Source organism: Rhinolophus sinicus, chromosome 17 (assembly GCF_057876585.1).
Source record: "Rhinolophus sinicus isolate RSI-liver-muscle chromosome 17, RSI-T2T, whole genome shotgun sequence".
In the NCBI taxonomy this organism is placed as follows: Eukaryota; Metazoa; Chordata; class Mammalia; order Chiroptera; family Rhinolophidae; genus Rhinolophus; species Rhinolophus sinicus.
This window is the reverse complement of record NC_142517.1, coordinates 142,255,374-142,800,476: the sequence shown is the minus strand read 5'-3', so window position 1 is coordinate 142,800,476 and position 545,103 is coordinate 142,255,374. Positions and strand designations below refer to the sequence as shown.

Genomic DNA, 545,103 nt, shown 5'->3' with positions numbered 1-545,103 from the left:
TACTCAGAAATATTTCGGATGCTGTGACAGAAACCCAACTCAAACAAGCTTATGCAGAAAAGAAGACTCATTGGCCCATGTACCTGAAAAGTCCTAGCTAGGAGCCTAGGGCTCAACCGTGACTTAAGGACTCAATGCAGCCCTCTCTCTCTCTCCTGGCTTTGCTTTTGTCTGTGCTGGCTTCATTCTTGGGCACCCTCCCCCTTTTTGTGGCAAAGATAGTCCTTGCCAGTCCTAAGTTTTATGCTCTTTACAGCTAGCAATCCCAAAGTAAACATAAGAAAGGGACAGTTTACTGAAAGTTCTCACAAAAATTCTAGAAAGAACTATGATTGGCTTGGCTTAGGTTACATGGCCACAGCTGAACAAATCAGGGTTCAGGCTAAAGGGATGGGGCATTTTGGCCAGCCAGAACTGGGTAACAGAGGAGGTGAGACCATGTGATCAGACAGTCCTACCAAACAGGGGAAAGGTGGCTAGATCCTGAAAGGAAAAGACATCAAAATGACAAGAAATAACCTATGTCCCTTTCAGTGAAGAGCACATAATAAGTTGATAATTTGACCAAAAGCCTTTACCAGTGGGAAATGAAAATGATACCTGACACAAGGGGTACAAAGGAATGACTAGAAAGAAGGAAAAATCCTAGGGGTAAAAAAGAAAACAAAAAGAAGAAAAGGGTAAAAATGTGTTTGCTGATACCAAAATAACCAAAGAACCATGCACACAGTTGAAAATATACCATAGACAATGTAGGTACCCATGGTTTTTGGAAGGCATAGAAGTGATTCCCAAAGCTGAGGCCCTGGAATACACAGCTTAAGACAATATCATCCCCTTCAGCACCAAGAGAGAAATGAAGGTTTTCACAGACTGCAATTTGAGATAAAAAAAGGAAAAGTATACATAAGAAATTCATAGATTTTAGATTTTTCCTCTATTAATTCCTGAAAATTAAATTTCTATGCAATATATCCATATTTCAAAATATTTTTAGGAATTCTGGGAAAGGGATATAGGCCAACAGTGGACACCTTCCCAGAAGTAGGTTACCAGTGGGATCTATATATGATCGAACTGATATAGTGATTTGCATGTAATACCCTGGGTAGCCAAAGACACAAAGAAAAAATTATCTGTATGTGGTGATGATCTTCAGATATAGTCTGGTGAAGTCATACCAGAAGTTTTCAATCTGACCTAAAACTGCTGTCTCTAAAATTGTCAGTCTCTAGAACAACAGCCTGGCTACGGAATCATGTTACACATAAACATCTGGAATTAAGGCCAATTTCATAGGCCAGAAGCCATCCAGTAGCAAGCATGTAAGTGTTTGCAATTCATAATGCCTTAAAAATAAGAAAGGGCATACAAATATGGAGGGACATACAGAGAATGAGAGAAAGATTTTAAAATATATTGTAACTGACACATTTTCACAAAGAAACCTGCAGAACTGAACATAGCAACGTGTGTTGAATTCCTAAAGGCACACGGTAGCCATGGGACTCTGTTGGCACGTAATCACATGACAGAATGGTGCTTACTATGGCTTGAGCTTCATCATCTTTCCTCTGCAATCCCCAGTTCTTCATCTATAGCCATCTTCATCTACAGCATCTACCATGCTGGATTCTCCCTGGTCAACAACTCTTTCAGCTGACACAACATCTAGCAATGTAGAAGAGCAAAAAATCTCTAAGAGGTAAGAAACATCCACCGGACTATGTGAAAAGTGGAAAGGAAAAAAGGAGAGTACAGGTGTCTCTCTCTCTGTCAGCCAACCCCTGAGGGGACTAATCAGTTTCATAAGAAATCATCAAAACAACTATTTCATTGAAACTTAAAACACCAGCTGTCATCACTGTTATATCATTTTCTAGGCGCCACTCACATTTCAACTTCAAGGGCTAGGACACTATATCACTTGGCTCTGAAAACAAAATACTAATAAATACCACACCTTGCAGATTCGTTTTAATCAGCCCTGTCTTGAAATAGCTGTTTACTAATTTTGCATAATATAATTAAATGCCCAAACACTATATTTAAGGAACATAAAAAGTATCACTTATCCTGATGGGAGTTGGGAAATTCCAAATTTAGAAAGTCTCCAACCCCTGGTGTTGTGAAAATAAGACTCTCCATGTGGACGGCAAATTGGAATGCGAATTAGAAAGTACAGTTCCTCTTCTATTAAATATTATGATACATGAAGAATACAAAAGGCAGGAGCTCAGGGAGGCTTAGAATCGGGTTCAACACTTCCTCCCTTAGTGAATTCAATTCACAAAAACTGAATTTGGTATTAGGTTTCAGAAGTCTCTAGGGGCAAGGCTTTGCAGAAAAAGAAAGAGGGGGTGGTAAAACAAATTAATCATTTCTTTCACTTTCCAGATTTCCCATTTCTTCTCTGTTATTTGATATCTCCTCCCCCCCTCTACCATCACATAAGAAACCTTGGGGTCATTCTTGATCTCTCCTTTTCCCCTAAATGCATATCTTTTGCAGTCTCATGTCTAAAAATTCCTATCCATCCCACATGACCTTAAATCCTAGTGAGGCCCATGTTATGTCATACTTTATCTGGCCTATTGCAAGGGTCTCTCAACTGGTCTTCTTCCCTCCAATATCGTTTTACTCAAGTATTTGCTATCCATACCATCTAATTCGCTTCAAAAATGTTGTATATGTTACTCTCAAATCTCACCAATATAATTCAAACTCTTCTTGCTGGAATTAAAATTTCCAGTCCTGTTCTTAATACATTTTGAATGCTCCTTTGCTCAAATACTCTGTCTCAGTCAGATTGATCTACTTCTTCTTCCTTTAGAAAGTAGGCAATTAACCTAGCACAGTGCTTGGTACAAATAAGGGAGGATAAGAAATATTAGCTTAACCTACTTGGAATAAAGTGAAGCCATTACACCCCTAGATCTTTACCATGTCATTCCTCCCACTTAATGCCCTTCCTCCTCTTTGCCGCTTGTCAAAATCTGATCTATCTTTTAGGAGGTCAAGTTCCACCTCTTTCATGAATCTTTTTCTATCTAGCCCATTGTGGTTATTCTCTCTCTAAACTTCTACAGCAGTTGCCTGTCGAAAGCAATATGTGGTTCTCTCCTGAGGGAGAGGAAGCTGGGGTATGTATCCACCAACTGATGCTCTGGCATTTTGGCCTGCTCCGTGCATGGGCCAAGGAAGTTTTCGGCCAGGAAAAGCCCAAAGCAGCAGGTCTCGGAGTAGCAAACTACAGGATTTTACATAAGGGAACACTGAGGGCCCAGCAACATGGGAGGACACATCCTTTCATGGTGTCAGGTATGGGAAAGTTTCCCCAGTGAATCTCTTGTGTTTCAGGTACACTTCTCCCTGCCGCCATGTTGTAGTAGTTACCCTCTCCTCTCAAGGTGTCAGTGTCAGTAAGTAACTCTACTAAATCCTTTCTCTACCTGGTAGAAGACTGGCGTGCGGATCCCAAAACAACTAAGCAGCAATGGGTTTGTTTGATGTTCTGTGGAATATCACGATTACCAAAATCCTTCTGGATTAGACTCTGTCAGAGAGCTGGACAGTTAACATAGGCCTGGAGAAGCTGCCCCATCCCAGGGGAATGGAAACTACAGTTGACCCTTGAACAATGTGGGGGTTTGGGGTCATGACCCACACACAGTATAAAATCTGTGTATAACTTGTGACTCCCCCAAAACTTTGATCCTTGGTATCTACAGGGCATTGGTTCCAGGACCCCTGTGGATAGCAAGACCTGCAGACGCTCAAGTTCCCTATATAAAATGGTGTAAGGCAATGCGTACAGTTGGCCCTCCGCATCCATGAACTCCCAACTGCAGGTAGATGACAGTCAGGTATTTACTGAAAAAAGAATCCGTGTATAAGTGGATCTGCACAGTTCAAATCCATGTTGTTCAAGGGTCAACTGTACTTTTGATTCCTACTTCCTAATACAGCCTGAAGGGCTTATGTGCTAATAAATTGTCACATACCAACCACAAAAGGCTGTGCTGATATGTTGTAGTAATGATATATAGATACTGCATTCAGGATAGTTGCTGTCACTGAAGCTACTATTTGATGAAGTTTATGGTGGTCCTCCATAATTTGCCATGACCTACCTGGATTTTTCAAGGACTATATTGGTAGAGTAAATGCAGAAACCAATGTGGGAAACATATAGAATATGTTTATGCTCGGTCTGAAGCTTATCTACAAAATGGTTGAAATCTTAATGGAGATAGTAGGAATGAAAAACAAAGCTTCTTTCTGTCCAACTGGCAAGAGATGGAGACTTGGATCCACTCTGCAGCATTCTATTGTTTTACTTTGGGAAAACCACCAGAAATGGACCTGTGATTCACGCAAATGATAGAAATATGGGTTTTAAGAATCTCTGGCTATATGTTGCTAAACTGTTAAAATGTTGCCTATGTCAGAAGCAGAGAACACTAAAGAGATATGGGGCTGGGACTTAAACGTGTGAAACGAGACTGGACAAGCCTAGACTCTAATATCGCTCAAGAAGAGTAATGGTGCTCACCTCTGGACCAGGCTAGATAAACTTAACCTTGAATTCGGTCCTACATGTGGTGTTAAGACCGAGTAACTCAAACTTTGGGGAATATCCTTGTGGGTTCTAATATCGTTTTTTCTGCAGGAGATAAAATGCCAGGGTTGGGGCTTTCCCTTGGGGGACTTGTCATTTCCACTCTCAGTCATCCTGGGTAGAGTCAGCTCCTAGCAAACAATAAAGACTAAAGAGACAGGTTTTCAAGGAACTAATACTTTGAGAAGGAGATAAGCATATAAACAAATGATTATTAAAATAAATAATTATAAGCAAAACAGGAAAACTGGGTTATCATTATTTTCATCACAAGTTTAGCTGCCCAAACAGGTTTAGCCTGAAATCCTATGAACCAGTTCCTCAGAAAGGAAACACACAACCCATATTAAGGACCCACACAACGAGAAAGTAACCATTTCATCCAGCAAAATAATGTTTAAAGTGATGAAAATTATACAAAGAAGAAATGAGCTAAGGTCTAGGATAAAGAAATGATCAAAAGAGATCAACACAGAAGCAGTGATTATATTCGGTTTACTCCTTGAAAAAATCTTTTATGGAAAAGACCAACTCTAATTGACAGTCACATATTTATATTAATGCTACTGGAGGTTATATTAATGCTAATGGAGGTGCTACATAAATACCCAGGGTATTGTTGTTTTCTGCACTGGCAGTCTTTGAAAAATCCAGGTAGGTCATGGCAAATTATGGAGGACCAACATAAACTTAATCAAATAGTAGCCTCAGTGACAGCAGCTGTCCTGGATGCAGTATCTTTACTAAAGAATACCTGCCTTGTTTGGGGGAACAAGTCTGCTCAGTGCTCCCTAGTCATAACTCCTTCTCATGAAATGCAGTGGGAGCCTCTGCAATGCACTAAATTTCTATAGCCCCATCATCAGAATGGGAAGTTTTCTTTCCATACATTTTAGGGAACTTTATTTTGCAACATTATTTGATTTGCTTTATCCTATATTCATTGATTTCCAAGGCAAATATACCTACTAAAGCTAGTTAGAAAATCAACAGTTCATATAGTGATATAATCACCCCCATCTACAGAGCATATGCTCTTAGGCCCAAAGGACACTCTTATTATTCTACCACCATTGGACAGATCCTAATTATTGCCAAGTCTGTTATAATAAAAAGTAAGTATATTAGACCTGTCTTTATATCACATAAAAAGATGCTAAACATTACACCTGGGGATTTGCGACCTTCTTTTCACAAATGCGTCCCTCTCCCTTTGTTCACAGTACTGCCAAATGTTACCTTTTAGTCTGAAGCTAATGGATAATGCCTCCACTTCATCTACTCTCAGCAGCTGTGGCCACCATCTAAATGAATATATGAATTAAATTAATGTGCAATGAGTGCCTACTGTGTCCTGAACCATATTAAAAATGAGGAGTGATGGCCCCGAGGATAAGTTCCTGTTTTTCTTTGAAGTTCAGAATCTGTGTGAGGAATAAATTAAAACCATCTAGTACAGAGTTCACCTCCCAACAGTGAACAAGAAAGATGGATAACTTGTAAGGATACTTTACTTTGGTTCTGGGTTTTATTTTTGTACTGGTGTGGATGAAATTCTGGAAATTCACAAAATGTCATCCAACATAACAAAACCACCATGTGAAGCTCTGACTCTACCGGGAAGATGTTTGATTTCCTCTTGGCAGTCCATTCCAGGCTGAGGAGGCCATCACTACAGCAGTCAGGGGCCCACAGAAACAGAAGGCATGCTCGGAAGGGATTCTGGAGAGAATGTAATGAAAGGACTCTTTATAGAGGCTTGGGGATGAGTAAGGAAATTTATAGGCAAAGTTGAGGACCCCAAGGATAGCACAAGGGGAAGTCATGAACAGCCTGAGAGCTGACAGGAGGAGGGAGGGAACATATTACTGAGGTCTGAGTGAGTGGAAAAAATCAAGGGGAATCCACTGGGGAGGAGCAATTGTCATGGAGGGAGGCAGCCATTGACAGAACTGCAGCGCCCAGTGGAGGAAATGGGGAATAAATACTCTAAACCTCTCTCTCTTCCTGCCCTTTGATCTCTTGAATTGCCTCACATTGGCTCCACCCAACCAAAAACCAGAGGTTAATGAAGTCTAGATGAAGTAGCCTGTAGGGTCAGGAGAGAGGAAGGTGGAGAATGGAGTTGGGGAAGGGTAAAAGCTGAATGTCCAGCACTACAGCCATCAAGACCAAAGCCAAATGCCAACCTCTCTTGAATTGTCTTTTCTTGGTCTAAGACAGTATTCCCTAAATACATTCCAGATGGTGGCTGTATAGGTGTGGGAGGGGGGAGGTCTGTGCATAAATTCATCTGGGAAATACTAGATTAACACATTTATACAGGGAGTCACTACTCCAGATATTTTCAAAGCTGCAATACGCTAAGGTTCATTTTTTTTCAACAAACAATTATTAAGAGCTCTGGTGAGCCCAGCACTGGGCCAGGTGTTGGGGACACAGTGATGAACAGGACTGACATCTATACTTGTGGTACAATCTAGTGGAGGGCAGACAATAAACAGTAAACAAACAAACAAAAAAACTAATTACAAAGTGTTCATTATGACATTCTTAATTGAGAACAAAACATGCAACATGTCCCAGACAAAAGTTTTTAGCTTTAGAAAGCTTAGTTTCTGGAAATTTTTTAGGGAGTGAAGGGCTCTCTTTGAGAAAGACCACTCTCTGTTTTTTGTTTGTTTGTTTGTTTTTTGTTTTTTTACTATTTGTTACACATTTTTTGGTCTGAAATTTACATAATTTAATACCTAGTTTTCAATGACAGCTTTTTATCTTGCTGGCCATCCACAGTCAATCGAAGAGTAAATTTGATATTATGAAACAGGGGTAATAGGAAGACAACATGAAAAAAGAGAAGCAATATTTTCATTGTCAAAGCCATTTCAATCAACTTAGCATTTTTCTTGCAGTGTAGACTTTTCCTTGGCATCTACCCTGTAAGCCAAGATGATCTTGTTACTGAAATGACCATGGGGTAGATGGATGTGAGGAAGATAAAAACATACCAGGTTTTAAGGCAATGTGTACAGGGCTTTGACAAAGATGAGACAAAAAGCAGAAAGTAACTTTTAGGGAGAATTTGTTCATAATACATACATACCTGACTTTCAGTTAGAGAAACAGTTTTTTGTAAGGAAACGTGTGGCCAGTTGTCATAGATGCTGCTGGTGCCTCACCATGATGTCCTTTCCTGGGCTGGTGCACGTCACCCCAGCTGCTGTGACTGTGGCCTCTAAGGGCTCAGGCTGCCCCTTCTCACGCTCCCCAACCCCCTCCACCAAGGGGCAGTGGTTATGCCAGAGACATGAGCCCAGAGGCTCAGCTTTAACAGAGACCACATCCTGGCTGACTTTCCCCCTCCTTCGCTCCCTCCCTAATAAATTTTTCCTAAAGAGCACTTTTATAGCTGTGATCCCCTGTCTTCATGGAGCTTCACAGGAAACTGGGAATCAGAAGGCATTTAAAAGAAATCACACAGCAAGTTAATGACAGAGCAGTACAGACATCCTTACCCTCTTCTGTGCGCTGGTCTTTCCATTGTGCCTTACTGAGCTCGAGCTGCATTAGGTAATTTAATAGTTTTCCATTTTGATTTATTCTAAAAAAGAACATATGTATACAAAAGCTTACTGATTTAACTCTGTTATCCACTTTCATAAGAAGCAAATCTATTTAGATGATCAGTCACCATTATCCTACTTGGACCATTGATGCAAATTATAGGCATAAATATCTGGTAAGGTAATTAAAAATGTGAGCTTCCAAGACCAGCAGTCTAGTGAGCTGTTTAAAGAGACCAAAGGTTACAATCCTTAAAGAGCTTTTGCTACGTGATATTAACTGTTGTTAGAATAATATTTGCATTGCACACTGCCATAAATATTTCATTTATCTTCACAGTAACCCTGTGACCTGAGTAAAAGATTAGGATCTCAGTTTCATAAATGAAGAAACTGAAGTTCTGGGATATTAAGGAACTTCTTCAATGTCTAATATAATAGCTGCTAAGCTGCACAGTGAAGATTTGACAGAGAGTTGTGGGGATTTTTTATTAGCAAATTTGGAGCCTTTCTACTTTATTGCTTGTTTTATCCACTATATCATGTTTTGTCATTTCTTAAATTATTAGAGATGGTAACATCAGTTTATGGTTTATTCATCAGAAAACTCTATAGCACTATTTGTATTTTAGAACACAAGACCTTCTAGAAATTCTACAAGGTAACAAAATAGGCTGCATAATTAAACATTTATCCAATTTCTATGAAGTGGATATGTCAAGATTTTTATTTCTCTCCACTCGTTATAAATTTGACTTGTGGTTCTATAAAATTAACGTCCATTGATTTCTCAGAAAACTGTGCATTCACTACACAGAGGGTTTGGTTTTCAGAAAAACCAAACAGTACATCATTATTGATTATGTATTGCCTTTCCTTAAAAGCTGCTCAGAATGTGAATACTCTGCTAAATAGAAATAGGTACTCAGACCTAACACTTCATTTAATTCATTCCCCAAACCCAGCCATCTCCTAGCCAACTACAACACAGCTAACTTTAAAATATTTTTTTCACCAAAAAAAAAAAAAAATGTCAAACAAGAGATGTTGCCCTAAGCATCAGCTGTTATACTTGGAGCAAATACATGGTTTCAGCTTAGTGGAAGAGAATAGAAACCATTTCTTCTCTGCAGCTTAAAAGAATATACCCTCCATTTGCCTTATCTCCTTGAGTTTACGCAGTTAAAAGTGACAATGGGAATACTGATGAGCCAGAGAGGGAACACAGAGCTATTGAGGGGCTCAGGCATATCTTGGAAATTATCATTCCAAATGCCATATGCACTTATTTCTAACTCTGGGCATGCATGACAGAGCCAAGCAAATTTCATGTAATTGCCATACTCTAAGGGTTCCAGAGGGAAATTACTGATCACAATTATTTACTTAAACATAAATGGGAAACTCAAGTAACCTCAGGGTCACACTGAAACAGCTTTGGACTTAGGATAGAATTTCAAAATTAATGGGAAAGAGCAAGCAGTAAGGCCACTGGGGGGCACTGAGCAGTCTCACCATAATTAAAGACCCACTTGCAGCCAAATGGCATGACCTGCCACTCTGGAAGGGAGTGGATTGATCCATTCCAGCGAATCTCTAAACATCAGATGGTTGCAAGTTCTTGCCACACAGTTCTATGCCTTTAAGAACGCAGGCTTCCTTCGGTGTTGTTGATGGAACAGACTGCCACAGGAAGTCATTTTAATTACTTCTGAATACTCAATAATCATGTTAGCAGAGGATTTAAGTACCATCCCATGGCTGGCATAGGGCTTCAAGAAGCACACATAGAAGATATCTATGTACAATCAGCTCTAATGAGCGTAGAGAGCTTGACTCTGCAAACTGCAAACAAACATAACGTGAAGTCGCTCAGATCAAGTCCCCTAGAGGTGGAGATCTGTAAAATTCTCAGAAGGTACAACTCCCCTTGGAAAGTTATTATAATAACAAGATGAAGAGGGATTTGGAATGGAATAAGAAACACATAGGGAGCAGTTCCAATCGACAAAACTTGACGATTTTACTACTGCCAACTGGACACATTCAAGGAACGATTTAAGCCTGTGGATGGACTGAGAGCATTGGCATCGTCTGGCTATTTCATCATAGCCGGGTGTGGGTCGCTGTGTTGGCCAAGTCTTTCCCCAGAGATGGGTCTTCACACAAGGAAATAGATGGCTCTGCTGGGTGGCTTCCGCAAAACTCGACTTTGCCTACTAGTCCTTAAACGTGGAGACAGCAGAGAGCTTATCTTCGTGAAAAGTGTAAAAACAAGTAAAGCTGAGAACTGAGGTGATATAGCAATAATGGAGAAAATTTCTTTTTAATATATCCTCTCAAGACATCTAATGAAATTAGCTGGCAGAAATGAGGGGTGATTTTATTTGTTGGGCTTTTGAGGGGAGTTGTTTTTGTTTTCAGCTTTATCTGCCTAACTGCTTCTGGTTCCATTTGCCGGGCCTTGGTAGTGACAGACCCGACAGCCAGACCCTTTCTCAGGGTCCAGAAGGACCTCATTGTAGCCCAAGGTTGCGATCGCTAACAGCAGCTAGTTTGACCATGACCAAGGCCACATAATCCCGTAGCTGTTGTGGCTTAGAAGGAGCAACAGCAGCACCGCAGAACTGTAATGACAAGAGATTTCATTTTCACTGCATTTTTCTACGTGACATTTGAAAGGCATAACTCCTCTCAGAGGTTGGACAATGGGGAAACTGAAGCAGAGTTGCAGAATTATTTGCCCCAAATCACAGAACTGATAGAGTCAACTGTCCCAGGTGCAATCCTTGTCAGAGTCGTAGTTGGCCTTAGTCACCCACAAAGATACTCACTCTTCAATTAAACTGATTCTCAGCAAACTCCTGAAAATAACAATCCATGTTTGTGAATCTCTCTATGACTTACCAGTGCTTTCCCTTGTCATGGATTTCTACTTGATACTTTTGTATTTATACATTACCAAATTGATTACAAATACTTAGAGAAATAGGAATGTTGGAAGATTTGAATTTTTAAAGTTTCCCATTCCCAAGATTGTTAAATCTATCTTCCCGGAATAACGCAACCAGACTAATAGATAAGATTAGGGTCCAAATACACATATTATTGGCAACCCAGAAAAATCTTTCCTAATAAAACAAAATATCTTACATTTTGATCTCCAGTTATCAGGTATTGTATTAACTTTTTTAAAAACTAGAAATATTTAAGATCTAAGTGGTAGACTGTTAAACATGCAGGGTTAGCCTTCTTGCTGCTGAGGAGGAAGGTGATTTTTAATGCACTGCTTTGGTCGGTTGGGCCATGTGTGCACAAGACAGCCCATGACATACATTTATGATACATTGCCTCAAGCTCAAGGTCTGCGACAGTAGGATCAGAAGCCTTTAACGCCTTCCAAAATCCTCTGTGGCTCTTCTATCAAAGCTTTAAAGAACATACAAATTAAAAGCTACATGCAGAGAGACACATTTAAAGAAGTTGAGGATCTAATCTAATATGATTCCACCATTCTTATTCTAAAGAAACCCCTCATATCCTTTTATAGGTTAAAAAAAGAAATTAGTCATTTCAGAAAAGTAACGTTAGATCATTTGTATTTGTCTTCATGTGTTCAATGACTGACAGACAGATTTTTTTTTCCAGATGAATGTCTTTTCTGTTTTCTGAAATGAATTCATCTGTTCTGAATGTACTGCTTTATTTTCAATTATCCCAAGACCTAAGAACATTAATTATCCCAGCAGCAAGTCAAACTAAAACACTGGTTACAGACATTTAAACTTTGACCCTAAGTAGTAGTTGCCCTTCATGATGATTCATTTTATTTTTTTCCCTCTCGAGGTCTAATCTTTCAACCCTTCCCAGACAACCTATAATTCTGCTCCTTTGCCCTCTCTAAAATGACCCAAGCGCTGTCTGCCTTCAAAAGAGATTTACTGCTCTAATGGCAGAAGCAGTGAAGGTCAGCCGAAAACTTCGGGTCTATAAGCCCGGGGACAGGGGATTCCTAAATAATTCCAGCAGTCCCTGAAAATAATGACCGGTTTCAGTAACCTGATAACAGGCAAAACTACTACCCCATTATAGCAAGGAAGTTTGTTTCTTCACTGGGAAGAATTCGTTTGCTGAGTGTCTGTATATAATGATAACTAACTGTGGGGCAGAGTAAACACGACTGGCTATGTCACCCCAGAAAGAATCCTGTAAAAACAGCAACAACTGCGGAGTTTGTGGGGGTGACTATTGTTGCCCTTTAAGTATACACAGCATTTGGTTCTCATTCACCATCTTTCACTTGCATTGCTCAGGGGAATACAATGCAGGGGTCTGTGTTTTATTCTTCATCTCGAAACCTCTTTAGACCTGGCTTCCTAACTTATCTTAAAAGATTTATGAGATGATTTCAACTAAGTTCTTTTGAGGGTTTGGTCTCAAACTAATACCCATAAACTTTGTGAGCTAGAAATTGAGTCTTCTTGTTAAAGCCAGTTCTCTACTACCTGAGAGGGGTTTACCTGCGGCTACTCACTATTAGCTACTAGCCTGTGGGTCAGCCCATCAAACATCAGAAGAAGAGGAGATGGGGCCGGGGTGAGAGTGCGAAGGTACCAGAGGTTGGTGTGTGTGCCTGTGATTCAATGCCATTCCTATTGCATTACTAAGGCAGATATTGACGGCCATTCATTCAATATTCACAGAGTCCATTTATGATTAACTCCTTAGCATTTTCCAGATCTTTCCGCCTACTAATTGCACATTTAAATTCTGAAAATAAAACTAGTCAAAGATATGACACTATTTGAGGAGAAATCCACAGGTCTTTGTCTACACAGTGGTCCTCATAATCAATTTTCGGTCTCAAGTGAACAAAAAATAGAAAGAAAAACGTACCAAGAGCATGGGGCAAAGCTCTGTGATACCAAAGAGTTGAGTTCCTAAAACTTGGCTTAATTTTGTAGTTGGCATCCTAAAAAGAATTATTCAAATAATGGAGAACTAGAATTTCTTCAAATTAGTACCATCTCCATTCAGGTTTCAATTTCTGGAATTGGGATCATTCGCAGAACAGCAAATGAGTACCCCAAACACATTACAGAGACATGATCTCCGCTTTTAAGAAGCACAAAAACAACTTTCCATAAAACTGTCTTCGAAAATCATTCTCTTCCATTCCTTGGCCCTCATTTGCCATTCTCAAAGAGTGATATTGGCTTCCTTCTTTGATCTGTATGAAGTCAGAGATTCTCATCTTAGTCTTAAAATGTCTTCAAAGAACTGTTTTGTCTTAAATCTCTCTACAGTCTTCACTTTTCCTTTTATGTGCTGCTTCTTTAGTTCTTCACAAACATCCCATAGTCTTTTAGAATTGCTCCTTCCTTTCTCCCAACCTGGATTTATGAACAAATCAAATGATACAGTGTGTGTATGAGTGTGTGTGTGAGTGTGTGTGTGTGTATTTGTCCTCATTTTTATGTAAAACTCATTCCATTTTACCAACTTATAATTTTATATCATTGTTATGGTATGTCTACACCCAGAATACACACAGAAGGAAAGTTATTGGTTTTCTAAATACTAGGCCATTACCTCACTAATTGCTATTCTTGTTTGGAGCTACTTATGCAGGCTTGAAGGACATAATTTAGCCTGGCTTCCTTAAATAAGTTTCTGCCTCATTTTTCTTCCATTATTCAAACTTGCTTTGTCCCTTTTTCATTCTTTAGTTTGATTATTAATCACTCGTTCTTGTTTTCCAGCAAACTGAGATCAAATTTCTTAATAAAAATCTTCCAAATACTAAATCAGCATTTCCTATGCAGCAAAAGACACAATCATTCACATTGTGCCAAAGATTTGCCATCTATCCACAGTAACATCTGCCTCCAAAAACAAAGTCAGACATATTACTTTTGTTGATTTTTATATTTTTGTGTTTGATTTCCTCACAAGCCCTGGATTTATTGCCCCATTACTATGGTTCCTTCTTCATCCTTGTGTTATTGACCCTTCCATCTATTCACCGATACAATTACTTTGCTTCAAAAATGGAAATATATCTACCCAAACTTGAGATGAAATTATAATTTATTCCTTTAGTTGACTTCCTTCATTAGTTTGTCACTTTTCTTTAAGAATAGAGGATGACTTTACACACCATCTCTTTGTCCTTGCTTGTCTACTAGAGTCAACACCCTAGAGCAATATCCTAAGAGTCAGGTAGCATTGGTTGCACATACATTTTTCCAACCCCCAATAAACTCTACACCAGTTCCCTAAGTTTTAATCAAGATAACCTGTCTAGTACTTGACTAAGCAAGTGAGCCTTTTTTGAAGTTTTTCAAGGACGGGAACAAATCTAGCATTTCCTGAGTGCCTTCTATGAGGCCGTTATTAATACCACCTTAATTTATTTAAGTGTTGCAAACAGCCTCATGAATCACAGACTTTATCCCTATTTTGCAATAAGAAATTGACCACCTCACAGGTGAAGTGAGTTTGCCCAAATTACACAGCTGGTAAATAGTAGAGATGGAATTAGTGCCCAAGTTGGCCAGACTTCCAAAATAGTTATTTTGTCTCAGCAATACACTATATCATTCTGTCTCTAAACAAATTCTACCATTTCAAGGAACAGAAGAATAAAAGCTACCAACCCCTCTCTCTCCAAGCAAGGATAATAAATAAAATTCACATTCTTTGTTAATGACCCACCATTTATTATTCCTAGGCAAGTGGGGCAAGCAAGCGTTTATAAAAATTACTTTATAAAATCATTTTCCATCTTTAATTCCTAAAGTTTATTTAGACCTCTATGCAAACTATCCTTACAATTTAGCATCACTACTAACTCGTTCCAGAACCCAGTAGCTTGTTTGGAACATTGCTGACCCTCAGTATACACAGCATGTTTGTATCTACAAAATAGCCATCAACTGTCAGAAAACAAAACAAAAATTTTTATTTTTTAAATATTGGATGTATGGCTCCTGTAACATTAAAGAATTGAATATGCATTTGAGAACATCTGGATTTTCAACGCCCAGTCTCCCTTTTCCATCAGCTGTTTAGCATTGTGAATAAAGTGCTCTCTGTCACCATCTCTTGTTTGTTCATCCTTCAAAGAATTCCTTTGTTTTACCTCTTTCTGCCCATTCTCCTAAATGTGGTCTGTGGCTTTTCATTCTTTTGTTGCTCTAAAACCTTCCTAAATGCAGTCTCTCTGCCTCCAATTCATCCGACATACCATAACAGCCAGACTAATCTTTTTAAAGCTTTGCATTCACCCTTGCACAAGCATTTCCAATGGTTCTATTTCGTCAAATATAAAATTCCTCAATGTAACTGCGGAGGCTCTCTGACGTCAAGCCCTGTCCTCATCCGTCCTTTCTCACTATTCCCCAGCACAAAACCACCCTCTGGACAGCCCCGCGATTTTCTCTGGGCCCCACGTGAGCCTGCCCTGTGGAGCTTTCATCCCATCTCTGTGCTCCGGCGAGGTGGCAGCCCTGATCTGGGGCCTCGTCCACATCCTACCACATGTCCTAACTGAATGTGTGTGTGATGGGATGCCCTGCTGCTAGACAGCCAGAACCTAAGGACCAGACAGACACCAGGTGACCCGAAGAAGGCCCCAGGACTGAATTTCTGCAACAAACCTAGGAGGGATGAGGAGTGGGGAGAAAAAGAAAGACGCGACAAAATGGATGGAAAAAGGGTTAAACCAGTGTTACAGATACTGGAATAAGGGTGAGAGAGAAACTGGGTCTTGGGGAAATAAAGCCTGAGCCAGTTTCTGGGACTTTGGGAAGAAATTGGAGATCATCAGAAGTCAATGAACCAACTGGAGAGTTTTCTGCTTTTTGTGTGTGTGTGGAAGCAAACGATTTACAGATTCTGAAGGGAGGACTACCTGTACCTGTGGGCAAAGTAACTCAAGGCGACAAAGATCAGAAAATGATAATATCAGGGTACCAAGTAAAGTATCACAGCTTTGAAACTCCCACGGGGTGTTCAGTAGCTTCCAAGAGAACCAGAATATAAGATTAATTCCTTTCACAGAGGCCATATCTGTTCATTCTGACAATGTCCAGTATCTTTCTTGTTATTCAAGGAACTGTTTCTAGGCTTATGTGCAACTTACCTCTTTAGTTATATGTGTGTGTGGGGGTGGGGGGAAGGAGTCTTTATTATAAGTCGTAAGGTAGCACAACTAGACTAGAACCATGTCTTTGGGATTTTTTTCCTCTCTCTTTCTAGAAACTCGTTTATCTTTTCCACCTGTATGCAAGTCTGGAGACCTGTGCGTGGATATTAATCTTCCTATGGGCTGCAGTGTGCCAAGGGGGTTTTCCTTTTGGAGTTGTTGGATGGTAGCAAGGTAATCCTAAAGTTGCTGTTCATATTATTACACGACATTTTCTCTGGTAGGGGAAGCTGGGGTCAGAAGGTTGTCACCAAATGCTAAACCCTCAACAATAGCCTCACTAGTCTAGCTTTGGCCATATTCTAACTTGGGACAGCAGGTGTTAGGAGACCCTTGATGCTACAATATGGGAATTCAGAGAAAGTTTATTTTCAATGTGAAGCTACTGAGGAAATACGTGGGCATAGCTGTCAAATTACTTAACCTCTTTAAGCTTCAAATTCCTAAATGTACATACTTATAGTACCGTAGTCTGCCTGTCTTATATGGAGTGTCGTGAGGATTCAATGAGCTCATGCATGCAAAGTCCTGACCATTCGGCCAGCGCTTTAATATTAGCAGCTATATAACTATATTGATAATGTATACAATACCTCCTTTCCCCCCCAGCATTGTTTGGAAATATGATGTATTTTGCAAGTAACTGAAGCCTAATTCTGTATTAAACCTTTAAATTTTCAATTGTTAACAATTCTAAAGTGTATTCCATACATTTCTGTCTTCTTAATTCCATAACGTGAGATAAGTTCTATTCTAGGAAAAGATTACAGGGGACTCTTAGGGAGAGATATACTTTCACTCTAATCCCTGGATTTTCTGTCGCTGTTAGGTTTTTAAAAAGTAGATCCCAAAGGGACCCTAACAAGAACTAAAAGTCTCAAAATTAACACCAAATGTGTTTCATTCTGAGTCTATTTCCATACCCCCAAAACACCTTGCAAGCCCCGGAGGGAAGGAATTAATTTATCCATTTAACAAATATCTCTTGGGTATTTACTATATTCCAGGAATTGCTCTAGATGCTGAGTAACAGGAAACAAAAAAGACAAAAATCCCTATTCTCATGGAGTTTACATTTTGGTTGGAGCAACATTCAGGCAACAAACAAAAAAGTAAGTTTTATACAAAATATTAAAAAGTGATCATGCTGGGGGATTACACTTTTAAATAAGTCGTGAAGTGAAATTTCACTGGTAAGGTGCAGTTTGGTCAAAGACATGAAGGAAATGAGGGAGGGAACCATGTAGAATCACGGAGCAAGAACATTCTGGGCAGAAGGAACAGCAGCTGTAAAGGCCCTGAGCTGGGACCTCACTTGCCATTGAGACCCCACTTCCTGTCAATGAACAGCAGTGGGGCAGGGGAGGCTGCTGATGAGTAAGAGGAGAGGGGAGTGGTAGGCGACAAGGCCAGAAAGGGTTTGCAGGATACGAAGATCATTTTCAGGACCTTGTTTTTCTTCTGTGCAAAGAGAAAGTCCTTGGAGTATTTTGCGCAGAAAAATGTTTGACTTGAATTTCAAAAGTTCTTGAAACTCCAGCTATTTGAAAGTACACTCTTGGGGACAAGGGTGGAAGCAGAGATCAGTATTGTCATGATGGTGGCTTCAGAAGTGGTCAGATTCTGGATGTATTCTGAAAGTTGATGCACACTTTAGAAGTATACTGTGCAAGACAGAGTATCCATGAAAGCACCAAGATTTGGGGCCTGAATGATTAGAAGAATGGAATTGTGATCAACTGAGATGGGGAAGGCTACATGTAGAACAGGTTTGGAGTGGAGGAAGGAGTTCAGCTTGGGAATGTGTTGAGCTTGAAAGGTCTATTAGACATCCAAGTGGCAATGTCAAGCAAGTCATTTAAATATCTAAGTCTGGAGTTCTGGAGAAAGATCCAGAAACAGCCACTCACATTAACAACCAATTCTTACAAAGGCACCGAGACAATTCAGTAGGGAAATTAAAATCTTTTCAATAAATGCTGCTGGAAGTAGACATCTATGTAGAAAAAAGTAAACCTGAATCCCTAACTATTACCATAGCTATATATTAATCTGAGAAGGATCACACATCTAATTAAAAAAATTAAAACTACAAGCTTTTAGAAGAAACATGGGAGAATGTCTGCACCACCTTGAAGTAGGCAAAGATTTCTGAGACTGGACACACACGTACAAAGATACTAACTCTTGTGGGATGGGACTGATAATTTAAATTATACCTAAATTTTAAAGTTCTGCTCCTAAAATAATCATTAAGAAAATTTAAAACAAGTCGCAGAATGGGAGAAAATATTTGCAATATATCTGATAAATGATGTGTGACCAGAATGTATAAAGATCTCTTATAAATCAATAATGAAATGACAACCTGATTTTTAAAATAGACAAAAGTCTTAAATAATCAGTACATAAAAGAAGACATAAAAATAGTCACTAAACACCTAAAGTGTACTCACTATCATTAGGCATCAGGAAAGTGCAGTTATAACACCCATGAGATACTACTTCAAACCCATTAGAATGGCTAAAATTGAATTAAATTTGATAATACCAAATATTGGGAAGGATGTGTAATGACATGAACTCTCACACTTTCTCAGACATTAAAATGGTCCAAGCAATATGAGAAATCATGAGGGAAGTTTATTAAGTTAAACACACATCTGCTCTTTGACCCAGAAATGCCACTTTCAGATATTTACCCAAGAGAAGTGAAAATATATGTGCACAAAAAGGATTGTATAAAAACATTCATAGCAGCTTGATTAATGATAGTCAAAATCTAGAAACAAACCAAATATGCGCCAACATGGGAATAGATAAAACAATGGTGGTATATTCATACAATGAGACAGCAATAAACACGAACAAATTGACCCTCATAACCACATGGATGCATATCAAAAATACTTTGCTCACTGCGAGAAGCCAGCCTGCCCCCCTCCAAAGTGCATAGTATAATATGATTCCATTTATATGAATTATACAAACAGACAAAACTAATCTATGATGTGAGAAAATCAGAAGAGTGCTTTCCTCTCTAGCGAAGTAGGGTTCATTGGATATGACATGAGGGAATTCCTTGAGGTGAGAGAAGTGTTCTATCTCTTGATTTGGGTGTTGGTTGTTACATGGGTATACATATTTGTCAAAACTCATCAAATTCTTCACTTAAGATTTATATGTTTTATGGAATGAAGACTATTTTTCCATTTTAAAATATAACTGTAAAACCAGCCCTGGTCGGCCACTTCCTCTCTCATGTGAGCCATAGCTCACTGTTCTCTCACTGTTCTCAATGCAAGCTGAGTGTGAACCTCTCAAGCCTTATTAGGTGTTTGCTACTTTCTCTTAGACCTCGCACTGATGGGGGGAGAGAAGGGAAGAATTTCTAGAAAAGGTAGAATTGGTTGTTACAGACACATCAAGGCTGAGTTATTCCAGGATTCCAGCTGTCGCAATTGCACCCAAGGTTAAAATAACCTGGTTTAGGTAGTTCTACATTCTGCAGAGTAAACTTTACAAAATTTGCATATTTCCAATGAGCACTTTTCCAATGAAAAATACACTCTTGCCAAATAATTGATTCAACAATTTGGTGAGCTGATTTAAATTTTAATTTCAGTTTATGTCCCTATATTTTATGCAAATCATAAGCAGGGACTGAAATCTATTATATAACATGCAGTTGGCAGAGTAGGGTCTGCTTTTTCTCCTTACTTCACTGTGACCCAGTTAAGTCCCAGAGATTGGCCTGAGCCTAGGAATATGTAAATATTTACTTTTTTTAATAATCCGTGTTCTTTAGGAATATCAATCACTTAGTGAAAGCCTCAGAGGTTTTTGAGATCTTTAAAGAATTTTGACTTATATTACTATGTTTCCCCAAAAATAAGACTGGGTCTTGTATTAATTTTTGCTCCAAAAGACACATTAGGACTTATGTTCAGGGGATGTCATTCTGAGAAATCATGCTAGAGTTTATTTTCTACTTAGGTCTTATTTTGGGGGAAACACGGTAAATATTCCCAAAAAACTTTGAGTTTCCAAGAATACTTTGTAGTGTTTTCTAGTTCCCACCTTTTAGTCAGGCGGATCACAGTCCTGATGTTTTCATGCTCCCTTTAAGAGCCTTGAGGCTGCTTGTTTTTATTGGCTGAGTGTCAGGAAACTAGAAACCCAGTCCAGTATTGCATAAAGAAGTGTAAAATTAAGTGCATACCCAACAATAATTGAAACTAGTATAACACTGATGCAAAATATATTGATGAAATATCAGAAATTATATAAGAAATTGTATATACCAGGGGTGCCAAAAAAATGTATATACATGACTTGTATTCATCTTTTGTTATCGGTATATATTGAGTATTACAATTTTAATACAATTTTTTCCTTTCTTAAAATGTGTATACATTTTTTTGGCACCCTTTGTATATCAGAAATTAGAATATTTCATATAAAAGGAAAAGGGGTGGATTTTCACCAAATGAATGGGTTAAAAGACTAAAAATTTGGAAAAATAAGGAAGTCTCCCTATTTTATACAAAATACCAAAAGTAATTCCAATTGGATTCAAGTTTTAAAAGTACAAAAACATACTATTAAAACAGAAGAAATATTATATATGTGAATATTAATATATCCTTGGCGGGAGAGTATACTTTCTATAATACTCAAGGAAGAAATAATAAAGAAAAGGATTGATTTTACTACATAAAACTATAACAATTTTATGTGTAACAAATGAATAAAATTATAAGGCAATCAACACATAGAAAAATAACTGTACATGTATGACAGTCCAAGAATTGATGGGCTTGCTATGTAAAGACTTCCTGCAAAGCAATCTAAAATCACACACATGAAAAATGGACAAAGAACATGCAAAAACAATCATAAAGAAAATGTGTCTGCCAACAGTAAAGTATTAGAGGGATTCTCTTAAATAAAGAGATACTATGGCATAGTCTTTATGACTATGGGCAAGACTATGGGCATAGTCTTTATGACTCCTATTTGGGTAATTTTATTGGTTCTTGGTTAAATTTGCCAGTTAAATGCACAGGGGTAGAGAAGCATTTTCACTGATGAGGCCACATTTCAGTGGGCTTCCATTAAGCCAAGATTACACTTACAAGATAAGAAGCCTGGGCTAAGAATACAGACCAGGAACATGGGAGATAAGGAGATAAAAGTTCTTTGGTTTTTCTATCCTGGAATTCCTGGCTTGGTCTTCATTTACATAGTTGTCCTAACTTACTTAGGTAAGCACCCACAGACACTAAACATTGTCTTCCAACTCAAAAAGGAGGACCTGGACTTCTCTACAGTCACAGAATCCTGGCTCACAACCTACAGTTTGAGTTCTTAACCTCTCTAAACCTTGCTTTCCCAACTGGGATAACTTTCAAATAAGGATAACAATAGTACCCACCTCATAAAGTTGCTATGAATATTTAATGAGATTATACCTGTAAAGCACTTAGCATAGATACTTAGGAACTACTAGGAATTGTTGGCTATTATCTTCATTTTGGGCAAAAAACCTTAATTCTCTTCCTTCTGAATAAAAAATGTGCTAAGACAGCGAAGAATAATTTAGTTTCCCTTATGTGGACATTCATGTGGGACATTGGAAGAAGTATACTACTTGATATTAGATCTGTTCCAGAAACTCATAGACACAGACAATAGTTTAGTGGTTACCAGAGGGTAAGGGGGATGGGGTGTGGGAGATGAGGGTAAGGGGGATCAAATATATGGTGATGGAAGAACTGACTCTGGGTGGTGAACACACAATGGGATTTATAGATGATGTAATACAGAATTGTACACCTGAAATCTATGTAATTTTACTAACAATTGTCACCCCAATAAATTTAAAAAATAAATTAAAAAAAAAAAAAAAGAAGATCTGTCCCTAGTCCCAACTCTGTCTCTAACATTAGATGTCACATGACCACTCTGGGTCTCAGTTTCCCCATCTGTTAAATAAAGTAGTTGAATTACTAATTGCTATACCTCTTTCAGTCCAACATTCTACCCTAAAGAAATATAAAACAGCAGATAAATCAGGGTCTGTAAATATGATTATATCTATATATAGTAAGTAATAATGAGGGCCTTTGAGATAATATATGATAGTTTTAAAACCTAAAGGAAAGTAAATATTAATTTGCTAAACAGGTAGAATTATATCAATCCATTATAGTACTGATTATGTCATGTCAATCAGAAGCTCCAATTGGTAGTTAAGCATCTTTGATTAATTTTTTCAATTACTTAACAAAAAAAAAAGCTCAATTAGTGTACTGCAAAGCATGGAGAGCTCATTAGTGATGAAAAGTTTGCAAACCACTAGCCTGTGTGCTTAGTATCAATGAAGATATCCCAACTACTAACTGTTTCAAAGGAAAGCCAAAGTCAATGCTAATTTACTCTACAGAGCATGTAACAAGAGTAATAATAAAAATGGCCAATAGTTTAGGGCATTTACAGTGAACCAAGAACTGTCCAAATCTTTTTATGTGGATTATTTTCTTTAATCCTCATAATAACCTGTTTATTTCCATTTTACAAATAAGAAAACTGAAACCTAAGAATGAGACCTATTGTTATCTAAATGAGATGTGATCAAACAATAAGGTGAATGTTTAAATAAAAATAAAAAAAACTATTACAGTAAAAGACACATTGCCATTAATCCTCCTCAAAATACTCCCCCTTTCTTCTAACACACTTATTTCATCATTCTTGCCACTTTCTGAAGCAGTTCTGGACGTTCTCTTTCATGTCCTGAATCGATTCAAAACGTTTACCTTTCATGGTCATTTTGACTTTGGGGAAGAGCCAGAAGTCACACGGTGCCAGATCTGGTGAATAAGGTAGATGAGTACACACATTTATTTGACAGAAATTGCCATGTACCAGAAGCCATGTGTGACATGGAGCCTTTCCATTGTGATCACAAAATATGGTGAATGCTGCTGCCAAATGCCATCCAATGGAAAGGCAGGGATCTTCAATATGGAAAGCAGTGTGTCATACCTTAGTAACAGTGTGTGACAAGTTGCAACTTGTTCGATGCAGTTAGTCGGGTGTGAGCTACGGTTGCGAGAAGGTGTGTTTTAAAGTGCCGTATATCATCCTCCATCATGACACTGCTCCGTGTCACACATTGCTTCTGGTACGACAATTTCTGTCAAATAAAAACATTACAGTGTATCCTCAAACCACCTTATTCACCGGTTCTGGCACCGTGTGACTTCTGGCTCTTCCCCAAAGTCAAAATGATTCAGGACATCAAAGCAGCCATGACAACGCAACTAAAGATACTCACAAAAGAGGACTTCCAGAACTGCTTCAGAAAGTGGCAAGAAAGACAGGATAAGTGTATTTGAAACGAGGAAGAGTATTTTGAGGGGGATTAATGGCAATGTGTCTTTTAATGTATTACGTTGGTGCAAAAGTAATTGCAGTTTAAAAAGTTAAAAATAACTGCAGAAACTGCAAACTTTTGCACCAACCTAATAATACATTTTTAAAATTTAAACATTCACTGTATTTTTGGATCACATGTCATAGATGAATCTCCAGAATTGCAGTGCTTCAAAAATAAAGGAATCCACAGAAAATACTTTGAAAACATTTGAAATTAAACCCCTCCTTTTTTCAGGCAAAGCAATGACGATGTACAACACACACACATAAGATAGCTCCTTCCATTGAATTCCAAATATTTAGGAGATGTCAGCGGTTGGCTAAATACATAGGTAATGTATGCTGGCATTTAAGAAAAATTAAGTGAATTATCCACTTAAGAATTTTCACTGGAACATTTTTAGTTTACTCTTGATGTCTCCTTGCTACTCACGACCCAGAGGCATTTAAATTCACATAATTAGTGTGAAAGCACTAAAAAACATGAATTTTAGTATTAACTCAAGCAAAATGTAATTAAGGAAGTAAATCTACAAGAGAAAAAACATACAATGCTTTACAGTGCCAAGAAAATGGCTTTTGGATTATCTGCTATTAGGAAGCATTTTGTTCATAGTCCCTTCTCTTCTACTTATTCATTTATTCACTCCATAATTATAGGGAACCTGCTCAATATACAGGAATTAGGCCTTGGATTGAGGAAGATCATGGAAAACTGACAATGCTGAATTGATGTTGAACATCTGTTATTACCATTAACCTAGGTTCTCCTTCCAGAGGTGTCCTTTGATCTTTAAGTACAGTTGTAAAAAATGAAGAAAAAAGAAAGAGAGAGAAAAGTCAACATTGGCCACACTCAAGGCTTTGTCTTTTGGCCAGAGAGTTCAAGGTGGATTTATAGATAAACCTTTCACAACTGGATGCCAATTATACATCTGAGTCTTACTCCCCATGGGTGTTGTCCTAATCTCCCCCAAAATACAGAGGTCACTTTGAAAGTGCCTCAAACAAACTCTAAATTACCAGGATTACTTGCTATTTCTTTGAAAATAACTTTCATGTGAAAATGCTTCAGTAACATAAAAGTTAATCACCCCCTATCATTACTTGCATCTAGCAGCAGAGTAAAGAGGAAATTAAATTCTTCTTCATTCTTTCCTACAAAAGGAGTTAGAAACTTACTCAATCTTCTCCACATTATATATAGAAATGAAGCACATCCAATGCTTCTCTTTTCCTCTTTTTCAAAAAGAAAGCGGTAGTATACAGACTGCTCTAAAACTTTTCATAGTGGACACAATTTCCAGGGAGGATTATAATTCTATTAGAGGTATATTGTAAGATCTGGAAATATAAGTTCATAGACAGTTAGATCTCTGGCAAAGGAGATATATCTTATTGACATATTCAACACAAGCCATTGGAGGCTTCATAAGTATGTTACTCTACATATTTTATTTTCAATGTTCAGCAAATCCTTTATGTTCATTTTTAATAAGGATGCCCAATCCCAGAATTTTCCATCTATCTCAAACTTTTCCATAGACTGGCTTAAGTAAAGTGGAAACCTTGTATTTTACTAACTCCAGGGTGCTCAGCTTGAGCTCTATGAATAAAATATAACTCTGATCATTAAAATGTAATAAAAGCTAGTGCTTTGAAACTTTAACCTAAACAAGCTCGCTTTCTGATCTGGAGGGCAAATTTCAGCTATTCTCTCAGCAGGGCCCCCTCTGCAGAAAGCCCAGGCCTCATAGAAACCACTGAACCCGGCTAATCTAAGACGTGCACAGCTAAATACACAGTCAGAGCCATTCCCACAGTAGGGATCTCCTGATGGCTTTCCGTGCTTTGTCATTTTCAGGCTGCCAGAATCTTCCTACTCTCACTTTCCTCCTAGAAAGAAGAACGCAGGAGGCAGGAGTCAAGCTCAGGCTGTAGAGAGGTTAAATTTGTGGATGAGTGTCCCTCAATTTGTCTCTCAAGAAATCGCCTTGCAGGGAAACAGAACAAGGTGACTTTTCAATCAGCTCATTCTTTAAAGGAAGGCATGGCAATTGTTCACCAAGATTGGGCAGTGCGATTGAGAGAGAAGGCCCTCAAGTAAATAGCATGGAAACAGCATACCTGCAGTCAGACTGTGCTCTCCGCATTTCTTTTTTCTGGTGCAAATGTAACCCACACAACAGTGGGTGGGAAATAGCCCTAAACTGCTGCTCCCACCAGGATTCCCCATAAAGGATTTTAACACCAGAGAGAGCCATCATAGGGGCTATGTTTCTATGCAGGGGTGAAAAGGCCAATTTCACCTCACACACCAATGTGGAAATCACTTTTTCTGTTCAAGAGAACATAAGTCAAGATTTCTCTCCTACTATGACAGCACAGACAGAAAATATAACTATCTGACCAGAGGAAAAGACGTTTTCTTGAAGAAAAAGGAAGTAATAAATAAATTTAAAATTGGGTAATACATAACTAATGACAGATTTCCTTTTTTTTTTGTACAGTGAATTAATTTAATATGTAAAGTCAACTTTGGACAATCATGTAAAAAGAATGATAACTTTTTGGAGAAAGAAAAGGACTAAAAGTCTACATTGAATTCCCAAACATCCTAATGCTGAGTGGTGTCACTGTATCACAATGGTGGGTTTTGATTCTGCTGAAATACTAATCACTGTAAGTTTTACTCATAATACACAGCTAGCCACAGAGGGAAAGGGTGACTGGCCAAAACAAAATCACACACATCAAGGGATACCTAAATTTGGTCAGTGCTTTTGAAGCATAGAGCCAACCTATGATCTAACTCTTAACATATGCTTTTCTCAGATCTAGAACTCTGTTGAGTAAATTTCTGTTGGAGAGATTTGATCAATAGCCTGAATTCTTTAAAGGGAACAAGTCAGATGTAATACTGTCCATGTTCTATGCTCAACTGAAGTATTTGTCTTAACCTCAGTTCTCTAGTAGGCAGGGATGCTGCAGAAGAGCATATCAATCTAACACCAAAATTAAGCTAATATCTGGGAATTATCTGTATTATTGGCTGAATTTTTCTCTTTCATTTAGGCCAGAATCAAGGAAAGGCTGGCCTTCAGATCACATCTATGCCTTCTTTTAGTTTCTTCCAGCCTGTGGAATTACAATATTTTGATCAGCACAGCTGAAACCTAGAGAATAATCCTTCTTTGCTGGGTGTGGTGACAATCCCAGTAAAATGAGGTGATATTCAAAATGTTTGCCAACCAGTCAGCATGGAGCCCTGGAGCAGGGATCTGAAGATCTTTGATTGTTGGATGGTGGGGAGTTTGGTGTGGTTCCTGAGGATCGGGCAGAGGCTTCAGGGAGCCAGTGAGGTGGGATGTGGGGACACCTCAGACCTGAGATCTATTGCTAAATCCATATTTTAATTGCTACAACCACTACTCTACTTCATTCTGGAGGGATGTAAGAAATGAGTGGCTCACAGATAGAAGCTAGAGGGGCTAGAGTTGTGGAAATTAAAGATGTGTAGAATCAAAGCTTTAAATGCCTAGTTTAATACACCTGACAATTGACCTCAACTAAAGCTCCCTTTGAAATTCTTCCACACTCATACACTGCTGGTGGGAATGTAAATTGGTACAGCCACTATGGAAAACAGTATGGAAGTTCCCAAAGAAAATTAAGGAACTTAATAGCTAATATTAAAATCCCCTGTCCTGCCTTCCTTGGATGCATTGTCAGAAGGCACCCTGTTCCTGACCTTCCCAAACCAAGCCAAGGTTGTTTCCATTGATGACCCGACTACATTGTTCATCCAAAGTCATGAGTTTCGTCATTGGGCTGCTCACTCATCCCTTCTCTTCCATCGGCGTTATCTACCTTAGCCCCAAATTTTCACAGCCTTGGACAAACCCAAAGACAAGTCATCCTTTCCAACTGATAACAGCTTAATCCAAGAAGCTTAATCAGCAGGTTTCAAGGGGGCACAGCCACGCCCAGCAGATGTCATGCACAAAAGTAGCTGAAATCCTCCAAATAAAGCAGAAGGGGGTTGTTAGTATCCCACACAGTGCAGTTATCCTAAGTACACCTTGCCCTCCTGGGCCTGTTTTTCTTAGATTTATTCCCTGCCCTTTCCTCACTCTGCTCTGTTTCCCAGGTTTGCAAGTCAGTGGCTTCTGGCTGGGTTGCGCCATTGGGAGACGTTAGCTGGAGGAAGGAAGAAGCTAGTGTGTCTCTCCCCTTTTCTTTCTGCTTTGGACTATTTCCCCCCTACTTTTCTGCTTCTGATAGGACTCTGGGTTGACAATCCTTCTCCTGGTTGGTTTTTCAGCCTCTTCCATCTCTTATGAAACCAATTCCCTGAATTAAATCCCTTTGTTTTAAATGCTCACAATTGTTTCCATTTTTCTGGTTGGCCCTTGACTGATACATCTCCTTAGGAGCAGCCAGCCTTCTAAAAGACAACACTTCTGCCTGCCTCCTCTCCTAAATCCCCTCTCCACATCTACATACACATTTCGGCCACCACTTACACAAATCTGCACCTTCCTTTTTTGCCATTCCAGTTAAATTCCTGTCGCTGCAAGAACTGCAGATCTAATTTTCCTTCATTAGAGGAAATCCAAGAGCTGAAGACTAGTAGGTGGGGATTCAGATCACCAGACAGGAGAGACATCTCTCCAGCACCCAGCATCCATTATTAGCCCCACCACATCATCATACACTGAGCAGTGAAATGACAAACACTTCCCTGGAGCTCCCCAGATAGATGACAGGGAATCAGACAACCTCATGTAATGTATGTGACATTTTACTTGAATGCATATATGTTTTATTTTTCTTGGGAGATAGTCTGTTTATTTTATTGATTTCTCAAAGGGAACACAAGCCAAACACTGGTTAAGAAAAAGGTAGCTACATGAAAATTGAAAACTTTGGTGCTTCAGAATACACAGTAAACAGAGTGAAAGGTCAGCCCATGGGATGGGAGAAAACGTTTGAAAATCATATCTAATTAGGGATCAATATTCAGAATATAAAAAGCACTCCTATAACTCAACAGCAACAAAAAGAAAAACACAAACAACCCCACTAAAAATGGGCAAAGGCTTTAAATAGGCATTTCTCCAAAAAAGATATGTCAACGTGTCAAAAAGATATGTCAAATGTCAACGTGCACATGAAAAGATGTTCAACACCACTAATGACTGGAGAAAAGCAAATCAAACCACTTCACCTCCATTCCTTAATGGTAATTGCTATTAAGAAAAAAGAAACAAATAGAAAATAACAAGTATTAGTGAGGATGTAGAGAAATTGGAACCTTTGTGCACTGTTGGTAGGAATACAAAATGTAGTGTATGCCACAAAATGTAGTGTGTGTCATCATTCCTGAATAGGCTGTTCTGGAAACGTATATGGTGCTTCCTCAAAAAATTGAAAATAGAATTACCATGTGATCCAGCAATTCCACTTCTGGGTATTTACCCCCCCCCCCCAATAGAAAACAGGATTGTTTCAAAGAAGAGATATTTGTACACCCATGTTCATAGAAGCATTATTCACAATAGTCAAAAGGTGGAAGCAACACAAGTGTACATCAATATGTGAATATATAAACAAAATGTGATATACATATACACTAGAATACTATTCAGCCTTAAAATGGAAGGAAATTCTGACACATGTTACAATGGATGAACTTTGAGGACATTTTTCTAAGTAAAATAATCAGTCACAAAAAGACAAATATTCGTATTGTATGACTCCACTTATATGAGTTATAATACCTAGAATAGCAAAATTTATAGAGACGGAGTACAATGGTAGTTGCCACAGGCTGGGGGAGGGGAGAATGGGGAGTTGTTTAACAGGTATAGAGTTTAAGTGTTACAAGATGAAAAGAGTTCTGGAGATTGAGTCCACATCAAAGGGAATGTACTTAACACTATCGAACTGTACACTTTAAAATTGTTAAATGGTAAATGTTATGTGTATTTTACCACAAAACTCTAAAACAAAATTTAAAAAAAAAATAAGAAGAAAGTGAAACCTACCATACTATACCCTCAAGAACCTATTTTATAGCCAAAAAGGATGGATTAAGGAAGATTGGATTCAGGTCACATTACATCTTTATTTTTTCCACAACTTAAGTAATTCATTGGTTTGGGATTTTGTTTACTTAGTTTAGAGTTATGTAACTGGCCAGAATTTCTTAGATGGAGATGGCTTTGGAGATGTGGTTTGGAAACACTGATGTGGTTTTAGACTTTAGTGGACATTACATGGCCAGTGTGCTTATTGCTGTCTATCCAATGCCAGTAGCTCTGCCCTCTGGTGAAAAGAAAACGATGTGGCATCATGAATGGAGTCAGGAAAACTGAGCATGAATCTTTGTCCCATCACTGGTGACTTAAGGCAAGTCAAACAACTTCTGTGAAGCTTACATTCTTTGTCTATAAAATGGGGCAAATAATACCTAGTCCCTATTTCCTTGTGTTGTTAATGACATTCAAATAAGAAAATATATGCAAATATACTTTATAAACTGTAAACTGTGATACAGAAAAAGGTATTTAGTGTAACTTAAGATCCTTGATTTATGTTTTCGTTTAATTGTTTTTACATTGTTTCCCCAAATCAATCTGTTATTTATTAGTTCTATCGACGTAAGCAACTTAGCATACAACGAAGAATAAAATAAACAATACCAGCTTTATGCAAATTATCTTCCAATCTTTATTAATGTGCAGGCACACAACTCTATTAGAATGAGCTGTTGCATACCACTTTATGGGGTTTTTTTTTCCGCTTAACATCATACACTTCTGTCTCAGGTATTAATATGCCATGTAAAATACTCTGTTATTGCAAACCATTAACATAATGTAGTGTGTACTATCTTTCCTGAAAATGCCCTACTCTTAAAATATCAGCCAATAAACAGAAGCCTTTAGAGATGAACCTATGTTCTAGATATGCCCTTGCACAAAAATGCCAGACTGTAATTGGGTGGAACTGGAAACAGAGTCAGCATCAACCTTGGCTGAGAGAATTCTGAAGCAATACCCTAAGGAAGACAGAAATGATGAATGTGGTAAATGACAGTCCTATGGGAGAGAGACCTAAAAGCTGCCAAGCATTAACCAAGAAGCAAGACCAGATTTAGCACAAGTGAAGGACCAAAGCAGTAGAGTAGGAAACAAAAAGCAGGGAGAGAATATACAGTGTGGGTCACAGTTTCAGTAGCAGTCTGTGAAACTTGCGTGTGAGCTCTGATTCTGCCACCAACTGATGCCACTTACTTATCATTGGGAAGGATACTTAACCTCCGTAAGTCTCCCCTGTCCTATCTATAAAAACAGATAATAGTAGTGTCTAACTCATAGAGTTAGAAAATTCAAAGAACTACTACACATAAACCACTTAGCGTGTGCTCAAAAATCAGATACAAAATAAGACAAGATGTTTCTATATCTTAGACACAACGTTAAGGCTAAATGAACTCTCTGCAGAGTGTTCAAGACACATTAAGCTTGTGGGAGTCAGGCATCCCTCACTATGGTGTGCCAACTCAATCCCTTTTGAAGAATGGTAACTGTTTGTTAAAAGAAGCACTTCAGCTGCATTCAAACAGTCAGTAACAAGATGGTATCATACCTCCTTCTCTAAACCCTGACTGCCTCCTGGGTGCAGTGAAAAGTACGTACTATTTCCAAAGTCTGATCATGTAGCATTAATAAAGCAGTGGTGCAGCCAACACTACCTCAAGTCTCAGGTACTTGAAATTTATCCTTCATTAGATAGCACTATCTATTATTGGCAAAGGAAAATATTGAAGTCCATTTCCAGACATAACAAATTCCAAGCAAATGAAAAATATTTCCAAAGCTGCTAATGAGAAGTAGGTTTATCCAAGTGTGGAAGAAAATCTTGTAGTCTGAGGAACGCAAGTGGCATAAAAGCAGGAAGTTACTAAATTCTAAGGGACTGAAACAGCTCAACGAGTCACCATGTCCAGTAGCTTCAAAACACTTGTTCTCCTCTTGGTGTTGTCCCAGGGGCAACAGTAGGCTCCTTGCTTCATTTGGCAGAAAAATGACTGTTCTCAATATATGGAAAACATGAAGGAGTTGATGTGAGGAATTGTCCTGCTTTTTTCAAAATCTGATTTTTATAGGTATAACTGATACCCCAGCAATTCCACTGCTACATGTATACTCAACACTCATCCATATGTGCACCAAAAACATGTACAAGACAATATGAGCAGCTTCATTCATAACAGCCCCAAAGTGGATACAACCCAAATGTTCATAATTGGAATAGATAAATAGTGGTATAATCATATAAAGGAATAATAAGCAGCAATGAAAATACATAAACTACCACAGCATGAAACAATGTGACTCAATCTCACAAAATAAGTTTAAGTCAAGAAGCCAGACAGAAAATAATATGTATCATATGATTGATTTTATAATAACCTCAAAATCAAGCAAGCCTAATCTGGGATATTGGAGGCTATAAGAGGGGTCACCTGTCTGTGGGAGGAAAGAAATAGTGATGGGAAAAGTGACTGTGGGGCTTCTGGGATGCTAGTCATGTTCTATTTCTTGACCTAGGAGGTAGGTACGTGAGTATGTTAACTTGTGGTCACTTTGATTTGTACATTTTTCTATATGTATATTGTACTGCAATTAAAAATATTTTTATCAAATTGACTAATACAAAAAAGTGGAGAAATTACATTACTGGATTAAACTGATGAACAATTCAATCTAACTTTCTTGTACTGAAGATAGGAGATGCGGGTTGGAGTTACTAACTATAGTGTTATCACTAAATGAAACTTCCTTCTTTTATTCAAATAAACTGTTCTGAAGTTCTAATCTAATATTCCATTATTATTGTCTTAAAGTTAAATTGTTTTTATTTATTTGATTTTACAAGTTCCATATATTCATTATTGCTATGAAAATATTTCCTTCTGTGTATTAAATGATCTCTTTTAAGCCTCAAGAGGTATCCCATCCATCCCAGTGGACCAAACTTAATAAGTCTACGTTTATATTTCATAATTTTGCCAATGTGTATGGTAGATTCCTTCCACATTCACATATCCACATTCAACAGCTCTAAGGTTTTAGTTTCTGTTGATCGACCCTCAGATTGAAGTTTCTTTTTATTCATGTCCTTCTGGCTGCCTGAGCAATCAGTTGCCCTCGTTGGACCTGGTCTGCTTTCATTATGTCTTTCCTAAGGTTTCAAAGTGTGGTGGGTGAAGGAGGTGAGCTCTGCATTACCTGAGCATCCCGCCCTCTGATGCCCAACTCCCTGGGCCTTTTGAGCAACTTTAAAGAAGATACCAACTGCCAGCCCGACTAGCTGGGATCACAGCTGCGAGCTCACATTTCATATATGTTGTTGAAAAATGCATTATTTGTATTTACCACATTGAAACTAGTCTGTCTACCTCAATTTGGGAATACCCATAGAGCCTTCCATTAGCTTTCTAAAATAAATAGTACTAGAGATTCTTAGAGTTTCTTGATTCTCTTTGCAAAGCCGACGACATTAATGTGTATTCCTACCTTTACAACAATTGTAAAACACTTAAAAATGCATAAGCATAGTATCAACTCCTACATGCTCCTACCTTTAGCCTTGCTGATCCAGAGAAGTACATATATAATTCTTGGTTTACATTTCCTGGCATTAGTCTGGTTTCTTATCTTGATAACATATTTTCCAACATCTATAATAATATATTTTTTAAATATTTTAACATGAAATATCTTATGGCTTTTTGAAAAAAACAATCCAATACATACATCCAATAGTTGACACTTATCCAAATAATGACAACAGTAGTAATAACTAAATTGAGAGCTTACCGTGTACTGAGGACCGTGTTAAGCGATTACATGCTCCTTTTTCTTTTAATCCTTTCAAACACCCCATGAGGTAAGTACTATCCCCATTCCAAGTTTACCAACTGGCTGAGGTCACCTGTCTCTCCAATGGCACAGCCTTAATGTGAATTCAGATGTGCTTGATGCTGTCCACACTCTTAACACATTATGACACCTTTCAGCTTATTTAACTTTCTCAAATGATAGAACTAGTGTGGGGACAGAGTGAGGAGAGCAGTTTCCAGCTCTCGGACTCACGTGGAAAGGTGCTGGCTCGGGTAGTAGATGGCCGTCAGCTGTGGCTAGTTAGCCGTCAGCTTTAGCCAATTGGCCACTGATATAACTGCCGCAGCTGCACTGGGGAGGGGGAGTCGGTCGGTTGGCAGAAAAGCGGACAGCAGGTCGCATGTCATGTGAATCCAACCGCCAGTGAGACTATAGTGGTATGACTCCCCTACCTATGGCTCCATGGGTGTTCCTTTTTGGCCCCACCATATCCTGCGTTCTTATGTGGGGAGCGGGACAGGAGACCCCGCAGGCCACCCTGCACGACAACTAGACTCACCATGTTATGTGAAATGGTATGAGTCTTAATTATCCCATGTTGAAATTAAAGCACCAAAATGGTAAATGTGTTACTTTTGGATTAGGAATGCTCTTAAATTATCTGACATCGTCAGCACTCGTAAACAAGGTTTGATATAAGTAGTAATCATTTAAAGAGTATTTTAAAAAATACTTGGCTCAAAGTTTTGGTACAAAGAAAGGAACAGAAAAGATTCCCCCTTTTTGTCTGACTTCACTGCTGCAGGCTAATGCTGCTCTGAAGGTATTGCTAGTAAACAAATATGTAGGCAGGAGTATTAGCTATCTTTAATTATGTTTGTTACTTTATTTTTTCCAATTATCCTCTATTCTCAAGTAAGAAGATAACGGGATTAGTGTGCCAGCCACATTTTCAATGTTAATAGTATGAACTGTACTTTAATTTTAAAGAACTATGATAAATGCCCAGATACCATTTTGTAGCAATCTCAAGAAAGCAGTACTTAAATTTTCAGAAAAAAAGTTGTGAAAATTAATAAACAGAAACCTCATTCAAAATGTAGTTGGGAGGCTAAAAGAAAGAACAGTCATAACACTTGTTAGTCAATGCACACTACTGACCCCAACAGAAAGAGACAGATCTTGCATCCTTGATAGGAAGTAAATACTACCTTACTACCTTACTCAGTAGGAAAAAGAAAAGATTGCTCCTCACCCAGTAACAGTTCAGCCAATTAGGAACTGCCATAACTCAGCCAATGAGAAGTCACTATCAATCTTTCAGTTTCCTCAAATGGATTCTTCATTTACAACAGCCCCTCCCAAGTCCATAAAAGAGTGGTCCTCTCCTTTGTTTCTCTGGACTCTCATGTGGTTTGCCATTAGACCACATGTCCTGGATTGCAATTCTTGTCTGTTCCTGAATAAAGCCATTTTGCTGGAAAAGTGTTTTGCTTGTATTTGTTTAAGCTCAACAAAATTAATGACCAAGAAGACACTGAGAACATTACACTGATATATATAAATACATATAAACGGAGTCCACTAAATTAGAAGCTTTGAACTTAACTGGTAAATAAGTCAGGGTCACTGTCAAAATGTGCCTCTAAAATTTCTCCTTTAAAACAGGCTCAAATGAGGACAAGGATATTTTAAATGGCTGAGTTTTAAATGAGCTGCAAGAAGTCTGATAGTGAAGAACTACCAGACAGAACTGAACTGGCATGAATCTCATTTTAGAAGAAACATTTTTATCCTCAAAATCATTAGCTCTATGACTGAATCAAAAAAAACATTTGAAAATTAATTACACATCTATTCAGAAATGGAGATGAGCCAATATACACAGGCAAAGAAAAGGCTCATTAGCTGAGGGTATTAATGCAAAAGCTCTGAGGTCATGTAATACTCAGTGCAACCCTCAGTCACCTTTGGGAACTGGGCAATGAAGAGGGCTGATAGGACCTGAAAGATATTTATTCATTGCAAGTGTAAGCCAATTTCGCCAAGGTTGAACTATCTCCTTGGAAGTGATAAAATACTCACCAGAAATAAGCTTTTCCATGAAGAAAAAGAAAATAATAACCCTAGATCTCCCCACTGAGTATGCCTTATCTGTCCTAACTGCAGTTGCAAAAGGAGGAGGGAAAAGAGGAAGGAGCAAAGGAAGGAAGGATGAAGGGAGGAATGAGGGAAGGAGGAAAGGAAGGAATGACAACTCTTCCTTCTTTGTCCACAAGGCAGTATAACATTTATGGTGAGGCCAAGAGTGTGGTGTCTAAAATATCCCACCACCGTCAAATTTTATCCTTTTAGCCTGCTATATTTTTCATCATACTGTGTTTCCCTGAAAATAAGACCTGGCTGGACCATCAGCACTAATGTGTCTTTTGGAGCAAAAATTAATATAAGACCCGGTCTTATTTTACTATAATATAAGACCAGATATAATATAATATAATATAATATAATATAATATAATATAATATAATATAATATAATATAATATAATATAATATAATATAATAATATAATACCAGGTCTTATATTAATTTTTGCTCTAAAAGATGCATTAGAGCTGATTGTCTGGCTAGGTCTTATTTTCGGGGAACGAGGGTAGTGCTTGTCAATAGTGGAAATCAGAATATATTATGTCACTTATCTATTTGGGGGTTGTCATGTGTTTTCTCTGCTGCGATGTAAGATCCATGCAGGCAGGGGTGCCATTTTATTGCAGCTGTACCTCACGCTCCTAGAACAATGCTACAATAGTAAGCACTCAAAATATATTTGTGGAATGACAAATGAGTAAGCTGATTGATTAAATAATTATTTAATTAGCTGGGGTATCCGTATATCTTGCTTTTGCAAAATATATTATCTGGGCTTCCTTTCCCCCGTAAGGCATATTCACATGGACGTGGGTGATGCTGATATTACTCTCCCAAGCCTAAACCCAATTTAAGACCACTGTCTTAAGCACACACAAACACACACACACACACACACACACACACACACACACACACACACACACACTTCTTATGCAAAGAAATTCAAGATGAAAAGAGAAGATGTACTCTGATAGAAAGTGAGAAGGCAGAAAAAGACAATTTAAACAAGAAAAGCAGCAGCAAAAATATACCCTCTGTGGTGATTAAAGAAATACACTTAAAATAGGAATGAGATACCCGTTTTCTAAAAGGTTTGCCACTTGGATGTGAAGAAGCACTATCCAGTTTTGCAAATGTCCAGTGAAATGAGCTAGTGAAAGTGTCAAGTGTCAGGCATTCTCTCCACTACATGTAGCCTCACATGATGTCAGTAATGAAGTCTGTCCGGCCACAGAGTTAACCCAAGAATGCAGAGGACCCAACAGAAGGGAGATAGGAAATTGTGCTGGGAGACTAAGTTTTCAGTTGCTGTAGATCACTACAGACATTTAAAGATGTTGAACTGATTCAGACAAATCAGTTCCCAAGGAATGACCCTCTACTCTTCAACTGACTCTAAGTACAGCATCTCCAAGGCCCTCAGAGAAGAAGAAACACAAAGAACATTGTCCTCGTTAAGAAGCAAAGCTAAGAAGGATGTGCTGTCTAAAGCAAAGAAAACTATGCTGTAAGCATCCAGGTCTTTCCAAGTCAAAACCCCGCAGAATCACATCATTATCTAATAATACAGTAAGGCAGAGAGTAAGACTGGAAATGCCCCATTGAACTATGTGCCAGGCATAATGCCAGAGATTATAAATGTATTGGTCCTCTCCTTGTATGTTTCTCCTTTGAAAGTCAGTAGCTTTACTTTAGAAGTTATATTAGACGTGTGTGTGTGTGTGTGTGTGTGTGTGTGTGTGTGTGTGTGTGTGTGCGCGCGCGTGTGTGTGTGTGTCTACTGGAGGAGACCTGACATTTGGTGTTTGGTATTAACACTACAAAAATCTTTAACCGGGCTTTTACTTTGCTTTGCGTGAACATAGGTTAGTTTAAATAATGAGTCATTTTCCAGTCAAAGCCGTATGGAATTTTTGTTTCAGTCATCATTTTCCTAAAGTGACTTCAAGTAATTAAAGAAAAATATCTTCCCTTTTCTATACATTTTTTTAAAGAATCAAGAGCAGTTTTCAGAATTTCTCAACTAAATGTCTTCCTCTGAGATAGTGCACAAGAAATGTCACAACTATAAGAAAATGTAAATTCTGAACGTAGTTTTCTTATAGTTGTGACATTCCTTGTGCTCATTTTGGTGATATAAAAATCAAACTGTTGAGTTCCCAGAGCTAGCTGGTGACAATGGGGACAGGGGTGATAGTGGCTCAATTGTGCAAAGCAAGAACCTTTATTTCTAGACATATTGCATCAATTTTCACTGGTCCCAAAAGGGGCCCACAATAGGGGGTGAGAAAAAGTTACTCCTCTTCAATTTCTACCCCTCTTCAGTGAGCAGAACATTGTTCTATTTTCTACCATTCCCTCTGAACCAAACGTAATTTCCAGAATTCTAACTATAAAAAAGGAATATGAACTATAACTCAGAAATCTTATCCAAAATGATTGAAAATCCTTTTCATGGAAAGGATGTCCATTCCTTGTTTCTTCTTTCCTCCATACTCTTCCTTGCAAGTAACAGACTCTTCCCCTAAGTATCTTAAGTAAGAAAACAAACCTTAACTTTTACTGTCAAATCCAGAGGCACAGAATCAGTTGGTTCTGGGTCTGATTCCGTGATTCTCTCTTGGCTCTTATCCTCATAGACATGCAATAGCTGCGTCAGCTCCAAGCATCATACCCTCACTTTACATTGCCAGAGACAGAAAAGAAAGAAGAGCAGTGATTTGTCTCATAGTCACAGGAAGACCATATAATTTATCATTTGAACCACAATTTTTTTTAAGTGAAAGAGGGCACTATTAATAATTTTACCAGGACAATATACATAAACCAGCACTATCTCAGGAAAACTGGACTACATGCTGGCCCTACTTATAAGACAAAAGCATTTCCCATAAGGCCTGGGGGTAGTGCTTTGGAAGGGGCTCCCCTTTCCTGAGTATATTGCCACTCATATAGGCTTCTGTTAGCAAGGAACAAAGTGGGTTAGCTGTGCAGTAGGCAACCCACTGTATCTGCCAAAATCCCAGCCTTCAATCCAGTCTACAACAATAAAACTGAATTTCCTCTTCAGGTCTTCGAAATGGAGAAGGATGCCTGCTTTTCTGAAAACAAAGCTGCGGCAAGAGGTCAAGCTGTGGTGGTGATAACCATCTTCCCTCCAAATTTAAATCCTGTCTTAAATTCCATTATTAGACACAAAACTCTCTACTGCTCCACTGAGTTAGTATTCTCCAAGTGCACAGAGCAGTGCCCTATACTTGCCATGAGCCTGCAATCCGTTTTTCAATGAGCGGGCACTCCTTAGCCCAAAGCACAGGCATCCACATGCAGGCGAGGATGCTTATGCTGGGTGATATATTTCAGCCTGAGTGTCAGGCTGAATGGCATTTATATTCTCAAAATTGAAAATTCCAGAATAAACACCTTGAGACTTTATCCTCATTTCACTCTCCAAGTCATAACAATGAAGCCTTGCCTCTTGTATAATCTCTAACCATCCCACTTTAAAAAATCATTTGATGTACCTTTAAACCAAATCACCTCAAAGTCCTCAGGTTATTCAGAAGGTTGGCAAGCAGTCAAAGAGATGTGCAATTAAAATCTGTGTTATCCTTTTCTGACAGCATCTGAAAACATAAAATCAACATTCTGTTCCAAGACTGTTTCTTATGGTGGGAACACATGTTAAATGCCTTTAAAACTGAAAATGCTGGGGACGCTGACCTAGTTCAATTTCAATATGTTCACAATCAAAGGGTAAATACTCACGTCAGATTTCGACTTTCCTTTATATTTATACAGTATGATAATTAAGGTCCCAAAAGTACTTTTAAACCCTTATTATATTTCCATTATTAAATCTTCATTTCTATCAGGAATAATAGTAAATGAAGAGGAGAGATGAAAAGAAACTTTTTTACATTCACCTAAATGTGATGGCTGACTTACACTGCTGGGACCCACAGCCTTGTGGAGACAGATGTAGGATTGCATGTGCTTGCGTGTGCAGGTGTTGGGGGGATGAAACTGGTCACTCAGAGAGAATGAGACCCAATCTCCACACCTCTAGAAGCATCATTTCCGAAATGCCTGAACACAAGAAATTAATCCATATGTCACCTGTTGGCTCTCTCAGCTTATGAAATATTGGGGGGGGAAAACTAATTAAATAGAAGGCAATGGAAACCAGACAAGATTCGTGGCTTTTAGCATGACTATAATCCCATTACTCTAAAGTCATGGCTTCTACTCCGTTTTTAGTGTGTGTTAGAGAAGCACCTACCTGTCCATGAATGTAGAACATGCCCAAGAAATACAGAAACCCAACTGTATTTTAGACTTTGATGTCTGTGACTATTTACCAAGGAGGATTGGTGCTCTCGTAAATGTCCTTCCCAAATGACAATGTATGTGCTCAAATCAATTGAGTCTATTTTAACCAAATCTTTAGTATTTCATTATTATTTTGGTCCACACTGCCTGTTCAAAAAGAACAAGAAATCAGCTCAAACTTTAAACAACATTCTAGTCCTCACACAACAAAGAAAAGGGCAGCACTGACTTGCTGCTGATCCCCTTTATGGCTGACGTTTTTTATTCAACAACAAAGAAATTATGTCATAGGGAAACATATTAATTAGGAAAGTCCTTTCCAGGAAAAGTGATTTTCTGGACTGAAATCATTGCCAATGGGAGGAGGGAGGAGGGGAAGCAGCTTTGTATCTGTCAGATAAAAGGGTGTGCATTCTGCACATTACAAAGTGAGTCTGTTACAGTCTCCAGCTAAGGGCTCAGACTGATCCCTAATGTGTCACCATGGAAAGTCCACCTTCCACCTCGGAAGACCTTGTTGATTTCAGTACTTGCAGTTCTCCATGCAAAGATCACATATCAAACATGTCATCCTAGGAAATGCACAGAAGTAAATATGCAGCCTTAGGACTCTGTCCAAAATACTAGAGGGTTGACAAATAGGCAAACATACTTGCAGGTAAAGTCTTTCTTTTCTTCAATAGTGGTCTCCAACAGCCACAGGGACATGTTCTGTGTGGGTGCTTTTAACATGTCCCATTGATCTAGCTTAAAATTGCATATAGCAGGTTCTTCAATAACACCTTTTCATTCAACGTTGTTTCATTATAAGGTCCATGAGAAAAAAAAAAAATCGATTCCCAGCTGGGGCCACTGTCTGTGTGGGGTGTTCACGTTCTCCCTCCCATGTCAGTGTGGGTTTCCTCTGGGTACTCTGGTCTCCTCCCTCATTCCAAAGCTGTGCACATGAGATGACTTGTCGTGTCTACATTGTCCCAGTCTGAGTGAGTGTGGATGTGGGTGTGGGTGTGGGTGAGTGCACCCCGTGATGGAAGGCTGTCCTGCCCAGGGTGGGTCCTGCCTTGAGAGCTGAGCTGCCAGGAGAGGCTCCAACCACCCATGACCCTGAACTGCAATAAGTGGGTTGGAAAATCATTATCTTACTTGTTTTTATTCATCTTTCTTAAACATCCATACAGCTCACATTTATTTCAATGTTTAATATTAGACGTGTTTGGGGTCTTGGAAGGTAACTTGTGACCAGAAATACGCTGTAGGAACTTAACCTCCTGTTTACATCAAATAGCCTATGGTAAAATTAGTTTCATTATACATTGTTTCACTCAAAGATGTAGTTTCCAAGAACCTATGTTAAATGAGGACTTACTGTATTGCTTGGCAAATGGACATATTATTTTAGTCTGAGGACAAATGACATCAGACAATGGATGATTTGCCACAAGCTTCCCAGGCAGTACTTAGCTAAATGGTGTTCATAGTAAAGGCACGCCTGACTCAGGAAGGCACCTGAGGAGGAAGGGATTAGAAGATAAAACAATTCCAATAACAAGGTTTTTGTTCCTTAACTTCCTCCACACTCTTCTATTAAAAACCGAAATCCCTAAGTAAGTGCATTTGTTCTCAGGACACGAGTTTACTTTGTCTTCTGGATATAAATCAAGTCTCTCCCATAGGATTAAAGACTAAACATAGATTGGGGTGCCTTGAGGTAGCAATGCCAAAATTTAATTTAACACCTTCACATCCAAGCCACCCTTGAAACTCACAGGTATGAAAATCTGGGTTGTAAAACTCTAGGTAGTATTTATATTTCTGTCCTTCAAAATATTCCTAGAATTCTTCAATGAGTATGTTAAAAATAAATGCATAGAAAATGAATAGTCACAAGAATTAGATTGTTGATACATTCTCTTTCTAAAATAAAGCTTCTGGATTTTTCTAAATGCAAATTTGATGCATTTCCCTTCAATAGGTTTATTTTCTTTCAACTTCTTATTTCACTTTTTTCATTTCTTTAGAATTTCCCGACTTCTTTTATTTCAGGTTGGAAAGAGCTGTCTCGTTGGTCCTCTTTAAACAGAACTTTTAGACATTAGTTGAATACAAATATATATGTATATATACACACACTGTATTGTAACATATAAATATCTTCCAAATATATACGTATTGCTCGTTGACAGAGAAATGTCTCAAGGGTAGGAAATTATTTATCTATGCATTGCATGCAGATGTAACTATGAGGGCTTGTGTAGAAAAATAATACAGGATCTAGTCTCTTACCTGAAAGAAAGTTTTATTTATTTATTCATTATCTGTTCAAATGTTCCTAAAACTAATCAGCTGAAGTCCCATAGTACTGAAAGATAAAATATGGAAGAATTGTTCTAGATCTGCGAGATTCTGAGGGCAGGGTTTATCAACTTTCTGCCCCTTCCAAAATATAACTTTAATAGTGTTCCAGCAGAATACTTCATTTTGAGGAAGACTGCATACCAATGAGCCTGCCAGGTCAGTTCGCTATAAAATGTACTTGCAAGTAAATCATTTCACCATGCCCCGCAGTGCAGTCCAAGAGCCCCTTTTACACACAATTTCTACATTGAATTGAAACTATTCACATACACGTCTATCACTCCAGATATGAGGGCTCCATGAGCATAGCACGCTTACTTGCTTCTCCTTCCCACTCAGTCTCTCTCAGAGGGTTTAGGACATAGTTGGTATTTATTATTTATTCAGTGACTCACTTAACAGTGTATTGGTTGTTTTCACTTTCGTATAAACAAAGCTTCAACAAGAAAAAGCTTTTTTAAGAAGGCCTTTGTGCTAGGCACAGGTTAGCGTAGGCATGACACTTCAGTATCTCCCTCCGCCCAAAGCTGCCCCACCTCCCTTCCCTTCACAGGTGTTGATCCTAATCAATCGCATGCACCCCAAAGTCCGATTCAGCATCTGCTTCCAGAGAACCCAGCCCATGACTGTCTGGAAATAAAATATAAGACAAATAAGACTTCGGGGTAAAACATCTTAATGGCCTCTGTGCAAATGTCACATCCTCAGAAAGGTCTTTGCTGCCCCCTCCCCCGCTAAAATCGGTCCTCTCCATCAACATACCCGCTCCATTGCTGTTCATTCCTTTTACGCTGCTTTAGTTTTCTTCCTAGCAATATCACTTCCTGTCTTGCTTACTATCTCCCCATACTAGACGATAAATTCCATAAAGCAAAGACTTTGTCTAATTCAGTGCTGTATGTCCAGCACTGGACACTGCCTGGAATACAAAAGGCATTCAATATTTATTGAATGAATAAACCATCACTATATTTATCTTAGAAACATAAAGGGAAAACCTAGAAACCAGTTTCTATATATTTAAAATTTAATAGGAGTTTCTTTCTATGGTTAAATTAAAAAAAAAAATCATTGAAGTACCAAACAGTCTCAGCAGTTAATTGGATTCAGTGGTTATAACTATAAGCCTTTGTGCAATCATGGAAATAATTACTGATTCATAAATCCTTAACAAATAAAAATCTGAGGCAGACCTAAGAGAATCATCGTGCACCTTCTCCCTCCCGTTGTAAGTTGGTTTGGTATCCATGTAACCTTTTTTGTGTGTTGTGGTTTGCTTTGCTTTTAGGGAAAACTCCAAACGGCATTTATTTCAGTAAGATCTCATTCTCTCATAGGCTATAGAATGAAGTTGTAACGGGAAAAGCAGTGGCCAGAGAGAGAAGGGTACAACTTTAGTCTGTGTGGGCTCAGCTTATTCATTAATTCACTTTAAAAGTATGTATTTAAAAGTATGTATTGAATGGCTCTTATGATCTGAGCATAATGCTAGACTCCTTACCTCCTGTGGAGTATATGCTAGTGGGGGAAATAAATATTAGACAGGTAAACAGATAAGCAAACCAAATAATTATAGCTTGTGAAAAACCCTTTAAAGAAAAGAAAAAAAACAACAGAGCGCTTTATCTCTAACAAAGAGTAAACAGGGACAGGATGGGATTAGTGTTAAGACAGGATGATCACCTCCCCTGAGGAGGTGTCATTTAGGCTGAAAGCTGAAGGATAGGAAGGAACACCCATGCAGTGATCTGGTGGAAGGCAGATTCCAGGCAGAGGGAAAAGAATGAGCAAAGATCATAAGGCAGGAATGAACTTGGTGGTTTGAGCCGGGGCACTAGGCATTAGGGTGAGGCCCTAGGGTGAAGTATTCCATGAGGCTGCAAAACTCAAGGGTGGTGCTAACCTCAGGAATCAACATAAGTAATATTTGAAAGCAATAATTTCAAAATCAAATTTCTGTGATGCAACAATCCGTGATGAACAAAATATCAATATTTTCGATAAGGACATAGTCTACTGACTTTTCCTTTTGTCTCAAGCTCCAATCTACCTGGTACTGACCCCATCTTTAAATTTTTGATGTTTTGGGAGCCATTCATCTCACACTAGTCCCAGCCCTGGGAGTGAGAAACAAAAGTAAGGCAGTGCGGCTGGAGTTCAGTAAGTGAGAGGAGAAAGGTAGGAGAGGGACGCAGGGGCCAAATCATCAGGCCACTGTAGAAGTACCAATTTTATTCCTGAGGCCATGGGAAGTCAAGGACGTGAATTAAGCAACGGTATGTCAAGCTTCTGTGGGCATTTTAAAAAGATCATTCACACTAAAGGTGCAAGAGCAGAAGTGGGGTCACTAAGGAGGAGCTTAGATAGGGGTTGCCCTAAATATATGTGGTGGAAATATATTTTGGAGATAGAAACAAGGCTTAGTGATGTAATAGATTGGAGAGAATGAGGGAAAAGAAGGAAACCACAATTTCCCATTTCTGGTTTGAGCTGGGGGGATGGTGGTATCCTTGACTGAGATAGAAAAGACTGAAGAAGGGGCAGATTGGAGGAAAGGGTGCAAATCAAGAATTGCAGTTTGGTTTATTTATGTTTGAAATACCATTGAGCCATATACTATAGCAAGTAACCAACTTGAAATATGAGTTTAGATTTTAGAGGAGAGATCTGAAGTAGAGTTAGAAATTTGAGATATAGCAGCATAGAGAAGACTTTCAAAGCTTTGCAAATAGATCAAACTGTCTAGGAGAAGTTTAGGACAGTGCTTTTCAACTTTAACTGAACATTAGAGTTAATATTGTAGCAGTTCACATTTCCCCTCTGATACTTCACACTTTCTCCTCATATTTCCTACTTCACACTCTCTATTTCCCTTTATCCTTCGTGCCACTGTTGTCCTTTTACTTCTACATTCACTATAAACTCTACCTTAAAATGTCATTTTTTTGCTTTGAAGGGTCAAATGTCTTTTAATAAAATTAAATGGGAAATCATATTCTTTTATATTTACACATTTACCATTATTTGTACTTATTCCTTTACATAGATCCAACTTTGCATACGGTTTCATCTCTCTTCAACCTGAAGTATTTAGCTTTCCTTATGGTACAATTTTGCTGGCTACGGATTGTCTCAGCTTTCATTGATCTGAAATGTCTTTATTGCACCCACAGTTTTAAAAAAATATATTCACTAGATATAGAATACAGAGTAGAAAATTTTGGTTTTTTTCTCACTTTCAGCACTTGCAAGATGTCCTTTCATTGTATTTTGGTCTCCATTGTTTTTGATAGAGTCCAGCCATCATTCGTATCATCATTCTCCTCTGTGACATTTTTCTCTGGGTGGTGTCAAAATTATCCCTTTATCTTTGGATGATAGCAATTTCGACCATGTTGTGCCTAAGTGTGGTTTTCTTTGTATTTATCTGCTTGGGGATCGCTGAGTTTCATGAATATCTAAGTTGACGTTTTTCATCAAATTTAAGACATTCAGATGAGTACTCCTTCAAAAAGTTTCCTACCACATACTCTCTTTTTTCTTGAACTCAAATTACACATACGAAGGTCAGACAATTAAATTTGCAAACTTCCCACCACGCACTTACACGGTGGAAAGATCGCGAACTCACTTGTTCGACATTTTCGTATATTTGATCATGTGATATGTTCTACAGACTCCCAGGACTGTGTTAATTTTTCTTCCATCTTTTTTCTCTGTGGTCTCCAGATTAAATACTTTTTTATTTGTCTGTCTTCAATTTCAATGATTCTCTATTCGGACATCTTCACTCTGCTATTAAGTCCACGCAGTGAATTTTTCATTTCCGCCATTGCAATGTTTAGCTCTAGATTTTCAAAAATATATAGTATACAAGGAGAGACAGAAGGTGCAGAAGAGAAGGGAAATGGAATGTAGTGAAAAAAAGGAGAGAATGAACTTTAGTAATTCCATAGGGAAAGGGATGAAAAAGACAGGTACAAATGAAGATTGACTTTTAGACTCTATAATGAGATTTCAGAACTCTGTTCAACTGTTCAACAGTTTATGATTTCTCAGGGAATATGAAGTATGTTGTCAACTGGAAAGTAAGGGAGAGTCTTAAGGAGACAGAAAATGGTAATGAATTGTTATCTTCAAAAGTAGGAAAGTTTCTTAGCAGGGTTTGTTATGTGGAGATTATTTCTATGATTTTCTCACAATATTGGGATACATGCATGGAGATAATTGGAAGTTTGGCAGACAGGTGTGACAGAGATAGAGCATGGCAAAGAGCTGGCGTGCACTTGATACTCAGTACAGGGATAAACTAAAAGGTGCACAGAGAGTAAAGTGAAGACACAAAGAACTGACTACTTGTGACAAGGTGCTAAGATCACTGAACTGAAGGCCGTGATGAGTTTGAGGACCCGTGGCAGTAAGGGTAGAGGCACCAGCAAGCCTTGTGTCAGTTGGGAGTGATTAAAGGATGGGATGTTTAAAATTGAGACTATAAATTCAGTACAGTTTCTAGTGAAGGAACAGTTAGGCTATGAATATAAGAGGAATTGGTGGTGGTGGAGGTCCAGGAACTGAGATGCTAGGGTGTTAAATGAATAATGGGGCTTGAGGAGATGAGAAATTCTATGCGCCAAGAGGTAAATTAGTTACAGAGGAAGGACTTTGGAGGGAGGAAAGAAATTGGGAGATGTAGCAGGCAGTATGCAGAGAAGAGTCCAGGGGATCATGGATACTTGGGAAAGCAAGTGGGGCTTTTGGAAGGACCTGAAATAAACAGGAATAAAACATGATGGAACAAGTTTTGAAGGTCCCTTAGAGAGTGAGGACTTACTTCGAGAGTTATAGACCTGAATATTTAGCTCTTTCCAGTTCAGATGCATTCTGGCAGCAAAATGATTTGTGAAAGCGATGAGCAATTCTTCTGAAGGTCTCTGACATAGCTTGGGGAGGCTGATGATTAAACTCTATCTCAATGGCAATATCTAATCGATCAAAAGATTTAAAAAAAACAAAACTCATGTCATACATCTAGCTTTGAGTTTCCCCCATGTATCACTAAGCCAGGTCAACATAACTTTAATAAATGCACAGATGACTTTTTTTTCAATCTAAAGGACATATTAACCTTAGAACTATTTTTATCAATCAGCATGCATCCGAGTTTGTTCAGGAACAAAGCCGCAGCCTGTACCCAGAGGTTCTTTTGCAATGGGATTATCACATCCAAATGTGGTTTACAAATGTAGTCTAGAGAAACTTTCTCTACTCTTCACATTTTGGACCCAATAAAGTAATAGTGAAGAGCAGTATATATGTTAGAATTTGAAATCAACATGTTCAGCACAGCTCCTTGAGCACGCAGCCCAGTCTCCTTCATGCTTGCAAGCTAAACACACAAACTACAGCACGTTTTGAAAGACAAATCTCTTCATTACACAAAAGTAACATAGTAAGATGATCATCTCAGACACATTTGCCCAAAAGGACCCTTTGAAGGTGAATCCAGTCACATTTATAATATGATGGGTGCCCCTTCCAGGTACTATGACTTTTAACAATTTGTATTTTGATATCTGTAATCTTTTTATTCTTCCACTGCTCTTAGGGTAGGACCTGTTTTTACACAGACTAATAAAACCTTGTATATACCCTCAGTGTCTGACATACAGCAGGTACTCAAAAAGGATTTGTTGAGTAAATGGATGTAGGCAGGTAAATAAAACAACTAATGTACTCTCTGGTAAGGAAATGAAAACTATAACCAATTGAATCCAGGATCTATGACAGAATAATGATTCATCTTTTCCATCTGTTTCCCATGAAAAGTAAAAGTTAAAATAATGCCATGAGTAAGAAAAATTATCAGACTCCTTCTTAAAACTAAGTTTTGAATAGCACTGCCCTGAAAAAGAGTCTTAATGCTTCCAGGACAAAGAAAATGAAGACAATTTACTGGCTCACCAAAATGTGCTAAGGAGTTCACTAGCTCATAAAGTTGTAAAAGTTCTTGCAGCATTCGTACAAACCTGACGGCATTCGCCTTCCATAGTTTGTCACTGTCTTCGTTAATTTGGGCTGCTATGACAAAATGCCATAGACTCGGTAGCTTATAAACAATAGAAATTTATCGGGGGTCTGAGATCATGGTGCTTGGATGGTCAAGCTTGGTGATGACCCTCTTATGGGTTTCAGACTGCCAACTTCTTGTTTTATCTTCACACGGCAGAAAGAGAGTAAGCGAGTTCTCTGGGGTCCTTTTTATAAGGGCACTAATCCCCTTCCTGATGACTCTGCCCTCATGACTGCATCATCTCCCAAAGTTCCCAGTTCCGAATACCATCACATTGGGGGTTGGGATTTCAACATATGGATTTTTGGGGACAGGGCACCAACATTCAGCCCATACCAGCCTCCACCAACACTACACGGAGTGTAGTGAGTCTTGGCATATTGTTGAGAATCAGTCTAGGGTGACCAATAAAACAGGGACATCTCAGTTGGCACTGGCCGCACCATTGGGAGTTTCTGATACAGTCCTCTCCTCATGGCTGCTATTTGGTATGGTCGCAAGTACCAACAGCTTTTCTAGTTACTTCAACAGAAAACAAGGGATAAATTGTATGTCAGTTAAAGGAGAAGGAGAAAGTTCGTATGTAAACATACACTTTAAAAAGAAAAAATGTTGTGACTTGGCAATATATTTGATATATAGAAATCACAGTAGTAGTAGAATTCTTAAAGAACAACATCCAGAGTTTGCCTCCAAAAATGATACAGCCAGACTGCCCAAACAGTGGCAATGCCGATACATTCATTTCCTGTGCCTCACCCCGTGTCTCTGTACATAGGAGCACTTCTCTGCATCGTCTTCTGCAGCCAGAGTGCTTTGCACTGATTTATGTATCTTTTTGTGGACATTAAGATATTTTGACATTTGTGAGTTCCGTTTTTCTCATTACAGTAAAGATTCACAATAGAAGGGGACATGCTTCCTCTTTTTCTTCCTTTCTTTTTTCTGTGTCTCTGCTTTTCCTTCTGTCTGTCTTTCCAGATTTCTGTCCAACTTTCTCTTTATTGAGTCTCCAAAAGGGTTATCTCAATTCATATGTCTCTATCTTTAGTTACCATCAAGTGCTCACCCTCACCCTTAACTTCCTGGCTCTCTCATAGTCTTAGAATTTTGTTGGGTAGAGGGAAAACCATTCACGCAGAAGGATTAGCAAAAATTAGTCTTGGGTAGGTGTTTACTTAAGCCTACCTCTTCTTCAGTACATCTCTAGCAGATAGAGAGCCTTGTGAGAAGATGGTGGTTTGTCTTTAAAATAATGTCATTCACCCTGGGGTAGAAAAAGAATGTCAGGCTTGGGACTGAAAAGCAAAAGATCACATCTGATCTCAAGGGCTGGGATACAGAGGTGGGGGGCGAAGAGCCCATTCTAGATGTAGTATGTAGCCAAGACTAGAAACTCCTCAGACCCATCTACCTGCTGGGCACCAAAGGAATGCCTGGGGGAATGTGTGTATGGTAGTCCCCACTTATCTGCAGGGAGTACATTAAAGACTTCCAGTGGATAGTACTGAACCATACACATAACTATGGTTTTCCCCTATCCATACATACCTATAATGAAGTTTAATTTATAAATTAGGCATGGTAAGAGATTAACAATAATAATTAATAAAATAGAAAAATTATAACAATATACTGTAATAAAAGTGATATGAATATCGTCTCTCTCTCTCTCTCCCTCTCTCTCTTTCAACCAATCTGATAACTGAGATGGCTACTAAGTGACTGAGGGGCAGGCGGCATATACCGCATGGAGACCCTGGACAAAGGGAGGATTCGCATCCCGGGCGGGATGAAGCAAGAGGGTGAGAGATTGCATCATGATACTCAGAACAGCATGGAATTTAAAACGTATGAATCACTTATTTCTGGAGTTTTCCATTTAATATTTTTGGACCATGGTTGACCAAGGGTAAGTGAAACCGTGGAATGTGAAACCTCAGACAAGGGGAGACTGCCGTACTTAAAACCCAAAGGAGCTGGTGACTTTGGCAGCCCAGTCTTGGGGAGGCTTGTAATGACTTTAAATGAGCAAAACAATTGAAGATAAAGACTTTTCAACTCTCACTGAGGATCACTGATAGGATCAGTGGCCCTAGATCACCAAAACTCTCTTCTTTAGTGGGCATGTCTCACCCTCGGCTACCAGATATTTGGACAAGAGTGAAGTCATGTCACCACCTCACTGCAATGCCTTTCCAGCAATGGCTGGCCTGGGATGGTGCGGGGCGGGGGGGGGGGGGGGGGAGTCTGCTCAACAGTGTTTCAACAGCATAAAGGCAGCAACAACTACCCAAAAAATTAAGAAGACTATTGGACTGAGCAGGTTTTCTGGATTTCTGTCAATAGAAGATTATCAAATTAGGCCTAGATCCTGGAGTTCTTAGAGAAATCCGAGGAAGGACAGCACGAGGGAGAGAAGAATGAGATTACTTATGATGGATGGAATGAGACTCCGTGACATTTAATGTGAATATTAAAAGTAATGAGTCGCTGTTCTATGCCCTGAGCTGAAACTGTCACTGCCCTCCGCGTAAGCCCTGGCCAACCCAGAGGTCACACACAGACAATTCCTGTGCACAACACAGCTTTGGGTGGCTCTCTCTGGAAGGAGTTGGAGCATGTTATGTTCAGTCAGTGGGCAAAGCAGCCCAGAAGGGCGGAGCATTCACCCAGGAAGTGGTGGATAAACGCCTCAGCTTCCTCACTCGTCAGGAGATAACTCTGAGGTGTGACGTGGTGTCTTACAAGTTGCCAGGAGGATTAAGCCCCAGTTGTCACAGGTAACCATTCATATTCTCTTTAGTGCCTTTGCTCCTTTCCTGCCGTGCTTCCCCACTCCCTCATAGTGTTTCCTGGGACTAGCTCTGAGAGAGAGGGAGGTGGGGAGAGAGAGAGAGAGAGAGAGAGAGAGAGAGAGAGAGAGAGAGAGAGAGACTTGCATTCAAATTCTTTTTTCAGGGTCTGCTTTTGGGAAAACAAGTGAAAACCATGAAGAGGGACATATCTATTTAATTTCTTTGCACATCTAGGGCTCCACTAGACTCAGCTCTTTGAGGAAAGGGAAGGTGTTTGTCTTTTTGGCACCTTCCATATCCCAATACTTTTCAGATTCTTAAGTATTTACTGAATAAATGAATGAGGTACCTGAAAATGTCCATTTAAGCTGTTGCACTTTCTTTCTTATAAGCAACATGCTCATTTTACTGGGTAAAAGCAAACCGATGACAACAATCATAGCCAAAGAAAAGTGGTACCTACTTCTAAAAATGACGTCCACATAGCTTTTAGCACAATGAGAAGCAAAGATGACTGCATAGCCCAGGCCTACCAGGAGTTCACTGCGGGCTTAGCCGCCATACATACACATGCGCACACGTACACATGGCTTCTCCCGGTGCTATACAAGGAAACACTCACACCACCCATACCATGAAGGGACAGCACACAGCTGAGACCAAGTGCCTTTTCCCTCCACAGAACACATTCAGCAAAGATCATCCAGGCTGGTCAAACACGCTTAGAGAGAGTGCTAAACACTGTTCAATCTAGCAGGTAATACTTGCCCTCTTAATTGGCTAGCTGCTGTCAGAGTGGAAGAATATCTGAGACTCAGTCCTGAAAGACACTAAATACCTCCTATCCCTTCCACCTCTTCTAATTTTTGCATCTCCCTATCGCTTTCTACCACTCCCCCAAATTAACTACATCTGTAATAGGTTGAAGACATCAGTATATTCTTGGTTTTCAGTCTTCAGACCTCTTCTTGAGGTCAGCAGACCATGATGTACCATTAGAGTTGGTGGTGGGCTCTCTTGATTGAAGGAGATATTCTTATGCCGTCATCATGAGAGGAGGCAGCTTCTGGGGCAGGAACTGCTGTGGACAAGGTAGGGAATGGACCGTGGTGATGAACTGGATGCTGGCACACAGAGGCAGGCCAGGCCTGGGCTAGGGCCCCGCAGACAGACCCTGTGCAGCCACTCTGAGTATCAGTGGCCAGTAATTCTGTGTTGTACTTTCTCTCCAAGATCACCCAACCTTCCAGGAAGTTTTGTTCAAACTTGGCATTAGGGAGGATTAAGGGAGAGGATTAATGTGGGGGAGGTCACACCCTGACCTCTAAGTACTAAGTGGTGTTCAGAGGAATAAGCAGTAGGAAAGCAGAAGCAAGTTTGCATTTGTAGGGGGGGGAATAGAGCAGAAGGATTTAGACAACTGGTCCCTACAGAAAACAGCACTTTGGGGGAGATTTTAGAAATAACTAGAATCCCTCTTTCATTGTCGGTCCCCAAGCCTCCTCAAAGTGGTGTGCTGAGCATTTCCGGGATGTCTTGGTGACATCTATTTGTGCTGCATGGTGATGTGGGCATCATAGTACCCAAAAGAATCCCTCTGTAGCAGGCCAGCTAGATGCGACCGTTCCCTCTCTCGAGTATCCATTGCTAGCATTGTCCAGACACTTATCTCCCAACTATTCGGCAGGAAAGAACAAATATCATTTATTGATTAAAATGCTGGTTCACGACAAGGACCAAGGTTAATGATTTGTTCATTTCAACTAGTATGATGTGTTTATATTAATCATTAGGGTCCAGGAGCAAATATTAAGGAATTTGAATTTCCAAACATCTAGTTGAATTTCTCCTTGACCTTGGCATTTAAACACATAATTCATCCATCCACGAATTCTTTATTGCCATTTGGACCTCAGCTTCCTGGACTTTGCCTTTGTAATAGAAGTCTGCTAGGGTTAATCAATGGGTATTAAATTCTAATTCCCCAAATCAATTTCCAGAACCCCCTTCTCCACACCAAGCAAAACAAAACCCACATATAGATTACTGAAATGCATCGGGATTTGAATATTCAGTGAGACTATGTTTCTGAAATTTTGATCTTGGAGTACTTTTTTGAAAACGCTCTTATACACTGATAGTCCAAATCTCTTGACCTTCAGGGCGCAGGAGAGACAACTCTTTAGCCAGCCTTTGGCCTCATTCAGTTGAGTCCCAGAGCTGACATTATTTACAGAAACATAGCAGTTGGTTGGATAAATGCCCAAGGGCCTTGGCATTGTGGGTACTTCAATAAATCAAATGATCCAGAAAACTAGAATTATGTGAGACCTCCACTTGAACTGCCACCCCTCTCATGCTCACTGGCAAATCCAAAGGGCATATAGAAAAGCCTCATCCATTCCAAGGAGGGGAGGGCCAGCAGAACCAGGGCAGAGAACCAGCCGGGCATGCCCAGTGTTAGTGACACAGAGTCCTTGTAATGTCATGGTGGCGACAGAAAGAGACCACGCCCCCTGAAATGAGAAACATGGCTTAGATTGTTCCCGTTTCTAACTTGGCTTCTAGAATCCAGGCTGTTTGTCAGGACCTTGTCCTGAAACTTTACTGAAGCATAAACCACAGCATCAGGCAGAGGTAAGACTTTACATTTTTAATCAGGTTTTTGTTTTCATTATTTCTATAATTTTACCAAACACCTTTATTCCTATGGCTTGCTTTTTAAAAAAAAAAAAAAAATCTGGTTATCTTGGAGTGTCAGACATTTATCAGAAATTTTCCCCAGGAAACCTAAATCCTGCTCAAGCATAATAAAGAACTGTAACCCCACCATCTAAAAATTCAAGATAAAGACAAAAAGGCCTAATTGAGCATTGATCAAAGAAAACATTCTTGTTTATGCCTTACTTGAACATTCTTTCTTAAAGCACATCTTATCAGTCTGGCCTCTGTTCTGTTAGGCAGACCTGCCAGCAAGAGTGCAGGAAATTGGAAATGATGCATTAAGATATTTAGATTACAAGTCTCCCAAAGTGGAACCACATCTGTGCCCCAAGTTAGTACGGATTCTTGGAGAGACTGATGAGTGAGACATCAATTATCACAACAGCAAACATGCAGTGAGTTACAGCTCGAATCCGCTCAAGATGGACTTCACCTCTGTGAGATTTAATTAAATGCTCTGCATATAAATAATCTCACACGTCCTAACTTCCTGCCCCAGTCAGAGTAACCCTGGATTTGCAGCCTCGTGCTCTGCTGCATGACTAGATGTTGATTCGAAAAACTGAAGAGCAATGAATAAAAGGGTCGGGCCCAAAGGAAAAACAAGCATTCTGGGCTGTCACCTCTGTCACCTTCTTTGTGTCTCTGTGGATTTTATCCTTTTATAAACACAGCCCTCACTGTCCAAAACACTGCAATACAGAATGTTTCCCACACCACTTATTTTTCCAAGTTTTAAGCCACTGAAAATGTGATACCTGACAGTCAGGGTCTTATTAAATGCTGATGGAACAAATTCGACATGGGGGAAGGTTGGTATGTGGAAGTGAGAAGAGAGACCAAGAGGAAAAGGTGTCCCTATATTGTCACATTTAGCTTTTGAAAAGGATCCTCAAAGGTGTGTCCTGACCAATTATAGCACTGAGCCCACCCCTCACCATTTATAAGGCAGGCTGCTGGGTCTGGCTGCCTTGTAGAGGGGTGTATCATCAGGCAGCCATGTGCCCTCCCCTGGAAGTCATGCTCCCCCTCCCCACTACAGGACAAACACTCCCCTGGACCAGGGGTAACTAACCTGTAAGCTGGACAGGGCCCTGTGTGAGAGCCTGGTGTGGAAAGTACTTCCAAAGCCAGCAAGTGCTGAGCAACTCGGATTGTGCGGTAGGAGCAAATGCAGGAAAGCAGTGAAGTAGAAAAGGGACAAACAAGGCCCAGAGATCCAGAGTCACGAAGGATTCCAATGTGAGTAAGCAGAAGCTACACAGCAGAGTGGCCAGGGAGCCAGTTCTCAGGAAGAGGGATTAAATGAGAAGACACCAAAAAAAGGTGTAAATTGGAAAGTCACGTTAAAGGCATTGTAGAGAGAAGATCCAAGCTCTTCTCCTTTCAAGGGTCTTGAATCCCAGTGGGACTTACTTCCAGTCTCAGAAAGAACTGACCAAATCAGGCTCTGTTCCGCCCAGAGGCCTGCTTCCTACACTGCCTTATAGCTGAGAGACTCACTTACATTTCTCCATGTGTAAAAACTAAGACCTAGATAAGCTAGGCTAGTACTTTTCTGGTGGGCATATTAAAGTCTCCCCATGTGACAAGCATCAAGGACAGTGCAGGAACACTTGAGATGAATTTACTTTTAACTGTCAAGTGTAATAGAACTGTTGCCATCAGCATCTTGAGATGCAGGCAAAAAAAAAAAAAGAGGATAATTAAACCCAGCCTTTCAAATAAGCATGGTTGCAAAGGTTATGAAACACTGCAGTGTTGCCAAACTTGGTGAAATCAATTTCCATTTTGTTGCAGTGTGTGTCATGCAGAGATTGCTGAAGCCAACAAAATTAAAAGCATTAATAATTGGTATTAATAGCTTGCATAAATTAATTTGCTTATTGGCCTAAAATTAGCCCAATAATGCATAAAATGGAAGCCCTGCATAATACATAATATAAAGCATATAAAGCATATACTTCCGATTGGTTTCATAAATGAGGCATTTGAAGTTTGAGGACATCTGACTAGTTAATGAAAATGAAATGAGCGACCCTCTTTTTGTCAATAAAATGAAGCCAATTTGATGGGTGTAGATGGGGCATCTTAATGACTTCAAAACCACAGAAAATATAAAGGGTAGCACATAAAATATAACTGATTGCCTTAAAATAAACTAAAGAACATAAGTTCTTATTTGTTTGCAGCACTTGCTGACTGCCAACACTTAAGAGTCATTATTTGGTTTGTCTGCAATGCCGAGGAGGTGGATGGGGGAGAAATAACAGGCACAAATGGGACACCAAATGCTGGGGAGGTTAAGGACTTTGTAAAAAGTATTTCATGGTTCATTTCAACAGGTATTGTTCATTACAACAATAAATACCTATTGAAATAAATACCTGTCATTGGCTCTGTTACAGGAATCAACGTTGGGCATAGTGGGAGGTGGTGGGGCAGGGAGTTAAGGACCCCCGTGCCATTTTTTGTTTGTTTTTTTAATTGATAATCTTATTTTGTCACATCCCAGGACACATTCAGTTCTTCAAGGGCTAAGTTACACTTGGAGAATTGTTAGGCTTATTTCTTTATACTCTTCCTTCCTTCCTGACTGCTCATTTTTATTAAGGATTCTAGCAGAGGTTGGTTTCTACCTGCTCCCTACGAAGTTGAATATATCAAAAGTTGGCAACAATTTGTCTTAGACATTTATGATAAAAATCACGCAGGAGTTTAGTTACATGGAGCAAAACAGGGTGTGGGAAGCACCAGATTCTCAAGCAGGATAATGTATTAGATTGCAAAGCCATTTCCTACTTCTGTCTTTTAAATAATTCACCTTCCCACGTATTGACCCCACAACGTCATTCACCCACCTTCCGTTCAAGAGAACCACAGGAGTAAAAGCCATTCTCATTCAATAACCTAGTCCTGAGTGTGTTTAGGACATATGTCATTCAAACCCTGGTTGCTTATAACGCTAAACTGTCTGACCAGAGCTGCAATGGTTGAAGCTTCCCAAGGGTAACCTATTAATTAGGCCAGTCTTGACCCCTGGATTTAAGGTAGTACGCAGAACCCAGCAGAGATTCCCAGAGAGCAAGCACTGAGAAGCCCCTCCACACGTGTGCTTTTCCTACTTGTCTGTGCAAATCTCAGGTTACACATCCCCTCCAGGGAATGCAGGCTTCTCTGAGTAAAAGAATTAAATAGTTATTAGGATTCTGCACATGTGCCCTGAGAACTGCACCCACATACCTCGGTGCTGTCCTTACATCTTAGCACAAACACTTATCCACATTTGACAAGGGACTTCAAACCCCTTCAGGTAATTGCATTTCCAGAGAAGTTGATACTGAAATGGGAAAGATTTGGCTTTGCCCCTTACCTTGCTCAAAAAGTAGATAAGATCTAGCATTCTTGTTTTTTTGTTTTTTGGTTTTTTTTAATAATCAAAGTTTTGCTTCCAACTGTTTAACTGTTTTCTCCCTAACCATAAACTGTAAGCTTTCACCATGTTCCTTTGTTTGCAATATGTGCTTCATTATCTTATTTAATCATGGATTATCTTTCTACTTAATTAAACTCACTTTTCACTTTGAAACATTGCATTAAAAAGAAAAATACAGATGTCATGTAGAATTATTTCACTAATCTATTATATCATCAAATAATTGCTCCCTGCCCCCAGGTAGTTAAAGATGAGACATTGTTGCAACTATGATCAATATCTTTTTCTTGTCTTCCTTGAAATTCCAGAAGTTTCAAGGCCTGGTAGGAACAAAAGAGCCAGATCCTGAATACTGCTGAGAAAACATCTTCCAAAATCAATGTTAGGCACTGGGATTTCTGATTAGTTACAAGAAAAGATCCACCGAAAGAAATGTGGGTTTACCTAAGACAGGCAAAATGCTGCTATTCCTTTACTTTTCAACTTAGTTATATCTTTGCTTGCTTTTGTTGGATGAGCTTTAGAAGGACTTTCCTTGAGAATCTGTCCACATCTCTGATAGAAAGGCATCTGTAGTCCATTAATGAATTCTGACCTAAATTTATTAATTAAAACAAGTGTAAATAGTCAGGACCCATGTCTGACTCAAGATTGATTTCATAATAAATCTAAAAATATTTAGAAGTAACAAATGACTATTTCAGATAATTCTTCAGAGGGCATAGGAAAAGAGAGGAAACAATAAGAAAACATTCTCCGAAAACACTTCTTGATTGGTTTATAGTTGAGTCCTAAGGAATGATGGGCCCTTCAGCCCTAGAATGACATGAGTGGGGTTAAAAATCAGTTTAGGACACTGAATAGCTCAACAAATATAAGAACAACAACAATAAAAATAAAGAAAGCATTTGAAGCTGCCCGCTTTTAAGGCAGTTTCTCCAGGTTCTGCCCCTGCTCACCTAAGAATAATGGAAACAGGTCTGTACAAGATGGAACCTAAGATTTTGGAGAGATGAGTGTTTCTGAAGGGTTTTAGGTTCATGTATTCAGCACACATTCTTCAAGTACCTAGGATATAACACTTATTTCAGGAGTCAGTTTCTTACTCATCCCTGTGTTCTATAACTTCCCCCTCACATTTCTCTACACTTGCAAAGTGGTGTTGGCTAAACTATGGCATCCCAATGTTTGAGGAAGAAAGGATTCTCTCGTGCAACAGTTCGAGAAGTGCTGCATACCCTCTCCACTCCTATGGGTTTACAGTGTACTTTAATCAAAAGAGAGCATGGTGAGAATTGCAGGCAGCAAAGGAGCTTCCCTGACTGGGTCTGCTTCTAGCCAGCTGTGTGGTTAGGGCAAGTCTGTACGGCTCCAGAGGGCTCGGCTCACTTTCTCTAACATGATAGCATTTTCTCAGCTACCTTAACAACTGCCTCCCAACACAGCCTCAGACCTCGGGAAACTAGAGCAGACATTTCTGGCTGCCCACCCACATCCATTTCTTCCCTCTTCCTTTTGAATTCTTATTGTGTTCAGAGAGCTGCCTGCTGCCATGTACCGCACAGGCCTTAGGCGACACTGAGCTCTCTTTAGCTGTACTAAGCCGAGGGAAACCCCATCTGGCTTGTGATTTGCCTGGGCGAAGACCTTCATCTCTTCCTAGTGAGTGTCCATCTATTCCCCTGGACACTGGGTGGGCAGTATGGAACAGCTGTGGCCATCTCCTTACCAGAGGGCATGAGGAAGTGTGAGCCAAAAAAGTAGTAGAAAATGGTTCAAATACATGGTGAAGAAAGGAGAACTGACTCTGGGTGGTGAACACACAATGTGATATACAGATGATGTATGACAGAATTGCACACTTGAAACCTATGTAATTTTACGAACCATTGTCACCCCAATACAGTTTATTTAAAAAAATGCAAAAAAAAAGAAAGAAAATGGAGCTGAAACTACTAGAAGCTACTCTCCCTCTGGACTCCAGTTATGTGAGCTAATAAATTTATTTATTCCAGTTGTTTGGGGCTCTCTATTGTTTGTAGTTGAAGATATTCTGATGGATACCACACTCTATAAAAGGTGTCCTCCCTGGGGACCCTCAACAACCTTATCAGACTGTCTCCAGGAGGTGTTTGCACCATGTTCCTTGTCCTCTTTTGGAGAGTACTTGCATTGGATCTGGTTTTTAGTCTCTGTTCAGCTCCCGTGGAAGGGCTCAACTTGCCCTTGGCTTTGCTCCTTACTGACCCACTCAGCCATGACTCACAGGGAGTCCAGCTGATGGACATCTTACCCACCTGGAAGAGCCCCCAGGATTCCCGGAGTTCCCATGTCGCAGGCCTCCTGGGACCGTTCCCGACATGGGAGCTCTGCCAAGCCACAGTGTTCTCTGGGTGCTCACACCCCCTTTCCTGGGACCAATTTTCATAGGCCAAAAAAGTGTATGTGTGGAGGTTTAGCGAGGGTGTAATGATCTCAGCTTATGCATCTACAGCCTTATGCTGAGGCTCTGCGTTACTGTTTTTAAAATGATGCCCCAAGACAACCAGTATCAGAATCACCAGTATTGTGATCAGATGTTAAAAACGCAGATTCCCAGACCTGCTAAAGAATATGCCTGAGATCAAGTGAAAGCCCTATTTTTTTTTTTTTTAACAGCCTAAAACATGGTTTTCTCAAATTCTGGATTACTCCAATGACAGTTCAGCTTTCAGCCTCAGAATCTGATGAAATAGAGACAAAGGCAATGAGGGGGGTGGGGCTGGGAAAGAGACAGAATTATGAAGGTGAAGGGAAAAGTGGAAAGTGAGATAGAAAGACGCCGAACTGTTTCAGGCACACAGCAGTAGAACCTACCTAAAGGCAGACTCAAATTACGACAGCCATTTGTTTTCCAGCTTCTACAACTTTCACCTTTGTGCATCCACTACTAGCCTTTGTCTTCCGGCATAATTTGTACCCAGGCATATCCAGCATCAAGATGGAACCCTCCACAAATCACAGAGTCAATGACAAAGAACTAAGAGAAAAACAGAATGTCCAAGATCCAAAGGAGAAGGCAAAGTTTTATAAGATGGCAATCTACCTGCCACAAAAATTTTATAAGAGTCAGCAGTTTCACAAACATGAAATATATTTGCCTGATTCCACACCTCACCTCACCTCCCAAGTCCATGCCAGTTCACATTGCTCATTCATTTATTTCATGCTTTGCAGGGCTCTGTAAGTTCTTTCCCAGGGAGAAAGAGAAACAGACCCACCTCCTTCCCCCTTCTTATGAAATATATTTTACAGTGACTGACATGACAGAATACAGATTGTATGGAAAATAATACCTGTAATTTCTAACTGCTAACTTCACTCAGGGTTGGGTTTGGGGAGTTTAGACAGCTGGGGGAAAAAATGTGTTCATTACCACCTTTTTTCTTTTTCAGAAAACAACTGATGGATGGGAATTCAAAGTTTATTCTAGAATGCAGATCTATTCAAAATGGACCTTTGACAGACCATTCCCTCAGACCCTCCTCATATTCATAGCTAATCCCCTTGTCTCTTTTATAACAACAAACCTACACATTGCCCGCCTCTCCTGCCCCCCCACTACCCCAATTCTCATTGAACATTTTGAGGAAAAGTAATTTCATTCTCTTGCTCACTGAGGGCAAATTAAATTAGTCTGAGGTCTGGGATACCTGGCCATTCCAGGTCCCTATGCAGTGGTCAAAAAATATCCATGTAATAGATTCTAATGATTGGATTTATTTTTTGTATTCCAGTTTTTAAATTACATTGGCGATACTACATAGAGTCCACTTATAATGCCCAGGGCATTCATATTAGAGTTCAAAGGTCAGGTGTTGCAGTCTGGGACTTTCGGTCACCAACAGTACACCCATCTCTTATTCTCTAGTTTAGTGGCTCCCAAAGTGGCTACGTATCAGAATCAATTGAGAAGTCTGTTAAAAATACAGATATTCTGATGCAACTCAGACATAACACATCTAACCTTCTGGAGCCCAATTTTCTTTTTTCTTTTTCTCTTTTACAAGCTCCCTGAGTGATTCTCATGCAACCACCAGGAACCCATTTACTGAAGACATTTGGGGAGCCCATCTCTGGTCCAGTGGTTCTGGAGCTTGTGTGTACATTGGAAGCATCTGGAGGCCTTATTAATATCCAGATTGAACCCACAGAGATTCTGATTCGATACGTCTGAAACGGAGTCTGCATTTCTAACAAGTTTCTAAGTGATGCTGATGCTGGTGGCCTGGGGACCACACTTTTGAGAACCACTGGTTCCAACCCAGGTTACTTATGCACATGTTTATTATTCACTAGCGTTTCTATTATGTGGTTAAGGACTCAGCTCCAGAAAAAGGAATAATCTTCTCACATCAAGGATCACACACCTGGCCAATCATCACAATCCCCCAAGAGTTTTTTGGGTTTTTTAAATTTAACATTCAATTACTGGGGTTAGGCTTGTACTTCATCCCAGATCCATTGAGTCAACAGCTCAAGGATGCCCTGGGAATTTTATTGTTGTGAAGTAACCCAGAAGATTCTGATTTATTACAAGGATTTGAAGACACTGTCTTAGATGAACCTGACTTACGAGTACACGAAGAACTTATACTCAAAATTATTTGTTGTGTCTCTGAAATTCAGATTTAATGGGGCATCCCATATTTTTATTTGGAAACCTGGCACCCCTACTCACTAGGCTGTCCGTACCAGGAGTTTGTTTCCTCTGTTCACTCCCTCTTTTGCTCAACACAGCCTGTCTTTACATGCTTAAGGAAGTGATGGTGAGGAGTGAAATGCATGCAAACACGATGTGTGCGGTGCAGAAGAGAAAATTAAGACGTTCCCTGAGAAAAGAACACTCGCACATACAGAAAGGAAAATTCATTAATCTAGACAGCAGAAACAAAATCAGAAAAAAAATAAATACTGACTGCTAATGGTTTTTTACCAGACAGTTCGTCAATTACACAGTCAAAAGAAACCCTGAGGAATAAAAAGACACCAAAGATACTATTAAAATGTTCCAAGTGAAGCCATATGTAATTAATTTCAAACAAGCACAGCTATGAAAACTCAACTATTTCAAGGTGCTGAGTGAAAGCCGGTTAATCTACATCAGGCCTTAGAACTGATGCTTCCAGGTGAGTCCAGGTTCAGCCAGAGACAGGGAGATGACGATGTCTGTCCCTTCCCTGTTTTATTGGAAGCTAAAGAGCCTTAAACGGAGACTCTCCCAGTGCATCAAAGACGAGAAGAAACAAACACACAGCCTAGCGCCTGACAACACCACTTAACTACTAAGAGACTGAATCGGATGAGTGGAACAAACAAAACAGAAGAAAAATTCACTGATGCCAAAGATAAAAGATCTGGCAAACCATTGCACAGGCTGAGTAACCACCATTAGCACCGTTGTTCCTGCAAAGCAAGCAGCTTTCTCCTGATGCAGTTTGACCATTTTGTAAGTTAGGGATCAGCACTTTTACCGCAAAGGACAAGACAGGAAATCTTTTACACTTTGTAGGCCATATCCTCTCTGCTGCATGTACTCATCCTTGCTGTTACAGTATGAAAGCAGCCACAGACAATATGTAAATGAATAGACATGGCTATTTTCCAATAAAACTTTATTCACAAAAACAGTGGGTTGGTGTAAAAGTAATTGCAGTTTAAAAGGTAAAACGCAATTGCAAAAACTGCAATTACTTTTGCACCAACCTAATAGGTGGTTGCTATTGACTGAATAGTTGTGTCCCACCCCAACCATTCATATGTTGAAGCCTAAATTCCTAATGTGATGGTATTTGGAAGTGAGGCTTTTGGGAGATAATTAGGTCATGAAGGTAGAGCCCTCATGAATGAGATCAATGCCCTGACAAGGGAATGAAGGGAAGGGAGCTTTCTCCCTGCTCTTGGCCCTGTCAGCATACAAATAGAGGATGTTCTGCAAACCAGGATGAGGGGCCCTAACCGGACACCAATCTGCCAGCACCTTGATCTTGGCCTTCCCAGATCTCAGGACTATGAGGATTATGTTTTTGTGTAAGCCACCTAATCAATAGTGTATTTGTTACAGCAGTCTAGCAGACTAAGAAGAAGGAGACATACTTGGCCCATGCGCCATAATTAGCCAACCCCCATCACAGGTGAGTGCACGGGGCAAGGATGGCATCATTAATAGAGTCTATGAGGCACTCAGTGTCCTAATGGTGGATGCTCAATTAAAAAAAAAAAAAAAAAAACAAAGACTCCATTAACTCATCACTATACATACAAGGGCAGAGTGTTCAAAGTGTAAAGGCAGGAAATAAGGATTCTAGAAACAGAGAAGTTGCTCATTAGAAATTCTGAGGCTACGTTATAAAGGGAAAAGAGAAGGAAACAAGGGGACCAAATGTTTTAGGATGTTTTTAGAAAGGTTCTCTTGGTGGCCCTGACATTCAGAGAGAAGTTGACTGTATTGGGGAGAGGAACCCTCTTGCCAGTTTCTCTGACCTTAATCTGCCACTATTGAGGGTACATCATATGATAAGGTGTCATCTTCCTTGATCAGGGAGGTTTCCTGAACTTCTCAATTCAGTAATTTTGCCTTTAGCATCCTAAGAAGTTTCCTTCTCCCAAAAGAAAAAACCAAGTCACTTTGGCATAAAATTTTATATTTTAAGCCCAGAATACATCATCCATGGCGCATGGAAACATAACTGCAGTGAGCTCCTTTATGGCACTGGTAAATATGTTTTATATGAGGTCTTCTCGTCAGTCAAGAAACACACAAGCATGTGTTTTACACTGTATAATTTAAAAACTTTATTCCTCCCCCCCCCCGCACTACCCCCACCAGACATACACACAATTCACAAATGGGTTTCATATTAGTTCAACTGGAAGTTTTTCTCCTGTACTTGCCTCTGTCATTGACTATGCCACTGTCAGGGAAATTGCTTTCTTATCAGGCGAAGGGTTAGATGCCATAGAGATGCTCTGAGCTAATCCCAGAAATGAGAGGTTCCGACCCAGCAGCCTCTGAAGGAGTCAATGAGTCCTTTCGGCTAAAGGCCTGGTCAGGCTGGGACAGTATAAGTTACGACACCTGCCTATTGTCGATGCTGGCAGGATCTTCCCTGCAGAGGTGACAAAATGCAGCCTATCTGAGCAGGAAGCCTGGAAGCCAGATAATGCCCTCAGTGGCAGCCACATCCCTTTCTGCAAATTCCATGGCCTCGTGCAAGAACATTTTAACGAACAACTGCTTTCTGCTTGGAGTCCAATGTGCACTCTTTGCCAACTGCAAGATTGGTCTTCACTCAAAAGTTCACTGTTTACACAGTTTTTAGCTTGTGCTTTGGAGGGCTGGTCTCTGCCTCTCCTATGCGATGCTGGAATCATATCAACGGAAGCATGAAGACCCAGGCGAGCACCGGCAGGTAGAGTGTGGGGGCACTGCCGCCGGACGTTCTCTGGGCATGCATTACGGTGAAGACCGCGTTAGTGTGGTTGGTAGGTAATTCCACATTGCAGATCATTCCTTCACAGCAAGACCTACACTCCTGTTACAAACGGAAGAGGAGAGGAGAAAGAGAGAGTGAATACTAGGAAGAAGAGGGAAGGGTAAAACAAAGAAAAAACAAAGAAAGTTTTCTGGAGCTCTATCTGAGGACATACAGAATTAGGGTTGGTTATCCAGCCTATGAGTCACCCAGGTCCTTGGGTACCCTTCCACCGATTGACCTGAAAGGAAGGACCATCTGGAGAGTCTTTTCATTGTAACTGCGATTTATCCCAAAGCATAAGCAAGGGAATGAAGGGAAAGGGAAACTGAATAAGACTGTCAGATTGAGTCAACAAATCTTGTGAAGACTTGTAAGGAAAAACACTGAAACAAACACAAAAGCTAGGAAAGTTTTGGATTGGTCATTGATTTTCTTTCTCAGTACTACTTGTTAGGAGATAATAATGACTCTCTATTGTCTATAGTAACCACAGATTCCTATCATTACAGCCGCAACAGCTTGTTAATAATGGCTGCTGAGTGGTGAAAAATACTTGCTCCCTCACAGCACAGGGTATTTTCAAGAGAAGCCATCTCCTGTCATAATATCTGGTACAATGCCTCGACCTGATAACCCTCGCCATTCACAGAGGCTTTCAGGATGGCTAGGTAAGATAAAGGCTGCGACGCTTAGGTACCTTTATCAGTGATTTTCAACCCAGGCTGCACATCAGACTCTCCTTGGGGAACTTGAAAAAAAACTCCTGCTGCCCACCCTGAAGTTGTTTCAATTAGTCTGGGTTACCCACCAGCACAGCTTATAAAAGCTCGCCAGGAGATTCTCCTGTGTAGCTAGAGCTAAACACCACTGGTGTCAGAACGATTTTCTATACACATAAGCTAAATCAAATTCTAAAATCTGACGAAATTAACATACTTTCAAGTAATTTTTTTCAAATAGCTCACGATTCTAGGCATGTATAAGTAAAATGCCCATTTAGAATAATAAAATGAGAAACAGAGATCCATTGACCTAAAATGTATCTATAGTTCATCATATCAAACTGAGGTCAATCTTTCAAACCCTTACTTCCTTATTTAAGCAGAGGTAGTGGGTGACACAAAGTTTTCTTAGTAAAAGGTGCCACTATTTTCCTCTTTCCACCTTCCAGCTCCCCTGTGCAGTGGTTTCTGGCCACGAACAAAATAGGTGAGCTGGGCTCTACAGTATTTGTCATTTTCTCATGGACGGTTTGCTCTTGGGCTTCCAGAGCGGACTTCAGACAATTTGCCCGAAGGCCAAGGTCTAGGATCTAGGTCTGGAGTCTGGGAACTATAGTTTGTTTTTAGTAACATTTTGTTGAAGAACAGAAAGTCTTCAACTTCCCTATAGTCTCCACTGCGTCATTGTAAAGGAATCTCTCCTCGAAATATAAACATGTTCAACTTACTACTTCTCCTTCTTGCCTCTCCATATAACTATCACTAGCAACAAGCTTTAGGACAGTAACTTCTCTCTCCCTCTCTCTTCTTCTCTCTCTCTCTCTCTCCCCCACTATCTTCCTCTCTCTCACTCTCGCTCTCTCCCTCCCTCCCTCCTTACTGTATGTTCAGAATCTCGGCTGTGGTGGCAGCCAACAAAATGACATTCACTTCTTGAGGCACACTTTTTGGTGATTGATGTACTTCTTCCATGACTCGTAAAATGGTGAACTGTCAAACAGTACTGTGTATCTACGCAGGAAGAAAAGAAAAGGCAACTTAATTTTTTTAACATTGCAAAAGAGAAACTCACAACAATAATCTCAGAAATAACTAAAATTCAGGATGATACTTAGGTTTCTAGGCAAAAAATATAGTGGCAGAGAACTCTAGAGTTTCTCAGTGGCATTTTTTAAAAAGGCATTAGCTTCTAAAGCACATGTGTAGTTTGAAAAATAATTATAAACGGACACCTATCCTTAGGTGTCAGCTAAAGCTGAGAAAAAAATTGAACAAGCTTTTCATCGAATCACTAGGACCACCCATTTCATATGAAAGCATCAGTATTTCTGTCTCATCTGTCTCCCTCTGACACACGTTCGGTAACTCTAAAATAAAATGAAACTTGTTCCCGTCAAATGCTATGGGTCAGAACATTTCCTGTTGCATTATTCAACATTTCTTTCTCATATATTAATAGGCCCTGTGGTGAGCTGGAATGAAAAGCAGGTGCTTCAAAATACACATCAAAGACCACCTTCTTACTCACCCAGTTCACACTCGAACCCTGCTAACGTGCTTGACTTTTCCTCAAAGAATTTCTATTTTCTGCCTCATCTTTCACTGACACTTACTCTCTCTGTCCCCTCCCCCCTCTCTATAGCTAGCTTATATGTGCGTGGAGTTATCCACTCGTATTTTATTACTTAGGGTTCTTTAAAGAAAGTGATTGTATTCAATATCCTAGAACATTCTGCTTTAGTTCTGTGTGTCTACTATAGTTATCTCAGGCCAATGAAATGCTTGGTTTACTGGGAAGGAACTACAACAGCAATGTTATAGAATAGGAAAAAAAATTTAACTAAAGTTGAGAATACTGCACATATGAAATATGAAATTGCCTCTGTCACAAGTGGGCAAGCCACATTATATCCTTTAAGATCATTACTATTATTTAAAAAAAATTTATTGAGGTAACATTGGTTAATATAAATTTTAGGTGTACAACATTATAATTCGATAGCTGTATATTCTATTGCATGCTCACAATAAGTCTAGCTTCCTTCCATTACCATATATTTGACCACCTTTGCCCAATTCGCACTCCCCCCACCCTCTGCCCCTCTGGTAACCACCAATCTGTTGTTGCTATGACTTTGCTTTGTTTTGTTAGTTCACTTGTTACTTTTTTGGTTTTATATTCCATATATGAATGACATCATATGTTTTTTGTCCTTTTCCATCTGATTTATTTCATTTAGCATAGTATCTTCAAGATCTATCCATGTTGTCACAAATGGCAATATTCATCTTTTTATGGCTGAGTAGTATTCCATTGTATGTATGTATCTTTATCCATTCATCCGTCAATGACACTTAGATTGTTTCCATATCTTGGCTATTGTAAATAATGCTGTAATGAGCACAGGGGTACATATATATTTATAAATTAGTGTTTTCCTATTCTTCAGATAAATACCCAGAAAAGGAATTGCTGGATTATATGGTATTTCTATTCCTAATTTCTTAAGGAACTTCTATACTGTTTTCCATCATGGCTGCACCAATTCACAATCCCACCAACAGTGTACAATGGTTCCCTTTTCTCCACATCCTCTCTAATACCTGTTATTCCTTGTTTTTTTTTATAATTGCGATTTTAACAGGTGTGAGGTGATTATCTCATTGTGGTTTTGATTTGCATTTCCCTAATAAACGACTATCTTTTTACTAAATGACTAAATGATTTGCATTTCCCTAATAAATAACTATCTTTTGACTAAATGACTAAATGATTTGCATTTCCCTAATAAATGACTATCTTTTCATATGTCTGTTGGTCATCTGTGTCATCTGTGTCATGTCTTCCTCAGAAAAATTTCTATTCAGATCTTCTGCCTATTTTTTAATCAGATTGTTTCCTTTTTGTTGTTGAGCTGTATCAGTTCTTACCAGTATATATTTTGGATACGAACCCTTTATCAGAAATATCATTTGCAAATATCTTCTTCCATTTGGTTTGTTGCCTTTTTGTTTTGTTGATAGTTTTCTTTGCTGCACAGAAGCTTTTTAGTTTGACATAGTCCCATTTGTTTATTTTTGCTTTTGCTTTCCTTGCCTTTGGAGTCAAATTCATAAGAACACCACTGAGACCAATGTCCAGAAGCTTAGTGCCTGTGTCTTCTTCTAAGTATTTTATTGTTTCAGGTCATCCATTCAAGTCTTTCATCCATTTTGAGTTAATTTTTGTGTATGATGTAAGATAGGGTCCAGTTTTCCCAATACCATTTATTGAAGAGAATTTCCTCTCTCCATTGTATATCCTTGGCTTCTTTGTGTACGTTAGTTGCTCATAGATGTGTGATTTATTTCTGGGCTCTAAATTCTGTTCCATTGGTCTGTATATCTGTTTTTCTGTCAATACTATATTGTTTTGATTACTATAGCTCTGTAGTATAGTTTGAAATTTGGGAATGTGATAACTCTGGCTTTGTTCTGTTTTCTCAGGATTGCTTTGGCTATTTGGGGTCTTTTGTGGTTCCACACAAATTTGAGGATGTCTTTGTCCTATTTCTGTGAAACTGCCATTGGGATTTTGATAGGGATTACACAGAATATGTAGATTGCTTTAGGTTCATTTTCTTTTTAGTAAAATGATGACGATAAGTGTCCTGTATTTTGATAGGATTGTTGTAAGTTTCAACTAATATTAACAATAGTAAACACATACTAAGTGGGTACCACCAGCCAGGTACTCTTCTAACATATATTCACTCATTCAATCCTTATAATAAGCCTTAAGATAATATCCTCACGTTACAGATAAAGAAACTGAGGCACAGTTTCTTGCTCATGGTCCCATAGGTAGAAAGTATTAAAAGGTAGAATTCTAACCTAGGCCTTTTTCCAGGGTTTGTGCTCTTAATCAGACTACTATTCTGCCTCTCAGTATACTTAATATTAAACTAGATGATGCTATAACAGGCTCTACAAGAGCAGCTGACTTCTGAATGCAGAAGGACAGGGAAGCACTAACTGTTTTGGAAAGCATTTCACTTTATATTTCAGACAAAGAAGAATCGAAAACTGGTGGCCTCATGTGCTCATGCACAATGTCACACAGGCTAAAGCAGCCCTAGAAAGTAAGAATAAAAGCCAAAGAAAAGAAAATAAGAAACGTCACTTGGGGCAGCCAGTTGGCTCAATTGGTTAGAGCGCAGTGCTCATAACACCCAGGTTGCCGGTTCGATTCCCACATGGGCCAGTGAGCTGTGCCCTCCACAACTAGATTGAAAACAATGACTTGACTTGGAGCTGCCCTCCACAGCTAGATTGAAAAAAAACAAAAAAAAAACAAAAAATCCCTACTTGACTTGGTGCTGATGGGTCCTGGAAAAACACACTGTTCCCCAATGCATTCCCCAATAAAAGTTTTTTTTTAAAAAGTCATTCTTGTCATATCCTGTTACACAGAGAACCTCCTTTAACAACACCGACAGACCACAGAAGTAAAGCTGTAAGATGACAAGGAAACCGGAGATGACAAAGAAGAGTAGCTGCAGGCCTGTTGGTCCCAAGAAATGGTCGACTATCACTTCCCTAAGTAATGACAAATTGAAAAGTAAGAAACTACATTCTCAGTTAGAATTCCAGATGGTTAGTATTTTGGGGGCTTGACTGGTGTACTGCCCGAAGGTACTGCCATGCATGCTGGAATGCAGGGTCATTCCATGTCAACCTCTTGAAGAGTTAGGTTTCCAGGGTGGACATGGAAGAGCCAACTTTCTTCACCCTTCCATTGCTGACATACGTTTTGTTGCTAATGGAAAGCTGCAGCTTCCCACACATGTTTCAACAGATGAAATTCTAAAACCCAGAAATATGCATGCATATTCCCATTAAAAATGGCTTTGATTAGTAAATGACAAACTGAGCATTATGCTCAGACCTCGTAGGAACAGTGTTTTGATACAATTCTAAAGAAGAGCATGGTTCCTGAAGATAAAGCCCAAGAGGATGGGCAGCAATGCCCCAGTGTACTAGTGTTCTAGCCCGTACCGCCCGGCTTTCAGGGGGATTTAAAGCAAATAGCTACAGAATGATAACTACCGTCTGAAATAAATACAGAGAGGCATCAGTCAACCTCAAAAACTTTGAAATAACTATGATAAATTTCTGTGAAAACTCTGGAAACAAATCCCAAAATGTACACGCTCATGCATGCACATGCACTCACAAGCATGCACCCAATGTAAGGTCGATCACTCTACAGAAACGTAAGAGAACCCCAAGAAAAATATTTTGGTAATTAATTATTCTTGAAAAGAAATAACGAAAAGTACTATCCAAGCTAGATGTCACAACCATTTGTGCTAATTTATGGTATAAGACTCTCAGGCCCAGTAAAGGGCTCTGTGGTGTACTATTTAATGGCTCCACATACTGGCTTTATCTCGAACAGGTAAAGCTATTTCACTACTACATATAATGTGACACAGAAATTTCCAAAAGATTCAAGGTAACAGTAGACCAAAAGTGGTAATCTCTAAGTCTGAGTTTGTTTTTCTTGGCCTTTTACATCGGAAAACCTGAAAAAAAAGATACATTCTAAAATCTGAATAGACTGATCTCCTATAGCTGTAAATAGAGTTTTTAATTCCACATCATCCATCAGCACATCCCAACTGCCTTACGTCCACGTTTGTATATATTAAATCGTTCAACTTCTCTCCCCCTCTATTCCTACGCCCTAGTCCATGTCGCCATCTTCTCCACCTGAAGGCAAGGAAAAACCCTACTTGCTGTCACCTTCTACCATCCTTTCTCCACACAGCACCCAGAGCAATATTTTAGAACACAACTAGCATCTTGTACTCCCTAGTTTTAAACCCCCGACAGCCTTCCCATCACATTTACAATAAAATTCAAACTCTTTATTAGAAAAAGAAGATCCTGCACATCCTGGGCCTTACCTCCAGGAGAGTCTTTCTCCATCTCCCACTAGGCCTCACTGGCCAGCCTCTCCCTCTTCACTGAAGAGGCCAAATTTTGTTTCTTGTAACCTTTGCATCTGCTGAGCCCTCTTCTTGGCATGCTGTTCTTACAGACCTCCACAGGGAGGGCTTGTTTTGGTCATTCAGCTCTTATTTCAAATGTACATTCCTTAGAGAAGAGTTCCCTGACTACCTAATCAAAGGCATCCATTCATCCTATCAACAAATATTTCTTGAGTGCCTAATATGGGTCAGGTCCTGGATTAAACCCTGGGAATATATCAGTGAACTAAACAAGCTAAAAATATACTCAAATGTTTGCCAAATAAATGAATGAGTTTCCCAAGCATCAATGTATCTCAATAGTACAGAACTTTTCCTTTGCTTTAGCCAGTAAGTATGACTTTTCTAGAGATATCATCGAACATTTCTGAAATTCTTAGAATGCCTTAATCAACATTGGGATCTATTTGTTCTTCCTGGTAAATACCATTTAAGAAATTCCTCCTCAAGGCACACACAACTGCAAATTAAGGCTATGCCACCAGTTTCCAAGTACTCAGAGTAGTGTGATGTCTGGAGAGTCTCTTAAAAGAAATCTCTGACTTCTATTGAACATATCAGCCTGTTGGTTTGCTAATCTTATTACATAAAATGCCTCTGCTAAGGACCAGTCAAGAGAACCTAAATGAGGTGTAATCCCAAAAGAGTCTTCCAAACTCAGCACACTTACTTTGTGGACACCATTTGTCTTCTGCCCATCGATTGCAGTTATAATTATCCCCTGCATTTTCACAGGTAAAACACTTGAAGCTGTTTGGAAATGGTGTAGCTTTAAAGAAAAATGCACAGTGAAACGGAAAGGTCAAAAAAGACAAACATTGTAAATCTCAAATATGGCACAAAATTAGCAACTTCTATTAGATCAAACAAAATCTACAAGCCATTATCCTCAGATTTGTGTTTCTAGGGAGCTGGACTTAACTGCCAGACTTTGGGGCACTTTCTTTTATTCCCTTTTCTTTAAATATTTCATCTGTGAATATCTACTATAGACTAATAAAAATTATTCCACAAGCCACTTTGAAATATCCATGGTGTTCTTTTATTATAACTTTGGAATAAGTGGGGGTTGAAGGCGATGGATAAAGGGTAGTGGCAGCCCTGGAACCAGTAATTTGATAAAGTATCATCCCTGAAAAGAACTGGAGTCAGATTAACCTGAGCTCTAATTCTGCCCTTCCCACTAATTAGTTGTGTGATTTTGAACTTCAAAGAAATAATAATATGTATAATAATAGTAACAATGAAGATCCCCATGACTTGCAGAGGGATAGTGAAGATTAAACAGGAGGTTGCAAGAAAAATATCTAGTAGTAGAGTCCCTTGCACATCAAGTCGTGCTGGTTTCCATCCTTATGCACTTGCATTATGGCTACATTTAACCTCAAACAAGTAATCTCATTTGATATATGCCCATTCAACCTCAACCAGGAATGGAACATTGAATGTAAGAACGATAGTAATTCTCAGGCCCTTATTCTCAGCCCACAGTGTTATGGAAAGGAGGAATTAGGAGCTATTGGCAGCCTGGATTGAGAGCAATAAGTATGTTCTTTTTGTCTTCATGCTTTTTTTTTTTCTGCCTTGTATCTTGTTTTAATGGGCAAAAAGTAAAAAATACAATAAATCTGACATTTTTCTACAGGCCAGGATATAAAGTCCTGTGTAAAATTTTTCAATTCTCCCATTTTTGGACGATGAAACAGATAAAAGATCAAGGTGATCTCCAAACCATCCTAGTGACCTGACCACAAGTTGGGACAACAATTAGAAAGCGGTGGGCATTTCAGATACAGGGAAGGATATATATTGATGCATTTAAGAAAAGGACAAAATATCAAAAGCTGAAGTTCAGAGGACATAAAACTAAGTATTGCAAATATAGTTCAGTGTTGCCTATGCATAAAAGTGAATTAGGTAGATAAATAAAGAATGGAATAATGAAATCCACTTTCAGCTATTAAATCAGTACAGTTTAAAAAATACTAATACTCAATGCTAGTGGGTGAAGAGTAAAAGCATAAATTGGCACAAGCTTTTTGATTTAATAATTCCAATTTCAAGAATCTATTCTGAGGTCATGAGCCAATTGAAGAGGAGAAGACATTTAAAAAGATTTTCAATGAAGCATTAACATTTATCTTGTTTGTGACTATGTGTGTATATGTGTGTCATATGTAAAGTATAGAGAATTGGTTAAATAACCTATAGACTAGCAATATGATTTTTAAAAATTTGAATGTAAGAGGCATTAAAATACTTTCGAAGACATAGAAAAGTATTTAAAATATAGTGTAATGGAAGAAAAACTGCTACAAAATTAAATTTGTGTGCTCTCAGTATGTCATATATTTAAATACACATACATAGAAAAAACAGTGGAAGGAAATATTCCAAAATGGAAAAAAGAGTTCACTCTGACTCTTGGGATTATGAATAAATTTTATTTTTTTTCTATACATTTCCTGTCTCTTTGGGACTTTCTATAATGAACAAATATTACATTTTTTCTCATTTTGAAAATAATTTTTTCTAATCATCCAATTGTAGTAGGCTTAAAAAATTCAAAATTTGTCGATAATTATATAAAATATAGACATACATGCAATATACATACATATATTATCCTATAGATAATATAGAAGATATATACTATTTGCTTATTTTTAAATTATTAGTGGGAAAGTTGAGTTTTATACAGCCTTTGCTAACTGTGCATAATGTTAATGAAAATCCAAGTAGTTTACCCTTCCAAATTTCACACATACTAATCTGTTTTCAAAATTGTTAATGGCCATTTGAAAGAATCTATCACTGATGCAGAAACTTCCTGTAGCCAATATCCTTCTCCAATGAAGAGATGAACAAAGAACACTGAATTTCCTCTGCTAAACTATTCTTAGGGACAGTGTTCAAAGATCATTTTAAACAAGAACCCTTTGGAGACTTCAGCTGGGAGTCAATCCATTTTAAAGAAATAAAGAAAATTTCAGAAGTAGTGAAGACTTTCTGATTTATTCTAGGTATAAACCAAATGTTCCAGAAAAAGCACCGTCACTATAGGTGGAAACAGGGACTTCCAAATCATCACTCGGACCCCACAGTCATGTACTATGTGGACAAGCACTACTTACGGTCAAGAGGAGGCCTCACGTTATAGAAGTTGATGTTCTTGGCAAATGCCCGGTTTTCTGAGAAGATAAAGATCTGGACAACAGCCACAGCAAGAGCATGGCAGTGGGGCAACATTCCGATCTCGGATATGGAAAGTCCGAAACCCATATATCTAGGATGAAAAGAGAGACAGGGTGAGTGTATTTGCATTTTACATGTCAAGAGGAGTACGTTTTGCTTCTGCTTGGAAAGGTTGATTATTCAAATATATTCAACCATCTAGTTGTTCTCTAGGGACAGTACCTGTGAGTGAACTACATTCTTTCTGATCACATGAAAGTGAAGCAATTACTGCCTTCTACTGGTTGGGCCTCTGCACAAGCCAAGTGAGTTTTAATAGGACACCCAATGGCCTTTCGCGTTCCAGAAGAACAAGCAGCCACTACTGGCCTGGCTGCACCCCACTCCACTGCTGCCTCAGGCTAGCTGCTTTACTTCACCTGATCTCTTAACAACCACGATTTAGAGGCATGTTCAGCTGAAGTTTCTGAACCACCTATCTGTCAATTCTAGTCCTTGAGTAAACACCTATGTTTGATAAATTTTGCAATTCTTTCAAAACCTGGAGGAAACAATAAAAGTTGGAGCAGTGGGAAGGAGAGTGGGTAAAAGTTCAACGAGTTTGAAAAGCAAAGTCTCTGCTGGATCCCAGAGCATAGACACTGAGAAGAGACCCAAAAGCCACTGTGAAAGGCCATCCCACCTGTTTGTCACCTTGGCTGCCAAGAGAAGCTGCCAGAAGGTTCTAGAGGAAACAGAATTAAAGTTGTTTGAAAAGCTAGAAACCATAGGATGCTAGTCTTGGCCCACAAATGCTGCTCACTGCTTTCATAGACGTAAAGTAGGCAAGGCTGAAACTCAATGAAACAATGGACATGCACAAAGCCAAGTAAAAGATATTATATCTTAAGTCCCATAGGTTATACCCTCTAGAAGCAGACCTGGTAGTAACAAAATCTTCAGAAGAGATGCTCAGAACCTGGAATATCACCAGTGACAGGTTCTCTTTGTCCATGGGGAGGTGTGGGCAGCAGAAAAGGTATGTAACTTGGATCCAAAGACTGTGGTTCCGGTACTGGCTCTGTTCTTTACTAGCTGCCTGACCTTGGGCATGCTCTTTAAACTCTATTAACCTCAATTTCCTCATCTGTAAAGTGGCTTGATAACACCCGCTCTGCCCACACCTCTGGGTAATTGTGAGCATCAAACACAGGCTCAGGGAGGATCACATAGGATTGCGTATGTAACAGCACTTGTAATACAAGTTCTGTGAAAACGCTGGAATCTTAGAGTTCGATAATATTGGCTGAACTCATTTTCTTCTTGCTGAGTCAACTAGTCTCAGTGGGCATGGGGAGTTTTTCAAAGAAAAAAAAAGTTTGATCTCCACATATACAAGCATAACCCTTCACACGGATATTTTGTTTGAAGCCATGGTAATAATGCGTGGATTGCAGGGTTTTATTTCCCCCTCTTGTGCTGTGAGTATATTGGTTTTGCCTGTGTGGCTAATAATGCCTACCTATGGAAATATAACTGAATATTAGACAAAATGTAGCCACAACATCGTCTCATGTCCACAGATGGCTTTTGTCGTCACTAATAGAACCCAGTCCCTAAGGAAGTCTCAGAGTAAAAAAAAAAAAAAGACTTGGTAAGTTTCACAAAGCAACAGTGCTAAACTATATATACTACTGCATTTCACCTCAGTACAGAATTAGACGTAGTGATACATAAATACACACACACACACACACACACACACACACACGGTCTGACAATTAAGTTGTTAGCAAACTTGCCACCGTGTGCTTACATTGGCAGCACTGTACAAACAGCGCCGTAAGGTTTCATAACCTTGGTATATCAGTGTCTCACAGCTGTGTTCGTGTGGATGTGTGGCCATGCCTTGCTGAGTGGCGTTCATTACAATTGTTGCATGTTTTTGTGTGCCGTCACAAGAACATCTGAGCTTGAATTAGAGCAATGAACAAACACACAATTTCTTATTAAACTTGGCAAGAGCAGAAGTGAAATCAGGGACATGTTAGTTTAAGTTTATGGGGATAATACCATGAAGAAAACAGCAGTGTGCAAATGGATTAAACGTTTTTCTGAGGGGAGAGAACACGACACTGATGAAGAGAGGTCAGGGTGGCCAGTAACAAGCAGCTGAGGAAAACATTGCAAAAATTTGTTGAATTGTGTGTCAAAATCGTCAGCTGACTGTGAGAAGCATAGTAGACCAAGTAAACATCAATAGAAAAACAGTTAGGAAAATCTTAACTGAAAATCTTGACAGGAGAAAGGTGTGTGCAAAATGGTCCTGAAGGAGCTCTTGCATCACGACAATGCACCAGTTCACACCGCCTGTGTGTGAGGGAGTTTTTAGCCAGTAAACAAATAACTGTATTGGAACACCCTCCCTACTCACCTGATCTGGCCCCCAATTGACTTCTTTCTTTACCCGAAGATAAAGGAAATATTGAAAGGAAGACATTTTGATGACATTCAGGACATCAAGGGTAATACGACAACAGCTCTGATGGCCATTCCAGAAGAGTTCCAAAATTGCTTTAAAGGGTGGACTAGGTGCTGACGTTGGTGCATAGCTTCCCAAGGGGAGTACTTGGAAGGTGGCTATAGTGATATTCAGCAATGAGGTATGTAGCACTTTTTCTAAGATGAGTTCATGAACTTAAGTGTCACACATTGTGTGTGTCTGTATACGTGTGCACATTGGTTCATTTTAGAAACCAAAATTGACCTTTCAGTTATCGGATTTCTAAATCCTATTCTTATGCTCTCTCTGAAGGAACAGACATTTAGCCAACTGTATCAGACCTTATAGACAAGTGGTTATACTGACAGGAATTCTGCTTCTTCTAATTCATTTCTGAGTTGGACTGTCCCGCATTCATTATGAATCTGTGGCCAAGTAGTGGGTACCCCGTCTTTACACCAGTGAAGATCCTTTGAGTTGGGAGGGCAACTAATTCCTCCTTCACAAACCTCAAAACGACCGTGTTCCGAGAGAAACCCAAAGCATTCCTATCACATGGAGACAGTGCCTAATATCGGAGATTTCAGATCATCTACATTCGAGTCCCACTTGCATCCCTAAGCAGCTCTGGGACCTTGGACAAGTTGCTTAAGCTTTCAAAGCCGCAGCTTCCCCATCTGCAGGACAGGCATACGGACAGTGCCTATCGACCTCAGCACAGAGGGAGGACTGAATGACACTGTGTGTACGAAGCACTCAGCCAGGCGCTGCACATGGTGAAAGCCGTATTTAGTGAGCACTTTCTTATTAGGTAAAGAGCACTGGCTCAAATACCTGCTTCCAAGTCTGCTGTCTGTGTCACCTCATGCAAGGTCCTCAACCTCCCTGTACCACAATTGCTACATCTATAAAAATGGGAGTAATAATAGGGAGTAATAATTCCTACAACCTCATAAGGTTGTAGGAATTAAATGAATTAATACATGAAAGTCCTTGAACTACCTAATTAGCTACGTGCTCAGCATTTTGTTAATTCTTTCTAAGTAAGCATTTACTATTATGAACAAATCCCCAAACTGTTTGGAATCACAAGTTAGAACCCCTGGTTTTCTTCTTGTAATCTCTGTGTGAGACAAAAGCCCATTCATTCATTCATTCATTCATTCAACATGCCATTATTGACACTTCATCTGTAACAGACATTTTTAAATCACTGGATCCCCAACAAGGTCTTTACTCTCATGTATTTTAGAGGGAGAAGACAGGAAATAAATATGGAAAAAGCAATTTTAGACAGTCATAAATTTTTGAAGAAAACACAATAAGGAGATATGCTAGTGAACAGAAGGAGCTGCTTTACATGTGTGGTGGGCCCAGTGTGCCTCTCTGCACAGGTGACATCTGAACAGGTGAATTAAATGATAACAAGAAACCTTCCAAGCAAAGAACCAAGGGAAAACAAACGAAGGTCCTAAGATTGGTAGGAGTATGCCTTGTTAGGGGAATTCAGATGTTGGAGCATGCAGAGGCTGGGAACAAAGTCAGAGAGTTGGGGGGCCAGGTCACACAGGCACTTACAGGTCATGGCAAGGATTTCAGATCTAGAAAAGTCAATAAATTGTTTATTTTAGATTATCTAGTTTTGAAAATTACCAAGAATGCTTTTTGTCTCTGTAGAGTAAGTAGTCCCAAATTCCTAGCCTTATTTCTAGCTCCATGAATAAAAGAAAGCAAATTATAGTGAATATAGAGGAATATAACATTCAGATATATCACAAAGGTGTATTTAAATGCATATGTGAACGGATGATAGATGACGTAAAAACAACTGAATGAACAACAAACCCAAGGCTTAGACTTGTTTTCTTTTTTTTGGTTTCTCCATTCCTCAAAACAGCGCTGGAGGAAATGTGGTCTCATTACCACTGCACGTCTGAGGAAAGTGAGATTCAGAGGAAATATGTGCAAAGATCCAGGACACTGCCTGGAACACAGCAGCCCCTCAAAACATTTCCACATAGCTCATTCTAGCCCACGACACTTGAAAACTAGTGAACAGTAAACCAAAAAAATATTGCTTCCATATAGGCTAGGTGTATTTTCATTTCCATTTTTAACTGAAACAGCATACCCTTATTCTATCAAAATTCGCCAAAACTGCAAAGGTTTTACCAGTCAAATGAGGAAAGCACTAAATAAAATGTCTCGTATTTTCCAGAGCATGCTTTATAGTCTGTTCCTATACCCTGCTTTCCCCCCAAGCACCTATATCTATCTCTATTTTTCAGTGTGTAAGTTTGTGTTAACATGACTGTTTTATTTTCAAAAGACATTAGGATCATGAAAAAGCAAACGACTAACTATAGTATCTGAAAGTTGTTTTACATTTAAAATCATTTCACGAAGACTCTGAACTAAAAACTATCTGCTGAGACTGCTGAGTAGGCTTCCACTGCAGTCTTTGTTGCAGAACAAGGTTACAACAGAGCTTGTATTTTGCTCTACAAGGAAAAAAAATCTTTAATACAAGTTAGACTAAAGCATTCTGGTACTTTCCCCTAGTAGAGCAGAGTTCTTTAAATGGGAGAGGGGTGACCTATGAGCTTCTTAAGGTTATTTGCAAAATTTGTGTCCATACATATTTCCCCCTGGGTTGAATATCTCAAAGGAAACTGATACCCACATAATGGTTAAGAACTGCTGCTTGCTGTTCCAGAACACAGCCATTATGATTCAACTTCCTGTAACTTAGATGTGTTCATATTTTGAAACTAAGAAAGCTGCACATATACATTAGGTATCTGGTCCACACGCACTCAAAGTCCAGGGTAGCTCAGACAGAGTTCAGTACCGTCACCCACCTTTCAGAAACCCCTCACCCACGGTGCTGGTCTTCTATTTGAGTCCTCCTTTTAGAAAGCATATTCATTCTTGTTCCAGAACTCAGTGTGCTTCTTTGTCAAGAGAGGAAAGGATTTATGCAAGGCGTATTTGTAGGGATATAACAGGGATGGACAACTCTCAGGCACTCCAGGGAATGGCACGTAGTCAGATTTGTAAATTGAGGAAACCCCACAAGACTTTGACCCACTACTGCCCAGAGTAAAGGACCTATGTGGCACTTGGTCCAGAACCATGGCTATTTCCCAACTCTGAGCCATGGCAATCATCTCATCCTATATGTGGCATTTTACGCTTCCATGGAAAATGTGGAAAGTTGGGGGGCGGGGGGAGCTCAGGAAATGGCTCATTTTTGATATCATAAATTCTTTGGGGGTAGGAAAATGACCTACATTATTTTTTGTATTCCCTAAGCCCATGCTCAGTGCATGGTAGGTACTCAATAAATGCTTCTTGGAATAGAACCAACATAGTTAGCTATGATCTGTAAGGAATGCCTTTCTTAGCAAGTAAGACAAAGGTTATGGGCAGCCAGGAGCCGGCACACTGTCCAAAGCTGATAAAGAAATGGCCTCAAAAGGAGATGTGAAAAAGAGGAGACCAAACAGAGGTGGTAAACACTGGCACATCTTACACATTGCTAAAAATGAATCAGCAAGCACAAGGCCAACTTCACCTGCCAAGAAAACAAATGAAATAGGTAATTTAAAGGAAGCAGCTCTGCTAAGTCCAACATGCCTATCAACGCTCGCCTTCACACTTTCCTGCAAGCATCACTTACCCCTCAGTAAGACATTTTAATGACAAATTTTAATAGGTCTGGCTTCCCTTATAAAAAGAATAGAAGGCAAAGAGGAAATTCAAAATGAGTGCTAAACTTTTATTCAGACAAAGTGAAATAGATGAAAACACCCCTTTCAAATGGAGAAATTGGCCAGAAACCTTTACCATCCGTAAGAGTGGTGCTACTTGCTTCTGGCTGTTTGGAGATGTTGGCTAATGGACATACTCTGATTCCCATTAAATTCAGGAAGAGTGTTCAGGGGTCTTATGTTGAGACTATGTTGTAGCTCGTTCACTCGCATCGGAACTGAGCTCCAGTTGTTAATCTTACCTGGGCCGTGAGAGCCCAGCTCCTAAGACTTCAGCTTCTCCCTGAAGGTTCTGATACATTCTCTCTCTCTATTTCCGGAATATAATTCTCCTTTCCTCCAAGTTTAAATATGAATTTCTTTAACTTTAAAGGTATTTAATCTAGCATTTCTATGTACCTGAAGCAAAATGCAAGATAGAACTTTAGCTTATGCTCAAGCCATCATTTTTCATCTGAAAATACAAAATCTCTACAGAGTACCATATACTTTACTCTTGGATTACAAAATTCAATAGGGAAAATAGAAAGAATCATGAAGGAAGCTCTCATTAGAGCTTGTCCAAATCTTGCAAGTAGCATGATTATGTCCTGCATTTATACCAGGTACTGTGCTAAGCACTTTGTGTACAATAGTGTAAAAGAGAAACATAGTCCTTTGTGCTTTCATGCATTATTGAAGCCAAAAAGTCACTGTGATCGACTGGGGAGATGTGACTGCCAAGAGCTAACACAATCGTCTCTGAAGGGAGGAAAAACAATGGGCTTTACTAGGACTGACAATTAAATTCGTGAACTTGTTGCAACGATGTTGCTAACATTTTTTGATATCAGAGGGATTATTCATTATGAATTTGTACCAACTGGACAAACAGTTAACCAAGTTTACCATTTGGAAATACTGAAAAGGCTGTGTGAAAAAGTTAGACGACCTGAACTTCTCGCCAACAATTCATGGCTCTTGCATCACCACAATGCACCAGCTCACACAGCACTGTCTATGAGGGAGATTTTAGCCAGTAAACAGATAACTGTATTGGAACACCCTCCCTACTCACTGGATCTGGCCTCCAATGACTTCTTTCTTTACCAAAAAATAAAGGAAATATTGGAAAGAAAACATTTTGATGACATTCATGACATCAAGCATAATAAGACGACAGCTCTGATGGCCATTCCAGAAAAAGTTCCAAAATTGCTTTGAGGGATGCACTAGGCACTGGCATCAGTGCATAGCTTCCCAAGGGGAGTACTTCGAAGGTGACCCTAGTGATATTCAGCAATAAGGTATGTAGCATTTTTTCTAGGATTAGTTCATGAACGTAATTGTTAGTCAGACCTCATAGATTCAGGAAGACTTAGAATAAAATCCTGGTTCTACATTTACTAATTGGGTGATCACAGAGTGAAGAAGTATTGTCCCCATTTGCCAATAAGAAAAGGGAGGCTTAGAGCCACGTAAGTAACTTTTCTAAGCTGTTGTGTGGAATGAGTGCAATTACATACATAAAGAACCTTTTACTTTGATGGTGTTCAAGAAATGCAAGAAATTTTACCTGCCTGCTCCCCCATCCTTCCCTCCCTCCCCGCTTTTTCAGACATCATTAGCAGGAGAACAGAGACCAGGTCAAGGGATATAATTGTCCAACTCCATTCCATACTAGCTGGACCAAGTCTGATAAACAGTGTTGAGTTCTATGCATTCATTTCTTAAGAGGATTCAGAAATTCTCTTGCAATCAAGTGGGAAGTTGGAATGGATGGCTGCCAAGGTTGCTTTCACTTCTAATATTCTTTAATTTTTATGGAAGGGTAGTAATGAAGAATTCCATTTATGCCCTAAAAAGTCATAAATTTAATACAGCATTCCTATAATATTTCAGATTCCTGCTATACTGTCTTAAAGAATACAAACTTCAAAAAAAAAATCATCAAGCACAAGATCAAAACCTCACAGAAAGAAGTATATCTCATTTCTAAACATACAGCCGTCCATTTTACAATGCTAAAGACAGAAGTCTTTCTACTGTGTGCGATTTGAGAAAAGATAATGTCTAAAACAGTGCTAATATCAAAATAATTTCATTATGCAAATTGATTTTAAATCTAATCATAAATTAATACAAGGCCTATAAGTGTGTAATTTGGGTGGAGAAAGAGTCTAATCAATTTTAAAGACATCTTTTTAAATGTGATTCAAATTTTAAGAAAAAGCTGAAAGAGACTTCCAAAGTAATAGCTTTACAGCTGCATTTTTTGACAAAAATACAATTTTACATCTTTTTTTTCAGAAGGCTTCCCTGACACTGAAGGAGTAACGTGGTAAGAACTCCACGTGAAAAAGATTAAAAAGCTAGATGTTTAGGAATTGGAAACTGGACTCCTTTTAAAAAAAATCAAGATTGGCTTGTCAAGGTTTACTGAATTATTTGGACAAATGGTAGGAACCTGATTAAAAAAATATGTTGATGTAGTAAATTTGAGTGTATCCTTTACACAGATGGAATAATTTTTACCTAGCTTGCTTCCATAAATGATTTTTAGGAGGCTTATACCAAGTCATTAACGCATTAAGGCTCTCAAACTATGGAGTAAAAACCATTCTTGGATGAGAGGAGAATAAAATTCCTCACCCTTTCTATGAATGGTCTTCCTTTGCTGTGTGTTACCCTTCGCTCTGTACTTCCTAGCAGCCAAGGGAGACACAGCGGAGGACACATATTCTATTATTTGATAAAAGGAAATTCTTCCTGACACTTAATTCTCAAATTCATGGAGCCTATGCATTGTCATATAGAGAGCACCAAACAGCACATAGATAAAGCCTGGAATTTGTTTTGAAGCGCGCTAGATGCATCCTTCATTTGGCTATTTCTTTAGAAAAGCCAAAAGCATAATTTTAAAAGGTAATGTAATGGAGATATCTCCACTGTCAGGTAGGCCAATGACGGAGATTATTTTCTTTGCTGTGGAAGAGGGCTGTTTTGATATTTGAGAGGAAGATACAATAACCAGGCAGAAGCTGTACAGGAGAGCTGCACGCACACAGGTGTTTGTACTGTAAATGACAGAGACCACGGGCAGAACTGCAGGGATATATGCCGAGTGGCAACAGAGGTTGAGCACAGAAGACATGGTTTTTATGTTCCATTGTCTTGCCTGCTTTACTGAGCTCATTTCTTTTAATAACCAATCAAAGCTCTCATAATAGAAATCTAGGCTGAAATGCCCAACAGCTGGCTAAGGACCTGTTATTGAGCATTTGTTGAGCAGAAAAGTGCATCACCCCCTAGGAGGCATTCTCTAGTTCACGGCACACAGAACTCAACTGAGAAAATCTAGCTTTCAGGTCACTAGGTGTGTAGGTCATGGCTACCACTTTTGACTTCATTTAGCCTCAGCTGACATAGAAAAATGAACATAAAAACAAAGTGTATATACAGATGTCTTTCTCATTGGAAATCTCTCTGTATATATTCTAATATGACAGAATGTCTGTACCAAAGCAGAAATCTTAGGCAGCAAATTCATTTGGATACATGTTTGTGTACATATATGTGTATGTATATGTATCCCACATACATGTATGTATGTGTATATCTGCATATACACATACGTACATTTTATTGAATGAATTGCTTAAGCACTATGTGCCAGGCTGTAAAAGCGTCCCTAGAACTCTGTTTAAGAGACTGTATTACCAGTCATGTCAGCTGCTTTTAGCACCACATCCAATTGGGTTATCCTTCAATTGGGAGAACTTTTGAAGGCAGAATTGTTACTATGCCTTTGTCCTGTCGTCTTTCTTCTGCCCTAGGATTTTATGTCACTGACCATGTTTATGGAGGCTCTACTAGCTCAACTTTATTCTTGATTCTGAATCTAAAAATACATTACACAAGTCAAGACCAAGTTCATGGGTATGATTCTGAAAGAGGCGGGCACTTAAAATGCCACGGCAAAAGAATAGCATGCTGACTATCACAAGGTCACAAAATCCAGAACAGATTATTCAAAGAACTCTCTGGAAGCTGATAAGCTTATAAAAGCAATCCTACTAAAAAAATTTCTGCATTCAGCATATATAACAAAGTTACAGTGTGTCATTTGCTCTATAAATTGTCACTATTACAACCTGGAGCATTAGGAAATATGCATAAAGATATATATGTACATAATTTCATATTCTCAGAGGAAACTGAAAAATTACGTGCATGAAGTTTTAATTGCAACATGAGAAATGACATTTAAGCAATGGTTCACGATCCCACAATGTTAAATTCAAGTGTAAACGCTGCCTGGTATAGTGGGGGAACAACGGCCTTTGGAGGCACCCAGGCCCGGGTGTGAATTCTGACTCTGTCACTTGTTGGATACTGCATCTAGCCAATCCCTCTATTACTCTGAGACTCAGTTTCTCCATCAGTAAAAGAGAGATATTAAATATCTATTTTGCAGAGAGTTGTTGTGGAAATTAAAGGAGAATAAATGATAAGTCCCTATCCACTGCTATTTTTATTGTCAAATTATTAAATCAATTAGAAAGCCTAATATAGATTTATGGTTCCTCTATTAATTACACACCCACTAACATCATTAAGATCATGCAATATCTGACTAGATTTAAGACTGAAATTCAATATACATATTTTCAGTTCTAAATTCTATGATCATCTGAGCACATATGAGAGAAGGATATAAAACTCCTCTAAAGACCAACAGGAAAACTATTCTAGAATATATGTGGGAACAACATTTAGGCTTCAGTAAAGCATTCTCATCTATCTGCTTTCTGATAAATCTATATTCTTTGCCTATAGTCCTAAATAGCATGCAGTAGTTCTTATAAAGTTTGCTTTACAAAGCACCAGCTCCGTGCTCTCACACGCATCATTCCCTTGTATTTCCCACTCTTCCCTGAAGGCCCAGTTCCAATATTTCTCATTCATTAAATCTTTCTGTGTCTCCTCCAGCCCATGGGTCAGTGTCGACCCTGAAAAACACTTAGGGTTTGTTTGGGAACATAAGACTGTCCTTCTTTGCTTCACCCTCTCTGGGTTGGGCACAGCTAGTTGCACAGCTCGCTGCTTGGAGGTGAACTAAAAATCTCTGAAGGCCTCACCTCTTGTAGGCATTACCAATAAAAAAATAAATTTACGGGGGAAAAAACGTTTTTTCATCTTTTCTAGCAACAGAATTTCCATTTTGATTGTTCATTTATATTTTAGGTTAACTCGATGGAGATTGTGAAAACTCTATTTTCAGCAACGGAAGGTCTGCCCAGTGCTGGACTAATGTATTCACGTCTTGTTCAACACACACTATGTTGGGCCTTAAATATGCTACAACCACATGACCTTCCCAAACTATCCTAGTAAGGCGAATGGGAAGTGAACCCTCTTGGGCTTTGGCCCCTCAAGATCCAACCTCCATCCCTGTCCACCCTGCTCCGTGCCCTGGGAAGCAGAGCTATGAAGACCACTCACTCAGTTGCCTTTCCCACTTGCTTCTGGTCTGGTTTGGCCAACGGCAGGAACAAGCCGATTAGAGTGAGAAGAGAGTGAGACGGGGGTACTTTTACCTCTGACTCACTCCCTGCCTGGTTGCCATCACATCCCTCAGTTCCTGTCAGGTGGCCGGCGCCACAGCCACCATCTCCTGGGCTCTGGTAACCATTTTTCCCCTTATCCTTTAGGCCTATACCATGTTTCCCCCAAAATAAGACCTAGATGGACAATCAGCTCTAATGCGTCTTTTGGAGCAAAAATTAATATAAGACCCAGTCTTATTTTACTATAAGACCAGGTCTTATATAATATAATACAATATAATACAATAAAAGACCAGGTATAATATAATATAATATAATATAATATAATATAATATAATATAATATAATACCAGGTATTATATAATGTAAGACTGGGTCTTATATTAATTTTTGCTCCAAAAGGCGCATTAGAGCTGATTGTCTGACTAGGTCTTATTTTCGGGGAAACACGGTAGGACAGAAATGGCATTTTTCTGTTGCTAATCCTGAAGTCCAGTACTATCCCTTATTGATTTCCCTAAATCTAGCCCACACCAATGTAAACAGCCCCATATTAATTCTCACAAATAACGTCAGTATGCATATGCCACCTGGCTCCCGCCAGGACCCTGACTGAGCCTTGCATGTGGTCTCAGAAAGAGCCACCAGGAAAAGAGCCACACGGAAGCATCCTGGCTTGTTGTTATAGAAGGCTCTTACAGGGCCAGCTGTCGTGAATAAGCAGGACCTGTTCACTAGGAAAGTGCAAGGGCAAGCGTCACGTCTAGGTTTATAGGAAACCAACAACTGGATTTATGCTACAAACCAATCAGGGTAAGAATGACGGCTTTAGAAAGAAAATGAGAATATTAACCAGAAGATAAATCTAGCTAAAGAATATTTTATAATCTAATGCACATATCACAAGCCCACCAAAATTGAGCTTTTTCTGTTCTTACTATCATTGAAGAAGATCATTAAATAAGTAGAGAGGGCCAAGATTCTTGAAAATCCAATAAAAGAGCTGAGAAAGAAAGAACACATATTGTTATGAACACAGCACTGAGGCCCACACAAGCTTTAGTGTAGTTCAGGCTATACCTTCCTATTGTATTATAGCGCCTATAAATAGCTGCAGAGATGTGGTTTATTTTAATACAATAAGTTCACTGAAAACTAAATTAATATTATTAACAATTAATATGGAATATTACTAACATGGAATCCCATATTAATGCAAGGGTGTTTGCCCTATAATCTCCTTCCTAAAATCTCATATTTCAAGAAACAACACTCGGTTTTTACATGACAATGGGCTTCTCACTTCTGAACTGCCCTCTAGTTATTCTCTGGTTGCCTCCTGTTCTGCAGTCCCAAACCTTCCTATTGTGATAATGTTCTTAATAGCCTCATTTGCTCAGAGAAGCACTTTCCTTCACCTTCTAAGGTTACTCGGAATCATCTTTCTTAATCAACTTTCTTTCCTCCCCCTTCCCTTCCAACTCCCTGCTACCCTCACTCAAGGACACCCAAAAGGAAAAAAAAAAAAAAGAAAAGTTCAGCTTGAAATGTACATTGAGATCTCATCCATATTCTGTACCAATTTCCAGACCATAAAATTCCTTATTGGCAGAGAAAGTGTTCTGTGATGATGCCTAAAATAGTCCCTTTACCTTGTGCTGAAAAGAAAGCAGACCTTGAATGTACTTTTTAAAACAGGGGAAAGTGAGGGAACCAAGGAAGCACGAATGACCCTACTTACTGTTCAGAGCATGCCCGACTGTGGAGCCCACTGTAACTGACGCCCAGCTCACATCACTGATGGCAAAGATGACCCGTGGCCCATGGAGTCACAATTCTGCGTTGTCTTCCACCGTGGGTAACAGCACGATATTCTTTTGTCATAGCATGCACTTTATTTCAGCAGCAAAGAGTGCCTGCACAGCAGGGCTTACCACCGCTTGTTAACCGCAGTACCATTCCCACAGTATAGACACTCAGTGCGTAATAGCTGAATAAATGCTTAAATAAGGTTGACTTCACCCATTCATTCAGTTTGCAGAGTCCACTCCCCTGACTCTGAGACAAACCAATTTCCACTTATGCTTTGGTCTGGGTTTGGGCAGCAGGTGGTTACCCCATCTCATGGCTGTGCAACCTCAAATTAGCACACTCCCTATACCACATGACTCATCTTCAAAGAACTTTCCCATCTGAAACGAATTAATCTTCCCCACATCCCTTCGAGGTAAGTGTGGTGTGCTCATCTGCAAGTTATAAGGAGGAAATTGGGGATGAGGAGGTTACAGGCTGTGCCAAAGGTGATTAAGGGTGTCTGCCGCAGAATGAGCTCATCATGCAGTCCTGGGTTCGGCCTCTCCGCCCACTCTGGAATCCTGGCCTTTCCCCTACACTTAGGCCACCTTATCATTCTCTGGGCTTTTCTGAAGGTGTAGACAGCGTCCAGCAGGTGTGTACATTTCAAAAAGAAAAAAAAATACTATGGTTTGCCTCTGCTAAACACTTTCAGATGTCTTTTCCACAGTAACTCGTATGAGAAGTCGTCTCTCTCAGATCTTTTCCAGTAAAGATATTTCAGTAGGTAGATTTAGTACTGTCTCCTGGAAAGAGGACGGAGAATAATACATCTTCATGCATCTTCCTGGGAAATGTAGTGAGGTTTGCTCACCCATCTTCACAGACACAAGCCAGTGCACAAGCAGCCTTGGAGTTCAAGGTTACTGCCTGTCCAGGCCTGCAAACTGCCCAGAGCAGAATGACACACAGTATCCGACACACTTCACCTCATGTCTCTGATGGGCCCCTATGGCAAGCATGTAGCAAATAGTATTTCAACCTTCTCTACCATCAGCCTTTCTGACTTTGCCGAACACAACCAGGACTGGCTATTTCCAAGGGAGAAGCAAGCTTCAACCACCACAACCGTGTCCTTCTTCCTTTGCTGGTTCCTATTCCTCCTACCTCCTAGATTAGGACATGCTCAGGTTTCAGGTTTTTATGTTATTACCATTTACTTCCCTATAGTGTGTTAATACTATTACTTTCCTTAGGGACGACATTCATGGCACACTTCCAAGTCCCATTCCTTATCAATTTCTAGATCACCAGGCCTGTCTCTGACCTAAGGAGGCTGGATTGTAAACGCTAATATTCTGCCATTTTTATATAGCATGAGTTGGAGTAGATGACTTACTAGTCCATTTGGGGAATGACTAATCCTGATAGACATTAAAACATTACCCAATGCTCTAGTAATTAAAACAGTATAATACTAGCGTATGAGTAGGCAGACAAATGGAACAGAACAGAAAGTCCAGAACAGACGCTATCTTTACCATATAACAAATTGCCATATATAGGCTCAAATACACATGGCAATTTGTTATACGGTAAAGGTGGCTTCTCAAACCAGTAAGTAAGGATACACTTTAAGAAGTTGAGTTTGGAAAACTGGGTGGCCAGGAAAAAAATAAGGTTGGATACATAGGTCATATATTTTATTTTCTTTAAAAAAGAAAAGCAAACCCATAAAAGTCCCAGAAGAGAAGATATAAACACAGAATGCTATTAGATAATCTTAAGAAATTACTGGTATGATAATGGTATAGAGGCTATGTTTTAAAAGTCCTTACACGTTGTCGATATATATTAATGTACTTATACAGAAAATACTGTGATGTCTTGGGTTTGCTTTGAATATTCTCATACTGGATGGAAGAATATGTAAAACAAGATTGGCAAAATATTCCTAATTATTAACACTGGATGATGGGTAGTTGGGGTTTCTTATACTATTTTCTCTAATTTGTGTATACTTAAATTTTTCCATAATAATTTTTTTTAAGTACAAAAAGAAATATGAGTGACTTCCTTAGATGGCAGAAAGGACTTTCTAACTGTGACTTAAAACCCAGAAAGTATAAAATTAAAGTTTGATACATTCAATAACATTAAACAACAATAACTTCTGCATGACAAAACAAAAAAGCCATACACAAAGTGAAAAACAAGTAACAACCTGGGGATAATATTTTCAACTTATGGCACAGACAAAATAATGGATGATTTCACTCATATGGAAAGAGTTAGTAGAATTCAGTAAGAAAATTATTAGCAAACCAACAGAAAAATTAACAAAGAATATTAAGAGACACTTCTTCACAGAAAAATAAATAAAATGGCCTTTAAACATCATGACTTGAACGTCTTTTCAAATAGGAGAAATGCAAATTAAAAATATACTTTATAACTTCTAGATTTTGACTTGTCTGGTAAAAATGCTTTCTAACACTCTTTTGAGGAAACCGTGCAAAATCAGCCATTTTCATATATTGCTGGTGTGAATGTGGTCCTACGGAGCAATTTGGTAACGTTATTAAAATTTCACACGCATTTACCCTTGACCCAAAATCTCACTTCTGTGAATTTTTTCTACAGAGCGCTTGCAGACATGCACCATGATATATCACCACGTAGTCACTGCAGCACTATTTGTAATGGAAAATGATTGGAAGCAACCCAAGTGTCCATCAAAAGGAGTTTATGTGTGTGTATACATATATCTACATATTAATATATGCATAGATTATTACACAATGGGTATGATGTAGCCATTAAAAAAATGAGGATGCTTCCTATATGTTGCTGTGAAAGAGTACATATACAGTAGACACACGTATATTGGAGATAGATATAGAGATACGAATACTGTATGTCATTTTTTGTGTTAGAGAGGGAATAAATTAAAAATACTGTATATATTTACTTATAGATGCATAAATACACAATATATAGGAAACTAATAAAAATGACAACCTGTAGGTAGAGAGGCAGGTGTAACAAATATAGTATAAAAAGACAGAAGGCAGAAGGAGTCTTCTCAGAGTATACCTCTTTTCGTTGTTTTGATTTTTGATCCATATGAATGCATAACTTATTCAAAAATTAAATGAAAACAAAGCATTCGATTGGTTCTACAGTTTATTATTGATTGACTTACTATATAGTTAAAGCTTAATAGTTCCCTCCAATGGACTAGGGGCTTGGAAAATACAAAGAGCAGATGATACAAAACAGCATTTTTTTAAATCAGTTTTAGGTGTACAAAACAATGTACTAGTTAGACATTTACACACCTCACAAAGTGAATAAACCCCCCAATCTACTACCCCTCTGACATCATATAAAGCTGTTATAATTCCACTGATTCTATTCCCTATGCTGTACTCCACATCCCATGACTATATATATATTAAATTACAGTTGACAACAAAATAGCATTTTTATTTGCCTTTGCAATGTATAATTTGATGGTAGGGATAGGGGTAGCAGACAATTCACCATCCTAATTACATTTCTCAAATTCTATTGGCAAAGTCCCTTGAGGTATTAGTAAGTACACAGTCATAGTTGTCTGCAATGAGAGCAGGTTAAGAAAGTAGGTAAGGAAGATAAATGGCCAGGAAGCACTGTCTTCCTGCAGAACCAGAAGCATTATATCCATTTGAGTGTATTGTAATTGTTGACTATTAGCAACACATCTCTCTTACACTATAGTCCAATAAGTGCTAAGTTTTTCATCCCCAAGGTCCATTTCTATCTTGCCCCCTCCAGACCCCAGATTCCATGTTTAGAAGGATTTATCTAAACTGTATGTATTATAGAAGATAATTACCCATTTTTAAGATGAAAAATACGTAATTGCCATGAAATGTGTCTGACCCACATGAAATAACTAAATGATTACATTAACATGATATAATTTTGACAAGTGCAAAAAAAGTTGTATACACTCGTTAGCCACATTGTTCTCTTGCCCCTAAATAATCAATTTTTGTTTGGTTCTACGAAATGTGAGAAACAGTTCACTATCTCCTGTGCCTCCATTTGAGGTTCTGAGATCCCAAATTTCAGGCTTTCAAGTCTACAAGATGCAGTGGCCTGGGAAGCCTCTCCTTCAGCCCCTAGCACGGGGAAGCAGGGGCTATAGCCACTCCCATAGGAAATGAGGCCATGGTTACTTGTGCACATACAGCAAGGGGGAAATTCCTGCTAGTTGGTTGAGTGAACAAGCTAACTATTTTGCCATAATGGACTATTTCTCAGCATTTCAGTTCCCTTACAATGAAGAATTACGTGTTAAAAGTTAGGGTGAACATTAAGCAAATTACTTAACCTCCATGTGCCTCAGTTTACTCACTGTAAAAAGGAGATAATTAAAAAATAATGACCTCAATGAGTTAATATGTCTTCAGCACTTAGAATAACAGAAAGATAGTATGAACTCAAATATTAACTAACTGTATGTAACACCTTAGAGGTATGTTTAAAACTCCCCCTTTGGAGCCAAGCTCCCAAGGCTACCTCCTGAGAAGTCACAGAATACATCCTGTCGCCATTTTCCTTAGACTAATTAGCTGTGGTACAAATGGAAATTATTAACTTTCATAACTTCAACTTTACTAGTGTTGAATGATTTATATAATCCTGTAGCTAGGAGGTTCCAGAACTGCATTCCTTTCCTTGGCAAATTTGTACATCTTCCTCCAAAGGCAGTATTTTGTTCATCACATTGTGTCTGAGAAACGACTGCAGGCTAGAGTTAGGCGGAGAATGTCAATCGCATTGCCCCTTGGTGCCAGGACTTGAAACACTGGGGAGCACAGGAAGACACTGCACAGGCAAGGGCAGAACCAACCAGCCCACAGTTTGACAAGAAGACTTAGAAAAGACCCTGGGGTGGGGCCTATTTACAAATGGGAGAACTGATGCAGTTAAGCCTCCAGAACCTAGAACCTCTGAGCCTCTATTTTCCATCATAAGGGGAATATTACACTGTCATGATCTGGAAGTAAATAGTAGAAAAAAGTGTTTATAATTAGTAGTTTAAATGTGTGCTTGTCTCTTCCTAAAGTGTCTCTTCTTAATACCATGCAAACAGGAGAGCAAAGGAAATGCAAATGCTGTACCCACTTGGAGGAAGCCATCCAGAACGTTACAAAAACACTCCCCCATATAATCGGACCTTAGGGAAGCAAATGGGATCACACCCTGTGGGAAATAAGGGAACAAACATCATCCTGGCTAATCATTGGAAAACTACACCTCTGCCCCACTCAAAATTTTCATCCAGTATTTCTTTCCTTACACTTTCTTCATTTAAAATGCACATTTTTAATTTATTTCATAAAATAATCCAATTTATACACTCTACATGACCTAAACACATTCATTCAGTGAGTCAATCAATATTTATGGGGCACCTACTATGTGCCAGGCAACTTTTTGTTGCCTGCCATAGCTTTAGTCCCTAAAACTAAGTTCCTGCTCTTGGAGATCTGACTTTCCAATGATTTGCTCATGATTTCCTCCATGTGCCCTCATGCAGGACAACCTCTTGTTAACGTTCACATTTAATGAGGGCTTATGGGTGCCAGGCAAATAGCATCATTAATTCATTTAATTCTCAGAATACCCCCATGAGGTGGGTACAATTATTATGCCACTTTACAGATGAAGAATTGAAGTTTCAAGAGAGGATAAGTAACTTACCCCAAGCTACAAATCTAGTAAATCATGCACAGAATTTAAATTCATCCAATTCCAAAGTCTTCCATCTTAATCTGTGTACTATACTGCCTTCCAAACTTCTTAGATATAGTTTGCTATGCTGGGTATACTTTGTTTATAATAGTCTCTTCTGCATTTCTTTGTTTGGTTTGCTGTGATTCTCATCTTCTGTATGATGCCTTTCTAGCATCTAGACCACAATTATGTAAAAGCAATTGTATCAAGTCATGGGACCATGGCAGAGCAGGCTAAGAAATGACAACCATTTGTATATAAATATTTAAATGTAGGCACTACACTCCATTTAGTGAATTATTCAAATTCTGGGCTTACACAAAAAGGTTTCAAGAGCTTACCAGATGCTTCCTTCTGTGATCTCATGATTCTCACCCAAACAAGACTCAAAGGAGACATTTTCCAAATCAGCTTCCTTATATTTACACCTGGTCATTGATGTCATCTGCCTTATTTTTTTCCAGCTCCAAACTAAGGCAGAGAATCAATTTGAAATCTGTCTCTAATTACTTCCTTTCCTTTCCCCAAACCTTGCTTTCTCCCCCACCCCACCCCCCAAACCCTCAAAGCTAAAACCATAGTTCAGTGAAATCAGTGCGATTAAGCAAAATTATGAACGAGCTCAGGGAGTTACTCTATTTGCTCTAATCAGGGATGTTTCTCCCCGCTCCCCCCCTCCCGCCCCCGGCTTTGCTTGTGGGAGGCCTAGTCAGCCTAGAACATTCCTTCCCTGTCCCTGGGTGGTGTGTCAGCAGATTGCAATCGCTGCTGCTATGTATGTTTCCAGGTTAATGTGAGATTGTTCAAGTCTGAGTCTTCAGACCCTTATGATTCTCCTCGAAGATTTCTTTAACCGGTTTACTGAAAAGAACCTTGCATTTAATCCCTGAGCCCCAGACACCCATGGCACCATTCATTCAGACCAGGATGTCAGATTCTTCAATGGGAAGAAGACTGTGTGTCCAAAGGAAGAAGGCTGTCTCCCTCCCTCACCAAAGACCGCTCCTGAAGGCGGGAATAGTCTTTCATCTTTGGCATGGGCTTTGCACTGAGAAGGGGCCCAAATATTTGCTGAATACTCTGCAATGAAGAAAGGAGGTGCGAAAGTAAAGTCATGCTTTCTTTTAACAAGCCCTGAATGGGACAATGGATTTAATCAGACGAAAATACTTGCACCCGGGTTGTGCATATCACATCCTACATTAAATGAGAACACTGAAAAGACATGACTCAGTACATAACAGCAAAGATGATCTCATTCCTCAGCATTAACTTGAAACAGTGGAAGGCTGCAAGTCTGTATCAGAAACTGACATCAAATCAGGAGTTTCTACCAGGAAAACAGCAGTAACAGCAACAATAACCAACCGTCTAGCTAACATGCTTGATTTGCTTCCGAAATCCTTCAAGGAAAATTCCAGAACCTCAGGAATTTAATTCATTAACGAGGTCTACTAGGAGGTTGTATAAAAAATACTGCCACCTTTCCTCAGGCTTTCAGTTACCTTTCTATACTCGGTGGCAACAGACGCTCGTGAAGGTGAGGTGAGTGAGAGCTGTCACAAGAATTCCTTTGGGTCGGGGTTCACTGGGCCCTGCGAGACAGACCCAAGAAGACCTGGCAACGCTCTGCAGCTGCGACATGGCCACACGACCTGGCAACGCTCTGCAGCTGCGACATGGCCACACGACACACACAGTCCATGTGTTTGGCTTCCTTCTGTGGGGGGAATGATGCTGAGCATTGGGGTGGAAGTCTCATGTTTTGGCACCATCAATCCAACTTTATTTTGGGGGCTTTTCTTAGCTGAGAAAGTATTCATCAAATAAATATTTTAAATGTTATATGCATCTATATTTTATTCATTTAATAAGCATTCTTGAACACCGACAGCGCATGACATGAGAAACTAGAAATAAAAACTTATGTAAGACATGGTCCATGCCCTGAAATGATTTGAATACAGTGAAGGCAGTCCAATTATAATGGCACATACACGGCAGTGGTTATAGGGACAGTGCATTACAGAGCATTTCTAACTAGACTACATCTACTTTTCTAAAAATGTAGTGATCCCTGTGGCTGGTAGTACGTAGGGAAGCATAGTATTTATGCTGAAACCATGCAGGGAGGCTCCCAGAAATAAGCAAATCTGCAAAGAACAAATAAATACACATTTTCTTTGGCCAAGGGAGGGAAATACCTCAGGAAAAAGGTTTTTTTCTTAAAAAAAAAAAAAAAAAAAAAAAAGGGAAACATGCTGGCTGAGACTTTCCAGAGCTATCACCAGAATAAATTAATGGGTGCAGACAAGTGCTTAGATTTGCAGCACTGATTAGCTTTCATGTGGAGGCTCTGTTTCCATATCCTAAACTAGGAACTGGGTATCCTGGTACTTTGAGGATTTTCAGCAAACTCCATGGTTGCCCTGACTCCAATTCTTGGTTCAGAAATTTCACCCTTCCAGCAAAGTTCAATTCTTCCAGAAGCATAAGATACACTAGATGTGTCAAGCCTTGAGGGGGAAAAAAAAAAAAAAAAGAAAAAATCAAGTTTTACTGATCACCAGCTTAGCCACTGCAAATTAAATCACCAGTGGAGGTACCCAGCATGCCTCTGTCCCCTCATGAGAGTTTATCTCAACATGTTCACCTTATTTTCCTGAAAGCATTCTAGTTACCTAAAAAAAAAAAAAAAAGTACATTTTCCTGGGATTCAAAATGAAATAATTTTCACATACGTGAAGAAGTGTCTGCCATTCACACACTGAAGCACTAAGAGCATTCACTCTTACAATGGACATCACTTAATACAAGAAGCTATCTTCCGGGAACATATGTGACTAGGAAAAAGTTGGATGCAAAGGGATGTAAACTGTTAAAACATGTAATCTCCTGAAACCAGCAAAGGGCTCCTTTGCTATTTCAGATTGAAGGCGCCTCCTCAGTGAGTTCCAGTAAATTCTGAGGGTCTAGGCGGTACCCTCTCTCACTTGGACTTTCCCCTTGTCCACTGTGAGCATCCACAGGGTTTTTTAAAGTCTATACTGACCGAGGCCTGACTGCCAAGCTCATTACAGCTGGTCCCAGAACGGAGTTGTACCTTGGGTTAATTTTCAAGAAAGTATCTCACTCAACGTATTTATCCCGCTTCCAAGGTTTTCCACGCCCATTTGAAAATCCTTAGCATTTCACTGTTGCTTTGGTAGGATGCCAGAACTTCAAGTATCCTTCTAAATTAAATGACCTCCACTTCCAGCACATTAAAACGAGTAGGTTTTTGGAAAATATCAGATATCAAAATCCTAGTGAACAAATCGATAAGAAGAGCCTCCTGCGGTCAGCAACTGTGGTGACAAGTGTGGAATTCTACTTGAGTTACATTTTAAATATAAGAAAAATCTCTGACCTAAAGATCTGGTAAGACTGGATATAATACATGAAATGATTGCAGTGGGTACAGGGCAGAGCACGATTAATAATTAAACCAAGCGCAACAGGGTACAAAAAGTGATAATAATACCTTATTTAAGGACAAAACCTGAAAAATGAAGAATGCTTAAATTAGATATAGCGCATTCTCATACAATAGTTCTATTGATTCTGACAACCATACAGTGGGGCAGGCAAGGGAGATACTGTGTTATTAACCCCATTTTACAGATAAGAAAACTATGACTCAAAGAAGGGGGCTTAGCCAAGGGCACCTTGCAAATAAATGGCAGAATTCCAGGATAGTAGTCCAAGCGTCATCTCCCTGTTCTGTAATTTTGCTGCCACATCATGCTGCCTCCTTGCTAAGTACCAGGGGAGGGAAAAGAGGGAGCCTGGAAGAACTTGAAGGATGAGATATAAAGGAAGATAGAGAGATGGGCAAAGAACACGATCATAGGCTTGGAGACAGAATTGCGAGAGAATGACTTACTGAAATGGAATATATATTAGAAGGAAGTGGGAAATGGGATTTGATAGGGAAATGAAATAATGATGGAACTTTCAGAAAATCAGAGTCTGGCATCAAGCTTTGGTCTTTCAAATAATGAGATGTTTTTTTGAAGGAGACAGATCAATACAGAGATTAAGAAAACTGATATGATTAGAAAGGTGGGAGGTGGGAGGCAAAGAGTCTGATTTTCTCAAATCCAGGAGGAAATGGCGTAGGGCCTGAGATAATTCTGAGATGCTGAGGTGGGTCCACTTTACAGAATTCATCTCTCACATTCATTTGCATATCACTGAACAACCGCAAAGCTAAAAAATACTCTGGTTACAAGGAACAGGGCATATAAAAGAGAAGAATGATTGTTGCTTACAAATTTATGATAGATTAAGCAATTTTAGGTTGGTTGACTTACAATATGTATGACATGCTGTCTCCAGAATTCAGGATTGGCAAAGGTAACATTACCTTCATTTTCAGCCTTGGGTTAGTGTGGCTTCCTGCCTGGGCCAACCTGTTACCAGGCTGGACTAAAGGTGGCCCCACAGGCCTGTTGGAGTTCCAACAGATCAAGGGGATTTGAGTGGGGTCAGGAGTATTCTGGGTCCCTCACCCATACTTAAATGAGAATAGATCTAATTTTTTTAAATTGCTTTTATTAAGATATTTTACAAAATTTCATTTGGGTAAAGGGTTCCATAGTTTAAAACATCTGAAAAGCCACTGATCTAGTCTAATGCCAGGAACAGACAGATGAGGGATCAAGACAGCGGTGCTGGGTCTGGTTCAAGGTCACAGAGGGGATGAGGCCACTTGAGGGGCATTTTCCACTGCTTTAAAACTGGGAACCGAGAAAGCTTTTGCATAACAAAAAAGAACAATCAACAAAATGGAAAGGCAACCTATGAAATGGGAGAAAACATTTGCAAATAAGTGTCTACAAGAAATTTAACATCCAAAATACACAAGGACCTAATGTAACTCAATAGCAAAAATAAAAATCTGATTAAAAAATGGGCAAAAGACTTCAATACACACTTTTCCAAAGAAGACATACAAATGGTCAACAAGTACATGAAAAGGTACAACATCACTAATCATCAGAGAAATGCAAATCAAAACCAAAAAGAGGTATCACTTCACACCATCAGAATGGCTGTCATAAAAAAAAACACAAAAGTGTTGGTGAGGATGTGGAGAAAAGGGAACCCTTTTACACTATTGGTGGGAACGTAAATTAGTGCAGCCACTATGGAAAACAGTAGAGTAGTTCCTCAAAAAATTAACAACAGAATTCCCATAAGATCCAGAAATCTTACTTCTGGGTATAAATTTGAAGGAAATGAAGTCATTATCTCCAAGAGATATCTATACTCCCATGTTCATTGCAGCATTATTCACAATAGCCAAGATATGGAAACAACCTAAGTGTCCATCAACGGATGAATGAATTAAAAAAAAAAAAGTGGTATATAATTTCTTGGTAGATATTTGTAGGACACTATTTAGCCATAAAAAAAGAAAAAAAATCCTGCCATCATGACAACATGGATGGACCTTGAGGACATTTGGCTAAGTGAAATAAACCAGACAGAGAAAGACAAATACAATATGATCTCACTTACGTGTGGAATCTAAAAAAGTCAAAATCATTGAACCAGAGAGTAGAATGGTGGTTGCCGGAGCTGGGGAGTGGGGGAAATGGGGAGACATCGGTCAAAGAGCACACTTTCAATTATAAGATGAATAAGTGCTGGGGGTTTGAGGTACAGCATGGTGACAATAGTTAACAATGTTGTATTATATATTTGACATGTGCTGAAAGAACGGATTTTAAGAGTTCTCATTACAAGAAAAAGGTAACTGTGAGGTGATGGAGGTGTTAATTAACCTCGTTATGGTAATCATTTCACAATGCATACATATATCAAATCATCTCATTTTACACTTTAACATAATTTTTCCAATTTTTTACAATCAATTTTACCTCAACAAAGCTGGAGGTCGGCGGAAATCTGGGCAACTGAGATCTCAGAAAACAAAAATCATGTAACGTCTTTTGAAGCCCCCAGGCCAGGATTCCCTCTGGGCACTTGACTGTACCTGTGCAGGGCGAGTCCTGGTGCCCTCAGCCGCCCAGCACAGGTGGCAGGGACAGCGATTGTGACGCAGGCCCCCCACACACTGCCTGGCTGGACCTCAGAGCAGCAGGATGGTACACACCCAGAGCTTGTTTCAGTGTGAAGCCTCCTGCCAGCAAATGAAGCTTAAATTACTGCTAATAAGAAAAGGGCCTAGTTAATACTTTCCTCCGACTCATTCATAGTTTGACACTTGCTTCTTTCTTTTGTCTTTCCTCACTGTAGTGTCCTTTTGGAGACTAAGACTAAGGCCAACAAGAACACCCCCCCCCCCCAAAATAAAAACCAAAAACCACCAACCCACCACCAAACACTGAAAAAAATAAAATTAAATTAAAAATTAAAAAAAAAACAACCCACCTTAAGAAAAGGTATGTGTGTGGCCTGGAGAAGATAAACAAGCACTGCAGGTTTGGAATTCTCACTGTTACCAAAGAATTACGACCCAGAAGGAGAGAACCATTAAATCTGCTGGTTTCACTTGTATAACAGCATATAACATTGTACCTGCTCCTGCATTGCCCGCTGAATCAGGAAGTTTAGGGAGGGAAGTCCAGCAGAGCCCCTAGTAAATCTGTCTTTTTGTATTCCAATCATAAAAAAGTATTCCCCTCCCTTTTTCACACAGCGCCTACCATCCCCTTAACTGTGTTTATCGAACAAAGTGTCCTTCTCAAAGCTAGAGCATTTCTCTTCTGTGACAGCAAAACTGATTAAATCTTCCTGGAGAAAAGTTAGGCAGACCAAAACCCACCTTCCTGCCAGTTACAAAGGGACAGACTTTCCAATTCTAATATTTCCTTTCCTTTCCTTACTTTCCTTATTAAGAAAAATAAATAAAAGCGATAGAATTTTGTAGAAAACCTCTGACGATACAGCTGTTTGCATTTTAACTGAGATTGAAAGATTTCTTCCCAGTTTGGGGAATTATCAAATCTAAGTATAAGAACGCATAAACTAAGTAGGCTACTGCTTGTAAATTTATGAAAACTGGAGTGAATACAGATGATATACAAACCAACTGTGCAAGATGAGCTTCCCCTGGCAGGACGGCACATAACCTTTCAGGATGGAAAATTCCAAGATTGTAACTCTGCTTACAGTGACATTAGTTGCAAGAGACATTCCCAAAAGGGACTGTAAGTTATGAAGTAACAACAGCTCTCCAGTGAACTGTTTAACTCCTCCATATTCAGAATGCCCAGTTTAAAAAATAACAAATCAAAATGACCTTTTCAGCACTCAACCAACACTGCAAACAGTAACATATCCCAGTTCGAAATCTGGAAGGGAAAAATTATGTCTGTGGCATATGTGCTGATCTGAGCAACAGAGTCTGGTTTTTTATTTTTTTAATCACCCCTGTCAAAAATATAAAATCTTCTGATAATAAGTTACGCAGCTTTCTGTGCTTCAGGAGCAATTCACCAACACGAAAGCTCCAGATTTTACAACAGTTATCGGCACTGTCAGCTAGCTGCTGAGTTGCTGAGATTGGTTTGAGAAGAAATCATGTTGCTTTTGAAAGTCATCTGCATAATTGCAGCGCTTTCTAATCCGCACTGAAGACCCATAAGTACACCAGGAGAAATTGAGGTCTCTGATCCCCGGTCTGGTAACTAGATGCACACACCTCCCATTTGAATCTTTTGGAAGAACAGCCCTTAAGCATCACTGTGGGAAAGAAAGGAAAGCAGGCCTCCCAGCATGCACTGCTCTCTCTAGCCTGCCACTTGCCAGTGATTCTGAAATCACTGGATATAGCTAGAACTTTCTTTCCCCGCCCCCAAACTTGGGTACTTACAAAGTGGCTAATGAAGAAACAACAAGTAATCTCCCGACCACTGTAGTAGTCAGATAAGAATGAAAACTGATAGATGTATGTACACTTTCATTCTTGAGCTGGGTAAGAAAAGTAATTTCCATCCCACCAAGCTCTAAAGGGCTGCCTCTCACCCCGTCGGGAGAGGTGTAAAGTGTGCTTTGTGCAGACTGGCCTGGCCTTTGATGGATTTATTGACAAGACCTTCTGGCTAGAGTAAGTGCAGGGATACACCATTTGTTAAGAAAGAGAAAAATGTATACTGCCAGGTTTGGAATTCTCACTGTTACCAAAGAATTATGACCTAGAAGCAGAGAACCATGAAATCCGCTGGTTTCACTTGTGTAACAGCATATAACGTTGTACCTGGGCCTGCATTGCCGGCTAAAGCAGGACCTCATAAAACACAGGTTTGACTTAGAAGATCGTGGCTGCGATGTAGTATCAGTATGGGGAGGAAAGGATTAAAGGCATTTCCCAAGCCTAAAGGAAAACAAAGTTTCAAAAGTAAGGTGATTTAGCTGGCAGTATCTGTCTGAAGTTGCTGGAAATGCAGAGTTCTTTAACTTTGACAGACTATGCTCGACGCACAGGGCATATTTTAGTCACTTTTGTTGTCTGTCATGTGCTAAAAGGACAGGGCTTACAGGTAGCACTGTTTAGTCTCATTTGGGAGAGCGGGGGAAGGTAAAATGATAGAAAACTGACTTTAACTTTGCACTAATCTCTAGATCACAGTGGTGCCACGATGCTGTCTTTATAGTATTTTACAATTTCAATAAAGCTGACATTACTGCATAGCAATAACAGAAAGAACAATGAACCACTGTCTGTCTGCATGTGGCATGCTACATAAAAAGGCCGTACTGGAAGCCTAATTGCTTCTCAGCCTGAGTATTTCAATTTCTAGCCCCCAATGGAACACAAGTTACTCTCAAGGTTTAGTGTATCTGGGATTTAACTGGAGTCAGGAAAACCTTGTTCAGATCCTGAATTTAAGCTCTGATCATCCTTGTTAGGAACTGGTTTAGATTAAGCTGCTTAACTTCTTAAGAGTCTCAGTTTCCTCATCTACAAATCAGGACAGGAAAATTTTAAGTTAGGGGCTGTGGTGACAAGTAAATGATAAGAGACAGTGAGAATTACATGAACTAACAATAAAGTGTGTTTCACAATGCCAAGCCTATAGTAAGTGCCCAATAAATGTTAATTTCCTTCCAGTGTGTTTTTCACTTTCAATTGTGGCAAAGGAACTTGTGGAGGAGACAGGGCCAGGTAGTGTGAGAAGCTGACACTGCATTTCTTGTTGGTGAGGGAGGAGGGGCAGATTTAGCTGCAGATTCAGTCTTGTAAACAGGCTCCGTGTAGCGCCTGCTGAAGTCGCTCATTGCAGGGAAGGCGTAATGAAGTGCCCGGCAGGTGTGAGATTTGTTCAGAGCATCAGCCATCTATCCCAACCCCTTGCAGCTCCCATGGCAAAGCTGCCTGCTTGCTGGTGACTCCCAAAAGGTCCACCCTCTAAACCAAAAAGCAATGCATGAGCTGTTTCATCGCCCTTGGCCATTTATATCCATTTTCTATACAAAAAAGCAACACTACTAGCTCCTAAAGAAACAAGAGGAAGGGAAATCAGAGACAGGAGGAAATGGCCAGATGGAAAAACAGCTAAGGTACCCAGTTATAACAAACCTCTCTTTCCTGCCAAGACACTAAAACACAGAATCCCAGCCAGCTTTGCGGGTTAACTCTCTTAGCCAATTGGCTACATATAGGACAGAAATTGAGGTCCAACAGCGGAAAAATAAAAGCTTTTCCCACCAAATGGGAGTGGTTGGAAATGCATATGAAGAAAACTGCCTGCCGTTGTGGGTTTCCAGATTTATCCTCTCCATGTGGCACGAGTCGAATGGACTCAGCTCCATGCAAGGGGGCCATTTTTGTAGCTACTGATGCCGCCAGTTCCACCTGCAAACTGAAACTCCAGGCTGTACGTCTGGTTCCTCATCTCTCCGCACGCAATAACTGAAACACCATGTTTCGTGCTCACACAGCGTTTCTGAGTGATCTACCTCATATCTTCCCAAACAATTCAACGAAGGATGAAAGCAGATGAGACATTTGAAAGGAAGGATGGTTGGACATCTTAGGGCATGGGGATAGGGTGTGTTGATGGAGACGGTCTCTTTTTAGTGGAGTTGTCATTGGTTAAAAACATAGGTGCTATCCTAACTTTAACGTTTGTCAGAGATACATCCTAATTGGCTGTGTGTGACATCTTTCAGGGTCATAATTACCACTGCCTCCTGGAGACTCTATGGGTGGCTGTCATGCTAGGATGTAGGTGGCCACTAGACAGGTCACCTGCCTGTAGTTACCTGATTAGCCTGAATGCCCCACCAAAGCCAAAAAGTCTGTGAGTGAAATGGTTAAGGTTAAGGTCAGAATATTTGACCCCTGAACAACACGGGTTTGAACTGCATGGGTCCACTTACTTATATGTGAATTCTTTTTCAATATGTATTTTCTGTTCCTTACGATTTTCTTGATAACATTTTCTTTTCTCTAGCTTACTTTATTGTAAAAATACAGTATACAATACAGATAACATACAAAGTATGTGTTAATTGACTGTTTATTGGTAAGGCTTCTGGTCAACAATAGGCCGTTATTCGTTATGTTTTGGGGGAGTCAAAAGTTATATACAGTTTTTCAACTACACAGGGAGTCACGACCTCTTAGCTTATCCCCCCTGCATTGTTTGAGATCAACTGTAGGTAACATGACCACGTCTAAGCCACAGGTCTGGGAGTCAGCAGTCAAGGCAGGAGGCAGAGGGGCCTCGACAGGCCAGGCTGGAGTCCAGACACAGGCCACTTTATTCCTTTCTTTGAATGCCCTTCCCTCCTTTCTAAAACTAACCGCCAAATGCTTATTCAGCAAAGCCCAGCTCAAATTCTGCTCGTCCATGTGCTCTCTACCAAGCAATTGTCTGCTCTCTTGGACATACCTTTACAGGTGTTATTTACAATACTCTGTTTATAAAACTCCATCTTTGTTTTACAAGTAATATAAATACATACACACACATACATGTATATTATCAAGAGTGTTATAATTATATATCTCTTTCTTTCACTAGACTATAATTTTCTGAAAGCAAGATCCATGTCCCATATATTGAGTACTGTACCAGACACTGAAGATTCACAAGTAAACATCTCTTTGAACTTTAATAAATGAAGGTGTAGATTCATAAGCAGTTGGTTTGTGAGCAAGTAGAAAGAAAGTGATTAGGCAGGTCTAGATTGGGTAAACTGAGGTAAAGTATAGCCAAACAAATCTCCCTTACTTTGTGACATGGTTACCAGGCAATTAAATCAGTAGAATTTCATATGTGACCTTGATTTTGGCAAGGCAACACATAAATTTTTTATCCTTGTGGAAATGATGGCCAATTATGAGCTACCAAATAATGTTTTTTAATAGACAAACCTCAACACTAAATGGAGTAGCATGCTGCAGAACTCTATCTTTATTTATGCAGTTTAACATTTTTATCAAGTTCTTAAATGAAAATAAGAAGATTTCCTATGAAACCTAACGTGGGGACAAAGCCAGGAAAGACAACTACTATGTTTCATTACAGAATCAAGGTCTGAAGAAAGAGTTGGCAGATTATAGAATCAAGCTGAAACCAACTAATGTAAACATAAAGTTATGCATTTTGTTTCCAATTATCAAGGGTACAGGCATGGAATAAGCAAGACCTTTTTAGACAGAAATTAGTTTGTATAAATTTTGTAGTAATTAAAAATGTCATATGGATACACAGATATAGATGATATAGGTATGTAGCTATAAACAGATATAGATGGATATAGATATAGATATGGATATATATGGATGGATAGATAGATAGATAGATAGATAGATAGATAGATAGATAGATAGATAGATATAGTGTTGCTAGTTAAAGAAGATAATACACTACTAAGCCTCATCTTTGGATGACATCTGAATCAAGCCAAATTCCTCTTACGAATCTGCTCGCCTTTGCAATTTAACATTCACTTTTAATTAGAAGGCCTACAGAACCATACATCCAGGATGGTAAGAGGTCTAAAAACTCTGTCTTAGTTATAATATTTGAGAGACCTACACTGGTTTGCTCAGAGAAACAAAAACTTTGGTGGAGAAAAAGGGAAACTGAGAGCTAAACTTGAACTGATAACTTTTCAAATAGTTGGAGAGGAGAAAGTTGCTTTAGAAGATGACTTCACAAAAGCTACACAGAGACCCACTGCAAGTCAAGTTTTGAAATGCCCAGCAAGGGGGAATGGGCTGCCAACAGAATTATTCAAGTAGAGGATGGGTGAGCAACCACCAATGGGAATGTGTCACAAAGGGATTTCTGCACTTGGAGATCAGGATCCTTGAAGGAAAGGACCTTGAAGCCCCTTTCAATTCTATGTCCTTCATGGGAACTGACGGTGGAGGGACCAAGCAGCAGGAGACAGACATTTCAAATCACTCAGCTGCACTGCAGAAGTTGACACATCACATGCTGCATCAACTCAGACGTGAAATCACCTACATGGGAAGAGGTTTGCCCTTACAAAGCCACACATGTGGTTGAGCAGCTTTTATGGCTCATGATGACTAGCCTGAGTGTGTATCCTACTGTTGACACCTTTATGGAAGTAGGTATATAGAAAATGAGGCAGAAAAAAGCAAAAAGGGCAAAGAAGAGTGAAAAATGGGCCTGTGAGCTGTAAAACAGGGAGCTTGGGGTGAAGGCATACAGGATGGAGAGCGGTAATCCCAGGGCTGTGGGTTCTTACACAGCCCAGGGCTGTGGGCTCTTACTGCAGATCCTGGGAAACAAACCACAGAGCACATTTCAGCGTAGAGTCCAGCACAAGCACTTCTTCTTCACCCCCAGTGGCTCCAAAGTTCTTATTGCTCTGAATAGGACAGCACTGAAAACATATTTTTTCTTATTCAAAACCTTTCCCTACGATCCGTGTGCTACTGCAAACGTGGCTTTTCTTGAGTCCCCCTTTCCCTATTCCACTGCTCCCCCCACCCCAGACACAACAACAACAACAAAAATAGGCTGGGGATACAGCACACACAAAAAAAAGTCACACTAAAAAAATGTCTTCACATAAGGAATGAGTAAAACAGAATTCCTATCCTTGAGTTATAAAAACTCAAAGATAAGGAAAATTTTATAGACCCAGAAAGTGACGAAATGAAGAGAAAGACATCGAGTCTACCCCAAAGGTGCTAAACTATTTTATTTGTTTTTTTGGTTGTGAAAAAGAAAATAAATCATTAAAATAACTGTTGCAATGCCTCAAGGATAAGGGCATCGAGTAGGACTTGGCTATAAATGTTGCAGAGAGTAATAAAAGAGTTGGTTTTGTTTCCTTAGCATTTGTCTGGGCTGAGTCTTCCTATTTCAACACAGGAATCATGGGCGATGGTAGTCAACCTGCCACAGGACACACATTATTGCCTTTCCATGCAGACCTGGCCGAGAATCCCCGAGTGGCTCTCCCGCCTACACCCAGCTTCCATCTAACACAACCATACAGGACATGCCATCATACTGCCAGGGCTTCAGGATCACAATTTGTTTTACTTTCATGGCTATTAGTTATTTCATACATAGCTGCTTATAAAATAGATTCCGTGTGTGTGTGTGTGTGTGTGTGTGTGTGTGTGTGTTGTTGTTGTTGTCGTTGTTCTTATTTGTCTTGGTCCTTGGAATTCAAGATGAAGAAAGTACGGTTCCTACCCTAAGGAGCTCAGTCTACAGTCTAAAGGGTCCTGGATTAATTCTGATGTTGTTTAATAATGTATTTCAAGTGCCTGAAGATAGAGAAAGGTGACAGAGTAGCTGTTATGAAAGCAACTGTTGATTTTATTAAAACCCAGGAAGGATTAGCTGAGAATTTGTAAAAGAGGTAGGATTTTCGACTAACCCACAAACTGGCATCCAGCATTTTGCTTTGAATATTTCCTTTTTATTTTCTACATGTCAAGCTTTCACACGAACACGTGATGGCTCAACTAAATCTCAAAAGACAGTTCCTACTCAAACCTAAGTTTCTCTAGATCTGTAATGAACAAAAATATTAAGAACTTGGAGATAAATTAAACTTTGGAATGAACTGGAACTGCAAACGCATACAATCAATATTGATCTCTACAACTGATCTTCACGTTTGATCCAGGACAATTCAGTCTCCTGTTTGTCATCCAAATCGCATATAATAGGACCCAAGAGCTATGCCAAGAACAGTGACATGCTAGGGGATAGGTAGTATTTGTACATGGAAGCAACCCCAGCTGCCTTTCCATAGTACCTGTGTATGATGGCACATATCTTCTTACACGTCAATGTGTCAAGACTCTCTCAGCAAAATCACAAGGATAGGGTCTTTAAGGGGCTTTACTAAGACACCCCCCCCATACACACACACTGCCTCCCCATGGCTGGAAATCTGGACCTATGAAATATCTCTTCCCAGAATGAGCCATGGCTGTATGTCCAAGGCACGATTATGTAATTCATACAACTAAATAGGAACTTGGGCCCTAGATTCCATTCATTGCCTATTCAGTTGAAACCAGTATGAGCCAGCCTGGATGACTCAGGGGGAATGGTAATGATGGGATGAATAATTGTTCTCTTGAAGTCACTAGTTAGTATAAAAGCAGTTGTTCATTACTTGACGGGACAGGTTCCTCAGGCTGGCGGAGAACAAAACAAATAAATCAATGTCACTTTCTTCCCTACAATCTTAAAACTACGTATTTAAAATCTTCATTTCAGCTCACAATTCAAGGAAAGCTATCCACAGACCTATCATCCATCGGCCTCTGGTGATAACAGGAATCGACAAGATGTGGAAGAAATGGCTGAGAGGACATTTGTAACTTCAGTGGAGAGAAATCCTATACAGGAACACCACCTGGTTCTCTGCTCTTGGTCACTGCCTCAGTTATTTTAGGAGTTCTATGAAACGAATCAAATGTCTTATTCTAACAGGGTAAGCACACATGTTAACAAGTGAAAGTTAAAGACTCCATGGCAGTTAATTATAAAGACTTGAAAATGGAAAATCTTTCCCTTTCAGAGGCATAACCAATCTCAGGAGCAAATCTCTGAATGCATTAGGGATTCTCATTTCCCAATAAATCTGAATCTCTCACTATTTTCCATATTGCATTATTCTAATTTACCCTTTTGGGGGAGATATGTTAAAATACGGTTTCCTTGCAACTAGTCGACAAGTGCTGGAGAGATAAGGTAATACACAATATAGTGCATGCAGACAACAATACTGTATTATCATCATCAAACTTGCTAAGAGACTAGATCTTAATTATTCCCACCACAAAAAATAAATGATAATTATGTGATGTGATGAAGGGTCTAACTATCACTAAAATGACAATCATACTATTATAATATATAAATGTATTGAATCAACACATTGTACACCTTAAATTTATACAATGTTACATGTCAAATATATTTCAAAAAATTAAAAATATTGTTTAATTATAAATGCAGTGCTACTAAAAAATATAGAAAATAAATCAATTTAATAGATGGCAAGTAAACACCCTACATTATTGCCTCATATTAGAGTTCTGTTAGATGATAGCTAAATAGGTTTACACTATGTGTGATTTTGGCAACAACCTGACTGGATATATTGCCGAGGCTCCAAAATAAACTTAAGTGAAAAGGCTTGCCCACACACCTGATCAAAGTATACCTGAAGTTAAAACACAAAAGAGAAGCTAGACCCCCATGATCAGAGTGTATGCTGCAGGTGACATTATTGTTCAAACACATTTATTCACCACCTATCTGGCGGTGTCACATTGGGTGGTTAACAAATATTTAACATCCCAGAGTAACCACCTCTGCCCTTTTTTACCCTAGCATGGACCCACATTTAGAGAACAGGGGGGAAACACAGCTAATATGTAGACAGGGCTGAATGTTCACAGGTTAAATGTGGAAATCAATCGTGCTGAGAACAGAATCGTGCATGGGCTTGTCATGTTTAGACACAGAAGTTTGCATCTCTGTTCTAGAAAGACTTCCTGCAGATGAAATTGAGAGCCGCTTACGCTAAATGTGAAATGCTGTGCTTTGGTCGGATTGCTGAAAACAACCTTTCAAGAAAAAGCCACTGAAGATTGTAAGAAAGTTGCTGAGGTGCCCATTACTGGGGGTACGACGCTGATACGACGCCGATGGCTGCGTGTGCAGATGTGTAAATACGCATTCGAACTATCTAACACCGGTATGCCTTCTCCTCTGCCTCCCTTGCCAAGAGCCAGCCTAGAGCAGAGTTCTTTTTTTTTTTTTTTTTAACTCCCTGTCTGTGTTTACTGTTAAACAATCGTCTTCAGTGCTAGGAAAAAAGAAAACAAAGGAGGGACTTACACAAACTTTCAGGTATTGTCTTCCTACAACATTGGTCATAAAACCAACAAGAAAGGGGAACAATGTTCTACTTACCCAGCAACCATAGGGTGAGTCAAAACTGCATCAAATTCAAGGAAATTGCACATCTGAACCCTCCGCTCTGGGGAGAAGGTGAATAACCCTCCCCTTCGGGAGGCACACGAACTTTCCTGTGCACTCAGGGTCCTGGTGAGCCTGTTTTCTAAGCGTACAAAATCACCCTGCTCATGCTGTCCTGGGGCCCAGCTGCCTCTCAGCTCCCTTCCCTCCTCCATACAAGGACTCATGTCTTTCTTCTGGGTACCACTGCTCCCCAAAATGTGCAATGTTAGCCAAAGCTAAAGGCAAGCTAATGTGGATCAACCAACCTACGGAAAACCAAAGGTGCAGGCTTTGGCAGTCCTGGGTGACCAAGCAGGAGGGAGCTAAAGGAGTACTGGCCTTTGAGCAGACCCATCACAGGAAGCAATTCGGTTTATAGCCAGGCAAGAACAGCCCCAAGGCCTCAGAAACAAAGAAAGGAAGCTTCTTGCCTGTGCTCTGCTCTCTCATTGTGTGGGAAAGGAAGGCTGAGCTAGCTATTCAGTAAAGCACTGTTTGGAGAGTCTCTGCTGTAGAGACCTGCCTGTCAGGTTCTCATGTCTATGGTAGGGGATAAACTGTCCCAGCTGGTTTGAATAAAAAGAACAGGAAGCAAGCATCCAAAAGGAAAAAGTACTTAATGTAGGTAGGACAGGATTATAAATTCTTCAAAATTAGCTAAAGAGAAAGATTATAGAAGTAACATAGTTTCCACCAGTATGAAGAAAGCATCTCTAGGATTTCTTGCTTGACAACCAAGAAATCTGGCCTTCGGGGGAAGTTCCTGGTGTGGGAAGGTGTGAGATGATGGGAGGGGGTGGGGGGCAGCTAGCAGCACAGGTCTCCTGAACCCCATGTTCTGGCCTCTCTGGTGGGGCCTGTGCACGTCCACGTTGCCCAGTTTCCAGCTCTATTTTCTCCTTTGTGTTTCCTAGCTAGAGACCACATGCAGGTTCTCATGAATGCAGAAGTTGTGGCAAAAACTTCCCAGCAGCAGGGAAAGTCACTGAGTCGATGTAAGAGAAGGAGGACATCAGAAGGAGGCTGGTTGGCTAGTTGTGGAGTCAGGAGATCACAATGGGATTTGATGGTGAGAAGATGCTACGTGGCCAGAATGACTGCTCTTCAGTCTTACACTGATGGTTTCTCCCCCATTCTAGCATGAAATGCAAAGTTCTGGCTCCTACACAGGTCCTGCATCCCTCCAACTGAGGAAGGGTGCCAGGGACCACTCCATCCATGGCTGCGAGGGTGACCTTGTAAATGTCAGTGAAATTTATCACTTTTGTTAGATAAACCACCTGGTACCACCTGTAAATTGGACTGAATGTAGCTCCACAAACACTGTATAAAGGAGGCTGTCAGCCTTTCCTTCAACAAAAAGCTAAATAAACACAACATTCTTTCTTTGGCGCTGAGGCTTTCAGATCTCCTGAAGCCAAGAAGAAGACGCTATCTGAGAAGATAGGGAGGACACTATTACACACTCTCATTTTTCAAAAGCCTTCCCAGCAAAAGAGCAGAGCTATCCCGTGCCAACGACCACGGACACCACCATCCCCGGACACCCCCAATACGTATGCATCCAGGAGAATTACTCTCGGTTACATGGGATCACAAGTGTCCTTATTATCTCTAATTAGGGTCTCCTACAATGTAACTGAACCCATTTTTGGCCACATGAGTGTCCCAGAAAGGCTTAGTATCCCTCTCCAAATAGCCAATCCCCCTGCCTCTAAAACAAAAACAAAAAAAACTGCATGGTTCAAGAGAGAACTCTGCTAAGAGTTAGGAAGATTCTGCTTCCATTAACTGGAGAGGCGTTTGGGGTTAATTTACAGACTGTGCAGTCAGTCGGCCTGGGTAGAATCCCAGTTGTGCCACTTAGTACCTTTATGACATTAGAGGAAGTTACTTAACCTCTCAGTGCTTCGGTTTTCTCACATATAAAATGGGGATAAAGTAGTACCTATTCATAAGATTGTGTAAAGACCAAATGTGTTATGATATGTAAAAGACTTAAGACAGTGCTGGAATATGGAAGAACAACATTAATATTTGCTGTTATTATTACTATCTTTATTACTATACTTTTGGGTATGTTACAGAACACCTCTGTTTTCCAGACTTCTCTTCTCTCAGATGGGCTGACAACACCATCCCTACTCCAAGATGGTTTAAAGGCAAAATAAAATAATTTTAAAGTAAAGTAATCTTAGATTGAATTCATATCAAAGAGCCTATTATCAATGGCCATGAATTCTCTGCAACTATTCCATTAACAAGTGGACTCTATTTCCAGCCCCTCTCCCCTGTGGGCTGGCCCTATGACTTTGTTGACCAATAGAATGTGCAGCTTGCACTCTGGTACTCTTGTTGGACAGCTCTGTCATGTGAAGGAGGCTGAGCTAGCCTATTGGAGGATGAGACCACAGGACAGAGATGAGTATCCCAGCTGAGGTCCCTTATATCGACCACCTCCCAGGTACCAGCTGAGTGCAACAGTATGAATGACCCCAGGTAAGACTAGAAGAGTCTAGCCCAATTGCTGATCCACAGACTCATGAGCAAATAAAATGGTTGTTGTTTTAAGCCACTAAGTTTGGGGGGGGTGTATTATTATACAATAGATAACTGATATAGACCCCTAAACAAATAAGGCTTTATTATCAATAGCATTTCAAACACACACACACACATGAAATCAGGCCTCTTGTCTCTTTGCCAGCAGGTTTACGAACTACTTCATGGTGCTTTTACACTCTCATCTCACCCACCTAGTGGCCACCTAGTGAAGCCAACCAGTCAGCATATTAACTTGGGAAAAGTTAAAGCTGATTAGTGATCAAATCTGGGGAGACGGAGGCAAGCTTCTTCAACCAAGATAGGTGCCAAATTAGGTCTTGCAGAGAAGGGTGATACGGAAACACAGGATTTTTTATCTGTGATAAACTATGGGGCCAGAAATGGCAAGATATGGTCTCCTGGGAAGTAGCTCTATGTCATGGTCTTGGATGAATTAACACATAAGGAAGTGGGTAGATTCCTTCAAGGCATAAGAAAACCCATTCAAGGTCAGCATCACCAGGTAAGAATCAGGGAGAGACAGTCAGAACCAACCATATAATCCCTATGACCCAGAAATGTTACTTCAAGAATGCAGGAAGCCCCAAATGCCTTCATTTTTTCTGCTGGTCAAAAATGAGAATGATGACATTGTAAATTTTGATTTTACTGCGACCTAAGCAAAAACCCCACAATACGGGGGGGATATATGAAGTTCCATAGATCAGTGTTCTTTCATCTGCCACTTGTGGGAAGAATTGATAATCATATTAGTAGGAAAATCACTCTGACACATGTTATGACACATTTTAGAGGTTTAATTCCCTGTCTATTATAAACAAAGCCACCACATCTAAATGAAACAATCTTATTAATTGGATATGTTGGATCAGCCATACTGCTAAAGGTTCTTAGGCAAAGACCAGTAACATCTGTCATGCATATATATTTGTTTGCTCATCACATATTTGTTGAGAAGGTACTTTGTACTGTCTATTCTGTGGGTATGTAGGCATGGGAGAAAGATGGTGGGGGGCCAGAGTGGGGATAGCAAGAATTATATAAAAGTAGCTAAGACATTTCACTTTCAAGATTTTATAGATTTGGTCATCTTGAGAAACAAAATTCCTTGCTTGAAGCTACCCATAGTAACACAGCTGAGCCCCACCAAACCTTGCATCAATTGGAATTGATCAGGTTATAAATCAAGAGAGTTCAGAAAACTCCTGATTTCATGGAATTACAGAACTTACTAGATATAAGTTGTCCATAGATGAAGATGCTAAAATAATTTACCCAGGGACTTGCAGCTAGTTTCAGTGCAGAGCCAAATCTGGGTCTCCTGAGCTCCAAGCCAGCAGGACTCCTGCCAAACTCCACAGAGACACCATTCAAGAAACAAGGTGCTTACAATGTCTAACTGTCAACAGACAGAAATTGGCTATTCCATATGATGTGCGGAACTCTGCCCTTGTCACATGGGAGCAACTGAAGGATACAACTTGGGAAATAAACTTAAGTGCCTTCTAACCAAATACAGCAGCCATAAAAATAGACTTATGAACACAAAGGCACAGGAAAATACTTGTTAAATTTAAAATTCAAAACTTAAATATGTAGCAACTATGTGAACAAATTATACACAAGGGGAAAGGCAAAAGCAAAACACACTAATGGGTTCATGACAATAGAGTTGGCAACTTTTAAAACTGGGTGATTTTCAGTCTTTATTATTTTTCTATGTTCTCTATAAGTCCAATATTGTTTCACAATCTTTAACTACTTATATATTTTTAAATGTTTTGACTACATCAGTGGAGAAAATACAAAATGTCACTGGTAGGGAAGATGGTGGAACAGCTGAGGTCTAAGCTGTGCTTGCCTCCTCTCATGACCACATCAAAATTACAACTAAACTACTGAACAACGATCACTGACAATCACCTGAAGTCTTGCTGAATCAAAGTCCTACAACTAAGAACACACAAAAGAAGCCACCTCAAGATGGGTAGGAGGGGCAGAGATGCCAAACAAGCTGGTCCCACACCTGCGTGTGACCATTAACAATTGAGAGGGATATCTTGGCTGCAGAGGTGCCCCCATGAGGAGTGAGGGGTCCAAGCCCCACACCAGGCTCCCCAGCCCAGGGTTCCAGTGCCAAGAAGAGAAGTCCTCACCACTTCTGACTGAAAAATCAGCACAGATTATGGCTATGTGAGTAGTATGGCAACTAGAGTTCCTGACATTTCTCTTAAACAGCCCATGCACAGACTTACTCACTGATGGACTCACTCGCTTTGAACTCAAGTGCTGGGGCAGCAGCTCAAAAGGCATCAGGGACATATGGGGAGGAACTGAGTTGTCTGGCTTCCAGCTGAGGGCTCAAGGGACAGCTTTCTCCCAGACAGAAATACTTGCAGAATCCATTGTTTCTTTGTTGAGCTCTCCCCACTCCCGGCATTCAGACTTAGATGAGCACCATATCCAAATTTCCAACAATCTAGCCGACACCGTTGGCCATGCCCTGGTGATTCCCTGGGACCCTGCCCCACCCAAATTTTAGGCCCACCCAAGCCAATTCCAGTGGCTTTTATGAACAAAAGGCCTGTCTTGGCTCATGCTAAAGACCTAAAGACTTTGCTAAAATCTCTCAAAGGTTCACAAAACCCAAACGAGCAGCATCTGGCTTAAGCATGTCCTGTACCTTTTGCAGAGCAGCCCCAAGCCTGGCACTAGCAGCATTGGCCTCAGTTCATGGCTTGGCCTGCCAAGGCACTTCCAAGCCAAGCTTAGGTTGTGGAGATCTGCAGATTACTTCATGGCTCATGCCAGGTGGCCCCAAGCAAGGCACATGTAGGCTGTGGTTGAATGTGGCCTGTGACAGAGCCCCTCCCAGGAGGCTCTGGGGCTGGCATGCCTGACGGCCTGCTCCACACCAAGCCAGAGCATCACTGGGCCATCTCCCAGGATGACACACACAAAAGGCTGCTGGGCAGGCACAAGAGTCCTGCTAAAGTGAATCCTGCTCTGTAGGGTCAACCCCTGCACAGCAGCAACTCCACTCTAATCACAGCCAGTCCTCACAACCAATCAGCCCCAGGATCAATCCCTCCCATTGATATGCAAACAGCAACCAAGACTCAACTATAACAGGAGGGCACACACAACCCACACAAGGGACATATATAGAGCACCCGGCTCAGGTGACAAGGGAAACTGTACCACTGGGTCCCACAGGACACCTACTACATAAGGCCATTCTACTAATACCAGGAGAATAGGAGCCCTACCTAATACAAAGAAACAAACACAGAGAGACAGACAAAATGGGGAGATGAAGAAACATGTCGCAAATGAAAGAACAGAACAAAGTTTCAGAAAAAGAACTAAACTAAATGGAGATAAGTAATCTACCAGATGCAGAGTTCAAAACACTGGCTGTAAAGATGATCAGTGATCCCACTGAGAACTTCAACAAAGAGACAGAAAACATAAAAATGGAAATAGAAAACATAAAAAAAAAAAAAAAAGAAACCCAGTCAGAAATGAAGACTACAATAACTGAAATGAAGAATACATTAGAGGGAATCAACAGTAGATTAGGTAAAACAGAGGATCAAACCAGCAATTTAAAAGATAAGGTAGTAGAAAAACACCCAATCAGACATACTCCGGTCAGCACAGTACCTTCCAGGTCCATTTATGCTGCCACAAATGGCAAGAACCCATTCCCTTCCCTGACCAAGCAATATTTCATTGTATATATGTATCACCTCCACTTTATCCATTCATCCATTGACGGACACCCAGGCTGCCACCACATCTTGGCCATTGTAAACAATCGGAACAGAAAAAAGAAAAAAGCATGCAAAAAAATGAGGACAGTTTAAGGGCCTGTGGAACAACATCAAGTGTACCACTGTAGTTCGCATCACAGAGGTACCAGAAGGAGGAAAGAGAGCAAGGAATTGAAAACCTGTTTGAAGAAATAATGACAGGAAACTTCCCTAACCTGGCAAAGGAAACAGACATACATGCCCAAGAGCAGAGAGTCCTAAACAAGATGAACCAAAAGAGGCCCACACAAAGATACATCATTAATTAAAATGCCAAAGGTTAAGGACAAGGAGAGAATCTTAAAAGCAGCAAGAGAAAAGCGGTTAGTTACCAACAAGGGAGGTCCCATAAGACTGTCAGCTGATTTCTCAACAGAAACTTTGCAGGCCAGAGGAATTTGCAGGAAATATTCAAAGTGATGAAAAGCAAGCACCTATAACCAAGATTACTCTGCCCAGCAAGGCTATCATTTAAAATTGAAAGACAGATAAAGAGCTTCCCAGACATAAGAAAAGCTGAAGGAGTTCATCACCACCAACCGGTATTATAAGAAATGTTAGAGGGACTTCTTTAAGATGAAAAAAAAAATCAAAAGTATGAATAAAATGGCAATAACTACACATCTTTCAACGATTCATTTAAATGTAAATGTATTAAATACTCCAATCAAACAACAGGGTGGCTGAATGGATAAGAAAATAAGACCCTTACATATGCTGCCCACCAGAGACTCACTTCAGATTGAAAGACACACACAGACTGAAAGTAAAGGGATGGTAAAAATATTTCATGAACACAGAAAGAAAAAGAAAATCTGGAGTGGCAATACTTATACCATACAAAATAGACTTTGAAACAAAGGCTACAACAAGAGACAAAGAAGGACCCAGTAATCCCACTTCAGGGTATTTATCTGAAGAAACTAAAAACACTACTTTGAGGAAACGTGTGCATCCATATGTTCATTGCATCATTGTTTACAATGGCCAAGATGTGGCGGCAGCCTGGGTGTCCGTCAATGGATGAATGGATAAAGTGGAGGTGATACATATGTACAATGGAATATTGCTTGGTCAGGGAAGGGAATGAGTTCTTGCCATCTGTGGGTGGCATGGATGGACATGGAGGGTACTGCGCTGACTGGAGTATGTCAGAAAGAGAAAGACAGATGCAATGTGATTTAGCTTATAGGTAGAATCTAAAGAACAACATAAAAAAACAAGCAAAGTGGAAACAGACTCACAGATACAGAGAACATTTTGATGGTTGACAGATGGAAGGGGAGTTGAAGAGCTGGGTGAAAATGGGAAGGGCTTAAGGTGTACAAATTGGTTGTTACACAGTAATCATGGGGATGTAGGGTACAGCATAAAGAATATAGTCAATAATATTGTAATAACTCTGTATGGTATCTTATAGGTACTAGACTTATCAGGGTGATAGATGGGAGAGGTCTGGGGGAAAGAGGAAAAGGTATAGGGATTAAGAAGTACAAACTGGTAGTTACAAAATAGTCATGGCGATGTAAAGCATAGAGATTATAGCCAATAATATGGTAATAATTATATATAGTGCCAAATGAGTTCTAGACTAGTCAGGGGAATCACTTCTTAAATTACATAAGTGTCTAACTGCTATGCTATATACCTGAAATTAATATAAAATAATATTAATGTCAAGTATAACAGAAAAAATTTTAAAGTTGGGAAAAGGGTGAAGGGGAATAACAGGTTAAAATTGCCAGTTATAAAACAAATATATCATTGTGATGTAATGTACAGCACAGGGAATATTGTCAATACATAATATTGTGATAGCATTGTACAGTGTCAGATGGTTGCTGGACTTATCATGGTGATCACTTCTTTAAGTATATAAATGTTGAATAACTACAGTGTACACCTTAAACTAATATAATATTGTATGTTAGCTATATTTTAACAAAGTCTTTTAAAAATGTCAATGATAGGTAGTTAGAGGGCAAAGGGCATGTGAGCAGGGACAAGTGTGAAAGTCAAGTGGAATGCCAGCCATAAATATCTGCATGTGGGATGAGGCTTCAGCATGCGGACCCCATTCTGTGCTGTTCAGTCAGTTACATTCCCCCTTCTGCCACCTTTTAGCCTGGCTGTCTAACTTTAGGCAATTTACCTAATCTCTTCCAACCCCAGTCTCCTCAAATGTAAATGGTGGATATTAATAGGACTTTCCTCATAAGGATGTTATGCAGATTAAGAGAGAATAATGCAAATAAAATGCTTAGTCTACTGTCCAGCAGAAAATTGGAGCCAATAATTGTTAGTTGTCCTGATGGTGGCAATAGAGATGGTTAATATTAGAGTTGTTATTTTTTACTATCATTGTGATCATTATTATTATTATCATTGATGATGATGATGTTCTTACCACTATGTTTAACACTGTAAGTAAAAATGCTTTAAGTTTCCTTGCTTTGGAAGATCACCTAATGCTCTCTATATGTCTTATTCCTGGACCATCACTCGTCTAAACTCCATATTCTTCGAGTTTATTAATAGCAGACTCTTAAGTTGAAGTAACAGCTCACACACTACCCAATATCTCCTGGGGGAACCAGTCACAATAGTATACAGATTCCTAGTTGTTTTCTTGGGCCTCATTCGGGTAGTACAACATCATCCTTTAAAAAGGGCAAGAAGTAAAGCATCTTAGTAGGTAGTCTATGGACTTCTACTTTGTATTTAAAACATATAATTAACATTAATAAACATGGGTGCTATCCTGTTTCCCCGAAAATAAGACCTAGCTGGACCATCAGCTCTAATGCATCTTTTGGAGCAAAAATTAATGTAAGACCCGGTGTTATATAGGACACGGTATTATATTATATTATATTATATTATATTATATTATATTATATTATATTAATTATATTATATTATATTATATTATATTATATTATATTATATTATATTATATTATATTATATTATATTATACCAGGTCTTATAGCAAGATAAGACCGGGTCTTATATCAATTTTTGCTCTAAAAGACACATTAGAGCTGATGGTCTAGCTAGGTCTTATTTTGGGGGAAACACGATAGTAATTCAATCTGCTCTTTAGACAAGAAACAGGAAGGTAAACATGGCCCTGGCCCCATCCCCTCACAATCTCAGACAACTTCCCTTAAAGGCTCCTGGCTCCTCCTACAGATTCAAGGTGGGAGGTCTGTTTGCAAGGCAGAGGGCCTCTTGGCTGGAAGCTGAGAGCCCACACCAGGGAGATTACTCAGCAGACCAGTCGCAGGTCCCCAAACCCTCAAAAAGACATTCTTTGGTCTTGGCAGCCTGACCTCAGAAAAACAAACCTCAGATTCAGTTTTTTCACTGGGAAAAGGGAGATAGGCCTAACAGCTGAACCTGAGTAGCCTGAGTATTAAGGCTGACACCTAAACCAAACGGGGAAAATGAAGTAAAAAGCAGTCATCAGTAGAACACAACTCTAAGTGGGCCCATTTCAATGCTGTCGCCTCTTTTCTGTTAGAGTTAACATTCTCATACCGTTTTGGATCAGGAAATATTTTCTAATCCTCACCATTTAAATGTCCTATAATTACGAATGCTCAATAGTCAGTGCATACACTCACTAAGTAGAGTTAGCAATATATTTAATATTTCACTTGACATGGGCACTTTTGAGCATTGCTCCTACTCTCCCCACATATTCCTACCCCCCTGACTGAGACGACTGCTCTGGAAGATTCTCTTTTAATTGACCAAATTAGTGTATTATGTGGGAAGCAGAGAAATCGATGATCCACTGACCATTCCGTGGGCAGTGGAAATGTAACTAAAGCCAAAGCCAGGCTTCCAAATGGCAGGACTGCACTGAGCAGCAAAGGGTTGGGATGGGATAGAAAACCTGGCACACCACCAAGGAGATGGACTACAGATAGACAGAGTCCCAAGAGGTTCAAGACTGCACGTGGATCCCTGACAACCTAATCCAGAGCTTCCAAATGAAAGCCAAGGGTTGTTCGTAATCATCTCGATTCTTACCTTAAGAGAAAGAGCGCAGCTGTCAGGCTCCTCTCTCCAGCAGTGAAGAGGTCTGCGCCCAAACGAAGGAACCACCAGCCTACCACAGGTAAAAAAAAAATAAAAAATAAAAATAAGGTAAGAGCTACTGTCTGATGATGAGTTACATTCCTGAACAACTGGAATGTTTTCTCATAAATGGCAGGTCTCCGACCAATGTTTGAAGACCTCTCAGAACAGAACAGCAGCAATATAAACAACTGAACAATATCAAATGCTTGATATCCTGGGAATCAAATCCCTGTTGAGGTTCCAGAAAGAGTGAGTTAACATTTTATTAACCTATGCCTGGGTCCCGTCTAATTGGGAATGGTAATAATTGGTGGAATCATACACCTCATCACATTCCTTCACAAAAATGGCTGTTTACCAAGAAAGGAGCTGGCAGAAATTTGTATTACACTGACATGTCTCAGGGTATGTTGGCAGGTCAGCATATTCACACATTCAACACATCCATACACAATGCAGGCTCTATGCTGTTTAACCAGCCCTGCTTTGGAAGACTGCCCTGCCAGCTGAGGAAATCATGACAACATGAGACTGAACCTAGATGAGGAGGTGGGAGGGAACTGGAAACGTTTTCTACATGCACTCAGATAAGCAAATAGAGAAGACAAATAACAATTCGGCCCAATTTTTAAAAATTCTAATATATATTTATATCCCTATCTGTGATAGTTAATTTTATGTGTTTAATCAACTTGGCTGGGCTATGGTACCCTGTTGTTTGGTCAAACATATGTAGATATTGCTGTAAAGACATTTTTTTAGATGCGATTAACTTTTTTTTTTAATTTATTGGGGTGACAATTGTTAGTAAAATTACATAGATTTCAGGTGTACAATTCTGTATTACATCATCTATAATCCCATTGTGTGTTCACCACCCAGAGTCAGTTCTCCTTCCATCACCATATATTTGATCCCCCTTACCCTCATCTCCCACCCCCCACCCCCCTTACCCTCTGGTAAGCACTAAACTATTGTCTGTATCTATGAGTTTCTGTTTCTCATTTGTTTGTCTTATTCTTTTGTTGTTTTTGGTTTATATACCACATATCAGTGAAATCACATGGTTCTCTGCTTTTTCTGTCGGACTTATTTTGCTCAGCATTATACTCAAGATCCATCCATGTTGTCACAAATGTTCCTATATCATCTTTTCTTACCGCTGAATAGTGTTCCATTGTGTATATATACCACAACTTCTTTATCCATGTATCTATCAGGCGATTAACATTTAAATTAGTAGACTTTGAGTAAAGCAAATTGTCCTCTGTAATGTGGGTGGGGCCTCATCCAAGTTGAGGACTTAAGAGAAAAGTCTGAGTTCCCTCCTGGGTCTCCAGCCTGCTGGCCTGCCCTACAGATTTCAAACCTGCGAGCTTCCATACTCATGTAAGTAAATTCTTTACAATAAACCTCTCTCTCTCTCTCTCAGTGTATATACACACACACACATACATACATCCCAACTAATACACCATCTAATGTCAAAAAAGGGTGAGTTGATTTATAAAATATGTGAATACTACCGTGTTTCCCCAAAAATAAGACTTAGCTGGACCATCAGGTCTAACGCGTCTTTTGGAGCAAAAATTAATATAAGACCCAATATTATATTATATTATACCCAGTCTTATAGTATAGTAAAATAAGACCAGGTCTTATATTAAGTTTTGCTCCAAAAGATGCATTAGAGCTGCTTGTCCAGCTAGGTCTTATTTTCGGGGAAACATGGTACATAAAGAAGACAACATAAAAAAAGAGACTATAAGAGCATGGGGAAAAGTTAGTCCACAGAAATGTATGTTGTAAAGTAAACTATTACTTGATGTGGTTCATAAATTGGATTCTGAGTATCCTTGTGGCCAAAGCAAAGAAGAAAACAGACAGATGACAATCATATTGACTCTTCAAATAAAATAAAATGTACACACTTCTCAACAGTGCTAGCTTTTTCTTGTCATTGAGACATTTCTCCCAAGATGTTAACCTTCCCTGCCTTGGGTAAATTCTTAAAGTATCTTTATCATCCACATTGGAGGGTCAGGAGGGAAAGTAATAATTAATAGTGCTTCTAAGTGTACACGGTAGGGAGTCTACTATAGCGCTTTTCACTGCTTCCCTCAGTGTGATGTAAGAGGCCAAAGCACAACTCACTGAAATGATTTAGGAAGGCCAAGATGGCACCCAAGCACACAGCAGTCAGATCATCTAGCTTGGTCCAGGGATACAAATAAGAATTTTTGGAAGAATTAATGGACGCCATATCCTTTGAGCTATTTCCCAGAAATATTATTACTCCTAACAAAAAGCCAGGTGGCATTGGCGCTACGACTATCTGAGGTGGTGGTCTCTGGCAACAGCCTAGAATAAAGATTTTCTCTATTGCAGATTGGGAGCAGATCTACAGAAAAAAAGCCCTCAGAAGGTTTATAATATATGTCTAAGAAATATAAGGTTTAATTATATATTTTTGCATTTGTAGAAGTCTTATATATCCTTCTGCATTGCAGTCATTTTTTTAAACTTTTTTTATTATGGTAAAATATACATAACATAAAATTTACCATTTAACATTTTAAGTGTACAGTTTAGAGGCATTAAGTACATCCACAATGTTGTGCAACTACCAACACTATCTATTTCTAAGACTTTTTCACCATCTCAAACAATCTCTGTACCCATTACACAGTAAGTTCCATTACCCCCGCCCCAGGCGCTAATAATCACTATTCTACTTTCTGTCTTCTCTCTGACTTTGCCTATTCAAAGTACCTCATAAATGGAATCGTACATGTCCTTTTGTGTCTGTCTTTCACTTAACATAATGTTTTCAAGGTTCATCCTTGTTGTACCATGTATCAGAATTCCACACGTTATGCCTGAATAACATTCCATTGCAAGTATATACCACATTTTGTTTATCCTGAAATCAATTTCTACATAATTAATTCAATAAGTAATTATCAAATACTTACAATATGAAAAGCTTGATTTTCTTAAAATACTAAACTTTATGCCACGCACAGTGTATAAGAGGCAGAAGAGCCACTCCACAAGGAACCAATTAATTGTATAAATCCAAGTTTCAGAATCAGTAGCAGCAGCAAGAAAACAAAAGTCTTCTAAATACTTTTTCTTCCCTAAGGGGTAGGTAAATCTTCCCCACAATCTTAATTAATGTTCTTCATTTTTAAAGCTGAAGTGAGATTAGAATATCCCCACTCTGTAGCCAGTGTGCACTGGAACTCTTCATATCACGGTGCTTAAAGCTTATAATGTGTCATTCGTAACCCCTGACCCAGTGATAATGAGCTTCTATCAGAACAGCTGATGTCAAGACGTCAGAGAAACTGCACTACTGTGGAGCACTGCTTTCTAGCCCTGCAGATAAAATACCCCGACGAAATCAACTAGAAAAACATGTCTTCCCCTAATCTGCTTTCAAAGAAGTAACTAAATCCAAATGAGTTCCTTAGGGTGGGCTCTCATCCAATATGGCTACTGTCCCTATAAGAGAAACTTTAGACACAGACGTGTACAGAAGACACAAAGAGAAAACAGCCATCTGCTAGCCAAGGAGAGACACCTCAGAAGAAACCAACCCTGTGACATGTTGCTCTCAGACTTCCAGCCTCCGGAAGTATGAGAAATTTCTGTTGCTTAAACCACCTAGTCTGTGGTACTCGTCATGGCAGCTCTAAATCACTAATACCCTCTCTTTTTGCTTTCTCCTCTGAATTATCCGATTCCCAGGAAGGAGTCTATGAAGATTTCAGGGACACTGTCTCCTCTCCTTCTCACAGTCCTTGCTGTCATTCATTTCCTTATCCCCAATCAGGGTAATCTAAATCCAAAGAAAGTGACTAGTAGAAACACCTCCCGGACACCCTGAAGACCCCTACTCCAAAACAGGGAGTCACTGCCCCAAGACCCCTGACCCCCATGTTACAGGAACTTTCTCTGTCTTTCCCAAATGCTCTGTGCGAACTAAAAGTCATCCTCAGAAGAGCGTCTTTGGGATGTTATTCCCAGGAATAGTGCCGTCATTTCTCATGCCTCCATATCCAGCACTGGCTCAGATGCCTTAACCAACCTCAGTTCCCTCTCTTCCTAAAAAGAAAAGGCAGGACTGCAGACCAAAGTGCCCTGCACATGACACAAGTGAGTCCAAAACAAGAGATTACTGGGGACGAAAGGATTTCCAGGTGCTTTAAGATTTGAGTCACAAGTAATGACCTTCTCCTTCACTGGAAAAGTCCAACCACGAGAGCTGAATGATGTCCTTTCTTAGTGCTGAGAGCCACCAACACCATAGTTTAATTTCCATCCTCTCCATAGATAACGTTTGGCATATAGCACAGGTGGCCATTAGGTCTGGCTCCAGAGGCTCTGGCTTGAAGGGAACTACGCTAGATTCAGAGGGGGACCAGAACAAGATGGACCGTTGGAGGTAAGTCACAAATGTCAGTGGTGGCACCAGGAATCACCCAGCCTGTCCTCGTGTCCCAGCGCCATTAGTCTCCTCAAACTCTCCCGTCCTGCTCAGGTTACCTCCCCAAAGCCAACACAAGCTTGGCACAGCTTTGCCTAGAGTAGACATATCTAGAAACCAATGTGAAATCTCCTATTATTAGAAGTAAAGACCTCAAGCACTCTTGGAGTCATCAAACAAGGCCCCTGGGTCCTCTCAAGGCTGCAGTGATCGGCGGGGTCTCTTGTCCAGGGCACATGCCAGCAGCAGGGGACCACTAACACTCCAGCTAACACTCACGCCTGCCAAGTCCCAGCCCACAGAAGAGAAAAGACAGCAGACTGACGCAATTAGCCAGGTGCATGGGAACTTGTCAAGTCATTTAGATAACACATTACTTGAATTCATTCAGTTTGCATTACCGGAGGGTGATTGTGCTTCCACACCCTGCTGAATCTGGGGGCTGCACAGCATTTTCCTTGCAAGGAAGAAAGAAAAAGAGGATGCTTTCTCAGCCTACAAATTTCAGGGCTCTGCTGTTAAATCAGCACGCATCATACATCAAGCCATAGGGTAATTTGACTTTAGGAATTAAGGGACACACCTGTTGACTGACTTTGTCACAGAATCTGAAACTCAGTGATGAGCTATGAAAAACTTCAAGTATCCAATGAATAAAATAATAAACTAAGGTTCCTTATCCAATTCAATCTTCCATATACCACTCACCAATTGATTACGTATTAGCCTTGCTAATATTTTGTTTCAGTATATTGAGCTGTGAGCATCTCAAGAGTCTATGTGGAATCTTATTATTTTGGGGGTGGGGGGTGGGGGTTTCAAATGATCTTTAATTGAAATATTTGCCTTTGTAGTTCTGAACTAGCTGGGTATCCACCACTGATGATGTCACCTATGATGTCATGAGGGTGGCAGCCATCAGCATTGCAGCCCACAGACTGGGCTGTCCCCAAGACCGCTTTAATGGTTCCAGAGGTTCTCTAGCTAAAGACCGGTGCTCCATCTGTCGGGTATCGTTGACAAGCTCATCAACAGTGATATTTCCACTGTGCTGAGTGGTGTTTTTGCTTCTTGCTGTCTCTTGGTGGTTCTTTGAGAGCCCTGCATAGTGTTGGGCACAAAACAGAAACTCAGTTAAGACTCAACTACTGATTGCTTCTTGCTTGTGAAATAGTTTCCCCTGTAGGGAAGCAAATCCACTCTACCTGCCTCATTGAATCAACAACAGAACTCCCTCCTCACCCTCACACCCTCACCAAACGAACTCCAGCAACACGGTCCTTAACATAAAGGGCCAGGGTGAGTGAATCCAGTGAATCATATAAAATAACCAAGTTACAGATGGAGCTTCAAGGTTTGTCAATTCTTGTCTTCTGTTTTAAAATCTGAGCATATCTATATGTTTCCTAGGACTGCCGTAACAAATTACCACACATTTTGTGGCTTAAAACAACCTAAGTTTATTTTCTCAGAGTTCTGAAGGCCTGAAGTCCAAAACCAAGTTGTCGAAGGGTTGATGCCTTCTGGTGGCTCTGAGAGACGCCTGTCTCCTCCTAGTTGCTAGTGGCTGCTGGCCATCCGTGGCATTCCTTGGCTTGTAGCTACATAACGCCAATCTCTGCCTCTGTCTTCACATGTCCTTCCCCTCGTGTCTCTGTGTCACATCTCCCTCTCCTTTCTCTTGTAAGGACAACAGAGATGGGCCCTGGGGACCACCCTAAATCCAAAATGAGCTCATCCTGAGATCCTTAATTTAACATCGGCAAAGACCCTACTTCCACATCAGGTCACGTTCACAGGCACTGGGGGTTAGGACTTCGATATTTCTAGTTTGGGGGATACTACTCCACTACAATATCCAAAACCAGAACACATCCTCTCTACCACAAAAACATTCCCTCTTCCCAATGCTCTTCTTCATATTAATAGATTCATTTTCTAGTCAGGACGCAGGTTCAGCTACTTGCATTGTCATCAAGGGCTCTCACCCTCTTGCTCCCCAATTCCAGTCAGCTCCATAATCCACAGTAATGAAGTACAGTTGGATCACTTCTCCAAAACTGCTCATGCCCGTCCCCTCTCTTCCATGCCGGCTTGGCCCCAGCTTGGCCCCTCTCTTCCATGCCTGGCCCCAGCTTGGATCATCTGTCTTGGACCAGGTCATGACCTCTTCCTACCTGCTCTTCCAGGTTCCTTTACGGACCATAACACCTGTTGCTACTTTAAATAGAGCCCAACTGTGCCACATGCCTGCCCACAAACTTTCAGTGACAAATGAAACTCAGTCGTTTTACCAGGTCTGACAATTAAGTTCGTGAACTTGTTGCAATGATGTTAACTTTTTTGATATCAGAGGGATTATTCATTATGAATTTGTACCAATTGGACAAACAGTTAACCAAGGTTACTATTTGGAAGTGCTGAAAAGGCTGCGTGAAAAAGACGACCTGAAATTTTTGCCAACAATTCATGGCTCTTGCATCAGGGACAATGCACCAGCTCACACCACACTGTCTGTGACGGAGTTTTCAGCCAGTAAACAAATAACTGTATTGGCACACCCTCCCTACTTACCTGATCTTTCCCTCAATGAGTTCTTTCTTTACCCGAAGATAAAGGAAATATTGAAAGGAAGACATTTTGATGACATTCAGGACATCGAGGGTAATATGACGAGAGCTCTGATGGCTGTTCCAGAAAAAGTTCCAAAATTGCTTTGAAGGGTGGACTAGGTGCTGGCATCAGTGCATAGCTTCCCAAGGGGAGTACTTGGAAGGTGACCATAGTTGATATTCAGCAATGAGGTGTGTAGCACTTTTTCTAGGATGAGTTCGCGAACTTAATTGTAAAACCTCATATAGCCTAGTATCTGGGTCCACTAGAATGAGTCCCAAACCCCTCTCCCAGCCTTAATTTCCACTGCCCCCTTCCATTTGGTCCAGGCTTTGATCAAAGTAAATTACTGACTGTTCTTACATAGCTTTTCAAAGGCTTCCAAGACTCTGAAGTCGGTCTGCTTAGGATTTATTCATTAATTCAACAAATTTCTATCTTGACTATTTCTCCTTGTCAATATCTCACACAGAACAGCCCAATTCAAAAGACAGCTCATCCATAAGTCTTTGTGCAGTTTCATCAACCACATTAGATTCCTCTTTCTTTTAATATTTGACAGCTTGCCAGACAGATAGGGCCTTCTTGTTCTCCCCTCCCGTCAGAGACTTGAGCGCTTGTCATCAACCTCATGACAGAATCTGGATGGAACTCTACTTTATTCCTGTGTGTCTCCATAGCCTAGCACAGTGCCTCGTGTATAACATGTGCTCTGAAATATCTGATTCAGTAAGACATATAGAGTAAGTGAAAAACACAGTCCTTGCCTGCACACAGCTTACATTTGGAGGCAGGGGAGGATACAATAAGCACACAGGTGAACAACAGTGACCCAGATCATAATACTGTGTCACAAGAGAAGCACAATTGGAATTCTGTGGGGAGCACAGAAAAGGATGCTCTTGAAAGGGGTGAAAGTTTCCTAGAGGAAGTAGAACTTCAGATAGATCTTGAGGGATAAAACATATTTTAATGAGCAAAAATGGTGGGAAGTCAGGGAAGAGCACAAAATACAGAAAAAACAGCATCTGCAAACAACACAGAACCAAGTGACGGCACATGACATTTTCCAGGTTCCATGAAGAGCACAGTTCTCCGGCCCACTGACTGAGTGAATGACAAGTAATGAAGGCAGGGCTAAAAGAGAGGTCAGTGTCTCCAACGCCATGCCAAGGAATTCCAAGTTGACGCGGTAGGAGATGGGAGTCATGGAAGGCTTTCAGACAGGTGTGAAGGCTTTCAGACAGGTGTGAAGGCTTTCAGACAGGTGCACTGTCAGATGAGCCTTTCTGTGGTATCACAGAACATAAACCTAGGTATGTATCAGAATCATCTGGAGAGATTCAAACTTGCTTAATATGGATAACAAAGTACAAATTTAGACCCAGAGCCTCTCCCCAGCCCTGCGTAGCAAGGCATCTAACCCGACAAAAGACCAGGGTTTCCTTCTTTGGAAAAATGTAACATGAGGAATTTCTGGCTTCAAAGGTATCAGGCACCGTGGAGCAGTGGGATGAAATGTAAGATGGAACACTGGCCGATTAGCAATAATCTGCATATTGAATGGCCCAATCCTGTACGAGCAGCATCCAGCTAGAGAACACATCCCTTCTCCTTCCTCCGTCCTCCTTCAGATCCACCTCACTCCTTCCTCCCCTGGGGAACTGGACAATTCTTCTCTAGAAAACCTATGCGCCCAGAGAAACACCCATATATACTCACCATCCATTACCTATAGGCAAGCCCCACCTACTCACTGAATTTATAGCTAAGGTCACCAAGGATCAGATATTTGAGGAAAGCCTCCCACATGAAAAAGTGGAGCCAAACCAAACTGATAAAAAAAGAACTCAGAGACAATATGAAGATGAAGATTTTATGACAATCTAGGCACTACCATGGCCCAGAGAGATATTTAATTTGCCCAGTTGTTGTTGTTTTTTATGGAAAAATTCACATAAATATCCGTGTTTTTAACTTGTCTTGAAAAATCAAAAGATCTGGCAATTCCAGACACATATGATAACCACATGTCTGAAGCCGAGAGCAAGAGCAAGAAAGAGATGGGTCTAGTATGTGTGAGCGAAGACATTCTTCTGAGCAGAAGATTCAGAGCTTTTACTGGATTCACAAAAGGGTCCATGACCCAAAAAGAGGTTAAGAGCCTCCAAACAGCCCCTCTTCCTTTCCCAACATTTTATCTTCCTCTAAGTGTTTTGCCCTCTGCTCTTCCCACATCTGTAGTTTGGTCAGGATCCAAATTTCACTCCTTTAATCTCTTTTTAGTCACTCTCTCCAGCCCTTAATCACCTTTATGGCTTTCTAAATTCCTCCAAGTTATCCAAATCCAACTACGAAGTCCCCCATTTCTTTCCTCACACTTTAGAATTACTAAGCCGGAGTGCACCTAAAGGCTGTTAGAAGGAATGTCCAAGATTTGACATGTTAAATCAACTTCTCACACTCAGCTACCCAGTTTAGAAAGGAAAAATGCAGAGCACTCCAGGGAATGTGAGGAATTGCAATCTTGTGTATAGATATTCCCTATTATTCTGTGTGCATTGAAACTACACAGATCATTGGGTCAAGAGAGGTCTGCTCTTGCAGCCATCTTGAAATATCCTGAAGAAAAGAAGAATCAAAATTATTCACAGCTCAGAATACATGACTACTACCACCTCTGAGTTGATTAGAACATGAACACACACACACACACACACACACACACACACACACACACACACACACATTCTATGCATAAATTTATAATCAGCCAAGCCTGCTCTGCCCAGTCCCAAGGCTTCTGCAGTTACACGAAAGCATCAGACAATTTGCTCTGACTGGAGGTAATCACAATACATAAATAAATTCCTGTCAAATGAGAATACATTTAAATTCTTCTCAAAGATTTTCAAGAGACAGAAAAGCGTGTCCTTCAGAGAGACATTCTCCTGGGTTAATGAGTTGGATTATTCTGTTTATCACAAGCCAAAGGTAACTTGGTAGTTGGACTGATAAAAGTTCTTTCTCAAATTACTTCCCTGTGGGGGTTTCTCCTTTGTAATGTGTTTTGTTTTGAACATGCAGAGTTTTTGGCCACACAACTATCTCCAAAGCTCTTGGAAGCAGAGTAGGCACAGGGCCTCGAGCACCGTAAGGCTCAAAGAAAATGTGTGTTAGTGCTGTGAGGGAAAAAATGAGAGCCTGGGGTTGGCATCCTCCGGGATAGAGACCCTGGCCTAGGGCTGTGTGGGAGGGGCCCGTCACCTGACCATCTCCCAGCATTGCCATTTGTGGCATGGGAGCTCAGAAGGAGGCCTGTATTCTACACTCAGTTCTAGAAATTTCTATGTGGGCATCTACAGTGTCTTGCCCTATCTGACAATGTTGCTAGGAAATCTCTTGCATGGGCCTTCCAAATGACCTCTAACCAGGTTATAACACTTCTCTACTTAAAGTCCTCCAACATTTTTCCATTGCTCCTCAGAGAAAGGTGAAACTCCTTTCATATAGCCTGGCCTGCCTTGGCCCGTCTTCCCTGGCCTTTCTGTTTCAGTTCACAGAGCCACTGTGGCTCGAATGCCTTCTCCAACCTGTCTCACTAGCTTAACTCCATCTAATAAAGGCTCTCAGAGCACTCAACTTTTCGTTCTCCTAGGAGCACTGAACACAGTTGCAAGTGCACATTTGCTAGTACGATTATGTGATTACTCTGTCGCCCACACTGGACTTTAAGCTCTGTCACAGAGAAGACCGTGTCTGTGTTTGTTCACCCACTGTATCACCACTGGCACAGACTTCATAAATATCAGGCGTCTGTACAGACGGAAATATGAACATACGATTGCAGTACCACGGTCTTCTTCCTCCCAGTATTCTCTTTCATTTCCACCTTTGGTGACATGCTTCCTCTGCCGAGAAGGTCCTCCGAAGCATGCATGGGACCTAGCTTTCTGAGCAGTCTTTGAGGGGTGGAAGATGCCAGCTTGAAGTGAGATAGAGCTGGCACCTCATGGGATATAGCTTTACCAAGGTGAAAAGGAGATGGGAGCGAGGCCAGCAGAAAAATCCACCCTCCTTTCTCTCTCCTATGAACAGCACTCCTGGAAAAGTACTGAGCCAAGTGAATATGTGTAAGCTGCTGAGAGACAGATATGGTTCTTCACATCTGGGGAAAGGCATCAGCCAGCACCATAAAGCAGCGTGTCTTCCCTTGTCCTGCTTCTCTTCCTCCGCATCTCACCATCCTGGGCTTGCATCTTTCAAATAATTGTTGGCACCTTAATCCTTCTCTCAGACCCCACTGTCTTGAACATCTAGGTTGATGTCCTGTGATGTTCCCTAAAGGGAGAAACTGCACCTAGAGCCCAAGCACATACTTTGAGAGGCGCTTCCCACTAAATGTCAGCTGAGTGAACGAAGCTATTGGAATATCTTGGCCTGACTGACAGAAGGGAGTTCACAGTCCCTCTAACCTAATTCTGCACTGGTCAGACCCCACCACCAGCAGTACCGATTGTAGTTCTGAGATAACCACTTTAAAATTGTGTTTCTCAAAATTTTTGAATGACGGACCTCTTAGAGAATATGATGAAAGCCCTGAACCCTCCTCCCAGAAAAATGCACATGTTCATCTATTTACTCTCAGTTTAGGGATTCTCCGAACCCTGAAGTCCATGGATTTCACATTAGGAAACACAGCTTTAGAGAAACAGACATAAAGAGGAACACACTCAACGGATAGTGACAAGAAGAGCAATGGGAGCCATGTTTTGTAAGGAGCAGGTGAAAGAATGACTAAATCTTAAAAAGAAAAAAAACAAAGATGGAGGATATGAATACTGGTGTATTTGAAGGCATGGCAACTGCAAGAGGAATTAGATGTTTGTTCCTGTTAGCATCTCCTCTTCGGAGGGTGATATCTCTGACTTCCCTGGATAGATATAGCCATCCCTCCTGTGTTCTTATAGTCCCATGAGTATTCTGCAATTTGAACACTAGGCCTTTATCCAAAGAACCAGCTAGGGGCTCCACTATGGCTTGAAATGCAACAAAAAGCAATGCTGGGAGGCCCCACGCCCATCCCTCTTTGCTTTGTAAAATCATTCTCAGTTCATGAGCCACAAGTAGCGGGTAGCTTTGGACCAGAGGCCATAGTGTGCCATCCCCTGCACTACACTGAAACCACTCATCAGTCCATCTCCTCCACCACACTACGAGCTCAAGTTATAACTTATTTCACCTTGGAGACCCAGTTCTCACACAGTTCTGGGTACACAGTCGAAGCCTAATATATACATGAAGAAATCCTGATACTCTTCCAAGACTGAGCTCGGGTGACACCTCCACAAAGCCTTCCATCACCCCCCACTTTGAACTGATCTTGCCTCATCTTGCAGGGTCCTCTGACTACTCTTAGGCACCTACATATGCCATGTATTGTGGTTGTCCACCAGCTGAAGTGACCTACAATGAGCAGCTTAGACAGAAAAACCAGAGAATTTATTTCTTGCCAATTTTCGGGATGGTTTTTCACTTTTGTATGTGAAATAAAAAATAACCATTCAGTATGGATTTCCATGAGCTAGCCTTTTAAGTCCTATCAAAAGTGGGGATGGCTCCAAGAAATTTGTTAAATATTCTTGTGCAGCTGTTCACATCTTAGCATTTAATTAGTTATAATTGAAACTGAAAAAAACAATTAAACTCTGTGGGTGTTACTGACTGCATCTCATGATGATTCTGACTTTACGCTCTTCCCAAAACAGACAACTGGTTGGAGATATCTGAGTTTAGAAGCTACTGAGATGGAAGCAAGTTTTTGTCAGTCACAGTTGATTTCCCTTGCCACTCATTTGAGGTAAGGTTGGGGTGACTTAAGAAAACATAATTTTGCAATTTCAGAAGACAAATTTCTAAAATTATCAAACAGGATAGCCAAAACTTCGTGGTGTAGACATGGTTTTCCTGCACGTCCTCAGCAAAGGAAGGGCAAGAGAACAGCCATTTCCCATTGACTGTCCTTGCCCAGATTATAACTCATTTGTATTCCTTAAAATAAGTTGGAATCAAAATTTACACACCACTAGCCAAGAAGTTGGGTAGAAAAACAAAGGGAAATTAAAGTGTGTTAATCTTCTTGTCTCATATGGCAAAAAGCTACCAATTACACTTTGTTGGGAAATAAATGGATTTATGATTTTTCTTTTTTAAAGCATAGTCCATAAATGTAATGTGGTTTCCTAGATGGGATCCTGGGACAGATAAAGAATAATAGGTAAAAACCAAGAAAACCTGAATAAATATGGACTTTAGTTAATACTAATGTGTCATTGGCTCATTAATTGTGACAAACGTACATACTGGTGTAAGATGTTAATATTAATAGTAAAAACTGGGTATGGGGTATATGGGAACCCTGTGTGCTATCATTCAACTTTTCTAAAAATCTAGAACTAAAGTGTAAAGTTTATTAACTTTTAAAAATAGGGGTAGTCCCTGAAGAATTTTATTAAGATATGTAGCTTATAATCAGATAGAGGAGGAAAAGGTCAATTCTTTTAAATTTTAGTCAGCCAAGAGAATGCAGGAAATAAGAAATGAGTGTACGTAGGGGGTAGGGATTGATAATCACAGTACACAGCAAACAAGAAAGTGACAAAAATAAGGTTTGAGTTTTTAGGATGCAGTATCTCTTGTTTCCCTAATTAAATATTGGGCTGCCACCCTCCAACTCCCTTCTCACTCCTAACTTTTTTCACTGATATCACAGTGATTCAACCAACCAATTTAAGAAACATTAATTGAGCCCAGGTAAAAGCAAGACCCTCAGTAAATAATATGGGGCCACATTCCCAGAAAAGCAAGAACCATCCTCTGCTGTGACTCCCCAGAACTCACATAGGACCCGATGACTACAGGTGCTTAATAAACGTTTGTGGAGATTAGCTAGGCAAGGAATGCAGAGACTGGCTGGGCAACGCCCTGGCTGGGCAATGAACTCACCTGGGAAGCTCTTAACAAACACTAATGCTCAGAGCCACACCGACAGAGAATCTAATTTGACGGGTCCTGGATCGGAGCCAAAACATCAGTATTTTTTAAACAGCTTCCCAGGAGGTTCCAACACGCAGCAGGGTTGAATATGAGTGTACTGTAAGATGAACTGGAGCAGAGACCAAGCCTGGATGTTGGGAAATCAATTAACTATTTCAACAGCACAGGTGTAGAAATTTCAAATCATTACTACTTTCTCTCCCTCCAGCAACTACTAATTCACTGCTTGTCTCCAGCAGCTGAAATGTGTAGAGTAGACTACTTTTAAGAGTTAAGAATGTAAGGGAGGGACAGTGGAATCACCACCATGGTCTAGTAGATGGTCAATAAGAAACACTCCTGGGGGCGGCCGGTTAGCTCAGCTAGTTAGAGCACAGTGCTCTTAACAACAAGGTTGCCAGTTCACTCCCTACATGGGCCACTGTGAGCTGCACCCTCCACAACTAGATTGAAACAATTACTTGACTTGGAGCTGATGGGTCCTGGAAAAACACTTAAAATAAATAAAAGTTGAAAAAAAAGAAAGAAAAGAAATGCTCCTTATGAATTCAGAGAATATTTTAGTCCTCAAAAAGGAAGGATGTATACTGGGGAGAAATAACTTTTAAAAGGAGGGTGTTGAGAGAAGGTACTAACCTTCTCTCAACAATTTGTAGAACAACTCAACAGAATATCAGCAAAAATGTAAAAGAATATAAAAGGACAATACCATCAACCAACAGAATACGATAGACATTTATAGAACTCTCCACCCCAAAACAGCAGAATACACATTCTTTTTTATTTCTCATGGAGCACAGACCAAGTGAGACCATATCACAGGCTATAAAATAAACCTCCATAAATTTATAAGAATGTATATCAGCCAGAGTATATTTTCCAACAACAATGAATCAAACTAGATAGACATCAATAACAGAAAGATAACAGGAAATTCTCCAAACCCTTGGAAACTAAATAATACACTTCTAAATAATCTATGGGTCAAAAATAAAGTCTTAAAGGAAATTAAAAAATATATTTAACTGAATAAAAACGAAAATACGATGTATCAAAATACCTAGAACACAGATAAAGTAGTACTGAGTGAAATTTATAACACGAAATGCAAACATTAGAAAGGAAGAAATGTTTCAAATCAATAATCCAAGCTACTACCTCAAGATTTTAGAATGAGTAATGTAAACCCAAAGCAAGCAGAAGGAAGGGAATAATAAAGCTAACAGCAGAAATCACACAGAGACCCATGGGAGAACATCACATGACCACAAAGGTAGGGACTGAAGTGATGCAATTGCAAACCAAGAAATGCCAAAGATTGTCAGCAAACCACCAGAAGCTGAGACACGAGAGATGGTTTCCCTATGGGTTTCAGAGGGAGCTTTGCCCTGCTGACACCTCAATTTCAGACTTTTAGCTACCATAACTGTGAGACAACACATTTCTATTGTTTTGAGGCACCCAGTTGATGATACTTTATTGCAGCAGCCTTAGAATCAAAATCAACTTCCAATTAGGGAGAGGGGAAAAGGAAGAAAAAGAAAAAAAAAAACTGAATCCAAAAGAAGGCAGGAATTTTTTTAAAATAGGACATAAAAAGTTTTACATAAATACAAAATTACAAAATAACATAGTGGAAATAAATTCAAATATGTCAGTAATTCATAAACTATAGACATATTAAAACTCATTTATTAGAATAAAAACTGCTGAATGGGTTTACAAATCTGATTCAGTTATACAGTTCCCAAATAAATTTCTAGAATAGAGTAAAATGATAAAAAATATATAAAGAAAATTAAAAAGGTAAACCAAACTCCACATTAAACGAGAAAAAGCTAGTGTAGCAGTATTAATATCAGAGACAGGAAGGGACAATTCTAGCTTACAATGCACCAGGAGGCAACAACTAGAATATTCCTAAACAACATAACCTACAAAAATATCAAATGAAAGCTGACAACTATAAGGACAAATGGAAGAACCCCCAGAGTGATAGATGTTCTCTTCTAAAAGATAGATGTATCTGCAGCTGAGAAAAGATGCAGATACAAACCAGTAGGGCTACAGATAATGTGAACAACCTGACCAGTAAAACTAATCTAAAAAGATGTATAAAACCCTACTCCCAGTGAACAGAATTCACATTCTTTTTTCTAAGCACATGGGAGCATTTATAAAACTATCAATATACTACGTTTCCAAGGAATCTCAACAAGTTTCAAAGAATCACAGTCATACAAACAACATTCCTTGACCAAAATACAATGTTGTTTCTCTCTGAATTCAACTTCACTCTAAGACAAATGCAAATAAAACTACAGCGAAACAGCGTTTTTGCACTTATCCTACAAACACAGAAAAACAGTCACACAAGGTACTGATTAAGATGTGAGAAAACGGACTGCTGGGTATCGTGGGGGTGTCAATTGATATAATTCAGTAACATCTATCAAAATTTAAAATACAGTGGATTGCCCACCAATCCATTGCTAGGAATGTTTCCTATAGATACACTTACGAATGCGCAAAAAAGTGTACAAGGATTTTCATCCCAGTATGGATTGTTATAGCAAAACATACAAAAAACCATAATGTCCATCAAGGTGGGAATGACTGAGTTGTGGTCTTCTCAGATAACTGAATATTAATAAGAAATGAGGCAATATCATATTTACGGACATGGAAGGCTCCAAGAGCTGCAAGATATGCAACAATGTGTATAGTCACAATCATTAATTTTCTTTATCAAAGAGAGGTATGTACATTCCAGAACCATATATACCCAAGAATCTGCTAACAGTAGGTGCTTCTGGGAAGAAATACTGGGAGACAGGGAAGACTTACTTTCACTAAATATTTTTTGTAATATATCTGCATTTTTACTATGTCCATGTATTACTGTTCAAATAATAAATAGGCAAAAAACCTCTATAATAAATAAATAATCATGTTATGTATTCACTTAAAATGCAGCATAGAAATAAAATGAAGTCTCCTGTGATCAGCCTAACAAACTGCAGAAATTCCAAATTCCTTCGCACATTCCCTTTTAATTCTTTTATTGATGAACTGTCAGGGATAACAAGTCTGTGCAATTAAACCAGCAAACACGTTCAACGAGATTTTCAAGAGGTTCATTACCTGACTGGTACATGTAAGGGTGCTCAGTCAAAAACTGCAGGGCAGAACGATTACAAACAAATAGAAGACTGCTTCCTTTCATGGCAAACCAACTTGATGAATCCTGCCTACATCTCTGACCTCTCTCCCTTCCCTACTCCCAAATGACACACCAAACACACTCCAGCCCAGCCTCAGGACCTTTGCATGTGCTATTAATATTATCGTTTCCTGGAATGCTCCTACCCCACCCCCCTCACTCTTCCTATATGTCCCCCATCACATGGCTTACTCCCTGGATTCACTCAGATATCTGCCCAAACATCACTTATTCAGAAAGGTCTCCCCTGACCAGCTTATCTAAAACAGTACTACCCTCCCAGCCACTTCTCTATCTCCTAACCCTGGCTGGGTTTTTTTTCCACCACTTATACCTGATATGATTTTTGTTGCTTATTTGTTTGCTGCCCACACTAGAAAGTAAGCCCCAGGAGGGCAGGGTTTACTGCTATCCACCAGTACCTAGTAGCACATAGTAGGCACTAAATAAATGTCACATAAATAAAATTTGCAGATGGAAAATCTATAGCCTAGTTCTCTTTATGTTTTGGCCAAATCCCTTCTCACATACGTTTATTTTTGTGAACTGCAGCTTTTTCTTGTCTTTTCTGCCCCGCCAATGATCAGGGAAAGGGCAAATGGAGAAGCGTTCTCTCTGGAGAAACAGCAGAGTGGAGAAAGAACTTGCCCCATGATGCTGGCTTCACCAGGCTAACATGCTACAGGCTCAGAAGCAGCATTTAATTTCTTGGTCATCCAAGCAAAAAAGTTAGGGAAAATCTTCTTTTCCGACAATATGAATAAAAACCCAATGCTACATTCATGTTCTAAACGCAAGGATGAGCTTAAAGAAGGTATTTGAATCTCAGCACACGGGAAGGCCCGTGGCCCTCAGGCCCAGCAGGTGAAGTAGGACCTCCCTACGTCCCGGAGGGTGGAGGACTCAGCTACCGGGCCCCTGGAGGGACACCCCGACCCCTATCAAATGCAGCTCTCTATTAGACTGCTCCCACTTACCTTCCTTAGGCCTCACTTATCAGAGAAACGGTACTTACCTGTGTGAGAGAATCACAGGGAGAGAGAGAAGTCTCTCCACCCAGCCGCGGCCAGACAACTCTGCTCTGAAGGCACCCCTACTTTGGTTCTTTAAGGGAGCCCCACCTCCTGTTAAGCACTGAGTCACAAGCTCACCCATCACCCTACTCTCCCCAGCTTCTGACTCAAAGAGAAGATGGTGTTCGCTCTGTGGCACCGAGCCAAAGGCTCCACGTCTTCCCCCACTGCCGTCTCGTAACCCACTAAATAGTATAAAACAACCTGACCAATTCCTGCCACATCCACGTGGTTCCCCGAGAGCAGGTTGTATACTTTTGTGAAAGAGCACACAGCCTAGTATCAGCCCAAGAAACAGTTTCTGAAAACCAATTCCCACAAAGAAAACGGCTGACTACTATTAAATATATATACATATATATATAACGACATATATATATATACATATGTGTAATATATGCATATATATTTGTGCGTACACTGTATATATATGAGCCTACTCCATTCCCACCCATAGACTTTTCCAGTCTTTAGTCAGGAAGTTCTTCTTATAGTCTAACCTAATTCCTCCTCAAATTAGTATGACTTATTATTTCTCCTGTTTTCACTGGAAAAGGTGAAGAATTCACAAATACTGTCCATGTTATATATTTTCAAATGCTAAAGGGCCCTTTCTACCTTCTCTAGAATCAATGAGCACTCTTTTGCAAGTCCATGGCAATCATATAATTTATTTCATTTCCCCATGATCTCCAAAAACTGCAAGTTCAAATCAGAAATGAGAATAGTTACTCTGCTCCTCTCATATTTAAATCTGCCCAATTATTACACCTCTTTGCTTGCTGTATTCTAAGCAGAGCAGAGAATGAGAAAAAAGTTGTTTTTGCGAGCATCTGTCGCCACTGACCCTGGGTTACCTCTGCCGAGTATTTACCTAAGATTATTAGGTGATCCACTGACATTATTACAAGAGGGGGCAGGAATAGTGTCAACCTAATGAGGCTGCAGATTATATCTGATGGTCTCCATCTGAAAATCAGGGCAGGCCAGGCTGTGTGCTAATCAAGTCAGCAAAGGCCCTTCACCCTGGGACAACAGCAGCCTTTGTCTACACCTGAGAGGAAAATGAGCTGCCTCCTTTCTAGTGCTAATAAGTTTAGTGGAGACAGATTATGTTGCATGGGAAAGGCTGGGCTCTCCCCTTCTGGGGCAAGCATCCAAAGCAAGGGGCTCAAGGAGGCCAGACACCATTCCTTCGTGAGTTGGAACTCCAACCATTTTGCTGGAAAGCTGACAGTGTGTCTTTGAGCTCAGAATCACCAGCATTTTTCACAGTGCTTGACATGTAAGAGGGGCTCCATGTACGTTTACTGAATAAACGAATGGATGAGTTATTAAGATTTAAATTTGGTTCTGAACTTCCTGGTAACCAAAGCAAAAAGAGGAATATGCTGGTTTACACAGTTTTCACGTGTGGGTAAGAGAGAAGACAGCACTCCTTCAGAAGATACAGTTCTGCTGCTAACATTGTTTTAGAGACTGTTTAGCACACGCTTCTGTGAATGTTAAAATCCTCTGCTGAAACCCCCCCCCCCCCCCCAAAAGGCCAGCAGTGAGTCCGTGCTCTTGATGGTATTGCAGTATTGACCAGCTGGAAAGATCTGGTCATCACACGTGGATTTTCCCATCCACTCCTGCCACGGAGCAAAGATCAAAGTCAGCAGCTTCTCCTCTGCATCCTTAACAGCCAACATGAACACACTATGGAATCATTCATTCCCGCTTATTGCTGGGCCTGGAACAAGCGACTCCAGGTTCATCCCACAGTGGTTAAAAGTGGTTCAGGAACACATCCATGATTTCACAGCAAGTGGCCAGATTCCACTTATTAATGATGTACAACTAATTCTAGAATTATACTTTCTCTCTAGGCACATAGTTAGCAATTGGAAGAGTGTCTGTACACTCGTATTCAAACGGGTGCAGTGAGTAGCAAAGAGAACATAACTTGGGTTTCAAAGAAACTAATGTCATTGAATAACATCATCACACACACTCTCTCAACCCAGGAGGAAAAAAGGAAGCCACACTATATCGTCCTAGCTTCTAAGCAGGGTAAATAGAAACTAGAGGAAGCAATAAGCCTTCCAATTTTTGGAATTTAATGATACTTGAAAAGAGCGAAAAGTCTGATAACTCCTAATTTCAGCCAGATTGAGGTAAAAAAGAAGCTTACCTGCTATTAGAGGTAATGCCTTTGATATATGTGACAAAGTGCCTGCCGAAAGGCTGTGTCAAAATCTAAAATATGTTTTCCTTTGACCCAGCAATTCCACTTCCAGGAATCTATTACAATTAAATAATAGAATATTCCTTTATAAACACGCAAAGATGTATATGCATAAGGACTTATCTGTAGTCTGTGTAAATATTATTTATGAAAGAACAAATGGAAATAATCTAAATGTCAATTAATAGAAAGTTGATTAAATAAAGCATGGATATTTAAAGAACTATAATGATTATTTCACTCTTGCATGCACAAATATTTACTGAGCACATGCTATACTGAGCTTGGTTCTAGGTGCTTGAGTTACATGACATAAATCATACAAAAAAAGCCCTGGTCTTGTAGAGTTTATATTCTAGTTGTAACACTTTTAAGTAAATTATTAACGGGAAATTCCAATATGGCTACATATTTTTGAAATACAGATACATGTGTATCTGTAAGACACATTTTTGTATATACAGATAATGCCAGATGTGCTCTTAATGCTCCAGTGGGTCCCTTTCATGTAAATGGGAAGCTATGGGAGCTCTTTTAAAATAAAAAATAATAATAATAACACCAGCCTGATCTGTGGAACACACTTAAGTGGATTTAATACTGGCTTTGATATATATACTAACTGCACATTCTCAACAATTAACTAACCCACTTTCCCCTTTTTTGACTCACAGAATTACCGTAAGAGTTCAGACGACATGGAAAACATCCAGAACTCTTTACGATATGCCTGGAAATAGTAGATGCTCAATAAACATGTTTCATTCCTTTTCTCCTTAGGCTGCACTGGGACTCAGAACACAACCACTCAATGCTTTCTTCTACTAATTGATCAATCAAATGAAAACAAAATGCATCCTTTAAAAATATCTAACTAACAAGTATTGTTGCTAGATCAAAGAATTTTTAATTGTCCACTCTCTCTCAGCCCATACATACACAGCAAAAATCAATCTTCTCTCCTTCAGTAACTACATCTTTGTATTTCTTAGCACTGTTCCCTCTTCACAGAAGAAAGTGGTTTAAAAATATTTTTTAATTAAGCAGATACCTCTCAGCTTAGTCTCAGCTGTATTCTTATATCCACATTTGTTTCCAGAAATAATTCTTTTTTCATAAAGCCTTCAAAAGTCAACAAGGGCAAATTTTTCTGCAAAATTTTGAGGACCCGTACCCTGTTAGGGCATGCTCAAGTCACAAAATTGACTGCAGCATCCTCACAATTTGTTTTCTATTAGATGTTTTCCCTTACTTCACACTTTACTTAATGCCTCAGCCTGTGAGCACAATAAAATCTTTCAATAGAATACCTATTAGACAGTGGCAATCATGAAAATAAAACCCAGTGGCATAAAATAAGCTGTCTCATGGACCCACTGCCATCTGGGAAACTGATGCTCTAACAGGGAATCTGCTAAGAAGCTAATGAAGCCCCAGATTCTCTAGGTGCTGGCGTTGCCTCCAGCCACAAGGCACGACCAAAAGCCACGTTCATCCTTTCATTTAGTCCAGGGCAAGAGGAACTTATTAAATATTGAAAATAACATTTCTTGAAACTCACTGTCTTTATATCATGTTTTATCAGATATTTTCAAGCACTTAGCATCAAGGGGAAACAATGGATCTTTTGAAGTAATGGTCTGTTTTATATAGTAGATATGAGAACTGTGAGATATACATATATCTGTATATATATGTATATATATATATATATATACATATATATATACATATATATATATATATATATATATATATATATATATATATATATATGTATATTTGCTTTGGTTACCATAAAATTCAGAACCAGATACAAATCTTGATAACTCATTCATTCATCGCTTCAATAAACATACATGGAGTCCCTATTACATATCAGGCACCATGCATAGTGCTAGGGATTGTGAGCTCAAGGATATAGAGTCAGCATTCTAGAAAGCCACGGAAAGATACTGAATTAACAAGTGGCCTTTGCTATGACTGAGACACACACAGGATACTCTGAGAGCTCAGTGCTCCTCACCCAGCCTGGGCGAGGGGAAGGGGAGGTGAGGGGAGATGGCAGGGACAATCAAGGATTCCTCTAAATATGACATATCAGCTCTGGTTCTTTGTAAATTATCTCTCACTTGATTTCTGATGCTTCTGATTCTTTCTATAAAACTATTTCAAACTTTCATAGAAATAGACTGGAAAAAAATACATACATATTCATACATAGGCACATTTAAATATATATACATGACTCACTAAACAATATCCTTTTAACCTAGAGGAACCCTCACAATTTACAAAATACTGCTTACAATGGGGTATTTACAAGGAACTCTGTGAAAATCAGACATAACTAGAAGGGATCTGCTTTGAAGAGTGGATTCTTGCCATGAATAGTTTCCATGATTCCAAAGTACCTTTGGTTTAAAAATATTAAGGTATCCTCTTATTAACTTAGCATATTCTTAGCGTTTTCTTTTTCACGACTGTTTATTCCAGCATGCCGACCCCAAAGAGCTTGATGCAGTAGCTCTGGGCTGGCAGACAGTGATTGACAACAGAGATTAACTCCGTGGTTTCGTGATGGATCCTGGCTTACTTCCAGATTTGGCTAATGCAAAGCCAGTGCATTCCTTTGCCTCCTCCTCTACCACAGTTTCCCTCTACCACATCGTACACTGTGAGAGAATGGGGTTGCTGGCATCATTTCAAGTTATATCATTGATTCGAATCTATCCCCAAGCAAACTTGCTTTTATTTCAGAAGAACACTCTCTAGTGATCTGAATTGCAGGGGCAGTAAAACAATTCTACATTTATGTAGCATTGCCATCCCCAGGGGAATAGTTTTCTAGGCCTACAAATACCTCAGCAGCAATAATGAGTGTGGTGGGTTGGAGTCTTTTCTGTGGCTTTCTAAAAAAATCAGAATTCCATGCAGTAGAAATATGATTAATTTGATGCTTAATAACAGCAACAACTGCTATAATAAAGGACATTATATGTATAATTCTCAATGAACAGTAACTCCTTCATAAACTTATGGTAAAAATAATAATATCTGGCTTATAAATAAGAATCAGCAAGGAAAGTAAGTTGTGCCTCAGGGAAAAGCCTCGCGGAGGGCCAGTCTCTATCCTCAGGGTTCCCTCAGTTGACATCATTCTCCAGCTGAAATTCACAGGGCTTTCTCCCTCCCTCCGTTCCTTCAGCTCCCTGCTCAAATGGCCCCTTGTCAAAAAGGCCTTTGCTGACCACATTTCTTTAAAATAGCACCCCCAGCATTCCCTCGCCCCCTTCTCTGCTTGTTTTCCTCTCTCTCTGCCCCCCCCTCCCTTTTTCTCTCTCCCGGCTCCCTCCCAGTTTACCAATGCTACATTGCACTTCAGAATCTCCCTAGCCAAAAACATTCACCTTCCTGAATATGAGTCTTTAAGACCTTTAAGCCTTATCAAGTTTAGCGAAAGAGGAAGATATGCAAAGACATGAGAGGCCGTGAGTCGCTTAAACCACAGATCTAGAACCCAGTAAAACAAGAATCATAAAATACAACCAAAGAAGCAGTTAAGTGTCTGATCCATAGTTGCTCTTGGCTCTGTCACTCCAAGGGAACACACCTTAGGAAAAACTTTAAGAATGAGTAAATAAATAAAAGCATCAGGCCACAGAAACTAGGGGCTTTGCTCAGACCACAATTCTGTCTTAGCATTTCGTTTTTGACGTCTGCAACCAAAGTGTTCTACTAAACTGCCTGCCAAGGATCAATGAATCAGAGCCCCCAACAAATCTTTCAACAGGCTACTGAGAGTGGAAAGCTAAATAAATGGGGCAGGGCCAAACACAGTTAGCAAACTGCACATCTGTAAGATGGAAATAAGCTGCCCTTGTCTTTAGCAGTAACTCTCCTCGCTAAGTAGCTCTGAAAGAGTTTTGAAGCCTTGAAGCTTTTCTCCTTGGTGTGTAGCTGCCAAGGAGCTCATTTCTAGCTGCAGAAAAGAAGAGGCTGCCAAAATGTGGGACTTTGCCCAGCACCCACTGGAGCTGCCCTGGATGGAGAAATTCAAGCTGCATCAAACCCCTGCCCTGGAGAAAGAACACATGGAAACATGTGCTATTGGTTATGTATCCATGTGCCTTTTCTAAGTCCCTTTCCCCTTGCCTGAATGGAAATCAAATCATGGTACATGGAAGGTAAGTCCATTTCTACATCAACCTTTTGAGTGTTCGTCTATGCCAGGCAACCTGGGCTCTATCTAGAATGCTTCTATTTGCTGCACAAAGGGAGCCTGGCTCAGCCAGGGGAAAGATTAGTTTACAAGACTGCAAAAAGATGGATTCCATTTGAGGCATGGCTCTTCTTTTGAAGTAATGCATCAAACTCTTCTCTGCCCTGTTTTCTTTTATGCTATGCAACACAGCTCTGACTTGCCTATGATTCCATTCCTAGAAACGTCAGATAATAGTACGGAAAGGACGCAGGCTACACGGCTTTGCTCAGCCACGTACTGTGCGGCTTTCGGGCACATCGCTTCCCCTCTCTTGGTCTTGGTTTCCCCATCGATAAACCACAAAGATGACAGTGAAATGATAGCTGAGAGTGTTATCTACTCTAAGATCTCCAGTACTGTGGATGTTTCTGAGATGTATCTCTTTTTGAAAGAAATATTTTCATCATCAGTTCTTTCTGACCTCTTATTTAAGTTCTTAATTATCCTCTTCTCTATCCCCAGACTTTGCTGGTCAGACATCCTTTACCCTCTGCTGGAGAATTTTCTGTGTGACTCTTCATATCACATTAGAGAAGGAAGACGGGAATTTCCAGCTTTCTGGTTCCCCTGAGCCGTGACAGCTCTCTCACGCTTTCATCGTCAGGTGTGGAGAAGTGGCCCTCACTGGCCACACGGGCCCACACATATCTTTCTTTCGGAGGCTGCAGATGGGCCCTTTCTAAGTCTTGGCTTATAAACTGCCATGCCAGAGACTTGCAGCCCTGAAGGGATCCATGCCCTATTCCACCTTCCCAAAAGGCTTCTCTTTTTCTTCTCTTCCTTTCCTTTATCCTTCTCAAACATTCTTGCTCTTCCTTTTTCTTTCTCCTCCTTTCGCATCTCCTGGGGTCCTGTCGGCACACTAAGGTGGTTATGTAGACCCACTGGTAACCCACAGGAAAATAAAATTAAGAAATTGCTGCTTATCTTCAATAGCAGAACCACAAGCTGAGGACTGAGAGCTCTGAGAAGCACATTCATGCCGACAGCAGGAAGAAAGCTATAACATAAAAGCATGTAAGATGAAATGAATTCACAATCACAAATTCAGATCAATCACTTTATGTTGAAACATTCTAAGACACAGCTTTGAGTCACACGTTTTTCATAAAAAGTCAGCATGATGAGGGGAAAGAGATACGGAAGCCACAATATTTAACAGATGTGCGAGCAGCATAATCCCTGAGATTAATGAAACTCCAGGTCACAACCATTTAATACGTTTTTGCGAAGCATGAGGAGCACGTGTGGTGAGGATTTGTAGTTCAATCAAAATATCTTCTCTACATCCACTTGTGAACATAATACACTCAACATCCACGTGTTTAACAACAGCAGCCTCGTCCAGGAGGGCTGCCAACAGCAGGCAGAAGTGTGGCATATCTAAACAAATGAACATGGAAAGGTATCATTATGACTGATGTTGTAGACATTTGGGATAAAAAGGCTTTTCAAGTAAGTAGGAGGTTTTAGGCAGGGGACAAGTTTTAAAGAGGTCCTTGCACTCAACAACCTTTCCCAAGCACAAACCAGATACAAAAAGGACCCTGACCTCAGACAGCACCCTCTAACCCCAGGTAGAATGATCTGGGGGGATGCAGATGGAGTGGACGCAGATTGTCAGTGGCAGCAGGAGGAAAAGGATCAGTGCTCCTCTCCCCAGCCGTGGAGAATCGCTGAGTCCGGCCCTGCTGTAACTCTGTGGGACCAGGCCTTCCTTCCTCGTTCAGAGGTAAAAACCTTTGGTTTTTGAGCAAGCATCATGAGCTTTCCCTCCAGGTGTAAAACAGAATTTGCCAGGGACCTAAGATGGATGGCTAATTTTTGTCCCTCTTCGATTAATAAAGACTCATTATGAAATTGCTACAGGACACGAGCCAAACCACTCTGATGTCCAAATGAAAACGACTGACATTTAAAGCTTTTTCTCTTAGAACAATAGAAATGTAACATATCTGGAAAGTTGCCATTTTTATAGCAGGGGCTGAAGGGACAGATCAATAGACTGGCACAAACTACGAGTGTGTCCTCGGCAAGAGCTTCTGAGTGGAACAGAGCTCCTGGCTGTGTCTTAGGTAAATCCAAACCAGAGAGAGAGGCAAACTTAACCCTTTTGCAGCGCCGGTCGGATATATCCGAATGACTATTTCCTTCTGCCGACTGTGGATGGAAACTTCCAGGAAGGAAGTATAGGAAAGCGGATGCCCATTTTTCTATATTTTGGTGTTTTTCAAGAATAAATAACAATAGGACATTTTTATACATAAAAATAATATCATTTATATACAAAGCAGCTCAAATTTTTATTATTAAATGCAGAACATTGTCAAAAATCAACGTTTTGATTTTTGGTGGATTTCTGACACATTTTGAAAAAAACACACCTTGAAATCAATTAATGCAGCAAAAGAGTTAAGACGCAGAGGGAGAGTTTGCTGTTCAGAGTTCTGGCCCAACAGACCTCTCCAGGGCATACAGGGAAGAGAGGGATGCATTCACTATACTGCCCCCAGGCTGTTGGACCAAAGATCAGGGCCTGGGATGGAGGAGAAGCAGAAGTCTGGGGATCCAAGAAGAAATAAGAAAGCCACTTTTTCACAAAAGGAAAAACAGCATCAGGAAGGACTGGGACCATGGCAAGAGCAAGAATAAGACAGTGCTGGTTCAGCCCTTCGTGTGCGGTGCCTGTCTGTCTGCCTCTCCATTTCTCCTTCCCAGAGACCCTAGCCCTGCGGGCAGGTCCTGAGCGGACATCCATGCAACAGTCAGTATTTGTAGAGCTCCTATCTTGCACCAGGCATTGAGAGAGAAATGAAGGGTGCAGAGATTGTTTCTATAGGTTCCCTGCTCTGAAGACACAAAGCCCCATCAGGAAAGCTTGGCAAAGTCCACTAGGAGTCATGTCTATTGCATCATGAGCACCACCAGCTACGGATGCTGCCCCCATCGCAGGAAGAGTCTGTGGCTGCAGAAAGTACTTAGCCCCCCCCACCCCTTTCTTCAAAAGGTAAATTCCCCTACCCTGTAGATATACTTGCTATTACACAATTGGAGCTGCATTTCCTTGACTGAAAGATTATCTCCTGTTAAAAAGGAGGAAGAGGAAATTCATGAAGCTTATTAGTAAAATCTAGACCTCTGTACAAAAGAGTTAACGACATCCTTCCCAAGAAGATTTTCACATAGAGAGTCTGAAGACTGGTTCCCTATAAGTAGTACAGAGTAGAAAGTGTACGCAGAAGGCAGCTCAGGCCTGGCACTTGTCCTAATTCTTCAGGCCACACTCCCAAGAAACATCCCTCTTGCAATATTTTGTATATTCTCAAGCTTGGAAAATCATTCATGTTCTAAATAATTTCACATGCTACATATAACTATTAGATTAATTTTTCTTATTAGGGTCTTAGAGAAGATGGCTTTTTTGGGAACTTTCCTAAACACACAGATTTTGACTCTTGCCTTGCATGTCCCCATCAGATAACCAGCAGAGGACCTCCTTGTGTTTGAAGGATATCCCCAATATGCTGAGTTTTAGGGAGCATGCAATGGACCCCCAAATCTTATATGCCCTTCACTATTTACCCACTCAGCATTATATTTCAACCAATCAGGAATTATTCATCATTTTCATCAGATAAGAGTTGAGATTTCCCAGGTGAGTTCTCCATTCCTCTCGTCTATGAGGTGGCCTACGTAATTCTCATCAGATTTTATTCTGGTGCACAATCAAGGGGATGAGAACTCTAGGCAAGATTAGAAATACAGCAGTCTCTTGAGCAAAAATAAAAGGCAAGGTGGTATGTTCTTCATTGGCCTGTCCTTAAGCATCTGAGCCATCTGTTGATACAAATGGCTCTATAATTGCCCTAAGAAATTCTGGCTTGTTTTGAAAGGGTATTTTGAAAAGACAAAACTTAGGAAATCAAAGACCCTCTTACCACCATTCATTGGGAGCTCTGAGTACCTTACGCATTGCTTTCAGTCGTTTTTATCCAGATGAGGCAGCTACACTAAATACTGCCTTAACACCAAATACAACCCAGTTCTAGCTCTACTTTCCATCCTGCTGAGACGCTCTCTTGTAAATTACAGCAGCTGCTCATCAGTAATGGGAATGGAGATACGGTACCAACGATTAGAACCAGGACAAGGAATCCGTTTTCAGAAATTATCCCTGAAGTTCATGAGTTGGATCTATAACTTGAACCAAACTACTTGCTCTACTAATTAAGACTAGCCTATCAGGAGATTTCAAAAGCTATCTGAAGGTACATCCCCAACTGCCATACCCAGATCTCTGTCAAGCCATCTGGGAAAACGTAATTCAATTCCAGAAAAGCTTATCACACGGAAGGTATAACCAGCTGTAAAAAGAAAAATATGACACAAACCTGATATCCAAGAGGCAAATGATGTCACTATAACAACCAAGTGGATAGAGCCACTTGAATAACGGGTTATGTGTTTTTTATTTTGAAGTAAAGAAATCAGTTAAATGTCACATGTTAGCTGAAAATATGTCTTTTAAAGGAACGAAATACACAAGGAAAAAAGAATGTGTAGCTATGAGTGGTGATGGACGTTAATTAGACATATCGTGATCATTTCGCCTTATATATGAATATCAAATCATTATGTTGCACACCTAAATCTAATGTAACATTTTCTGTCGATTATATATTGACAATGTTGTATATCAATTTAAAAGAGAGAGGCGGATGAAAGTACTCCAAGGTACTGTGCGTGTGGTTTGGAAAAGGGGTTAAGATACTGGTTAACTTCATTCCCAAGGAGGGAAATGGCATCATGACCTAATCTTCCCTGACTGCACCAGAACTCACCACTTCATCGCCCCACCCCTCTCCAGACCTGCCCTCCCCAGTTGTAATCCAGGCAGGAAGGGGTGGGGGGAGACCAGCAGATTCCTTGGTAGGTTCCCTGATCCTTGGAGAATGAGTGGCTTTCCTGACACAGGAGGAGTTCTGAGCGACGCACAAGCCTGGAGGAGAGTAAAGGCAGCCATTTTGGCAGTCAAACTATCAGCTGTATCTAGAAAGTAATATAGCTATCCTAACTCACAGTCCAGGCATGGCTTTGTTTGGGGAGGGCTTTGCTGTGGCTGGCACTGTTTGACTTTAGTAAACAGGCTTGGAGATTAGTGATTTGTAAAGTCACTGTATGACCTGGTAGGTGAGGGTATGTTTGAGTTGCTGGGTTTTGCCAATTGAGAGGTCTGGGGTGGAGGAGAAGAGGTGTGAAAGGTTTGTGTTTGACTGGGGAAGCCCAATTTCCTCCTGGAATGTTTCTGTTACAGGCAGTTTGACCTCATCAACCCACATCAACTTTCTTCTTAGGAAAATAAAAATCCCAGCCAAGACAATCCTTTTTCAAAGGCTCCCTTTCAACTTGGTTACCGAGTCTGGGTCTTCGGGAGTATTGGGGTTGGCCACTAGGAAAATTACCCAAAGAAGCTTCCTGTGAACATTTCTTCATCATTTTTCATAACAACTTAGACAATGGGGTTGGTACAAGAGAAGGAGGTGGGAAGAGAGCTGGCTGAGGAGGACCACACTGTAACTGAATCCTACCTTGTGGAATGCAGGCTCCTTTATACAAAAGCCTAAAGTAAACAGCAGCAAGGTCAATTGGCAAGAGAAACTGCAGGGCCCATTTTAATGCCAGTGACAAATTATTTATGAAAACTATCTAGTATTTGGATTATCTTTTCCTCTGATGAACTCCATTAGAAGAATCAGTGAGTGGTGACAATAGTTAAGAACTGTCCTGTTCCCACAACTTCAGAAGCATAACAAGTGGTTCTGCTCTCGAGAGTTGCTAAGGACAAAAGATGCGGCCTCGCTGAGAATAACGAGTTCCTCCAGCACGCACACCTGTTCACAGTATCGTATGATCTCTCGGTTACATAATGTGTTTTATGACTCCTGCCTAAAGAACAGACCTGTGCACTGAACACCAAACACACCAAACACACCTTTTCCCACACGTATGTAGTTGCCTTGAGTGTGGATATAAAGTGTCTGCTATATGTAAAAAGAAAAGACAATGCCCAATGGAAAAATCGTCCAACTTGAATCCGTACAGACTCTTTTTTTAAAGAACAATGTTCCCTCAAATCCCCCAGCATTAACTTTATCATTTTCAGTGTGTTCTTTAGAAAACGCCAATATAAAACCAAGTACAAACTCCTTAGATGTATTGCCCTTAATGTATACACACCAAAGCACATGTAGAAATAAATACAACCCAAACTACAGAAACAAATACAACCCAACCCAAACCAGTAGCATTCAAATTAATAACATTAATATAATACGCTAGATGGTGCTCTGCTCAGATCACGCTGTTGCCCAAAGGAGGATGTATGTGGCATTTGTCACTGATGGCTGTGGCGTGGGTCCTTTTGAGCTCAGCAAGCATTTACTTCCGAGGTCTGAAAATTAAGTACACGAACTTTCCACCGTGTGCTTACATTGGCAGCACTGTACAAACAGCTTGGTAAGGTTTCATAACCTTGGTATATCAGTGTCTCACAGCTGTGTTCGTGTGGATGTATAGCCGTGTCTTGCTGAGTGGCCTTCATTATTATTGCGTGTTTTTGTTTGCCATGGCGAGAATGTCTGAGCTTGAATTAGAGCAATGAACAAACATTAAATTTCTTGTTAAATTTGGCAAGAGTGGAAGTGAAATCAGGGACATGTTAGTCCAAGTTTAGGGGATAATGCCATGAAGAAAATGGCAGTGTACAAATGGATTAAACGTTTTTCTGAGGGGAGAGAACAGACACTGATGAAGAGAGGTCAGGGTGGCCAGTAACAAGCAGCACTGATGAAAACATTGCAAAAATTTGTCGAATTATGTGTCAAAAATCATCAACTGACTGTGAGAAGCCTAGCAGACCAAGTAAACATCAATAAAGAAACAGTTAGGAGAATCTTAACTGAAAATCTTGGCATGAGAAAGGTGTGTGCAAAAATGGTCCCAAAGGAGCTCTTGCATCATGACAATGTACCAGCTCACACGGCACTGTCTGTCAGGGAGTTTTTAGCCAATAAACAAACTAACTGGATTGGAACACCCTCCCTACTCACCTGATCTGACCCCCAATGACTTCTTTCTTTACACAAAGATCAAGAAAATATTGAAAGGAAGACATTTTGATGACATTCAGGACAGCAGGGTAATACGACAGCAGCTCTTATGGCCATTCTAGAAAAAGAGTTCCAAAATTGCTTTGAAGGATGAACCTGGTGCTGGAGTCCATGCATAGCTTCCAAGGGGAGTACTTTGAAGGTGACCATAGTGATATTCAGCAATGAGGTATGTACTGTGTTTCCCCAAAAATAAGGCCTAGCCGGACAATCAGCTCTAATGCGTCTTTTGGAGCAAAAATTAATATAAGACCCAGTATTCTATTATATTATATTATACCCATTCTTATAATAAAATAAGACCAGGTCTTATGTTAATTTTTGGTCTAAAAGACGCATTAGAGCTGATTGTCCGGCTAGTTCTTATTTTCGGGTAAACATGGTAGCACCTTTTGTAGGATGAGTTCGCGAACTCAATTGTCCGAACTCGTATGTAATGACTGGATTCTCCCAGCACTTTCCCTACTGTAACTACTGTGACACCCATCTTCATCAGCCCGCTCTGTGGGCATTTAGTCTTTAAAGGTAAACAGTGCCTTGGCATCAAATTAATTCTTAAGAACCCTCCACATTTAAACTGGATCTGGTGGACACTAACTTGAATATACACCTAGATTCAGGTGCAGACACTGAAATCATGCCGCAGTGCTCAGTAATGACACAGTTATCCAGTGTTCCAGAACACGTCTAGAATAAATTTTTATTGCCATCCAAGTTAAAGCAACATTTAAAAATTCTTATAGAAAACTCACAAACCCAGATGCCCACAAATGCCCCTAAGGCTCTCAGCCCCCAATGTGAGAAACTGCCCTGTGGAATGTTATTTGTGACCAGGTTCTCACAGATAAACTGCCCTTAGTGTGTCCTTAAAACTGGAAACATACTTGGATCAAAACCTTGAGGGGTGAGTTTAGAAGCTGGAGAAGATGGGAAACAATTAGCATAAGGAATAAAATTGGAGCTGACATAAGATAATGCAAAGACTGCCAAGAAGCAAACGCAAAGCCTAGCAGACATGTGACTTGTTCTGTCAGCGCTGAGCACTCTGAGTCCCCGGCTCTCTCACTGTGACCTAGTTTTCATAATAAAGGATATGCCATACTGAGGGCCTTTCTCAGAGACTATAGTCCAGAGAATGATGAAACATGATCCAAACTTGAGATTCTACAAAATAGGCCTGTTCTGCCCTTGAAACAAACTTCCCGGCATCATGGTGCTGGTCTTTTTGTCATTTGCATCCCCACTTCCCCCAGCCCAAGGTCAACTGTCTGCCCTGCTCTGTGCCCCAGGAGGGTGACTCCCACCCACTGTGTCATGCAGGTACCTGGGCCAGCTGACTTCCGGTTAGGTTTGGCCAATGAAGGCACCGCAAGAGACTGCAGGGAAGTTGGGGTGTTTCCTCCCACTCCCCACATTCTTCAGCTCAGCATCACGGATGGAATTGGATCCCTCCACAGACCCAGCCCCAGCAGGCACTGCTTCCTCCACTGCATGCAGCCCTAAGTGCTCATGAAACACTCTTTCCTTCCCTTGTCCCTTCAGGCCAGGGCTGGCCATGAGCACACACACAACACTTCTTCCTTCTCTTGTCTCCTCAGCTCAGAGCTGGCTGTGGCTTTCCACAGCTGCAGTCCCTTGTTTGTTCTCACCCTGCACACACCTCTGTGAGCAGCCCTTACCTAAATTCTCTTCATTGGAACCAGTGGGGTGAATTCGATGTCCTGCTGGGAACATTACTGATACAACCATCAACTTGTTCAGGCAAATCAGTATTACCGTGTTTCCCCGAAAATAAGACCTAGCCGGACCATCAGCTCTAATGCATCTTTTGGAGCAAAAATTAATATCATACCGGGTCTTATATTAATTTTTGCTCCACAAGATGCATTAGAGCTGATGGTCCAGCTAGGTCTTATTTTCGGGGAAACATGGTATGTGAACTTGTAGGTGCGGATTAGATTCTCAAAAATTAACAATATAAAAAAAGAAGAAAAATCACCACCTATCAGGGAAGCAAGCCCATGAATATAATCATATAAGCAACCAAAGTGGCCTGGACCCTCTAATTCCACTCGTGAAAATTTTAGCTTAAAAAAACAATACCTTAGGAAATAAAAGAGTTATATTTATGAAGAAGTTTATTACGTTATAGCTATAGAAGAGGAAATTTTGGAAACAACCTAGATGTCGATAGCAAGGGAATAATTAAATTATGACACATCAACTTAATGGACTACAATGCTACCATGAAATATTAGTAAGACTTTGCAGCAACAAAAAGATGTTTACAATAATAACAGTAAATGAAATGACTACTTTAACATATATTTGAACATACATTAGAAGTTTAATTATGTAAAAATAAATACGCATGCACCTAAATATTAGATAAAATTTCACAAAACTAAATACCATGTTGGAGTACTCAAATTCTAAGTACGATGTGTTTCTTTTCTAAAATATTTTTAAGATACAACAAAGGGCATAATATCCAAAGACCACACGGCTACAGCTAGCGATGCGAGGGGTGCATTCTGGGAGACTAAGTCTCCTTTAGACTATGTCGTGCCCTCCAGCCAATAAGCTGCCCTCAGCAGGACATTTAACTTCAGTCTCCGTTTCTTTCCTGTACAGTAGGATGGCTACCGACCCACTCCAAAGGATGTAAAGTTAACGACACCTAATAGGACTACAAAATATGTTTTTGCTTTCATATATCTGACTCACTGTATATACTGAATGCATATGCTGACTCTAGCTGGGACAATTTAAAATGAAAGCATTTCCTTAGACAAATCTTGTGGTGCAGTACCTTGTGAGAGCTCTTTCTGAGACTGAGCACTTTCATTAGAAAGTGGAAAGATGAACGTTGTCATTTGGGGGTCTTCATTGGAGGTTTTAAAATGTTTCACGCTCCTCCTTAAAGAGATCCCATCTAGCAGAGCGATAACAGATTGATGGCCATGACCTTCCGCACATTCCTCTAACTCCTTTTAAAATGAAATCAAGGCTCTTGCTGCTGGTGTCTGTGGGCCGGGTGCCAAGGCACTGTAATGAGGGTTACATATCATCCCCCACCCTCCAGACCATCATCTCATCTCACTGCTAATGTGCTAATGCCAACAACAATCATTTCCAAGAGGGGAAATCTAAGAGAAAAATGCTTTCCCTCTCCCCAAGACTTATTTTCTGTAAACAGTAGTTGTCAGAAAGACAGTGTCTTCATAGTGAAGACAAATATGACACCCTATCGACATCACAACAAAATGCTTTTATAGACACAACACTCTTTATGCTTTCATTTTAAACTGATGATTGGGTATCTCCCTAAATTATACATTTTCGCAGAGTTTCCTCATTTAAAACATGTATTGGTCTAGAATATATATTAACTTGAAATATTGCTTCCCTATTTTATAGCCAAGCGGATGATCATTTTCTTTAATTACACATTAATCCCAATGTATTACCTGGATAGGCAGTTTATGTTTTAACAGGGCAAAGATGAATGGGCAGGTGTTCTGCTATAATCTGACTGAAGAAGAAATATAAGGACTACACATGATTCATTTATTACTTCTCTGAGCTGAATAATATTAATAACACTGCCACCTTACATTTATAAAGCACTTTTCACTTTCAAAGTGCTTTTGTATCTGAGATTACATTTTCCTGGATCTTTTTACCTTTGACAGTGCCTTCCAGAGAGCACACAACTCTACAGTTTTTCAACTTTCTGATGCCCCAACATTTTATGTGCATATGTTTTATACCAATGGGATATGGTCAGAGGTAGCAGAATAACCATGGCCTCTGGAAATAGATCTGGGTTCCAAGTCTCAGCTCAGCCACTTACTGCCAGACCTTGGACGAATTCCTATAATCAGTTTTGTCATCTTTAAAATGGGAATAATATCACCTTCCATCAATGGCTATGGAAGGACTAAAGATGTAACTTAGAAAAGGGTCTGTTACGTATCTGGCACATAGCAGGAGCTCGATAAATAAAAGTTGCAGTTATTTTACTCCGTCTTAAACATTTTCTTGCCCCTATCGGATTTATTTTCTTCAAAATATTCTAATTCAGAGAGGTGCAGAGGAAGTAGAAAATCAAGAATAACAACAGTAAGTCCAGAAAATGTACCAGAGGTATGATATCAATGCAATCTCAGATGCCTTCTGTCCTCAGGGCCCTTCTGGAGCTAAGAGTCTGTAAAAACTCATCCATCTCTTTTCTACTTGAGTAGACTTAAGGGTAACAGTGCTTGGGATAAACCCCAGTACCCATCAGTTGGCATTCCCGTACTCTAAGTTTAAAAGTACATATCAAACCCAAGAAAACGTTTCAAACAAATAACGCTCTTTGGTTACAGTGGTAGCCAGCCTAAATAATGGCCCCTGGTGATCCCATCTCCTGGTAGTCACACCCTTGGTGGTTCCCTCCCCCACCCCCAACACATACGCGGAACGAAGCAGGGCTAGTCTATAACACAACCAATGGAATTAGGTGGAAACGCGTGGTTTCTGAGGCTAAGTCCTAAAAGACGTTGGAGTTTCTGCCTTGGTCTCTTGGATCACTTGCTCTGGACAAAGTCAAGCACTATATCATGAGGACACTCAAGCAGTCCCATGAAGAGATACACATAAAGAGGAACCAACGTGCCAGCACCAACTGCCTGCCATGTGAGTCACCTTAGACGTAAATCTTCTGGCCCCAGACAAGCCTTCAGATGACTGCAGCCCTGGCCAACATCTGACTACAACCTCATGAGAAACCTGGATCCATAATAGCCCAGCTAAGCCACGTATGAATTCCTGACCCAGAAAACACATGAGAGATAATAAATGATTATTGGTGCTTTAAGCAACTAAATTTTGGAGTGCTTTGTTACACAGCAATAGATTGTTAGTACAGTAACAGGGGTAATTTGGCAAGAATATGGAGTGGAACGACATGACCCTTCATCATACAGCTCATAACCCAAAGGACATGTCTAAACAATGATGGATGAACAACATGGCCCTGCTACACAGAGGAAAGTGGCTTTAATATAGAGATTACTTTCATATTTTAAGCATCATCTATCACACATTAACTGATCCCACAAATCCCCCACTTAATTCCAAAAACCTAAAAAAATGACACATTTGACTATATAAAAATGTAAAATGTCTACATGGAAAAACTATAAAGTAAAAAATCTAATGACAAATGGGGAAGATTATCAGCAATGTAGGATAGACAATGTATTAATATTCTCTATATAATAGGAAATGTATAAATTAAAAAAGAAATCCCTTGATAGTAAAAACAGAAAGCAGATATGACTGAGAGATTCAAGTAAAAGAGGTGCAAACAAAGACTGAGCCCTATGGCACTCGAGTGTTTAGGTGTCAGGAAGAAGAGGTTTCAGCAAAGGAGACCAAGGAGTAGCCAACGGGATAGGAAGAGAACTAGAAGAATCTGACGTCCAGGAAGCCAATATTCAAAAAGGATTTCAAGAAAGGAGTGATAAAATGTGCCAAACCCCACTTGTGAGGTGGAGGAAGATGGGAACTGAAGGCGGACTGCCAGATGTTGCCCACGGAATCACTGGTAACAGCTGCATCATCCAATTTCTCTTCCTACTGTCCATAAGCGTTGGTTGAGTAGCCATTATACGCCAGATACAGTATTTCTTGAACTTAGCTCCGGTTATGTTGTAACTGCCAATATGTTATGATGCCAGTACAATGTGTTCTTTCAGTTTACATCCTAAAAAGAACATTATAGATTCTTGGGAGTGGAGGGATGGAAAGAAAGTCAAAATATTCCAATTCAAATCCATTAGGTGTCAGAAAGTGACACACCAACAAATAAGTGGTAAATATTAGGAGGTATCTGGAAGACTTGTAACTATTAATCACAGTAATAATTTTATGACTTCTTTACACCTAGAGTAGCCTGCACAAGCGAGGTTATGCTGCCAAAGCAAACAACCCTCAATCTCAGAGATCTGACACAGTATACGTCTGCTTCTTGCTGACTCAAAGCCCACGTTTGGTCCAGGCACCTCTCTCAGATAATTATCTTCCATGTGTTGTCTTAGCATTCCAGACAACTCTAAATGTGGAAACACATTTTCACAATCACCACAGCAGGGGAAGAAAGCCCTAAAGGGTCGAAACACCAGCAATGAAACAATCGGGCCCAGAAGTGACTCATGTTTAACCACAACGCGTGGGGCAGAGCCACATGACCTGCCCAATTGCAAAGGGAGCCAGGAAGAGAAATTGTCCCACGAAGATGAACTAGATCTTGCTGAGCATTAAATTATGAGTCTCTACGACAGTCAATTTCTATTTTTCAAAGGACCTGACATCTAATCATCCATTTGACCATAAAAAAACATCCCAATAAGGTAAGGAGGTAAGTTATTAGAATCTCCATTTATAGATGTGAAAATTCAGGCAACAAAAGTTTAAACAACTTATCTAATTAGTGGTAATACCTAATTTAAATCCTTGTAGTAAGGACTGCCTCCCAGCTCTCTATGAGCTTCTTTTTTTTTCACAAGTCCACACGGCCATTAACTTGGAAAAAATCGTTAGGATCACCGATATTTGTGGTCATTATGGTATACATAAAATATGCCATGGAGCAGAATACTGCATGATTCTCTAAATATCTCATATAAAAGGAGGTCCTTTGAAATAGCTGGGAGCAGCCCCTTCAGATATATTTCTGGCAATGACTGGCTGATGCCTAAAATGAAAGCCAAAGGGCTTAAAGTGGAAGGTTTGGGTTTTCCTAATGACACTTGAGACTCCTTTCTCTGCATCTGTCATTAAAGATTAGCCCTCAGAACAGCATGCATGAACCCTCTTCGTGTTCAAAACGAACCTGAACTTTCAACACTCCATACCGTTCTAATTTGCAGGCTGCTGACAGCCTCGCTTGAACGAAGACCAGCTTTTATGACTTCTGTGTTTGGTACAATTTCCTTCTCTCAGATATGTGGGGTCTTCATATGGTGTTAGGACAGCAGGGAAGAGCTATGTTACGATTTTTCTTTATCAGTAGTTACTTAATTTAGCAGCACAAAATGCTAACATTTTTCAAAAAGAAATGTATGTCCAAAGCCTGGATTTCTATCAAACCCTAGATTATATCAAAATGAAGTATCACTGGGCACTGAGATAAAAACATTACTTACAGTGATAAGACTTTTCTCCAAAGATTGTGTATTGAAAGAGTTGAAAGAGCAATTAATTGGCTGCAAGCTCTTGTTTTTCCTTCCAATTCTTAAATTCCATACTGTAATCCTTAATTTAGAAGCTGGTATGTGAGTAAAGTACTAAGTAAAAGCCTCAAGTGGTATCAGGTTAACCCCTTAAAGCTCTTTTAAACTGTTCTGTCCACAGCTTTCCTTCGCTTTAATGAGCTTTCAGAGAGAAAGAGAAAAGAATGGAATTTTCAGTGTTGAGATAAATGGCACATACCCAGATCTGACAGCAGCCAACCAACTACTATTCCACCTTGGAAAAGAGCAAGGATTTTTCAGTCCAAAACTCTACACCTTCTCAATACCTCATATAGCAATGGCACCTTATATAGTGAAGATAACTTGGACTCCTGAAAAAGGAACCACGCAGGTTACTCTAGGAAGCCACCTAAACTCACTTTCTTTTGTCCTAGTCAGAATAAGCCCTACCCAGAGAATGTGGAAAAGGCTCCCAGATGTGTGTTATAATGGAAAAAGCATGAGGAGATATGGGTTTTATTCCAAGACCAATCCATTACTAGTTATTCCCATATCTATGGGGGAAAAAAAAAAACTAGAGAATGCCATGAGTGTTAAATGGAATCATACACATGAAAGCACTTAACATTTGAATAGAGCCTTATAGTTTGCAACATATTTTACTTAATATTGCCCCCCCCCCCCCCGGCCTATGTTAAGAACCCATACTTATACTGCCCAACTAGCAAGGACAGAAGACTTCATTGTAGAGTCTACCTTCCCATTCCAAATGTTATTTATCTTTCTCAACTTCATCACAGAATTTAAAGCTGGCATTTGACCTTGATATCTTTTCAATGTCATTGGCCCATGAGACAAAATCCTATTCTCCATCCTAACATACACATGTTTGAGAAAAACCATCTGAGAGTATTACTGAGTCCTGTGAAAACATTTAAGGGTTCTACATCCCTTAAGTAGGGGATCACATAATATATCCTCCAGATTGGGACACTTCTGAATGTGGAAAGGGACTCTTTAAATAATGACACCAGGGCACTAGTTAAATTGAAACTGTCCTTACAAACCACTCTCTTTACACACCTCACCAGTAGACCTCAAGTTAGCCAGGAGATTCAAGCCTTAAAGGCTTATCTACAAATGAAATCACATTTTCATTAACCTATTTTTCTGATGCATTAAATATTCTCCAGCTGATTTTTCAGATGGAGAAAATAGGTACCATCTGAGCTTTCAGCTCCTCTCCATCACCGCTTTCTATACACGCTCTTCTTTTGTTCCACAAAACAGTCAGTGATCTGGGCAAAAAAACAAAGATCACTTGATGCTTCTATTTAAAGGAATATTAAACTTTATTTGATGGCTTGTTTGTTTTAAAAACACAAACTACACCAAATGGAAAACCACCTAGAACCAAACACTGCTAACATTTCAGCCACTGTTGTTCCAGTCTGTTTTCATTGTTACTAACTTTTAATTACACTAGTGATACATGAACATTTTGTCCCTCTAAAACATTAGAAAATTAGAAGGAATAATGGCCCAAGAACCTATTAATTTCCAAGTACTTAACATACATTATTCCATTTAAGTTTCACACTAACCCTTGATGATGGTAGTATTTTTGTATACATATTACAAACAAGGAAACCGAGGCTAAGAGACATGAAGTGATTTGTATGGGAGCCAGATTTCAGCCCCAAAGTTCATTCCATTTATACCATGTAACGTTATTTATGCATTTTCTTCTTGTCTTTTCTCTGCATAGTTTTGTTTGTTTGACCTAAACATACTACGTATACCATAGTCTACCTTTATATGTATTTTCAAATATTAATATAAACCTTGTAAGGATTACGTCTCAGTAAGAGCAATGCAAGCTTGACGGGAAACAATGTCTTCCTCCATGTCCTCTATATCCAAGGCCACTCAACCTCTTTCCGAGGTAATCATAGGGAACCCTTTCTTGTGTCTCCCCTAAGACATCTAAGCATGTCAGGCACATGTATCTGTTTACACTCCATCCCTCTGTTCCCCTTTACAACACGATTCCAACGGCTCTCCATGCTCAGCGTTACCACTTCTCCTCCCACATCCTCTCTTACGCTCACGCCAACCAGACCTGCTCTTCTCCCACCTCAGCAAGACTGCACTCGTCAAAGTCACCACGGTCCTCCACACGGCCAAATCCCAAGGTCACTTCAATGACCTCATTTTCCTCAACTTGGAAGAGCAACTGACATTGTATATTGCAACTTCTTTCTTGAAACACTTTCTTCTCTTGGCTCCTAGGATGTCACTCCCTGAATATCATCCTGCCTCGTTGGCCATTCCTTGCTGGTCTCCTTTGACGGCTCTTCCCCATCTTCCAGACCTCTAAATGTTGGGCTGCCCCAGTCCTCAGCCCGCTTTCCTTCTCAGTCTACACACAGTGATCTCATCCAGGCCTATGCTTTAAATGCCTCCTATATGTGGATGGCTCTTGGCCCAACTCCAGTCCAGACTTCTCCCCAGAATTTCCAGACTTGTATGTATGTCCACCTGCCTCCTTGGCACCTTATAGGGACGCTTGAACTCAACAGGTCAAAACTGAGTTCTATATTCTCTTCCCCCAGTGTTCTCCAACCCAGTAAATAGAAACTTTCTTTTTCTTGTTGTGGGAGGGAGGCAGAAACTAACAAAAATTAAAACCTTCTTAATTTCATTCTCCCTAGTTCCCTCCCTCATTACCATAAAAGAAAAAAAATTGATCAACTGTAGTTCATCAAAATTAAAACTTCAGTTCTTTGACAGACACTGTTAGAATAAAAAGACAAACCACAGACTAGGAGAAAATATTTGCAAAGCATGTGAGGTCTGACAATTATGTTCACGATCTCATCCTAGAAAAAGTGCTACACACCTCGTTGCTGAATATCACTACGGTCACCTTCGAAGTACTCCCCTTGGGAAGCTATGCACTGATGCCAGAGCCTAGTCCACCCTTCAAAGCAGTTTTGGCACTCTCTCTGGAATGGCCATCAGAGCTGCTGTCGTATTACCCTGATGTCCTGAATGTCATCAAAATGTCTTCCTTTCAATATTTCCTTGATCTTTGGGTAAAGAAAGAAGTCAATGGGGGCCAGATCAGGTGAGTAGGGAGGGTGTTCCAATACAGTTATTTGTTTACTGGCTAAAAACGCCCTCACAGGCAGTGCTGTGTGAGCAGGTGCATTGTCGTGATGCAAGAGCCATAAATTGTTAGCAAAAGTTCAGGTCGTCTAACTTTTTCACGCAGCCTTCTCAGCACTTCCAACTAGTAAACTTGGTTAATTGGTTGTCCAGTTGGTACAAATTCGTAATGAATAATCCCTCTGATGTCAAAGAAGGTTAGCAACATCATTGCAACAAGGTCACGAACTTAATTGTCAGACCTTGTATATCCGATAAAGGACTTAGATCCAGAATATAAAAGACTGCTCAAAAATGAATAGTGAGAAAACAGTCCGATTTTTTTAATGGGTAGACACCACACCAAAGAAGACATACAAGTGGTAAATAACACATAAAGATGTTCAGCATCATGACTCAGTTAGGAAACATTAATTAAAACCACAATGAGATCAAATGGCTTACATACCAACTACTGGGGAAGAAGTGAAGGAACTGAAACTCTCATCCACTGCTAGTGCGGAAGTAAAACGGTGTGACTTTTTGGAAAACAGTGTGATGGTTTATTAGTTAAACATATAACTATGTCATATGATCCAGCCATTGTCCATTGTACTCCTACATGTGTAACCAAGAGAACAGAAAATATACATCCCTACAAAGACTTGTATACAAATGTTCATAGTAGCTTTATTTATAATAGCCCGAAGCTACAAACAACCCAAATATCCATCAATAGGTGAATGGAAACACAGTTTGTGGCATATCCATACAGTGGAATGTTATTCAGCAGTAAAATGAAATGAACTAATGATACACACAACAGTATATGATCTCAGAATAATTATGCTGAATGGAAGAAGCCAGACAAAAATGAGTACATACTGTACTCTTAACTTAAAACTCTAGGAAATGAAAACTGATTACAGTGACAGAAGGCATTTCCCCGCTTGGGGAAGGGGGTACACAGACAGGGTTGGGAGGTGGGGATTACCAAGAGGTGCAAGAAAACATTTGGGGGTGATCAATGTGTTCCTTATCTTGATTATGGTGATAGTTTCACAAATATATACATGGCAAACTTCACAAATTGTACACTTTAAATATGTGCCGTTTATTGTAGCTCAATTTTATCTCAAAAAAGCTGTTTGAAAAACAGAAAGAGATTGTCTATTTGAGGTTGCCCTTTTGCCAACCTAAATTTTGCCTCATTGTAAACATTTTCTTGAAGAGGATTTAGGAACAGAGTGACATTGTTAAGCTTAATGCTCTGTGAAACAGTCTAAACTAATTGTTTCAAAGGCCTGTGGCAGCAGTTCTCTGAGATTATATCAGACGACACTTTTTTTCTTTATGTAAACATAAAGTAGTGTTGCCACTGGATACCAAACAATGCTTTTACTGCGGTGCTTACAAGGATATTCACACCTGAAGCAGAATGTGTCATTTCACCTGAAGAGGGCTGAGAACAATGCCCTTAGTTCTCTGTATCATGCCAGTTACTTTACATGGTGGCTTCTGCAGGGAACTGTCCTACGAGGAAGACAGCAGATTTGAATCATTGGTGGATTGGGGGGTTGGGGGGGAGGTGTGCATGCATCTGTGTGTGTGCTTGTGTGTAGGACAGATTGAGAGAGAGAGTGAGAGAGAGAGAATGAAAGAGACACAGAGGGGGACATATGAAGGGAGACCTTGAGTCAAATAGCGATTAATACATGTGTTTGCACTTCTGGAACTTTCTGGCTTTAATCCAGCCATTTCTTTCCTACAGAAAAAATGTAGGGTCAATTGCTCGACTTCTAAATAGCTGCAGTCTCTCCTACATCTCCTACTGTTGTCCTCAGGAATTCATAGAGTCCACACCTTCTCAGTTTTCATTTATGGAACAAGTACACACAAACACAGGGACACACGTGCATACTTATACATTCGAACCCAAATCACTCCAATGACAGTGCAAATGTTTCTCTATTCTCTTCTTAGCAGAAGTTATCAAAAACCTGTATTATTGTGAAGGCCTCTCTGCCTCAAATAATTCCATAATTCCATCTCACATTTGGTCCCTTTACACTAAATTAGTGTTTTCTAAATGCAGTCCAAGCCAGTGACAACTTGCATTTGACTAAAACAATAAAGAAATCAACTCATCTTTTCCATATATTTAGTTCTGTTTTAAATGTTACTTCACTTCTGTGACTAGAAAACCAGTGTCCCTTGGCGAAGGCAGAATGTAATTCTAAACATAAGTAGAATGAACACTGAAGATGTCCCTAGATGCCTACAAGCATTTCCTGCAGAAGCCTCTGGTCTAAGCTCAGCCCTCTCTCTGGGGCTTGTGTGGTAACAAAGGCATCTCTAGCTGGTACTTGCTGGTATCTCTTTTGAACAAGCTGACACTTTCTTCTTGACTAATGAGTAGGACTGAGAGAGGGTTGAAAGGGAGTAACATCTTACATGTGCTGTCATGTGCACCCCAAAATCAGCTCGTGCCATGGGAATCCCTGCCCTCCAGGGTCTCTGAGAGCCTGTCTCCTCAGACATGAGGCTAAGATGGAGTCAAAGCCCACACAAAAGCCTGACCTACTCTGAGGACCTGGGGGAAGCATTAGGGCCTCTCCTAGCCCATATGGCACCATTGTGAAAATTAGGAAAAGGCGCCCACTCTGGGCAGATGAGCAGCGCTATGTGTGTATGTGGTGTGGTGAGAGGGTGTGTCTGTGAGAGCATTTGAAAAAGGCTTTCCTTTCTCCAGGCCAATGTAGCCTTCTTCCAGACAGAACACAAGTTGGATTTTGGCCCCACTCAACCCACTGGCTTGGTGCCCTTGTGCCATGAACAATAGGTACAACCAGACTTGATGGTTTGCCAAGCATTACCCAGGCCTCAGCATTTGCACTGCTAAAGTAGTAACTTTAGTTACTACTAAATTTATAATTCCATGGCTGACTTTCTAGGGCTATCTGTGGTGTCCCCCCCACCCCAACCTCATTCCTTGTCATTTCTAGCCTCTGGGCTGTGCAGTGGCTCAGGAGGACTCCATGGGGAAATATAGTGGAGAAAAGGGAAACACTAACAGTTCCCTGGAGGGTTCCAGATTTCCACAGGTTTGGGCTCATCACTGCTACCCCTGTCCCCACCACTGCTACATTACAGGCTGGATCTAACCCTCACCCTCTGCAGAGATGGCTAGTTTCCTTCCAGTCATGCTGATTCTGAATAGCTGAGCAATTAGCGGAGTTTGGAGGTCTGCTTCTTTTGTCAAAGACACACACTGATGATCGTCACGTCGAGTGAAGGTAACACAGTGAAAGCAGCAGAACTGACAAGAGGGTCTACTGTTTAAGTAAATGGGTTCTAACCGTCTGCAGACACAGCTTTGTCCTGCAAGACAGAAACTATGACAAGGGTTAGTTCCAGCAGCAAGAGTATGGATGAAAAATGCCACCAACAGCTGGACGGCAGGAGGGGCCTGGGTTGGGATGCACATAGATAGGATGCCCATTTTTGCTTTGCTTTTTATACTCCAAATGCTGGGTAACGCACAGTCCGGCCTGCACGGTAATGTTGAAAGGAGGATTCTAAAGGATTTGTTAGTAAGTTCAAAGATGGACTCAGTTAGCGTTCCACAAAGCCATCATGTAAATAAGATGCTTGATTCATAAAGTCTGTAGGAGAGGGTTGTGCGGAGAACCAAACCAGTCCAAGTAGAGGATATAATGGCCAGTGGGCTCTCTTTGAAGGTAAGCCTCTACAGGGTCCTCGAGTCCGGTCTAAGGACCCATGACCCATTAATGCCAGGGCAGAGGGACCTAGGGGAAGCCCCACAGAGCTACTTTTGGATACAAATTGCTAGAGAAAGAAGAGAAAAAGAATCCATTTAAACCAGAAGTGGCAAACTGGCATCCGCTTATGTGTCAACGCCAACTGATGAGCAATGACAGCTTGGAACACTGAGTTGAGACGCATTCTGGGGTCACACTTGGGCCAAAAGGAAAAGGGGCTATACCTTTATCATGACTTTAAAACACAGTATGGTACGGTTTAGACGGTCACGTACTGCATCACACCCCCTCCTTCCCCAGCAGGCCCTGGCAGATATCAATCATCAATCTTTTCCTAAGAGGAAATAAGTTGGTATAAATGGTTCTCTTTAGAAGAAAAGTGTGAAATTCCTCGGATGGACCATAATGAGGGCAAACTGCTCCTTCCAAACACCACACTGAAACAATGCAGATGACTGGGGTCCAAGCTTGCGAGGCATCTTGGAACACGGATTGCCTCCTGCTGGCACTCGTGTGAGCCTACCAGGAGTCACCAGGCCACTCAGAGACCCACTCTGGTCCCTGAAGAAACAGAAGTAAGAGAAGTGCTGCTTTCCCTCGGAAGGACTTTACCTGCCCTCCCCGGTCCAGTGGACCACAGAGGCACAGCTTTTTCACAGATTTCACTCGAGTATAGGCAGTACACCTTCAAGATCTCCGCTCATAACCCGTGATATACGGGGGACATTAATGGTCATTGGACATCAGGAAACATTTATTTAAGCAATTGTTTTGGCAGCTGCTCGGAAATTCAGGAGGCATTCGGAGCCACTAATCATTTCAGTGACAGTGCAATATGCGGGAAAGGCAGCTGGGAGCCACGTAAAAGCGCAGAACGTGGGAGTGCATCAAAGTCCCGGCAGCTCACATTTGTCTTCAACTTTCCCCTGTTAAATGAGTATGGTAAAATATATATATGTTATATATAATACATATATTTTATGGATAGATCTCAAAGTTCTAATGTACTCATATAATAGATAAGCTTAATTTACAGAAGTAAGGCAAGAAATCAAACCCAGTTTTAAATCTCCTCGGCCATGTCCTTTACAACTCACCCAGGGAAAACAGATTTTTTACTACATGGATCCAAATGTTTGAAACCATAAAAGCTAGAGTAACCTAAGGAAATTTAAGTCTCAGGAATTCACAATGAAACTCATAATGTACCCACATTGGTACCCATTCACAAAGAAAATAATTCAGGAGAAGCACTTGGAGCTGGGTCTCTTAATTCCTAGGATTTTCCATCACTATGCCAACTCCTTCAATAAGCGGAAAAAAGGCATAGCTATAACAAGAAAGCAATTATTTACAATTTTTATTTGCGAGCTCTTTAAAAGATATTGCCTCAAAGTAATCAAAAATGCAGTATTTGACTCAATGACTTTTAAAAATTCTACTCTCTTCTACTATTTCCTCATTAAATAAATCTTGTGTCTGTGCTTTAAAAGTCATGTAGGGTACAGGATGGAATGACCAAATCGCCTAAGAAAACTGCTGATGTTTAGATTCAAGCACATTTGTATTTCTCACTGATGGATCAACAGCCATTGACTTTTTCTAAAGTCAGGAAAGCAACTTCATTTATTTAAGAGGCTTGTTTTATTGCCTCGTCTAACTTGTATAAATTGCTGGTGATATCTAATGCAAAAACTCTGCCTTCTTCCTTTCACAATTATTCCCAGTTACATCGATACCACCTTCTGGAAGAAGACAAGCCCCCTACAACAGAGGAACCATCACAGCCCTGAGAACGACAGCCTCAATCACTGCCCATCTGAGAGCGTTCGGTTCTGCCACCCCTCAACCGAGGTGATGCAAGCTGGGTTGCCAGGTCAGCAAATAAAAACACAGGATGCTCAGCTCAATTTGAATTTCAGATAAACATCAAATAATGTTGCATTCATTGTTTATCTGAAATCCAAGGGTAAGTGGGTGTCCTGTATTTTATCTGGCAACCCTGCCTCCCTCCAGTGAGTTCCTGTGTATGCTGTGCACAAAAGGGGACTCCTTTCCGGCATCCTGGTGAGTTTGCAACTTTCGCAGATCTAAAGGTGAAGAACAGCATCTCCATCTACACCATGTCTTTGAAGGAGGCATACCTTAAGGGCTTTCAGAGTGGCTTGGCCCTGCTCTTCCAATGGGAGAGGTTCTCTTTTGGGGGGAGGCGGTGGGGAGCAGGCAGTGGTGCACGGTGCCAGCAGAGCAGCTTGCCTACAAGCCTCTCAGGCTCCACTCTGCAGTAATGCGCAGCTCCCACAGCACTTTCCAGATGACGATGATAATAATTATTATGCATTGCTAGTTTCCAGCACCTGTTTACTAATTGCCAGAAACTGAAATTGGCAAGTATGTTGGGCTGGCTCCCACTGAGGAGGAAGACTTAGCTCCACATTTTAAGATCTGGCTCAAAATTACCCCTTTGAAAATCACTGGAGATTTAAAGGTTCTATTCACACTTTTAAAAAAAATAGTAATTCTTTGCTTTGGGCCAGAAGAAAGCAGTTATTTCTTTTCTTTGTCCTCAGCTCTAACACATTCTATGCACAACCTTCTCCTCTTGATGAAACCTTACGCATCTCAACTAATGAATCCCTCAGTTAGCAGCAACTTGCCATCTTTCCTCACCTGCAGAAAGTAAAATAGGGGGAAAAAAAACAACTTAAGAAGAAAAACATCAACCACTCTGAGATGGCTGAGAGGTTTAATTATTGCCTGGAAAGCAACACCCTTTCACAGCATCTTTAAGACTCATTTTCATAATTACTTACTGATTGAAACTGGGACTGCAACAGGGTAAACTCATTTCCATATTAATATTAAGTAATGATTAACAGCGCTCAGGACCCAACTTCAGGATCTGAAACGATGGACTAAGTGGAAAATAAAGATACTTAACCCATAGGGATAAATTTGCTACGTGTCTCTCAAATGATTTTCTATTCATTGACTGGCAGACAATAAATTTACATTTGCTCCATGATAACTCACCACGAAGGAATTCAGGGAGTTACCAAGCGGCACTAACAAACAACACCACCTCAGACTTGTTGACTCCCTTCCTCCTGTTTTTTCTCTCCCTGTCCTCCCTCCCTTTCTTGTGCTTATTTTTGCATATTCATTCTCTCTCCCTCTCCCCATCTCTCTCTCTCTCTCTCTCTCTCTCTCTCTCTCTCTCTCTCTGATTCTGTCCTTCAGACCCCCTCAATTGATCCCTTTCTCACCTCACTGTCACACCAGCCCTCTCCCCCATTCACTTCCTTGACATCAGACAGACAGCAATAATTAACCAGATTAGCTAAGAGTAAATAATTTTTATTGTTCAACCCAAGTGCATACAAATCACTAAGCAACACTGTGCTTAACCAAACTCCCACTGGGGTGAGGAGAGGCCCAAGCCCAACTAGACACACACACTAATTTTCACTGTGTGAATGAAATGTCTTCGTCGCTCAGAACGGCACACCAGCCTTTTAAAAAGAGAAATGTCCTTTCAACTTTTGCCTTCATCTTAGTACGTCAGCTATGGTGTCCATGCCATAAGCTTTTAAAACAAAAATTCTTGAACATTAAAAGTCACACAAGCCAGAATAATGACAGCAGATGTTAATAAAATTTTTATTGTTTTGATAGCTATTTTTGGAATTGCTACTTCATACATGCGCATGCTCCTTAAAAGTCCTGTGACTTCTAAGTGACTAGGCAATGCCCAGTGAACAAAACAACAATATGGTGGTGGTGTGAAGCTCCTCATCACAACTCACAAGTCAGTTAGCTGTCATCTACTGACAAGGATCAAACATGAAAATAGGGATTATAAGCAAACGGTGCTTATGTTCCTATTGTCTATAAATGTTGTTTCATTTTAAATAATTTAAGTTTAAAGTAAAATCTAATTTTCTCATTCTTCTTTACAAAGACAAAAATCCATCTGAGAGTTAATGAATACTCTCACAAATACCAGTCTTACAGGAAATGCACCATTACTCTCCTACTCTAATAAGGTACCATATCCAGAACTTAATCCACAAATGGTTAACCCTAGGGTAACAGTCTCCTTACTGCTCACTTCCACCTGGGGTTCAGTGGCATTTTTTCAGACAATCCTTTGAATATTTGGTTTAGCAAATCTAATTACGATCTTTACATGCAAAATATATCTTCAAGACTGTATCATGTCCCTGGAATTCCAGAAGTGAAGTTACAGGCTTTATTCAATTTTCCTTATGGGAGCCAGAGTCCAATCATTCCTATGTCAAAAGTTCATTTACATTTATATAGTGAAATTGCATTCTGGGATTCAAATCCTTGCTTGATCATTTAAAAAGGAAGACAAAAAGATTTTTACTCTATGTATTATTTATTATCTCTATTCATTCACACACAGGGGACCAAAAATAATTAAATCAGTACCAAAAATTAAGTAGATAATTATTTTCTTATTTGCTGGAGGAAATCTTCTCATTCATTATACATGTTTATTTTACCCATTTATTGCTCTACCATTTATATCAGCTCCACAATACCAAAGTAATATTCCATTAGCATATATCAGAAACAGAAAAAAGTCAAGAAAACTCTTGTTTCCTTATAATTAGAAAGACAAAGGAGATGTAAAAGAGTCTCAAAGTGATTGAGAAGAATCACAGATGGCCAGATGACAGAGAAAATGCATCACCAAATCAGTGGAGCTGGAATAAGTGTGAGAACATAACTTAAAAGTGATTATCATAAATCGGGGAAAACCAAGTTATTCACTGACAAGAGCTAAAGAAGTAAAACAAAATGCAGATTCCTAATACATATAAGAAATGTAAAAGAAAAGTTTTGGTGAAAGAGAAAAATCACAAATTGTAAAAGTTTTAGGTAATAAAGAAAATGTGATGTCAGAACATGCATGTGGAAAGAGAGACTAAAGACGTCCAGTCCTATCTAGATAATGAAGAGTGAACCACGTGCAGCACAAAACGTCAAATCCAAAGGGAAATACCTGAACTTGACCTTTACAGAAATGGCCCATGAGTACTTAGAGAAAGAGTAGAGTTCATCAGGAACCACCAGGGATTGTCCCAGAATAACAAATAGAGATTGCCTCGTCACTGCCACATTCTCAATGACACCAGGCTCATGGTCTTCATAACATCTCAAGTCCCACTGTCATCTAAGATGACGTTTATGTACATGCAGAGAGCTTGTTCAGCCCCCCACCATCACAGTTATTTGACTTCCTCAATGCCACCCCTGTCACCTTTCCTCCAGCTCTGCTATCCCCACTCCCATCCACACACTAGATCTTGTGGTCATCTTTGACATCTTAAACTCAAGCCCCCACACCAATCCCCTTCCTATGTTTCCAGCTTTCTTACTTTCCTACTCTGTCACTTTAAGACAGCTAGTCCCCTGGTAGCATTTGTCCTGGTCTGTCAGGCTTTCTCTATCTCTTGCCATCGATCTCTTTTTTCTCTTCCTCCCTCATCACCTTCTTCCCTCCCAACCATCCCACGGTTCCTTCCCTTAACCAATCTGGACACCATAGTTGGTCAAATGAAACTCTCACACTACCTTCCCAGCAAACCTCTATCCTGAGTCAATTGTTTCTAAAGCAGGTATCCTCAAAGCGGGCTTGAAATTGTCCTTTTCTACCATTTTCTCCTCTACTAGCTTATAATCTGTCTTCCTATATTTTAGTTGCAGAAGTGGCACAGAATGTGATTTATCAGAGTCATCTAATATATATTAATTGGTTTATGGGTCGAATGGTGGACAGATAAGTGACTTGATGACAATAAGAATACATTCTAGACTATAGTAAACTTAGGTAGATTTGTAGCTACTTAAAGAAACAAAGAATGCCAATTATGATGAATATAAGCACAAGGGAAGCTCATGAAAGACATAATTTAAACTTTATCCTTGGACTTGTTTGACTCAACATAAATGAGGATACAGTGGCATGTTATTAAAAATACCAAAGATTTGAAACCAAAAGAATAAAATAAATGTAGTAAGCCAGAAACAAGATCCAAAGCCTCTCGATAGACTGAGACTGAATGGGTTAAATCAATCAATCAATCAATTTATCATATATATGATATATATAATACACATATATATCATATATGATATATATGTGATATATACGATATATATTATATATGTGTGTGTATATATATATATATATATATATATATATATATATATATATAATCTGTTTGTTTAAAGGACAAATATAAAGTCCTTCATTTAATTTAGGTCCTTTACTTAGGTCCAAAACCCCAACTACACAGATGCAGAGATGTAATAGAGAAAATTATAGAAATGAAAACATGTATAATGCTTTACTTTATTGCAAAGCTCAGCTTGAATAAAGAGCTCTCCCAAAGCTAATGCTACTCCATCCTACCTTGTAGACATAAGGACTCAAGAACTGAGTTCTGATTTATTGTGTGCAATCTCACTTCAAGTGCTGTGTTTAATGCAGGGCACCCACATATTTTCGGAATAATTTGGACCCACCAGAACAAATTTAAGGAAAAGAAACCTCACAAAACTCATGGGAAAGGTCTGCATGTTATTATCTTTTCCCATGCTTAGCACACTATGTTGCCCAATGCTATAGTTTTACAGCCTCAGGGTTTCAAAATAATCAATGCCTGTCACATAATAGGCACTTCGTAAAAATCAGTTAAATAATTAAATGAGTAAAGACAAACTTACTGCTTTTGTATTGTTTTATAGATTTAAGACCCTTTCATTTGCTTTATGTAACCAATATCACTGGGTCCCCTGTCTATCTCCCCTGATCGTTTAAGATTGCTTTTTTTAACAAATAGGGTGTTATTTCAAAATAACTTAAAGATTTTTATAGTATCTCCATTTACGTCTTTTAATGAACATAAGTCTGGTTTAATATGAACAACCCTACTTGAAGAAACTAAAAGTGTCCTGACAATATCGGTAAAGATCATTTCCATTCCTAACATTTTGTGAATACCTCTGATTCAGGCTTAAGTCAAAAGAAAACAAGTCTAAAATGGAAAGAAATCAACCAGAAAGACTGATTTATTCATATAATTTAAGTGCACGTTGATTTCATTTTGCTATGTAAGTCATTATGACCCACTGGTCAGTTGGAAATTATATGTGAACCATTCTAGGAAAATAAGTCCATTTCCTAAAAAGCCTATAAAATTGCATGCGAGTCTATGTTATGTTAATGCCTTAGGCTGGATTGATGCCCTTCGAAGGGTGAATTCACTTATCTCTGAAATATGTACTCTTTTTTCAGGATATTACCTATTATCATTAATGCAACATTATGTGATGACACAAAATCCTCACCACACTGGAAAAATGGGAATGTATGCAGAGAGAGCCACAAAATTCCCTCTCCCCTCCAATACACAAATCAACACAAAGTCACAGATTTGGGGTTCCCAGAATAGGTCGTCTCCATCCCCATTATACACTATTAGGTGCATATTGTACAGGAAGAAAATGGAGTAGGATATGAGCGTGAAGGGCTAGGATTTCTATCACAGCTATAAAAAATAAACACAGTTGGCTACAGCAACAGTGTTCCAAACACTCACCCATGCAGCCTCTGCACAATTAAGCCATTTTGATTTTTAAAATGGATTCACTTTTTTATTGCCTTTTTATTGAACCGCTAATATGTATTTTGAAACACATATTTTAAAAGTATCCAGCTACAGGATGAGCAAGACTGCACAGCAACAATGAAAACCAAAACCACTACTGCTCATTTCCTGTGGCTCCTTTTCCAGTCCTGGGTTTGCAGGAGCAGAGTGCGGACTGGGAGGTGAGGGCTGAGAAGGAAGAAGTCCAATATTCACAAACCTTAAAACCAACTGGCTTTCTCCTTGCCTTTCTTTTCAGGCAAGAGAACGGATGGAGGGCTCCTTTCCATTTTCTAGACATAGCCTCCTTTGGTTTTATTATTATTAAATGTATGCAAATATGGGTAGGCTGTTTTACAGGGGGGAAGTGATTACTGCATAGGGGGTAGGGAGTGTATTTGGAAACATTTACTTTTGGAAGAAAAAGACGGGCTACATTACACCTGGTCAAAACACTTCACCGACGCATCATCCATGCGTTAGAAAAGCCCAGGTCCTCTGCCGGATACCAGCTTCCTGACGTCCTGGATTTTGATAGAGTTGTTCTGAATGGATGTCTGCCCTGCTGCCTGCATTAACAGAGAGGCACTCAGAGCCTAACTTCCTCTTTCGGGTAACCAGTCCTCCCTGATGAGCCTTCTGAGCAGCTCCCTTCCTACCCTCTCCCGGGAGTCCTTCCTCATTCTTCTTCCATATTAGTGACAGAAAAGCTGGAGAAATGCTTCCAATCAGAAAAAAAAACTTAGGAAAAGTTACCTGATCATAAAAGTGACTAGATGAGTTCCTCCCTCTCTTCTTTGCTTTAGCAATACTCAGCATCCTACCCCTTCTTAGGTTGTACAATTTTATAACTGCCCCAACAAAACTGGTTCTTAAAGAGAACTAACCCTCCACATATATGCCGCCATTGCTGGAACATTCTATAAATACTTCTGAAAATAACCAATTTTAAGCCAGTTGCCTCTAGTGAAGAAATTACTTTAAATGGCTCTATTCTTACATAAGCAAACTTGTCAATTAACAAACTCAACTTCCTCATGCCTTCGGTATGCACATCCAAAGTATCAAAAAGAATAAAGGCCGTAATTGTTTATAAGGTATTAAATAAATAAAAACCCACAAACCTACAGTGATACTCAAGAAAAAAAAAAAAGGGTGAGGGAAATTCTTTACAGAAAAATGCCAGCAGCTCAATACCAACGCAAAGAAAGAATTGCAAAATCCCCATTTGGCTACTTCAGCGTAATACCTCATTCAGGCAGGGATCAAAGGAAGCAAAAAACTTGGTTGAAAAGTTGTTAAGAAACAGGATATATGCACTTTGCCAAAAATCACCCCACAAATTCTTACTAACTGCAAAAGAAAAATGTACTTTTACAGTGGAAAGCTCTGGCAATCATTAGCTCTGTATCAGTAATACTGACAGCAGGGTATTGTGCAATATGAAATTCACAGCATCAGCTATGAGGCAGCTTGGGCAAAAATGTCTGCTATGGTCTGAATGTCTGGGTTTCCCCCAAAATTCATACGTTGAAATCCTAACCTCCAAAGTATGATGTGTTAGGAAGTGGGGGCTTCAAGCGGTGACTAGGTCACGAGGGTGGAACCTCACAAATGGGATAAGTGTCTTATAAGAGACCCCACAGAGCTCCCTAACCCGTCATATGAGGCTACAAGGAGAAGAAGTCTGCGACCCAGAAGACGACCCTCACCCAAACCTGCTGGCACCCTAATCTCAGACGCCCAGCCTCCAGAACTGGGAGAAATAAATTTCTGTTGTTTATAAGCTCCCCAGTAGGGTACCTTGTTAGAGCAGCATGAACAGACCAACACAATGTCCAACCTGAATCGACTCACACTTCTACACCTAACTTCCAGTTTACAGGATTTACACATGAAAGTGAATAAGGAACTGACTCAGGAGAAAATCCTCAAGAAACCCATCATGTGGGACATTATCCAAGACAACCAGCCCAGACTCCACAAAACAATAAAGGAGGAGGTATGGGCTGGGGGGGAGGGGGGGGCGGGGGGCTGTTATAAGTTAAAGGAAACTAACACAACCAAATGTAATGTGGGAACCTTGCTTAGATCCTCATGCATACCCAAAGAAGCCAGACACTAAAAAGTACATACCATGACTGTATAAAATGTAGCTATCAAAATAATTTATTAAAAATTTTTTAATTTAACAGATCCTCATGTTGAAAAGAAAGTTATGACATTTTTCAAATAAGCAGGAAAACTTGAAAATACTAGATATTAGATGATAAAAAAATCATTGTTCATTTTCTTAGTTGTAATATTATAGTAATGAACAGCGAAATGTCCTTATTCTTAGTAGATGCATTCTGAAATCTTTAGAGCTGAAATGCTCTGATACTTGAAACTGGAGAGAGAGCAGAGAGAGAAGAGCAGATATAGCAAAATGCTAACCGTTTGCTGGTGCAGTGTACTGGCGTGGTACACACGAAGCTCTTTCCTTTTGTAATAACTGCTCTGAAGGTATGCCCTACTGTGCCCTTTCATTCCCACTCAAGGGTACTTCATTCATCCAGTGTCTCCAGGCATGGATTTCTGCACTGGCTTTGTTAGCAGCAGCAGGAGCATCTGTTTCCTGTGCTGGCATTGGGTTGCTTTTACAGAGGCCTACCCGGGAGCAGCCAAGCAGGCAAAGAAAGCTGTTCCACACCCTGAATTCCTTATTTCCTATTGGCAATGAGGTAGAAAGGGAGGCCTGAATTATGGCTGTACCCAGTCTGGTTCGGCGACAAGGTTTTCCAGCTGCCTAAATACATGGTAATCATTAACCACGCAATGGAGTCCAGCCAACCTAGGCCCTCTGCTGGCACAAGAACAATCCCAAATAATTTCACACAATAACACTGACAACCCCAGTTCTTGAGTACTTAACAGTGTGCCAGACACCATTCTAAGTGGTGTACATGTATCGTAATTTATAGATTTCCAGATGTGGTCAATCTTTATCACATTAAACACTACACTCAAGTAATGACAGCAATACTCATTATCGGTAAAGGCCAAAGAGTAATTTGTAATATTATTCACATTCAGAAGGGTAAGTCATCACTGTTGGAAAAAATGGGAACTGGTACTATGGGTGGGAGGAGGTTCACTGTTTCTCTCCTAAAAACCATTAATGCAAAACTTCAAATTCTTGCCATGTCTAGGCATCCATAACCATTTATCATGAGAAAGAATGCATCACAACCAAAAATCACAGCTTGCTCCCAGCTGTCTACCATGGCAATCAAAGCAAGAGCAGCAAAGATATATTATCTTATCCAGTTGTTCCTCCCAGGCCTTGCTAATGCCACAGCTCCTTTCACACATTAGTGTCAGAAGAGTCAAAAGACTGCAGCAGATGTTTCCCTCCTCAGAGTCACTGCTGATAGTTATTAAGGGGGGAAATTAAGCTTCAAATGTCCCACGGGGATAGAATAAAGGAGAAAAGGAACCTTCTAACATCCGCGAACTTAGGTGAGCATTCCAATCTTGAAGAGCGACAGCTAAACATGTACAAAAAGGAAGTGTGGCAAAATATTCAGCAAGTGATTCCAGTATTTAACTACATGGTAACTGTATCTACATAGTAACTATACAGAAGAGAGCAATTTTTTTATTAATAACATAGGAAGGCTACACTGGAATATCAGGTAGCAATTAGAACTGAAGGGTAACAGAATAAGCCACACCAAAATATGACTGTCAGAATTCAGCCCTCCCAAAATATGCCACTTTGGCATCCTGATTATTTTGAGCTGTGGGTACTTGAAAAAACAGCACATGCAGGGAAAGGCTGTCTCTGAATTTCCTACCTGCTTAAAGACAGATCCTCCCAAGGGAACGCAGTTGTCATAAACCCCCTCCCGGAGAGTTTCCTCAACCAGGGGAGATTGATTCATCACAGGACAGGAGACTAGACGTCAACAGCACACCCAGAAAAACTCTGTCACAAACCATCATATCTCCCATCTATTCTTCAAGGGTCCATCCATCTTTCCCCAAAATTATTTACTCTCCCCTAAGAGGCCTATATCCCTCCTCCCCTTTCCCTATTAGGATGGTATTTAAGCCTGAATTCTAAGCTCCCTCGGGGAGATTGCCCCCTGGGTATGTCCCATGTATACATGAGGTATGCATGTTAACAAACTTGGTTCATTTGTCTTTTCTTGCTCATCTGTCTTTTACTATAGGGGGTCTTAGCTAAGAACTCAAAAGGGCAGGGGAAAATTATTTTTCCTCCTACAGAACGAATGGACATCAATCACTACAGGCAACAACATGGATGCAATCTCATCCAGTGTTCACCCAAAGAAGCCAGACACTAAAAAGTACATACTATGACTGTATAAAATGTAGCTATTGAAATAATTTATTTAAAATGCTTTAATTTAAAAAAAGTTTTAAGTGCATTTAAAAATAAGTACATATGGAAGGAGAACTGACTCTGGGTGGTGAACACACAATGGGATTTATAGATGATGTAATACAGAATTGTACACCTGAAATCTATGTAATTTTACTAACAATTGTCACCCCAATAAATTTAATAAATAAATAAATAAATAAATAAATAAATAAATAAATAAATAAAATATAAATAATTACATAAAATTCAAACCAAGCGAAAATAATGTTGTTAGAATTCCGTATAATGGTGACTTTTAGAGAGACAGGTAGTCAGTAGGAAGCAGCACGAGGGGCAGGGACTGTCTCTGGGTGCCAGTAAGATTCTCCCACCTGATGTGGGTACTGGTTACATAGCTGTGGTCAGTGTGTGGAAATGCCCTGAACTGGACTCTTCCAGGTGCACTTTTCTCTGTGCATGTTGTATGAGGTTTGGCAATTAAGTTTGCGAACTTGTTGCAACACTGTTGCTAACATCTTTTGATATCAGAGGGATTATTCGTTATGAATTTGTAACAACTGGACAAACAGTTAACCAAGTTTACTATTTGGAAGTGCTGAAAAGGCTGCGTGAAAAAGTTAGATGACCTGAACTTTTCACCAACAATTCATGGCTCTTGCATCACGACAGTGCACCAGCTCACAGGGCACTGTCCGTGACAGAGTTTTTAGCCAGTAAATAAATAACTGTATTGGAACACTCTCCCTACTCACCTGATCTGGCCCCCAATGACTTGTTTCTTTATGCGAAGATAAAGGAAATATTGAAAAGAAAACATTTTGATGACATTCAGTACATCAAGGGTAATACAATGACAACTCTAACGGCCATTCCAGAAAAAGAGTTCCAAAATTGCTTTGAAGGGTGGACTATGCGCTGGCGTCGGTGCATAGCTCCCCAACGGGAGTCCTTTGAAAGTGACCGTAGTGATATTCAACAATGAGGTATGTAACACTTTTGCTAGGACGCATTTGCGAACTTAATTGTCAGAACTTTGTACATCAATAAAAAAGTTTAAAATACAAAGATAACGTAATACTCCCACGCCAGGAGAGCACTGACTTCCACGTTGGAAAGCACCTCAGCAATGATGGTGATACATAAAATCAGTCACTTCAGGAACGCGAGAGGGCAAGGCAATTGGAAACCAACATCTAAGTCTACACATAAAGTGAAATGAGACACAGTCCTGGCCATAGCATACGAATAACTCCACAGGCATTAGCCAGAATTGCTGGGGGGCAGTAATTACAGAGGCCTTTGATCTGCTATTATACTTTCTATCTGGATGCCAAGGAGGCCAGTCCACAAACAGGCCTGCGGCACTCTGACACCTGTTTACAGAACCAAGCCCTGATCCTGCCCCTTCGCGTGACAACAGCTGAATGCAGGACTGAGGTGTCACTAATGTCCTGAAGTAAACACACGATTAAATCAGGACGCCACTAAGTTAACTTCTGTCTGGTGTTTGCCAGCAGGATTCCAGTCAGACAGCCAATCTCCCCGTCCCAGGTTGGCATTTCTCCTAATGTACTGGATTCCTTAAAAGGAAGGAAGAACAGAGAACTGGAGAGAAATGGCACAGCCTGCTACTTCAGACTGCCCAATCCTATTTGACCTTCGTGCCTACTGTTAGGGGTTGAACTGTGTCCCCTAAAATTCATATGTTGATGTTTTGACCCCTAGTATCTCAGAATGCGACCATATGTAGCAATAGGGTCATTGCAGATGCAATTCGTTAAAATGAGGTCATACTGGAACTGGGTGGGTCCTAATCCAACATGACTGCGGTCCTTATAAAAAGGGGAAATTTGCGTGGCGCGCGCGCACGCACGCGCGCGCACACACACACACACACACACACACACAGGGAGAACACCATGTGAAGACTAGAATTATGCTGCCACAAGCCAAGGCCAGGAGAGAGGCCAGAACACATCCTTCCTTAGTGCCTTCAAAGGGAGCAAGACCCACTAACACCTCAATCTCAGACTTCCAGCCTCCAGAACTGTGAGAAAATACGTTTCTGTGGTTTAAGCCACTCAGTTTGTATTACTGTGTTATGGTAGCCCTAGCAAAGTAATACCCTTACATAGCCCAGGTCTGGCAATGTTGGTTGGCAAGGTAGTTCTATCATTATCTTGGAGGTGAAGAAACAAATACAGAGAAATAAAGCAGACTGCTTTAGATCACAAAGCCCCCACTGACTGAGATCACAATTCAGGAACCAAGAAAAAGTGAGCTGCAAAATGGTGTGTGAAGTAAACGCATGAAAGAAGTCAATTCTCTTTCCCTGGAGACCTGCTAACTCCTCTGTCTAGGATGGTTCCAGATGGTTCTGTCCAAAGAGAAAGGTGGCAGAAGTTATGTGCCCAAAGCCAACTCCAGCATAACTCCCCCCTAGACTGGTAACTCCCATTGCAGGAATGAATTACTTTTCAAAGGCCTGAATCTGCTAGAAAGAATGTAGTTACTGAAAATAAGACAAGAAAAAAAGAGAATATGAATAGAAATGGCATTTTAATACATAATAAGACTCCGAGGAAGGCTCGTAGTTCAGAATCACTTCTGAACTTTAATAGAAAATTAATCTTCACTGTCTTCCAAAAATGTCAGTCCAGCAAAAACCTGGCACAATGGTGTCCATTTCAAAGGCAGACACAGTGGGGGGAGAAAAATGAACCTCTGAAAGTAATCAGCGCTAGGATGGGTGTTCTGAATTGATCTCTGGTATATGCCAGGTATGACTGAAGCCCAAATTACAGCAAACATCAGTAATATCTAGATTAAATTTAATACTAGCTGGAAAAATATGGCTCGAGTTAAATTTTATGACATGCAAGCCCACTCATTTAAGAAATATTGATTGGGCACCTGCTCCATACAGGACACTGGTCCACACACTGAAAGACCCCGCCATGAACACAACAGATACTAGCCCTGCCCTCGTGGGGCTTAGAGAGGGGCTCACAAGCTGAAGTTTAGAGGTAACTCATCCAGTGGTACTTGCTGGTCTTTAAAGGAGTAAATTTTGTAACGACAATCTTAGAAATTTCTATTTATTCTTCTGAATTTGAAAATTAGCCAGCCCTCCATGACTATCACTGAAATGAGTATCCGAGTCTGGGCTCTGGCTTCTCAGAGGTACAGTGTAGGGGAGGGAGGAGGGTTCGTTCCACTTAGTGGGGGCACCAACCACGGAAGCAGACCGATGGATAGGTTGAGAAAGCCAGTCACTGATTTCATCCCCAAAGGACAAGGTACTTCAAGAGACTGCACTTCTTATCCTGGCTGACAACTTCACATTTCAAATCCTTGGTTTCCGGAAAAGAACTCTGCCCTCCAACATACGCCGATGTGACAGGGGCAAAGCATCCCTTGTCCAGAGAGGGATGCACAGGCCAATTCGATGACTATCAGTTACGGCAGGAAACAGCCAGGTCTCTGTCCAGGGATCGTGGCACTTTCCCAGAGGAAGGCAGGGGTACAAAGTGGGGGCAGCATTCCCTCTATCTCCACATACGGGACTCCTCAGTCCTTCAAGGACCCTCCTCTGGCCTGACATTGTGGCACTGAGACCTGACATCGGCAGGTCAGCCTACCAGGCAAACTAAGTGTTGACTGTCACATTCCTCATGTCACTTCTCCAATTTCCCTGTCCTGCTGAGGACAGAGCCGCTCAGAAACAGCCTCTTCCACCTCGAAGCATTTGCTTCGAGGAGCATTTGCTTCGAGGAGGAGCAGCAGCGCCGTTTCAGACCCCAGCCACAGCACTGGGGCTTGACGTCATTCCACCCCCCTTCTTCCTTAATGACATCATCTCTCTTTCAGCCAGAAGACAAATGAAAAGTTAGATGCCCGAGTGATTAACTTCAGTTTTTACATTATTAAACTCACAATTTATCCACTATAAATATGCCCAGCACTTGGAGGCTGGGGGCATGGTGCTAATGGCGCTGATCTGTCACTGTGCCACAGGGGAGCTCAAAAATGGAACAATTATAATTGTGTGTTCATGTGGATATGCTCTGCTCACCAACTTTAAAGAATAAGGTACATTGAAAAGAAAGGACAAAAACTTTAAAAGCTACTCCCTTCCAATCACTTTAAAAACAGCCTTTTGAAGAGCCAGCTGCTCCAGGGGAGTCTGAGGGAAAATTTTTGAAACTATAGTCACCGCTTCTCACTACCTGTCGTATTGTCTTTAAGAAAAATCAAAATGTATAGGAATACAATGGTTTCCAAACACAAAGGGAACATATTTTTCAGTAAATCTATTATGTCCAGATGGCTATTTAAGCCATTCCGGAAACCAAACTCCCCACCCCCTGGGCTGATAGAAAGCTAGTAACTTTCAATGCTCTCCAGCGCTTCCTGCAGATATAACTGGGTGCACCCCCAGTGGGATTTTTTTGCCTTACCTTTTCAAAGTTGCAAGAGATGCCCTGGAAATTTAAAATAAGCCGTCAGGGCATTCCATGGCATTTAACAGGACATTGATCACTAAGTGCTCCAGGCCGTCCATTTCAACCACCCAGTAGTTTGGCCATAGCCAGAGGCACAGAGTGTCATCTCCACAAAATAGGAATGCCTCAAGTACAAAAGGGGTGGGGGCATGGGTTGAACCTGAAGCTATGCATATCCTTGGTTAGGGATATCTTCACTTCTCCCTAGTCCAGAGTTGCTTCCCCCTCTGTCTCTCTAAATAACCACATCCAACCCCCGCACATCTTAACCTTGACACTACACTGCTAAGGAATTTACAAAAATGCCATGAACACCTCAGATTTTCAAACATTCATGATTACTGAAGCAACCTAACTGTCCGTCAAAAGATAAATGGATAAAGATGATGTGGTGGTGTGTCTGTGTGTACACACACACACACACACACACACACACACAATGGAATATTACTTGGCCATAAAAAAAGAATGAAATCTTGCCATTTGCAATAACATGGATGGACTGAGAGGGTATTATGCTAAATGAAGTAAGTCAGACAGAGCAAGACAAATGCCATATGGTTTCACTTATAATTGGAATGTAAAAACCAAAATAAACAAACAAACAAAACGGAAACAAACTCATAGATACAGAGAACAGACCAATGGTTGCCAGATGGGAGGGGAGTTGGGGGGAGAGTGAAAAGGTGAAAGGGATTAAGAAGTACAAATTACCAGTTATAAAAATTGTCATGGAGATATAAAGTAGAGCACAGGAAATATAGTCAATAATATTACAATAACTATGTATGGTGTTGTATGGGTACTCAACTTACAGGGCGATCTCTTTGTAAGGTATATAAATCTCTAATCACTATGTTATACATCTGAAAATAATATAATGTTTTATGACAACTATAATTGAAAATTTTTTTTTTTAATTTTTTTAAACATTCGTGATAATATTCTCCAATGAATAAAGGCAACCAAGTTTCCTGTCCATTTTCAACCCTGGGACTTTTTGTAAATTGGAGTAAGAATTTTTCGTTTACTTTTTAAGGTACTACACTCTCACTATAGTTGATTTATTAGATCCCATCAAATATGCACAACCACCATCAACATTCTTTTCCTGTCTTTTTTCCAATTTTCATCCTGCATCATAATTAATTTAGAACATATCATAAATATTATTTTAGCTATAAAACATCCTATCCTATGGATATACTACCATTACTTATCCATTCACTTCTTGTTAGATAATTAACTCACTTTCAATATTTCTTTATGATAAATTACACTTTAAAGAATATCTTTAGGCTAAAGATTTTTTTTTATTATTATTTCAGACATTCCCTTGAAAATATATTTCTAGAGTTAGAATTATTCCAGGTGTAATTACCCAAACAGGTAAACCATTTTAAAGTTTAAGTAACACACTACCAGAAGGGTTTTCATTCATTTCAGTGCTAAATCCTGACATTTCACTCTCCGATATTCAAAAACCATTCTTCCCTTAAACCATTCTTCAGGATCTTCTCTCCAGGATTGGCCTTATTCTCAGGTAAGCCTCCGGCCTCCGTGGTAGAACAGGCCCCAATTTCCTAGGCTTAAGTAGTCTCACTTTTAAGAGGATAGGGTTTTGTTTTGTATTTGCTTTTGTTTCTGCCTATTTTCACTCATCCTCTAACCCTGCCACGACACACTCAAAAAAGCACTCTATTGAGCTTATTTTTTTTAATTATGTGGATGACATATTTGTTTATGTCACCTGCTTTTTAGAATGTAAACCCTTGAGTGATTAGAAACATTTGTGTCTAGCCAAAAAAGTACTTGATATAGTCTTATGACCTACTTTTTAATTTCCTTTTTGTAAAATTTTACGGAAGTTCCTAGTCAAACTCAGTCATGTTCAAATTAGGTGCAGTAGTTTACAGATTCATCCATAATTTCTGCCGTCTGGTCCTCCATTTACATAAAACAAATTAGTTTCCTTCTTTCTTTTCTCCTCCGGAAGTTTGACAACTATTCAAGAGTTTAAACCTTAGTTCATTGTTTTTTAGAATCCCATGAACTATGTAACTCCATCACACTGAGATTTAACACAAATATATATATTAAATCTAAATTACTCAGAAACGGGTAATATAATAAAATGTACATACACACTGCAAAACACAATATAAAACCACAACCATAAACATACATATCCATCAAAATAGAAGTTGCCAGTCTAAACCTGATTAGCTGTTTCTACGTTTTCCTATTACTATCTGTTTACTACTTATTCACTTAGGACCAGCACAGTCCATAAGGATGCCAAAGGTTTAAGAACAATTCATGAGAAGGGAGGGAAGGAAGGAAAGAGAGAGGGAGGAAGATTTCTGAATTTCAAAATCAAAATCGCAAAACGTTTATAACCATCTTAATCTATGGTTGCAAATTAAGAAAAGAGCACCATCATTTAACTTTAGCAACAAAACCCTGGGCATAATGTGAGGAGCACAGCTCCAATTCCATGACCACCTCTTCCTTTCTTTATTCCATAGGTACCTCGCGTTACTCTACGACTGAGAACCTGAGGCTGATGCTGTGAACATGATATACCGCCGTGGCTTCTCAAATGTTCCAGTGCCTCTGACTCCCCTGTCAATGTGAAATGCTGATTCTGATTCAGGAGGTGGGGGAAGGGATTTGAGAGTCTTCATTCTAACAAGCTCCCAGGGGCTATATTACTGCTGCTAGTCTGAGGACCAAACCCTGAGTAGCAATTACAGAGGGTGCCCAAAAAAATGTATACACATTTTAAGACAAGAAAACTGTATTAAAATTGTAATACTCAGGGCGGCCGGATGGCTCAGTTGGTTAGAGCGCGAGCTCTGAACAACAGAGTTGCCGGTTCGATTCCCACATGGGCCAGTGGGCTGCACCCTCCACAACTCGATTGAAGATAACGAACTACCGCTGAGCTGCCAGAGGGGCGGCCGGATGGCTCAGTTGGTTAGAGTGCAAGCTCTTAACAACACGGTTGCCGGTTCAATTCCCACATGTGATGATGGGCTGTGCCCGCTGCAACTAAAGATTGAAAACGGCGACTGGACTTGGAGCTGAACTGCGCCCTCCACAACTAGACTGAAGGACAATGACTTGGAGCTGATGGGCCCTGGAGAAACATACTGTTCCCCAATATTCCCCAATAAAATTTAAAAAGAAAAGATGCCACTAGCATACACCCCCAGATTCTGACTTAATTGGTCTAGAATGTTTCATCGGTCTAGAATGAAGCCTGGGGATTTTGGCACCTTTTTAAAAAAGAAAGAAAAATTGTAATACTTATTACATACCAATAACAAAAGATGAATACAAGTCACGTTTGACTTCTGCAATTACAAGAGGTGCTCAAAGTGGTTACCATCAGTGTCCAGATACTTCTGATCACGGCGAACTACTGCTTGAGCAACATTGACCAAAGTGTCCCCTTATATACATTTTTTTGGTACCCCCAATATATAGATCTCAGCATCTAAGAATTTTGTAATGATTGGATTTATAATAAAAGTTTCCTAAATACACTATAACTATTGACTGGCTCGGTTTGTTTTATTAAATACAAGGTCTTTACACACCTTGTTTTTCCATAATATTATTAACATTGATTGGCAATTACATTACCTATTAACAAAAAATATCAGAAACTGGGAACATGAGTTGCCTTGAGGAGGAACTGACCAACTGGAGGAGGAGGAATGGAAGGGAGAATTTTCTTCACTGAACATTCTTTTGAAGCTTTTAAATGTTGAACCCCATGAGTGAATTACCTACTCAGAAAATAAATTGTATTTTAAAATTTTAAAGCATTTCATAGAATACTCTGGAAGCTCAATAAATGTTAACTCAAATTAATCCTTTTCCCAGGGCCATAAGTGCTAGGCCCGGGGAGACCACTCACTTCAAATAAGTTAGCCTTCTTCTTCAAAGAGGGAACATCTCTTAGTTTAATCACCGTCTAGGATCATGCCAATATTGTGTTTTATAGTAACATTTTTCAATCCGATGACTGTTCTCTGGCACTGGAAATGCCCAACAGCATACCGTGATTCCTAGCAGATTCAAAAAAGCTTCTATGTGCACCCCCACTAAGTCAGGTTCCTGCCGCTGAGAACAGGATAATACTGCGGAGAACTTTCTAATACCTCGTCTGGTCTGTAAGTTTGAGAATTGGGTCTATTTGCACTATCGTTGTTCCTATTAACAGCACTCAAGTCGGTGTTTTAGGTCTACACATAGAGACGGAACTGCAACTAAAAACAGAGACCAAATGAAGGAACAGGTGACAAGGGGTGTGTGCATGCACGGGTGTGTTATCACCCCAGGAACCCGACTGCTGACCCTCAGCGTAAACACTAGCGTGACCCTCTGATCTGACCTTAACCTGGATCTCCCCAGCCCCACCTAGACCCTCACAGCGTCTCCACGGCAGACACATTCTTCTTAACACAATGTGGTCAGGACTCAGCTATAAATCTCTGAAAGCACTAGTTGTACTTGCAACCTCTGAATTAACATTCATTTGTAAACACTTAAAGTCTTGTTTTGGTTCTGCTTTTAATTGAGTCACCATAAAGCAGACTATACCACGTTCTGTTGAGGTTTCCTTCCCCAGATCGCTCACTTCTGCCCTCCTTTCTCACTGCCAGTGCCCTGGTCTGGGTTTATATCCCCCCACCCTGGGTCCCCGTTCTCTCCTCTGGCGCAGCCTGTGCTTGTAACTGAGTGAATCAGCTGCACGGGCCGAAGGATCAGAGACAGACAACCCAAGCTGGAGAGAATCCACACGTCATAAGCCTGCCTTGAAGAGTTTTGGCAACAGTCCCGCATGTGTGTCTGAAGAAGCACGGTCAGCCATGCCTCATTCCAGTCTCCGTGCCTGTTCTACAGCAGCAAGAGGACGATAACCAAAAAACACTAGGGTGGGGAAAAAGGAGGCCACGCCGAGCGGTGGATTTCCCTAGGTCTTCACTCCGCGCAGAGCCCTGAACAGCTACAAATACAGCCCAGAACCAGCACGGACTCCCAGCAACATGGGGGTGGGGAGGGGGGCTTGGCAGGGAGGAGGGCAAGAAGCAGGTAGATCCAAGGGCCCAGCCGAGAGGTGTGTGATCCCAGCACGAACAATAAAAGAAACTCAGAATTACAGGCCCAGGAAATATTGTGAGGGTTGAGGCAAGGGTGTCACTCAGCTCGTGTGCGTGCTCTCATCCACGGCTTGAACGGGGTCACAAATTTCCTACCTGCCAGGCGATGGGTGTGAAGCTGCCAGGGTGCCTCTGCCCACGTCAGCAATGGATCAGGAACTGAGAGCTACTGAGCTGGGCCGGCCAGTGCAAAGCAAAGGAGCTACAGCTGCTCAGGGAGAAAGCAGGAACAGCTGCCAAACTGCCATTCCACTCACTGAAAAACTCTCCATAGCTCCTCCTACGTACCCACCACCACCACCATCATCAAAACCAACAGTCACTGGGAAAGCGTTACCTCTAAAGACATCACCTGCAACCATTCTCCTCCCTGCTTACTATTCTCCAGCCTCTCTGACCTCGCTGATGTTCCTTGAAGAAACCAAGTAGTTGCCACCCCAGGACCTTTGCACTTGCTCTACTTAGGTGCCCCCATGGGTACCCCATAGCTCTTTCTCTCTCCTCCTTCCCATAGATACCTCCATCGCTCTTTCTCTCTCCTCCTTCAATCTTCACTCAAACGTCTCAGTTAGCCTTCCCTGACCACCCTATAAAAATTAGAAATCCTCTCCTCCAACACCCTACCACTTTCTTCTTTCTGTATTAATTTTCTTCAAAGCACACATCACACTGACATTCTGTATGTTTTCCTTATATATTTGTTTATGTCCCCTTCACCATAAGCATATGTGCTGAGAGTCTAGGAAGGGCAAAGCCCCCTTCCAGAGAGAAAAAGGAATAGTACATACAGGCAAAACCAACAAATGCCCATTAGGCCCTTTTCCACAGCCATTTGCTTCCTGATCTTTAAAATCTAGGGTGAGAATCCTCCTCCTTCAAGTTTTTCTTTATGTCTCTCTGCTTCCCTGGCCTCCCCTTTCTCCAAACTCCCACAGCATTGTCTGTTCCATGCAAACTCCACACTAGCACCTGCCTCACTGGACTCCTGAGAGGATTAAACGTGAAGTTCATGCTTAGAAAAGCCCTAAGACACTGCTTATATCACATATGCTGATTAAAATCTTATTTCTACAACTAAATTGTAAGCAAACTGAGGGCAAAGATCTTATCCTATACTTTGGAATCCCCCAGAATACTTAACACAGCTTTTTAATAATTATTTGTCAAGTGACTGAAACATAGGATTTCCACTTTTAAAAATGCTTTCGAAACCCCTTAGAATCTCTATTTAAACAGAGATTCCAATCCTTTACTGCTTCCAGGAGTGACCTGGTGTGCAAATACAGCAAATCCCCGAAAATGGCATTTAGAATAGGAACCTTGCTATAGCATGAATAGCAGAGCCAAAATACTATATAAAAAAAAAAGATCAAACAAATATTGACTCAAAAGAATTTTCCCCAAGGCAACTGTTATAGTCTTATCTTGAATAGAATGTTTGCACAGTTAATTAAATATTGCTATGGACTCAGCAAAATCCCAGGCAGACCCTGCCAAACCAAGTTGTACATTCCCACCATCTTATCACTATGCCCAAGTCCCTCTCCTCACACCCCTCACCTATCACTACCGCTAATGCTGCGTGTGGGGTAAATGATAAGTAAGTCACACACCTTTTAGCTGTGCACAAAAGATAATGGAATCTCAGTGCCAGAGATTCCATTGACCGATCCCACCGCAAATATGCTCTGTCTTTACCCTCCCAGAAATCAATCAGGCTGCATCTGTTACTACCTGTTGACTTCTTGGAAATGTATGAAATAGAACCGTGTAGAGACAGAGGCATTTACTGGTTTCACAGAACATGCCTCTATATATCAAATACTAACAATAGTTTACTTCCTATGATTACCAACAGTGAAGCCTGCCAGAAGAACCCAGGAGCCTCAAAATTCACCTTAAAATCACAGACTGTCCTGGGCAGGGCATAGGCTAGGTGCTAGCTTTCACTGGGTTGTCTAAAATGTGAAGGTCACTCGTGATAAGGAGCAGCCAACAAAAGTCATTCGCAACCTTTCTTCCTTCCCTCCTTACCTCTAGCCATTATTTATCAAGCACTTTATATGATGACATCATATTTATATGATGGTCCAAGCACTGTTGTAGGCACTGAGAGTACAAAAGGGAATAAACCTTACCATGCCCTCAGGAAGGTTGTAGTTTAGTGCAAGAGAGATATCAAGATAAATAAGTAAAATGTATACAGTGTTAGATATTGATAAGCGCTAAGGAGAAGAGAAAAACGAAAAGCAAACAACAAAATAGGAAAGCAGAATACGAAACGTCAAAGGGCCAAAGGGAGGGAGTGAAATTACAGATGGGTAGCCAAGGACATCCTCTGTGAGAAGCTCATGTTTGAGTCTCAAGAGAATACGGGAGCCAGCCTTGCAGATAAATGGGAAAAAGTATTCTAGGCAGGGCAGATTTCTGTGCAAATGTCCTGTGGCAGAGCATGGCTGGCATGCTAGGGAATATCAAGGAGGCCAGTGTCGCCAGAATGTAATGTTCCCAGAAACAGAGATGAGAAATACGACCTGAGAGGAGCAGGCAGCAACACCAGACAGAACCCTGCTTCCAAACATACGCTCTTTTATCAATCACAGGAAGACCACCCACTTACCAAATTTTCATTTACTCAAAACTCTCCAGTGGTTATTTTTCTAAGAATTTATATCTCCATATTTCTAGAGAACAACCTGCCCCCTACAAATAAAGAACAACAACAGCAATAAAAAAAGTTATACAGCAAGCCAACATATTTGCCTGGGGGAAAACCCTAAGCTTCAATTAATAGAAACAAAAACTGTTTGTTGGTTTGAGTCTAAGCTTCCATACATAGGACTGGAACCAGGCATCACAATAGACAACACAGCTCAGCACAGTGGGCAGCTGGACGTGCAATGATGCTATAAAAAGATGTCATGTGGGGGTGGCCAGTTAGCTCAGTTAGTTAGAGCGTGGTGCTAATAACACGAAGGTTGCCGGTTCGATCCCCGCATGGGCCACTGTGAGCTGCGCCCTTCTTAAAAAAAAAAAAAAAACAAAGATGTCATGCTGGTTAAAAAGAATAACATGCAGAATCAAGGGAGACTGGTGCATTGAAATTTATTATCCCAGGGACATTTCTTAACATGTTTATTGCCTCCAAGTCTTTGGCAAATTTAAATGACAAGCAGGCCAGTGTAATATCCATACCACACATCCTTCCCGCCCAACCAGCTTCTTAACATGAATAAGATGCTAGCAGCCAACCATCTGAGACACAACAGGGTTTGGGGAGGTACCTGAAGATCTGCCGTCTTCCAGTTCAATTTAATCCTGATCAACCTAGTTTCATGCATCACATAACAGTTTTCCGATTAACAAACATTCATAAATTCTAACCAACTCATTGTAGTTGGTTAGACTCAAAGCCACTGTTAAGAACACAGTCTGTGTCCCCAAGACAAGCATGGACTACAAGGGGTACCTTGAAGCTGGTGTAACAAAAAACATCTGCTATCAATGAGTAAGTTGTCACAATCTTTCACCTTCAGATTCTACCAAGGCCACACCCAGCGCCCCACCCACAAAAATGGACAAATTCACCTCTCTCCAGGTTGGAAGTTAATCAGAAAGAAAACTAAAAGAAGTCCATGGGGCTCAAGTGATTTACACATGAAGAACTGGGGTGGAAGAAGTGGCCGGGACTTCAGAAAGGTATGGATTGGAGGAATGAAAAGAAGTTTTGAGGAGAGGTGACTCAGAACCGTCTGAGGCAGGAGAGAAGGAAGAGGATTTTTAGAGTTGTTACTTAGATTTTTTAGAAATCCACACTGAACCCCCTTGATGTTCTCTAAAAGAGGCAAGAAAAGTTTGCAACTTTGGGAACACTCATCAGTTACTTTGGATCCTGAACTGCAAGTTGCATTAATTATTCTCAGAACAACTAGAGGTGGTCCATGGACATAGAAATGCACGGAATTCTTCACTTGACCTGGTAATATTCCGTGTTGAGGGCAGTGATGTATTCCAGAACAAAGCCTGGCAAAGACGTTACAGGGCAAATCACAACCAGACACCCCTGACCCCCATCAAACATCCCAGTCTACAGATGTTAACAATGACATGCCAATTTCTCCCAAACAACCTAAAAAAGCAGAGATTTCGGCAACGATTCATTCAAGTCTCAGCAAAGAGTTCAAGAAACAAAAACTGGCTTTTCTGCAGTGTGTTCCCCAATCATCTAGAAGTTAACTCAGAATTCTACCTTCTTTCAAAGTTCTAAAGGAGGGGCAGAGATTCAGTCGAGCCCTTAAAAGGGGGTCCATGAAATTAGGATAATCATGATTCCAGGACCTAATGAGTTTGTCAGAGCCACCCAATGGAACTAGCCTTCGGCTCCAGTTTGGCAGACTGCCTCTGGACTCCCTAGAAGTTTCCAAACACATACCAAATATCTTGGTGGTGGTTTTCAAAGACAATATTGTTCCCTATAATGATTTTGTTAGATGTCTAAGAATAGGAGGCAGTCCATGAACTCATAAAAGGACCAAAACAAGGCAAATATGTACTCCGTCCATGAGCGGACCAGGCACTTACCAGATGACAGGGAACCCTGGAGTTCAGGGCAGGGGAGTGAACTTGTAAACAGACAAAACAGTTTCTGCCTTTTCACTCACCACCTCACACTCCCTGGGGTCCATCAGGAGCTCACAACAAAAACCACACTCAGAAACTCCCCTCCACGTGGACAGCCCATCAAAGCGCTAGAGGTGAGCGTATTTCCTTTCACCCTAAGGAAGAAGATACCTGGCTGAGAGACCTCCAAGTTCTATGCAGTGAGACCTTCAGAAACTAACTTAATTAACCATTCGGAAAAGCACAGAAAATTCCCTCCAGCTTCCAGGTCCCCAAACACTACATTTGCCATTTATCCCCAATGCTGTCATTTCCTGCCTGCAGTGAACTAATTACACACAGTGGGAATTCTGGAGCTGCCAGTTCTAATGTTTATCTGTTGTTAACTTGTGGTGTGACCTCAAAGATATTTCTCTAGTGTCTTTATTTCCTCTGCTATAAAAGCAAGATAAGAGAATGACATGCTTGATAAAGTGCCCTAATATAATACTATTGTCATCACTCCCCTTGAGATGCTCTCAGGGATGGTAATTAACACGTCTCTTTTACTAAGGCCTTTCAAGATAACTGATGACATGTTGTGACAAGCATGGGATCTCAGATGATATTTCCTCTTTTGCTGAAACAGGTTTCAGTGGCAAGTGCTACTTATAAAATTGTTGATAAAAACAGTATCAAATGTGCCTCTTTGCAAATCATTCAGTTTCATTCAATGGGATGTAGTTTTCTAACAATGTGGCTTCATAGGTAGAAGAGATACCACAAAAATTCACTTTCAATTAGATTTCCATCACCTTTAACATCTAGCACCGAAAACTTAGTTAGGTGAAATTGCGCTGTATGTCTTTACCAATGAGATACTTTGTAACCACTGAAAACCATGTTTTAGTAGACTAGTTAGTAACCTAGTCTGGGCATGTGAGGAAAACTGGTTATAAAACATTCTGTATACAAAGCAGTCAGTATAGATTTTGTAAATCTATGTGGGCACAGAAAAATAGTCAATAAAGGGTAGCTATTATATTTTACATCTCTCTATTAAGACCCCAGCCCTTTTCTTATACATTTGAGTAAGTTATATACTAAAGTTATAAAACATATTAATAATTTGTGTGTGTAACAAATTTAATGCAAACTTTCCCAGTCTATTATCTCTTCATTTGTATAGAAGTCTTAAATTTTAAGTCAAGTATGTTAATTTTTTTCTCCACTGGTTGCTTCTCTTGCTTCAAAGCCATAAAAATTGTCATTCCTATGCAGACCTAATAAATATTTTCTGCTAGTTTTTCTATAATTTGATTTGCAATATTCAACTCTCTGGAGTTCATTTTTGAGATATGGTGTGTTTGTGGGATCCAAGTTGATATTATGTCCAAACCATTTATTAAAGAATCTATTAGCTAATTCTTCCCCATTGACTTATTTGGAAAACTTGAGCACCTTTGTGTTGTATGTAGACAGGAAGTTATTTCTATTCACTTTTTAATATAAAGTACAAGAACCTCAAAGTAAAACTCAAATATGCATAATAGTTTTGTAAAAAAGCTCAGTACGGGATCATGAACAAATCAAATCAGCACCATCAAGCCATTTCATCTTCAGTGGGACATCAGGCAGCTAAGTGATAATTCCTGTGAAAAGCAGTCTTCCTATTCAGTAGAAGGCTTTGAGAATGTAATTGTAGGGTCTATAAGTATATGGTAGCTGAGTCACCGACTACCGTTTGAATGCTCTGCTTATTTATGGGGAGGGGCTACTCCTTGGGTGGCAATGTTATTCTAACCCTGGCACACCTGGAAATAACACCCTTTGGCCTGAAAAAATAAATAAATAAAGAAGTTAAGGAAGTCATTATTTAATTTAGTCGAGATTTAGAACCATCATTATTACTCTACTATTTTTCTTCCAGATATACTGGAAACCTACCATACACAATATGTCCTATATAAATTTGCATTTGTTGTTTTGATTTCTACTGTCTGTATGTTGCTATTCCCATTAAGATACAAACTCCTGGAAAGCAAAGACTGCAAAAACTGTTTATTGAGGAAGGAAGGAAGGAAGGAAGAAGGAAAGAAGGGAGAGAGGGAGGGAGGATGCACTTGCAATCCTTATAGCTACCTCTTTGCTAAGCCTTGCCCACAGTGAACACTCAGAAAAGGAGCCAACAGATCAACTATTTTAGCATTTCAGCCATAAAGGATGCTTAAGGAAAAGGAAAAAGAAAAAGAACATATATCCCTGAAAGCTTTTGTCTGAACCCATCTTCCCTACTACGTAATATGGACAGGGTTTTGCCATCAACGCTCTCCCCAAGCACAAGATGTGCTGATCTGTCTTTGCATTTGCATAGCTATGACTCGTCATTATCCAGCCCTATTTTTTGACTAAACAAAACAGAATTGCGCCATTAGGATTTCAGCATGTCTATTCCTGCAGTGACTATTTTGAATTGTACCTTTTAGAAGCAATCACTTTAAGGGGAAAAAAAAATGTAACTTCTAAGGTATATCCTTGGCTTGGTTGTAGAACCTGAGCTTTTCTGGGTTCCTTTTCCTGTTGCTTTCCACGTCGGGAGGCGATGGCTGAAGGAGGTTCCTCAGAAGCAAGGCAATGGATGGAGCCCCCAGCCTTGTAATCCCTGTTTTTGTCTCCTCCACCAATAAAAGTTTAGAGAAAGCACTATCATCACTAGTGCTACAATTTACTGAGCATCTTATCTATGCCAATCACTTTTGTTGTACTTGTTAGTATTTCCAGCGCTGTTTTTGTTACCCAAAAAATTCTAGAATGTATTCCCTCCCCATCTCCAAAAAAATTGCTCAGCTTAATATCATACTTAATTAGTAAGTGTAACTTCAGAGCTCTTGCTTAATTTCTTAATCGAGTAAATGACTAGCATGTAAAGAAATGTCATATTTAATTTCATAATATATGCTCGTACAGAAAATAGGAAAGTCTAACCTCTAAGAATGCCCTCCCTGTGCCTGCTCTCTCTCTTCGGTTGGAGAAGAATGGATACGTTTGTCATGCAGCATAAGGAGGCCAGGGAAGAGGAGAGAGATTATCTTACATGCTGGCAAAGCAATCGTATGTGACTGCTGCCATCACTGTCCCCATCCTACTCCCAAGCCCCAAGGAGTCCGAGAGAAGGAGAGGTAGAGTTACATGCTAATAAATGCTAACCATGCTGCCTCTCCCCATCCTCTCTCCCAGCTTTCACCTAGGGGTGTACCCTGGAGAGGAGTCAGGCATGCCTCATAGGAGGTTCCCAGGAAGTAGACAGCAAATGCCAGGGAACCCAGAAAAAATGCAGTTCCTTCCACTGGGAGCGAGACATCTAAAAACACATGTAAACAAACATGTGTTTTATTGTTAGATATAAACAGTCAGTCTTACCCTAGCAGTTCATCTGCTACAAACCTCACTCAAGAATGTAAATGCAGCCTGGGTAACCTGAGAGAGAGGCCACAGAGCGTTCCTGCAGGAACACTTCTGCTCCGCTCTAATCATTCCCATAAGTAGCATCCGAGGCTATTGCCCTATTTCATGCCACGGAGTCTAGATTGAAACCCATACCATGTTCCCCTAAAATGTGCAGTCTCCCCCAAAGCGTCTGAGAAGCAGGAGAAAGAAGGCACTCATTTGCAAAGCCTAAAGGTCCACACTGGGACAAGTGCAGGAAGGTCGCTAATGGAAAGCAGGCCCCTGGGTTCAGGCTTGCCAAGCTGAGTGCTGCCTTTGCCCCTCATGGAGGCTTCCTCTTAGAAGCTACAAAGTTGCAGTTGTAGAGACACCAGTGTAGCCTGTGGTACCTCCCGCTGTTGGCCACCATCCTTCACCCCTCTCTGTGCTCATGCCCTTTGCCATGTGACTTTGCAGCTCTGCCCACTGATGGAGATCTCTGCCCCTAGAGTCTGGGTTTGCCTGGGACTTGCTTTGGTTGGAGGGAGCCCAGGCCTTAAGAAGTCTTGCAGGTTTCCTCTTAGACCTTCAGCTCTGCCTCTGCCTTGAGAGGAGATGCCCAGGGGGATCCCACGTGGAGCAGACATGAACCCAAACTGCACGCCCAGCCAAGTCGTAGCTTGAAGCGTGGCTGCTCAGTCAAGTCCAGTCTGGCTCAGCCAAACCCCAGCCAACCCACAACTGCAAGACCACAGTAAATCATTGTTATTCTAAGCTACTGTGTTTTAGAGAATCTTTTACAGGGCATTATGATGGCAATAGTGAAATTAACTGATACTGCTCATGGAAAATAAGGTATGTCCCTTCCCCAAAAAACAAGAACTAGATTTTAGCAAGCGCTTACTATAGATCCATTCTTGTAAGAGCCTCAGGTGAGTCTACTTGTTTATTACTCGGAAGAACCCCGTAAGACAGACAGGATTTTTATCCCTATTTTAAAGATGACGCAGCACAGTTAACTGGATGGTGGCAAAAGCAGATGCAAGCCTCAGTCACCTGACCTGGTTCCACAGCCCTTGCCTGTAACTTCCGTGTTATGCAGGCTTGCACACCTCCTAGCCTAATCTGCCTAAAATTCTGCTGTGGGTTCCCACACCCTCGGGGTAAAATGCAAACTGACAAGCCCATTAGAGTTCAAGGCCCTTCACAGTCCCATCCTTGTGGAGACTCCTGCTTCTCTCCTCACCCCTCCCTCACTGTGGGCTCCAACCACACTGAGTTCCTATATTTTACCAAACCCACCAACTCCCTCACCCCTGGAACCCGCTCTTCCCACTACCCAGAGTGCCCTCCTCCTCCTTTCCTGGGCCACCTCTAGGTCATCCTCAAGGACACAGTCCCTGGGGGACCTCCTGCAGGAACTACTTCCTGATCTCAGACACGTACACCTGGCCGCTCATCCTGAGTGGCCCCTAACTTCCGGGACCTTCTCCAAAGATGACTGACCCCTCTGGGCTGTTACCATCTGCTTAGCTTTTTCCTGAGCCCGGCCACCAGCCCTCTGAGGGCAAGGCCCAGGTCTTACTCCTCTTTGTCAGCCCCGGGTTTAACATGGTGTCTGGTCTCATCGTGGGAACACAATAAAAGTTTGCTAAGGTAAAAAGTGGGTGAGGGGAACAATGACATGAGGGGGAAAAGGAGAGAGACACGGGAGGTTTAAATGGTTCATTTTTAAATAGCAAGTCTTCATTTCTAATAAACATTAATTAAATTGCTCAACACCCCTGGGTCTCCAGCTATATATTCTTCAATTAAAATAGTTCTTTCATGACGGTTTCCTCTGCCAAACCTTTCCTCGCAGGTTTATGTGTTCACCAGAGCATCCTGGGACAAGTAACAAAAGGCAATATATTTACTTGCAACAGCAGGGAAATTGAAGGCCTACTCCCTAAATGTTCACTCCTGACAACACAAAAGTATGTCTACTACGTTTTCAAAAGAGACGGAGGAAAGTCTGTGGCAGAGGAAGACACTAAGGAGTAAAATGTGTCTTCAGATTGGTGACGACATTGGGGAGAAAAGGTTTATTTAATATGAACTAGCATGCAAGAGGCCTAGCTCTCAGAATTCCAGTTTGCAGGTGACAGTGGTTATTAATGCCTTAACCTCAAAGACACACAGTAAAGGTTCAGGGCTTGGCAACCTGACAGCACCTGTGGGGAGCTGACTAGAGCTACGAGATGGAGGCTACAGCCGTCCTCAAAATCACATGGCTCCTAGGCCACTTATAACAGCCAGGTCCTAATGGTGGAGCCGAATGGAAACTATAATCAATAAGAGGGAAACGTTCCTGGAGACAGAGGGTGAAATCCTAAAAACACAGACCCCTTTCTCCACTGCACCCTCATGTTCCCAAATGAGCGACGATTCAGATGCTGAAGACATGTGTCCCTGGTGTATCCTGGGAAAGACGGGAGAGGCCAGAATCACGGGTGTGCCTTGATCCAGCTCACATTCAGCTTGGAATGGAAGTCAGCGTTATGGACAACAGGAATGTAAGAACCAGAGGATCTCTGAGATGAGGCCTCCTGTAGATTTCAAATACTTTCTAGGAGCTCTTTGTTCAAACAATGGCTTGCAGAAGCCTCAATACAGGAAAGGAAACTGAGGCCGCTCCCTCAATACAGGAGAGGAGGCAGAGGCCAGGAACTTCCAATGGTTGGTATAAGGACAACTTCTGAGATGGCTCATTGGAGGCTTAGGAATTCGGCTTAGAAATCAGATTCAGCCCAAACCTGCATTTTGCAGTATGGAAACCACAGTTCAGAGGGGTAAGGTGACTCGTCCAAGGTCACCGGGTCTGACGGCAGAAGGGCCAAGAACAGGACTCAGGGTCCCAACTGCCAGGCCAAATGCTGTGGCCTCTACACAGCGCCACCCCCTTTTCTAGGAAGGCCCTTCGCACCCTCACCTCCCTCTCCCTTCCCCATTGGCAAGTCCCAGGGCCACTCTAGAGCTTAAACTGACGTCAAGAGAAATTTAGTGACAGTTTTACGGATGCCTTTACCACACATAATAGGGAAAGCACTGCTATAAACACCAATCCACCCCTCCTCTCTTCACCCCAATTGATCCTAAACATGGGCAAATCATTAGAGGCTTTTCAATGACCTAGAACTTTCTCAGAATCCCCTCCCCACCCCTTTCCTTTCTGTTGCATTCTTATCAGCAGTGAATCAAATGATTAGCTGCAATGCTGTGATTCTTCAATTTGCTGGGTTCATCCCAACACAGTATTTGTGTTTGGTTTTAAGATGCTGTTTGCTCCACTTCCTAATTTCATTTTAGAAGTCTGCAAGGAGAGAAGCCAACATTTAATCGTATGGACTGGAGGCTGACTTTACAAACTGCTTACAACTCCCAAACAGAGTAGCTATTTTCCTATTTCTCTGTGATTGAATTGGCTGCTGTATCACATGCAGTCAACAGTGTGAACCAGAAAGCAGTTCTGCATCCTTATCATACCCCTCACATAATCAAAAGAAAAAATGCAGTGCAATAAAAAAGAAACAAGGAAACTAGAACTTCGTATTTGTTTAAAAGTTAATTAAACTTGAAAGGTTTGTGGGAACAATTCATTTTCTTTTGTAGCCCAAGACCATAAGGTTCCTGTTCCCACTTTACCAGTGAAATGCTAAAAAGGAACCTGATGTTATTTCAATTGTAATAATAAATAATATATAATAAAGCCAGAATCGAGGGTTTCTTTTTAAATAGCAAAATAAAAATGGAAACACATGTACCACACTGTTCTGAATTGACTTATAAAAAAAAACAAAACTCTGTAAACATTTTTAAGATGTGTACCAATGTCATTGCTTTTGTTCATACTACATTCATTCTTTTCTTTCCTAGAAAGATGTCTTTGCAATAAGCACCCAGATAGACTTTTTATGCATCCTAGTTAATCCTCTGAATTGAGAAGATTAAAATGGCTGGAGTATGCGCTTCACAAAGTTGAATGTACAATAAAACGTAACAGGAAGCCCTCCCCAAGCTTTCGGAGGAACTCAGATTTGAAGTCGGATAATGTCCAGTCCTTGTCAGATCCACATCAAAAAGCATCTGTCAGAAGGACAATGCTGAGCAGTCTTCTCAGGCAGAGGAAAGCAGGAATCCTAGCCCAGCCACACTGAAGATGAACATGGGGCTGGGATTGTATTACCCCAACCAGACACAACAAATGGAGCCAGGAAGTGGGCTAAACGTGGATTGCCTCCCCATGGAAAAGGTCGTGTGTGTATGTGTGTGTGTGTGAGAGAGAGAGAGAGAGAGAGAGAGAGAGAGAGGAAACATTCCAGAGAAAGAAGGAAGAGCTGCTGATGAGATAGAGCAGGAATTGTTGCATAAGGTAAGAGCTTCCTCCTATCAAACAATGTGAGGTTGGATAAAGGATTTCCAAGCCTCCAAATTCTAAAATTCTTTGATTCCATGGGATAGAAAGTGAAGGTTCCATTAGCAAACTGAGACCCAAAACTTCTAAGGGTGAAGCCCACATCTGTCACAGGTTTCCTTCTGACAGGTTACCCTTTGAAAGGAAACACTTGCCAAAATATTAAACTTCCTGTTTCCTCTCTGTCTCCCCAAAAGACTTCTCCATGAGTACCCTGAGGACATGGCTTGTGTTTAGTCTTTGTGGTCCCAACACGGTACCTGAAGAATATAGTAAGCAATCAAAGATGTGGAAAGGCAGGATGGAAAAACTAGTGGGGAAAATTGAAGTTTTACTTTTAAATAATGAATGCTGATATTTTAGAAAATGTTAATCAAACTCATTGGCACCTAAAGGTCACATGAATAGATTCTTCAGTTAAAATACTTCTTTTCTAGTAACTACTATGCCAATCCTCCAATGTATGGAACCAAGGGAAGTCTTATTGTTTAACTGTCCCTTCCCTAGGAGGAACCAGTCAGCAACTCCTGCTCCATCACTCAGATTCTTAGAGTATAAAAAAATCATAAAAAATAGCATAAATTATCCTGGCCATCTCATTAATCAGGAACATCAGAGAGTAACAAGACAAGGATGCTTGCGCTCAGCACTTGTATTCAACATTGTACTGCTAAAGCAATTAGGCAAGAAAAAATAAATCAAAGGCATCCATATTGAAAAGAAAGAAGTAAAATAATCTCTATGTGTCGATGACATGAGCTTGTATATACACAATCCTACTGAATTCACTAAAAAAACTACTAAAGCTAACCTAGTTCAGAAAGGTTTCAGGAAACACAATCAAAACACAAGAATCAACTAAACTTCTATGTAGTACCAATCCAAAAATGAAATTAAGACAATTTAATTTATACTGCATCAGAAAATAAAATGCTCAGTAATAAATTTAACTTAAAAAAATTAACTTTAAACTGTTTCTTTAATGAAACAAGTATAAGATATAAAACTGAAAACAACAAAGGAACTAGACAAACAAAGAAACAAAAACTCATAGATACAGGCAACGATTTAGTGGTTACCAGAGGGGAAGGGGGAAGGGGAGATAATAGAAAAGGGTAAAGGAGGGCAAATACATGGTGATGGAAGGAAAACTGACTGGTTGGTGAGCACACAATGTAATATATAGATGATGTATTACAGAATTGTACACTCAAAACCTATGTAATTTTACTAACATTGTCACCCCAATAAATTTAATTTAAAAAATAAAACAAGCATAAGACTTGAACACTGATAATTACCAAAAATCACTGAAAGACATTAAAGATGTAAATAACTGAAGAAACGTCCCACGTTCATGACTGGAAGGCTTAATATTGCTAGAATGGCAATAATCCTCAAACAGACCTACAGATTCAATGCAACCCCTATCAAAATCCCAACAACATTTTTTGCAGAAATTAACAAACTAATCCCATAATTCATATGGAAATATAAGGGATCCACAATAGCCCAAACAATCTTGAAAAAGAAGAACAAAGTTGGAAGACTTATATTTCCCAATTTCAAACTATAAAATAAAAATAATCAAACATGTGGTACTGACATATGGATAGACATACAGATCAATGAACAAAATTCAAAATTGAGACTACAGGAGTAAACTATATATTTCTGGTTAACTGATCTTGACAAGAGTGCTATGACAGTCAATGGGGAAAAGAATACTCTTCAACAAATGGTGCTGCTACAAGGGGATAGCTACATGCAAAAGAATAAATTTGGATCCCTAAATTACACCATATACAAAAATTAACTCGGAATAAATCAAATGTCTAAATGGAAGGGTTAAAAGTATAAAACTCTTAGGAAAAAACATAGGTGTAAATATTTGTGACCTTAGATTAGGCAATGGTTTCTTCAGTATGACACCAAAAGCACAAGTGAAAAAAAAAGAAAAAAGACTAATAAGATACTATCAAAATTAAAATGTTGTGTTTCAAAAGATACTATCAAAGGAGTGAACAGATAACCTATAGAATAAAAGAAAATACTCGCAAATCATATATCTGATAAGGGTCTAATATCCAGAATACATAAGGAACTCTTATAATTCTACAATAAAAAGACAATAACCCAATTAAATACCGACACAGGATTTGGACAGACATTTCTCCAAAGAAAATACACAAATGGCTAATAAGTGCATGAAAGATGCTCAACATTATTAGTTAGTAGGAAATGCAAATCAAAACCACAAGAAGATACTATGTCATACCCACAAGGAAGGCTATAAGGAAAAAGATAGTCAATAAAAAGTGTTGGTGAGGATGGGGAGAAATTGCAACCCTCAGATATTGCTGTAAAGTGGCACAGCTGCTTTGGTGACATAGAGTCACCATGTGATCTTGCAATTCCACTCATAGATATATGTACCCAAGAGAACTCAAAACATGTCCACAAAATCTTGTATATGAATGTTCATGGAAACATTATTCATCGTAGCCAAACAAATGGATATGACCAAAATCTCCATCAAGTCGAACAGATAAACAGAATATGGTATATCGTTACAATATATTTTTCAGCCATAAAAAGGAATGAAGTACTGATTTATGCTATAACCTTGAAACCATTATGAACCTTAAATCTCAAAAACATTATGCTAAGTGAAAGAAGCTAGCCACAAAAAAGGCCATATGTTGAATGATTCCATTTGTATGAAATGTCCAGAATAGGCAAATCGATAGAGATAGAAAGTAGATCAGTGGTTGCCAGGGGCTGAGGGAAGGAGGGAATGAGAAGTGACTGCTAATTAGTATAAAATTTCTTTGTGGAATCATGAAAACGTTCTGGAAATAGATAGTGATTGTGGTTGCTCAACTTTGTGAATATTCTAAAAACCACTGAATTATTTACTTTAAAAGGGTAATAATTTTTACAGCATGTATATTTATCTCAATTTTTAAATAAAATAATAATAATGAGATGCTTTCATATACTGCTGGTGAGAATGTTCACTGGTAGAACTTCTTGGAAGAGAGGTTTGGAAATGGGTATCAAATTTGACCAGATCATTTAAATTCTAAGATTTTATCCTCTGTAAATAATTATGAATGTCACAACTTTAGCTATAAATATTATCTGCAATGTTGTTTATAACGTTAAAATATTGGAAATACCCTGAAGGCACAACAGAGATTTTGTTAAATGAATTACGGTACATTCAAGCCATAGAAAATGAGTCAGCTATTGAAATTATGTTTATGATACATTGTTAACCGGAAAAAGAAGGAAATAAAATATGACATGAAGTATATTTTTGTGGGTTTTTTTTAAACTATACTATATGTATGTATCCATGCCTCCATATTAGAGAAATAATAGAACTAGGCTGTCTAATACTATAGCCATTAACCACATGTGTATATTTAAATTTAAACTAATGGGAATTAATAAAAATTAAAAATTCAGTTCCTCCATTACACTAGCCACACGCCAAGTGCTCAACAAACACCTGAGGACAGTGGCTGCAGCACTGAACAGTACAAAACATTTCCATCATCGCAACAAGTTCTACTGGAATGAGCTGATACAAAAGAATGCACACCAAGCGGCCTCATAATTTTCTTCCTCTTTGTTTATGTTTATTTTCCCCCTTTTCTATCATAAATATAAATGTTTATAACAAAAGAGTATTTTTGTTTTTTAAAGATTCGAAGTAAACTGAACTGGGAAGAAGGGACCTGGAAAATTACTCTCTTGGTGCAGACATTGCCCACCTCTGCAAATGGAATGAGTCACTTTGATCTTGGTAGCAAAGGGGCTAGTTCTGATAGCCTCTCTTGCTGAGACCGTATGTCTCCGCCCTCTGAACTAGGGGTAGTGAGGAGATGGGAGCAACCCCAGGCAAGAGCACCAGAGACTACCTCTGTTCTTACCCAAAGTTCAGCAGTTTTTCAAGAATAATGCATCTCAGATTGTTGTATGCCTTTGATGGATCACCAGAGTGATAAAATGGCTGTTTCCGCTCATTTTGTCCAGATTTATAGTTGTTTTCTGGGGAAGAGGATTTGCAACCTCCTTACTTGGCCAAAGCCAGAAATCTGGCCTCCTCATACAGATTTTAAAAAATAATAATCTTGGTACTGCAGGAAGCTTGGGGAAGAGGCGCTCTCAAGCTTTAGGTGATAAAATAGGTTAGTTCATGTTTTCCGGAGGACAACATGGAAATATATATCTAGAGCCTTAAAAATATTATAGCCCTTTATTCAATTATGTCGCTTCTAGAAACTCTATTCTAAGGAAATAATCGTGGATGTGCTTCAGAGATTTAGCTACAAGCATATGCATGACAGAGTTGTTTATGATAGCAAAAAGCTGAGTTCAAGCTAGAAGTACAAGATACAGCCTCACAATGAAACAGTATACCAGCCATTAAAAATAATGCTGTGCAGGAATATTTAATGACATGGAAAATGTTTATAAAGGTTAAGTTTAAAAAAAGTTTTAACACAGTGTGAAAAGTATCATTTCACTTTGTTATACACACACATACACACACGTGCTTAGAAGAAATGAGAATGATTAAAAGATAAAGTGACTATCTCTGTGTAATGGGAAAATAGCTGATTGGGGAGGTAATCTATTATTGTCCACATTTTCTATAATGAACATGTATCATTGTGATAATAAGGAAAAAATAAAAGTATTGTTTTTAAAAGATGAAATCACATGATTTTAGACAGGAAATCTTTGTACTTAGAACTTGAAATAAAATTATTGCTATAGTTAAGTATTTCTACATTTTGCTCTGGGTTTCCTGGCTTCCAAGGCACAAAGAGAAATACAAGGAATTACATAGGTCTCCCAGGAGTTAAACGGCCATTCTGACATTAGATTCTAAGAGAAATGTGTGATGCACACGTCTCAGTGAGCCTGAAGTGTAGCACAGCCCTCACCACTGTTCTAACTATTCTTGTAGTTGTTTAAGAATCAAGGTCCTCATACTCTGCTAAGGAACAAATAACACACACACAGTGCCTATTATTTTTTCATAAAGTACTTCCACCCCTATTTTCTATCATAGCAAAATAGTATCAAAATGAATGAGATGTTTGCAATATGACTCCAAGGACGCAATACCTGGCTTTTACGCGATATTTTTATGGTGACACTGATTCACTATGAACGAGAACACTCAGAAAGATTGTCTCGCAGATGAAGTGGATCACGAATGAAGAGTGGTAGATGCAGTATACTTTAAGGACGTATGTGTCTTAATAATACATCCAATAGAGCCCTCTGAGAAGAGAAAGTAGAAAAAAATTAGGTCAGTGGCTACGAATGGTTGCTCTAAACTTGATGGAAGTCACGCAGAGGTAGAGCCAGAGCTACTGGCCCTGAAATGGCCCTGGCAAGCTGACCCTCACTGTGACAATTAGTAGCTTCCAGAACAACACTCAAACTCACTCTCAGTGCCAGAGTCTCTGAAGGCTCGAGGGGGGCGGGGGGGGGGGGGCAGGAGTTGAGCCTGTCACCTTCTGTGAATGTCTATCCTGCTATAGAAACCATTTAAATTACATTTCCTTCTGTATCTTACCTACATTTTCTCTCAGATCCTATGGATCCAAGTCACTCCCAGTGAGAGCAGAGTTTTCATAGAACTTGGGAGACTACTAAAACAGATTTCTTCCTACCTCCAAATACCTTCCACTCCATATGTTTGATATTTACCTTCAAGGCCAAAACCAAGTCTTTCTTACCTGTGTGACTTCTCTTTCACCTGTGACCTCTAAGAGCACATACCCACTACACAACTCATTGACACTCATCTTGCATGTCATGTGTCCCCAAATGCTCTGTAAGCTGTGAAATATGGGCATCTCACCTAGAACCAGTCACAGTATCTCATGCATGAGTATTAAGGGGACAAGTTCATCTAGATTACCCAGTCTGTCCATTGCCCAAAGTAAATACAGGGCTATTAAGCCCTTGTGTCGGCAAGTTATAAATAAGGTTAGTTGCAAAACCATTAGCAAAGCAATGGTGCTAAAAGGCCAAAGTTTCTTGACTGTGAACACAGTTCTTTAAGATTACCTCAACAAATTATGTTTTTGTACTGATCACTACTTATGAACAAAAAGAACGAACTGTTCTTCTTGACATCTAAGGAGTTCACAGTCTCTTGGAAAATAAAGACACACATGTATAATAGTTAATTAGGATAACATGTTATTAATATGGAAAACAGTGGGACACATAAAAATTACAAAGAAAAGCCATCAACAATGTTAAGAGACGGCTTCAACTGACATCCCACTGAATTTGAGCCAGTGACTAGAAATGGTGTCCAGAAAAAGTCAAGGAACTCTTCCTCTAGTCTGAATGGATCTGCCCACCTGCAGAGCCCTGGCCTGTGAACGAGGCCATTCATTTGCGGAAGACACCACACACTGAAGTCCATCTAGTGTGAGACACTAGCCAGAGTGGTGAGAAAGCTGAGACAGCCAAAGGAACCAGCACTACACCAGGCACAAGAAAACTCGGAGGTGCCAGAAGAGCTGTCTTGAAACCTCTGAAAGCTTATCTGCTGGATTATGGGCTGGAGAAGCATTTTTCATCCAGCAAAAAAACAACTCACTGGTGGGTCATGATAACAATGTAGAAGTACAAGACTTACAATAAATGCTGTTTCATAAAGTGCTTCTCATGGGTATGAGTGTGCGTGCACACACGCACAGACATGCACACACATGTGCATTGGGTCACGCAAATAGATTTCTTTCCAAACATTTTACAAGGCTATTAATTAGACAAATCACTTGGTAAATTATAGAAGGATACATTTCAATTCAGTAAAAGGAAAACACTTGTAACAAGTAAAACTATCACACAATGGGGTGTATTATGTTGAATAGCAGAGAGTTTCCAGTACCTAAAAGACTGCATCAGCCCCAAAGCCATAGTTTGTCATGGAGGACATTCATGTTAAGTAGCAGAAAGTGAAATGAGAAGAACTCTGTTTCCTCCCCATTCTATGAAACTATCAGTAGATCACAGGCAATTAACTACCACTGAAGGCACAATTAGAAGGAAAACAATTCCACAGAAGTCACCAGAGTGAATACATACAGCCTGAAGTTTCATTTGGGAGTTTATACTGGAATAGCACCTTGTGAAAGGAAAAGTTGTAAGTGATACTTAGCCCAGGAGGTCTCAGTTTAGAAGTACATCAGAATCACTTGGGGATCTTTTAAAAGATACCCTTGCCTGGATCCATGCATACCATGTTTCCCCAAAAATAAGACCCAGAGGTGTCCCAACTTTTTTCAATGTTTTTCACCAAGGGCCATATGCGGTAAAACACACAAACCCCCGGGCCACTCACTCAAGGTGAAGTATGTATTGCCTCACCTGGTTTATTTAAGTAAACTAAATATATTTTTGGAATTTGCTGCGGGCCAATTAAAAATGGATTGAGGGCCGCAGTTGGCCCATGGGCCGCAGTTTGAACACCCCTGACCTAGCCAGACAATCAACTCTAATGCATCTATTGGAGCAAAAATTAATATAAGACCCAGTAGTATATTAATTATATTATATTATATTATATTATATTATATTATATTATATTATATTATATTACATATTATACCTGGTCTTATATTAATTTTTGCTCCAAAAGATGCATTAGAGTTGATTGTCTGTCTAGGTCTTATTTTGGGGGAAATACGGTATATCAAGCAAAACACTAAAGCCCAAGAGTTTTATTTTGTTTAATGTTCCCCAGGTAACATTGAGAATCACTGATTCATATGTATAACATGTATCAATAACATTGCACAAAGCACAAACGGAAGGAAAACAGCACCAGGATTTTACATGAAGATCATAAAAAGAGCGAGCTAGAACACATCAAATCAAGGCTTTTGAATTCTGCTCATGGCTGGAAAGAGCATCACTCCTATGCTTACAACAAATTAAAAGCCACAAAGACTGCAAATTCATAACTTTGCTGAATCCATTAGACAGCTGAGGTCACAGGGGAACAAATTAGCCCAAAATCTAAGGAGACCTAAGCACCTGCAAAAAGATACAAGATATGAGCACTTGTTTACCTGAGCCAGATTCACATGGCCGCTGGCTAACAAGCATCAGGTAACAAATAATAATGGTATGCTGCTGAAATTGTTGAAAGAGCACAGAGACAGACCACTTTTGGGCACAGTGCAGAAGACAAATGTAAGGCTGACACTGAAACAGATACTGAGAAAAGCCCTATGGCAAACCAGCCCCAACTCTAAACTCAAGGTAACTCAAGAGGAATCTGAAGTCTGTGGTGCACTGAGGATAATCATAGCAACAACAAACTTCAAATCCAGTTCAACTCCTGACTAGAATGATCAGCCCTTTCTAGTAGAAACAGAAAGGCATACCCATTTCCATGCATAAAAACTATCTCAGTCTCTAATGTCCTACACAAGATGTCACATTCTTGACAAAACATTACACAGCACACACATCCACACACACACACACAAAAAAAATTACACCACCAAGAGACATAGCAATTAAAAGAACTAGACTCAGATATGACTCAAATGTTGGAAGATATCAGACAGATTTAAAATAACCATAATTAATTGTAAAAAGACTCTAATGGAAAAGGTGTACAACATGAAAGATCAAATGTATAATTTTGACAGAAAGATAGAAACTATAATAATCAAATGGAAATGCTTTAAAGGCTAAACACTCTAACAGAAATTAAGAATGCTTTCAACAAATATTCTTCAATAGATTTGACACAACCAAGAAAAGAATCAGTGAACCTGAAAATAGGTCAGCAGAAATTACCCAAACTAAAACAAGAAGAGGGGATAAAAAGAATGAAACAAAAACAAACAAATAAAAAAACTGTCCAACAGCTGTGAAATAATACCCAAAAAAAATCTAACCTAAATGTAATCACAATTGCACAAGGAGAAAAGAAAGAATGGGGCAGAAGAAATATTTGAATAACTGCTGAAATTTTTTCAAAATCAATGATGCACACCAAACCACAGAGCCAAGAAGTTCAAAAATACCAACCAGGTTAAATACCAAGCATGTGTGTGCACACAGGGACACACACAGGCATATCATATTCAAACAGTTGAAAACCGAAGACAAAAAGAAAATATTGAATGAGTGAGAGAAAAATGAAACATTAAATACAAAGAAACAAAGATAAGAATTACAGAAAACTTCTTCTCAGGAGGCAAGCAAATAAGTAGACAATGAAACATCTTTAAAGTGCTGGAAGGAAAAAAAAATGCCAATCCAGAATTCTATACCCAATGATAATATCTTCCAAAAAATGAAGGACAAATGAGGACTGTCATAGACGAACAAAAACTGAAAGAATTCATTGCCAAGGCACCTACACTATAAGAATTGCTAAATAAAGTTATTCAGGAAGAATATGGGGCCAGACAGAAACTCAGATCTACACAAAGGAATGAAGTGCTGGAAATGGAATAAATGAAAGTCAAATAAACTTCACATTTTTCTTATTTTCAATTGCTAGAAAAGATAACTGAATATTTAAAGCAAGAGTCAGAAAACTATGGCCTGCAAGCCAAATCCAGCCCATCGTCTGTTTTAGTATGAGTTACAAGCTAAGAATGGTTTTATGTTTTTAAAATGTTGTTTAAAAACAGAAGAAAAATATGCAACAGAGACCACATGTGGCCTCAAAGCCTAAAATTTACTTTCTGGCCTTTTACAGAAAAAAGTTTGCTGACCACTTGTTTAAAGCAAAAATAGTAGCAAGGTTTTATTTACAATACACATAAAAGAAAAATGATAACAATAGCACAAAGGATGGAAAAGAAAAATCAGGAATATACTGGTGAAGGTCCTATACACTACACATAAAACAGTATATTACTCGAAAATGCATTCTGAGATATACATATATATACATATAACTGAAAAATGTTAAAGGCCCCTTTCCTCAGCTACCAGTAAGGTGTAAGCTGCTCGGTCCTTCCGAGGAAGCTAAGGCCGCATTGGGTGGGCCCTCACTTCATCTGGCACCTAGCACCGTGCCCGGCAGCGCTCGCCCTGCACTCGTGGGCACCATGGCCTCCATCTTGGAGCTTGCCTCCATCTACTCAGCCCTCATCCTGCACAATGATGAGGTGACAGTCACGGAGGATAAGATCAGTGCCCTCATTAAACCAGCCGGTGTAAATGTTGAACCTTTCTGGCCAGGCTTGTTTGCAAAGGCTCTGGCCGAGGTCAACATGGGGAGCCCCATGTGCAATGTAGGGGCTGGTGGACCGGCCCCAGCAGCTGGCACTGCCCCAGCAGGAGGTCCTGACCCCTCCACCATTGCTGCCCCAGCTGAGGAGAAGAAAGTGGAAGCAAAGAAAGAAGAATCTGAGGCGTCTGATGATGACATGAGCTTTGGTCTTTTTGACTAAACCTCTTTTGTAACATGTTCAACTAAAAGCTGAACTCTGAAACAAAAAAAATGTTAAAGATACATAAATAAGAAGTCCATAGTGGAGATAAAAGGGAATCATAAAAAATGCTCAAGAAGTAGGGAAAACAACAATAACATCAACAAGACAGATGGAATAATAGAAAACAGCATGGCAAAGTGATAGACTTTCATTAAGCCATATCAATATCATAGTAAGTGTGAATGATCTAACATACCAATTAAAAGACAGATATTGTCATATTGGCTAAAAAAGTATGCCCCAATTATATGAGGTTTACAAGAAACCCCCCATAAAAATACTGACATAGATTGGTTAAAAGGAAAAGAACAGGAAAAAGAATAGGATGTAAACATTAACCAAAAGAAAGCTGGAGTAGTTATACTATAACACCCAAAGGTATTAATATTAACAGGGATAAAGTGGAGTATTATACAATAAGAAAGGAATCAATTCTCTAAGTGCAAATGGATATGCACTTAAGAAGAGACGGTCAAAATATAAGAAGCAAAAAGTGACAGAACTGAAGGGAGAAACAAAAAAATCTATAATTTTAGCTAGAAACCCTAGCATTCCTCACTGTCATTGATAAAACAAGTAGACAAAAAATAAATAAAGACAGAGAAGACCTGAACAATTTTATCAAGCAGCTTGACCTAATATTTCTGGAGCATTCTACCCAACAATAGCAGACTACAAATTCTTTTTAGTGCACACTGAACATTTACCAAGACAGACCATATTCTGGGCCATAAAACAAACATGAACAAATTTTTTACAATAGAAAAAATGCAAATTATATTGCGAGATAATAATAAAACTGAACTAGAAATCAGTGACAGAAAAGACTTCTGGAAAATTCCCAAATATGTGAAAATTTAATGACATACTTTCAAATAACACGTGGGTCAAAAGGAAGTCTCAAGGAAAATTTTTAAATATTTTAATTCAAAATAAATGAAAATGAAAATCACATTTCAAAATTGTGGAATGCAGCTAAAGCAATGGTAGAGGGAAATTTGTAACACCAAATGTTTACATTATAAACAGAAGAAAAATCTCAGATTAGTAATAAAAGCTTACTCCTTAAGAAAATAGGAGAGTAAATTAAACCTAAAGCAAGGAGAAGGAAGGAAATAATAAAGAACAGAAATCAACTGAGTTAAAACAGAAAAATAAAAGACAAAATTAATGAAATCAAAATCTGGATCTTTTAAAAGATCAATAAAATTGATAAACTTCTAGACAGACTAAGAAAAAGATTAAAGACACAAATTACCAATATCAGGAGTGAAAGGGGGGATATCACTATAGACCCCACACATATTAAATAGATAACATAACACTACCACAAACAAGTCTATTTGCATAAATTTGACAACTCAGGTCAAGTAAACCAATTTCTCGAAAGATACAAACTACCAAAACTTATCAAGAAAAAAGAGGCAACCTGAATTATCTTGTATCTATTAAAGAAATTAAATTCATAGTTAAAAACCTTCCATCAAAGAAAACTCTAGTCCCAAATGGTTTCACTAATTAATTCTACCAAACACAGGAGGAAGAAAAAATACTAATCCTATACATTCTCTTCCAAAAATACAACACAACCAAATGGTATCTATCCAACAAACAAAAGGCTGCTTTAATACTGAAAATCAGTGTTATTCACCATAGTAAATATAAAGAAAAACCACACAATCCCTTCAACAGATGGAGAAAAAGCACCCAACGAAATTCCAAATCCCTCCATAATAGAATACAAAGGAAATTCCTTAACCTCATAGGGCATCTACAAAAAACCTCAGCCATCATCATAATTAATAGTGTATGATTATTTCCCCCCTATAATAAGAAACAAGGAAAACTCTTTCTCACTACTCCTGTTCAACATTGTACTGGAATTCTTAAGCAGCGCGATAAGACAAGAAAAGAAATAAAAAGCATCCAGATTGGAAAGGAAGACATAAAACTGTCTTTATTCACAGATGACATCATTGTCTATGTAGAAAATCCCAAAGAATCTACAATAAATAAGTGACTTTAGAACAAATAAGTGACTTTAGCAAGGTAACAGAATATGTCAATATACAAAAATCAATTGTATTTTTACATATTAGCAACAAGAGCAACCCCAAAATTGAAATACTTAAGGATAAATCAACAAAACATGTGTAAAACCTATATCCTGAAAACTACAGCATACTGATAGAAAAATAAGAAAAGACACTTAAATAAATGGAGACTTAAGCTATATCGTGTACATGGATTAGAAGACTCAATATTATAAACATATCTATTCGTCCTAAATTAATCTATAGATCCCACGCAGTTCCATTTAAAATCTCAGCAGGAGTTTGACAAGATGGTTCTACAATTTATAAGGAAAGACAAAAAAGAACTAGAGGAGTCATAACAATTTTGAAAAAGAACAAAGTTGGAGAACTTCACTATCTGCTTTCAAAGCTTATAAAGTCAGTAATCAAGACAGTGCAGTGTTGGCACAAAGTACGCATATAGATCAATGAAATACAATTCAGAGTCCAGAAACAAATAATTATACTTATGGCCAATTGATTTTCAACAAAAGTGTCAAGACAATTCCATAGGGAAAGGATAGTCTTTTCAACAAATGGTGCTGGAACAATTGAACTTCCACGTGCCAAAAGAAAAAAAACACTGTTGACTCATATACCTTATACCTTACACCTTATATAACACTTAGCCCAAAATGGATTATAGACTTAAATGTAAAGCATAAAACTATGAAACTCTAGAAGAAAATGTAGAAAAATTTTCAAAACTTTTGGTTAGGCAAAGAATTCTTAGATACAACAATGAAAGTTTGACCCATAAAAAGGTTGATAAATTGGCTTATCAAAATTTTAAAACTTTGCCCTGAAAAAGATCATTTTATAGGAATAACATGATAAGGCACAAATTGGAAAAAATTATTTGTAAGTCACATTTCTGACAAAGAATGTATATCTAGATTACGTAAAAAAATTTCAAAACTTGACAATAAGAAAACAAACAACCCAGTAAAATTAGGTAACCAAAATTATCTCTGCATAGCACTTCTACGCTGTAAATTTTTATTTGAATTTGTATATTTTTTCCAGTCAGTTATAGAGCCAAACTTGTCACCAATTTTCATTTGTACCATATTATTTGACAATGGAATTGGGCTTTTGATCTCCATTAACCTCTGATACACTTTATATTGATCTAAAAAAATTAGTTTCCTTTCAACTCAGGAGATGAATTTCATATAAGTCCTTACTTAGTAAGGAGATGACTTTTCCTATCAAATAAAATCAGTTCTTTAAATAACAACAAAAAAAGTTATAACTTCCTGAGTCATCAAAATTTATTTTCTCACCTTTTAAAGAATGAACCCTGAGCATGAATCATCACATTTTTAATCACCATACTTCCTCCTTCCCCTGTACCAAAACTAAACAATTCCAGAACACCATGATGAAAGAAATGACCTTGATTTTCCCCTTGCTCATATTTCTTCACTTATTTCTCATCACCTGGTATATTTTGTAAGTCATTGTAAATCATGTTTGGGAACAACGTGAGGTATAACAAAGACATTCTGCATGAAAGAGATCCTCTAAGATCACGTTATTCAATACGTAACTCTCTTCTTCCCAGTGAACATCTGTGTCTTTTTTTTTTGCCCAATACCATACCTGCTCAAAGAATATTTCTCTGCTGGAAACCCGAGGAAAGAATAAACCTTGAAGATTTCCAGCACTATGGCTAATTTATTTCCAACGATTGCACTCTTTTCTTAACCTATGTTTTCATTATAGTACTTCTCACCACCTGGCATAGGAAACAGTAGATGGTAACCTCCATGAGAACAGAGACTTTTTCTTTCTTATGTGCTCTTTTATCACCAGCAACCAGAACAGTGTCTGGCACACAGCAGATGTTCAATATTTAAGGAATGAACGACTGCCCAAGGTATCTCTCCCTCACAACCTTCCAGTGATTCTGGCCAGCCCATGGCAGTACTGCCAATGGAAACAACAAAATATGCCGCTCTCACTACCTCCTTTCTGCCAGGATTAATGACCAGATCTGTTTGCCAATTTCTATGCCAACTAGACACTGAGGATGGAGGATCAAGAGAAGTAGCATCCCAGGTTGCCCAATCTACTCCAAATGTCCACCAATGGTCACCAGTCAAATGGAAACAAAAAGCAGCACTCAACTCATACTGCACATGAAAATAGGCTAAATGCTTTAAAAGCAGTAGACAGAGGCTGGTTTCCTCCTACACACAACTACCGAGTAGTCACTCGTGGTGCTCATTGTCTGCACAATTGTTTTCTAGACCAGGATCTACCACTAAACTGCTTCCTCACCAAGTCCCAGTCCATTAGTTTGAAGGCAGGTAAATACTGAAATGAAGACGTGATTTAAGGGGGCATGAGGGAAGGTGAAGGGAAGGTACTAGGGAGGGCTGGGGAGTGGGGGGCACCGCAGAACCGGCTGTGAAGCTTTTTCACACTACACACGGCCGGTCCTCCGCTCCTCCACCCCAACCCACCCCTCAAGAATGACCACCACAGGACTTCCGGAAAAATGGCGGCGTGAGGTGAGCCTCTGTAAAGCTCCCCTGGAATTTACAACGAATCGAACAACAAAAACTCCACAAAGGACTCCCTGCACAGCACACAGGCAACACGAAGAGGCCCACTACCGACTGAAATCACCTACAGGTGGGAGATTCGGGCGAGTGGAGGGAGGAGGAAAGGGAGAAGTGCGCGGAGATGGAGACGCGGGGGCGGAGGACGCAGACCTAGCTCAGGGCGCCGAGCTCGCTGCTTCCCGGAACTACCGCAGCTGCGGGAGAGGGAAGAACTCGGATCGCTAGGGCTCCGCCAGGGCTCCACAGGGCTGAGGGGACAGCATATAACACGGCTGAACCCAACGCTCACGGCAGAGACCTCGGAGAAAAGACTGAGGGAAAAAGGCTGAAAACGGTGGTTTAAGCCCGCACTGCCGAGCAGAGAACGGAGCCTTAGGCACTGAGACTAGCCGCCCCCTCCCTCCCCTCCCAGAGCTCGCCCCGCCCCCACCTGCCCGGTGCTAAAAGCGAAACAGTAGCAGTGTCAGATCAAAACAACAGAAAATTTGCTGTTTTGAGAACTGTGGACTGCAAACAAAATTTCACAGCCCAACTAGTTCCAGCAAAGGGGAGAGAGCTGTGGAAGCAGGACGGGCTGTGGTGGTGGTTGCCGCCATTGCTCTGGGCCACCTCTCACAACTCACCCCGCCTCTGACCCCACCTATCTGGGCGGATCCCTGCAGGAGTAAACAGAACTGCTGAAACCTACGGGCTCTGAATCAGGAGCTGGAAGAGCTTTGGAACATCAAAAGCTCTCCGCATACCCACCGGGACACTGCGCCCTGTGACCTAGACGAACTATTAACAGAGGAGAAGCCCGTCTCCCAGGGAATCCCCCCATTGTGTGAGAAGTTGGAATAGTGCAGAGAAAACATAGCACTACTGTGTGGGAGAAGGAAAATAAGTTGCAGTTGGAGAAATAATAAAACATTCTACCAACAAGTACTGGCAAACAAAAGAAAGACCGCTTTCTATCAACCTGTTGCAGAAGCCACTCCTGTAGATGTCTAGGAAGAGAAATAGTAAACCAGTAATCGCCATGAATAACCAAGGCAACAAGATAACTCAGAAAGAAAGTGAAAAATCTCCAGAGAAGGCACTTAAAGATACAGAAATATGTGACTTAAATGACAGAGAATTCAAGATTGCAGTTCTGAAAAAACTCAACGAGATACAAGAAAACACAGACAGGCAGTTAAAGGAACTCAGAAACTCAATCAAAGAACAGCATGAGCATTTTACGAAAGAGATTGAAATCTTAAAAAAGAACCAAATAGAATTTCTGGAGATTAAGAACTCAATAGAAGAAATTAAGAATGAAATAACCAGCTTAGGTAGTAGAGTTGACCAGATGGAGGAAAGAGTCAGTGACATCGAAGATAGAAACCTGGAAATGACACAGAGAGAAGAAGAAAGAGACTTGAGACTTAAAAGAAATGAAAGAACTCTACAAGAACTTTCTGACTCCATCAGAAAGAGCAATATAAGAATAATGGGCATACCAGAAGGAGAAGAAAGAGAGAAGGGAACAGAGAATATATTCAAACAAATTGTCGATGAGAACTTCCCAAATTTGTGGACAGAACTGGACCCTCGAATCCAAGAAGCAAATAGAACACCTAGTTACCTCAATCCCAACAGACCTTCTCCAAGGCACATTGTATTGAAGCTGTCTAAAATCAACGACAAAGAAAGAATCCTCAAGGCAGCCAGGGAAAAGAAGACGGTAACTTACAAAGGAAAGCCCATTAGATTATAATCAGATTTTTCAGCAGAAACTCTACAAGCCAGGAGGGAGTGGAACCAAATATTCAAACTATTGAAAGAGAGAAATCATGAGCCAAGAATAATATATCCAGCAAAGATATCCTTTAGATATGAAGGAGGAATAAAGACCTTTCCAGACATACAGAAGCTGAGGGAATTTTCTAATACACGACCTGCACTACAAGAAATACTAAAGGAGGCTATTCGACCACCATCAACAGGGACAATTTGTGGCAACCAAAACTCAAAAAGGGGGAGAGTAAAGGCCTGAACCGGAATATGGGAATGGAGAGAGTAAGCGTGCTGAAGATAATGGAATACTCTAAATATCAAACTTTCTTTTACATAAACTTAAGGGTAACCACTCAAAAAAAATCCAGAACTGAAATATATACTGAAATAAGAGAAGAAACAGAGGGAAACATCATAGAATACCACCACACAGAAATAATAGACAACAACAAAAAGGCAAAGAAACAATGGAGACACAGCCTTACCAGAAAACTAAAGATAGAATGACAGGAAATCCTCACATATCAATAATCACCCTAAATGTAAATGGACTGAACTCACCAATAAAAAGGCACAGAGTAGCAGATTGGATCAAAAAACTAAACCCAACCATATGCTGTCTCCAAGAGACACATCTCAGCTACAAGGACAAGCACAGACTCAAAGTGAAAGGGTGGAAATTGACACTCCAAGCAAATGGTACCCAGAGAAAATCAGGTGTAGCCATAATGATATCAGATGAAACAGACTTCAAGGTGAAAAAGATAACAAGAGATAAAGATGGACATTTCATAATGGTGAAGGGGACTGTACAACAAGAAGACATAACAGTCATCAATATTTATGCCCCCAATCAGGGAGCACCGAAATACACCAAGCAACTACTAACAGAACTAAAGGGAGAAATTGACCAAAACACAATTATACTAGGGGACTTAAATACATCATTGACAGCTATGGATAGATCATCCAAACAGAAAATAAATAACGAAATAGTAGCCCTAAATGACACATTAGATGAAATGGACATAATTGACATTTACAGAGCACTTCATCCTAAAACATCAGACTATACATTCTTTTCTGGTGTACACGGAACATTCTCAAGGATAGACCATATATTGGGACATAAAATCAGTCTCAACAAATTTAAGAAGATTGAAATCATACCATGCATATTCTCTGATCACAAGGCTTTGAAATTGGATATCAACTGTAAAAAGAAAGCGGGAAAAAACACAAATACATGGAGATTAAACAACATACTTTTAAAGAAGGACTGGGTCAAAGAAGAAATTAGAGGAGAGATCAAAAGATACATAGAAACAAATGACAATGAAAATACATCCTACCAAAATTTCTGGGATGCAGCGAAAGCAGTTTTAAGAGGGAAATTTATCTCATTACAGGCCTATCTCAAGAAACAAGAAAACTCCCAAATAAATAACCTCATGTTACACCTTAAAGAACTAGAAAAAGAAGAACAAGTAAAACCCAAGGTCAGCAGAAGAAAGGAAATAATAAAAATTAAAGCAGAAATAAATGAAATAGAGAACAAAAAGACAATAGAAAAAATTAATGTGACAAAGAGCTGGTTCTTTGAAAAGATTAACAAAATTGACAAACCCTTGGCTAGACTTACTAAGATAAAAAGAGAGAAGACACTGATTAACAAAATCAGAAACGTAAAAGGGGAAGTTATCACGGACACCACAGAAATTAAAAGGATCATCCAAGAATACTATGAAGGACTATATGCCACCAAATTCAACAACCTAGAAGAAATAGATAAGTTCTTAGAAACATATAGCCTTCCAAGGCTGAACCATGAAGAACTGGAAAATCTAAACAGACCGATCACCAGTAACGAAATTGAATCAGTCATCCAAAACCTTCCCAAAAGCAAAAGTCCGGGACCAGATGGCTTCACTAGTGAATTCTACCAAACCTTCAAAGAGGATCTAATACCAATTCTGCACAAACTCTTCCAAAAAATTGAAGAAGAGACAGTACTCCCTAACTCATTTTATGAGGCCAACATTACCCTGATACCAAAACCTGGTAAGGACAGCACAAAAAAAGAAAACTACAGACCAATATCTCTAATGAATACCGATGCAAAAATCCTAAATAAAATTCTAGCAAATCGAATACAACAATGCATTAAAAAGATTATTCATCACGACCAAGTGGGGTTCATCCCCGGGGCACAAGGATGGTTCAACATACGAAAATCCATCAATGTGATACATCACATAAACAAAATAAAGGACAAAAATCATATGATTATATCAATTGATGCAGAAAAAGCATTTGACAAGATACAACATCCATTTATGATTAAAACACTTAATAAAATGGGTATAGAAGGAAAATACCTTAACATAATAAAGGCCATATATGACAAGCCCTCTGCTAATCTCATAATTAATGGAGAAAAGCTGAAGCCCTTTGCTCTACGTTCAGGAACACGACAGGGATGTCCCCTATCACCTCTGCTTTTCAACATAGTGTTGGAAGTCCTTGCCAGACCAATCAGGCAAGAGAAAGAAATAAAAGGCATCCAAATTGGGAATGAAGAAGTTAAATTATCACTCTTTGCAGATGACATGATGCTATATATAGAAAACCCTAAAGACTCCACCAAAAAGCTACTAGAAACAATCAACGAATACAGTAAAGTTGCCGGCTACAAAATCAACGCACAAAAGTCCATTGCCTTCCTATATACTAACAATGAAATCTCAGAAAAAGAAATACAAAAAACAATTCCTTTTGCAATTGCAGCAAAAAGAATAAAATACCTAGGAATAAACTTAACCAAGGATGTGAAAGACCTATATGCTGAAAACTATAAGACATTTTTGAAAGAAATTGAAGAAGACACAAAGAAATGGAAAGACATTCCGTGCTCATGGATTGGAAGAATCAACATAATTAAAATGGCCATATTACCCAAAGCAATATACAGATTCAATGCAATCCCCATCAAAATCCCAATGGCATATTTTAAAGAAATCATCAGATTTGTTTGGAACCACAAAAGACCCCGAATAGCCAAAGCAATCTTAAGAAAAAAGAACTATAATGGAGGTATCACACTTCCTGACTTTGGCCTGTACTACAGGGCCACAATAATCAAAACAGCATGGTATTGGCAGAAAAACAGACACATAGACCAATGGAATAGAATTGAGAACCCAGAAATAAAACCACATAAATATGGACAGATAATTTTTGACAAAGAAGCTAAAAACATACAATGGAGCAAAGACAGCCTCTTCAATAAATGGTGCTGGGAGAATTGGATAGCCACGTGCAAAAGAATGAAACTGGACTGCTATTTGTCACCATGTACCAAAGTCAATTCAAAATGGATCAAAGACTTAAGCATAAGACCTGACACAATAAACTGCATAGAAGAAAACATAGGTACTAAACTTATGGACCTTGGGTTCAAAGAGCATTTTATGAACTTGACTCCAAAGGCAATGGAAGTAAAAGCTAAAATAAACGAATGGGACTATATGAAACTTAAAAGCTTCTGCACAGCAAAAGAAACCATTGACAAAATAAAGAGGCCACCAACTGAATGGGAGAAGATTTTTGCTAACAGTGCCTCCGATAAGGGGCTAGTATCCAGAATATACAAGGAACTCATGCAACTCAACAACAAAAAAACAAACAACCCAATTGAAAAATGGGCAGAGGACTTGAAGAGACATTTCTCCAAAGAGGACATACAAATGGCAAATAAACATATGAAAAAATGCTCAACATCACTAATCATCAGAGAAATGCAAATCAAAACCACAATGAGATATCACCTCACCCCAGTCAGAATGGCTATCATCAACAAGACAAATAGTAACAAATGTTGGAGAGGTTGTGGAGAAAAAGGAACCCTCATACACTGTTGGTGGGAATGCAGACTGGTGCAGCCGTTATGGAAGGCAGTGTGGAGGTTCCTCAAAGAATTACGAATAGAATTGCCGTATGACCCAGCAATCCCTCTCCTGAGTATCTACCCAAAAAATCTGAAAACATTTAGAGATAAAGACACGTGTGCTCCAATGTTCATTGCAGCTTTGTTTACGGTGGCCAAGACATGGAAACAACCAAAATGTCCTTCGATAGATGAATGGATAAAGAAGTTGTGGTACATATACACAATGGAATACTATTCGGCAGTGAGAAAAGATGATATAGGAACATTTGTGACAACATGGATGGATCTTGAGAGAGTAATGCTGAGCGAAACAGGTCAGACAGAGAAAGCAGAGAACCATGTGATTTCACTGATATGTGGTATATAAACCAAAAACAACAAAAGAACAAGACAAACAAATGAGAAACAGAAACTCATAGACACGGACAATAGTTTAGTGGTTGCCAGAGGGTAAGGGGGGTGGGGGGGGGTGGGGGGGAGGTGAGGGTAAGGGGGATCGAATATATGGTGATGGAAGAACTGACTCTGGGTGATGAACATACAATGGGATTTATAGATGATGTAATACAGAATTGTACACCTGAAATCTATGTAATTTTACTAACAATTGTCACCCCAATAAATTTAATTTAAAAAAAAAAAAAAAAGAATGACCACCACAGAGTGAGCCACTGCTGCTGTTACTAATGGGACTACGAAAACCTCAGAAAAACCTTTCCAGGGTTTGAGTGTAAGTTCTTCGAGTAGAGGGACCAAGATTTATGCTCCTTAGTGACATCCAGAGCAGTATCTGACGTAGGTACTCCTGCCTCTGCCTGCGTCTCCAGCCTCAGCTCCTTTCCTCCTCCCAGCCACACCCTGTCCGTCTCCTGTTATACTGAACTTTCCCTGACTGCCCCTTTGGGCCATGGCTTTCATCTTCTGTCACCATCTGCGGGAGACATGCTTGACTGCCTACCTCACAGCCCGAATGGCAGGCACACTTTTTTCCTTGCTAACAGAATTCTGATTTTGTTCCGATATGGAGCATCCATGTGCTCAAGGAAGGTGAGCCCCTCCCCCAGCTCCAGATGATTGCTTGGCCAAAACATTCATGCCATTTTCTTCTCCTTTACTAGTAACTGGTTTAAGGTGGTCATGTGACCATTCCGGCCAGTGGTACCTGGCAATGGCACAGAGAACTTGTGGGGAATTTTGTCCTTTGTTATCTAGAGAAACACAAAGAAGCAAGCCCTGTCCCTCCCTTCCTGCTTTGAAGGCATGATGGCGGCCCAGTCACACTCTGGCAGAACAGAGAAAACCAAGAGAATCTTCAAGAACCCACCCTAGAGGTGTGACCACTTTGAATCACGCACCTCCAGACCTTTTACACAAGCTAGTAAAGTAACCTAAATAATGTTACTTACAACAGAAAGTGCCCTAACTGGTATCCTCCCACATGGCCTGAAAAGTCCCTCCAACTTTTTCTACTAGAGCAGTCCTACTCATCTCCATTTTAGACATTAGCAATAGTTTCCCTGGGAAATCTTCACTATATCCCCCATTAAACAGTCCCAGACGGTGTTGTCTGCACGTCTGCATTTCCAGCTAGACTGTGAGCTTCTCAAAAGCAGGCGTTTTCACCCGTGGCAGAGGCCTTGGCATATGCTGGGCATTTATTACATGTTGAGTGAATGAATGAACAAACAATAAATGAAAAGATGAACATGCAGAATACTTTCATGCCTTGGAAAAGACTTGATGACTCAGAGACAGATATGGCATCTGGGCAGCCTACACTCTGCTATGGACTTCATTTAGATGGTGGTGAGCACAGGTAGACATAGTGCAATGGCCAGGTCCTATTTTTATCTGTCCAGAATGCAGCCTTCTCATTAGGAACTGCCCCTCCCCAGTCCCCAGCAGCTGGGCTGGCACTGTCACAGTAGCTGAACTAATCCCTCCCAAACACTGATGACACCTGGGTAAAGTACCCACTTCTATGGTGGAAACCCACTCCCTGTCCACTGAGACGGCTTCGCCTTGCTTTGGGCTAGTATATGGACAAGATTTATTACAATGATGGAGGAGATGGAAGAGACTCCTCCCACCCCACCCCCTCTCTGAAGGAGCAGATAAGAGTGGAGGTGCCAGTGCTATGTATCACTCCATACTAAGAATCAGTCAGCACCGAGGGGAAAGACCTGCAACCTTATTGGAGCCCCTGGATCTAACTATGCCTGAAACTAAATCCCTCAGCCCTTTCATTTATGTGACCCAATCAATTTCTATACTGCATAAGGCAAGTTCCAAGTGAAGAAAACCCAACCCAAAGGAAAGAACTCCGACAAATACAGTCAGCAATGATGAGAGCTGTCTGCCAATACTCTTTCTGTCTGAAGGGCACATGCACCAGCACCTCTCAATGCTGGCCTCTAGGATGGTGTCAGGAAGTAAGACAGCCCACAGCAGCCTAGCCAGGAAGAAGTCACAGTGGTTAAAAAAAAAAAACTGCCCCTTCCCCCAAAAAAACACCCCCCACCACCACCACGTTCCCTCCTAAAAGACAGTAATCTAAGCCTCCTGGATCTCCCTTCTGTTCAGAAATGTGTGGAGACTTCTGGAAGGCATAAAGTGTTACATTAACATCTAAAAACAATGGAGAGAACTTTCTCATCAAGCATTACGCTAGGTACTTTACAAGCATGATGTAACTTAAGGCTGTTCTAATGATTATAATATCCACTTTACCTTTTGAGTAAACTAGGATCAGCGAAGTTAAGCAATTCGTTCAGGGTAACACAGCTAGTAACTACAGTTTAAACACCATTCTAGACTTTTTCCACTTTATCACCCTGATTGCCAGGCGCTGGGAGTTGGAGAGCGCCCCTCCACCTCCAGCTCTCACAACGCCCCAGGGCACATAGACCTGCAGCCTTACAACCTAAGGTCCCTGGAGTCAGAGCAGCTTTGCACACTCAGCTTTTCGGAAGCCCCAGGTAACCCATGTGTAAGACGGTTATTCAACACCAACACCAAAAGTAAAGAGCCGAATACAGAGGGCATCAGCACGGCGCGGGCCCCTGGGAAGCGCCGCAGACTCAGGCAGGAGCTCGCTCCCCGCTCCAATGTCGGCCTGAACCCCCGCCCCAGCTCCAGGCTCTCCTCAGCAGTCCAGCCCCCCCAGCCCCTCTTCTTCTCACCAGCGACACGAAAACAGTGCCTCCGCGGCACCCTGACCACTTAGAGAGCCACACAGTCCCCGCCCTGCCCGTGCCCCTAGTTCCTGCCCCGTCCAGATGTTCCCAGCTGTTGGTCCGAAGCCAGCTACTGGACTCCGACCCTCCGCTGCGCCGCGGTCCCCGCGCGCCTCGCTACCCGCGGCGCGTAGGGCGGGGCGCCCCGCATTGCCTGCCGCAGCCACGCGGCCCCACAGGGCCCCAGCGAGAGCTCCGCAAGCCCCCAGCCGACCACCGTCCCCGGCCCGCTGCGACCGCCCTGCTCACCTGCCCCGCCCGCGCCCGCGGGGCCTCTCTGCGCGCTCGCCCGGCTCCCGGCCTCGGCTCCGAGCGCGCCCGCCCGGGGCCGGCGTTGGCTGCGGCCGCGCGGGGCGGGGCCGGGCGCGGCTCCTCCCCGCCCCGAGACACCTGGGGCACCAGGACAGGGCCGAGGCCGGACAGGTGGGTCCGCCCGCCAGAGAGCAGCCCCGGACTCCGGCTCCGCTGGGAAACCTCACGGATCCTCCGCGGGATGGAAGGGCGGCCAGGGAGACTCCTTGTTAGGTGACACCTGGGACGCTTAGTGCTTGGGAAGCGGCGGGGAGCCAGGGCCGGCCAGTTCCCAGCCTGGCCCGCTCGGTAAATGGAACATAAGAGTGAGTGAGCTAGACCCCACCGAACTCGAAGAGGGGGAGGCCAACCCCCTATTTTGGAGAATATAGAAACCGAAAACCGAGACCCTCAGGGTGGAAATGATTGGATGATCATTTTCACAATGAGTTAGTTCAGAACTGGAAGAACTCAAAAGACCATTTCAGATCATTCCTCCCCAACCCTTTCCCTACCTCACCCACCCTTCAAACTATCCCCCTCCCCTTTTTTTTAAATAATGCCATTAGGCTGTAAGATCATTTCTGATAGTGATACCCTCCTCACTCCTAGACTGTAAGCCCCAGGCCAGGCAGGAACCTCGCCTATCCACTTTTGAATTAGCAGAACCCTGAACAAACCCAGAACAGAGTAGGTGTTCAATTAATACCGTACCTAATAAACAAACGAAGTGTGGCCCAGTCTTTTGAGTCCAACTTCGTGCTGGGTACATCAGGCCAGAGTGGCTCCAATGTCACTTACACTCTATCAGCGACAGCCCAGAGCCAAGCTACCTGGCTTCCATCCAGGTCACCTATCGTCTCTGTACTGCTTACCTCCCCTCCCACTGACAGCCAAGCAGCTTGTGGGACATCTACACTCCCAGGGCAACTTTGTAAGCTGTCAAACAAATCATTAACTTCTGAAGATGTCACAGGCAGGGGAACTCTGAAATATAATGCAGTCCTGCCAGCCTTGCATTGTGGAAACAGCCCAGAGGGTGGGCAACTGACCCAAATCCCACAGCTGATGGCAGAGCAGAGCCTGGAGACCTCAAGGTGCTTGTAGGACTTGTGTCTGTGAAATCTTGGCTGGGGACAGAGTTTCCGCAGAAATGGGGCTTGGGTTTGGTCCTCTGCTGAGATCTCTAATCTGTGGTCTTGCCAGGCCTCTCAGAGGTCAAGTGTGACCTGAGCCACTCGCATTTACTGAGGCCCTGACAGTTTCAAAAACAAAGATATGTCAAAATAGGATACAAAGAATATGGTATTTTTGTGTGTGTGTTCCATTAAATAAATGAATGGGTTTAACACACACACACACACACACACACACACACACACAGCTGATGTGTGATGCTGCTAACTTTAAGACTCATTAAGGAAATCCATTCCAAGTGCAGTACAGGGAATGCTGTACAACTTTAAAGTTGCAATGGAGAACATTCCTTCTTATAACTATTTCAGTACACATCTATGACTGCGTATATTAAACCTCAAAGGCCATAATGGGAGACTGTCTGCCAAAGTGAACCAGGATTAAGTGGCCTGCTCCACCCCTCCCCCAACAACAGGCTAAAACTCTCAGGCCTGGACCTCCACCCGCATCATCAGTGAGTCCTGCACAGGTGAGTGTTAAAGATCCATTGTTGCCTGGCTGGCACATCATACCGTGCCAGGCCAACCTGTAAAAACGTTGCAGTGGCTGCCCCACCTAGGTGTGCCCTACTCCAGCTGTCCTCCCGGTATGGCAGGTGGGGAGGCTGGTGTCCCAGGGTGGGGCCTGTCCATTGGGACACCCACTTGCACCAGCAGATGGGGCTGAGCTCAGGAACCTCTCTGGGTCTCACCCAGCGAAGTGGGCCCAGCCCTTGTTGTGTGTTGGTTTCAGTCAGTGGAGCATGTGATCCTGTGATTTAGGATCCTCCCTGCTGTGTGTGATCTTGGCTTGGCCAGCCTGGTAAGTGATGCCACCTAGACTGGCCTGGGAACCGTCAGGAAGACACAAGTTCTGCCCTGGGGATCTCTCTCTCTCTCTCTCTCTCTCTCTCTCTCTCTCTCTCTCTCTCTCTCTCTCTCTCTCTCTCTCTCTCCTGGGCTTGCTGGGTAGCTCTGGGCATGTTCCTCAATTGTGCACATTTCCCACTTGGGAAATGTGCAAGCACACACCACTCAGACAAGATCTCTGCTTCAAGGTCTTAGTTTGAAATGGGTATCTGAAGTATGAAGGTCTGGTGTCATTGTGAGGTAACGTGAAATGATGCATGTGAGGTGCTTGAGCACAGGGGTGGCATGAGGCACCTGCTCAATCAATAGAGCGCTTACTGTCATTAGTGTGGCTCTGACAGGCGGCACAAAGAAGGCCAGCTGACAGACATTAAACTGTGCAAAAGAGGGATAAAATCATCACTAGACTTCTTAGGAATCTAGAATGAATTAAGTAATCCTTGCAAATAACTGTGTTCTCTGCTGGTCTCTTAAGAAAATGGTATTTGAACAAGGAAATCTTCGGTTTCTTCTCTATTTGTAGTTCTCTGATAGTATCATGAAAGAAAAATTATCCAAAGAGGAAATAATCCAAAAAATTTGAGCCTCAGGAAATATTTCCCTCCCTATTTTTTTCTATTTTTACTTAGGACTCAATGTGCACATTAATACTGTATTTCATCTTCTGAACACACTTTTCAATGAAGCAATGCATATGAAGATCCTAGGATAGTTTCTGGCACATAGTACCTGCTCAACTAATTATAACTACTATGGGAGAGGTGTAGGGAAGTGGCCGGAAAGAGCTATGACTGCAGGTAGGCAAATCTGGTAATCACGTGATTGAGTTACCCAATATTTTGAGTTCACTGGCTCTGGAATCAGACTGTTTGGGTTCAAATCTAGCCACCACTTACATGGTATCTTAATCTCCCTATGCCATGCTTTCCTCATCTAGAAAATGAAAATAGTACTAGTATGTTATATGAAAGCTGGGACATACAAACAGAATAACTAACCTTCAGTGAGCAGCTACTTTGTGACAGCCATGATTCTAAATTCCTAGATTCTCTTTTGAGAGCTGACTTCATAGTAGGAATTCTTAATCAAGGGCCAGAAACCCTGAAACTAGATTCAATATTTTATATCTAAATACATTTTTTCCTAAAGACAGCAGCCACCACTGTCTTTAGATGTGCAGAGATCTGGGTCTCAAACACAATTAGAAATCACCGCCTTCCAGTCTTAGCCAAGGGTTTTAGAGCTAGAAGACGTAGACATCATGCAGGCCACCGTTCCCAGACATCCTTGAGGAAGAGGGCCACCTGGGATGCCTGCTCAAAACCCAGATTTCTGCTCCTGAGTATTCGGATTCAGGAGAGTGAGTGGTTTTGGAATAAGCACTCCAGAGACCACTTGCCTACAAGCAGCCTGGAAACTGGTTTCATCCAAACTTCTCGTTTCTCAGGTTCTCAGGACAGGAAACAGGCGTAGGGATCCATTCAATTTGAAAGAACTTCCACCCACACCTGCCAAGGAGCCTCCCTTGCCTTTAAGCGAAATCCTCACCCCACCTGAATAAAGGAAATGTTTCTCCTTCCTCAACCCCAGGAGCACTCTAAACCTAAAATCAGGCGTTTTTAAAGAGGAAAATAAAATGTGCAGCCATTTCTGTGTTAGCCCTTTAAATCTCCAAGAGGCCTAGACCTTTCTTGCCAGGACTACTGCTACCTCACTCCAGAACCCACCCCCCTCCCCCCAGCCCAGCCCCCACACGCTCCAGCTCCATCGCATCTAGCTTTATTATTTGAAGAGCTGAGGCTATTCAGCAAACACTTTCAAGTGACATCCTACAAAAATGCAGAGGTTTTATTCCACTTCCTAAAGCCACAAGCTAATTAGATACTGAACAAGGTACTTCAGTCTGGTGCCATTTAATTGTGTGAGTTCCACAGTGAGAAATGCTTCTTTTCCTGGCAGCTCTTGGCACGAACTGAGTCTGAAAGAACAGGGCCGGCAGTAGCTGCAGCAAGAGTGGCTATCAAAGTTATGTTTCAGGGATGCCTAAAAGTGTCAGCTTAAGGATTAGCAGACAAAATCCAGAATCTTCTGCTTGACTGGTGGAATTCTCTCCATGCTGACCCAAGGCCAGCCAAGGGTGCATGTGTTTCTTTGGGTTTTTGACGTTCACCAATCACAAGACTCATGATGTAGCAAAAAGTTGAAATAACCTTCCCAACATGTGTTGGGTGTACCTCTCACATACTGGAACAGCAAGCAAAATCCCCAAGGTGGCACAGTTGCATTTTCCTGAGACGAGTTATAAAAAGTTATAAAAAGTTGCAGGTGGCCCCCTTGGGCCTATGCTTGACCCTGAGGCCGGTCAGCAAATCAGCTTTCCCGTATTTATCCCTCAGTGTTCTCCTTCCCATTCTCGAGGGCTATGGATCAGTGTGAATTTGCTTGGCTGTCTAAAACACATCAGCTGGGGAGGCGCTTGTCCTCTTCCACTTGGGATTCAGAGCAGGCACTGAAGCACGGACTATAATGTATGGGGTCTGCTTACAAAATTTCTGTTACAAAAATGTCCAAATTGCTTTGTTGTTATACTTCTAACCCCCCCCCCCAAAACAAGTTCTTGATTCTCCCAAATTTACTTGTTACTTTTGAAGACAACACAGACGTACTCATCATCTTTTTAATTTGCAAGTTCAATGAGGAATTGAAATATCAGCGTGGAGAAAATTCTTTGTGTGAATCAGAGCTCTGTTACCACTCACACACCAAGCAAAATCTCCCTCAGGACCTTTGCACGCGCTGTGCCTTCTGCTTGCAACTGTCTCCAGATCTTTGCAAAGCTGGCTCCTTCCGTCATTCCCACAGGCCTTCCCTGACCCCCAGGTTGAAAGGAGACCGGAGACACTTGCTATCACAGTGCCCCATTTTACTTTCTTCATAGCACTTGAAGGTACTGAGTCATTTGAGAAAGTGGTGTTCACTGGTTTGTAACTTGCCTCTAAGAAAATATTTTGTCTTGTCTTGTTTGCCACTTCTCTCCAGCACGGAAAACAATGCTGAGTACAAAGTGAGTGTTCAAATGTTTGTAGAAAGAATGAATTCATGCTAACATTTTTGCAGAAAGCTTTGACTTTGTCCCATGGAGATTTTAGCTGCGGAAGTTAGGTAGCTTGTCGGAGACACTCCGTTAACACGGGGAAGAGTGGGAACTACTGGAACTCTGGTCTATGAACTACCGAAGTCCCCTGCTGATCGCCAGGCACCTGACACATGGTATACACGCAACAAATGACTGTGGCAAAACATTTCCACCCCATGAACAGCAAGCAATGCTTGACCTAATGTCAGAGAGGCTTCCATAGCTATCACCGTCAGTGTGACTAGCTTTGAAGTTTGCAGGCTAAGGGTCGGTGCAGGAGAGTGAACCCTGACCTAAGCAAGGAGCTTTGGGCTCGGTTTCTCCACGTGACGGGATGAGAGTAACCTCGCTGGGTAGACCCAGGTGATTCCCAATGTCCCTTGGACCTTTCTCTCCTACTCCAAGTATTGGTGAGACGCAGTTTTTCTTCTAAGAACTCCCTAATTTACTGGCTCAATCAAGGGGAAACCATTTTAAAGGGCACTATGTATTTGCAACAAGTCATAGGGGTAAATTGGGAATGGCAGAAACTGAGATGGGCAAGCCGAGGGCTGCAATAAAAGGAAGCTGAGATCTAGAGCCAAAAAGGCCACATGAACTTGGACAAGTTACTTGACCTCTTTGGATTTCAATTTTCTCCCGGGGGGAAGACTGAAAGGAGATGAGTCCAAAGCAGAGGCCGTGATCACAGTCCTCTCCGGCTGAGGAGCGGCAGGCCATGTACACAGGACAGACCCAGCCTGCACTGAACAGCACGTACCTGCCTCCACGTCGTCAGTGCCACGGCGACACTTTCAGATACGGGCTCTCTCGAGTAGAGGGAGAAGTTGGCTTGTTTCCAGATGCTGGCAGAAGCTGTGTGTGCTTTTGTGTACCGGCGGCGTGGCTACATGACTCCATGAGTGCCTCTAATCGCATTTTGGGGAATTTAAGTTCCTACAAAGATGCAGTTGGGACGAAGCCTCGGCACTGGTAGCTGTGATTACGGGGAACCGTCCAGTGTCAGGACGCTGAGCGCAGAGCACTTGCAGGAGCCATCGGTTTAGGAAGAGCCACCGGGCAGAGTATAGACACAGGTCCGAACAGCTGGTCACTGCAGTTATCGGAAGGGTAGGGCATGTTTCCTCCCCGTGGAATCATAGCCTAAGAGCAGTTTTTCCCCAAAGCAAATAGGGTGGAGGAGAAGGAGAAGAACCCTAAACACACAGCCACGATGCGCGTTCACCTCACTGAGCAGAGGCAGACGACTGTCTCCTCACATTCTTCTCTCCTACTCTAAGTGATGACAAGTGAAGCTATAGCTGGGGTCTTGGCAAAAACACCTTCTCCCGGGGAGTTTTTGACAATAACAATACCTTATACTTGAGTAGCACGTTTATAACATGCTTGCACACAATTTCTCATCTGACCCTCACAACCAACAGTGAAGGGTCGACAGCAGTGGGCAAAAATCTCCAAAATTCAGAGGAGGTCATTGAAATGCTGTGCAGTTACCCACCTTGACCAGGATCCCACAGCTGGTCAATGGGAATTAGAGTCAGATCAAGGTCCCGATTACATCATTCTTTCCATTTTGCAAGTAGAGGGGGTCCCTGACTGATGATTCAACTGGCGATGTTTCAACTTTACGATGGTGCGAAAGCAATAGGCACCGATTTCTCCCCTGGGCTGGCGATATGCAGTACAATACTCTCACGATGCTGGGCAGTGGCAGCGAGCCCCAGCTCCCAGTCAGCCACAGGACCACGAGGAGAAACACCAGATATTCTGCAGGGTGCTGTGTTGCCAGCTTTCGCGGGGGAAGGTGGGGTGAGGGGGGATATTGTATTCTGAGCATGTTTAAGTTAGTGTTCAGTAGCATGTTTATTAAACGTATTTTTGACTTAGGACATTTTCAACTTAGGATGCATTTATTGGGACATAACCGCCTCGTAAATAAGTCAAAGAGCATCTGTACTCAGCAGTGTCGTTGCCTGACAGCCAGTGCTCCAGGGGTATTTTGCTGTCGCATGCACGTCCCAGAAGGGGGTTTTGCGAGACAGGGGTCTGTTGGCACTGGCTGGAGTATCCCTCGGCCTCAAATAATGTGCCTTCAGCTTGCCATTCCCGACCCTGAATCAAAAGCATCCTCAGACAGGAAAGATGCAGTTAAAGGGAGTGTGTGGTAAAGTCGGGGCTCTTAGAAGAAGCCCACTTGTGGTGTTCCACCCCTTTCTGTAGTTGGAATTGCAAATGCATGTGCGGTATGACTGGCATGATTACTTTTCTAAAACCTAAAGCACTAAAATGAGATCCTGCAGATCAGTGCCACAGGTGGGAGGTGAGGTGGGAAACAGCTATTCTCAGCAGGGCTCCCTGCGCAGCCTCCGGGTCGGGAACCACACAGACCTGGGGTGAGGGAGACCCATCAGACCTTTGGGTAGAGCCAGCTAAGATGGGGCAAGAGAACTCTGCTTATTTTTAGCTTATAAAGCCAAGAAACAGGTTATACATTTCAAAGATGCAGCCAGAGATAACTAATGTCCTAAAGAGAAAGAAGCATTAACATGGGTAGTGATAAGTTAAATTCTTACTATACAGTTTGAAAACTGTGACAGAAGGGATTGACTCACTTTTAAGTGTCTGTTCCTTATGAAAAGGATTCTGACAACTGCGTTGCTACACACAGCCTTCCTTTAGAAGCTGCCCCCCAGTTCTGCATTATCAGCCCCCCCCCCCCACTGCTGTTAGGCATTCTCTTTTCATCATTTCGAAGATTCCTTCCCAGACACACTTGGTTTAAATTCAAGCAATGATGTCTCAGATTCCCATGAAAGGAGGAAACACAAAAAAGTTGTGAAGTTATAAAACTTTGTATCAATTCTTTACAAAAGGATTTTTTGAGGCTTGTTATCACCACACACACACACACACACAGAATTGTCCTGAGAAGGGGGTGTTACCAGCTGCTGAGAGCACAAACGTTGGGACGAGACCACCTGGGTTTCAGTCTTGGCTACTCCTCCTTCTGGCTGGGACAAATTAACCTCTCTGTGCCTGTTTCCTCCCAGGGAAAGTGGAGATAATGGTGCCTACCTCATGGGGTTATTAGGAGGATTGGATGGATTAATACACGTAAAGTACTTAAAACAGTGTCTGGCGCATCGCCAGAAGTGTCTCCCATTAGCTGGCTGCTTACTGCAGCTTTCTGAGCATTATGAGGTTCTGGTCGTTACATGTCATCCAGAGCGAGCCTGCCAATTGCTCTAACTTCATTTGTACCTGCTGAAGGAGTAAAATATGGTTGCAGGTACATTTTTTGGAAAGCTCTACTATGAGAATTAGTTGCAGTCTGGTCATGGGGTGGGGCGGGGGGCGGCTGGACGGGGAGTAGCTCTAGAACAAACGCCTTTTGCACTGAGGAAGCGAAGCAGGTGGAGAATTCCAGCCTTCACCATCCACAAGGGTTACCAGCGAGTCTTTCATTATTTTGAGCCTTTCTAACCACACAGAAATTGATGTTTTCTTTGCAGATTGGATAAAGAACCACCAAATGCCAAAGGGAAAGGAAAAATCCCATGCATGAGCCCACATTTTCATCTGATGTGTCATCCGAGAGACGCCTCCTACTTCTGTTACTTTAGTATGTATATAAGACAAATCACAAGACGTAACCTGCCACAAGTGCTAGAATTAAACCTGCCAAGGCACACGTCACCGGTAATTGCCTTTGCAGATCATAGCTTTAGTTCCACATTCTCCCACAGATGCTCCAGCCCTGTAGTTCCAAGGCCCAGCCCAAACACTGTTCAGAACACGAGGGAACCGGAAACCTCGAGATAGACTTGCAGGAATCTTGGGAACAGTGGGTATGAATGCAGTCCTACTGCATTGCAGACTCCGCGTTCTGGGGACTGTGGGGTCATTTCCCACTGATAGTGAAATTTGCTTTCTAATCAGGTTCTTTCGGAGGACTGCTTTCCCATTACAAATAAACAGCCTTCTGCTTATTTATCCACCATATTTGAAGCTTTACTGCGTAAGTCACCTTTAATCAATCCAATATCTGGCAGCTGCCTCTTCCAAGTTCTTTGGGAAACCATTTCAGGATGGATAAGTCATCATAAAGGCACATCATTTGCCATGCCCTCAATTCCACTTATAAAATGTTCATTTGGCATCCATCCTTTCCACTTTTGATTGATTAAAGCAGTTTACTGTCTGGTTCGCATGCAACACCGACAAAACCAAGAGTGAGAATGAGTGTTTTACACGCAAGATTCCACATGTGGCCACAAGACCCCGGGACCCAAGATAGGGAAGTCTCCTTGCTCACAGAGCAGGTAAAAATAAGCCTGTGTTCTGCCATGTGTTACTCTCCAAAGGCTCACACCCCAGCGTCCTCTCACAAGCGCTTAGACCTGCACCTTAATACTACTGATCAGTAGCTTAATGGGAAAGACAAACACCCCAACCCTTCTCAGATGGCACCAATAATCTTTCAACAAATACAGAGCTCCAATGCTCTGAAACATTAGGGTAAGTGCCTTTCAGAAACTCAGCTAAACCACGGGTCTACCAAGCTTTAACTCAATTCGACCTTAAAAAGTGAAGACGCTTATTGACATCGGTTGCGAGCTTTTCAGTGAAGGAACAAATGTCAGGTTTTCTTGGTTTTTCAACGAAAAAATATTAACAGATATTGAGGCAAAGTAAAAGACAAACAACTTTAGGTTGACTGCGCTTCCATTGAATTTGAGCTCCACTCACTGAAATGAACTCCTTTGGAGGCCAGAAAACATTTCACCCTAACACTGGCAGTGAAGCCTTAAATAAGAGTACCTTTGGGGTGACTCAAATAAGAAAAATCAGAGCAACCAAAGTTTAGTTCAATTTTATTTTCCACTTTTAGTATTTTTCAAATTATACAACATGCAGTCTGCCAGTGTCCATACATCTTCATGTTAGAACCTAGAAGATAACCAAATTTTCCATGGGCCAAGGAGGGTTACTTCCAGATATTTTATTGTATGTACTATATTACAGCATCATTACTTGATATAAACTGCCATTCTCCCCCTCAAATCACCAAAACAAGTGTCCACAATTTTTTAATGGAAGTTACTGTACAGATACATAAGGTCCGGAGAATACACATCTGCAGTACACGCTACATACTTTACAAACTAGACATGAATAATTCTACAGAGTGCCCTATTCCCCTTACATCTGCACACAATGAAAAGTATTTAAAACGGATACACAATTTGTAAATGTGTAAGCCGGCTTCACGGAGTGGGGCTTCCTTTGGCAATGACCAGGCCCTTGTTCAATACTTTTGAAAAGTCTAAATTGTAGTGTTCAGTGAAGCCATTGTAGACTATGACGGTTCCCTCAACTTGCTCAAGGGTGAGACAATGAAGTGATGAAGTAAAATCCTCCCCTGCCCCCTGCCAGGAAGAAACTCCCCCAATACGTCATTCAGCCAGAGTCCAAATGTCTTCTGCCATTCTTAAAAAAAAAATGCCCTTCAAATTGGGGACTGTTAAGAGCTTTTATTAGTTTTCGGTTGTTCCTGTAGGAAAAAGACCTGACAGTTCCTCTGTGAGTCCTGTGATAGCTTTGTCTGGCCTTGGACAGGCATATCACTTCCCTGTGTGCATTTAGGGCTTCAAAATACACTAGATGCTACATTCTAGACAGACATTTGTATTTCTTCATTTATCCCAATACATCTATGAATTCTAATTTTCTTAATCATATGATACTCTTTAAGTCTTAATTCACACTTATTGTTCTCCCTATTACCTGCCATTCAACAAACTAAAGTATTTTGAGATGATGCATTTATACAGAAGTTTCTAGTAACAGAACGAAACATGTATTTTATTCTCCAACCATAAATCTTGATATCCCAAACAGCAGTCCTCTAATTTAACAATCCACTATCCCGCAGGTAGATTATTTGTATAAACTATCTGGTATTCCCTTATAGAATCAGAGAGTACACTTTCAAGAAGTAGCATGACATATAAAATTATTCATAGAGAAATGCACACACACACACACACACACACACACATGCAAAAAGCAACATACAACCAAAAATATAACCATAGGCTCGGCCATTCAGAAGTGTGGTTTTCACGTTTAGAGTCCAAATGTAAAGAAGAAATAGTCTAAAAATACAAAAATTACATAAATGTGACTTTTTTAAAGTGGCCTACAGAGTCCTGATATTAGCTTATTACACAAATATTTAGGGATCTATTTGAATATACTATAAAACCCGTTCCAATAATCTGCCTACATATTAATCACAGCATAGGAAAATTAGTTTAGAGGTCCTATAAAGATCAAAGCTAGGTGAACTGACTGGCTGATCAGCAACTAGCAGAATTATCTTTAAGAGACATCAAAGCCAACTTTCTCTGTGAATAAAAGTAAAGTGAATTTTCTGAGTCCCTTGTAGAGATCAAGAAATATGGAAAGAATTATAAGTGAATGTTTCTTTTTGAAACATGAAAGGACCAAGCAATTCTTTAGAAGTAGAAAACAGGTACCCAGGGAAAAATTACTTTGGAAAAAAAGTCTAAAATTATCTATTAACAAGAGAACCAAAAAGAAATTACTGACGTTTGTTCAATTTCCAAACACAAAGTAATATAGTTGCGTAAGACAGTAGTGGTATAACAATTATTAATTGGCAATCTTCTCAAAAACCAATGTAATGGTTTAGCTTTTAAAATCAGATGTAAAGTTATAATCTATGGCATGTTATCACCTGATGAGGTTTGCAAAAGCTGCCCTAAGGACTCTTCTATCAGACTGCAAATAGCAATCGAGCCGTTTTATTTCATTGGCAACAACATAAAATCAAACAGAATGTTAAAAATGCAAACGAATGCAAAACTGTCATCTTTAGCAAATACATAATTCAGTAGAATTCATCCTCTTCTCTCCTTACATCCCCCCCCAAAACAAAACACACATAAAAAAAGTGCAACGTTTAACAAATAAATTAAGTCAAAGCAGCTTTGCTTTGTTAGGGAATTTTATACAAGAGTTTGGAAGTCAATTCACAGTCCTTAGTGATTTATCGTTTCTCTTACACACACACACCCTTCCACCCACACAGCCACGAGAAAGCCCAGTATCTCCCACGGCATACATTTCATTCTAGCGGTGACAGCAGCAGGGACAGTGCCAGCTCGCTCATCTTGGGCAGGCACAATGATTGGATGGGTGCCTTTCACCGAGATTGGTTTGGTTGTCATTGACTTACCCTCGAATTTGTCAAAACAGTAGCAGCACAGAAGACCAATTTAATTGAATCCTTGTCAAGTGTCCCTGAAAATTTTACTACTTGGAAATCAATCATTTTAATATTCACACCTGGAAGGGTTGATTCAGCTTTAGATTCATGTATTTGAATACAGTAGTAGCTAAATATTAAAAAAAAAGAAGAAACACCCATTCTGATTTCTTCTAAGATGATGAAACCTATCTATTTGACGCCGAAGAGAGAACTCAGTCAGCAACGATGGGTTAAAATAACAACTTATTCATGGCAACTTATTCATAGGCACAAAAATTTGTCAATTATTTTCTCCCCAGGGCTTCCTCTTTCAACCGCTGGAATGATCCTGGATTTTGGCAGCAATACCCCCTCAAGGCTCAAGATGGTTCCCTAGCGAAAGAGGCCATCCCAATGCCAGCTCTAATAGGATCAGGGAGGAGGGGGGCAGGCCCATTTTCACCCCCCCAACTTAGCATCATTTTCAACACTTCTGAAGGAATGACGGGCTGGCTGAGACGTGTTGCTGCAGGTTCAATAGCAAGCAGCCCAGAGGTGAATTTCATGACTTTTCGCATTTACACAGATGCATTTGAATGAACAAATTCTACACTGCTACTGTCAGATTGTTTTTCTGCCTTGAAGAAATTTGCTTTGCACTTTAACAGGTGCCATACTAAAAAGGTGTATTTTACAGATCCAAAGATGTGACCAGCGTATTCAAAATGCTTCCTTGGAGTAATTTGTTTTGGAAAAGTGTTCAGAATGAAAATTTTGAACCCGATAGCAGCACTTTATTTGTTCCCTAAAAATATAAAGTAATGTGTTTATTTTACAGGAAACCAGACCGTTGCGGCAGAGTGTGGTGATCATGGCACGTTAGGGCGTTTGCCAGGACAGTGACGAAAGGAGGCTCCAAGGACTGCCCAGAGACCACCCAAGGCCCCGAGGCCGGGTCCGCAGCAATGGTTTCCAGGAGTAAGTGGATCTTCTGTAATCATCCCCTTCAGATTTCTCAGGAAGAGAAAAGTCCAAGCACACAGCTGTACACAGAAATTCTACACAGCTCAAATACCTGAAACTGGTATACTGCAGATGGCTGGGGTAAGCAAGTGTAAAAGAAAATGGAAATTGTGTAGGAGGGAAAAAAAAAATAAAGGAATTGGTGATTAATGTCGTCCTTGACATGCTACATGGAGAGTCAGATCTGTTGAAAGAGAACCAAAGAGAGAACACAGGTGTTAGAGAACACAGGGAAATTCACTCCTCACAGAAAAACAATTTTTTAAATTCTAGATATTTATACCAGAGCTGTCCAATAGAAATACCATGCAAGCCACATAATTTAAAATTTTCAAGTGGCCATATTAAAAAGTGAAAAGAAACAGGTAAAATTAATTTTAATATATTTTATTTAACGCAATATATTCAATGTTATTTCAACACGTAATCAGCATTACACGTTGTGATATTTTACATTACAACATTACTACTGAGCTATTTCAGTTTTTTTGGTCAGTGTTTGCAATCTGCTGTATATTTTACACTTTCAGCACATCTCACTTGAACTTGGCCATATTCCCATTACTCAGTGGCCAGCTACTTTTGTGGTTCCTACTTACTACTTTTGCTTTAAGTGTTTAGTCCTGACAACAGTCTCTTCCAAAAGTCAGTATCTGTTGACACTATAGATACTCAGGGTAACATGATGCATTTTCTCATTCCTAGGGGGAAGTCGAATACCATTTGTCAACTTGCCAGCACTTGGGATGCCAAGGCAAGTGAGACACAGCCCCTACCCCAGGCAATCTCTCCAAGAGAGAAGCGTCCAGTCCTAAAAGGCTTGTTTCCCTTGCACAGGGTAATGAAGTTACTCAGTCCAGTGCGCCCTTTGATTTCACTCCACTTCCCACCAGATGGTCACCTGATCAGTCAGGTCTCCAAGACAAAAGACTGGACTAGTCCTGACCCAGAGGCCAGGCCTTTGGGCCAATTCAATCAAGTCGGCTGTCAGCAAGAAATGGAGAAGTTCAAGTTCCCCCAGAAGCCCTAGGACTGTCTGTGACCTCGCCTGTAGGTTTTATGCAGAGCTCATGGCTATTGGATGGGAGATAACCACAGGGCTGAGTAGAGCCTCATCCCGGAGAAAACCATGGGAATTGCCCAACACAGGAACTACAACAGACAAAAGAAAACCCAACTACTCTTTCGATTTTAAAAAGAACTCCATAACCTGACACAGTGTTTTCTGTTTTTGCCTCTAGAAGGCTCAGATGCAGATTCAGTGCTGAACTGTGATAAATATCTCCGATTCCTACTACAGTACTCACTCTCTCTCTCTAAGTCTTGTCTCTTTAACTCTCCAGATTTATGAGTTATAATAATGTAAGCAACTTCACATATTTTGTATAAAGAAGAGGGTGAAAATTATAAATAAATAGAAAAAAATCAGGGTGTGGAAAGGAATTATAAAAGTAGGTAACAGCAAAGTGGATAAAAAAAAAAGAGGAATATACGAGTAGAACAGAAATTGAATAGAAAAAAAAGAGAACCAGTTCTTTTTAAGAATATCACCTCCTCCCTGACACAAAAAATACTCAGGGAACTCATTTGGTAACTACTATCTCTTGCTCCAATAGTATAATTGCTCACAATTACAAAGCTGCTCAATTAAAAATGGTTTCAATAACCTTATATTTACATTATTTTTAGAAGTCACAGATAGATTTGTCTTTGAGGAAGACATCTTTAATGTTTAGCCTTTCTGGTGAGATTTTATGCTTATGGTAAGTACCACAAATGAAAAACCTAAAAGCGTGGCCATAGTTGTCATATAAATCCATTGTGAGCTGAAAACCAATAGGCCCAGGAATGCTTCCTGAAGACCACCACTGAAGCCTCCATTTTACTTTCTTTACAGGTTCACTTTTCCAAGCACATCGTCTCAGAATCACGTAAAGGTGCCCCTGCTCAGATGATCAGATGAGATGGTCTTCCTGTGTGCCTGGAAGCAGGGAGGTACTGAGCACATCCGGTAAATTGTCGGATTATGGCTTAATGCAGTGACTGCTGCCAACAGATGTTGACAGAGCCAAACTCAACGAGGCAGCCCCAATAGCTCCAGCAGACCATGAAGTGACATGCTTTCCACAAGAAGGCCTTTCATTCAAACCCCTCATTGCCCTCCTATGCGAGATTCAGCATGTTTGGCTAACAGTTTAGAAGAAACAGGGGGCCACAAAGGAGGCCCAAACTGCTTGGTTTAGTCACCCTAAGGGGGATGAGAGAAGAGAACTGAAATTGTGACCGGTTGCCGAAAGGAAACACAGGAACTCCACCAATAAAAGGCCCTTTATCATGAAGAGGTTGTTCTTCATCCTGACTTATAGATCTTTATGTGCCTGTCTGCCAAAGCAGTCTTTCCAGCAAGCCCAAGAAAAACAGATCGAACTAGGATATTCCCATCCATTCCCCGACTATCTGGCTGTCCATCTCCCCAGACAAATTTGGGAGAGAAAATGGATATAACTTATAAAGGTAAACGGGTTAGCTTCAAGAGAAGCCGTTTATGACTGTTCCGATCACACAGACTGACCAACCGGATAGGTTGGCAAGTCTCCAGGACATTTCAAACCCAGTTCCTTTGACCTTGTGAGATGGTTCAGAGCCATCACTCACTCGCCTGAAAGCAGGTACTAGACCAAATGACCTGACTGGACTGTCCCTGGGTCTCTGCCAAACTGGAGATGCCAAATCAGAATGGCGACGTGTGACCAGATTTAGAAGGAAATAAAATCACCTTTCTTTAGAAGGGGTGGGGAAGGCTGAAGAAAGGAGCTAATTATATAAGGGTTTGCAAAAAGTATTTAGAGATCCCCCCTTCTCGCCCCCCATCTCTGGGTTTTGCAATTGCTTGCCAAGGATTTACACTTAATCCAAACAGTACATAGTTTTATCTTTCCTTTTGCTTTTCTACAATTCAATCCCCACACTGTAAGAATGAACAATTGTATTTTTACATATCACCACTGAATAGAAGTAGATTTATCTCACAGGAGAATTAGTGCAATCTGTTGTGGAGGAACAATTTCAGTTGCTCTGAATTTACAGCTGAGAAACATGACGTCGAGAAGACTTCAAGTAGAGCAGCACATGGCACCGCAGACGGAATAAGGAATTCTTCCTTCATGTTTCCTCCCTTTGAATCTACGAGGCTAGATTCACAGTTGTACAGTGCGATAGTGTCCAGCTGCCATTACTTCTGTCCTCTCTCCTTCAAGTCTTGTCTCGTCCAATTTTTTTTAGGCCACAACACTGCTAGTATTTGTGACGGCCTAGTTTTTGCCAGGTACTTTTCTACGACTTTTCACTCCTTTCACACCACCTCATTCAATTCCCAGAACCAACCTGTGATGATACTACTATGATCCTACTTCTCTATGAGATTTGTAACAATTTTAAACAATGCCCTTCTCTGCTAAATTTTCTGTTTTAGAAAATAATTACTTTTCATTAAAAATGGCACCTATATTAACAGTAGTAGTCTTTTCCATTTTTGTTTAAATTTCCAATATAAAACATATCAACAGATACAACCCAGAAACATAAAAGCTCTTTGATGTCATTGATAACTTTTTAAGAATATACAGGGTCCTAAGGCCAGGAACTTGGAAAACTGCTGCATAGCAAGCAGATCAGAGCTCTCGGACCTACCACTAATAAGCTGTGAGAGCTTTACGGTTCACTATGCTTCATTAGAAAGCAGAAGGTAGAATGAGACCGGACTAGATGACGATGAAGACCCCACAGGCGGACCTGGGTGCTTGCTCTGTGCCAGGCACTCACCTAAGCTCTCTGTAGTCTATATGCCCGTGTTAGTCCTCACAGCCTCCCTGTCAGTAGGAACTGCCACTGGCCACATTTCAGAGGACACTGAGGAACACAGAGATGAAGTAACTTGCCCAGCATGTGGCCAAGCCAGGATGGATCAACCCCAGGCAGTGCAGCTCCAGAGCCTGAGCCCACAATTACCCAGCCATCCTGCCTGTAGCAAAGATCCCCCTTTGCATACACATCCTTGTGACTCAATCTCTTCCTAGCTAGGACTGTAGCAGTAGCATGTTGAATGGCCCAGCAGTTTAGATGTAGACCATGTGTGTGGCTTAAGGATACCACGTGACCTGCTGTAAATGAGGCTTCTCGGCCTCACTGCTTCGGAGGGCTCAATCTGAAAGCAACTCCTTGCCCACCCTCCATGTGTGGAGTGAACTCATTTCTGCTGTGGGCAAGTTACTTTGTGCATCATCTGTATATATTTTTTTATTTGTGACTGAGGTGTCACTACCAGGAGAATCGAGATGAACTCTAACAATGGTGCAAGACAGGTCGGACCCAGGTGTTTGGGACAGAGAAAAGAGTAACAAGGAAAGACAGTCAGTCAGAAAAGCAAATAGAGTATAAAGTGCCAGCTTGGGAAGCTCGGCCTGAACCTAAGGAGTAAATAGGAAAGGCCTTGTTGGTCTAGTCAAGGGCTTAGAGAGAGAAATCCATTCTGCCTGGGGTGGAGTGAGGAAAGCAATGTGGGGGGTAGGGTGGAGGTGGGCGGAGGCTGTTCAGAGAAGGAACTTCCTCAGTTCAAAGAAAGTAGAGCCAGCAGTCTGTGCACCTGAAGTGTAGGGCTTTCATTGAGAGTAGTGGATGTGGGGAAATGGCCAGGGGCATTCAGAGCCTAGGAAACCTGAGGTTTAAGTGTTAAGCTAGAAAATACTGTACTGCTTACTGTGACAAGACTTCCTGGAGTAGGAAGTCATTTGCACGTTCCCAGTGTCTGGGCCAAGTGGAACAGGCGGAAGATGCTGAATGTAGCAGCACAGGGCAACACAGGGCCTCGGTCACGGCTGACCGTCAGGGAGGCAGACGGGAATGGTGGTGAAAGCCCATAGACCCTTGTTACGTGTCTGCTCCCACCCCACCACTTACAAAGTTAAAAGTACTGTTTCTATTAACCAATATATTCACAATAAAGGTCGAGAAGTGCTGAAACCTGACGAGGAGAGTACAGAGCTGCCCTGCAGTGACTGTCACTGACCCAGGGAAGGGCACACAAAGCAGACACATGTGGGTCGGAACAGAGTCCCCAGGCTCCCTTGATGGCTTTTTATAGTTACATTCACCTAGAGGACCCTGCTATAAACTGCACAAGTCCTTTCCTACAGCCGTTTTCTTGATGCCTCACAACATGAAAAGGCACACAGTGTACGCACGTGAGTTGCTCCTTCCAATGTCCTGTAGTGAGTCCCTTCTGACTCTAACATTGTGATTTTACAAATAAACTTTGACAAAAGTTTACCAAAACTTTATGAAGTAGGATATGACTATTCTAGATTGAATACGTATGGTTTTAAAAAAAAAAGTGCGGTCCCCAACATACCAGTGTCTTTATCTGTATCACCACAAAGAGACGCTTCCTGTGTCTTTGGTTCATATCACGATATTCTCCTTTTTTTGTCTTGCCACAAAAACCTGAAGCATTAAATGTGCATATTCTATTAGGTTGGTGCAAAAGTAACTGCTGTTTAAAAGGTTAAACATGGCAAGAACCACAATTACTTTTGCACCAACCTCACAGACGCTCTGACGACTCTCTAACCAGGATCCTGCCACTTCAGCCCCACACGCCCTTCACACTGTGACCAAGCTGGCGCATCTCCTCACAACGCTAAACATCTTCAGGTTAAAGTGGAAAGAGCTGAACTCGAAAGGAAAATGAGGTGTCCCAGCCTTGAGAGGCCAGAATGACACAAAGACCTGCTAAGATGCAGTGGTTTGAACATAGAAAGGGGTAAAAGAACTGAGTTACATCATGACACTTAGAAGGAAATGTAGGCCTGACAAATGCTCCCAGAAGCAACCCATCCCAGAGTCACACTGTGCCTAGCTCTTTATTTTCAGTGCAAGATCACCTTCCCTTAAACTATATTACAGTTGGTGATTTAGATTTTTCGATTTGTGGTTTCATTTTAGTTTAACTTGTACACGTGTTTTAACGTGAGAGCTGCGTAAGATCTGTAAGCACAGGCAGTGCCTAGTGTTTTAAATTTGCAAATACTTAAATATCATACTGAAATAATTTAACTACACGCTGGGACTCTGTGAGAAGTTTACTCCTTTAAGAGTACTCTATTTGCTATTCAAGTTTGAGAAATAATGGTCTAAATATAGGAAAACCAAAAGACCATTCATCCTGCCAAAGCCTGTCAGAAAACAGCCTTGGTTTCAGCAATGCCCCACTGGCGCCATCTGGTGAACACATGTGAACAAGTGCCCACCAGCTTGATAAAGCATGAGGGGAAAGGAAGTGGAATTCCATGGCCCTCAGAACCAGGCAGCGGGACAAGTATTTAAATGGTATCTGCATTGAACATGGGGCCTGGAATACACTCTCAGCACTGCCCAAGGGGGCTATTTCCCGTCTCCTCTCTTCCCCAGCCTGCAGCTCCCTCTCCATGATACCCTGGCTTCTTACTTGCATGAGAAAACAAGCACTTAGATGAGACCCCTTTCATCTCCCCACACACCCCATTCACCACCTCTACCAGCATCTGTACTCTCTACGCTGCCTTCTTGTCACCTTAGGTCCAGTGTCGCCTCCACTTAATTCTCCAGATCACAGGTCCTCCGATGTAGCCAGTACTCTGTACCTGTCATTGTTCGGTCTCTGACATGATCCATTTCCCCTCTCGGCTGGATCATTACCATCTGCATAAAGGTAAGCTATAAGAGCTCCCATCTTAAAAACGAAGTGCAAACCCCTTCTTAACCTCACATTCCTTCATTCCTGTCCATTCAAACAAAACCCCCAGATGGTGCAGTTGCTGAGGCTGCTTCTCCACCCCATTCTCTCTAGTCCCTCCCAGCTAATAGGGCTTGCTTCCCCCTCCACTGAAGGCGGGAGGTCACGGCCCTCCGACCTTCACCAGCCATCCCATCCCTGTTGTCATCTTCCTCCTCTGAGCAGCTGCTGACACCGCTGACCAGCTTTTTTAGGAACCAGGTCTCCACTTTGCCTCCCCAAACCTCACATTCTCCTTCTCAGACCCCTTTGCTGGTACCCCCTCCTTTTTCTGACCAGTGCCGGGGCCTGGTCTAACACCCCCACCTCTCTGCCTCTCTCCGTCCATCTTCCAAGTTACCGCCTCCAGACCCATGGCCTTAAACACAAGGGACAGGTCATGCGTCTCTACCACCTCAATCCCAACTTTTCTCCTCAGCTGCAGACGCGTCGCTCCAACTGCCTACTCAACATATCCACTGGACCGCGTGACCAAGGCTGCAAGTCTAAGGCATCTCATAACCAGCAGCATGATGAAAGCCAAACTCTCAGTTTTTCTATAAAACCAGCTCATCAACCAATTTTCCCAGTCATGCTAAAAGGTACCAACATTTACCTGGTTGCTAGGGCCCAAACCTAGGAACCACTTTTGGGTTCCACCCGTACCTCCTGTTCCCACCCTCAGCTCTCACACACGGGCTGACTCTGACCACTTTGCCACCATCTCTGCTGCTATCACCTCACCACGTGCTATTCTCTCCCACGTAGACATTCCCAATAGGCCCCTAGAGGAGCCCCTGCTCTTATCCTCACCCCACCCCCATTCTTTCTCCAGAGCCCAGCCCAGGATGGCCCTTTCCCATCACTAACCAGGTCCCATCACTTCCATGCCAAAGCCCCTCCGGTGGCCCCATGCACTTAGATTACGCTCTAAACTGCTCACCTGGGCCCACCTCCCTCCCCAACAACCCAAAATATGATGGTCTCCTGTTCTTTGTGCTTTAGCCCTATCAGCCTTCCATGGCTCCCCAAATATGCCACAGTCATTCCCACTTTCCAGCAAGTGTGTGTCACTCTGTCCCAGGTCATTTGGGGGACTGCCATTTTTCATTACTCAGTTCTTAGCTCAAATGTCACTTCCCCATCTTTCTAAAGAAGCATCCCTCATCTCTATTCTATTAACCTGTTCTTATTTTCTTCAAAACACTTACCTGTTTGAAATTACCTTCTTTATATGCTCTTTCTCGGTACCCCCCCCCAAAAAAAAACATTACTGTGCAAGAATAGGGCCTTCTTTGTGTCACTCACTATTAAACCAAGTACGGAACACGCTCTCAATTCACAATTCCCATTTTGTGAATGAGGAAACTGAGGCTGAAGGAAATCAAACAACTGGCTCAATGTCAAACAGGAGTAAAGCCACGGCCAGGGCTGGAACCCAGGTCTGGCCAATCGTATATCCCATGTCCTTCCTTTGCTTACTGCACTACACTGTCCCATGTCCAGTTTTGGAGTCTGAAAAATATGGTCCCCTACCCCATGAGGCAGCCCCCTACATTTGAATGAACTAGATGAGACCGCCAGAATTACCCTGGGTTCTTTTGATTTCTACACCTGCCGTTCCTCTGAAACCTTGAGAATACACCAAAATACTTGTGATTATATTTCTTGAACCCTGAAATAAAGCAGGAGGAAATACCAAAGATATCCCAATGGCCCTCAAGTGTGAATGTGCCGCTCTGGCTCCAGCAGGAGGGCTGGGCAGAGTCCGCAGCTGAGATCACTTCCACCATGGCAGACACACTTCAGACTAGAAAACCAAGGATCCAGAAATACCATCTCAAAAGGGTTTTATCTCATCTAAACAATAAACTCCCTATTTCCAGTTATTTCTTTAAGAATGATTCTTTCCTCACTTCCAATTATGATTCCACACTCCACTGGTTACTATCCTTTATTTTTTTCTCCCACTGACAAACGCCTGGTCATTTTCATAAAAAGTCAATACCTTGTTAATAACTTTTAGGTAAATAAATGATAGTAACTTTAAAACCCCTTTTATCTGCTCTTAGCAGCAAACAGGATACTCAGATATGGCTCCTGCCTACTCAGTGGTTATAATCTACTGCTATAGAGAAGACTAAAAATTATTTTGTAACAACTATGTGAATTAAAGGAGATTATAAAGCACCATTTATCAACGACCTATGTACCAAGCACTGCACTGCTAATCTATATGAGAAGCTGACATTTTATTTGAGCGCTTGTTGAACACCAAGCAGCTTAGAAGCAAGACCTTGTTTAGTCCTCATATCAATGCGAATGACACAGAGAAAGGATTCTCCTATTTCACAGATGAGGAAACTGACTCTGAGATGAAATAACTTGAAGTAAGTGGAAAACTGGACACTGACCAGGTCTCTTGTTCAAAGCTGGGCACCTTAACCACACTACCATCCTGACAACAGGAAAGGGCACCCATTTGTTTTGTGACACTGAGCAAAGCGCCCAGCTACAGGAGTTGTACGTATATATAAAGTGGGTCAAGAAGGTTCCAATTTCAGATAAAGTAATCACACAACCATTCATTAACACTTTGAGTAAAGAAAGAATCACCATGATGGGTGAGGGGGGTTCTGTCACTTTGAAAGTCTTGGAAGTCTCACTAGACCTACTGATTTTCATTCTTTGGTGCGAGAGGAGGATATTTGGGTGAGGAGTGGCCAACATTTGGCTGTAAGTACCTCACATCAAATGTGGGTGTGGCAGACCTTTTGGGACAGCATTAGGGAAGTGACTAAGCACTGCAGTCTCTGGACCCAGAATGCCTAGGGCTGGAATATTTATTAAGAGCGCGTTGGGAGCCAAGCACAAAACCCTCTGCGTGCTTACCTCAAACGGGATAATGTAGTCCTACATCTAGCACAGTGCTGCTGCATTAGATGTGCGATAAATGCATAGTGCTGGCTGCCCATACCACCATCCGTCTCCCTGCACTCAGCAAAAGAACACTACGTTTATTTGGGGCAGTGGTGCGCACAGCCAAAAGACCGTGTTTTCTAGAGTCCCTTACAGCTAGATACAGCTGTGTGCCTCAGGTCCACTCGAGGGATGTGGGCATCAGGATGTGTGGGACTTTCTGGGAAGGTTGCTTAAAGGAAGCTGATTCAGCGGGAGAGCTGCGTGTGCCTCTTCCCTGCTGTCTCACTTCTTACTGTACTTCAAACATAAATTGTTTAAGTCATGCTGGCGGCCTTGAGGTGACTTTGAGGAAGGAAGGTGTAATACTTGCTGAGGACAATGAGTCTAAATTTAAGAGGCTAGTTTTCTGTTATCACTGTGGAGTCCTTTTCCCAGCCTTTGACAGACCACTTCAAATTTCCTTTATGTGATAGAGAATTACACTTCCATCCTGTGTAAGCCATTCTTACTTTAGGACAGTAGTTCTCCAGCTTTGGTGGCAAACAAAACCACCTGGGGTACTGAGTAAAAGTACAAAGGCCCAGGCCCGATGCTACTTCAATGAGCCTGGGTACCAGGAGCCAGATGATGGCAACACCTACTCAAGTTCAAGAAGCAGTGCTTTCGGCTTTTCTGTTCTAAGCTGCCCAACTTGATCTTACAGTTTCCTTCCAGTGTCAAGCCCAAAACTGACCACATGGCAGTCAAAAGCAATTTTATAACATCCAATTTTATTTTATTTCTGACTGAAGGTGGAGACCAGATCTGAATGGGGTGGCCCGCTGCCAGGATAATTTCCCACCCACCCTTCTAGGACACGGCAGACAGTGGTGGATACGTTGCCCACTCCCAGGCAGCCTCGGCCTTCCCTCTTGTTCCTGTTACTCTGACCAGCCCGTCCTGCTCCCTGAATGCCGCCTGGGGCAGCACAGCTGAAAGTCATCAGGTGCAGACACCAAATTTCCTCCTGAGCAGGGCTGTCACCTCTCCTGAGGGCTCTTCAGTTCACCTTCCTTACCTTGGTGCAAAAAGGTCTGGATGAGGAACCCCTGCTTTCCCAAGTTGCCCTGGTCATTGAGGCTTTGCTGTGCCAGCTCGCCCACCTTGCAAACAGCTTCCTCAGTGAGAGCTTGGAGTCCAAGGACGTTCGCAGCCACCTCCTCCCATCCACAGGTGACTGGTTCAAAGTCGGTTTTTCTAAACAGATTTCTGGCCACCTAGTTGACTGCCCTGTCTAACCAATAACTTATTTTCTCTATTCAGGTACAAAAGGATAGGCCTGTGCTCTCTCCTTCTCTCCTCCAAAGCATATCACTTTTTTCTCCCTTTTTGCTGGTAGAAGAATATTGGGAGTGTGGATTGCAGAAGGAGAAGTTTACAGCCCAGCATCTCAAAGAAAGCGTTCTGGCGCTACCTAGATAAAATTAGCATAATTCTTAAAAACTCCATTCGTTCAGTTCAGTAATTACAAAAATCTGACTCTGTTATGTGACTCTTCTTTTTATTTTTGGCTCTTCATATTAAGTTCCTAAGACTTAATCACCCACGTCTGTCTGTTCTGAGTAAAAGCCGTTGACAAACGGGTAATGCCCTTTTGGATGCCAGCTACAGAAGGGAGTCCCACAGATAAAGGAAAACTCAGGTGACTCATTCACCACACCCGCACCTGTCCCTGGAGGGATGCTGGCGCAAGGTGGACCCAGGTAGAAGACTCTGGGACTCTAGATTGACTTGAGGATATGCTCAGATCCCTGATAACCTGAACCCCACATCCTGTAGTGGAGAAGAGCTGTCCCCTGTCTGATCGGGGCCCACACGTGTATGTCTGGGAGCCAGCGGGGGCAGGGATCTGGCCCAGGGCTGCCCTGGACAGAAACCACCCCACACCAGGGACTCACTTCGTATTTATTTCTGGTAGTGAGTAGAGTTTGAAGAGCCGCCTCCTCCCCCTCGGATGGCGTGGACGGCCGTTGGAGACGATGCTGGGTAGTGTCCAGGGCGGATGGGCTTGGCTGTATCCAACCGACAGAAAGGAGAGAAGAGACATTCAGAAAGGGCTTCAACAGCCACAGCCAGATACCTCCAGTCCACATGTGAAAACCCAGAGGCACGATTCTTATCAACATCACAGTTCTTGACCACCAGACATTTCTGAAAACGGGAGGTATGCCTTCCTATTAGTACAATTAGCTAATCCAGGGCACCCGATGTTTAGGAGACAGAAAGAACTTATCTATCAATTATTCTAATTCATGTTGAGAAAAATTAGAAACAAAGGACTTGCAGTCTTATCTGAGGCAGGTCCACAGGCCCCCACGGGTTCCAAGGGTGTCTGAGTAGCGCCTGACATTGGATGCAGCATTCTGCCTGTGACATATTTCTGGGGATAGGGTCTACAGTTTTCAGTAGGTTTACAAAGTGTATAAAATTAATAAATTCAAAGGGTATAAAATCCAATGAACCACTAATCTAAAGCAACATCTTAAAACTAGAAACATGCAGTTGCTGGTTTACAGAATAGCTGCACAGCACTATCTGATGAGGAGTAAGTAATATTACATGTTATTGGAGGTATTTCCATTTTGTTAACAAGTCCTCTAGAGAACATCCCTAAATCCCTTCTACTCCTGTGGTTCTATCCGGGGAACTATGCCTCAGCAGCTACACTCTCATTCTCTGCACATGCAGAATGCCCAAATCTAGGTCCTGAGGGGGCTAATTGTCCAGGCCGCACCCGCAGCTTGGAAGCATACAGCGCTCACTGATGCTAGTCTGGGAGCCAGGCATTTCCAAACCTGCACTTACAAGCAACTTTTTCTGAGGCTTCTGGCTCCATACAGCTCCTTCAGGTTTCCACCCAGGGCGGGGCAGAAGGGGCCTTCGGGCCTCACTGAGAAATAGCTGTATATTCTGGTATATCTGGGAGTATAGTATCTCTGTTTACAGCCAAACACCTTTGCCTATGGCCTAGGCCAGCGGCCTCTCTCCTCAGCCCAGCAGCTTTGAAGACCACAGTGTGTGCTGCAATCTCAGTGTAAGGAAGTGGGTGGCTGCCATTCCCGCTCTCCCAGGAGGAGCGCAGGTGCTGGGAGGGTCCTGCAGGCCTGAAGGCAGCTTCTCAGAGGCTCCAGCGCAGAGCGCGCAGCGGCTCCAGGGCATCAGTGCTTCCTCACCGCTTAGTGAGGGCACATGTGACAGTGGGAGGGCACGTACCGATCTGGGCCGAGTGGGCCCTCCGGGCCATGTTCTTGGCCCGCACTGCCTCCTTGATGCGATCCACCTCCTGCTGGTAGCGCTTGCGGTCTCGCATGGCGTTCTCCTTGGCCTCCTTCAGCGCGCTCTCCAGGGCCTTGACGCGCTCCGCCGTGGCCCGCAGCCGTTTCTCCAGCTTGGGCAGCTCACAGCGTAGGTCTGCGTTGTCCCGGACCAGCTGGGGGCAGGACGGGGGGCGTGGTGAGTTACCAGCGAGGGCAGTGGGGCCCGCAGGAGGGGCAGACCCATAGCGGGGAGGGCGGGGATGGGCAGAGAATGCGACAGGAAAGCGGTGGGAAGCAGACTCTGCAACAACTGACCACAGCCTGCCTGCCGGGGAGAAAGTCCCTATGACCGTCAAGTCTGGGGGCAGCAAAGGGAACTATAAATCCCATACTCTGGGACTCCAATTTTCTACACACAGGACTCACAGGTACGAGGAAGGGGGAAAGGGTGTAGAATAAAATGAAAAGCCATTTCTAGTTACCGGCAACTTGCAGCCTTGGGCAGGATTTACTCCTCCCTTGTTTGGGTGGGTGGGGGGAAAGTGGGAGAAAACTGAGGACTCTGACTTCAGCATGTGGAAGCTAAGAAACGTAAAGCAGGAGCACTCACGTGCTTTTGAAAGACACACGTTCTAGAGTCTCTGAAGCCCTCCTTCCATGGAGGACCACTGTCTACAGCGGCATCTGGTTTGCACCCCGCTCTGTAACAGGTAACTTGGGGGTACTGCTCCTTCTTTCATGATTTAAGAGCCTCAGTTAAGAAGCAACACGCTCTCTGGGTCAGGAGTGGGCTCCAGAGCCAGCTCTATTATTTCTTGGCCGTCTGACTTGGTGCCAGTCATTCGACCACTACAAGGCTAGGGCTTCTTGTCTATAAAAAAGGACATAACAGGACCGCGGTGGGAATCTAAAGAAAAGTTTTGAAAATCAGAAAGTGCTACATGAAGGCTGAACTACGGCTGGGTCCACATCTGCGTTCTTCACCCCTGTATCCCCAGCACCAGCTCCAGTGCCTGGCAGACAGGTGGTTTTTAATAAATATTCATTGAACACATAACTAAAACAATTAATGAATTTCAGAGCCCTAACCCCTGGGAGTTTTCGCTTTTACATTTCTCATCAACGATTTGTTTGGATGATTTCAACCAGGTTGAATCTGTGGTCCTCCCTCTGGGGAACAATGTCATCATCAGTGACGTTGAATAGCACTTAAGTCAAAGAGAAATGACATCCCCTCAGCCATGTGGCCCATAAAGGTGGACCCTTTCTATCATACCCCAAATCTTTAGGATTTGGAGAAAACAGGAATGAACATCCCAGCATTCAAACAGAAAGGAGACAAATAGTCTGCCTAAATCGCCTGTGGGTTTGGACACGGTTACTGCTCTCTGAGACGCTACACAAAGTCCAGGGCGTCACAAGAACTTAACAGGATGCCCGAGATAGAGTGACAGAGCAGAGAGGGGGCTGGTCCTGGTCCTGGTTCTCCCAACCATGGGATGAATAAAATCGGTGTCCTCGTCTGTCAAAGCAAGGGGCACGGACCAGCTCGGCAGTCCTTCCACTTTGCCTTCTGCAGAGTCTGGATCCAGAGGGGCCTCAGGGGCATCATGCGAGACACTGAGGCCAGTTAGGGTTGGGGCTGGAGGCAGGCTGAAATAACAGGACTCAACATCCCACTCCCCAAGCCCCAGAAAACTCAAACTCAATTCCATATATTTGGCTTTGATAAAATGAAAATATTTTACATATAAGGGAAGTCACTGAGGACCAAAGGATTTCCAGGACCCTTCCAGCACTAACATTCTTCCAACTCAGAGCCATCTCCCTGCATTGTGGACAAACGTGGCGGGGCTCCTTTCCAGGACAGAGAGAAGCAGAAGGAAGCTGGCCGACTCCTACCTGTTTGTGAACCTTAGTGAGCTGCTCCAGGTTATTCTCCAGGAAGGAAATTTTCTGCTTCTGGGCAGCACTGCCCCCTCCATCATCGCTGTCCAGCTCTACACTCTGCATCGATACCAAAGGGTCAGCGAGACAAGCCTGCACGTTGCCACCCCCAGCCCCAGCTCAGTGTGGTCAATACAGTCTAAATCATTTTAAGTTCCCAATCCCACCAAACATTATTCTGAAAATGAAAATAAATAGAGGTTCTACACGTTTAGACTCAATGACCTTCCCAATTAATTTCCTTGGTTGATGTCAAAAGTCTTAAAGTGTTATTTTTAGAGGGTTGGGGGGGGGGGGGGAACTTCAGATCTCTTGAAAAATAGATTAGTTCTCTTTGTGAAATATTCCTCTCCATTACAAATAGGTAAATAGAGACTTTTCTTTCCAAAAAGAAGTGTTCCAAAATTTACTAAGAAAAAACCATGTGGAAACATACACCCAAGACCTAAAGATGATTTCAAACGTCACGACTAGGATGACAAACCACCAAGCTGTGGGCAGGTACCTATTATGCTATCATTGGGACTCTCAGTGGCCTCTGCTTGTCCCTTCAGCTTCCACTTCCATGATGATTCTTAATGAGTCCATCTCAAACTAATCCACCTGAGTGCTGTGCTGGGTAAACTCTTGAAATTTATCAGATCTTGAGACTGGCAAAGGCACTGCCCTCCTTAAACCTCGGCAAACTCCCCAAGATCAAAGCAGCTCAGATTCAGAAGGCTCTCGGGCCTCATCCAATCCTATCTCTGGCTCTCCCCAGCTGTGCGATCTTGGGCAAGTTATTTAACCTCTGAGCCTGTCTCCACATCTGCAAAACAGAACACTGAGAACCACTACCATGGTTGCTGGGAAGAGCTTAAGACACCGGACGTTACAGTGCTTCCTACACTGGCCTTGCCCCACCGGCCTCCTAATGGCCACCCGCCTCGTGTCTCGTTCACCAGGCTTCGGGGAACGCTGTCTGCGAGACCTGTCTGGGCTTTCTCTGCAACATGCACAGTGATTTTCACATGATGGTCAGACAAATGTGTGTTCGTTTGAAATGAAGGCATGGGAAAGGATTATAACCTCCTTGTACTAGGAAGGAAAACTCAGATGGAAAAAATGTTCCCCAGTGATTTTTGCCTCTAGCACATTCTTTTAATAACATTCCCTGGCATGAAGTAATTAACGTTTAAGCATAACCAGCCCCAATTAAGCAAGTAATACTTCAACTGAAAATGATTCTGGCCATCTTTTCGTTTCCTCTCAGTCCCATTCACACAAGATAGCACTCACTTTTTTAACCCGGGCAGTCAGATCCTGGACGAAGAGTTTACGGAGATTATGTAGAGTCTGCAGTTCTCGAGACTGGAAGAGAAGATTGTTAAAATGCCACATAAGAGGGGGGGACACACAGAATTTATTGCTCGTCTGGCTCTAGACCATCGACCCCAGACATCACCCCACCTGCTCTGCAAGCCCACCATCAAGGCCATGGTCCTGCGTTTCCTCTGACTTGCTCACCACACAGGTCTACCCCTCCCCCCAGCATTACCTCGGCAGCACCCAAGGTGCAGAGGCTGGGAACTCAGTGAACCGCAAACTAGAACAAAGCCTGCTCATTTGTTGTGTTCTGAGTGGAACCCCTTTTGTTTTTCCCCTCAACCACGAAAATTCAAAAGTTTTCTCACCAAAATTCCTAGTGGGTTGTGTTGTACCAAAATAGATTTTTTTCCTTCTAATTTGTCACATACGCATTAAATATAATTTCAACAAGGTTAAAGGAAAATTTAGCCACCATTTCTCCCACCCTAATGACACCTTTTTCATGTCACCCCCTTCTGGCCCTGGTCCACGGGTTCGTTTATTCTGCAACACTGAGCTTATGGATGAGGCAGTTATTGTCAAGATTAAATGAGATGATCCTTATAAAACACTAAGAACAGTTTCTGGCACATGGTGCTCAGTCAACATTAGCTAGTTTTAAGTTACCGGTGTGTCACATTTGACAGCCATTTCCTCACTAGGCTTCTACTGTTTGTTGTGGTTGTTGCTGTTGTTGTCATAACTGTCAGTGTAATTAACTTCTTAGGGGCATTTTTTTTTCCTTCATTTTAGATTACATGCCACAAATGAACCCTTAGGAATTACAATTGCTGAGACAGGGGCTGGAGTCAAACCTAATGACCTTTGTTAACAAGCTCAGAAAACCGAAATACTTCCTTCCACTCAAGGCTCCATGTATTATTAGTTCCTTACAAAATATTTTTCCATAAGGGAGGACAAGAGACATAAACTCGCATTTATACTTTTCAATTTGTCTAAGTTGACCTACTTTGACACAGCATGTCTGGATGCAGCGCATACATGCTCATAGAAAAAAAGGAAGAAATAGGCTATACAGCTATGGAAACACTAAGTTTCTTGGAATAAAGGTTCTATGTTAATTTAGGTCTTATGACTGGGTCCAATTTTGCAATTCTGTGTTGAAATGAGAAGCACCTAAAGTCAATTGCTTCCTCTGATGCAGCAAATTACTTTCTGCAGGAAGCCAAACGGGTGTTATTATGAATACCCTGCACATCATACCTGCCTGAGGCTTAGCTGCCTTCCAAGGCAGGTGCAGGGGTGCAGCTCAGTGCTCACATTTCTGCAGACACACTCATCCCCACCTCTGCCTGAGGGAGCTCAGTCCCTAGCCCCCTGCCCTGCACGCTCTCCCTGCCACCTCAGAGATTTTATTACTGATTAAACTGTAATCAGAGTAAATACTTTCCATGAAAAACGCCACCACACTAAAGGGAAATGAGAAGTCACGGGGCCTTGTCAGAGGGCCAGGCATTTCTTGGGCATAAGTACCCAATTATATAGAATCCCGTTTGGTGACTTTCCCTCATGTTTCTTTTTAGGTGAATTCAACAGTTTGGGAGGGGTGACTAAAGAACTTGGAAATAGTTTATAAGTTATATTTATGCATATCTACGCTGAGGTGACTATCATTTGGCTTCCTGCAGCAACAAATTCTCCTCCATCCTATTCATTATCATTCCTCACCCCCACCCCGACTCACTTCCCTCAGATCTTTCCCTGACACAGGACACTGCCCTTTGTGTAATAGCTCAGGGCTCAGCTTCCTGCCACATGGGCATGGAGGGTGGGTCCAGAGAGGTGGAAACAGAAAGCCCATCCACACAGCAGGAGGAGGGTCCAGCCCCAGAGCCCAGACAAAGTGTTAAAGCAAGACGGGCTGCCTGGGTGACAGAGATGGCCTCAACGGCCAGGCGGCCTTTTCCAATGTCATTCTTTAGAACTGGCATCACGGACTCCCACCCCTGGATGCAGGTTCCATCCCCCACCCCACCCAAATACTCAAGGAGAATGGAATAGGCCTTGAGCTAAGGAGGGCTCCAGAGTGGTCAGCATTGGACAGCGAGCCTGTTTCTGAAGAACGTTTACAGCTTGGGGAGGGTTATGTTGGAAAGTTAAGTGAAAACATCCAAGACTAAAATGGCATATACTGGGAGCTCCAAACTTTGAAAAACCACATGTGTGCGATGTGTGTAAGTGTGTGTGGGAGGGACGTGTAAGTGTGAGACTGTGAATGAGCAGGTGGGAAGGGGAGAGAACCCGTGGATAGATATAAGGCCAGTGAGGAAAAATGTCGTTTAAAAACGTAAAAGAATATGTTCAGAGTGAGTATAAACGAGAGAAGGCATGAAAGTCTGAGAGACTGGGTGTGTGGGTGTGTGAGGAGACGTGCGCGTTAAGGTGAGCAAAAGTGTGCAAGTGAATGAGTGCATGTGAATGAGCAAAAGTGTGAGTGTGAGCAAGTGTGAATAAGCATTAGTGAGTGTGAATGTGAGTGTGTTAAGGGGGTATACTGAGTGTGTGTAAGTTGTAAGTACGTGTGTATGAATGAGAGTGAAGGCGTGTGAGTGTGTGGACAAGTGCAGGTGTAAGAACATGAAAGTGAGGGCCTGTGCCCATGAGTGTGGGGTGGTATACGTGAGCGTGGGTGTGAAGGTGTGTGTCTGTGTGAGAATGGGTGATTGTGTGTGAGTGTGGGTGAGGGGACTGTGAGTGTGAGTGAGACCATGAGAGAGAGGTAAAAGAGAGAACATCTGTGTGAGGGCGTGAAAGGGTGGGTATGACGGGATGAGATGTTCATGGTCTAAAGGAAAATAAGATACTGAAATAGCATTTATCTCCGGCTAATGGGAGTATAGTTACCATTTTAATGGTCCATATTTTTCTGAATTCTTATAATCATAATTATGAATATCACTTCTGTGGTAAAAACAGATACACATGAAGCTATTTCATGGCTTCCTGTTAGTTTCCCCTACAGCCACCCTTTCCATAGTCTTATCCAGCATGCTTGAAAGGTCCGACTTCCTTTGAACAGTCATCTTACTTCTATCCCGAATGGCTTGTGCCCTGTTCTTCCACCTGGCTTTGAGCACCAACAAGCACTGGTCCTGGAGCTCTGCAGAGGGCGCAGCTCAGATGCACTCCTGAGCAACCACTGCCTACGGCCTGGGGTCACCAGGTCCTTAGAAACAGGCTCAGCCCCACAGAAACTGCTATGACACACAAATGGAACCAAAATGCATGGCTGTATCTATAGAACAGAGTCCCTCAGTTGTATCATGTGAAATGACTGCACACGTTTCACCAAATTGAGAGGCTATGCTGGGACGGTCTGCCTTCAAACACAGGCCGTGTGGCACTCTGAAGGGCGGTGAGGCCCAAACAGCCAGGCCGCCATCCTCCAGAGCAACTGAAATAGAAGCTGACCAGAGAAGACGAACCTAATGAATTCAGATGCAGACAGGGAAAACCAATGATAAGCAAGCCCTTCCAAAGGTAAATGGATCTGTTACTCCCATGGTCTAAACCCTGCAAGTCTCAGGGCAACTTGACCTTGTCACCTTGACCTCTCCATGCCCACCTCCTACCCCCCCTTTTTCACTTGGTCACAGCCACACTGCCCTCGCTGCTGCCCCCCCACGTGCCAAGCATGGGCTCACCTCAGGGCCTTGGCACAAGCTGCTGCCTCTGCCTGGAAGGCTCTGCCCCAGACATCCCCATGGCTCACTGCTTCAAGTCCCTGCTCAAATGTCACCTCCTCCTGGAGCACCCCCAACTGCCCTGCTCCTCACTTTCTGTGGCCATCCAACGGAGTTCATGATTGACTTCCTTGTTATCTGTCGTGTGTCTCCCTGAGCTAAAGGTAAGCTTCACGAGAGCCAGGATCGTATCTGTTGTTTACTGGTGCGTGCGAAGCCTCTAGAAGAATGCCAGCCCTTAGTAGGTACTCCATAAATATGTCACTATTGAATGGAAGTAAGTCACAGAGTGCAGAGGCTGTAAAATTGTAGGCATTGATTTGCAATTTAGTTCAATTTTTACTCAGAGGTTCCAGGATTATAGCACAAAGTGGGTGGGTGGATGGATGGATGGATGGATGGATGGATGGATGGATGGATGGATGGATGGATGGTTGGACTGATGGTTAGTCATTCTGTCAAGAGCTAGGAGGTTAATTTGACAACTCTCACTTTCCCAAAGGATATTTTATACCTAAAAAGATACACGAAAGGTGTGCATAGATAGAACTTTAGAATAAACAAATTCAACAAATCATGAACTAATCTGACCTTTGAGACTAAAATGAGTTGGGAAACATGTTGACATACCACTGTCTCTTCCAGACCTTTGAGGTCCTCCCTGGCTTGTTCCCTTTTGTCATTGAGCAATCTAAAAAAACAGAAAGGAATCATGAACATGAACCACCAAAGGGGCATCAGAGATCTCCTTAGGTACCACTGGCGTCTTCAGATACATCAACAAAACAAAACAACTCACACAAATAGCTATTATCTGTTTTTAAATTGTCCCAACCTAACCAGAATATTTGAGTATCTGAATCACAAAAATAGACTTTTTAATACCTTCCCAGGATGAGAGTAAACAGAGGAAATATTCAAAGTGCACTCACAGGAGCTTTTCCAGTTTCATTTCTCTCTCTTGGTCCTCTATTTTCAGCTTGTTATAATCAGAACTAAGCTTCTCTTGTTCCAGTTGCAGTTTCTGATTCAAACTGAAATCGAGAGAAAAAAGCAATACATTCTACATCAATCTAAAATTCCGAGTCATCCCGAAAAAGATGTGGTTCTGTTCCAACCCCATTAGTTCTATGCATTAAAGGCAGCAATTCTGGAGGGTTTTGAGGGATCAAAGAACAACCTCACTGCTTCTTCCCTGCCCAAGTGAAAACCAATTTCTGGGGAGCATCAGAGAGGCATGAAACACACGGCTTTGAGGATGTATTTATAGTTCGCTTGTGTGAGAGTTGCAAGGGGAAAATAATGAGATGGGTAAAGGCTGATATTTTCAAACAGAGAAAGAGCGCCCGTCAGAAGAATTCTGCCCTGTCTGCCCTGCAGACAGCACACACCCACTCAGGAGGCCTTATTTGCACATTTCGACCTTCCCTTCCTCTCTGGTCCCAATGTTCTGAAAACATCTCCCAAATCCAAGTTCCTGGCTGATACAGGGACAGTTAGTTCCACTCTGTGAAGTCCTCTCCTCGAGGAGGGGAATAAACAGAGGACACACAAAGAAAGTCCAGGATCTCTGAAAAAAAAAGACACTTGCCATCTGGTTGGGGGCATCTGGTCAACAATGACGTCAGCCCAACACTTAAAACGCTTTGTCGCCATGGCCGAGTGACTGTCAGAAACAAATCATACACCCTCTGAAGGAAAACTCGGAGTCCCTTTGAGAAGCACAGGTGCAGGAAACAAACCCCCTGCTAACTCGCTCACCAACGCTCCCTCTTTCTTGCCTTCCTTCCCTCCCTCTTCTCCTCTTCTGACGGAACATTTGAGAGTGACTGATCTGGATAAGGAACATGCCATGTTTGAAGGAGAAAGCATCACATGAACGACATGGGGTGCCCAGAGGAGAAGGGGGAGACGATGCATTCCTCAGGTAGACTGTGCACAGAGCCCCAACACACCATGTCCTCTTAAGCTTCAGCTACCATTCTCTTCCTTTAAAATGCAAATGTGCTGGGGAGCAGCTCACATACACTGAACAGAGATTTGGATCCATAATCTGGAGGATTAGATGCTAACTCCAGTTTGGTTCCTATTTAGCTGTGTAACCCTAAGTAAATCATTTTCACCTTGCTTCCCACAGAGAGATCCAGTTCTTCATCTACAGAAAACGGGAGGGGACAGGGCAGAACCTTCGGTCTAGACCAGGGGAGCAGGGGTGGGGGTGTCAGTGGGTAGAACTGTTACTTCAACAAAGTTGGTTTTCTTTGTTTTACTATGTCTTTTATTTGGGGCATTTTAAAACACTATTTTGTAAAGAGGTTCAAAATTTGCCCAGAGATTCCCTGTGCAAAAAAGTCAGAACCCTGAGGAGAGGATCCTGAAGGCAGCTCCCAGCTTGGTGACTTGTGTGACGATAAGGTGGGAAGAAGGTTAAGAGAGGAAGAGGGAGAGGCAGCTATGCAGCAGGCTGGGACAGGACAGGAGAATGGCCTTGAGAAGGTGTCACCAGAGACAAGCTACAATGATGCCACCCCAGCCAATGTCACAGGTCCCCAAGCACAGACACATGGCAGTGTGGGTCCCTAAGAGGTGTGTGTGTGCGACCAGGTGGCTTGGCATTGCACTGTGTGCATGTATTGTGGGGCGAGGAGGTGGTTAGAACTGACTGTCTTCTCTGGAGTATTTATTAACCTACGAGAACCCGAGTCAGGACCGATTTGGGTTTTTTTGCTTTTGTACTTTCATACAGACAGTGTCCCCTCCTACTGGGATGTGCTTACCCAGCTGAGTCACCCACAGAACCCTGCTCTGCGGGGACAGACTGGGAAGGGCAGCTGGGCTCGCCTGCCACCTGCCCACCGGCACCCCCTGAGGCTCAGCTCCACATGGGGGACCAGTCCAGGGGAGCAGCTCGCCCACCGCTGCAGTCCCAGCCAGGACCGGGCATGCGGCCAGAACAGCAGAGACCTCGGCTGAAAGCCACGTCCTCCCAGCCTGCCCCAAGTGCCACGACCACCCCCGCGTCCCAACAGCCCAATGCCAACTCACTCCCGAATTTCATCAATGATTTTCTGCTTCTCCTCAATTTCATCTCGAAGTCTGGACAGCTGCTTCTGGTGAGCCTCCCGGTGGCTCTCCATCTGCTGCTCCAGCGCCTTCTGCAAGCCAGGCCGAGAGAAATGTGTCATCTACTTGTTGGCCCTCAGCCCACACTGTGACAAGCTCTGAATCACTTCTACCTCTTACTCCCCACGATGCCCCTCGACTGTCAGATCCCAGAACCGGGGGCCCCCAGAACCTGCCACGCTTTACTGGGACAACAAAATGGAGTGGGCCCTCGCAGCAAACATGCCCATTAATTCAATCATTTTCCATGACCTTCTGCAGCTCACCTGAGCTACATGGCTTCTCGAGCCCGGTCAACCAGAGGGCACAGACCTCTTACTACCTAGGTGACGTCAGACAAGCCATGTAACCTGTATGAGCTGAACTTCCTCACCTGTACAATTCAGATCATTGTTCCTGCCCTGAGCTCTGCAGATTGATGGTGACATTCAAAGCGATGTGACCCAGGAGGGGGGCCCATCAGGGTGGGGCAGAATTACGCTGCTGGCGGCAGCGGGATCATGCCATGGGCTTCACTTTAACTATGGGCTCCTAGTTCGCCCCAAACTAATCAACATTCTGCATTTTCTCGTGTCTCATTTTAGTCACCTAAAAATCTCATTTCCCATCCATTTTCCTTAACTGTTTAAAATGTAACCAAAAGTAAAGATCTCTGTGTTTAAGACGGAAACTCAAATTTGGTGCATTTCTTTAAAAAGGTAGAGGGGAGAGATGTTTACTTGCATTCAAAGGAGGGGCAAACATTTTTTCGGGAGTTAACCTGACAGCGTGGCCCAGGCAGAGCCTGGTGGGTGGTCTTTCCCTCTTCGTCAGGAATGGGGAAGAAAAATGCACGAATGCAACATAACTATTATTTACAGACCTCTCAGGGCTTCTGGACACCTCTGTCCCTCTCACTTCTAACCCAGCCCACACTGAGGTTGGCTCTGACGGCCCACATCGGCCTCTCCCGTCTCCCTCCTGCACTGCCACACACATCTCTGAAGAAGACAGATTTTCCTAGCACAAGGCGACCCAGTCCAGGTGCATGCTGGGCTTGGGGGAAGGGGCGGGGACGCACCTTCATTTCCTCAGCATCCTGCAGTCGCGTGAGATGTTCCTTCTCCTTATCCTGGAAGCTGACTTCATGCATTTTTTCTGGTTTGAATTTGAAATGATGATTTAAGATTTAATTGGTGAACTCCCACCCAAAAGTAAAAATTAAGAAACAACAAAAAAGGAAGAACAGTAATGGAGTTAAATAGCAGCTTATATCACCCGTGACAACCACGGGACAAAGGGATGTGCCTCTGAAGGAGGGCTTCTGGCTAAAGTAAGGCTGACCACTCCTGGGACATTACCGAGGTCGGGGGGCGGGAGGAGCAATTGCAGGGGAAAGGTGCCAACCTGGAGCCGGCCATTCTAGAACTGACTTGGCTGTGTATCACCTCCCACCTGGAAGGACTGGTTCCCCACCTGGCCTCGTGAGTGACCCCTGAGGCAAAGTACATAAACGTGATTTATAGATTATAAAATAGTGCTCTGTGAAGGTGAGTAGCGTTTGGATTGAAGCCATTATTAGAATTCCAGAAAGAGCTAATTTACTTCCCATGGGTAAGCTGTTTATTCTCTAAGAATCTGGAGCAGGAAAACCACGTCAGGATAAGAACAAAGAAGATAGAATTATAAAATCATACTCTCCAGATGAAACAGAAGGCCCCATAGTTAGGCCAGGGCTGCCGTGTGGCACACCTGGGGGGCCAGTCCCCCCTTGTTCTTGGCCAGTGGCCCCCGAGCACACCGGGTAATGGACAGCCTGAGATGGGGGGTGGGGGTGGAGGAAGCAAATGGTTTAAGACAGAGACATTCAACTCACTCTGCTTCCTCTCTAGTTTGTTCCACTTTATTTCAGCTCTTCTCACTTCTATTTTATTTCTACTCAGTGGTATCATTGCAGAAATAATTTACAAAAGTTATTTTCTGTGTTAGTTTTGGGTGGAACAGTCTATTCCTAACATTCATCCATTATCACTTAAAGAAAATAAGAGAAGGTCATAGGGGAGGTGGGTATGTTCTCTTTCGTTTTTAATTGGCCTTGGCATTTGAAACAAAATGTATTTACTGAGCGAACAACTATATAACAATAAAAGAAACAAAAAGGGTAACAACATTACCAATTCCATGATGCTATCAAAACCATTTTCATTACAAATATTACTGTGTAGGCCTTGGACCGCAAACCTCCACTGATTTTTAAATATTATAACTACAGTGAAAATTACATATGATTTTTAATCCAAGGTTGCATTATAACAAGCATTGCTGCAGCCTTCATGTACTTCACCTCCAATATGAAAAATATGTTTTATTCAACCACGGACCATAGTTCATTTAACTGCTGGACATTTAGATGGCTCCCCTTTTCTCCCACCAATATGGTATAAGTAATTCTGCAATGAATATTTGAGATTCGAGGATCAAAATGTATGAAAAATGTTACCATTATTAATATGGTCTTCAAAATGCTTTCCAAAAGAACCCTAACAATTTTCATTGCAAATCGTAGTACATGTGTCCCCGTTTCACCACAACACATATATTCCTAATCCTGTTCTGCTTTCTGCACTTCTAGCCACATTTCTTGAATTTCTTCTGTTTATTCATATCTATTGAGTGCTTCCTGTGTCACGTACTTTCCTAAGCAAAGGGAGCTGGGAGGGAGCCTGGCAAAGAGAAGAGTTTGTTCAAAGGATGGAAGGCCCAGGTAAGCCCCTAGCAGCTCAGACTTCGTATTTAGAGCAACAGGATACCACGGAAGGGTCCGCGGCGTGGGGCTGGGCCCAAGACAGAATTTGATTTTTGAATAGTCCCTTGGTCAGTGGCCGCCCTAACACAGACTGCGGGTGGGACTCTCGGTAGATGGATGTTGTCACAATTCTTAATTAGGACCAACGAGAGTGGTAATGCAGACAGAGATGAGCAGGACCAGAGAAGCATCTGGCAAGTTGAATGGACAAGCTTTGGGGACAGAATGGAGGCAGGAGGTGGAGAAGGGAGAGGGTTCTGATTCGGGCAGCAGCGTGGACTGAGGGAAAATGGGGAGAGGAGCAGATATAAGGTGGGGACAGTCTTCTAGATGTTTTGACTTTTTTTCACCCCCCCAATAATATATACCACTGTTGTCAGCAGACCTAGAAATGCTTCAGTGGAACAAAACGAAACGTGATGAGTGCAGCCAACTAGAGAGAATCTGATTTAGGCCACGAGTTTGACACCCGCTTAGTAGTCAATTATTTACCTTGGGCTCGGAGCTTGGCCAGCTCTTCGCTGAGCGAGTCTTGGGACTCTTCCAACTGCCTCCTCTTCTGTTCCATGTTCTGCATGTAGTCTGTCAGGGATTTGATCTTGGCTTCATGCTTTAAACAAAGCAAACAGATAAAAAGGAGTGGATGACTAGCAAGCAGTCACTCCAGCTTGCCTGGGGCTGTGCGACGGGAAAGTGCAATGGAGGAGGAGTTCCTGAGTCCCTTTTTGAGTTCCAATACCCCTACGGTATTGGACATATTCTGCCCTTTGGCTGGGACCCGCGACCACAGACTAAGAGGGTCCTCTCTGTTTCTCCCACGTGCTTCTCTGCTTCGTGCCCCATAGATGCCCCTCACGGCCACGCCCCCTCCTCACCATCCCCTTAAGTGGGACACCAAAGCCCAGGCTGGTTCCCTCCCCGTAGAACATAGCGTGTGCTGGAGAGAAAGGGGCTGGGGAAATGTCTGGGGCTGAGGGTTTCATTCTCTGAACCTGCACCTGTGGATTGCGTCTTTGTAAATCAAAGACTATGGCTCTCCCCTCCTCCACCCCGTCTCTCAAACTCACAATTCCTGTCTCATGCATGGACTTTGCATTTTACATTTTCCTCTCCCTGGTAAGCTCTCCCCTCAATACCCCTAGACATGGACTTGGCTAGATCCCTTATCACTCAGGCGCAGTATTTCCTCACACGTGATTTATCTTATCTAGTTTCTTGCTAGCTCCATGAGAGTAAGCACCTAATAAATATTAGTGGAATGAATGAACAAATGAATGAATGAATGAATGGGAGCTCAGTGACTGAATAAGGACAACAGTTCTAGGCAGATGGAAATATGCAGATACCCACTCCAGATCTACAAGGTTCATGTTTAGGCAGATACCCAGGAGACTGACCTCTAATCTCATGAAATAACCTCTGGGAAATGGGACTCAGCTGGAGCATTTCATAAGCACAGCTTTTGGTGAGGAAGAAGAGTGTAAACAAAGAAGGAGATAGCATTTTAGCTGGAAACATTTTGTCAGATTCCTTAGATCGTGTCAGAAAATAGACAGCCAAGGTTTCTCTTCCTTTGGAACCCCAGGAAATAATGACCGAGTCTTTAGCTTTTGTAAATTGTAGCAGAGTACAAAATAGCACCTAATGGAAAACGGAACTTGTTGCTAACATAAAAGAAACCACTGACTAACGCAGATATTCTTTAAGCCCAGAACATCCTAATATTCTTGACTCCCATCTCCTATTTCCAAAGTCAGGGTCACTCTGAGACCTGGGCAACGGGAGCCCCAGTCCTGGGCCCCACACTGTAAATCACTCCACTTGGGCCATCCTGCGGCTGCACCCCATTCCACGGAGCAGAGTTCACAGGCCAAGGGACCATGCCCACCTGGAACCCCCATTCCCTCTAGGCCACACTCTGAGTACTGGGAACCCAGAAACTCCCTACTCCAGGGGCCCTAAGGCCACTCCCAGGACTCGCACTGCTGCTTCCATCACCCATGTACACAGATTACCATTGACACAATTACATCGTTCCCTCAGTTCACAGAAAGTGCACACTGGACTTGAATGCAGAGGCTGGTACATCCAGAAGGAAAGAGAAGACAGCAGGCTGCAGGCCGCAGGGTCTCTATGTGCCCTCTGGCCTTGACCTCCAAATGCCAGGAGCAGGACTGCCCCCGAGCACAGGCTATCAGCAGAACAGGCAACCTGGGTATCACACTTGAGGTGCAGTGTGCACTAAATGTTTAGCATTTTTCTTCTCAATTGTTATAAATTATAAAAAATGTGAAACAGTAAAGCAAATCTAGAAAAAATGCTGTAAAATTTTTGCCCATAAACCACCCTAATTTATCAACTCAGTTGACCCTTGAACAACACGGGTTTGAACTGCATGGGCCCCCTTATACATGCATTTTTTCCGTAAATACCTATACTGTTTTCAACTCTCAGTTGGGAGTACATGACTGGACTGACATTTTATATAGGGCAATTGAGCATTCATGGATTTTGGTATCTATGGGGGATCCTGGAACCAATTCCCTCCAGATACCAGGGGTAGTTAAATATTTGGGGAGTCAGAAGTTATTTGCAGATTTTCAACTGTGCAGTGAGGGGGTGGGAGGACCAGTGCCCCTGACCCCCCACATTGTTCATGGGTCAACTGTAATTCTTTATATTCCTGGTATATCTATATGAACGTATATTTTATAAAGTTGCAAAGCATAACATAGATATAACTTAGCATTTTCATTTTCACTTAACTTTATATAATTATACTGTCCAAAGGGCTGGGTTTTATAAATGTTTTGTTAAGAGTTGAATAATATTCTTCCATGTAACTTTATGTTACTAGTCTATCAATAGATATTTAGGTATTTTATTTTATTATAATGTAATACTGCACCCAACATTTTCCATATAAGCGTTAATATTTTTAATCAGGAAATGATACCACATGAAATGAAAATTTTTCATTTTCATTACAGGGAAAAATACCATAAGTGAAATTATTGAAACAAAGTATACTTACATTTTTTTATAGTTTTTGATTCTCCAAAAGGAATGACCAAATTATACTTTCCTGACCAATGTATATAAATTTCACTATCACACACCAGCATGGAATAATCTTTTCAATACATTTTTGCTTATTATGTTAGTTATAAAATGGAAACTTGATGTTTCAATTTGCATCTCTTAGATTATTATGGTGGCAGACAAGGAGGCTGGAAATAGTTCTATGATTACATATTATTATGTTTAAAAGAATGAAGTATGCATTTGTCTGTCTCTCAGTGTTACCTGAGGCACCACTCCATGCTGCTATGTGTTTCCCCAAACAACCAGCTGGTTTAATGCGTGATATAGGCAGCGAGTAGCACATACTGGACCACTGACAGAAGCCTCAAGTCCCAAACACCAAGCTCAGATAAAAACAAAAGACCAGAAACGAGGCTGTTTTCTGAAACCACCTTACTAAAATGTAAGTGCCATTGCACTGGGAAGAAGAGCAGCCTTCCTCACTGAGCGGATGAAATGTGCCCTGAGGCTTCAAAATCCCTTCAAGGCTTTGGGTTCTCACACAGGTTGGTTTGTGTCCCAGCTCTGCGTTTCACTGCTCTATGAGTTTGGACACTATATTTAATCTTTCTAAGCCTTAGTGTGCTTATTGGAAAAACAGGAACAATAACAAAACCTTCCCACCAGGATTTTTTTTTTTAACGTCAAATGAGATAATGCATGTAAAGTGCTTAGATGGTATATGTGTCAACAGTCGATAAAACGTTATCTGCTATTGCTATTAATGAGAGTAGTAGTAGCAGTAGTTTCTGTTTTCACCTATTAAATTGGACCTATGGTAGAGATTAAAATAAGGAATGTTGCCTTAGCCAATAGGAGTTTTAGATTCCACCTAATCTTATCCATTCTATATCTACACATCTATCTACCTACTTACCCATAAATAGCAAGATAGAGATATACAGACACATCCCTTACGAAGGGACTGACAGTCATCCATGTAATTCACACCACAAAATCTAGCCTGGGTTAAGAACAAGCCTGGGCTATCATTGCCTGGGGCGGCCATGGTCAAGTATACAAACAGCAAAGTTCATCAATATCCCTATTTCACACCGTTAGCCCCAGGAAGAGCATGGAGGAAGTAGATTTCCAGAGGACATGGGTGTGAACCGTGGAGGAAAGGCGTGACCTACCTGGGATATGAGCAGCTGGCATGCTGCCAGCTCCCGCTCGCTGGCATTCATCTTCCTGTTGGAATCCATCTGGGCGCCCTCAAGCTGCTTGCTGCGGTTCACCAGGGACTTGACCTCCGACTTCATCTTGCTGATGTACAGACGGGCCATGGTGAACTCCTCTTCGATGACTCCATTCACATCTGCCAGCTGAGCACAGGAGGGAACAAGCTCAACTGCTGTCTAGTTTCCAGAGGTTCATGGGCCCCCTGACACCTGTCTGCGGGTCCTCAAGAGGTCTGTGGCTTCCTGGTTAGAAATCCCTAACAACAGGACCACAAGCTGAACATGAGCGCTAAAAAGTACTATAGGCTCACCTCAAGTTCTCTGAAACTTCAAGTGAAACAGTCAAGTAAAAATCTCTACTAAATATAATTATCCATTAACCAGGTTTTCCTGTACAATTGATAGTTGGGATAAAAGAGACCCTATCAGGAGAAAAAGACATCGGAGAGTTAAAATGAGATAACTTTGAAGAGGTGTTCCATTCAATGTCTTATACCCTAAGATTTCTAGAACAGAAGCAATGCCTGGTGATCCTAAAGGTGACTCTGAGTCCCTGTAAGAACTCACATTAAAATTGCAATAGTGTTTTCTATAGTCTGCTATTCAGAGAGAGAAGTAGTCTAACGGCTTGAATATGTTTCTATGACTAAGGGTTGAAATAAAAAGTACTGTCTCTATACTCCTCAATTAAACAAACAAACATAAAAATCTAATGAATAAGAATGTGTCACTACCAAAAGCTCCTCTAGATGAAGACTTTCCTGCATGACTTCTCATTACTACCAATCTATGCGTCCCTGCCTCTACGTGCCTGCTCTTCCAAGCAGACAGGAATCTAGTTTATTATTTAAGGTCACCTGAGAATAACAGTCTAAATACACCTTTAGAGGAGAAGATCCTGACAGCCAGCATTCTTGCATTATCTCATATTTGGTTTCTAAGTTTCAGAGCTCTATTGCAAACAAAAACTGAAGCAAGATACTTGAGCTGGAAACCCATTTATTGAGATGCAAACATGCTCTTGAAGGGCAGTTGACCAAAGCAGCAAAGTAACTGTATGCTTTTAACCACCAGAGGGCGTCCTAGCACCTCAGGAGAAACGAGAGCCCTGTCCAGAATCCAGCCATGAATGGAGGCTTCAATTGGTTCTAAGACAGTGATTCTAACTGCCTGCTTTTGTCATTATTGCTGTTATTACCTCATCATATGACTATTTTTTTCAGTAAACATTTAAGAGCTAGGAATATGGAATCGTGTATCAACCCTGAAAATTGGTAGCAGATAGGAAGTACACTAACTAGACAGCACTGAGAGCCTGTAAGTGGGTGTCAACATTACCCTAAGAATTCCACAACCGTATCTGTTAAATCAGTGTCAACCAACACAACTCATAATCTATATTAACAGCAAGAAAATGTGCAAGTATCAACTTCTGACTCCATCTTAATTTAATGGCGGTTCTTGCTAAACCCGTTGTATTTCTGACTGTCAACAATTTGTCTGCCAACACCATTCATTATATATTCCCTTTATAATCCCATAGCATGGAGATAATAGGTGAGAAAAGCCCTCAAACTTTACATTCAGTTTTGTTCTCTTACCTCTGTGATTGGTTCAACGTGGAAAAGACATGAGAAACATGTTCTTTAACCTGACCAGGTATACCCTGTACATTGTCCAGTTCCTCTGAAAGGTAAGGAAGCAGCCACATCCTTTATGTGGAATTCACGATCTATACCAGCCTCTGGGGGTAAAACGTTGCTGAACCAACATGTAGGCGTCCTGGGAAGGGTCAAACCTCTCTTCCTCTCCAGGTCTATCCTTGGACAAGCACATTTTCTATTCGATGCCCAGATCCCATGTGACGGGGAAGAAGGAAAAAATATTTACAATAACGGACTTCCTCCAAAGTGATAGCTGGATAGTTCTTCCCCCAAATTAGAACCTTCATCTCTGAAGCCGACTCTTGCCTTATAAGATCTAGAAGGGAGATTTTGAGTCCAGGCTTGATGGAAAAACACAATCCCCCAAACAAATGTTTTTAACTGTAAGGTTTCTTACCCTTTAAAGAGTTCATATATTGAGTCATGTAAATTTACAGTTTTCAGTAACTCCAGTACACTATTATTTCAAATAGAAGAGCCAGACTTTGTCGCTGAAATGTTATTTATAACTCTCCCCTGGGTCTGAGGATGACTCCAACAGTACATACGACAGTGTGATGCAGTACAAATGACTAATCCAGGAGAAAGGCTGCCTGCACATGGGAAGGCAGATGCTGCCTGCCCCCTCTCCTACTCTGCCTATAGAGAAAGACTCATCCCCACACCCACCCACCTACACCGTCTCTAGAGCATGGAGTGGCTGTGCAAGGTGCCATTTCTAAACCAAGTCAAAGGTAAGTAAGGTGATTGATTGTTCACATTCTCAGACATAAAGGTCAGATTGAGACTTGAAGTCAGGGTGGGTCGAAAGAAAATTAGGCAGTTAATCCATTCCATTTACTCTACCTCTAGTCTATTAGTTGGTGGCTGGATTCCTGGAAATCTTTGTTTTAAGGAAAGCACAGTGACATAGGTACATGAAAAAAAGAGGAAGCTCACTAATAAACCTGGATAAAGTCAACACTAGGCTCATCTTGGCATTTGCTGGTCTCATTTTGTTTTGTTAACTCAACAAAATATTGCTCAGACTCTGAAAATGTTTCAAGACATGACTGAGCTGGAGAAATATGGGTTCTTCTGTTTCATACTGTTCAGGCCTTTTGTATCTGGAGCTGAGAACTGAGGAAGACTCCAACAGCCGTCTTTACCCCCTCACCCTGCAGCACTATCAGTAGAAACTATGGAAACTGGAAGGATATTAGGAACAGAAATACACAGTCACTGAAAAAAGATATCCCAGATCTGCTCATTTTCTTAGACCAAAAGAATTATATCAGTTGAATAGTACTAAAAATACGAAAAGTATCTGTAATAAGTAGGACTTCATCAATCTAAAAATCTTCTGCAGAGCAAAAGAAACAATCAACAAAATGAAAATGCAACCTATAGAATGGGAAAAACGATTTTCAACTCATGTCTCTGATGCGGGGTTAATATTCAAAATATATAACAAACTCATACAACTCAATAACAAAAACCAAACAATATGATTAAAAAATGGGCAGAGGATCTAAATACACATTTTTCCAAAGAAGATATACAGATGGGCAACAGGTACATGAAAAGATGCTCAACATCACTAATCATCAGGGAAATGCAAATCAAAACGACAATGAGATATCACGTCACACCTGTTAGAATGACCATCATCAAAAAGATAAGGGATAACAAGTATTGGCAAAGATGTGGAGAAAAGGGAACCCTAATGCAATGTTGGTGGGAATGTAAAGTGGTGCAGCCACTATGGAAAACAGTACGAAGGTTCTGCAAAAATTAAATTACTTAAAAACAGAGTTACTACATAATCCAGTCACCCCATTTCTTGGTATATAGACAAAGGATTTGAAATCAGAATCTCATAGGCATATCTGCATTCCCACGTTCACTGCAGCATTACTTACAATAGTGAAAATATGGAAACAACCTAAGTGTCCATCAATGGATGAATGGGTAAAGAAAGATGTAGAGTGCATATATATGTGTGTGTATATATATATATATATATATATATATATATATATATATATATATATATATATACAATGGACAATTCTGTAGCCGTGAGAAGGAAGGAAATCCTGCCATCTGTGACAAAATGGATGGACCATGAAGATTCACCCCTCATGTGAAATACGTCACAAAGAAAAATACTGTGTAGTATCACTTATAAATGGTATCTAAAAAATCTAAAAAAAAGTCAAACTCAGAGAAACAGAGTCGAGCGGTAGTTCCCAGGGTTTGGAGGGGTGGAAGGTGGTGGGACGGGGGAGTTATTGAACAAAGGGTACAAACTTCCACTTATAACATTAAAAAGTTTGGAGATTTAATGAGTAGCATGGTGATTATAAGCTGTATCATATGCTTGAATGTTGCTAAGAGAGTAGATCTTAAATATCCTCATGAGGAAAAGGAAATGGTAACTGTGATAAAATGAAGGGGGTAGCTAATGCTATGGTACCGTTTGGTAATAATTTTCAATATATAAATATATCAAATCAGGACATTGTATACCTTAAATTACACAATGTTTTTACACACACACACACACACACACCAATTATATCTCAATAAAGCTGGGGAAAAAGTATCTTGTGTTCATAATGATACACCTAAGAAATATTTGTGTATGTCATGTAATTTCTCAGCTGACAACCTTCGAGATAATCTGGGCTCACACTGTCATTTTATAAATTAGGAAAACAAAGCCCAAAGAAGTAAAGTGACATGACAAAGTCACATCACTCCTCCCTTTAGCTCTCATTGCCCTAATGATTAAATCATAAGAAAAAACAAACAAACAGAATATTGGTAGTTACAAAATAGTCATGGGGATGTAAAGTACAGGGAATATAATCAACAACACGGTAATAACTATATATATAGTGCCAGGTGGTACTAGTCAGAGGGATCACTTCCTAAATTATATAAATGTCTAACCACTATCCTATACACTTGAAACTAATATAAAATAATATTGAAAGTCAACTCTAACTGAAAAATTTTAAAAGGGGGGACAAAATCAATAGTATTGTGATAGTGTGGTATGGTGTCAGATGGTTGCTGGACTTACCATGGTGATCACTTCTTTAGCATAGGGAATAAAATCAATAATGTGGTAATAACACTGTATAGTCATAGGTGGGTACTGTTGAATAACTATGATGTATACCTGAAACTAATATAAATACATATGTATGTTAGCTACGTTTTAATTAAAAATCTTTAAAAAGAAAAGAAAAAACAGAATAATTAAGAATATGATGCTTTATAAGTGAGAGTTATCAATGAAATTAACTAGTTCTCAATGAAATTAACTAGGGCATCCAATGTCTGGGATCCAAAAATATCTTCAAAACATCCAGTTGAGTGTTTAAAAATAATCTCAATCATACTTCAGGTTCCCAAATGTAAGGACCTTTTTTTAAATGCTGAAGTACCTAGACACTCCTTGATTTCATTAGCATTTTTCATCAGCTCTATTTTAGAACGTAGCATAAAAATATCTTCCTTTATCATTATCAGCAGCAGGCGCCAACTTCCCATAAATCAAATAACTCCACCTTCCTATTTTGAGGGCCATTTAATCACCCCAACATCAAAAGTTTAGAGCTCAACACCGATGTATGCTTCTGAGAAATTCTTCTAAATCCTCAAATATAAAAGCACCAAACTAGAGCTTACTCAGGTATTCCTATAGTATCTGAGAATTCTATGCTAAAATTAGATTCAATCGTAAAGATGCATGAAATAGTCAGTTATAATAGCTGTTCCATGAAAGAATGACTAGGTTGACAGGAAGCCATATACTCTAAGCCTAGAGTTTTCTGTATTTCCCAGATATGTCTAGAAACAAAAATAATTTGGGGACTCTTTTCTAGTACAATCCCAGCACAAAACCTGAGTGTTCCCACAAAGCAGGCTCACGTAGAAGTCAGCCTTTAACAGTCAAATGGCGAAATTCAAAGAATTTTGGTTTTGGGGACTTGTGAGGTGGATGATGAACAACACAGCCAGCACCTTTCCTGGGCTTGATTAAATCCACACACATTTATCAATGGCTGCTCTGTACAAGGTGTTGTGTTATAATAAAGCTATAGTAATCAAAACACCGTGCTTTTGGCATAAAGATTTAGATCAATGAAACAGAACAGACACCAGAAACAGTCCCACACACTTTGGGGGGTATTGGATATGTTCATTATTGCACAGTGGTGATGGCAGCATGACTGTGGACACATGTCAAAACTCCTTAAATTGTACATTTGAAATAAGTGACACTTACTTCATGTCAGTTATACCTCAATGAAGTTTTCTTTTTAATATACCTATCTTATTTTTCAATGACATCACTATATTGTGGCAAATTATTAATATTTATTGGCTGATAACTTTGCTTATTCTCCCTTTTCTCTTCATGGACTTTATACCTCCTCCATTTTTCCCACCTCCCTAACTTCCTTGTTATCAATGGCACCAATGTGAACAACTCCAGGGGATTAATCATGGTTGGTTTAAGCCAATTGCAGTAATCCTATCTATTTCTCTTTGTTTTCCCAGCTTCCCTTGCAGTTTGGGGCGACCATGTGACCCACATCTGGCCAACAAGGTATAAGGCGATGGCTAGGGGACTTCTGGGATATAGTTCACACCTGATTGAAAGTTGGCCGCCTTTTACCCCATCCTGCCTTGAATGTAGTAGTGTTAGGATGTGATGATTGGTGCTATAGCAGCTATCTTGCTACCGTGAGACAAAAACCTACAGATATAAAAAAGAAACAGGCTGAGGAAAGCAGAAAGGAAATAAAGAAACGTCCTGGATCCTTGACATTGTTGAAACACTACACCAAACCAAAATTTGCTTCCAAAACTTTCATAAGCCAAAAAATGGCCTGGGGAATATCTTGTGAAAATATAGATTCTGATTCTGTAGGTCTGAGGTGTGCCTGAGAGTATAGTCCCAACAAGCTCCCAGGTGACACAAATCACAGCCTGAATAGCAAGATTCTAGACTTCCCCTACTGTGAATAAATGTGGCTTTGTTTTTAAGTCACTATTAGAATCCTATTACTTTCAGCTAAAAGCTTTCCTAATCCATATTGATTGGTTGAGGAATTTTCACTCTGTTGGGTTCTCATAGAAAAGGAGAAACACAGTTCTGAGACTAGAACTGTTGCTTCACCTAACTCCAAATTTCTGTGACACTGGCATGTAAGTTTGAAGACCAAACCATAGGGCCGACGAAGATTTGGAGACATTTCCTATAGGAAAGGTAAATTTTTTTTCTCCTCCTCCTTATCCAATCATTCACTTAGTCATCCATCATTCATTCAAATATCACCATGCATGTGGCAGGTACAAAGCATTGTGCTAAGCATTGGATACTCAGGAGAATAAAGCAGACCCTGCTTGCTTAGGATCACGCCATTCTAAGAGCAGGGAGAGAGGATAAAAGAAGGGCTGACTTACAGTCTTCACATCATTGGTGCCAATAATTCCACCTATCTCCCCCAGATCCTTCAACAGTAAATTCAGGATCTCGGTAGCTCTCTTTTTCTGGTGGTTGCTAAGTTCTTGCAGCTGATTCAGTTCTCTCTGTGTAGTTGTCAATGAAGTCTGAAAACACATTTTAACAATAAATTAAAAGGGTTGTCCATCAATTTCATACAAGCTACATTGCAAAAAAGAATAACAACATAATGTAGGATGGAGTTCTTTTATCATTTTATGTGATTTCAACATACGTCCTTTTAAATCAAACTATAGTATAGCACTACTTTCTTTGATAAGAGGAGGAATTTGTCTTGGCCTGATATATTATGTCTACATATCAGATGACACTTTCCAGGTTAGTGAAAAAAGTTACTAAAAATAAATAAAGCCCAAAAGGAGCCTTTAAGTTTACAACGTGTAATCACATCTTCCTACCAACAGATGTCCTGGGTCAGTCCACATCCTCCAGGGTCTAAACACACCTGTGAGCACCCCCATCTCCACTCCCAAACCAACCTGCTCCCTGAACCACTTCCAAATTCCCATCTGACTTCAGTCTAGAAGGGCCAGAGGGGCATTAATGAGTTTGGAAAACAACTTAGAAAAATGTCTAATCTTCAACGAAGTTGAATTGAACACTTTTCATCCCTTCTCAAAATTATTCAAGTTCAACAAGAGAGGGTTTCTTAATATATAGCAGAAACTCCATGTTATTGCCAAACGCTAACAAACCCATCTCTTTTCCATCCCTCACATATATTACCAGAAGGTATATATTTTTAACTAACTAACTAACTAACTAACTAACTAACTAACTGACTAACTTAACAAACTCCCAACGTCAACAGAATAGTTATCTTTTGGCGTCTTGGTATGTATTCAGTGAATAAAGAAAATAATTCCCCTAAATTACAAAGCTGTGAAGGTTAATGCAAAGACATTTATGCAATCTTCCAATTTCAGCTATTTTACTAGAGCACTTTTTAATGATGTGACTAAAAATAGTACTCTAAATGAGTCTAGCAATACTTCTGCTTGACAGCAAATAAGAACTGTATTATGGGAAACGTTTCATTGTTTTGAGAAGTAAATAAGGTAAACACCAAGGACTAGGTAAGGAATCATGAAGAAAACAGTAAGTGGAGAAAATCTAAGTCTCCTCTTTTCCTAAGTGACGTCTGACCCGTATTTCTATTTGTTTTTGTTCTGGCATTGCCACTGCTTATTTCATTTTTTTTAAAAAGCCCACAGAAGCAGCAGTTCCCATCTTGGGAAGCCATTAGAAAGTCTTCCTTCATGAAACTGAATGTATGGAGTGGGGCGCCTTTCTATCAGCTCTACCGTCAGCAGATTAGAGCTTTCCTGCGCCATCTGCTAGTTCTCCTTGCCCGGGAGGACTGGATGTCTTCCACAAAGCAGGCTGGGCACAATCCCATAATACCAGACCACTGGGTCGCGGTGCCAAGGGCAGTTGCATAAAGCCATTCAGCTTCCCACCACCCATTTTCCAAGTAGATAAAGGACAAAATGGACACATCCCACCACCAGCCACCTTGCCAAATGCTCGTTGGCCCTGCTGCCTCGAGCTCACTGCAGCATCTTTCACTTGGAGAAACTGAAAATTAGAAAATGTGCAGACTAAAAGCACTGGTATAAAACAGGACAACAAACAAACCAGGACAGCTCAGTCCTGGGATAGTGTAAGAAGCTGTGGGAGGAAGTGAATTGCATTTAGAAGGGTATAAACAAGAAGAGTGAAATCCATGCCTTCCATGTCACGCACTCTTGCTTGCTAATATAACATTTTGAGATTTATTTATTGGTAGTGTAACAAATGCACAGATCCATGCAAAGTGCTTTATGTAAATTGTCACTAATTCTCACACATTATTATCACCATTTTTACAGATAAGGGAACAAATACTCAAGAAATTTAAATGTTATGACTCAGGCCTAATAGTTGTAAAGTAAAAAATTTAACGAGGATTTTTCTGGCTCCAAAGTCTGCACTCTTTTGACAATTTCACAAGGCATCCCTACTAATGTTATATATTCCCTGAATATAAAATAGTTGTGCTATGCCATTCCAGGATGAGTGGACAAAAGTCACTTACACAAAACATTTCAATTATTGCAGAATTTCAGAGAATGCATCTAAGTCTAACACTGAAAAACCATTCAGGCAACTGCCTTCCTATATATCGTAGAATCTGTCAACAAACATCAATGTAAGTACAGGAATTGTAGCAGAGGAAGTCCCGCCCCCTAGAAACAAATGCTCCAACCGTTTTCTGGGCCAGTTCATCTGTCAACTGCTCATTGGCCCTGGTTTTATCCTCCACTTCCTGTGACTTCTGGTCATAATTGACGGCCAGTTCCTCCAGGGCCTGGAGAACTTCTTTCACTTCATCTTTGGCTGCTTCATTTTCAATTTGGAGACGTGTCAGCTCCTCTTGGATCTTTTCATAGTCTCTTCTTGTAGAAGCTAAAAGCTGGGGAAATGGGATGGCATGGAACTGGTGAACCTATAGTTCATATGTTTATGTGCTATACTCTATTCAAAATAATTAAATAAAAATAGATAAAAGAAAACAAGTTGGAAAAGCTCAGGATGACTAGAAATCCTACTGTATATCCAGATGCTAAGTTTAAGAAAAAAAAAAAAAAAACAAAACAACCCAGCATGTTATCTGAAAAATCTGTTTCTTCTTTTTTTTTCCTTTTTTTCTTTCGTCTTTTTTAGTTTAAAGCTGCATAGGCTTAACTCAGACAACTGATTACACATCAAAAATACCACACTTTGTAGCTGGTTGGTTATTTCCACATGTTTAATAAAGTGTGGGTGGACTCATTTCCGAGGACAATAATACTTACATAGCTTTTTAATATTATCATTATTTCATATTATAAACTGGTAAATTTCAGGCTAAAAGGGCAGTCATCGATTTTTCTTAATATTCATCACGGATGTATGGAAAGATATACCATAAAGACTAATACAGGTTACAAGTGAATGATTGGGTTTGTAAATGCTTTCATTATCTTCGTGCCTATTCTATTTTTCTGATTTTTCTGTAATGAACAGATACTGCCTTGATACTAGAGAAAAAGAAAAATATTAAGGGTTTTAACTGGAACAAAAGGGAAAGTTTATCACAGGCAATTGTACCAAGCTGGAAATGCAAAGGAATAGAATGGGAAGAAGAGGGCAGGAAACACAAAGCAAATGGAAGACTCAGCTATAGTGAAAGGAAAATCGATTAAATACGGTTCATCTGATTGCTAAGGCATACATGATCTCCCTGCCAATGGAGGTATTTGGGTAAGGGGTAAAATTGATGCCCTGGAAAGACGAAGGGGAACCGAGAGGAAAAGGAAGGAAATGTTTATAGAGAGAGTTAATTCTCTGGGAGGGCTAGGACTGGGGACATGAACCCAAGCTATAACTGCATCACATGATCCAACTCGTAGCATTTTAGCAACAAAGCGTACAGCACCCTAACGCACAAAAGAGGAAAAAAATACTTAGATGGTCATCAGGAAGAGAATTACGAATCATTTATGTTTGATAGATTGGCTGTCTACCCTTTGCTTAGGTTCCTGTTTATAAAATACTTGGCAACATGTAATGCAATAAAGACATTTACTGGGGAACTGAATGTCATCAGGGAGACTGAAAACAATTTGTCTCTTTTCTACTATATCACATGTGTACTAACATAATATTTGGACCCCTTTCTTCTTTGCTTTACCTTCCTCTACCTTCTACTTTTTTGTTTGTTTGTTTGTTTTTCCTACAAGATAGCACAAAGACGTGATCCAATTCTTAGAATTTTGCAATTCATGCAAAGCTAAAAAAAGGTTAAAATGGCAGGAAACAGGAGTGCCAGGCAGACGGTATAAAGAAATAGAACCGTTCTTGCCCAACTACCAAGCTCCTCCATCTCCGTTCTTCAAAGACTAAGTGTAGCAACCAGCTACTCACTTTCCAACCCCCAGAGCTCTGCAAAGTCAGACACTTATTTTCTAAATTCAGGCAAAATCAGCTTTTAACAGGCATTGAAAGGGAACCTACCAAGAAATTTCCACATGATTCAGTGATTTTGAAAAAATTCTTTGCAAACTAAATCTCTGAAACAAACATCATAAACAAAGAGCAATAAAAGAACTTTGTACGAAAAATTCATTATTGCGAACTTTACCTCATCCTGATCCAACATCTGTTGTTTCAGCTTTTCAGCCAGCTGGCTCTGCTGGTTAATTTCATCATCCTGGAATGAAACATCATGTTTAATTCTTTTTGGTTAGTTATGTCATTGTTGATATCCTGGTTTCCAGATGATAGTCAGATACCAGGATGCCAGCTGTGAGCTTCCTAGTAAAATGAAGGGAATGATGTGACGCTTCCTCACAGAGAGATTGGTTCTGGGACCTTGATTTGGTTAAAATACCTCTTGACCCATCTTTGTCAGCAGATGCAACATCGGGGTATTCTTGAAAATATAATGTCCTACACATTCATCTCATTCCCGCTATTCCAGAAATCGAAGGTGGAAGGTTTGGGAACTAAAGGGACTTTGGCGCTCTCTCTCCCAATTCAAAGATGTTAACAGTGAATTCTTTGCTCAGAAAATAAGGCAGTGAATTTCTAACCATCCGCTCTGTAATATATTCATATCCCAAATCTTGTCAAACACATCAGTGACCAGGAATGCTGACACGTGATATGTAAGAGACCAGTATTTCTACTTCAGACCTCTTACTTAGAGAGATTGGAAAAACATTTACTAGGGAATTAATCTCTCTCGATTAGACTTCCCTCCTGATTAGAAGGTAATTTGGAAAAAATGTCTAATTTGGAAAAAAACCTCAAGGAAGCTGGGATGCAAAAATGTTAACGCTTACTTTCTGGCCTGTCACTGAAGTGGGGGAAAAAATCTTGGCAACAGGCAAATTCGTTCTCTTCACTCTCATTTTCTGCCACTAGGTGTTGCTGCCACAAAGCCAGAGCCACCTGACCCTCACTGTCCAGGCACACGACTGCTCCTCTTGACACACCGTCCACCCAGGTCAGGCAAAGCAGCAGGCAGATTATGCACAACAACCACGAGCTCAGCTTTGTGACAAAGATTTTCATGAGTTCAAATGCACATGTGATGCACAGCCTGTGGAGAACGACAACTTGGCTTCACATGTACCCTCCCTTAGGAACAGGAGAAGATCCTATTTGATGACACTTCTAGGGTCTAAACCCCAAGCAGAGTCAGATTCGGTTCAGTATTATTGGGTCCCTCTTTGTGCCAGGTGCTTCCCAGGTATTTTCATCAGCAGCCTATAGAAAAGAAAAGAAATTCCTGCACTGTGTTTTCTACCTTTTCCAGAGATGAAGTGAGGGGGTAAATTCAAGGGCCTGGTTAGCAAGCCTTACTAGCAAAACCTCAGTTTTCCACAGGATATTCTCTAGCCTGTCTGGTCGTGTCTATGCATACATTTAAATCAGATTAACTCTGTGTCACAACTAATGCTTTCCATGGAGCAAGAAAATTCTAAAATCAATATTATAGGATCTGTATCACCTTTTCCTTTGTGTAGTAGATCTTCTGGCCTTAATTCTCTCCTCAAGGAGATCTTGTTTCTACTGAACTTTTTACACCGATGTTTCTTTAATGGTTCTACAAAATACTCATGGCTTTCCTCCCCGAATCAGATTTCTGACAGGAGAATTAGGGAAATTACCCCAGAGTGAAACTTCCAAAAATGGTACTTCCATACCAGGAGACTATGTTTTAGAGTTTGTTTTCTCTTCTACTTTGTAAACTCAGAATGTCAGGTACCAGGAACTATTTCGTGTTTATGTGCCTCAGCCCATAAATATTAAACAACTTAACATAAAAGACTCAAGGAGTTTAACATCAGGAGTTGCCATCTCTTCCCCCGGGACATATAAGCAACTGCTACAAGTGATATCAATCACATGAGAAGAAAAACAGTGCAGCAAGCGTTTTGTTGTTATGTGTTCACTTCAAAGCCGGAAACCCAGGCTTCCTCCATGACACGTGACAAGGTGGGATGACTCAGTGCTTTTGGGGGTATAGTGGGAAACCAAGGCCCCCAACCCCATCTGGGATGGATGAAGAACAGGGATTATGTTATAAGGACGTGAGTCACTGTTCCAGAGACATTTCCAGAACTACACTAACCCTTTATTAAGGCAACTGCTCTAAGGAAGGAGCATAGTCCATTGCGATTTTTAAAATTTTTTCAAAGCTTTCAGAACAAGATGTGCAGTGCAGTCTATCCCTGTCATTCAAGCGCATCCCATGGGACATGTTTACGCACCCTTACTCTGACACTAGGAAGGTCTAGTTCGTGAACAGCAGATTTTAAAGCATTTTCCAAACCATAGTCTTGTCCTTGAATTTTCTTATACGTGAAATAGGTGAGTTGCCAACGGGTCCCTGGTCATCTTTAACTGTAAACGTGTTTTTGTTGTCATGGTAATCAATGAGCTAAGGTTCAACTTGTATTTCAGTTTCCACTTAATTCTCCTCACACATCGCCAACAGTGCGGTGGTATTGGAGAGGTGAGGGAGAGTGAGAGAGATCCTGTCAGCACCAGTGTGCTCATCTTATAACTGCTTTCAGCCCCTCTCGGAACCACCACCCCTCGGAGACCACATATAATGTGACTTCTCCCTCCAGCAAACAGAAAGGGAGAAGATAGAAAAGAAAGAAACTAATGTTTATGGAGCATCTGCTCTGTACCAGAAACTTTTACTCGCCATGGCAACCTTTTGAAGTAAGTAACAGAGATAAGCCCCACTTTGCAGGTGAGAAAAACATCTTCAGCAGGGTAGGTCTTCAGTTCAGGTCTCAGCATGATTGTTACAGGTCTAACTCCAAAGTGTGTCTCTTCCCATCCTGCAGCACTGCCTTGGGAGAGCAGCTGTCCTTACACACATGGAGGGACGGGGGGCAGCAGGAGGGGACCGTGTAGCCTTTCTCCCACCACATTCTACCCAGATTCATTAGGGCTGATAAATTCCTCACTTAAGGGGCTAAGGCCAAAATGGGATGGGCACTGGACTGGGAGTCAGAGGGTGTGTAACCTCATTGCAGTTCTGCCACCTACGGGTTGTGTCAACTTGGGTAAGTCATGTCAACACCCTGGGCTAGCATCTCCTCTGGACCTAAACACTTTCAGCTCTACTGCTCAATAATCTATGAAGGTACCGCATCCCAATGCACATATGATCAAAAGTATCCCACCACCTACATCATCAGAAGCATGAAATACCTTCTAGAACCTTTAAGATGAGGACAAATAAGAAAGGCAGCTAATAAGGCAGACCATAGGTAGAGTCCCTGAGGTCAAACCACTAGCTTTGGCGCCCTCTAAGTCTAAGGCTTTGGGCTCAGTTCTCTTCCAAATCTCTCCGCATCACCCAATAATGGACCACAAGCGAGAACCTTAAAATGTGTGCTTTACAGGGTTTTCAAGGCATATGCTAAAGGAAGACGATGTGACAGACAATGTCCCAGGCTGGTCACCAGGAGGCAGAGGTTCGAGGCTCAACTCTGCCAGCTACCAACTGAACACCCCCAATCCAGGGCATTTGCATCACTCTAAGCTCGGTCCCAATTCCTTTCTTTTGGAAGCTGGATTCAGAACTCTACATCAATAAAAGTGCCTCACGCTGCCAAGGTAAATGACCCCAACCCCAACCATGGCAGGTGTCTATTCATAGAGAACAAGGTACAGAATCCAGTTGTCACCCTCACCCAGGATTCTTTGGGAATTACTAAAAATGAACCTATATATTCTAAAATGAGGGGAAAAATGCAGTATGTTTAAATTATATATTTCTTTGGAGAAATCAAGAAATTGCCTATACTGGTACCTTATCATTGATCTCCTTTTTCTTACTTTGTTTGACGTTTTGTGTAAAATACCTGGGTAGAAATAGAAAGGTAACAGTACCTCAAGGGTCTAAAGGGCAATTAACCCAACTCTCGTTGGTGTGAACAGCTTATTAAATATGTCACTGGAAAGGTAGGGTGACCCCAGTTTGCATTGCTATGGGTACAATGCAAACTCCCAGAGTTACAAACACAAAGCAGAAATAGCTTCCTTAAGGCAGCCAGGCACATTTCTCTTGTAAAGGTGACACCAGACTCTGAGCTTTACTCAAAAGAGAGAGGCCTGTAAGATGAATGGCAACGTTAACATAACAAAGCTGTTTCATCCTAGCCAGAGGTGTCCCCAAGCACTCTGAGCTCAACCGCGGTAGAAAAGATTAAATGAGACTAAAAGCATCAGCAACCTTGGTGAAATCAACTGAAAGGATTTAGAATATTCCAAGGACAGCTCGCCAAGATCACTGGGAAAAAATCAATTTAATTTCCTGCGCCTCTGAGATTCCCATCCCGACCTCCACTGGGGATGAAGGATACATACATACACAATGTTCTCCAACATCTCTTTTCCTCTGTTACAACTTGTGCCTTGACAAGACGATTTGAGTCCCAAAAGTTTGCCATAAAACTGGACATCCCTTATCCGCATGCTCAAACTACTTCATTCACGAGTATGCCTGAAACCGCTTTACGATGAGGTGGAACCGTCAGACCACATGTCATCGGCTCCTCATCTCAAGGCCTTACAACTTCATGATTAAAGCACACACTTGAGTCTTGGGAGCCACCACCCTTGTCCCTATAGCTGGGACTATTGTAGTTTCATAGAGGTGAGGAATAGGCCCAGAGAACAAAAGAAGAGAGAATTAAACAAAGATCACGCATACTCACGCCCCCAACCCCCACGCTCACGCAGTGTTTAGCCCCAGACTAATTTCTAGAATTGAAGGCTATCTGTCTATTCAGGCTAACACTCCACTCGTCCAATCATGTTTCCACACAAGTTTCCATTCCACATGAGTCAAGTTCCCTGAGTCTGCCCAATCAAGGGTCAGAAGTAAAAACATCAGGAAGAGAGACATAAACATCAGTCTGCAGCCCTACACCAGCAGCCATGGGGCTTAGAGCAGCTTCTGGACAACCGGTCTGGGACCTGCCACCGATAGTCTTTGGACCAGAGTGGGGACTATGATCTCTGGCTACAGACCTTATCGTCCAGCTGTCTGTAGAGACTGGAGATCTCCTCGTCGTACTTTTCCTTCTCTTCCACAGAGATGCCGGAGACAACAGGAACAATATTGTCGATGATGGGGGTGTTATCACAGGGCTCCAGGGTCTTCTGGTCCTTGGCACTGATCTGTTCATCCTCGGGCACAGCTTCTCCTGCAAAACACAGACGAGAAGAGATCAGCATGCAACCCTCCAGGAAGAGTAGCAAAAAGAGTCGCTCCCAGGAAAAAGACGCAAAGGACACAATAAAGAGCTGCTGCAGAGTTATAGTTTGTATCCTTTCTATTTGACAAGAAAGGTCTTAGTTAATTGACCCAAACTGGTTCTATCAACTACACAAGCTCATAACTAATCCAACTTGCAGCAAGACACCCAATTTTTCTCATACAATTTCCTTTTGAGGAATATGCTGGGGCTTTACTAGAATCGTATTCTCTCTAGTGACCGATTCAAAGGCAAACAGACCTCTGAGACATCCTAATTACCAATTAATTGGTTCCCGTTTCATTAATAGAAACAGCCACATCAAGGAACAAATTCACCATTGTTTAATAGAACACTGTAGGATCCAAATCCCCTCAATCGGAAACAGAAGCCAGGGTAGCCGTGGACCCCAGAACTCTGACACTGCACTAACACACATTCCACTACCACTCTCTCCTGCAGGAGGTCAGAATTAATTGGCGCTACTGTAGAGTTCAAATAGAATAATTTCCTGTGATGTTAGTTAGGTTGTCCCAGGAAAGAAAAAGCAGCCAATCTAGAATATCATGCAGAGACCCTGCATACCACTTCTCAGTTTGCAGAGTAGTGTTGGGCTTTCAAAAGAAGCATTACCAAATTTGACCATGCAAACTCAGGAAAAAGGTGAGGCCAGTGGCTCCCTCCAGCAAAAAAATCACCTTGCAAAGACAGACTGCATAAAAAGAATTCTGAGAAAACCATGTGGCCCGACTGAGTCTCTCAAATATTTTCTTGGAAAGCAAACCAAAGCTAAACATACTTTCCCATCACAATGTTTACCATCAACTTCACACTGTTTGCTACAACCAGTGAGTGTCTACAATGTTCCAAGCCTCACTCCACTTCTCAGCCCATAAAATGCATTTTGTGGAAATTCTCCAGGAAAACTGCTCTGAGCCAGAGGGAAGTTCTCAAAAACAAAAACAAAAAAACAAAAGAACACTACAGAACTGAGATCAGTGGCTTCATTAACAACACTATATATCATGCCTCAAGGAACCACCTGAACACTGTATACATTTATCTTAATATAATCAAAACATTGTGATGGGTTAGTTTTGTTGCTGAAGATTCCGTTATCAAACTTGATAATCACAAAACGATATGGAAGGCCTCCATGTCAAATAAAAGTAACACCCAATGACTTCACTTTTGCAACACAGTTCCACTTCAAGCAGAAACTGGAAACAAAACCTGGAATAGACTATTACTTTGCCGAATATAAAAGGAAGCCAATGTTTCTTTCTTCTAAAGCTCAGCTAGACTGTACTGTACCCAAACTTTTTCTAAAATTATTGACCTGAAACAAAACCAGAATATCAGAGTAGCCTTTGAACAGAACCTGAACCAAATCAATATTTCATTCAGTTCCAATTCCTCGTTTAAAACATCCATCAACAACCTTGGTGTGCAGACTAGATTTCATCCGATTAAAGTATCTATATTCTCTACAGCCTGCTAAATCCCCTGGCCATAAAAGCAGTAGTACCATGTTCTATTTCCTGAGTGTGTGTGTGTGTGTGTGTGTGTGTGTGTGTGTGTATACCCTATATATAAAATATGGTGCCAAAAAAATGTATACACATTTTAAGAAAGGAAAACTATTAAAATTGTAATACTCAATACACACCAATAACAAAAGATGAATACAAGTCAGTTTGACTTCTGCAATTATAAGAGGTGCTCAAAGTGTTTACCATCAGCGTACAGACACTTCTGATTACTGTGAACTACTGCTTGAGCAACGTTGACAAAAATGTCTACTGGTATACATTTTTTGGCACTCCTGGGGTGTGTGTGTGTTATATGTATGTGTGTACATATCTTTTTTTAACCATAGAGTATACACTGAAACTTGAAATTCCTCTTTCATCCCTACCTCCCAATTCTGTTCCTTCTCCAGACAAACTCACCACTAACACTTTGGCAAATGTCCTTCCCCTACTTGGTCATGACTGTATTTCTAATTTTTCAGTTCTAGCTTCTGAAATTTGTGAACAGGGCAATCCAGTGCGGTCTGAGTTTGATCTTCCAGCTTCAGCACAATGAAGGCGAACTTCTTAACTGTCATAGCTCACCAATGAAGAATATGGTCGTCTTCAATGTCCATAGATCAACTCACCCCAAGTTCACATGTAAAATACAGAAACATCTGGAAGAGACATAGCTCTGGGTTCTTTGGTGCCAAGTGGCCAAAGAGGCAGTGATATCATGAGGCTGGTGTGAGCTAAGGAGATGCCCAGTGCGTGTTTCAGTTACTCCAGCGGGCAGAAACCAGCCCGGAATGAAACCCCATAACCCAGCAGCAAGTAACCTGCTTTAACCAAAGTCACAGGGCTGACTCCCTCTAAAGCTGCCCTCTTCTCCCACTGAGGAATTAGGGCATCACCAATGCCAGGGTTGTCCCAGACCAGGGAGGTTCAGCAAGCTCGCCAAAGCTGCTACGCTACGCTGAGAGTGATCAAGAGTCTGCACAAACATTGCCAGTGCTACGGCGGGACACTAAGCCACACTGCTCCTTTTACAGGTCTAATTAGCCGTAAGCCCACGGCCTGCTGAACCTCTTGCTTTGCTTCTTATAAAGGAGAGGAAATACTAATGACTTTAATATAGCATTGTTCTGCAGATTAATTAAAATAGGATATGTAAAAAACACAAAAGGTACTTAACCCCTCCTCTCCCTGTCAAACTGTCAACTTGTTTGAGGCTTTGCAGATAAATTCTTATTTTTACTCATTCTGCAATTAGTATTTCTGGGGTCTTCACAATACCTTTGTGGTTAGGGCTCATTTCTAAAAATAAAACACAATATAGCTATGCAAGCCCCTTTCAGGTTTATTTTTATTATTATTAACACAGTATTTGAAACCGACAGCAGACTTTCTGGTTTCTCTTGAATTATCTGAATCAAAGCATCAACATATCCCCCACAGAGCTACATCTAAATAACGAGCTCTTCCCGGTTTATACACTAAAGGTCAGGCAGTCAGGATTGCTTTCTGCAGCAGCAGTTCTGGCCGGGAAGAACAAAGCAGCAATACGCAGGAACAAAAGCAGCAGGAATCTGTGGGAGAGCACAGCTCCTGCCCAGAGAGGAACCAAGAGCCGGTTTTCCCAAATACCACTGCCCTTCAAAGGACAGAGAAAATGATTTCCAGAAGCGTCCCTGGTAACTACACTGTCCAGCTCACAAACACGTCTGGGGATTGTAAATTCCCAACACTATGTACGACCTGACACTAGGCTATCTGTCTCCATGGCAATCTCACCACTTTAATCGAGAATACTCCCTGCACTGCAGACCGAGTCTCCCGAGAAGCCTCCACGAGGTGATTACGGAATAACTGATTGTAACAAGGTGGACAGCTGCAAACAAACCCTGGAGAAATAAGGCCCTAAAATCTGGTGATGGGAGAATGGAAAACGACCCCCAAATGAAGATTAGCATCTATCTTTATTTTTATTCTCCTTCATATTAAAAGCAACTTTCTCTTACTTTGTCCCCTGAGGCTTTCATACCTGCTGTCTATAGGGAAAGAGCTTATAATATTGTAAAGCTCCTGCTTTTCTAGAATGAAAACACCCTTCCTCCTAACTAGAAATCTTTCCCTTTTTTAAACAGGCTTTCTGGCATTTCCTATTGTCAGATGTAATTACCTTTAAGGACTAAAACGATTTGTGTGTACACAGGATCATTCACTTGGAACATACCTATAAGGTTTGCAGAGCATTTTAATTATAAAATGAAAACCCCTAGAGGGCATAAATAACATTTCTACAAAAAGTAGAAATCCATCAATTGCAATAAACAAGAATGGCAGCCTAATCAAAAATTCTCGTTAGGGCTATTAGTTAAAAACTCTAAAAACAGGCTTTTTGGGTTTGTTGTTTATTCCAAAAGAAAACCATTAGACTGCCAGTAATTCATTAAAATTTCACACATGAAATAGCAACGAGCTAGTTATCCTTTTCATAAGTTGAGTCCCTACAGCCTCTGGAGGACACAGAAAGGTAATTGCATTCTCCCTGCAACTCCAGGTCAGAGATTTGCTGGTCACTCACAGCTTCCGCCAGAAACCACAGCAGATCTGGCAAAGGAGGTGCTTTCTTTTAATACCAATTAAACAGGCCCAGTGGCAGACTAATGGTAGGTAATTTCTATATCAAAGAAACTGAAAGGAAATTTTTAAGTTGCCAGATGGATAAGAGCAGCTGGCTACAAGATGTCCGTATATAAATGTGAGGTTAAAAAAAATAATAATTCCTTTATGGGATTATTTTGCACGCAAATAGCATCTTTCACCCTAGTTCCTAAAAATATTGTAAGCAGCTGAAGACATTCTCGAATGCCTCCTACAGTAATTTTCTAATAAACTGGGCACAGCTCTGCACCCTCTCTACATTCCTGATCTCTTAAATAGGACACCCCACTCTCCTAGCAGTCAGGATTTCTAGTAGTGTTCGGCTGTGTTCGCAAAAGAAGGAAGAAGGAAGAAGGCCTCACAAATAAGATGGCTCAAATGAAATGCTCACTCTTGAGCTTCCACTGTAGCAATCATGAATCTGACGGGGGGCCAGCATCTTCTACATATTTAATGCTAAAAAGAGCAAATTGTGTTCCAACCACAGAGGCTGAGCAGTTTCACAAAGCTCCAATCAGACTCAAGTTTACAGATTTAACTAGTTGGGGAACCACGCCTGCTGGCCTGGCAGGTTTTAAATCTGGAGTACAAATCTGCTTTACACATTGCCAATTTTTCCATGCCTCCTCAGCTGTCATGAAATAATTTTTTTGCATGACTTCAGTAGATGAAGTAAATCTCCATCCACTGTTACTTAGTATTACATTCAATCATTCAAGAGATGCTGAGGATATGCCATATTGTTGGGTCATTCCCCTGTGCTCCTGACACCTGGATTTTCAGGGCCTCCTTTTCTGACTTAAACCCCTAAGTATCATTTTTCAGAGAGCAAAATTCAAAGATGTGTCAGAGAAGAGGGCCTGTGTAAAGGCTGACCTGGCAGCGACAGGGAACTATGGACCCACCCCCACCCCACTCAGCATCATACCCTGGTCCTTCAACCGCCCCGCCCCCCCCCCCCCCCCCCCCGCAGCCCCTGCCACCAACCTCAAGAGTCTTCTTGATGGATTAGGGGGAAGGGCGGTAAACTGGGCGCTGTAATACTCACTTTAAATCCAACTACCTAAATCTATACCCATCTATAGGATTGTTCCAGTCCTTTCAATACATATGATCAAGAAGCAATGGAGCTAAAAAAGAAATCTTATTTCTGACAATTGCCCACTCCATCTATCTGTCCTTAAGCCGGGAAGCTAAACAAATTTCCACGAGGCTCAAGTTGCCTACAGAACCTCCAGATTCGAGGAAAGACTGTCACGCGACTGCAGCCCACAAGATGTCACTAGCAGATTACAGTGGACATGGGTTGTTTTTCAGCCACTTAACACCCATTCTTCTAATAGCACCAGGCAGCTTGGTCTGATGACACACCAGTGTCCTGTCTGTCCCCGGCTGAGCACAGCACCAAGTGCAGTATCTCCCTTCTCTCCTGGGCGTCTCGGTCCCAAATATAAAATGCAAGCACAGGAGAAACATTCAGAGGGGACGCCCTCCAGGGGTGGCCCCTGAAGAGCCCTGTCGATTTGCTCCTGCTGCCGGTGTCTCAGGAGCAGCCCCGGCACTGCTGGCTGGGACAGGGACCTCAGCTCTTCTTTTGGTTCTGTGAGCTACTCATAGCTTTCGAATGCTTTCTCTTTCTGTTTAAGCCCGGCAGGGTCAATTCCTGTCGCTGGTCACCCAAGGACCCAGTGGGGAATGGGACCGGGAGAATGGGGGGCTCTCCTCAGTCCGTCTTTATAAAAACAAGCTGTGGCCTCGCCCTCAGTCACCATGCACACGCCCTGAGCCGGCCCACTTGCTTAAGGGCAACAGCAGAAATCACTTAAGGTTTGGTGTAACGTATACACAATGAGTCCCGGGCCATATTCTGAGAATCAATGTTCTACTCTGCCCGGAGGAGAAAACTGTCAGGCTTAGATGGTGAAGTCACCCATTCACCACAAAGGGCTGAAGCCTGGAATAGGTGTGGGCAGCAGCCTATACACATGGACCGGGATAGTGCTGCACAACTTTTAAAGGACGTTGGGAGGAAATGCTCTCTCCATCACTGTTAATGTATCAGACATGCATCCTTCCCTTATTTACATCATCCGCCTGGACCTGATTTCCTACTGAGACATCATATTATTTTACCTTCCCTACTCCTTTGTATTCCTACCTCATTCTATCAAACCAGCAAATAGGAAAAAGCACAAGCACGCACACCCACGCACACTTTTCCTCTGCTACACTCCTTTCCTTCTCACTTTCCTACAGCTGGAGTACAGCAGGGCAGCCAGACTTCTAAATTATACGTACACCGTGCAAGGGAAGAAATTTCTTCCCCGGGGGAGAGTGTGTACTATTGACAATGCTCCTTACACTTGTTCAGGCTGCAGTGTGGAAATAGCAAACCCGAGGGATCTTTGAGGTGAACTAAGTGGCTTCCTCCTACAAGTACAGAACCAATGTGTGTGTCAAATTTCAAAGGAAATTTGGAAATATCCTGCCACTTGGATTTTAGTGGAGAGCACTTGACCTTTCCAAATCCCAGCTCTCTAGCTGACACAAACCAGTCATGCCTTCACGACCACAAGGAATTATAGGGACACCACTGAAGGGCTTTCAGCCCCTTCTTTTCTGGTGTGGTACTTCTCACACTCGGGTAACTGACCTAAACACAAACCTCCAGGGCTATGTGTGCGCTGCACAGACAATGGAAAGAGAATAAATTTAGGAATGAAGCCCCGGAGGTTCAGACACCAGCTCTACCAGAAACTAATCACTTTGGGCGAGACTTCTACCCTTTCAAAGCCACAAGGGCTGGGAGGATTAAACACTCGGCCTAGGAACATAACAAAAAGCCTGGGATTGTTGTTGCATGTGTGATGTGCAGTTAATTCCTGAGATAGACCTTCACTCATAGCTCGTCAAGGGACGACTCCTCCATGTCTCTATCTGTCTGAAATGTGTATTGCTGGAGTCGGTTCTCTATAGGGAAGAACTTCTGCTTCCAGAAAAATCACCTTTAAAATGCAAATGTTAACTTGGGAGGAAAGGAGAGCGCTGCAGACCTCCCTTCTGCCATCACAGTCACTCAGCGATTCCATGGTAACAGGTGGGTGTCTCTCAAGAGTGTCTCTCTCTTCTCTTCTCCCTTAGCCTCCCTCGATTGTTTGTAGGGGAGCACACCCCCACCTGTGTCTTCAATTACTTCCTCAAGATGGATGACACTCAAAGTTCTCCTTCTCATTCAGGTAGCTCTTCCCAGCTCCAGACCCTCAGACCTAACTTCTCATCTGACACTTTCACCTGGATGTTCCCTGGGCACCTCACACTCCCCTGCTCACCTCCCTAGTCTGGGCCTTCTCCGGGGCTTCCTGTCTGTGCACAGTTCTGCCTGCCCCCCCACTCAGCAAGCCTGCGACTTGACACTCTCCCCACCACAGCCAGCTCCTCACCAAGCTGTGCTGACTTCACCCCTACATATTTCTCCGGTGCATCCATCTCTCTCTCTTTCCAATGTCTTATCCCTAGATGACCACCCTACTTTCTGGCTCTCCTCCCACCCTCTCCAGTCCGTTCTCCAACACAACTGACGGATCTTCAAAAGTGCAAATCTTATCATAGGGTCTGCAGCTTAATATCCCTGAGTGGCTTTTCATTGTTTCCATATAATGACAAAAATCCTAAACAAGGACTGTGCAGCCCTGCATGGGTTAGGCCTGCCTGCGCCCCCTACCCATCTCAGGCCAGCGGTCCCCCTGCCCAGCTCTCCACACTGGCCTTCTTACCCGGGCTCAGAGACACTGTAAATGTGGCTGCCTCCACCTGCACTCTGACCTCCTGACCTCCACCTTGTACCTATTTCACCTGCTTACTGCTGTTTCTCTCACATCTTATTCCCTGCATTGTTCATTGAGGGAACTCTTCACTGACTTGTCGGTCAAGGTCAGGGCCCCCTGTTGTAATAACTTATGTGTTTCCTATTTGGTATGCAGCACAGACTACCATCACACGTTTCTTCTGGCTGGAGTCTACCTCCCCCATCAGACAGTAAGCCCCCTGAGGACAGAGACCACGTCTGACTTATCACCCTTTAATCTCCAGCACTATATTAAAACACGTTAACATACATTTTTGAAAGTACATCATGTGCCAGATTCTCCAAATTATGGAACTTAAGGGTTTATGTAGGATCTCACTCTTTCGGGCCAGGAAAACAGTACATTTCTGAGTAGATGTACAAGGTGGATGAAGTGGGACAAAAAGTTGAACGAATGCCAAGTGCAAAGTCCAAAAGCAGGGTGAGAGCGCCCAGCAGAGATGTGCGGCATGAGGCAAACAGGGTGGGCAGACTCAGAGGACAGACCCGACTGAGGGATGGAGAATTGGAGGGTCAGAGCTTGGCAAGGACAGGAAAGAATAGAAAAAAATAAGGCTGGTTGCCCACTCCACAGTGTTTCTAAGGCCGGACCCCTCCCTTTACCAAAAGGCTTTACCGAATGTTCCAGTCGCCCAGCAGAGAACTGACCCAAGAGGATCCCAGAAATAGAACAAAATTTCATACAGCCGCTCCTTGCCTTGCCAAGCATCCCTCCCCACTCTCCTACTCCTGCCAAATGGTGAGGAATCATCCACCAGCCCCAGGTGCTGAATTATTCAATTATTCTAGCAGCTTTCAAAACACATATGCAGCTAGAAAATCTCCCAAAAAGAAAAGAATCATCCTATTTAGGCTACTAGGTCATTTCTTGAACCTCTCTTGAATCCTGGTTTGCCACGTAATTGCTTTTCAATTGAACAGCAGCTCAGTGACACCCCACTCTTCCTAGCACAAAGCAGTGACAAACATATAATCATGAGACTGCTGCTAACTGTGCCGTTACAAACAGGCGAGTTACCTCCGAATCCCGCATGGCAGCCCCAGGCTCCCACACTTACCCAAGACTGAGGTCTGCTACAGCACCTTTAATAAATACCGAACATAAGAGCAAAGGATACGAAGAACAACCTCCAACTATCCACGATCCCCCTGCACACACACCAACCTGCCTTATTTCAGTAAAAACAAGAAAAGACTTCTAACTTCCATCACGATGCTAAAACCACTGAAACAATCTGTCTGCTCTTCGATCTGGAAATCCCCCTTCAGCGCCTCACCCACGACCCACCCACCCACTGCATGTCAGCTCTCTGAGATATTTTCTTCGAGTAGAACAAACCAAAGAGAACGTTTTGGGGGAAAAGAAAAGCTAGTCATGAAACAAGCCTTTAAGACTGCATTTTAGCACAGAGCTTCCTCAGGAGCTCCCTATTTCTGGCTCTCAAGAAGCAGAGCATGAAGATGCGTTGAGCCAAAAAAAAAAAAAAAAAAAAAAAAGCAAATATGTACCAGAGGTGATTTTTTAACGCCGAATCAATTACAAAACTCAACCTAGGAGAGAATGACATGTTTCATTAAATCGAAGAAATCAGAACGACACAGTCTCAAGCCCTGTCCTCTAAACCTCGAATGTGGTTTCAGAGAGCGAATTACAGTAATAGAGAAGCATCTACTGGAAACAGATTAAGGCAACCTTGCAAATAGTCACTTGCCCACACTAAGAATGTATGTCAGCCAAGGGATGGGGCGGGGTGGGGAGCAGTGCTAGGGAATGAGAAAAACGTACCTGCTTGTTCACACAGGTGTTGCCATGCAGCACCGAGCTCTGCCATCATCCCTCTTTCCCAGGTGCCCCAGGATGCCAATGGTTCTAAGAAAAAGAGGGCACACCCTCGTGCCCCACTCTTCCTTACCATTTCTCCATCTGTTTAGCTCCACCTCCAGATGCTGGATAACATTCTTCAAAGTCTTGTTTTTCTCCTTCTCTTTTTCATATTTCTTCTTCCATTCTTCTGCTGTCAGCTCCAGGTTCACAGAGACTGTATTCTTGATGGTCTTAGCCCTGGGGTTAACAACATAAGGGAACGATTGTGAGCATAACGATTAGCTTTAGACTAAACCCCTTTCACATCAACAGACGGACCGGGGGAGCGGGAAGGACCCTGTGCCTTTACCTACCACCCTGCTAGCGTTCTTTACGGCCCTGCTACCCTAAGGCTCCAAACTCACCTTTTCCTTTCCTCCTTTACCTCCTGCCAGTCTCTAACTCCAATGCACTTTCATTCCAATTGTCTCTCAGCGTCACCTCTTTATTCCCTACCATCATCTTAGTCTGCGTTCTCAGCCTTGACTTACGGTTTTAGCCTTTTTCAAACATTCAATATTCTTCTTTAAGTATCGTCATACTATTGCCAGTTCCTGTTCCTAAGTCGAGTTTCCTCTGAATTCAATTAACATTTATGAAACATGGGATATATACCAAGACAAATGAGACAAGGTCTCTGGCCTCTCAGAGCTTGCAGTTTGTCCTACCAATAATATACAGACTGAAATAACACAATGAATTCTTTCTCTTGCTCGCAATTGGTACTTAGAATCTGCCCTGATGTGTGGAACACATGCCTACACGTGCCTGCCAGGCCAGGCGAGTCACTTAACCGAGTCAGGCTGCCAGGCGAAACAGCGGCTCCCTCCTGAGCACATGCCCCATCCCAGCCAATTTTCACCGTGGAAGAATGGAGAGCCACGGTTCTCAGGTCATCCATTTTTTCAAGAAAAGTCAGAAACTGAGATTTTTATTTATAGCTCCCAGGTGTAAAACAATTTTTCAAAATAAACATGTGATACAAACAAACATGTCTAATGGCCACCAATTTGCCATCTCTACTACAGAGATGGCGTGACCTCCTAGGGTTCATGGCCACAGAGGGGTAGGGGCTGATGCCACAGTGGATGAGTGGACAGTAACGCAAGGGAGACCGGTGAGAGCAAAGGCAGCGCCAGCTCTAGCTGATGCTGAAAACAAGACATGACTCACCTAGTTAGGCACAGAAATGAACACATAAGCAGACTTGTCTAATTAAAAAGTCAATTGACCATGGCAGAATTCCACTTGTTACTTACATTTTTAAGAAGGTAAAAATCTTCATTTAAAAATATGTGATATTCTGCTTTATTTGCTATTGACTTTTTCATGTGGAACTCCCACCAGTTCTTGTATTGTATTTGTCAGCACTATACAATGCATGATCCAGGTTAATTACTGTTATCATCAAATGACATTTTGGGCAGTCTCTAAATCCAATGGATTTCTAGTGCAATTAAAGAAACGCAGCAGTCCTTCCCAGTGTTATCGATGTCATTCTAAAAAATTAATTCCTAAAGCAGACAACTAAATGACCCAACTGTCAAAAGAGGACTTAAACGATTTCAATGTAAGACTCCACTTAAGAATTAGTATAATTCTCCCTCGTTCACTGCAGCTTGAGGCTGCTGTCCCCAGAAATGCTTCAACTAATTTTTCACACAGCAGCAATTTTATTACCACTTTCAAGTCCATGCTGGCTTGACACTCTCCCCTCACCTGCTATCATCCTCAGGCAGTGTCATAGATGTTTCTCAGATACAAACACAAACACTGCAGCATCCGTTACCAACTTAGGAAGCGAAAAACACCCCATGGTTAAAAATGCCTGTGGGTATTGAAGGGTACACTTTGAGGCTACAGATCTTACTTTTTACATCATAAAGAGTCTCTTGATGACTTCTAATGATACTGGAAAGAGAAAAACACAGTTTCTATGATGTACTCAGGCAAGTTTAGCCAGAAGTACATTTTTGTGAGCAGACCGAGCAAGGTTATCACTGGTGAAACTGGTCCTCAATCTCAAAGCTCTTTTAAGCAATCCAGAAAATTATTTTTCTTCCACTTCTGTAGTAACTAGGGTCCTGGCAGGAAACAGAGAGCCAGCTCAAACTATATAATTTGGAAAGAGTTTAACAAAGGTATGGGAAGGGTATTGGGAAATAACAAGAGATAAGGCGTACCCCACATTAGTGATGGGGGGAGTCATTACCACCTTTAGGCTGAAGAGGACCCAGAGGGAGGGAGCTAAAAAAGAAGGATGCCCAAGGGGAGTGCTAACAGCCTTTAGTCCAGGAACTCAGCCAACCCAAAGTGACGCTGCAGGGGAAAAGCCAAGAAAGTAATACCCTGACCTCACTCTCTTCCCTTCTTCTGATCACCTGCCCATGTTCCACCCCAACTGGTCAAACTTAACTGGAAGCCAGAGGCAAGGGAGCCCATTGTAGTTGTCCAAACTGGTCCCTGTCCCAGGGCCCAGAGCAGAGCAGGGATGGTATAGAAATGACCCAGAAGAACAGGGGGAGAAAATACAGTCCAACTCCTATTTGAAACTCAGAACAATGCTGGGAAAGCATATCTCGTGCCATTGCCCTAGATTTCATTCATACCTCTCCAGCCACTAAAGGCAGAATAGGAAGAAATCCCACAACACTGATAGCGACAGACGTTAATCCTCCCAAAATTGCTCTAAAAATTTCAAATAGCCTCAAATAAAATCCCAGGAGGTTTGCATGTGGGTATGGAAATTGATAAGCTGATTCTAAAATTTACAGTAGAAATGAAAAAAAAAAAACAAGAAGGGCAAAGATACTTTTGAAGAACACAGTTAGAGAAGGGAATAGCAACACTGACTATATAATGATAGTGATTAAAACTGATTCCAGAAGCTTTGGAATACAAACAGAATGGACTATCCAGAAAGACACTCAGCTATATAGTCCTCTGCTTTACAACAAAGGGACCCATACAGTGCGGTGGGCATGGATGGTCGTTCCAATGTGTGGTCCCGGGGGCAGGGGGGTGACCTTCATTCATTCCCCCAATTCCATATACAAAACTTTATTCCAGATGGACCGTACACATAAATGTGAAAGGTAAAACAATAAAGCTTCTAGAAGAAGCTAGGAGATTATCTTCAAGACCCTGGGGTTAAGGAAAGATTTCTTAAACAGGACATAAAAGAAAAGATAAATTTGATTTCATTAAAATTAAGAAAACCTCTCTTCATTAAAAGTCAACATTTAGAAAGTTAAAATATAAGCCACAGGAGAGATGGGAGAAGACATACACAATACATGTATCTAACAAAGGACTTACCCAGAATAACCCTTATAAATCAATAAGGGGAAAAAGCAGACGAGCAATGAAAAAAACGGGCCAAGATTTGAATAGGCACTTCACAAAAGATATGATAAAGACACTTTAAAAAGTGGGGGCTTGAGTTCATTAGCCATCAGGGAAATGCAAAATAAAATGACACTGAAGTGCCTTTACACCCCTAATAAAATGGATAAAACTAAAATAAATTTAAAACAAAACCAAAAAAAAGGCTAAAACTTTTTAAACTGATAATACTAAGTGTTGGTGAGAATGTGCAGAGAATATAACACTCAACTGTTGGAACGCCAACAAAACAGATTACCTGGAGGGAAGGTACATTATTCCAATCATTTTGAAAAACTTTGGTGGTATCTACTAAAACTGAATGTCTCATATCCCGTGAGGAGCAATTCTACTCCTAGGTATACAACCAACAGAAATGAGGTCATATGTTCATCAAGCTATTACAACCAATGTCACAGTGACTTCATTTAGAATAGCCCCCCAAATGAAAACAAATCATATCTCCATCAACAGTAGAACGCATACACACATGCTATATTCATACAACAGAATACTATATAGCTATAAAAAATAAAACTATTACACCTAACAAGATAGTGAATTTCAAAGATACAATGCTGCATAAAAGAAGCTTACTGCATGATTTTATTCAAATAAAGGTCATGTTGAGAGAAGTCAGTATGACACGCTTGAGATTTGGGTATTGACTGGGAGGGTGCAAGAGAGAGGCTTCTAAGATGCTACGTGGTGCTCATGTGTACACGCATTTGTGAAAATTTACTGAGTTGCACACTTAAGTCTATGCATTTCACTGTATGTATGTTATATTCAAGAAAAATAAGATGTGGAGAGAAATCAAGTCGGACACAAGAATTTCTAGATCATGGAATAAACGAGTTACTAAGAGAGACTGAATTTCTGTGTCTGGAGTTATTTTTAAAAAATTAAACAAATATTCTTTTATCTAAGATGTTGAAACAACCTTGTAAAGTGGAATAAAGAGTGTCTCAGTCTCTCATTCCCATAAGAGACCCAGAATAAAAAGATGTTGAACATCTACAATCTCTTTTGCTTTTAACCATGAACTTGAGGAAAATTTACAGACTAAAGGAGCCTAATGATTAGGTTCTATCTCATTTTCACCACTCACAAGCCCCTTTCGTCCTGTGTGAATACTGAGCTCGTTGCCATCAGTGAGGGTTAGGTAGTGATGTTTTTTTGCTTTGTCACTTTAGAGAATATCCAAGAGCCTTCCAGCTTTCACACTCTTTGCTCTTTTATTTTGGAATTTCCCACATACTTCCTAGCTGTCATCACACTAAAGAGCCTTATTGACTGGACTCTCTGTTTAAACCCTGCGCATCAGCATGGATCCTGGGCACTCAGGACCGCACATGGACATAATTCAGGGACTTGTGGGCTCACAGGCGTACACCCGTGCATTTACTGCTCAGCTTGATTCCAAGAGAACTTCAGGTAGCTTGCAAGGAAACTTACCATTGACAGGACAGCACAAATTAAGAAATGTTCTTAAGGCAGGTTGTATCATTTTGTCCAGCTGAAGCTATATAACAATAACGATACCTCTCAGCCCAGTAGTTTTAGGACACTCTCTCCTTGATAGAGGACAACAAGCCAATAATCCACAGGAGCCTTACTGCTCACTCATCATCTTTGTGAGTCAAGGGGTCGATCTCACTGTGATAACATTTGATTAACACAATGTGACCGGATAGAGCACAAAGCAGTCCAACAGTACATACCTTAGGAATTCATTTCCAAAGTCCCTCAGGTTTTTCAACCAGAACCTCCGAGCTCTATACAGAAATGAACGCCTGTTCCACAAGTTAGAACCACAGCAGACCCTGAGCAAAACCCTAACCAAAGGCTACTTAGGGGAAAAACCTTAAGTAATCTTAGGTTTATAACCTAACAACAAGACCCACTTAGCACAAATGAGCCAATTCGGGAGGGTGTAATTATCAGAGTGTCTGTTTTACAGTTTTTCTTTGCTTCAGCTTGCTTCAGGAAGTCAAACACCACTTAAATAATGCAAATCTAGGTTTGCCCCAGATCTATCTCTTCGCCCTGCAGGGAGGGAGCTAGGACCCAGTTTTTAATAGACCTCAAAGCTAATGAATGTTAGTTAACCACCTTTGGAGAAGGCAGAGCAAGCCCAGCAGACAGAGCGGAGGCCACAGTACACCGTCCACCTACACCCCACAGAGACAGTGAAGCCAGAAAGGATCCTACTAGATGTATTCCACTGAAGAACAGAAGGAGGAAGACGCTGCCTCCCAGTCCTTGAGCATTCTGTTACTTCTTCTTGGTCCCTCGGTCACTGAATTTGCATTTTACAGACGCTTATGGCCAGGCTTCTAAAACTGCCGGTGGTGTGAACTCCACCACCCAGGTTAAGCCCCCGTGTGTGACGACACCCTATAAGCATCTTCATAATTTGGCACTTGAATCAAACCCCAGTTAAAGATGGGAAGTTCTTGAACTACTTGGTTCACATCACTCTGCATCTGATAAATCCGCTTTCCACCTATTCCTCCATAATTGCCTATACTCGTACTTTCTGGCCAGTCAGTCCTAAATGATATATAGGCTATCACTGGAGTTTCTTTTAATTATCTTGGCCTCCCTGGAAGAGCCATGAAGAAGTTCGTTCTTGGTACCTTCCCACTTCTTGGTTTCAGCATTGTCCTTTCCTCTCCAGGTGTTCAGACAGTGCTGGCATTTGAATAAGGAGCTCTAGACAACCACACACCCTCAATGCCTAGAATAAATCTGCAATGTATGATTCCGCACTGTGAATGTGTGTGATAGAGACTGAGACCCTCCCGCTGTGGGGTGGAAGAAGGGAGTCAAGCACCCATTCTGCTCTATCAGTCAGGAGTCTCCAGATAAACAGAACCAACAGGACAGCTATAGATAAGTGGAGGATGGATGGATGGATGGATGGATGGATGGATGAGTAGGTAGGTAGTTGGTAGGTAGATAGATGAGATAAATGTAAGGTGTATCCTATATATCATAGAATATATGATAATATGATAATAGGATCTCTATCTAAGAACTGGCAAGTCGGAACGTCATAGGGCAGGACAGTACACCGCAAACTCAGGGAGAAATTGATGCTGTAGCCTTGAGGCGGAATTTCTTCTTCTCTGGGAAACTTGTTTCTGCTCATAAGGCCTTCAACTGATTAGATGAGGCCTGTCCATATTATGAAGGGTATTGTACTTTATTTTTCTTTTAAGGTTTTTTTTTTTTAACTGATGAGGTAAGATGGGTTTACAACATGTACGTTTCAGCTGTGCAACATTACAACTCAACATCTGTATGCACTATATTGTACTCACCACCAAATGTCTAGTTTCCATCTGTAACCGTACAGCTGACCCCCTCTACCCTTTCTGTCCTCCCTCCACCACCTTCCCTTCTGGTAACCGCTGATCTTTTGTCTGCCTCTGCATTTGTTTTTTGTTTATGTTTTTTTGTTATTCATTTGTTTCGTTTTTGTTTTATATTTTACTTAAGAGTAAAATTGATGTAGGATGTCCCTTAGTGAATGCCAGGTTGGGGTTCATAGTCTTGTAGTCTTGTGGAGCTGAAGAATGGATACACTGACAAGGGAGAGGCCAAGAGTTGCACAGGAAGATAGTTTATTAAAGCAAGCAGAGTTACAGCTCCCAAGCGGGAGGGGGTACCCGAAGCTGGGATGCCCAGTAGCTAAGGCAAAAAGCTTGTGTTTATATACCTTTATTTCTACCTGGGAGGGGGATGTTGGGGTGTGGGTGCCTATGGATACAATGTTTCCCAGATTCTCCCTACTGCTCAGCTTGGGGTAGACCATTGAAACAGTTCAGTTGCCCCAGAGCATGATTGATGATATTGTTGTCCTGGTACATTTGCCCTGGTACAGGTAAGTTCTATTTTTGTTGTTTTTGCTCAGTCTACCAAGGAATTGCTAACTGCCTGATTTCGTACTAACTAATCTGCCTCCAAAATCATACAGTATTTGTCTTTTTCCGTCTGACTTATTTCACTTAGCATAATACCCTCAAAGTCCATCCGTGTCGTCACAAATGGCAGGATTTCTAAGTGCTTTTACTTAAAGTCCACTGATGGTAGATGTTAAACCACATCTACAAAATACCTTCATAGCAACACCTAGATTAATGTTCGATTAAATTATTGGGTAATGTAGCCTAGCCAAACTGACACATAAAACCACCCTACCTTTTAATCTACTCTGAGTCCTAGTTTCAAAAAAAAAAAACACACCTAACCTTCTACAAGGCACCTTCCCATGTCCTAATAAGGCCATTTCCCTGCTCGTGAGTGGGGACCGTAGGAAAGGAGAAATTAAAAATTTTTAATTTTGTGTTTTGAATAGCTCTAGTCTCCCAAGAAACGTTAAGAAATGACCAATCTGGATGAGAATTTGGCATCTGGTTAAACTTCTGTAATCCATAGTATTTATCCCTCCAAGAACAAAAATTAACCCTAATGGTGTTTCAGCAACAGGCCTCCCAACAGGGGATGGCTTGAGTCTTTCTTCATTTTATGCCAAAAGTGTAGCCAAGCGTCTCCACTGGCCAAAGTACTCCCTCTAGCCCTGCAGGGAACTTATTATCACGCTCTGGCGACACGAATTTTGCATGCACACCACTCAGGCCCACGGCTCTGCCTAATCCAGCTGCCACCAGACTGAACATGCGATTTACAAAATAGTGCACATCAGGAAAAGAAGAAAGAGTATTACTTTCCCTAAATTATCAATTCTCCTTCCACATTCCACATACAAACAAAGCCTTTGAATTATTCATGCTGGATCAATCAAAACTCTCGGTGCCAAAGAGGTGCTAATTCAGGCCTTCTCTGAACTGATTGGCCTGCCCCCCTCAGGGCTCCCTTTTCCCTCATTACCACCCCAAATCAAGGTACATTAAATAGGCTTCCAAGATAATTGGGTGATTTGAGCTCACACTTCTGAAACTTACAAATATCCTTTTTGAATAGTGCTATAAAAGTACTTAGTAATTAAAGACTAAAAAATAAAATGCTGGAAGCCAGAAAGAAAAAAGATCAATGAAAGTGCTCTAATTTGAGTCCCCTATCCCTTACAGCAGGAAGCGTTCGGCTTTCCCACAGAGTCCAGCTTTTTGGCTCTCTGCTGCCTGGAAATTCAAGTGTTGCCTCCGCGACTGGGTTAAAAGCACTTTGAGAACACAGCAAATGGCTTCTACTTTTTTACTAGCACGATGCTGGGCATTCAGGAGACTAAAAGGGACAGGCCTGAACAAATAGAAGAGCCAGAATTCATCACTGAAATCAAAACACAGACAGCAAACTTCTTCCTTTAAATTCCAGTACCTAATCTAGAATCTTGAAGAGCGCTGACTTGGTAGGCTGCCCTCAGGCTCTACCATGTTCCAACTGCTTCAAAAGATACGCTATTGTTTTATTCAGAGCATCAATACAGCAATAGCCTAGCAACAAACAGGGATTTCTTCCTGTCCCTTGGAAGAATTGCGTAGGAATAACTGAGGAATCTCATGCTGCCCTAAGGTTTGACCATCCCTGCAACAAGAATATAATGAACACTCGTTACACTGAATTTGAGATGTGCCCGGCAGTCTTTTCTGAGTTCAAAGTGCTTAATCTCACTAGCTATCAGATGCCATGTCTAATCTGATGTTCAAACCCGTGTCTACTGTGTAATTGGGTTCAATGTGTTTATTTGACAATAAAGCAGGTATTGGCCCCATAGAGAAGTCAGATGTCCTTGAAGAACCCATTAACCAACTCGGAGATAGAGGGAAGGTAACAAAACCTCACACATTTCTAATTATAGGCTAGAAAACAAACCAGATCTAAACCCAACCAAATTTCTGGACATAAGGGTGTCATAGTTCAGCAAATGCCCTAACGTTCTATGGAATCCTACACCATAAGCAGCAGATTCATCTGTTCATTCATTTGATAAGCATTTATTTATTTATTGGCCACTTACTGTGTCCTAGTTGTGCTGGGTGCTTGTTGGGACAACTGATGCCAAATGATAAACCGAGTCCCTGCCCTCAGAGAGCCCAGTATCCAAATGATGCCAGTAAAAGACTATAGAACAACCTATTTCATTTGCAAATATAATTGCCATACTTTTCATTTCCTGGAACCCCAGAATATCAGCAGTATTTCTTTAATCATTCATTCCGGAAACTTAATTCTAATTCTCCTTCCTTCCATCCTGTTCCTTATGTTCCAGTCCTATCCTGTAAGTTACATTGCGTTCCGCCCAGTCCCATCCATGACTGTGACTCTCCCAAGCTTCAGTACATCAGATGGGTGAAGACTGTTGGAGATGGAGGGAGAGGGGAACTTGTAATCACTGAGTGCCTATTATATGCCAGCCTTTGTGCGAAGTAAAAATCCAAGCAACTCATTTAATACTCCCAACAATTCTCAAAAGTAGGCATTGTTGTGTTTCCTCCTTGTGCGTCAAATAATACCATCTCCATCCTATGACACCCTCCATGGTTAGCCATTTACTGTGTGGTCTCAGGTACAGTACTGACTGGCTTTGAGCCTAAGCCTCAATTTCATCCTCTGTGCAGAGGTGAGAGAATGCCTACCTGATAGAATTACTATGAGGATTGTGACATGCCTGGCCCACACGAGGCCCTAAAAACACATGCTAGTGATGATGATGGTAACGACTGCCTCACTAATATCACGAGAAAATAATCATTTGGACTTAAGCCTAAAACTCTTCCTACAGACAGCTGCAAACGCACACTCACAGCAGCAACCCTGACACAGCCCAGTACCCCAGGATGACTCTGGTTTGCAAAGATTCAGATGATTTTTGCTTTGCAGGTGAGGGTTTGTTTTTAAAGAGATGTTTCTTTTATAAATGCATTTGTTGCTTTGTTTTCTCAAACATGTCATCAGAGGAAACTGTTAAAGCTTAAGTGTAAGAAACCAGGGAAAGGCAGCCGGTTGGATCAGCAGTTAGAGTACTGGGCTCCTAATGCCGAGGTCGTCGGTTCGATTCCCATATGGGCCAGCGAGCTGCGCCTTCCACAACTAGATTGAAGACAATGACCTGACATGGAGCCAATGGGTCCTGGAAAAACACCCTGTTCCCCAATATTCCCCAATTAAAAAAAAAAAAAAAAAGGAAAAAAGAAACCAGGGGAACGAGGCAGGCAGGATGATCAGCACAGTCTTCTATGTTTCCCACACGCAGATACTGATTTATAGGTACCCTTGAAAAAGAAGGTGTTATCCCACTGCAATGCACTGGCCTAAGCATGTAGCTAATCGAGGAAGTGATTTGAGAGGAAGTAAAGGACCCAAATCCAGTTTAAAAGATGTATTAGTTCTACAACATTTCAGTGTAATTATTATTTATTTAGACATCCCACAGGTGCCATGACTGCGTAAAATTCTATGTTCTGTTCAGGGCTTAGGATATGACGGGTTTAATGCAGTTCAAACAAGCCACACAATTTCCCATACAGAATGCCCACCCCTATCTGTCCTTTCTCTCAGGATCTTAAATTATTTCTCAGGCATAAGCCCCCAGGAGGAAGACAGAGATCGCTCTGCGCATCCATTTACAAACGAGGCCGCTGAAGCCAACGGGGAACTGGCCCCTTGTCTAAAGATCACACAATTGTTGAGAATTGAAGGCAATGATGGCAGTAGAATCCCTATCTCCCAACCTCAGGTCTGGGCTCATACCGCCCAAATCCAGAGCACACAATCACTCCAGGAACTAGCCCCTGAGGTAGCCATGCTGAGAGGGTGGCGCTAAACACCTGAAATGGAGGGACCAAGACTGAAGGAGGTAAGGCCTTGGCCAACAGGGGAGGGGCGGGCAAGAAAGGAGAGCAAGGTCTGAACAAACCCACGCACGAGAATGATGCTGCTTTAGGATTACTAATGTGCCTGCTGCCCACCTAGTAACACTTCCCAGACATCTAGGAAACCTCATTGGGACATTTTTGAAGGTGAGAAGATGGCTGCCATCTTTTCCTCAACATACATTCCGTACCTCCTACCCCCAGGGTTAGTATGAGGATTCCTTTCCCCCGTTTTAATATTTATGTAACGACTCTACATTCATCTTAGTTTCTGGCTGTTCTATCAGCACCTTTGCAATGGATCCCAAATATTGGCGTTAAAGGTAGTCACCAGTTTTGAGTTGTATATACTTGAAATCCTGTGAACATGAGTCAGACTTATAATAATTCCATGAGGAACAAAAGTGACATTCCACTGAATTATCAACAATCACATCTATAGTAAGTTTGAGTGATTTTTTTTTTTTTTAACATCATACCATTGACTGGCATATTCCTGCCCATTATTTTAAAACACGATTTTTCCTTTGGCCTCAATAAATGATGCCTCAAGTTTACAGATCACCTGTTAGATGCAATTAGTATCAGGCTGCTTGCCCCCTCACTCTCATTCCTCTCTGACACTAGCTCCTCGCCACTGACTCCTAGCACCTAAGCTCAGAGCACGGGTAAGGACAGACCACACCCACCTTTGTCCAAACATCAGCGTTGACTTAGTCTCGGCTTCATTGAAGACAGAGGGAGAACAGCAAATGACGATGGTCGTTCTACAGTTCCCACCCAAGGAGTCCTGAAGAATCCGAGTCATCTTGCTGTCCCGGTATGGCACGTGTGTTTTCTATTTAGGAAAAGAAAAAGTATTGGCTGCTACAGCCCATTCAAAAGAAAAAACACAGAGGCAAGCAAGTTAGTGATGGGGATATTGGGCTTAGAAACACGTGTAAAACATGAATTTGTTGCCTGGTCTTTGGATCTTGCCAAAGTTTAGAATGCCCATTCTGGGACCCGGGTCACAGGAAATGAGCATCACCATTCACACATTTTAATGGACTAGAACTCCCAGCAAGCAGGGTTTCCACAGCCAGGATTCCCTCTGTCCCATTCCAAACAAAAACAAGCCAATCTCTGGGGTATGTGGCAAAGAGAGCACACACAGACCCCAAAAAAGGCAACTTCTTATAATATAATTTAATAGATGGGGACAGGATCACTTACTGTCCCTTCTGCCAAGGCAGAGATCACGTTTCCAAGAGCAGACAAAGACTTATTGATATTTTTAGCTTCGTCGAGAACAGCTCCCTCGGCACCAGTTTTGCTGACCTACGAGAGAGAAGAGAAAGCAGTGAGCTGCACAGGACAGCAGAAGCGCAGAGCAGAAAACTCCAATTCACAGGAGGGCAAGAGTGCAGGGGGTGGGGGGTGTGAATCCTCCTGGAATGCAATGAAAAAGAAAAGTAAGTAAGAGTCACATTGATAAAACTCTCCCTCGCGCCTGAGGCTGGGAATTTCTTCTCTCTTGTTGTCATTTTCCTCTCAATTAGGTTTTAGGGGAATGGCTGAAATGCCTCAAGTGGCAAAGCTGCAGATGCTTCCCCGGGGGACATCCATCCAGGAAAAGCAGGCTTTAAAAGGCTGAGGCCGGGACACTGAACCACAGTCTCCACTAGGGAGGGAACCCAAGGGGAAGCTTGGAGAGAAAACGCTGTCCTGGCCACTGTGAGTGGACATATCAAGAAAGGGTCAACTATGAGCTCCAACTTCAGGAAAAGGACAAGAGGGGGTGGGGTGGTCATCCAGACTCTGCTCCTTCCCCACTTACCCATAGCAAGTAAAAAAGGAACAACTATCCAAAAGGAAAGATACTTTTTGGGGGGTCATTAGCACCTAACTTTAATTAAAATTAATAGTTTAGATGAAGAATTAGAAATGTTTAAAAATCAACTTCTGAAAAAAATCACATTAACATAAAGGTAATAAAACAGAAGGGCAGAAGTCCAAACGAGGTGCAACTTGGATGAAATATACTGTGTTCGGGGGCGCATAATATAATACTTAGGCCACCCAAGGCCAGGAGGAGGAAACAAGCAAAGAGGACAAACCCCCAGGAAGCATTGCTTCTGGATTCCAAACTCTCCAGTGGCCTCAAAAATATTTACCATTTTCGAAACATTCAACCAAAGCTCTTTAGAAAAATGGTTCCTGTGTCTTCGACATTTTTAGTGTAGGTATGGAAAGTCAAGAAAATGTATACTATTACATTGTGAAATTTATTTTTTTCCTCTGCAGCCAGAGGGAGCACGCACAGTTCCTTCTCTGCTGTGTTATTACTGGTAATTTCATATTTACAATACTTGCTGTAGGGAGAGAGCAATTTACAGGCGCTAGAAAAAAGGGGAACTCAACATGATTCATAGCTCTGCTGACTGAACAAATGACACAGAGTGAGCAGCTGCTCTCTAAAGAAAGGTGAGAAAATCATTTTAAACTGCACAAAGAAGGGTTTAATTATGTATAAAGGAGAAACTCCTAACAATAAAGATGAATGCATGTCCAGGAGAAGGTTTTTTTTCAAATAGGATAGACTCATCTCTCCGGGAATCGTGTGTGTGGGTACCTCTGCTTATAGATAAGAGAAATAAGACAGCTGATGGGCCACAGATAACAACAGTCTGTTCACATGGTGTTGTTTATGTTGCTTTCATATTTGCATGTCTTAACTCCATGAAATATGCAAGACAGGTACAATCACCTGCCTTTTACAAACAAGGAAAATTTAAGCTCCAGAGATGTCAAATTGCCCGCCCAAGGGAAGAACACCACTTAGGGAAGGCGAGGACGAAAGCCCAGAGTTCTGGATCTCTAGATCATCCTGATTCGTTCATATGGAAACGCCTAAGGCAAAGGAAAACAGAAACCGTGTTTCCCCGAAAATAAGACCTAGCTGGACAATCAGCTCTAATGCGTCTTTTGGAGCAAAAATTATATTTTATATTATACCTGGTCTTATAGTAAAATTAAGACCAGGTATTATATTACATTGTATTGTATTATATTATATTATATTATATTATATTATATTATATTATATTATATTATATCTGGTCTTATAGTAAAATAAGACCCGGACGTATATTAATTTTTGCTCCAAAAGAAGCATTAGAGCTGGTTGTGCGGCTAGGTCTTATTTTCGGGGGAAACGGTATGAGCAAAAGAAGCAATGCCTCATAAATGTCCTAAGTAAGAACCACCAACACCACAGGGGACTGGCCTCCACTCTAAAATGCCAGCATTTTTCAGCTGCATTTGGCTCCTAAATGCTCATCCCTGTGCTCTAAAAGGAAAGAGGGCACACTTGTGAAGAACGAAGGCTTCGTGTCCAGCCCCACACAGCTGGTGTGGCAGCAAAGTGGGACTTGGTTGCCCAGGATTAGTCTGGAACTAAGCAATGCTGCTCCGTAATCCCATTCTGGTGAGTATCTGTTTAAGTCAAGTTACAAGCCCATACCAGTAAATGTTTAGATTCCCAACCAAGAACACCCAGATGATTTTCTGCTCACAGCTTTACAAATGCGTGCAGGAGAACACTCCGAGTCGCCATTCCCTACAGGGATATTGGTGGCCACAACTTGGTGTCCGGCAACTCAGTGGTGGGGTACAGTTAAGCAGGAATCAATTACACAGTTCGCGAGACTGGCCTAGCTCCAGAGCCAGCTGTGGTGGGGACAATCAACCGATGTCAGTGATGACGGGGGCCACGTGCTATTGTGCACATGGACCGGCTCTGTGATGTCGCCAAGTGGGGCAGGGCCCCAAACCAGACTGTAGCAGCAGGAGCCTCTAGTGGTGCCCTGGAAGTGAGGCTGGAGGGGGCAGGTGGGAGGTCCTGGGAGGTCTGTCTGGTCTGGAGTATGGCCTCAGCCAGTGCCTGGCAGAGCACGACACAGAACACAGGCCTAACGAGAGCCCTGACAAAACCAAAGAAGGAATTGGGCTTGTGGCCCAAACACTGATTACAGGCCACACAGCCTGAAGGAAGTGAGGCTGCCGTGTGAGACACCATCTCCATGCCCACTGCAGAGAGAAGCGGGGAACACGAGCCGGCCCCAGGTTGCAGGCCTTCTAGCAGCAAACATACCTGCAGAGGCAGGACTGCCACATTCCAACACAAAGCCCCTTCCCGGCCTATTTGAGTCAGGAATAACAGAGGGATCTTTCCTTTTCTCAAAGTGCACGTCCCTCCGGCATTTGCAAAGCTGCCTTTGCCAGGCTAAGTTCACAGCACCACTTGCCTAATGTCATAATCAGAGCCTATTAGCCATAAAGCAGAGTTGGCATTCAAAACACCTCCCATGACGCGAATAGGGAACGTCAGGACCAAAAAGAGAGAGCAGGGAGACAAAGGTTAAATTTAATAACATCTTGGTGCAACATCAGAAACTTTAAAAGCTCTTTAAAACCAGGAAATAGAAAGGCATAAAAATTATACCATTGCACAGTAAAGCAAATAACAGGAAAATTATAGGTAATACAAATAAAGAACCAATTACCTTTTCACTCCCAGCCAAATCAACTAGATAAAGCTTCCCACTGAGTTTTTTTTCAGTCTCTACATTCTCTTGTTTAATATTAATCAGGAAGATACTGTGACTTCTAGAGCTGTGTTCATTCATGTCTGAAAAGGAAAATAGTTTACTGCTCTACAAAGAACACATAAATTTTGGTAGCAAGCCTCTCATCTAAAAAATAAAAATAAAAAATCATGCCTCATAGCTCCATTTTTAAAAGGAAGTCCGGCCAGTTTTTAAAATTATCTGCGGCCACCACTTCTTCTTAAAAAACAATGCTCGTTCTAGAAATGAAAGATTTAAGTGGCAAAGAAATTAATCTAAAATCTCAGTCAGTGGTTGCAGATAGATTCTCTAGCTCTGCCTGAAGCCCCAGCCTCCAACATCCTCCACCAGCTTGACCCTCTCCTGGAAGAGGTCACAGCCTCTCCCTGCCTCACTCAGACCCTCAGCCTTTACCATCATGATTAGTACCTGACGAATTCCATCGTCTTCTGTGTGTAAGGCTTACCTTATCAGTAATACCATAAAATTTCTTAACGAAACTTTCTTAATATCATAATACTTTCTTAAGTATTATGGATTAAGGCATACTTCTTCTATAATCCATGCTAGGCATATAGGGGGTCTCAAAGATTAAACATGCTCCATTAAGACCGAGTACTGGAAATAAAAATCTTTTGGCACCCCGGTCTTTGTTCTCCAGGCAAGCAGAGACCCCAGTGACTGCCTTATTCAATCCCTACTAGCAATCATTTCTTAAAACCGTTTTACAAGATTATATGGAAGAAACCCTAAAGAGTCCACAAAAACGATGGTAAACTAATAAACAAATTCAGCAAAGTTGCAGGACACAAGAGCAACATATAAAAATAAATTGCACTTCTATTTATTAACAATGAACAATCCAAAAAAGGAAATTAAGAAAACAATTACTTTTAAAATAGCAACAAAATGATAAGGTACTTAGGAATAAACTTAACCAAGGAAACAAAAGACTTATACACTGAAAACTACAAAATGTTGCTTAAAAAAATAAGACACAAATAAATGATAAGACATTGCAATTTCATGGATTGGAAGATTTAAATATTGTTAAAATGCTAGTACTACCAAAAGTGATCTACATACAGTTCAGTGTAATTCTTTATCAAAATCTTAGTGATGCTTTTCGCAGAAATAGAAAAGTCCATCCTAAAATTCATATGGAATCTCAAGGGACCCCGAATAGCCAAAACAATCTTGAAAAAGAACAAATTTGGAGGTCTCACACTTACTGCTTTCAAAACTTACTACATTATACATATACTCATATGTACCACATCTTCTTTATCCATTCATCATAGGTTGCATCTATATGTTGGCTATTATAAATAATGCTGCAGTGAACAGAAGGGCACATATCTCTTTTCTAACTAGTGTTTTCATTTTCTTTGCATAAATACCCAGAAGTGGAATTGCTGGGCTGTATAGTATATCCATTTTTAGTTTTTTGAGGAATCTCCATACTGTTTTCCATAGGGGCTGCACCAGTCCGAAATCCCACCAACAGTGCACAAGGGTTCTCTTTTCTCCACATCCTCGCCAACACATGTTGTTCGTTGACTTTTTGATGATAGCCTTTCTAACTGTTGTGAAGTGGTATCTCATTGTGGTTTCAATTTGCATTTTCCTGATGATTAGTGATGTTGAGCATCTTTTCATGTCTATTGGCCATCTGTATGTCTTCTTTGGAGAAATGTCTTTTCATGTCCTCTGCCCATTTTTCAATTGGATTGTTTATTTTTTGTTATATGAATTTCTTACATATATATTTTGGATATCAACCTCTTATCATATGTATCATTTGTAAATGTACTTGTATTCTTCCATTCAGTGAGTTGCCTTTTTGTTTTGTTGAAGATATGATACACACACACAAACAGGAATATTATGCAGCAATAACAAATGAAATCTTGCCATTTGCTACAACATGGATGGATCTGGAGGGTATTATGCTAAGTGAAATAACACAGGTATAGAAAAACAAATACTGTATGGTTCACTTATATGTGGAATCTGAAAACAAAACAAAAACAGACTCATAGAAATAGAGACCATAGGAATGGTTACCAGAGGCTTGGGGGAATGGGTGAAAAGGGGAAAAGGAATATAATCAATAATATTGTGATATGTTTGCATGGTGACAGATGATTACTAGAATTAGTGGGGCAAACACATTATAAGGTATAAAATTGTCATATCACTATCTTGTACACCTGAAAGTAACACAACAATGTAAGATTGCATACCAACCATACTTAGATACCTAAATAAAATTTAAAAAACTTACTGCAAAGCTACAGTAATCAAAACAGCATGGTATTGGTATAAAGGCAGACATATAGACCAACTGAACAGAATAGAGAGACCAGAAATAAACCTTCATGTAATACAGTCAAAAAATTTTCAAGAAGAGTGTCAAGACCATTCAATAGGTAAAGGACAGTCTCTTCACCAAATAGTGTTGATAAAACTGGATATCTACATGCAAAAGAAAAAAAAAAGCTGGACTCTTACCTTAGGCCATATACAAAAATTAACTCAAAAAGGATCAAAGACCTAAACGTAAGAGCTAAAGCTATAAAATCTTAGAAGAAAACACAGGGGAAAAGTTTCACGACACTGGATTTGGCAACACAAGCAAAAGAAAAAAGTAGATAATTTAGACCTCACCAAAATTAAAAACTTTTGTGTATCAAAGGACACTATCTACAGAGTGAAAAGGCAACTCACAGAATGAGAGAAAATATTTGCAAATCATGTATCTGATATGGGATTGATATCCATAATATATAAAACAAACTCCTACAAATCAACAACAAAACAAACAACCCAATTAAAAAACAAACAAAGAACTTAGATATTTCTCCAAAAATGTAGAAACGGCCAATTACCACATGAAAAGATGCTCAACATCGCTAATCGTTAGGGACATGCAAATCAAAACCACACCAAGATATCACTTCATATGAACTCACTCTCATTTCTCTATCTCCCTCTGAATAGAACGGACAGCCCCCCTGCTTTTCATGGAACCTTTGCCATTCTAGTACCATTTGATCTGCTTCCCTGGGATGTGTACACATGCCAAGGAAGGAACCACAGGGTAAACAAGCTGACCTGAATGCGTTTATTATTAACTCAATATCGGAAAGTTTTCAATAAAGCTCCACTCTGTTTTCTGAGTTCCTCCTTGCTTTTCTTTCCCTTGTATACAGAGAGCAGAAATCTAATATGGTTTCTTTCCATGTGTATGACTGGCATATACAAGTTGTTGGTTTGGATTAAAAAAAAACAAACCTCAATATTAACATGGTTCAAATAAACATAGAAGCTTACTTCCCGGGCTTTGGTTGGTTGGTTGATTGGTTGGTTATTTTCCCCCACATTCAGGCTTAGGCTGCTACCAGCATCCAATGAGCCTCACCCAGTATCTCCAAGAGTTCTCTGGCCAGCAGGAGGCGCTGGTTCCCACAACCTGCCTAGACACTCACTGCACATCCCTGGTGTTTGTGTCGCAGACACTGCTTTCCAACTGCCTTCCCATTTCCTCAGGACCTCATTACCCACCCTTCCTGGGGAGTAGGCAGACACCTGCATCCTAAATCAGAGGGGAGGAAACACCACACTGTGCTTACTTGTTACAGCCACATGTCGGTTTGCCTTGCCTTCATCTATTACATCCATGACTTCCTCCGGGCTGGACACAAACCGCTCGGTGCACCCCTGCCAAGACAGTCAGTTCAGGTTCACCATTAAAAATCTGAAAAGCAACAATATCTTGAAACAGCTAAACATATTCCCATTTCACTTCTAGATGTGCAGATCAAGAGAAAGGCTGCAATGTGGATCCAACAACGTTTCCTCCTTGCCTAAGGCTTGAATTCTACATTAAAAAGAAGTCTGTGCATCCCCTAGGAAACCCCAAAGTAAACCAGAAAAGAAAGGCCGGTTTCCCTAGATTTGTGAATACATAATCAAACTCAGCAGCCATGCAGGCAGAAATAAAGAAAATCAATGACAGAAAAAGTAGATGAAGTTTTGCTTTGCTTTCCATTTCCAACTTTAATTAGACACTTTGAAGTACTGTAATAGGCTTCCCCTAACAGCAAGGTATAAACAGTTATACTCAATACCAAAGCCTCTTTAAATGTGAATAATAAATGTTTGTTCATTTCTGCAAGTCTTACCTCACATGATTAAACATCTGTGATACATTCACATAGAGAGATGATTGTAGATATTAAATGTCTATTTTTTAACCAGATGAATTACAAATATAAGGAACATGATTAAATATCTCTATGTACTTTATATGGGCATCACATGTAATAATTATTATGACAGTGAATGGAGAGAAATAAGTTGCATCATCAATCAAGTTTTCTTCATACCTTTACATATGGAACTCTGTTTTTATCTTCATGAACGGCCAAATTTGTCTTGGATACTTCAGAGATGATAATGACATGCAAAGAAGAAAAAAAAAGTTAAAGACCCTGTACTGGAGGAAAAAATAGAAATTGCAGAAGATAAGCAAATCTAATCTCTGCAATATGCAAGTTTAAGCCCTGGCTGAGAATAAGCAGACAGCCTGAAGGCAAGAGAACATCTCTATAAATCTTTATTAATTCCTTAAGAAGGGCTTTAAATCATTTCAACCTCCCTGGACTTTAGTTACAGAACAAATAAAGGACAAACATTCAGGTTACTCACCATCGAGTAAATCCCTGATTTTGTCCAAGTAGATCTCAAAATAGGAAACCTGTTAAAAGCAAATTGAGTTTGAGACAGAAATGCCACACGATATTACAAAAATATCATTATTAGAACTTACTAAAGCTTTTGTCATGCATTAGCTAAGAAGAGTAACAAGAAGGGGTCCAAAGTGAAGATTCAAAGTCCTAGAGTGAAGAGCCCCAGCCCACACTCTGCATCCTGCTTCCTGGCTTCGTCAGTTTGCTCCATGGGTCCCAGCTCAGTGTGGGCCACTCTCTGTCCTCACACATCACAGCGCCCTGTGGTTCAATTCAGGTGTTATTTACACCATGTGCTAGACAGCCACTTACAGGAAGACTCTAGCTTTTACCTCAGATGAGTACCAAGCAATCTTCTAGGTGTGACATCAGCTGGAAAAGGAAACATCCTTTGCAAGTAATTGTCAAAAACCTTCTGTAGCCCTCACCTTCTGCATGATACTGACAGCCTGAGCAGACCAGGGTGGGAGAGTGGTCCAAACATTCATGTGGGGGAAGAAGTGGGGAGGCGGGTAAAAGCAGTTTGCTGAGAACTACAAGAGCTCAGCAAGGTAACTATGAGAGAAATCATGGTGGCAGATTTTGAGGAGTCCAGAAAGATTTAAACAAAATGTGATTTAATGAAAGACAATGAAACTGTGAGAGGGAAAGGAAGCCTTCTGATGAATTATTCTCAAATCTCAGCCCCAGGACCGCCAATGTCTACATCTCCCATAGCATTTGTTTAAACTGCAGAGCCCTGAACCCGACTGCAGTCCTATTGAAGCAGAATCTCTAAGAATAGGGCCTAGGAAACTGCTTCTAAAATCCCAAGTGACTCATAGGCTAGCTAACCTCAGAGAACAACTTTAACGAGATGTGCTCTTGAAAACTGAACCAAGATCCTAGGTAGGCCTCAATTTTCCCATCTGTCAAATGAAGCCTTTAGACTTGACGTCCAAAATCCCCTCTAGGATTCTGCATCCTGTCTACACCTGCCTTCTGCCTCCCAGATCAAATTTTCTCTCCTTATGTCGATGGGCTTTTTTGGAAATATAAACAAAGGAATGGACAGAAAAGTCGGAAAAACGTAGTTATAAAGTTGGGATGTGACTACAGGTGAAACCTCGTCTCCACATCCCAGCTCTGGACCAGCCCTGCCTCTAGTTGGGGCAGCAAGTGAAGACTCCTGGCACTGGTCCTAACCCAGTTCAGCCCCGGTTCATTACCTTTTCTCTGCATCTCAGTCTGGAATCTCCTGACTTCCTAGTTTCTCTGAGATTTGGGGTTCCAGCTTTGAACCCTGGAATCTGTAGCTGGGAATCCCCACCATGTCGCCTGTCTCCCTAACTACCTCTGTCCACTTGAATGCGAAACTCCCGTCACTGAGCCTCATATGCCATAGACACAGCTACCCAACCTTCGAAAGCCCCATTGCTTCTGTTCCCAGAATCCTACAGACATATTTGGCCTCTAATCTTAGTCAGCTCTCTATAACCCAGTCCTTCCTGCAGCCAACTCAACCCTGGCTCCAACTCATTCTATGTATTCCAGAATTGTCTGGTTTTCATTCAGACTTTTCTGTTATCTTTGAGATCTTACACATGCGCCCTTATTTCCATAGATTACAGAGAAAATTAATGACATCTAAAAAGCAGTCACGAACCAGATATTAGCAAGTCTGGCCATTAGAATGCTGTCCACATTTAATAAAAGTAGAAAGAGAATTCTGATTTGTTCATGTCTCTTTACCACAGCAGTTACTGGCTGCTTTATGTGGGGGTTTGATTTTGCTATTTTTGTCACTTCAAGTACTTTGTGAGGCCAGGTAAAAGAAAAACAAATAGGCATTGCTTGGCATTAAGAAATAGTATGTTCAGAAATAATGTTTAGAACCTCTGCGGGACCCACTTGAAGGAACAGATCTTCAACGTTGCCTGAATTGAGACTCTTTTTCTTGATTAGGCCTGTCACTACTCAGTACAAAGTACGAAGTAGTCAATAATAGCTAACTTGTCCACTTAACGATTATTATTTATGAAAGAGGCAAGCATAACTACAAATGCAGCAAGGGAACCTAGACTGTAAAATTTAGCCCTAGGGACATGGGTGTTGTTCCTCCTGCTGGGCTGTTTTCATCTTAATAAGATTCAAATACAAGACCCTGTTTTGAGGGCAGTAAGTAATTGGTTTAACATCTTACTCCAGGATTATCCCATAAGTAGTTTGAGATATTTAAATACAAACAACCTTAAAGATGCACTAAGCTCCTAAATCTTGATCCCATCAAAGCAACAAGCTTCTATATCCTTAGATATAAAGAATCCTGGCAAGAAGCTGCTTTAGCCAACTATAGGAACAGTAAGAAAAAAGATCTGCCAGGTGCAATTTACAATTGGGCAAACAGTCATTGCCTTGGTTTTATATACTTAAGGAAACGTATTTATTAACAGAAATAATTAAGGGTAGAGTTTAATATAATGGAAAAGGTACTGTGTGTAGGGTTGGTCAGATCAGGAGTTTAATCTCATCCTTGCCAATGATTCGTAACGTACTTGGCCCTCTGGACCTATTATGGCCTTGAACTTCCGTTTCCTCACCTCTAAAATGGTGGGCCAAGTGCAGTAAGTCCCACCCGTCAAGGGTGATCTCAGCCTCTCAGCTGATCTGGTCCACTCCACATCTTCTCAGAACTGCCCCTTTCTCCTCCCCACCCCGTTAATTCCATCCCTAGTCAGCCATGTGCATCCTAGACCCAGCTAATCAGAGCTGGGGGATCACCTACAGTAGGCTGGGCCAGGGACCCCCTTCCCTGGGGAATCAGGAATTGGAAATAAGGGAATGTGGAGCAGGAGCTGACATCGTGCGCCCTCCCCCACCCCCCAACAACAACAACAAAGAAATAAAGCAAGAAGGCAGAAATGCAGAGACAGTAATTGGTATGGAATTTCTTTTGGGGGTAATAAAAATGTTCTAGAATTAGATAGTAACCATGGTTATCCGATTTTGGAAAGGATTAAAAAACATCAACTGTATACTTGCAAAGGGTGAATGTTATAGTACCTGAATTATATCTCTATTTTTTTAGATTAAAAAGGAAAAGTAGGACCTGGATTTCTCGCTTCTCCACAACCCCTCCCTCTTAAGCCTGCTATCAGATTCTGGATCTCATAACAACTTCCTCTATTTGCCTAAACAAGTGGCTTTCAGTCACTTGCAAACAAAGAAGCTCCAATGAATATACCCCTAATACCAACAATTATGAATTTAAGCCAGAACATAGGTTCCGGTCATTAAAAAAAATAGGTCTACAGTCAAACTGGGTAACGTAATATATTCCACGTTCCCTTTGCATAATCATATTATACAACAGTATACGGAAGCTCATGATAAACTTAATATTGTTCAACAAAGCATTTTCCCAGCTCATTTGGCTACATAAGCACTTTCCCCGGTACCCACCTATTAATAATATGAGAGACTGTGTTCCATGAAACCCACTTTGGGCAAACCCAGTCATTCCGTCATATCTACAGAAATCTACATAGTAAAGGGTAGAAGTCAGGCAAGTATCAAGATGATTTCATTCTAAAGAGGATTTTCACTTTATATCTCAAGCAAACCATCCAGACAGCTAAGTAGTACCTTAATCATTAAACAAAAAATACGGTTCTTCTTACCACAGTAATATTTAAATTAGACAAGATCACCTTTCACATGTATAAAATAAGAGGAAAGCTAAGAAACATAATTTTGGACCCCGTTTCTTCTTTGGGTCTCCATCCGTGGCACTGACCTTGATGTGAAACTCCAGGTTTTCATCCATGGAATAGATGTGGTCAAAGATGTCGTGTGCGATCCTCGGGATGATCCCCATGAGTTGCGGGTCATGCAGCTTCCCCTAGTGGGTGAGAAACACAGACACAGGTGCTGAAGAGTGTGGGAAACACGTGAGAGAGAGAAGGAACCACATCTGGGTTTTCTGAAACAGAACTCCGTGGAACAGGAGCACCACATACACACAGGCTGTCTGCTCCCTTGGAGATCTACCCGACAGACCAACAGGCCAAAAGTCAGCGGAATAACTCAACCCAGCAGAAGAGAGCTTGTTCTGTCAGGTTCTGAAGCCCCACAATATTCCTTCTTGCTACCACTTGGGAAAACAATTCAGTGTCTATGTGAGTGAGTATGTGGGGAGGTAGGAAGGAGGGAAAAGGACTGAGAATATATGGGTGACTATAACATAATAAATGAGGGCTCTGTTTTTGAAATTTTACAAACTGACCAGAACCTACAAGTCCAAGTTAATCTGCTTTAATAGAACCACCTTGAGAGCTGATACATAAAGGGGATTCTACGGAAAGTAACCTCACAGGGTGATCTGATCAAAAATTCCTAACAGGGCAGATCATGGTGGGTAATCACACCCCAGGCATATAACTTTTTAGTAAAAGGTTCATCTTTGCCTTAAATAAGCCCTGTCCTTTGTTTCTGTGCAACTACTACCATGTTTCCCCAAAAATAAGACCTAGCCGGACAATCAGCTCTAATGCATCTTTTGGAGCAAAAATTAATATAAGACCTGGTATTATATTACCATAATATAATTTTACTGTAAGACCGGGTCTTATATTAATTTTTTCTCCAAAAGACGCATTACAGCTGATTGTCCGGCTAGATCTTATTTTCGTGGAAACACAGTAGGTTAACATACCTTTGAAATAAGTTATAACCACTCTCAAGAGAGAGAGCACATAATCTTCCTAACTATCCTGTAATCCAATGCCCGCCTTGCTTTCTCCCACCTCCATGCAATCTTCCTTGCATTCTCTCCTTAACTTCAAATGCATAAAAGAAGCTGCAAATGTGTTATTCTCCAAGGCACTTGAGATCTTGCTCCCAGCGTATGTCATCAGTTTGGCTCAAATAAACTCTTACAACGATTTTCTCTACAGGTTTAGACATTTCTTATGTCGACACATGTATAGTTTTATTAGTGTTATCACGGCTCAAAAATTCCTAAGAGCCTTATTATGGAAATACCTTCAGTATCACTTTGCAAACCAATCAAGAAAATTTGTTTTATCAATTTCATTTAAAAATCTGTAATTCCCACCCTGTTCCAAATGTTGGGCTGTTTCTAATACTTAAATCCATTTGTAGAATATTCTCTTACTCTTTTGCACCCCTTTTTTTTCTACTTCTATTCATTTTACCTAAGGGGTAGAAGGAGACACGAATTTTTCTGCTATTTGGACTATCACTAAATCCATTTTTTGGAGCCAGATTTTGCCACCTCTGAAGACTTTCATAAAGATACGCCGTAGGATCTGAAAGCAACTCCTAAAGAAGAGGTCTGTAAGTATTTAAAGCAATGGTCTTACATGGACCTGGGTCAACCTCTCCCAGGGAACTTTATTTATGCCAACACTCAAATGAACACTTCAATTCCGTTACGTGTGAAAAAACACATCAGTGCCCAAACGAACAGTCTATAGATCTAAAGTGATCATTGGTGACTACGTTCCTGGAGAATTTTTCAGGCCTTTGGGAAGCTATAAAACTCTAGGAACAAATGGAACTGGAAGAAAAGCACACAACCCTCTTTGCGCTTTAGTTTTCCGGGGATGCCTAACAACCTTCACAATATTGACTCATATCCTTGTTCCAAATCTGCCCACTACCTGCAATATCTTCTTTGTTTTTGTCAATTAAATCCTCTTTTTCCCTCAGGGATTCGACACATACTCGTAGTGCCTCTCTGACAGGCTGACTTCAAGCCAACATGTCAGTTACCAAAAGCAAGAAGTCACACAAACCTGGCTCTGACTACAGGCCACAAAGCACTTTACAAACCTTCCTTCACACACCTGATTCCTGACTGTCCATTCTATGAAAAGTAAGAGAAAAGCTGAACTCAGATACGTCTGGCCTCTGGCAAAGCTCTCTTTCTTTCCTAGGAAACAGGGTATTCTCTGGAATGCCTTTGTCTACTAAGAATCCTAAAATGTTTTATGTGTTTCTATTGTTTTGCAGTTTGACTGTACACCCCCTAAGTAAAGGCAGGCATGACCAGTGTACATGCATGTCCCCCACTGCATATGCTACTTAGTACAGTGTCTACTGCATAGAATTATTGGGAATTTAAATGAAACAGTATATATAATGTGTTACATGACAATAAATGTTAGCATTATATTCAGCTCGTAGCAGGTTCTCATTAAGCAATTACTGGAGATTATTTGACCTGAAGAGTCTGAAAACATATTTCTATCATAGGCCATTAGTGTGTATCTTATGAAACAGCAAAAAATGACTGAGACTGAGAGACTCAAATGTTGGAACTTCACTTCACACGGCCATCATAAACACGTAAGAAACCAAATATTGGACCCCACATGCTCTGGGCTGTGGAAATTGCTGGCAGAAATATTTGCAGTGAAACAAAGATCTCTGTCCCACCAAATGTCGTGACACCACTGGGCCAATCTGACTCTGAGAATCTGAAGTGTTCCCCATCCACTCCCTCCAGAGCGCCTTAATAATTGATCATAAGCCTTTAGCTTCTCCTCAGTAGTCCACAGTCAAAGAAGAATGATTGATAATCCAAAATTCATTTATAATTGATTCAAATCTGCTTCCCTGGATGCCTTCCTTTTCAACAGATTTATCTTCCAATTGATTCCTGGCTAATGAAAGTACTGACACCCTTTTGTTTGCCTTTGTCAGGACAAGAACCAAGGCAGAGCCAGGATGAGTCCAGGACACTCCCCACTCTGTTTCCCCAGAGTCTGCACCCCCACCTCACATGAGGGAAACACACATTTATTTGGAGAAGGCATAATGATACCCCACCCCCAGAGTGACAGAAGTGATCCCTAATCTACCATGGGTTTGGAGGCTGGGATGCTTGGTCTTGCTCCTAAGCCGGAGTGGTAAGGGCCCTTATGCTCACTAAACTGACCCTGCCCAAACAACCGGTGCACACTGTGTGTGTACATGTGTGAATGGTGTGGGATGTGTGTGGTGTGAGGATGTGTGGTGTTGATTCGTGAGGTGTCGATATAAGTGGTGTGTGTGTGTGGTGTGGATACGTGGTTTGTGTGGATGTGGGGTGTGTGTACGTGTATATAGTGTATACGGGTGGTATATGTGGTGTGTGGTGTGATGTATGTGTATGTAGTGTGTGGATGTGACTGCTGTGTATGTGTTGATGTGTGTGGTGTGGGATTACAGTGTGCGTGTGTGTGGTGTGTGTGTATGAGACAGAGGTGTTCCATAATGATCTTCACTGTTTCTATGTTGATTGCCTTGCAAATGAAATACACACGTATACACACACAACAAGTATTTACCTCAGGCAATAAAAGATGGGAAAGGAGCAGAGAGCTATTCAGAGAACAGAAAAGTTTCTTCCAGGTGGGGGGTTATGGGATGGCTTCCTTGAGGGACACCAGGTCCTGAGGGATGAGTCAGATTAAGGATGGGCAGACAGGATGCAGGCAGAGAAGATGACGGGACTTAACATAACCAAGATACAGGAACTGAGAAAGAACAAAGCTCATTTAGGGACCAGGGGCAAGTTTAGTTGGCTGGAGGATCAGGGATGGACTTGAGTCGCCAGGGAATGTACCGCTTCACCATCTTGTCTCTCCCAGAAAGCAAAAAAGGAAACATTTTTAATCTTGCATCCTGGATAATCCTCTTCAAAAGCTTTCCCCACTTCTGACTATGGCCCTCTCGGAGCTAGTATGAAACACGAAACCAGACCCAGACCACTGGCCACAGAACAAGACTCCCTTTGTTCCAGCCCCAGGTGCCTCCTCAACCTCCCAAGGAGGACAGTTTCCTGAAACACTTAAGATGGGAAAGCAGGCAGCCAATGGCTCACACGAGCACCAATGCACTCAGACAGTCTTGTCAAAAATCACTTGGCAGGCTCTGCTCCGCAGCAGGGCAGCCTGCACAGTTCAATGGCTTCCGGGTCTCCCTTTGGGCAGAAGGAAAAACAGGATGTCTCCATTCACCTCTATCAGTGTGCGGAAGAGGGCCACAAAGTGCAGTGTGGGGCCCAGCGAAGCCTTTCCCAGCATCACACGGGGGACAAATGGCCGCCCCTTCCATGCCCATGCAGCCAGCACCCCCAGCACCCCCGTGAGTCCGGGCCGCGCAAGCCTGGGCCCAGCGCTCCACAAGCTTAGCACCAACATGGGCAAGTGCTTCATATTTCTACTGAAAATCCGCCTTAAATGCTCCACTTTCAGAAGCTAATCTTTCCAATTTTATGTAGGCTTATCTGTTTGTTCCTCTCAATAGAAGGTAATGGGATCACCACTGGATGTCAAACCAAAAATGGGGGGATTAGAATGAAAAACAGCTTTAAAATGTGACAGCTCTGTCCATTCAGGGAGCTAACATCCTCTTCTAAAAGCCTCTGAAAAGATCACAAGGTGTAATTCTGAATACATAACATCCACCTTTCAGATGGTACAAGCCCTGCAGGGTTTTTTTGTTTGTTTGTTTCTTGTATTTTTTTTTGTTTGTTTTTTTTTTCATTTAATTGCATTCCAGGGTCCTGGATTTCTTGGTCTCCTGCAGTGTCTACTTTGGTGCTCCTCCTTTTGTTTTCCTCTAAAAGATCCCCTACCTTTTCTCCAATCAATAATCACCCTACAAAAGAACTAGATTGAATGTGGGGGTGGGGTAGGGGTGGCACTAGGAAAGGCCTGGCATCTACCCACTCCTTCCCTCCTTCTCTAGGCACAAATATGTGATCTTCAAAAGCCACAATAAAAGAAAGTAACTCATTGCAATCACACTTTTAAAACTGACGAGGAAGAGTTGACTGGATTTAGGCAACTCTGAGAGCGACCTGCACAGCATCCAGCTCGCTTTAGGTGCCCGTGAGTCCGTCTGGGCCCTCAGCACTGCAACAGGCACTGTGGGGTTTACACCACAAGACGCAGAGGGTTGGAGACGCTGTCATTTAACAAAATGCCTCCAATTTTCATTTTAAATTGCTGGCCTACCTCGTTACCCTCATTTTACGCCTCCATATTCTCCTCACACACAAATACAAACTAAGATTTCACTCTGGGGACACGTCTCTCCTTTGATGGTTTACAATTTTAATACCTGACATTTAGCTACTACCTTACATTTTCCAAAGATGAATTAATCCCAAAGCTAAAAAGGTTGTTCTTGTAACCATTCCCTAAGATTTTGGAGGATTTTAAATAATGCATTGCGGGGGGTTGCTGTTTTGGGTATTATTTGGTAATTTCCCAAAAACCTAAAGACTGATTGACATCCTCACGAGATGCCCTCTCTTTTTCCTAGGTCTTACGACCTATGAAGGAGTTTTTGTCCACGGCTACTGGAGGGGGGTGGGACTTAGTACACGTATAACTGCAACTTTTCTAGCACCTAGAAGGTTAAGGGTCAGGGGCCCAGTAAGGGAGGCAGGCGAGGGACTGGAACAGCAAAGTGGGGACTCCATGCCTGTGTGCCAAGGCGTTCTGCGGAAGGAGATGAGATGCAGAAAAGAGGGGCCCATTGAGGCTCAGGTGTCAGGGAGCAGTATGGCTCTGGCTCTGTCTGGAAGAGGTGGCAAACGAGCCTTACGCTTCCTTTAATCTGTGCGGTCTCTGAACCACTTTGTCTCCAGCAAAACGGTGAGAGTGAGTCCACGCAACAGAAAGGAGATCCTCCAGCGTCAAACCCCATACTTGAAATTGGTGTGTGCCGAACATCAGAACCCTGAGGATTTGGGCCTCATGTCTTTGAAATCCCGTCTTCAATAGGAATGATTCATAAGCTAAACTGATTCTGCAGCAGCCGTCTCAGTGACATTCCCAAGAGGGCAGTGTCAGTGAAAAAAAACCGAAGCTTGAAGGATTAAGGATTCAGCTTACCCTGCTGCTTGGAAACTGAATTCCCTTAAACTTCCTCTGTACAATTTCTTATTATAATAACCACTCTGCCACCTTTCCTCACCAGTCAGGTGGGCCCAGCCTTTTGAAGAATGATCCAGCCCAGAAGGCCTTCTAGGAGCCCATGGTAAAAAGCAAGAAAAGAAGAGGTAAAGGGGGGGAGGGGGCAATTCTGGCTGCAGATATGCCTTGCCTGTAAGACAGCCTGGAGCCACAGAGCTCCACAGCCAACAATTTGAGCCGGGGTCACACCCTCAAGTGCACGCAGGGGCCAAGGATGTGAGTTAATGAGGAAGGATGCTGAAGACAAGTTCATATTCACCCACGGTGTGCGTGGAGCCCCAGACACATGGGTCGGCCAGGGCCGCCACCAGAATATCATTTTAACAAATATTTTATCAAACCCCTCCTAGGTGACAGCCCTGTTCCATGCACTAGAAATGTGAATAAAAAGCTGAACAAGACAATGAAGATCCTTGCTTTGGTGAAGCTCACACTTTATATTATGGTAAAATTTTACCCAGTGTTGCTATTCCATCTTCAGAATTTTCAACCATTTTAAACACTACTTAAATTTTGAAACAAAAATAAAAACCACCACTGTGCAGGTCAAGATGTCTGTGGACTGAATCTGGTCCTTAAGTAACTTCTTTATTCTCTGACCTACAATTTTTGTATTATTTTCTCGGGAGACTCCCCCCCCCCCCCCCCAGAGGCCCTCCTTTGGGTATTTGGGTAAATGATTTTCACAACAGACTTTCTCAGTTAGATTGGGCTCCTGTCCATAAGGATACTCACATCGATCACTGTTTAGCTTGTTGACAATTATTTTTTAATAGAATTTTGACAGATCTATCAACAAAGGATTTTTAAAATACTGTAGTCCTGAGATTTTCTTACATTATTTTAGAACTCTTCAAAGGCACCATAAATTGGCCAAACATAACCTTCCCCTTAACCACCTCTATTGCCCAGTAAAAGAGCCACATGCACCTCAGATTTTGCTGGAAGCGCGGGCTCTGTTTTGTTGTCTCAGAGCCTGATATCACAACATGCTGCAATCTTACCTCCATGGTGTGTGTTTTTCCTGATGAAGTCTGTCCATATGCAAAAATCGTCCCATTGTAACCTTCAAGGACATCTGCATGCAAGAAAAAAAAAAATCAAAACTAACTCATTACTTTGATTATATGAATATTTTAAAATGGTATCTTCTAAGTGGTCCATCATTTGTCACACAAATGATACAGTTCAACTCCATTTGCAATTTAAGTAGAATTGTGAGATGAAAGCTGAAACGAGGGCCACCACTGCTCCACAAATAAAGAGAAATGGACTTACATTCCTACAGAATATATTAATAAAGGAGGAGGCAAACATACTTTCTCCCAGTAATGTCAAAATTAAGACAGATATCGAGCAGTACACTTTCTTTTTAATAGAAAGATACTTGAGTTTTCTTCTCTAAGTTGTTCTCTTGAGATTAGTCAGAGGAGAAAAACATTATGCACGCCCTGTGTCTTTGGAGCGAGGTGCAGAATAGAATTTCTTTCCTGAAGATCTGATTTGGGTTGGTTTAAACCCTGGCCCAAGTAAGCTCCTTGGGGATATTTCTTGTGAAGGCTACACCAGAGCCCCGGCAGAGGGAGCTAGCCCAGAGCTGGGGAGGGGAAAGGGCCACACGGGGTAAACTGAGCCACACGGTGACAATCCAATCAGCCCAGAAACCACCAGGGCCCTGACTCAAAACTAATGCCTCTGTTTTTTCAGTGACTGTGCTAGCAAGACGGCCCAAGCCCATCGGCACCAGGAATTTCTTTTAATACACAGTGAGCACACTGTAGACGCCCCCACACTGTGCAGGCTGGCTTCCATCTCACACAGGGACAGGAGAGAAATGTGATGGAGGCTGCTTTGTACTCACGATTATCTGAGGGAATTCTTTCAAAACAGCAGAGGTGATTAAAATATATTATGTGTTCCTTTCCCTCAACCCTCCTCCATCTACATAAACTTCATCGAAAGGGGACTGAGGCATCATTAATATCTTTGACCCACCATCTCTACCTAAGGGGAGGAAGTCTCCATTCCTGAAGGAACAGCGGGGGCAGGGAGAGGAGCCCCACACTAAAGTTTCCTCTTCAGGGCCACGTACAAAAGAAAAAAAAAAAAAAATCAAGCCAGGCAGTCAGCACCATCCATTTCAGGCCCTCATTAGGTCTGTTTGTTTGTTTTGGTCTCTCTGAGTTTTATGATACCTGTTTGTGTTTGTTGTTTTGTGGGGTTTCCTAAAAACATTTTTAATATACATTTTACTGATCTGAGGTTATTAAAGTCTGAACTGGGATCAGAAAAGAAAGTGGGATTTTCCTTTAGGAAGCCAAAAAAAGGAAAATTAAGAGGTAGGATTTTAAAAAAAAAATCCTTGCAGCCCTCAAGAGTTTGTATCAAGCTATATTGAGAGAGAGAGAGAGAGAATGTTCACACGTACCAGACTTCTGGTAATGGTTTCCCTGGTAACAGGGGGGCAAAAACTTGAAGAAGATGAAAGGGTTGGAGGTTCAAGCTTCAGCTTTCACGAAAATGCCAACTTTCCTGGAGAAAAGATTCCTCCGGCCTGAAAACAGAGGCCAGTGCAGAGAACCCCTCCTCCAACCCAGGAATGTTTGGTGCTTTGAGGGACCCAAGGAAAGAGCTTCCCGCCCTTCAGTTATACTTTAAAAATTCTATATTCATGGCACAAACAGCTCCAGACAATTGGAACGCTGGCCCCAATCATAGCATGAAAGCCTCTATTTATCAGAAATTAAACATCTTCCCAGCAAACTGAAAGGGCTTCCTTACCTAAGTTCCTGTGTAGGAAGCACTCTGGGACCCATTAGCCCTGGAGTTGGAACAGGAGCAAGGAGGCCAAGGGCCCAGCTCCCTCTGTTCCGTGTCATCGGCCACCGGCCACCCTACAAGTACTCATGCACACAGGAGGTCGCGCTGAGCAACCTGCCATGCCCTACAGAAAACTCAGCTCGGAGTCCGAGGAGAAAACCCAGCACACGTGCCTCTTCCTCTGCCAGGATGCAGCGGGGCCAGCGCATCTAACTTAGGCCCCCCCAGTCGCCCCCAGGCCCAGCCGACCACTCTGAGTCCACCTCACACTAAGCAGAAGGCACAATTCTCCTAGTGAGACAATGCTCAACCAACTCCTGCGGGTTAAGGACTGGGACACAGGTACGTGAGCTTGTTTTGGAATGCAGAGTAAGGAGCACGTGGGACTATACCCTTGCAGAATCCCTGATTGCTTGATGCTGCCATTTCAATACTAAACGCAACCACCTTGTTTTCCGTTTATTTTTGTGTGTTTTTTTTTAAAAGAACACATAAAGCCCCATCAGAACAAACTCTGCTTGCCCTTTAATGGCTTTACAATCATGTTACAATTAATTCATTGTTGAAGAACCTATCTCTAGTGTTCAAGGTTGAACGGAGCTGATGTCACCCTCTATTAACTCAAGTCTGAATTAGAAGGTAATTTAAAAAGGAAAGAAAAAGCTCTCTGAATCCAGTGTTCTCTATTTTCTCCCAAACTCCAGGTTTTGGGGGGTTTTGTTTATTTGTTTACTCTACATCTGATTATGAGTGGAAAGGAGAGTCAGGAGAAGTGCAGCACAGACAATGGTTTGGGGCATGGACCGCTGAGATGGCAGGAAAGGGAGGCCGCCAGGGAACCCGCCAAGGGCAGAACGAGAGCGTGGGCCTGCGCTCAGCACCACATGAGTCACACAGCCACCCCGCCCCGATCTTACAGAAACAACCCACAAAAAGGCACTTTCATCACACAGAACGACAGTTCCTGCGCCCGAGGAAAACATTTGTTTTAGAGTCCCTGCTATAACAAAACAACTATTTCTATATGCCAGTCACAGAGCCGGAAACCAGCTCAGTCAGACAGAACCTTTCTTTGTGATGGGGTCTAGCGTGATGTGACCTCAGCTAGCACCACACAACCAGCAGCACCCCACAAACACAGCACATATCCACCCAGTGGCCAAGCAAACCCCAGAGAGATTCCGCTGCAGGTAGGAAGAGGCTTCTCCTCTCCCGGGAGGAAGGAGGAGGCGAGTGGGATGCTTGCAAAGCACTTTGCCTCTTGTCGCATACTTCAGAACCCAAGTTCTCTGTCCTAGGTTTTCCTAGTTCTGAGTCCAGGTCTTGCTGGAGCAAAAGAGTTAGTTCCGTTGTCAGGTAAGAATTTGGGGAGGACGTAATCATGCCGACACCTCCGTGTTCCTGAGGAAGCTGTTGTGACCTCTATCAGCTCTCCAGGTGACATGGTGGCCTGTCGGTGGCACCAGGGTCTCTGGCAATAGTGGCTGACCAGTCATCCCCGGTTTAGAATCCTAAGGCTCTCACCAGTCACCAGCATGACTCAAGCAGGCCATGTGCAGAGAATGGACGGGCAGGCCTGAGGAACACCAGGGCCAACCAGCCAGCCTGAAGGGCCCCCCCGTGCCCAGGCGAGGGCCTGCGGCGTCTTCAGAACTAAAATGCACCTCATTATTTATTGGCAGACAGCCAGGGCCACCCTGAGTCTCTAGAACTGCAATCTCTATTCTCTCTCCTCTACCTTGCTCCCACCTCCATTCCTATCCCTGCCTTTTTGCAATGCTTGGTTAACAGTCCATATAGCCTGATAGAAAAGACACAACTCATACAATCATTGTTACTAAGTGCTCCTTATGGGCCCACTAGAAAAGGAGGAGGAGGACAGTGCAGGAAAACTGAACTAAGTCAGACAAACTCAGGCGCAAGTTCCAGCCTCGCTACCCCCTCCAGTGATCTATCTGTCTTCGGGAATAATAACGCTCACACCTCACAGAGCTTTTAAAATGTAAAATGCCTAACATATGTAAGTGCACAGCGGGTGCCTGCTAAATAATAGTAGTTAGGAAGCAGCAGTTCTTCTTAAGTCACATATAACATAATAATAAAATAGATCTGGTAATATCCTAAGCTTAAAACTCTTCAATGGGTCTACATTGCCTATAGGATAAAAGACCATCAATTTCACCAAACTCTGATCCAGTCTAACTTTCTGTCTCGTCCCCCATGCACCCTGTACCGCTCTAAGTTGCCAAAAGCATGCATATCACTTGTGTCTTATACTTTTGCTATTCCTTCTGCTTACACAGTCCTGATCTATTCTACAGTCCTCAGGACCCAACCTTTCCAAGATGCCTTCTTTAATTCTTCCTTCCACGACCACCAAAATCAGTACCAAGACTGCCTTTTGTGCTCCCATAGCATTTTGCACACACCCACCTTAAGCCCATATTTTCCATATATATGATATTTATGGATGCATCTGTCTCTTTCCTTATCTCAAAAGTTCTTCCAGAGTCTTACATATTTTGGTGGCTCCAGTCCTTAGCAGTGCTTACCACGTGGTAAATGCTTAAGGTACTTGCATAAGGAATGAATGAAAGAAACAACCAAATGGACGAAGTCTAAAGACATTAAAATGGACGAAGTTTAAAGATCTGGAAAACCTACTCTAGCAACGGAGAAGTCTACGTCTAGTTCTTTTGAAAGGCAAATGCCCAGAGTGACTTCTGTAAGTGGGGACATGGTTACTCACAGTTCAACAACAGCATCCGGTAACCATGGTTTTTCATTCCTAGGTGCCTAGGTGCACCGTCCTATTCACCATGTTGGGAGGCGCAAAACCTATAACCTATAACCTCTTCTAGAAAATAAAAGGGAGAATGCTACATATTCTTTCAGGCAACACAAATGAGACAAAAATGAGCGCATGGGAGATGGCAGGACTCTACAATCAAATGTTTGAAGTATTTTTTTAAAAACCCAGTGAATTTGAAAGGGATGAAAAAACCAAGCGAGAATAAAAGCGTCCAGTTAAAAGGAGTCTTCCTGATCTCAAAACCATTGTTTTAGAGAGACTGGAAAGGAAAGTTCACCGGTTCACCACATTACCATGAATCAGAGAGACTATGGTGACCTTCAGATTCATGATTCAATTCTTGGCCTTGGAAAAAAAAGGCCCCCACAGCACCACCTCCTATTCCTACTTTAAATAGGGCTTGAGAGCCCTTTAAATGGCAAGAGACACCTCGGCCGCACCTGGTAATCTATCCCAAGGCGTTATTTTTTATATATTCATATCTGTGCCTGACCCTGCTGATGCAGAAACACATCAGCCAGTGGCCCTCACGTGCGCCTCAGTGGATACTGAAAAAGTTAAATCAGGTCCCCCTCTTAATTTCCTTGAAGGTACACTTATTGCTACAAAATGAGAATATTTATGTAATATTTATGGTGCCTGAAAAATGTCTCTATTGTAGCATGTCAGAGCCTAATTTTATTCTAAATGGTTTTCTTTGTGGCTCACCATATATTGGGTCTCAAGTTATCCATAGTTCGGTCACATCTTCATGAGCACTACCCAAGAACTGCCTGTTTCTATGTCATACTATAGAAAAATCCAAACACTGAAAGGGACCCAGACTTCTCTAGTAAATAAAGACTCAAAAATTATTATTATTTGTTAACTACAGGATTTCTTTTACATGGAGTCGGTCCATCTCTAATTATAATGTCAACTTAGGGAGGGTGGGGATGTATTTAAATAGCCTTCGTGCTTAGCACAGCATGTGGAAAAGACTTTTTGGTTCTGATAATAAAGAGGGAGAGAAAAATAAAGAAATTCTGGCTCATATGTGATTAATCTTACTTTAATAAAAATATGAAAGAGTCTTAGAATAGATAGGAAGGAGGGCTGACTTGGCACAAACTAGAACTATATACTCCAGAGAGGGAGAAAACATGTTTAGAAAGAAAGAAAAGCAAGCGTAGAAGAGATGAAAATTACCACCAGAGTTACAGACCCAAACTATTAATTCAAAGAGAGCTCAAATTCAGGCATATTTTTTCCTTTTAGTTTTATATAATATCTTACTGTGAAGACCTTCAAAATTAATTGATGTCTGCAACAAGATGTGAATAACCATACACCTCAGCAAGGAACATTACATACTGACAGTCTCCCACGCAGGTGGCCAGGGTCAGAATTAATCTAACAGATGTACCCAGGGCTGATTTTCATGAATTTCAAAGCATTAGGTTAGTCAGCTCAGCTTCTCAAAATAAGCCGATCTAATATGACAAGGTGCCTTTTTTGGTTTTGTTTTTATTTTTTGCTCTTTAAATCCAGAGCTACCTATAAAGGTGGCAGCAGCAAGACATTTGAAAGCACGATCGCCGTTAACACTTAAATTTGAAAGCAAGGATTTGATGATGAAAAGCAAAGTAGCAGGAGATGCCCCTCAGCTCTGCGCAGATGGTGAGCTCGGCAAGGCAAGTTCCAACCTGCCCCTGGTTTGAAAGGGCAAGGCTTCATCTCCCTGCTGATATTGTGACACAAATCCTTCAGGGCCAAGGCCAGTCCCAGAGAAAGGGACTGATCTCCAAGACGCAAATTTAGGCTTCAGGCTAGCTATCTGGAGAAACAAATGTCAAGATCTGGGTAGGATGGTTGAAACTGGGTTAATGAAAGCATAATTAAGGAATGCTGAGTAGCAAAAACAGCTCAATAACCAGCAAGGTAATGTGATTTTATGATGCTGTAGAGCATTCCTGAATGCCCGAGCATTTTCCACATTTAAAGCTTCTTTCTGAAGAGACAGATGCCCAAAATAAATCAACGAAAAATGTACAATTGGAGCATCTGGAATATATATTTTTCTTCTTCAAAAGACAAAGGAAGTCCTATACCTGCAGCAGTATTTTAAAACAATTACAGAAATAGTGTGACCATAGATAGCTTACCTAGCTTTTAAGCTTCTAGGTGATAGAATAGCTCTGCCAAAATGGTGGTTAAAGGAATAAAGAAATCTCCTTGGAAAGGGGGTATAAGGAGGTTAAATAACTTGCCTGACATCATAGCAAATCAAGGCCAGAGCTCGAGCTATAATTCAGTGTTTCCAATTAGCAGGCCTCTGCTTACAGTCAAAGCACATTGATTCTTAGGCGGCAAATATCACTTAACGTTTTCAATTACTCTGAAAGGCCCAGGAGGAAATAAAGAAATAGCACTTACCTTTGACAATTTGCTTTGCACACGCATTGTAAACCTGCTCCTGGGTCGTGCTGGGGGGCAGTACTCTGTCGAAGACATACGGCTTCCCTTGCTAAAAAAGAAAGACAAAAGAAAAAAAGGGGGGCAGAGAAAACACATTAAAAGTTTAGGAATAAAAAGCACTAATTGAGTAGTTAGACCACAGGCACTAAATCACCGACCCTAATTCTTTCAGGCAGTTCTTTACTAAGACTAGAGAACTGTTACAGCGTCAAACACACATATATTATGTGTTATAAGTTGAGAATCTGAGAGAAGAAAAGCATTTTTGTTTTTTTGTTTTTTTACTTGAAATACTTTTTCTGATGAAAAGTAGGTTGACTTGCGTCATTCATTCATCTAAACAACTATTTATTGATTGAGCGCTTACCCTGAAATAGGCACTAGACTCGATGCTGCCCAAATCAGAAAACAGTCCTGCCCATGTACAGCGCTCAATCAAGTGTGGTAGATAGCTAGTGAGCAAGAAAGCAAACACACAGGAAAATAGAAAATGCTTAGGCATAAAATAAAGGGACAGGAGGGATGACAGAGAAGGCACAGAAGACCTCCCTGAGAAGTACCAGCTAAGTGGATCTTCAAAGGATCAAAAGACTGAGGCACGTGAAGAGCTGTGGAAGAACATTCCAGACAGAGGGTGGAACAGACAGGAAGGGGCCTGGTGTGCTCAAAGCACTGGAGGGGGGTACAAACGGAAATCAGGAGCCAGTTCATGCACGGCACTGCTAGCCAAGGTAATGTGCTTGGGTTTTATTCAATGGGAAGACGACATGATCGGATTTAAGAAGTTGCTCTTTTTTGCAAGATATTATTGCTTTGTGTCCCAAAGAATTCTAGTGTTTTCTTCACACGCACAAGTGGTGCCTTAACTGGGTCAAGGTTTCCTAGACAAAGAAAGCCCTCTGTACAATAAATCAAGTGATTTCCCTGGTGTGGGGTCTTGGAATTTGGGATGATGCTGGACTGTGTGCCATTCACAGAGGTAACTCAGATGGGGAGGGGAGAAGCAGTGCATGGCACTGCGTAAGCCCTGACCCCCAATCACTCAATGTTCAACAAGCAATCATTGGACATTTACATGCCAGGCACAGCACTGGGCACAGGGGTAGACAGACAAAGTCTCTTCCTGGGAGAACCCCCCACAACGGCACCTTTAATCCACTAATACTGCCCATGGCCCGACCCACCCAGATGGCCCTTCATCCTTATTTTCCCAAGTGGCACAGGGGAGGACAGGAAAAGAAAAGGGAGGAAAGAGCACCCAAAGCCTCTTTCATTCCCACCCTGTGTCTCCTACAGATGGTTCTGGACACTAGGCACCACCCAAGGACAGTCCAACGCCTTGAAAAGATAAGTGCTCATGAAGGATCCAAGGACAAGGCTTGTTACATCCCATAACCTTCACACAAAAGTAAGTACCAGCTGTCAGACTGGCTTAACAATTTCCTTATTTATGACTAGGGTACAGCTGCACACAGGTTAGGTCTTATGCTTTAGGCATTATGCTTGAGGCTTTGGGCTTTGAAAACAGGATTGACTCAACCAAGTAAATAAGCTGAATTAGTAGCTTATTTCAAACTGGAGAAACAAAGGAGAATTTTTAGGTACCATAAAATTTTGTTTTTATACAAAGCAGCAGAAGCAGAGTTGTTAAAATTATGGAAAGGGAAACGGATCATTTTCTGATGGTTTGGTCTCAGCAAGTCTCATTCAATTAGTGAATCAAGTATTTGGTCGAATAACCAAGAGACTATTCCTCACCACGACCTACTGCCAACAATCAGCCCACTACATTCTTATTAGCTTTATCTATTTGTAAAATTCAGCTGAACATCAGTAGGGTGAAAGGTAAGAATATGGGTTTGCAGAGTTTGCCTAAGTATGTCATCCACTGAACCTTCTGGAAACAAAATGCAGCTTTGCTTAATTTTAAACAAATCTATGTCTCCAAACTTCATGAGAATCAGCAAAATAAACCATCTTGGTTACAGCATGATCCTGCTTTGAGTTTTAGAGGAAACGCACTTAATAAAGCAGGAAAAATGGCGTATTACATTACAGTATATGACACAAAAAGATAGGCTTTTCTCTCTTGCATGCTCCCCCTCTTCTTTATCCCTCCCACCAAAATAAATAAAAATGAAAAAAGATAGGATTCCCCAATTTTGGTCTTCCACTTAAAACGTATATTGGAGTATATTATACTTTCACTTTAAGAGAGGTAGAAAGCAAGAAATCTCTACTCATTTAAATATCATTTATCAAGTGGCAAACAGATAATACTACAACTTTCCATATGCTGAAGTTCACTTCCAAAAGAAGCTACTTTCCATAAAAGATAAAATCTAGACAATTATTAGTTATGAGATCTATCTTACCAGGTTTAGCACGTTACGTAGTGAAAAACGTAAGCAACTTTATGTGTCCTTTCATGCACAGAGTGGGCTATGGGCTCATTATAGATGAACCTTAAAGTCTTGGAATTAGAACTTAGAATTTAGTGACTGACTATTTTCAAAGAACTGACTTACAGCATAGCCATGTTAGCTATATATGCACCTGCCATTAAAAAACACCACCAAAGAAAAAGAAAGAAAACCTACTTACTCGTTGATGCTTTGGTAATGGTGTAAGTCTAGCAAATCCTGATTGCGACTTGAGCAAAGATCTGTCTCCCAGACAAGAGTCTCCCTGTTTCTGACCCCACCAAGAAGGAGGGTTTCTGTGGGCAGGCGTTGGGCTCAGCTCACTCTAGGTGTCACTAAGTTTGCAGCTATGGAATAAGCTTTTGGAATTACATTTTAATAGGGGTGCAGGGTGCTAACACTTGAAACTGAACGATGAGGTCACCATTTACTCCTTCTGGAGATATTTTCTTTTCCAGGTATCTATTCTGCGCATGGTTCACTCGGAATTCTGGCTACTCTCTATCAGTGTCTTTGCTGGCCTCTCTTCTACACTTCTAAACAATGGTGTGCCTGGGACCCAGACCTCAGCCTCCTCTCAGTCTATACTCTTTATCTTCATACAATTTAAATGAACATTTCAGCCTTCAATTCTCACCTAAGCTCCAGATTCATATACTCAGTCATCTGCTAGACATTTCCAGCTGGGTGCCCATTAGCCATATCAAACTGAACTGGCCAAAAAAGAACCAGCAATCCCTCCAAATCAGAGTAAGAACTGTACCACGAATCACCCAATTACTCAGACCAAAATCATTCAGTACATCCCACAGATCCCTTATCTAAAAGATATCCCAGGGGCAGCCGCTTGGCTCAGGTGGTTAGAACACAGTGCTCATAACACCAAGGTCACCGGTTCGATCCCCACATGCGCCACTGTGAGCTGCGCCCTCCACAACTAGATTGAAACAACCACTTGACTTGGAGCTGATGGGTCCTGGAAAAACACACTTAAAAAATAAAATATAAAATATATCCCAAATTCTATTACTTCCCAAATTCTATTACCACACACCCTTAGTCCAAGACACCATTGGTTCTCATCTGGACAATAGCTATAGCCTCCTGACTCGTCCTCTGGCCTCCATTCTTGCTCCTAACAGTCCAATTTCCATTTAGCAGTCAAAGTGAGCTTTCTAGAACTATAGATCAGATGTTATCACATCCTCCCTTGAAAATCTCCAATGGCTCCTATTATACTTCAACTAGCCCTTCTTCACCCTCAGCTCCCCGCATGCTCCTCCATCTCACAGAGTAGCCCAGTGGACTTCTTCCTGTATCATGCTTACTCCTCGGCTCAGAGCCCTTACTCTTAACTCTTCCACGCCCTTAGAATTCTCCCACTGCAGATCTTCATGTGGCTGTCTCTGTATCACCCTTCAGATGGCAACTCCAATTTCTCCTGTTTTGAGAGCCTCCAGGATCCTAATGAAAGCCCACCCTGGTATCACTCTCTATCACTTTACTCCATTTGGCTTGCTCCACGGCAATCAGGATAGGATGTGACCTATTCTCAGCCAATCAAATGGACCACTACAATTAAAGCATTTAACCAGCTAAGACGGAGGTCCTATAAATCCCAAGATCTAATTACATGTAGGCAATCCTGCTGCAATTTATGAAGAGAATCTGGACAGGACATACACATTCCACCTACATTACAACTGAAAGTGAAGTCACCCAGCTTTGCCATAGAAGCCTCCACGTAGAGAGCACTGCTAATTGCATGGGAGCAGTGTAACGAAATAATTTACCAGGATCACATACAAAAAATAACAGCAGATGGTTCTTACATTTTTATAGTTAAAATAAAAAATAAAAAAATCAAACCACCAAAATTCCTATCGGGTTGTTGAGAGCAAACTGTCTGTGAACCATATGGCCTGCCTATTAATACATTTGACCTGCTACCCAGCAACTGTTCCCCAGCCTGGAAGGAAAATTATTCTGGGAGGCAGAGGAAAGCAAAAGGCGCACTTAAAGGCATAGAAGATGGGCACCAAGAGGGATGTTAAGGAAACTGAAATTAATTATCACAAGAACAGAGCATCAAGAAGTAATCTAATACCAATCTCTAAGACCAATCAAGGGTTGTGATCAAAGGTAGCCAATGACTTGAATGATTTTTTTTCTACCTTTACTAGAAAAGAAACAGGAAAAGGAAAAGGAAAATGGGACTTACCTTTCCATAGCAAGATTTAATATCACTCTGTGGAATTATCTTCAGACACTGAGGAGTATTAGAAAGAGGAAGTGATTACTGAGATCATTACCTCTCTGCTGCCCACGTGTTTACATGACTTCATTGCTGAAAGTACAGGACATAACGAGTTCTTTCCGCCTATGCTGACAACCAACACCATCGCCAACCACTATGATCCAAACCCTTTTATACTTTATCTCATTTAATTCTCACAGTAACTCTATGAGGTAGGTATTATTATCCCCACTTCACAAACTGGAAAACTAAAGCCCAGTCACATGACCAGCTCTATTACTTTGGGGAAATAACTTTAAGGGTCTGATTTCAAGTGTTCTTTCTTTATACTGTGCTGTTTTCGTAAGTAGCTTATGATTTATCGGAAAAGTAGGTGACATACAAAACAGCAGGTGCTAAGACTAATAGGAAAAATTGAAGCAAAGTAATTAATGAAGTAACAAAAGACACACCCCTACTACAGCCTGTAGCAGTCAAGAAAGTTTTAACCACGATGAAGGTGGGACTGACATGAAACCAATGAGGAAAAGGGCTTTAAGATCAGGGAAGAAGGCCAGAATGGCAAGAAAAATGGAGGGCATGCACTTGGCAAGGCTTCCTTGCAACAGAAGGATTAAAAACAGGCAAAGACTGATCATAGGCAAAGACAGATGTAAACTTTGATACTGTGCTCGCTTCGGCAGCACATATACTAAAAACTTTGATATAAAAAATTGAAGTTATTGAGAAAAATTCCAGGATTTTTAAAAGCCAAAGCGTCCTCCTTCAAGGTCATCCCAAATAAACAAATGAGACTGGGAGAGGGTAGATGACCTGCAGAAAGTCACCCAGCGAATTAGGTAGGTAGCACATCTTGTGCCTAGAATCCAGACCTCCTGGCTCCCTATACAGTGTTCTGAAAGTTCTGGCTTTAGAATCAATTGCTCTCACGGAACATCAAGGAAACAACAAGCATGGGCCTCTGGTCCTTTTTTTCCTGCTTTCCTCCCAATCAATTCTAAATTATTTCCAAATATACAATTGACTAGTTCAATGAACAAAAAGACCTTGCTATGAGAGCTGGAGTAGAACAGCGGGACAATTAAAATCATGGCCTCTTAGAGTTAATACGAACTTTAGTCAGTCAGTCCAACCTCCTCTCAATGCACAATACCCATCTCCATGGGCCTGACAGGTGACAGTCAATCTGCTTGAAACTCAACTAGCCTTAATTGTTAGAAAGTTGTGTCCTTACACTGATGTAAAATCTGCCTTCCTAAAGCATCAGGCCTAGAATTATCCTTCAGAACAAGACTCACCAGGGCCAGAGACCTGCCTACAAAGCGATTATACATCGCAGCTTTGTTTCACTTTGGGAGCTAAGTGTTCAACATCCAAATTTCTTTTATCTGAGAAAGAGAAAGATAGATGTGCTTTCTTCCTAAAAGTTGTATGGATTTCTCTTGACTTGAAGGACTCCAAGGATGTTCGAGGTTAAGGCATCAGTAAAGCCTTATATTAGTTTGCACAAGAAGAAATTAAATAAGATAAACACATAGACCATGAAGGGCTTTGGTTAACAACCTGACAGAATGTTTCCAAAACATTAAGTAAAAACCAGAAGTCCTTGGGTTAATGTTGATACTTATTTTTTATCAGCACAAATATCTTGCCAGAAGTATTTGTGCTTTATTGAAATGTAATTCACATACCATAAAATTCACCCCTTTAATAAAAGTATACAGCTGTGGTTGTCATAATAGTCACAAGGTTGTGCGACCACCAGCACAAATTCCAGAGCATTTCCATCACCCCCCAAAAAAACTGTACACATGAGCAGTCACTGCCCATTGTCCCAATTCCCCCAGTCCTAGGCAACCATTAATCTACTTCTTGTCTTTATAGATTTGCCAGTTCTGGACATTTCATATAAACTGAATCATATAATATGTAGCTTTTTGTGACTGGTGTCTTTCCCTTAACATAATAATTTCACGGTTCATCCATGTTGTACCATGAGCCAATACTTCATTCACTTTTATGACTGAATAATATTCCATTGTACACATTTACCACATTTTATATATCCATCAACTGATGGACATTTGGGTTATTTCTATTTTTTTGGCTATTATGAATACTGCTGTGAACACTCATGAAAGTTTTTATGTGGACATACGTTTTCATTTCTCTTGAGTATATATCTAGGAGTCACATGGTAACTCTATGTTTAACTTTTTGAGGAACTGACAAATTGTTTTCCATTTTAGGTTCCCACCAGCAGTGTATGAGGTTCCGATTTCTCCACATTCTTGCCGACACTTGTTATTGTCTGTCTTCTTTTTATAGCCATCCTACTAGGGTATGCAGTGGTATTTGCTTGTGATATTGATTTGTATCTTGGAAGAAGTTTTTTTAAATTGATATTTAACAAACCATGTAACATATATTATGGATATAGAGATGTTTCCAGGATCCTAACACATTGTTGTGCTATTATCTTAACATTTATAAAATGTCTCAAAATGAGAGAATCATCTTACGAAAAGTATAAATTATTCACATCCACATACTTTAAGAAAAAGGCCAGTGGACCAGGAGGAAGGGACTTATATAGGAATTGATGATAGGGTTTCTGTGTTCCCCACTCCAGTAACCACTACTGAGTGTTGCCCAAGGAAGGCGGCCTACCAACATATGGTAGAAATGAATTCAAATACATTTCGGTGTAATTCCCATCTCTCTGAGGCTCGGTTTCCTGATGTGTAATATGAAGCCAGTAATATCCACAATTCAGCACTCCTGTGAGAATTAGACGCAAATTAAGGATCTAGTGCGGTTACAGAAGACGTTATAAAAGATGTGTGTTATAAAGGATGCTCAAGATGTGGTCAGTGTTATTCTGTAATAAAAATGTGGACTGTTTTATACCAGGCACTTGTATTATACCAAACTTACTGAACACTGACCCTTTAAAGAAGTACAGACGACTGCCTAAGAAATAACCCACAGCCAATCCCTTTTAAAAAGAAACGGAAGGGATACTAAGTGCCAAGCACTCACCGTGCACCAGTTCAGATACGTGGCACGCTGGCGCCCTTACAGCATCCAAGCGTCAAATCACATTTTGGGCATCTCCAGGCCCACAAGTCTGCGACTCAGGAGCTCAGCTCCACAGAGCAGGGGGCCATTTAATTTCCAAGGGTCCTAGCAAAACTTAAGTCTGTCCCAAGGCCATCCCCTACAGGCTTTAAAAATAAAGAAAACTTCAATGTTCAGCCATAAAGCCTGTTCAAGAAAGATGAATAGCTGTGTCTGGTGCAGACACTCACAGACTCACCAGCCTTGCCATCTTAGTTTTGGAGCCTCCTAGAAACCTCTGTGCTAATATCAACTGCAAACCGGAAGCAGACGCTTCCAGGGTCCTGACCTGGAATCATCACCGTTTCCATGCAGGCTGGCCCAACTCCAGCACTTGCATCTCTTCACCTGAGGGTTTTTCTGGCTGCTGGAACCCTCTCTGCGGCCTGAAGCTGCTCAGGACCCTCCCAGCACCAACCCAACAGTCCTCATCCAATGAGGGAGGGGAGCTGGGGTACATACTTTAACTCCCTTGCCCAGGAGTGGAAGTGGAGGAAGGTGACTGTGGCAAGTATTCCAAACTGGCTCTCAGAGTCCCCATTGGAATGAAACTCCCATTGCTCTTGGTGGTAATGGTGGTAACTTGCATGACGACACACCTTATATTGGTTTCCTTCACTTCCCCGCCTCATTTCTCCACTCCTCAGTGAATCCTGGATTCACCTCTCAAAGAAATTTGCACGTGAATCCTTGTCCCAGTGTCTGCTTCTGGGAAGCCCTAAGTAAGGCAAAACTCCCAGACATTTTTTTTACTCTTTCATTCAGTAGGCCCTGAGAGAGTCCAGATTTGTTGAATCACTGTCAGAAATGGAGCCATCACATTTGGCTGATGTCCAGAGAAGGGGATGAGTGAAAATTGAAATCCTTGTTAAAATTTAACAAGCTTTGAGCTTGGGACATTGGCCTAGAAAAAGGGGTGCCATTTTCTTCACAAGGGGATGCTTCTGGTTACCTGCCAAGCCTTGGGCCCAGGAGTCCACATCTCCCAGTGGAGTACCAATTTCTCATGTACACAAAAGAGAGCTACAGGCTCCTGAAGGCCCTGGCCTAGCACGGTGTCTTAGACACGATGGTACAAGGTATGTGCTCAACACAAGTCTGCCGATGGTGATGACAACTAATGCCTGCTAGCTGAGCACCAAGGAAGTTAGACGTAGGACACCAGGATGCCAAGAAATGGTGTTGGGGTGCTGGGCTGAGGAAAGGAATCCATACTCATTGTATCTCTCAGTGAAACTTTTCTTGTTGCCGACCATTCTCGTCTCCCACCTTCAAGACTGTAGCCGTCACAGAGATGCCCCTCTCTTTCTGCATCCCTTTACCACTTTCGCCCCATCCTCCACCTTCCTGCTTATCTGGAGCTGGCCTGCAAATTCCCAAAGCAGGAGAAAAGCACACTGTGAAGACACATCCCATTCCTGGCGTGCCCATCAGCTCTTGCCCATGCATCACTGTTACATCCTCTCCCGGGCCCACCAATCTGCAAATGCAGCCTCACAAGGAGACCCGGAGGCCAAGCAGCCTGATTCCTGCTGTCTGCTGGGCCCTCCACTCCAGCTCCATCTTCTCCTTGTCACTCCACTGCCTGGCCCCATCGACCCCGGGATGAATCTGTGACTGGAGAAGTAAATGCTAAGCCAGAGCTGGACCCAGACATTCCCACGCCCCTCCCACACTGGCTCTGTGCCCCAGGGAAGGTGGCTGGTGCCAGTTTCTGGACAAAGCCAAGGCTGCTCCCAGGAGAGGCTGCAATGACACTGACGTCCATAAAGCAGCAATTGGCTTCGACTGCAGTTGCCAAGGCAATGCCAACATCTGCAGCCTCAAGAAAGAACAAAGGCAACACACAAGAAAGAATCTTGCAGGAGGAAACCAGGCTAGAATTCTTTCCTTTCTGCCAAAAGTCCTGCTGTGTGGACACACAAGCACTGTCAAGACTGCAGACAGCTACGAAAAAACACTCTGGGAAGGCAAACTGCCCAAGCGATAATGAAGAAATTCGGAATTACTGCCTGGCTAACAGGCAAGAGGAAGACAGAGGTGTTACTTCCGTTAAAGATTTGAGAGGAATCCGTGTGTCAAAAATACGGTCCTTAGTTGTACATGATTTTCATTTCATATCAAAATACACTGACCTCCCCCCACACTTTGCTCCTGACCTGCTCTTTACCTTAATCTACGAAGACACAGGGATTAGTAGACTAGAGTCAGGGGAATTGCTTCTCCTCCAGGACCTCACCTCTCACATTCTTTATGACCTTAAATAATTTACCTATATTTTCTGGGCCTCCTCCTCTTCATAAAGTGAAAGATTGGATCTTTCTAGCTCGCCCACACTATATAATAATGAGCAGCACAGGAGTTCTGGGATTTCCCCCGTAAGAGTGGCTTCTATCTTCACCACAAACAGCAAGAGAGAAGGTAAACCGTAAACTAGAGTGAGCTCAACATTCTACATATTTAAAGAAATGTATAAAAATGGCTGCTTTGGTTGTTTCAGCAGATCGTTTCCTGCCAAGTCAAGTATGAAAAAAAAAAGTCAACCTTCCTCACTGGAGAGGAAGTTGAAAAATGGTTTCATTGAAGGTAGAATGTAGGAATATTTTTTGCCAAATGGAAGATAGCAATGACATTGCTGAGCTTTCTTCCTGGGGCACGCTGCCCGGGTGGCAGCTTCCCGACGGCAGCTTCCCAGCGCAGCACTGTGCAATCCGGTCAAACTGCCCTTCTGCAAACGTCTCCCAGTTACGTGGAGACTCAGATGGCACTTGCAACATGGAAGCCACATGGTGGGTGATACATGTAAAGTTCTCTTTCCTTTAGTTAAGAAATGAAATAGAAAGACTTCTGCCCAAGACCTTCACTTGTAGGTATGGTGCATACAGAGGCTTCTGCTAAACGTGCACTGCACATATTTACTGCAAAAAAAATTAATATTCTACTGACGTTTTTCACTCTGCAGACACAGCTTATAACCTTATTAATTTCCTACGTATGGAACAGCAATTCTGCCTTTCTGTTAAATTCAGGTTCCTAGTCCCCATTTGTTTCTCATGATTTTAGAGTCTGAGCAGCAATATGAGCTTCCCTTTCTGGCAATGGAGAGTCACTTCCCATGGCCACGTGGAAAGCAACAATTTGAGCTGAGACCAGGATCCCAAATTTGTTTCCCCGCCAAGCCTTCACCTATAACACCGTAGTTCATGTTGTATTTGATACTCCAAAAACATATTTAACCCTCAACTATGGATTTTCTAAAAATTCCACACATTTGGGTTTAGAAAATGACACCGTGTAACCCAGAATGCAATGACTTGCTTCTACATATTACTGATAAAGTAATTCCCATAAAGTACAGAAAAATATGTCCCATAAAACAGAATAATTACATTAACCCAAACCAGTGAGTCATTAAGTTCAGGGTAGCTATGTCAGGATTAGCATCTAAGGGTCCACTCCCATTTGAACAGAGTGCATCAGCACTAAAAGCGGGGCAGCTAGTGGCAAGCTCTCCACAGCTTTTCCACAGCCTTCACTCTAGGATGGATGGGCTGGAATGTGGCTACGCAAGCTTCATGCCTCCCAGCCCAGAGACTCTGCCCTCATCCACAAGAGAAGCCTGACCCATAAGGCAGAGGTGGATTTCCCAATGTGCTGATGAAGAACTTGGGATACACACACACACACACACACACACACACACACACACACACCCCACACACACACCACCCACTCACACACACACAGTTTTTTTAAAATATTGGGTGTTACTGAATTCAGCCACAATTTTGTAATCAGCAAATTTAAAAGAAACTGTTTTAAGTATAGCTGACACAGAAGCTTTGTATTTTTTTTAAAAGACCTTAAATTTTACTTGGAGGATGTAATATCTTATTTTTTAGTCTTAAGGTACGAGAAGAGCTGAGTCGCCACAAACAACTTGGAATTTGAAGAATAAATTCCCCCATCATTTCTTCTGCCTGCCCCATCCCCACACCTTCCTGACTTGAAATTCCACCAGGTGAACCATGAATAGACTAGACAGTAAGAGAGACTACTGTTCCAGAAGGCTAAGTGTTATCAGAAATAGCTCTCTAGTCTTCTGCCAGAAGCAGCAATTAACTTATCAGATTCATTAGTTAATAGAACAGAGATAAACCAATTGTTCATTTCTGTGTAGACAGTGAAGGGGTGGGGAGGGTTCGCCCAGGCCAAGCAGGGAAAATCAGGGTGACAGGGAGAAGGCACCAAAGGCTAATGCCATCGCCTTCACAATCAGCCTAGGACGGGCCAGGAGGCAAGTGTTTAAACCTATTATTCCAGCATCTTTTGTTCAACACTCTTGGGTAATGATTGTTTAATAGACAGACATACACTCCGTTACCTAAGGACTGCTTCTTGGTACCTTCTTCCTTGAGAAAGGAACCCTGTGTTCAGTTCTTATCCCATGTTTCCTTTCAGTATCTCCCTTTTCATAAGCATGTTTCAAGAAAAGGGAGGAGCCTGTGTTTTTTTCTTTGTCCTCCCTCACATTACTGCCCCATCTCTGTCCTCTCTGTCAAACCACTTGGAACTTTGGCCTTCTCTTGCCTCTATTTCCCCTCACCTCCACCTCACATCCTGCCATCTAATCTTTCCCCTCATTGCGCTGCTTTCTTAAAAACAGCTCCATCCCCTCCGCATCATCAGTCTGAGACCTTTGACTAGCTTCAATGTCCCCCAAATTTACAAACCATTTAGACCTGTGCACCAGCCCACCTTCGTGACACTCATCTGCTGTCTCCCTGGATGCTCTGAACTCCACCTCAGGACTCTTTCCTCTTTTGACTCCTCCTTCTCTTCCTGTCACTCACGAGTTCTCCTGGCTGCCAACTCCAAATATAGAAGGTCCCCAGCTCTCTGGTTGGACCTATTCACTTCACTTCTCTTTTGCACCTTCTTGTGTGCTCTCTCTCATGGGAGAGCTTCAACACTCCCCCAGTTTCAACCACAAGCTGTGTACAGATGACCCACAAAAGTCCATCTCTAGTTGTGAGCCACAAACCCATGTTACCAACTGTTGGATTAAAACCTCCAACTGGACTGGAAGTCCCCAAATACTGGAAACATTGTATGTCGAAGAGGGAGCCTTCCTCCTCCATCCCACCTCCACCTCTTTCTACACTAACCCCAGTCACCTAAGCTGAAAAGCTCGGCGCCATCTTGTTCAAAATTCTCCCTACCACTGTTATCAAGACAGTTGCCACAGAGCAGTGGTTCATTTCTTTGGTCTATCTCTTGCTCTGCATCTCAAATATCCTTACTTCTTTTTGTCTAGTTTTGTGCAAGGGCCTTCCAGGTGGTCTGCTTGTCTCTTCCTCCAGTGCATCCTACATCCTTTGCCAAATCCATCTGCCTTTGGCCCAACTCCTAAAAGATGGTGCTCAGTCACTTGTTAGAATGCCGTACTGTGCATAAGCCCCTTAGTTAGATGCCTTCCACAATACAAAACCTAAAACCTAACAACCCTTGCAGGTGGGTCCTTCCCTTCCAGATACTCCAGCAATGCACTCACAGCAACTTTCCTGCATCTACCTCACTGCTCTAGTTCCTCTAACTGAGGCGGCATCTTGATACCTTTACCTTGGTATCTGTCCAAACACTACCTGTTCTTTAAGACTCACATCAAATGCTCTCTCTTCCAAGATAAAGCCTTTTCTTGAGCCTCGGAAATGCCCTCTCTCACAGGTGCTCTCGGGCTCTCTCTCTCTCTTCCCCCCACCTCCCTCCCTCCCACTCCACCTCTGGACTCCCATGGCACTTTGATACTCTCCCAAGAGGACTATGATCACAAACTACTTCATATCACAGTCAATCATCTGGAAGCACTGTATTATGGAAAGAAAGCAGCATGTAGGGTCAGAGATTGCGGCAAGAGGGGGATGACATATCTGAGTGACTCTCACTTGCCACACACTACACTTTGCCTGAGTTAGCACACAGATTTCAAACAACTACTCTCTAATGTTAACTATCACTCTTGGCATTTTACAAGTGACAAAGTCAGGTTCTGAGAGGTCCCCGACTTGCACAGGGTCATAAGGCCCATAATATATTTGCTTCACATGGTGGTAGTGAGAACCAACTCATAAAAAGCATAAAAAAAATCCCTTTACAAATTGCAAAGCATTATACACACATATTTGTTATTAGCATTATAATTTATATTACTCTTTTGTAGATGTAGATTTTTAGTTGTATAAGAACATGTTTTCTATCTTACCCATCTTTGGATTCCCTGCAGCATTTATGATAATTATTAAAAGTGTTTAAGTAGTTGTTAAATTGGATCTCTGATGCTATGTCTTGAATTAATAGTATTTTAAAATGTTTCACTCCAAAATAAAAGTTGCCGTTTATTGAGCCGGTGTGTATGCCAGGCATAGACTATACCTTAGCTCCAAAGCAATGCTAGAAGGCTTGTATTACTGTCCCCATATCACATACGGAGAAAGAAGAATTCAGTGACAGTAACAGTCACACAGCTCCTAAGGAGCAGAGGCAGGAGGCTCTGACTCCCAAGCTCAGGATTTCCCACCACGGCAGACTCCCAACCACAAAGATCCAATTCACCTACACGCCATCACAATCCAACAATGTTTCTGCATCAGAAATGATCCCTGTCACTTACGAGCACAGAAATATTTTCTTGCTTATACCCACGAGCACCGAGAGCTCCCTCTCAGAGTCCACTCAATACTAGCACATCCTCAGGAACTCTGGCCACAGCAGCACTCTCCTCCACACAGCTGAACAAATTTCATAGATTTTTACAGAGTCTGACTTTCTCTTCTCACTGCCTTCTTCAACAAATATTGATAGAATCCGTCACTGTTCCGGACAATGGGAACGCGGCAGTGATGAGACACGGGTTCCCTGTTTTATGAAGCTGTCATTCTAACGGAGTGGGAGGAGACAGGCACTACGGAACCAAATCATAACAAGGATAATTTCTGCTATTGTTGGGATGTGATGGAAATAAAGAGGGCCAGGAAGGATGGCTCTCCGCATGCGATGTCCGAGCAGAGGTTTGCCAGCCATGGGAAGCGCGAGGGGCAGCGCTCCAGGCAGAGGTAACCAAAAAAGTACAGTCTCGAGTTAGGGAGCACTCAGGGTGCTGGAAAGTGGGCTGGTGTATTTATTGAGGGAGAGCAAGAAGCAGGATGGTACAAGATGATGGGGGAAGATTGCCAGACAGAGGTCCCGTGCTGGAAAGCCCTCTAGTGCATCTGTGTAATGTTCTTGTAAGTAAAGGAATAGCCTGATCTGGCTTCTGCTTTTAAATAGTCCTCTGGCTGCTCTATGGAGACTTGGTATTTGGTGAGGGAGTGGGAAGTAAGACAAACATGAAGACCGGCTAGGAGGCCAAGTAGAAGTCCAGAAACACAGGGGGCAGCTTGGATTAAAGAGAGCAATGGAGATGGAAAGGGGGCAGATTTGTGGTAGAGTTGGCAGGTGGGCCATGCTGCAAAGAATGATGACTAAGAAACACATGAACTCTTGCAAATACCGAAGAGTCTGACATGCTGACCTCCAGGCCGGAGTCACAGGCCACAACCTACGTATTGACGTCAGCCCCACACGAAGGTTCACCAGGCCAGGACGGTCCACTCTTCCTTAGTCCCAAACTACTGTTCTGAGATTGCCTCTCCTCCTTTTGACCTCCACGTCCAAGCCTGCCCACTGTGGAGTCATCCGAATAGTCCAGAAATCAAGGCGAAGAGAGAGCCCAGAGGTACCAAGTGCCTCATGTCAAGTCTTTCACGCCCACAGCAGCCCCCTGGGATGGGTGCTGATACCACCTGCTATGACAGCAGAAGCCATCGGTTCCCCAATGTCACCACACTGGTAGGCGACAGGTCCACAAACAAGCCCGGGTCTGTCTGTCCCCAAAGCCCGCGCTCCTTCAACTACATCACATACAAAATCCCAAGAGACCTCAGCGCGGGGAGAGTGAACTTCGCAGAAGCTGCAGTGACCATGACGTGGTCACACCCGCTCCGGAAACGACCCTGAATTCTACCTGTGAACTTCAGTTTCCCCCACTTTTTCCAAAATTTTCTAAGTAAAAATGCTTTCATTTATCTAACATATAATTACTGGTGCTCCCTTGTGCCAGGCAAGCTGCGAGAAGCCAGGGGTGCGGACACAGCCCCCAAGCACCAGACAGCAGGGTCTGAGGGGGGGAGGCAGGAAGGGAAGGGGCTGTTTACCTCGTAGGTCCTTGAAAGCTCTGCAAATGCTAAGGTTACACTGGAAAATTGGCTGTTATTTCAAGGGACGGCACTGGCCTCATTATGTAGATAACGTCACAGATTCATTCCATTGTATTATTCTGTAACAGTACTGTCTAATAAAAAAAAATGTGCCAGCTTAAAAAATGCAAAGTCTCAGGCAAAGGAACTCTTTTCTCTATTTTAGGCCGCCTCTGGAATGGTAGCACTAGTCAGCACCTCACGAGACAGTTAGAACTGATTCGAACAATGTGGAAAATGATAGTAACAGAACAATTCTCAGCTTCTGGAACCAGGTACCACGGGGAGTGTGCTGCAAAAACCACTTCACTGAATCCTGAGACGACCCCATGGAGTAGGTGATATGAAAATGCCTGTTTTACAGGCAGAGAAACTGAGGCTTAGGGTGGTTAAATCACTTGCACAAGGTTACCCAGAGATAAAGTGTCAGACAGAACAAGAGCCCGTGTTGTGAGCCCCTCTTCTGTTCTGCTAAGGCCAGGGTGGGCCTTCAAGATGACTGAGGGGTTAGAAATAAGAAGCTGGATTGGGGGACCTGGTTTTATTGTGTCTGGAGGGGAGGCATCTTGGAGGGTGATTATCACATATTCAGGATATTTTTAAAATAAATTGAGACAGCTGCTCTCCATCTCCCCAAGGGTAGAAGAAACGGCTTTCACCATCAGCCTGGCAGGTGAAGACAGAGATACAAAATATACCGACATTGGGGTCTTGCTGGACCCTAACAAGCTCTGGTGTCTCCTATAATTGTTTGCCAAACCACAAATACAAATGCCTCTCTTAACCCTACTCTTTCTTCAAGGACCATTTCAAATCTCATCTCCTGAGAAGTCCTTTTCTCTGGTTAGTTTCTTTTTTTGAGACTATGTCTTCTCCCCAGTTGAATGGTAACTCTCTGGAGGGAAGGGGGTAGGGAAGGCCTGTCTCCAGTGCATTTCCCTGGAAAACACAAATAGCGATTCTAACAGCAATCGTCTTGAGCTGTCTGGAAAGGTCTACTTTCAACCCTGGTCAACACTAGAATGCCTTTTCCAAATGAGTTCCATATCTGTGACTGTGGGTGGTGCTGAAATAAAAGAAAAGCAAGGCCAGCCAAAACTTAAATGTAAATGGTAGCAAAAGCAACTGAGAAGATTTGAGCCGGAACAAGCCAAATGACTCCCACAGAGACTTCTGGACTAGATATGGGGAGATGTGGGCTAGATCTCCCAATGAACCAAAAGGCAGGAAATCGCTATTACCCTGAGACAGTCTCTGAGAGGCCCAAATGAGACACATGCCTCAGGTCTGCACCCTCACCACCTTCCTAAGACGGGAGGGGTGGGGCACACAGCTGTTCTCCTTTCCCTGCCTCACCTTCCTCCTTCAGGGCCACCTGAGCCACAAAAGGCAGGTCCACACCAGTCAACTCCTCACCTTCCTCATCCCGTTCTTCCACTGGTGTCCACAGTCCTGGATATGAAGTCAGGAAGCACTGGGCTTGGAGCCATACACAGAAAATGACTTTCCTTTTCTCCCTAGCTTAGAGGGGTTCCAAATGATTTTCAGCCTCGGTTGTCACCCTGCTCCCACATACTCCAACTTACCCAGGAAGAAGAGGAAAGGGACACGTGTGTGTGGGTACAGAAGTGCAGACAAGAAGAGACCTCAGCCTCCTGGGTTCATGGGCAAGGCTTGGGGCCCAGTCGCACAGTGAGTTCGGTCCTTTCCGGGCCCACAATTGCACACCTGAGTGCATGAGTGCCACTGTGACGCTCAAGGCCTACCAATGCCTTGAGTGAAGCAACAGGCTGTCCTTCGCAGGCCATGTCTTTAAGGAGATGGTAGTCTGTGTGACACACGTGGAGACTTCTCCCCTTCCCCTCAGACGGCGGATAAGCCCCTGTTAAGGGAATGGATCTCTTTACCATAGTTCCTTAATTAAAGAAGCCTCAAAAGACAGCACCAGAGGGCCCAAAACGGGTGACTTGAGGCTAATTGCCTTTCCATGGGTCTGAAAAGCAGCTGCTACTGTCTTCGTCCCTCTCAGTTTTCTGTTTTCAGCTTTTCCTGAGCACCAAGCCCTTCCCACAGAAAATCACGTCCACTGTGAACACGTCCCTTCCCAGGGACTTACAAAGGATCAATGAGTCAGTATTTCCCTCGGTCTCCACTTTCACAGCCATTTGCTTCCCTATAGGCACTTAAACTTGTTCTCTCTCCTTTTCTGCTGAGTTATTTAAACATCAAGAATTGGCTGAATTTTACTTGCAGAATTTACTGGCAGGAGAAGAGGCAACTTCTCCCTCTTTCCTCCATCTCCCATCTTTTCTCCAGCCCAGGAGAAATCTTGCTTTCTCCCCTGCATCCTAGGTAAACGCATTCTCCTGCATCCCTGGGTCCTGGCTCCCTCCATCCCCTCAGCCTGGAATCTTCACCTATCCTCCTCTAATAGCTAAAAACATGCCCACGTTCTTGTTATTCTACAAAACAAAAAACCTTCCCATCCATCTTGTTTCTATCTCATATCACTGGGCCACTATCACACAGTAAGCTTGTTGGAATAAAGTAGAACATACTCCCTGCTTCCTTTCTCTAACTCACTCCTCAGCCTACGTCGGTCCTTTTGCTAACTCAGCACAAGCAAAGGCCTCTCACTTGTCTCATCAGCAAACTCGACTGACTCCCTCTGCCATCACTTTACTGCCTTTTCTGTCCCGGTGCCCGCCTTCCCTTTCCAAAAAGATTTCTCCTGCAGCTCTGCGTTCTCTAGGTGCTCCTTCGACAACTCTCATTTCTCTTCTTTCTGAACGCTGGCCTTCCAGAGAATAAGGTCTTTGTCCCCCTTCCTCTCCCAACCATTGTTTCCCAACTCAGAGACTTGTGTGCCACCGTCACAATTTTTGCCAGAGCTACATACCATCCACAAAGCTTTAATTTAGCATTTATCTCTAAATCAATTCATTGTTCCTTAAATATACTTCCCATGAAACTTTTCTATTACTATTATATGTGAAAATTAGTATCAGTACATGTTATAAATAGACGGCAGTAAAATAAACAGAATGGAAGCAAAGCAATATCAATGAATTCTTGCTAGATACCATTTCCCATCAAAGGCTGCAAACTTAGGACCTCCGCTTTCCTTCCGTTAAAAGGGAAATTCCAGGGTATTAGAGATTAAAGACTAGCACCAAACTGAGGCTCTCTGTTTGACAGAATCACAAGGACTGAAAGAGGAATGAGAAGAAAATAACTTTTCACTACGTAATCCATGTTATCTAAATCCGTGTCTGTGTACTGCCTAAAATTATCAACTATGAACATAATTTTCTGACTAAATACTAGGATTAGTTCTTATACCCCCATGGTTCTCTTCAGGGGACTTACAACTGTGACTTCTTTGACGGCTGACCATATTTCTTAGCTCCATTTTACATGTCCTTAGAAAACGAGATTATAGACATAACATTGAAACAAAATAGACAACACACACCCCAAACGTCGGAACTGGTGCAGAACAGCAATCCATCCAGGCTCGGGCACAGATCCACCCCAGCGGGGGCTGCCCATCAAGGCTGGAGCCTGCAATGTCCAGAGACGGCCATCACCAGCATCTAATCAATCAGTAATAAACAATCTGACAGCCAAGCCCTGCAAGGGCTACATGCCACGTGCTGCACCACGTACCTCCTACATGCATGCTCTTCGACCTCTGCAACATCCATACTAGTGGGTGCCAATATTATTCCCCAGGTGAGGAGCCCAGTACTCAGAGAAGTTAAGGAACTTGCCAAGGATTTCCGGTAAGCAGCAGATCAGGATTTGCACCAAGTGTGTCTCACTCCAGAGACGGCGCTCTTAACTCTTCTGCTCCCCTGATGCTGAGGCACAAAGCAATTTTAAACCTCACAAACCTCCAAATAATAGCCTGCTGCTTTTAAGCACAATTAAGACAATGGGTTGACACAACAGAAAAACAGTTCAATATGTAATTAAACACAATTACTAGTGCCCTCTAATTGGGAAAATAAGTTTCTCTCAGTTGACAAGCTGTAATGCTGGGGTGTGCTGAGAGAATGTTCAAGTCTTCGCTTCAATCTGTGTATCTCCAGCGCCTGCATAGATTGTTGGTCAGATTTCATGGTGAGTGCTAGGATGGCTCAAAGATATTTTCGCTATATAACTTAGAATCAAAAAGGCTAGGGCTTGAAGGGATATTAGCGATCCTACCCAATCCCACAATTTAAAGATGGGAAATCAGGGTTCAGAGAAGTAACTTCCCAAGGACATGCAGATCTCTGCCTCCTATTCAAGTGCTCAGCGCACCTCACTGATGAGGCAGGTTAAGGTCAGACCACCTAAGGCTGAATGAAAACCGGGCTTCATCACTTGGCAGCTGTGTGATCTTAGGCAAGTTATTTAACCTCTCTGAGCTCGAACCAGAAATATAATTGTAACTCTCTCATAGAGTTTTGTGAGGATTAAAACACTTAGAACACTACCTGGGCAATTTTACAGATACATTTAGCTATTAACACTATTATTTAAACAGTAATCTATACATGGATGACAGGCCTTGGAAATACTTTAAGGTTCTAATTAGGGTTGCTAAGAACCGTGATGTGGATGTATTTTTAATCTGCTGAGGAGCTGTTAGAGTAAATCTCCAACAACATCTACTGCACAGAAATCAAATAATGAAGCAAAGGTTCTTTTAAGAAGGGAGAAGGGCAAGGGACTCAGACCTTAGTGTCTTGTACTGTGCCACTTAAACTGCAGGAATGAGCGTCAGTGTCATGCTCTTGCGGGTAGACTTGTCTATTTGGATAACCATGTTTCTAGAAGAGCAAACTCAAAAAAAGCAACATGAGCAAAAATTTATTGAGCACGTACTTGGTAAAAAGCACTAGACACTATATGAGATACAAAGAAATTTAGGGTAGGGATATCTAAAGCAAGCCTGGCAAATACCTAAAACTATGCTCACTTCTTTCTTGCACAACATGGCAGACATCACTAATCAATCACAGCACACGTGCCCAGAGAGCCCAAGTACAGATTTACAAGTCTTCCAAACCCAGTGTTCCAAGAAGCCACTGCCAGTCCATAAGCGTTGAGTTTTAGGGAACGAAGGTATAAGCAGGCAACCCAAAAATGACACATAGGACTAAAACTCAGCAGAGGCCAAGAATTATTTTTACTTACATTCTTTTTATAAGACGTTTGCATTTAAAAACCACTAAAAATACAAAATACAGCTTGCATGTGTCACAGGGAAAAGGTTCAAAGCATCCAAGCCATAATACACATAAGCAACGCGAAATGCTCTTTTCATAAGGCTCTTTGTCAGAATACATACACACTCCAAAAATATTCTCATTCTCCCCAGTCTCCCAGCAGAAAAACTTGCCGCATCTTCATTTGAAAAGTAAGAAATGTGAAGGAACAGAGACTGCAAGGTGCTTACTAACGAAGTCCCTGCCTGAAGTCCCCTGGCAGGTAGCAGCCATCTTGGTCTTGCCCCTTGTTGGCCCAGCCTAAGGAGACTGTAGGACTCAGAAAAAGGAAGCAACCAGAGGGAGTGCAGGAATGTGAGTGGCACTTCTGCTGGCCTACCAACCACACGTGTTGCTCACTCTCTGCACGTAGAAAGGAGGCATTGAAACGAGGTGAAAGAGAGCCAGGATTTCTGTTAAGTCCTGGCTGTTAGAAAGAGCCTGTGAGCTCAGCGAAGAGGTCCCCTCCCTGCACAGCCCACCCACAAGAGAGGCAAGAAGTAACAGACCCTATATGTAAAAAGTCTAAAATCATGTTTAAAAATGCATCTCGCGTACATTTGTTCTAAGCCTTCTAGTCTCTGTAGAGGATATGACTCTTTAAGAAAAGGCTGTGGCTGAGGCCGTGTTTCACACGGGTCATTATGCAGAGTCCTTAAGGGATGTCAAATAACACTTCCCCAGAAGTGCCAGAGATTGATGGGAAGTTCCCAGGAGCGTGAAGGGAGTCGAGAAGGCTGGGCAGGAAGGAGAGCTCTGCTGACAGAAGCCTGAATGTGGGTGCACACAGCATGGGGGTGCACACAGCATGGGGGTGCACACAGCCCAGCTCGTGGCCAGAGCAGTGCTGAGAGAAGTTGCCTAAAAACATGTAATTGGAAAATAACCTGCTATAAAGAATGAAACAGTCAGGAGAACGGACTCTGGGTGGTGAACACATAATGTGAGCTATAGATGATGTATTACAGAATTGTACACCTGAAACCTATGTAACTTTACTAACCATTGTCACCCCGATAGACTTTAATTAAAAAAAAAAAAAAGAATGTAAACCATTTTTATTTTTTGTTTAAAAGCTCCTTAGCACTATTTAATGTTTTCTTCTTAATTTTTTGAATAAGAAATACGTTTACATGATTCAAACACCCAAAAGCATCAAAGGTATATAGTGAGAAACCTCCCTTACAGCCCTGTCCTCCTTTCTCCCAGCTGCTGGCTACTCACCACCTCCCTGGTCAACCATGGCCTCTCTTTCCAGAGTTTTCGTACACACAGGAGACAAACATGGATTTGTCGTTTTCCCTCCTTATGCCATAAAACATGGCATGTGATATATACCTGTCTCCACCTTGCTTTTTCTTAATGTATCCTGAAGATCTTTCCATATGTTAATACATAGGGAGCTTCCTCACAACCAATTTTAATTTACATGTAATAAATGCATAGATCTGAAGTATTCTACTAGATGATTCTGACAGTCATGTACCCTCGTGTAATCAATCATCACCTAAAATAAGATACAGGACATGTGCACTGTATCCCCTTCCAGTCAACCCCACCTTGATTTGTCACAATGATGCGTGATTTTGCACACATGTTCTAATGATATAATAATATCCTGTTCCTGTTAGAGACCAGTAATGAGATACTTCATCCCTCTGTGAAGCTCCTCCAACACAGCTCCTGCCCCACGCACCTGCCCCATTCTAGACCAGGTGCCCCCTAGTATCCCTGCCCTCCAACCCTGCACCATAATAGCTTCTGATATGATCTCCATCTCCGCCTGGTCTGTAAGCTCCAGCTCCATTCTGTCACCACTGCCCCTCTGGTGTCTGCAGAGAGAGCATCAACCAAATATTTGTTAAACCCTTTCCTCCAGGCAGTTTGTAATCAGAAAATGTAAGTATCGATTCCCAACGTTGCTACGGAAGTGACTAAATGCAAACTTCATTTCACAATTAAAGTGACTTTCAGAGGCGTGTAAAGAAGCAAAAGCAAACCAGCCCTGAGGGGGAAGAGGCACTCACAGGATTCTGTAGGCACACAGGGAGGGGCCTGGGTGTCAGTTGTCTCTCCTTGGTGATGAAGGAAAGAATGGGGGACATTTTCAGAGTTGATTTCCAAGGTTTTGAAAACCAATCAGAGGCCTTCCGTGGGCTTGGCAGGAATCATTCACAGGTCAGGCCTTCCCTCACCACCAGCTCACTGGACTGGAAGCTTTAAATAGAGAACGGCGAGGCGGAGGAGCGGACAAAGGACGTCCACAATGATGTGGTCTTAAGAATGAAGGGAGATACATTATCAGAAAAACCATGTGCTTCGAGATCTGAAAAGGAGAAGGTATTGTCAAAATAGAGACATCTTTGGGGAATGCTGAAAACTGAGCTGCAGAGAAGGCAAGTGGGGAGAAAAAAAAAAAAAAAATCACAAAATCAGCAGAATGGCTTTCCAAGGAACGAACAAGGTACCTGAAGAGCAGGAAAATGGTTCGATAACGCTGACGTAGCAGCCAGATTCTGGAGCAGCTACCAGCCTTAATCATTTCTGTACTGGTTTCAGCCAAGCTTGAAGTAGGGCAGGATGAAGCAGCTGATACCCGCGTGTTATTAATGGGACCTGAAATCACCCTGCTGCCTCAGGACCATCCGACATTTAGCAGTGAAAGCAGGGGCTGTACATGAAGGTACAGGGGAGAAGGGGAGACCCAACCTCACGGAATTCAGGAGGAAGAAATTCCTATCACTTGGCTGAGGAAATCTGGTGAATCCGTTTTTAAGGAACCTACAGGTAAGTACTAAGTATTCAGTTTTTTTAATGCAAAGCACAAGCATATCTAGGATGTTCTCATTCAAGAGAATAAAACAAATCCCTTTAATTGGCTTTACTTCACTTGGCTTCCATTTTTTGATTATCTAAAAACTGACTGCTATAGAACTCTTCATGCAGCCATCAACCCCATTGAGACAGCAGCATCTGGCTTTCAGAGAAGTCACTTCCAATACTTGGGATTTAAAGTACAATGATGTCCCCCCATTGACTGAGGGGGGCATGTCTCTTACTTGGACCCCTGCTCCCTTGTTTTCATGCTCACCAAGTCTCTCTCTGGGAGGGCTCCCCAAGAGCTATCTTTTGGGGAATATTAACCTTGTTATTCGGAAAAAGCCAGGAAACTCACTATGGGCTGTAACCTCCAAAGGAAAGGTCTGAATGCTGTCATCTCTGAACCCCTGGCAGTGTGTAACAGAGCCTTAGTGCACACTCTTAGTGCAGAGTCTTAGTGTCCCCACAAAATTCATAACCTCCAGTGACTGTATTTGGAGACAGGGCCTTTAAGGAGGTCATTAAGTTTAAGTGAAGACATAAGGGTGGGGCCCTAATCCAACAGGACAGGGGTCCTTATAATAAGAGGCGAGACACAGAGCTCTCTCTCTCTGCGCATGTACAGAGGAAGAAGCCACGTGAGGACACAGTGAGAAGGTGGCCACCTACAAGCCAGGAAGAGGGGCCTCACCAGACACCAACTCTGCTGGCATCTTGATGTTGGACTTCCAGCCTCCAGAACTGTGAAAAAATAAATTTCTGTTGTTTAAGCCACCCAGTGTGTGGTATTTTGTTACGGCAGCCTGGGCAGACTAATACGCCATCTGTACTAAATTGGATTTGAACAGGATATGTTTTTCTACCATCAGAATTCACAGCAACTTTAAGTAGCTATTTTGAAACATAAATGTTAAAAGAAAAGAGCAAGTCACAGAAAGAAACACACAGTATTCTTATAAATATTTTATATATTCAAGACCAAGCAAAATTAAGCAATACATCATTTAGGGCTAAAAAAGAAAAACGCAGTAAAACCATAAAGAATATTATGGGGGGAGGGGGTAACAAAAGCAAAATTCCAGAGACTGGGGGCTCCTGGGATGAGGGGATAACTAACTGCTGGGACCAACAGAGAGTCACATAGTCATGACACGCTGTTCGGTAGAGGGTGACCCCATGGATGTTAATTTTATCAGGATGTCTCACAATTTATTTTTGTTATGTATATTATTTTACATGTATCAAATATTTTATAATTGAATATAGAAAATAAAGATGTTGGACTAGTATAACACCATCACTTAACACAGTTATTCTGGAGAGTTATTATGGTGGGATATTTCTACTTTCCAAATTTTACTTCCTTGAATCTTTGTAATTGTCCTAGAGTGTATGTATAATACTTATATTTAGAATCATAAGTCAAGAAAATTAAAGGAAGTACAAGAAAGCAACTGAATACTTCTGATTACTTTCAGTTTCTTTAATCTTCCCTCCTCTGTTCCATTTTCCTGAGTAATAAGCTGAGACGAACAACTCACCATCTTTAAGAAAAATTCATGGGTTCATCTAAATAATTTTGATCCTGAGACCCTATGGCTCAGTATTGATTTATTACATACATTACACATAAACTTACTTGAAATGTAAGCTTCAGTCATCCAAGGAAGGAAGTCTCTTATTTCTTTTCCTTTCAAGGCAATTCAGGTAAATTACATTTATCTAAATGTAAAGACATTTCCCTTTCAGAGATGAAACTATCAATAGAATTTTAAGTGTGGTTCATTTATATTAATGTCTTCAGTTCGGAATTTCTTGGATCCTTTTCTTTATGATACCAATTTTCAGTTCAAATTAAAATAATTTTATAAGACTAGTAAGTTGCAAATCAAGAGTAGTTTGTGTGTGGCTTCTATATTTTAGCAGAAAAAGAAATCATTTAAAAGCAATAATTTTCTGTACTTGATAAACCTCTAATTTCTTTCCTTTTTGACTCTGCCAACAGAATAGCAGAATAGAATGAAAGACTTCGGATATTCAATACAAAACAATTTTTATCCTTTGGAAAACGGAGCCAGTTTGTAAAATTTGCCTCCACCTTAAAGATGTTTCATGCTCAATAAACTTGAGTATTACTCAATCCGTTATCAACCCTATAGCCCGTGTGTGTGTGTGTGTGTGTGTGTGTGTGTGTGTGTGTCTTTCTAGAGAGTGAGTTGGCTGCGGATGGAGTAAATGGATTGTACTCCATAGGAATGCTTGCATGCAGTTTGGTCCAACAATGGTGAATTTCACAACTGAAACATGTGAGCAGTTCCTAAGTCCTCAGGTGGGATGGAGGGAGGAAGAGAGGGGCAATGAAACCAAAAATCATCACAGAAATGAGCAATAAACACAACAAGAAATACTCTTTCAGTTAATCACTCATTCATGCCTTCATATATTGTGCACCCATTATGACTCATATGCTGAGAATATGAAAATAAATCAAACAACGTATATCAATTATATCTCCATAAAGTTGTTAGACAGAAAATAAACCAAACCCCTACCAGAGAAAAGCTCATATTCTAAGTGGAGTAATTCCAAAAGGGGAGGGACTAAAGACAAACGGAAATGCCTCACCTTGAGTTCTAGGATGAGAAAGAACTTCAGAAGACACAGACAGATGGGAATGGCACCCAAGAGATGGGAACCTCCTGAACCAAGGCCTAGGAGAATCAAGGTGCGGATGAAGTTTGGGATATAGAGTATTGTCGGGTTTGAGAAAGGCAGAGAAATGTAGTAGAGCGACCATGGCAAACAGCTGAAGGGAAAATATTGTGGAAGGTTTTGCTGAATCACAGGAACCAAAGTTAGGAGTTCAAATTTATTTTAGTAATCAAAAGAGAATCTTAAATGATTCTGAGTAGAGAATTGACATAGTCTGAGTAGTAAAAACCCTCCGGAAGATTTCAGCTATAGTGTTCAAGAGACTAGAGGAGATGGAGAGCAAGCAGGGAATTTTTTTCCCAAGACTATGTTACAATCCAAGCAGGAAGAAATCAAGGTCTTCAAAACCTGTTCATGATTTAAAAGTAAACAAACTAGGAACAGATGGTACTTCCCTTGCCTTGAGAAGGACATCTACGAAACCCCGTCACCGCTGCTTTACGATCAAGAACAAGACAAGGATTCCTGCTATCATTATTTTTTGTTTAGATTGTCCTGGAGGTCCTATCCAATACAGTAAGACAAGAAAAAAGAAATAAAAAGTATATGTTTTGGAAAGAAGAAAACAAAACTGTCACTATTTGAAGATAATTATCTTCCTAATATATCTGTCACAATCTACTGACAATATTTTAGAAGGTACTTTAGTAATGTGGTTGAATGTACAGATGGACTTAGAAATCCGAGAAGCAGACATACACTCTCCCCTCTGAAGACACAGAGAGCAGGGTGAACACACATTTTTACAAGAAAAGCATCATCATCCTTTTCTCTGGGGACAGATCCATGTACATTAATAGCATATTGAAACGTCGGAACTCTAGCCTATGAGATTTCCTAGCAACGCACCAAGCCCAGTGGAAGATTGGCATTGTGTTCTGTGGGATCCCGGAAACAGCCTTTCACATGGAAATCACAGCACTAACAAGAGAACTTGCTGATTCTGACCTTCGTACATAATTCGGTATCAATGAAAGGGGAAGCAACAGGGAGGGGGGAAAAATTCTCCACTTGCACAGGTAACCCACGTTTAAAGCTACCTCTCCTACAGCAGATCCCAAATTTATGTCTCAGCACAGTAGGTTGCTAACGGTAAACACCAAGTTAAACGAAGCTGAGAGTGCTTAGTGACTGCAGGATTGTTCGTGCTGAGGGCAGAGTAAGTTTCCAAGGGGCAGAGAATCTGAGCAACACTCCCTAGATGCAACACAGCAAACGGTTAAAAGCAAGGACTCTGGGGTCATACTGCCAGGGGTTGAATCCCAGATCCACAGCTTCCTCTTGTGTGACCTTGGGAATGTTACTTAACCTCTCTGTGCCCCCAGATTCCTCACCTGTGGAAAGGGGAGTGGGGTTGTGACAATAACCTCACAGGGTGGCATTGATGATTAAAATATATGGATGAATATATGTAAGGTACTTCCATAAATGTTTGCTAAGTCAAGCATATTTCATTACATGCTATCACTACTCTTTTAGAATTATGATATTATACAAGCAATCGAGGAAGAATATAAATTCATCGGTCTAAGAAGAAAATTATAATTCACCAAATAGGTCCATAAAGGTCTATGAGAAGAGCAGTTAACACGTTGTCTGTGGTTCTAATCGAGACACCCTATGAACTGATATTTATACTGAACACATTGATACCTAGAGTTATGTTTGGAATGGGGTGGGGTGGGGTGGGGTGAGGCAAATACACAATAAGAGGCCACCCTTAACTTTAAAAAGATGGAGGAAGTTTCTCTAAATATGGTCTTCTTAAGCATCCAAGTTGAAAAGCACCTCTCTCCAACTCCCCATACTTGCTTTCCAGAGTAAGTTCCATCATGAAGAAGAAAATTTAGTGCTAAAGAATTTCTCCCAGAATTAAGCCACTTTATAAGTTGTTTCCTGTCATCTTTTCCCTTAAAATAACAACAGACATGAAACTACTGCTGTACAGAGGAGTCTTTGATGTGCACAATATTCCAAATTGGACAGTTCTCACCTACAATGCAAAATTCTCCCAGGAAATGTCTATATCAGAAAAACATGTTAAGTATGGCTTAAGTTATATATACTTGACTGTGTGTCAATCCCCTGAAATTTGTAGCAAGAAAAACTTCACTCCTAACTATTGGGATTAAACAAAATATATTAATCCTTTTGGATAATAAATCAAGGCCCCAAAACCGGAGAAACTCATTTGAGGTTGATTAGAACTGCATGTTTTTCACTGTGCTGCCAGGTATAGAACAGTGAAAAGCAAACTTCAACAGTACCCATCACCTGGGAACCTGAAAAGGGTTGCTTGACGCCAAGGGGCACATGCATTGAAGGAGAAATGTTTTGTATGTCTGAACCAGCTGCAGGCTAGAGTAGAGGAAGAAGTCAACCAAAGCAAATTTCAATTCCTCTAGCGGACTTTCAAGGTCTTCCACAGCGGATTCCTTCCTGTCTATCCTAATCTGACCACCTTTCTACTTCTGTACACGCGCCTCTAGAACAGGCTCACACGCGTCCTCTCCCTTGAACACACAGTAATCACCTTGAATTATCTTTTCTCCCATGGAAAAGTTCTTATCCTATCCTTCCCTTTCTCTTTATCTTCTTCTGTGGTATTTGATTTTTATACCATGAGTTTGTCTCATTTATCATATTTATAAAACTTATAATTTAACCCGAGTTATAGGTAAATTTTTTACAAACCAGTAAGTTTCTTAAATAAATGGTATTCAACATAATAATTAAGGCATCAAAAAAGAATGACTAAACCTATTCAACAGGGAGCAGCACTTGGTATTCAAAGTAAATTGTATAAGAAAGGAAATGTGTCATGTCTTCTATAATAAGATTAACAGAACAAAGACACCCAGGAAGGGGGCCCACAGCACTCCTTCCCTCTTTTTCCACCTGCCTTCATTTTTGCTTACCTTACTCAGGTTCTCCTGTCCCAGCCCTGGCTTTGCCAGTGATGCCCACAGGATGCTGAACCCCGCTGGGGGGCTACCCCAGAACTAAAGAGCTTGTTGAGTCCCGGAGTATATATCACAACCAACGCATGACGTCATGCCTTTTGTGTGGTGCCACCACACCTCCCGGCAGAAGGATGGATTCTACCTGACGCCCCAGGTCATCAAGCAAAATGTACCCCTATGTGTGCTGCAGTTAGGTTCGAGATGGTGTGAAGATTAACCAACGCAATAGAAGAAATAATTATGTCTGTGAGGATGTGAGAAGAGCCCTGAATTAAAACCAAGTGTAAATCACCACCTCCAATCAATCCCTTTGAAGAATGCCGGGGTTCAGAGTGCAACAACCAAGCCAAGTCCTTCCTTCCTCTATCTAGACCTGGAGACACCTCGCCCGCCAGCCTAACCCTGGAAGTGCCCAGTGACAGCAATATTCTGTTAAGACGAGGGGATTGTCATAAATCTATTTGGAGATTTGGACCTCTAGTATAATTCGAGTTAACAAGTGTAATTTAGCTCGGGACTCTTTGAAAGCTCTTTTCTTTGCCTCCTTTGTGCCAGGCCTTAATGACTCTGCTCGCTGTACATTTACTATGCAGACCAGTTTCAATGTTTCTGTTTACTTCGCCCATGATGGCCCTGTGACTTAGGAGAGGTTTTGTATCTGTATGGATGCAAAACCTCCTGGTTTCAACTTAAATCTACATATAATAACATATGCAAGGGTTGCAATAACCAGTTGAACTGCTTCCCTCCTCCTCCACCCCAATGGACAAAGCCGACCTCAACAGAAAATTCCACTACCGGCAGAAGAATTTACATCCCGGTTAGAAAATATTAAACTTGAGACAAAGACTCAACGCAGTAGTTTGCAGTAGTTTCCAGCAGACTCTGCCCAGCCCACCCTGCTTCTACTTTAATAAATTTTCCTTCTGTATTTCTACCTGCCTCGTGAATTCTTCCACAACCCGCGAGCGAGCAGTCACAACATTTTCCAAATTTTAAAAGATCACTAAATAGTTATACTATTTGCTTAAAATTCATATAAATTAGAGGAAACGCCTGGAACATAACCCAAGACACACAAATCACAGACCACTGCCTTACAAATCCCTTTCTCAAATGATACATCTCCTTTACTTCAAAAATGAATTCACTGCCAAACAGAATGCTCTCACATCCTTGGAGGCCATAGGAATTGATAAACCCCTATAGAAAGGAACAGGATAATGTTTAATAGGACCAATGTTCACAGCATTGGGTCCAGTAAATCCATTTCTGAAGAATGTACAGAAATAACTCCACAAAGAAAACAGCTCTGTGAATGAGGATGGTCACTAAGCCATCACCCAGAGCAAGGGGAAATGAGGTCTGAACGAGCCACCACCGTGGACGGGTTAGCAAAGTGTGATCCATCAGCCCAACAGACACTTAGGTCTCCCTGAAAGTTACAACCATGAAGATATTATACAACACAGAAAATCTTTAATGGGCTAAGCTTAGGTAAAAAGAAAAATAGGCAGAACTGTGTATCTATGGTTGGAAACACATTTTCTTTAAATGTTAAGTATCAACCAAGAGAGGGAAAAGGAGGATATAAAAATAAAACTGGATGGTGTAGGATGCTGAGATTGTGGCTGATTTTGCTGTTGCTGGGCTCTCGTGTTACCATCATAGCGTTTTTGCCATTTACAAAGAGGGATAAATCAATTCTGTGCCAAACCAGACAAACAGGGACATGAACGGGGGTGGGAAAGAGTTTCTAGCACAGAACCAACTCCTCCAAAAAGCTGTGTGGCCTTCACCTGCAAGGTGACCTCTCCCCCTCACAGATGCCCAGACAAAGAGGCACCTGTGAGCCACAAAGGCAGCATTTCCTTGGTTTCCCCCTACAGCACCGCAGCCTGCCGCCTCCCACCACCGGTCCTCCTAATGGGCGCTTTTGTTTGGAAGAGTGGAGGGACCTCATTAGGAGCCTGTGCTAAAAAACAAAGCGTTAAGACTAGAGGGTTTGGTATTCCTAGCATTAGCAACAGAATGGAAACAGAAGGTAAGTGGCAGATTTGCAGTCACCATGGCTTTTCCTGCAAACACCACCAGCCTGGGAAGGCTGGCCTGAGCAGCATGGCCTGCAGCTGGCAGGGGCAAGGACCGCGGCCCCGGTGTTCCATCCCCGGGCCAGCTGCGGTGAGAGCCAGGCAGCAGGACGACACTCGTGATGTTTTTCAAAGACAACAGGCTGGGATGGTCTCTTGGTGTTCTCAATGTCACCCTGTACAAATGGATCACAAACCCAAGGCCGCAAATGGCTGGTACTTAATTACAAGACGCAGGGCCGGCTGTTCCTCCCAGGAGCTCCCTACCACAACCCTCAAAGTCACAGTATTTGGCGAGGGCGGGGAAGAGAGATGGACCAGGCTACGGCACACGTCCCTTCTCCCATCTTTTCTCAACGATATTCAAAACGCAAATCTGTAAAGCAGCTACCTAGAACCACAAGGTGACTTTATATAAAGAAACCAATTTTACATGTGCGTCAAGGTCAAGATGAAATGGTCCCTCTACATGCGGCTTGTTTCCATGAACACTACTAGATGTGCACTCTCTTTTTAACTCTAACAAGACTTTGTTTCCTCTTCTCTTTGGACACTCGGCATGCCAATTTTTTTTTTTACTTGTTTTCTCCCATTTGGATTATATACATATATGGTTATTGATGGCAGGGATTTTGTCTTACTTACCATGCACAGAAAGTCTACAACGCTTAGCACTGAGCTTGCCACACAATAAGCCCAATATGCGGAAATGGGACATAAATTAATAAATGCAACCACAATCAGAATGTTGGAACCTAAATGTAAAAGCAGTGCTGTGCGAAAGAAAAATAATGCTAGCCAAAAATGCAATTCACACATTATAACTTACAATTTTCTAGTAGTCACATTAAAGTAGAAAAGGGGAAATTCATTTTATTAATGCTATTTAACCCAACAGATTCAAAATACTGTCATCTCAACATGTAATGAGTACAAAAAAGAACTGAGATACTTTACATTCCTTTTTTTGTACTAAGCCTTTGGAAACCAGTGTACATTTTCCAGCTACTAAGCATCCTAATTTGGACGAGCCACACTGCAAAGCGCTAAACAGTCATGAGACCAGCGGCTACTGGACAGCACAGTATTACAGTGAAGCTCCACAAACTCTACAGAACATAAAAACACTCTTTATCAAAGGAAACATTTCTCATAGTAGTAAAGAGTTCATTTAATCTCAAGTTTCCCATTAATCTATATGTTACCCTCTTTGTATTTGGTTTTAATAAAACTAAAGAAATAAGTATTAAATAGGTGTGTATTTTCCCCTCTATCAGCTCTTTTGGATAAATTCTAGGCCAGAAAATATTGCATAAAATAGATCTTCAAGCCAATCTTTATCAAGAGCCATTATTCATTAAGGAACATTTAACAAACACATGAGTTAAGTAACTGTTGTTACTCTAGAATATAGTACTTTGGGTGTTTTTTTTCCCGCCTGTTTGGACAGATAATTAGTAGGCTGTATTGCTCAGTAATGATTATGGAAGAGCTAAAGACTTCCCTTCCAAAATCTACTTTTCACAAACAACATATGAACAATTAGTAGTTAGGAGAAGGTTTTGATGCATCATCATGGCACCCAGGAATTCCGGGGGCCCAGTCAGCCCCTTTCTCTCCTCACTGGCTGGGCAAGTCTGTATAACACAGGAACAGGGATACAGCAGGTATCCAAACAGCACCTGGGTAGGGCGTCAGCACCCACCATCCCAATCCCGGAGCTGGCCAGGGCCTTGGGTAGGAAGGCTTACATGGTCTTCCTACTCTCCTCACCTCACCTCACCATCCTGCAGCCCAACCTCTTCAGAACCTTGAGTCCAGCCCACAGGGGAATGAATCTATGGACTCAGCCTAACTTATCCACTCAGCACCACGCAGAAAGGAGATGGAAAAACAGCCCCTGGACGGCAGCCCAGGAAGCCAGACTCTGCTGAGGTCAGCTTACCACAGAGGCGGACAGAGGAAGGAACTGACCGCCTCACATGGGCTCTTGCCCACCAGTAACCAGGCCCGACAGGGGTTTGGACACTGACCAATCAGATTGGCATTTGTTCCTCTCTCTGGGGCAGGAGGTGACTATGAAAGAGAAATAGAAATCCCTTCCCCCAAGACTAATCCAAAGTTTCTGATGTCAGATGGAGTTGTTATTTCCCCAGGTTCCCAGATGAAAATCAATAATCTCTGAGGAGTGAGGTGCCAGACAGTTTGTTCAGAAAAAGATCTATGTCATAATCTCTTCAGAGAATTGAAGCGGACTGCTCGTTTCCTCATGAGGCAAAATGAGACGGGGAAATGGGAGCGACCGCTCTATGAAAGAGCCTGGGCCTGGCAAAAGAAGAGTCGCTGAGACGCGTCAATCCAGAACTGTGTAACCCACATCTTTCAATAAAATGTTTCAAAAATATTATTATTGATCCCCTGCTCTTCCGACCATACGATATCCTGTAGTCAAGGATGTTAAAACGTAACTTATTGGGATTGGTTTTTTATTTGCACTTTTTCTCCAATCACATCTCCCTTTAAAAGTTTGTTCTTTTTTTTGAGAAAAGAGATAAGAAATAAAAAGGGAACTACAAACCTCCTTCCTTAAAGAATTGTGTTGCACTGAATTCTGGTCTCACCTGTTTTCCCTTCAGCTCTGTGGATTTATTTTCTAGTATTCATTCACTTCAAGGATGGGTATTCATTGACTGAAAAGGTAATAAATACTAGTACACCTAGACACACCTAAAAGAATTGCTTTAAATGTAGTAGTTGGTAATAGAACTAATAAGGGTGGGTACTGAGCTTGGAAGACAAACAAGTGATATGTGTGCCCTGCTTTCCTGCCGCTTACACAAGCCGACTAAAGCCAGGGGAAGCAGCAGCAGGAAAAATGCTACAAAGCATGCACCTCTTGAAATAGCTTTTCTGGGTGACCCTGCAATGCCAGCATTGGTTATTAAAAAACATAACTGGGCCGTGACCATAGTTAAGGGACATGGGCTGGAAATGTTGATTAGCCTTGATTGGTCTGTGTGTCTCTACCGCCCCAAGACCCTACCAAAAGCCTCTCTCGTTTCAAGGTCATTATGTACCAGCATTTCTTTCTCTCCTCACTTGTAATCAGTAGTGCCTAGTAGGTACTCTGATATGAGCAAATCAAATGTAGAAGAATTTATGAGGCAACGGGATGAATTTGGATATTTGGTATTAAGGAATTGTTCATATTTCTGTTGTAATAATGTTCCTGTGGTTTTAAGAGTCCTGATCTTTTAGAGATAGATACTAAAGTTTAGGGATAAAATGGTGTGAGATATGAGATTTTACTTTAAAACAATCTAGTGATTTTGGGGGGGTTAAGTTAGGAGAGTATAGAAAAAACAAGATTGGCCAGTTTATTGACGATGGTTGATAGGTTCTTGGGGGTATATTTTGTTATTCTTTTTACTTTGGTGTATATTTGACATTTTACATAGCAAGTTTTTAAAAAGAGTACCTAGTAACCAAGGGGGGGAAGAAGGGGGTAAAAGCTCTTCCTAGGGCATTTTGAGTGGGCTAGTTTATCCCTTCTCCATTTACCACTGCCCAGAAGACATCACAGGCTCTTCAAAGTCAGCACCAAGAAGAAAGGGTACATCCATCTTCCTTTTCTTTAGGACTACAATCTTGGCCTCTCTCACTCCCTGCCTCAAGAGAGACATTTAGCTTTTGATCACCACCAAGAAACAACAGCCTTTAGGATATTGAAACTGACAAGAGACAGCCTATAAAATCCTGTGGTTTATATTAAAAGTCTGAAGGCATTGCCATGTTCTTCATCTATGGGTTAACAGTGCGTGACGAAGCACACTCTGCAAGAATCTAATTTAGCTCAGGTATGAAGGGATGGGTGCCTTACAAAAAGGCAGAGATTCCATGAGGTGGGCAGAGAAGTAAAGAGTATAAAACAGAAGACAATTCGTCTCTGAATGTCTCCCTCAAAAACTATGGATGCCTTAAAACTATCTGTAGCCTTTTACCCAGCAATCCCAATTCTAGGAATGTATTGTAGTATCCTGACAAAATAATGGGGCAAAAACAAAAAAAATGTGGGCACCGATGTTTATCACACCTTTGTTTATAACAGAAAAGAAAAAATCAAATGTCTAGAAAAAAAACAAAATACCATCATTAAATAAAGTAATTGATTAGACACATGATGGAATTATATGTAACCTTTAAAAATGCAGATGTCTGAGGTATACCATTAAGTAAAATGAGAGGTTTCAAAACAGATTTTATAAAGTCATATCTTTGTTTTAAAACAAAGTGTAAATGTTTTATAGAAAAGAGTTGGAATAAATGATATGATGTTAACAATGGTGTTTTCTGGTTCCTAAAATTAAAAGTGAATTTTACCTTCGTGCTTTTCTGAATGGCTTGAATTTTTTCCAATGAGCATGGAATATAGGAGGACTCCTGAAAAAGCTACTTCTTTTAAAAACATGTAACAACAAAACCATGAAGACGTCCAAAGTAGGAAAAACAAGTTACCAGAGATGGACAGATGCCAAAGTAAAAATCTGAGCAAATAATCCCAGCCTCTGACATCTGACAGCCCAGAAGAGTCAGCACTCTTTCATCTGTCAAAAGATATCTTGGGGGGCGGCCGTTAGCTCAGCTGGTTAGGGCACAGTGCTCTTAACAACAAGGTTGCTGGTTCGATCCCCACATGGGCCACTGTGAGCTGCGCCCTCCACAACTAGATTGAAACTACTTGACTTAGAGCTGATGGGTCCTGGAAAAACACATTTAAAATAAATAAAAGTTAAAAAACAAACAAAAAAAAAACACCAGCCTCTTATTTTTTTAAAAAAAGACATCTTGTACTGAGCAACTACTCTGCTCCCAGCACTGTTCCTGGCCTTGGAGATGGTGATAAATAGAAATAAATAAATAATAGCTGAAAGCTCCATTAGTTTTCAGTTCAATTGGAGGAAAGGACACGCATTCCCAAATAAATGAAATGCAGTACTGGGAGTGTCAGCCAGGAGCTGTACATGGTACAAGGGCTGCACAGGAGGAAGTGTCAACCTGGCCGGGGGGAGGGGCGGAGGGGCTGGTCAGAAAAAGTTTCACAGGTGCCATGGGAATGGATGCCTGCCATGCAGGTAGGCTTTGAGGACCATCATCCCAGGTATGTAGGATGCGAGCAGCTGGTTGGGGGTGGGAGAGATTGACCTTGGACTTCCATGTGTGTCCTTGGAGTCCAGTTTTAGCAAGAATTCTGCTAAAGCAGTTTGGAGAGAATCCTCCCACCCTCAATATCTCATCACCCTCAAGCCCTGAGGTGGCCTGAGGTCACCAAGAATCCTGTTAGGTCAGTTTAGCAAGAACTGCCCCTACGCTTGATGTCCCGTCTTACTAAATGTCCACCCACTGACCCCCCAACCTGCTCCACTTGTACTTGGTATTTGGAGTTGGGCCTGATTTCTCTTCCCTATTGCGTTGACACCTATCACAACAGTCTTCCTTACAATTTGTACAAATGTCAGAATGTTTTCTTTAACAAAACCTGAGGGCACTGGGGAACCTGTGAAGGTTCTGAGCTTTCCCAAGATTAATCAGTCTGACAAGAGGGCAGAGAAATAACCATTAGTGGGTCTTATAATAACGTACATTTTCTAAACACCTGCTACATACTTAGCACTGTGTTCAGCTTTGTGTAAATGTCACAAGGAGCCTTAGAAGGTGGAAAGTGTTATGATCCCTATTTCACAGGCCAGAGAACTGAAACTTAGGTGTGGTTTAACAATCTGTCCAGGTTCCCACAGACAAGAAGCTGTAGAGCTGGGAGTTTGTCCTGGGCTGTCCGACTCGCGTCCAGGCTTGGTGCTGGGGAGATACTATGATGAATTTAAAATTCCATTTTCTCCCAAGCTCTCTGTGATATTTGCAAAAACCACAAACCCAACAACTCAATTCCTACTAAAAGGAACTTGATCAATATGTATCAAATTGGGTAAGGGAGGAACTTTCTTAGCCACAAAAATAGAACTTTATGAAAAAACCTGAGAGAAATAAAGTTGAAATTGTATCTGTCGAGGAACTTTTTTTTTTTTAATTCAAGAGAAACCATTAGGGAGTAGGTAGTTTTGTTTTTGCTTGCTTAATAAGTAGACACAGGTGAGAAATCTGAGGCAGGGACTAAAGGGAACTCAAAGGTGGGGGAGGTTTCCTATTTGGAATAGGGGAGAAGAGCTGAGAATGGAAAACATTGTCATTAAATAGCGGGTGTTGGGCCAGACAAGCACAGGTAGAGGCAGACGGAAATCCCCGGTGATATCCAAGGTACGTAAGAAAATGTAGAAAGTGGCATTTATGGAGACTTGATTCCAGGCAGGAAACAGGAGTTTGAAAGGAACCCTCAATAATCAAGATACACTTACTAAGCAACTGTACAACTACAGTAAAGGAGACAAAGAAATACAAAGAAAACAGCTCCTGCCCCCCTCAGAAGCTTATAATTCACATGGGGAGGACACACACACACACACACACACACACACACACACACACACACACACTCACTCCTATACAGGATCACTGTGATAAAAGGAACAGCTGATACAGTCTATAAGTAAATGGAAGATGAGCTCTCCTTCACGGTTGGTTAGAATTCTACAAACATGCTGAAGAGCGGCAATTCCAAGCTGGGGAGTGGGGTGAACAGATGCCTAAGAAATGAGGGTGCATAAGGGTTTTCAGGGGAGAGCCAGGCTCAAGGACAGTCATTTTGGGGGACAAAGCTAATTCTGAAAATGAGGAAAATTATGAGGGGGATAGGAAATTTAGGAGATAATTAGCATTTATTGAGCCTTTTCTCTGTGCCAGATGCCGTTTCGACCACTTTTCGTTTCATTTCATCCTAAAGATTCTGTGACGTAAGTAATTATCCCTACTTTAAATATGAGAAACTGAAGTCCAGAAAAGCTAAGCAACCTGAAAAAAGCCCCACAGCTAGCTGGTGAATCCACACTCGGTTCTGTCTGACTCTCCCTGCTGCCTCTACCAACTCCATTCATTCATGTAGCGCCGACTGTGTGCTCATGGCAAACAGTGAGTAGCCTCCCAGGGCACATGCCAGATTATGGCTACTCTCTCGTGATCACTCATTCCAGGGTTTCAGAGGGCATATTTACAGGAAACCACTAATCCAGTGTCAGGTGATGTACACATCTCTGAATTTAGGGCACAGAGGAATGAAGGACTGATACATCTCAACACTACTATTAATATTCACTGAAACAAAGTAACTGAATAAAGTCTTTAAAGCCTAGTTTCAAATGTTACTGCTTTTAGGAGGGAATGCAAAACGGTACAACCACTTTGGAAAACTGTCCGGCAGTTTCTTAAAATTAAACATAGAGTTACCATATGATCTAGCAATCCCATTCCTGGATATTTCCCCAAGAGAAACAAAAATGTATTCTCACAAATAAACCTATATGCATAAGTATACAACAGCTTTATTCACAATCATCCCAAATTGGAAACAACTCAAATGTCCAAATGTCCTTCAATGGGGGAGTAAACAAACACCCATCTGATGGAATACCACTAAGCAACAAAAAAGGAATGAACTACTGATACATGCAACAACATATTCTCCAAGAAATATTAAGAAAAAGAACCCAGACTCAAAACGATACGTAATATATGATTCTAATATATGATCATCTGGAAAAGGCAAAATTCTAGAGAGGAGGAACAGATAAGTGGTTGCCAGGGGTTAAGACAGGGAAGAAGGCTTGACTACAGGGAGGTGGCATGAGCATGAGGGTTTCTTTTTTTTGTGTTGAAACCGTTTTGTATCTTGATTTTGACAGTATGTGGTAGGCAAAATAATGGCCCCAAAGGATGTTCACACTTTAATCCCTAGAAATCTGTAAATAAGTGAACATCTCAGGATAAAAGGAACTTTGCAAGTGGAATTAAGGTTGCTAATCAGCTGACCTTAAAATAGGGAGATTATCCCAGATTATCGGGGTGGGCTCATTGTAATCACACAGCCCCTTTACAGTGGAAGAGGGAGGCAAAAGAGTCAGTGAGAAAGACATGCTGTGGAAGAAGAGGCAGGAGAAATGTGAAGCATGAAAGGGACTCAACCGTTGCTGGCTTTTAAGATGGAGGAAGGGGGTCACGTGGCTAGGACCTGGGAGTGCCCTCTGGAAGCTGGAAACAGAGCGGGCTGACAGTCAGCATGGAAATGGGGACCTCAGTCCTACAACCACAAAGAACTGAATTCTGCCACCAACCTGAATGAGCACGAAATGGATTCTTCCCAAGACTCTCCAGAAAATAAGATGGCCCCGCCAACACTACCTTGGTTTTGGCTTCATGAAACGAAACAGAGAAACCAGCTGACCTGATGGATATCTGACCTATAGAAACTGTACATAATAAACTTGTGTTGTTTTAAGCCTCTAAATTTGTGGTCATTTTTTACAGCCACAACAGAAAACTAATATAGTACAGCTACACAACTCTATGCATTTGTCAAACTCCATACTATACACACACACAAAAAGTGATCTTATTGTGCATATTTTAAGAGAAAAATTTTAAATGTTTTCACCTTTAAAGACCATTGCTGTGGACAAAAAGAAGTCCTAGCCATATTTCTTCACTTCTTCAGTCCTTAATTGCCACAATGATAACTAAGGCGTGGAGTTTGGTCTCTGTCTCGGCCCCTGCCTTCCTGGCCCATCCACTGCCCAGAACTAATCTAAGCTCCAGCAGACAGAGGCCACTCTCCACACCACTCACCAACTCAGGGTTTGTAGCTGATGTTTTGCTTTGACTCTCAAACAGAACTGATGTTGCCTTAGGAGGAAGTATCCATCTTTAACAAGACCTGCTTTATCAGGACTGCAAAAGACAGAAAAACCCAGAACGAGGAAAAGGAAGGGCAAAAGTCCATTTCAAAGAACTTTACTGGGAATCCTCCAAGAGTTTCCATAACCACAGATGCATTAAAACCAATAGGCAGAGCCTGAAGTAATAAATGACTCACCAGGATTTTTAGAAGCTAATAGAAGAGTACTCAGGGGAATGCTGTAAATCCAGTATTTTTCTCTGGAGAATTACCGTGGAGTCCCCTTTTCTAATCACTAGGCCACCCCCACCCTTCACTTCTAGCTCACCACCAGTGTCATTAGCTCTAACTTTTAACAAAGCTGAATGCAGTTCTTTCCCACTTTTCTTATATAGCATATAAGTATAACATAAGCTATCTTACCAGGCCTGCTCAAAGGAATAGTACTTCACTTTAAAATTGTTTTTTAACTACTCCCCACAGCCAATCAGAAGTCCAAAAAATAAATATACCAAAGTAAAGATTTCTAGACTCAACAAAGAGATCAATACCTATTAAGTACCTTACATGGGCAAGGCCCTGGGAAGTACAATAAAGCAAAACACAGATAGTCCTTGTTGCTACACATGGCTTACAATGTCATTAGACAAATAATCAAAACTAATAATAATCTAAGGCAAAAAGACTATAATGTCAGATACGAAATAAATGCTACAGGAGTTCAAAGTGAGGAGAGAGATAATGGCTGAGGTGTCAGAGAAAAAAAACAAAAAAACTTTGCACAGGAGCTTAAAAAATACAAAAGAATGATGGAGATGATTCTTCCAAGACAGGACATTTTCTTAAAAAGAGAAATCTAGAAACTCCACCTGAAAAATCTCCCTCTTAGCATACATGTCCATAGGGATTGAACAGGACTTTAAAGAACAAATAACCCCAGCTTCAAAAGCGATTTCTGGGATTCTGAATTTGGATTAATAGCTAACAGAAATTAATTCTTGTCTCTGTTGGGGGTGAAGGTGACTGACATTTCTGGATGGTTCTAGCCTTCTTTGGTCATCCCTACTATAGGTGTCCCTGCAAGGAAGGAAGGGAGTGCCCACCTTAGGCAGTCTCCACCTGCAACTGAGCCACATGAGCTGGTTCCAGCTGAACCCATTGGGGAGCCATTCTACTTGGTGTACAAAGTGTGATACAGCCTGCCAGAACTGTCATCATCTTTAGTTACACATTATTAATTAGCAATAGGAAGGGTGCTAGCACATGCCAACCCAAGTCCCAACACTCTTCAGCATCTGGCTTAAAGAAATAGCACTTCACTTTAAAATTGTTCTGCACGCATGCTCACCAAAAGATGTGTAAAAGAACCTTCAGAGCAGCTCTGTCCTTATTAGCCACAAGCTGGAAAGTATCCAGAAAGCTACCCACAGTTAATGGATACATAAATCATGTTATATGCATATAATGGGATACTACAGAACAATGAGGATGAACCAACAGATACCACATGCCGAAACATATATGAACCTGACACGCACAATGTTTAGCACAAGAAGCCCCATACAAAAGCAAACATACCATTTGGTTATATGTATATAAAGATTTTTAAAAAGCAAAACTAATCTATGACATTAGAAGTCAGAACAGTGGTTACCCTGCAGCAGTGGTTGTTAGCCGCTGGAAGGGACCCTAGGGGGACTTCTGGGGTCCTGAAAATGTCTGTTTCTTAGTCTGAGAGGTGACTGCGAGGGAGTGTTTACAAAAGCTCATCAAGCTATACACTTATGGTAACACCTTTCTACATGAATGCTTTATTTCAATAAGAAACTTATCTGAAGGAAAACTGAAAAGTGTGTTGTATAAAAGGATTATAGTAAGTTCAGCAAAACTTTACGGTTGAAAAGCTACATGTATTCAAAGCCACGATTTTTTTGTTTAACTTATTTATTTTATATGGTGACCATTTTATGGTAAAATTTTATAATTTTTTATATATAATTAGAAAGTTAACCCTAACACTAAGGATCTCTGTCTTGCATGCAGATCAAAGAGAATGACCTATTATTCCACTTGTTAGTCCTGGTATATCATTCTTAGAAGACAGAGGAAGAGAAGGAGAAGAAGAAACTTCTCCAAGGTGTTCTTTAAAACCTCTGGGAGGAAAAAAAAAAAAAAATAGGGTCACCAAAACGTGTCTTAGTGCTGCACAATTATTTGTTAAAAAATTGTTACAAGGCAAGGGGCAAGGACTAGATGTCCTCAGTAACTCCCACTCTATCTAAACCACAAGCCTGGCTCGGGAAATATCAAATCAAACTGTAGGCTGATCCCAGCTGAGAGGTGTAACCCAAACAACTTACTATTTGCCCCATGCACTGGCCATGGATGTATCACTATCCCATATCTACCATTAATTACATAGTTTTCCTCCTCATCAATAGTTGTAGCATACATACATCTTCTCTTCAATTTAACACTAAACAGAGAGAAATTCCTCTTTAGACCCTCATGGGTCAGCTCTCGGAATGAGCACCCATCCACATAGTATTTGGAAGTCATGGTTTCCTGATGACTGTGAAAATGGAAAGGGGAGAAGAGATTGTCAAGAGTAGCTGCCTTCCTAAGCGAGAGGGCAAGATGAAGCCTGAGGCCAGAGCCCTGCCTAGGTTCCCCTCACCAGGAGAGCGCCCAACCTACTGGTACATTTAGAGTCTGCTAGTCCACGGAGCCCTTCACAGGGACTGCGGCACAACCTTGGCAAAGATACTGGAGACTGCTTGGGCCAGCAAACGTCGGCCTCTGGTGCTTGAGACAGGCCCCGCGGACTCTAGCAGAGACCCTCTGTAAATTGTCACCTGTCAATCATTGACCTAAATACACCAGCCACTCCCGGAACGGGAGGGAGGAGGTTAGTCGGAGCATGCTCAGTGATCGGGATGACATCACTTAATCAATGCTGGGAACGAGAAGGCTGCATCAGCAGCCTCCAGCAGGCTGCCAGGAACGTGTCAGCTGGGATCGGGAGGCTCCCATTAACTCGATCTGTCCCGATGCGGCTGGCATACAAAGGGGGCACCGTCAACTACACACGCTGGGGACAGCGGAGAGGGAGGGAAGGGCAGGGGGTGGGGAGGGCTGGTTTATCTCAGTTGACATATTCCTTTAAGAACTAAAAACTCATGGTATTCCCTACCCCCATCAGCAAACCCGGCTGCAGAGAATGAGCCAAGGGGGGGATGGTGCGGAGGGGGAAGGGGAAAGGTAAGAAGGGAGATCAAGGCAGAGGAGGGCCCTATTCACATAAAGTAATTTATGCTCTTGGCACAGCCAGGCTATTGGGCTGTGCTCTGGGCACTCAAGCCCCACAGATGTGGGCACACATCCTAGTCTCCACCCAGCACGAAGCACATTCAAGGGTCTGCGGACAACAGGTGGGGAAGTCGCCCCATTGGGGAGGGGTCAGACCTGGGTTCCACGTCCAGGGCAGCCTGAGTTGAGAAACAGGAGACATAACAGGCCTCCGGGACACCAAGGCCATCCGAGTTCCCCTCACCACCACCCCCACCCCGCCTTCGGCGCTCAGAGCAAGGTGAAACGCCTCGGGGAGCTGCGTCTACACCGCCGTGGGGGCTCCGAGGCTAGGATTTTCCCATTACCGTTTTTCCTTCTTCTTTTGCTAAGATCGTGAGAAGAAGCAAAGTGTTCGATAAATCGAACTGACGCCTGAATCATTCGTGGGTTTGCAGAGCTCATACTTTAAGGGGAGCCTAGCCACCCCGGCTTGAGGGTAACCAGAACACACGACCCTCGCGGCAAGACCAGGGCGGGGAACAATAGGTCCACCCGGCCCCCACCCCGCGAACAATGGCGGCGCGGAACCCTTCCTCGCCCCCCACCCCCACCCGCACCACCTGGGGCCAACCCCGCCGTCCCCAGTCGCCCCTCCACCCACCCGGGAGAGAACTATGGGGCGGAGGCAGGGGAATCTCTCGTCAAGTCCACCCGAGAAAGCATCCCTGCGGGGATGTCCGAAGGGGCGGCCCAAGCATCTCCACTAGGTCTGGCCCGTCGGGGCTCCGGGCTGCGGCGCGAAGCAGGAGGGGAGGCCAGACGCCCCCGCCACTTACCCCGATTACCACGGTCTCATCGCCTTTAAATTTAGGGATGAATTTGTCCCCGCGGAGGATCTCCGCTTCGTTGAGGGGCCGGAACCGGCACATCACTTTGATGCTGCATTCAGCTGGATCCGCCATCTCCACCGGCCGCAGGGAGGGGGCGCGGGGAGGGGTTGGGGGGCCGGGAGTCGGCAAGACCAAGGAGGAGGCCGCGAACCGCACCGCCCGCAGCGAGGCCGCCTCCTGCAGCCTCCAACGAAGCTTCTCAGCAGGTCATGGCGAACTCTGCGGATGGGCAGCTCTGGCCGCTGCGAGACTGGGTAGGTGGGCAGTCTATCAGCATTCGGCCCCGCGGGCTGCAGACCTACCTTCCCTGGTCCTGCCCCGCCCTGCGCTGCGCCCCGAGCCCACCTGCCCGCGACCACGCGGCGGGCGGACGAGGCGATGCGCACAGAGCGAGCCTCGCCCGGCTCAGACCTCCCGGGCTCCTGCGCGCTCAGCCATCCTGCATCAGCACCAGCGCGCTCCACCGCCTCCCCGGCCCGCCCCTCCGCCCCTCCGCCCCTTCGCCCCGCCTTCCCCAGGTCCGCCCCGGGCGATAACGTCACTTCAGCGATCCGACCTGGCTCCGAGCGCGGAGCTTCCTGGGACTTGTAGTCGCCCCACCTGCAGGGGGAAGGGCAAGGATGCTTGGAGTTGGCTTTTGAGGATAGCGGTAGTACCTCCAGGTGCGACCTCCAAGAGCCTGCAGGTGTGGTGTGGCTACCCAAGTCAAGAAGAAGAATAAAGGGAGGTCATATCCAATATTCCCGGTTAAAATCTCTATATCATCTCTTTACATCTTTTCATAATCCCAAAGGACAATCACTACTTAAGCCAGTGTCCAAACGAACAGTTATGGAGCATTTTCTCTGTGCCGAAAAGTTTTGTAAGAGCTGTGAGGAAGTTAAGGGAGGAAATGAGATTTGCATGAATATTTGAAACCAATTATTCCAAGGAGAAGGCCGCGAACCGCACCGCCCGTGCACAGATAGTGGTTCATAACATATGTTGGGTCAGGGATTCCTTTCATAGCTGAAGAAAGTTAGGTATCTTTTCCATAGGAAAAAAAAAAAAAGATAAATAGGCCCATACAGACCCACGGATTTTTCATGTTATTTCAGTTTGGGAACAACTGAAGCCTGCCTGTGACTCCCAGGTTAAGAACCTCTTAATTACTGTTAATTATAGTACAGTTTACAGAACTTGTGCCTAATGCCTACTTACAATCCTTAATATTGAAAGAAAAGAAAAAGAACTTCCTGAACAGCTCTAACTCGCAGGGCTCTCAGCCTTCTTAGGCCTTCCGTCCTTCTGATCTGGCACCTGAGCATTTGCCGTCTTCAATGACGTTCCTATTGCTGTCTGGTACTGTTCCCTGGTTCTTTCTGTATCACAGTATTTTTCTTCATGTTAAATGTCTTGTGCGCATGTCTTGTTCCTTATGTGGTTAGGATCATGTATTACGTACGTGCGTGACAAATATTTTCTGAGTGTTCGATCCATGTCCATCATGATCATGATAACAGCAAGGACAAATGAATGAATACATAAGCTTGAAAACAATGACATTGCATTGTCAATGGAGCCTTGGGCTCAGGAGCTTGCCATTTTTATCCCAGCTCTGCTGCTAACAAGTTCTGTGACTTTGGAGAATGTATTCTACTTCTCTGAATTAATTGTTTATCCCATCTGTTGAAATGGTGCTGGAAATGTTGTCTATTCTGGATAAGTGAGAATTGAAAGAGAAATATGTGAGAAAATGCTTTGGAAATAAAGTCTAGTAGAGGCGGTGAAGAGACTGGGGGAATCATTCCTCCCAAGAAAACATGCAAAAAAGAAATAAAAGGCATATATTAATGTAAAGTTAATTATTCCAAGAGCCAGCATAATACCAGGCACCAAGAAGCAACTTGATAATGTCTTTCATGCATTCATGTATCATTCATTCATTCATTCGTTCAATAATGTGGATTTTTCTGTCCCAGAAATGAATCCTTGAGGGTCCTAGTGAAATCAATCATTTGCTTCATGATTGATAAACTATACTAACCAAGTCCTCCTGCCCTGACTTTTTGCTCATGGATAAATTAATAGGTATGGTACGCTCTTTCAAGACAGTACCTACCCCGCTCCTCTCTGTCCCTACCCCCAAGTAGGAATTTACAGGGTGATTAATGACCTGAGAAATTCACCCACTAGCACAGGGTAAGGGCCTCAGACAGACTCCCAGGCCACAATTTCTTCCAATACCTCCACCAGCAACACTTGCATGGCCCCTACAGCTTCATTGCTAAGATGAAACAGAAAATGGAAAATTATCTGGATCATTCAGGCAACAATGCTTAAGCATGGCAGAAATCAAGGCCCAAGCACATGAATCCCCCTCCATCCTCCCCTTCTCTCTCCTGAGTGATCAGAATCATTTTCTGAGCCTTCTGCGTCTCTCTATTCAGCCCTCTCCTAGAGAGCAGTTTCTGTCCCAGTCTCTGGTGCCAGAAAAAAGTATAAATTGATGCAATTATCTGGATTGTTCAAGGAAAAAAGCCTCAGAAATTCTACCTGAATGATCTAGGTAATTGCTTCAATTTTCACATCAGTTCCCCGTCTTCAGCAGTCACTGGGATAGCCATTTAACTCCAAGCCTGGGGTCCGCAGGTCCAGTGCGGGTTTAATCATTTCTGATTGCCCGGGCCCAGTTCCATTCCTATAAGTACAAAAACTTTCTGATTCTAGTGAAGATTAAAAACCAAATGTACAGATGAAAATGTTTTTAAAGATGTTGAAAAATCCCTTTAAAACTTGCAAAAATAATGTATTGCCGTGGAATAGAAAATCTGGATGTCTTTTAAAATGTAGCTCCTTAGTTCAAGATGTTCAAATAACCCAGCTCCGTGGGGAAGAGAAAAAGACTACGCCCCCCCCCCCCCTTAACATGACCTTAGCTGATCTGAAGGAGCTTGCCCTTTCTCTTCTAGGAGAGCTGACACGTGGACTGAGATTCATTTCACTAGATTGGACCTTTACTAGTGATGCAGAAAAAAATTCAGGGCTCTGTACAAAAAAGACAGAGCCACTGCGTGTAAGCATGGAGAAATGAGGAGAAAGAAAAACTAAACTCTTGTGTCCTGGGGGTGATGGAGGTGAATGAGCACTGGTAATCACAGGGCAGCCTGTGGGTACCAGGCACCAGGGGTGAATAGGAGCTGAAGTGCAGTTGTGGGGGTGGAGGCCCCCTACCCCTCTCAGCATTGACTCAGAACAATCCCAGTGTGACCTGGATGTCAGCGAGATTCCCTCATCTACCAGCAGCTGCGTCTAAGTTTATTCAGGCCTCATTTGGAGACAGGATTCAACATTGGTAGTTCCTCTAAAAGTCCACTCCCAGGAAAGCATTAAGAAATAATGTAAACTATACTAACAATGTACCAGGATCACAGATAAGGAATTTCTGTTGCACAGACCGCAGTGGACTACTTTAAAATCACTGAATAGACTTCATGTCTTCAAAGTCCGATATCTACCATGCAGCCACAATGGGTCCCTTTGCCTCCCAACACCCCACATACGCTTCTCTCCAGGTCCTGACTTCCCCTGCACTGCACCTCCCTGATGCAGAGCCAATCTGTGGTGCCCCAGCTCTGTCCCAGGCTTGCAGCCCCAAATTCATCTCTGTGCTCAGCAAAACACAGGGGGCTCCTGTAGTCAGTTGCTCCATCCTCCTAAGACACTGTGGGAGAGAAGAATAAATATAAACCTATTTTCTGTTACCCACATAGAGAAATATAACCACATCCTCAGCAAATCAATTCCTTGTCAATATGTTAAATAAAGATACTGAGACTTCCAAGGTTGATACGTTTTCATATAGAGATTCTCCTTTACTTTTTGAAGCAGCAAATAAGTTGGGTTTTTCTTCAACAGAGATCAAAGAAAAGTCATGAGGGTAAGGAAGATCGAATATATGGTGATGGAAGGAGAACTGACTCTGGGTGATGAACACACAATGGGATTTATAGATGATGTAATACAGAATTGTACACCTGAAATCTATGTAATTTTACTAACAATTGACACCCCAATAAATTTAATAATAATAAAAAAAGAAAAGTCCTCAAAGACTAGAAGCCTTTTTTTTTTTTTTTTTTTTTAACAATTGTGTTAGTTATCTATTGCTGTGTAACAAATTACCCCCAATACCTACTGGCTTAAAATAACAACATTTGTTATTTCACAATGGGTCAGATATCCATACACCACTTAGCTGAATCCTGTGACCTAGGTTCTCTCTCTTATGTAGCCAGGGTTGCAACCATCTTAAGATTCAACTGGGGAAGGATCCACTTTTAAGCTCTCTCATGTGCTTATCAGCAGGATTCCCATTCCTCACGGCTCCCTGGCCGGAAGCCACTCTCAGGTTCTTGTCACATGGACCTCCCACGAGCATCAGAGAGAGGAAATAAAACAGAAATCAGTCTTTTATAGCTTAACCACATCCAATTATTTTTGCCATACTCCACTGATTAGAAGCAAGTCACTAGGTCTGGCACATATTCAGAAGGAGGGGATTATACTTAGGTGTGAGCGTCAGGCGGCATAGATCATTAGGGGCGATCTCAGGAAAGTGCCCGTCACAACAAACGACAAGTGAATTTAGTGTCACTTACTGATCACATACACTGAAATAAGGCAGAGAATAGAGTCAAGAAGTATAACTTTGGAAACAGACCCTTCTTTCAGAGAGCTTCAGTCTAGCTGGCAGATGAGATATACAGAGATTAAAAGAGAAAATAATAGCCATGCTAAGCAAAAAAAAAACACCCAAAGTCAGCAAACACCAAAGGAAAAAAGTGACATATTAAACTTCATAAAACATATGAAATCCTATGTATCAAAAATCATGCACAATAATAAAATAAAACAAAAATCATACACAATAATACAACAAAACAATCAGCTAAGGAAGATTTTTACAGCATATATGGGAGAGAGTCAAAATTTTTAATAAAGAATTCCTACAAATCCATAGACAGTTGTAAATGCACAATAGAAAAACTAGCCAAGAGCATAAAACTCAATACACAAAAGAATTACAAATTGTCCTTGAATGCATGAAAAACTCTTCAGCCTCATTCATAACCAAAGGAACACTTACTAAATTGGAAAAGATTATAAAGAAGAATAATGCCCAATATTATAATGTATAGCAGGAAGGCAGCCTTCTCATATCCAACTGGTAATAGGGCAGATTTGTATCATTTTCCTGGGAGGGTAACATAAATTGAACCCTGAAAAATGTGCAGGTACAGACATCCTGCTGAAAGTGACAGAGGTTCCAGGCATGCAAGCACTTGTACCTTCAGAGAATAAAAAGTGCAAAGTTTTGTGGAGACACCTGGGGACTAAAATTGGAAAAGTGGGTTTATACCAAATCATTGAGAGCTTTGGACAAAAGATCATAGTGTCTGAGTGGCATTCAACTGGGAAGTCACTGGAAGTTTTGAAGTAGGGGAGTAATCAGATGAAAGAAGAGTTCTCAGCCCTGTTGGAAACACCAATGAGCTATGAATCCAGGGATAGAATTAGAGGACTCACCACTCTCTCCATGGGACCTCTGATCCTCCCCTCTGGCTTTACTGTCCAGCAGAGCCAAACAGATGGCCCTTCCTACTAAATGGAGACTTGGATGCAAAGCTCAGCCTGTAGGTCTCCTTTGATTTTTGACATTTGAGACCTATCAGCATAAAAGTCAGAGAATCACCTCCCACAGGGAGTGGAATGGGACTTACCCTGAATGGCAGCACTTAAGGTACACAATCCAGGGTATGTTACTTAGCATTCATTGAGTTGCAAGCAACAGAAATCTACTTGATCGAGCTCAAGCCAAAGCAAAAGGAGAGTTAATTATAATTATTAAAGAAGTAAGTCTGGACCGCAACTGGGCTCAGAAACAAACTGGAATCGGGGACCTGAACATTACAAAGTTTTTCTTCTCTTTGTCTTGTCTCTGCTCCTTTCTGGGCACATGCTTTCTTCATTTTCTCTCTGCATAGTTTGTTCCTTGGCTTTTCCATGCTATATCACAGAATATTCAGCTCTGCCAGCTCAAAATGTATGCGTCCAGCAAGTTGGAGAATTATGAAAGCTCTGCGTCTCTCAGCCCTGACTTCAGTTTCTGAGGAAGGACTCGGAGGGGCTCAGCTCAGGGAACGTGGTCTGGTGACAACTCAACTCTGAGCAAAGGCAGCGTCCTGTTCAACAAGCATGGTTGTCAGAAGTAATTCCTTAACTAAGGGGATTCGTGGGGTAGAGGGTGGACAGGCAGATCCCAGGAAAGGGAAAGCACTGGAAAAAACACAAGTGTTGATATTAATGAAGCTTGGGGAGTAGAGGAGAACTCATCCTTCCCTGCGGAATTCTTCCCCCAATGGATGCCGATGCAGCCATATTCAATACCGTGTGATTTCTATAACATCACTCATGTCAGATTCTACAAGAGTCCAATGCCCCCACTTTCGGCTCCTCCCTGCCAGCTGCTCCCCAACTGCCCCCCCCCCAGCCACCCGCCCACACTCGTACAGATTACCTAATGACAGTAGTAAATCCAGACCTAACCGAGCCCTGATATGGCTGTTAGTCAGCCTGCCACCAACAGCCTCTGCTTTGAGAAGCCAAGTGACTCATTTGGTCCAGCTGGCTTGTGGATAGCTTGGCACTCTGGAAGTGGCTTTATTTTTTTCTTTAAATGACCTGTTTTGAGAGGAGAGAGTAACTGAATTGTAGGGAATTAATTGGATAAGACACTCTAACCCAGAAAAGAGATGTATTTGGTATAGTAGTGAGTAAAAACCCCAACCCTGTTGCCACTAGTGAAGTTTCTAGGCTCTGCTGGTATGAGCACGAAGGTGTGAGCAGGGTCACAGCTTGAATCTGCTGGGCAAATGATTCTCCAGCCCTAGCTGAAGCCCTAGCTTACTCCTACAATATACACATTGGTAACGTCCAGCCCTTTCATTCTAATTAACGAAAGCTAGCCGTTTATGGTCCTTTGTCCACTTTTATTGGCATTCATCCGGCCACCTCAGCAAAATACTAACACCAGCCTCAAAACTTAAACCCTGTGGTTCCACTTTACTTACTCCATTCTATAAGTGGGAGAAGGGAGGCTAAGGAGTGGGTATTGCTTGTCATGCATCAACTCACCAAGGAATGAAGGTGTGTGCCTCAGAGACTCAGGGAAGGTCCTTTTCTGGCTCCTTCCTTCCTGGACACTGGAGGAGTGGCTTCCATAAGTGCCAACTCTGTAGAGACACTACTGCACCTGACAGCCTGCTGGGACCCACCTGGCCCCTGGGTGCCTCTTCTTTAAGGACCACACTCGCTGGCCCTTACCAGTCTCACCACCGTTAGGCAGAGGAAGGTTTTCCCTGGTGGAAAAGCTTTGTGGGACGGAGAGAGTTATGTAAGGTGAGCAAGGCAGTTGTGTCTTAGGTCGGACTCCACAGAAGCAGAGCCTGAGATGGGAATTCCCTTGGAAGTGAGTTCTTGAAGAGTGAGGGCAGCAGGGAATTGGGCATCGGGAAGGGGCTCTGCCATTCACTGGCTCCCACCTGGTCTCACCAGAAAACTCTGGAATACAAATTGCACCATCTTGAGGCAAGGGGATATCCTTCTGTACACCCCCCACCCCCCACCTGCACCCAGTGTCAGCCACTGGCTGTGCCCTGCCCCCTCCCAGGTTAAGAGGAAGGCACTTTAGAGAAGGCAGCAGCTGGGAGCTGTTAACAGCCAACACTCCCAGAGGCTGGGGGAGGGGAGTACAAGTTAGTAGAAGGGTCTCAGAGGGCCACAGTGGTGTCCACAATGGGGGGACATGCTCAGCAGAGAGCAGTACCCACATGTGTAAAGAGCATATCATGTTCAGAGCCCAGATATGTTGCAGTGTAAATTATGAGGTATAAGTAAGCACCGAGTCAGGTGATACAGGTGAAAATACAGTCCACCTGTAAGGGGTCAGCTGGATGTCCCACATCTGTATTTCTCACACGAGTGATGCGAAGACCAGATGTGGCACAACAGACAAAATGTTACTCTATAAACTAGAAAAGCTCTATACAAGTGCTAAGTATGTAAGATATAGTTTTATAGTCGTGAACACGTTCAACAAGCATCATGGATTATGCACGATATGCCAGGCAGTGTACGAGGTACGAGATACAGCAGGGATAGAGCCTTGTTCAGACCCTCATGAAGCTGACGGTCTAGTGAGGGAAACAGACATCACGGGCACACAAATACCTATCGAATTGCAACTGTGGCAAATACTTTGGAAAGAGAAGAAGTGTGGGATGTGTGGCGGTATTGGTTGGAGGGCTGGGGTGATCAAGGGAGGGCTCCCTGAGCAAGTGCCGTTTAAACTAAGCTGGGAGGAAGAAGAGGGAATAGAACATGTGAAAGATGCGGTGAGGGGGAGAGATTGATGGTTTTCAGGAAAAATAGAGAAGCTTGTGAGTCTGAAGCAGGCAGACAAGTTCAAAGATTGCAGACTGAACCATGGAGATTTGATTGTTTTTTTAATTAGATGGATAAAAAAATAATAAATAAATAAAATTAGATGGATAGATGCATATATGCATGGATGTATAGATAGATGATAGGTAGATAGATAGATGATAGATATTATATATATATGTGTGTGTGTATATATATATATATATATATACACACACACACACATACATATATATGCATATATCTGCTAATGCTGTCATAAACTCCGACTTATGATTCATTTCCTTCCTCTTACCTCCTTTTAGATGACCAGTCATGTTTTTAGTAGATACTAACATCTGTTATAAATTGTCACCATCAGGTAGAGCACTAGATTTCAGGTAGGATGTATTTAGTTTACTGCTCATACACATCAATAAGTCCAGTGAATTCTTTGTGTAAATTATCTTTCCTGTATATCTCTTCCTTTTATGCCCTTCATATCATCCTAGACCAACCCATCATGACATCACACCTGCATTACTACAGTGGCTTCTTAACTGCTCCCTCTGCCCCGTATACTCTGAGCTCATATTTATGCTTCCAGTAGCCACTTTCAAACTGAATTCCATTTTTATTATTCCATAAACTATAGCCAATGTGATAAGACAACAAACAGAAATGGGAGGCATACTTGTAGAAAAAGCAGAAGCAAAATTATACATAATTGCAGGAAAGATGATTACCATCCCCCTAAATCATAAGAGTTAGCTAAAAAGCTAATAGACTTACTATGAGAGTTTAATAAAGTGGAAAATGAATAGATAAAATCATCCGCTTTTCTGTCCAATCAGCTTCATAAGGAAGATGAAATGCCGTGGACCAGAACTCAGAGTTTCATGTTGAGATGGAGAGAAAGGACACCTTCCTTAAATGGACAGTACAGAGAGTAAGGGCCCAGGCTCTGGAGCTGGACTGTATGGGTTTCAATCTCAACTCCACTTTTTCATAGCTGAGTGACTTTGGGCAAACTACCTATCCTCTCTGTGCCTCAGTTTCCTCATCTGTAAAATGGGGATGATCATCGTACTACCTCAAAGGTTACTATGCAGATTAATGAGATATAATAATATACAGAAAGTGTGAGAGCAGTGCCTGGCATGAAATAAGCACTATAGAAAGTTTTGCTATTATTATTTTTGTATTTTGTTATTATTAACCCCAGTCATACTTTGTCACCTGCCCTGAAAATTTGCCTTAATCCCTGAGTCTCACAAATTCTTCCATGAAGACAATTCCATTATTTCCAAACCTCCATCCCTTTGATTAATATAGGGGTTCAAAGCAAGTTCAAGACTCAGGAACCGTGCTACTTCTTCCATCATTCTGTCCCCTCCTTATTTAAAGGTATTTTCTCCAAAAGCAATCAAAGTCTACAGAGATACAACTCAACATCTTTCAAGGACAACATTTTACTGTCCTAAATTCTATGACATTTTAGCTTCTTGGAACTAGTTTCAAACACCTTTTCTTAGAAGATCTTTGCTTTATATTTGCATTACTAAAATTTCCCCTTAAATGTAATTCTAGGACCAAAAGATTGACCTTTACGAAGCAGCTTTCAAGTAACAAGAGCTATTTGTTTTTCATCCTCTTAATTATCAAGGTTTCAAAAATATTGGGATCCAGGTCTCATGTTTAGGAATGCCGATACAGCTGTCCACTGCCTTCATCTTCCAAAGTCTTTAAGATAAAGTCATGTCTGTATTTGGATAGTTTTGTGATTGGAATCTAAAGATGACAAGGGACTGCAAGTATCTGCTACCTTGAGGCAGCAAGCAGAGCAGGTAGCAGGGACCCCAAGCTAAAGATAAGTAAGATGGATTACCTAGTGTTATTTTACTCTTTTTGTATATTTCTCCTTTGTTACCCTGAGCTTTCAGCAACCTTGAAAAAATCTTTTAGCCTGTTCTTAGCTGTGCGAAATGGGATTATGTGAAGAATTGTATGTCGTGTGTCCTCATATTTGGGCCAAACCCTCAAAAGTAAAGTAGTGGTTCCCGAGGCCAGGCTATAGGGGAGAGCAGCAATAGTGAGAGAACCCAGAAGAGTGAGTCTCAGAGCAGGAACGAGAGCTCTGAGGTCCAGCCAGCACACCTCACCTGGTGATTCCTCCCCCATAGCCAGCCTTGGAGAATCTGGGCTAGATTTTATTCGGCTAGCCATCTGGTTCCTTTCCGTATAAATCCAAATAGCATTAGTACAAAGGGGACTGAGATATCACGGATCAGTGCCACAGGGAGTTAGAAGCAAATGTTATGAGAATTCAAAGGAAAGAGAAGCCATTTCTAGCTGACAAGGGGTCAAGTGAGACTTCAAGACATTTGAGAAAAAGATAGTGACTTAAACTCCCAATGGTTTATAGACTTTATAAGAAGGTAATCCAGGACTGATATGGCAGCTCCAGGAGATGATAAAATACCCAGGAATCAAAGCAAAAAAGTTTCCTACGTGTCTGCTCTGACATTCTCACTGTGTGACTTCCATCCTCAAGATTGCCTCACTGCCCAAGATGACTGCTAGTGTGCCAGCCATCAAGACTGTATTTTAGGCAACAAGAAAGGCAAAGGGTCACAATCCTGACCGAACAGTCCCCTTTGTGCAGCTTCCTCCAAGATGCAGACAACACTTCCACTTCCCACTCCCCGAGGAGCACTCTTTCACACGACCACACCTCGCTGCTACATACAGTCGTTTAGCTGGGTGCATTGCTGCTCCAAATAACAGTGGGATTCTGTGCTTGAGGAAGAAGGGGAAAATGGATATTTAATCTCAACTAGTGGCCCCTGGCACAGGAATTATTGAAGTTTCTAAACAAAGTAATGATATCAATCAAAATGCCCCAAAGAAAACCACCTGCTGACTCTGGGTGGTGAACACACAATGTGAGATACAGATGATGTATTACAGAATTGTACACTTGAAACCCATGTAACTTTACTAACCATTGTCACCCCAATAAACTTAAAAAAAAAACACTAAAAACAGAAAACTTCCTGATATAAAATGGATTAGATTGGCATTCCACTTCCAGGATGGTAGCATGAGGAGCTCTGTAGACCTGTTTCCAGCAAAACGGGCAAAGCTGGTGAAAACAATTTTAAAAACAATCATTTAAAGTCTCTGGAAATTGTCCTAAGAGCATATAACACATGAAGAAACATTTATTCAAGGAAACCCATTAAACTTGATAAGAACAGCAGAATCTGTGGCATTTGAGCCACGACCCACTTGCTCCCTCTCCCTATCCTATCTTGGCTTGATGGAAGCTCCACTCCAAGCAGGTGTGGAGTGGAGCCTACTTGGCTCCACCTCTCTCTCTCTCTCTCTCTCTCTCTCTCTCTCTCTCTCTCTCTCTCTCTCTCTCTTATTTTGAAAGAAACTGACTTTACTTGAAACAGAGTGTGTAGTAGTTCAAGCCTGAGAGTGTTATAGAAAACAAGAGCTCTTTTTAATTAAGAGCAATAAGCTAAACCATAGGCTAGCTAGTTTACCAGAGAGAACTGGGGAAAGTGACTGCTAAAAAGAGCCCACCAGGGGTTAGAAAAAACTTCAAAGACTGGCTGAGAAACTAGCCTTGGAAGGACTCTGGGAAGATGGGACGGTGGATGTACCAGAAGTCTCTCTCCCCACCCAAACAACAATTGCACTGGCAGAGGCTGTCTAATTTAGCTATTTTGGAACTCTGGAGTCTATTTAAGGTCTGAAACTTCCAGGGATGGTAAATTGCAGTTAAATTCAGTCAACTTCAGCTCTTACCACAGTAGCAGCATTCCATCCCCAACTCTCAGCCCAGTGGCGGGCTGCTGTGCACATGTTCTTAGAGCAGCTTGCACATAGCTTCAGGAGCCAGGGTGTGCAAAAAGGATCCTGTACCCTAAATATCAGGGATCTGAGCTCTGAACACTGATTGCTACTTCTGATCACAGAAGTGCAGACAAAAAAGCTGTAACCACTGTTGCATCTCTCCCCATTGTTGTAAGCACCCCCTCTCCCTGGCTGACATGACTTCCATGTAATTTAAAGGACCAATGCATTTCCTTCCCCTTAATTTTTCTCTTTTGCCCATTTTTGGAGCGAGACATTGTAGACTAGGACATTCAAAAGCAAACTCATATGCAGGGAACACGAGAAAGTCATCACACATGCCCAGGGAAAAGCACAGGCTCAGAAAACACTTAAAAAGACCTTAAGTTTAGCCTGATCCTTAGCACAGAGACAGCCTACAACAATCAATCAATCAATCAATCAATCAATCAATCAATCAATCAATCAAAACCCAGCAACCCTGTGGAAGAGAGAGAATCTGATTTCCAGACTTACTACATCATCTGATTTAAATGTCCAGTTTTCAAAAACAAAAAAATTGCAAAATATACAAAGAAGCAAGAAAGTATGGTCCATTCAAAGGGAAAATATAAACCAATAGAAATTGTCCCTAAAAAGAAACTGATGGCAGATCTACTGGAAAAGACTTTAAAACAACTGCCTTAAAGATGCTAAAAGAACCAAAGGAAGATGTTGAGAAAGTCAAGAAAACAATGTATGAGCAAAATGGAAACATCAGGTAAGAGATAGAAAACCTAAGGGGAAATCAAAAAGGTTTCTTTACTGGGCGGCTGGATGGCTCAGTTGGTTAGAGCGCAAGCTCTGAATAACAGGGTTGCTGGTTCGATTCCCACATGGGCCAGTGAGTTACACCCTCCACAGCTAGATTGAAGACAATGAGCTGCCGCTGAGCTTCTGGAGGGGCGGCCAGATGGCTCAGTTGGTTAGAGCGCAAGCTCTCAACAACAAGGATTCCCGGTTCAATTCCCGCATGGGCTGGTGGGCTGCACTCCCTGCAACTAAAGACAGAAAACAGCGACTAGGCTTGGGGCTGAGCTGTGCCCTCCACAACTAGACTTGGAGCTGATGGGCCCTGGAGAAACACACTGTTCTCCGATAAAAAAAATTAAAAAGAAATTTAAGAGTCTTAAAAAAAAAAAGGTTTCTTTACCAGAAAATTTATTCCTATAAATGCCTATATTAAAAAAGAATAAAGATCTTAAATCAACAACCTAAACTTCTACGTTAAGACACCGCAAAAAAGAAGAGACACTAAAGTCAAAGCTAGCAGAAGGAAGGAAATAATAAGGATTAGAGCAGAGAGAAATAAAACAGAGAATAGAAAAACAATAGAGAGAATCAATGAAACCAACAGTTGGTTCTTCACAAAGGTGAACAAAATTGACAATCCTTTAGCTAGACTTACCAAGAAAAATAAAAAGAATGTTCAACTTACTAAACTCAGAAATGAAACAGGACGTTATTGCTGACTTTCCAGAAGTAAATCGGATGTAAGGGAACACTATGAACAACTGGATGCCAACAAGTGAGATGACTGAGACAAAACGGACACATTCCTATACGAACATGAACCACGTAAACTTACCCAAGAAGAAATTTTTTAAAATATCTGGTACATCCACACAATAGAATACTGTTCAGCAATTATAAGAAATGAATGATTTTATTTTACATTTTTAAGAAAGGCTACCTGGATAAACCCTGAATACATTATGTTACGCAAAGGAAGCCCGTCACAAAGGACCACATGTTGTATGATTTTATTTATATACAATGCCCAGAATAGGCAGGCAAATCTACAGGGACAGAAAGTAGATCCGTGGTTGCCTAGGGTTGGGGAGGGAGGGGTAGATGTGGGGGGTGAAGGCTAAAGGGTGCAGGGTTTTTTGGGGGGATAATAATACTCTAAAATTGATTGTCATGATGGTTGCACACTTTGTGAACATATTAAAAGTCATTAAATTGTATATTTTCAACAGATGAAATGTATAGTATATAGCTTATATCTCAATAGAGCTGTTCTTTAAAAAAAAAAAAGGATTGGAAGTGGGGAATCTGAAGGAGGGGAGGCTGTTGCAATGGTCCAGACAAGAAGACTGAAGAGCTGACCTGGAGGGAAGAATGAAAATGGAAATCTAGAGGCGGGAACAGACGCTGGTCCTGGGGTAAGAGAAGATGAGCCGCTGTGATCATACTAGTGATCACGGAATAAAAAATCCATCTCTGGCAGCATTTTAAAGGTCAAAAAACTACAAGAAACTTGGAGACTACTTCAAAAAACGTCTTGTTGGAAATACAAGAAAATGTCAAGGATCCACAGGGGGCGAAAAGCACGTATTTAAAATAATTCACTACATGGCTAAAGGCAACACTGGAAGGGTACTTGGGGAAAGTGGGGGAAGTTGATGCATTATGAAGAAAAGGAAAAGATGGCCTTGTTGAAGAAAACAGAAAAGATCACCAACTGAGGCAGTGTACTCATTAATTCATTCACCAAATATTGAGCATCTGCGATGGCCCATACTCTGTGGATATAAGAACATGCTCTCATGCAACATGCCCTCATCGAATTCCCAATCTAATAGGGGAAGAGACAATGAGCGGTGTACAGAGCTGAGATATACAACATCAGATGGTGACGAGTGCTAGGGAGAAAATAAAGCTGGTTAAGAAAATAAATCCGATTGATGGTATAAATGAAGCATAAAAAATAGACGGCTCTCAGGAGGTGGCACTTGAGGAGATGAGACTTGAATGATGCAAACGTGTGAGCCCTGTGACCATGTGGAGGGAGAGCAGCTCAGGCAGAGGGGCTGTTGGAGGCAGGGATGAACTCAAGAGTTTGAGGAATGGCCAGAAGTCCAGTGGGTCTGGAGCGTAGTAAGCTAGGTGCTGAGTGATAGGAGGCAGAGAGTGACAGGAGATGGAGTTAAAGAGTTCAGCATGTCCCCAATCACTCATTAGGGTCTCAGGCCACTGTAGAAAGTACTCAGTAGTGGGACAGCCGGATGGCTCAGTTGCTTAGAGCGCAAGATCTGAATAAGAGGGTTGCAGGTTCGATTCCCAGATGGGCCAGTGAGCTACGCCCTCCACAACTAGATTGAAGGCAACGAGCTTCCGCTGAGCTTCTGGAGGGGCGGCCAGATGGCTCAGTTGGTTAGAGCACCAGCTCTCAACAACAAGTTGCCGGTTCAATTCCCACATGGGATGGTGGGCTGTACCCCCTGCAACTAAAGATTGAAAACAGCGACTGGACTTGGAGCTGAGCTGCGCCCTCCACAACTACATTGAAGGACAACTACTTGGAGCTGATGGGCCCTGGAGAAACACACTGTTCCCCAATAAAAAAATTTGTTTTAAGTATTCAGTCGGAGTGTTGAGCTTATTTTAAATATAATGGGAAGCCATGGAAGGTTTTAAACAAGGGAGTGACATGATCTGATTTGCATTATAAAAAGATGTGTGGCAAAGGAGGGGATATTAGGTAAGAGTGGAAGCAGGCTGCTATGGGTTATATTGTGTCCCCCCAAAGATATATGGAAGTCTTAACTCCTGGTACGTGTATCCGTGACTTTATTTAGAAATAGGGTCTTTGCAGATATAATGATGTTACAATGAAGTCATTAGGATGGCCCTTCACCCAATGTTATTGGTGCCCTTAAAAAAGGAAACACATTTGTACCCCGACACACAGGAATAATGCCATGTGAAGACATAGGCACATGCAGAGGGAAGACAGCCACATGAAGACGGAGGCAGAGGCTGGAATTATGCTGCCCAACCCACAGTCTATGCCTGGGATTATCAGACGCTGGAATTGGCAAGGGAGGATCCTCCCCTAGAGTTTCCGGAAGGAACGTGGCTGATACCTTAATTTCAGACTTCTGGCCTCCAAAGTGTGAGAGAATAAACTTCTGTTGTTTAACCTTTATTAGAGCAGCCCTAGCAAACTAATACACAGGGAAACCAATTAGGTTATTGCAGGGGTCTGAACCAGAGAGGCTGGTACTTGGACAGGGAGGTGTGAGAGAGGATCTGATTCCTGATATATTTTGAAAACAGCTGAGAAGAATTTGTTGATACATTGGGTTGCAAAAGGGAAGAATTAGTTGGCCAGGAACACACTTAAGGATAGGGTTTCTGGGCGGGAATTCTGGCCCATTCTCAGGAATTTTTTTCGCTTTCCCATTTCCGAATCCCGAGATACAAACTGTTTTCTGTCCTCCACGATGAATCGTTTCCACAGTGATGGCAGATAACACCAACCATCTTGGAGGCAATTTTCCCAATTTCCCCACCAACTTTTCTTGGGATTTGGGAATGGGAAAGCGAGTGAAATTCCCGAGAACGGGCGGGAAACCCTACTTGGGGAGCACTTTACAAGGAACTCCAAGACCAGTAAGTCTACAATCTGGATCTCAAAGGGAACAGGTCAACTGATGGAATTCCTTGACGGTTGTGAGGAATGAGGGATATACCCAAGATAAACAAGACGTGGCAGCTGAGGTCCCAAGGGCTCTGCCTCTGTTTCTGTGAGGCAGCTTTGAGAAACTGGTCAGGCTGGACCACATTTAAACCAAGGTGATGAACTAGCCTCAGATACATTACTTTGAGGCACTCAGGAGTTACACTAGAAAACAGCTGGTCAAGTGTAAGTAGGGTACGTGACACGCCTCCTGAGGGTGCAGAGGTCCCAGGGAGGGTCGCCTGCAGGACCGCCAGGACACCCTGCTGTATTTGACTCACCGGAAGGCAGCCCCTGGCCACGAGGGTGATGTTTAATCCCAAGGAGTTCCAGGTACATCCTGCTTCTCTGTAGCCGCCGAACAGATGCAAAGCCGACACCCACGCACACAGGCATGATTTCCCCTGGGAGGCCTGAGAAGTTAGTGGATATGTAAATAAATAAAGTGCTGGCGTGTGTTTAGTGATGGTGGCGGCCGCGTGGGTGTGGAGGGGTTTCTGGGACGGAGGACCAGGCAGAGCCCGTCCACTGTTGGGAACTTTCTACATGCCAACATTATGCTACCCATTCTACAAACGTGATCTAATTTATCCCACACCACAACACATGTTCTAATTTATCCAACCACAGGACGGTGGGAGAGAGATTTGCACGAGGAATGAGGCCCCAACCAGAAGGGTGAACTACAACCCCTGCAAAGAGGGTAGTATTGCCCTCAATGTATAGATGAAAACAACTGAGGCTCAGAGAGGTTAAGGAACCTGTCCAAAATGGCACAGTAGCAGCACGGGACTTCAAACCCAGGGCTCTGTCACTGAAAGCCTTGGATCTCCCAGTTAGACTATGGGACGTGGGATGTGATCTTTCTTGCTACTCAAAGTGCAGTCCAGGGACCAGCAGCATCAGCATCCCCAGGGAGTTTGGCTATAACGCAGACGCCCAGGCTCCACCCAGACCTACGGAGCCAGAACCTGCGTTTTAATAAGATCCCCAGGTGAGTCAATTGCACATTAGAGTATGAGAAGCACTTCTCTTTTTAGCCCTTAAAAGGCCTTTGATGTTTTTTCACAGCAAAGGCAACTACCAATAAAACAAAAAGAGAGCCTACTGAATGGGAGGAAATATTCATCAATGATACATCTGATAAAGGGTTAATATCCAAAATTTATAAAGAACACATACAACTCCATACCAAAAAAACAAACAACCCAATTAAAAAATGGACAGAGGACCTGAATAGATATTTCTCCAAAGACAACATACACATGGCCAATGTACATATGAAAAGTGCTCAATGTCAGTAATCATCAGAGAATTGCAAATTAAAACCTCTATGAGATATCACCTCACACCTGTCAGAATGGCCGTCATCAATAAATCCACAAACAACAAATGTTGGCGAGGATGTGGAGAAAAGGGAACCCTGCCTGGTACACTATTGGTAGGATTGCAAATTGGTGCAGCCAGTATGGAAAATGGTTTGGAGGTTCCTCAGAAAATTAAAAAGAGAACTACTTTATGATCCAGCAATTCCACTTCCGGATATTTATCCTGTAGGGAGCCGGAGCATTAAGGGTTAAGAAAATGTAACTTCAAGCAGAGTTTGGGAGGATCACTAAGGGGAACTCCGATAAGCATAAAGAACAAACATACACCTGCTACCCTGGGAATGGGAAAATATCTGAAGGTCTAAGAACAGTCAGGGCCAAACTTTGAGAAAACATAACTAATCTGTACTTGCTGCCTCAGCCGCTTTATGTAACCTTCTTGTTTCTGTGTGTATAAAAGAAAGCTGAAAAATAAAGTAGGCAGCAGTCTAATTAGAACTGCTCGCCCTCCCGATCCCATCTTTGTCTCTTGTCTATTTTTTTCTCAATCCTCACTCCCCACTTCAGGAACCGTTCGTCTCGTCGGCAGGCTCCGACAAGTGGCGCCCGAACAGGGACCTGAATACTGGGGAATCAGTGAAGGACACCGCTTGCAAGTGAGACGCGCGTCGAATAAGGTTGGTGAAAGCGGTGAGATACCATAGTCGGGAGTAAAATAAAATGGGACAGGGGAACAGTAAAAGGCTGTTTACCCATATGTTAAGGAGCATGCTAAAAACTAGAGGAATTAAAACCAGTGAAGCACAGTTGCTTCGATTCTTAGAGTTTGTAATACAAATATGTCCCTGGTTCCCAGAAGAAGGGACTTTAAACTTAGAAACTTGGGAAAAGGTGAAAGAGCATTTGCAGGGATATTATGATGCTCATGGACCCTCTAAAGTACCGGTAGACACTTTTTCCTTATGGAATTTGGTTAGGGATGTGATCGATCCTAGACACGAGAGAATCAGATACTCTAAAAATGACCAACCCAAACTGGATCCCCCTTGGAAGCAGAAGTGCAAAGATTACAAGCCGCACTCACTTCCCTCTCTGTTCAAATGCAATTAGTTCAGGCTCAACAGAAGGGGCCTTTATTAAAATCTCAATCAAAATAGAAGCCTAGGTTACAATGAAGTTCTCCTCCAAGTGATTGCAGGGCTGGATCCATAGCCTGAGGCCCCTGTTGTAGCCCCTGTGACAATCAGACAATTACCAGGCGTAATAGATCAGAAGTCCCCCCTACAAAAGATTTTACAAGCTGCTAGTACAGGAGCAACTTAAAAAAAGGACACATTGCTTCCTCCAACTCCCCCTGGAATTCTCCCATTTTTGTTATTAAGAAAAAATCTGGTAGATAGAGATTATGACAAGATTTACAAAAAGTTAATAAAACCATGAAATTAATGGGAGCCTTACAGACAGGCTTGCCCTGTCCTGCAGCCATACCAAAAAACACATATAAAATAGTTTTGGATTTGAAAGATTGTTTTTATACTATACCTTTAAATCCTAAGGACTGCCCTAGATTTGCTTTCAGTGTTCCTTCCGTTAATTTACAAGAACCTTTTAAGAGATATCATTGGCTAGTGCTACCACAGGGTATGGCTAATAGCCCTACATGATGTCAAAAATTTGTATCAGCTGCTATAGAACCTACCCAAAGGACATTTTCAGATATTTACATCATCCACTACATGGATGACATACTTCTTGCCCACTCTTGTGAACCAAAGTTGCTTGCTGCTTTTGCTCATTTACAAAAAAAGCTCCACAATTATGGGCTAGTTATAGCCCCAGAAAAAATTCAGCAAGTGCCTCCTTACTCTTATCTGGGATATTGTTTAATGCCTCAGGCCATTGTGCCTCAAAAAATACAAATCCGGCGAGATTGTTTAAAAACATTAAATGATTTCCAAAAGCTACTGGGAGACATTAACTGGATTAGACCTCAGTTGCGGTTGACAACCGGTGAATTACAACCTTTGTTTAAAATATTACGTGGGAAAGCTGATCCTACTTCTCCCCGCGAGATAACACGGGGAAGAGGCTTTGCTTGTATTTCTCCAGGTCCGGAAGAAAAACCTTTGTGAATTCCTGGTCGGTGTTAAACCATACCATGAGCGACAGCCCACAGAAGAAGAGACATCTATAGATACCCATCCACGCCCCTAGGGTGTGGGAAAGCTCACTTTCCGCAGCTGCAGAAGGACTTTCCACTTTAGACCCTGTTAAATGGATAAAGACTTTGGGTAGAGGGTTTGCTGGAGATATTTCTATTCTGTTTATTGTTCTGTTTGTTTTACATAGTCCTCAGATGTGGACAAATAGCCCTCCAACGGGCTGTAAATGAAACAACTGCACGTTCTGTGTTTCTCATGCTTCAAAAACAAAAAAGGGGGAGATGTAGTCACACAACAGCCTAGCCGACTGTCCCCCCATGTCTTTCCTTAAGGAAAGAAGAGTCTGTAAGACTGTGCCTTTCTGGGACTCTGTTCCATCCTTGTGTTTACACCTTATGTCTCTCTGTCTGGTCCCCAAAAGATGGTTTGCAGCCAAAGACGGGTAAGATATCTCACGGGAGATACAACCTAAGCCAGGCGGAACCGAGTGGGGACCCCCAATGAGCTGCCTTAGAAGGTCCAAAAAGGAGCCTTTCCTCCCCTTCCCCCTGCCTGGGAAAAGCCATTGCTGTCTCTGGCTTTCCTCTCTCACCTGATTGTGAGAGAAGTCATGAGGGCAATGAAGATCAGTTCTCTCCACTTATCTCAACAAAACTGTTACAATATGGGTGACTTGACCCTGAGAAGGTAAGACTTTATGCTTCGGCTGTTAACAGACAAAGGGTGATTGGAATAAACATTTTTCTGCTATGAGGTATGAGTCTCACAGACCGTGTAAGAAAAAATGTTACTCTTGATCTTATCCAGTTTCATAAAGAGGTCTTGACACTACAAGAGACCTCTCCTTTAAATACAGGTATAGCTGATACGCTCAACAAACTTGTCTCTAGCTTTCACAATGTATTTCCATCATACTCTTCAATGCTTCAATTTATGGCCCCCCTTGTAATTCCACTTGTTGTGATCCTCCTGATACTGTGTTTCCTCCCCTGCATCACAAAAGCTGTGATGGGGATAGTCACAGATATTTATGGAGAAATTCACAAAATAAGGCTCCACATGGCTAATAAACCAAAAGCCACTGCCCCTGTCTAACCCCAAAGGAGATCGGTAGCCAATGACGGGTAATGATCAGTAAGCGTTTTTACAACCTAAGACAGGAGTCGATCGCTTTGATGATCGATATCCAATGACGGGTAAGTGAGAATGTCTGTACTGACTACCTAAGCCAGACACGATCTCAAAAAAAAAAATAAAAAAGGGGGATATGTAGGGAGCCGGAGCATTAAGGGTTAAGAAAATGTAACTTCAAGCAGAGTTTGGGAGGATCACTAAGGGGAACTCCGATAAGCATAAAGAACAAACATACACCTGCTACCCTGGGAATGGGAAAATATCTGAAGGTCTAAGAACAGTCAGGGCCAAACTTTGAGAAAACATAACTAATCTGTACTTGCTGCCTCAGCCGCTTTATGTAACCTTCTTGTTTCTGTGTGTATAAAAGAAAGCTGAAAAATAAAGTAGGCAGCAGTCTAATTAGAACTGCTCGCCCTCCCGATCCCATCTTTGTCTCTTGTCTATTTTTTTCTCAATCCTCACTCCCCACTTCAGGAACCGTTCGTCTCGTCGGCAGGCTCCGACATTATCCGAAGAAATCCAAAACACAAATTCAAAAAGATATATGCACCCCTGTGTTCACTGCAGCGCTATTTACAATGGCCAAGATATGGAAGCGAGCCAAGTGCCCGTCAATAGACGATTAGATAAAGAAGATGTGGTACTTATACCCAATGGAATATGATTCGGCCACAAAAAAATAACGAAATCTTGCCATTTGTGACAACCTGAGTGGACGTAGAGGATGTTACGCTAAGTGAAATAAGTCAGATACAGAAAGATAAATACCATGTGATCTCCTTTATATATGGAATCTAAAGAACAAAATAAATGAACAAACAAAACAGAAACAAACATAGATACAGGGAGCAAATTGATGGTTGCCAGAGGGGAGCTGGGTGAAAAAGGTGAAAGGATTAAGAAATACAAATTGGTGGTTACAAAATAGTCATAGGGATGTAAAGTACAGCATAGGGAATATACCCATTGACTATATGGGTACTAGACTTGTCAGGGAGCTCACTGCATAAATTATAGAAATGTCTAACCACTATGCTGTCCACCTGACACTAATATAAAATAATATTGAATGTCAACTGTAACTGAAAAACATAATTTTAAAAAAAGGTGTTCGATAAATGTCCACTCAAAAGTCCATCTGCCTCACTTTATAGATTAAGAAACTGAAGGTCAGAGAAGATGAGTAAGTTGCCCAATGTTCCTGACTCGATGCTTCTGACAACACTGTGGATCATTCCTGAGGACCCTGGCCAGAAAAGACAGTCACATGATGGGAGCTGTGCATCAAGAACAATACTGAAATTAAAGGAAAAACACTGTTCTGTCTGTGCACAAGGGCAACAGAGGAGCAGCTGCAGCATCCCAAGCCCTCACCCAACCCTGGTCTAGGATCCCTTCCAAGAGTGATATTAATGCCTCCCTGTCCCAACTGTGAGCCCCTCGAGGGCAGAGATGTTCTCACGTCTTTTGTTGCATATGCCGTGCACATAGAAAGTTCTCAATTCACCTTTGCTGACGTCACTGATGATGATGGATGGGAAATTAGACAAGGAATGAGGTCCCAACAAGAAGGGGTGAACTGAAGACAAATTTGCCTGCACATTTGCCTGGGGACAGCTCCCTCAGTCTTCGTTCTCCCATTTAACTCTTTCAATTTGTATTATAAAGTATTAAACTGCTTCAGCAAATCTTGGACTTTTCCAAATTCCTTAACAGGAGTGCTAGTGAGTGTGCTAGCATTTTATTCTGTTGCTTTGACACCATCTCCTCTTGAAGATCATTATTGTGCTGAAACTACCAGGGCACTTTGGCTCTGAGCTCAAATGGATATTGGGCAGCTGAGCCCCAGAGGATCAGCTGGGCACCAGCATCCATCCCTCTCCATCCCCTGACCCTCAGGCTCTGCTTCCACCTGCTGCTGGTATCTACCAGCTGCCTCCCTGCAAACTCTGCCCACTTTCAGACAACAGCGTGACCAGCAGACAGTGAGCTACCCAGGAGGAGCTTTCACTGTGGTGAGGTCTGTGTGGAGTCAAGGCCAGGCCAAGATGGCCAAAAATGCCGAGGCCTGCAGAGCCGCAGGCCCAGCCACCCTCCATTCTGCTGGAGTCAAGACTGTCCCCAAGTTCTGCCTCTGCTGTAAGCATGTGCAGCCAGCCGTCCATGCCCCTACAGAGACGGGGATGTGAGGAAGGGCCTTTGCCCTTGACCTGTGTGTCCAGCCCCGTTTCTTCATGATGTTCTTGTTAGCTGTCCTCAGAGTGCTCTGGATTCTGAATCCACCTACTGGCTGGAACCTTTGGTATTTTTCCATTGTCTCCTTCCTGATCGCAGATTCTGGACTTAGCTCCGCAGACTTACAGAGCTTCTACATCATTCTCTAAGTTTCTGAGCTTTCCTACAGCAACTCTTTGTTGCTCAGGCCATCAGTTGTCCCCCTTTCCAACCAACTGCCCAAGTCCAAGTCCAGTGGATGGTATACTCCATTCCTGATCAACTGCTTGGCCTGTGGCTGTGACACAGGAAGCTGCCTGCATGCCAGATACCTGAGTACTCACATCTCACTAGCGGTTATACATTACAGAAGGGAAACAACAAAAACCCGGTCATTCAGCTCAAGGAGCTAATACAATAGACACACCTTGAAAAGCTTGCGCAGTCACAGCGTGTGTACAAACTGATCCACAGCCCACGATGATGCTGCACCTCTGTCCACTCATTTGTGACCCAACCCAGGAAACTTGACACCGCTCCAGGGACAGTCAGCAAGCCTCTTTTCCATGACTCTTCTGACAGATGCGCAGAGATGGTCCATGAGCTCTATGGCTTTGAACTGAAATAGAAAGATGAATAAAGATAAAAACCATTAGACCAAGGCTGAGGGCCCATGAGGTCTGACACACAGACAGGTCAGTGGGCATGTGAGGGGCCAATGTGACCCAGGCTCTGGGCCATCAACAGGTGAGGCCGCAGGAGCGCCCCATGCAGCCTGACTTGGGTTAAGGAAACATACAAGCTCTTGCCGACCACAGACTCAACAAGCCACCCTCCACCCCCCATTCCAGGCAAACTTCACAGCTCGGGTGGGAATATCAGAAATTGCTCACTTGCTAGGAGACAGAACTGGCTGAGGAGGAGCAGGTAGAAAGGAGCGCTTCAGGACACAGTCCTGCTGTGAGGAGGCTAAGAGGCAAATGGGAAAGGGAGACAAATGAACCAGGAGGGCCTAGCCAAGTGGAAACGGATGGTTAGGGCGCAGGGCCAGGAGAAAGTGCATCAAGACGGGAGTACTGAATGGAATGCATAAGTCTTGAGCAAGACACAGCCAAAGCAGTGGACAGAGAAGCATAACGGTTAAAAGGTATGGGATGAATTAAAGACACCAGCCGCCTGACAGTCTTAGCTGAATAGCTTAGTGGTGTGACCTTGGATACACTAATTCACCTCTCTGTCTCAGCTCCCTCACGAGCAAATTAGGTATGATGCTGAGGTCTGTTGCACATGCTCCCAGTGCCTGGTCACGTCTCGCAGCCTGCGTCTGGTTTTAGCCACAGCTGGTATGGAAGGTTCTTGGGGGCTCACTGTCCTACTAACATCTTTGCAGTTGAGGAGCTGGTCAGGTGCTTCTTAGCCTGTTGGCTTCCATCTCTGTGCCTCAGGACCTTCTCTGAAGAAGCAGTATCCCTGCTCAACGTCCCCTGGACAAAAGGCAGATGGGAGCCAGTGGGCCCATGGCGCAGCTGGGGGGCAATGAACTTCCCCACTTGGGAGAGAAGATGGGGGGCGGGAGGCACTTGCTATGCTCCTTAGACGTCCTGGGGAGCGAAGCCTCTCTTGCTGATAGCGCAACCTCCAGAGCATTCTCCTTCTCCTCCTCATTCTCCCTGCTTCTTCCCTCCTGCTTCCTGGGGTCCTTTTCCCATAGACCAGCTCCAGCCACACCCTTGTCTCAGGCTTTGCCTTTCCAGGAGCCCAACCTAAGACAAATACGTTCCCCATGAGGTGGGTGCGAGGACAAAAGGAGAGAATCCGTGTGAAGCTCTTGGAAGAGAAAAAAAGGACTCAAGTGACTGAGAAAGACAAAAGCAGCACCTGACTCCTGTGACCTGGTGTGAATCTCCAGGCTGGCGTCGGTGTTGTCAGAAGTTCTTCTGCGGCTCACAGCGAGGACGTGTTGTTCTCCTACTGGACAGCAACAGTCTCACAGAACACCAGCGTCAGGATACAAATGAGCTCACAGAACAGCCACGTCGGGAAATAAACGAGCTCACAGAACACCAGTGGCAGACACTGTCATTCTGATACTATGACAAAGGGAGACAAAAACAAGGTCACCACAGACAGTAGTTTAGTGGTTACCAGAGGGTAAGGGGGTGGGGGGTGGTAGATGAGGGTAAAGGGGATCAAATATATGGTGATGGAAGGAGAACTGACTCTGGGTGGTGAATACACAATGGGATTTATAGATGATGTAATACAGAATTGTACACCTGAAATCTATGTAATTTTACTAACAATTGTCACCCCAATAAACTTTAATTGAAAAAAAAAAAAAGGAATAAAAAATAACAGAAAAAAAAAAAACAAGGTCACTATGCAACCCACAAAATACTGAACACCTCTCTCTGTCCCTCTCTCCTCCCGCCCCCCTAAGTGCTTGACTGCTGCTTCTTTACAGTTCTAGCTGTCACCTCATTCTGGTCTATTTTCCCTATAGATAGGATGTATTGAGGTGCCCAGTCCAGAGCAAAGCCCCACATCCTGGACCCTCCCCTGAATAACCTAACCAAAGCCAGCATCCTGCTGCAGGTTCCTTCTCGCCTTCTTCCCCGAGGCATCTCTGCCCGCAGAGATGTGCCTGAAGCACAGGGAGGAAAGAAAGGCCAGGAGGAGGTGAGACCAGGAGACAGGACATTAGTTAAGCACCTGCTTAGCTATTTAGAAAGCATGTATTTGGCACCAGCTGTGTGGAGAGCCAAGCAGTTTAGGGTTGGTGCTGAGTGCAGACAGACCAATCCAGAGACTCAATCCCTACAATTTTGTGACCTAACGGGGGAAGCTTAGGTCAGTCAGTGCAGGTAGTTTAAGAGACACAGTTCCGACCCCAATTAGCCCTTTGCTGTCATGTATCTTTTTATGAGGCTCAGTGAAGCCACAAGGCCTTTGTAAATACATCAGACTTTAATGGAATATTTATTGACTTTATCTTGGTTCTTAAAAAGACACCACATGCTACTAGTAAACATTGGAAAGACTTTCTTCTGGAAATATATTCTGGACAATTTTATATGGTATAAAACACCTCTGATGATCAAGTTTAACAACATCAGTGATAAGTCAGGTTGACAGTTTATACCCTTGTTATGCTGTGATAAGAATGGTATTTACTGGGGGGGTGGGAGATGAGGGTAAGGGGGATCAAATATATGGTGATGGAAGGAGAACTGACTCTGGGTGGTGAACACACAATGGGATTTATAGATGATGTAATACAGAATTGTACACCTGAAATCTATGTAATTTTACTAACAATTGTCACCCCAATAAATTTAAAAAATAAATTAAAAAAAAAAAGAAAAAAAAAAAAAGAATGGTATTTACCTCCATGGTCGGCGTCTCAAAAACCTGTAATATCAGTCTAATCATGAAAACCGCATCCAATAAGCCCAAATTGAGGGACATTTTTCAAAACACTTGATCAATACTTCTTAAAACTGTCAAGGTCAACACAAACAAGGAAAGTCTGAGAAATTGTCACAGCCAAGAGGAGCCTAAGGAAACAAGATGACTAAATGTCATGCAGTATCCTAGATGAAATCCTGAAACAGAAAAGGACATTAGGTTAAAAACTTAGGAAATCTGAATAAACTATGGACTTTAGTTAATAATAATGTATCAAGTATTAGTTTGTTAATTGTGATGAATACACCATAGTAACATAAGATGTTAACAAAAGGGAACATAGGAACTCTGTACTGTCTTTGCAAATTTTCTGTAAATATAAAACTATTTTAAAATAGAATTATTATAATGGAAAAAACCAAACCAATAAGCTTTGAGTATTCCATGTCCTATGTACTGTTTCCCTAAAGGCGAATTCTGATCAGGTCAGTCCTTCCTGCTACATAAAAGCATTGGAGTGTGCCTGTGTTATGTGTGAGAGAGTGTGCATATGTTTAAAGAGGCAATTACTACACTTTGATTTTTGGTAAAAAGTCAGCCTAACCATTGTGATGGTTTCACTGGTGCATACATCTGTCAAAATGTACCAAAACGTTCAGTTTATTGCTTGTCTGTTACACTTTAGTAAAGCTAAAAAAAATCATTAGTACAGTCTAAATTTTGATTCCAAAACAAGTAAACATAGGAGGGCCCAAACTCAATTACTTATGACCTCAGAATATTTCTTTGAAGGAAAAATCAAACAAACAGAACTTAGCATCTCATAATCTTTCTCAAGAAAACTGAATTGGCCATCTAAGAGTATATACCTCAGGGCCGGCCCGGTGGCTCAGGTGGTTAGAGCTCCATGCTCCTAACTCCGAAGGCTGCCGGTTCGATTCCCACATGGGCCAGTGGGCTCTCAACCACAAGGTTGCTGGTTCAACTCCTCAAGTCCTGCAAGGGATTGTGGGCTGTGCCCCCTGCAACTAGCAACGGCAACTGGACCTGGAGCTGAGCTGCGCCCTCCACAACTAAGACTGAATGGACAACAACTTGACTTGGAAAAAAGGCCTGGAAGTACACACTGTTCCCCAATAAAGTCCTGTTCTCCTTCCCCAATAAAATCTTTAAAAAAAAAAAGAGTATATACCTCAAACTCCGAATAACAGGTTTCAGCAAATCTCCATAATCTTAGTAAGTTCAACCATTGGAAGAATGATCGAGAGTCAGAAGAATCTGAGTTCTCTGTGACACTGAGAATCAGATTGGTGACAAAAAAGGACAGAAGGAGAGGAATCATGCCAATGTTTTTCAAATGCACTGACTCCATCTCCACAGCCTAAGCGGCCTCTGACTTTGCCCAAATTCACCCTTGGTGAGTTTTTGGGGCTGGGAAGTGAGTGGCTTCTCCTGACTTTGCCCTGAGGCTTCCAAACTCCCATTGTCTACAGCCTTTATTTGAAATCCCTTATCTTTGAGCTGCTGTCATCCAGCTACCTCACCTCACCTCTTCTTGCCTTGACTGCCACCATCTATCTACAGATTTTCTGTACATTTACTGAGGGCCTGGACATTCAACATTTTAATAATAATGCAAATGCTAATATGAATGCTACAGTTAATGGGTGCTCACCACATTGCTGATCAGTACAGAAACGATTATATGTGGAACATATATTATATGTTAGGCTCACAAAAACCCATGATGTGGCAACTGTCATTGTCTTTGCTTCCGAGATAGTGAAATGGAAGCTTTGCACCATTAGGCTGGCAGTTGTGTCCTATCAGTGGTTTCCACATTAGGTCAATCTGTTCTACTCGAATACCCCACTCCATTCCTCTTCAGCGGTCCCCTTTTTGTCCTCATCCTGGAACTTGTATTCGCATACAACTGCTCCATTACCCACCCATTCGTTCACTCTTCACTTGCTCATTAATAAATGTGTTTGCAATAAATACCTGCTAACCACTTACAAAGTTCCAGGATAGGACGGGAGGTAGCAGGGGACACAAAGGACAGGGGGCCTAGAGATTTTCTTCTCTCCATCTATGAAAGTAGCCTGCCATTCAGCCACTGTTGCTGCTCCCTCATCCCCCCTAAGCCTTCTCCTCTGCCTCCAACTTCGAGACTTGGTTTCTTCAAGTATGATCCCTGAATCACCGGGGGTGGAGGTAAAAAGAGGCTACATGGGTCCTGCCCCAGGAAATTGAGTTAGAAATTCAAGGCCAACCATTCCTTATATGTGACTGAAACATGTCATCTCTTTTTGATAGTTTAATAAAGTTCCCTAAATTAATACATGTATATTAAAATTACAAATAGTGTCAAGTAAATAAAGTAAGATGCCTTTATTCCCACTGAAATCCCACTCCTCTCCTTGGCGTTAAGAGTCTGGGCTTCCATTTTTCTTGTATGTACAAACATATGGGTCTTCTTTACACAAATCATCACTTGGAATGAACTAAGTACAAGCTTTCTCATTGAGCTGTTGCTTTATTTCTCTGTCTTTTACTGGACTTTAAAGGGTCCTATACATTTTCCCTCCCTTAGCTATTTGAAAATTATTCATTTCTATTTATCTGATGCTATACTTACATTTTTGACACAGATATTTAAGCATGTTTTTCCCTATCAATGTTGAGACTGAATCAGCATCCATAACATCTATATTCAAGGTAATACTGTTATTAAAACTTTGTCCCAAGGCCCCTTTTGAAAATGTTTATTATGGAGAATTTCCAACACAGACAAGAGTAGACCAAAGGGTATAACGAATTCCTCTGTACACCTCACCAGCTTAAACATGAAGGGTATAGACCAGTCGTGGTCAATCTTATTTCATCTATATCCCCATCCACTGCTCCTCCCATATTATTTTGAAGCATATCCTACATATCATATCATTTCATCTGTAAATTTTTTCATATCTATCTCAAAAAGGTATAAGGACCCTTTATAGATATATGTGTGTGTATATATATATATATATATATATATATATATATATATATATAACTGCAATATCAGTATCACACCTAAAATAGATTAATAATATTCTCAACTATCTCACAAAGATCCACAATTCCAATTGTCTCATAAATATCATTAATTTTTTTCGTTTCCCTGCAGCTTGTTTGAACTGGAATCCAAATAAAGTCCACATTTTAAACATTACAATTCATTGATGTGTTGTTAGAATATCTTTTAATCTATAGATCTCCCTTCCATCTTTTTTTCCCCCTTACAATTAATTTGTTGGAAAACAAAAAGAAAAAGATTGTTTGCCCTACAGTTCCCGAGTCTGGATTTTGCTGACTGCTTCCCATGGGTGTTGTTTAACAAGTTCCTCCATTTTCTGAATGGGTCGTTAGATCTATTGGCTCGATTGGATTCAGGCTTGATAATTTTGACAAGAATACTTGCTAGATGGTGGTGTGTGCTTCCATCAGGAGTTATATAATGTTTGGTTGCCTTTCTTTTTGTCATGTTAATAGCTAACAATGCTCCTAGGCCCAAAATTGTGATATTCAAAATCCATTATTCTTCATTTATTAGCTGGAATAGTTCTATAAAAGTAAACTCCTTGTCTATTGCTTTACCTGGTGGAGTAAAGAGAAGGCAGGATAAATAAATTTTTCCTTTTATTTAGTTTTCAAAATAATGGCTTAGTTGCCCAGCATCCTCCAATGGTGACCAATTAGATTCACTTTTGTTGTCCTTCCTGGTTTAATATTATTATACACTCATGCATAATACACATTTGATATGCTTTAACCCTCTGTAGTCACCATCCTCAGCGATGCTCAAATTGTCCAATCTTTGGTCAGTTGGAACCTCTTCAGCTTTGCTCCTGGGTACTGGCTGGTTAAGATAAGACATCACAACATCATGTATTAATGGTTAGTCTCTGGTAAATATACAAGTTGAAAGTCTACCTGGAATGATTTTGCCCTGGCAAACGATTTTATTTGCACAAACCTTGGAGAATGGGAAGCTTCTCAACTTGGCCGAGAGAACTGCATGAGTAGGGAGCAGATCATACTCCTCTGTGGAGGGCACGTATCCTTGATTAATGTTACAAGGAAATAAGCTTTACCCTTCCTTTCAGGTACAGACAGCTCCTCTGATTCAGACAAAAACTGCTGGTAGTGAATGTGGCAGCCACGTATGCATCCCTCTCCCAGTATTGATTCTTTGCACCCAAACATGTAGAGTCTCTGGTGTGAGATTTTATTATTTATTTTCCCCAAACTCTTTCTTATTGATGTATAATTTACATACAATAAAATGTACAGGTTTCATTATACAAGTTGATGGGTTTTGACAAATTCATATCCTATATATCTATGACCCCAACAAGAAGTAGAACGTTTCCATCCCCAAGGAAATTTCTCATGCCTCCTTTTAGGCAATCCCACCCACCCCCTGAGACATAACCACTGATATGTGTTCTATCACTATAGATTAGATCTGTTTCATTCGGACTTTGTGTGAATGGAATCAAACAGAATACATTTTCAGTGTCTGGATTCTTTCTCACAACATAGTAATTTTGAGATTTATCTATGTTGGATCAGTAGTTCATTTTGAAGGCAGATGGGACACTGCAATTTGTTAATCCTTTCTCCAGTTGGTGAACATCTGGGTTGTTTCCGGTGTTTGACTATGAAAGAAACAACAGTAAACATTCACATACTAGTCTTTTTGTAGATACGTTTTCATTCCGCCTAGTTTGGAATTGGAGTTGTATTGTAAGTACTCATATGTACTTTAGGAGAAATACCAAATGGATTTACATAGTGATTGTACCATCTTACATGTCTACCCACAATATTCCAGTTGTTCCACATCCTCACCAACACTTGTTATTATCAATCTTTTGAATTCCATCTATTGCATCTCTCATTGCAATTTTAATCTGGATTTCCCTAATGACTAATGACATTGAACATATTTTCACGCACTTATTGGTTAATATTACACCTGCTTTTGTGAGGTGTTTGTTGAAGTCTTTTGGTCCCTTGTCATTGGGTTGTTTATCTTTTTATCACTGATTTGTAGGGATTTTTTCTATATTCTAGGTATAAGTCCTTCATTGGAGATACGTATCATGAATATTTCCTCCTAATCCATGGCTTGTCATTTCATTTTCTTAGAGTTTGTTTTTAATTTTATTTCTCACTTTATTTCTATGCTGTGGGATCGTCCCTCAGTTGCTAACCTAAGCTCAAAAATAGAATATATCGTTTATTGAGCACTTGCTGTGGGCCCTTTACTGTATTGAGCTCTTTACGCCCACTGACCTCCCTGCTCACTCCCCACAATTCTGGGAGGCAAATAACATCTACCAAGTTGAACCACTGGAGAAAAACATTGAACAGCCTTCCAATATTACCGAGCCAGTACGTAGTGGCAAGGAGGCTTTGAAGTAACGGTATTCAGTGCGGGCCACACATTTGAGTTACTGGGTGGAGGTCGAGTGGAAATTACTGATGCGCAAGCCCCAACCTCAGGTATTTTGATTTGGTCTGGCGATGAGTTCAGTCTTGGGCATTTTTAAAAAGCTCCGCAAGTGATTCTGCTACTCAGAACCCTGACTCAACATGGGCTCTGTGCTTCCTGCTGCTACTCAGTTTGGCTCCTGAAGATTGCCATGCCTGCCAGTGCAGAAAGAGTTAAGTGACAGGCCATCTGTCTGTCCCAGGGGCCACCTCTCTGCTTCCTTCACTGGCTGTGCAAAGAGAATGCATGCCTGGCTGAGGCCGTTTTCACTGCAGACTGGAGATGATTTGGGTTTTAATTTAAGGAGCTCTTTAAAAGCTGCTCTCTCTTCCACCCCCTCCTCCCTAGGAGATAGCACATACAGACGTCAGTGCACAAAACCGGGTCCAATTTGGAAGGCTGCAGCAATCTGGAGAACCATCCGAGGTGTCCTTGCAGACAGGCAGTCACAACTCGGAAATGATGATTGCACAGGGCTTTCAACGTTGTATGCAAATCGCCTCCCTTGCTGACAATTTTCAGCTTGCTGTCATTTAATGAGGCTCCCCATTCTCCAAGGAAAGCTGGTACCTAGTGGGGGAGGAGTCTTGCTTTTCTTGTCAGTATCCCACTGATGCTGCTGTGGCTTCCAGGAGCTGAGCTGGGGTTCCCGAAAAACCAACATCTTTATCAAGTGGGAAAGGAGAGAGCCCGGGAGAAATAGGTTTCTCTAAAATAAGACCCTTCTTGATTTTTCCCCCTGTAATGTTTATAGCTCATAGCAACAGGCCCAGAAAAATCCTTATTTGTTGTGGAATCAGAACCCTGGTGTCACTCAATGGAGGGCAAGGAGAGGAGGAATGTAATGCATTTCTTCTCTGGAGTTTTGAAAATTACCATCATAAATTGGGTGTCAGAAAAACACACAGAGTGTGCAAAACAATATTGGATATTTGTTCCCGGCCAACAAGCTTTCACAGAGAGAATATGTAAGACTTGCTTAGGGGAAACAAAATGACCCACATCAGTACAGAATCTCTCCCCAGAAAGCTCAGGAGCCGTGCTTTGCAGAATAAGAACGCCTGAATTTCAGGAAAGCTTAGGAAACTAGAGTCATGGCCACCTCAGGTGGTGACTGATGCCTGAAACATGGCATCTGTAACATGGTTTTCAAAGTGTGGTCCCAGGGATAACAGCTTTGGCATTCATGGGTCGTCTGTCAGACCTACTGAGTCACAAACTCTGGGGGTGGGGCCTCCAGTGATTTTGATGCACCTTAAAGTTTGAGAACCATCCATTTGGCGTACTCTCGAGAATCATTTTTGGAAAACTTGAGCCCTCCTGAATTACAGGCAAGAGGCAGGGGAGCTGTTTTCAGTCATTTCCTCCCTGGTAAAAATTAGGGCTGGAGTGGGGTTGGATGGGTAACCGTGAGGACTCCATCCAGAAGCGGAAGCAGAGCAGCTGAGGAGGCATAAGAGCAGTTTTCCTGCCTGCACACTGTGGCCTCAGGCAGCTGGGGCCATTTTCCTGCAGATTTTCCCTGGGAAAGGATACCAGGGATAACAAAGGATTCCAGCGATAACAAAGCCCCTACATGACTAGGCTCCCGCCTTCTGTTCGAGGGACACAAGGTCTGCAGACACTTCTGGAAGGCTCCATGTTGGAATTCGGGAGGTAGGGCGGTGGGAGGGAGGCTCTCAGGAATGTCTCACAGCCCATGGATCAAGGGGCCTCCTCCGGCCCACCCAGGGCAGGCTGGGTCCCAGTCCTAACAGGTCACTGTGTACAACCGACCCGTGCAAGTGGACATGGCAGGCCTGCTTGGGAAACAAGAGCTTAACCCACCAGGAGTTTCATGCTCAGAACAAAGAAGAGTTGAGAAGGAGCAGCCAGCGCTGGAGAGGAGGAAGAAGTGGATGGAAGGGAGGATGAGCCCCAGAAGAGGGTGGTTTATAGGTACCTGGGATTTGTTTTAATTAGGTATGGAAGGGAAGCAGACATGGAAGTGAGTGTCCTGAAGGCAGACATTTATTACACTCACAGTTCTCGAGGAACAGGAGACATGGCTACAACAGGCAGGGGAGGGGCAGACCCAGAAACACTGGAGCCCAGGAGGCAGAAGGAGGGAGGAGAAGATGTGGGCAAGAGCCTTTACTGTGCTTTTCACAGGAAGGACCAGGTGAGGCAGGCGGAGCAAGCGTAGGATTGGAGAGTTTGAATCATTTCAGCGGGCGCCGGGCACAGGGCTGTCCCTAGTTGGCTGGGCCCTGGCCCTGGAGTGACTGGGGCAGAGAGGGAGTGTGAGAGCCCCATAGAGGAGGTGGTTGGGGAGTGGGTTCTACACGGTTGGTTTGTATACGAAAGGCACACTTGCAGGCAAGTGGTTTGCTCTCTCCAGGTACTGGGAGGGGCAGTTCCTCCAGGATCAACATATCAGAAGACAGAAAATAAAAGACGTGGCTAATACACAGGGATATCCAAGTAAGATCCTAAAAGCTGGGCTCCTTACTAGAGCTTCCCACTTTGTTCCCAATCCCTGTACCCGTGCTGTCAGGCATGGTAGACCCTAGTGACATGTGGCTATCGAGCATTTGAATTGGGGCCAGTGTGACTGACAAACTGAATTTTACATTTTTATTTACTTTTAATTAATTCATCCATCAAATATTAAAAACGGAAACAGTGTAAAATAGTCTTCCATTAAACAGACTTAGTAAGAGTGTAAAATATCTCACTAATTATTTTTCTATTGATTACATGTTGAAAATAAACTATTTTGGATATAGTACTGAGTTAAATAAAATCGACTATTAGAATTGCTATCACCTGTGTCTTTTTACATTTTTTAAATGCAGCTACTAGGAAATTTTAAATTACAGATTTGGCTTGCATTGTATTTTTATTGGGCAGTGCTGGCCTATACGCTGAATGATTGGAGGTAAAAATCCTAAAACAACAATAAAATAATGGTTTGCCCTGAGAGGTGGGTGCTAACAAAACAAATTCAGTGCGTGCCTTCCTCTTGCCAGGGTTGGCATATGCTCATGAGGATCTAGGAGGAAGTGGTGGCACAGGCAGATGTTGCCATGGCTAAAAAAAAAAAAAAATCGTGCTCAAGCAATTTCTTGAGAGAGAAATCTACCTTACTTAGTTCTCACAGCTGAGCAATGGCTGTGAGGCCCAGAGGCACCGTGCATTTCCTGGCTGCCGCAGACCCTGAGGGCCCCAAAGCCTGCCCCAGGCCCCCAGCTCTTCTCCCCTGCTCCAGACCAACCACTCCCTGGATGGCCAGGTCTGGCAGAGACAGGGAACAGCGGAGAACGGCAAGTGAAGGGATGAGACTGAGGATTTTGCACAGTCTAGTACCGTGCTGAGCGTCCACTCCCAAGCAGCCCCCTACCCTGGCTGTTCTTGTCTGGCTGGCAGCTCTGGGAAGTGTGCATGATTCACAGACATCCTCAAGGGTAGACTTTTGGGCATTGTGATTTTAAATTAGTACAAGAGGTTTCTTGGCACTGGATCCAGGAATCCTGGCCCTGTGTCAACTGCAAGAAAGCTTCTCAGCTAATTGGGAGTTGGGGGTGGAGGTGTAAGGGTTCCTGGGCCTAGGAGAGGCCAAGCTGCTACCAGGCTCCCTAATGGGAATCCTGAGGTCGGAGCAGGGTGGGGAGGGGACGTGGATGGAAGGGTGACCTGGCAGCACTCCCGAGGATGAGGGAACACAGTCGGCAGCCCTGTGAACCCACACACTTTTGACAAGGGGGTGAGGGCACTGGCCTCCCCGCAAATGCCATCTGAAATCCTGGGCCACGTCCTCTAGGGAGCTGGGGGTGCGACCCTTTAGTGGAGGGCTCTCTGAAAATGGGAAAGAGAATCTCTAGATAGTCCAGAAAAGGATTATCTTGAAAAAGGGAACAGCTTTCTCCTTCCCATTGGTAGAAGCAATCCAGATTGTTCAGCTCAACAAGTTATTTTTTTGTGTGCTTAATATGTGCACACAAAAAGTAGGTACCAGCATCGGTAAACACATAGGGACAGAAAACAAATGGATGGTTGCCAGGGGCTGGGGGGAGAAGGAAATGGTGAACAACTGCTTAATGGCTATGAGGTTTCCTTTTGGGGTGTTGAAATGTTTTGGAAGTAGGTAGACGTGATAGTTGCACAACACTGAATTGTGTACTAAATATCACTGAACAGTTCCCATTACACTACTTAATTTTATATTGTGTGAATGTCATCTCAAAAAAAAAATTATCTGTAAAATTTAAATATAAAGAAAGAAAAAGCCCCTGCGTTAATATTAGGTGGGATAGAATTTAGACCAAAAATCACTAAACATGACAAAGATTGGTATTCTTAATAAGATGATTTAAAGCTGATATTGAAAATAAAATACATAGAAAATAGGCAGAATAACTCTAAGAAAAAAAAAAAAAGAAGAAGAGCAATGATGGTAGACTATGACTTTCAGATATTTAAAATATTATAAAGCCCAAGTATTAAAACAGCAAGATTAAGATATGGCACATAACTAGGTAACACCAATAGAACAGAAAATAAAAGCAGATATAGACCCAAATACATGTTAGAATTTAGAATATGATAAAGGCAGGATATCATCAATAAAGAAAAAGTGGACTTACTGGTACTAACAAAAATTTAATACAACTCTGAATAAAGCTGAATCCATGCCTCTTATCCTTTGCCAAGAAAAACTGCAAATGGATCAATATTTAAATATAAAAAAATTAAATCATACAAGTATGAGAAGATAACAAGGGGGTAAGTTCTTTATAACTTTTGAGTGGGAAAAGCCTTTCTAACCATGACTCAATAACCAAAGGCATTAAACACTGATATATTTGACTTCATGACTGAAAAACAAACTCGTGTGATAAAAAATATATATTAAGCAAAGTCATAAGACATATAGTTGCATCTCCTAACATAGAGAAAGTGCTAATTTTTCTGTTTTATAAAGTATTCCTAGAAATTGAGAAAAGGACCAATAACCCAATAAAAAGATTGGTGAAGGGACATCAAAATGACCCTTAAATATATGAAAAGATACTCAGTCTCTTTCATTATAAGATAATTCTAAATTAAACCTACACTGAAATACCATTTTCGTCTCTCAGATTGACAAAAATCCCAAAGTTTAAAAACACCCTCTATAGAAACGGCTGGGTGGGAATGGACAGTCAAATATTACTGGTGAGAGTACAAAATCCCACAACTTTCATCCTGTTAATACCTCCTCAAATTGCAAATATTCCCTAACTCATTCATCCCATTTTGGAAATCTATTTCCCAGATATATACCTGCACACATAGGAAGTGATATATGTATCATTCAAAGGACCACTGGCCAAATCTGGCCTGCTACCCGGTTTTTATATGGCCTGTAAGCTCAGATTGATTTTTACTTTTTTTTTTTTTTACATCTATGCAGATTTTTACATTTTTAAGTGGTTGAAAAAAAATTCAAACAAAAATATTTTATGACACGTGACAATTATATAAAATTTACATTTCAGTATCCACATAGTTTTGAATGCCATCAGTAAAAAAATTGGGGAAATTTGTTTTCTATTAAATAAGTATTGACATGATAACCTTAATTTTTCCTACTGGCTCAAAAAGCCTAAAATACATATTTGCTATCTAGCCTTTTACAGGAAAAACTTGGGATCATCTACATTACAGCACTGTTTACAGGAACACAAGATTGGAAGTAACCCCAAAGTTCGACAATGTGGACATAATCAGTGGTATATCCCCAAAATAGAATTCTATGCATCTATGAAAAAATGAAAACATTCTCATTGCACTAATAGATTTCTTAGGCTTTTAAGTTTGAAAAAAAGGTACAAATAATGTATGTAGTTTGCTTCATTTTGCGGAGGAAATGAGGGATTATTATTATCACCTTTTTTTTTTAAATTTCTTTTTTTTTTTCCCCTTTCTTCCACCTCCTCCCTCCCACTCCGGTTCAAGCCGTTGTTTCTCAGTCTAGTTGTGTAGGACACAGCTCCCTGGCCCATGATGGTGTTATGAGCCTTGCGCTCCCCCCCCACTTCCCCTGGCTGAGGCCGCTGGTCAGCAGCCCACAGCAGCCCACAGCAGCTCTCACTGGCTGCCGCCGAGCAGCCCGTGGCGGGTGCAGCTCACTGGCCCATGTGGGAATCGAACTGGAGACCTCGGCGTTAGGAGCACAGTACTCCAACCACCTGAGACACGGGGCCAGCCCTATTATTATTATTATTAATTATTATTATTATTACTATCATCATCATCATTTGTATTTGCATTGAGAAATACTATAAGGAGAAACCAGAGACTAATAAATGTGGAAATATGGCTATCTGTAGAGGTGGATGGGGATGGCCATGAAAGACGTCTTAGTGCAATGTTTTAATTGCTCAATCTTTGCACCTAGAAACATTGTCTGGTATATGACAGACTGCCAATGAATATTTACTGAATGAATGAGTGAATGAATGAATGAATGCAGACATATTCTGCAGACATATTAAAGATTAGAGCTTGGACCAATGGGTAGGAATTAGATGAAGGCTGTAGCTCAGCATCAGAAAGATGTTTCTAATAAAGCAGTCAGAACTGGAACAGGCTGCGTTGGGAGGTGGAAGATCCCAAGGGATCCCTTGGTGTTAGTATATTGAGTCCTAAATCTGGGTATATGTAAGATTTGGTGGGGGGTGACGGGGAGCAGGATTTAAAAGCAGAGTCCTAGGACTGACTCATTGTAGAATGAATCCGCATCTCTGGAGGAATAGCCCAGAAGTCTGGGGGTATTTTTTGCTTTGTTTTTTAAAAGCTCTCAGGAAATCCCAGTGTAACCAGCCTAGCACCATTCATTTACTCTTTTATTCAGGAACTATTTACTGAGCCCCTATTTACATTCCAGGCTGCCGTGGGAGGTAATGAGGACAGAGCCAGAAATAAGACAGGCATTGTTCCAGCTCTAAAGAGACTGGCAGTCCAGGAGGAGAAACAGGCAACAAGAAATAAATGGACAAATACACTGATAATTTCAGGGAGCAATATGTGCTATGGTGAAAGTAAAACTAGGTGAAGTAATAGTTTAACTGCAGAATTTAGAAAAGGTGGGTGGGGAAGGCCCCCCTGAAGAGCTATAGTCATGAGCTGATGTGAAGAAAGAGCATTCCAGAGGGAGCAGAGCACAAAGGCTCTGTGGGAGCAGCTTGATGGATACAACCAGGTGGACCAAGGCCACTGTGGCCACAGGAGAAGACAGAGATGGACCAGATCGAAGAGGTGGGCAGGGAGCAGGTCAAGAATGGCTGTGTAGCTGGATTTTTTTATTCTAAGAGTAATGTGAAGCCCTGGAGTTTGGGAACCATATTAGGGGGATTCCAACATCCCATCTGGCAGATGCAGGAGTTGTAACCAAGACCCTGGTCAGCTTATTTCTTTTCCAATCACCCCCATTGGTACATGTGTATGTCTTTTTCCCCAGAGGGCAGTGACTTAAAATTCTATGTCCCTAACAGTGCCCAAGGGTGTCTTAAACAAAGCGAGTGGTCTATAGTTGCATGAAATGATAAATTCAGATATTCTGAAAAATTAGTAAATAAAATCAAAAGAAGGCATCTTATCCCGATTTCCATGCAATCTTTATAGATTTCTTGAGTGTCATTAGCAGGAGTTCACTACCCCAGTAATTTACTACTTTCCAGGGAAATTGCTAGTTTTAAAGATACATCTAATTTAAATACTTGCAAATAAGTACTTTAATCCAATGAAATTAGGCTGAACTAGTGAATATATAAAAAACTTCTGAAAAGTTGGCCTGCAATTAAAAAAAATTGTTTAATTTAATGCATTTCTACTTACATGTAATAATCTTAAATATTACTCTCAATGCAAACGGACATTTCAAATACTAATTTCAAGACATACAGTTTTTAAGGGTCCCTAACCTACACGATGTATATAATAAACCGCCTAAATGTTTATTAGTAACATGGCCACCCGACACTTTCAAACTTGCACTTCTAACTGAGAACTAAAACCCACTTAAACAAGCCATTTGTTGGACCAAGGTCAGGGGTGTTAGGAAGTCACACAGGAATTGACACCTTTCTGTGGTTAGTCCGAGACGGGGCACCATGTAGCTCTGTGACTCCGGACAAGCGTCTTCATCTCCCTGGCTCCTACTTTCTTCACATGTAAACGGAGAGAGGTGGACGAGATCATCAGGGCTTCTTTTTAGTTATAAAGTCTAGGCCATCTATTCCCAAGACAAAATGGAAAAAGGCAAGGCCTTTGAGTAAAACACTGTTCCTCATTCATAAACACAGAAACAAATTTTACCTGCAGTGATGGAGGTTGGGGAGAAGAGCACTTTATAAAGCAAACAGATTGGTTTACAGATGAAAACTGAACCCCAAGTCAAGCTACCTCTGGAAGAGAACTGGTGTCAAACATCAGCAGGTGGGTACAAATGTTACTTGCATTTTTGGCAGACATCGACGTGGCTTTGTTGTGAAGCAACATCTTCCCTCCAAAATAGCTTGAGTGGAAAGTTTGTTAATTCACCACATTCCTGATAAGTGTGTTGAAATCTAATTTTTGGACAAAAATACACCCAGAAAGCATAATGCATAAGAAAACTATTGATTAGTCTAGTCACAAACCCCAGACATGAGCCTTACAGCAATCATTGATGAAGTTTCCAGCTTCCAAGAATGACGACAAAACCAGCAACTAGCCACCAATCTGCTCCCAGGTTTTCTTATACTTGAGCACAGCTGCTAATTCTGTATAAATGTAAGCAAAAAGATAGCTTTTGGGATTCTTAAAATGAAGCCTATTTTCTGCCACTACCCACCCACAACCATCTGCTACACTATGGATGAAAGATGGCAGCGACCTCCTAAGAAAGCTTCACAAGGAAAATGAAGTTTCTGAAGCTATAGGTCAATCATTTTAAGCATAATTGAACTACTTTAGATTTCAAGTTTGTTTGGTTAATAAGTCCAAGAGAAATGAAACTATGTTTAGTGATTACCATGTTTTGGGTTAAAATAACAAAAATAAAAAATAAAAAGGAAATTCCTTGACTCTGACAGCACTAATTGTTATTCGTTCACTTATGTATTAAACAAATACTTCAGCAACTACCATGTGCCAGGCTCTGTGCTGAGTGCAGGAGATACAACAGAGAAAAGTTCCTGCCATCGCGAGGCTCATGAGGCTGATTAAGGGACTAATAAACAAATAATTAAAATGATTTCCTTCATTATCACTCACAGAGAAGGGGCTGGGACAGAGAATGACAGAGGAGGAAAGCCAGAGAGCACCTCTCTGAAGACGGGCCCCTCATCTCAAGCCCTAAAAGATGAGGAGGTAACAGGAAGAGTGTGCTAGGCAGCGGGATGGCCATAAAGAACGGCTCTGTGGCAGGAAATCATTTGTGAAAGTGACCCAGATCCCCCAGTGTGGCCTGAGTGTGGCGAGGTGAGGAAGGAATACAGGATGAGTTTGGCGAGGAAGGCAGCGAAGGCCACGGATCTCACAGTCACGGTAGGAAGCTGGATTTTAAGGGTAATGGGAAACGACGGGAGGGGTTTTAACAGACAACTGAGATAATCTGGTTTTTAAGGGATTGTATTGGTACCATGTGAATTGATTGGAAATGGGAAAGAATGGAAGTGAGAAGTGTCATAACGCTGCTGCAGTGCAAGAGATGGCAGGGGTCTGAACAAGGAAAACATGGACCCAGTATCTACAGACGGTGCCAAACAAATCCATACACATTTTACCAAAGGGAAAAGCTGTATTAGAATGGTAATAGTCAATATATACTGACAACAAAAGATGAATACAAGTCACGTTTGACTTCTGCAATTACAAGAGGTGCTCAAAGTGGTTACCATCAGCATCCAGACGCTTCTGATCATGGCGAACTACTGCTTGAGCAACGTTGACCAAAGTATCCATTTATATACGTTTTTTGGGCACCCCTGGTATTTTGCAGCTCATGCCAAAAGACTTGACGATGGATTATAATGGGTGGGGGTGGTAGTGAGGAAAGGGAGAAATCAGATTGACTCTTAGGTACACGGAGGTGCCATATCTGAGATGGTAAAGACTGGGGCGAGTGGTGGTGTGTTGCCACTCAGCAGCCTGTTTGTTTCCTTGTATTTGCCCCTAAAGAAAGGAGAGTCTGTGAGATGGATCCTTTCAGGGACTTTGCTTCACCTTTGTGCTTGCACCTTATGTCTCCCTGATTGGCTCCAGAAAGATGGCTGGTCAGCCAATGACGAGTAAGATTCCCCCCCCTGGGGGGGGGGGACAACTCAAGCCAGGCACAGTCAAGTGGGGACCAGTAAGAGAACCCACGGGGTTCACAGAGGTGGGCACAGCCCCCCCCCCCCCCAGGCTAAGGCGAGCCTCTGCCTCAGTGGCTGTTTTCCTTCCCAAAACCTGCAAGGGAAGAGATTCAATGATGTGCTCTCCATCTATTCATATGCATAAAGGTTTTGTCCCTTGGGGAGGTACATACATCCTGACACTTAAGGTACAGCTGCCTGCAGGCAAGGGTGACTGGCTTGAATCAGTTTCCTATAATGATGTATGGAATTCACAGATCTTGAGATTCACAAGCTTCATCTCCTTTACTTCCCTGCCTAAGTAATAAAAACTATGTGTAGGCCTGATTCAGAGCTAGTCCTTGAGGTTGCAGCCCCTTGGCCCCGCTTGCACACTATTCATGGCTACTGTCTTTTCTTAACCCTGCACCACCCTCCTCGCTCCCCACAACCCTCGGTGTGCTGGATGCGACAGTGGTGGGACGAAGAGGTGGTGGTGACAGCCCTGGGAATATGCAGGTAAGAGACTGTTTGCACCTGGTAAGTATGAGCATGTCTGAGACTTTCAAGGGTTGGTGTCAACAAAGCATTCGGCAGACAAGACTGGAATTCAGAGCAGAGTTCCGGGCTAAAGATACACATTTGAAGCCAACAGGAAGAAAGATAGCATTCAAATCCATGGCTGAGAAGAGAGGCAAAGAGGTTCATGGAAAGAGAAGCCCCAATGTGGTGGATAAATGTCAGGCAAGCAAAATCCTTCTACAACAGCTTCTTAAGGGAAGTACCTCTGTTCTTGCAGTCAAGCACCACAGTAACGGATACACAGTTGGAAAGGGTGTACTGACAGCCGTGGTCTAGACAGCCTGAAGGCCTCTACCACTGGTGATGAATGAGCACTTGAAAAGTGATTAGACCATCAGGGGGAACAATTCTGTCTCTGAGCATGCTGACGTTCTGGGGGTGCTTTGGAATTTAGCTTGCAAGGGGAGGGTGATGAGGTATATTTACAAATTGCTGCAGAGTATTTCAGTAACCACAATTTTAATCTGTGATGAACTGCAAGACACTTTTCTTTTTGAAGCATATGGTCTCAAAGCCTCCAAGGAGCGGGGGAAAGCATTTGTTATAAGGCATTCTTAATAATCCACACTATTTCTAGTGGCCATGAGTTTGCTCAGTGAGAGGCGTTCTCTGTATTCGCTTGGAGTTAATGAGACTGGGAAAATAATTTGTTAATTATTTTACAGCTAAGGACATAAATTCTGAGCTTTTCAGTCAAGTTGGTCCATTGTCACGACCAGTAAACAGAAAATGTAGACCAATCATTCCCAACCTTAGCTACAATCAACAAACACCATCTGATGAGCTTACAAACAAAAATCCAACCAATCAATCAAACAAACAAACAAAAAGAACTAAAACAAACCAAAAAAACTGGTGTCCCGAACCCTTTGGAGGTTCAACCAGCCTGGGATGAGCCTCACAAGTCTGTACTTTTACAAGCTCTCCTAAGTGCCTCTGCTGGCTGAAGGACTGGATGGGACGAGAACTCAGGCCTTCTGTCCTTACCAATCTAACCCACTCCTCTCCACCCACTTGCGCGCTGCCTCTGCAGTTCTCCCAGAGGAACTCGGAGCCCCTGGATTATCACATCCTTCTCCCCAGTTGCTCCTCAGTCTCTTCTGCCTTGCCGGCTGCCCCCCTCCCCTGCCCCGGCCACATAGATTCTGAGGTTCTGCTGTTCACAGCTTTCTTTCCAGTCTACTCTCTCTAGCTGATCTCATCCATTCCAGTTTCCACAAGGCTTTCGTGCTGATGAGGGGCAGGCTTATCTCCAGAACAGACCTGAGCGGCCAAACATCCAAGACTGTGGAATTTATAATTTATAGACTGGCAGTGTTTGTACTAGAGAATACCTTAAATTGAATCTTTATAATGGTAATGGGATGGAGTTAACCCAATTACACGGGTATGGCAGACACACCCTGGGGAAGCCCTGTCTCCTAATATCTATGCGTGTCTTCCCTCCCTGAGAGTGTGGGCAAGGCCTGCGACTTACTTCTAACTGAATGTGGCACAAGTGAAAGGATGTTACCGATGTGATGAAGGGCTTTAATCAGTTGACTGAGTTAGTCAAAGTAGATTAGGCTGCAAGGGCCTCACCTATATAACATGAGCCCTTCAGAGGCCGACACCTTCCCTGAAGCAAGACCTCACAGGCAGCATAAACCTTTGAAGAAGGAAATTGCTCTGAATCTACAGCCCTCAGGAAGTTGTCTACAATCTAAGGGAGCTGGAAGTGAATCCTTCCCGACTTGAACCTCAGATGAGAACAAAGAGCAGCTGCCACCCTGATTTCAGCCGGTGCCAGACTCCTAACCGGCATTACGTGCTGTTTGTTAACAATGTATTACTCAGCAGTAGATAATAACATCTTACGCTAAAAGCTGAAACCCTGCATCTCGGCATTCCCTCCTTGGACTCACTTGCCACTGACCAATATCTACTCATGGCAGCGAGAAGAGCAGGTAAGAGATGGGCAGTAGTGAGTCAGGAGCTGTGTGCCCACGACCCTCGGGCCCTGGGACTGAGCAGAGGAACAGGTTGGCAACACTGGCAAATGGGAAATGTCATTGCTCTAGAACGTGCTTTTGATCAGATCCGCAGCCTGCATACAGAAGGTGAAATAATTTTCTTTTTGTGATCAGGGGCAGTCTCTTTTGTTCTAGCAGTGAACGGTAACTGCAGAATCCTGGGCTTTCCTGACGATAACAGGTGTTCACTATGCGGCAGCGTCAATGTTTAGAGAGATTTTATCATCTTCTTGACCTGCAACGTCAGTCAGTCAGCCATAGCTGGGGTCTTGTTTGAATACACCACTGTATGACAAGGGAGATTTCATGAGAACAAAACATCTTTACGTATACACAGGACCCTTAAGATGGGTATGACATAAAAGACCCCATTTCAAAATAGCCCAAGCCTAAAATTCTGTATCAAATAGGTCTTTGCTGGAAAAATATGGGGCCTAGTCACCTCCCTCTTTCCTGTGTTAACATTTCAAGCTTTGAAATAAGCTACAGCCACAAAGCTTTAGCCCATATGTTTGAAATAAGAAACAGTCCTCCTTCAGACAACAGGAAAAGGAGACGGCATGGTAGAAAGGCCTGATTTGTTACCGATCCTTTTGAATGGCGCTGGTAAGCCCACAGGTACTGACAACAGCAGAGGTGATTTTTCTGAAAAGCAAGAGAGCCACTAGGGGAGGTAGGTAGAGGGGAAGTGGGAGATTTGATTCCTGTAGTACCAGATGAGATGTTCAGAGGTTATCTGATTTCTCTCATTTGTCCTATGACACAATTTCAGAGATATAAAGATGACAAAATCACCAGCCAATTAAAGAGCACCAAGTATTAAAACTGGCTCAACAAATTCTATTTTACTGCACTGTGCTGTCTTGTTTTTCCAAATGACGTCTCCGCTGAAAAATATAATTCTGTGCCCTTTCAAGACTTGTGGTCACTGAAGTTGGTAAGGGTTATTATCGTTTCCCCGAAAATAAGACCTAGCCAGACCAAAAGCTCTCATGCGTATTTGGGAGCAAAAATTAATATAAGACCCAGTCTTATTTTACTGTAAGATCAGGTATTATATTACATTATACCTGGTCTTATTTTACTATAAGACTGGGTCTTAATTTTTGCTCCCAAAGACGCATGAGCTGATGGTCCGGCGAGGTCTTCTTTTCCGGGAAAGGGTAGTTTTGCACAAGCTGCGCTGCATTTCATTATACAATTGTCCGTACTCCAGTCAGTCTTCATGGCATTAGTGACTATGAAAAAGCTCTAGACTAACTGTATGCTCAGTCTTAGATCTCACATCATTTACATCCTTGGTGACAAACCAGTGACACATGGGCCACACATATTCCTCCACCAGGCTTTTTTGGAGTTTCAGGAACTTGCTTTTCTTACAGATGGGGAAATGAAGGTCCAGAAAGGGCTGATACAGCCAGGTTCTGGCCCACACCCCGTTCCCAATGCCTCCTGCTGATTGAGCTTCACACTTACCGGCCAGGTCAGACCAGGAGAAACTGATTGGTTTGGGTTTGCTTGGTGGATGCTGGCTAGAAGCCACAGTGGGATCTAATGCACTCAGTCTGAGAAGCAAAAGACAAACATTAATTGCCTGGTGGTGTAAGAGTGGGGGAGGCTGTTTTCCAAAAGAAATGTAAAATTCTGCTATAGGTGCTGCCAATAAGTGGACCGAAAAATATAGTAAGTACTTCTTTGAAGAGCATTTCCTTCACATTATAGATGGATGCAGTGGCTTAAGAGTGTTGACTACCTAAGCTTAATTCCTGGTTCAGTTAACTACCAGCTACATGACACAGGGCAAGTTATTTAACTCCTCCAAACATAATTTTTCTGACATGTAAATGGGAAAAATAACAGCACTTTACACAATTGTTGTTGGGACTAAATGAAAAAGTCACCAAGAAAGAACTTTACATGCTCCATGACACAACATTATTACGTTGTGGTTAATGATTAAAAACATCTCCTCTTACAGGATAAAATATTCACAGTTACCTGAGATACCCTTAACCTTTTGAAATTTAATTTGCCAAGTCAATCAAGGGACAACAAAACATTTCAGTCTATAGTATTACTGATCAATAAAATTTGTTCAAAATACATATAGCATTGTACTCACATACAGCTGTATATACTGTGTTTCCCCCAAAATCAGACCTAGCCGGATCAGCTCTAATGCTTCTTTTGGAGCAAAAATTAATAAGACCTGTTCTTAATATAAGACCGAGAATAATACCCAGTCTTATATATTAATATAATATAATGTAATATATGTAATACTGGGTCTTACATATGACCGAGTATTATATTAATTTTTGCTCCAAAAGGCGCATTAGAGCTCATGGTCTGGCTAGGTCTTATTTTCGGGGAAACACGGTACTAGGGAGAAGGCTCTGAAATGGTAGTCCTTGATACTTTCTCCCGCCCCCCACCCAAACAAACTTGGTAATAAAACACACTAAGCATAGTTGCAAACATTGTATTCCCTATTTTTAAAAAAGAATGTGTATTTTTTAAATGTGCCCTCCAGATATTTTCACTTTTCCCTTGGTCTTTTGCAAAAGAAAGATATGCGACACATCCTGAAACATACTTGCAGCTAGCATTATGGTAATTGGTCATAATGATCGTCTTAAAAAATGATGATCTAGGAAAAAGGGTACTCTCTTCAGGAAGACAGGAAACTAGTTTATGAATATTTTTATCTATGCTGAATTACAAGATATCCCAGCACACGAGAGTTACACCTTTGTTTAAAAAAATATACAAACCTGCTACTCACCCCATCGAGAAACACATTCTCCGAGGACTCTAGAGCTTACTGAACCGCAAGTACCAGCACTAGTTTCCTCAGAAAACCAAGAGATAGTGGTAGTGCCCACGCAAAAATAAACCGTTCTTCAATTTAATAAGGTGAAAATAAATACCTGTCACGTAAGTTTTTGAAAAGCACTGGCAAAACGTGTGTGCAAGTAACTGAAATGCCATCCATGCAACAGTTACAACCACCCAAATAAAGAAGGCTTATTTTCTATTTTACTTCAAAAAGAACAAATAAATTGGTTATCAGTCTTTGATAAATTCTGGATTTGCCACATCTCCAGAAACTGTACAAATGGACGAATGCTTTTGTTTTACTTAAATTATTTATAACATGTATATCACACAAGGCAAATTCACTTCATGCTTTACTTCAGTAAAATGGAAAAAAAGCTTTCTCTGAAAATGGCACTAAAGTTGGTTTAAGTTCTTAATGGCAAGGAGATACACCCAACTATATAAGCAGAATGAACACAGTCATAATACATATCAAATCAAAATTATTTCCTTTATATCATCAGCAATGAGGAACTCCAGAGGTAGCATGGCAGAAACGAGCATGGATCCTATCAGGTCACAACCAATGAAGAAATGAAATTTATTTTTTTCTATGGTTTTGCCCATAAATTGTTTTATACATTTAGGACCTGAATAAAAACCACTCTCAGCAGAAATCTTGGCCCATTAATTTAACTGACATATCAGTTTACAACTTTCAGGACTGCAGATATAAAAAATGTAAAGTATAAAATTATGTAAGTTTGAAATGGTTTTCATCATATTCATTAAAAATATTTACATTTCCCAGTACTTACTTGACAAAACTCCCTTGCAATATAATTCTACTCTAAACTTTTATTTATAAAATGAGGCTCATTTATGAGATTTCAATGAATGTTACACTGCAAATTACCTACATTCCATAAAATATTTCAAGAACTTTTCATATCAAAGGTAGTTTATATTGGATTATTTGAAACCCAATAGTGCTCACAGGTGAGCTTCTTATAATTCTTTTCATTAATGCTTGGAAAGCACTGTGAAAATGGAAAGTGCTGTTAAGTGCTATCATCTCCCTTAAATTTTTATTTATACTGTGTGCACATTGTGAAATAAACACATATGCAGCATGTCCATGTTTTGATATGTATTTTTATTTCCCTGCAGTTTTCACTTATCAAGAACAAGTAACAGGGAAAGTTGTCTGAACTAGTGCATAAACAAACATTCTGAAACACCACTACACGTATCTAATTTACAAGAACCGTATAAAAAAAGTCACTAAAACACTACACTATGAAGGTGTCCAACGCTTACAGTCAGACTTTTTCCAACCCGTTACTTGCCTTGTAGCCACAGGAAAACTCTCCAAAATTGAAAAGACAATCTTGCCACAACCCTCCCCACCCCCCAACACCTGGGATGGCTCGATATCTAGACTTCCAATAATTATTGCAATGATATAATGCAATACATACCTGGTAAAATATCCTTTATGTGGTGTGTTACAGTTTTAAAGCCAGTTAAAATATGCAGTCTTCAGATAAAATGTAATCCTTGAAAAATTTTCTTATCTGCACAGTTTAAATGTGCTAGATGCATAATTTTTCCTAGTCCATTTTTTCTGTGTAATTATTTTTTATAAACTGGTATTATAAATAGAAATATACATTCAAAATATATGGAAAAGTGAGTTACTACATTAAATTTGCATGTATCGATCCATCCCTTTCCCCTGCACAGTAATAGAAAATACTATTTTGCCTTGAACTTCATATTTGACAGTGAAATGCCACTAAAGTATTTACCAAAAAGTCCATCTAGTCAAATTGTGAAACAAAATGAACCAAGTGAAAACTTTACAGCTCCTTTAGAAAAAAATTACAAGAATTTCATTTCCTAGCTATGAATCTTTAACTTTTTAGACACAAAGTTGGATTTATTTTTACAAGATACAAAATGTAAACATGGCAAAATAAATAGTTAAAACAAGTGATGCAGGATCCCATTTCATGCTCATGATCCCATTAAAGAATTATTTTTTAAAATCCATTCAGTTGCAAATTCAAGTGCAAAAGCATGATGATGAATATCTACTATTCAAGTAACAGAAATAATATTGATGATACAAATAAACTATTTTACAAGGTAGTGATTTCCCCAATTTTACAAAATATACATCATATATCGATTACACATCTGATATACTGTAGTCCATTTGGGTCCATTGTTATGCTCTGTGATCCACAGAGCGTCGCCTTTCGCATTCGGCTGGAATATGAATGACTGCACACCACCAGCACAGCTCAAAGCCACAGGTTTTAGGTTATGTCACTTCCATAGCTACTGTGGTCTCTGCTATTCCATTTAAACCCAATCTTTCTGGTTCATGGTTCTCTCTATAATAAGGCAAAGAGTAAAATAAACATTAACATTCTCTAGAATATGATGTTATCACTTAGTATTTATAGATATGTTTTTATGCAACTAAACATGTACTTCCCAAGAACATATACCATTTTTACAATTTCTATACAGGAATGAGAAAAAGTTTCCTTCAGCTAAGAAATCCTATTAATTATTAATTCCTTGATTATAACTATTTACTTAGGACAGAAAGTAATTTAACATATTTCAGTATAAGCCAGTGATAAATTACTTATGAAATATATAACACAGGACAATCTAAGTTTTTTACAATAGATGGAGCTTATGATGATCAAAAACAGTAATCATTGAGCACGACACTACTTAATAACTTTCCACTAGTTTAATTTTACAGCTTTAAGGTCATGTAGTTACGAATCTATGCAAATAATTTTTTTCTGATTCACTGTTCTCATATATTAGTCTTATAGAAAGAAATATAAAAAATACTCTGAAATACATTATCTCAGATTTAGTTAATCACAGACTATTCTAAATTTTAATATACACGTAGGATAATTTACTTTCCTTTTGTGTTTAATGTTGAAGAAAACACAAACATTGAGTTGAAAATTAAAGCTCTAACATGGAGGTTAATAATAACAATTCAAACCTTCCAGACTGTCTAAATGACCAAAAAGTAATATAAGAGTAACTGAAGCTTCTAAAATAAACTGATTTTTTTTTCAGTTTGATGGTTCCCTATTTGATGTGGACTTTTCTTTGTTTTTTTTACAATTCTGATTGGCATTTAAACACCCTACTAGTGACCTCAAATAATCTAAGTCACTGAGCTTTACACTAAGCAGATACTCAATTATCTGTTGAAAAGCAAGTCAATCAACAGACATCTACTGCTTGAATATTATAAAAAAACAAAAACGTCTTTTTCCTCCCACAGGACAACCAGCAGAAAGGGACAGAACAATGTTTGAATCAAGCACGTGTGTGCATGCGTACACACACACACACACACACACACACACACACACACACACACACACCTTGCTATGCTGCTGATGGCACTGCTGGGAGTAACCTTTGGCACTCTGTCCATACTGGCAGCAACTGTGGCAAGTTTTAAGGCTGTTGGCGATGGTGCTGAAGTCCGTGTGTTGATGTGCACATTGACCGGAGAAACAACACTGACGTTATTGAGGTGCACTGCGTTTGTCAGGCAAGAATTGTTCATGGGAAGTGTTTGAGGACTGCTCGTGCACAATGCTGGGATTAAGTGGTTTGTAGTGGTGTGGCCAACTGTCCTTACAAGTTGTACAGCTGAAATCCCTGGGCTGGATGATAAAGCCATATTGGTGGAGTACAATGTTTTAGAGGTTCCTGAAGGAGAAACAAAAAAATCATTCAATTCATATCACAAGACATTAATTAAACTCTTAAAGAATTAGGAGTTTAATAACACAAATAAATGCAAACATTTGTATTCTAATTAAATGCCAAATTAACTTTCCCTGTAACAGCCTCTCCAAAGACAGCTTCTGATCAGCAAGTACAACATACTCACCTGTTACAACCCCAAAGACAAAGACACCCTATTTCTACTGGCCTGCATTAAAGGGCTTTGCGGGACTGGCCCGGTGGCTCAGGCGGTTGGAGCTCGGTGCTCCTAACACCGAAGGCTGCTGGTTCGATTCCCACATGGGCCAATGCCAGATGGCTCAGTTGGTTGGAGTGCGGGCTCTCAACCACAAGGTTGCCAGTTTGACTCCTTGAGTCCCACAAGGGGTGGTGGGCTGCGCCCCCTGCAACTAATGGAGGCAACTGGACCTGGAGCTGAGCTGCGCCCTCCACAACTAAGATTGAAAGGACAACTTGACTTGGAAAAGTCCCGGAAGTACACACTGTTCTCCAATAAAGTGCTGTTCCCCTTCCCTCCCCAATAAAATCTTAAAAAAAAAAAAAAGAAAGAAAAGAAAAAAAGAAAAGGGATTTTACAAAGTATTCTGCTGCCTCCATATTTGGAAACTGTGTAACAGGACAAAGAGGTTGAGGGCAGGTGAAAATGAGAGTTGGATTTCCACTAGAATTTATACATGTTAAGAGCATCAGCAAGGAGGGGCAACCAGGATCCTGAGTACATGTAAGCTAAGTGACAAATCCTAAGGTCTGACAGTAGTTATGTGGCGACAGGAACAGCAAGTCTTTGAGGACTCAGGGCAGTGAGAAGCTTACAGGGTTTCAGTCATACTGTATTTCAACAGGAGAGGTCAGAGAAAGCAGGCCTATGAGTATGGAAGAGCGGGAAGGTGGGCCCGATTTTAAGCTTACTGACAGACCATCCCAGATTATATTTCGCCTTCTTATCAATGCATGGATACTTCAATGGCGATGGGTAGACATTAGCTTGATGCGTTTCCTAAGATGTGAGGCAACTGGCAGTCCATGGATAAAAAGAGACAGGGTGGACAGTTCCACGGGTAGGTAAACAGTGGGTGCAGGAAGAAAGAGAAGGCAGGCCCTATGTGAATCCTGACAACATGCAGCTATTCCACCACACCTATCCACAGAAATTCTGAAGGGCGCTGAATGACATCCTGCACAACGTTTTCCCCATGGACTTACAAAACAAAAACCATACCTGAAATCAGTGCGTCACCACTTCGAGCTAGTCACTACCACATGCACGCACAGGCTCACCTGAAGGCTGGACAACACCGTTTATGTTGTTGTGGCCAGTGTTTTGCTCCTTGGCGGCCTCACTGCGACCTGGAACAGGCGCACTGACCACTGCAGATGCAGCAAAGTGGGCGCTGGCTGAGTCAAGGGTTTTAGACATACAGTCAGAGGCGCTTGAGCCCTGGAACATGGACAGAATTAAAGTCTCAGTGTTTTAGATGTGATTCCACGAACATATTAAGAAACGGGCAAACCCAAGAGACTGCTGTCATTTTCATTTTGATCAGTTAAAAATGTTTAGATGAAGAGATTGAGGACTCCATAGACTATTTTTGGCATATGAAGCAGGGAAGTGACTGAAAACTGGGAAGCAAAAAACTATTTCTAAGAACTGGGGGATTGAAAAACCCAACCTTCAATGCTCTATTAATTTTTCCAGTAAGTGTTAATGAATGCCTAAAAAATTACTTGACAATCTCGATACTACAGGCAAAATGAACGAAATCACAGAGATGACTAAAAGTCGTTTTTGTCACAATGTAAAACATATGTTTTGGCCTAAGTTTGCAGCAGAGGCTACACATACTTTAGGCTGGTTACCCAAGGGACTCACAAAAGCAAATGAAGGCAAGTAATGGCCGTTGCTCTTGATTCTGTGTTAATATTGGTTAGGTCTCGCCAACAGCCCAGAATGTGGGCCAGTCCCAAGCCCACCATGGAGTGTTGAGGGTCCCAGGGTCCCTGAGATTTTCCTGTTGCTGGACTCGGATCTCCAAGGTGAGGGTACGGACCTTTGGGAATGAGATGAACTACTACGGGCACATGCTGGCCTGAGCGCTCAACGGAACTAAGCTGATCTCAGTTATTATTTTAGAATTACGAAGCAACAAAACTTAAAGACCTAAAATACTAGGTTTATTTTCTTCAGATGGCTCAAACGTGAAACACTCTTCTCAATTACAGTTGTTTTTAGTGGCTTATTCAACAGAAATTTATTCTCCTACAGTTCTGGAAGGCAGAAGTTCCAAATGAGCCTTACAGAGCTCTATCAAGGTATTGAAACGGCTTCTTTCTCTGGCAATTACAGTTTCATAAGGTATTTTTATTCTTATCCAGTGTCCTCATTTAGTGGGGCTTATGGAAAAACCTCACCTTGTGGCATTTCTTTTCTTCAGGGAAATGTGATTCAAGGAGTCAAGGGGGCTATGTTGTTTAGATTTGTTGCACAATTCAAGAGAATTACCTTTCAGCTCACGGGGGACATCCACATTGCTCTTAAACATATAGTTTAGGAAGGGGTGAGGAAAGTTACATCCTTGAAAAAAATATTTTGGGGGGAGTAGGGGTGGAGGATGACGGTTCTAAGAGTATATAATTACTTTTATGAATTCTCAATAACCCTTCAAAAAAAAAGTAGTTGCTTTTTTCCTAAATTAAAACACCGTATTTTGCTTTAGTGCTCCGCTCATAAAATATAAACGAGTCACTTAAAAATTATGTAAATTAACTAAAAAGACACTTAGGTTTCATCTCCAAAATTAAGAGTGGCAATATCAAAGTTACCGTCTGTGACTTGACTAAAATTGAACAAAACTACATCATTAGGAGAGAAAGGGAGACGTAGGCATGATGACGAGCCCCCGCTAACCTGTGCTTTTGGATGTGTCTGCTGCGAGGAATGCTGAGATTGCTGTTTCTGCTGAAGCTGAGCAAGTTGCTGCCTTTGCATTTGAACTAACTGCTGTTGATGTGTCTGGAACTGCTCTTCTGTGATACCCCCTGTTACTGATAAAGGACATTCATTTCAGAAACAAGTATGTTTTAAAGTACTTTTAACAACAGAAATAGAACACAACGTACAATTATTCCACAATTAAGATGAAAAACAATTACAAATCACAATGTACATTGTCAGCAAAGAACCCAATAAAAATAACAAATCTTTCAGCAAAACAGTGGCTTATGCTAATATCCATGATTTTATGCTAAAAAAGCTCCTGTATGTTGTTTTTATTGTATAACATAGTTCTTACATGAGAATTCTACCATTTGTTTAGATTTAGTATCTTTGAGATCACTCTGAATTCTCTACATTATGGAAGCTATATAATGAGAAAAAGTTTGATTTACTAGTGCAAAAAATAATGATGATTATGTTATAGACTTAGTAAGAAAGCAGGACCATCTGCAAGAATGTAAATGATTCTGACTGCTGGTTTCCATCTATGACACTGAAGTGGAAATACTTTTTCTCTGATTATAAATCAGAGTGGAAGACAAAGACGTTCATCTAACATAACCATAAACCATGTTTAAGCCAAGAGATTAGATGCCTAAAATAAGTCCCATCTATAAAAATATGGGCTAGAAATCAGAGAGGTGTTCAGAAAACTAAAGATACAACGTATCCTCAGACAATCAATTATGGTGCAACCAATTGTGTTAAAAGTAATTGCAAATAAAAACAAAACATCTAAAACTTTGTTTAAAAGATTATGTAAGAAAAAGTTATCACAGGAAACATTTTTCTCAAAGAAATATAAACAAACTTTGTTAAGCAGATCACGATAAAATGATTTAGAGGACATAAAGCTATTTCAACAGAAGTTAGTATGCTATTAGAGTCAAGAAATATTAAATCACATCAGAATACATGTACTACTGAATCATTTTGCTCTATTTTTCTTTATTGCTTTCTTTCCTCTTTCCCAATTATTTCACTCAGTGAACAAGTATTTACTATGTACCATGATGCAGAGTGCTGCATTAAGAATTAAGAGGACTACAGGGAAAAATAAATTAAGAAGATGGTCCTTGCTATAAAGTCCTACAGGGTAGTTGGAGAGACAGGAAAGGACATATATGAAGAAATACCAACTAATATATGAAACAACCTTTAAATGCAATTGAGCATATAATCCGTATGACCTAAAAGAGTTTAGATAGACTACACCCTTAACCTAGCTTATTTACCTACCCCTCAAAGAGTTTTGTTTAGTAGGATCACAAATGGGAAATTAAAAAAGATTTTTTAATGGTAAACTACATATATAACAAGTTACGCATGGTATAGTCTATTTACTATAAAAGAGGGAGATAGGCCTCAGAGATGGGCAGTTTTAGATATGCACTTATTTCTGTTCCACACCATTCTCATTAAAATTTGTATTAGACAATGAGGGGAAAACAGTTCTTAGGTAGCAATTTTACTTTTAGAAGATTAAAAACCTAGGGTTATGATAGTGCTCACTCTAAAATTTCACTGTTACCTGTATTTTTGAAGTACACATTAGTTATCTTAATTACCAACAAAATCAAATGTCTTTCTTTACACATATTAAATTCACTGCAAGTGTTCTACTTTTAAATGAAAAAAATAATTTCAATTCTCAATTTACAATCTTTAAAATCAAAAGTAAATGTGAAGTATTCATGAATTTCCAGCTGTTTGAAAACCTTGGGAAGGAGGTGAAAAAGTTTAGATACAAAGGCAGGACGGAAAAATTAAACCCAAATAAATCTGTTTAAGTAATAAGTACGTAAGGGTGTCTATCAATGCAAAAGAAATAGACTTGGAATCTGACGTTAACATGGTCTCCTCCCTCCCATCTAGCACTATGCTTGTCCAGAGATAAGGTGTAGATGTGCTAGAAAGGTGAGGGTCACAGGGGTTAACTTTAAGTGAGGAATAAATCAAATAAAGAGAATATACTTTTAGTGGCTATTTTAAAATTGAGAGAGAAATGAGAAGTTTTTCTTTTTCCCAAATCTTGGAAGTCAGACAATCATAAAACCTTACTAATTCAGAATTAAGTATGTATCTAACTTAGTAGAAAAAACCAAATTGTACTTTTTTTAAATGAAAAAATGACTTTTGGTTGGCAGTCCATGGCTAACAAAGTGTTGCCAATTGTAGGCGTTATATTTGCTTTTATGAACAGATGACCACTTATGTACACAAAAAGGGATGCTAATAAAAATTGCCTGTTTGGGGGGATATGTCTACTTATCGCCCTTGTCTTGTTGAGACCATTAGTTTGCTCAGGAACCCCAACTTCTTCCCATAGAAAACTCGTAAAATCCCAACCAAGGCTCAATCCAAATTATTCAAATCAATGGTCAATGTTTCCTAACCTTTTAAAAGTTAGGCTGACTTTGATACCAAAAAAATCTCATCCCTGATTCCATTACTGGTTGAGAATCACTGATATTAATTTAATTCTATAATATAAATATGCTTTAAAAAATCACATTCAGGGCTGGCCCGGTGGCTCAGGCGGTTAGAGCTCCGTGCTCCTAACTCCCGGTTTGATTCCCACATGGGCCAGTGGCCTCTCAACCACAAGGTTGCCAGGTCGATTCCTTGAGTCCCGCAAGGGACGGTGGGCTGTGCCCCTTCAACTAAGATTGAACACGGCACCTTGAGCTGAGCTGCCGCTGAGCTCCCAGATGGCTCAGTTCGTTGGAGCGCATCCTCTCAACCACAAGGTTGCCAGTTCGACTCCCATAAGGGATGGTGGGCTGCGCCCCCTGCAACTAGAAATGGCAACTGGACCTGGAGCTGAGCTGCGCCCTCCATAACTAAGATTGAAAGGACAACAACTTGACTTGGAAAAAAAAAAGTCCTGGAAGTACACACTGTTCCCCAATAAAGTCCTGTTCCCCTGCCCCAATAAAATCTTAAAAAAAAAAAAAATCGCATTCATTTTTTTCTCTTTCCCCTCACCTCCACATCAGCATGATATAGCCATTCTTTTTATCTAGCCTTCCCTTTACTAAAAGATGTTTGTGCCTGAAACCAGCTGATTTCCGCATTCAGAATTTTCTAGAGCATTGTTTAGTATTATTTCAACTATTATTTAGACAAAAATAGCAATTAGTAACCATGACACAGAACTGGAACACATAGAAAACATCCTTTCTGACTTGCTTCCATTTTGTTAGGGTGAATGGAAAGTGGTAAGAAAAGTATGGTTTCAATGGCACAGTACTTAATTACCATTCTCAGGTTTGATTTACTGGTAGGTGGAGGATGGTAATTTGATTGAAAGTACCTTCTTCCTACTGACTATTTTTCCTTTTAAACATTACTGAAATACTTCCATAAGAGATTTCTTTCTTACATTCACTTTCAGTCATCGAGACAGCATTAAAATACACCAGGAAAAGCTCCCAGTTACAGCATGAAGAAAACTGTTTAGGAATGAGATACAGGATTGGGGCCCAGCTTTGGGTGGGTGGCAGTGGCCCAAAGAGGAAATGGGAATGTACAAAAAAGCTTTATCTGTTTCTGTTGCTTAGGGCCAACCTAAGTTCTTTCTACTAGTTCCCCTTAAGTTGCTTGCTTAGAAATGAAATTCACGCCGGTTATAAATCTACCCTACCCTACCCCTCCAAGTCCTATCAGTTTAAAAATAACCACAAATTGAGTGTTTGGTGAAGGTGGCAGTATTTCACTATTTCAGACGAATGGAAAGTGTTGCTTTCCCTAGTAAAAAGTTTTGCACAACTCCCTGGGTAACACATTCTAATAGATAAGTCTATATATTACAGAATTTTCCCTTTCATATGTGCAAATATGTCATTCTATACATTAGTAACGTACTTACATCTCTAAATATTTTGTGTATATAATCGGCAGTCTGTTTTTCATTAAAGCCCTAACTTTTCAGACTATCCTCTTTCTTTCTGGCTCATTACCTATCTTGGATTTACCAGTTTGCTTTATTCCTCAGCTAAATCCAGGTACCTTTCTGAAAACACTAGTCACAATCCTTGGAAGGATGATTGTTTTCAAAGGTCCTATGCGTCCCTTCTTTCTTCCTTCACCTTTCAGGCATGTGGTTCCTAGCTGGCGGTCCGCCAGGTTGAGCGCTTATCACCTTTCCCTCTCATACTCCAATATAAATCCATCAAAAACATACTCCAGGTCTCGGCACTAGACTTTACACTGATGTAATTCTAAAGCCCTACATCACTGTTTCTTAAACTTGGGCCCACAGAGATATTCTTGACTGCGAGTGCATCTTTACAAGGATTTGGTAACTTTGTATTGTTGTTTCATTGACAAACTATGAAAAATCTAATAGAAACACCTTCTAAATCTTCTTGATGACTATCTCTCAAGAGAGTATAAACATGATTTTTGTGCTTCTCCCTGCCTTTGTAAAACAATCCTTCAGCTTTTAACGCAGCATTTCTCAAAGTGGGCTAAAATGATGTATTCTTGGGAAGCCATGAATTTTTTAAACAGCCTAGACCAAGCTCACATATTTTAATGAAGAACACCTAACGTGGTAGTAAGGATTATCTATAAGTCGCAACAAATATATGATCCAGCATTTCTTCATCAACCAGGTAGGTCCTTATTACAAAAGTTTTAAAAAAAGTTTTATTACAAAAGCTTTATTGAAGCAATGCTGACTACATGCAATTTTTGTTTGTCTGTAAAGACAGATCTGGGGGCTGTACTGAGGTGGGGTGGGAGAGAGAGATCCTATTTTAAACTTTCCAGGTCATAGTGAGGAGTCAAGTGGAAGTTCACATAAACCACTAGAACTACTCTGAGGACAAAGCTTCCCTCCTTGAAAGCTGACATTACCTGTCCAGGACTATACACATCCTACAATGTAAATGTAACTCTCACAGCTAGAGGCAAATTAACAAACTGCAAAACTGTGGGTGTAGGGCGGGTAGAAATGGGAGAGGGGAATGGGAGACGAGGAACAAATAAGATGTGAAGATAAAGAACACAGACTAAAGATCCATTTAAACTTCTGACACTCAAGCTCAATAGTTACAATGAAAGTTTCATTATTACTAACTTTAGCGTCAAAATAAAACCTTTGAATTCCTGAAGTCTGAATCCATTTCTTACCTTTGGAAGTGACCCTAACTCAAAAACTAAATCCTTGTGAGGACCTAAGCTAGCTGATAAAACATAATTCTACCTATCCTGAAACTTTTATGCTTGCAAATATTTTATAGCAATTTAAGAAAGGGAAGAGAAACTGGAAAAATTAAAAATCAGGAATTTCTCTTGGAAAACTGTCTAAAATGTTGATTATTTTACAAGTTAGTAATATTAAGATATCTGAAGCTGGTCAAAAAGTCTGTTAGTCTATGCAGTATACTAAGACAAATGAGGAAAGAAAAAAAATGTTAATTTACAATATTGCATTAGTCAAAATCAAGATTAAATGTAAATTAACCCAGCCCTTCAAATCTGAACAAGCAAAGCTACTTTTAGATGTGAAATATATGTTCTTGAAGTTGGGATTTAAGAACAGTATCTCAAAAGAATAGTTAAATAATACTGCACTTTGAAATGACTAAAAACTTTATCAGCTATTTCTATGAAGAATGTAATATTTGCAATGTGTTGTAAACTGCTTGAAGGTAAGAATTATTGTCTTGTAAAACTTTGCAACTTTTTAAAAAAAATGTGCAACTTTTAAACAATATAGTACTTTGCGTATAATAAATCCTAAACAATTATGTATGAAATTAATTTTCCTTGGTTATTCACTTGTCATTTTCAGCACAATCTTTCCTTTGTCTTGATTCTATTCTTTGCACGAATTTTTAAATTAAGAAAACATACCTTTACCTTACTTAGTAGTTAATAAGATATGTCTCTTTGCTTTAAAATGAAGTCTTTAGTTTTAGTTCTTCTAATACCTGGGACACAGATTTTAATTTGTTGTCCTTTAAGTCCTTTATGTATGATATCAAAAATTATACTAGAATATTTTAGGACACAGGGATTATGATTTGAAAAATATTAACTGGGTTATTGATAACATAAAAGAAAATTCTTTGCCACCACTCCTCAAGTTCTAGTTTTTTTTAAGAACTAGGGAACTAGTGATACAAATAAATAATTAGTGTCAAGTGTATTATGTTTCTATTTCTGATTAAACCATTTATTTGCTGGATTTCCCAATTGTGAAACAGACAATTTGGTACTTGTAATTTGTCTAGCTCCGTGATACTCTCTGCCAGGTAACAATATGGTCCTGTGTCAGTCTTGTTACTCTTATTAAAGACACATGCTTTCACCGCCAAGACAACTAACAAGCAGAAGGCAAAAGTGTTAAAGACACACAGATTAAAAGAAACTAAGTATAGGAGGATTCAATCCCTTGTATACTTGTATGTCCATCAAATATAAGAACACAACTTTCTAAACCGAAACACCTACATCCTTTGCTTTAGGCAGTTGAAGCAATTTCTATCAATACGTACTGAATTGTAAGTGAACCCACTACCTAACCAGAACTGAGAAAACTATGTAAAGAATATAACTGGTACAAATGGGTACTTAAAACTGTGACACTTTTTTGATTATTTACAAAAATGCTGTTAAAAGGCTTGTTTCATTATGCATTTATAAACCTGTGCCTAATATTTTGAAACAAAAGAAATTTGTTAAAAACAAAAAAAACCTGTGGCCTCAATAACTAGAGTATCACACTTAAGAGAGAAGGAAAACTTCAAACAAAATCCTTTAGTAACAAATAATGAAATATAGATTTGAAAAACACAATTAGAAAACCATTGATTCTAATGTATCTTAGTTACTTAAGCCTTGAATTTTTTCAAGGGAAGAAATAAATGATATTATGCTAACAGTATGAAAAAACATAAGAGTAAAAAACTACACAGACCAGAAAAGACTATTTTTTTCTGATGGTAGGGAGAAGGCAAAAATAAAAAAAATCTATTGTCTATGATGTAATGATTTAAAAATTTTACTTTTAATGCTTTCTTTAAAAAAATAATTCTTTTCTGTTATAGCTGACATTCAACATTATATTAGTTTCAGGTGTACAGCATAGTGAGTAGACATTTATATAATTTATTCAATGATCCCCCCGATTAGTCTAGCACCCCCCTGGCACTATGCATAGTTGTTACAACATTATTGACTATATTCTCTATGCTGCTCTTTACATCCCTGTCACTATTTTGTAACTACTGTGTTTCCCCAAAAATAAGACCTAACCGGAAAATAAGCCCTAGCCTGATTTTTCAGGACATCCCCTGAACATAAGCCCTAATGCGTCTTTTGGAGCAAACTTAATATAAGACCTGATCTTATTTTCAGGGAAACACAGTACTTATTTGTATTTCTTAATCCCTTCACCTTTTTCACCCAGCTCCTCAACAACCATCCCTCCCCCCTGGCAACCATTTCTGTATATGAGTTTGTTTTGTTTGTTTATTTTGTTCTTTAGATGCCACATATAAGTGTGATCGTACGGTATTTGTCTTTCTCTGACTTATTTAACTTAACATAATACCCTCTAGGTCCACTCATGTTATTGCAAATAGTATGATTTTATTCTTTTATGGCTGAGTAATATTCCATTGTATATATGTACCACATTTTTAATCCAATCATTTATTAACAGGCACCTGGGGAGTTTCCATATCTTGGCTATTGTAAATAGTGCTGCCATGAACACAGGGATGCATGTATCTTTTTGAATTAGTGTTTTGGATTTCTTCGGATACCCAGAAGTGGGATTGCTGGGTCATAAGGTAGTTCTATTTTTAATTTTTTTAGGAACCTCCAAACTGTTTTCTATACTGGCTGCAACAATTTACAATCCTACCAACAGTATACCAGGGTTCCCTTTTCTCTGCACATTTGCCAACATTTGTTGTTTGTTGATTTATTGATGATGGCCATACTGACAGGTATGAGATGGTATCTCATTGTGGTTTTAACTTGTATTTATTTCTCTGATGATTAGTGATATTGAGCATCTTTTCATATGTCTATTGGCCATCTGTATGTCCTCTTTGGAGAAATGTCTATTCAGGTCCTTGCCCATTTTTTAACTGGATTGTTTGTTTTATTTTGTGTGTTGAGCTGTATGAGTTCTTTATAAATTTTGGTTATTAACCCCTTGTCAGATGTATCATTGGTGAATATATTTAATTCCATTCTGTAGGCTGTCTTTTTGTTTTGTTGGTGGTTTCCTTTGCTGTGCAAAACCTTTTGTCTGATGTAGTCACATTTTTTTGTTTGTTTGTTTCCCTTGCCCAAGGAGATAAATCAGAAAAAATATTACTAAGAGCAATGTCAGAGAGCTTACTGCCTATGATATCTTATAGGAGTTTTATGGTTTTCTGACATAGGCATTTAAATCTTTTATCCATTTTGAGTTTATTCTTGTATATGACATAAAAAGGTGGTCGTTTCTTTTTTTTTTTCATGCATCTGTCCAGTTTTCACGACACCATTTGCTGAACAGACTGTTTTTATCCCATTGTATTTTCTCGCCTCCTTTGTCATAAATTAAATTACCGCACAGGCATGGGTTTATTTTTGGGCTCTCTATTCTGTTCCATTGTACATGTCTGTTTTTAATGCCAGTACCATGCAGGTTTGAATACTATAGCCTTGTAGTATAGTTTGATATCAGGTAATGTGATACCTCCAACACTGTTCTTTCTCAAGACTGCTGTGGCTATTCAGGGTCTTTTGTGGTTCCATATAAATTTTATTTGTTCTAGTTCTGTGAAAAATGTCATTGGTATTTTGATAGGTAATTGCATGGAATCTATAGATTGCTTTGGGTAGTATGGACCTTTTTAAAAAATGTTAATTCTTCCTATTCATGAGTATGGTATATGCTTCCATTTCTTTCTGTTTTCCTTCAATTTCTTTCTTCAGTGTCTTATAGTTTTTTGAGTACAGGTCTTTTACCTCCTTGGTTCAATTTACTCCTAGGTATTTTAATTTTTTTGATGCAGTTGTATATGGGATTTTCTTAATTTCTCTTTCTGACAGTTCATTATTGGTATATAAAAAGGTAACTGATTTGAGAATATTAATTTTTGCATCCTATTTTACTCAATTCATTTAACAGTTCCAACAGTTTTTTTGTTGAATCCTTAGGGTTCTCTCTCTATATAGTATCATGTCATCTGCAAATAATGAGTTTTACTTCTTCCTTTGCAATTTGGATGCCTTTTCTTTCTTTTTCTTGTCTGATTGTTGTGGCTAGATTTCCAATACTATGCTGAATAAAAGTGGTGAAAGTGGGTACCCTTGTCTTGTTCCTGTCTTACTGAGAACGCTTTTAGTCTTTCCCCATTGAGTATGCTATTATTAGTTGTGAGCTTGTTGTACATAGATTATTATGTTGAGGTATGTTCCCTATATATCCACACTGTGCTGAGAGCTTTTATCATAAATGGATTCTGGATTTTGTCAAATGCTTTTTCTGTGCCTATTGATATGATCATATAATTTTTATGTTTCATTTTGCTTATGTGGTATATCATGTTAATTGGTTTGCAGATACTGAATCAATCTTGCATCCCAGGAATAAATCCCACTTGATCATAGTGTATGATCTTTTTAATGTATTGCTGAATTCGGCCTACTAATTATTTTGTTGAGAATTTTTGCATCTATGTTCATCAGAAATATTGGCCTTCTATTTTCTTTTTTTGTAATGTCTTTATCTGGTTTTGAAATCAGGATAATGGTGACCTCATAAAATTAGCTTGAGAGCTTTCCTTCCTCTTGAAGTTTTTGGAATATTTTGAGGAGGACAGGTGTTAATTCTTCTTTGAATGTTTGGTAAAATTCACCTGTGAAGCCATCTGGTTCAAGACTTTTGTTTGTTTAAAGTTTTTTGATTACTGATTTCATTAGTAATAACTTGTTGGTTCAGATATTCTGTTTCTTCTTGATTCAGTCTTGGAAGATTGCGTGCTTCTAGGAATTTATCCATGTCTTCCAGATTGTCCAATTTGTTGGCATATCGTTGTTCATAATATTTCCTTATAATCCTTTGTATTTCTGTGGTGTCAGTTGCCACTCTTTTTCATTTTTTATTTATTTGGGTCCTCTTTGTTTTCTTGACGAGTTTGGTTAAAGGTTTATCAATTTTGTTTATATTTCTAAACAACAAACCCTTGGTTTTTACCAATCTTTTGTATTGTTTTTTGAGGTTCTATTTTATTTACTTCCACTTTGATATTTATTATTTCCTTCCTTCTCACTTTGGGCTTTGTTTGCTGTTCTTTCTCATGTTCCTTTAAGTGTAAGGTTAGACTGCTTATTTGCGAGTTTTCTTCTTTCTTGAGGTAGGCCTGTATTGCTATGAATTTCCTTCTGAGGACTGCATTCGCTGTGTTTCATAGATTTTGGGTAGTTGTGTTTTCATTTTCATTTGTCTCAAGGTATCTTTTGATTTCTTCCTTGATCTCACTGACGACACATTCAGTAGCATGTTATTTAGCCTCCATGTGTTTGTGTGTTTTTCAGTTTTTTCTTGTAACTGATTTCTAGTTTCAAATCATTGTGGTCAGAGAAGACACTTGATGATTTCAATCCTCTTAAATTTGAGACATGTTCGGTGTTCTAACGTGGTCTCTCTTGGAAAATGTTCCAAGCGCACTTGAAAAAAATGTTATATTCTGCTTTGGGGTGAAATGCTCTAAAAATATCTATTAATTCCATCTGGTCTAGTGGTCATTTAAGGCCGCCGTTTCCTTGTTGATTTTCTTTCTGGAAGATCTGTCCATTGGTATCAATGGGTGTTAAAGTTCCCTATTATGATCCTATTATTGTCAATCTCTCCCTTTATGTCAGTCAGTATTGGCTTTAAATATTTAGATGCTTCTACGTTGGATGTATGTTTACAAGGGTTATATCTTCTTGTTGGATTGATCCCTTTATCATTATGTAATGTCCCTCTTTGTCTCTTACTATACCCCTTGTTTTTAAAGTCTCTTTTGTCTAAGCATTTCTACCCCAGCTTTTCTCCCCCCCATTTCTATTTGCATGAAATATCTTTTTCCATCCCTTTATGTTCAATCTGTGTGTGTCTTTTGATCTGAAATAGGTTTCTTGTAGACAGCATATGCATGGGTCTCCTTTTTTTAAACCCATTCAGCTATACTATGCCTTTTGATTGGAGCATTTAACCCATTAAAGTGATCACTGATAGATACATAGTTACTGCCATTTTATTAATATATATGTTCTCTCCCCACCCCACCCTTATTCTTCTTAAAGAAGTCCCTTTAACATTTTTCGTAATACTGGTTTAGTGGTAATGAACTCCTTTAACTTTTTCTTGTCTGGGAAGCTCCTTATCTGTTCTTTGATTCTAAATGATAGCCTTGCTGGTTAGAGTAATCTTGGTTGTAGGTCCTTACTTTTCATCACATAGACTATTTTGTGACAATCCCTTCTGGCCTGAAAAGTTTCTGTTGAGCAATCAGCTGACAATCTTATGGGAGCTCCCTTGTAAATAACTAGCTATCTCTTCCTATATGTCTCTGACTCCTCCCAAGTAACTGTCCCTCCACCAGAGCCCAGGGTGGGTGCCTGCGAGCGAGCGAGCGAGTCTGTGCGGGGTAGGGTGAGGGGCCTTTAAGAGGACATCTGGGTTTCCAGCCACCTTCCATCTCACTGGGACAGATGGATGGAATCCTCACTGATTTTCACTGCCAGATGTAGTGGGGAATCCGCTTCCCCATAGCAGTACTTCAGGCTGCAGAGCTCATTCTGGGGCTGGGGTATCTCGCTCCTCTGCAAGAGACCTCAGAGGCCAAGCTATCCATCCTGATTCTTAACACGTTGCGTACGGCGGGGTTTAAATCCCTCGTGAAGATTCTCGTGATCCGTACGCAACGTGTTAACCGCCACATGCAGGTGTGGGGCCGGCCATTCTGTGTCTCTGCCCCTTCTACCAGTCTCAAGGTGGCTTCTTCTTTATAGCCTTAGTTTTAGGACTTCTGTTCAGCTAGACTTTTGATGGTTCACCAGGTTAATTGTTCTATAACTTAGTTTTAATTTTAATGTGGTCATGGGAGGAGGCAAGCACAGCATTTATCTTCTCCGCCATCTTGGATTCCCCCTTCTCTTGATGTTATGATTTTCTAACATTTGTGATTTAAGTTCCCTGAGAAGTGCATAATATTACTATGATATTTTAAATGCTTATTTTATGCTAATGTATGGTAGTGTCATAAAATTCTAGAACTGATTATGAAATTATTTAAGTTACATTAAGTTTTATTCTGGATCAATACATATAGAGTATTGATGATACAATAACATATGCAGCAAATACACATTTTCTGGAAAAGAGGTAAGTCAAACAGATCTGATGTTTATCAGGAATGTACAGTAGAAAGCTGTGAATATGTGGGCATGTTCAAGTTGAGAAGGAACATATAAATAATTTTTTCGGTATAATACACATTGGTAGAGAAGAAACTCACTCTATGGTCAAATCTAATTATAAATGCCTATATTGATATATTTTTAAACTCCATTTCTGGCAAAAAATTATTTAGAGTAATTTTTGGTACAGGAATTCCAGTTCAGCTAAATAATTTGAACAATATCTTAGAGTTGGATGACAAAAAGATCTGACTTAATATTTGTCAACTTCCTACTATCTTTAGATTTCTAAGTATCTTGTCACCTCAAAATCATACTAGGTATTTATCCATTTCATTTTGAAAAGCTCATTCAACTTCACAGACTCATGAACTTTATATAACAGGATGACATTTCCCTTACCTAAGTTTGTTTAGGAGAAAATTAACCCACTAATTTGGAGAAATGGTATGCCAATTTCCAATCATTCAAACAAATCGAATTTTCCATTACAACCTTTAAACAGATAAATGTCTAGGTCAAGTTGGAAAATAAGCAGTTCAGTAACTAAAAAAGAGTGAACACCACTGAGACCAAATTTCAAGCTAAAATGATTTAAAATCACTTTAAAGAAGTTTAACATAATTTTCCGTGCTAAAACGCACTCTCTAGGAAATACTTTAGACATACATACACATACTTTTTACAGAAAGAAAAGGTAGTCATATCTAGTTTTCTCTCTGGATACCACGCATCATTTGCAATGTATACATTAGAAGGATATTTATAAATTATACATACTTGCATACATATGATAAAGATTATCTATAAAAGGAAACAAATCAAAATTACATTTTAGATTCTCTACATATCATACATTATTTACAATGTACATGTCACAAAAATATTAATTTGAGCACTGTCTCTTAAAATAAAAAAAACTTTTCCAATCTCAATGAGGTAAGTTATCAGATACAAATTTTAACTATTCTTAGGGAGCCCCTCAAAAATCATTTTTCAGAAAGAAAGCTTCCAATGGTACTCTTGAGGAGCAATGCCTACATTTAAGCAAAGTTAATACATAAAAACGAAAACTGTCTTTAACAAAAGCCGACAGTATTGTGCTATGATGCTCTTGTTTGCAGCTTATAACCACTTTGTCCGTAGGGATCCCTATGCATTCTGCCCACACATTCACCACAGCAGGCACACACTTTTAAAGTATAAGTCAGTAGTTTTATAGGTATCAGGACATTTTGGTTAAAATGTAAACCACAATAATTAGGTTTAGCTTCTTAGGTTGGGGGGAAAAAAAAGGAGGTTAAGATAAAATTGCTGTCCTCAGTATAACTATGCAAATGAACCTTCAAAATTTACCCTGAGAAGTTACTGAGTACATAATAAAAATTAAAGAGAGAACAATAGGATATACCTTTAACAGAGTGACAGCTTACCTGATATTCCATTCTTGCTGGTGTTCAATAAAGCTACAGATGCTGCAGAAACTCTTTTACTGTTCACAGTCTGCCCTGGTTTTCTTGAGGTACATTCTTCACTATCACTGTCCTGTACATTTAGTATCCTTGGCTGGAAACACTGTAGTCGACATGATCTGATATTGCTTAATATTTCAGAAAGGGACAGTCTATTTTCACAATGTTTACTGGAAGCATTGGTCCGAGAGAAATTAGAAGAAAAGTCTATAGTTTGGGAAGAGCTTGAAAAACCATTCAGCATTTCAGGGTCTATCTGTTTCAGGACTGGGTCATGTTCTGTGGATATTCGGTCCATTATGACCCTGAAAAGTAATAAATATAAAACCAAATATTATCTGGAAGAACTTTAACATTTTCTCTGTATCTTCTCTTCCTGCTTGTAAACAAAATCCAGGCCAAAACGAATAGTTTACCTTCCACCTCTGCCAATTCGCCTCCTTGCAAATCCTATACATCTTCTTGGGACTGTGAGTGTTGTAAGGCAATGCCTGTATCTCAACTTATCCAAATCTGCCAATTCTGAATTTTCCAATGAATGGTTAGCTTGGTCCAAACGAGGCTGCAAAGAAAGAAAGAAAAAAAAAAATTAAAACTCTGAGTAAATCTGAAATGAACAAAAGCTAAGTCATGATAAAAATAAAGTAACTACAGCAACAGAACAATTAAAATTTAGATATAAACTGTAAAATTGAGGTTTAAATGATATTAACTAAGTAAAATTTTATAAAATTGAATCAAAAGCTCATACACCAAAATAACTCAAACTGAATTTAGCTTGTAAATACATTTAGGATATATTTTAAAAAGGAATACATCTTTAAAGACTAATATGGCTTTTTCCATGTCGAAAAGTAAAGATAGTGAAGGTGGTAGTTTATAGGCTTCTTACTGAGATAAACTAGAAGGAAAATTTTTTTTGGGCTCAAAATTGCACTTGAAGCATGCACGGGTCAAGCTGACACTTCCTCTTTACTTTTAAGAACACAGTCCATTTCTTTGCCTTCCCATTCCCTTTATTATTCTGTTTTTCTGTCTTATGCCCTTTTCATAATAATTTCCCCTTTCTCTCATCAGCATAAGTTGTAAACAGCTCCCTACCTCTTCTACATTACACACAAACCCACACCCTGAAACAATTCTAAGTTTATGTATTTACCATAGTGTAATAGGACAAACGGTGTCCACAGCCATATACGAAAGCCACCCTCATAACTCTTATAGTTACTCCTTATCTGAAAATCTGAGCATTTGGGAGTAAGGGTCATTCCTTGATATAATGCTGTACCAAAACTTGACTTAATAGCACAAAGTAATTTCTAAGTGTGTCAAAAGTTATGAATATAATTCTTAGATAAAAAATTGCCATGAGGAAAATTTTCAAATGATTCCTTTGTGATTGATACTTACTGGGTATATATCCACAAGATGGGCTTGTCTAACAGTAAATTTCAATAAATTCTTAGCAGTCATCAAAGGTTCAATTAGAGATTCTGGGCTTACCTAACTCGAGCAATGACACAGTAAGTATTTTTTGTAATTGCTGAATTATAGTTATAGTGAAAGCCCAAAGTGAAACTAGATTTCTAAAATATGAGGAATCATCAACTTCCAAGTAAAGGATTCAGATATTCTTTGAAAGAACTCAGTACCTTTGAGTATCTTTTACTGTTATCTGCATAGCGGATATTAAATTAAAAATGATGATGGATTTCCCATTTTTAGATCCAGACTCAGTCACCTTGACAAGAGATACCTGTTAATTCCAGTTCACAAAAACACCACAAAAAATAAAGTTCTTACAGCATAATACTGGCATCCTGCTCGCCTCCTGAAAGCACAGGGACCGTCAGGATCATTTTCTTCTTCAGGTTCTGATACTGGGGATGGTACCTAGCAAAGAGAGGCATGAGACATTCCATTTAAGAGTTATCAAAAGTCAATAAACCAATCTTTGTAATGGTCTAAAATTAGAAACTGATTACAAAGAGTAAATCACTCCTGCATTACATGTAGCAGGCAGTGAGTTCTCTAAAACATTTAAAAACTCTCAAAAATTTTCTATGGGTAAAAATTATTATTTTTAATGGATTACTTCTTGCAGGTAAATTCACGTGGTATTGTTTAATTGCTTCTGATCATGGAAGTGCTACAGACTTAAAAAGAATCAGTACAATTTTTATATATCCCACTTATATTTTGTAAATAAAGTATGTGGTCATAAATACTTTATTATGACAGGTATGCTTCACCTATAGGTAGGTGTTGTTTTATCCAATAATGTTAATCTCTTGGTAATAAAGGCAAAAACTAGGCAGGAAAAACAGGCTTATGAATAGCCCCCCACCCCAATAAAAGCCATAAAGGCCATACATTTTATTCAAAGGGGAGTCCCTTATTTCCCCACTAATGTTTTCTTAAAAATCAGTTTTTAAACTTAGCAAATCAGAAGCAGAAAACTAGAGAGGAAAGAAGACTTGCTAAAGGTAAGCAGGTTGGTTGCAGAGAGAAGTGATAAGCCCACAATCTGACAGCAAAAGAATGAATAAAGACCTTCAAAAAGCTGCCACATATTAAAAAACATTCTGCCTGGGATCATGCGATATTAGGTCCAATCCCTGTACAACCTGAGTGGACCGCTAGGGTGGCACTGATACATTAACAGCACACTTTACAAATGTTATCCAAAACAGACTACATGATATACAAATATACTCTGATATGGCAGGGAAATAATATGGTTTTGATAAATTTCTACCCATTATGGTTAAAATTGATAAAAAAAAAGAAGTTTTGGTACTTAAGTTTCAGTTGTTTCGCAATTTCACTTTGGAGTACATCTCTTTTTCTGACAACGCTGGCTCATACAAATTTACTTGAAAATTTTGAACCTCACAAATCCCTCTCTTCCTATTTTGAGAGGAAAAATGTTTTCTCCACATTATTTCCAAACTGTGGTAATTACCACTGAGCAGGGTCATCCAGGGGAGAAAGGCATTTGTTTGAGGTTCCAATATACCTCCACCAGCCCTATGGGGGAGACACAGAAACAGTAAGCTAGGGCTGATTCTTCTTCCTGGGGAACCAAGCTCCAAACCTGAAACTTGAAAGGAAATCCCAAATGTGAATTTTATACTTTGGTTCCTTTGCAAATCATCTACCTCTTTTAAAATACACACAGGAAGTGTCACAAAGTCTTAAAAATTCTTTGCATAAAGTGCACCACCCTTTCCTCTCAACCACCATTCCCGAGGAGTGGATTTCAGAATTTAGTTTGAGATACAGGAAGAGACCGCCATTTTAGGAGAATCAGAAGCATGATCAAGAGAGACAGCGTTTTTAGTTCTGCTCTGCTGCGAATGTTGGGTTAGTCTGGTTAAAATGAAGATCGCTTTATGCATGAGGAATGTATGACTAGCATGTTGAGTATGCCCTACTATCAGGGTGGATAGACTGATTCTAGCAATAAGGGAAAAGTTTCTACAGGTCAGAGTATCCCATGGCATCATTCTTAAATGGCAAAACATCACAGGCTCTCATTATCACCACCGATATAACACTAGCATCTATATATTTATCTACCGTGTCATATTCTGACTTAAAATTCTTTAACAATTTCCCAATTACGTGTAACGTAGATAGAGGTCATTTGCTACCCAGCTAGAACTCCAGGCATCATTCCATCATCCTTTCTTTCCTTTGTGTTTATGTTCCAGCAATGCCAAATTACTAGCAGTTGTCTCTAATGTGCTGTTTTCTCTGCCTAGAGCCCTCTCCTCTCTAACTGGAAAACCACTACTCGTTAGGACATTGTTTTCCTCATTCCTTCAAAATGGTCATTTAATTAATGTTCCATGGCTATTCAAAGTCCTGCCTGAATATAACTGGGTGATCTTCTGACAAAAGTAATGAATTATTTCATTAAGTGCTTTTCCAAAGCACACTAAATTAAACATATCTTTGTGCATTTGTTACAATGCACATGAACGCTGAACTATTATCTGGGATAGGAAACCTAAATTAGACAAAAGAATAAAAAAATATATAATCTAGCCAAAGGATCCATTTTATGTAAACTCTAGATTTTAAACAGTTATAACAAAAAGTGTTTTGTAAACAGTCTTGCTTCCAAATGTATCTATGGTATTGGTTTTTAAAATTTGTTTCTTTTGAAGTAAGTCAGAATGTTAAAATATGATAAAGCCTGTTTATTATAGTATTCTCTTAGGTTGCCTATACCATACAGAAGAGGAAAAAAAACACACCTGGATATTGCTAGCCCAGGTGCTAAACAATATATGTATTTTTAAAATTCATCTTTTAACATATGAAATAAAGCTCTTGTCTTAAAAATACCATGTATGAAAGTAAAATTAAGATTTTAATTGCAAACATTTTGCTATAAAATTGTTACAATATAAACCAATAAATTATCTTCACAAGTTAAAACTTGAACCGGTTCTTCTAAATCTTCTTTATAATCAAATTGGTATTGTCAAACAAAACAGCAAAATTAACATTAAAAGTTGTTAAAAACAATGCTGGTAGAATATGCTAAAAAGGGTTATGAATATTTATAGTTATGTATTAGATGCCTTAAAATATTGATAATCTTTGGTTTAGTAGTTCCATTCCTAATGATTTATTTTAAACACAGAGGGCAAAGATAGAGATGTTCCATAATAAAATAAACTCTATCCTACTGATGGAATATAACAAAAAATACCATTTCAGTGGCTATATAAATAGTGTGGAAAATGTTTACGCTATACCATTAGGTGAAGAAAGCAAGAATCAACTCTCAGATGTCAATTATGTTTTAAAATATAGCAATATAGAAGACTAGAAGGAAATGTCTTTAAAATAGTTTTAAAACAAGCACCTGTGGAAATTCATCTTCATCTGAGCTGTGAAAGTCATATTGCTTAATGTCACTCTTATTGATCACAGGCACTGTCTCAGGAGTGGGTTGCTGAGATGTTATCAAAGCCTCTGCTTTAGGCTTCTTTGGGTACTTCTTCTTTTGACGAACCACATCAGAAGCCTCTTCTTTCAAAGACAAATGATGAGGGTGCTGTTTACATGACGATTTTTCCCCCAAAGGAAGAAATGAAAATCATTTTAGAAATCATGAAAAACTATACTGCTCTTTGAAAAACATACATTTTTACCAGGAGGTGATTTTGTTTACTGTTTTTAATATGTAAAAATTATGTGATCATAAATTGCAAAATGTTTTATTATCTGCAAGATATGATAAAAATAATTATGGTACTTAAGTTTGCTTTTTATATTGTTATTAATACTTAAACTAAGATGCTAGTGATGTTTTAAAAAATTGCTTTATTACGCAATCCAGCATTTAAAAAGTATTTTAATTTCATTTAAATCCACTGTACCAATAATGAAAATTAGTAACTTTTTATTTTTAAAATAACATGAATTAGATTATGAATTCACTAATTCATTTAAATGCTTACTGCCATTTTTTTTAAAATGTCAATTTTTGGAGAAAAAATAAGCTTATTAACTAGGAAAAAACTTTCGCTTTTTAGAATGTAGAATTACTGCTGCAATAGAACAATAATCGAACTGTTCAAGTACCCCAGAGTTCGGCGTTGGTACTTCAGAGGCCATCTGGCAAAGAGACCGGCTGATGGGGTGGGTTTCTAGCCCCTGCCTCTCCTCAACAGAGCAGCTCTGTTTCTGTTTGAACATACAGGCATTCCTTTTAATAAAAGGGACCTACCCCTTTGAAAAGTTTGAAAACAACTCTTTTAAGCACCAAAGTACAAGCAATATGAAAGGTGTAAAAATATTTAGGAAGTTATACATTTCCCCATGTAGCCCAGATTTTTGTTAAAACTACTGTAGGGTCAAAAATGGTACATACAATGAAAATGCTGCTGAAATGCCAAATTATTTAGTGAGATATAAATTGTTTTATACAATGGGTATAGCTACACCAAAAAGAAAATCCCAACTTCTTAGAAACTACCTGTACCTTAAGGTGGGATGTGTGACAAAGAAAATATAATTGACTATGAGTAATAGGGGAAACCAACAATGGATGCAACCATCTCTCTAAAATTAGTATTTAAATAGAATGAGTGTTTTATTCTTAGAGATGATCGAAAGAATCAATGTATAATAAAGGCAGATTCTGTCAGTAATTTTGGGTTGAGATTTTTATATTCTTTGCCTACCAATCACATACCTCAGGAAAAGCACTGATTTATATAAATGGATTTTAAAAATAACTTACCAAATGACATTTATTACATCGATAATATTTTGGCTATAGAGGCGAGTGTGATTTAAAGCGAATCAGGTAGGTGGGCTAGATGCCTGTGATTAATAAGAAAGAACTCTGATGTTTTGAACTGACATGAGTTGAATAAAAAAGGAGTTTTCCTGCTCCACATTCTTCCTTGACCTTTAAGAATGAACCCATGAAAAATGAGGATTGTGTCTACTTTTAAAAGATGAATTTTCCACAAACACCTAAGTCACTTTTTAAATCTTGCTACACAGTAAAGCTCTATTGCCTAATGCTTTAGTCAATACCTGTTTATTGGTTAAATCTAAGCTAAAATTAAAAGTCTAATTAATTCTTGTGTATCTATTGAATATTTTAATTAATGTACCATGTGAATACTGAATAAATATAATTCTTTAGTCTAAGAGACTAAAGGAATCACTGCATCTGGCTCTTTATGAGGAAGAAACTGTAATCTAGAAGTTAGAGGACTTTTTCAAGTCACTCAAAGTAGACAGCAATGGATAAATGCTGGTTCCAGCAATAATGATGAGAACAAGAATAACTTACAATAGTCTCAATAAGGAAAGCATTAATTTTAGATTTTGATGCCTGCCAGTACGATGCAGGATCTGCTAAGGATAGTGATAATAATTAAAGTTTACCCTTATTCTCTAGGGAAGCAGACTGCATAGTGGAAAGCACATGGTCCCTGGACTCAAACCTAAATCTGCCACTTATTGGCTATTTGTCACACAGAAGTAAATTGATGTCAAAGGTTGTTATAAAGACTAATGAATCATACATATCTCAAATTCCTAGGAAAGTGCTTGGCAAATAGTAAGAAGTAAATACATGTTCATTACTTTCTTCTTTAACCAAACTATACCAAGACAACTGCAAAGACCAATAACTATGATCAATATTACCATACATGCTTCTCCCCGGAGAATATTCACCTTAGTTTTACCGTCTTGGACTTTGTGATGATTTCCATTATGAAGAGTTGCTGGAGTGGCATATAACTCTTTTTCAGATCTATTGATTTTCACTTCATTAAGGATTTCACCACCATAGTCTCCCAAATGATATCTTGAAAAGGTAACAAAATATAAAAAAATTTGCATAGTTTAAAAATAAAGAAAAACTAACGATACCTCAATTAATTAGAATACAACTAATCAAATAAAGCCAACAATTAATCAGAGTATTCCTAAAAGAGAAAATTTATAGGAATAAAGCAGCTCATATTTGGGATTTAGTAAACAAAACAAAAAAATCTCTAAGGTACACAGAAGACGAATTTCTCTCATATTCTATATTTTGAAGCACGAGGAAATGTTTATAATGCTTACCTCAGGAATCACATAAAATTCGGTTAGGTTTAGTATAGTCTGATTATGTAGAAAAATGATGATTACATTAGAGAACAGTTTCAGAATGCATTGAAACAAAAATATTTTCTACCTAGTCAGAAAATAAAATCAATTAAACTCTCACTTTCCTCAAATTTTGTTTAACAGTAACTTTAATATAGAGAATTGGACAAAATGACCTTTAGGTTCTTTTCTAAACAGAATTCAATGATTCTGAAAAAAAAAAAAAAAAAAAAAAAAAAAAGTAACTATTAGAGGATCTATACTACACATAAAAACATCCCCCAAATTTGCACTCCAAATTATAACCCAATTAAAAAAAAACTAGTAACCACAATTCTTCAAGAAAATGTAGATTTTGTTAGAGAATCAATTTCAATTGTTTTAAAGTTAGCAAAAAATAAAAAACAATTCTTCTCATTTGGTTATATTTTGCCCATCATGTAGCTAAAGCTGCCACTGGTGTGTAATAGTATCAATGTTACCTTTTTTCCACAACTTCTAAGGTTAAGTGCAATAATTCTCGTTTTGTTTTTTCTCTTCTCTTAATCATTTCCAAAATTGTTATGGCTCTACTAAACTCTCGTCTCAGTTTCAACATCTTTTCATAAGAGGCTTCATCATTCTTACGATTCTATTGAAAATAATGAAAATTTAAGAAGAATAACAATTAATCCAATTATCCACATTTCCAGCTTCAACAAAATCTTATCAGACCCAAATTCACTGTATAAAAGCAAAATGTTAAAAAAATCATCTAAACAGCAACTACATTAAAAAAAAACCCTACCTATTTAACTCTGAAAATATAAATATAAGCAACTGTCTCTCAATAAATATTCAGAAAAAAATGTTGCCAGCTGTTGAAAAGATGGAATGACATAGAAGGGATAATTCCAATGTGAACATATTTTAAAAAGTCTGCCTAAAACAAAACCTAGTGTATCAGAAAATGTAGTACATTCATTTGGTAGCAATGTATTTTCCAATGACAGAGAGAAACAGTTCTGTCAAATCAAGGTTACCTAAAAATAGCCAAAATGCGTCTCTATTCATCCATTCAGGTCTGTAATTGGGGCTGGATGGTTCAATATACTACAGTGTAAACATTTACAATGGCAAGCAAAGCTTCACTTCAGAATCTCAGATATAAAACTGAAAGTGGGGTATAAAACATCTCCAGGAATGAGATTATAAAACATCTCAAGGAATGAGATTATCATGTTTCAGTATAGTAACACCTCACTGTAGGTTAGAAAAAAAGATTTAGTGAAAATTCTGAATTTCAGAGTATTGTTAAGAAGTTCTTACTTTGGAGTGTAGGAAAGTGTCTGAACAAACTTAGAGTGACAGTCTTGTTTAATAACTAGAGAAGTCTCGGTTGTAATTAGAAGCAACTATTTGTATATGTTACTATTAATGTAAAATATTTTGTTCAATGAAATAGCCATAGAACACTTACTTTGTATTAGGCATGGAACTATTTGTTTAAAAACAGACCATTGCAACTTGTCATGCTATATGTCCACACAGACTGCACTTATATAATCTTTCCATCCTTGAATTAATAATGCAATATGACATTAGAAAGAACCTGAAGAAAGCCATGTTTCATACTGGAGGATTATAAAAGAGAAAATAAAACTTAAGATTCAAAGTTTTGCTCTTTTTTCTTTTGTGTATAGCTTCTTATATTTGAAAATTAATCATCACCTATAAACTCAGTCCCATTAAGGTATTGCATACCAAATATTAAGAAATGCTATGTTAATAAGTCATTCTTTTATCTCATCAAAAGGAAACTAATCTTTTTGTTTCCCCTTCAGTACTATGTGACAAAATGCAAAATTTTAAGCATGATTTTCAGCATTTTATTTCCCTTCTGATAAACAGGCAGCAATCACATCTTCCCATTGAAAAAATGTAACATTACCAACAGCAAATATTAAAGTGTCCACTCTGTGCAGGGTATTGCACATGTCCCCTATCCTCAAAAGGCTTCAAATCTAATGAGGAGGTGACACATACAGATTCAAAACATGAATGATGATACAAGGCTACATGCCATCTGAACCATACTCAGAAGTGCACCAGCACCTTTTAAGATCGCTTCGCTCGTCACTACGGGTCCCTCCCGACTGTGTGCTTCTGCCTGTCTCACTCCTTCATGTCCTGCTCTCTTTAGGCCCAAATAACCACCCTTCCTAATTTTTCCTTTCCTTGGTCCTATTCCTTTCTACTTTTATTTTTTTGAAATAATTTCAGATTTACAAAAACAGTATAAAGAATTCCCATATAGTCTCCATCCAGATTCACCAAATGTTAATATTTTACATATGCTTTCTTTCTCTGTATGTATATACATACATACATGCACATATATGTGTATATACATATATGTACATACAGAGGGTGCCAAACAAATACATATTTTTTAAGAAAGGAAAACTGTATCAAAATTGTAATACTCAATATATACAGACAACAAAAGATGAATACAAGTCACGTTTGACTTCTGCAATTACAAGAGGTGCTTGAAGTGGTTCCCATCAGTGTCCAGACACTTATGATTACAGCAAACTACTGCTTGAGCAACGTTGACCAAAGTGTCCACTTGTGTACATTTTGGTACACCAGTATGTGTATATATGTGTATTAGGTTATGGACTGAATGTTTGTGTCCCCTGAAAATTCGTATGTTGAAATCCTAACCCCGCTGTGTGATGGTATTTGGAGGTGGGGCCTTTGGAAGGGGATTAGATATGAGTGTGGAGTCCTCCAGAAGGGATTAGTGCTCTTATAAAGGAGACCCCAAAGAGTTCTTTCCCCTTCCACCAAGTGAGGCCACAGCAAGATGACCACCCATGAACCAGGAAACCGGCCTACACCAGACACCGCATCTGTCGGTACCTGGATCTTGGACTTCCTTGGCTCCAGAACTGGGAGAAATAAATATCTGTTGTTTAAGCCACGCTGCCAGAAAAATTAAGATATAATGCCCCTTTATCCTTACACAGTTTAACGTGTATTTTCTAAAATCAATGATATTCTCTTAGGTAATCACAGTACAATTATTGAAATCAGGAAATTAACGTTGATATAATTTTACTAGTTTACTGATTTAACTTTTTATCAATTGTCCCACTAATGTCCTTTATAGCAACAGTCATATAAATACATAAAATATATATAGAGAGAACAATTACATCTGTCACTATAAAGGACATTAGAGAGATAACAGTTAATTTTTATTATTAAAATTCATTAGTAGTAATAAATTTTTTTTCTAGTCTAGGATCTGATTCAGGATTAAAATTGTATTTAGTTGTCATGTCTTTTTAATCTCCTGTAATTTGGAACAGTTTCTTTGTCTTTCTATGGTGATCATGATATTTTTGAATAGAGGCCATTTATTTTTATAAAACGTTCCTCAATTTGGGTTTCTTTTATGTTTTTCCACAATTCAGGTTTTACGTTTTTAGTAGAATTATCACAGAAGTAGTATTACATCTGTCTCTCAAGAGTTAAATGATACCTATTTGTCTCATTACTGCTGATGTTAACTTTGATCACTTGATTAAGATGATATCTACCAGGTTTCTCCAGTCAAATTACTCCTTTTCCTTTTTTAATCAAAAAGTGTGCTGTGGGATTCTGTATCTTGTTTTTCATCCTATTTCCCCCCACTAGTTTAGTATCCATTGATTCTAACTTTTGCCTGAAACAATTATTATTACTAAGGTGGTTGCCAAATGGGGATTTTCAAACTCCATCATTCCGCCGACATTTTTAAGTTCAAAATCTACTATAAAGAAATGTGTACCTTTCTCTCATCTATCAATCATCCATTCGTTCATCTATCCATCCATCCATCCACGTCTATCAGTATGGACTCATGGGTTACTTATATTCTATAGTTGTCCATTACTCCACTTATTTTGACACTCAAACTTTCCCAGGTCTGATCAGTGGAGTCCCCCTTCAAGCTGGCTCCTGAGGCCTTCTGACATGGCTCCGACATTCTTTGGTCTTCAATCATACTCTTATTTTCTGACATAGCAGAATGTTCCAAGCTTATCTTGATACTTTCCCAGCCCCAGACCTGGAATCAACCATTTTTCTAATGAACTCTGGTTCCTTTTAATGGAAAACATTATTTAAAATCAAAATCTACAGGCTAAGCATGCCCACTACTACTGAGTGTCACTGCTTCTAGACGCTCTCACCAAACAGAGCTAGGAAATAAGTACCGTGTATACACATGCACAGGTCTCTAATTCTAGCTATATCAGTATTAATATCCGTAAGTTCATACTTTCATCTTTTCTATGCTTTTAACATGGCCTTACTCCTGTATTCAGATCTGCTTCCTCTCAACTGCCAATTCCTTTCTTCCTGTTCCAGTTACATACTAAGTTTAAGTTCAGACCTACCGCCAAATCTCTAGGGAAATGGTTCTCAAACGACTGCACTTTAGAATTAACTATTGATCTTCCTATAAACAAAGATAATTCACAGGTGATGGCTATGTGCAACCAGACCAAGAACCACTACCCTGTGAGTTTCCTCTCCTGTCTAACTTGCTTCCTCTGGGCCACACAGAGGGAGAAGTCGCACAGATGCTAACAGCTGTATCTATGAGGTTAAATGTATTAAACGTAAATGCTGAATCAAGACTTGCCAAACAACGCATTCAGACGTTCTGGTCCCTTAAGACCGCCTCATTTAAACATGTCCTAAAGTACTTAAGCACTCCCAAATTAGTTTTGTGAATTAAAATTAAATTCTAGACTACTAAGCAAGTATTTCAGAAGTGCTTTACTTTTTCGCCTTTGTATCATCTACACAAGTGTTTTTACTTTTGTGGAAATAGAAAAGGAAGCAGAGAATCTCTGTTAGCTGTGTTCATTTTTGCATCCCAATGCTTGCCCATCTCCTAAACACCTAAGGAGTATTATTGTTGATTGCTTTCCCAACTTTCTCATTTTGAAACACAAGGATTTCTAACCAGAAACACCATGCGTGAACAGGAACAGTCTTTGGTCCCACAACTGAAAACAGAGAGGAGTAAAAAGACTACTGGGAAAAAAAATGTTCCACTTTGCAGAGGAAGACAAAAATAACAGACAAGACAAAGGGTAGGACTTGGAGTGTCAGGAAAGAGCTGGAGCAGTCATTCCACAACAGAGAAGCGCCTAAACTAAGGAAACTATTCCTCGCAATTCTCAATATGCACTGGTTAGACAGTAGTGATTTAGCCTATTTAAGAATTTAAACATTTAGAGTATTGTTTCCATGTCAAAAAATACTGCAAATTTTCAGTACTACTTCATACCCATTCACTAAAAGTCAACCAACAGTACTTTCCTTTCAAAAGACATTGCTAAAAGTCTATGTTTTGCAATATATCTGATTCAATTACAATTCTTTTAAAAAGCAACTGGTAGTTCCGATTTTTCAACAGTTCAGATAAACCTTTTCGTCCTCATGTCCAAGAGTCCATATTTATAAAGTTTTAGTATATTTACAAACGTATCTCATTTTTGTCTTTTCTAAGTAAGGCACTAAGTCTTCATAAAATATCTTAGATTTCCATAGCTAAGAACTAAAATGCCAAACTGAAAACTTAGCCCCGGTTAGGGAATGTCATTTACATCTGGGAAACCAAGAAAGAGTTATATAAACTCTGGTTGTTAACCAGTAGGGTTTCTCCTAAAATATACTATCCCTGGCAGCTGTTATGCCTCCCAGCTGTTACATTAACAGCTGACAAGGACAAGCTTTCAATGTTAAGAGAAACAGGAATCCACAGATAATGCTTTGCCTCCGATTGTAATTCCTCATGGTTTTTACATTTATGTTCCTAATATTTCACAATGTTAGAGAATGTATTACCATAGATGGTGGTTACTTAACTATGAGAAATGGAAAGCAGTGAATACTCCTCTGAAATAATGCGTTCCTCTATACCATATCATTCCAAAGCATGAGGCCCTAATTCTCTTACTTAAAATTCTGGCTCACACTGCTTCTGAAAGCCAGATGGGAACAAATCCATCAATTTGAAATCTGACACAACTGACAATTTAGAAAAGGAGAAAAAGATTTCACTGTGTTACTTCTGACTGCTGGCAGAATAGGCTTGAAAGTGAACCTTTCCCTACTTCCCACGACCCCATAGTAGCTAGAGGCAGTAAAGCCCATTTTTCCTTGCAAGGATTAGAATATGATTTCAAAGTAACTATAAGCTCTTAAGCTTCCAAAACAGAGGACATGTATAGAATGTATAGTTTACTGAAGAAATCAAACTTTCCGAGGTACATAAAGACATATAACTCCTCATATCGCTTCAACTGCAAGTCTAAAATGGTATGATCAATAGATTTAAATAGGGATTAGATAACTATTGTACACAACTGGCCAATAGAAGCTACTTTTTAACATCAAGTTCAACAATGTCATCAGCTCCCCTTTATGTTCAAAGTATTCAAAATTATTCAAGTTATTAGCAGAAAAAAATATTGGTCTCAAATACTATTAAGGTACATTCAATTAAATCTAATTTGCACATTACCTTTCGAGTTTGCATTTTCTCTGTTCTCCTCCGAAAGGCAACATATGGATCATTGTTCGTAGAGCCATCTCTTTTCTCTTGTTTTATCTGAGGAATGAGGGAGGGCCCTCTGCAGTTTTTACGTTTTCTCACCCAGTAGTCATATACGGCTTTAATAAGGTAATCATCTTCATTTAGCAGCAGTTTTGCTTCTTGAAGTGTTACAAGCTAAATGAAAAATACAACATGTCATCGACTACAATGTTTGAAAACGAGAAATCAAAGTTAAACTATACCTATAGAGGAAAATGTGATCAATCTAACAATTATGATCAGATATCATGATGGCAGCAAACAATTCAATTCACTCTAACAAAGGATTTATTAATAAAGAGATTTATCTAAAATGTTTTATTTTATCCTGCGAGGTAGTGAGCACCACTACTTAAAATATTTAAGAAGCCTAGAGGAATGAGAGTTGGGAAGACTACAATAGATTTATGCCTCAGGTAACTTCTTGGACTACAAGACATGCAGGGTCCCTGAAAATTCTGATATTCTATGATTCTACACATTTGAGGATCTACTAGCTTTCAACAGTCTCTTAGCTTCTGTGGTTTGTTTATCAACAGAAACTAGAAGATATAGGTTTCTTCTTAAACTCCCTCCAAAATAAAAGATGAATATGCTCTATTATATTGCAACTAAATATAAAATGCCGTTTGACGTTGTAAAAGGACAAACTTAGCGTATTTCCAGAAGTATTAACACTATGCAACTTTGAATTTCTTATACCAGTTACATATAAAAGCAATTCCTCTCTCCAAGGCGGTTATATACTAGAGAATCCTTGTTCTCAATGCTCCTTCTACCAATGACATTGTTACATCTGGGACAGGGGCCCTAGAGTGGCTCCTCTAGGAGCTCTGACACATTGCACCCAGTATAATGGTGACATACCTCAAACCAAGGTTTGTAAAACTTTGCTTGGTCACATCTGTTTCCTTGCTCCTTATGAAGATCAGAAAGGACAATCCACTTTAGCAAGATGGACTAGGGCTAACGCATACCCATTTACAGTGAACTTTGGGAACAGATCATGGAGTTTTAGAGCTAGAAAACCTCCCTGATATTTTCCCAGTCTTCACTTTTATCATTTTAGAGATGAAGATTCATTTCAAATTAGGCTGAGCTATCTCCTAAGACATGTTTCCCTACAACTCGGAAATGAAGGAAAAAATTTTCTCACTCAAATGATAAGATCAACATATCAATTGATCTACAGGTGGTATGAAGGCATCTGAAAAAGACATGATCTCACCAAACACATTTCTGATATGCTCTGACTCGTACTGGCATAACTTCACGGAACAAATGCAATCATCATTTGGACTTCCAGACCTAGGATGGTGATTACTAGGGCTAATTAGTTGGTTTCTTATATAATTTGGCTGCCCAGGTAGTTTGACCACAGGAAGAGACTACACTGACAATGTCAACTCAAGTATTCCAGTCCAATTACACTTAGTGCATTAAAATTGTAAGTGGCCATTCTTCAGTTTATTCACTGTCTCAGTGGGGTCAGCTTAACTGCATCTGAGAGGCTGAGTAACTTGGTCTTTACAGTGGAGGGCCAGAGCCTGGAACCTGAGATCAAAGCAAAAGAATCAGTATTTCCAAACATCAACTTTCAATGGGCACTTTCCTCCTGTCGGCTGAACTTCTCTGGAATGGTGATGTATACTCCCACAGGCTACACGGACAGTGGTACAGTAAGAGTGGAGCTTTCTGAAGCTAATAAAATTCCACCTCATGCTGACAGCATCATAGCATCACTGGCAGCTCTCGTGCTCTGGGGACCAAGGGAAACAACGCTGTGACACGCTACACATGCTTCAGCTGTTTGGCAGTTCTGCTTCTGATAAAATTTTGTAACCTTCACTAATTAAATCAAGAATGTACTTTAACCTTAGACTGGGAAGGGGGGTAGGTCTCTTTCCATCAACAAGCAGAGCAGCAGTGTTTCCTATATAACAGAACTATCAAAATAACACCGCTTCCTACCGTCCCACAGGAGGTGTTAGGGGATGAAAACACTGCCTCAGATTTCCTTCTCTGGGGCTTCTTGTTCCCGTTAGAAATGCCCTTCTAACTGTTAAGTACCCTTTTTGTATCTTAGGTAATAAGAATTCAATACACAGCTTACAGTTAAAGATCCTGACATTTCTTTCCAGTGTTAACTGTACTTTCTTGGTCAACTGCTATTTTTATGTCGTTATATAGCAAATTTTTATTTTATGGAATAATCTTGGTTTTAATCATTCTGTGAAAATTATCTGTAGCTGTTCCAAGGCAACTAGTCCTGTATCACGGCATCACTATTATCATGGTGACAGCATCAATTTGAGAGGACAAGAATTATTTGCTAATAAAGTAGTCCTATTATTATGTCACATGATTAAAAACGCACAAAATCAGAATTCTATTACTTTTATACCCTAAGAAAAAGTTCTGTCACTTAGCTCTTTGTCTACTAGAAAGTAGTAGAAATCAGTATTTAACTAGCAAAGTGTCTGCGGTAAATTTACTATTCTCAAGACATCTCTGAGTTATTTGATTTACTTACTTTAGGGTTTTGGGGATGGGAAGATAAAAATTATTCTACCATACGGCCTTTTCTCTTAGACTGCTACTAACTCCATCAGGACAGGATCATTTAATTTGTTTACATACAAAACGCATGATCTAACAATTTAAATATATATAATTTTAAATATGCAAATGATCAATTACATGTAAAAATTAAAGTTTTTTTATATGTAAAATAGTCCATTAAGCAATAAGTAGCTAATAACCAATGACTACCACCCCATCATTATGTTACAGGTTGTGAGGAAGGGATAGAAACTTAAAGATAAATCCACTACCTAAAGAAACTTACAATGTACAAAAAAGGAAAAGGAAGAAATACCAATTAAACAGAGAACAATGTAAGAACTTGGGAACTCTGTATTAGTGCAATGAGACACAGCGCAGAGTCACAAAAACGCCATCTGGGACTGCCTGTGTTGGTAGCTTAAGATGCAAGAATTCAGATGACAGATACTGAAGAAAACAGCAACAAGTAAGACGAAGAGGAGAAATGGAAGAAGAGACGAAGAAAGGAGACACAAAAATCATGAAACACGGAGGTCAAGAGCATTCAGTAAAAACGGCAGGGATATGAAGTAGAATAGAGGCTGAAAAGAGGCTACTGGATGACAATTAGGAGGTCACTGGTGACTTTACTACAATTTCAGTAAACTGAAATGGATCATGGTGACTAATCTTTTGAAAATTTAATTATGACCAAAAAAAAAAGGAGCAATATAGGGACCCTTGGCACATTTTTGGGCAAAGAGAAGATTGAATAAATGAGAGAAGAGATAACTGAAAATGAAACATTCAAGGAATATATAGGCACACAAGGATGCGTTAGAATTAGAAACCTGGGGAGTAAAGGAAAGGGGTAAAAGACATGTGATTCTGAGTTTTGAGTTACTGGACAGAAAAAGAATACATCATAGGATCATCTGGAGTTGAGAAGATTAGGAAAGGTTAAAATTGAAAGGTCTGCAGAGATGCCAACAGGCAGCATGAAGAGAGAAAAAAGAAAATCCTAGAGCTTGAGAAAAGAGGTCAAGGCCAAAGGTCACCCACAGAAACGCTCGCTGAGGTGATACTACCCCAAAATACATAGAATAAGAATACCAAGAACAGAATTTCAAGAGACCCTGATATTTGCAGGAGTTGAATGAAAAGGAGCAGATAAAAGAAAGTAGGAAGAGATGGTCATGGAAAATAATAAGAAAAACCAGAAGGGGATGGATTGTATCCTAAAGACCAAAGGTGATGACAGTCAAGAAATAGGGAGAGCTCAAATAAAACAAAAAGGATGCAGACTGAAAATAATCACAGCATTTAACACATTTAACAACAGGAGTTTTCAGTAATGACCACTGCACTAGTCTCCACAGAATGATGGGGGCAGAAGCATTGTCTCAGTCTATCTTCTATGTCTTTCTCTACCAACCTAGTAAGTATTGGTGTTAACCACAAAGTTTATTATTCCTTGTCCTTGAACATGGTACTATGCTAGCCCCCAATAAGGAAAAAAAAAAGAAATCCATGAATCTGCACATCAGGGACTTGGACGGAGGGCAGCCTTTCAGTATCTTTAATCCTTGGTTCTAATAACAGGACCATTATCTTGTTTCTATGACAAAAACCTCCACCTTCATCCCCAATGCTGACAGCAGATGCCACCATGCTCTGAACCTAGCCAGTCACTTTAGGGCTTTGAAGCTTGCCATTGAGCAAAGACAACTAAAATAGGATAATGACGATCATATGTGGATAGCTAATTGTTACTATTTATATGCTTTTTGTTTATCCTGTCCCCACTTAGACAATAAGCTCCACAAGGGCAGAACTTCTGTCACCTCTCCTGTTCACTAAATAAATATTACTGATTGAATGAAAGAAAGCAATTTACTGAGAAGTGAAGGCTTCTGATGATATAATTTCAGCCACCATGAATAATTTCTGAGCAATCAAAGAAAACAGTAGAACTACTAAAAGATTGACTGAGCCTAACATTGCTAGGAAAATTTGTACATAAAGAAAAACTGAAGCTGTATCTGATGCCAGTGATCAAAATCCTAGAAAAACTGTGAGCACTAACTATAATGAATATCAATTTGATAATTAATACAAATTTCCAATGAAAAAACCAAGACACTCTCTCAAAATGCCAATTAAGTTGAATTTTACAAAATTCAGTTTTCAACATACTTCTTTGGATCGTACACTAGATATTGCTTTCATCAAAATGAGAGGGAAAGACTGGTAGCTAAGCAAGCAGTAGTCACTTTACAATGGAAAAGTTTCTGGAAATGTTCAGAATAGCTGTTAATGCCTCAGGATTCAAAAGACTTAAGTTGGGAGTTGAGGGAAAATAATGAATTCGTATGGGTTAACTACTGAAAAGTTTTAAGTCTATTGTAAGTTTACTGATATTTGTAACTTACTACATTAATAACAAGTAGCATATTAATATACCACACAAGTACACAACAATTATTTTAAAAAATAGCTTATTTTTAAAATCTAATCACAATATCAACACATGCTCAGTATAATAAATTTGTAAAACACAAAAATAGAATAAAGAACATAAAAATCACCAATAATTTCATCACTGAAATATAACCATTGTTGGCATTTTGTTTGACTTTCCTGTTCTTTTATTCTATGCACAAGTATAAATGTAAATGCTTTAAACAAACCTCAGTTTTCCACTTAAACAGTTCTATACCCTGTTTTTGAAATGTAACATAATAAAATGAGAACTCTCCTGTGGCATTAGATATCATTCAAAATAACAATTTTGAATGGCTGTGTGATAATTGCACCACAGAGACAACTTGTAAGTTATTCTAAAGATCTGTTCAGAAATCTTTGGCATTTTCACTAATTATTTTTCTTGAGAATGAGTCCTAGAGGTAGGATTACTAAATCAAAAGGTGTAACATTTTAAGGTTCCTGACATATGCGTACGCTGCCTAATTGCTCTCCAGAAAGACCAAACCATTTTAAATTCTCTATATCATATATATAACTAAGTTCTTCATTACTTTGTGAATAACTTTTCCTTCACGTAAAATTTTAAATAATATACAAATAAGTAAAACTAAAATACATTTAAAATGGTAATAGAGTACCTTAATATAAATCTGAGCAACTGAGCAAGATTTGGTATGAGATGTCTGCCTTAGAGACCCAACCAAGCAAATTTAGTTACTGAAGCACCAAAAAGACAGCCCTATGAAAAGGATCAAGAAGATATTATAATATTGTAACTAGTATTATTTTTATATCCAAACAAGAAAAAAGTCAGAACAGTACTCTTCATACTATTATTCAAAGAAATTATGCTTAAGCATTCAGTTCAAGGAATACTGTAAATAGACATTCTAGTACGTCAGGAAAAGTTCCGCAGACAGTAAAACACAATGTACTTAGGTCTAAAGAAAATGTAAAATAAATCTGCTAATTGGATTAATTGTAAGACAAGAAACATTTTTACAATGTACAGTACCTGATTAGAACTGGCTTTTTCAAGTCTGTCAATCATAATTTCAAATTGCAAAGGCTTAATTTCCATCTTTCTGTTAAGTCTATTTAATAAGGTCTCATCTTCTGAATCCATATCATAATCTGGTTGCTCGTTGTCTAGATTAAAGGCTAGAAAAGAAAAGAAAAATTCTTCAAACTGAGGAGAAAATATAAAGTTAGACAGTGTTTGTACTGACCACAGGATACTCCTAAATTATAATGCTGTGACCACAGAAGAGCTCACCAGTAGGTATACAAAAATTGGTTTCATACACCAAGGGCAGAGTGAAAGAAAAAACGATTTTAAAGTTTAATAGAATAGCAAAAGCAATAACAAAAATTTATCTTAAAAACAAAGGATCACAAATATATGCCAAAATATAAACTAGCAATTATAAAAAATGATGACATATTTATCAACATGGTAGTCTGGTAGCATAATGAGAAGCTATAGAACAATATTAAGAATCTAGAAATAATCTCAAGTACAAGATATATAATGTGAATGACATGTCATATCACTGATAAAATAGGTTATTTAAAAAAAAGGGGGAGGTGTTAGCATGACAGACTAATGACAGACTAGCTATCTTAAAAAAAATGGAGTTTGATTCCTACCTCATTCCAAATACCAATAAATGATATACTCAACAAAATTTTATAGTAAAAAATAAAACACAAAACTATTAGAAGAAAATGCAAGGGGAAAAATGTATTGGCAGGTACAATATCAAAAATCATAACACTGATTAAATAAATGCAAATACAGTAACGAGATAATGTTTCACTCATCACATAGACTAAGACCTAAAACTTGACATACTATTTTGGAATGAATGGGGGAAGAAAGCCTTCACAAACACTGAGGAGGAAATTATAAACTGGTATTTAGTATTTAGTTCCTAGTTCTAGAAATGTATCTAATACACTTACACAGAGACAAAAATATACAAATAAGAATATTAGACTGACACTGTAAGAAGTAAAAAAATATAAAACAAGCAGTGGGTTAGAGAAATAAGTGATGGTTTGTACATACACAGCATAGAATGAAGCCCTGAGAATGAATGACAGTAACATATGTATTCTGATATGGAATGAAACCAATCTTCCTGAACATTCAATGAAAAAAGCTGAGGTACAGAATAGTGTATACAGTGCACTAAGCTAAGTTTTAAAAAGGGTAGGAGTATATATTTTTAAATACTCTTACAAATGCACAGAATATTTTTGAAAGGACACACAAGAAACTGGTAATAGTTCTCCACTTCTGGGAGTGGAATGTACAGTAAGGGTTCAAGGACAGTGAATTTAAAATTTCTCTCTGATCCTCTTGTATTGTCCCCTTTATTTTAAATATAAAACATTTTGAGATTTAAAAATAAAGGATTTTAAGATTTTAAGCATGTACAGGTATTAATTTTTAAATTTAAAGGGTGGAAAAACCCTAAAGTGCCACAAAGTATGTGTTGAAATCACATGTCAAGACTTAGGACAAAGCAATGAAACAGATACCAGTCACCAACAGAATAGTTATCTAAGGCTGCCTGCATATCAGTGTATAAACGCATGTCCCATGTTCATATTGTGTGAAATGTCCTGGCATTCTCAGATGCAGCACTACACTCTTACTAAAGGGAGTAAGCTGATAACACAGTAATAGGAACACTTATGTACATTTATATAATTTTAGTAAAATCAGCTCCCCACCACAGATAGTACTTATGGACATAAAATATTTAAAGGCAAAAATAACTGATTATAAAGCAAATGACTATATCTCAAAATATGAATTTGGTTAATTGTTTAATAAAATTGTACCACTATATAACAAAACCAAAAATAAATGTCAGCTAACACCTATAACCTTATTTAGCACTTAATATGGGCCAGGCAGTGTTCAAAGTGCTTTATACATACTGAATTTGTAAAATTTTATTGTATTTAACTTGTAGCATAGAGTACACAATAAAGTTATTAAATCTGAGAAATTATAGCTGTCAATGAACTGAGATTATTTTGTAAGTATGATTCATTTAAAACATTCCTGAAAATAAAATTTTCTTCCTTATCTTGACATATTACTTTTGTTATGATTATCAATAATTCAAAAGCATACTTTTAAAAAGTCAATCCAATCTGCATCAAACTCAGTGACAGATGTTGTGGACCCCAGAAACTATGTAGATCACTAAAAATTACTCTCCTATTTAGAAAGTGATGCTGTGTTTGTAAATTCACACAGTGACAGTCAATAATCTGCCATTAGTCCACAGACTAACAACAAATAATAAAATCAGGTATCTGACACAACCAGAAAACATTTTAGAGGAAAGCAGGTTTTAAAAAGTGTTACTAGAGTTAAGCCAATACACTGATTTTCTAAGTTAAACACAAGTTTTCCAAAGTTCAAGAGCAAGGCTATCTATGCAAACTTTGCATGACCATCTTTTTACACACCTACTTAAGCCTACTCACCTAGGGGGTAGTTGTTCCCCTACCTCCTAAATCTGTTCTATGTTCTTATTCTATTCTTACAAAAGCCAGTGCCCCAGCTTCAGAGGCAGGGAAGGGGCAAGAAAAGTTGGGAAAATAGTTTAGAAAAGTTAATAGTGAGAAATGACAGGAAGTCTTACAACATGTTAATCAAAACCAGGGCAAAGACGTACTAGCACCATACGTTTTCTGATGCTACCATTTCTCTTTTGTATCAAAAACTGTACAAGAATACCATCACATATTCAAGTATTCTGTTGCTTCTAACACCTATACTGTTTCATCTGTACCTCTCTTCACCTCAGCTTATATTGATTCTCTCCTCTGCCAGACAAAATGACAAATTCTTTCAAGGCTGTGCAATCATAATGTGCATAGTCCCTGCACAGCAAATAAAGAAAAAAAGAATGGGTACTAAAAGCTGTTGAATAAAAATAGCATTTCTTAAACATAAATATAACAACAGAAAAAGAAATCTTACAAATAGTGAGTTAGTTTCACAAGCCAGTCAACCAAACAAAAGTAAAACAATCCCTATTCCCTGCCTTCCCCCCCCCAAATGAAAGAGGGGGAGGAGACTGGCAGGAGGTTGAAAATTTCTTAATGTAGCTGATCAACAGAATCAAGATATGAACAAGGTTAAGGTTAAGAAGGGCACCTGTGTGTGTGTGTGTGTGTGTGTGTGTGTGTGTGTGTGTGTGTAGAAGACTTCCTGAGGTGAAGTTAACTGAGCAGTACCTAATAAAAAAAGAAAAATGAGGGAACTAGAGAGTGTACGATCACTACAAGAAGTAAAAAGGAAGTGGTAAGGAAAATAGATTAGAAAATTCCCTGCAGTAACCGTAGTGTGGATTCCATCGTTCAGGGAAATTTGGTTGCTTTCTGGTAGGGGGAGCAATTGCTTCTGTGTAGGCAGAGAAGTAAGCATAAATGGCTGTTTGAATATACTAAGGCATTTACAAGTTGACTGGTTACAGCTTAGACAATATATAGAACAGAACTGGTCTAAAATGAGCTGGTAAAGCAAATGTTACTTCTAGTAATATTTGTACTTGTCAAAAGTACCTTTCAAAGTCCTTTAGATTGTCTTTTATTTGGATATATTCATATATGTTAACAGGCATAGCTATCTAATGGAATGAAAATACAGAGAAACCAGGAGAAGAAATAATGTAAGAAAATTTCCCAGAGCCAAAAAATGTCAAGAGATTTTTAGATTAAATGGCGTTTACCAACCATGGTATAAAATGAGTGGCATGCAATTCAATGTGGAACATAATAATGGGTCAGTACTGCCATTACTTCATAATATTAAGAATACGAAATAATACTATAGTATGAAGTAATACTATAGTATTAATATAATAGTATGACTATTATATGTTGTATGTTACAGGGAAACATTTGTTCCCCACATTTGCACTGAAATCTCCATTAGGGAAAAGTATTAAGTAAGAATACTTTCAGTTTCTCTCCGCCCCTTCACTCTGAGCTCTGCCAAGCAAGGCGTGACTTAAGCTGATTAGTGGACCTGGGAGAACCTAATCAGCTCAAAACCTCCAAGCGCATAGTCTCCAGTGGTTCGTCCTTTCTTTGGAGAGGCTGCATTCCAGCAGGTCCTCTCCTGCATGCTAAGCACAGGGAGATCTGCTCAGTCAGTGACCAGCCAGTGGTTAGTTTGCCTAATTCAGGGGTTAAATATTAGAAAGTCTATTGAGGTTATATATCTGTCTTGCATTCCAACACCATTTTGATTAGTAATAAAGCTGAAATTTTATATGTCTGTATCTGTTTCTCAATTAGTTCCAAAGTAAAAAAGGGGAAAAAAATGTTGCTTATTGCTCCCCCGAGCCCCAACATTATAGGCTACACTTGACAGTGTATTTTATAAGTGGTTTATGCTTTTTTGACTCCAGAACATTCTATCTCTATACTTCAGTCTCCATTATATGGCCCCTACAATGATACATACTCAACACCCAGAGTTTATTTCACTCACCCTCTTCTCTCTGATTATTTACACAACTGGGATGAAACAGCACATGTATTGGGTTGGTGCAAAAGTAACTGCAGTTTTTTACAATTATTGTAAAAAGTCCGCATGGTAAGTTGTCTTACTTTTAGATTAAATATTAAGATTCATTCATTTATATAATTTGTTCAAGGACAGACTTCTAAAATCGTATTAGTAATTTGGGAATAGGTACTGTCTAGCTATCTCAGTATATAAAATGTAGGTCATAGGTACCTGCACCAGATTTCCTCTAACAGCAACATGAACATAAAGGTTTCTGGTTAAATAAGGCAGAATGAACACATCTGTCTTGAAATCCTATCAAAATAAAAGCAAGCCCGCCTGCCCCAATGTCATTTATCCTCAGAGTCAAGGGAAACAAGAAGGCAAAAATTATCGTTTTTTCAGCCTTATGAAACGCATGGATTAGCACACAAGAGAATACGGAAATGTTAAACGGCTAGGGGTGGTGGTAACGGTGGGGCGGGGGGGCGGGGGGGGACACAAGAAGCAGCAGGAAAACTCCTCCACCCATCTAAAGACTCACAGAGTGGAAAGCAACAGTTACTCTCTGAAAGAGAGGGTAGGATACTTCTGAAAAATAGGAAGATTGGCTGAAAATCCTGATACAATAACTAGACCTTTCCCTTACCAGTGTACCTAGGAAACTACTTTTCCTTGAAATGGTAGAAGACTGAAGGCTTAATCTGCAAAGGCTGATCCAGAGAGCCAGCGGCCGCTGGAGCACAAGGCATGCTGAAGAAAATGATAAGGCTCTATACCAAAGACGAAAGGTTAAGTGAAAGTCAACAGGTTGAACCACGAACGCGCCAACCATGGCCACCCCACTATTGCATCCCCATCACCCAACTCAGCTATAAAAACAAAAACACTGCCAACCACCAGGAATGAAGACTGAAGAATTCTTTTTTGGGAAAATTGACCAATCCTCTAAAAAACACCATCAGATAAATGACCTTACTCAAATATAGACAGTTAAGTAATCCAGGTATTTGAGAAAAAAACCAGCAAAACAAACAAACATTAAAAAAACTTGGAGTAAACAAAAATAATGTAAGGTGTAGGGAAAAAAATCTTCACAAAAAATCTTCGCATCCATGAAACAAGAGCAGAAACAGGATACTACATAAAAGGAGCACAAGGAGATCAAAATATTAAAATTTAAAACTATAATAGCAAAAACATAAAGAATATCAGATTTCTCAACAGCAACACTGAAAGTTAGAACACAATGGCACAATATTCAAAATTCCGAAGGATAAAAGTTTCCAACCTAAAACTTTCCACCCAGCTAAACTATTAATCAAGTGTAAAGCTAGGACAAAGATAGTTTCAGACATGCAAGGTCTCAGAAAATTTCACCTTCTATGTACCCTTTCTTAGAAAGCCACCGGTAGGTGTGCTCCATTAGAATGCAGTAAATCCAAAAGGAAGAAAGCAAGGAATTCAGGAAATGGGGAAATAAACAAATGAGAGAAGCAAAATATTCCCAAGATGATGCATGATAACTATGTAGCAAGCCTAAAAGCAACCAGTCCAGAATACAGCAGCAAACTGAATGGTTCCAGGAAAATATGTTCAAGGAAGAAATAAAACTGACAGATTATCTGACTGAACATATTAAGACAGTTATACACTTTTGTTGGTGAATTAATCAAAAGTACATGGAAAAGGAAGCAGATACAAAGATAAGGAAGTTATCTACTTTGAAAAAAATCTAAGAAAGTAAATGTAGTCATTGATAAGCTGTTAATATTTGCAGAATGATAATACTGCATACACTGAATACTCATTTAATAATGCTACTATTGCCAAAATACGGGACACAGACAGTGTTCTAAGTAGAGAAGTAAATTGTAAATAGTCAGAAGTCAAAAGATAATATTTTTTAAAAAGTTTTTAAAAATAGTTATGTAAGCCAAATACTTGGAAATATGAAGATAAATACCAAAAGAAACAAGTGAAGGATTTGAAATTAGTTGCCTTTCAGAATGGGGAGGAAACTTTTATGGAAAAAAAAAATCTTTTTCAACTATGCCTAATGATATAACTAACCTTTGATTTAAAACAAAAAGTAATTTTTAAAACTTAAAAAAACAACAAAAATACCCAGAGACGGAAGAATGTTAGTGATGGGAACAAAGATGTAAAAAGATACCATTTACAATATGGTTCATGAACACCAAAGCTATAAAGTAACAGAAACTAGGAGAAAAAAAGTAAAGGAATTCCAGTTCCAGTTTATAGGCATTAATAATCCTTACACTAATTCCACCTTTTTTGCTTTAGTTATTTGCGTGATCACCAACCTTACAATCCAAAGTGCCTATTTAAAACACTTCATCCTTTGCAAAAAATGATTCCATGAGGATCAATGCAGTTTATTTCAAGGTTTTAAGTTGTTCCTTTGATTAGTTTGCAGACCTAAAGATTTCCAGTTTTAAGTAGGTTAATAAAACTCTAATTCAATGTTGCTTGTAACTGATTCCTATTATCTCCAAATGGATGCTTTATATACATTTTCTCTAATCCTCACATCCTGAAAGGCATGGTATTTGCATCTTCATTTTGCATACACTAAAATTAAGATTTTAGAGATATTTTAATTAGTTTGCACCAGGTTACACAGATAGAATTTGGCCCCAAGTCTGCTGGATTCAGAAGCCCAGGCTGTTTTCTCTTTACTATAAAACATGCCCAGAGAGTGCACTTGTATCTTCTCTTAATCTGTGGTTTGTTTTTGTTTAGGATTCTTTTGTGGCACAGAAATTTAAAGTTTTAATAAAGTGCATTTATCAATCTTTCTTTCATGGTTTCTACTCTTTGCCTTAAGAATTCTTTATTTTTAGGTTATACAGTTATCCTCACATCCCCCCCCCCTGAAAAAAAAAGTTAACATTTTACTTTTATATTTATTCCTTATTTTATGTTTTTCCTTATGGATAGCCGTGTCCCAATAATATTTATCAAATATTTCCATCCTTTCCCCACTAATCTGTAACGCCTCTTTGGTTACATATCAAATTTCCAATTATGTGTGGTGGGTGGGTGTGTTTCTAGCTTCTCTTTTCCTTTCACTGGTCTACTTATCAATCTTTGAATAAAAGATTAATATCCAAAACCATTAAATTTTAAGAGATGGTTAACTATAAGAGGGAAAGAACAGAATGGGGAGACAGACAGACAGACACAGACATACACACACAAAATAGCAACTAGATTTCTCTCACTATGCTTTGCTTTACAGATGACTTTCAGATCACTAAGAATAAAAATTAAATGGAACAAACCCAATTGTCATTTGGGATCTTTTGCAAGTACCCTCAAAATACAATAAAGTGACATTTCTAGTGGGAAATACTCTAAGTACTAAAAGCAAAAACCAACCAACCAACAAAAAAACTTTAAACTGTTTTCAGTAATTACATTGTTGGTGTAAGTGTTGGCATTATTATTCTGAGACTATTGTGATGTAAGGTGAGTAAAAACATGGCAATTAGGTTGATGTCCTTGAGAACTGATAGATGTGGAAGAGAGTTGTAAGTGTGTAAGGGTAAAACCCTGTAGTATTGAATTAGAGTAAGAAATATTGGTATAGACTCATGATACAGTTTATCTTTAAACATTTTAAAGTACCTATTTTCCAGTGAGGTCCATTAAAAAGTCTATTTTTTTTTATTAGTTTCAGGTGCACAAAGCAATGTAATAAGTTAGACATTTACATCCCTCACACAGTGATAATGCACCCCCCCAATCTTCTACCTCTCTGACATTGTATAAAGCTGTCAAAATACCATTGACTCTATTCCCTATGCTGTACTTTACATCACATGAAAATATATATACACAGAGGGTGCCAAAAAAATGTACACACATTTTAAGAAAGGAAAAAGCTGTATTAAAATTGTAATACAATGAATGACGCTAGCATTCATTTGATTAACACCATCTTTTGAGCGAACAGACTACACATTGTTAGCATAATTCAATTCAACTTCGAAAAGTAATACATATAGTGTTTCCCCCAAAATAAGATCCAGCCAGACCATCAGCTCTAATGTGTCTTCTGGAGGAAAAATTAATGTAAGACCTGGTCTTATTTTACTATAAGACTGGGTATTAATATACTATAATACCGGGTCTTATATTATTAATTTTTATACTACACACACACACACACAAATTTCTGCTCCAAAAGACGCATTAGAGCTGATTGTCCAGCTAGCTCTTATTTTTGGGGAAACACGGTAGATAACATCTCTTAAAATGTGTACATTTTTTTGGCACCCTTGTGTGTGTGTGTGTGTGTGTGTGTGTGTGTGTGTGAATTATAGCTGACAGTCAGTACAATTCTACTTCAGCTTCAGGTGTACAGCGCAGCGGTGAAGCATCTACAGTCTATGACGTGACCTCCTGATAAGTCCAGTGCCCATCTGGCACCTTACATGATCTTTACAACATTGTTGATTATATTCCCCGTATTGTATTTCATATCCTTGTGACTATATTTGTACTTTCTAATCCCTTCACCTCCTCCCTTCTAGCAACCAACAGTTTTCTTCTCTATGTCTCTGAGTCTATTAAAAGTCTTAGAGACAATGGCCAAGCCAGTAGCAATGAACCCCCGCACTGCCCTGACTGCAGTCTCCAAATATGATTTCTCACTAAAAGGAACAAGAGCTCTCTGGAGAAATAGATGCTTTCAGATCTGAGCCAGGAAATATACAAGGTGAGCCAAGAACTCTTAAGTTTTCTTGCTTTCTGGTATGGCAGTCATGTCCAAAAAACCTCAGAAGCTAACCGGAATAACATTTTTTTCCCACTGACCAAAAATGGTCATGAATTTGAGTATCAATGAGGATAATGATGCAGTGGACTGAACATAATAAAAACGTATAAATCTGTGATCCATAATGATTCTAAAACAAAACAAATATCTTTACAGTCACCTTTAGAGAATTCTAAGAAACCAAGTCCATGAGGGTGCCTCTCCTTTTGTGACGCTGGCAACCATTAAGGATCACTGCCTCCACCCGTTAACTCATTCGGGGTTGTAAAATAGTGACATTCTATTTTCCTCCTTGTTTTACTTTAGCTGGAATATTCTATAAAGAAAATCTCCCCCCCTCCAACTCTTTAGAGATCCTGATATATGTGTAGTTCACAGAAAAGGCAAGATAAATGCTCGATTTTCAATGAAAAGAATCTTAAGAAACGGATTAACCACTTCGAACATATGGAAGTTTTCTGGATCCCAAGTAAAAAGAATTTTAAATTCTTTTGTGTAATCAAATTGCCCTATTTTCTGGATCCCAATTCAAAATAATAAACTTTTTTTTTTTTTAAAGGAGATGAGGGCCACACAGAGACATCACATTTATAGGACAGTCAAGAAATGTGTCTACTAACTATTTTATGTTAGTAGAAATTGCCGTTTTTCTTTTAAGGAGTGGTGCTAGAATGGTATTGTGATTATGTTTAAAAATTCCCAGATGAAATGATGTCGGCTAGACAACAAAATCACAGAATGGGGGGAAAAGACGTAGAGGAACAATACCGGCAATATATGGCAATTCACATATTATTCTTTCTACTTTTGAATATGTTGGAAATTTTTCCATAATAAATGCTTTTTTTTAAAGAGAAGTATCTAAAATATATAAACAATTTCTTTAGAAAAATGAACCCAAAGATAGGAAGAAGTGATTGACATAAAAAGATGTTGAACCTCATTGTAATTAAGGAAATGCAAATTTAAGTCAGTGAACACCATTTCAAATCCATTAAACTGGGAAAAATTATAAAATTTGAAAATAACAAGTGTTGATAAAAATATGAAAAAAAGAACTCTCACACTTCTAGTGAAAATTTAAACTAGTATAACCAGTTTGGAGAGCAATTCTGCACTATCTAGTAAAGTTAAACACGCACATTCTGTAAATCCCAACAATCCCACTTTTAGGTCTATGTCCCACAGAAGCTCTCACAAATGTGGACGAGGACAAAGGCCATTCACTGTTGCATTATTCAAATGCAGCGATGCTAAAAATTAGACAAAAGTTAAATGTCCATGAACAGATAAACTGACATATATCTACACAGAGTTATATTTCTGAAATGAAAAGTTATGTTGACACAAAAAACATGCACATGAACGCTCATAGCAACTTTATTCGTAAGAGCCCCAAATTGGGAAAACCCAAATGTCCTTCAACGGGCAAAGGGTTAAACAACCCGGTACACCCATACAGTGGATGGAATTATATTAAGCAATAAATAGGATCAAACTAATGATACATGCAACAACTTGGATAAATCTCAAGGGAATTATGTTGAGTGGAAAAAAAACCAATTCCAAAAAGTACTGTAGATCCCATTTATATGACATTCTTAAAATAACAAAATTATGGGGGTGGAGAACAGATTAGTGGCTTTAAAACAAGATCAACAGATGCACCTATAAGATTCTTATTAGGGTTAAATTAAATATTTTATGCCTATCAGTGTGCCCAGTATACAGTAAAAGTGCTCAATAAAGGTAGGCTGCTATCGTTTCTCAACTCTACTCCATTAGTAGATCAAGACTATTCTGTAACGCAGCAGAAGTGGAAGTACACTACACATGGTTCTTTTTAATATTACGGCCATTTATCGTCAGGGTATACAGAAATCATGGTTTTTAGTTTAAACACAAAAGAAATCTCAACTATGACTGACTGAAAACTATTATATTGTGAAAAAGGTACTTCTTTCTTTCTGTTTCTCTAAGGCTAAGGCCTCCCATGTACATGTAAGTAAGAGCTGCTACATCTATCTTCTGGGCTTACTTTCTTAAGATTGATTTGTATCTGATGTGCTTTTGATTAATAAAACTTAAAATCACTTTGATAGAATCTGGAGAAACTTTTCAAATTAACTCCTACATGTATCACAGGAACAGTTCACAGACTGAATCACAAGATGTTTGTAAAACATACAAAATGGCCAGTCAAGCACTAATTCAATGTATCAAGTGCCTACGTAATGCCTCAGGTAGAGCAGCAAAAGAATCCCAGTCCTAGATGCTTCAGAGTCCCTCCCTGTAAGCATAATAATACTGACGTTTACTCGGAAACACTCTTGGATAAGAAAAACCTTGTGGTTTCATTACCTTGTGGTCACTGGGCTTTGAACATTGTTCATCTTCCAATAAAGTGTTACCCTGTATCCTTTGAATTACTTGACCATATCCCGTTTAAAGTATTTCTGTCCTCTGATTTAGAGGAACAGTCTGGCTATGCGTCACCCTTCCTTTGGTTATTTGCAGTAACAAGGTTAATTTGGGTACATATTTCTGGATTTTAGTCCTTTGGAAGGGACCTGAACCACTGCTGGATATTATGTGTTATTGATGAGAATGATTCAATTTTACTTCCGAAGGGGGCAAATCTTTTAAAACAAGTCTGGCAATAATCCCCCATGTTATTCTTGTTTCCCTACCAAGTCCCACACAGTATGGCTCCAGCAGAGAGAGAGAGAGAGAGAGAGAGAGAGACTCTGCTTCAAAAAGAGAGTGACCAGAGAATGTACTATCAATATTCACAAACACTTCCATGGAACATGCACCTCACACACCAAGAGATCCGAAAAACTGACCATGAAGGAGCTGGAAACACCAGCGGTGTTTAGTGCGCACAGGCTCCACAAAGCTGCCTGGACTAAAGGAACAGAAACGCACCTATCAGGGCTGGGTATGTTTGCTCAGAAAACATCATTAATAGGAAGATTTGCCAAAGAAGCTCTGTACACCGGTCATCTATGTACATGGCAACACTTCCAAACACTTGCATAGGGACAGGACAGCAGTTTACAGCAGCGGGGCTTTGTACTGCTTACTTCTGCCTCGCCAGCGCACAGTAACAGGCACCTTTCTAAACAGCGGGTGAGACTCGGGTGCTCTGTGTGGTCTCCGATGCACCGAGGCCCAGCGAGAAACAGCACTGTGCCCACCAGCAGCAGCTCACATGACCTCGCAGTGGCACAAGTCCCATTACGCACAGGCCCTGAACTACATGGGGCCCGAGGAAGAAGGCATTTTTAACAAAGGCTGTCAAAAAAATTTAAAGAAATATGATTAAGAATAAAAATTTCTGAAGGAGTTCCTCCTCTGGAGCAGGGAAAGCTTCTTGAGAGCGTTGCTTTAAGGTCTGGCCAGTGTGGCCAAATGGCTAAGCTGACAGCCATGTGCTGGAGATCAAGAAACTGGAATTCCATCTAAGAAAGACCAAGGCCCAGAGAGGCCGACCTCTTCTCTTCCATCTTAGTTCAGGTAATAAAGCAGTCTATTTAAAAACAAACAGACAAACAAACAAAGCTAAACAAAACCCAAAGAGACAGTTAATATGATAAAAACTAATGCTTCAAAACCACAACAAAATTTTAAAACAAGAAAGAAAAAAAGGCTGTCAAATTCAATGCGAATACTTCCAATGAAGGGGCAGGCAGATGCACTGCTTGACAGTGGTTTTCTACTTTGGGTCAACATCTGTCACTTTCTTCTCTCACACTCTAACAACTACATTTACCTCAAAATTAAAAAGTTTTCCCATACAATTGCATTCATTTACACACATTCTCTCTGATTTGAAACAGCAACAAACTGTAAGCAAAAGTCTGAAATTCACAAGTTTCTCAAGTGGATAAGATTACATCAACACGAGAATGGCAATTTCTGTTTTTTAATTTTTTTTATCATCAAAAGTACTCCATTTTTATTAGGGAACATTTTTTACCTAAAGTTGTTTGTCTTCTGGACGAGAATCAAAGAAAATGAATTAAAAAGGCTGTAGACCCTAAAGGCGGTAAGAATGGAGACAATGTCTACTATTCTTTCAGTTTTTTCAAGTTGATTTTCTTTGAAGTTCAATACGTATTAGTGAGAGTCTAGAATGTGATTGGTACTAACAGCAGAAAGGAAGAATGGGGATGCCCACATTAAGTGCTTACCAAGTCTTAAAAAATTTTTAATCCATATACAACTTGTCAAGAGGAAAACTAGAATAAACAAGGATATGCTAGGAGACTTAGACTCCACTTAGCTTTACCCAAATCAGATAGTAGTTAATCTCTTCTCTAGTAAACAGAGGTAAAAAAATCTTCAAGATTCATAGTTTCTAAGGGTATTCACAGCCCAGAATCCAGATGTTCAATTAATCACGTAATTGTCCCTTTCCTTATGTTAGTGGAAAAACAACAGGTGTGGGGGAAAAAATCATATAACTAAATATGGTTACTCAAGTAATATTTAATAAAGTAAAAATTTCTGTCATAAAATAAAATTTGGATAGTTTTCATTTTTAGAAAGTTTTTTCTTATTCCTGGAATCTATTTTGAATTTTCCCCCTCTTTCAAATCTCCCTCTCTCCTCTTCCCTAGTATACTACTCTAGTATATTACTATTTGTGCCATAATTAAACAATACAAAACAAAAAAGTTAACATACCAGTATTTACATGTTAATACAAATAATAAAAGCTTACTACTGTGTTTCCCAGAAAATAAGACCTAACCGGAAAATAAGCCCTAACATGATTTTTCAGGATAGCAACCCCTAAACATAAGCCCTAATGTGCCTTTTGGAGCAAACTTAATGTAAGACCCGGTCTTATTTTTGGGGAAACACGGTAATTTAGAGCTACAAGCACCTTACCTTACAGATCAGAAAACTGTGAGAGGTTAAGCACCATCGTGAGCTGAGCACAGTTTCAGGGTTTTGACTCACAGAGCTTAGTACTTTCCCCATTACACCACAGACGCTAAATTAAACCCTTCTACTCATAACAGCAGTCATGAAAAATTATTTGAGTATCAAAGGGAGCAAAAATATATGTAAATCAAAAGATTTTTTTTGTTCAACTTTGGGCTTAAATGTTCAAGCTTATAAATTACATAATAACCGCAGATAATAAAAAAGATTAATTTACAGGTAAAATAATTATCAGTTGACTAAAATGCATATGAAACAAGCTATTGTGAACCTAGTGCATCAGGCACTCAAGGATTTGTTAAAAACAAATGTGAAAAATTAAAAAGAACAAATTCTAATGGTTTCTCACTTAAAGTTATCTCAAGTCAAAAAAAATTTCCAACATTTACCTAAGAATTATCAATGATAATTATTTTTTTAATGTAAAAAGGAAGCAACATCCATCTTTATACAAAGTCCCTACTATTTTCATGCATTTTTTATTTCCTAAATGCTTAACTCCTGGAAACTATTTGTCAATATCCAATCCCTTTAATGCAAGCAACAAAGTAAGACGGAGGCACAAGTACACTTGTTTCTAAAGGCTCTTTTTAAACAGTATTAGCAATAGCACTTTTTAAGAGTGTCATTTACCTAAAATCTCACTGGTCTATCTCATTAACTCTGCATTTCTTATACAACTTTCAAAAATATGTTTATTAATCCAATGAACCCAGTAACAACCCACACTGACTATTTCTCAGTAAAACATGTATAACAGACTCCCTCCTAAATTACAATAGGTATCAATACCATAAGGCATAGAGAAAAATGGATACAAGGGCATCCCAGAGAGCAGAGGGAGCAAAGAGAATCTGCGTAGCTGCAAAAGATAGAAATTATCAATAATGAATATGGACAGGAGTCCACATGAACCAAATCTACCTTCAAACAGAATAAAAATTCAGAACTATATGCCCACAGAAGTTGTACGCACACATATCAGAGGAATATTATTTTGTTAATAGCAGAGTTGAATAGATTTACAAGTCTAGCACCAGCAATGCTATTGCGTATCTGAGTCTCGGTTAGATGGAACTCAGTGTACACTAAAGGCGGCCCTGACTAGGCAGACCCACGAACGAGGAAGCCATTCACATAAAACACCTTCCAAAGACCCCTACTCGTGTACTTCTTATCCCAGGGATCTGACATGAGAGTATTATCAAAACCTTTAAACTAGGCCGGCCCAGTGGCTCAAGCGGTTAGAGCTCCGTGCTCCTAACTCCGAAGGCTGCTGGTTTGATTCCCACATGGGCCAGTGGGCTCTAGGCCACAAGGTTGCCAGTTCAATTCCTCGACTCCCGCAAGGGATGGTGGGCTCCGCCCCCTGCAACTAAAATTGAACACGGCACCTTGAACTGAGCTGCCACTGAGCTACTGGATGGCTCAGTTGGTTGGAGCGCATCCTCTGAATCACAAGGTTGCCGGTTCGACTCCCGCAAGGGATGGTGGGCTGTGCCCCTGCAACTAGCAACGGCAACTGGACCGGGAGCTGAGCTGCGCCCTCTACAACTAAGACTGAAAGGACAACAACTTGAAGCTGAACAGCACTCTCCACAACTAAGATTGAAAGGACAACAACTTGACTTGGAAAAAAAAGTCCTGGAAGTACACACTGTTCCCCAATAAAGTCCTGTTCCCCTTCCCCAATAAAATCTAAAAAAAAAAAAAAATCCTTTAAACCAGTGTTTCTCAGACTCTAGCATTCATGAGAATCATCTGGATGGCTTGCTAACACAAAGATTACTGAGCTTGATCACCAGTTTCTGACCCAGTAGATCTGGAAAAAGGCTTGTGAATTTGCATGTCTAGCAAGATCCCAAGTGATGTGGGACAGTGTTTTGGGAACTTCTGATCTAAACCCAAGTCTTTGCTCTTAAAATATTATAAACTACACTTATGCCTAATATGAAATACACTGAACTTTTAACATTTGTTAATCTTTTCCTCAGGCTGCAAGTAACTTTCCAAAATAGTTACTGACACGCTAGTGCATCTCCAAGTTCAGAGGCACCCCCAGCGCCATCTCCACCTGTGCTCGGAGCTCTCCAAGGTGCTGACAGCCTCCCAGCCGTTGTTCTCCATCTCGTACCAAGAGATCATTAATGTTGAAAGTCAAGATCATGAATCTTGACTTTGATTCTCTAAGGTTTTCTACAGTTATAAGACCTGACCAGAGACCTTACTTACACTCCCTCCTCAATGTGCAAATGAAGAAAATGCAGAAGAGCCCAAGGCCACTTTTTTTTTTTTACAAGATCACAGAGTGATCTAAGTCTCTCTACTGACTAAAAAAAGCTCCAGGTTTTTACTATAATTGGGATTTTTCGTAGTGTTTTTGCTGACCAGTCAACTAACATTCCTCTCCCACTTTCAAGAATTAACATTTTATGTAAACAATAAGTATTACTGGACAAAATTAGTAGCAATGATGACAAATATGGGAACCACAGATCATGGGAATGGGTAAGTGGATTCTCTATATTTTGGGTAGAGATTTTCATCATTAGAGAGGAGGGGACAGAGCCTAATGATATTAGACAGGACCTAAGGGATACAATAGTAATTTTAAAAACAAAGTGAAGTGTGTAAAGATAAAGATCCTTTTATTTCCCCTCTAATTATGCATTTTCTTAGTGTTCTCCTTCAGACTCTTTCTCCCTTTTTTTCCTACAACTCAATAGACAACGGGGCAAAAAACTAACAGTTCAGGAGATAAAAATGCTAATGGCTCCTAAACACAAAAAGAGACACTCAAAGTCAATAATAAGAAATCCAAATTAAAACTATACTGAAAGAAATAAAAGTAAAGTCTTGGTTTTAGTTAATAATAACGTACCAATATCGGTGTCTTAGTTTTGACACAGGTGCCACAGTAATGCCTGATGATAATATTAGAGGAAACTGAAATTGGGTGAGAGGTATACAGGAACACTATATACTCCCTTCACAACTTTTCTGGCAATTTAAAAATTTTCCAAAATTTATTTAAAACAATACTACACTAAAGTATATCATCTGTCACCTATCAGACTGGCAAAAACCAAAAAATTCAAAAGCAGTCCTGTGATCAGGCTTCAGGGACACAAGCACCCGCACACGCGGTATACAACAGTACGGCCCCTATGAGGGCAACTTGGCAATTTCTTCAGAAGTAAGTAAGTTCACACCCTTATGAAATTCTGTTTGTTCATAGTTATTTACTGAAGCACTATTTGCAATAACAGAAGGCTGGAAACAATCCATGTTTCCTTCTATAGGAAACTGGATAATAAAACGGCATATCCAAACAGAATGGACTGCTATGTAGTAGTAAAAATGAATGAGGACACACTCTACATGCTAACACGGGATGCTTTCCAGACTATACTCTTACCCCCCCAGCCCCAAAAAGGCAAGGTGCCAAAAAGTACATAATTTAGTATGCTAACTTTTGTGAAAGAGGGGGTATAAAATAAATTCCTATGTGCTTGAGTTTGCATAACGAAGCCCTAAAAAAACATATGGACTCACTAAAGTGGTTACTTACAAGGGGAGAGTGACTAGAGTGGAGGGTGGACAGGTATGAGGATGTTTCTATACACTTTTTATTTTGAAATGATCTGAATGCAATATCTACTTAAAAATAAAATAAAAAATCACGTTACTTTGTGACTCTAAAAACAATTACATGTTTTAAAAAAATATTTTGGGTCAGTGATTCCTATGTACTATCTATCTGAGATTCTCCCCCCTTTCTGTTCAAACCTCTTATCTTTTTCACTCTCAACCAATCATTCAACAAGTACAGAATGAGAACAAAAAGCCTTACTTAAGACATATGGGTTCAGGAAGTATCTTAACCACTACAAACTAATTCTACAATTATATATTATATGTGCAAGAATATACATTCTACTCTTATGTCTAATATTTCATATCTAATAGCTAATAGTGTAAAATAATTAATAAATAAGTCAGGAAGAGAATATACCTCCAGAGCCCACTAAATGGACAGGAACTTGAGAGATTAAATATCAGTATTATAATAAATAGAGTTGTTTTAATGTTAGCAAAGTACTGAATGGACAAAGAAATAAACAGTATATAGAAGATGTCAGAATGTTTTGAAATAGGAATCTCAATAGATGTGAAAAAACCCAAACATATAAAACAAAGAGGAGGGCAATGGATAATTTCCTTTACTAAAGAGACTCTTTGTTAAAGATTTCACCAAATATTCTTTTCAAAAACCAGCCCTACTGCAGATATAAAGTATCTCATTTAAAAACATACATTTTAGATTTCCAAGCTAAACTAATCAAATCAGTGTGGTAAGGGCACCAAGACAGACATACAGGCCAATGGAACAGAGAATCAAGAAATAAATGATCAAATGATCGAAAAGGGTACCAATACTACACAGGAAGAAAGGACAGTCTCTTCAACAAATAGTACTGGGAAAACTGGGAAATCTACATGCACAAGAATGAGCATGGACCATTATCTTACATCATATACAAATAGTAACTCAAAATGTATTAAAGACCTAAACATAAGACCTATAACTTCAAAGTTCTAGAATAAAACAAAGGGGGAAAAGCTTCATGACACTGGGTTTTGCGGCCACGCAGCAGCCTACCCGTCTTTCTCCTTGTACCTGCCCCCAAAGAAAGGAGAGTCTGTGAGACGGATCCTTTCAGGGATTTTGCTAAATCTTATGTTCCCCTGTTTGGCCCCAAAAAGATGGCTGGTCAGCCAATGATGAGCAAGATTCCCCACGGAGGGGGGACAACTCAAGCCAGGCGCAGTCGTGTGGGGACCAACAGGAGAGCCCACGGGGTTCGTAGAGGTGGGCATAGCCCCCCACCTTCCCCAGGTGAAGGAAAGTCTCTGCCTCAGTGGCTGCAATCCTTCCCACAACCTGCAAGGGAAGAGATTCAATGATGTGCTCTCTATCTATTCATATGCGTATAGGTTTTGTCCCTTGGGGAAGTACAGACAGCCTGAAACTTAAGGTCCAGCTACCTGCAGGCAGGGTGACTGGCTTGAATCAGTTTCCTATTATGATGTATGGAATTCACAGATCTAGAGATTGACAAGCTTTATCCCCACCTAACTAATAAAAGCCAATGCGTAGGCCCGATTAGGCGAGTCCAGTCCTTGAATCTGCAGGTGCCTTGGCCCCACACTTAAACTCTATTCAGGGCTACTGTCTTTTCTTAACCCTGCGCCACCCTCCTCTCCCCACAACCATTGTCGCGCGGGACGCAACAGGTTTGACTATGATTTTTCAGACATGATACCAAAAACATAGGCAACAAAAGCAAAAACAGGCAAATGGGACTGCATCAAACTTAAAACACTTCTACATAGCAAAGGAAACAAGAGTGAAAAGGCAAACTACAGAATGGGAGAAAATCTTTTCAAACCATATAATAAGGGGTTAATTTCAGAATATATAAGAATTCCTACAACCCAAGAACAACAACAAAAAACCCCACAAATAACCCAATTGAAAAATGGGCAAAGGACTTGAACAGATATTTCTCCAAATAATATATTCAAATAGTCAGCAAGTAAATGAAAAGATGTTCAACATCAACAATCATTAGGGAATCACAATCAATTAAACTACAATGACATATCACCTCACCCTCATTGGAGGACCACTATAAAACAAAAAAAATTATACTGGGTGTGAATGTGGAGAAATTGAAACCCTTGCGTACTGTTGGTAGGATGGTAAAATAGTACAGCCTCTGTGGAAAACAAGGTGGGGTTCTCAAAAATTAAAAATGAACTGCCATGTGACCCAGAAATCACATTTGTGGGTATATATTCAAAAGAACTGAAAATAGAATCTCAAAGAGTTATGTGAACACCCGTGTTCACTGCAATATTATTTACAACAGCTGATATATGGAAATAACACAAATGGCCATGAGCAGATTAATGGATAAATAAAACGTGGTTATGTACATACAAAGGAGTATTACTCATCCTTAAAAAAGAAATTCCTGTCACATGCCACAAAATGGATGAACCTTGAGGACATCATATTAAGTGAAATAAGCCAGTCACAAAAAGACAAATACCACATGATTTCACTTATATGAGGTATCTAAGATAGAAAAATTCACAGAAACAAAAGTAGAATGGTGGTTGCCGGAGGTTAAGGGGAGGGTGTGACAGGGAATGTTCAATGGGTATACTTTTAGTTACACAAAATGAAAGACTCCTAGAGATCTGTTGTACAACACTGTAATTAATAATACTGTAACGTACACTTAAACACTGTTGAGAGAAAATGTGTGGATTTTGTTTTACAATAAAGCAACAACAACAAAAACTCCATTTTGACCTGAATCAAGAAATGAGGAAACAGACAAACTCAAATTGAAGAACATTCTACAAAGTAATTGGCCTGTACTCAAAATATCAGTGGCATGAAACACAAAAATACTCAGGAATAGCCTGAAGAGATGTGATAACTGAATGCAACATATCATCTGGAACTTTCCTTCATTATAAACAATATTACTGGGATAATTATTAAAATATGAAATGTGAACAGAATAATTGTATTATGTCAATGGTAATTTAACTGATTTTAATAATTGTCCTGTGGTTATGTAAGAGAACGTTTTTAAACAACGAAGTATTGAGAGATAAAGGAGCATGGCATCTGTAACTTAGGGTTCAGAACAAAAATAATGGAAGGGAGAAGAGAGAATGACTGAAACAGACTGTGAGAGTAAGGAGAAAGAGAGAGGGAAAGAGTGAGAGAGAAAGCAAATATTAAATGTTAACATTTAGTGAGTCACAGAGAAGGGTATACAGAATTCTTTATACTATTCTTGCAACTTTTCCATAAACTAGAAATTAGGCCAATTTAAAAAATTTAATTAAAATCATTTTAAAACAAAAAGTAAATAAATGTATACAAACATACATATGTATGTATATATATACGTGTGTGTGTGTATATATACACACACACACATATATATATATATATTTAAGCACAATTTTCTCAGAACCCACCCTTTGCATTCTAATATAAATCCAAGCCAGTACTAAGACATAGATGCCTAATAGAGCTGTTCTCAAAGACTAAATTCTGTAATCGTGAAAATTTGAAAATTCATGAATATTCCAATTTGTTTCTTTTAGCATTATATGCCAGGTATTACTAGAACAGGGCCAGACAAAGTAATCTGAGATAATAATCAAAGAAATGAAACGTGTTTCTTCCTTCTAAGTAACTGTCTAATAAAACAGTCAATTATAATATAAAGTGATTGTGTCTCAGGAAGAAGGGGTGAATTTGCAGCTAGTATCCCACTCATTAACTAAATATAATTTTATTCCCCCAGTGCCATCCAGGTTCTCTTCAAAGCAACCTATCTGACAGATTCTTCAGCGATAAGATTCCTGAATTCCCAATATTAACACCTTGGCCAACAGCTCCTGCTTCGATATCTTTATTCACTAGAGAGGTTGTTGCCAGAAAGAGTAGCCAAATAATTATCAGTTACTACATAGAATGTGAAATTCCTGACTGAGCTGGAATAAAAAGTTGACTTTAAAATCATCAAAACAGGGCCCTTAACACAGTGGGCCAACTAACACTGAGGAATGAATGAACAAATAAGCTGCAACAAAATATTTTCCAATTCTTAAAACTACTGTCTTAAAAATCTTACATTTCAGAATCCAACATAAAATCTTCTCAGATCATTTTGTCTTCACTGAGGTGAAGAAAAAAAATAAAGTGAGACTTTTCTGATGATTCATAATGAACAAGCCATGATTTTAATCTTCAAGGAGCATATCCATAAAGAAGCCATTTGGGAAACTCTTCTAAGAAACTGTCTTCAAAACAAAATTACAAATGATATAAGAGAAAACAATCTAATATTTTATAGTCAAAAATTTCTTTTAAACCAAATATTAAGTTACTGACCACATCTGCCTCTGACTGGTTTTCCAAAATTAAATAAAATCCATTTTATAAAAACCCAAATATTTACTACTTAGGACATTTAAAAAAGAGACCATACGAAATTTCAAAAGAACAGATTTTAAACATTTTAATAAACTTCTAAGAATTAAAGAGACAAAGCCACAGATGCAAGCAATGTTACCAAAAATAGCCCCTCCAAAAAAAAATTAACAATCTGTTTCAATTAGAAGAAATTTATTATTTATATAACAACCTCAAAAAATTGCAACCAATGCAAAATTATAAAGACAATGAGATGGAAAAACGTCTGAACATTAAATGAAAAAAAATTAAAAACAAAATTATATCTAGGACTTCCAGTTTCTAGTCAGCCATGAAGAACTTAGAAGTCATCACTGAATCCTAACAAGTAAAAAGTTAACATGCAAAATCAACAACTCTCCTTCTATCCAGCAGAGAAGTGAGCAAGGAGTGATATAAATGATACAAAACCAAAGAAAACAAGAAAACTGCAGACCAATATCACTCATGAACATAATGCAAAAATTCTCAATAAATTAACAATTCAAATCTAATAATGTTAAAGAAAAGAATTATACACATGACCGAGTGAAATGTGTCCCAGATAGGCAAGGCTGGGAAAATCAATGAGCGTAATTTACCACATCAACACCAAAGAAAAATCATATCAACAGATAAAGTCACAACAACAGATGCAGACTATATACCTTTCACTTAACTTGAAATAGATCACAGACCTAAATGCAAAGAACAATCTATAAAACTACTACAAGATAACAGGAGAAAATCTAGATGATCTTACATTTGGTGATAAGATTTTAGAAACACCACCAAAAGCACAACCCAGAAAAGAAAAATAATTAAATTAGGCTTCATAAAAATTAAAAACTGCTGCTGTATGAAAGACACTATGAAAAGCCAAGCCACAGACTGGGAGAAAATATTTTCAAAAACTTATTTGATAAAGAACTTGTATCCAAAATATACAAAGAACACTTAAAACTCAACAACAAGAAAACAAACACCTCACCAAGGAAAATATACGAAGTACAATTAGTCATATGAAAAGGTATTCAACATCTTAGGTTACTAGGAAATTGGAAGTTAAAACAGTAACACATCATTACAAACCTATCAGAATGGCGAAAATCCCCAAACTGACACACCAAATACCAGTGAAGATACAGAGCAACAGGAACTCTCTCATTCACGGCTGGTAGGAACTCAAAATGGAATAGTTATTTTGGAAGTCAGTTTGGCAGTTTCTTACAAAGCTAAACATTATCTTACCATACAATCCAGCAACTGCACTCCTAGATATTTACCCAAAGGAGCTGAAAACCTATGTCCACACAAAAACCTGCAGACGAATATATAGAGCAGTTTTATATATATAAAACCACCCAAAATTGGAAGTAACCAAGCAAGATGTCCTTCAATAGGTGAATGAATAAACAAACTGGTACATCCATACAATGCGACAGATTCAATAATAAAAAGAAATGAGCTATCAAGCCACAGAAAGACATAGAAGAATCTTAAATGCACGTTGCTAAGTGAAAGAAGCCAGTCTGAGAAGTCTAAGTACTACATAATTCCACCTACATGACATTCTGGAACAGGTAAAAGGTTAGTGGTTGCCAGGGATGTGAAGGATGAGTAGGTGAAATACAGGGAGTTTTCAGCGTGGTGATACTATTCTGTAGGACAATGTAATGGTGGAGCCTTGACATGGATTTTTTAAAGTCCATAAAACTGTACAACACAGTGAAAAGTAAGCGTGTATGTGTGTGTAGGGGTAACGTATGGGAAATTTCTATACTATCTACTCCATTTTTTTATAAATCTAAAACTGTTTTAAAAAATAAACTTTTTTTTTTAAGCGTGTTTTTCCAGGACCCATCAGCCCCAAGTTAAGTAGTTGTTTTCAATCTAGCTGGAGGGCACAGCTCACAGTGGCCCCATACAGGAATCGAACCATCAACGTTGGTGTTATGAGCACCGTGCTCTAACCAACCGAGCTAACTGGCCGCCTCTAAAAAATAAACTATTAACCCAATTAAAATATGGGCAAAGGACCTGACTAGACACTTACTCGCTAAGGAAGATAAACAAATAGTCAACAGGTACATGGAAAAATGCTCCATCACTAATTATTAGGGGAATGCAAACCAAAACCACACTGAGACACCAGCTCAAGTCAGTCAGAATGGCCAGCATCAAAAAGACAAAACATAATAAATGCTAGCAGGAAAATGGAGGAAAGGGAACCCTTGTGCACTGATGGTGAGAATGTAAATTGGTACAGCTGCTATGGAAAACAGTATGGAGGTTCCTCAAAAAACTATTATAAAACTAGAACCACACTATGATCCAGTAACCCCATTTCTGGAAATAAATCAGAAGGAAATAAAAATACTCTGCTGAAGAGACATCTGCACCCCCATGTTCACAGCCGCAGTACTTACAACAGCCAAGACATGGAAACAACCTAAGTGTCCATGATGAATAAATTGCAAAAGAAGATGTGGTATGTAGATATATCTGTATCTATATACCTCTATATCTGTGCCTATACCTATAATGAATATTATTCAGCCATTAAAAAGAAAATCCTGCCATTTGTGACAACATGGATAGACACTGAGGGCATTAGCTAAGTGAAAAAGTCAGATACTGTATGATCTCACTTATACGTGAAACCTAAAAACAAAAAACCCCCTCATAGATAGAAAAGGAGATCAGATTTGTGGTTACTCGAGGTGAGGGGAGGACGAACTGGATGAAGATGGTCAAAAGGTACAAACTTCTAGTTATAAGATAAACAAGTACTAAGATATATGTACGACATGATACGCATATATATGAAAGTTGTTAAGAGTAAATCTTAAGAGTTCTCATCAAAGGGAAAAATATTTTTTTCTTTTTCTCTTTTTTGGTAACGGTATGAGGTGATGGATAAAACTTATTGTAGTAATCATTTCACAACGTATATAAGTCAACTCATTACGCTGTGCACCTTAAGCTTACACAGTGCTATATGTCAACTGTATCTCAATAAATCTGGGGTGAAAGGAAGCATGAATTCTGGAATATGACTGCCTCGTTCAAATTCTGACTCCCCTAGTTACAATGTCTTGGAAGCATGCTCCTAAACCTCTCTGTATTTACAATAGACCATCACAACCTCTATAAAATGAGGGAAATAATTTTATCTACCTCATACAGTTTTCATGGATATAAAATAAGTTAAAACAAAGACCACTAACAATAATATTTGGCTCATCATAAACAATGTATTAATGTATTAATCATGAGATATTAAGGAACCATACCTAAACATATTTCATTTCCACATTCCACAGTTGGATAATTATGTTCAATTCTGTTCTCATTTTCTCAGTCAGTTACAAAATATACTGACTGCCGAAATCTGCTCAAAATCCAGTTCTCTAAATCTAGACATCACTGGCTCTTGCCTTGAGTTCTGTAGATGTAGTTATGGTTTTGTGTGAGGGATAGAATCTAACGTGTCAAATAACAGTGGTTGCTCTAAAATGATCTCACTTTATTTTTCAAGCAATCATACAAAGTAGGTATTATTTCCCCCCAACTCAATACAAGTATCGAAAACTCTAGATGAGCCAGATACCTTGACCCAAGTTAACACAGTTAATAACTAAAGTATGTACCAGAGCTGAAATGTCCCATTAATATCAGGTTATACAGACTTTGCTTTTTAAGCATTCTAGCAATTAGGTAATACCCCTCTAGGAGGCAAATGGGGGAAAAAACTCTTAGAGGGCATTTCCTTAGGAAAACTGAAGTTATAAATATGCCCTGAAAGGACATAGGTATTGCTATCTCACAAACTTTTAATACCTCAAAAAGATTATGTAGCTAGATTCAATGAGATGGTAAATGTCTTTCAATCAAATTAAGCTTTATCTAAAAGTTCATTGAACAGTAGCTCTTGAAAAAAATAATAAACTATTAACTTTTTTAAAAAGCCTAAAATCCAATTTTTCCTTGAAATGTAAATTATATTTTACTAATATAGATACTAATTTACTAATATTTACTAATATACAAACTCATATTTTACTAATAGCAAAACCACCAATAACCTGGGTCTAAAACTCCTTAATTAAAAGGTAAACAGCTAAAAACTTTCAGTAGTAGCTTGCTTTCTTATAGATTCCTGTTGCCTACCGAAAGATATAAAAGAAATTCCTTGTAACATTTCACAGCTTTCAAAAATTATTATTTAATGACATGGAAAAATGCTTACCCTATGACTGTCAGTTAAAAAACGCAAAAGCCACAAATATACACACATACATAGATAGAGAATGTAATGCAAATTTGGGGGGGAAAGGGAAGAAAGTACAACTTGTATCTGTTGGTTATCTTTGTGAGATGGCTCTATTCACTTTTTCTACAGTGAACATTTTACGTTTCATTATAGACAATAAACCTCAATTTCTCCTCAACAACAAAATCCAGAACACCTTAGTTTTTATTAGAGAAACGAAGGAGAGTCTTAACCCCCAGTGAAAAGAAACAACTATCTTTGAAAAAGGTCCACTGGGGAGGGTGGAGGAAGTGCCTTTATTTAACCTCCATGGGGGGCAGGGGCTTATATTCCTACATTTTGTTTAGTTTGACTTTATTGAAGAATGTCAGTGAGAAAACAATTATTTTAATCACTAAAATAGTATCATCTTTGATTATTTAAAAGCGACATCATAAAGGCTACCATTTTAACTCTTTCATCCTTTGTTTGCATCACTATTACCCATTTCAGCCTCCTATGCCATAAGAGTTCTGTTAACTATGATACACTTTTTTTAAACAGATGGAGGAAAATAACACCCAATTGACTAAGGTCCTAAGCCATCCAATTCATTCCACTCAAATCAAACTTTATTGTTTGCCAAGCAGAGCTCAGCAGCGAGGTTTTATAAATCAGTAACTGCCACACAGCCCTTCCCTACCTTGGGCCTCCCTCCAATAGGGTCACAGGATTGCCTTCAAAGACGGATGAACTTGGAGAAAGCCAGGCCACTGAGAGGCACTGGAAGAGATTCTCTAGCTCTGCTCAGTTAGTTCCCAGAGCTCCAAAGTCTTGGCTGATACCCTTATTTCTGTGTATGTACAGCTGTGCACATGTGTGCATACACTAGAGTGGGAAGTTTTATTTTTTTTAAAGTCTCAGTCCGTCTTGTTGCTCTAGTGGCTTTCTTCCCCAATATCTTTGATCGGTAAAACTGAAAAAGGCTTTAAACAATTGATTTTAGGCCTTCCGAAATGCTAAAACTCACCCCTTTCACGGGAGCTCCTCACTACCCTAAGCAAAGTTGTAAGATGTGTTTTTATTTTTATTACTCTTATGGTTCCCTTTACTTCAAGCCTTTTCCCTCTTCCCAGGACCTTCTCTCATCCCCATGCATAGTACTCTTCTATTCATTAATTAACCCTGCCAGGCCAAACCAGAAAAATGTCACAGCAGGTGTTTCTATCTCCTTCACATCCAGGACTCCTTTTTCTATCAGTAGACAACCTATCATCCATCTATCCTGCAATTTAGCCATCAAATAATTAAAAAAGAATCCTTTACATCCAACCACTTCTGAATGGTAATGAACTTCTGCTTAATGTGTATCTTACAATGATGAGTTCTGACTGAGAAGCAGGACACCACAGTTAAACAGGCACCGTCTAGCCAGATGGCCTGGATTTGAATTCTGACCCTTATTTAGTAGCTGCACTACCTTGAACCCTTTATGTACTCTTCCTTTAAACAGGAGGAAAAAATACTAGCTGCCTCATAAGGTTCCTTTGAGTAGTAAATGACTTAATACATGTAAAACACTAATAGGACCTGGGCAGAACAATCAGTAAATGTTAACTATTTTATTATTCCTTTTACCCATAACTGTGGAAAGAAAGTTTAGTCTTCTATTAAAATTTTCAGGAAATAAGCATATGAGAAAATATTTTTATAGGCAGGCAGCCCATGGAATTATATTACTGGGGTAAGATGGGTAGGAAATTTAGTCTTTTATGGTAGACAATGAGACAGACAAAACGCTGAAAGGTGCCAACTCTCAGGGCAGCGTGACGTCACTGAAGAACCTTCCGTGGAGATGCTAGCTGCTGAGTGAATATACAGAAGGCCTATTTCTGGCAATGCCTATTAGCACAATCAGGTGTGCTGCTGGGTAATGTCACAGTATTTTCTTTGTGTGGCCCCACAGGAGACTTCTAAATGCTTCAGTGCGGGGAATATGCACTGAAATATGCACCTTAGACACCAATCTGATGTTTTTGCTTTGTCTGTTAATTATGCCATGCCTAAAATTTGTACCACTAGGCACCAAACTGACCTCTTCCCTGCTTTCTTTAACTAGGGTCTTTAATCTGTTGTGCTGTGTTTTAGTCATTGTTACCTCAGGTGTTTTAATAGTGGACATAAATAAATGCCTAATGACCCTAGGGGCACTCTCCTTGTACTCAGACTTGTCTTTCCTCTCTCCATCCCAGACTGCCAAGTGATTGTTTTGCTTTTTCTCAAAACACCTGGCATTACGTTAATATTTAACAGTTTCTGAGTTCTGGGGCTCCCCCTCCCTCCTGGATTGTAGCACCAGGTTTTGGTCTCCCATTTCAGCCCGAGAGCCTACACTTGCAACTTTATCTCAGGACGGGAGGCTCAGCCCAATCTTGAGAAAAGAGGAAGCGCCACAGCCACTGACCTGAATGTGGTCACCCTCAGTGCCAGGCCTGGCTCACTGTCCGTTATCGCCCCTCTCATCACCCAACGGGATCTAGCATCACCTGGAATGTGTTCTCCACAAATCTGATACAACTGGCTTTAGTACTTGGGACACTTAAGTGTGTGATGTCACTTCATGGGATTTGTTTTCTTAATAAATATCCAGTGACATTTTTACAAGAAAAATGATGGTTCTAGAATGCATTCTTTTCACCAAGAAGGTTTACTGTATAAACAAAACAATGCTCTTTATTTGGGATCTTCTCCAATTCTTTCCAATCAAAACATGTTTGTCCTGCCAAGGCAAAGGGTCAATTATCATCATTTTTGTTTAGGAGAGTAGCAAAGGACATTCCAAGGATAATGAGATTGAAGTTGGATGCTAGGCCAGCATCTGTCTCATTCTTGCTGAAAACCTAGTGGACTATACAGGTCCACTCTATATTGAATAAGTGAAATTTTTCTTCTTTTCCAGTGTAGACTGGTCAGCGCTTTTGGACTGATGAGGAGGCAGCTTCAAGTGCACTGAGGTACACAGCAGTGTACACACAGCAGCATACACACACAGACAGGCCTCTTCACAGGGCTTAGGACCCGCGCCACAGATACAAACAGAGGAATTCAATTTCCTTCAAGTGAGTTCGTCTCCCTGTCTGACAGATAACCAGAGGGTGCTACCCCACGGATCCTTTCTCCTGAACTCTTTCTTTCAGCCAAGAAGCAAGTGAGATGGCCTACTGAGGTGTGTTTGTAGGTGTAATGCAGTAGTAAGAAGGGGAAGTGAAGCTTCCTACCCAACAAGAAGAGGAGTCCTGTTCCCAAGAACTATTTAATAGAGTTCAAAACTAGACACAAATTAACTTCAGATACTTAAACAATATCTCAAGTTTCTTTGTGGTCTAAGATTCTGAGATACCTAATGTCAACTGTAAAATATTATATTAAATAAAAGGGATCACAGGAGGTCAAAATAAAGAACTTAATGCAATGTAAACAAAGTCATTTCCTTAAGGAGAAAAGCTTGGGTCCTGAATTTAATGAAGTTCTTAAACTCCAAAAAGAATTAAAGAATGATAATATCTGGGTTGAGGTACCCAAAGTAACTTTATGACAGTAAATGCAACAGAGGCGGCATTTGAGACACGTGTCACACAGATGACCAGTGTGCAGAATTAGCCTACGTGAGGAACACTTTGAGTATCTTGGGTCATCAAAGTTTATGTGCTTCCAAAATGCTTCCAACCTGGAAAGAATACCCCAGTGCGATCACATAAGCTCCCCAGAATACCAACATGGGGGACTACGGAGAACTGCTACTGAAGGGACGGGAAGGAGCGAGGTTTATCTCACATCCTTACCAAAGCGGGAGTCATTCCACTCCCAGCTCCTTCCTGGCAGAAACTTATTGCCCTAAGATTGTATTTTGGTAAATAATAGAGCTCACTTTTAATTTCTACCTTGGATCCACACAGCGGGTCTCTCCAGTTCACTGTACACACCAATAATTTTATTCTTATATTTGATCTGGTGTATAATTTTGAGTCCTACAAGATCGATATCTGAAAAATGGGATGATGTGTACACTTTTATCTTCAATCATCCATTCACTCATTCATTTATTCAGAAAATATTTAATTGTACCTAACCACATGCTAGGTTCTATCCCAGGCAGTGAAATTACAAGGGAAAAACGCCTCTGCTCTCAAACAGCATCACGCCTAGTGAGGCACCGGGACGAGCAATCACAAGGGCAAGTGGTCAATGCCACACTGAGGCGCGCATATGCCATAGGCGGTGGGAGGGAAAAGCGCTCAGCGCGTGTTTACAGGGCTCAGGAAAAGGCTCCCAAAGGAAGGCCTGGAGACCAGACGTGCAGGACAAGTCATATTTTAACACGTGGAGGAGAGAGGTAAAGGACGACGCAGGGCACGAGTCAGAGCTCACTGCTGTAGCTGAGAGTGGGATGAGTTATAGGAACTGGGGAAGAAAGCGTATTGAGACAATGAAATTACATGGTGACTGAGATGAAACTTCTGTTCCTGAGGAGCTTACATTCAGGAGAGGGAAGCAGACCCTCTACAGTCCCTTTCCATAAGGCTGGTGTCACAGTGGAAGAACACACAGGGAACTGTGGCCAGACAGGCACAGAGGAGGGTCTTCAACATCAAGCAAAGATGTTAACATTTTATCCTATAGGCAGCAGAGAGTCTTTGAAAAATTCCATGTGGGTACTAATGACAACAGTGGTACTGGAAGGCACGAAGCACAGAGACCAACAAAGTGGTTTCTGCCAAAGCCAGGCAAGCAAGATGGGCCTGAACAGGCCACCCACTGTGCCAAGTGTATAGTGTCTTCTGTTAGCTAGGCAAATGGGGAGTCTTTCAAATATGTCATTAAAAGAAGAAAAGGAGAAGTCCAGAGCAATATTTTCTGAAATTCCTGTATTTAAGGGCTTGGAAAGAAGTTATATCATAAAAAAATTTTTCAATCCTTCCTTGAAAAAAACCCTCAATGATAACAAGTTTAAATTTTACTACGGATAACCTTAAAGCCAATAATAGGCATACAGGTAAGCAAACTGTGGCTTGTCAATTTGAAGAAAATATACATTGAAAATAGAAATAAGAGATTATATAAAAGCCCAAGAAACTTAAAATGTAAGTAGAAAGGCAGAATAAAAAATTATATGTACAGTATGCCATTGTATATACAGTATAGTTTGTAGTACATGCTGATAGACGAAAAGATAAAAAAGTTAAAATACTTTTCTATTATTTTATTCCATTTTTTAACAATAGAATAAAATGAAATGAAAAAAACCAACACAACATTAATGCTTATTGTATGCAATGGGCCTGACCCAGATGGATTACACTCAATTTCTTGGTTCTTAGTTTCCTAGAACGGTTTTTACAAATGGTCCTGTTGTCCAGCTATACTGTTATTAAAACACACAAAAAATCGGATACTTTGGCTTAAGAAATTCTTAAAATTCCTATTGTGAACAGCTATCTTCTTCCTGACACAAAGATAAGGCAAATTCAACAAGCTGAAGGGACTCAAAGTCAAAGAACACAGAGGAAACATATCACAAATAATTTTTGCATGTGTGTTTCTCTTGAATGCTTCAGAGAAAAGGGTTTCTGGAAAATGGTTCTGACATGTAAGGGCCTTTGAAAAGCTCTTTAAAAACAATTCAGTCAACAAACATGCCATTTGAGCATCTATGAGCCACTTACTTTAAAGATACAAAGAGAAAACACAAAGTTCCCTGCCCTCAAGGAACTCACAGTCTAAAAGGAAAGAAAGGATGGTTATAAATAATTGGCAATGATGGACAGTGAGTCCTCTAATAGAGATATGATGTACAACATGCTGAAATAAGCAAAGACGAGAGGTAGAATGAGAAAAGTCAGGGTAAGCTCCGGAAGGGAGCTAGGGCTTAAATGAGCTATAGGATGGGAAAGATTTGAACAGCACATGCATGGAATTGTGAAATGTGAAACAAGGCAAATGTACATAATTTTTAGTTATTCCCTTGGTACAGAGAGTGAGGGGAAGAGCAACAGGAAATGAGGTTAACAGAGCAGTCAGGGAGCAAATCACAAAGGATCTTGTATTCAAACTGGAGAATTCAGCTATTACTGAATTCTGTCAAAGCTACACTGCCATCAGTTGCAAGATGCAACATGACTTTATGTACAGTAAAAAGAAAAAAAAGCTTTATGCTGGGGTCTATTGAGAAGTTTGATAGAATAGTCTTGCATAAAGCTACACTACCAAAGGGCAGCAACACCAGGATAAGGTAAAGAAATAAACTGGTCATGCAAAAAGGAAATGCAAAGAACTTTGTATTTCTCAACTTATCATTAGGTAGAAGGAAGGAGGAAAAATCCCTGAGAAATAAGCTCGAAGCCTGTGTGCAATCTGAACTAAAGCTACCAGTGTGGTCCAAAAACAAACAAAACAAACAAGCGAAGAATTTAAAATGGTCTCAGTTTGGTAGTGTCCTCAGATGCCTGGCAGAAACAAATGTAAATGCTCTTTAGATAAACCAGACTTCAATCTAGGACAATAGCAATTTAAGATGCAATCTCATTTTAAAGATGACAAATAAAAAATGTGCATCTCAGAATAAAAAAACAACAACAAAAAACAGATCTTACAGTCAGTCCTAAATCTGGAGATGTTTCAGAATTACTTGGGAAACTTTTAAAAAAATACTTATTACCAGGCTGCATACCAGAGATTCTCAGACAGGTAGGCCTGAAGCAGAGTCCTGTAATCTCTACTTTTAACAAGCTACCCAAGGTGTTTTTAAACACTGCTAGACAAGATACCAAAAAAGACAGTAGCATCTCTCTGCAGAATCCGCCAAAAACTCCTACTGCAGACAATAAAGAACAGCAGGATTGTAAACCCGAATGTAATTTGGTCAGACCAACACTGCAGGAAGACAGTGTTGTGCCGGTGGGCTTCGTGGAGAGACAGATGAGAAGAGGGAATGGACAGGAGATGGGGATAGTAAATATCACAGGAGATTACTGAAATAGTTTTAAGGCAAGAGATGGTAATCATTTAAATAGTAACAATGGTTAAAAAAAAAATAAAGAGTACCAACGAGGCAGAATTAGACATAATTTTCTAAAAACTAGATGAAAGCAGAATCTAAATCTAAAAAATTTCAGCAGACTAATATCTAATTGGCAGTATAGCCACTAGGCCTTTAAAAGTAAATCTTATTGGGGTATAGTAATCCACCAACTTTTAGCTGTATAATAAAGTATAAGTGCTATACAAAATCCTATACTACTTAAACATCAAATGTTTCAAATGCACCTAACACAAAATAATCTCCAAGTTCAGATGCAAGCATAGAAGGATTTTATTCTTTAATGTTTCACATTTTTATTAATTAGTGTATATGAGAAAAAGGATTTTCACTAGTTGATAAATTTAAATTAACTAACAGAAAACAATGAATTAACAAACTTACGCTGAATGTGAATGAACTGTTTTGGCTGCTTAAACTCTCCTTTGTACAAGCGGTTGTAATAGTTGACGTTGCTCTCTGCCTCAGGAACTGGAATGACCATGCTCTCTTTTTTTTCTCTAAACACTTGCTGTGCTGAAATAGCTCGCTGTAAATGATGTTCCTGGAAAACGTAAAGTAGGCAACATAAGTTGTTTTAATAATGTTAATCCAATGCATAATTATATTTAAATTTTACTGTGTGTAATAATCGCGAGGTGCTTTAAGAATCAATTACAAATAGCTCCTATGCCCCAGACCTACAGAAAACACTGCCATCATTCTCCTGTAATACCTGTGTTCATGCTGATACCACCCGAGATGATTACAATTTTAACAAGCAGGATTTGAAAAATGATTAAATATATACATATTCACAAACTAGAACTTAACATCTTAATTACAAGAAAATTGATCCCTTGTTTGCTAAATTAAGATGTTTGTCACCAATACCAGAATATAAATAAGCAAATGATGGGAAAATAATTATCACAGATTTTAAGTATTTTCTACATTTATACACCTGAAACTTCAATAGTACAAAATTCTAGGTAATTCAAAGAAAGATAAAATGATGTTTAACAGACTATATTAGTATCACAGCAGGAAATATTTTTAAACAAAAGTTAAACAAAAAGTTCCTATAAAATACACCCAGATTCTAATAACTTGATTACCTCCACCACCTAAGGCATACTTTCTCCCTTGACCCACTATGGACCATTCCCAACAAACCAGGTTTACCTTGTGGAAGGAAAATTAGGCCATGTTACTCCCCAATAGATTTCCTTCATATTTAGATTAATGGTTAAAAATCACTCAGTGACTTATAAGACCTTATATATCAGTGACCTTGTCTCCTACCTATCTCCTCATCCTTCATTCTAGCTATGCTGCCTCTCCTTAAGGTTCCTAAATATCCAGTGGATTGCTTTTGAAATTCCTAGAAATCTCATCTCGTAAGAGAGGTCTTCTGTTATTTCCTTATCTGTAAGAGTACAGCTCCGCTGCAATGCATAAATTAAGAAGTACTTTTCAGTAGTCATCCTTTCAACACATTTCAGAGCACCTGGGAGACATCAGTCCTGTCACTGAGAATTTTAAAGTGAATGAGAGACAGACTCTACATTAAGGAAGTCAGCTAACGGAAGGGAGATATCTAACTGTGCAGTCATGTTTGAGATTGACAAGCATATCTTCTCCAATCACTCCTCTTGGGAGGATAGGGAAAGATGTACAAAGAAAGTAAAATCTAAACTAGACTTTTAGGATCCAACAGGGATTTAGTAAGGCAGAAGAGGAAAAGAAGAAACAAGCCAGGCAGAGAAAACAGAAGATCCAAGATGGACCAAAAGCCCAGAGATACTCATCAAAAGGGAAGTAGCTGAGGAAAGGGACAGAAGGGTGGGTGGTGGCTTACATTTAAGAGTTTCTCCATTTTCAGTGCCAGGTAGAAATATGTTTTCCTTCACAAGGTAGAATACCAACTTGGAGTACTAAATACACTTCCCCATATAAGTATTATCAACTTAGGATCAATTAGCAGTAAAAACTTTTGAGTTAACTAAATTGTGAGGGGCTCAAACACACACAAATAGCATCAAGAAACTACTAGGAAGTCAGGCCTTGCTTGAATAAGCAATTTCTAGCATTAGTTAAGCCTATATTTTCCTATTACCTTAATGACATTTCACCTCTCCTAGTCAAAGAAAGTGATATTAGGTTGGTGTAAAAATAATTGCGGTTTTTGCAATTATTTTTAACTTTTTAAACCACAATTACTTTTACACCAACCTAATACAATATGCAATGCTACCCTGCATTTATATAATGTTTTATAGCTCTTAAAGTACATCCATAATCACGTGCTAATGAGCCCCTCACAATCTTGGGACATAAGGGTAGATATTATCCCACTTTGTAAATTGACTCAAGAAACAAGTGATTTGCTCTTAGTTGTGGTAGGATACCATGTTCCCCCAAAATAAGACCTAGCTGACCATCAGCTCTAATGCGTCTTTTGGAGCAAAAATTAATATAAGATCCGGTTTTATGTTATATTATATAAGATTTGGTCTTATTTTACTATAAGACCAAGTCTTACGTTAATTTTTTGCTCCAAAAGACGCACTAGAGCTGATTGCCCAGGTAGGTCTTATTTTCGGGGAAACACAGTATATGAGTCAAATTTTAGGACTCTGACTCCAGTGTTCCTGACTATTCCATACTTACTAGAAAAGGGCATTAAAGTAAAGGTGAAAGACCATGTACTTGAAATGCTGATAATCTACAGACGTGGGTGACAAGAAGAAACTGAGCTAACTGGCAGCACACTTTTGATTTGAAGAGATTCTTTTGATCAATATTGGACTTTCCCCTAAGTATAAATAAAACATTTTAAGCATTATCCAATTATTGAACTACATCTTTAATAAATGCAAATTTAATGCTATTTTAATTTTACAAATGAGAAAACTTAAAAACATATCCTAGATGACCCTCTTCTTACTAACACAGCTGGCAGATGACAGAGATGCAGCCAGAAATGAAGGACTGTGACGCACTCCTCCACTTTAATTTACAGACCAAACTTAGCTCTAAAAGTACATTCGCAGCTATCATTTCCTTCCCCCAGATTATCAGAGTCTCTCAACCCGGAAAAAAACACACCACATGATGCCTTCTCAAGGCCTGTGCTCTATACAATAACCATATCCAGTGGCAAACATACAAAATCCTGGAAGTACTGAAGTTTTGATTTGTTTTTATTAGGGGGAGAGGTTGGCAGAAATAACGTTGATTCCTTCTTATATGCTGCTTTATATGTTGGTGAGGTTACTTGGGTTTTTAAAATAACTAAATATCAAGCACTGCTCAACTTGCTTTTCTGTAAGAAGGCATCCTTTTGACCCACTGACTCCACTCACAGAATTCATCAAAAGGCAACAAATGGACAACAATAACTATGTGACCATCCTCATCATGGCATTGTTTATAATACCAAAACCAGAACCAAATGGCAACAAATAGGGAATTAGATCCCTCCTAAAACAGGTTATAAAACAGCATGCATAAATAAAAATGAATACGTATGTATTCAAAAAAGAGCCTGGAAGAATACAGAAAATACCACAAAATGCTAACCATTTAGGTGGTCCTTATTTTACTGTGTGCCCTTTTATATTTACTGAATTTTTTATAGTAAATGTGTATTACTTTCTTAAATTTAAAAAAGTGCTATAAAAGTTCTGCATCTTAAATGAACTCTCCACCAGAATACACAAAATCACTTCTCATGGTTACACTAACATCCTGAAATATCCTTTTGAAACCAACTATGTTATACCTAAACATTTTTTTCTCTTTTTTTGGCGATATTACACGCTCTGTACCTTATATTTTTTCCTAGTAACAAGCGAAATTACATGATAAGCCATTAAAAGTAAACTAAGAGCCAAATAATTCATGACTTTTAGTAATACATAGTAAGTACCAAGCACAACCCTGCAAGGTGCATGGTAGACACATATTTTTTTCTTTTGAAGATGAGTGAACTAAGGCTCTATCACTACACCAGTAGATATTTTTATGTTTCTTTCCCATCTTGTCAAGCTCATGTCCCAACTTGCTGGGTTTCAAAATCTATCAGCTGAGTTACACTGCACACAAAGTCAAAGATTATTCACTGGTATTTTAAAAATTCACATGCAAAACTCCCAATTGAAGATAAAGGACTAAAGGCCTACATTTATCTACCTCCCTATAATAGAAACTTACTAGCAAAGAACTAAGAAGCTTATAAAGCCGCAATGACAAAGAAAATGAAAGATGAGCTTTCAGCACAAAACAGGGTGTAGCAAAATTCTGGGAGATCAAAATTGAAAGAGGAAGTTCAAAATCGTTGCAGAGAAAGAAAAGATAAAAACAAAACCCATCTGTCCCTCAGAAAAGCAGATGATGGAGATTTTGAAACACTAGCTAGAACCAGCCAAAATGAGACAAGCCCTTCATGGCCAATTCTTCAAGAGCAGATCCTTTCACACAGACAGTAGAGGGCGCCATTGAAGTAAGTATGTCGTGAACCACCCAAATCTACAACAACAAAAAAGAGCCAAAGAAAACTTAGTAAGTCTATTGTTATTGTTAAAAAATCATAAAACAAGATTCAACAACACCCCTAATGATAAACTCCAATCTGGGAGGTGGGGGAGGAGCAAAACAAAACTTTAAGAAAAACTCCAAACTTAATTAAATATACCCAAAATGAGCATTTAGGGATATGAAAAAAATCACCATGAATCAGAAACTCAAAATCTAGGATCAGAGAAGGCGCTAAAAGACTCAGAAAAAATGGAAAGAATTAATTGAACTCAGGAAAGAAAAAGGCAATTATCTCAAAGATGAAGACTAAAATTAGTAAAAGGACAGTGCAAACAAAATACACCCAAACAAAAACATAAGTGTTGCATCAAGATTGTGAAGTAACCAAGAGAATGAAAATGAAGTAAAGAAAAAGTAAAATGAACAAGAAAGAAGATGGTAGGATGCAAAACAAAGAAGGAACAACATGAATATAATTGGAGTATCTGAAAGAGAAAAAACAATATAACAGAACTAATATTTAAAACAACCCCCCCCCCCAAAAGGTCTGGAAATAAAACATATGAATCTAGGTATCAAAAAAGCCCACAAAGAGCAGGATAGCACGTGAGAGCCTGCACCCCCACAGACAGAATCTTGACACTGCTTGGCCCAATCAGGAGGAAACACTCTAGTCACTGCTTCTCCCTTGGGAGGGAAAAAGAATGGAATGTGCAACCAACATTACAGCTTTTTGGGGAGCAGTCCAAGGGACTAACTTCTGTCTCACCTAGCTCAGAGGGCTGGCTGACTGAAGCAGCATTCTTTGGATACCTGGGGGGCTGTGGAGAACAAAAGAAAGGTAACGCCTGTTGCAGCAGCTGAGAACTTGCAGTACCACAGACAGACACCACAAGGAGCAAAGGGTTACAAGCTCCTGAAAAAGAAACTACCAAACCTCTCTAACTGAGAAATTACATGCACATGCCCAGAGAAGATGCATCTCTTTGTTTGAGGGGCTTTTTGGCAGCCATGAAGCTTGAGAGACCCTGGCCAACCGAAGACTTAAGATCTTCTCGTCCTCCCAGCCCTTCGACCATCCTCCGAAGATTCTCAATAAAATGGTTTGATCACCCCTCCACCAAAAAAAAAAAAATTTGAGGGCTTCTCACTCCCTACCTTAGCTGATTGATAAGTCTCCCCCTGTATAAAACTAATTCATAAAAACTGGGAGAGGTGGCTGTTTTTTCAAATGTACAAATTACAGCAAAAATCAAGGCACACGAAAAAACAGGGAAATATGTTACAATCAAAGGAATAAAATAAATCTCCAGAACTGACCCTAAAGAAATGGAGATATGGGAATTATCAGACAACAAAGTTTAATCTAAATAAAGTTCAACGTGCTACAAGAGAACAAAAATAGACAACTAAATAAAAGCAGGGAAAACAATGCATGAACAAAATGAGAATATCAACAAAGTTAGAAAATATGAAAAAAGAACCAAACAGAAATTCTGGAGTTGAAGATGATAAATGAATTGAAAAATCCACCAAAGTAGTTCAACAGCAGACGTGATCAAGCAGAAGAAAGAATGAGTGAACTCAAAGAAAGGTCATTTGAAATCAAGTAAAAGAAACAAACAAAAAAAAGACGACGATGAAGACAACGACGAAGATGACAATGAAGAAGATGAAGATGAAGACGAAGAAGAAGAAGACAGTCTAAAGGAAATATATGCCACTATCAACAGACAAATATATGCATTATTGAAGCCCCAAAAGGAAGAGAGAGAAGGCAACACAGGGCTTGTTTAAAGAAATAATGGCTGAAAACTCCCTAAATTGGGGAAGGAAAGGGACATCCAAATTGAAAAAACTCCAACTAAGATGAACTCAAAGAAGCTCACACTAAGACACATTATAACCAAATTGTCAAATGTCAAAAACAAAGATAGAATCTTGAAAGCAGCAAGGGAAAAGCAAATCCCCACATACGAGGGATCCCCTGTAAGATTATGAGCAATTTATCATCAGAAATTTTACAGGTCAGAAAGGAGATGATATATTCAAAACAGTAAAAGAAAAAAACTGCAAAGCAAGATATTATATCTGGAAAAATCGTCCTCCAAAAATGAAGAAATACCAAGATAAAGAAAAGCAGAGGAGTTCACCACTATTAGACCTGTCTTATAAGAATTGGTAAAGGGAGTCCACCAAAAAAGGGACACTAGACACCAACATGAAAGCATTTGAAAACATAAAGCTCTCTGGTAAAAGTAAATATATAGACAAATACAGAATCCTGTAACACTGTAATATTGGTGCAAAAGTCACTTTTAATTCACGTATAAAATTGAAAGGTTAAAGAATAAAAAATAAACATTAAATATAAAATTATGTTAATACACACAAAATATAAAAAGATGCAATTTGTGATATCAATAACAAATTGAAGAAGGGGCTATAAAGGATTTGAGGTTTTCTGTGAGACTGAATTTAAATCCCAAGTAAATTATCAATTTAAAATAGACTTACAGAATATAAAGTTTTATGTAATCCCTATGGTAACCACAAAGAAAATACCTACAGAACATACACAGAAAAAATGAGAAACGAATCAAAGCTTATCACTACAAAAAAAAAATCAATGAAACACAAAGGGCAGCAAGAAAGGAAAAGAGGGACAAAATAACTACAAGCCATACAGAAAACAACAAAATTGAAATAGTAAGTACTTCAAATGTAAATGGATTAAAACTCACCTATCAAAAAACACAGTGACTGGACAGGTTAAAAAGAAACAAGATCCAACTATATGCTGTCTATAAGAGACTCACCTTAGATATAAGGACATACATAACCTGAAAATGAATAGATGGAAAAGATATTCTATACAAATGGTAACCAAGAGAGTATGCAGTGGTGGCCATATTTGTATCAGACAAAAAGATTTTGATTCAAATACTGTCACGTGATAAAGATATTATACAATGATAAAAGAGTCAGTTCACCAAGAAGCTATAAGAATTATAAACGTGCATACCTAATAGCAGAGCACCTACATATGTGGATGAAAAAGGAGGTTCTATGGTAAGTAATCTTACAGGGTGATCTGATCATAAATTCCTAACTGGGCAGGTCATGGGGGCAGTCATGCCCCAGGCATATAACTTTCAAGGTTTATGTATCTTTGCCTTAAGCAAGCCCTGTCCATGGAAATGTTCCCTTTCAGTTCACCTCCTTCTAAGGCGAGACCACCCTTTCAGACCCCTTCTTCTAAAGAGTGACCACCCTGGAGAGAGAGCACATAATCTTATTAACTATCCTTTAATCCAACCCCCACCTTGCTTTTTCTCACCTCCATGTAATCTTCCTTACATTCCCTCAATTTCAAATGCATAAAAGCAGCTGCAAACCTGTTATTCTGATCAATGGGGTCGAAAAAGAAATCAAAAGGAAATTCAGAAAATACTGAGACAGAAAACAAAAATACAACATAACAAAACTTAAAGGATGCAGCAAAACAGTAACAAGAGGGAAGTTTAGAGCAGTAAATTCTGACCTATATTAAAATGAAGATCTCAAATAGACAACCTAATTCAACCTACATTAAAAATATCTCAAATCAACAATCTAACTTTATACTTCAAGGAACTAGAAAAAGGACAAATAAAACCCTAAGTTAGCAAAACGAAGGAAATACTAAATATTAGAGGAGAAACAAATGAAATAGAGAATAAAAACACAGGGGAAAAAAATCAACAAAATTAAAAGTTTTGAAAGATCAACAAAATTGACACAACCTTTAGCTACACAAACTAAGAGAAAACTCAAATACCAAAAATCAGAATTGAAAGAGTATTAAGACTTATGCCACAGAAAATGAAAAATATCATTGAGACTAATACAATTACACACCAATGAGTCATATAATCTGAAAAACACAGATACATTTCTAGAAACATATAACCTATCAAGATTAGTGATGAAAAATAAAAAATCTGAACAAACCTATAACTAATAAGGATATTGAATCAGTAATCAAATACTTCCCAACAAAGAAAAGCTCACCACGAGATGGCTTCACTGGAGAATTCTATCAACATTCAAAAAATTAATACCAATCCTTCTCAAACTCTTTCAAAAAAATTGAAGAGGAGAGAAAACTTCCAAACTCATTTTATAAGGCCAGTATTATTCTGATATCAAAATCAGACAAAAAGACCACAAGAAGGAGGGTGAGAGAGGAGAAATGGGTGAAGGTGGTCAAAAGGTACAAACTTCCAGTTACAAGATTAGTAAAATTCTGGGGATGTAATGTAAAGCATGGCGACCATACATCATGACCAAGTGGGGTTTATTCCTGAAATGCAACAATGTGCCAGAAACAAATACTGATCACTGTAATACACCATAATAAAAGAGTGAAGGACAAAAACCACAATCATTTCAATTAATCATTGACAAAATTCACATTCTTTCATGATAAAAAAAACACTCAACAAACTAGGAACAGGAGGAAATTGCCTTAATATAATAAAGGCCATATATGAAAAGCCCACAGCTAGCAAACTCAATGGTAAAGAACTGGAAGCTTTTCCTTTAAGATCAGGAACAAGACAAGGATGCTTGCTTTTAACACTTCTAATCAACTTAAGTCCTAGGGAGAGCAATTACCAAGAAAAAGAAATACAGGGCATCCAAATTGGAAAGGAAGAAGCACAACTATCTCTGTCCACAGATGACACAATCTTTTATGTAGAAAACCCTAAAGATTTCACAAAAAAACCTGTCAGAACTAGTAAACAAATTCAACAAAGTTGCAGGATAGATCAACACACAAAAGTCAGTTGTGTTTCTATAAACAAACAATGAATAATCTGTGAAGGAAATTAACAAACCAACCCTATAACAGCCTCACAAAGAAAAGATACTGAGAAATAAACTTAATTCAACCAAGGAGGTGAAAGACTTGTACACTGAAAACCACAAAACACCGTTGAAAGAAATTAAATAAGATGTTAGTGAAAAGAAAGACACCCTATTTTCATGGGTTGGAAGACTTAATATTAAAAATAGAACTACCGGGCCGGCCCAGTGGCTCAGGCAGTTAGAGCTCCATGCTCCTAACTCCGAAGGCTGCCGGTTCAATTCCCATATGGTCCAGTGGGCTCTCAACCACAAGGTTGCCAGTTCAATTCCTCAAGTCCTGCAAGGGATGGTGGGCTCCGCCCCCTGCAACTAAGATTGAACACTGCACCTTGAACTGAGCTGCCGCTGAGCTCCCGGATGGCTCAGTTGGTTGGAGTGCGTCCTCTCAACCACAAGGTTGCCAGTTCAACTACCGCAAGGGACGGTGGGCAACGCCCCCTGCAACTAGCAATGGCAACTGGATCGGGAGCTGAGCTGCGCCCTCCACAACTAAGACTGAAAGGACAACAACTTGAAGCTGAATGGCACCCTCCACAACTAAGATTGAAAGGACAACAACTTGACTTGGAAAAAAGGCCTGGAAGTACACACTGTTCCCAATAAAGTCTTGTTCCCCTTCCGCCAATAAAATCTTAAAAAAAAAAAAAAAATAATAGAACTATTGTATGCTCCAGCAATCCTACTTCTGGATGGATGGAGATATATTGGATATATATATATGAATTGAAAACAGGATATTACAGAAATATTTATACACCCATGTTCACTGCAGCTACTCACCATAGCCAAGTGGTAAAAACAACCCGTGTTTGTTGCTAGATACATGGATAAACAAAATATGGTATATATATGCAGTGAAACATTATTCAGCCTTTAAAAAGGATGGTAATTCGGACACATGCTATGACATGGGTGAAACTTGAGGACATTATGCTAAGTGAAATAAGCCAGTCACAAAAAGATCAATACTGCATCATTTCATTTATATGGGGCCTAAAATAGTCAAATGATTAGAAATATAAAGTAGAATGTTGGTTGCCAAGGACTGGGGGGGGGGGGGGGGGAGAAAAAGGAAAGTTGTTTAATGGGTAGTTTCGGTTTTCTAAGATCAAAAAAGTGTTAGACATCTGTTGCACAATACTGCATGTAGTTAACACTACTGTACTGTACACTTAAATATGGTAAAAATGGTAAAATTTTAGGGTTTTTTTTAATAAGAATAAAAAGGAAATTTCACAAAGTACCTGACAAAAGTAACCTAGAGCAACCTACTCTGACATATATTTGAATAGAATTATTTCAAAAATAATAAGAAAATCCTCAAGGCCTCCAAACAAGAGTAACAATATTATTATAAATTAATGTATATTATTATTATAACTTAGAAGGCCAAAAGAATCTGACTAACATCAGACTTCAAAAGCAACATATGATGCAAAGCAGCATTTTCAGAAACCTTAGTGAACAAAAAGTGTGAACCAAGGATTTTACGTTCAGCTAAGCAGTCCTTCAAGTATCAAGGATACAGAAAGAACTTAGGGAATTCCGTAAACTTCTGAAGAATCCACTAGAATGGCAGCACTGTTCAACAGAAATATAATGCAAGCCACAAATGTGAGCCATATATTTAAATTATCTAACAGAGACAATTAAAGTAACAAATATGTGAAATAAATTTTAATAACGTTTTATTCAAGACAATATATATATATACCCCAAACAACACTTCAACATGTAATCAGTATAAAAATGTATGGGATATTTTACTTTTTTTTTTCTTCCATAATAAGTCTTAAAAAACCTAGTGTTTTTTTCACATGTATAGAGTATCTCAATTCAGACTAGCCGGTATTTCAAGTGCTCAACAGCCACAAATGACTAGCGGCTACATATTGGATAGTGTAGTACATCTTCATATTGGCTTCATCCAACTAAGAAATGACTGGAAAACTTCCGCAAAATTGTACACACACACACTTCAAAGATGGAGAAAAGGCTGGAAGACTAATGTACAGATATCTGCATTCTAAAGTAGAAACAATGCAACTAAAAATGGGAGAATGAAAAAGAATACAAACCTTTTCAAACACCAAATATAATCTTTTCAGATAAGAGAGCAAAAAACAGTGTAAGAAACATAGCCTATAACAATATTTTTAAAAAAATCAAATATTATTAAAGAGTTGAGACCAAATATATTCAGTCATATCAATAAATGTAACCATCTACCCATCAATGAAAAAAAGATTTCCAGTTTGTCTTACAAACCAAGGCTCAACTAAATGGTATATACAAGACACACACACACACACACACACACACACACACACACACACACACACAAAGAGTATAGTTCAGAAAGAGTAAAATTTAAGGCATAGATGAAAGTTTATCACGTAACCGAAGACAATAAAAAAGACAAGCAGACCTTAATATCAGACAAGTTGAATTCAAGCCAAAGAGCAGTAAGAATGACCTGAAAAACCACAATTCGCAGAAAGATTTTGAGTATCTATGCACATTTATGAATATTCATCAAATAACATAACAACCATTTTATAAAGCAAGGTTATAGGCTATGCAAGGACTAATAAAGACACTAATAGTAACTTTAACATAACAGTCAGCATAAAGCAAATCAAGTAAACAAAGAACAAGCAAGGATTTATACAACATTGTACATTTCTGTACATTTATATATCAGTGCACAGTGCCCCTTCTTCTCAAGTATCACTGGAACTTTCATAAATTGAGCATATATTAATTAAGAATTACAAAGAATTGGGGCATTATGGATGGAGTAGAAAGTATAAGGAGAAAGTGACAACTCTTTGAGCACATACCCTTTGTAGTTTTGAATTTTATAACCATGTTAGTGTTTCACATGCTCTAAAAATAATTAAAATCAACGAGGATGTGGAGAGAACCCAAAATAGAATACAAAGAGAAACACCAAATAGACCTCACTTATTAGAAATAAATATTCATATATCTACAATGAAAGGGATGAGAAAAAAAGGAATTTAAGTTCCTTTGGCAGATAATGATGTGAGGCTCACCTGTAAAACTTAAATATATACTTCAAAGGATTGTTGAGATGATTATATAAGTTACTAAGGTGTTCAGAATAGTCCATCGCACACTGTAAGGAATAAAAGTTTCTCGTTTTGATTAAAACATCACAAAGGTAGAACATTCAATATAGTGGAGTTTTAAGAAGAGAATTTTAAAAAATTTAGAAATTCTGACAATTAAAGCCCTTTTCAACACCCATTCATAACAAAAAATTATGTGAAAGAAGAAATATCCTCAACCAGATAAAGGGCAAGCACCTACAGAAAAACCTACAGCTGAAAATCATACTTAATGATCAAAGGCTGAATGCTTTCCTTCTAAGAGCAAAAACAAGCCATGGGAGTCTATTCTCACCACTTCTGGTCCACACCTTACCAGAGGTCCTAGCAGTGAAGGAAGGAAAAAAATAAGGGCATACAGATTGGAAATGAAGAAATAAAACCACCTGCACATGGTATGATCATTCAGGGAGAAAATCCTAAGGCATCTTAACAGAGCTGACAGAACTACAAAGTGAACTGAACAAGACTGCAAGTAAATAATCAAAATTCAACTGTATTTCTATATACTAACAACTGAAAACCGAAAATAGAAAACAGTATCATTTACAACAGCATCAGAAGTCAATACTTAGAGATCAGCTTAACAAAATATTTGCAAAACTTGCACAGAAACATAAATGGAGAGATACAACATGTTCATAAATCCGAAGGCTCAACAGGATAAAAAAAAAATAGGATAAAAAAAAACAAAAAACAACCTTTCTCAGGTAAAAGTTCCCCTAAATTGATCTAGACTCATCACAATCCCAATCAAAATCCCAACAGACATTTAAAAAAATGAAATAACAAACAAACAAAAAACAGAAAAGGACGAACTGATTCTAAAATTCCTAAGGGAAGGCAAAAGAAATAGAATGGCCAAAAGAATCTGGAAAGAATATATATAATTTGATTACACACTAAATTATAAAGCTAAATCAATCACCAGTGTGTTACTGGCATACGGATGAACATATAAAGCAATGGAAATAAAAGGAGTCTAGAAATAGACCCTCCCACACACACATACAGGTAATGAACTTTAGACAGAGGTACCAATTAACAAGGGAATTAAATGAGGGTAAGGATAATCTTTTCAACAAATGGTCTGGACATGAGTTGGGGGAAAATGAGCCTAAGGCTCCTACCTCACACGATACACAAAAATTAACTCAAAATAGATCACAGACCTAAACTTAAAGCCTAAATTTATAAAACATCTATAAGAAAACACAGGAGAAAATTCTTAGTGACCCTGGATTTGGAAAATATTTCTGACAACATAAAAATCACAAATTATAAATAAACTGAACTTCCTCAAAATTCAAAAATTGTGCTATTCAAATTACATTCTTAAGAAAACAAAGACTAGATTAGGGAAAAATATTCATAATATGTATGTGAGAAACATTGTATGCAGAACATATAAATAACTCTTACAACTCAATAATAAAGAAACAACCCAATTTTTAAGGAAAGTGGGCCAATGATTTAAACAGTTCACAAAAGATGCAGGATGACCAATACCTTAAAAGATGCTCAAAATCTTTGTATCAGGAAAATACAGAATAAAACCAAAGAAAGTTTTAACTATACACTCACCAAATGACTGAAGTTAAGAAACTGACCACACCAACTGTTGGAGTGTTAAATGACATCACCACTTTCGAAAACTGTTGGGCAGTTTCTTATAAAGTAAATATAAATTTGGGGAATGTAATCAATAATGTTATAAAGATTTTGTAGGGTATCCAATGGACACTTGTCTCATTAGGGAGACCACCTCAGGGATGATGTAGATGCCTGATCACTGAACTGTACACCTGAAGCTGAAGCTGAAGAATAATGAATGTCAACTACAATTATATATATATACACACACATATATAAAATTGTATATGTATGAAGTGACATATATATATGTGTGTGTGTGTGTATATATATATATATATATATATATATATATATATATTTACAAGAGTACAGCGTTAGGAATAGAGACAGTGGAAATGTAATGGCTCTGTGCGATGTCAGAGGGATAGTGGATGGGGGGCGGGGGGTCCACACAGTGTGAGGGATATAAATGATAAACGTCTAAGTATTACTGTGCCTTGTGCACCTGGAACTAATAAATAAATAAATAATAGTATTCAAAATTGTAAAAAAAAAAGAAGTAAATATACATTTATCACATGACCTAGCAATCCTATTGCTAAGTATCTACCTGAAAAGTGAAAAGCATGTTCACAAACAACTTGCACATAAATGTTAACTGACATTTTATTCACAATGGCAAAAAACTGGAAACAATACATACGTACATCAACAGATGGATAAAGTGAATACATTCACTCAATGGAATACCATTTAAGTAAAAGAAAAAAGGAGGTGGGACAAAGTATAGTCACACACACAACAAGGATCTCAAAAGTATATTGAGCAACGACCAAACCCAAGTGGCTACAGACTGTCTGGTTCCCTTTATATGAAGTTTGAGAACAGACAAAACTACCATATTTTGCCGTGTATAATGTGCACTTTTTTACCCAAATTTGTGAGGGAAAAATTAGGCTGTGCATTATACATGGGTAGCACTAATTCTGTATCTATATAAATGTTTTTCATTCTTTTATTTATGCTTATAAGTTAAAACTGTAACTCGAGAAATCAATGATATCCATATAGAAAAAAATACCCTGGAATACGGTTGTTGGTTTGGTTGAACTTACAACAAACCTGCAACGATGAAGTTCTTGGCCTTCTATGATGCGTAAATTATCGGAAATTTGTTACCAGTACATAAAATTTCTTGTACCTGTATCTGTTCGCATGTTTTGTAATTACCTGTTACATGAAACTTCTTATACATTAAAAAATAAATACTAAAATTCCTTTATAATATAAAAAAAGTGCCTAAATGTAATCAAATAAAAATTTGAATTAAGAAATGAAAACGAAAGATTTTTTTCCTGAACGTTTGGGCCAAAAATGTGGGTGCGTATTATCCACGGCAAAATACGGTAATCTATAGTGACTGTAATTGTATCAGTAGTTGCCTGAAATGGGGGTGGAGGATATGACTGCAAAAGGGTCAAAGGAAACAATGTAGGGAATGAAAATGTTCTATTTCCTCTTTGGAGTGCTGGTTACACCAGTATATTTGTTTATTAAAACACAGAAACATATACAAAATAAATGCTTTATACTATACATAAGTTATACTTCAGTCAAGTTAATCTTTAAAATCTAGAAAAAAATAACTTGTGAGGTAAACAAATATTTAACAAACAAAACATGCTGGAATGGCAATATTTACAATGCTGGTGAAATTGTGATCACACTTTCAAGAATGCGTGCTAGTAAATGTGGTAAATTGGCATGTTCTGGAGAACAGTTTAGTAATACGTTCCTAAGTCTTAAAAATCTTTCTAACAGTTAATCTATTATTTATACAATAATTATAATCAGTAAAACTGGAAACCTAATTACCTGCAATAGTGGAATAATTATAATTTAGTATATCCCTATGATTGACTCATACACTGCCATTTAAAACTTCTTGGAATATAATGATATTTGAAAATTCTTATACATTAAGTAGAAAGCAGAAAACAGAATCACCTATTGAGTATAATGTCGAACATAGTATGGTAAATACACGATAAATGATGGGACGCATAAATGAGGAATTAAAAAGTAAAATAAAAAGTAAAAATAAACAAAGCTGGAAAGGAATGTGCCAAAGTATTAGGTAGTAAAATTATAGGTAGTCTCTATTTTCTTCTCTACATTTTCTAAAATTTACTGAGTACATATCACAGAAAGCAACCAGGGCCAATATTTAGAGCTACATAAATTGATCTGGTATCTCTTTCAAAATCAAAGACATGACGGGAGGAGGAAGACAAAGAAAAAAAGACTCTAGGTAAGTCCTTATCCTATTCTATTTAAACCTGCTTTTTTCCTAGTACTTTCTAAATCGAATTCGCAGCCGTGGCAGTATACTTAAATTACCTGGAGAAGTCAAACACAGACTATAAGGGAAAGAGAAGAGGCAGCAGAAATCAGTTAAAAGGCTTCAGCATCTGACGTCCACTCCAAAAAAGATGAAACATACAATGGAATATTATTCAGCCATGAACAGGAATGTAGTACTGGGGTATGCTACAACATAGGGGGACTTTTAAAAACTATGATACAATAATGTAAAAGAAGGCCACATATTGTATGATTCCATTTATAGAAAATGTATAGAAACAGAGAACTCCACAGAGAAAGAAAGTGTATTAGTGGTTGCTGGAGACTGGTGGTGGTGGTGGGGAAGCAAGATGGAGAGTGACTAATGGGCATGGGGTTTCTTTTCAGGGTGATGAAAGTGTTCTGAAACAAAATTGTGACATTGCACAACACTGTGAATATACAAACCCCACAAAATTATACAGTTTAATATAGTGAATTATGGTATGTGAACATCACCACAATAAAAAAAATTGCAAAAAAAAGGATGAAGAGACAGAGAATGAACCCACCCTTCTATCTGAAGCAACAACAAAAATGTGACAGAGTTAAAACAATGGTTTTCCAGACACTGGACACCCAGCAATAAGGACAATAATACTTGAAAGAAGGAAAATAAAACAAGGTGAGCCCTACACGTGCCTGAGTCCAGGCTCACTGCCTTGAAAGTGTTTCCATGCTGTAGAGCAAAAGCGAACTGAAGCAGAGCCTAGAAGACTTCATGAGTTGAAGAGACAGAAATAAGAGTCCAGAAGACGAAGGCACCTGAAGTTCACAGGACAAAGTACCAAAGAGGAAAGAACTGCACAGAGAGAGAACCCAGGAAATTTGCAGAGGGTTCCCTGGAATATTCAGCAGAGTACTCATCAGGACGTGTCTGTGAAGAAACTACCTGACACTGGAGAAAGAATTATCCCAAAACATTAGAGTAAACAGTGCCTGTCACTCAGGGTCTGGAAGAGCACCTGTTCCCACCCACCAGACACACACACACACACACACACACACACACACACACACACAACTGCTACATACAGAGAAATAAAAATGACATTGGATTTCTCATCAGAAACAATGCAAGTGAGACGGGAGCACCATTTTTGGAGAACTAAAACACTGCGAGCCTCGAATTCTATATCCAGCAAAAACATCTTTTCAAAAACAAAGGCGAATTTAGAGATCGGTTGTGTTTTAACAAATCTGCATATAGTTAATACTGTAATGTACATTTATTAGATTAAGAGGATAAATTTGTTATGTGCTTTACTACACACACACACAAAAGGTGAAACAGACATCTTTCAGACATACGAAAGCTGAAAATATTTATCAGCAGCAGATCTGCATTATAAGAAATGTTAAATATTTTGGTAAAAAGGAAAATGATACTAGATAGAAGTCTGGATATAAGACAAATTGATGACTAGCAGAACAGTGGTAACTACAGAAAGGTAAATATATACATCTTTTTCATGTTATTTAAAAGTATTCAGGCTGTCTCTTGCTTGGAGGCAACCTCTGCTCTGCCTATGGAGTAGATCTTTATTCAACAAAAATCACTTAAAAAAGTATTTAAAAATAATTGGCTATTTAAATAAAAATAGGATTATTATTACATATGAAAATAGCCTAAGGCTGGGCAGGGACAAATGGAAGTACATTACTGTAAGGTTCTTACACTATACATAAGTGGTGTATCACCTGAAGGTAGGCTATGATTAAATAAAGACGTACATTATAAACCCCAAATCAGAGGTTTTCACTTTGGCACTGGTGATATTCTTGGCAAGATAAACTTTTGCTGTGGGGGCTGCACTGTGCGTTGTAGGATGTTCAGCAGTATCCCTGACCGAAACCCAGGAGATATCGGTAGCATCGCCCAAGTTGTGAAAACCAGAAATCTTTTTAAAAATTACGAAGTATCCTTTGGGAAATAAATTAGACCCCATGGAGAATCACATCCCTAAAGCAATCACTAAATGAGACAAAAAGAGAGATAAAATGTAATTAAAAAACACACAGAGAAAGCAAAAGAGGAGGAAAAAGGAACAAAAAACAGAAGGCAAAAGAGAAGGAAAAAGGAACAAAAAACAGAAGAAACAAACAGAAAACAGTAAGATGACAAAGTGAAACCTAACCATATCAAAAATCATATTAAATCTCCACAAACAAGGAATAAAGGAGAATTTCCCACACTTGATACAGAATATCTACAGAAGTATCTACATCATAGTTAATGACAAGAAACTTGAAGTTTTCCCACTAAAATCATTTACAAGGCAAGGATATCCTTTCTTACCACTGTGTTTCAACAGCATACTGGAAGTTCTAGCATATGCAATAAGACAAGAAAAGGAAATAAAAGGTATACAGAGTGGGAAAGAAGACATAAAATTCTCTTTGTTGGCAGATGACATGATCATTTATGTAGAAAATCTGAAAGAACTGACAATAAACTTCTGGAACTAATCAAGTGATTTATAACAAGGTTGCAAGATTCAGGATTAACATACAAAAATAAATCACTTTCCTATGTACCAGCAACGAACAGGTGGAATCTGAAATTAAAACACAATACCATTTACATTAGCATCACCTAAAATGAAATATTTAGGTGTAAGTCAAATAAATATGCACGATATCTACAGGGGAAAAATCATAAAATGCTGATGAACAAAATCAAAGAAGAACTAAATAAATGGAGAGCTATTCCATGTTCATGAAGTGGAAGACTCAAACTGCCAAGATGACAGTTCTTCCCAATTTGATCTTACAGATTCAATGCAATCCTAAACAAAATCCCAGCAGTTATTCTGTGGATATTGACAAACTCATTCTAAAGTTTACACGGAGAAGTAAAAAGACCTAGATTACCCAACACAATATTGAAAAAGAGAAACAAAGTTGGAAGACTGACACTACCTGACATCAAGACTTATTATAAAGTCACAGTAATCAATACAATGTATTGGGGAAACAAGCAGATCAATGGAATAGAATTGAGAGCCCAGAAATAGAGCCACATAAATAGATCCTCTTTGACAGAGAAGCAAAGGCAATACAACAGAGCAAGTATTTTCAACAAATGGTGCTTCGACTGGACGACTGGACATCCATCCACATGCAAAAAAAAAAAAAGTCTAGGGGCGGGCCCGGTGGCTCAGGTGGTTAGGGCTCTATGTTCCTAACTCCAAAGGCTGCCGGTTCGATTCCCACATGGGCCAGTGGGCTCTCAACCACAAGGTTGCTGGTTCAACTCCTCGACTCCCGCAAGGGATGGTGGGCTGCGCCCCCTGCAACTAGGATTGAACACGGCACCTTGAGCTGAGCTGCCGCTGAGCTCCCAAATGGCTCAGTTGGTTGGAGCGGGCTCTCAACCCCAAGGTTACCAGTTCAATTCTTCGAATCCCTTCGAATCCCTTGCTGCACCCCCTGCAACTAGCAACGGCAACTGGACCTGGAGCTAAGCTGCGCCCTCCACAACTAAACTGAAAGGACAACAACTTGAAGCTGAACGGCACCCTCCACAACTAAGATTGAAAGGACAACAACTTGACTTGGAAATAAATCCTGGAAGTACACACTGTTCCCCAATAAAGTCCTGTTCCGCTTCCCCAATAAAATCTTTAAAAAAAAAAAAAAAGAAGTCTAGACACCGATGTTACATTCTTCACAAAAATTAACACAAAATTGATCACAGACCTAAACATAAAATGCAAAACTATAAAACTATAAGAAAACAGGACAAAACCTAGATGACCTTGAATGTGGCAATGACTTTTTAGATACAGCACTAAAGGCACCATCCACGAAAGAAATACTTGATAAATTAGACTTCATTAAAATTAAAAATCTCTGCTCAGTGAACGACAATGTCAAAAAAATAAGGAGACAAGCCGCAGACTAAGAAAAAATATCTGATAAAGCACTGTTATCCAAAATGTACAAAGAACTTTTAAAACTCAGCAAGAAAACAAGCAACCTGATTAAAAAAATGGGTCAGACCTTAACAAACACTTCATCAAATGGCAAATAAGATGGCAAATAAGCATATGAAAAGGTGCTCCACTTCATGTATCACAAGGAAAACCAAATTAAAACAACAACGAGATACCACTACACATCTGTTAGAATGGCCAAAATCCAGAACACTGACATGAAGGAACTCTCATTCATTACTGGTAGGAATTCAAAATGGTACAACCAGGCTGGCAGTTCCTTACCAAAGGAAACATGCTCTCACCATACAATCCAGCAATTGTGCCACCTTGGTATTTACTGAGAGAGGCTGAAAACTTACATTCACACAAAAACCTGCATTTGGATGTTTATAGCAGCCTTATTCATAATTGTCAAAATTTGGAAGCAACCAAGATATCCTTCAGTAGGCAAATGGATAAACTGTGGTACATCCAGACGATAGAATACATTACTCAATGCTAAAAAGAAATGAGCTATCAAGCCATGAAAAGAAATGGAAGAAACTTAAATACATATTACTAAGGGAAAGAAGCCAATCTGAAAAGGCTACACACTGTATGATTACAACTATACGACATTCTGCAAAATGCAAAACAATGAAGACAGTAAAAATATTAGTGGTTGTGGGGGTTGGTGGGCTCCAGAGTGATAAACAGGTAGAGCACCTAGGATTTTTAGGGCAGTGAAAATACTCTGTACCATATCATAATGATGGATACATGTCATCATACATTTGTTCAAACCCATAGAACGTACATTACCAAAAGTGAACTATAATGTAAACGATGGACTTTGGGTGATTATGGCTTGTCAATATTGTTTCATTAATTGTAACAAATGTACCACTCCAGTGAAGAATGCTGACACAAGAAAGGCTGTACATGTGTGGAGACAGGGTAGGTTAGTGGGATATCTCTGTACCTTCCCCTCAATTTTGCTGTGAACCTAAAAACGCTCTTTAGAAAATAGGCTTAATTAAAAAAAACATTTAATGTAAAAAGTCTAAATACTACAATTAAGAAACAGAGATTCCTAGACTGGATTAAAAAAAGTAAGACCTAGTTACATGCTACCAATAATAAGTGCCCTTTAAATATAAAGACATAGGTTAAAAGCGAGGAGGGGGAGAAACATACCATGTTAACACTAGTCAGAGACTTAGTGTGATCATAATAACATCTGACGTACATGTCAGATCAAAGAATATCACCTGGGATTAAGGAGTTTATTTCAAAATGCTTAAAGGGTCAATTAGTCAAGAGGACATAACCACTCTACCCATTTATGCACCTAACTACAGGGCTTCAAGATACATGAAACAAAAACTAACGTAACTTCAAGGATAGACAAATCCGCAACTACAGGGATTTTACTACCACGCTCTTAATAACAGACAAAACAAGTACACAGAAAATCAGCAGATACAATAAAACTTTAACAACACTACTATCTAACTTGACCTGACTTTAACAGACTACTCCACCCATCAAAGGTAGCATCCACCTTTTTATGTTCAAAGGGAACAACTATCAAGACAGAATATATTCTAAACCATATTATAAATTTTAAAAAACTTAACAATAATTCAAACTATACAAACTATGTTCTCAGACTACGATGGAATCAAGTTAAAAACTGGTAACAGAAAGATCTCTGTGAAACCATTAAATATTTGGAAACTAAATAACACACTTCTAAACAATCCCAGAAACAAAGACGTTAAAAAGTATCTTAAGCTGAATGAAAACTAAACAAACAAAAGGTTGTGAGATGCTGCTAAAGCAGCATTTAGGAAGAAATGTATAGCACTAAACACCTATATAAAAGTAGGTCTCAAATCAACAACCTTAGCTTATACCTTAAGAAACTAGAAAAAGAGCAAATTAAACCCAAAGTAAGCAGAAGAAAGGAAATAATCAAGATCAAAGTGGAAATCAATGAACTAGAAAACAGAAAACCAACAGAGAAAAGGACAATGAAACCAAAAACTGATTCTTTAATGACATCAATAAAATCTGATAAACTTTTAGCCAGATCAATGAGGGAAAAAAGGTTAGAAGACACAAATTACCAATGTCAGGTACAAGAGAGGAGCTATCACCCTAGAAAATATTATGAACGCTTTCATACCAATAAATTCATCAATTAGACAAAAAGGACAAATTCCTTGAAAGAAAGAAACTGCCAAAGCTCACAGAGGAAGAAATAACCTGAGTAATCTATCTATTAAAGAAATTGAACTGTAGTCAAAAATCTTCATACAAAGAAACCTCCAGGGACAGATGACTTCATTGGTGAATTCTACCAAACATTTGAAGAGAAAATAATACCAACTCTACACAAATTTTTCTAAGACACCAAAGTGGAAGGAATATTTCCCAACTCATTCTATAAAGCCAGTATTACTCTAATACCAAAACCAGAAAAAGACATTACAAGAAAACTACAAACATTCCTTGTGAACATAGATGCATTCCAAACAAAAATTCAGAAATAGAATCCAATGATGTATTTATTAAAAGGATAATACATGACCAAAAGGGGTTTATCTCAGGAATGCAGCATTGCTTTACATTCAAAACCAGTGTAATTCACCATATTAATAAATCAAAAAGAAAAGAAAAACTTATTATCATCTCCATATACAGAAAAAACATTTACAAATATCCAATATCCATTCCAAAAATTCTTAGAAAGCTAAAAATAAAAGGGAATTTCTTCAACCTCATATAGGGCACCTACAAAAAAGCCACAATTAATATCATACTTAAGTGAAATACTATTTCTTCCCTAAAATTAGGAACAAGACAGGGATATCTGCTCTCAACACTTCTACTCAGTATGTACTGGAGGTTCTAGTCCACGTAACCTCCAGGCCTGAGGGAGGCAGGCAGAAACACAAAGAATGAGCAGACATCCAGACCGGAAAAAGCAGAACTGCCTTATTCATAGACCCACACGATCTTCTATGTAGGAAATCTGACGGAATCTACAAAAAAACTTGTAAAACTGATAAGTGAATTCAGCAATATTGCAGAATACAAAATCAATTGTATTTCTATTAGTTATAAACATAGTGAAATACCGATTAATCAAGACAAAGATTCCATTTCCATCTCAAATGATGTGAAATCTAACAGTGTGCTAATTTCTTTAAATATGTACTAAAACAACCTACCAATCATCACACTTAGAGCTGTCTGAATGAGTTTTATGCAACCCTGTGAGGTCTCACAACCAGGAAGTTTTGATGGGTCAAGTTTTCATCTCGGTGAGAGCAAAGTCAGGCTTCTCAATTCTATCAAAAAAATTTTAATTGTCACCCCAATAAACTTTAATTAAAAAATTTTTAATTATGTGATCCATATTCCTAGGATCTAAAACATCAGAATATTTTTTCACTTAGCACATATATTTTCAAACATCTCTATCTTTAATTATATGTGTTATTTTCTATCTAAGACTCCACGACAGATTTAACTTTTTAACCAACCATATCTTTCAGTCTTTCAATTACACTCAAAGAGAGTTTAGGCTATCCAGTTCCCCCTTAAAAAGCCCATATAATCCGCATTTTAGGCACAGCCCAAGGCAGTGGCTCTCAAACTTGAATGTGCTTCAGAATCACCTGTAAGTCTCATTTCAAAACAGGTGACAGTCAAACCAGCAGGACTTGATTCAGTAGGTCTGGGATGGAACCAGACAAGTCACGTTTCTACCAAGTTCCTATGTGATAATACAGCTGTAAATTGGGGGGGCTATAGAACTACCATCTAAAGCAGTGCTACTCAGATTGTGGTCCTCTAGAAGCACAGACAATTTAGAGTAAGCTTTGGAAAGTTTTAAAGCAATGTTGACAGTAATTTTACGTCTGTTAAAACTAACAAAAAATAGTGGCCTTGCATTGTCTACATCTTCAATTTTTCAATAACTCATTTTTATTATAGTTGAGAAAAGTATTAACAAGTAATAAATTATGTTTTGGAAAGCTGGTCACCACAGAAAACCTGAGAAACACTGGCCTGAAGAACATGGAATCCACCCTCTCCTCTAGGATTCTAAATACCGCCTTTGTAAGTCAAGTTACAAGTATTTCAAGAACTTTCCTCCCAAAGATAATATATCAGCTTTAGCTAAAAATCAGTAAAACAAAAAGTCACCTTATTAAGGTTTCTGTTTTTTTCTGTAATTTAAAGACATTTATCAAGAAACATATAACTGCCCATTTGTAATGAATTCCTTTTAGAATTTAATAACAGTAAAGATTTTTCTCTTCTAAAAAACAACTGTTACATTTTAAATGAATTAAGAATTGAATCACCCATAGCTTCTCCTTCTGTCTTAACTGTCTGTGGGGATATGAAGAAATGGGGGTGAGGGGACTCGAATGGCCTAAGTAACTGATACCTTAAACAAAACTGTAAAAGTGAAAGCAATCTTACTGTGTAGAAATATTTTGCCACAAGCATTTAATTCTACAATACCTGACTTACAAATCAACTTCTGAAAAGTAAATTATAAGTTATATAACACCAATTTGTTTCGCTTGATAAAGTAACAAATGTTTACTTTTTAATCTAATTGTTGGGTTTTTGAAATCTTGTTTTAAATTGAGAATTTCCTACTACTGATTGAGATCACGACCTTCAACAACACTAATTCAGGAAGGTGGCAGTAACATCAATGTAGTTTGAGCTTAAATTTGAATATTCATGCAACAATGGAAATGAACAGTTGTACTGAAAATTCGAAACAGGCAAAATAAATTATTGATATTTAGCTTTAAAAAACATTATTTGATATTCAGTTAATTTATTAACAAAATCTTTTCTGAAATTATTTTGCATTCCTTGAACACTAAGAGTAGATACATAACCCATACAGAAGTTTTCAAGATACCTATATCTGAAAATAACCAAGAATTAGATCACTGGTTATGGGAAAATAGGTAGGTAGGTAGGTAGGTAGATAGATAGATAGATAGATAGATAGATAGATAGATAGGTAATTTATTGAAAAAGGCTAGCAAATGGACTCATTCACCAGAGAAGTTACACAAAATTACACAAAAAGAAAATGGGTACCTTACCCACAAAAAAACTATGCCAGGCTAGATAGCTGCTATACATTGGAAAAATGCTTGGGAAGCAATTCCTCCCAAAACTACTATATTTGAAATGGGCAATAGGGAAAAATTTATTGCCATCAGTAAATCACTATGAAGTAACCGTCTGAAGGAGGGAAGAACACTCGGCATTTATCAGTATTTTCTGTCAGACTTAGAAATTCAGCAGTTTTAACAAGCTCCCAGTTAACGCCAAATCCAGACCAAACTCTGAGTAGCAAGGTTCTAAACTATATAAACATCTCAGAAAAGGTATCTTTATGGTATAACCACTCTGGAAAACAGTCTGACAGCCTTTTTTCTGTTTAAGTTAAACTTTTTTAATGTACCTATTACATACCATACAATCAAGCCATTTCACCCTCAGGTATTTACCCAAAACAAATGAAAGCAGATACACATGCAAATATTCACAGCAGCTTTATTTGTAACAGGGAAAAATCAATCAACAGGTAAATGGATGGACTGTGCTATATCCATAAAATGGAATATTACTTAGCAATAAAAAGGAATGAATTATTGATACATGCTATATGTATGAATCTCAAAATGATTATGCTGAGTGAAAGAAGCCAAACCAAAAGAGAATATACACTATATGATACCATTTGTATACAAGTCTAGAAAACGCAAACCACTAATCCACATAACAGAAAGCAAATCACTATTTGCCTGAAGGGGAGAGCTTATAAAGGGGCGTGGAGGTGATAGATATGTTCATATTAACCGTGGTAATGATTTCACAGCTGTATACAGATGCCAACATTTACCAAATTGTACATGTTAAGTATGTGCCCTTTATGTGTCAATTATATCTCAATAAACTGATTTTAGAAAAACAGCTTTCAAATACAAAATTCTGGCTAAAATAGTATCACTACATACAACACAAATTCTAATTCTTTGAAAACTCCATGAAATACACTGATATTGTGATTTAAAACAATTAATGTATATTTGGTCTTTGTACTCTTTCCTGGCACAGAGCTCCTAAAACCCTTGGAATATCTAAGTGATTGAGCAATAAAGGTGCTTTGATACCCTAAGAAACCCTTTCAACTACACCTGAGTTTATGTTAACGAATGGCTTTTGGAAAGCACCTAAGGATGAGGGCCAGCTTCCAGGAGAACCAATTATGTGACTGGAAGCGCTGGAACTTTCAGTCCCACCCCCCTGACCTCTGGGGAGGGGAGAGGGGCTGCAGATTGCAGATCAATCACCAATCAACAATGATTTAATCAACATGCCCACGTAATGAAGCCTCCATAAAAAACCCAAAAGCACTGGTGTCAGAGAGCTTCTGGGCTGGTGAACACATGGAGGAGCTGGGAGAGCGGCACCCCCACCCCCATCAGTGCCCTATGCATTTCCTGGGGTCTGACCGTTGCTGAGTTATATCCTTTTATAATAAACCTGTAACCTAGCAAGTAAAATGTTCCTCTGAGTTCTGTGAGCTGTTTTAGCAAATTATTATAACTGAAACCAAGGAGGGGGTCACTGAAGCCTCCAATCTACAACCAATTGGTCAGAAGCCCTGGTGACAATCTGGATGCCACCAGCACGTGACAGAGTGTGGGGAGAGGCGTGGGAGTGGGGAGGGAGGCTCGCAGAACTGAGCCCTTAACCTGTGGGATCTGATGTTACATCCTCGTAGACAGTGTCAGAATTGAGTTGAATTATAGGATACTATGCTTGTGCCAGAGAATTGCTTGGGGGGGGGGGGGGGACCCACACATCAGAATGTCAGCATCTGATGTCCGCAACAGTATGCCTGTACTAAGAATAAGAGCCCCCCCCCCCCGTTTTGGCACAGGGGAGGGGTGAAGGTGATAGGTGACTCAGAGGGCTAAGGTTTTTCTTAGGTCCAAGTAACCACTGAAGAGTATGTAAGAAAGCAGGTGCTGATCCAGTGAATTAACAATTAGAGAACAATAAAGTCACAGGATATAAAATTAACATACAGAAATCGATAGCTTTTTAAAATACAAGCAATAACAAGTTATAAGGTATAAATGGGAGAGGAAATGACATTTACAATAACCAAATAGGTCAAATTCCTAGAAATAATGCACAAAACTAATGTAAGAAAACCACTCCTGAAAGATACATAAGCAGACTTCAACAAATAAAGAGATAAACCACGTTCTCGGACAGGAAGTCAACATCACAAAAATGTCAAATCCTCTACAAGCTAATTTATAAATGTATGATGAATCCCAATAAAAACACCAATCTTTTTCTGGAGTTAAACAAAATAATTATAAAGTCCATATAGAAAAATAAACAAGAAACAACAGAAAGGAAAACTCTGAAAAAGGAAAGCAGTAAGAATAGGAGAAGTGACTAACTTTTATCGGGTACTTTTTTTCTGTTCTTGTTTTTTGGTTTATTTTTGTTTTTCCAGATAGTTTTTTAAATGATAAAAACATAAAGATAAAATAATGAAATGATCAATTAATGAAGTGATTAAAACAGTACATTTTTTGCACAATAAAACAAAATAGAAAGTTAAGAAATAAACCCAAATGCCTAAGAAAATTAAAATATGATGAAAGTGGCATCTTAAACCAGGGAGAAAAGATACAATTTTTTAAAAATGGTGTTTGGACAACCAGCTATCCATATGAATGAAAACATTGCATCTAAAGACCAGTATATAATAGAACAAACCACAAGTTCTAGGGAAAAAACAAGGTAATTAAGAACCTGAAAGAGGAAGAAAAACTCCTTAACTTAAATTCAAACACCAGAAGCATTTTTTTAAGAACTGACAACTTTCTATTTTATCCTTTTAATGTTCTTAATGATGTCATTGTTTACGCCCGCCCCTCAAAGAAGTGCTAATGTTCCCAAGCACAAGAGGACTACAGGTAGGTGCCCTGACAGGGAAAAGACGTTGTGTTTGACAAATTTCACTCAGGCAGGAGGTACAGTGCTGGTGGCTGTTAAGTTCAATGTCAACGAATCAACAATACATACTATATAGAGTATCTTTAAACAGAAACATACATAACACAAGGTTATATATACATTGGTTGGTTAATGAAAACGTGACCACCACAGGCTCACAGAAACCTAACCCTGTATTTCCACTAGCAGCCATGGTTCAGTATTCACGAATTCATTGTTTATGGGAACTTCATAGAACATCAGAACTGCAAAAAATAAAAATCTACCGTGTGTGTGTGTGTGTTAAGGTGTACTTAATTTTGGACACACACACACACAAAATGGGTCACAGACAAGCCTGAAAGCCCATGCATGAGAGCACAAGAAACCCCGAAAAAGAGTAGTGAAGTGGCAGGGCAGACTGGAAGGCTCATGGACACATATGCTAATCCTTTTTTCCTATTTAGAACAGAATTACTTACAGATTTTGATTTGGTTGTTAAATCTAGGGTAAAGCCTACTTATGTACTTTAGAAAAGCATCCCAGATATTCCGATATGTGGCGTAGGTGAGAACCATTATTCTCCCCCCTAAACTGGTGGTTTTCAAAGTGGGGTCCCTGGAAAAGCAGCATCAGGATCACCTGAGAACTTGTTAAAAATGCAAAATCCAGGCCGGCCCGGTGGCTCAAGAGGTTGGAGCTCAGTGCTCTTAACTCCGAAGGCTGCTGGTTTGATTCCCACATGGGCCAGTGGGCTCTCAACCACAAGGTTGCCAGTTTGATTCCTCGAGTCCCGCAAGGGATGGTGGGCTCTGCCCCCGGCAACTAAGATTGAACAAGGCACCTTGAGGTGAGCTGCCACTGAGCTCCTGGATGGCTCAGTTGGTTGGAGCGCGTCCTCTCAACCACAAGGTTGCCAGTTCGACTCCCGCAAGGGACGGTGGGCAACGCCCCCTGCAACTAGCAACGGCAACTGGATCTGGAGCTGAGATGCGCCCTCCACAACTAAGACTGAAAGGACAACAACTTACCTCGGGAAAAATGCCTGGAAGTACACACTGTTCCCCAATAAAGTCCTGGTCCCCTTCCCCAATAAAAAAAAAAAAAAAAAGCAAAATCCTGGGCCCTGTACCAGTCCTACTATATCCTACACACCGGGAATGGTGACCAGCGATGATTGTTTCAACAATCTCTTCCCAGGTGATTCTGATGCATGTCAAAGTTTGAGAATCACTGACCTAAAGCTTTTGTTTCTTTTGGAGATATTTTGAAAGCCCTGATGAATTCTGCTAAGATGGCTGAGGCTATTTCAAATAAAACCAAGGGGTAACTGCTATCGTTACCCCATTGAACCCATTGAAGCCCCTATAATGTATAGACAAGCTTCTTCCAAGTCGTTTCTTTATGGAGAACCCTGTGCTTTAAATCAAAGTAAATAAAATCTGCACATTACTTGTATTAATAACCAAACAATGCTGTTTTTTTAAGCCATCCTTCATGACACAAAGTTTCTTTTCCTCAGAACGCTTTACTTAAATAGGCACTGTTCTTAACACGAGTTTACCTGTCCTAAAAGGTGAATCTACATTAGACCACAAAAATTCCTTCAACCCGTCACAACTCTCCTGGGCATCACTTTGCAATATGAACACTACTGACATGTGTCTATATGTATATACACAGAGGGTGCCAAAGAAATGTATACACATTTTAAGAAAGGAAAAAACTATTAAATTGTAATATATATACCGAAAACAAAAGATGAATACAAGTCACATTTGACTTCTGCAATCACAAAAGGTGCTCAAAGTGGTTACCATCAGCATAATTTTAATACAGTCTTTTCCTTTCTTAAAATGTGTATACATTTTGGCACTGTGTGAGTGTGTGTGCGTGTGTGTGTATAAAACTTATGGCATTCTTACATATGGAAATAATTTCAAAACTAATTTGTAAAAATTCAACAGTATTCAACAGTATATTACACTCAATGAGCTATTACCTTAATTCATATATGCGTATACTCGTTCAAATCATGTACCTCATTGACACAAATTTCTACAATATGTCATTTTTACCTTCCACATAACACATTAAACCTCATACGGAGTTATGTGTTTACAACTCTTTTCTATGGGACTGAACGCTGCTTGAAGACAGGTATCACGTCATATCTCCTTCCGTGTCTGAAGTACATAGCAGGTAATGTTCATCCCATCAGCACCTATTCAGTGAGCAGCTACCGTATGTCATTCATTGTACCAGATGACGGATACAAAGGTAATACAGACAGTCCCTGTGTTCATGGAGCTATTTACTGAAAGAATAAACATCACAAACAACTACACTGAAAGACTGAGAGTATAGTCTGTATGAAAGATCCAGTTTACCAATGTGATACATAACATAAAACAGCTTTCTTCAAAAGGGCATTGCTCTTCTGACCCAAATTGCTATTTTACGCCATAATTGTTAGAGAAATACTGAAATAAGTCACTTAACCAATAGTTAATCTGACTTTAACATGTTACATATATATATATATATATATATATATAATTAAAGGCCTATGCACAACGCAAGGCTTACCGACAACCAAACTCCCACATAGGAATAACAAGTTAAGGTTCCATATCCAAACTCCAAACAAAATCATCAGAAAGCTATGATTTGCCAATTCTCAATTCCTCACAGAATTTAAGGGAAGAAATTTAAAATCAAAATGATCTGACTTTATGGCTCTAGATTAAGAAACTAACTCTAAGATCACACATTACTCTTATAAAATGAATACAAGGGAAATGTTTGCTCACTTTACCACTTAAAAGCATCTGTTTAGAACTTGTCTAGGAGACACACACGCACACACAGTGCTAACAATAGCTGCTCTGTGGTCTGGGAACATGAGGAAGGAAGGACACATTACTTTTCATGTATATCATTTTGTTATTGAGTTTTTATGCTTTAAATCATGTGGATCTATTATTTTTCAATGTAAAAAAAGCTGGAAAATGTCTTAGACATGAAAATAATATATTGTTTACAGTAGCATTTTTTTTTTATAATGATGGGAATAAAATCTGTAGGCTATGTATTTGGGACAAGGATGACACAAGAATGGGATTGTTACTCTGAGAATTATTATTACTCTGCGAATTAGCTGAAGATTTAGTTCTCTTGGCTATTAATTTTCAAAGTCTTTAATTTTTTTAAATCAATTGGATTGTTAACTGCTCTGCCAGGAAACAGACATGGAAGGAGGCAAATACAGTGTCAATCTGCTAATGTCTGACAGATGTAAAAATATATTTAATTGGCAGGAGAAAGAAATGTGAAAGTAGGGCGGCTGGCTGGCTCAGTTGGTTGGAGCACAGGGCTCATAATACCAAGGTCGCCAGTTCGATTCCCAGAAGGGCCAGTGAGCTGCGCCCTCCACAACTAGATTGAAAACAACGGCTTGACTTGGAGCTGACGGGTCCTGGAAAAACACACTATTCCCCAATAAAGATTTTAAAAAAATTATATATATATAAAAAAAAGAGAAACTATACCACAGAATAATGTATGGAGATACTTTACATATTTTATTCTTCCATATTCCTTCATGTTTATTATCCTGTGTAATAAAGTTATCAACAATTTAAAAAAAATAGCAGCTGCCTGTATAAGGCACTGACTTAATTCTTCACAAAAAAGGTTAATTTTTAAAGTTCCTTTTTGAGATACTTCTCATTGAAGAAATATTGTTTAATGAGGTAATGTACCTTCCCCACAGGGAAAGTTAGAGAGGCCAGGATGGGAACGTAAGTCACAATTTTGAAGTTCCAACAACTTCATCAAATTAGTAATACAACTTGCTTGTCAACTTGTCAACTCCCCAACCAACATTATAGCCTTTGCCCACCAAAAAAAAAAAAAAAAAAGGGGAGCAGTAAGAAAGCTGAAGGTAAAGCTTTGGATATAAGGATATGAGTTACAGAGCCAGCAGGCAGACTGACTCTCCAGTCTGCATTCCTCAGACTGCACAGTAATACTAACTGACAAGAAAAAAGAAACCTAAAAGCAGACATATAGAAATGGTGCTAAAATGAATCTGAAAGTGACTACCATCTTTTTCTAGTATAAAACCCACAAGGACCAGTGCTACACTATGGAGTAGGCAAATCTGAAGTTCTGATGCACTTAAGTGTAGATGAAGCAAAAAATTATCAAGGATCAGTTTTAAGCTGCAATCAAATAATCACACTGGACCTTCTGCTATCTACACTGGTCTCCTTCATGGCTCACTCCGACCTAGTACCCTTTCCTCTACAGGCTGTCTCCTATGCATCCAGTACCTGTTTTTCTACCCCAACTCTACTGAAATGAAATAAAGATGCAGAGTTGTATGCTTAGTAATACAATCAAACTCAATCCCAGGGGCCAGGGTGACGGTCAATGCCTGTATTACAAACTTTCTATCACTTAAGTGCCTGGGTAGGTATCTAGCCTGTGGTGAATAAAATAAGCACATGATACCTTTCTCAGGCATTTTGTCTAATTGGGAAAATAAGCATCTATTCTCTCAGCTGTGCTCTCACTCTCACACATACACACACACGCACGCGACAAACATAAGATGTTAGAAAATTAGAATAAACTCAAGTGTTGGGGCTAAAAGTACGGCAAATTCAGAGCATTTACGGTAACGGGTGGTAAAAATAGTAAAAGAAAATTTCATGAAAGCAAGGGAACTGATCACATCCAAAACATACCGAGTGAATTATTTTATTGACTGCTAGGAAAAATTAGTATCAGATAGTGGATTAAATGTATCTGATCCTCATAAAAAAAGAACTCTAAATCAAATTGACATTTGCAATAGTGTTAAAGTTAAACCTTAACTATTAATATCTTCCTAATATTTAGTCTCTATTTGTTAGTTCTATTCATCTGATTCACATTCTGGACATGTGCCTAGCAGGAAGACATGTGGATTCACAGATGCAGTAATTTTTAGAGCCAAAGGTGCTTTAAAGGTCACTCAGTCCAATTTTATTTCACAAACGAGGAAACTAACGGCCAGGAGGTTAAACAATTTCTTTTGAGGTCACACAAAATTCATCCCTGACTACTTTGAAAATTAGTAAGTGTGAAGGGTTTGCTTTCTTTGAAAGAATTCTGGAGACTTCTATTATAGTCCTCAATTCAAATGTCACGTAAAAATGTCATACAAAGTATTTTAATCTCACCTTAAAATTTAAATTTTAAGACAAATTAAAATGTAAGGTTTGTAAAAACACACTAAGTATACAAATTCACCTTGGGTTAAACCATGGATTAAAACAATTTAACTCCACGTTTGATTATGATGTTATATACCCACCAGAAGCTCTCTCAGGGCAGCTCTCTGGCTACAGCCCCATTCTCAGGAGGGTACCTTAGCACGTGTACACTAACTTCCCCTGTTCCTTCACTGGTAGGCTTGGAGGTAGATAACTGATGCAAGCCAAACCAATAATGCCAGCTCAGGAACCTGGAATTTTAAACTGACAGAAATACAACAATGATGATAGTAATAGCTAATATTTACTGTACGCCATGAAATGTCCCAAGCATACTGCAATTCACCTTTCCAACAACCCCATGATTTTACAGCTGAAACGAACCTGCCTGAGTACTCAAACCCATACAGTCTGGCTCCAGAACACATGCCCTTAACCACTACCCTATACTACTTCTCAAAAGAAGGGGTATTGTTAGACTTGAGTGACATTAATGTCACTTGCTGCTGGAGGGCGCACAGCAGCCCTGGCTCCTGGCCTTCCCAAACCTTCACTGTTTAACCCATCCTTGGTGTGAGACAACCCTCAGGAACCCTCACTTGAAACCCAACCTAATGATCCCATCTGTAAATATTTTTAGGCCTTGTTTTTAGAGAACTGATACAGATAAAATCTAAACTTACACCACACACAGACCATTCTGTTAAATTTTTTTAAAAAAAGAATGTGTTTACAAAAGGCATTCACCACAAAGTTTCTTTCATAATATCATTCCAAGAGGCAAAACATTTTACCCTCCTCCAGGCCTATGGGATAATAAATGATAAAACAGTAGAGAGTAATGAATCTTAAATATCATCTAGTTCTCAACCCACTTATTTTACAAATGAAGTGGTACAATGAAGGACCCTGGGGTCAATCACTCAGAAGGCTTGAACTCGAACATCAGCTCTATCCTATTCTGGTCTAGGGAGGGGTGCCCTTGGGCAAGATACTTAATTTCTAAAACCTCAGGTTCTTCTGGAAAAGAGATAACAGCATCCATACATCTAACAGTTATATTGAGCTCTTAAAACCATCTACTGAGTTTAACAAGTGCCTGGCACATGCTCAAAACAATAAATGGCAGCTGAGATGGCCGAGAAGAACACCCTGAGGTTCAGAGAAGGTAGGCAACTTTCCCAGATCACTCGGCCACTTAACAACAGAACCAAAACTTAGAAAACAGATTTCACACTCGCACCTCAATGCTCTTTTTTCTACACCATCCTAGGAACTCCTGGGCCTAACATTCAAAACTATCTATAATCTGATATAATCCTACCCTTTTTTCAACCTAATCTCCACTCCAACTTTTATTCATTCAATCACCAAGTATTTATTGAGTGTCTTCTATGTTCTAAACAGTTTCTAGTGCTGAAAATATAGCAAGGAACAAAGGAAGGGAAAGAAAAGAAGTAAAACATCTGCATGTCCAAAAACAAACAAAAAAAGAGAGCAAGAAAGAGCTAAGAGAATGACATGCTCAGAAATAGACTGCTACCCTCCTCAAGTTTCTAACAATATGAGAAGGATAGATTAAAAAACATATAACATGGAAGAGTCTTCTTCAGTCTACTTAACATCAATAGAACTTGCTTCAAATATTCCTGCACTCAAGTATCTGCTTCAACGAACATCAACCAACCAAAACTGAGAGCCCAAATTGTTAAATCTCTCTCCAAGGAGCCTTCTCTATACATTCCAGTAACAGTTTTCTCTTACTCCTCTTAACTATACTGACATTTAACTTTTTCTCTGATGATCTTTTATGTCAGGTTGACATAACTTGGTAATTTTTGCTAACTTTCCAAATATGTTTTTGACCTCAATGATTCATTTAAGTTCCCAGAAGTCAAGATCTGTATCGGATTCTTCTTTTAATCCTAACACTTCAACACACAGCCTTACACATATTAAATAGTTTCCCAATACCTTATTTAGATAACACATGGCACTTAGATTATACCTGGTTGGTATTTGCTTTTGTTGAAAGAATGCTTAATGTTTTTACAATATCAACTTACAAAACTGCATTTTATATCCTCTCCAGAACTCCATTATGAAACATGAAATATATTAGTGCCAATGGTAAAAACTAAATATATTTATTTCTACTCTTTCAAAATATCACTCAAAATATTAAGATAATGACAAAAATTACACAACTAACATACGAAGGGAGAAATTGTAATTCAAATTAGTCATGATCTTTTTCTTTAAAAATAAACGGAACCACGTACTTCATACAGATTTTGGTTCATTCTAGTATGAAGAGATATCTTACACAAATCTACGTACACTCATGAGAGGGGTAATTAACACAAAATGAAGACTAATATTGCAACCATACCTATGCTAAAAAATTCTGTATTTAAATAGGCCTCTGACTCAAGAGAGGAAAAAAAAGATTTAGTATTTAAGTATTCACAGTACCAAAGTAAGAAACCAAAAAGAGTTCCTGGAAGAATAATTTACCAAATTCTGCTAATGAATTACACACACACACACACACACACACTTTCACAAAAACAGCTCACGGTAAAGGAAAAGCTCATTCAATACTCAATAAATGTTTATCAAGCACCATATTATGTGCCAGGTACAATTCCAGGCACTTGGAATATACTGATGAACAAAACATGCAACGATTCCCACCCTTACAGAAATTACATTCTATTAAAAGAAAAATCTAATGAAATGGGATAGTTTCCCACAAGTTTCTTATATGCTTAAGATAACATAAACACTCAGATAAATATAATGGAGTCAACACAGGGAGAAACAAAGTTAACAGACTTATATGAAAAAAAAAAACAAAAACAGAAAATGTGAAAAGCCAAGAGCAAAAATCAAAGTTAAGTGATGAAAAACTACACTTCTTAAAAATTTAATAATTCAATCAAATTAATATCATATTTTATGGTTCCCCAGAATTATAAAAAGTTAAAAATTATTTACAAACTATAATTAACAATAGTTCATAAGATAATTCGGGATTCTCTAAGAAGTCAATATGAAGCACAGTGGTTATGAGAACAGGCTTTTGTGATATTAAAGGCAAGGGTCTGAATTCTAGCCCACCCAGTTACTAGCAGTGAGGTCCTTCAGTTTCTTCATCTATAAAATAGGAACAGTAATACCTCAAAGGGCCATTACAGGAATTAAATGAAAATAAAAAATTGCAAACCATTCAAATATCCAACAACAGATACTTGGATGGATGAATATATTAATTCATTGGGATACTATTCAGTAATAAAAAATAATGGATTGATACATGCAACAAGGATGAATCCTTAACGCATCACGCTGAGCAAAAGCGGCTAGACATAAAAAAGTATGTATGATTCCACTCATGTGAAATTCTAGAAAAGGCAAAACTAATCTATATAGAGAGAAAGCAAATGGAGAGGGACTCACTTGCAAAGGAGCACAAGGGAACTTTTTGGGTGTTTAAAATGTTGCTATATCTTGATTGCAGTGTTTCCATTAGTGTACCCATTTGTCAAAATTTATCAGACTCAGTATCTGGAGCACAAGAAATGTTCCAAAAATGATAGAAATATTAAAAATATCAATCACCACTATATAAATTCATGGGGAAGTAGCATAACACACTGAGCACTTGATCTTTCTGGTTGTTTACATTCTAAATAAACGTAAGTTGACAGCATCTGACCTCGACCAAATGTCATGATGACCACTACAGAGACCAAGTTATGGGAGGATGCAAACTGGCACACCTTAGACGAGAAGTAATGAAAGTAAGGAGTAAAAGATGTCTGCATGTCCAAAATAAAAAAGCTAAGAGAATGATATGCTCCGTAATGATACAGTGTTACTAACGCCAAGGAACACCAAGACCACCTCATCTAGATGATCAAAATGTACCTGGAAATTGAGTCAATGACTATACAAACAAAGTTTAATGATAGTCCAACAGCTACCGGACAGTCCTGAATTTTACTGGGGGGTGCGCGGGGTGGGTGGGGATGGAGAGGCACATGTCCATGAAGGCTATAAAGTGAAGTTAAAGGATTCAGCCAATCAAGCAGAAAAGGGGTCATGGTCATGTGTGGACAGTTTAGAAATGCCAAGCAACCATTATACATCCATAAACCAAGGTTCTTCTATTTTTATTTAACAAGGCTATGTGATTAAAAAATATTTATAAAAGTAACTAATTAGGAACACCACGCTGACAATAAAAGTTGAATTAAATAAAAATGAAACACAAAAGTTCGTGAAATTTACATTTTAGTGCTGCTTAGAACTGCTTATCAAGGGGGATCTTTTTTTTAAAGAACAAGTAATTCTGCTTAATAACAGAAGTCCTGTAAATAAGTCCAGAAGAACTAAATTGGCTGTTCACTCATGCAAGTGCAAGTCTTCTGACTTATATGTTCATTTAAAACAGAAAAAACCAGTTCTAGGAAGCAAAAGACTTTTTAGACTGTAAATCTTAACTACCAGGGTTTGTTTAGTTTTGTTTTGATTTGAAGAACCTCCACTTGCAACATTAAAGGGGCTGAAAAGACAGGACAAAAGAGTCAAGAAGTCCTAGGTTACAACTCTAGTTCTATCAGAATGTGGATTTCTTCTTCCCTAAAACTGGGCAGTTGAAGCAGGCTTCTGAAAATAAGCCAACTTCAGCATTCATTCTCTAGGTTGAAAATCACAAGTTTTACTGAAAACGTTAATAGTACAAAATTGTGATAGGGTTAAACATTTATTTTTAATACATTATTAAAAAGTAACTAAACTACAAGTTTTCTTTCTAAATTCAGATAAAATACATATGTGGCAAACTAAGGACCTAAAGCAATAACTAAGTATAATGCTGATCACTCTTTGCAAAAAGTAACAACTTTTCCAGGGGCTAACTCTTCATTCTAGAACAAGATTCTTGATTCAAGTTCTTCCCAAATCACAACAATAGGATCCAAGTGGTTACATATGAGTGGTTACATACAATATTAATACTTCAAGACTCATAAGCTACCTTTCTTTTTGGGTCAAAACCTATAAAATAATATTAACAGAAATTTAACTTTGTGCCATCCAAAGTTGTGTTTTCTTAAAGTTCAAGTCAATTAATTCTCGTACATACCAGAACTTTCTTATTTTAATTGTCTTTCCCATGGAAAATTGAGCTAAGTTAGAAATAAATTTTATTCAAAAAACAAAAACAAAAAGAATTTTCACACATGACTTAGCTCGAAACTTTGAGCATTTAATAGTTTTCATCTTATTTATTTAAAAGAAGTTGAATGCTGAATATTCATCCTGATACTGTGGCTATATCCATTTTCTACCGAAAGTACAAGACTTTCAAGCAATCAAACACCAAAGAGAAACATGATTAAATCACAGCAGAAAGTAGTAATAACAGGGTAAGATAATGAGGTCAGAACTCGAGCAGCCAATCAAAGGCATAAAAGCATTTCCTGCAATATTAATAGTCAAAAGAGAAAACCAATCACAGAAACCTCGAGCCTTCTTTTGACAGTCACAGGAGCAAGAGAACCAATCCACGCACACCCGGGGTTGACAATAAGGCGGGACCGCAGATTCATTGAAAAAATTCTTGAGGGTGCAGTTACTATGAACTTCGCACGCAAGTAACACCACTCCAGAGTCGTAAACACTGTCAAGCCAGATGGAATTCAACCGTATGCAAAATTTCTCCCATCAGAGAGAAAAAGCAACATTTTTGCCACAAAGCGCTGTATTATCAAAAACGCAACTGTCAATTTAGATACACTAGGTGCTTAACTTCTAAAAGACTCCCCTCCGACGACAATTCTCGGGGAGGTGGCGCGGAGACAGCACAGCGCCGGAGGCCCGTTTGCTGAACATCCCGGGTTCCTTTCTAAGGCTGCGTACTGACCGGGCACCCTAGGCAGGCAGAGCGGGCCCGCTCGGGGACACGGAGCTAACGGGTCTGCAGCTCCTAACGCTACATCCCGTTGGGCAGTAGTGGCCCCCGCCCTCCCCCGCCGCAGTGCTGCACCGACTCATCGCGCTGCAGCACCGCGGGCCTGGGAATGAGGATTACCTTGCTGGAAGGAAGATGTTTGTTTTGAAAGCGCTTTACTTCCCATAAGTCATTTCAAAGAGAACCCAATGCAAAACTAAATGTAAAAGTGTGTGTGGGGGAACCTTTCCCAGCCAAAGGATCCCTCACCCATTCACCCCGCACCGGGGGAAAACAAGGTAAACAGAGGCCCTACGCCAAATGCGGCCAGAACATTCCCTACGCCATTCCCGGCCGCCGCTTACGGCAAGGCCCCCTTACGGCAGCGTAAGCGGCGCTGCGAGCTAATCACAACACTGGGACGCAACAACATGGCGGCCGCGGGCGGGCGCTGCGCCGGCCGAGAGGGTTTACGCTACTCCGCCGGCGTAGGGTCCCATGCGTTGGAGCGGCAGCGGCGCCCTCCAGCGAGCGTAAAGCGCGCTGTGAATGGCGAGGCCCGACTGACAAAGGGGAGGGGGGAGGAGGGAAGGGGGGGTAATAAACACTCGAGTCCCTACCGATTCCTCCTCCTTCTCCATCCCGGTGGGCATCTGGGGCACGGCCCGGTTGATGGAGACGCAGTCGTTGAGATCAGGCATGTCCTTGCCGCGGTAGATAGGCAGCGGTTTGGCGGCGTCCAGCGCCCGCGCTCGGAAGGAGAGTTTACTCATTGTCTCCCCGCCTTACAGGAACAGCCCGGGCGGCGGCGGCGGGGCGGGTGGGGAGGGGGGGAGGACTCCCGCCGCCTCCTCCACCTCCTTCCTCAGTGCAGCGCGGCCGGCCCGCTCCTCCTCCTCCTCCTCACTGCCCCCGGCCACAGCATGGGCGCCCACCCCGCCCGAAAACAGCCCCCTGCCGCCCGCGGCCGCTTCCACAGACTAGATCCGCCGCTCGCCCGCCCGATCCGCTCCCTGCGCCATGGCCAACATGGCGGACATTACCACAGCGGCGGCGAGCGATCCCGGCAGCCCGCGCGAGAGCGCGCCCCCGCCGCGGGGACGCGCCTCGCCCTTTCCCTCCCTCCCTCCCTCCTCTCCCTTCCCCTCCCTCGCCTGCCCACCCACTCTCTCCGCGGCGCGGCCGGCCCGCGGGAGCGTGCTCAGCCTCGGGCCGCTCAGGGAAGAGGGGGCGGCGGCGGCGGCGGCGGCGGCCCTCTGTTCGGCGACCGGCGCTCTTGCCGTGTGGCAGGTGCCAGGTGCGCAAGTTAACCCGCGCCCACGAGCGTGCGCCTCTGCCTCCGCGGCCCCGACACCCAGCTCGCTGGGCGCCCCGGAGGAGGGCGCCCGGCAAAACACAGCGCCGAAATTCGCCAGTGTGCCGAAGTCTGTGACCGGGAAAGGAAGGTGACAGGGCCACAGCGGCCACAACCGAGCCTGTACTTAGGAAGCGCTTATCTCCAAGGCGCCGCGAGCGCCCGCTAATTCGCATCCTCCAGTTCACACATCCCGGGGAGGTGCGGAGGGTCCCTTCCGTCTGCCCATTCAGAGGGGCCCAGACCTGCCGGGTCTCGTCCCCCCGGAAAACGCTCACGCAGTCCCTGCCCTCTTCTCCGCGTCCTCTCTTTAGTACCTGACCGAAAGAGCTCTCCAAGGTAAGGCTTCCTTCCTTGCTCATCCTCGCCTTCGCAGGGAGGATGCTAATGGCAGCAGTAAGGTGAGGGTTAACGTTTGAAGCTGCCAGATGCAACAAGTGCACTTGAACCTGTCACCCAGACTTCATAGTTATATAGTGAATGGTGGATATTCTGCTGATTTTAAAAGTAGTAGAGTTCTTAAAAGTTAAACTTAGGAAATTTAACCAACGCAGCACACATTTCCGAAGTGGCAGATAGTATTGGGTGCTGTTGGAGATGCAAACAAATTTGAGATGAAGTTCCTGCCCTCATGGAGCTTTCATGGTAATGAGATGACAGGATGGTTGCAAAGATGAATAGCAGTAAGATATTTAAATGGTTGAAGAATGGGGCAACTGGAAAGATAGATGGCAGCAAAATTAAACAAACAAACAAACAAACAAATTCTTGGGGAAAACTAT

At 40.5% G+C, this 545,103-nt stretch overlaps 3 protein-coding genes and 1 pseudogene across 8 annotated transcripts; 1 reads left to right on the top strand and 3 right to left on the bottom strand.

The window, feature by feature from the left end:
* Window positions 1–64,430: 64,430 nt before the first annotated feature.
* LYPD6B (LY6/PLAUR domain containing 6B) lies at window positions 64,431–226,545 on the bottom strand. Of its 3 annotated transcripts, XM_074336047.2 has the most exons (7): window positions 226,334–226,451; window positions 207,125–207,283; window positions 121,401–121,479; window positions 75,030–75,181; window positions 72,566–72,664; window positions 66,741–66,871; window positions 64,431–65,195 (listed from the first exon to the last, which is right to left on the bottom strand). In XM_074336047.2, exons 4-7 carry the CDS (start codon window positions 75,175–75,177, stop codon window positions 65,031–65,033), a joined length of 543 nt encoding a protein of 180 aa, XP_074192148.1. In that variant the 5' UTR covers window positions 75,178–75,181; window positions 121,401–121,479; window positions 207,125–207,283; window positions 226,334–226,451; the 3' UTR covers window positions 64,431–65,030. The 3 variants fall into 3 exon arrangements, with proteins under 3 accessions (XP_074192148.1, XP_074192135.1, XP_074192139.1); XM_074336034.2 differs by lacking the exon at window positions 207,125–207,283 and having other exon boundaries at window positions 226,334–226,545; XM_074336038.2 differs by lacking the exons at window positions 121,401–121,479; window positions 207,125–207,283 and having other exon boundaries at window positions 226,334–226,446.
* Window positions 212,107–212,452, top strand: LOC109450276 (large ribosomal subunit protein P1 pseudogene; annotated as a pseudogene).
* A 9,868-nt stretch (window positions 226,546–236,413) lies between the features above and the next one.
* Window positions 236,414–380,573, bottom strand: KIF5C (kinesin family member 5C). The gene is made up of 26 exons (XM_019737476.3): window positions 380,023–380,573; window positions 335,078–335,168; window positions 328,035–328,108; window positions 320,832–320,936; window positions 317,016–317,064; window positions 316,694–316,749; window positions 315,938–316,025; window positions 312,240–312,364; window positions 308,908–309,012; window positions 308,382–308,530; window positions 296,517–296,665; window positions 286,331–286,506; window positions 281,409–281,477; window positions 279,492–279,698; window positions 277,183–277,329; window positions 270,008–270,196; window positions 266,280–266,397; window positions 264,063–264,139; window positions 262,925–263,034; window positions 260,812–260,913; window positions 260,510–260,570; window positions 256,107–256,178; window positions 254,784–254,888; window positions 252,838–253,054; window positions 251,523–251,636; window positions 236,414–240,039 (listed from the first exon to the last, which is right to left on the bottom strand). Exons 1-25 carry the CDS (start codon window positions 380,146–380,148, stop codon window positions 251,530–251,532), a joined length of 2,874 nt encoding a protein of 957 aa, XP_019593035.1. The 5' UTR covers window positions 380,149–380,573; the 3' UTR covers window positions 236,414–240,039; window positions 251,523–251,529.
* A 49,025-nt stretch (window positions 380,574–429,598) lies between these two features.
* On the bottom strand, window positions 429,599–543,740 carry EPC2 (enhancer of polycomb 2). 4 transcript variants are annotated; one of them, XM_088794580.1, is made up of 15 exons: window positions 543,588–543,740; window positions 503,564–503,723; window positions 469,486–469,631; window positions 463,368–463,574; window positions 457,279–457,427; window positions 456,377–456,509; window positions 454,763–454,864; window positions 454,041–454,232; window positions 450,962–451,051; window positions 449,575–449,720; window positions 449,120–449,463; window positions 435,174–435,310; window positions 433,547–433,706; window positions 431,896–432,229; window positions 429,599–430,863 (listed from the first exon to the last, which is right to left on the bottom strand). In XM_088794580.1, exons 1-15 carry the CDS (start codon window positions 543,738–543,740, stop codon window positions 430,791–430,793), a joined length of 2,526 nt encoding a protein of 841 aa, XP_088650706.1. In that variant the 3' UTR covers window positions 429,599–430,790. The 4 variants fall into 4 exon arrangements, with proteins under 4 accessions (XP_088650706.1, XP_088650707.1, XP_019593036.1 ...); XM_088794581.1 differs by having other exon boundaries at window positions 435,174–435,304; XM_019737477.3 differs by lacking the exon at window positions 454,763–454,864.
* Window positions 543,741–545,103: the final 1,363 nt, after the last annotated feature.

What these genes read in the sequence shown, in the direction of transcription:
- EPC2 (XM_088794580.1), bottom strand. Translation starts at nt 543,740, where the DNA reads ATGAGTAAACTCTCCTTCCGAGCGCGGGCGCTGGACGCCGCCAAACCG. An exon ending in TTAGAAGTTGTGGAAAAAAG is followed by an intron (nt 456,510 to 457,278) that starts GTAACATTGATA and finishes TACCTTTTCAAG; the next exon opens with ATATCATTTGGGAGACTATG. An exon ending in CGAATTGGCAGAGGTGGAAG is followed by an intron (nt 449,464 to 449,574) that starts GTAAACTATTCG and finishes ATTACTTTTCAG; the next exon opens with GGTCATAATGGACCGAATAT.
- LYPD6B (XM_074336034.2), bottom strand. Translation starts at nt 75,177, where the DNA reads ATGGGTTTCGGACTTTCCATATCCGAGATCGGAATGTTGCCCCACTGC. An exon ending in CGTGAGGCCTCCTCTTGACC is followed by an intron (nt 72,665 to 75,029) that starts GTAAGTAGTGCT and finishes TTTTCTTTAAAG; the next exon opens with CTACACCATTTCCAAACAGC. An exon ending in GCCGAGATTCTGAACATACA is followed by an intron (nt 65,196 to 66,740) that starts GTAAGGAGGGAG and finishes CGTTTGTAACAG; the next exon opens with GAGTGTAGGTCTTGCTGTGA.
- KIF5C (XM_019737476.3), bottom strand. Translation starts at nt 380,148, where the DNA reads ATGGCGGATCCAGCTGAATGCAGCATCAAAGTGATGTGCCGGTTCCGG. An exon ending in CTGCCTTGGCAGAAGGGACA is followed by an intron (nt 308,531 to 308,907) that starts GTAAGTGATCCT and finishes TTTCCTAAATAG; the next exon opens with AAAACACACGTGCCATACCG. An exon ending in GCACCAATGATGTGAAGACT is followed by an intron (nt 270,197 to 277,182) that starts GTAAGTCAGCCC and finishes TCCTGTGCTCAG; the next exon opens with CTGGCAGATGTGAATGGAGT.